The 542,134-nt window shown below is 40.4% G+C and overlaps 2 protein-coding genes across 7 annotated transcripts; one reads left to right on the forward strand and one right to left on the reverse strand.

The window, feature by feature from the left end:
* Positions 1–89,264: 89,264 nt before the first annotated feature.
* On the reverse strand, positions 89,265–121,812 carry DDX1 (DEAD-box helicase 1). Its single transcript, XM_081264344.1, has 26 exons — positions 121,766–121,812; positions 118,624–118,675; positions 118,297–118,360; positions 117,343–117,372; positions 116,524–116,620; positions 114,525–114,572; positions 110,211–110,294; positions 109,920–110,003; positions 109,318–109,394; positions 108,693–108,765; positions 106,367–106,443; positions 106,152–106,266; positions 105,282–105,420; positions 104,580–104,640; positions 100,997–101,095; positions 98,263–98,352; positions 97,578–97,766; positions 96,663–96,714; positions 94,937–95,083; positions 93,432–93,523; positions 91,718–91,790; positions 91,532–91,604; positions 91,406–91,448; positions 90,639–90,734; positions 90,226–90,346; positions 89,265–89,598 (listed from the first exon to the last, which is right to left on the reverse strand). Exons 1-26 carry the CDS (start codon positions 121,779–121,781, stop codon positions 89,468–89,470), a joined length of 2,223 nt encoding a protein of 740 aa, XP_081120470.1. The 5' UTR covers positions 121,782–121,812; the 3' UTR covers positions 89,265–89,467.
* A 19,189-nt stretch (positions 121,813–141,001) lies between these two features.
* NBAS (NBAS subunit of NRZ tethering complex) lies at positions 141,002–486,001 on the forward strand. Of its 6 annotated transcripts, XM_081263998.1 has the most exons (52): positions 141,002–141,142; positions 143,299–143,350; positions 144,659–144,695; positions 147,542–147,619; positions 147,940–147,987; positions 152,429–152,472; positions 169,259–169,392; positions 172,223–172,356; positions 173,359–173,457; positions 208,147–208,285; positions 217,172–217,240; positions 222,896–223,024; positions 229,287–229,350; positions 231,343–231,536; positions 232,610–232,867; positions 233,593–233,718; positions 236,641–236,792; positions 237,660–237,800; positions 238,053–238,131; positions 241,899–242,003; positions 242,343–242,479; positions 266,292–266,375; positions 271,379–271,532; positions 276,191–276,376; positions 277,300–277,473; positions 285,566–285,699; positions 291,129–291,191; positions 292,901–293,023; positions 300,387–300,489; positions 303,949–304,178; positions 308,871–308,983; positions 318,028–318,141; positions 333,606–333,719; positions 336,268–336,425; positions 337,072–337,161; positions 355,677–355,844; positions 358,191–358,304; positions 358,617–358,734; positions 370,545–370,621; positions 371,006–371,143; positions 383,019–383,248; positions 386,821–386,931; positions 403,401–403,651; positions 404,494–404,828; positions 435,270–435,488; positions 439,348–439,550; positions 441,907–441,996; positions 450,672–450,867; positions 466,566–466,705; positions 470,748–470,892; positions 477,833–477,961; positions 485,606–486,001. In XM_081263998.1, the coding sequence occupies exons 1-52, from the start codon at positions 141,026–141,028 to the stop codon at positions 485,867–485,869; spliced, it is 7,104 nt and encodes a 2,367-aa protein (XP_081120124.1). In that variant the 5' UTR covers positions 141,002–141,025; the 3' UTR covers positions 485,870–486,001. The 6 variants fall into 6 exon arrangements, with proteins under 6 accessions (XP_081120124.1, XP_081120125.1, XP_081120127.1 ...); XM_081263999.1 differs by lacking the exon at positions 386,821–386,931; XM_081264001.1 differs by lacking the exons at positions 477,833–477,961; positions 485,606–486,001 and adding an exon at positions 475,729–475,871.
* The last annotated feature ends 56,133 nt before the right edge of the window (positions 486,002–542,134 follow it).

Genomic DNA, 542,134 nt, shown 5'->3' on the forward strand with positions numbered 1-542,134 from the left:
CGTTAGGCCAGGTTTGTACAGTGTGGCCACCGTCCACACAGGCACATGGGCAGTCGCTGCCGCGGTTGGTTCAGGATTTCTGCACACGTCTCATCTGATCTTGGCTCTCGGCACAGGGTGTGTGCTTGGCAAGGTGATCTGCTCATGCACATTGGATCTACTTGCACTCAACTTGCAGAAGGATGGCAGAGGGGGTTACAATCACACCCCAAGAAGGCCATATGGTGGTCAGAGCTGGGCTCTCTGTGCATGCAGAGGTTGCAGGGAGGTTACCCAACAAGCTTTAAAGGAAGGTGACATAAGTACAGTGAAACCAGCTTCTCCTGAAAGAGAGAAAATGAGATCTTGCCTTCAATCCTGGGCATTGGGGGGCCGGGCACAGCCCTGTTGGTCCTGTCTTGCTCCCCACAAAACACCTTGGAGAAGCGCTGCAGTGGGCGCTCCCAAGGGCAGCTGGGAAGCAGGAGACCGCTGTTCCTCGGCCACCGCAGGAGGTGTCCACTGAATATTGGCTAAATGGGCAATGCTGAGGAGGCTTGTGGGCAGCTCCTGTTTAGCCCCAGAGGAGGGTCCCCTGCCCTGTCTGTGAGCGAGGTCTTTGGGGCTCTCCGACTCCTCGCGGCCGTCCTGTGCTCCTGATTGCGCTTCTTTCCTATCTTCGAACATGCCCGTCTAAAGGTCCCTGAGCCCAGACATCTGTGGACACACCACTGTGCCTACAGGTCAGTCTCTGAGGCTTCTTCCCAATTGCTGACCTGCTGCCAAACCGCAGCAGCCGGCAGGCACCTGTCACCAAAGCTGGACGAGTGGCCTGGCTCTGTGCCCGGGCTGCACAGCTGGGAACATGACTCAGCAGCGTCTGTCCCCTTGCATGACCTCAAGCCCACAAGGAAGTCAGTCACTCCAAACGGTCCCAGCAGGGAACTCCCATAACCTTGGACTCTGGGGAAGGAAACATCTCAGAGGTCTTCTTGCAGAAAGCCTCTTGGGGTGCTGCCGGGGCCTGGGCATGGAGCCACACGGCCTGGGGCTGAATCCCTGTGGGACTCTGAGCAAGTAACAGCCCCCAGTGCCTCAGTTTCCCATCTGTCAACTGGGGGCAATAATGGCCCTGACCTCACAGCGTTGTTGTGAAAATTAAGTGAGGTGGATGATGTGAAGTGCACACAACGGGCAGCTACTGCTTCTACTGTTCTTGTTACCTTTGTTCTCTGGCATCCCTGAAAACCACTGTCAATCAATAACCCAGGTCCAAGGCGTCTCTCCTTTGGGCCTATGCAGAATATATCTGTCCCCCCAGATTCAAATTCCCCTACAAATTCACAGCTAAATCCCTCCCTCCTGCTTCCCCTGCCCCTCAGCTGGAGGATGAGACCCCCACTTCTTTCAAGGTTTCCCCACAGGAGATAGCTTGCTGTCTCTCTGCTCCTTCCCTAGTCCTTGTCCTCTGTCACTTACCAATTTGTCCTCTCTGTCTCTAAATGTTCCAGGAATGGACAAACCAGTACAAACTAGGATGAGGGCATCAGCTCCCTTGTTCTAGGCACCCTCAAATACAGCTGGCCCATAGAATTGAGCTTCCCCTTAGCTAGAACTTTCTAGGCTCTTCTCTCTTCCCCTGTGTGCCATCTGTACCTCCATCTGAGCCTGTTTGGTGGCACTTTTTAGACTCGAAGACAAAACTTCCTATTGAATACATTAGCTTTGTTGTCCACGTTAGCTTAACTTTCACAAAAGAGTCGCTGCTAAAGTGTCAGCGATGACTGTCGTGACCCCCAATCCACCTTCGTCCGCGATTGATTACAGCGACCAACCCAACCTGTCCCCGACGGCAGTGGCACAGGTGGCCTCTGTCACCTGCAGATGAAATCCGTCTCCTCCTTTCTTCTAACCACACCCCTGAGGCCCAGAGGCTCAGCTCACCTGGGGCTCACGGAGCTTCAGTGTCCAAGAACTGACGAGAGAGACTTCAGGTGAAGCCTCTCTGGGCCTTGCCTCCCCGGATGGACTTGACATCTCAGGCCCTGTCTTGCCTACAAAGTCTGTCACCCCTTCAGACAAGTGTCCCCAGAGCACTCCAGTGCACTCCCTCCCTCTAAGTGTCAGGACACACGAAGGTCCTTCCTCCTTACATCGCTGAGGTACACTTAAAAGCTCCTCAGGCGACCTCTAGCGCAGTCAGAAGGTGAGCCTCATCAGTCAGACTAATGAATTATCATGGAAACTACTTTGTGGTTTTTCTGCATGTTACTTAACCTTTCCTGAACATAAATCTTATCCCCAGCTAGTCATTAAGCCCCAAGAAAGAAACAGCCAGGTTTTATTAATCTCTGAATCTCTCCTCTCTCCAAATTCAGAGTGTGACATTTAGAAAGGGCTTAGTAAATATTTGTTCATCAATAACTGATGGATGTCACTCTGAGTTTCTTTCTCAACCCCAGACCTCCACAGCCGAGGAGAATGCAGTGACTCCAAAAAGGAGAAAAGGTCCTGGAATCTTCAAGACCCCAGACTAGACCAAGGTGGACCAGGGAGTCTTACAAGGTGGGACAGGGTCTCCTCCTCCAAACCCAGTCTGGAGGCTCATGGTCAGCTCCCCTGATGAGCTGCTCCGCTGATTTGGGGCAGCAGGCATTACCTGACTCACTACGTGGCTGTGTTCATGACTCCAACTACCATCCACCTTGGTCTCTTTTGCCCTCCACTCAGACCTGCCCAGAAATCCTTCATCAGGGTTTGGCGTCCTCTGAGAAGATGGACCGCAGCCAACCTCAGGGAGGGAGAGTCCCAGAGGGCAGCAGGCAGCTCGGGGTCTTACACTTTAAGGCGACGGTGGGCGTATTCTTATTTTCATAAAAGTGGTGTTTGGAAAAGGTCGTGGGAAAAATGCACCTTGTTTCCTCCAGAGACCCCTCAGGGAGCACCTACCTGTGAGCCCACAGCCTCCTGGGCTCCTGAGCACACCCGGAGGGCTCCTGGCACTTCCGTCTTCCCACCCTGCCTCTCTGTGCAGCCACAGAGAGTCTTGTGCCCTCGGGTGCTTCAGGCTGATGCTCAAATGCCACCTTAACAGAGGGATCATCTGTGTCCCCACGACACACAACAGCAGTGTCTTCTGGCTCTTTCTGGAATGGTCCCTCCCTCTCATCTGGCCTCATTTGCCCCATCTGATATCCCATCTGCCCGACTTCTGCCAATTTCTCCTCTTAAATGCAAATTCCAAGAAAGCAAAGACTCTGTCAGTTTGTTGACTTGTGGGCCCCTCCAGCTTGTGCCAAGAATCCTGCCTGGCCAGTGACAAGCACTCCTGACGAAGGTGTCCGATGAGTCAGTTGGCCTGGAAATACTTGGGGTCCTGGGACACTGGACTGGGTCATGCCAGGGTCTAGTCGCTTTTACCTGCTCATTGGTGGGCCTGAGGCCCACCAGTTTTTTCTTGTGAAGAGTGAAAATTACACCATCTACTTACCCCAAGAGAATAATGAGAAGTTTAAATAAGATTAATTTGTATAAAAGAGCTTTGCCAAATTAAAGCATGACACACATGAAAAATGGAACTGCTAAAACGAGGTTTTAATAGTGGAGTTGGCGGGAGTCGTAGACACCATGTCCAGAACTCCAAACTACAGAAGCCCCGAGCAGGGCTGTATCCCACCCAGAGCCACGCAGCTCACCGTGGTGACCCTTCCTCGTGTTTCCAGGTGCTAAACTCTGTTTCCCAGGCTGCCCAGGACAGTGGAACAGCATCGTGGCTTTGGCCAAAACTGTTTTCATTTCAGGAAATAATTCCCCACCTCCAAGGATGCACGGAGTACACGTAGTCAAACCACCCAGATCTTCCAGGCACCAACCCCAAGCTCGGGCGTAGATGGTTTTATGAAGACATCTTAAGAAGCAGATCACAAACTGGACAGAGTGACACCAGCTCCCGCTTCTCACTAAGAACCCCAGGCAGGTGCTGCTGCCCAGAGCCTTTCCAAGCTTCTGCTCCTGTCGTGGAGGCCAGCAGAAGCTAGGGGTGTCTACTTGCTGCCTGGGAAGCCCAGGCCTTCCCATCTGCCTGGCCCTGGTGCCAGCTATGTCTCCCAAACTTGTTTTTCCATGCCTGGGCAAAGCTGAGCAAGGCTGCCATTGCCCGGTTCCCCTGAGACTCTGGATTGAGCAGAATAGCATGAAATCTGTGTCCTTCCCAGAACTGCAGAATGTGATCTTATTGGGCAATTGGGTTGTTGTTGATGAAGAGACATCAGGTTGGGGTAGGGTGAATCCCAAATCCAGGATGACCTGTGTCCTTATGAAAAGAGAAAAGACAGAGGCTGGACTCGGAGGAGGAAGTCCGTGTGACAGTGGAGGCAGACTGGGTTGACGAGCAGTGGCCAGAGCAAAGGCCACCCACCCCTGGAGCTTTCACCGGGAACCTGGCCCTGTGGACCCCGGGATTCTGGACTTCCGGCCTCCAGGAGAACCTGAAAATAAATTTCTGTTGCCTTAAGCACATAGCTCATGGTCGTCTGTCACGACAGCCCTGGAGAAGGAACATAAGTCCCCAGCACGAGATCTCCCCAGCCTCCTTGCCAGTTTCCAAGCCCCATGCCTCTCCGTTGCCCACTCTTCCTTTGGCGGTCCAGGCTCACCAGGCCTTGAGCGGGCGCCAACCTCTTCCCCCCCGAGGATGCCTCCTGCCCTCACTCGCCAGACATGTTCCTTCCCCTTCTCTGAGAAGCTCTGATGACTGAGAAATAAAGGACCTTTCAAGGTCTGTTCCCTTCCCAGGGATGTCCTGGGAACTCTGACCCTGGGGGTCTGGGCAACCGACTCTGGGCCCTAGAGGCTAGTGCAAGCTGCAGAACCTCGTAGCCCACACACAGCCTGGCATAGCCACAACCAGGGCAGGGAGCAGAGGGAATCCGCACAGGGCAGAGGGGAGGGAACCTGCATGGGGCAGGCAGGGGACAGGTGTGTCATCACATGCCGGTGTGTTAACTCTGAGCTGTGTGCTGGAGCCAGTCACGCCTCCTCTCTGGGCCTCTGTGTTTCCTTGTTTACATAAGCGGACAGTGTCAAGATGATGGGTTCCACCTTGTCTGCCGCCCGGGGGGGCAGACTTGCCTGAAGTCACCTGCCTCCCTTTTTACCCAGGATGGTGGAGGCCAGGGTGGGACATAAGGCACAGGGACTGAGAGACCAAGCTAAGGAAAGGGATCAGGCAGGCAAGGGACAGATAAGCATGCATCGTGGATGCAGCTTCTGAGCTGAGGCTGGGGAGAAGGGGGCCTGTTTGCTCATGAAACAGCATTTATTTACAGTGGGTTTGGGTGAAAACCTGGCCTAGCTTACTAAAATAATTGCATGCAACAAATCCTTCCTCCCTCCCACTCCAACTCCCCCAAGATTTCTGCTCTCTTATAGAGACAGAGACTGAGCAAGTTCCAGAGAGAGGCTACAAGCTAGAGAAAGTCACAGACAAAGGGAAGAAAAAAACTAAGGGACAAGTGGCTGGGAAGGAGGAAGACCCCAGAAAGGCTGGCGAAGGAAGAAGAACCCAGCAGCCTGCTGGGCCCTCCCACACTCCATCCTAGGTCCCATAGTGGTCATCAGATGTCTCCTACAGCTGGCCCAGGGTCAACTGTGGTCCAAAACGACCAAAAGGAACATTCCAGAAATGAACAATTCTTGACTTTTAAATAACTTTTATTGCAGAACATTGTTATAATTGTTCTATTTTATTTTGGGCGATTGCTGCTAATCTCTTAGAACACCTTAAATTAGGTATAGATACATACCTTGATTTCATAAACTCAGGCTCATCAAGGTATGTGTGTTCAGGAAGAAAGCTAGGATATGTGGGTTTGGTACCGTGTGCAGATCCAGCACCCACTGGGATCTTGGACTGCATCCCACATGGAGGAGTCGGGGCTGCTAGGCCTTCTCCGCCCAGTCTTTCTCATCCCCAGTGTGTCCCCCGTTTGCCTATGTCCCTTGTACCCAGATGCTCTCCTTCCCTCTTGCTATGGGCTGAGTTACATGGAGGAGCCGGGGCTGCTAGGCCTTCTCCGCCCAGTCTTTCTCATCCCCAGTGTGTCCCCCGTTTCCTTATGTCCCTTGTACCCAGATGCTCTCCTTCCCTCTTCCTATGGGCTGAGTTACAAAGTCCTGAACCACCCCCGCCAATGCCTTGGAACGTAACTGGTTCATAGACAGGGTCTTCTAAAGAGAGGATGAGGTTAAAATGAGGTCATTAGGGTGGCCCTCATCCCACACGGCTGGAGTGCTTCTGAGAAGAGGACATCTGGACAAGGACATGGACAGTGGGAAGGCCATGTGAAGACATGGCAAGAAGGTGTCATCAACAAACTGAGGAGAGATGCTCAGGAAAAACCAGCTCGGCCAGCACTTTGCTCTTGGACTTTCAGCTTCCAGAATTTTGAGAAATGAGTTTTTGTTGTTTAAGCCCCTTGTTCTATGGCTCATGGTGACAGAAGCCCCAGAAAACAAACACGTCCTCTCTCTGCCCTGCCCAACCCTGCAGCACCTTCCCCTTCACCTCCACCGTGCTGCCCCACACCGACCACCACAGCCGGATAGAGCCCTGTGTCACCAGGAGGACTTGGTCACCAGCCAAGGGAGCCCCTGGCTTTCAGAGGAGCCTTAAGGAACTCACTTCTTTTCTGTGGGATTCACTTCCCTTCAAAAATACAGAAGGCGTGGCCCGGCTTGTGTGAGCATGAAGTAATTCAAAGGGGACCACAATTTGCTAATGGATAGAAGATCCACAGTGGAAAGCTATTATGTCTGTGGCTGGGGGAAAGTCACCAAGTACATTAAACAAATGAACAACATGTGGAAATGTATGTTCTTGAGAAATGACAGCAGTGTTTCAAGAATTGGAACAAATAATCCAGACTAAACATTTTGGATCTAGTTCCAATTTGTCACTCCAGGCTCAAGCCTCCTAATGTCCCATCTATGCAAGGCCAGCAGGACCCCTGAGGTTTGATGTGAGGAGCCCCAGTAGCATGTCATGGAAGGGAGCAGATGGAATGAACCTGGTCCTCCACATCTTCTCTGGGCCTGACACCATCATATAAATCCCCTCTACCAACAGGGAGAGCAGACGTTAGGCTATTTTACAGATAAGAAAAGAAAGCTAGATCTGATCCGGGGTACTGCCCAAGGTTGAATGGCCGCAACTAGAAGAGTCTGGATTTAAACTCGCATGAGTCTGGCTCAAAATCCACACTCTTCCCCTGCAGTGGGGTGTCAGGTGCCATCGGGCTCTCCAGGTGCTAGGGCAGTGGAGGTTTTCAGCTGGAGCTGGAGTGGGGTGCTGCTCAGAGGCTCCTGGCAATGTCTGCAGACACCGTTTTATCTTACGACTTGGGGTGTGTACACTAAGAGCATCCAGCGGCAGAGACCAGTGATGCTGCTAGCCTTCCTACAGTGCACAGGGCAACGGCCACAGCCCAGATCCCCTGGACTAGGGTGACAGAAAGAATGGCCTTCCTGAGCCCCTACTGTGAGTGGGGCATATAGAGTAGATGCTCTCAGGCACAGCGAGTCACAGAACACCACTGCCTAGAAGGGAATTATGACAGTCCCAGTGTTAAAAGTGAGGGACACTCAGGGACATTCAGTAGGTCGCTCAAGGTGGAGAGCCAGGTTTCACACCCAGCCTGTGGAGGCCGTGCTCCCTCTGCCCACCCAGCCTCCCGAGGACCTGCTTGGAGTTCCTGGCTGGGGAGAGCTGCCCAGAGGACGGAGCTCTGAGGAGGAAGAAGAACATGTCAAACTGAGCTGTTAGGGCATCTTCACGGGGCCACCAAAGGGCCACGTTGATGGTGAAGCTGCAGGAACCATCTCCAACTTTGCTGGTCAGCAGGCATTGACTCCTCCTGTCCTCACCCCAATTCCATAGTGAAAGGTCTGTAACTCAGCTGTGCACTTGACAATGGAGACAGATTCCCCAAAGCTGCTGTGAAGGTCCGCACATGACCTCAGGACTTCTTGGAACCGTGAGTGACTGTGCGTAATAAAAGGGCCTGTGATTCTCATGCATTGCCTCATTTCCTACAAAATACCACACACAGAATGTTCTTGAAGTGAGTGCACAGGAATAAAAACACAGGGCAACCTTAACTAAATCTCTCCCTCTTCTTTCAACCCAGGTTTGCCCATTGGTAACGTGAGAAGGATGGATGAAATGAGCTGTCGAGTCCTCCCCTCAGGGGCATTTCCCGAGTCTTCCATTCCATAAGTTCCACAAGATATCACTGAAAAGAAAGATCTGAGCCTGAGACTTCAGGGAATTCTAAGTTTCTTGTTTCCAATTCAAAAATAAACAGCTGTCAGAGTTCAAAGAGAGGCGCCTTCCCCAGGGAGAGGCCCCTGGACGAAGAAGCGGGTCCATGGATGTTCTCCATGAGCTGACTGCGAAGGCGTCAAAGCTATCTGGGGTGACTGTCCTTATCCACACACCTTGACCAGGGGCCTCATGTGCCTGAGGCCCCAAAACATTCAGCCCCTTGGCCGTACCCTCAGCTACCATTCTCCACACTCCCAACAGTGCAGCCTCCATGCTGGGACCAACGTGAAACCCAATCCCTGTCTGCTCCAGAATTACCCAAGTGCCTGCAAGAAATGCTGGGTATGACTGGGAGTCAGATTTGTCCAGGGAAGTCCTGGCTTACCCGGAGTGTCCCAGCATACACTAAGAGTGTGTACTTGCTCGCTCTCTCCATCTCCCCCTCCACCCCATTTCCCTCAAGAGTCACAGTTTGAAAGGTAAATTATACGGTTGCCTATACAGAAAGGTTTAATGCTACCAAAGACACAACCTGAAAACCAAGACCTGTCAACTGCACAGTTTACCCTTATACAAATGAGAGAGAGAGAGAGAGAGAGAGAGAGAGAGAGAGAAAGCGAGTGCACACACAGATGTCAACAGCACCGGCCCTGTGTCTTTGGCCCACTCCAATCTTTAATTTTTCTAATTTCTTCCGTGACCTCCTTTCCAGTGTACCCGTGTAGCCACAGACACAAAACTGTCAGCCTCACGCTATTTGGAACAGAGAAGTACACGGAGGATTGGGGAACACCTGGGGAAGCCGAAGTAGAGGACTGTGCCAGGAACTATCAGGTGAGCTTCCAGAATAAGGTATTTTTAATTTTGTTTCTTTCTTAACAGGCTCCCTGGCCTGGGAGTCAGTAAGATTCAGTAGATGGATGAACCCATACACACACTAGACATCTGACCAAGTAGGTCGCGTTCTCCTTAGGGACAAGTTGGAAAATAGCTTGGCTGCAAGGGTCGTAAGTTGACGAACCAGAGAGCCAGCCCAAGGCTCTCCCCAGCGCTGACTCCCCTGGAGTGCTCCTGCTTGGACAAGGAAGAGGGTGGTGGGTGGTCAGACGCCTGGCCAAGCACAGCCCTGAGAAACGTAGCCTTGAGTGCCGTCTAGTTGGGACGCACAAGGCCGTGAAGGTGTGCAGGCCTCACTGGTGGGGTCCAGGGAAGCAGCCCTGCACCTGACTCTGCTCCTCCGTCCAGGCTGAGAGTTGGGAGAAGCGGTGCGGGGTGGGGAGGCTTCTGTCCACAGAGGTTGGAATGGGGGGACTACAGGTAGGCTAAGACAACTGAGTGCCATGTGATCAAGTTAGGATGAAACACAGAGGAAGGGACGAGAGGGTCCCTCTCCAGGGCGGGCAAGGCAGGTCACACCTGTGTGAGGGTCCTGAAGGGAAGGTTGACACCAAGCTGGAGCTCATTCAGGAGCAGGCCCCAGCCCACATGCAGACAAAGACCAATCCCCAGAAAAGACAGGATAGTTTGGGGCATGCCTGGCACAGTGACTGCTTGGAAGTGTTTATTGAATTGATTCACAGATGATGGAGTGTCCCCAGCAGTGACAGGGTGACTCGCCGGCCAGGCCCACACCTGACTGGCAAGCCCCCTCCTACTCGCTCCGCTGGGAGGGATGTTGTGTTCTTCCTCAGCTCTCATGCTGTTGTGAAGATCAGATTAAAGGAATTTTATGTGGTGAAGATCAGATGAATGGAGGTGAATGTGCTTTGAAAGAAAAGCAGGAGGCTCTGTGGAAGGGCCCGGGTTGGTTTTCATTCTCAGCCTGGAATGGAAGTCTCCGGGCGAGCGTATCCTTCTCATCATAGCAGTTCTGAAAGGGACCCCAAAGAATTCCGCTCCAGCCTTTTCAAGGAAAAGACATGGAAGTCTTCAAAGGCAGATAAAGTAATTTGTATTTATATGAAGTCAGAAAATTCCCTTTTTTTCCTCCCAAGTTCCCACAATTTAGACTGTTAAAAGAACCATATTACAAAATAAACCACTCAAAATAAAGAGAGGAAATCAATCCCAGTTTAGACCTTGTTTAAAGAAATCATTTTAAATCCCACACAAGAAAAACATACAGAGGCCTGATAAATGTTCTGGAAGCTGGCAGGGCCTGCGAGGAGTGTGGGGCCGTCGGGGGGCAGGACATAAACACACGTGCGCCCAGCAGAAACGTGTGACCGTCTCCTGCAGCTCGGGTGGCAACAGGATGGGCCTGGAGAAGGGCCCTGACTCTGTCCAGGCAGGATGGGCACCCAGGGGCGGTGAGTCTGGCGGGAGGGTGGCAGGGATCAGGTGGCTGCACAGATCAGGGCCTCCGTCCAGGTAGACAGGCCTGGCTTAGAAACCTCCAGGGGACTCCAGACCCAGCTGCAGAGACCAAACCTCACTCACAGGAGAAGGGTGGGAAAGTCCAGAGACAGGTTCCACCCACCATGAGACCTTCTTTCCCACCCCACCCTGTCTCCTCTGATGGAGGCAGCCTTTGCTCTGCATGTGACCTGGGGCCTGTTCCATGTCAGCTTGGCATCCCCCTCACAGATGAGAATCCCCCCACCAGGAGGCCCACCCCAGCAGGATGTGTGGAAGAGGCTCTCTGACTCTCTCTTCCCTCTTAAGGTCCCCTCCCTCCCAGGCTCCACCTCCTCTTTTAAATAACAGCACAATATCCTTTAGCCCCACCCAGCAATGGCCCCCATTGTGTGAACAGCCCCAGGTTTGCCCTGGCCCCAACACCTAGTCCTGCTGCTGGGAAATATCTCCCCTCCTCACCTAGTGCATTCCTAGCCATCTCTGCACTTCAGCTCACCTGGGGTCTCCACATTCGTCTTCCCTGCTGGGCTGTGGGTTCCTGGAGGCAGGGAGCAAGTCACAGAGAGGGGTAGAATGGGAGGAAGGGAGCAGAGGGGCTGGGAGAAAGGGCAGGCCATGGGCCTGGGGTATGAGGCAAGATCTAGGGTGGCAGGTGGAACGGAGGTTTCAGGGGCCCACGGATCTGAGTCAGGGGCTCCAGATGCAGCTCTGGAGCAGCTTAAGCTGGAGCCACGGTGGCCCCTCCCTCCCCCAAATATTCCTTCAGCACGTGAGGTTTCCCCCTCTGGGCACCATGTGCCCCTCTTTGACCTGTCACCTGCTCATCTCATAACTCCCTTTGCCTTCCTTTACCCCACAGTGGGCCTCATTGCCCTCCCCTCTGGGCTGCCTCTGGTGGTACCTGGCTCTGGGTGGTCCGAGGCCTTTCTGGCCATCGTTCTCACCACAGATGCCCAAGACGGTTTGCAGAAGGTCCTGGTGCCCAGGAGTCTTGTTCAGGAAGCACCACGCAGGAGGACAGGGAGGGGTGGTCCTCCGGCCGCTTGCCCTACTAGGGTTCTTCAGGCAGATGGCACCAAGCTTGCATCCCTTGTATCTCTGTTGTCTTGATTTTGTTCCCAAACACACCAAATTTAGCAGCAGCCACACTGTGTTCCCTCTACTCCAGGAATACAAGAGCATGATAATCTGGAACATTCAGCTGGTGACAGAAGGTGTGAAGACAAGCAATTAGATTCCGATTGAGAAGTCCTGATAACTTCTTCATTTCAGAATCAATTGCTCTTGTTTATGCAAATTCCCTCTGTTACTCTAAATTTTGTATTTCTCTAGCTTTCAGCTGAGACGTGTGCAGAAGCAGGAGACTGATAAGCTGCAAAGTACTAGAAAATGTCTGGCATGCAGTCGGCTCACGGAATATTTGGTGAGGAATGGAACGAAAGAAGGAGGAAAGCAGAGACCTCACTGACTAGATGAGCAAGCCCTTCCTCCAACACCCTCACGTCCTCCTAGATTCGGTCACTCCGGAAGTCCTCTTGCATGTCTGTCTGCACACCAGCCTGTCAGCTCCCAGATGACAGGAGCAGTGGCTGCGGGCACCTGGCTCCCCTGAAGCCCCAGCTCCCAGTGTCACAGTGCCTCACAGTGCTGGACTCAGAATCGGCACTCAATAAACATTTGAATTACTGACGGATCAACCATCAGTGACTCCAAGACTTCAGACAGTGGTTAGGATGAGCGATGTCTGACCTTGAGCCTTGGTCTTGCTATTTACTACCCTCTCTAAGCTCAGTTTCCTGTCCTGCAAAAAGAAGCACTGATCTCTGAACATCTGTCCTTGATGGCTCCCTGGCAGGTCTGACACCACCAAAACTGTTTAGACCGTGAGCTTCTCCAGGTCAAGGGTCATGGGATTTTTAGATCCTGTCTCCCTAGCACCCTGTTCAGAGCTGGCATCCAGGGAGACCGGGCATACATCTGTCCAGCCAAATGTTCTGGGGGCCCAGCTGCCTAACTCACACCTCCTTTGTAGATAAGACACCACCAGGTCCAATCCTATCCTCAGTGTCGTGTGAACAGGGAACAGCACACATTTATTCAACTGAAAATCTCCGTGCCAGGCCCTGAGGTTGGCACTGGGGAGAGAGATGGAAACAACTGCTTCCCTACCCTCAGGGAGCTCCCAGTCAGGCTCGAAGGCAGACAGTGACAGGATGGAGGACAGTACAGTGCTGCAGATGGAGCACAGAGAATGAGAAGCTTCCTCTGGGCTACAGGCCTAGGGGGTGATCTTAGATCCTAAAGGTTTGCCCTTGGAAATTCCAGAAAAATACTATTTGAACTTGAAAAAACACCTCTTGATTTACTTGGTCACTAGCCAGAATTCATGGAAGGGTGACACCTTCACCAGCTGGAAGTTCATGCCCTGAAACGCTGACCTTGAGCCTGGGAAGAGCTTGTAGCCATGATGACCGGGCTTGGTTCCCTCCTTATGGTGATCGTTTCTTGCACAGCCCAGGTAGGGAAGAATTCCACGGGGCTCCATGCATGGAGGTGGACCTCTGTGAACTGTTGACCTGCCCAGGTCATCCCACCCCTGGGGAAAATGGCAGGAGAAGAGCCTCCCACTGTCCAGGATGACTTAAGATCCAGAGGGGATGAAAGCACCTTCATTCTGGTCCCTCATTCCTTCCTGCCAATCCCCACGGAGGAACTGCACCCAACCCTGGTAAGGTTCCTGCCATGAGAAACCAACTCAAGGTAACTTAAACTAAAGAGACTTTGTTAGAAGGATGAATTCAGGAGCTTCACATAAACACAGGAGACTTGGGGATGAGCCAGGGAAACTTCCAGACTCAGGAAGTCAGGACACACAGAAGCTCCCTCCCAGGGAGGCAGTGTGGTCAGGGCTGGGCTAGCCCAGAGTTACCCATCAGGATCTGCGACACCCCCGTTTTCACCTGCACCCACTCACTCTGGAGCCACAGGGTTTGAAGGCCTGGGAGACAGCACCTAGTTCAGTGTCCCCATCTGTATTGGAGCAGAACGGGAAAGAGCTGGCTCACAAGCACTCACAGGATTTTACCTGGACTTTCACACATTCAGGGAAAGGCAACTCCCCAGTGGGAACAGGTTCTTGTCAGGAAGGGAGAAGGATCTGAGCAGCAGAAGCCATTGAATGGCCATCACACGCTGCTACTTTTAGGAAGCTTGAGGTTTAACCCATTTGTGGCTGGCCCAGAATAGTCACTCAGTATTTTGTTAAAATAAATGAACAATTAAAAGTATCTGTACAGCTGGGCGTGGTAGCGCACACCTGTGATCCCAGTGGCTCCGGACGGAGGCTGAGGCAGGAGGATTGCGAGTTCAATGCCAGCCTCAGCAACTTATCGAGGCACTAAGCAACTCAGTGAGATCCTGTCTCTAAATAAAAAATACAAAATAGGACTAGGAATGTGGCTGAGTGGTTGAGAGCCCCCCCCAAAAAATGTATCTGAACAATACAGAGAGTGTGTTTCCCCCTCTTTCAGGTTATTACATTGTAAGATAATTTGTGAAGAGATCAGAGGAAAGAGACCAGCGTCAGCACTTCACATCAGTCTATCTGGCAAGAATTAAAAGGTCTAACAATGTCAAGTGTTGGGAGATATGGAGCAAGGAGAACTCATTTACACCGCTGCAAATTCATGTTAGTTTGGAGAATATTTTGCCATGATCTACTAATGTTGAAGATGGATATACTCTATGGAGCAGAAGTCTCATTCTAGTTATACCAACAGTCAAAGGCAAAACTCACAAACTGTACCTCAGGACATTTAAAACATGTTCAAAGCAATTTGGCCCCGAGAGAAGAAATATACATCGCTATGAATATGGAAGAACAAATTGTAATGTAGTCATATCACAGAGTCTAATGAACACACTGAGGCTCACACCTGAGAAGGGATGAAACTCACACTCAGTTTAGAGCCACAGTATCTCCTTGAAGGATCTTCCTGAAAATGGCAACCAGTTGCAGAAGACATATAAGCAGAGTTATTTATTTTCCAGTTGTTTAGGAAGAATGTCTTTCAAACTTTCCATGAATTCAGAAAAATTTATCTGGCCCTTTCAAGTAAATCAGGAAATTTAATCTAATCATTCTAATCACAAAATTAGAGATATGACAATCAGTAAATATGGTCAGATCTTGCAATTATAGGTAAACCCTAAACCAAGGACATGGTAAAGGCAAGACTGGTGAGATGTTTTCTGCCAGAAAATGCCAACACATGTGTCAGGAAACTGTCAGTTACTGTGACCAGACTACCTGAAGCCGTCTGTCCCAACTCCCTTGAGTAGGCAGGAGAGAAGACAGGCATTTCAGAATCTTTCTGGTAAGTCACCTTCACACCTTTTCAACCTTACTTCCTACCTAAACCCAGCCAATTCTTTAGGGCTCCCTGCTAAAGCCTATCAGTCCTTACAATCCGGCCACACATGTAAGTGATACACGCTGCACACTCTTGTTGTCCTCTAAGTCACTCAGGTGGCTGTACAAGGAGCAAGCACTAGATGCTGCTGAGATAATGATGACATTGTGATAGAGATGAGCTGAGGATAATTTCAGTGTGAGAAGGTCCTTTTGTAAAGTATGTGTAGGACAGGCCAATGGGTGGGTAAATGGGGCATATAGGGTGGGCACTATTGGTATGGACCATGTACATAAGATAGAGAAATTCTATAGTAGATGCGCTCAATCAGGATGAACTCTCCTTCCAAAAGCACTGGGGGAGGGGTCACAGGAAGCTGAATATAGAACATAGATATTCAAAGGGTACATTCCCTTCCCCAGCCCAATCCTAATGCTCCCCCTGGATTTCCTATCTTTGGAGAATGGTTCTACCTTCCTTCCAATAACCCAGACCAAAACCTACAAGGTGTCCTGTACTCCTCCTTTCCCCTCACTCCATCACAGTTGATCAGGTGCTGGGGCACCTGCAACCTGCCGACCATGTGTTCTTAGTATGATGAATGTTGGTCCTTTTGTTCCCACTGACATGTGTCACCTATCACTCACAGGATCGCCACACTGCATACAGAGCTTTCTGCCTTAACGCTGTTCTCCCCCAGTGCATCCTCCACATACTTCCAAAAGTCAGGATCCTAAACTATCAACGTGTCTGCAGGAGAAAGGGCAAGCTTTGCCATGATCTGCCCCTCCACTCCACTGCAAATGTCATTTCCCACCAGTTTCTTTCATGTCACATTCTGTATTGAGCTACGGAGAATGTCTAGAATTCTCTGTGCTGTTCTCTACCATGGAAGTTCTGCATTAGCTGATACATGGACTACAATGGCTTTCCTCCCTTATGATCCACCTCTAACCTTGTGCTCAGCTTTCAGTGTGGGCACTTATTCTTCCTGGTGCCTCCCCGAGTTCATCCCTTTGTGGGTGATGACCTGGACTCCTTGTCATGGTCAATGGTACTGCAGTGCTTATTACTCTGTCTCCACAAGGGAACTGCGTATCTCTCTAGAGTGCATCCAGTGTCCAAGTTCTCTCTCAATCTCCCAATCTATCACAGAGCTCAGGAAACAGGGAGGCATTTTCTAGAAATTTTAGAAAATAAATTTAATAGTACTTGCTAAGCAGTTAATGATTTCTTCTGAATTTAGCAAGACTGATCTTGCATAAGGAATAAAGACACCATCAGTTCCAACCCAAGAACTCAAAATGGAACAGGTGGAAGGGAACCCAAGGGCACAGGTTAAAGCCAGGAACAAAGATCCTTATCCAGAATCCTGCAGAAGCTGGATGAAAATATGGGCATATTTTCTCCTAAAAAAAAAACCCCAAAAACTAATATAGCCATGTACCTACTGCTTCTGTTTCTCTGGGAAACCCTGAATAATACACCCAAAGCCCATAGCACCCCCTCCTGCTGGGCCAACCCTTCTGAAGATAGCGAGTACATGATGCAAGACCACAAAGGAATCCCAACCTTCTCCAGGAAATAAACGCACACATGAGAGGCACAGGTCTTGGCAGGTCTGGGGAGAGATTCTGAGGACTGAAAAAAGCTCTCCAACCCCCCAATCTACCGCTGATGAGTGGTGACACATTGGGCCTCAGTGGGACAGGGTGACTTACCTCTCCAAATCCTTCCTCTTCCTCCTCCATTGCCCAGTCCCTCAAGAGGGCTTGCAGCTGGCCCTCCTCAGTGGTCTCTTCATGCTTCTTCACATTTGAGCCCCTTTCTCAGTATCTGGCCACCTCAGTATCTGGCTGTCCCCAGAGCCCTTACACATGCCACCTTTCTCGTCCTAGGCCTCCAAAGGCACAGCAGTGGCCTCTCCTGACCCCTAACTTCAGAGTTCTACTTTCCATTGGCCTGCCTCTGTGCACCCTGCTTCCCCTGAGGAGTTTATTTGGCCATCAGTCCCTTAAGTCATCGAGTTTTGGGCATGAGTGGGTCCCTGTGGCCCTGTTACCTGGCTTCTAAGGAATCTAGAGTTCAGGAACCTCTAGATTCAATTATTCATGTGACAAAATGATTGTTACCAAACCATTCATCCCGTCTCCTCACATGGGTGGTCTGCACACACCCAAGGACTCTGTCCCATCCTTCTGTCTCACAGGTGATTAACGCAAAGTCACACATGCAGACTGAGACCCCACAAAGACCAGAACCAGGTATCCTGACTCCTCCTCCCGGCTGTGCCACAGTCTCCCTGACCACAGAAGAAGGCCCTATTCCCACAGAAGCTCTCAGAATTAACACACTTTTCTTCACAGAGAGTTAAATGAGGACAATGACGCCTCGCCTGCTTCACTCCCAGAGGTGCTTTGAGGATCTGCTGAAGTAATATGTGTGACAGTTCTTTGAAAAGCATAAAGTGCTATAGAAACACGAGATTCAATTATAGCCGAGCCTCCACCGAGTCATGTGGCCGCTGCAGCAGCGTTTTAACTGCAGAAGAGAACGAAGCAGGGCCTTCCTGAGAGAAGCTGCTAACACCTTGACCATAAGGAAATCCTTCCCCAGCAGAGCCAGCTCCAAGCCAAACAGGGAGAATTGTTTGGAAGGGGCTCTCATTTCCTCCTTCCTATCCTCTCCCCCATGCAGAGTATTCAACAGGCACTAATTTCACTTTATAAATGGAAACTGAATCATTGCATTCCAGGCTGGAAAATGATTGGAAATGAGAGTATGTCCGAGGTCAAGACCTAGCCACTTCCTCTCTGGACAGGAAGTGGACTCTCCAAATGTTTCTTGCAGGGCCTCTCTTGATAAAAGGCCTGCTTTGGCCCTGGGTTGGGAGAGCATTATGCTGTTTTCAAATCAGACTTTAAAGGAGAGAGAGGAAGAAGAAAAACCAGGATGTCCCTCTCTAAACAGGGATGTCAGCTCAGGAAGGAGGGGCCATGCAGCTGCCCTGTGGCGGGGGTTGTCGACGGCACAGGGATTGTTTAAACTCTCTTATAAACACAGGCATAGAGTTGTGGTGAGTCAGGGAGGGGTGCTTGCCCCTCTGCACACTGCACAAGGCCTCTGGGCCCCAGTGCCCTGCTCACACAGCGGGCTGCTCCATTGTTGTGAAGACACCAGGGAGACTTGGGCCTCTGGAGGGCTCAGTTAACTGGGGACTACACAGGGATTCCCAGACATAAAACGTGTCCTGTGCCTGCGGCCAGCCGGGTCTTGGGAGCAGAGGCAGGGAGGGGAATTAAGAAACAAAGATGCACTTAGTGGCCTCACCGGGTCCCCAAGAACAAAGACTGTTCGTTTGGTTCCCCAGCTCCTGACTGCAGGGTGGACACAGTGGTGTCAGAAATGCTGTTACGCAGAAAGTGAAGGTGAGGGCCACATTGGGGACCTCTCTGATCTAAGAAGTCAATCAAGAAACAGAAGTGGTCACTGGGCAGGATCCCTGGGCATTCCCTGCCCGGCTTATTTCCAGGAAGGTGATTCGGATGGGATCCCGTCCCTCATGAGGGAAGGAGCCTCCAGGATGTGAGAAGATGAACACAACGGAAGCAAGGGGAGCATGAGGTCTGGTAGAAAAGCGGAGGCCAAGCAGACCTGGCTGGGACTGGCAGGCTCCAGGACTAGGCGTGGGGTCTCAGACCAAGTCACCATACCTCAGGCACAGGGAGTCCCTGCTTTCACAGCTCCCATCAGACATAGGAACGCTGCACTTTTACAGTACTGTTGCTGTGAAATCATGCCTAAAAATGCAAACCCACGTTGACTTGTTGAATTTGTTTACTCAAATATCTACGGACCCAGCTATAAAGAGCAAGCAGCCTCCGTCCTCAGAAGCCTAGATCTTCTAAGAAAAAGAAGACGGAGACAAATTTCTTGCTCATTGCAAGAGTAGCACATAAGCATTGTCAAAGCACTCAGTCCATTAAAGAATGAATTAGCAAGAAAAACAACTACTGTTACCATGTTGGTATTTTCTTCTAGTTTTTGTATTAATTTTTAGGCTGTTATACTTTGTATCCGTTTTCTTGCTGCATAACAATTCAAAACCTTGGCAGCTTAAAACAACACCCATTTATTATCTCACGGGGGTCCACAGTCCAGGTGGGCTCCACTGGTTGTTTGCTTGAAGTCTCACAGGCCAGCATCAAGGTACCAGCCAGTGTCAAGGTTCCAGCCAGCTGGGCTTACTGAGGGGCTGGGAAACCTCCCTCCAGGCTCACTCAGGTTGTTGGCTGCTCCTTGCAGCTGTGGGAATGATATCTCCGTTTCCTTGTTGGCTTCTCTTAGCTTCTAGAAGCTCCTTTCTGGAATTGGCTCATGGTTCCAGTGAGGCCATGTTAAGTCCTCCTCATGCCCTGGATCTCCTTGACTTCCGTTTACCAGCCAGAGGAAGCACTTGGCTCTGGAGTCTCTCTCTTACCACGTCACATAACACACTAATAGGAGTAATGCCGGGGGAAAGGTCACATGTGACATGTGAAAGTCATGCCTATTATATATACAGTGTATGTCTAATCCGTACCTTATCATCACACTGGTTATTTATTGCTAGAATCTACTGGGGCCATGTTCTGTTTTGATTGCTGAGTTATGCTTAGTTATCACTTATTTGAAGATAGCCTCTGCCTGTAAGCACACTCTTTATCATTGACATTATAAGGGTTAATTTTACGTGTCAACTTTACTAGGCTAAAAAAAAAAAAAGGCAGTTCCAGAAGAGTTTGACGTTAAAATAAGTAAATGAATAAAGAAGATCCCTGACCAGTGTGGTGGGCACTGTCCAGCCCATTGAGGACCTGGACAGATCAAGAAGGCAGAGGAAAGGCAAATGTTCCCTCTTCTTGAAGTGGAACACCATCCTCCCTGCCTTCGGGTATCAGTTTCTGGTTCTCAGGCCTTTGGACTGTGGTACTTATACCAGTGCCCACCCTCCTACCCCCTGTGTCCCTCATCACCAGATCTCATTCTTTCAATCCCAGACTAAATTACATCGCCAGTTTTCCTAGTTCTCTCGCTTGCAAAGGACAGATGGTAGAACTTCTTGGCCTCCATAATCATGTGAGCCAATTCTGTGTGTGTGTGTGTGTGTGTGTGTGTGTGTGTGTACACAAAACTTGTTTGTTTAGCCATTCATTTATCCAGTAAACAAATATTGACTATTTCCATTGACTCTGGGGAATGACATAATCAGCTTTGTATTCATGCAGATTTCTCAGTGTGAATTTGGAAAATTAATGGGAGACCAGGCAGAAGCGAGAGAGACAAATCAGAACAGGGGAGACGTAAAGGAAATTTGGGTGGGAGAAATGTGAGCCAACCCACATCTTCACTGGGAACCTATGCACTGTGTTCTCCGGATCCACAAACAAATACTGAGCACCTATTGTATACCTGGCATTGTTCTGGGCCCCGGAATTACAGAGAAATAAAGAACCCTTTCTGCCCTAACAAGGCGCTCAACTCTAATAAGTAAGAGAAACATAACAGGCTAAAAGCCAAGGTCTAGGTCTTGTCCTGGGGGATCTGGAATATACAAAAGAGGAGGAGGCCAATTCTTCACAGGGCAGCAAGAGGTCAGGGGAGAGGTCATAAATGGAAAGTGTGAAGGTTGTGTCCCCTTCCTATGTTGAAGTTCTGACCTCTAGGACCTCAGAATATGACTTCTTTGGAGATGGGATCTTTATAAAGGGAATCTAATTAAAATGAGGTCACTGGAGTGGGCCCTAAGCCAGCAGGTCTGGTGTCTGTACAGAACAGGGTAAGTTTGTACACAAGCACCTTCCCAGAAAAGAAGCCCAGTGGGGACACAGGCAGAGATGAGGGGAAGGCCTCTGCAGATGAGAAACAGCCAGACCAGCAACCACCAGAAGTTAGGGGAAAGGCCTGGAAGTTTCCCTGAAGCCTTCAGAGGGAGCGTGGCCCTGCCCATCTTGACCTCCGACATGTAGCCTCTAGCAGTTCCACATGAGGACCTCTGTCGTCCAAGCCACTGCACTGAGGGTGCTGTTGGTCCCTCATAGACCAACCAGCAATAGGTACGGGGCCTCTTCAGGGAGACACTGAGTGGGAAACTGGGCCCCGTTTGGGAGCTGGTGCGCAGGTGGGAAGCAGGGGCTGAGATGCAGAGGCAGGGAGGGTACTGCTTGCTGAGCTGAGGGGATCCAGCTTCACCTGGAAGGTCATTGGAGAGTCCTGGAAAGATTCTGAGCAGGGCCAGGATGTGGTGGGAGGGCCCTGGCATCTGTGTGGGAGACGCACTGCGGGGCCAGCAAGACAACGAAGCCCATTAAGACACTGGTGGAATTTTTCAGGCAGTCATAGCAACGGGCTGATCTGGGTCCATAACTGAGAAGGGCACAATGGGGAGATTTGAGAAGGTAGAAGCACAGGCTTGGTGGCCAGTGGTGTGTGACGAGGAAGGGCATGTCGGATGACTCTCAGCCTCCCGCTTACACGTTATTCTAGGAGCCCCCAGACCAAGACAGTCAGCAGACAGTTGTCAGTGCCCCCTGCAGGGCACCCACACAGGGTTTGACCAGCTGACTTCAGGCCGCCCCCAATGACAAATTCAGGTGTGGTCCCTGTCCAGAAAGAGGAAATTAAGGCCATCTTGTCCTAGGCCCTCCACACCCACGAGAAGAAGAAACTCAGTGAGTGTTTCCATCATCACAACTGCCGTGGGAGCTGCCAGGAAGTCCCAACAGGAAACTCCCATTTGGAAGTGTTTTGTTTTGATTAGAACATGTTTATTCCCCTCCAAGGATGCACTTTGAAACCGGGACCGAGCCTGGTGCTCATCCCTGGCGCAGGCTCCAGAAGGGCTTTGGCCGTCTCTGAGGGCAGGGGGCACAGCCAGGGTGCTGGGGTGAAGATCAGGGAGCCCCGAGTCCAGTGCCACAGAAACAGTTGTGGCGTGGAAGGCCAGTCCTGCAAGCCCCCAAAGGCTGGCATCTGGAGGGGACCCTTCAGAACCAGGATAAGCCACTTTAAGAAGCAATAGATGCTTTTAAATTTGGCTTGGGATTCCCGAGGCCCAGATGAGCTCAGTTCCTGAAGCTTGACTCCAAATCATCATTCAGGTTGACACTAACAACAAAGGTCCAGGAGCAGATGACTCAGTGGCAGCCTTTGTTTAGGAGGCTCGTGCTTAAACTTTTGCCAAATAGCTCCACCTCCGCTTCCAGGATCCAGAAAGGCCCCCACCAAGGAGCAGGAGAGCAGGCCAAATTCAAGTTCCCTTGAGAGCCAAGAACCCTGGAGACCAGAAGCCCCTGCCAGCCTTTCCCACTGCCCCCCTCCACTGCTCCTTCATCCCCTGGAGCAGAGGCCCCCGAGACTAAGCTGAGTGTTAACCTCAGGCCGATTCAGGCCTCCTCCCTGGAGAACCTGCCACTCAGGAAAAGGAGCAGCCACCAGCCTCTTGTTGGGGCTGGAAAGGACTCCAATACTCTCCTTCCCTTTAAGAGGGGTTTTCACGACCCCCCAAGTCCATACTCCCAGGGAATTGTGAGTCCAAGGCACAGCCTTTGGCTCTCAGCATGAAGATCCACTTAGAAATTCTGGTGCCACTTCCCTTCATTCCTAAGACCCCTGGTCAAATGTCAAGGGGATTGTAACCTGCTCTCCATGGCACATCCGATGTACTGATTCATGCATTTGAAAGTATCACATTCCCACCCAGAACTCCCTTCCTTCCCAGTCCTGCTAGATTATCAACCAGTCTAGGAGGCCATCAGAACAAGGGACACTGTCGATTTGGTCCTTGCCTCTCTGCTGGCTGGGCTGCTGCAGGGGCCAACACCCCGCACGCTCCTTGCTAGTAGTGTCTCTTTGGGCCAGGTCCCGAAGAAGAGACTCCTCACCAAGCCCCACACATGCACACTCCCTAGCTTCCTGGTTTAAAGGCTGTTTTTAAGTGTAGATTTTTTATGATTCAAGTAAGATGCGGGCACAGATAAAAAGATGATTGCCGTTGAAGGGGTAGTTTGTTATATTTCCCAAGAGAAGGGGACCCATGGAGCATGCAGGGCTACAACAGGGCTTCACTTGATGCTTTGACTGTCTCCCTTGTGGCTTAAACTTACATGTATTTTTTTTCTTTTTCCCAACCTCCTCCTCCCTGATCTTCTCCTTGCTGATCTCTCCTCCCTAATCTCATTTTCTCTGAATCACCTCTGTAAATGCCCCTGGTTCTCCCTGATGGCAGACTCACAGCCTCCAGGACAGGAGTCCCCTGTGCTTCTCTTCTGCTAGCAAAGCAATAAACCTTCTTTTCCCTTTTTCTCATCCTCGTTATTAGATTGGCATTGGGGACAAGGACCGAGCTTTTGGAACAGTTTGAATGATTTCAGTGGGCTCTGGGGCACAGGGGCTGCCCCTCTGTTGTCCACTTCTAGCCCTGGGGTGAGCCGGGCAGGTGGGTAGTGGCCCGAGTGCAGGAGCCCGAGGGAGGAGGTGTCATCCTGCGAGCACTGACTGCTCTGTTGCCTGGGAGAGCTCGGTGCCTGCGCTCGAGGCAGTTCCTACAGCTGGGAATTGGTTCAAGGGGTGGGAGTCCACACAGCCCCTGCCAAAGCATCAACGCTGCTAGAGCAGATGGGCCTGGGAGCAGCCCTGGGGGATGCTGGGAGTTCCACCGAGGAGGCATTCCCAGCCTGTGACAGTGGACACAGAGGTTGTCCTCGCCTTGGCCTCTCAGGAGCCTCGAGGGGATTGGCAAAGGGTTCTGCCACCGAACAGATGATGAAGAGCGCGAGAACGAGCCCCACCCAGCCAACACAGAGCTGGACTTAGTGCAGGCGGCCCAGGGGTCCCCTCCAGGTCCACTCACTGCCATCTGGGGAGATGGGAAACAGCACGGCTGTGATCTTATCCTCAAAATTGCTTTTGGAAGGGGAGAAGGATATTGTCAGAACGCAATGGTTTTCCTTTGGCTGCACAGAGAGGTACGTCAACAGCTAAGTATCTGTTTAATTGAATGAAGCCCATTAAAAAGCAATCGGCACTTCAGTGCCTCAATTCATCAACCCAACGCCACCTTGCATCGTGTCCTGCTTCATAGTTCACGGACCTCTCGTGCCTGTGCCACTGAACTCGATTCCGTTCAAAACTTCCTTCTTGAGGTCTGTTCTGTGCAAGGCTCTTCTAAGGGCTGTAGAAACAGAGACGAATAAAACCCCCTTCTGACAGGTAGTGGTGGAGAGAGGGAGGTGACCAGCAAGTGTCAGGCCCGGAGTAACCATAGCTAATATGGACTCATAGCACAGAGAGAGAAACGTTACACCCGTTGGATGACAGGATTCAGCGAAGGGCTCCTATGGGAAGCAACATCTGGGCTGATTTTTAGGGACAAGTTTACCAGATGTATAAGAAAATATTCCCATTTTTGTTGATGGAAATAACTTGGGCAAAGACCCAGAATAAAGGGAATATTTGTCACTGAATCATTTTGATTGTTCTCGGCTGCAGGCAAAACACACAACTAAATGTGGCTCAAGTAATAAAAAAATTACAAAACTGAAAGTAAAAAATGAAACTAAATTTATGTTGCATAATAAGTCCCGAGGTTTGACAATTCCAGGATGAGTTAATTCAGCAACTTAATGACTTTATTGTGAACTTTTGCTTTGTTTTTTCATTCTGCCATCCTCTATGACAGATTTTTATTTTCAGACTTGTCCCCTCATGGTCACAAGATGGCTGCAGTAGATCCTGTCCCTTCCTTGTGTTTCCTTTTAGGAGTGAAAACCCCTTTTAGAAAACTTAGCCCTAAAAGAGTTGCCATAATTGTTTGCTGAATTTCATCATATGCCTATTCCTTTATTTTAAAAAAATTAATAGAGAAATAGCATTGGTTCCTAGACATTAGTCTTCTAGGTAGTGCAAGAAGATGAACTTACCTTTATGTACATGCCCACCTAACACCTGGACAAATTGGGGCTCTTCAGAGGGGAGACTGATGGGCCACAGCTGTTGCTTTAAGTCCTTGCTTAGGAGGGTGTTCAGAGGGGCTCTGGTGATGATTGCAGAGCTGCCCACTGAGTGACTTCCGACAGGCACTTCCTGTGTCTGAGCAGCTGTCTCCCTCCTAACAGGAGCTCCAATACCTGCCTGAGGGCCTTGCTCAAGTGAACAGGAGTGGCAGAAGCACAGAGAGTACCAGGAAGCCAAGCCAAAGCAGGCCCACCTTGCCGAGGGCACTGGGCTTTGGGTCTTTCTAGAGGTCCACGCCCTGGCCCTGACTGACTGCTGCAGAGACAGTGGGTCTCTCCACAGCGCTGAGTGCTCCCCTAGATCCCCACATTCCCCTGCAGTTAGGGTGAGAAACAGGACCGGGTTCTGCTCGGGGAGGTGAGGCCGAGCCTTAAAGACAGCCTGAACACCCCCTCTACATCTCCCTGGGAGGCAGCACGTGCTAAATGTCGTGTGTCCCAGATGGCCCCCATCAGCCTCACAGAGTGTGAGCAAGGTCAAGTGAGTTCATTGGTAGGAAGCATCGTTCACATGTGAGCAAAGGACAGTCAAAGCTCCAAGGGTGTTTTGGCAACAGCAGTTAGTGATGGTACCAGGACCGGCAGGAGGAGGAGCCACAGTGGCCATTGGGTTATGATTCTGGAAGTCGCAGTCACAGGTGAGAGCATCGAGGCAGAGGTCGATGCTGTGATGCTGTGATGCTGACTGCAGCGTATTCGGAAATGATTTTATGATAATTTCAGCTGCAATGACAGCGGGGACCGCAGCAGAGCAAACCTGTTCGCATTCAGAGCACGAAGCAGAAGTCAGTGACCCGTGCCCGGGTCTTGGCGAACTCGGAGGTCATTTTAAGTGTTTCACAGGCCCATTCACTCTTACCTTGAAAACCACCCTTTCAAAAGAGACTGCTTGATTTATTGCACAATAAGGGAAAATCTATAGATCACCAGGCTTCCCCAAGACTAAGTTTATAATTCTACCTCAGTTGAGTTGTGGCTAAATATTGATATTATGAAGACTTCCAATTAAACCTGTTTTAAATTTTTAAAATTTCATGTTTGATTTATCTGTTTTGAAGCAAATACATTTTTTAGGCTTCAAACATTTTTTCAGGCTCTTGCAAAGCTTATAAACTATGGCCACTGTATCTGTAGTGGCTAACGGTCAGGGGGCTCTGGTCTGGGGGCTCTCCAAGGAAGAAAGGAATGGATTCTTCCCACACCCACTCCAAGGCTTGAACTTGATCAGTCCTGAGGAGGCCCAGGCAGGGTGAAGGCCAGACAAGAGCCTCTGTCTGTATATAACAGAGGCCCACAAATCACACTCACACACACACACACACACACACACACACACATATGCTTCTGCAGGTCCAGAGGTTGGGACACTAGGACCAGGGCTGTCATCGCCTGTAGCTGATGTGCTGGAGCCTCCTGGGACACCAGGGCTTCAGGGCCCAGCCCTAATGACTCAGGCCTGCCCAAGTGTCCACAGCTCCATGGGCCATGGAGTCTTCCTCGAAAAACAACAATTATTGTTTTGAAGAGAAGCCACGGGGAGAAGGGTGACTAGTGGCAACAAGAGGTCTTGCTCTCTGGCCTGTGCAGATGTTTCTGTCAGTGTCCTGCTGGGAGAGGGCCCCTGAGCCTGGGGCTGGCTCCCAGATGCAGTCCCAAAGGTCTGGAGCTTCTGGGAGTGGAAATTAAAGGCATCTGAGAATGGGGGTGATGGACCAGCAGAGCCACCGTAGCCTCAAGAAGCTGCCCAGACCTTGGTGAAGGACCCTCCAAGTCCAGTCTCCTGAGATTTGTAAGGACCTTCTCATGCCAGGGGTGGCTGATGGGAGTTGAAACCCATCTAGATGGCCACAAAGGCTGGCCTCTCTGGTGGAAAGTGAATTATAAACTTGCCATGGCTTCCGTCTCCTTCGAGTCAGCGTCCTCAGCATCCCCAGCATAATCCCCAGTCCCGGGCATGGACTCAGGGCTCCGTCACGTGATCACTTACCCCTTGCAGCAAGTTTTAAATCCAGCTGTCGTATGGGTTACGGGCCTCTGACTTGCCCTTCTGCCTGTCCCCTGCATTCCACCCGACTGACCTCCTCACTCCCCCATGTCTAGCCCAGATCCACGCCTCCTGGTTCTTCAAGGTCGCCTCCTCTGTGAAGCCCACTGTGATCTTTCTAGGCAGTGCTGACCAGGCTTTGGCGAGTTGAACGTATTTTCTGCTGAGGTACAACCAGGCCCCTGATGCCAACCGTGGGCCATGCTGGGCAGGTCAGGGGCCACGTCATGACTTTGTGTTCAAGGAATTTCACAGCCACCAAATTTACTCCCAGTGTTGGTTCTGGGGTTTTGTTTTTTAGTTTTTTTAGTAGTAAAAGAAAGTAATGTGGGATCCACAGCAGAGATCTTGCCACGTGGCTGGCCTATGAGCGTCCTGAAATGTCCAGGGGTGGGGACTCCCAGCTCTCCAAGACTGCCCAGGGCTGCCCCTCCTCAGGGTCCTGGGTGCATCAGTAGGATCATCTGAACTGTGGGTTGAGAAACCCCAGGTCTTTTTTTAATAGGTTTTTTCAAAAAACATAAAGGCTTTTTTTTTTTTTTTTAGTTTCCCAGCAAAATTGAAAGAAAAATAAAGGGAGATCCCACATACATCCTATCCCCGAAGTGTCCCCCATTATCCACAAACAATGGCCCTACGCCATGGACCTCACACAGAGCCCCTAGTTCTCATGAGGCTCCCTGTGGGTTTGTGCAAAACATATAAGGACACAAATCCACTGCCAGAGTTTCACACCAAAGAGTTTCACTAGCCCAAGTCCTCACGCTCTGCCTATTCATCCTCCCCTCCCTTCCCCTGGACCCCGCAACCACTGATCTTATTGTCTCTGTAGTTTGTCTCTTCCAGACCACCGTAGAGTTAGAATCATAAAACTAGGCTTCTCAGATTGACTTCTTCCACCTGGTCACGTGCATTAGGTTTCCTCCATGTCTTTTCGTGAGCCTGAGTTTTTTCGGAGCCCTTGACAGAAGCATGCAGCTCTAACTCCGCCACTTGTGAGCTCCCTCTGGGCCCCAGGGCCACACACTGGCTTTCTTTTCTGGTTTGTTTTCCTTACTCAGCACTGGAGAGTGGGGAGGCTTGCCCAGCTCACAGTCACCATGCAGGGAAAGTCTATAGAACAAAAGATGGAGGGCTGGGCCAGGCACTGTGGCACACGCCTATAATCCCAGAGGCTTGGGAGGCTGAGGCAGGAGAATCACGAGTTCAAAGCCAGACTCAGCAACTTAGCAAGGTTCTAAAGCAACTCAGTGAGACGCTGTCTCTAATAAAATATTTTAAATGGCTGGGGATATGGCTCAGTGGTTAAGCACCATTTAACCAATCCCTGGCACCAAAAAAAAAAAAAAAAAGAAAGAAAGAAAGAAAGAAAGATGGAGGACTGGGACATCAGTAACTCCAAAGGATTGTGAAACTCCTTCCCAGAGGAAGAAGAACCCTACAGTCAGAAACAAGAGCTGGGGGTCCAGTCCAGCTCCTCTGGGTGGCCTGGGACAGCTCGCCACTCACACTGTGGTAGAGCCAGTGCCCTCAAGGCAGGGGGTGAAAGTGAAGCAAAAGGGGGGAGTCGGAGGACCCTGAAACTCTGGGCTTCGGGACGCAATATTTTGGAGGACAGAAGGGCATCATCAAAATTCAGGCTGCTGGCTACCCTGGCATCCGTGATGGACCACACAAGTTCAGGACCACCTTCCTAGAGCCAAGCACAGGTCAGGGTCAGGTGGGGATGTGGCTATAAATCAGGTTCCAGATTTATACCAGTGGCTGCCCTTCATGAAGCAGAAGGTCATAGCTGTCAGGGAGTTTCTACAGGCTCAACGTGGCAATACTGTCGAATCCTCATAATAAGCCGCAGAATAGGTTTCATGATCTCAATTTTATATACAGGGAAACTGAAGCTCAGGAAGCCATTCAGTCACCACGGTGGCCAGCGAGCAGGAGGCAGTGCTAGCACATGAAGGATACCCTTTAGGCTAACACTGGGTTTTATTAAGTCATGAGTGTGCTTTTCATCCCTGGAACAGGTCACACGTGAACAGGTCACAGCTTTACGTGACTAAGTATCCAGGAGACCACTCCCCGGGCACCCACTATGGTTTGAATGAATGACTTTCCTGAGAATCACAGCAGCCCACCTCACCTGGCTCTGAGAGGCGGCCAACAGGAGAGAGCCCTTGCTCTCTCCCTTGCCAGTAGGGACTGGCACTAATGAGGCAGAGTCCACCTGATTCCTGCCTCAAGGGAACCTCAAGGGAGGTGAATGTCAAGCATCTGAGGACTCTTAAGTGTGGGACACTGGGCTGTGGAGGCTGACCAGTGAATGAAGCAGCTTGTCTGCTCTGGCCTCTCTCCTGCTGCCTGCTGCCCTCCCAGCGTGACCTCCCAGACCCTTCTCCTTGGAGAGACTGGGGGATGAGAATGATTGCTGGAGAAGGAAGGAAGCCAGAGCCAGGGCAGACACTACCATTAGGAAACTGAGGCTGACAGAGGCTTCATGACCTGCCAAGGTCACCCACCAAGTATGTGGCACATTGAATACTGGGATCAGGAGGAGGAAGAGGAAGAGGAGGAGGAGAGGAGAGCACTGGCAAGAGCTACTGGCTCAGTGGTCTCTTCTTGGCTGGTTGCCAGCTGGCTCGATGGCCACCCACCCAGCTTTCCCCACATCTGACATGCCCTGATGTCATCGGGCATCATAAGAGTAAGGTCCCCAGATTCCAAATGTCAGGCTGAAGCTCTTACTCAACAAGGATGTGGGATCCAGATCACAAGCAGCAGATCAGCACCTGAGACCAGGCAACCTGGGCTCCAGTTGTCTGCACCACCCCTCCCCACCACACAAGCACTCCCTCCGTCCCCAGACCCTCCCCACATACCCTGCTGTTCCATCTTGAACTCACAGGATGGAATATTCACTGGGGTCCCCGCCCCCTGGGAGGTAGAGCCAGAGTTGTGGAAGGAGGGGGAGGCAGGCTGCAGAGCCAGAGCCCCGGTGAGCCAGGCCGTGCCTGCCCCAGCCTCCTCTCATACTGCAGGCAGGTGCAGAGTGGCTGCCACCTCGCCAACAGCATGCATTTGCTAAGCAACCAGGAGTTCTCAGCTGCTTCTCCAGATCTCCTTGGTTGCTATGGAAGCTGTTATAGAAAACCTTAGCTGCCAACCATCGAGGCCTTCTTGTCAGAGCCTGGCTCCGAGCATCTTGCCTGTTAGCCCTGGGCAGCCCCCGCTCGGAGAGTGGCGGGTGAGGTGGGAGGATGCAGCCGCCAGGCCAGGCAGGAAGCATGGGCTGATGGCTTGGTGACTCCATCAACCTTGCCACAACAGATTTGTCCTCAGTCTCTCTACCAGATACACTTGTCCTTCCCCAAGAGGTCCTAAGCCCTATGCCTCCAGCTCTTCGTCAGGCTGTCTGTCCAGGCCACCCAGCTGCACCCTCAGGGCATTCAGGATGGGAATGGGAAATGGAGAAAGCCTCGCTGCCAGGCTTCCATGTGAAGTGGCTTCAAGAACCCGTGTTTCTCCTGCTAAAAGGGGCCATCTCTTGGCAGCATTCCAATATGCTGAGCCAACGAAGTCTCTGTCTCCTCTCTATGTCACCACTGATCCCCTTCTGACACCAGAGCTGCTGGGGACTGCAGCCCTAGGTGGGACACAGACCAGACAGGAGAAGGAAGCAGGAGAGTGCTCCCACCTGCAGGTTTACAGACCCTTCCCTGTTAGGGGTCCTGGAAGGCAGTGTTCCCTTTCCTAGAGAGAGAAGATGGGAGGGCAGGGGAGGGGGATAGTAGGGGATAGGAAAGGTAGCAGAATACAACAGTTACTAATAGGGCATTATGTAAAATTGTGGATGTGTAACCGACGTGATTCTGCAATCTGCATTTGGGGTAAAATTGGGAGTTCATAACCCACTTCAATCTAATGTATGAAATATGATATGTCGAGAGCTTTGTAATGTTGTGAACAACCAATAAAAAATTTTAAAAAAGTACATTTAAAATATATAAGAAAAAAAAAAAAAAGAAGGAAGTGCATAGTGGGACCCAAGGACTAGCCCTGGAAGCAGAGAGAAAGGCTAGGAAAACTGTCAGGGCCACCTGCGCAGGAAGCCCTGGAGGATGGGAGGAGAAGGAGTTTCGGGAGCGCCTTACGAAGGCAAGACAAGACGTTCTGCCTTTTGCTGCAGTGAGGGTGAGATGGGGCCATGGCCGGCCCAGAGGAGGCCTCTCCCGACTCACACTCTCCCCACCCGCAGGAGCGCTATACTGCAGCTGTACCCTGTGACAATCCATGTGGCAGTTGACTCAGGGATGAGAGCTACAAGTAAACTCAATGGATTTCTCTGCTCATCTAGAGTCTGTGCTCCAGGGGGGCAGAGAGTTGGCCAGAGCTGTTCATGGCTGGTCCTTCCTGAGCACAGAGAAGAGGGCCTGGGGCAAATTACATCCAGAAAGTATCTGTGGAGTGAGAGAATGTCCCCTCAGTACCCACAATAGTGACACACGCCCTGGCCCACCATGGCTGGCAGGTGCCCCAAGGCAAAGAATTCTGCTTATACAGGCTGTATTTTTGTCAGACAAGAAATAGTCCAGCATACCCACATCTGAATGCAGAATTGTCAAGAGAACAGAACAGTGACTAAGAAATAAAGAGACAAAGCCAGGGGACCCTGGGCTCCCTGGGCTCCGTTTCTGGCACCCCCTCCTGGCCCCCCAAGCTTGGGTCTCAGCAGAAGGACATAACCTCTCGGAAGGGCCACCAGTCCCAACCCTTCATTCTTGGGCTTGCTTTGATTTGAGACAAAATACTGTTGAGGATCTATTTTTCTTCTCAAAAAGAAGAATCAGAATAGTCGTGTGAGAGAAGGAGGACATGCTCATTGAAAATAAAAATACCTGAATAATTGTGAAGTGTCTCAATTAATGTAACAAAGAGGCGATTGCAATTTATTTCTAGAAAGTCAGAATTTATTGTTATCATTTTACTTTGAATCTGAGATTGAAAGGCTTCAAGAGGGAAGACTATAATGACACAGCCTTTAAAGGATGGCTTCGTTTTTAAAGAAACAACCCAATCCTTTGCTCAGATCCTAAGAAATTCAATTAAATATTTGAAAATGTGTGTGTATATTTTTTTTCTTTTAAAAACCCAACCTCACATTGCCAAGAATCTCATAGACTTTCAAAGCCAACACCTCAAAGGCCTCAAAGTTCAAACTTTCAGCTCATTCTATTGTGCTCCTTGGGCTAAGGAGAATAGGAGCTTTGAATTGGACAGGCAGGATTCAAATCCAGCATCACCAATTGCACGGGGACCTGCTGCAGCCACACCTAACTGCTCAGTGTAAGATACCATTGACAATCCCCAACTTGGAGTTAAGGAGAGGATTAAGGTACGTGTGCAAAACCCTCAGAAGAGTAATTGGGTGTGTCTCATGGGAAGACAGAACAGGGTAATCACTGTTGATGGCAGAGAGATGTGCCCAGTGTGCTCAGGAATGACATTCACCTTCACTAGGCTTGGTCTTCTCTCCCATTCCTCGGGAGTGTGGTGTGCCCGTGCTTTCAGCTCTGGGCCTGACCCTCCTGCATACCACACCTGCTTTTCCTAAGTTAGCCCCAGTCCAAGTTTCTCATGCAGGACATTTATTGTCCCTCCCCACTCTCTGCTTATTCCTGCACTCATTGCCACCTGGTCTGAGCTCTCTGTTTCAAGATCCCCAACTGGAAGCCCATCATCCCCACCCAACCCACTCTGCCCATTCCCCTGTCTTAGACCTTGTCCTGTATTCAAGACCTTCATCTCCCAGGAACCCATGTGGCTCCGGGAAGAAACCCCAGCCCATTGATATGGACTCAGCCTTGATACTCCACCAGCTCACCCAATGGGAGCATCATTTGATTTTCTGCATAAGACAGAGTAGAGATCATAATTTGATGGGGATAGAAGAGAGAGTGTCACTAAAAGACTTGTCTTGAAGCATTGCCCACATTTTTCTGATATGTTTACTTGAGGGGTTGGGGGAAAGATGGAGATTATGAAGAAGCTGGATTCCCCACCTGCATCCCTCCCACCATCGTTGACCCCTCTCTGCTCTAACCTCTAGAACCCTAGCCTCACCTCCAGACCCGTAGACTTACTGTTCATCACTCCCCATCCAGAATGGCAGGAAAGAAAAGAGCAATCTTTATCAAGCCACAAGGAAAGAACAAAATGGTCTGCTTACCCTGCTGGACACTTCTGTCCAACGACTGTACTGTGCCCCAGTGGGACTGGATCACCTTTCCCAGGATTCTGCTCCCCTGATGCTGTAGCAGCATCTCCTCCACCAGACTCTTCACCTGGCCAGCAGCAGGTGAAGCTGTGTGGTAGTCACCTGCTGATCACCGTGCCTTGCCCACCTTGGAGGCCGTGAGGGCCAGAGGAGGGCCCCACTTCATTCCCTCTCAGTCTCCTGCCCATCCCTCTTAGCCTTGCTGAGGGGCCAACACCTTGCCTGGACAATTTTCAGCATCACCAATTACATAAAACACAATTCTTATCTTAAATCCTTGTTCTATGTCACTTGCTGGGATCCTATTACCTTATTTTTTTTTATTGGTTGTTCAAAACATTACAAAGCTCTTGACATATCATATTTCATACATTAGATTCAAGTGGGTTATGAACTCCCATTTTTACCCCAAATACAAATTGCAGAATCACATCGGTTACACATCCACATTTTTACATAATGCCATATTAGTGACTGTTGTATTAAAGATAACAGTGTAATGGTTAAGAAGGTGACTTCTGGGCTGGGGTTGTGGCTCAGTGGTAGAATGCTCGCCTAGCATGCATGAGGCACTGGGTTTGATCCTCAGCACCACATTAAAATTTAAAAAATAATAAAGATATGCTCACCTGTAACTAAAAAAATTTAAAATATAAAAAAAAAGAAGGTGATTTCTGGAACCACACATCTGAGTTCAAATCCTGACTGCACCAGGTCACTTGGCAGCTGTTGACCTTTGACCTTACCACTATTTTAGTTTCTCCATCTGTAAAATGGGAATAATATTAATATCTACCTCATAGGTGGCTGTGAGGCATAAATGACTATGAGTGGAACAGAATTTGCCACCTCCAAGGCCATTATTACTACCACCATCTTAGTCTGTCTTTAAAACACTGGCCTGTGGTATGCACAGAGTAGGGGAGGGCACAAAGTTTCAATGGCTTACTCAGGGCCACTGGCTGGACTCCATCCCAGGTCAGTTTCCTTCCAAACTACATTAAGCCAACTGCACTTCTATTTCTTATCACTGGTCCTTTGGGAAAGTGTCTCTTTGGAAAGCTTCCCAGCCTCTCGTTTCGTAAGGACCCTTCATCATTTTAATCAAGAATGGTAATATTCATCAACTTAGGCCTCTTTACACAGACTCCAAGAACTTGCAGAAGTGATAATTTTCCCCTCAACACTGAAACTCTTCCTGAACACAACTTCACTCTGGACTAATTTGGAATTTCAATTAATCGACAAGTATTTATTCGGAATTAGCCTCTGCCCCTCCTTGTGCTAAATGCTGTGAGAGAGACAGACATCTGTGGAACAATGAGAATCCACTGCACTTGAGTTTGAAAACATGCCTATTCACTCTGCAATCTCCTCTTTGTTTAAAAAAGAAAAAAAAAGGTGATAAGAAGAGCCATCTCAGTATTCGTTATCGCAATTGACTGGATGATTGGATGGTGTTTTCAAAAAGACATCTCCGTCTGGGCATAGTGGTGCATGCCTATAATTCCAGTGGCTCAGAGGCTGATGTAGGAGGATTGCAAGTTCAAAGCCAGACTCAGCAACTTAGTGAGGCCCTAAGCAACTCCATGAGACCCTGTCTAAATAAAATACAAAAAAGGGCTAGAGATGAAGCTCAATGGTTAAGTGCCCCTGGATTCAAGACCTAGTACCAGAAAAAAAAAAGGATTTGTTCACATCCTCATACTCAGATCCTGTGAAAGTGATCTTATTTGACAACAGAGGTTTTACTGAGGTAATTAAATTAAGGCTCTTGAGATGAGTCCATCACCTGGATTATCCAGGCAGTCTCTAAATCCAATAATCGATGTTCTTACAAAAAGACAGAAGAGGAGCCACAGATACAGGAGGAGGAGAAAGCCATGTGAAGACGAGGAACACCCGGGAGAGAGAACATTTTAATTTCAGACTTCTGGCCTCTAGGGCCATGAAAGAATAGACCTCTGTGGTTTAAAGACACCAAGTTTGTGATCATTTATCGGGGCAGCCAGAGGAAGTGAGTACAGTCATCTAGTGATGGGTAAAAAATTGCCCCAAATCCAGCAGCTTGAAGCTAGGTGCGCTTGCCATCTGACTGTCATGCAGAAGGGGAGTCCAGACACAGCACAGCGGGGTCTCTTCCCAGCTTCTCACCAGGCCGAAATCAAGGTCCAGCTGGCTGCAAGCTCACCTGGAGCTCAGGGTCCACCGTAAGCTCACAGTGCAGTTCCTCAGGGCTGAGACTCCAACAGCCAGGGCTCCACTCAGCTCCTCCAGGCTTGCATTCCCTGCCACATTATCTCCCCCATCCTCAAAGCCAGCAATGGCTCCGCTCCCTCAGGTCAAGTCCCTCCCAGAGCTCAGATCTCAAGTCCACCCTATCACTGACCTCCAGATCCAAATTTAAAGAGCTCATGGGATAGATCAGTGCTACCCAGATAACTTCTGTTTTAGTTGGGATTTGTATCATAGTAACCAAAATATCCAACAAGAACAACTTACAGGAAGAAAAGTTTATTTGGGGCTACAGTATCTCAGTCTCAATCTGTAGATGGCTAAATCATTGCTCTGGGATCAAGGTGAGGCATGGGGAAAGGGCCCAGCAGGAGACAGCTGCTCAGCTCATGGCAGGGTTAGGAATCAGAGAGAGAGGAAGAGGCCTCACAGAGGATGCACCCTTCCCAGGCAGGACCCAGTGATCTACCTCCTTCAGCCACACTCGCCAGCCTACAGTTACCACCCAGGCAGTCTATCCCAACCAGGCTGGACCGATTAGGTTACAGGCCTCACAATCTCCTCACTACACCCCTGAACATTCCCGCCTAACACAGAAGAGTTTGGGGGACACCTCATATCCAAACCATAACAATCTCCCTTTCAACTGTGCCTTCTAATTTAACCTAAGCATGGGATTAAAATCCATCCTAGTCAGAGCCCCAAGACTCTGCAGGGCACATACATCAGGAGCACAAGTATTTGGGGCTATTTTAGGATTCTGCCTACCACAGATAGTTATCAATAGTAAATGTGGGAATGGTTGTGAAATCCTCTTATGAGTAACAATGCTGAACAAATGTAAGAGACTATGATTTTCTTAAAATCGACTCTTATTTTAAATAAGAAGAATTTTAAAATATAGGGCATCCTCCATAAGACATGTCATAGCCTAGATAGAATGGGGTGGGGCAGACCAAAGTACAAAGATGGACTGGAATGATAATCAGTCCTGGTCTGAATGTACCAACTCAACCCCTCCTCGTGACCCCCCTAGACGGTGCTGTCCTAGTGCACTTGGGCTGCTATAACAAAATCCCTTAGACTGGATAATTCATAAACAACAGAAATTGCTCATGGTTCTAGAAGCTAAGAAGTTCAAGATCAAGGCCCCAGAAGATTCAGTGTCTGATGAGGGCTCCATTCCGCCTAGATGGAACTTTCTATGTATCCTCACATAGCAGAAGAGGCAAAAAGCTCTCTGGGGCCTTTTTTATAAGAGCACTAATCCCAAACAAGTGGGCAGATTCCAAAGGACCAAATCACTTGCCAAAGACCCCACCTCTAATACCATTATCTTAGGAATTAGGGTTCAGAATATGAATTTTGAAAGCACACTGACATGCGGTTCTTCCCATCCTGTAATAGGAAGACTGAATTCAGGGAAGGACCTAAGGAAATTGCCAAGAGCCGCACTCACCTAGCGAACTGCAGAGCTGAGAGTTAACCAAGCAGTCGAGCTCCAGAGTATGTCAACTGCTAGCTGCACCTGCCTCTGGCAGAGGAAGAGTGAGTGATGGAGAAAACTGGGGGCGTTGGGGTGAGACAGACAAACAGGGGCAGGAACTGAGCAGCTGAGGGACACAGGACAAAGTGATGAATGGAAGGTGTACACACACACACACACACACACACACACACACACTGCGGTCAATCAGCTCTGCTGCCAGATGCACCTTCTGAAACCAACACTGGGTGCAGTCAGCTTCATTTCTGGGTCACAAACACATTCAGGAAGCATAAAACACAATGATCATGTTGGGAATTGACAGTTACAGCCCCCCAGTGGCTATAAACCATAATCCAAACTTCTAAGAACAAGAATTCTGTGGCAGATTGTATTGTTCAAAGTTGATTCTAGCAATATATTCCATCCCACATGTTCTTCTTAAGATGTGACTTTGAAACGTTCGTTCGTACTCTGTGACTGCCTGGCCAATGGAAACTGGCTGTGTCCGTGTGAGTCCTTCGGGTGCTTATTCTTGAAACCCAATCTCCAGTGAGAAAGTCCAGTCTATCCCATTGAGAGGCCCCCAGAGAGAGGAAGCAACCATCAACCTCAAAATGCCAGCATGGAAGTGAACCCTTTTGAGGTGGATTCTCCTGCCCAGCCAAGCCACCAGTTGATGCCACATGTCACAGAAATCAGCTGACTCTGCTGAGACTGTCCAGATGAGTAAAATTGATAACTGTTGCCTTAAGACAAGTTTTGGGGTAGATTGTTATGCAGCAATGGATAACCTCAAAAAGTACTTGTACCCAGAGGTCAGTTACTGTCATAAAATTCTAAAATGAATGACATTGGCTTTGGGACAGGCAGCCTAAAGGACCTCAAAGAGAATGTTAGCAAAAGCCTTGAGGGACTTGAGAAGTCTACCAATGAGAGCATACAGAAAATGCTGTAGGAGCTGAGCATGGTGGCACACACCTATAATCCTAGTCAGTGGCTTGGGAAACTGAGGCAGGTGGATCAGAAGTTCAAAGCCAGCCTCAGCAACAGATTGCAAGACCCTAAACAACTTACTGAGGCCGTATCTTAAAATAAAATAAACTACATTTTTTAAAAATGGACTAAGGATGTGATTCAGTGGTTAAGGGTCTCTGGGTTCAATTCTTGGTATTCTCCCCACCCCCCCAAAATGTTATGAGAATTTATAACATCCATGGAATGTTACAGGAATCTCAAAGTAAAGGGAATCTTTGTTTTATAGTGGCAGAAAGTTTGGCAACACTGTAGCCTAGAGTAATACCAAACAGAGGAAGGTATCTAGTAATTTTGATGATCTAGCTTAGAAGATTTCCAGGCACAATATTGAAAGTGCCACCTGACTTTTCTCACTAGCTATGATAAAATGCAAAAGGAGAAATGAGTTCAAGAAACCAGAACTTGCTAGATTGAAATATCAAAGTGTTTTTCATTCCCAAGTCTTCCCAGATGGCAAGCAATTCTCAAATTAAGAAAGAGACTTCAGCGACTGGGGTTGTGGCTCACAAGTAGAGCGCTCACCTAGCATGCATGAGGCACTGGGTTTGATCCTCAGCATCACATAAAAATAAAATAAAATAAAGATATTGTGTTCACCCATAACTAAAAAAAATAAATATTAAAAAAGGAAGAAAGAGACTTCAGCCTAACATAAAATCTAGAATGGCAATATGAGGCTGACACTTTGGGTAAGACCCCAGAAATCTAAAGCAGTTTCTGTTAGGACTGCCTGCATTGAGCACTACCCAGATTATCAATTTATGAGCAAAAATCAAGGTTTATACTATTTCAGGTAAATAAGTCTGGGGACGGTTGGTTATGCCACAGTTGATAGCCACCAGATGTGAACTTCAGGATTCTCTATTCTCTATCCAGTTCCTATTGACCTGAGGATTTCTCTGATTTTAAAACTTGGGCTCTGACCAGGATCTTACCCAGTGGACAATCTCTGGTTGGCATCTACAATAGGACAACTTCCATTCATTTTTGGTTTTTCTGAATCCCAGAGCCTGAACATTCCACAGAGAGACATGATCAGGATTGGGTCTCAAAGTCTCAGGAAAGGTGCAACATGTGGGGGGCAGAAGGGGGGGGGCAGGGCAAGTCTAGCTGGACTGGACTGAGGAGGGGATGTCCTCCACGGTCTCCTTCATCCTCCCTTCTTTCCTTCTTTGAACGTGTTCCAATGATTGATTGTGTGGACCATTTCTGAAGACAGTACTTAAAGTACTCCTCCTTCCTGTGGGATCAAGGAGCATGCCTACTTCTGTGAGATGTCTGAGGATTGGTGCCTGCAAGAGCCTTTGCCCTCCTCCCACCTCCCCATTGACTATGGAACAATCATGGACTGAGGTGCTGCCTCCAGGCTAGGTGTGGGGGAAGATGTGTAAATCAGAGGGCCATCTGTCTGGTGGAGGAAGCAGGTAGGGACAAACACAGCCATAGTAGGCTCCGTGGAGTCTCCACTGAAGAACACAGTTGATCTTGAAAGGCAGAGAAAGGAGCAAGAAGACGTGAGAACACGGGAAAGGCTGCTGCTGGACCCACACTGGAGAGCAGAACTTCGAGAAGTTGAGCCAGGTGACCTCTTCCTTCCACTGTCCTGCAAGCTGAGATCCTCGCCATTTTCCCTAGGCCATGCCTCTGGGCTTTTTTTTGTTCAAGCTGTTCTTTATGCCTGCAAAGCTTTTCCCCTGGTTGCCTGGCCCACTGGCCTCTGGAATTCTTCTTATGGTAACCTCTAAGATACCATTCATTTTGTGCTTATCTTCTGAGATAGGCTGGATCCCTTCCCCCTGGTTTCATACTTAAGGAAACCAAGGATCAGATAACTTAAGGTCCTAGCCCCAGTGTCTATACTGAGAAATTCAGTATCTGCATACTGAGCCACGTACATACAAAGCCCTGATCTAAGCCGAGAAGCCAAAACCTATTGAGTCTGCCTTCTGAAAAGGACTAATATTAAAATATAGTGTAAGCAGAAATAATTAAGACATTAAACAAAATTTTCAAACTTTTTTTGGACCCAAGGGGCTTTAATCGTGTCTGTAATGTTCTACATCTTTTTGAAACATGAAACAAATACTCAGATCTGATACATTAAGGTAGCAGGCATATATTTCCCTGTTGTTATTCTGTGTTCTTTATATAATGTATGAGAATCTTCATCACTTTTTTTTTTGGCTATCAATTTACTTTAATAAATCCTAAGACACAGATTGAACATATTTTATATTCAAATTATTTTATTCAAAGATCATAATATACATAACAAAAGTGGTTTCTTACTTTTGTACACTGATAAATAATTTCAGGAAATGCGAATAAACACATATGTATTTTTTTGCCCCCCTGCCTCCATTCCAACATGCTATTTTCTTTTTCTCATCCTGGTTCACATGGAGACAATTTTTTTTCCTGGTACTAGGAATTGAACACATGGGCGCTTAACCACTGAGCCACATCCCCAGCCCCTTTTTGTATTTTATTCAGAGACAGGGTCTCCCTAAGTTGCTTAGGGCCTCAACAAGTTGCTAAGGCTGGCTTTGAAATCATGATTCCCCTGCCTCAGCCTTCAAAGCCACTGAGACTAGAGGTATGCACCACTGCACCCAGCAAGACAATATTTTTATAAGTTCAATCACAGCATATGCTCCAATAATTCTATTGCATGTACCTCTGTCATTAACATTTTTAGTCTGAAGACTAAGGTCTGAATAGACTCCCATTATTATTTTTAATAGCTACATTTCAACTTAGTAACCAGTCCTCCTGTTATAACTCATTTCAATTATTTCCAGCTTTTTGCTCTTTCTGGAAACATTTTCATAAATATCTTTATGGGTATAAGTCTTAAAATTCCTCTTAAAACATACATACTTATCAGGCACATGAAGTATATTTAGTCACACTATCCTCCAGTTAATATTACACCAATTTTAATGTACAAGTGTAGGTTTTACCTAACTCCACCCATATCTAACAGTCTCGTTTGTTTATTATTTATGTAGGGGTTTCTTCCATCTTTCGTAGACTGATTTTCACTGTGTTGTCATAAAAGATTTTTCAGGAGGCCGATTACCCATGAGAAAATTAATCATCTTAAAACTGAAAGGAATTCAATATTTTGCTATTTCTACCATCTTGAATTCATTGGTTCCCAAAATGAGATGCTGCCACAGCCCATCCGATGTGATGGTGCAGTTGTCCATTTCTTCTTCCTCTTGGCGGGGAGCAGACCACCAAGGCTGGGTCTCAGGGACAGGAGGACAGCAAGCCAGCGGGGAGGCAGCCACAGGTATTGTCCCATCACCACAGTTTAGTCCCTAACTGCTCAGAAAGAATCTGCAGCAACCTTCTGTGGTATCTCAGAGAACAAAAATTAAAAGTAAAAATGTCCTTTTGATGGCAGATGTTTTATAAAACATGTCCTTTCTGGTACTAGAGGAATTTCAGGTCCATTATTCCCCTTGTGAGAACTTTTAAAAATGCACAAACTGGCTTTAAATCGTTTCATTATTTCTATGTATCCGACTGCTAATGAACTGAGCCTTGTTTTTAAAAAAGAAATCAAGAAAACTACCCCCTACTCTAAATTTCTCAGACTAAAGCTATTCAAGAAGGAAAGGATAGGAAGTAAGGATTACTGCAATACTAGGCCAGGACCCGACGGTCTGTCTTGATCTCCTGGCATGGAGATGAGGCTGTGCTGGGAGCATGTGTCTGAGCACCGAGACCACAGGCCTGTGAGCTTGGGGTTCTGATTCAGGTACCCACTTGGGTCCCAGCCTGCTTGTGCTTGAAAGCAAATCATCTCCCTGCTCCGTGCTATAGTTTCTCCATGATCCAAATGCTATAAATATTCCTCTGTCTTCTTCCTCAGGGATTTGAAGCTCAAGGTGACATAGTTAAAAAGTATTTTGTAACCACAAAGAGATGCATGCATGTACGGAATGTTGATGATGATATCCCCATATTTTACAAAAAAAAATGCTTGTTAGGTGGAACAAAAATTATTGAAAGAAGAAAATAATATTTTTGACAAACTATACCCACTGAGAAGAAATTTCAAGAATAAGCCCTTGAGCTACATAGTCTTCCAAACACATTCCAGTTTGGTTACACTAATGCCAAGAGCCCTGGGATCTACATTTACAGTCATAATTGCTCTGTATAGTGGAGTCCATTTTTAAGAAATAACCAAGTTGATATTTTAAACCACGATATGATAAAACTAATACGTATCTCTCTTTTCTACTTTTTCCTCTTCCTCCACCATCTTCATTGCCTGAATTTCAGAACCTGGGGTATATTGCCCTGGCCAGGAAGAAAAGAAGATGTAGGGAAATGGTCCAAAGTTGATCCAGTGCCAGAGAAGGCTATGTGAGACCCCCCACCGCCTGGGGCTGAAGTATCCAATCAGTTCAACAAGCACTTATTGAAGTTCTCCAGGAGATACCCAAGTATGATCTATAAGGACTCTTCCAAGAGCTCACCATCTGGTGGAAGACACAAGAAAAAAAAAATGATTACGTTAGATTACAATCATAAAGGTCCCTGAGGAAGATGCAGGTGATTCTTGTTGCACAAAAATGGTATGGAGGATTAGTGGGAAACCACCAAGAGCTGGGCACGGTGACACACGCCTATAATCCCAGTAGGAGGTTGAGACAGAAGGATGGCAAGTTCAAAGTCAAACTCACAAACTTAGCCAGACCTTGAGTAAAAAAGTGAAAAAGGACTGAGGATATGGCTCAGTGGTTAAGCACCTCTGGGTTCAATACCTGGTACCAAAACAAGAAAAGAAAACCACCATGAAATGGTAAGATTTGAGCTGAACTCTAAACAATTAGGTAGCATTTACCCTCAAAACAGGGGACAGTGCAAGGGACATAGAGGGTATGTCCCAGCAGAGGGAACAGCATGAGCAAAGCCTGGCACCTGCGTGTGTAGGGAATGCTTGATGGGTGTGGAGGTTGGAGTGAAGGGTATGAAGGTCAGGAATGGCTATGCCATGCTACAGTGACAAATACCAAATGTCCCCCAAATCTCAGTTGCTCATGATGCATAAATTAGGCTCCATGTGCATTGTGGTCAGCTGTGACTCTCTGTGTTGTCTTCCTTCCAGGACCCTGGCTGGCTGATGGTCAGTCACTGTCTAAAACTGCCTGCCCAATATGCTAGCCTCTACATAAGGCTACTCAGCAGACACAGGAGTGACCAGTGGTGACCACTGGGCAGCACAGATATTAGGAACATTTCCAGCCCTGCAGAAAGTTCCATTGGCCAACATGGTCCAGGACAGGGACCTGAACACTGTGGCCTGTGAGCCAAATCCAAACTGCCTCCTTTTTAAAATAAAATTTTATTGAAATGCAATCCTGCTTTTCCAATTGTGTACTACCTACGATTACCTTCCCACGCCAACAGCAGAGCCGAGGCTGCCGTGGAGACTATGCCGCTCACAAAGCTGAACATCTTTACAGGAAGCGTTTGTTAACACCTGGTCTGGACCATAGCTCTGGTTGTATGGAAAGGGAAAAAGAGCTCCAGCCACCCTGTTGCTGCTGCTCACAATTCACCGGCCAATCCAGTTGTTTGCCCCAGCCAACCACCGGGGAGCCAGGAAGTGCAATATTTACCATTTGTCTAGAAGGAGGGGAAACTGGAAGCATTTGGCATTCTATCACAACCACAGGGGGATGTGGCTGGACATGGCTCGGCACGTTAAATTGGGTCTAGAGGGCCAGAAGTTTGAACTATAATATTCCAAGAGAGATGGGGCACTGTCAGAGTTTTGAGGTGAGAACACCATCTGTATTGGTCAGGGGGATATTGGGAAATGGACAAGAGTAACCAGTACCCGGTAAAAGGAGCCAGGAGAAAAGTGGAAGAAGGAACCCACAGAGGCCTGATGAGGGCTCCTGCAACTCTCCCCAGGGGTGGCCCATTTCAGAGGAAAGGCGACACTGCTCTAACCTGGTAGCAGCCCACGCCCACTCCCAGCAGCAGAGTAGGAAGGGCTGCACCCCAGAGTTGTCCTGAGCACTTTGAATTCTTACCCCTTACAACAAACCAACAAGGGGGCAAAGTTTTGTCCCCACTTTCCACATGAGGATGTTGAGGTGCAGCAGGATAAATAACCTGCCCAAGGTTACACAGTGAGGGGATGAGCGAAAATCCAAAACCAAGTGTCTGCTGCTCCAGGGTCCTGAGCCCCGAGCCAAGTCCACCTGCCGCCATCCATCCGTCCAGCCTACTGACTGCAGAGGACGCCCGAACGTCAGGACCATGTGCACTGCGGCTTTTCACTCTCCAAAACACATTAAGTGATTTTGCCTGGAAATGTTTTACAAGCCCCAATTACGCCTCCTCCATTCCCTCCCTGTACGGCCCCCCGGGGCCCCAGCCAGGACTGTAAAAGAGCCTTAACTCTCTGCCCCCACGAGGGCTGGTCCTCCCTGAGTCTGAGAACAGCAAGCTCCCGTCCTGGCCCACGGGGAGTCTGTAGACCGACCGTCATGTCTCAGTCCTGCCCTCGCCCTTTTCATGAGGCTCTTTAATTAGGTTCAGAAACATGTTTATGATCCTGAGAAGCAGCCCGTGTTATATTAGGCAAGTTCAAAGCTCCATTTCTCCCAATAACTCTCAGAACATTTCAGTAAACTCAGAGGTCTGGCCCTCAGCCAGCTCTGAACAAAATCAGACTGTGAGCAAATATGGCCTCCAGCAGCCCCTGCCCTGGGCAGCTTTGGAATGAGGATGGGATTTGGGCTTGTTCAGACCTGGGGCTCCCTCCAGGGCCCTGCCTGTCCTGGCCAAATGACCTCGGGCACATTGCTTAAGAGCACTGAGCCTTCTTGGCGATCTAGTTTTAGAGAGTAAGAATGGGAAGGATAATGGCTGTGGAGATGATGAAGACTGAATGATACATAAATATTTGTTCTCCTAGAACTTCGAGAGATAAAGTGGAAAGCACCAGAAGCCCCAGTCTAATGTCTAAAATAACTGAGGATGTCCCAACCTCAGTCTTTGAACTCCGGGAAGTTCGGTCAGTCAGTGTGGAATGAAAATTTTCTACCTGATGATATATTTTTCAGTTTCTTTTTTACCCAACCTTCATAATTAGGGAAATTATAAGGAAAGAGAATATGGAAAAAAATTCTTATGAGGGAATAGCTCATGATACCTGCAGCTCCACTCAGTCATATTTCCTTGAAAAAGGTGTTTGCTGTTAACCACTGTAAGTGAAATTTTAAGAGTGTGTCCAAAAAGCAAGACTGAGTAAATTCTCTGTTTTCTTCTGTGTTTTAATGTTATGGTTTCTTCTTCTCTCCTCCTCCTCCTCCTCCTTGTTCTTCATGTATTTTTCCAACCCTGCTCCTTTGTTTTAGTTTTGGTTTTGGTAACGATTACCTGATCATTATATCAATGAAATTACTATTAAAGTGATTGTATATTTTCATTGATTTGGGAAACTCAGAATAAATAAAAGTATCTTGTCATATGGGGTGGGGGAAGAATTTGAATTGGAAACGATCAGGGCTCCACGAATTCTGAGAACTAAGTGATGCCTAATGTTGGTGGCCTCTGCTCCGCGCCCTGGGGCCTGATGGGGCCCCGCTGAGGCAGACAGGTGAATGGTAGCCGATCCTTCTCCAGGAGGTTGCACTTCTGCTCTCTATCCTGGGAGACACTGGCCCTCCCCTGCGGGGAGGGTGGCTTTAGTCACAGGGCCTTGTCCCTAGAAGGCTAGAAAGCCCTCCTGTGCCAGGCGCGCAGCAGCGGCATACACACCACAGTGTGGAATGCTGTCACAAGACAATAGATTTCAGACACAGGCTCACAAATCCTCACCTCTCAGAAAGGCGGGTCTGCTACCTATTCCCATTTTACACCTGTCGGAGCTGAGAAAGAGCTGGCCCAGGACTTCACAGTGAGAGAGACACAAAAACTAAAACTAGAACCCAGACCACCAACTCAAGCCCACGACCACCGGTGACAACACCTCACCCTCCTTCTCTAAGGCTTGGGTAAGGCTAAGCAGAACCATCTAGAAGCGGTGTCATGCACTACCAGAGCAGACCCAAGGCCACGTTCTGCTGCCCCCTCAGGTCCCCTGGACTTGTGTCCTCTGTACTTTCCTCAAACGAGAGCTCCATTTTCCATTGCCCCATGAGCCCCAAACCCTCCCAGAATGGCCAGCCCCTTGCTTTCCTTCCTACTCCCATCTTTGCCCTAGGAGGCTGCAGGTGCTGCGGAAGGGACACTGGATAGAGAGTCCAGAGATCTAACTCCCTCTCAGCCACTCAAGTGGCATCCTGCACCACCAGAAAGCCTTCCCACTCCCCTGGGCTTCATGTCCCCACATGTTTAAAAGCAGATTCAACCCAGGTATCTCTGAAATCCTGTCTTCTTATCATACTCAAAATTACCCAGCCAGGCTCCTTTGTCTAAGCCCAGAGGCCTTTCCTACAGCTTCATTACCACCTGCCCTCGAGGGACCCTGACAACTCTGCACACCAGGGAGGTTAGCAGGAGAAAGCCTAGCCTGGGTGCCGGGAGGTCTCTCGGTCCATGTTGAAAATCCTGACTCTTAGGAGATTCAATGATTTAAAACCACAGAGTTGAACTGGAATTCGGACATCATCTCTCCCAGTTAGCAGTCCTGTGGCCCTATGTACACAAATCGCATGTAAAGTGCAGCTAACACGGGGCAGGGGTGTGTTGTGCATGGAGCACTCATGCTTCTCAGCTGACTTACACAAAATGCCTGCATACAGCTGAGTCTGTTGCTTGGCCCAAGTGGCAGCAGGACTGAAGCAGGGAACTCAGCCTCTCTGGGTCTTGGACAATGAGCAGGACGCACTGGAGAATATTCTGGAGCTTTCCCCTTGAACCTGCTGAGTTTCCGAGGCAAGCCCATGGAGTCTGTATTTCTCTTGGATCTTCTACCTCTTTTGTGTGTGTGTGCGTGTGTGTAGCAGCTTTGTTGAGATATGATTCACACACCATTCAATTACAATCCAGTGATCTTTAGTATATTCAGAGTTGTGTACTCCCCACTGTAGTCAATTTGGGGCCATTTTTATCATCCTAAAAAGAATCCCTGTACCTATTAGAAGTCATTCCCATCCTCCGCACCCCCCACCCAGCCCTAGATAAGCACTAACCCACTTTCCACCCCTCCACATTTGCCTGTTCTGTACATTTCCTATCAAGGACATTGCACTCTATGTGGTCTTTGTGTCTGGCTTCTTTCACTGGGGCATAATGGGCCAGGGCTCACCCACGCTGCTGCAGGTGTCTCTGCCTCTCTGGGCACTTCCTGGCCCTGCTTCCCCAGCCTCACCCTGGCTGCTCTCAACAGGGCTGCAGCCTCTGGCCACTGGCTCACCTCTTTATTGGGCTTCTCAGCACCAGCGCACCCGCTCCGAAACACTCCCTACAATGAGCAGATGCACTGGGCCGCCTGCACAGGCAGCCAGGGGTGCACAGCCCCCTCCACCTATCACCTCCTGCCCCAGGAAATACATTGCTCAGTCCTTTCCACAATTTGAAAGGTTTTAAGACAAACTGACCCACTGTTGACAGCACTAATTCCTTTCTTCCTCTCCAATGCTCCTGTCTCTTCTCTTTTTTTTTTTCCTAAAGGAATTTTCTTAGATGTGTGTGGGGTTTTCCTGCCTCCAGCTGTCACTTTGGTATGGGGATTGATGTTAAGTAGCACTTACTGCCTCCAGCTCCAGTCCCCTGGTTTTATACACAGTACCTCCTTCACTCTGGGGCGGGGGAGCCATCGTGATGTTAAGGCAGGCACTGAGGTGCCAGGACCCACTCCTCAGTGAGCAGCAGAGCGGGGACTGAACTCTGCCGCTCCAGGAACCAGAGTCTGACCACCCGGTGTGGTTCTGAATTTCCTGCAGAGCCTTCAACATGACCCAGCATGCCTCAGATTCTTGCAACAGCCCCAACAGCTCAGAGCCCCCCCCCCCCCCCCCCCCCGCCAGTGTTCTCCCAGACCTCTGCAAAACAAAGACCCCAAGAGGTAGCTTTGCTAGTGTAAATAAGTTCAGAGGGGGCTGTTTCAGTACCTGTTTCCTAACACATCATAATGAAATAAACCCTGGATATGCTCATTATTTATCTCTGCACACTGTAGCTGGCTCTGAAGCCTTTGGTGGCTCCCCATTGCCTCCCCACTTCCAATTTTCTTCCATGTGACATAAAAGGCCCTTCATGGTGAAAGGAACCACGTTCCCTGCCATTCCAATCGTCGTCTCCCACTTCTCCAGACCACAAGATGATGTGAAGCTAGTTATCAACTGAGATTCCACACATGGGAATCGCTGAAGGGTGAGGTGGGTGGGGGAGAGGCTGGATGGCCTGGCTCCTTAGCCACCAAGCGGAGGAGCTGAGGTTGGATCCTAGCACATCAGAGAGCCTCAGAGGGATTCCAGGTTAGTCAGCAAGTTGGCCAGGTCCACTGGTGAGATCTGAAACCTACATTGGTTCAGAAACCAGTGGAAAGATGCAGAGGAGGCCAACAAGCCCGAGACGCAGAGGTGGGAGGGCTGCTGGGCAATGGAGAGTGAGAAGTGACAGGAGAACCCAGCTGTGAGTGACAGAGGTGGCTCTCACGACACTGCTCAAACTCCAGGGGACTCAGCGGTGGGAGGAGAAGTGGGACTTCCCCCAGAGTTCTCAGCAGGGAAATCAAGAGAGACAGGAATGCTGGGAAGGAGGGAGGTGGGCCCCAGAACTGGGGTTGGCAAGTTAAATAGCCCAAGGAGCTAGGAGGAGTCAGAGAGAGAGACTTCCAGGTGAGGGGAGGTTGGATTCAAAGATGGGTGTCCATTGTTACATACAAATTATCTCAAAATTTTGTGACTCAGATCAGTGATAGTCATTTTCTTTTGCAGGTTCTGGGAGCTGGGACTTTGGGGGAGGTCTTGTATCTCCTTCTGGGAGGAACTTTAGGGCTCAAGGGACTGCTCAAGTCCACTGGAGTGATGGTCAGAAGTGAGCTGAACTGTAGCTGTCTGGAGGCTCCAGAGGGGCCCTCTAACAGTGTCCAAGCTGGTGCTGGCTATTGGCTGGGAGCCTCAGTTAGTCTCACCTGGGTCTCCACAGGAGCTGCTTGAGCGTCCTCACAGCATGGTGGCCAGCCTTCCTCATTCAGAGGAAGAAATGAGCAGAGACTGAGACAAAGCTTCTGTGACCTAGGCTCAGAGGTCACATACCTTCACTTCCACCTCTTCTACTGATCAGATGGGGCCATCCCTGGTTTTGCTAGGAGAGGGAACAACCCAGAAACATAAACACCAAGAAGTAAGGCTCATTAGGCCTGGCTTGGAGGCTAGCTCTCCAAATGCATTTATTAAGCCCTACTATGTCCTAGAAAGGGCCTTACTATGTTCATGGTCTAAAGCCCTGCAATGTTCTGGGAAAGGTAACCACTCTTAACTGATGGTGATTGGTTAAGAATATATGTCATCTGTTACCTCATGTGCTGAGAGCCATAGCTGAGTCGGAATGACGCATGGCATTTTTGCCAGCAAGCCATTGAGATGATAATGGTTATGTTAAGCTGTGTATTCAATTGCATATTAGACCCCTGTTGTCCGCCTCAGCCTGCTACTTTGGAGTTCTCAAGGGGATTCCCGGAGAGTTCCCATTGGTTGGGGAAGTGCCGGTGGAGGGATTTCCGGAGGAGGGAATTCCGGTTGGTGTGTGTGGTGTGTGTGTGGTGTGTGTGGTGTGTGTGGTGGGGTGTGGGGGGAAGGCCGTGTGCCTGGTGTTCGCAGGAGTGCGGAGAATAAAGGAGTTCCTGTTTTGAACCTACAAGGCTGTGTGGCGGCTCGGTTATTTTGTGCCCAGCCAGACTGCGGCACTCATGAATCCTTCAATATCTCCAGCACCTAGAGCGGTGTCTGTGCAGAGTGGTAATGCAATGAAAAATGGTGACTATGTGACAATATTGTGAATCAGACTGCAGAGCCCAGGCCCCTCCGCCTTCCAGCCCCTCTATTTGTAACGGATGAGACAATTAAGGCCCAGAACTTTTATTCTTTTTTCTTTTCTTTTTTTTTTTTTTGTACTGGGGATTGAACACAGGGGCACTCTATCACTCAACTATATCCCTAGCCCTTTTTTATTTTGAAACAGGGCCTCACTAGATTGCTTAGGGCCTCAGTATATTGCTGATGCTGACCTCAAACTTGCAATCCTCCTGCCTCAGTCTCTGGAGTCACTGGGATTACAGGCTTGTGCCACCCGGAACTGTTAAGCAGCTTGCCCAAGGTTGCACAAACTACAAGAGAATGTGCTGGAAGAATTCATGCCCTGGTATTTCTGTCTTCACAACTAGAGTGATTGCTGCCCCTCCAGGGTTCTCTGAAGTAGATTGCTAGGAATGGAGACCAGGGAGAGGCCTGAGCTGTCCGTGTACACCATCTCCAGCTCCCCCATGCTTTTCTTTTCCTATGTACAACTCTCATCAGACAATTCCTGACGCTCATCCTTCAGGAACTTCCGGTTTCAGAGTCAGAGTCTTCTGTGAGGCCAGGGAGGAACTTTAGGGCTCAAGGGACTGCTCAAGTCCACTCTTTAGTCAAGTCCTTCCTTTCCAGGGGGGACTGGAAATCCCCATTTCCTGTTGCATCTCTGGCAAAGTCCCCTGAGGGCCTTCTAGGTCACACTTCCAGCTGCTCCCACATGGCCCCCCAGCCTCCCTCCCATGTCCTTCCTCAGCTCAGCTCCTGGTCAATACAGAAGACCCTTCCTCATGGGGCAGTGAAGAGCAGCTCAGGCAAGAGTCAACCATAGGGCTCGAGTGTCCACTCTGCCACTGAGCTGTCACCTCCACAGATCACCTAACCTCTCCAAGTCTCTCCCAAGAAAATATGAGAACGGCCAACAAGTACGTGAGGGTGCTCACTATCGGGCAAATGGATGTCAAAACTACAATTTGATGTCATCTCACATGCTAATAGGTTAGATGTTACTAAAAATATAACAAATATTGGAGGCATCCAGGTGAGATTAGAACCCGGTACACTGTTGACAGGAATGTAAAATGGTACGTCAGCTATGGAAAACAGGTTCCACCAATATTAGAAATAGAACTACCACATGATCCAGCCACGTAATTGAAATCAGGGTTCCAGGGAGATGTCTACACTTCCACATTCATCACAGCATTCTTCACAATAGCCAAGGCATGGAAATAACCCAAAATCCCATCAATGGACTGTTGGATAGCAAAAATGTGCTAAACACATACAATGGACTATTATTCGCCTTAAAAATTTAAAAAAATCCCAAAAGATGCAGCAACCTGGATGAACCTAGAAGATATGCCAAGTGAGATAAGCCAGTCACAGAGGAACAAATACTGAATTATTTCATTTATATGAAGCATCTAAAGTAGTCATACTTTAGAAAGAGAGAATACAATAGTGGCTGAGGGGTGGGGACAGGGAAAGTGTGGAATGGGTACAAAGTGTTGAATGGGCACAAAGTTTCAGTTTCATACTGTACACTGTAAAGCTATCTAGAGGGCAAGTCTCGTGCCAAGGGATCATCTTATCACAAGAACAAGGAAGGGGACAAGGAACCTTGGGCAAGTTTTGGACACATCACCTTGACTGTGGTGATTGTATCATGGGGGTTCACATCATCCAAACTCATTTGATTGACTACATTAAATATTAAGTTTGTATGTCAATTATACCTCAGTAGAGCTGTTTTTAAAATGGACTTATTAGAAGTAAAACACTGCAGCACTCATAATCATGGTCCCTATGATTAGGGAGGGATCTGTCAGGGCCTGGGTGGGTTTAAAGATGAGAAGCCGTAGGTGTTACAGGCCCGCTGTGGGAAGCCAGGTGCTGCTCTTCTTCCTCCCTGTCATTCAGGGTCTAGATCTGCCACTCTCAGCCCAGGGAAGCCAGCAGACCCTGTCTCCTCCAAGCCCTGGAGCTTTTCTGAGCCAAGGACATACTGTAAGTCTGTACATGGCTCCCTGAACCACCATATTTCTTTCCTTGAAGGGCTTTGCAGGCTCCAGAGTTAGCATTTGGCAAAGAGTCTTTGTGCCATTTGATTCTCTCAGTGGGCCCTCATAAGTTCAGGACACCAATGTTTATTGAGTTGAATGGATGAGTGAGTGTGGACACCTTTAACACTAAGACAGTCCAGTGGGCTTGGCCAGGGCCAGCCAGGGCCCAGAGGGCTGTTGGTGGTCTGTAGTGTTGACTGAGGAGAGTCAGCTCCTCAGCTCTGTCTCCCTGTTCCTCCTTGACCAATCCTCCCCTCCCCACCCATCCCTGCCTCCCCTTCACTTCCACCCCCAGCTGTTACCTCCCCCCCCCATCATCTGACCTTAAGAACAAACCTAGCCAGCAGAGCCCAGTCCTCATGTCCCCAGGTAGATCTGCCACCAGCTACTCCCTGCACTCAGAGGACTGTTAAGAGTTGCTTTTACTTTTTTTAATGAAGCCTCACTTCTGCAAGCTTCTTCTAATGATACTACTCTGACCAAGTGAAAAATTCTTCTCTTTTTTTCTTGGGATGGAATTTGCACCCACCCCCACCAGACTCCAGTAAATGAATGCTGGGCATGCCTGCTTCTCCCAGCGAACCTTGGCTAATCCAAGGACAGTCATTAACTTGTTATTCTAAGTAATCCTCTGCTGAAAGCTAGAAGCCGCCTGTGGTGGAAGACAGCAGAGTTTTCCAGCACAAAAATACTGGACTTGCTGGCTCACATGAAGACAGACAGCTTCCCAGGGGGAGGGGGTGACGCAGAGATGCAGGCGAGGCCCATTCCCTCCCAGACAGCAGGCAAGAGCCATTTCAAATCCAGCAGTCTGAGCTGGCTTTGTGTGCGTCAGCAGCCTGTCACTCACCGACATTTCCATCTCCATTGTCAACACGGGTTCCCCACGTACCAAGTCAGATTAAGAGTGGACGCAGCCCCTACCTTGGGTTTCTGAAACACCCATCTTATCAAACACACTACCTAGGACCCTTGATGCACGCCCAGCACCCAGAGCCTCCAGAACAACTCCTTTGAGGCTTCCCTCCTGTGGCTGCATCCTGCCATTCCCTTCTCCAACCTACTCACCATTCCCAATCCCATTAGGCTCTTCAATACCAAACGCATTCACACGGCCTGCTCCCTTGGCCTGTGAGTCCTTTTCTACTCTCTGACAACAAATCCATACCAGATTTCAAAGCAACTCATACACCCCGCCAGGCGTCTCTGCTTCCCAACACCCCCTGTCCCTCCACTGAGCATGTTGGTTGGTGGCATGAAGCCGAGTGCACACGAGAGCTGAGAACAAGTCCTTTAATGTATTGGACATGACACCACCTTGAACTTCTAAAGTGACACAGATGGGTCTTAGCACGAGCAGACATTCTGGAAGGACCAGTCACTCTTTTCACTTGACTTTTTTTAATTTTATTTTTATTTTTTTAGTTTTTGGCGGACACATCTTTATTTGTATGTGGTGCTAAGGCTCGAACCTGGGCTGCACGCATGCCAGGCGAGTGCGCTACCGCTTGAGCCACATCCCCAGCCCTTCACTTGACTTTTAGCACTTTTGTCTTGAGAATGTTTCTAAGAAGCTATTCTATGCCTCTTTACATTTATCCCACAACCCCTGATTTTTTTTTTCCAGCGTTTGGCATCAAACCTCAGGTCTCACCCATGCAAAGGCAAGTGCTCTCCCACCCGGCTACACTCTGAAGCCTCCTCACAGATTCTCTTCATCTCCTGAACTTCAAGGGTCCCAACGGGCAGCCTTTGACAGACAAACACGCAAACAGCTGCTGCCTTGGAGGCCTGAGCCTGGGAGCTTCAGCTGTCTGTCCATCCGACCATTATGATTTCCCCCTTTCAAATGGTTAGGATTTCCCCCTTTCAAACATCAGAACAGCTTCCTGGAGGACGGGGTGTTCTAGACTAAGGAAGGCTGGAGTCTCTGTGAGCCCTGGCGAAGGGGAAGAAAGCTCATACCAAGACACCAGACTTTTACATCCCAGCTCTCACCTGTGAAGTTCCGCTCCAAAAATATTTGAGAGAGGACTTTGGCAGATGTTTAAGACTTCTGCAAGCAAAGACACGTTCCTTCCAGGCTTGGAATTCTGTGTCTCCAATAATAAACATAGAAACAGGGAGCATTTGTCTCTTACTGCCCACTGAGTGCCCTAGCACCATTGGAAATGATCACATACACATTTTTAATTGAATGATTACAACCTCCCCACAGATTAAGCATTAAACCCCCACTTCACACGGGAAGAACTGGCACTTCCCTTCCTTTGGTGACCCTATAAATAAACAACACACAGGGCCTGGTACAGGAAATGCTTGAGGTAATGGGAAATCATTTACCTAGAAAAGCACTAAGGTTAGGAGCACTTAGTAGTGGAATTCGTTGTCACCAGCTCAAGCATGACAATGCTCAGCCACCCCTGGCCCAGGAAGTGTAAATGCAGGAATGAATGGGTGGTTTTTCCCACGCCTCCCTTGCCTGCTCCAAGGGCTGAGGCTGCCCAGAGACAGGTTTTGACCTCCTTCTCTCCTCTCTGAGAGAGGTCACAGTATGACTGTACCTATAGGATATCGGGAGAGGGGCAGGTGGAAGTCAAGCTTGGAAGGTCTAATAGATGATGACTGAGCCCTAGCCATGTCTTTTGTGAGCTAACACTGCAGAGATCTGTGTGTGCTCTGTTTTCCACAGAACCGCTAGTGTCTGGCCCACAGCAGCCACCCCTTGCATATTTGTCATATAAATGAACAGACACATCAGACAAGAGCATTGCTTGTAAGTTAAGCAGTCAGCTAACAAAGTTGGCATTTGAGCTCAGGGTCATCTATTATGGTTTTTGAAAGGAGCTAACTCACAGGGAGATACACAGTTACAGATGATGGAGAGATGCCTGAAGATTAGAGGGTGAGTCTCTCAGCCTTAAGGCAGCCCACATTCTTGTGGCAAAACCACTACACAAGATGTGTGGAGATTCAGGCCCTGGTCCTGCCACCGCCATGCCTGGCTGTGTGTAGCTAAGGAAGTCCTTCCTGGTGGTCTCACTTCACTTAGGCAAAATGGAGTCTCCATGCCTGCCTTCTCCCATACAGAGAGACACATAGGATAAGGTATGCAAAACGGCTTTATTCATTGTAAAGGTGAGTTAAATACCAATTGCTTCCATCCTCCCTGGGTTTCTATTTCCTCTTTGTACAATGATGGTGCAGAGGGCACTGCCAACCGTTCCATGCCAGGATTTTGATTTGATCAGCAGGGCTTTCACACTACAGGACTCTGGTGGGCAGGGGTGGGGCTCCATTCACATCACCACCCTCATTGGAATGGCCAGTGCTCTGCATATATACAACTAGACACAGCCATTATAGGTCAGGGCTGATTTGGGGGAGGCCATGAACTTAGTACTAAGGTGGGGGTGCTCAGAGAGGAGGTGTAGGTCTCCAGAGAGCAGGGCTGATAAGTCTGCTGGGCCCAGCAGATTGCCTGCAAAACAGCTGACAGAGCAGGGGACCAGAGGAAGACCAGCTTCCCTGCATCGGGAATCCACTTCCAGGGCCTGGACAAGCTTCCTCCTCCCCAGACTCAGGACTTGGCTTTGTTTTCTTCCCACCCAGGGATGGGGTGGAGGATGTTGAGAAGGAGCGCTCCTTGCCCTGCTTCCTAACTCCTGGCTGCCCAGCCCTTACAGTATGCACCAGGGAGCTCCTTGCAGTGTCCTCTGGCCTAAGGGCCTAGGGCAGAAGGCCCCTGGCAAGGTCGTGAGACTTCCACATAGCCCTCAGTACCAAGCCTGGGTGCCAGCGCTCATGGGTGTGTCTCTGTACTGCCCCACAACACAGAGCCATAACCCCTGGACTTAGCTGGAATACCTGGGAAGGAAATTTCAGCCTTCCTCAAATCAACAAAGCACTTTCACAGTTAGAAATCCCCACGTTTGCCTGGGGGGCAGGATGGTTATATCTGCTCCTGTGTCTCTGGGCTCCTGCCGCCTGCTTTGTGGGAACCTGTGTCCAGAAGTGGCTCATCACGCTTTGGGGAAAGCAGCCCAGTGCTCGACCTACCTGTCCTCCAGCTGTGCTTTCTGTCTGCCTGCCTGCTTCCCTGTCACCACTGTGGGGATTCTATGGTTCCTCCGAGGGCCTGGGGCATCCATCCACATCAGGCGGTGCCCTCCTCTGCTTGCCTTGGGTGGCCCTGCCCCTCTCGCTGGGTCCCCCTTCAGGCGCAAGCCTCAGCTCTGGCCGGGTGCAGGGAGCTGCCCCTCCAGCCTCAGGCCCACACCCCGGGGCTGGCACCACATCAAGGTCGCGCTAAAGAGGCCCTGGAAGCCTCGCATGTGGCCCAGGGTCCGAGCCCTCATTAGGCGGTGGCGGCTCTCACACACACGGCCTTTAATGTGGTGCGACGGTATTTTTCAGGCTTCTTTTCAGAAGGAAAAAGTTAATAACGTGAAAGCTTTATTGCCTCTGCCGTCCCCCCTCTGAGACGTGCCCTTTGGTCGGGCCACGCCGGGGCTAGTTAAGGCCGAGGCCGGGATTTCCTCCTCCCTGGGAGCGACGGTAATTACAGCTCGCAGGGGCCGGGCGGCCAAGTGGCAGCGCCCGAGGTCAACCTCGGAGGCCGGAGGGAGCTAGGTGTGAGCTGGCGTGGCCCTCGGCAAAGCAGAACCATATGGGGAATCCATTACCTGCTCTACAAAGGAGGCGGCCGCTAATAAACGTATTTACTGGGTTAAATAAATACGCCGAGGGCTGTTAAAAGCCTGGCCCTGTGACTTCAAGTCACCGACATTTTTCACTTGTCAGAAAGGGGCTTTTGGAAGCTTTCAGGCGGCCTGCCTTCCTGCCCGTGTTTACGCACCCACCGGGCCCCTCTGCGCCTCCCCAGCACCGACAAAGAAAGGGCCTTTGTTCGGCGGCGGCGTGGAGACCTCCAGGTGGGCAGGGGGACACCGCGCGGCGGCGTGTGTGCGGGCCTCGGCGGGGTCCTGCGCAGCGGAGGCCCAGGGAACCCAGCTCCGCACAGCGGCACGGTGCGGGGACCAGCTCCGCTCAGCGCTTCGCAACCGCGCTCGCCAGGACGTCTCCGGAGTGTCGCAGTCCTCATCGCTAGGTCTCTTTATATCTATATATATATATATATAATATTGTAAAATGCGTGTCACACACGAGTTACCGCTTTAACCACTTTAAAGTGCACGATTTGGTACATTCGTAAAGCTGGGCGTCCATCGCTCTTCTCTGGTTGCAGATTTTCGTTACCCCCCAGCGAACCTCTGTGCTCACTCTGCGGAGACTCTCTGTTCTTCTCTCCTCCGGCCTCTGGCAACCACTAATCGGACTTCTGTCTCTGGATTTGGCTATCCCAGACATTTCCTACACATGAAATCATAAGATAGGCAATGTCTTCTGTGTTCCACTTCCAACCAGGGTAATGTTTCAAGGGTCAATCATTTCACAGCAGGTATCAGTATTCCATTCTTTGTTAGGGCTGGGTAATATTTCAAAACGTGGATAGACACTGGTGGACATTTGGGTCCTTTCCACCTTTTGGCTGTTGTGGAAAGTGCTGCTGGGAACATTCTTATACAGGTTTTTGTCTGAACACCTGTTTTCAGTTTGGGGGGTGGGTTATGCCTAGGAGTGGAATTGCTGGGTCATCCAGTAACTCCACGTTTAACTTATTGAACACCCACCAAACTGTTGGCTATGTCCTTCTGTTCTTGGGAGCAAGTCAAGAAACAGAAACGTCTTCTCCTACAATATTATAAGCCTCCAGAGTAGGAGTTCTTCTCCTCCTCTTAGTGACAGATGAGGAAACCAAGAGATTTATGGTCATACCAAATACAAGCAGCAGGGATTTGAAACCTGGCCCGTCAGACCATGGAATTCATAGTCTGTACTCATTCCATCACCCCCAGGGATTTGAGAATGTACAGGAAATGGTGCATTTCCAGGGCCCCCAAGAAGGTCTTGACAAGTTGTTAAATAACTTACCTAAATAATGCCACAGAGCAGGTGAGCATCCCAGGAGGCCCATACAAAAGGACACCCCAGAACACCAAAGACTTCTAGGAGAGGAAACACATGATTTGTCACATCCCATTCGCATGCACACTGGTGTGAACATGGGCACTGTGATGACACGTTTGTTCTTAACCAAACAGGATTATTTTCTCCAAAAGGGGAGGTTATGACATTAAAATGTGTTTGCCGATTCTAGAATGTGATAGGTTACATTTTCAAACCCTTTCTATGGGAAACGTCTAATGAGAACTGTCACTCAATAAAGCCATAAGTTATCATTTCCCACTCTGCCTTTTTTTTTTTCTTTCTTGTGTAGATTTTATTGTTACAACCCAGGTAATTCCTTTCAGCATATTTCATCCTAATTTTTGTTTTCTAATTGAATCCTTTACCTTCTCGTGTATCAGTCACATCACTGCCCCCTATGCCTGCCTATGCCTTCAGCTACATTTTTAACCTCCCGATCACCAGTCAGTTCCTGTGATCTGCAGATGTGACCAAGATAGAAGAAGGAGCCCAGGTCCTGGCTTGAATCCCAGTTGTAAGGCTAAGTATGTCAGTGGGATTAGGCAACATTCAGGGTCTACCTTAACCTACATATCCTCACCTGTGATTATAAAGTAAGTCATGCAGGACTGTGATGATCATTTAATTAAATAATGTAGTTTCTAAAATCCCAACACCTACTACAGTCCTCAGCTTGGGGCAAGTGGTCAACATCCCATGTGCCCCGTTCTCTGGTGATGGGGGGTGGGGACAATGAAAAAAAGAACAATATACTTTAAATTAAAATGATTCCAGGAAATGTGGAACATACTTTCCCTGTATCTCAACCCTATTGTATGGTCCTACTGCAATCCAAGCTGCAGAGAAAGACATTGAAACAACTCGTTGAGGAGATTGGGCAGACTGAGATGCCACAGAATTCAGTGAGCCCCCTCCCATGCTTAGGTCCGTCGGGCTGGGAGAGAAAACCTCCCACAGTCCCGGTCATTTGGGATGGAAACAGCTTTCTGGCTTCTAGCCACACTCTTGTACCCCTCTTGATGGCATAAAACAAGTGAGTTTTCTGAGAAAAACAGCTCCCTTTGGAACAGAGAAAAGGGGGGAAAGTCGAAAAAGTGTTTTTAGATAATGAGCAGAAGTTTGCCATCAACTTGATGCATGTCAGATTCTCCAAAGATGAGTTATGTGCCGCAAACTCACTTCTTTCAAGTCCTGTTTATGGTTGGTTAAATAAGCAATGGGGTGATCTGTCACCTCAGCTCTCAGCCGGTGAGCGGAGAGAGCAACAAGCCAATCTGATGTGAAATGATTTGGACAGTAAGTAAATAAATCCCACCTCGATAAGCTGGACTCTGCTGCAGCTCTCCCACGGGCCCTAAACATTTTGATTAAGGACTGATGAGGATTTCCCAGGGAGAAGCTAGACTCATCTTCCCTGGAGGTCCCTGAAGATAGAACTACATCCCATTTGTTAGGGATAGTTTAGGTGGAAGAGGGTAAGTGAGTTAAAGGGTGAACCGGGTGACCTTTATAGGTCTCTTCCTCCAACGAGGCTGGGGAATGTTATCTCATTGATGCAAAAACTCAGCTTTGAAGCATGACTCGAGTATTGGACTCCCGTGGAATTTCTGCTCAGTCAATGCATGCATGATTAGAGAGACACATGGAGGGATGAACGGAAGGAATCTCAGTTTTCATAAACCTCAAATATAATATATCTACCACCCAAAAGGCAGATTACTGGAGCAGGACTCTTACAAACACAAAATCACCATATTATTGGATAAGGAGAGTTTCTTCCTGTTTAAATCTCTTGTGTTGTTGGTGGAAAAATTTTAACTTTTCCATGATCCATGAGAGGTGGAAATGTTTTATTTATGCACAGACTTTTCTGGGTTTATTCGCGTTCCTACTCACTAACCATTTGAAAACATTGCCCAAGAAGCCACTTCCTTTAAAATGTCCCCAGGTTAACAATGTACTTTATTTAGCGTTTCAAACTATTCCAAACTCTTTTCCATGTATCTCATTCAGAGCTGACTGCATCCCTTGGCACGTGGCTATGATCATATATGATCACTAGCAGACACACTGCCTGAATTTGAATCCTTGCTCTACACTTATCAATCTTATTGCCCTGGACAAGTATTTAACTGCTCTGTGCCTAAGTTTCCTCATCTATGCTATGGGAATGATAATGACGTCTAACTCAGAGGGTTGTCCTGAAAAGTAAAAGAGTCAAGCTATATGAAAAACGTGGGAGGAGGTCTGGTGTTATTCTTGCAGCTGGACACAGATTTCAAAGGCTAATCAGGCAGATAAGGGTGCTCCTCTTTGGCGGATGAAGAGGCCAGAGATTCTTCTCTAAGGCACACAACAAGGGGGCAGCCATGCTCAGACCAGAGCCAGAGACAATCATCTCCATCCCAGTGCAGGACTTTTCCAGTGTAATGAACACTCCAAACTCACGCTCAACTTCTATTTACTGTTGCTTAATACTGAGTGACTAACTGTGGCCTAAGATTATTTATTACTGAAAATTCCAAGAGAATTTTGCATGAAAATGAGAACTTCCGTTGTTTACAGGTCTGCCAAGGTGGGCCTCACTAGAACGAGACTGTTGCATTATCTACTCTTCCTTCTCTTCCTTTTGTTTGAATTTTGATTTTCTTTTTGCTTTCTTCCTTTCCTTCTTTCTTTCTTACTTTCTTTTCCATTAAAAGGATTTTTCACCAGGTGCAGTGATGCACACCTGTAATCCCAATAGCTGGCGAGGCCTAGGCAGGAGGATTGCAAGTTGGAGGCTAGTCTCAGCAATTTAGTGAGGCCCTAAGCAAGTTGGCCCTAAGCAACTTAATGAGACCTTGTCTCAAAAAAAATAAAAATAAAAATAAAAAGGGTTTGGGACTTAGCTCCATGATAAAGCACACTTGGGTTCAATTCCCACTACAGGAAAAAAAATAATAATAAAAGGAATTTTTCTTACTTTTCTTTTTTAGAAAAATAACATTTATGTTTTCTTAGATTATAATAGAAACACATTTTATACTGTTGAAAATGTGGGAAATGGGTAAAAAATAAAAGAAGAAATTTTAAGAGATCCAAAACTCCATCACTCAAAGATAATTGTCATTTTGGCATATTTCTTTTGTGTCCCTCTATGCATGTGATAAACATTTGTATCCTTCTTTTATACAATTTGGATCTTGGTGTGGGGGTGGTTTGTGCAGCACACAGCATGATTTAATTTCTTACCTTTTAAGCAAGCACTCGGAGAGGACATTTTTCTGGAATACAGATAAAACAGCAGAGGGCCAGGGGTAAAAGCAAGGGCCACTTGGGTTTGAGTCCTGGCTCTGACGCTTGTTAGCTGTGTGACCTTAAGAGAGTTTACTTAACCTTACCGTGTTTTCTCTGTCTCTGTGAGACAGAGACAGTAGCACACACCTCATAGGGTTGACATGCTCATAGAATTGAAGAAGTTGATTGTGTAAAACTCCTAGAATGGTGGTTGGCACAACAGTGTTCACTAGAAGTGTGTGTTCCTTAGTGTTGGTCAGTGGCACACGCAGGATTTGCTGCTTTTGTCCTGCCAGTCTTCCCTCGAGCTGCATTTCCTATAGAATTTTTTATTGCAAACAACAGATGCACAAGCCAATTTAAACAAACAAAAACTTAAAAGGACACTGAGTAGGATATCCAGTCTTCCAACACAAGTGAGTCTCAAATAGTAGGAACATTTTAATAATGACAATAACCATTTCCCAAGTGGCAACTATGTGCCAGACACTGGCCGCCTTGAGCACTCGGCCACAATTATTTCATTTGTTCTCAGAAGCCCCTACAAGATAGCTCTGAGGCTCTTCCACACAGAAGAAGACTGGGTCTCAGAGGGGCTAAATGATTTCCTAAAGTCCACTCAACTAAGGAAGTAATGAAACCAAAATTCCAACCCAGGTCTGAACTACTCTTTCTTGGTAGTAGAGCTCTTTCTCCATCGCTCATTGATTCAGTGTCATGACATGGCAGACCAGGGATTTTTTTTTTTTTTACTATGCTTAGTTGTAGATGGACACAATATCCTTATTTATTTATTTATATGTGGTGCTGAGAGCAAACCCCACGCCTCACACGTGCTAGGCAAGTGCTCCACCACCGAGCCCCAGGCCCAGCCCAGACCAGGGAATTTGTGGTGCGCACAGAAGCGTGATCCATGTCAGCATGCTGCTTATAACGTACTTGAAAAGAAAGATGTTTGTCCATTTGTCACGCAAACAAATGTGACATTTCATCTATAACGAGGGCTCTGAAGGAAAGCTCTGTGGCGCTCTGTAGCATTCTGAGTACCCGAATGGGGGGACTGACGTTGACATGGAGGTCACAAATACACCCTTGAGGAAGTACTGCTTGAGCTGAGATAAGGGTGAGAGCAGTGATTCAGGAAGAGGAAGTAGCAAAGGGTCTATAGGAAAAAGAGGCACAGGGCTGTGGGAGGCAGACAGTTGCTGGGGATGTATGTGCAAGGGGAGGAGAAGAGGAGAGGGCTGGGGAGAGGGGAGGCCAGAGGCAGAAGAGGGAAGCGACGGAAGGATTTGAAGACAGTGACAGAGCCTTGATTTTCTCCTAAGGTTAAAGGAAACTGTTAAAAAAAAATTGAAAACAGCAGAATGTATTGGTTCACCCTAATAATCCCAGACCCTTGGGTTGGGGAGTGTAGAGGCTGGGGGAGGAGGTTGCAAGTTTTAGGTCAACACAAGCAACTTAGTGAGATCCTGTCACAAAATAAAATCTAAAAAAAAAAAAAAAAAAAAAAAAAAGGTTGGGAGGTTGATTGGGATACGTGTAGCTCAGAGGCAGAGCCCTTGTCTAGCATGCACAAGGCCCCGGGTTTGATCGTCAGTATCCCTAAATAAATAAACAAGTAAACAAATAGAAATAAAAATGACAACAGGGAGATGACAAGGTTAGATTTCACTTCAGAGATTACTCTGTCTTCAGTGGGGAGGCTACAGTGAGGTGGGAGCAAAATCAGGTACTTGTTCACCAACAAGGGGCTGCCACAGTGGCCTGGTAGATAAGGACGAGAGCTCGGACCACCATATTGGTGGATATGGAGAGAAGTGAACAGACTCAAGAGCACCTTGGGAGGTAAAAACCAGAGCTTACTAATGAGTTGGCTGTGAAAAGAGGAGAGGGAGGGGACAAGGACAAATCCAGGACTTTGGATTGTTTTAAACTCAGAAATGGTCGTCCTGGTCACTGATGTGGTGAATATTGGGGGAACACCAGATTTGACAATGGTCATCATTTGAGTTTTTGGACATGTCAGGTTTGGGGTGCTGGAGAGGACGAGATGGCCAGTGCCCAGCACTTGCCTCCTCTTCCACCAACAAGAACCACAATGACTAACAGCTGCATTTTAAGGTGAGTAGCACTAGAACCCAGCAAGAGATATGAACCCTGCGAGGCCTAGGACAGCAGCATAGAGAATGGAATAAAATGCAGGAGCGACATTAACTCTGGTTCCCCAGCTGAGGGGACTTCCCACAGCAGGGGAAAGGATGAACACAAGAGTCCCCATCGGCCCCACCACTGTGAATACCAGTAACCTCATCACAGACCCTGGTAACCCTGCCAACAGGAGAGAGAGAGAGGGGCGGGGGGGCTGGGAGCCCATCGGGGGACTTTCTGGAGTCTGCACATAGCTTTGCTCCAGAGAAGGAACTTGTATTGTCTCCCCTCAACCTCAGGTCGGAGGCTGCTGCAGCGTGGGATACACATTGGGTGCCATTGACCCCACGCAGCTGGGCCTGAGGTGCCTAGTCAGCCAGAGCCACAGAGTCAGTCCACTCTTCCTCCGTAATCAGCCCCAGCCACCTCCATGATCATCCTGAAATTCCTGTCCTAATTAACCAAAGGTGCCTCCCTGAGCCAAGTGGGCTGCTGAGTTGGGTCCCAGCTGCTAGTAGGCCCAGGCATGTGTTTTATACTTTATGCCCCTTGCTGTTGTGGACAATCCCTAGCCACCTGAGCTACCATTGGCCCAAAAGGCATGTCACCACTGCTGAGGAATATATCCACCATTCTCCACATTCCTGGCACTACCACGTCCATTGCTAGAGTGGCCATATAGTGGATGCCCCACCCCTACTGCTGTGTGTACCACACCTGAGTCACTAGAATATTGCTCCCTCCAAAGTACCGTTGGTGACAGAGGGTGTCTCCAACCCTGCCACCACACACTCTGCTCAAACCCATTTTTGATAGCTGAAGAAGCCTTAGGAGGTTTTACTCTGGTGCCCAGTTAGAGCCAAAGCCAATGTAACTTACCAACTGCACTGACACGCAGGACAGGTCTTCATAAGAAAGCCATTTTCCACAATAGCCTCCTTCTAGAAGAGGTAAAGACCATTGATTCACCAGATGTGCAAATCTCAAGGTAAGGTCACAAGAAATATGAAAAAACAAGGTGACATGATGCCTTCCAAGAAACACAATAACTGTGGCACATACCTCAAAGAAAATGACAAAATGCCTGACAAACAATTCAAATGGATGACTATTGGGTAACTCAATGAGATTCAAGATAACACAGACGATTCAACAAAATTAGGAAAACAAGTCAGGATATCAATGAGAAATTCAACAAATAGATGGAGATCTTTAAAAAGAACCAAACAGAAACCAATAAGTCAAATTAAAAAAATACAGTTGAAAGCCCTATGATAGACTAGATCAAGCAAAAGTAAGAATTTCTGAATTTGAAGGCAGGTCTTTTTAAATACCTAATCATATGAAAAGCAGGAAGGAAAAGAGGAAGGAAAGAAAAGAAAAAGGATGAGAATGAAGACAGCCTTCAAGACATCAGGGACAGCACGAAAACAAACGATCACATTTTTAGAGTGAAGGAAGGGAAAGAAAAGGGGAAAGACATAGAAAAACTGTTCAATAAAGTAATAGCTGAAATTTTCCCTGACCTTGGGAAATGCATGGACATCCAGGTACAGGAGGCCTATAGGACTCCAAATAGACATGACTAGAAGAGATCCTCATCATGGCCTAGTAACTGTAAGGGAAAAGTACCAAGACCTAGTTAAGGATTCACCCATGTGATTAACCAGAATCTTGACATAGTAGGAGCAAATGGCATGACATATTTAAGTCATATTCATTAAGAAAAAACTGCCACCCAAGAACATTACACCTAGAAAAGATATCCATGACATATATCCATTATATACCTTCCAAGGCACACAAAAACTGAGGGAACTCATCATCATCATACCAGACTTACCAAAGAGGCTTATGGAAGTCCTACTTACTTAATGTTTTTTTTTAAATGAAAGTATAATATTATATATATATAAAGTGAAAGAAAAATAACCACCATCATGTAAACAGGTGAAAGTAGAAAGCCCACTAGGAGAGCACATACCCAAAAAAGAAACAGAAAAGAATCACATCCTAGCCATATAGCAAAACACCAAAACACAAGGATGAACAAGAGAGGAAGAAAAAGGGCATCCAAAACAAACAGAAGTACATCCACAAAATGATAGGAATTAAGTCTTTACCCATCAGTTATGACCTTTGAAGTCAGCAGACTAAATTCCCCAATTAAAAGATCCAGAGGGGCTGAATGGACAGGAAAACAAGACCTAAGGATAGGCTGCCTACCAGAAACTCTCTTCACCAGTAAAGACACTGAAAATGCTGAAAGCTTGAGATGTCTTAAAAATACTCCCCTCAAAAAAAAAAAAAAAAAAGACATTAAATAAGTAGTAAGATATAGAGGTTCAGAGTTCACAAGCAATGTCTGGAATAGAATTGTTTGCATAAGCCTCCATCATCTGCGTATAAACTGTAGTGAACTTTCATCATCCTTTGGGGCTGTCCCACACCTGAACCTCCTCTTGTGTTTGGAGAAAGCTTTTTCTTATGAAGCAAAGCACACCTTCCATGGTAGAAGCTAAAAGACCTACAACAATTTCAATCTAGAGCCATGTTTCTCAGGACCTCTGTGATCCCATAAGCCTCTGTTTTGGCTTGGCCCTGAGTTACTCCCCCTATCATGCAGGGACAAGTCCTTCTTCCATCTTGTAGCTAAGTAAACTGAGGCTCAAGGACCAAAAAGAGAAGCTGTTGTGTTGTTGGTTAAGGAGAACAAGCTGTCCTGTGACAAGCCACCCTGGTGGCTCTATTGAGTCCTCACTCCTACTCTTGCCACCCACACAGGAGACCAGGAACTTTGCAGAGGTCCAGACCTCACTGCCCCTCATAGCCTCTGCCATGCTTGCCCTCGGCAGGCAGAGCAATTACGTGGTAAATTTGGAATTATCTACCTAGGATGAGAAAGTAGAGTTTATTTTCTGGCTCTGAATAACCAAGATTGTTCATCCCCAAAGCTGTAAATATATTACCCAAAAATAGCAAAGAGTTGAAAGAAAACCAATTCATCAGCAGATTTAAAACAAAGTTCCCTTTTTACCCCATTAACAATAGGATTTCATCTTAATCTACATTTTGCTTCAGTGTGAACTTTATTTCATTTTGCTTATCTAGATGAATGTAATAAAATGGACCCAGGTGAGGCACAGTCACTGATAATTGAGGCAAAATAGAAGCAATTTGGCCCTTGAGAGGTTTTGCTTGAATAGTATATCAGCATTGTCCAATAGCTGTCTTGTAGAAAATGTTCCTAGGCTATAATTTAGTAGTTCCTAGAAACACGTGGCTATTGAGCCCTTGAAACGTGGCCAGCACAACCAAAGAACAGAATGTTCAGAGTTAATTAATGCAAATGTAAGTTTAAATAGCCACAAGTTGTCTAGTGGCTACTGTACTGGACAGGACACAAGACATTTGGGACAGGTGGCCCTCTCTACTGTGACCCCATCTTCTTCCCAAACAAGAAGCCCAAAGTTTATCTACACTTCCCCAAGCTAATGATGTGGAGCTTGCCTGGGGGAAGGGGACAGGGGACAGAATTAGCCCTTTCCCTGTGCGGTGGGTGGGTTTATTAATTGTCTACTTGATTGCTTTTGCAAAGGGTCTACCTCTCTGAACCCAGAACTAGGAGCTCTGAATTCGAAGCCATTTATTAGGCTTAAATTTATGTGGTGTGAAATCTGTTAGATCATTTGCTCATCAGTAGGTTGTCTAGAAAAAAGGCCCAGCTACAAAGGGTTTTCAGGTGAGGGTCAGCAGTGTAATCAGAAACAGACCAAGCCTGGCCTCCAGAAAAAGTGTGGGCTTTCAGTGAATTTTGAGTTTGAGAAGTGGACTTTTGAAGGCCTTACCATTGATAACATTTCCTCTCTTACTAAAAAGAAGAAAAGAAAAGAAAGAAAGAAGAAAAGTAATTATTTTTCACTATTGTTCAGCTTGAAAACTGAAAGGTAGAATCCCCTAGTGGTTCACATTTGAAAACAGAGTACATGAGACTGTAGGCTGAATGAAACCATCAAACCTAATAGGCAGTTGTTGGGATGCGATGGGAAGGTTTGAATGAAATCTGGACTGAGTCATGCAATAGAACTGGCCAGCCAACTGCAGCCATCAGAGGCACAGCTGATATTTACTGCAGTTTACAAGAGAAGGTCATCGGTCTTGGTTTGGACATCACTTCATTCACTGGACAAATCATGGGCCGTGAAGGCCCTGAGCTGTTTCCAGGGAAACAAAGATGAAGAGGCACTGCTGGCCCTGGGGAATCCCAGTTCCAGGGGAGCCCGGTGGGAACCTGCAGGTGCCATCCACGGAGAGCCATATCCCTCAAACTCATTTGATGGTAAGGATCAGAGGAGGTGCATTTCAAAAAGCGGATTTCTAGGTCTTTTTCCCCAAATATTTTGATTCCATGGGTTTGTGGTAGGGTTTGAGAATCTGTAATTTTATACAGTTTTCTTAGAAGATTCTTATTAAAAGGCAACTTGGGGAACTTTAACGTAATGAATGCATGATCTCTGCACCCAGATTGCCCCAAGAGCTTCAGCAAGACCCTGACCCTTATGCACATCACTAACCCGGCTTGATCCAGCTCTCAACTACTCTTGGGAGGCTTCTTGCACTACCTACCTTGCACCCAGATTACTGGAACCCCCCTCCCCTCTCCCCAGTCTCCATCTTCCCTCTATAATCTGTGTGCAGAATTGTTGTGTGACTTTCTAAAACACAAAGTTTTCTTGCTTAAAACCACTTGCAGCTCACACTTCCTGAGAACCAAGGCCTCCCTGGCCTTTGGTGATGGATCTGGCCCTGCCCTCCCCCCAGCTCATGCCACCCACACACCAGCCCCAGGAGGGCTTTCCAGGTCTTGCCAGATCTGTCCACCTGCTTCTGCCAGAGTGAACAGAGAGAAGGGGACCTATGACTTGAGATTACAGACAGCAAATGGTCCAGGAGGCGAGTGTAGGGTATGGAGACTGTCCCAGTGGGACACAATCTAGGAAATAAAGGAAATGGGAATCTCCAAGAGTGTAAATGTCAGGCTGCAGAGTTTGGTTGTTTTTGTGGAAATGGGGAGAATATCTGATTAAAAAGAGTTTCCCGGGGAGGAAGGGGGAATAGACAGCCCCAGAGAGTCCTCCTGGTTGTGGTCTGATTATTGTTGTCAATGTTGCTTTGTCAGGGATGAGTTGAACCTGGAGCCTTCTACTCGTTCATGGGGGACAAAAGGGAACCTCAGAGAGTCAAATGTCCTCCAATGCCCAGGTGCTGCCCTTCACCCTGACTCCCGCTTTCTTCCAGGTGTCACTGCCCATGAAGAAAGGAGCGGCATGCCTGGGCCTGGCCTGGGGCCACCGTCCGAGGCTCCTGGCCACGCTGGCAGGACTGACTGGGGCACATTTTCCTCCTGTCTGATCACTTAATGTGGAGTGTGAAAAGAGTTTGGTGCTGAAAACACAAACACTGTGGACATTCAGTGGAGCTGGAGGATGGACTGTCCTGAGAGAAGGGACGAGTCAAAGCCTCGAGGCCTGGCAAAGCTGCTTAGAGCCCCTGGGCAGCAGAGCAGAGTGACCAGCAGGGGTGTCTGGGGGAAGGGTCGCGTGAGAAGCCATGTCACTTAAGCCAGCACAAGACAGAGGGTAGGAGGGAGGCACAGATGGGGCAGCAGTGAGAAGATGAGCCCTCAGGCCTTCCTTGGTGACCGCAGCCAGGGGGCAGCCAGCATCAGCAACCACTACTGCCATAAAACCTCTCGAGTCAAGCCCCTGACCCCCCGTGGCAACTCCATTAATGCTAACCACCTGGCACCTGCCATTTGGTGGCCTGATGCTGGCCAGGCCTCCTCGGGCACCTTTCATGTGACATTCCTCCCTCCCTGACTTGTAAGGTTACTGCCTATGGTGCTGGGAGATGAGAAACAGGCCTCAGGGGTGAGGAGGGGTTGTGGGGATGCCCCAGGTTCCCTGCGGGCAAAACCAGCAGCTCCATTCCCACGGCATTCTGGTTTTCAGAGATTCGGGTATAATTTCAGGAGGGGTTAGCTTCATAGAGGTCCCCGGGATTGATCCGTACAGTGGCCTCAATCGGAGTCAGGAAAGGTTGCCACATCTGGCTGCCAAATCTGTAGCCACAGGCCTGTCGTCAAAGGATCGGGCAAAAGGCCTCTGCCAGTTCCATGCCTTGCAGAGGAACCAGGACCAGCACTGAGGGGCTTGAGCTGTCAGGGCACTGTCCCCTTTGAGGATGCTCCTCACCTCTGCAGAACCTATGTACAAAACCATTTGGTCCCCAGTCTCTCCAAATAGCTAGGGGGACTCAAAGTATGGAGCATTACTACCAAAGCTATTGCTACAGGAGAAACAGAATTGTTCAGCGGTTTATAGTAATTATAAGCATAGATCTCATAAAGCCAAGTAACCTGTGGAGCGGGCAGAGAGAGGGCTGTGGAAGTCATGCAGAGCCAGGTTCAAGTCCTGCTGCTGGTCAAGATCTCAGCTTCCCATGGAGCTCTGTAATTTCTCCAAGGTCTATCTTGCTAAGGGTTATGAAGTTTAAATGAAACAATGGTCATAAAAACATTTTGCAGAGGGGTCGGACTGGGGAAGGAACTAGCATTTTCTATCGTCAACCACATGAGTTGTTTCACGAATATCTCTTTAACCTTCCAATGACAGCATGAGGCAATTATTTCCATCCCGGTATTACTAATGAAAAAGCTACTAGAGGTAGTTAAATGCCTGTCTCACCTCACACAGCCAGGAAGTAGCCCAAAGTCTTGAATCAGGATTCAGCGTACTCTCACAACGTTTCCCAAACAGTGTGCAGTGTTGGGTCCTGCAGGGACCCCCATCCACAGAGGAATTCTAAGTGGGGGAGATGAGGCCTACGGAACCGAGCCGGAGCCACAGGGCACCTGGGTTCCCAGGGTTGATGGCCGCACTCCCACAGGGCCCCAGGGAGGGGCGGAGGGTGGTACAGGATGTCTGGGGGAACCTCTGAGCTCGCTGCTCATTTGGAACTGTTTTCCTTTGAGGGGTGATTTACATTTCTCACTACTGGCTACTTGATCTCTGGCCTGAGCACTGAGCACTGAGTGAGCCCACCCCACTGGGCTCCCATGACCAGTCCATGGCTAGCTCAGCCTGACAGCCTGGACGTTGGGCTGGTTCTGACCTGCAACTGCACCAAGGAAGCACAAGAGGAAGAACTGGGAGGAGGAGGGACGTCCATCAGTGTTATTTCCAGGGAGGCAGGGTGGTGGGGCAGAAAGAATAAGAGCTTCTAGTCAGAGATACCAAAGTTCCAATCCCAGGACCATAATTTATCAATTGCAAGACTCTGGGACATTTTGTGTAACTACTCTGAGCCTCCATTTTCTTATTTGCAGTACAGCCTCCCTTGAAAAGATTTTGGGGCAATAAAGATGGATAACGAGTTTAGAGCCCTTGATTTAGAAAAGGCGTTCCATAAAAGTACCTACAAAGTTTGTTAATTCACCAGGAAAACAGGTCCAGCCACATTACCCCATCCTTAAATACCAGCCTCTGCTTCAAGTTTGCAGTGTTTCCAGGAAATGGGGTTGCAACCCAGGAATCCCACCGAGAACCACTTGCAGTGGTGAGGACAGAAGGCCAGGGGACTATAGGGACCCCCAAACTAGGAGCCAATAGCTGACTCTCCTTCAAACTCTGCCTCTCATCTGCTGTGCAAATTGAGCATCTGAGCCTGACCAAGTGGCAGCAGGAAGGTGGACAGGAAGGGCAGAAGAGGACTGAGATAAAGCTCCACAGACCTCAAGCTGAAGAGAGGCTCCCCATCTGAAACAGCCCCCCTGGTGAGAGTTCTTCATTATCCCTATTTATTTAACACCTAAGTAAGTGATTAAAGGAACAGAGCTGGCATGGTGGCATGTGTCTGTTGTCCCAGCACTGGGAGACTGAGGCAGAGGATTGCTTGAATCCAGTACTTCAAGGCCATCCTAGGCAACATCTAAAAAAAGAAAACTACAGAAGCAGAGACTTCACTGAGAAAAGCCAGAGAGTTGGCAGGGACACCCATGGAAATTGAGTATTTTTTAAAAGGGAAAAAAAGGCAAAGACATTCAGAACTGGCAAAGCAGAAACTACAAACCATACCAACTATCACCAGGCTACAGCACAGGGTGACCATGGGAACAGCCTGCCCAGCGGGTGAACAGAAGCCCCCTCACAGGGGGAGGCATTTGCTCCTACCTGCCGCCCCTTGGCTATGTGCACTCATCCAGGATGCGACATGCATGAGAGCGTAGGTCGGTCCTGAAGGCAAGGCCCTGCTCATTCCTTCATAGCCCACGTGTGTCCAGACCCGAGTCTGCCCTTTGTTCCCTGGTGAACAGAGTTCTGGGCCCGGACAAGCCCTCCAGCCCTTGCAGGTCGAATGTTCCAGCTTTCTGTACTCAACCATGAGTGGCTCATGTCTCTGCACCCATCTCCATGTGATAAGTCCTTGGAGCTGATAAAGTGAAAAAGACCAAACCCCGCCCTCCAGGACTGGTAGTGAGACACAAAGATGGTGCTTGGTAAGCAAACAGGTAACAGAATGAATGTGCAACTGAGCTGGCAGAGACAGAGCTCAAACGTGAAGAAAAAAGCTAGGGTGAGAAAGCACGAGGAGAGAGAGAGCATGAGACCAGTGAACTCACATCCTATGTGGGAAGAAGACGACCTCAGACTCCAAGGACTGGATGGGAAGAGGAAGGCCACGGGGGGCCAGGACTGGCAGCCCTGACCTTTCTCCCTGCAGGAAGCTGCCAGGTGGAATCTGCAGTAGAATGTGTCCTGCTACTCAAGGGCCACAAACAGCCAGCATCTCCCAGGGAAGATGAGGAGTTAGCCTAAAATTAAGATGGTCAGAAATTGGAGTGCAGCAGTAGCCAGCATTCTTCAAAAGTTGAAAATAAAACATTGGGGAATAGAATCAGAGCCATGGAGACCCCGGTGTGCTAGAACCAGCAAGAGAATCTCAACCAGTTGAGTCACAGACTAGGGCTAAAGCCAGTTACTGTCCAAGAGCAGGAGAGCCTAATGGCAGGGAGATGTGGCCAAGCTTCTCCTAAGATTTGACAGCTGCCCAAACTTGAAACCGCCCAAGTCTGCATTAGTAGAAGTCAAACATCCAGGTCTGGGAAGGTAGAAACTCTGCTTTGTTCCACAACAGCAGACCCTAGTTCAAGCCTGGGGCTAGTCTTGGGTTCCATCTTTTATCATTTTGAACATATTCAGAACAAAGTGACCAGGAGGATGAAGGCCTTGAAGAAGAGCTGAAGGGATGCCGGCTGTGTAGTTACCTGGAGAAGCCCAGCAGGAAATATTTCAGAATGGATTCATGGGGTATTGAAAGATTCTTTGGCCTGGAGGGGCAGTGGGAAATGACAGGAATCCGTAGCATGAGAACTGTCGCAGCTGTGGGATCACAGCCTTGCACAAGGTGAGCTGCCACCTTTGGAAACCTGCAAACAGCAAGAGTCCATGCGAGTTGGATTGCTGCAGAGGGTGTGCTGTGTGGGACAGAGTGGTGTCCCTCTCTTCTGCCTGCATCTTTGAGATTTCATGGTTATGGGAACTCCCATTGGTGAAAACCATAGGTTCCTACGAGTGATGTGCCTGTCCAAATGCAGAAATATATCAGCTGCCAGAGGCTCCCTTGTGACAATACAGACTGTGCACATTCATTAGACCAAGGTGTGGAGCCTCTGATTCCCACCAGAGGTGATGTCACTGTGGAAACAGGAGCATGGGGGCCCACACCTTTCCAGGTCACTGAGCTGTGCTGCAGCAGGAAAAAGTGTTTCCTGGCCCTGGTCTCTGCTCAGGGGTCCCTCACGAGGTATCCTGTCTCTGTTCTTACAGGGCATCCTGTGGTGGTCCCTGCGGTCCCTGCAGCCACATGGGGGCTGCCTTGGCAGAGTGCTGGTGCTGGCCACAGAAAGAACAGCCCTTGGTAAGTTGCTGGCCTAGCCAACTATCACCTGGCACACCGCCAGCACACAATAAGCTTATTTTTAATATTAGTTTTATTGAGATATACCTCATATACTATAAAATTCATCTGTGTCAAGTGTACAGTTGAGAGGATTTTCCAGAATTCACAGATATGTGTGATCATCACTACTGTCAATTTTAGACAATTTCATCACAATGGTTCCTTGGAGTTTTTTTTTTAGTTTGTTAGACTTTCATTTCATTCTTAAAACTTATTTTAGCCATTTTTGTGTGTACAATTTAGGGCATTGAGTATATTAACATGTTGTACAGGCATCTCAAGAGAACTATCCACCTCAAGATGGATCTTTCCAAGCAAAAACTCTTTTTTTTTTTAATCTTTCCAAGCAAAAACTCTTTAACCATTAGGTATAATCCCCATTCTCCTTCCTGTTCCTCTCCCCAGAAATTGGTAATCTCTACTCTGCTTTCTTTTGGGGAGGGGGCTGGTACCAGGGATTGAACTCTGGGGCACTCAACCACTGAGCCACATTCCCCAGCCATTTTTTGTATTTTATTTAGAGACAGGGTGTCTCACTGAGTTGCTTTTGTTAAGACTGGCTTTGAATTCACGATCCTCCTGCCTCAGCATCCCAAGATGATGGGATTATAGGTGTGCACCTCCACACCTGGCTCTATTCTACTTTCTGCGAGTTTGACTACTGTAGGGATCTCAGAGAAGTAGAGTCAGACTGTATTCGTCCTTTTGTAAATCTGGCTTATTTCACTTAGCACAGTGTCCTCAAGTTTCATCCATGTTTTAACATATGTTAGAATACCCTTCCTTCCATAGTGGAATAGTATTCCATTATCCTTATAGAGCACAGTTTGTTTACCTGTTTATCTGCTGGTGGATATCTGGGTTGCTTCCACCTTTTGGCTGTTCTGAATAATGCTGTTATGCACACTGGTGTGCCAGCATCTGTTTGAGTCGTGCTTTCAGTGTGTTTAGTTATACACCCAGAAGTGGAATCACTGGACACATGTAACCTTTAAAAAAGTAGCTACTGAGCAACTAAATGAGTAGATAGACTCTATCTTATAAAAAGAGTCTAGGTCCAAATGCATGAAGGCCAAAGCCCAGGATGTGGAAATAAGGCAAAGAAATTTTCAGTTGTGCCAGACCTCTGGTTTGAAAACTCCTCACCAGCCCCCACCTTCCCGCCATGACCTTGCTGAGGTCCACATTCCACATTCAAAATAAAGTTCAAAAAGGAGGTGAAGTGTCCTTGCTGACAGTTCAGAGTTTTAAGGGACCACCATTGTTCTTGACAAGGCAGACAAACTTTAGTTTTCCTGGCTCTTGTGACTTTGTGGAGTTCAAACAACTCATGATTTTTAACCTCACATCATGCACCAATTTCCAGGAGAGAATCATCATTTATTCAACCAAAAATGATGTGCCAAGAGCTTACAGTATGCCAGGTGTTGGCTGAAAAGGGTACCCTAGCAAATAACTCAGCTGAATCGAAGCAGGTGAGCCCCAACCACAAGCCAAGAGACTGAGGGGGACCCAGTGGGAGGTAGCAGTAGTTAGCAAAAGAGCATAACCTCTGCCATCAGAAAAACCAGGGCTCAGATCACAACTTGCCACTCACCAGCTGTGGTTGCTGGATAAGTAATCTAGCATTTTTTGAACCTTATCATCTTCATTAGGGACTTTCCATACCAATACCTTCCAGACCTACAAAGACTTACCCCGAGTGGACAGTCATCTCCATACTCTTTTCTTCTTTAAATCCCCTTGGGATACCTTTTTCCTTCATCATCCTTCAGTCTCCAGTGAGGTTCCAGCTCTAAGGATGGCAGGAGAATGATGAAGGTCTGACCAATCATGCATCAAATCCCCCAGCCAAAATGACTGGTCACCACAGAGCATACGATCCAATGATTCCAGTTGCCATACTATATCCTGTGTCTGTGTATGAGCAGCTGTTTTTGCTGGACTGAGACTAAGCTTGGGACCGGAACTGTCTTGGATCACGTGCTACCAAACCCAAAATCAACATGAAGAAGAGCGAGACAGGGAATGCAGGAAACCCAGTTCCCAGCCACCAGGTATACCGCTGATTTGGTCCCTTCTGAGGCCACTGTAGGTAGGGTTACATGAGCTGGTCTATTTCCTTTTTCCTTAAGCCACTTTGAGTTGAAAATTCTGTCATTGTAATCTAAAGGTCCCTAACTGGTGCATATGGATCTAAGTCTTTCATATTCTCTCCATGCCATCTTCATGTATGGGGAATCACTAAGGGTATTTTGGTCATGGTTCGTGGTCATATCAACTAGTTCACACTCACTTGCTTAAATAAATCAGTATTCTCATCTCAAAATATTGACTGCTGCTTACCCTGCAAGGCTCACCAATGTCACCTTATCTGGGAGTCCTCCCTGAACCTCTGGCTGGCCTCACTGGGCCACCAGCTGCTCTGGGTCCTCTATCACATTTGTGGCTTGCACTTATACCCTTTTCTGCTGGCCTGTTACCTTCGTGTTAGGAGAAAGACTGGGTATTATAAAGTACATGACACCCAGTCCACAGCTTGGCCAATTCAGGTTGATGAAGAATAAAATAGGTGATTAATAATTAAGCAAAGTTGGCAAGGAACGTGCTCCTACATAAGAAAAGATCCACATGATCCCTCCCATCAAATACTCGGAGTCCATGCCACAGAGACTCCTAATTGTCTCCTTAATGTCCAACATTCTACTCTGGCTGAGACACAGAACCTCAGTATTCCAGACTCTTCTAAACCCTACAGAATCTAGCCTCCCTTGAAGAAATGTGGCCCCATATTCTGGTAAATGAGATGCCAACGTGAGTTGTTGCACCAGACTCCTGGGAAGACTCCCAGACAGGGAGACAACCAGGTAGGGAGTTCCATCTTGGCCCCCTTTTCCCTCCTTTATACTGTCCTAGATGCAAATTTGAGAGCTAGAATTTCAGAAGCAAGCTAAGATCATGCAGAATTTTTAGGAAAGAACACATGAGCTTGAACTACATATGGCAGAGCAGAAAGCTAGAAAGAACCTGGATTGCCGATGATAGAGGACCAACTTGATTGACTCCATGCTGTCTCCACAGTTTTTTAATATAAAACACACAATAAATTATTTGTGTTTGAGCTACCATTGAGTGCACTGCTATATGTAATTGAACCTAATCCTGACATATATAAACAAATTAGTTAATCAATATTCATTGATAATAGTTGTTTCTTTTATGCTAATTAAAATAAAAATTTTAATTCTATGTCCGACGTCTTAAACAGCACACGTGGGCCAGAGACTGTGGTAGCATTCATTAGGACACAGAGCCCCTTTACAACAGGTCAAAAAGCAAGTATCTGATCATCCACTTTCTCTAAATATTATCTAATTTTATGGTATGGGAATTAGAGATTGTTAAAGTAGAGTCAAAACTCACATTATTTTTAATTCCAGCACCTTCCTGATAATCAAGCTCCTCAGTGGCAGGTGGGAGGGCTCTGAGGGATGAGTGGTTCCTCCTCATCTTCGTGCCACGGAGCCTGAGTGGGTCAAAAGGCCGAGAGAATGAGGAGGCTTTGCTCCTGCACAACAGCCCCTGGCCCTGAAATGAATGGCCGGCTTCTTTAACAGACTGCCCCCCTGCCTAGCTCACATTCCCCATGGTTGGTGAGGCAGAAAATTCACAAGAACAAAGCTCTTGCCCTAAAAAGATCTTCTTTTCAACTTAGGGTCAATTCCACATTTGAGGCTTCCAGAAGAGTCACCTTTAGATTAAGAAGAGGAAAGAAAGAAGCTGTTGCATTCAAGCCAGGGAGAACCACACACGAATGTGCAGAGCCCGAGACGGCAGCACCGCACACACACTCCTCATGGGAAACTCAAAAGTGGCCTCCTGAGAGGCAGGAGATGAGAAGCCGTGAGTCCAAAGCACTGATTCCTCTCCTTTCCAGCCGGGAGTCCTGGGGCAACCTCTAGGGGCCTCTTCTAGTTCTGAAAAATGGGCAAAAACTTACACTTGCCTCCCTCACAGAACCCGTGAGACCAAGCAGGTGGCATTTGTGAAGGCCTGTCTCCTCCCCTGCCCCTGGGACAGGGGCCATGTCACTCCAATCTACCTGGGATCACCTCCTCCCAGCCTCTCAGGACATATACAAGATGCACTTGGTTTAATTAAAGCCAACATGCTTCACATTTTAACTCCTTATGAAATGTCAGAAAGCCAGACTCCACATGGAGTTCAGACCCTGAACCCTTTTCCTAATCTATCAGTTTAGAGACAAGAGGTCTCGTTAGGATCAGCTGTTCCCACTGAGGGGGCGCCCAGCCCTCCCCAAGAATGGTATCCAGTCTCCAGGTCCAGGATGGGGGACAGGGTGGACAGACACACAGTTTGCACCCAGGGGCCAGGTCAAAGTGATCGAGTTTCTCTGCAGCCAGAAACTCCATCACCCCTGGCTCCGGGGTAATAAACTCAATCTCAGGGCTTGAGCTATAACACGGTTCATTTCTGGGCCAAATCTCTGAAGCTGAAGGGTTTATTTTTAAGGACAAGCAGTTTGCTGTTTTCAGCTTTTCTCATCAGAAATAGTGCGATTCAGCTCGATCTGCATTGGAAGCATAATTTATCATCTCACACAGATGGTTGCTAAGGGTGGGGGGAGGTTTACTTTTCCTTTTAGTTCAGCAAACATTTCCGGAGCCCCCACGTGTGCCAGGCTCAGAGTAAAGCACTGGGATGTGCAGATGAGTGACAGGCTCCTAGTCCTTGAGCACTCCGTCTGGGTGGGCAGACAAAGTCACAACCAGAGTCTGCACATGAAACTGTCTATCCTACTTCACAATCTTGGCTCTGCCATTTACTACTGAAGTCACCTGGGAAGGTTAACTCATTTCTTTCTAACTAAAGGTTTGCCAGCTTTATTAATCTCAAAACACCCATCTTTGGTTCTGCTGATTTTCTTCTACTTGTATCTATTCTCTGTTAACACCTACTCTAATCTTCCTGTTTCCTTCCTTCTGGTTGCTTTGGGTTGTCTCTTTTTCCTCCCAGTTCCTTTGAGGTGGAAAGTTACCTTACTGACATCTTTTTTTCCTCTTTAATATAGTAACTCACAGCTATAAATTTCCCTCTAAACACTGCTTTACCCACATCTCATAAAATATCCTGTTTCCATTTTGACTCACCTTGAAGTATTTTCTAATTTCCCTTGTCATTTCTTCTTTGAGTCATTGGTTGCTCAGTAGTAGACTAATTTCCACATATTTGTGAATTTTCCAAAGCTTTTTCTGTTATTTATTTCTAATTTCACTGGAAATTAGCTGGAAAATATGTTGTACTTCATCAGATTTCAGTCCTTTTAAATGTATTGAGTCTTGTTTTATGGATAAATATATGGTCTATCCTGGGAATGTTCCATGTAAACTTGAGAAGGATGTTCGTTGTGCCACAGTTGGGTATTCTACAGATCAATGTTGGGTATAGTCAGTTTATAGTGTTGTTCAAGTCTCCTATTCTCTTGTCGATTTTGACTAGTTGTTTCAATACATTATTGAAAGTGGGGTGTTGAAGTCTAAAATTCTTATTATTAATTGTTACCTCACCTCTTTGAGCTTTAGTTTTCTTAGAGGAAAATAATTCTTTTTGTCTTCCAGAAAAGATAAAAAATGCAAAGCACCAAGAAACAGTCTGCCACAGGGCAGGTGTTGTTACTGTGTTCCAGAATGAAGTCACAGTGTAAGACAGTGTGGTGAGGCAGATCCCCTCCCAGAGTAGCCAAGTGGTTCTGGGTTATGCCAAAGTTGCTTCAGTCTGAAAAACACAAATCCTTTTTAAAGAGAAAGTTTATACCTGGAGTCCATCTGCTTCTGCTGCCTAATTTTCAGGAATATGCAGTTAACTTTTTATCTTTTTCCTACCCCCAAAACAAAAATAGCTAACAAATCCCTTCATAGAGGTTTCCTATAACACTTATATCATCCATTTCTCTTTTCTTTCTTCCTTCTTCACTTCCTTTCTTCCAATTCACCCTCTCTAGGCCAGACCCTGCCCCATTTATCAATACTGAAACAAGGCTTGCCCTCAACACTCTACTCACTCCAGACTGACATCCAAGCAGGTAAATAAAACATAGAAATATAAACACCAAAATAAAAAAAGAACAAAGGTTGGGAGTATGTGGAATAAGTAGTGACCTGCCTGGTGGGGGGCAGAGAAGAGGAGGTCAAGTTAACAAAAACTGAAAAGAAGCCAGCTTGAGTTTCATAACCCTCCCTGCCCATTCTCTCAGGTGGGAGGGGCCCAGGGGAGGAAAAGGAGGAAAACAAGAGGATGTTACACAAAGTGAGTCATCCAGCTTCAAATAACTGAGAACTGCAAAGGCAGAAAGTTCTTGACTTGGAAGTTTGCCAACTTTAATGCTGCAAAAAATAACCGTGATGAATTCACATATTTCTGGGCAAGTGTCGGTCCCCATACCACTGAAATCTCAGCCGTAGCAAATTGAAGCTTTGGGCCCATATGCTCAAAATCATGCTCAGATTTTGGTCAAGTTTTTCCTGAATAAGCTGCAAGCTATATTTTCCCACTGAAAGTGGTTCTGGTCTCCCATTCTGCCCTGGAAGAGACTATGGAATAACACTTCCTTCTCATGGTTAAAAGTCACTAGTGCCTTTCTGTTTGGGGTCTCAGTCTCCTCTGAATTTTCCTTGTTGTTAGCTAAGTTGAAAGATTCTCCCCATCATATAAAAAATAAGACAATTAGTAACATTTGTGGTATGTCCACTGTGCACAGCTAGCCAGGAAGCCCTTCACTTGAGTCCTTTGGATTCACCTGGAAAAGGGGAGGATTAAAGAATCATGAGGCTGTGTTTTTAATTGAAGAACTGCATTATAAGAGAAGACCAAGACAAATGTGCTGTAAGGTTTTCCTGGAGTCACAGTAGCTGAGCAAGAAAGCCCATATTGTGGGGCCTGACAGACTCAACCTGTGGGATGTGGACTTAACCTCTCCGGGCTAGAATACCTTACCTGCAGATAAGACAGCACTGGCTCTTACAATGAGACAGAATATAAAATGTCTGGTGTGTGCTATGTTCCAAAGCTTAAAGTTCTCATGTCCCACAAAGATAGCACAGAAGTGACTTAGGTCCCTTAGGCCAGGCAGAACCCAAACAAACAAGGGAAGCAGCAGCACAAGAGTGATCAGGAGTTGTGGAGAAGGCCTGGATTCAAATTCTGGCCCCACTGCTCCCTTGCCATGCACTCTTCAGCAAATCACTACCCTCCCGGTACTTCCTCTTCCTCATTTGTAAAACAAACATTAAAATAACAGAACTTGCTTCTGGGATTGTAGTGAGGGGTCAGCTAGGACAGGCAACAAAACAAGACCTAATCCTCAGTAGGGGGTGACAGATGTTATCAATTATTATTACACATGGAAGGGAGTGAGGAGACCAGGTTTAAGAATTGAGGAATATGGGAAACAAGAATAGGAAGGCTGGGAACACATTTCAGAGGATCTTAAGTGCGCAAGTTAGTTTGGATTTAATTAAGGCAATGAAGGCCTGTCACAGGTCCTTGAACGGGGGATGACACAAATTAGTGATAACTTCAAACTGGTAGAAGCTAAATGAGCTCCTGTTGTAGGTTTAAGCTATTCCAGAAGAAGCTGATCTTGAGTACTGACTCAAGTATCCTGCTTTCACCCTCCAGATAATATTCTTTGAAGAAAAGCAGAAGGCAAAGGACAAAGAGATCATGTCTGGTCATTTTTCCAGTCAGGCATCTCTTAATCTACAACTCCATGAAGTCACTTGCTCAGAAAGGAGATTCTGGAAGACTGTCACTTGGAGTGTCCAATCATTTTGGATTTTCAAGTAAGTAGCCATGAGCTACTATCTGAAGTGACTGGGTCCATTGTTTGGGCGGCCTGTCTAGGCCCACATATCCTGTCCTCACCCCCACCCATGGGCAGGCAAGTCAGTGGGGTGGGGGCATTCCGCAGATCTCCAGCATGCTCTCAAAGGGCAAGCTGTAATTCCTAGGATCAGCTGTACAAGTGACAGGAAGACTGGTGGGTGTCAGTGATTTGTTAACATGATACTCTACCTCATTTCATTCAAATCTGGTCTTTCAGAGACAGGCAGAATCAAAGGAAATGACTTGAGAAAAAGCATTCCAGATGTTAATGAGCATGGCAATTAGCATAAGTGCAATTTTCACATGTATGGAAGTTCTTTATAGAGAAGTCCCAATGCTGGGCCCAGGAGAAAGCTGGGGTGGTGGTCCAGTAAGTGCTTTGTGACAGGAGAAACCACAGGAGCACGAACCATGTGGGGACGACTTGTGAAAAAAACCCTAATGTACATTTCTTGGCCTTCAGCATCCAGGAAAAAAAGACCAAAGCCTCTGACAAATGTCAACGGGAATAATTTCTTTGAATCTGTGATTTGCTTAGATGGGGAGAAAAAAAGAAATCAGGTAATCCTTAAGTGACCCCAAGTGGTAAAAATACACTAGGACATGTGGATAGTTCTTTGTGGGTATTCATGGTGTGACAATGGCGCCACCTGGTGCACTCCACTGGGAAATGACAAGCCTCAAATCTGAGAGTTGGTGTGGGTAGGCCCTCCACATTCGTGTTATCTTGCAGTAATGTATTCTCTTGATCCTGGGTTGTGAGCCAATAATAGTGGGAAAACATAAATAATTTATGCATAGAAGCACATGACAGTCTATTATTACAACCAACAGAACGAATATCAATATTTTAAGCGAACAGTATCTAACGATATGGTTACGATTCAAAGTCTCTAAATTGCTAGCCTCTAAAATATCTCAAACTTCCAGCCTATGAGACTGTAGGTTAGAAATTCTCACCCAAATATGTCTTAAGAATTCTCGGGAGTGAGTGCTCACTAAATCTGACTGCCCCCATCCTGTCATTTTTCTGAACTTTAGATGATAGCTCAAGAAAGCCTTCTTGTCTTGCCAGTAATAATTTCCTGTGGTACCAGGTCCTATCCAGTTTCCACATCCTCTAAGCTATCTCTGTCTAAATGCAGAAAGAATTCAGCCCTTTATACCCAAGTCATCCTGGATACCTGGTGATTAACATTGTTCAGCCAACATTTGCAGGTATCCCTGGCATCAGTGTGGAAAGGGAAAAACTCAACTCATTAACAACATCATTGCTCTGATATTCAACTGACCCTGTCTCTAGAGATGCATCTCCCGGCTGCCTCAAAGTCCTACCCTGGCAGGCAACCACTGATCCTTTAATTCGGATTCAATTTAAGGAAATACATAGCTAAATAACCAGAGCCTTTTCATATGAATAGAATGAACTACTGAGCTGGGGACGAGGTATGAATTAAAATATTGGGTGGAAACTGATTTCCACAGCCTATCACTGACCGTCCGAAGCAAAGGCAACGCTCTAAATTTTAAAGTGGCAAGGTCTAAAACAGAAGGAAAAAAAGAGGGATTTAAGGCCAAATGGGTTTTAGAAAATTACAGCATCTTTAAAAGACTTGTCTAAAACTCCAAAGTAACTCTTTAGAACTAGAGAATTAAACTCGTCTAGCAACAAGTTATTTTAAAATAATAATTTCTCAAAATGATATATATCAAGTGACATTTTTATCTAAGTTTCCCTCTAAAATAAACTCCACTGCATAATGCAAGGGTTCCAGCTTGAGTCTAAAATATATTTAACCTTAAGATGCATCAGCCTGATTTGCACTTCTCTAATTGCTAAGGATGTTGAACATTTTTTCATATATTTGTTGACTCCAGTCAGAAATGGCAGCTATTAAGAATATAAACAACAAGTGTTCACAAGGATGTGGGAGAAAAGGCACACTCATACATTGAGGGTGGGACTGAAAATTGATGCAACCAATATGGAAAGCAGTATGGAGATTCCTTGGAAAACTGGGAATGGAACCACCATTTGACCCAGCTATCCCACTCCTCAGTTTATACCCAAAGGGCTTAAAAACAGTGACACAGCCACATCAATGTTTATAGCAGCACAATTCACAATAGCTAAATTGTGGAACCAACCTAGATGCCCTTCAGGAGATGGACAGATAAAGAAACTGGTAATATATACATAATGGAATATTACTCAGCATTAAAACAGAATAAAATCATGGCATCTGCGGGTAAATGGATGCAGTTGGAGAATATTATGCTAAGTGAAGTAAGCTGATCCCCAAAGTCCAAAGGCCAAATGTTTTCTCTGATATGTGGATACTGATCCATAAGGGGGAAGGGCAAGGAGCATGGGAGGAATGGAGGAACTTTAGATAAAGCAAAGGGGAGGAAGGGGAAGGGAGGAAACATGGGGGTAGGAAAGATGGTGGAATGAGATGGACATCATTACCCTAAGTACATGTATGAAGATTCTACTTTGTGAACAACCAGAGACATGAAAAACTGTGCTCTATATGTGTACTATGAATTGAAATGCATCCTGCTATCATGTACAACAAATTAGAGTAAATTAAAAAAAAAATACACATCAGCCTGGGTATGCAGAGGACACACAATGACCTGAAAAAGGACCAAGAAATGTCTACAGTCAGGTTCCATTTAAGGCAGTTGCTCTCAACCCTGGTAGCACATTGGCATCACCTGGGGAACTCAAGGTCTATTCGAGAGCTAAACAAGGTAAAGCTGGAGGAGAAGTGCAGACAATGGTATTTTTCTTTCAGGTACCTAAGTGATCCTAGTGTGCAGCTGGGGTTAAGAATCACCAACCCAAGGAACGAAAACTGAGGTAAACATCCCTGGTACAAAGTCAGTGGACCAAGAAGAGATAGGACTCTAGTATAGCAAGTCCTTTGGAATCCTCTTGGCCCAGTCTTAAAAGACTGCAGTGAGAACAAAAGCTGTAAGAGCCATTTCTCCCAGTGTTTTTCAAACTGTGGTTCACTGTCTCTCTTCTATGTACAATCATCTGAGGAGTTTGTTGAAATGCAGATTTCTAGGTCCCATCTTAGACCTAACAACATCTGCATGTGGTTGAGCTAAAGAGAAGTCAGTAACTATTGTTGGGATCAAATCCAGGCCTCCCTCACTACAAGTTCTTTCAAATTCCCCTCAATACTTTTGACCAGAAAGAGTAGAATATCTGCCAGAAAAACCAGAGTAATAGATGACTTTAATGAAAGGTAATTATTTAAAGCAATAGAATGGAAAACAACAGCAAAAATTTCCCTCCACTCCTCCCTTTAAAGGAATCCTCTATCAATTACTTTGGAGCAGCAAAATAGTATCCCTCCCTTTCCTTCCTGTTCCACTACATTTTTTCCCTTCTAACAAATATTCCTTTTTCCCCCTAAATACAGTCACTTGGAAAAAATCCCTGGTACTACTTTAGAAACAATCAACAGGCAAAAGACTAGTGGAAGGCAGCCTGCCCCAAAATCTTGTTTACATTTACCTATACATTTCCCATATTTCACATATCTCAAACTTCAACGAAGTGCATAGTTCCTTTTTAAGTTAGAATAAGGCAAGGAATATGATTAAATGGTTTTGCCCATTTAGAACTGGCAGGGAACCAACTCTTTTAATCTGGGCAGTTCTTAGTCATTATCACATGCATTTCTACCAAAAAAAAAAAAAAGAAAGAAAGAAATGGAAAAAAAAGAAAGAAAGAAAGATGGCTGCAACCTTATTTAAAACAAGTCTGGGTTATGGTTTATAATGTAATATGATGGAGAGGGTACCCATAATGGAGGGCTGGGGGGAGTCACGTGGTAAGCAGTCCATGTAAGACATGAGACGACCTCCATCTGCCAGCACTAATTCACACGCCATTATGAATGCAACAAGTTACAATTCAATTTGTAAATTGTACAGATTCTTCATATATTGTTAGTGTGAATGTCAATCAACACAACCCTTTCAGAAAGGAATTAGTATGGACTCTGAAAAATGTTGCTACCACTCTGTTTAACAATACAATTTCTAGAATTCAAGTTTAAGAAACAATCCGTAAGACAGAAGATATTCCCTGCAATACTATGTATAACACAGGAAAAAATAAGGAGTGTAAATACTACAAAATATGGATGAGTAGCTCTCTTCATTTTGTTGAATACTTAACATAATGCTGAATAATGCAAATTATTTTCACCATCTTCATAAAGAAACCAAAGCTTAGCTGGCCAACAACCTCACCTTCTGTCATACTGCTAGTGTGGGTTAGAGCCAGATTCAAATGCAGGCTGAATATCCTGAAAATCCTTTTCAATTCACTTCAATGCTCATGACCACTAGGAGTGCAATGGGCATAAAGCACAGCACCATCAATGGATCATGCAGCCATTGAAAGAAATACTTATGTTAAATGAAGATACAAAATTACATATGTAATATGATCTAAACCAATACCAAAACATTTACCCCAAACAGAAACAATCCAAAATGTTAGCAGTAACTACTTTCTCTGGTAGTGAAAATTAAATAAAAAGTAGGAAGGGCCAGGCACAGTGGCACATGCCTATAATCCCAGCTACTTAAGAAAATGAAGCAGGAGCATCACACGTTTGAGGCTAGCCTGGGGAACTTGGCAAGACCCCTGTCTCAAAATAAAAAATACACAGGGTTGGGGATGTAGCTCAGTGGTACAGCAACTCTGGTTCAATCCTCAGAATCCACCCCCCCCCACAAAAAAATAATAATTAATAAAAAGTAGGGAGGGATGGGAATTACTCTAATTTGAAGTTTCCACATTTCTGTTTATAACAGGAAAAGGAATGTTAAGGATAAGGTATAGAAAGGTTTTGGCAATCTTAAATCTAAGGCCATTAATTCAAATCCTTTAGAATATGTTTTCTTTTTTATAGTTTTAGTTGTAGATAAACAGAATGACTTTATTTATTTATATGTGGTGCTGAGGATTGAATCCGGAGCCTCATATGTGCTAGGCAAGCACTCTACCACTGAGTTACAACCCCAGCCCCTAGAATCTATTTTCTTAAAGCAAAATCCCTAAGCTATAAAAGCAGTTGTCTTTGAATTAGTTTTTCTATGCTCTCTCAAGGAAGGCTGTCTTCCTAAGGAGCTCAAAGTATCTTCCAGTTTAGCAATACAGGGAAGAAGTAAATCTGAGTTACTGCAGAACACATTAGAACTAGCCTTCCCATCACCACAAAAAAAATCCCTAAACTTAAAGCCACTTTTGTCACTGTGAGAGTATAACTCTAGCAGTCAAAACCTGAATAAAGAGCAAATGAAAAACTAGGTAGGTGAGCAGAAGGATTGTGCCAAGGCTCCCAAGGCCGTAGGCCAGGTTAGCATATGTTGAAGATGGAGTGAGCCTCTGTGTTTCTGCCTAGAGAGGAGACAGGCACCAAACTTGTGAGGTCATTTTTTTTTTTTAAGTTGTAATTGGAAACAATACCTTTATTTTATTTATTTATTTTTATGTGGTGCTGAGGATTGAACCCAGTACCTCGCACATGCTAGGAGAGCGCACTATCGCTAGGCCACAACCCCAGCCCCGACTGTGGGTACATTTATTAGTTTTTGCACTGTAGAAGGAACAAAGATGAAGCTATGAGTTAGAAATAACACCACCTCAAAGTTAACATTAAACATTTTCCAGATTTTGAGGGCCTCTAATGCTCTGTATTAGTTGGGGCAGAGGCTAAAGTTCTCTAACAGAGACCTAAATATGCAGCAACTCGGATCAGACCAAATTATTGTAAAAGGCAGTCCAAGAGGGTGGGCAGCTCTCTTCCCCAAGGTCAGTCAGATCCCTTCTGTCTTACTGCTCTCTCATTCCCCAAGTAGGCCACTCTTCTAATAGTGGTAATTGGCTGGCATCACTTAAGTTCCAGTGTGTAGGAGGAAGGAAAGGGCAGGTTGAGGGATGAGGCCTAGAAGTTGTACACGTCACTTCAACTCATATACCACTGACCAGATCCTCAGAAAGGTATTCCCAACTAAAACCCAGGAAGTTCCTATACTTAAAGGAAAAAGGGAGACAATCAACATCTCTCAGGCTCAGTGACCACATCTTAACCAGACTTGAACAATTATTTGCATCCTCAGCACCAATGCAGAGACCAGAAAGAATTAACATATGAAGCAGGACTAAGAGTAAAGAGAAGAATTTATGGTGACATGGGTGGAAAGAAAGAAGACAGGGCTCCATACAACCCCTCTTCTGATCTGATTACGTGTGGATTCCTTGTGTGAAAGTTGTTCCCTGGGTGTTTCTAGCTGGATGACAATCTGACAAAGGCAAACTCAACAACCTTCTTCATACCACCAATTCTCTCAGAGCACTCCTGTCTGGATTGCCCATTCAGACTTGAGAATCATCTTCCAATGGTGGCATATGAAGATAAACGTTGGAACTAGGAAACCCAAATTCTGTTTTCAGTTCCAAAAACCAGACTATATGAACATGCATTTCTCTAAACCCAATTCTTGCGCCAATAAAACAAGGAAATGAAAAGGATGATCAGAAAGATTCTTTCAGTTCTGATATTTAAGCAATGTGAACTTCAACCTTTTCTTTGTTGTTGTATGTCTGTTAAAAATCCATTTCTAAAGCAGTGATTAATGAGGTAAGCACTGCAAAGAGTTGTTGGTATATAGCTGTGAGATGTGTTATAGTAGTTCTAAGATATCTCCAAAGAAAGTGGTCCACAGATTAAGCGACAGAATGGTATTCTCAAATCACTTCTCACAGGCTCTGAACTCGATTTACCAGGTAATGATTTTCCCAATAGAGCCTTCATCTATTTATATATTGAGTTTCACTCAAGATTTTGCTTGAGTGAAAAAATATTTCAGTACTAAAAGATTCGAAAAACATCATATGAGAAATTACAACAGCCTGTGTTCTTGAGGAAACAGTAAGGCAAGAGTAGTAGCCTCCCAAAAACCCCTTTATAAACTAAGACTAGGAATATAGCTCAGTGAGGGTGCTTGCCTAGCAGGCTGGGAGCTCAATCCCCAGTGACAATACACACTCAGCACAAAAGTACAAATCAAATGTATGTATTTAAATTTCTTTCCCTATGGCATTTAAGGAAGTAATTCCAAAGAACTGAGATTAATTTTAAGACATAGTAGAGGGTTAGCATATTAGTTTTATTTTCCAGGGTACATATCATCTGGAAAAAAAGGTTCTTAAAAGGAAGGTAATCCTTCAGATACATCTTCACAGACACGGAACTTCTTCTAACCCCCAGGATCCTCCAGGTTTCCAAACTAACTGGGCTGTACTCCTTCCACCTTGGTATCACCCCATTTTCTTTCACATCACAACTCTCCTCCCGCTGAACTTGCACCCAGACAGCCTTAACCATCTGAAGATCATCCATCAGGACCACTCCCAGTGAAAGACCTTATTCTTAGGACATCTGCTAGTAGTTTCATATGATCTTTGGCCAAATTCACATATCCATAAACTTAATGCATAAGCCTGCAGCATACTTTAGAAGAGGGGGCGGGGATCAATATAACTTTAAAATAAGACGCAAACCTTCATGAAAATATAGTGGTCAAATTTATTGTCATTAGGTTGCCATTTTATGAAGAATTTCTAAGACTAATGTTTCTTGACATGCAAGAGTTAGCATTAATAGCTTAAGTTACTATATATACTGCTACTTGGAAGCAGTACAACTGTTTTAGAGTTTTAAGACTACTGACTTAGTATTCAAATCTTATTCAGTACACATGAAAATCAGAAGGTTCTGAACAGCTGGTTAGGAAGGTAGCCAAGATGCAGGAAAGATGTCTGTGCCTCCTTTTCAAGGGCAGCCAACTCTTGAACGGTAGGTGCCAAAATATCCACATGGCCTTTATAGTTTCCACCTGCATCACACACAGAAATCAGAAAGCAATGTAAATGCATGCTTGAAAGACTTGTTGGCAATACTTTGGCTCAATTCTATTGCTTTAAACATCGCTTCTATCACTAAAAATGTATTACTTGGCATGTTAATTCCAGAACATTCAAGTTTTAAAATGTCAAATCAATTATTTTGATATAAATAAAGGATTAGGCCTCACTAACAGCCACCAGACACCCCTGGCCTCCACTCCCTTGGTTTACAAACCACTTGGTTAGCCTGACTCAAGTTTTCAGCTACAAGCTAGTGAAGGGCATTCCATGCAAAGAGAATAGTGAAACTATTTAAGTTAAAGGCATCTGTTTCTTTGTGCAGAATCACATATTATACTGTTTCCTATTAATTCCATAAAAAATTCAAGTATTCTTATGACATTAACACTGCAAAAGAAATAGCTAGAGCTGCTGTTCCCCATTCACATATAGCCCACACAATAGAAAAAAACACTGCAAGACAAGTGTAGACAAAGTGCTAAGGAGGGAATGATTAATATGCTGATAACCTACTCTTAACATAATGAGCTGAAATCATTCTCTTCAAAAAGGGCTCATCCACATTAGAAAAGACTTTAGAATAATTCAAAGCTTACCACCAGCAGCCCTCTTTTGACCATAGGTAACTTTTCCATCAAATTCATCCACTGGAACCTTGATATCCGGCTCAACCTGAGAAATGGTGCAGTTCAGGTGTTCTTCTATCTCAGAGAGAAGCTAAGAAGAGAAAAGTAAAATATTTCCAAATAGAAACTTTACTCTTACAGACTTAAATTTTAACAGCATTAAATAAAACTGGGAAAGCTAAAATGCTTGCTATCAACGGAAATTAGACTTCTGAAGAGATGGGCTCATAATTATGATTTACCAACTACTACCAACACAACCAACCACTCACTACTCTTCCTCATAACTGACAAATAAAAGCTGAGCTACAGCTTTTCTGGATAAATGTAGTCTATTTTACCAACTTTAGTAAGCTTTCTGTGAGTATCGTCCAAAGCCTCACCTGCATCTCATTGTACCAAATGGTACAGCCACCATCTTCCTTGAGTCTCGTATTGTAACACCCTTTTCCACGATTGCTACATACATGGTACCAAACCTACAATAAAGAAAAGAACATGAATATATACAGACATAGAAACATGCTAAATATTTTACTCTAAACCTTTTTTTGAAAATTTTCTTAAGGCACTAGGAAAAATAGATTGTCTGCCATCCAATTACTAGTGCAATCCATTAATTAAATATACCTGAGTCTTTTGAGAAAAAAGTTTTCCTAAATGAATGTAGTTAAATTCTCAGATAAAACAAGGGTGAAAAAATACTAGAGAATGCTGTATCAAGATTATTATCAAAAAAAGGTATATTTTCTCAAAGAAAACAATAAAGCTAATGTACAACTAGTGAATTTGAGCAGGAGATGTACATGGGAGTACCTTATAATTACAACTTTTCTATAAATTTGAAATTATATCAAAACAAAGTTACATAATTTCCCAAAGTGTTCTATGGCACCATGCCAGAGTGTTTACATACTTTTGGTTAAAATAATTATATTAAGGCTATTAGGGAAAATCATATTTTGCATTTTTCCTATCTAACTCTCATCTTATTATTTGTCTATTCAGGGAATATAAAGATGCCATAAAAAGTTCATTTATATTCCATTTGCAACTAAATCCATTCTAAATAGAAACCCAAACTGCTTTTATTTCCAACATCTGAAATCACAACTCACACATAAGGATAACAGAGCACTGAAAAGATTACCTTTTCTTTTTCTGTTGCCACCAGGGAAATGGCCAGACCCATCCTGAAAGATTTTTAAAGCGTTTTTTAGACTTTATTCCTAAAGCATAGGCACTTAAAAGGGGGGTTTGGGGATTATAGCAGTACCTTTCAGCTCTGCCTACTCTGCCAATTCGGTGTACATAGTTTTGCTTTTCATCAGGCAGGGTGACATTTATAACTACAAATAAGAATAATTATTACCAATTGCCATTAATTTTAAAATTTTTCCAAAATATTAAATAACTTTAGATTTCATAAAATTTAAACTGTAGGCATAAAGTTTCTTTTTACCATAAGGAACACCATGGATATCAATTCCTCTAGCAGCTACATCTGTGCAAATCAAGAATCTCACGTCTCCTTTCTAAAGAGAATAGAGAGAAAAAAATAATCTGTAAATAAATACACTAAAAGATAAAAGCAAATACTATCCACTAAATAAGATCTCTACTAACTACATGTTAGGGAATAGAGGTTCAGATACTCGTAATGTACTGGAGCAAGTCTTGCAGTTTTTTGTAAAATGTACATACATAAGATTTGTCTTTACTTCTGTATTATAAATCTAGCTGGGCATGGTGGTACATGCCTATAATCCCAGCAACTGAGGAGGCTGAGGGAGGACAATAGCAAATTTGAGGCCAGACTCAGCAATGTAGTGAGGCCCTAAGCAACTCAGTGAGACCCCCATCTCAAAAATAAAAAAGTATAGGGATGTAACAGTGCTCCTGGGTTCAGTCCCCAGTACAAAAACTCAATTGATCCATCCAGAAAGAAGGGGAGGGAAAAGGAAAATACTGAGGAATGATACTAACTAAACAAATTATAGTAATAGCATGTGCATGTTCAAATATGTAACAATGAATCACACTACTATATATAATTATAATGCACCAATAAAAAATAAAATAAAACCAGACTACTAGATATATTATCTTAAAGTTTCACTTTTTGTGATAGGAGATGAAATCCTACAGAGAAGAAAATAGGGAGTGGGCCCCCAGAACTCACCAACAAAATACAAATTATCTGCTGAATGTCACTTATGCCTGGCAAAATTAAGAGATTTAGAGAAGGAAGCCAGGCATGGTGGTGTACACCTTTAATCCCAGCAGCTCGGAAGACTGGGGCAGAAGGATCACAGGTTCAAAGCCAGCTTCAGTAACTTAACAAGGCCCTAAGCAACTTAGTGAGAACCCATCTCAAAATAAAAAATAAAAAGGACTGAGGATGTGCCTCAGTGGGTAAGCAATCCCTGGTACCAAAGGAAAACAAAGAGATTTAGAGAAGGGAAGAAGAGTGAGTGTACCGACACTTGGTCTAGCACAATCCCTAGGAGGGACAAGGTTGGCACACATGCTGAAATGAGGCCAGGCGACAGGTTTTAATACCCACGTCTAATCATGCTGGGCATAGAAATAAAACCCAACACTCCTAGGCCCAGTGCTTTCACCTTTTCTCACTACAGGAAAGTAATTACTGTACACAGGGATAACACACTGGTAAATGAAGAAGAATGTTTGTAAGCAGTAATTACTGATCTTTCAGTTCTAATGGCTAGAGCCCTGCCACAAGAGCTCTGTAACCCATTTGCATGCTATAAGCACAACTGAAAACCTTAAACAATTCCAAAGCAAATATATTTAATTCTATAAAACTATACTGTAATACTTTTCTTCAACTAATCTACAAATTATGTTCTCTACAAGTATTATTACTAACATTTTTAAAACAGGCTCATCACTTATCCAATGATACTTCTAAACATATCTTCCTGGAAGAATTTAATTAAAACTTTCTTAAACTGAAAATTCTTGTTACAGTAGTATTATGCTGGCAGAGAACATGAAATTTATCAGTTGTGTGTCAAAGATGACTAATCACCATGATAAAGATACATCAGACAAGAACTGCTTTAATAATATTAACTGGCACTGATTAAATCTAGAATCAGTGCCCCTCTGAAATATTAAGAAAATATAGATAACCACTAAACATTAATTACCTTAAATCGTTCCAGGTTTTGCTTTCTCTCATGAGGCTTTCTATCACCATGAAGACAAACACATGAGAACTGGTGTCCTTTTTTATCAGGTCCTGGTGAAAAACACATACCATTTGACCTTGGAAAATATAGCCTAAGACTATGTTGACAAATCAATAAAATTCAGACTTTGATATTACCATGTAATTCTATGAAAATCTACACCCCAACTTGCCATAAACCACGATTAACACAATTTCTGTCACAGGCAAAATGCCATTAAATTTAAACTCCATGAAGCATTAAAATTGATTTGCTTTTAAGAACATTTTAAGCTACCCTTCCTAATCTGCAGGAGAAATAGACATATCAGTCCGGCTTGTAACCTTTTATCAATTCATCTTTACATTTCTGACACATTTCAATGTAAATTAGACTAAGTACACAGTTCAGTATGGGTACATTAACTACTTTAGTATTCACTTTAGTTTTTTCCTTTTGAGGTAAAACTCACACAAAGAAATGTCTAAGTCTTACCTTTAACAGATTTTCTTACCTTTGACACCATGCTTCTCATGTTCTTTTTCAACCTCTGCTCCCACCCTCCTGTGGGCAACCATTGCTCTAATTTGTCTTTCACAATGGATTCATTTTGACTATTCCCAAATTTCACTTAAGTTGATTTATAAATACTCTTACGTAAGAATTCCTTCGTTAATCATGATCCTGAAATCCAATCATACTATGTCTACTAGTACTGCATTCCATTTTAATTGCTTTTAGTGTGTTTTCAGTTTCAGACTATTAAAACTGCTATAACCATTCTTATACATAGTTTATTAATATGTCTTGGGTAAATGCTTAGAAGTAAATTGCTAGACCATAAGATAGAAATGTTTAATTTTACAAAAGACTGAAGGACTTTTTCAAATGTGGTTATACCATTAATATTCTCACAAACAATATAAGAGTACTTCAGTTGCTCCCAGTCCTTGCAAAAACTAAGTGTTAAACAGCATACAACCAAGTTTCATCCAATTTAATATTCTATTCTTTTTAGCAAAATATTTTAGTCCACCGATAGAGTTTTTACTCATGTATTTACATTTTTTCCATGATTGATCTTACTCTGTAATTTCTAGCCATCCTTTTTTTCATATTTCTCCTTTTCCTTTCTTAGCCTTGCTTGGAAGGTTTTATGCACATTCACCTTTTCCCAGTTTAGAAGATATACACTTTATTATTTTGGCGATTACACTTCAAATTTTAATAATAATCAGTCACTGTACACTCCTCTTGATACAAGGGCCTTAGGTGATTCAAGTTCCTTATAAAGAAGAGGTACCCATGTGGAAAATTCTGATTGTTCTTCCTAGGACTTATAGGGAAAAGTCCTGGAAAAACACAGATAAAATGTACTGTCACTGTTCTAAATTCTATGCATGTGTTCTAGATTGCATGATCGAAACTACTAAGCTATTAAATGAGGAAATAAACACAATTTATTTCAAGTGAGGAAATATTACCTCCTCCCTGTTGCATAAAATACTGCTCCAAATTATCACAGTCAATTTTGGTTCTACAGAAGATAATTGCTTGATCCATCTTGTGTTCCTTGATTGCTCGGACAGCATACTCCCCCTTCAGGATTTTAATAGCTTCAGACCACATCTCTTGAATATCATCACAACAAAAATATTAGAAGTGAAATAGTAAATCCATTCATTCATTTATTTTTGTTTAAAACTTTTAATGCTACTTTATAGGGTACACAAACAGCCCTAATCATACCTCTTATGAGGAAACAAACGTACACCACACACATACACTCACACATTAACAGAAATATATGCTCACACCACAACTTTGTTCCCATCTTCCATGGAGAACTAGTCATAATCTGCCTTGCATTAACTTCTCTAAATGCTTCATAAATGTTTATTCAATTATTTTAACCCTTCTTAAAGATGATGAATATGCTTTCTAAACCAATCTTAATAACAGGAAGTTCATATTCACTCTATTTAATAAAAACCATAACATCAAACATAGTTACTAATTTCTTAGATACCATTCTCCAAATTTCTTTTTCAGTGTGAAGTTGTGCTACGTAGTTTTTACTCCTCAACTGTCTAATACAAGATTTTAATTAAATGGCCCAATCTATTTTTATAGCCTCACTGGTCATCTCTAATTGTAGTATAAACTTTGCAAAATTTTTACAAGGAAAATACAGGAAAGAGTAAAAATTGGAATTTTATAAAATGTATTCCCAAATAATAGAATGATATCATGCTATATTAGTGGTGTCACTGGTCCTCTTAAACAGGCAGGAATAACTGGGCATATATCATGCAAATTTGGAGTTGTACATAAAACTGAGCTCAAAGTAACTCTCTTTAATCACAATTTCAGATAATTCACCTTTATATGTTGCAAACCTGGAAGTGAACTCAAGTTAGAAGTCAATGCAGTCTGATGCCTGGCCATGATCCACTACAGACACCTGATGTCAGGTATGCATGGGTTTGAGATGTTCTTTAAGGTTTCAGTACCATCCATATACCCTGATGTGCTTTCAAAAATTTTTGAAATATTATATGAAAAACTAAGTGTCTCAGCTCTGCATAAAGTTGAGATTTAATGTTAGGCTTTTTAGAAACTGATAATATTTAAAGGGTACAGAGTTTCACTTTGGGAATATGGAAAAGTTCTCAAGATGGATGGTGGTGACGGCTGTACAATATAAATGTGCTTAATTTCACTGAACCATGCACCCAAAATAGTTAAAATCGTAAATTTTATATAATGTATACTTTACCATAAAAAAATAAATTAATAAATAATCAAAATTAGATCATTCTTCTATCACAGTTGTAGCTGAAGATATCTTTATTACCCAGTATCCTAGATATGATATTTCTTCTGCAACTTCTGGGCCAATATAAAATCTATCTCCAGAGAACCCTGCTGGTTTTCTAAGATGGATGGGAATCCTATAATCCAAATATGTGTGACTTAGATGCCAGGAGACTAATAGCCACATTCAGTGATTAATATTTCTCTAAGTTGACTAGTATTAGCTTTTTTCCCATTTCTTTATTAATATTGTTGCTTTTATTTTTAAATTTCCTGTTCTAATTTTGTAGGTAACCTCACATCCTTCATAAGAATAGACAGGATATCAATTTGATAGCAAACCAATTCATTTTTAAAATGTTTTATCACATTTTATTGATTCTTTCAACTTACCTGGACTGTTAGCACCAGGTCTTGTATTATCTTTTGCATGTACATCATCAGTCTATTAAAAGCAAGGAATAAAAACAGAGATGGGAAATATTTAGAACAGGTTTGTTTTTTTTAAAGGGAGAACTGAACTGTATTTGTCTTTAGATTGTATCTCAGACATACATACATCTCTATACTGTGTAGGCAATATTATTCTTCAGATTCAGAAAACACTTCATTAACTATAGGTCTAAGCCAATCAATTTTAAATGTAATAATAAAAATGCAAATGTGTTTTTCAGATTCTTGTGCACTTGTAATAAGTATGTCCTTGTTATATCAAGATAAACACAATAACAGTAGAGAAAATGAAAAGATGGGCACATGAAATTGATTTTTAGGAAAATAAGACACATCAAGAGGACATAATGAAGGTCCTATTAAAATTTTTAAAAAATGGAAGTCATTACATATAACTGATAAAATTAGGTATATGTGATCTTTTTATAAAAATGTTATTAAAGAAGTGGATCACAAAAGTAATTTTTTAAAAAGGAAAGACCAAGGTCTTACCTCTTTTTTTTTTTAATATTTATTTTTTAGATGTAGATGAACACAACACAATGTCTTTATTTTTTATGTGGTGCTGAGGATCGAACCCGGGTCCCACCCGTGCTAGGCGAGCACTCTACCGCTGAGCCACAATCCCAGCCCACAAAAATAATTTTATATACAGAGAAATATAAAGGATGACATTTATTACTTTATCATTTATTTAGTGCCTTTTCAAAGGCCTAAGGTTTACACTTAATGTCTTGAACTTCTCTTTTCTTTGGTACAAAATCTGATTGGCTTAAGCAGCACTAAAGAGTCCAAGGCTAACTAATTTATGAGTTGCTTTATTCTATACAAATACTAATATTATAAAGTACTTACTCTAATGTGGTTTTTTCCTAGCCTTTCCCAGAGTCTGTCAGTTTTGGGATTCACTGGGACAACAACATGGTGTACAGTATCTGGAACAGAATCTTCTCCTTTTAAATCAACCCATGTGGGAAAATGCATTATTTTCTCAGAGAGTTTCTTTACATCAAAAGAATGCAAAGTAGCAGAGCAAACAATCACCTAAGAATAAGAAAATACAAATTCCTCAAGGACTTAGAAAAACTAAGTAATATAAAAAGTTTTTAAAAATCAATAATCACAGGTTACTATTTATCCTACTCCCGCAAGAGCCTCTCCCTCTCAAATGCTTCTAAAGGGAACAAGATGAGAAAAATAAGAGCAATATTTTCTGAAATAATTTCTAAGGAGGCAATTGTTTTTCAATAGCTGAAGTTATTTCTCCTTAAAACAAGAAGCAGTACTAATAATCTGGAAAATAAACCCAAAATGCTCTGTAAGGTTTTTTGAACTTGCAGTCTTCTGTAACATCTAAGAAATTTCCTCAAATTTCTAAAAGCAGCTTTTAAGACTGTTACCTTTGTGTATACTATTTAGTCCAATAACAAAGAAAATGTTTTATAAATAGTTAATCAGAAAATATTAAAACAAAAAAAATTTTGATTTTTCATTAACAGTTGACTACATGTATTTAAAAACTGTATTAGTCATTTCACACCTGAAGTCTTTTTCCATCTGAGGTAATCTGAGGAATTTGACTGTGCATTCTATTTATAAAATCAGAATAACCTTGAGAAAGAAGTCCATCCTGCAGGACAAGCAAAGAAAAACAAGTTTTAATCCACACTGAAACCTTTCTTTTCTAAATCAAATTTAAAGGCAATAAAACCATATACATACATATCCCTTTATTTTTCAAGTGATTGTTTTTATTGTCTGCAGTACTGGCAATTGAATCCAGGGGTGCTCTACCACTGAGCTACACCCCCAGCACTATATATTCTGTCACAAGGTCTAAGTTGCTGGGGCTGGCTTCAAATGTGAAGTCCTTAGCCTCTTGAGTCTTAGCCTCTTGAGTCTCTAGAATGACAGGCATGCATCATTGCACCTGGCTTATCTTTATTGGATATTTACAGACAATTCATACATTCAACTTCAAGTTCTTTGTTACTTACACATGAAAATCTACAATAAACAATCCAAAACCATAGTCTAGTATTTTAGAATGACTACAAGAGTTAATACCTTCTAACACATGTCCTTAAGACTATGACTTTTATATAAAAAATTAAAAAGCCAGGGCTAGGGGTATCGCTTAGTGGTAGGAGCACTTGCCTGGCATGCTCAGGGCACTGAGTTCAATTTCCAGCACTGCAAAAATAAAAATAAAAAGCAAAGCCCCAGTGTTAGAAAACTAGTTCAAGCTATCCTAAAAATAATTTGGAAGAATGCCTCAAAAGCCTCAAATACACTTATGTTCTTCCAGATGGTCCACATTTTGTAACTATGACAAAGAAATAGTTGAAGTAAATAATAAATCTACCTACATAATTAGTAATGAAAGTGGTTTAATAAACCATGAAGTAGTTTCTTTTTTTTTAATATTTATTTTAGTTGTAGGTGTACACAATGACCTTTATCTTATTTTTATGTGGTGCTGAGGATCAAAACCAGAGCCTCATGTGTGCTAGGTGAGTGCTTTACCACAATCCCAGCCCCATGAAGTATTTTCATAATAGATCATTACATAGCCTTCAATTTTTTTATAAATAATGACATGAAATATGACATGAAATATTCATACAATTAAAAATTCCCAAATTCCTTAAATTTTGATTTCAACTATTGAAAATAATACAGTCATCACTCAGTATCCACAGGTGTTTGGCTAGGACCCCCATCAGATAGCAAAATTCATGGATATGCTAATCCCTTATATAAAATGGCATAGCATTTGCATAGAACCTATGCAATTCTCCCTGTACTTTAAACATTTCTAGATTACTTACAACAAACGTAACGTAAACGCCATGTACATAGTTATTATACCATACTACTTAGGGATATTGACAAGAAAAAAGTCTATACCTATTCAGTATTTTCAAATATTTTTCACACAAAATTAGTTGAATTAATGGACACAGGATGTACAGATATGAAGCGTCAACTGTATTTTTTTCTAATACAATATTCTGAATTTTCTTTTTCTACATTATTTTACTGGTACATTACAGTTGTACATAATGATGGAATTGTTACTTATCGTACATGCACCCAATATAAAAATATAATTGGGCCAATATCGTTCCCCAACACTTCCCCCTTTCCTCCCCACTTCTCACCCCTTGGTCTCTTTACTGATCTCCCTTTGATTTTCATGAGATCCACCCCTACCTTTCTTTTTCTTTTACCTCTCTAGCTTCCATATATGAGAGAAAACATACAACCCTTGACTTCCTGAATTTAGTTTATTTCCCTTATCATAATGGTCTCTAGTTCTATCCATTTTCCTGCAAATGACATACTTTCATTCTTCTTTATGGCTGAATAAAACTCCATTGTGTTTATATACTATTTCATTTATGCATTCATCTGTTAATGGACACCTAGATGGGTTCCATGGTTTGGCTATTATGAATTGTGCTGCTATAAACATGGGTATGCATATATCACTGTAGTATGTTCACTTTAACTCTTTAAGACAAATACCACGGAGTGGTATAGCTGGGTTGCAAGGTGGTTTCATGACTAGTCTTTTGAGGAGCTTCCATACTGACTTACATAAGTAGTTATACAAATTTACATTCCCACCAACAGTATAAAAGTGTTCCTTTTTCTCCACAATCTCTCCAGCATTTATTATTGCTTGTATTCTAGATGACTACCATGCTGAATGGTGTGAGATAAAATCTCAGTGTAGTTTTGATTTGCATTTCCCTAACTGCTAATGATGTTGAACATTTTTTTCACATATTTGCAAGCCATTTGTATTTCTTCGAGACGTATCTATTCTATTTACTAATTGAGTTATTTGATTTTTTGGTGTAAAGGTTTTTGAGTTCTTTACATATTCTAGACATTATTAATCTGTCAGCAAAGTAGCTAGCAAAGATTATCTCCCATTCTGTAACTTTTTCCTCATATAACTAATTGTTTTGTTTGCTATGTGGAAGCTTTTTAATATGCCATCCTACTTATTAACTCTTGCATTATTTCCTAAGCTTTAGGCATCCTAACAAGAAAGTTGCCTGTGCCTATATGCTGGAGTGTTGAAGGTATCAATTGTATTTATATCAATATAAAGAATGGATGAAAATAGGCCAAACTGTTAACAATTATTATTATCTTTAGTTAGTGAGCTCATGACTGAACTGTGTTTTTTCACTTTACATATTTTATCTAAAAAAGCATAAGCAAAGTTCTTTTGAAAGCATGACTATATTTCAACATACAGCTTCATCCAGGACCAGGAATCTAACTTGAGATAAGTTCAGCTTTCCAGTTGACACCAAATCATCTAGTCTTCCTGGGGTGCCTACAACAATATCAACCTGCAAAATAGCAAAAGAAGCACCTAATGAGAACTGAAGAACTATTAGAATAACTTTAAAATGGCAACCAATAATTGTCTACTTACAACAAAAACATGTATATTGAAGTAGTCACAGTCAATTTATAAAAAAGGACCTATAGATAATGCTGTATAATAAAATTATATTTGGAAATTAATGTGAAGATTTTGTCAACTGATTGTGGACAACCTTAACTATAAAAGCCTGATATATAAAATTTGTATTTTCTAAGCATTAAAAAAATCAGATAAATTAACATATATTCTGAAATGAAACCAGTATTCAAGGGTCTGGGAGATAGTCCTTACCTAGCATACACAAGGCCCAGGATTCAATCCCTAGTACTACCAAAACCACTACTAAAACAAAACAAAACAAAACAAAAAATCAGGAGTCAAGTCCCAGTTCTAACATACTCAGCTGTTTGACCTTAACTTCTCTGGTATCTTTTAGTATCAACTTTCGTATTTTAAAAAAAAATTTTTTTTTTTTAGTTGTAGATGAACACACAGTATCTTTATTTATTTTTAGGTGGTGCTGAGGATCAAATCCAGTGCCTCACACATGCGAGGCAAGCACTTTAACACTAAGCCCCAGCCCCAGCCCCTCAATTTTCTTAGTTTTTAGTGGGGCGAATACCATCTGTTTTTGCAAGATGGTTGTGATAATTGAGAAGACACATAAAGCACTCGATGCTTAGTTTGCCAAGTGCTCAATAAACTTGGATATAATTAACAGTAATGGTGATCAGACTGTCCAAGAAAACACTAATAATTACTAATTCTCACTTGCTTATAATGAATAGGCACTATACATTTAATGTCTTACAAGTTTCATTTCATGTGACCATTACATAAAATTAATTAATATTAATTTATATTTATTAAATATTAACATTTATTCTTTGCAGCACAGGAGATTGAGCATAGGAATGTCCTACAACTGAGCTACATCATTGGCCCTTTTTATATATTATTTTGAGACAGTTTTGTTATATTACTGAGGCTGGCCTTGAACTTAGAATCCTCCTGCCTTAGCCTCCCAGTCACTGGGATTATAGGCATGCATCACTGCACCCAGCTATTATTCCTATTTTTAAATAAGGACACTGAAGTTTAGAATGCTAAAGTCAGACACATTTAGATTTCACAGCTAGTAAGTACTCATGCTGGGATTCAAACCTAAAGTTCAAAATTCAAATGACAGCCATTTTGAATTTATCATAAAGATTTCCAAACATACACAAAAGAGAATAATACAGGGAACCTCCAGGCCAGTACAAAAAATACTCTGCATTCTCCGACACTTGTCTTAGAGTCAAATACAAAGGGACAGTGATGAGGATCATGGCTTCAGAGTGAAGCTCTATCTGTGAATTGTTCATTTTGGGGCATGTTACTTAATATTTGGTATTAGCCCTCTTTCAAATAGGTAAAAATGGGGAAGAGTACCATCTCAGAGTGCTGTTGTGAGAACTAAATAAGAAAATGTTAGGCACTTAGCACAGTGCCTGGCTCATTTCTAAAAAAAACAGCCAATAAAGGTTAGTTGTTTTTTTTTAAATTTTTTTTAGTTGTAAACAGACACAATACTTTTATTTTTATGTGGTGCTGAGGATCAAACCCAGTGCCTGTACCTCACACATGCTAAGCAAGCACACTACCACTAAGCTACAACCCCAGCCCCATAGTTAGGTATTTTTAAATGTGTATGTGGATCTACTTGTGTGAACCAACAAATAAGGTTATCACATAAAATCATTTAATTTATTAGACAACTCAAAACTTATTTATCGATAGACATGAAAAATCATAAATACTTCTATTCTTTTTATTATTTTCTCCAACCTAGAATAAAAACATAGCTTTCTCCTAACCAAGTTATTCCTCCAGTCCCATTGCTTCAATATCTCACCCCTTGACAAACAGAGCACCATCCTGAAGGGACTTCAGCGATCTAGTATGAGGAACTTATATTCTCATGAAAAATGAAATGGATATTTATGAACCATTGTTTCATTTATAATGATGAGAAGCCAGTTCAACTTTGAGAATGTTATCTGAAAATGTGAAAATAAAATCTGTTCAATGTATTAACAATCTACTATGTACCAAGCATAACGAGAGGTCTGTACGTATCAGGGAACAAAACAGCATTCGGGCACTGTGCGTAACATCTCCTTAGTACAGGACTGAACCATTCAGTTTCCACCCTCCTTGATTTCAGCAGGTAAAGTGGACCAGAAACAGATACAAACAACCACAGGTTTAAAAAAAAAAGTCTGAAAGAAATATTTGACTTGTACAATAGCACTAATCACTCCATGTGGCCTCACCTGCACATGGTACACAATATATCAACTTTAAAAGTTACAAACTAAAATAATTCTACTCTGTAACTCCAAAACTGACTTGTACCCCAACATAGGACCCAAAAGAGGGATGGGGAAAAATAACAGAGAAAATGTATAATGGAAGAAGAGCAGAAGGTGAACATATCAGATTTCCTAAGAAGTAGAATAAAATCAAATTCTGCCAAGAAAGCCAGGGAATAACTCTGCTTTTACTTTGCTATTGGCTTCAGTTAGTATCTAATTTTGAAATAAGTCTAATGAAAGCAGATCTAATTCCCTCAAAGTTCTGCAGCTAGAAAATAGGAGATGAGAAATTTAGTTATCTTGTGAAAAAATTAGGTTTGGGTTAAAAGAAATTAAAACTAGGAATAAGCCTATTAAATCTGTATTACAAACCTCTAAAGGAAAATATAACACTAAATAAAAATATATCAAAGCAATATTATTCAGAATAGTACTAATGAGTATAAGAATATGTCTCCTTGCTCTTAATATACCAGACCAGGTCAAATCTAAGTCTACTCAGTATCAAATTTAGTTTGACAGGGGCACCAGTGGAATTGGAGGGTAACATACCTGTCATGAAATAGTATCAGATGGTTTAAGTTACATTATTAAATATTTGGAAAGGAAAATTAGTAAGAAAAAAAGTTGTTTCAATATTATATGTGAGTGTATATATAAAATACTAACCTTCATAAAACTGACCAGCAGTTAAGAATTTTCCAAACTTCTTCCACACTACTAGGGATCATCACACAATCTTAGTTTTGTACTTCAAAATGACATGCCTGAGCACAGCCTTCCACATAGATGAACTCATTTCTCTCCTTAATGGAACCACTATAGACTGTCTTAACATTATTTATCCTTCCCAAGGGTCACTAAAAAACCTTCTACTCTTCTCTGCATCTACCTTATTAGCATTTTTATCTTCAACACCAGTTCTTTCTCCCCATTATCCCAAAAAAGAGTGACTCTTAATTAATTGCCCTATATTGCCAAATGACAACACATAATGCTACTTTTTAAAAATTAGGATGGTTCAAGCTTCTGTAACCTGATTTCTATTGACCTTTTTCTCTCTATACATACATATGCACAACTCACCCCATTATCCAAAACAGAGAGCTGATCCCGTGCTGCAACACCTCCAATTATCAGAAGCTCCCTGAAATAAATATCAAATGATAATGTAGAAAGAACATTAAAGTCTGCTTTACACTGATTTGTACATGTTTCTTTTTGGTGGGAATAAGTCATTAAAAAAAGAATCTACCATAAAGTAAGTAACAGAGAGTAGTCTACTTATATGCTATGCCTTTCTTAAGAGTAAAGGGATTGCTACTGAGCGAGAAATTCCACGAGATCACTTAGCTTATGGCCTTCTTCCAATGGCAGAAAGAGCTCTGTGTCTGAATGCCCAACAGAAATAAGTCACCACCATGGGAAAGAAGTTCAAAACCATGCTAGAAACCAGAGCAGTAACTTTCCATGAAGATGAAGGGATAAAATTAATCTAACACTGAATGAAATGCTCCCTTTAAAAGTTAATTTTCACTCTAACATTGTTTGATTAACCACGAAAAATCAAATCCATTACTTACCAAATGTATGAAGTTTTATATGCAAACATTGTTACTGTATGTCAAAGTATATACTTATATACCTCACATGTATATTATATATATATATATATATATATATATATATATATATATATATATACACCTCTTTATTCTACTTTACTCTTCTTCCAAAACACTTCCAATCTAAAGATAACAGGCAGTTGAGTATAAAAGGAAAACTTACCTTAATTTAGGATTATCAACATATTTCTTAAACTGCTTGACATTATTCAAAGTTTGTTCAGCTAATTCACGAGAGGGTTCAACGATGAGAGCTTTTGGAGCATTGGGAAGAAACTTTGTTTGTGTCACCTGCGCATTACCTTAGGAGAATAAAAAGTATTAGAACACTTTTAAATCATGCCTAAAAATACCATTATTTGTAAAACATGAGGATGAGCATTCCAGCATCAAAATTTTTAATAAAAATTATCAAAAAGTATAGGTGAAAGTAAAACAAGATACGATAAGGCTAAAATTCCTAAAATGAAATAAGGCTTCTTTAAATTAAACCTACTTGCAATGATTGTAATTGATATGTCTGTGAAATGACTTATTTGTTTTGTGAAAAACTAGCTAGGGAATGTTCTTAATTTAAATAAATAAAACATATTACAATACAATGGGTAAAAGCATAAGCTTTGAAGCCAGATTGCTTGGATTTGAATTTAGTTCTACCACTTATTTGCCCTGGCACCTTGGGCAAGTTACTTCAAGTCCCTATTCCTCAGGCTCTTTGTCCGTAAAATGGAAAGACTTCTACATTATAGAGTTGTTGTGAAGATCAAATAGCCCATGTAAAGCACTTAACATTCTACCATGGCACAAGCCACACATGTTAGCTGTCATTTACCACCATGACTGAGATGCCCTAAATGCCTAAACTGAAACTAGGGTTTATGAATTAGGTTTTAAAATTGAATTTTACAGAGTAAATAGAAAAGAAAGAGTAAACAGAAAGAAAGGGATATGTGACTCACTATGAGAAACCCTACTTACTAGAGTTTTCACTAATGCCCCAATCTAGAAAATCTTACCCGCACAGATGCAATACCTGTGTGCTGTGATTTGACAACGTAACTATCTGGTGCCTTGGAAAGAGCAACAAAACCATCTTTTGGTGGAAACTTAAATTCTTCTTCACCAAAGTTAAATTTTAGTTCAGCATTCTAGCATTGAATAAAGGACAAAATTTTAAAAATTAACTTAATACAAAATAATGAATATCAAGCAGATTATAATTATACCAAAATTTTCCTAAATAATTACCTTCAAAACACAAGCAGGAAAGAGGGCTTGGTTTTTCATATGTGGTGGTACTTCAAATGCCAGACCAAGATCTTTCCCTTAAGAAAAAAAAATTAAAAAACAAGAAAACAAAAAATGTAACAATGAGAAAAGAACTTCCACATATTCACACCATCGAATCTACAAATGTGTCTGCATTAATGCTTCCCCCCTGGAACCCCTGGATAAATTGTGCTGCCTCAGGCCAACCTCTTCGCTTTTCTCCTTTACTCCTAAACTGTCCCTCCCCTACCCCTACATCAGACCACTGCCACTAGACATTCCTTAGCATACAAACATACTCCACATTAGAACACAAGCAACTCTCCCTCGAGCCCATTTCCACTTTACTTATCTTCCTTTTTCCTTCACTTTTTAGAAGTAAAACTTTTGGGTTTCCATTTTTTTTTTTTTTAGTATATCCACTTCCTTTTCTTCCATTTTCTATTGATCTGACTCCCAATCAGCTCAACCACTCCATCACCCATTTTCTTGCTCATCTAAAACAACTGTCAAGAGCATTGATGTGCCCCACCAAATCCAGCAGTTAATTCTCACTCCTCATATCTTTCTAGACAAGACCCCTGAGCAGCACTGGACCCAACCCTGACTGCTCCCTCCTCCTTAAAACACTTTCTTCACCTGGACCCTAAGACCTGGTTCCCTGGTTCTGCTCCTCCTGGTTTTCCTCTCCTCACTCTCTGCTGGATTCTCCTCAGTATGCATACTTCTAGCCACAGGAACCCAGGCCTTAGATCTCTTCTGTTCTTTATCTCCCCTTATTCCCTAGGTGATCTCAACCCACTCCTCATCCCCCAGTCTGTTTTCAACACAGAAGCAAGAATACTGTTAAACTAAAGAAAGATAATGCCATTCCTATGCCTAAAACCATAGTAAAGTTCTCACTCAAAATAAAAAGCAAAGTTTGTATTATAGCCTCCCTCACTATTCTACCACCTCCTGCAAGCTCAGACACATGGGTCTACTCACTCTTAGGTCCCTAGAGCACACTCCATCTCAAGGCCTTTCAGGTCTGCTTCCTCTACCTAAAATGCTCTTATAAGATTATCTGAAGAATGGCAGCTATTATAAATACAAACAACAAGTGTTGGCAAGGATGTGGGGAAAAAAGGCACACTTGTACATTGCGGGTGGAACTGCAAATTGGTGCAGCCAATATAAAAAGCAGCATGGAGAATCCTTAGAAAACTGGGAATAGAACCACTATTTGACCCAGCTATCCCACTCCTCAGTTTATACCCAAAGGACTTAAAAACAGCATACTACAGTGACACAGCCACGTCAATGTTTATAGTAGCACAATTCACAATAGCTAAACTGTGGAACCAACCTAGAGGCCCTATAGTAGATAAACAGATAAAGAAAATGTGGTATATATACCAATGGAATATTATTCAGCATTAAAAGAAATAAAATCATGGCATCTGCAGGTAATGGATGGAACTGGAGAGTATAATTCTAAGTGAAGTCAGCCAATCCCAAAAAACCAAATACCAAATGTTTTCTCTGATTTAAGGATGCTGATACATAATGTCATGGTGGTGGAAGGATGACATGAAGGATTAGATGAACTCTAGATAGGGCAAAGGGGAAAAGGGAAAAGGGAAGGGAGAGGAAGAGGTTATGAGCGTAGGAAAGATGGTGGAATGAGATGGACATCATTACCCTAAGTACGTGTATAAAGACACAAATGCTATGACTTTACTTTGTGTACAACCACAGATATGAAAAATTGTGCTCTATGTGTGTAATATGAATTGTAATGCATTCTGCTGTCATATATAACAAATTAAAACATAAACAATATGGGAAAAAAAGAAGAATGAAATTATGCATTTTCAAGAAAATGAAAAAAAAAGATTATCTGCAGAGCCCACCACCCAACTCTGGCTTCTACTTATGTCACATCATCAGCAAAACCTTCTCTGTCGACCCTGTAGAAAAGCACACATCTTCAGACTGCTACCACTGTCTACTTCTTTCCCCTATTTTATAGTGTCCCTCATAGAATTGTTACCACCTAACACTCACATCTTTGCCTCTACTCACTAACATGCAAGTTCTACTGACATAACCTTGTCTGTCTATTCCATTTTCTGCAGTTATCTCCAGTTCTTACCAGGGGTCCTGACACATAGCCTATGTTCAATAAATATTTGTTCAAATTAAAGACAGGGTGGAAGAGACAGAGAATTGAAATACAGGGTAAGAAGATTAAGGCAAAAAAAAAAAACCCTCACAATATTGAATTATACCTTTTTGCTAATAAAATCCACAGAGAGCTTACCATTTTTGGAGAATTTGACATGTCCTTTATCTATATCTAGGTAACATCCAATGGTGTCATGCATAGTGAATTCCTAGAAACCCAGAAAGTGAAGTGTTATTAATAGAAAGCAATATCTTAAATGACATTAAAAGTTCAAATATAGCTGCATCAAAAGCATGTTGGTGTTTCAAAATAACCTCTACATGGTATTAAAAATATCTATTAAAGAATTACACATATATAATGGCAGACTCACCTGACAGCCTTTTAAAATCAACATATTTAGGCTCACTAACATTAAGATCACCAGAACAACTATATTTAGAATCACCGTAACTAAAACTAAGAATCGGGAACAATATAAGAGCCAAAGCCAAAACCAGAATGGGTAAAAAGAGGAAATTATGTAATATATTTTGGAGGGGTTAATAAATGGCATGAAAGAAAAGTTATAATTACTACATATTTATCTAGTTTTATAATATATCTTCATTGAAATCCACATCTGAAATTTCTGTGGAAAATACATAGAAAATATACTTGAGTTTGAGAATAATTTCTATACCCTCAGTTATAACTAATCAAGCATGCAACAAAACTCACTAATGCTATGCTTAAATCAATAACAGCATAGCTTACTTACCTCTCCATAATTATCAAACTGTTTGTTATGGGATTTCTTTCCTGTTCCACCAAAGCCAAATCCAAACTTGTCTGTACCTAGATTTAAAAGTAGCTTAAGTATGTAGTAAGAGTAAGTAGGAAATTAAAAGCCCTGTTCAAGAAGTAATCTTATATCTTCATTTCAACAAACCACAGGAAATTCTTCACTCAAATTTCTGAATTTAGGGAACAACTGAAGCACTCTTAGCCTGTGGAGACCACTGGACATAACAGACATATGCACCACTCCATCCCACTTCGCTCTGGCCACTAAGAAATTCAGGCACAATTTTACAAGAATGTGGAGCATCTAAGCAGTACGTGTGGATGTATTCATGCATATTAACTTCACCCTGACTCCAATCATATTTTTAATCTTACTTCCCCTAATTTTGTACTGTTATATGAATTGCTTAGTTCAAATCTTTCTTGCAACAGAGTGAAGTACACATAAATTCTATTTCTAGGACTTTAAAATATAAACCTTTTATAGTTAAGTCTATTATTTTGTTTCCCCAAAATAATAAAATGTTAACAATCCATGAATAACTCAACCAATTCATTTACTTTAGGGACACTTACCTAGATCTAGGGAGGCCTGCATGGTAGACCACCCAACTCTGCACAACCCCTGGTCATGACAGGAGACTTCATAGTAATGTTTCCCTATAAGGGCAAAACTTTTTAGATTTATGTAAATCACATATATGACTCATTTACTACATAACAACAATGTGTATGTACCAAATGAAGAATTCAAAGTCATTTTTTACAATTAAAAATCTCAGATCCTTGATTTAAAGTAACTTTAGGGAAATTCATGCATTGATAGAGTTTCAAAGGGTTACACAAGTAAAAATGCCATTCGCATACCTTTCATTAATCCTTTAGTAGCTCTGCATCCGTGCCATTCCTTCACTTCTCTACTTTGACAACAAAGACCATCCGACCCAATTGCTGGATTTGAGAAAAAACTCATCAGTACAAGCTTTATAAATCATGCATTGTGAAATAAATATCTTAAGTTTGACTAATAATTCCTTCACTTGTATTACAATGTTCCAGAAAATTGAGACTTGTTGATTCCTGGGTGATAGCCAGGACTTTCCCTAAAACTAACTGCCCTTACTCATCACCCAGATATCTTTGGCTATGTTGAGGGCTAGATTCTACACTGTCATCTGTTACAAAGAGGAAAAGATTTCAGAGCAACACATCTAGAAAGGAATCAATAGGCCCTAACCTGACTTGCATCACCAGCAGATGTGTTTAGGCAACCATCCTCTACAGTCCTTTAAAGAAACTGGCACTCAAGCATAATGCAGTACCCATCCATCATTTCTAGCCCTGATTTTATGCTGACATTAAACCTGAGTGGTCACTATATTAAAAGATAACGGACCCAGAAATCATAGTGGGAAAGTAGGAAATAGCATATAAACATGTATGTTACGCTAAAATATCTAATAAAAGATAAGGTTCTATATTATATACCACAATTGGTCACTGTGATGTCCACATAGTAAATGCTTACTGAAGTCAAGCAAAAATTTAGTTTTTGTCTATACTAGAAAGAAAATATAGCTGCTACTCTGGTTCTTGTCAGCAACTCATATTTAGTACCTGAATGTAGAACAAATATATTTTTTGCTTCTTCATTTTTTTTTTTTTTTTTGTATTAGAGATTGAACTCAGGGCACTTAACCACTCACTGAGCCACAACCCCAAACCTTCTTATTTTTCTTTTTTAAATTTTGAGACAGGGCCTTGCTAAGTTTCTGAGGCTAGCTTTGAACTTGCAATCCTCCTGCCTCAGCCTCCCAAGCTGATGGGATTACAGGCATGCGCCACCATGCCCAGCTGCTGGAGAACAATTTTTTTAAGAAACCACTTCATCACATATCTTACTTCCCTTTTCAAAAGATTAAATTATTCAAAGTACAAATGCTTACTCATGATACGATAACGAGTTATACAAAACTCTGAACTTTTAAAAAAGTCCTCTAGCAATGATATATATCTCCTTAAAATTTTTATATTTAAAACTATTTTTTTAGTTGTCAATGGACCTTTATTTATTTTTATGTGATGCTGAGACTCGAACCCAGTGCCTCACACATGCTAGGCAAGTGCTCTACCACTGAGCCACAACCCCATCCCTTAAAATTCTTTATGTAACATACAGATAAAAAATTTCATATAAATGGTGTGTGATAAAAATTAGCAGTTTTTGGTTTTGGGGGTGGGCTGTTTTGGCATGATTCCTCATCATGTCCATCTTACATTTCTTGCATCCTGCTTTTCATGGTCATCAACAACAGATGAACACTCCCCAACTCGAGATTCTGACTCATTCTTTGTAATGGTTGCACAATAGTCCTAGGATATACACTAATGTTTGATAACTGCTCTCCTAGCAATAGCATTTACTTTGTTGACAGGTTTTCAGTTTTCTTCCCATTACAAATAGTGGTTCAACAAATAGCTTTATACAATTATGTTTGCATAACAGTACTTTTATTCTAATAAGAATAAAAAAATATATATCTTTAATTTTTGTAGGTAAGGCCATACTGCTTTCCAGACACAATAATTCATAGGTTAGTCATCCTTTTGAATTTTATTTCCATTTCTCTACTACCTGTACGTCTGATAATTTGAATATTTATTGAACATTTGAATGTTTTGCTTTGCTGTCTATTAATATCTTCTGCAGATTTCTTTTTTAACTTTTTATGGTTTTAGTTATGACAGTAGAATGTATTTTGACATATTATACATTTGTGAACTATAACTTCCCATTCTTTCGGTTGTATGGGATGTGGAGTTACACTGGTAGTGTATTCATGTTACGAACATAGGAAAGTAATGTCACATTCATTCTACTCTTTCCTATTCCCATTCCATCCATCCCCATTCCTTCCCTTTATTCACATTTTCTTTATCCATCCATCTGTTGAAGGGTACCTAGATTGGTTCCATAACTTAGCTATTGTGAATTGAGCTAGTACAAATATTGATGTGGCCGTGTCACTGATGTGCTGATTATAAGTCCTTTGGGTATAAACCAAGAAGTGGGATAACTGGGTCAAATGGTGGTTCCATTCCAAGTTTTCCGAGGAATCGCCATACTGCTTTCCAGAGTGGTGATACCAATTTGCATACCCACCAGCAATGTATGAGTGCACCTTTTCCCCCACATCCTTGCCAACATTGTTACTTAAATTCTTGATAATTACCATTCCGACTGGAGATGAAATCTCAGTGCTTAGTTTTAATTTGCATTCCTCTAATTGCTAGAGATGTTGAACATTTTTTCATATATTAATCGATTGACTGTATTTCTTCTTCTGTGTCTTTTCAGTTCCTTTGCCCACTTATTGATTGGGTTATTTATTGTTTTGGTGTGAAGTTTTTTGAGTTCTTTATATATCCTGCAAATTAATGCTCTACGTACAGGTGTCAAAGATTTTCTCCCATTCTATAGGCTCTCTCTTCACGTTCTTTTTTTTTTTTTTTTATTGTTTGGAACAAGTTTTTTTTTTTAATTTTTTTTTATTGGTTGTTCAAAACATTACAAAGCTCTTGACATATTTCATACATTAGATTCAAGTGGGTTATGAACTCCCATTTTTACCCCAATCTTCACGTTCTTAATTGTTTCCTTTACAGTGAAAAAGCTTTGTAGTTTGATACCACCCCATCTATTGATTCTTGATTTTATTTCTTGTACTTTAGGAGTCTTATTGAAGAATTCAGTTCCTCATGCGACATGATAAGAGATTTGGACTCACTTTTTCTTATAGTGTAGGTCTAATGTGTAGGTCCTTGATCCATTTTGAGTTGAGTTTTATGTAGCGTGAGAGATAGGGGTTTAATTTCATTTTGCTACACATGGATTTCCAGTTTTCCTAGCACCATTTGTTGAAGAGGCTATCTTTTCTCCAATGTATGTTTACGGCACCTTTGTCTAGTATGAGATACTGTATTTATGTGGGTTTGTCTCTACATTTTCTATTCTGAAGCACTGGTCTTCATGTCTGTTTTGGTGCCAATATCATGCCGTTTTTCTTACTGTAGCTCTGGTATTGTGATGCCTCCTGTTTCACTTTTCTTGCTGAGGATTGCTTTGGTTATTCTGGGCCTATTTTTCCAATTAATTTCATAACTGCTTTTTCTATGTCTATGAAGAACGTCACTGGAATTTTAATAGAAATTGCATTAAATCTGTAGAGTGCTTTTGGTAGTATGGACATTTTAACAATATTAAATCTGCCTACCCAAGAACATGGGAGATCCTTCCATCTTCTAAAGTCTTCTTCAATTTCCTTCTTGAGTGTTTTATAGTTTTCATTGTAGAGGTCTTTCACCTCTTTTGTTAGACAGATTCCCAAATATTTTATTCAGTTTCAGACTATTATGAATGGGATAGTTTTCCTAATTTCTCTTTCAGTTGATTCATTACTGATGTATAGGAATGTAATTGATTTATGGGTGTTAATTTTATATCCCTCTGCAGATTTTTCTTATTGCTTGTGTCTTACCAAAATTGATAAAACTTTATCTGCTAGCTACACAATGAACCTTTATTAATTTATAATGATTCCTCATCTTTCATCAACATTCCATGTATTCTGTATCTATTACTTGTCTACTACCTTTTTATGATATCTTCTTCACATTAAAAAAAAAAACAAAACTATACAACTACACCTATGTTTTCTTTTATAATTTCTGAGATTCCTATTTGGGTTAATAATGTTTCACCAGTAAATTATGTATGTGATTTTCTACACTTATATATGATTACACACACACACACACACAATTTAAATCTTAAACACATATAGAATTTATTTCTAATTCTGATATGAAACAGAAGTCAATTTTATCTTGTTCCAGATGGATCATCAATTGTGCCAGCAGGCTTCACTGAATAAATCCTTTTTTTTTCACTGAAATGAAACACTATTTTTTTCCTTGCATATTAACTGAGATTTATTTCCATTACATTCTGCTGTCTAGTCCTATTTCAGTATTATACTGCTTAATTGTAGTAACTGTTTTCCAATATCTGGTAAATTAGATCATTTATTAGACTTTTTCATAATTTTCTTAATAGTCTCACATATTTTTCAAAAGAAAGTTTCTGAATTACAGAGGAGCAGGTAAAATCTGTCTACTTACCAAAAGCAGATCCTCTGTCATATGGATTCATTTGCCATTTGTTGAGCACTAAACCAATTACAATAAGAAAAGTTACCCAGAAATATATGACATTAAAAATACTCTACAAAAAAAACAAAGCACATATGCTATATTTTACATGATATCTTAATTCCTCTAGATTCAATATGGTCACACACATTATTTAGAATATATATATAAAGCTAGAGCTTTTTTGTTGAAAATCAAAACATGTCAAAGATAGTAATCACTGGCTTATCTAGGATTAAATTCTTATTTTCTTACTTGATTAAGTGCACTTTTTATTAGGTGACTTTGATCTTTGTCCTCACTCCTACTTAGATGGTTGGTAAAATGAAATTTAGGTAAATAAGCATGCTGACTTCAATCATAATATCAATAACTGGCCTGTATTTCAGAGTCTAATAATTATACTTCTATTATTATTAAAGGAAAAGCAAGACCTTTATCTTAATTCAGTCATATTAAAAAGTCACACATTTTTGTTTTTTGGGGATTGAAATTTTCCTTTTCTAAAATATTTTAATAGTCTATGAATAAAGAATTATAATAGCTAAGGAGAACCTTATTTTCTAGTCCAACTTCCTGCCCAAGGTAGAAATCCTTTCTAGATCATTTCTGATCAAAAGATATCCATCATGGGGCTGGGGTTGTAGTTCGGTGGTAGAGTGCTTGCCTTGCATGCATGAGGCACTTGGTTTATACTCAGCACCACATAAAAATAAATAAAAATAAAGATATTGTGTCCATCAAGAGCTTAAAAAAAAAGATTTCCATCATTGGCTTAAATACTTGGACTAATGGAGAACTATCTTTCTGGAGGTTCTCTCCTCCACTGTTGGCTCAATCTAGGTATTGGGAAGTACTTAAGTTAAACAGAAATCATGCAGATTATTTTGAACTGGTCCTGGTCCTACTTTCTAGAATTATTTTCTCTGCAGATCTCCTCCACAAGTTGACAATTACCCTATCTCCTTTTGTACTTCTCCATATTTCTATATCTTTTTTATTTCTCAGAGGACATGATTTTTTTCAAAACATCACCATTCTAATTGTCCTGCTTTAGAAGAATTCTCTTTTATAATCATCTCAAATAAAAGATGACATACAGTTATGACAAATTCTGAAACTATTTTATAATAAACCAATAGTCTAAATAGTTATACCCATTTTCTATTTCACAATTCAATTATAAATGAATTCTATGAACTATATAACATTGTTATTTTCAAACAAGCAAAAAGAAAATGTGATATGCCCATTCACTCTACTTAAGCTTGCTATTTTGTCACAATCCTATTTTGTAATATGACACAAGTGACTTTGAAATATAAGTTTTGTTAAATTATAACAAAACCACAGATTAACTAAAATAAAACAGAGTTTAAAAAGTGTTTAACAAAAGCAACATAATGTAAAATAAAAGTAGGATTGTTCATGGCAGAGAAAGAATCATAAACTTAATAAAAGAACCAACTGAAACAGAACTGAAAAAAAATTGACTATAAAATTTATACTTTACATTTTAACTCTCTGGGTTCCTTCCTTCCAACCTCAAAAAAAAAAAAAAAAAAAAAAAAAAAAAAGCACACTTCTTTTCCCACCATCATGGGTTTCTACTCTATAAATTATCTGTAAAATCCTTCTTCAATATTTCCTTTGCAAAATGTTGTACCAATTTATCTTTAATATTAGACATAAAAAATTAAAAGGTTAAAAAAGACACAAAGATAACTAAGTGTAATTTCCAAACTTCCAGTGTTTTCACAAAGAAAACACTGTTCTTATTTTACAAGGGACAATATTTCACTACGTGGGTTCTAAATGGCACTTAGCATCCCTGTTTTCCAGGACACCAAATTCTAATATTACACTGCAGGTATTGGTAATAAAAAGGCATACCAAACCTCGAACTTCTAAATGTCAGAATGAGAATTAATGATTTACACAAAAGAAAACATCCATCTATAATAATTACCCGAAGCACCAGTTTTAATTGTTGTTTTTCCTTTTTTCCCTTCTTGTTGGTCTTTCAGAGTTTCATAAACTATCTGTATAACTGGAATACTGAAAGCCTATCAAAGAAACAAAATTTTTTTTAATTAGTGTCAGGTATTAATAAGTTAATTATCAATATGAATGACAAAGGTTATACATACACATTGAATAATTACATGCATTCCAGATTGCTGCTCTAATTTCATTTTCCCAAACCCAAAACACCAGTAAGATAACAGGGAGTTATTGAATGAACAAAGCAGAAGGCAGCTGATAACCCAAAACATAAACAGTAAGGCCCTTCAGAACAAACCTAAACTAAAAAGTATCATCTAGTCTGACAAATGGTTTCTCTAGACGAGGCCAACTGTAAATCATTTCTTTATCACTAAACCACTGCATTAAAATTCTGAAATGAGTGTAAAAACTAAAGATACCACAATTCCCAAGACAAGCTTAAATCTATATTCTTAAAGCCATACTCTTGTAGATGTTCAGTTTGTTGATAACAAAGACATTACTCAATGGAAAGCCATCAATTGCTTACAGTTTGAAAATGGTTGTTTGGGGGTTTGTTTAATATTTTTTCAGTTGCTGATGGACCTTTATTTTACTTATTTATCTGAGAATCAAACCCAGTGCATCACACATGCTAGGCAAGCAGTCTACCACTAAGCCACAATCCCAGCCTTGGAGGTGGTTGTTTTAGTAAATATTTCAAAATAACACTATGGTTCAAAGACACTTTAAAATTCAGCTCTTAATTAAATTGAAATGTTAATTTGAATGTATTACTTACACCAGTTTTTCCACTTCCTGTTTCTGCAGCCTGAATTGGGGGAAAAAATTGATTTACATAAAACTGTCAATTACATAGATGAAATTAAAATGAAACCATGTAGAACTCTTTAACACTTAACTAGCTGCCTTTATTTTCACAGTACTTCAAGATTACCCAGCCTTCCCCCAGACAACTTTAACTATTGCTAATTCAATTCCTTAAGAATCTGTTCTTTCTTTCCTTTGCATTGCCACCAATCCAACTGAAGCCTTCATTATTCTAATCTGATTATTATGACAATGTCCTAATAGTATCTAACCCCACAGAGCAATATTACAATCTGCGTCCAAAGCAGGCTTCTCAGAAACCTAATTCTGACAATGTACCACACCTATTTAACACACTTTCCACTTTCAAAAAATGTCCAAATTCTTTAACAAGACACTAGAGCAAAAGTCCAAAAAATTCAACCCACAATATTATTTCCTATTTTACCAAGCTACATCTCCCACCCAGGAATATGTATTTTATGCTCCCATCTACCTGAACTACTCCAGGATCACATCCCCCCTTCTCCCACCTACTGGTTTTCTTGGGAGTTTTTCTCTTCAATCTTCCCTTCCGCCAAACAGTCCCTTGTGATCCCTCAAGCCAAAGGACAAACTGACTTCCACTTGAACCCTGTAGTACTATGCATCTCCTAAGTATGTGTCCCACTCTCTCATATGACATTTACTTCTGCACGTCTTCCTACCCCTACTTGGTTTAAACTTTTCAAGAACCAAGATTGTATCTTTCTTCCCTTGTGCCCCCATAGCTTCTACTCAATACTTGGATGGCATATGTATCATAAGTGTTGGTAAATGAATAAAATTAATTTGGTAAAAATATCATTCTTAAGCCTACGGAATTCTTAAATCGGGCTACACAAACAATACAAATACACCCCTTTACAATCATATTTAAACATACCATAAGTACATCCCCTCCTCCTAGGATCAATGGGATGGATTCAGCTTGGATATCAGTTGGGAGGCTAAAAGAATAACAAGTGAAGAAATTTAGTTAAAAAAAAAGAAAATCACCTACCTAAGCTAACTAAATCATTTTATTGGTAAATGCTACCATTTTTTTCAGCTAGAATTATGCCCAAGTTAAAAAAGGAAACATAATTGAAAGAATCACCAGAAAAACCATGTGTCACTTTACAACTAGAATAAAAAAATATTTGATAAAGTCACTAAATGTTTAAATGATAAAACACTCTTGTTACCATGCATTTAGATTCTATGTACTTACAGCCAATCCATCTCTTCCACAGCTTGTGCAATCTCAGGCATAACACCCATCTCTGAAAATAAAAAGTAATTTTAAAATCCATACAACTAAACTTATCATAAATCATATTGCTCTTAAGATTCCTTTCACAGAACTGGGTAGACTTTAAAGCATGGCTCATTGATATCAGACCCACTAAGTATAGCAACTGCTGAGAAATGTCCAATGTCCAAGTTTTGGAGACACACTTGAGTTCAAATTCAAGCTTTTAGTTACTAGTAAGTGACCTTGAGCAAAGCCATAATCTGTTTTCTTCACAGAAAATGAGGCTTATATGACTTACCTTGTAGGTATGAATATAGGAAGATTAGTGATAATAATGTAATGCACCTGGCACATAGTACTCACAGTGCTGTTTACCTCCTAGAAGACTAGTGAAAAATCGGCCAGTTAGGGTTCTAAACCAGCATCTCAGTTGCTTCATTAAGTGATATGGCAGTTAGGTACCTTGCCTATTCCAGTACCATTTGAATACCCTCAAGGATCTGAGAAAAATGAACAGCCCACATGTATTGGCAGCCATAATCAAAATTCTGGTTAAATGAAGAGGGAGCTGACAATGGTGGCAACTTTTGGGCAACTGGAAATGATCAGTTCTGTTCTTAACTCTGCAAATATTTAAATAATTCTATACCAAGGCAAGTCCAAAATGAATAGATTAAGCTATTCCCAATTAAGTTTTCTCATTTCATCATTTCTTTAGTAAACTTTCTCAAGTTTAAAAGGAGTAGTCTGGGCTGGGGATGTGGCTCAAGCGGTAGCGCACTCGACTGGCATGCGTGTGGCCCGGGTTCGATCCTCAGCACCACATACAAAAGAAAGATGCTGTGTCTGCCGATAACTAAAAAATAAATATGAAAATTCTCTCTCTCTCTCTCTCTCTCTCTCTCCCTCCCTCCCTCCCTCTCTCTTAAAAAAGAAAATGTTTAAAAATAAATAAATAAATAAAAGGAGTAGTCAGCTGGATTACTTCAATTTTCCTTCCAGATGGAGAAGGGATTTTTAAGTCTGAATTTATAAAAAGCACTTTTGTTGCTGTTATTACAAAAGTATACACCACTATAAAAATGAATAAAAGTTAAACTTTACCAAGCCCCAGAAATTACAAAATTTTAAAATTTTGTAATTCTTGTCAGTTTTTGAAAAAGCATACAGCTAATCTTAAAATATATATCTTTATAAAAGCAACTTTTATTTTGTATCAGGTGAACAGATTCATCATTTTCAAAAAGAAGGCTGTCACAACTTTAAATCTCCCCAGGAAAATCCAGATAGAGAAGCTAATTAAGCTCTAAAGGGATGATCTTTCTAAGCATTACCCACTTTAGAGTTCAGTTATATTCTTGCTCTTAAAATACAAACTGCTTCAAAAAAGGAAGTGATGGTCTTAAATATGCCGTATACACAAGCTTAAGCTGCTTGCAAAACAATAATACTGGAAAAAGCAACCACACACTGCTTTCAGCAAATCCCAGACAATTTCTTGTCCCATTCTGGTCATAGCTCTGCATGTTTTCTTTGAGCACTTTTAACAGTTACAGGAAAAACAAGAATATTCATGTTATTTAATCCTACTTTTGCCTTTATTTCATCATTTCAGTCTCTTCTCCCAGTTCTCTGCCCCAACATTACTGAAATCTGTGCATAACTTACAAAGACATGCATTTTATAAACAAAAAACTAGAACTTCTCTACAGATAGATCTTGGCTCCAAAACTGTGTTAGGTTGAGAATTAGGAAAAGAAAAACAGCAATCACCCTAAGTAGATTTCCCCAGGACTCTAATTAGGTTAATTTTGGTGATCTGAAATTTCTCACATGACTAGAGATTTGGAATTCCTAATATTCTCACAGGAGAAAACTGAAAATTATACAATATGTGACATCTGATGTCATTTTAATGGGTTAAAACATTAAAAGTAGGCCTAACAATTTATTACTATATAAATTTATCATATTTAGTATGCTTAAGGCTAATTATAGCTTTATAAAACTATAGTTGCAAAAAAGGAGAATGATAAAGGAAGGGAGAAGCCCAGCCCAGTGCGCACAGGCCTGTCTGTAATCCCAACTACTCAGAAGGCTAAGAAAGGAGAATGTCAAATTTAAGGCCAGTCTGGGCAACTAAGCGAGCAGCTCTAAAAATAAAAAAATAAGGGGTTGGGGTTGTGGCTCAGCAGTAGAGCGCTTGCTTAGCCAGTGCAAGGCCCTGGGTTCGATCCTCAGCACCACATATAAATAAATAAATAAAATAAAGGTATTGTGTCCAATTACAACTAAAAAATAAATCTTTTTTTTTAAATAAAATAAGTACAAATAAAAAAGACTGAGTATGTGGCTCCGAAGTGGGGCACCCCTGGGTTCAATTTCCATTAATCCCCCACCCCAACTACTGGGTTCAATAAGCCAAATCAAATCCTGTTTGGAATAATGGCGTATCATGGGCGAATAAATTAACAATTAATTTTCAAATTTTACGTTGGGCTAACTTAAACATGAGTGAAAATGCTTTCCCTCTGGCTTCGACATTTAATGTTAATATTGATACAGTGTCCTTAACAACAAAGAGAAGTGCAGGTTTATCCTTGTGTGGGTTTGTTTTTTTTAACTTCGAAAGGCCTGAAAACAACTGAATGGAGGCAAGATCGTCACTTGTCCCAATGACCCCTCCCCACGCCCAGTTGCTTCTAGGCCCGGCCAAAACCTGAAACGATGCGGGCAAAACCTGGGTCGCAAAGCGCCAGGGCCACGTCAAAGGGGCAGGAACCTGGCCATCAGCTAGCAGCTGGCACAACGCCGCCGCCTGGTTGCCGCCGACCCGCGCGGACTGGCCGGAAAGCCGAGGTGACCAGAGAAAGAAGCTTGAGAAGGAGCAGGGGCAGTGCCGTCCCCGGCAGCACCTGGCGAGAAATGCCCTCCCCGAAGCTGGGCCGCGCGGACCGGCCTCTCGGCGGCCGCCACTGACCCCGCAGCGCAGGGCCCCGGGGGCTGCAGCGGACTGCGCCCTGCAGTCCGCTGCAGCCCCTAAAGCTCCTCCCCAGCCGCCGCGGGGCCGAGGCGTGCAGCGAGCCGCCCACACCACCCCCAGCTCCCACCAACGCACCGGAGAAGGCCGCCATCTTCGCCTGTCCTCCGTGGCTCGGCTCACTCGCTCGCGGCAGCGCGTGCTTCCGGCCCTGGGCCTTCGCGTTCCGAGTCCGGGCAGGGACTCGGCCCCGGGAGAACGGTTCCGACCGAGGAAAAGACACCCGGCTTGCCACTCTCGACCCTGAGCCCCAGCGCAGACCCAGCTCAGCTGGACGGTGCCTTCCCGAAGTAGCCAGGACCGGTCACTAGCCGTCCTGGTGGTTACCAATTCTTTAGAGCAGGCCACGTGTCATCAGGATCACTTTTCCTCATTCAAGGAAGCAGATGTTTGAGGATTAGGGTCAAACCATGGACCCGGGCTGATCTAACAGCAAAACTGCCCTACTGGCTGCCTCCTCAGACCCCTCTCCCCCCACCCCCACCCCTACCCCCGTCTCCAGCTCACATCAAGACTAGTGGCACACACTAGATATTTGTTACGTATTTTTGACGGAAATAAGTAGAGATTTAGGTCTCCTTTCTTTTCTTTCAAACATGTTTGATGTAGCTTTGATAATTTCAGGCTTGACTTCTAGGCAATTTTGACTCCTTTCTGTTTGCAGAAAGATGGTACAAGTAAAGGAATATTAATGCATCCCACCACCCACTCTGCCAGGTAGTAATAGAATCTTTAGATGCACACACTGAGATTCAGGAAAGTTAGTAACTTGTCTAATACCACAGAGCTACTAGATGGCAACCTGGGATCTGGGCCACCTCTGCTGACTCCAGGGCCCATTCTGTACTCTGCATAGTCTGTCCCAGAATGTCATGGAGAAAAGTGAAACCCTAAATCCAGATATGATTAGAAATACAAGTTTGAGAGTCATACCCTCTGGATTTGAATTCTAGCTGTGCCAATTGCTAGCTGTGTAGTCTTGAACAAGTTGTGAAATTTCTCTGGGCTTCTGGTTGCTCAACTCTAAAATAGGGATGAGCAATAATAGCATCTATCTCTTAGGATTGTTAGGAGGATTAAATAAAATATATAAAGCATCTAGAAGAGTGCATAGTACATGAAAACAATATAAAGTATTATTCCTATTATTATTATTATTATTAAGAATTTACTTGAAGCTCCAAAAGCCAATGACAATACATTCAGGTCTGCAGTTTCACACTTCCAAGAGAGCACCACTCGCATTATATTCTATATTCTTGTTATGTTTTATATAAATGATACTGAGAATTATACAACAGCAATTTCAAAAGGAAATCCGGTGTTTGTGTCTTTAACATTCACCCTAAACATATGAACGTATCGAAGATGCAAACAAATAGAAAAAGTTTCTCTAAAGAAAGTTTTGAAGTGCTGTTGTGCTTTTCCTTTCTCAAGGGAGAAAGCAATTTCCAGGGTCTACTCAGAGAGTTTTGATCGCAAGAAGTTGAGATCTGAGATGGGAGGAGAGGAAAACACACAGAGAGAGAAAGCTGGCAGGAGGGATTGGCAAACTACATTTCCTACAGTAGTTTGAAGGATACCTGTGATTTTTTCTTTTTCCTCCCAAGGGCTAAACAAACCTGTCGGAAATGAACTTGAAGCTTCCCTCAAAGGGAATGTACATAAGAGAGCTGCCTAGAGAAGCTGAATTGTTCAGCAGACAGACCCTCAAAGGACCCTGTTGTTTCTGTACCATCCAGCTGGAGGAGAGATACTACCTGCCTTGTGTGGAGCCACTTGGAGGACACCAGCAGGAGAATCTCCAAGGCAAACACAAAATATGCCCTTTGGGGGAAAGAATCAGCCTTGAATGTGACTGAACCAAGGAGGAGCAGAATCAAATCACATGGCACCAGCCAATGAAGATGGAAACCCCACTCTCTAGACTATCCCTCCCCAGGAATCAGAGACAACAGCTGATAGGAGAGGGGAGAGCAGAGAAGACTGACCTCCGCGAAAACACAGCTCTCAGACTTGGGATAGGCCAAGGTGGGGAGGAAGAAACTGTGCCTTGGTTAAAGTTGTGAATCTAGATCACTATACTGGACTCGAGACTGTAATTGTATTGAAAGCAGTCATAGCTTTTCATTAGTTGAGAGTGACTGGAAAAGTTCTAGATGATGCCAGACACTTCATTTAGGTGAGCAGAAAAGGTAACTTACAGAAACTATTTCGATATAATCAATGGTATTTTCTGTTTGTGCCCTATGAAGTTCAGCCCATTTAATATATTGCTATAATAATTATAAATATGTGTGTGTGTGTTTTATAGTATCGTCAAGAATGGGAATTGGAATGTAACTGGGATTAACTTCTCTTTTGGCAGGTAGGTAAGGCCAGGTAGAGAAATACCAGGCAATCCCTTCATGAAACCAAAAAATAAAGGTTGTGTGCGCCCTGCCCCAACACACACACACCAGTAACATGGTTAGTGGGGTCTGTGTCCCCAGAGCAGGCTGATTAAATGAGGACCTACTACCACAGATTTCTTTAATTCCTGCCCTGGATCTTGAATACTGTCATGATGGAGTCTTTCATCAATAAGCTCATTCATCTCTGCTGCAGCTCTTGGTTGGTGAGTATCCTGCACCCACCCTCCTTAGAATAGCAGAATCCTAATCCTCCATGTCCAGAGGAGAACTCACAGTTAGGTAGGAACGTGGCTGCTAGAAGGTGGTGCCTAATGGCAGCTGGATAGGAAGAGATTGGACTGACTTTTAAAATTCCTAATTTGGGTTTGCCTCCAACATTTATTTCCTTAACCTCATGATAACCCCACATTTCATGTAATTGCATGTTTTGGATCCCACTAATCATGTTGTAGTACAATTTTACCATAATAAGTATGCATCAGAGAGACTGTGTTATATATTACAAGTAAGCTGTGATATTCCCCACTGCAGAACAGATGGTTTTGCAAAGACAGGCTTAAAAAAAATAAGGCCTTCAGATACCCATGACAGTGCACATAAGATGGGCCTTGTGAAAGACTCTAGATTGGTCACTCAAAAGCTACACACAGCCTACATCTTAATCTATTTTTACTGCTATCACAGAATACCTGAGACTGGATACTTTATAAAGAACAAAAAAGAAGTTAGGAAGGAGCAAGATGAGGAGAAAACAATCATCTTTTTAGACTTCTTCGTAGTGAAAGATAGCCTTGAAAACTATTTCTTCCTAGAGGGATATAAATGTTGATCCCAGGTTGGTACTTCTAGGAACCCTCTGTACAAATGCAATGAGACATAAAAGTCAAAGCTGCAGGCTAATGTTACTGAAGCAAAACAGACGGAAACTGGCTCCTTAATGAAGATGGCAAACTAAATGACCAGCCCATGTCTCTCTCTCCGCAGATCTCTTATGGATCACCAATGCCTTTCTTGGTTAAGTTTCCTTAAATTTCCTCTTACCTGCAGCCCAACACACTCCTGAGAAGTACAGAAAAGAAATAAGATGAAGCATTCCTCATTATGGATGTTGTATAATGAATCTTTCAGAAAAAAAATCAAACAGTCTATAATAGAGCAGTGTCTTTCATTGCTTTGCATTTTCTTATGGTATACTGCTCCCTGGAATAGCTTTCCCTCCAGTTTTGGTAATGTCTTGCTGTGTTACAGCTACCCAAAATTTTATGAATTAATACAACCACCAATGTATTTGCTCATTGGGTCAGCCATTTGGGTGGGATTAGCTGGATGGTTCATCTGTTCCACGTGGCGTTCCAGGAGTTATTCACTCAGTTGTATTCAGCTGGTGTCTCAGCTGGGTTGGAAAATCTGGGAAGACTGACTTCCATGGGTGGTGCCCTAGCATTTCCCCACAGGGCCTTGCTTCCTCTGTGTGGTCAGCCTGGACCTCCTCACAGAGGATTGGTACCAGGGAAGACAGACCTCCTATATGGCATCTGGGTTCTAGCAGGATGAGTTCCAAAAATAAGAAGCAGATGTGCACATCTCTTGTCAGTCTTGAAAGGGAGTACAGTGTCACTTCTGTCTAATTCTCTTGGTCACAGCCCAAACTCATAGGGAGAAGAAATACACTCTACCTCTCAACATAATCAATGACAAAGAGTTTACAGCCATTTATTATAAACTTACCTTCTATAACACATTAGGTATATTTATAACATATCACCCATAACACCTATCTCCTTGAAGAACTCCTAATTATCATTTGGATTCGGCTAAATGAGCACCTTACCACAAATCCTGCTATCTGAATGTTTATTTCTCCTTTTCCTTAAAATTTGGAATCTTTGCTGGACATATGGCTGCCCAGAATAAAGACTCCCTCCGTCTTGGCCTCCTGGTAGCTAGATATAGCCTGTGTTCTGGCCAGTGGGGGGTGTGTGTTTGTGTGTGTGTGTGTGTGTGTGTGTGTGTGTGTGTGTGTATAAGTAAACAGAAGTGTCAAAAGAGACTTCTGGGGATGTAGCTCAGTGGTAGAGTGCTTGCTTAGCATGTGTGAGGCACTGGGTTCGATTCTCAGCATCACATATAAATAAAATAAAATAAAGGCCTATCAATGACTAAAAATCTATTTTAAAGAGAGAGAGAGAGAGAGAGAGAGAGAGAGAGAGAGAGGGAGGGAGGGAGGGAGGGAGAGAGAGATTTCCAGGAAATGTCCCTAAGGGAGGTAGTACCTGTGATTTTAGATTTCTTTCTTTTTTTGGTACTGGGGACTTAACCCAGGAGGATTTAACCACTGAGATGTATCCCTCAGTCCTGTTCTATTTTTGATTTTGAGACAAGGCCTCAGTAAGTTGCATAGGGCCTTGCTAAATTGCTGAAGCTGTCTTTGAACTTGCTCTCCTCCTGCCTCAGCCTCCTGAGTCGTTGGGATCATAAGTATGTACCACCACACCTGGCATGACTTCAAATTTTTACATGAGATAATAAAGACTCTCTTCCTTTGGGGGTTTCTGAACCATACAGCCAAAGTGAATCCTATTTTAAATACCCCTGCTAGTTATCTGTTTCTATAAAACAAATTGTTCCAAAATCCAGTGACTTTAAAAATAAACGTTATCAGTCACAGCTTCTGTGGAACAGAATTCAGGAGCAGTGTGGCTGAGCAGGTCCACTGAGAGACCCTCTTACAATGGCAGTCAAACTTCTGGTGGGGAATGCAACCGTGCAAAGATATGGCTCAGCCTGGAGGATCAGCTTTAAAAGGTAGGGCACTCACAAGACTGTGATGAAGTGAGTGGAAACCTGTTTTCCACATGTCACATGCCACATCTTAGACTACTTCAGTGTTGTCAGGACTCATCTGCTGGCTCCTCACCCTCACTTCCCCGCCAAAGCAAGGCAATCCTAGCCTCCAAAGCAGAATGAGTGACATCTTTTATGGCATGGTACAGCCATCAAAGGCACACACCGTCACTTCTTCAGTCTCTTATTGATCACATAGGCCCATTCAACGGTGGAGGGGACTATACCCATAGCAGTGTGGATACCAGTTGATGAGAATCCTGGGGAACCATCTTGGAGGCAGGCTACCAGAGGCCCCTGCTTCCCTAACAGACCCCAGATTCTGTTCACGTAGCAAGCTGTAATGCAGGCACAAGCACGTTCATAAGCATCCCCTGGGATAAATCTTGCTGCTTTTAGACTGGTCACTGTCATCACTACACTTGTTGGCTTCGCTTTCCCTGTTTTTCATAATTTCCCTGACTTAGTGTTGAACATGGAGAGGCTCCCTTTTAAATATCCTCCTTTCCCATCTATATTTCCTGCAGCTTCTGAGCAGAGCAACAATCATTGAATTTTATGCTTTTGTCAAAATAAGTTGTCAGAAACGGGTCCAGATCTATTAGAATGCAACAGCCTTCCCGCTGCCCTGGCATTCACCTTATGGTGCAGGGACAGAGGGGGCCTGGCAAAGAGACATAAATCCAGAGATCTATAACTCTGTATCCCCCCAAGAAGTGGCCATAAAGTCCTTCACTCCAGATATATGGAGGGAGGGCGACAAAGGGTGGCCTGGAGGAGTTTCAGAGGGACTGTAAAACAGAAAAAAGACAGCTTACTAACTGTCAGTCTCATTATAAGCAAGCCAGGCAGGAACATGATTTATGGTTGGGTGCTGACTGGCCGGCAGGCATGACTGTGGCTCTCTCCCCCATCCCCGCCATCTTGAGGGCTCATCAGCCCCTGTGAGTGACGCTGATGGCTCCCGGGGAAACGGTACTGCACTGGGAGTCGGCGCAAGAGCATACTGCCTGGAGGTGGGAGGGTTCGAGAACAGTCTCTGTGCCTGGCACATGTTCTGAATACAGCAGCCCAGAATCTCTGAGGACCCCCAACTTCCTCTCTGTGGTAGAAAGCCACGTTGCCCCAGCTCACAGAGTTCAGGCTTGCTTTCTCTGCTTCCCACCAGCGACCTCAGTCACTGTACCTTCTGCGGGTGACACTGATCATAGGGTTTCATGTTAACAAGGCTTGAGAGTGTTTTACCAGCCGAAACAGGATAACTTGCTATATTTAAAAGGAAGGAGATCATTTTTCAAAAGGTCAAGAATTCTTCAAAATGCCTGGAGACAATAATTCTGGATCTATGAATTGATACAGCCTGGTACCAGTGACATTACAATCATAAGGATGGGAATTTGCAAAGGCTGCTTCAAGTACAGCTCGGAACAGTGATGTTGCAGTTACGATACTTGCGTTATAAATTACCCCCAAAATGTTTCGACTTATGACATCCATTTATTTTTCTCACCAATCTGTGGGTGAGGGACCTGGGACAGGAGGCAGCAGGAATGGCTTCTCGCTGTTCTACAATGCCCAGGAGCACCTCCATCACAAAATCAAGGCGAGGGGGTAGAATCCGAAGATTCAGTCATTCATTCACAGTTGATGCACATATCAGTGGGATCCTAGTTGGGGCTGTTTGATGCTGCAGCATCTCATGTGGCCTGGGCCCTTGCACAACATGGTGGTTGCGTCCTAAAGGTCAGCATCCCAAGGGCCACATGGTCTTTAATGGCCACACTTCAGAACAAGCCGTGTCACTTCCTCCTCATTCTATTAGTTGAGACATTTACAAAGGTCAGCCTACTTTCAAGGATACATCTCCTGTATTCTAGACATATTCTTTCCTACCTCCATGGTGGAGTAGCCATCCCATTTCCTCCTGCAGGGTGGGTGTGTGTGTGGGGGGGTGTTAACTAGCCCAGCCAGTGTAGTAAGTCCCTTTTCTGCCTTTTGGTTCAGAGGCATGAGGATCCCAAAATGACCGGGTGGCGGTCCTAACTTCCCGTTGGATAGAATTGCTGTCATATCTCCTGGGGGAAGTATTCCTCCCTTCTCCGACATCCAGAGCGTAAAGTTAAGAGGAAAAAAGTGGTGACTCTGCTAATAGAGTTCTAGAGGTGATATAGTGCCACTCCTATTCCTCCCACCCCTTGATTATTTGTCCTGTGAACCATGGTTATGGGAGAAACAGCACCATATATTAAACACTGACACAGAGCATATGGTTATCTCTGCCGCGTGAATACGTTCAGTCTGCTAACTTGGAAGCTGTCTCTGCCTGGGGAAGAAATGGGAATATGGAGACAGACCTGAGAGGGAGCAGGCATTGTGTGTTAGTGCCTGGGATACCTTTGCAGGATCCTTTACTCACAATTCACCTAACAGAACATTTTAAGTGCCTCCTGTGTACCCTAGCCTGCAGCAGTGCTGAGGATATACAGACAGGAGTAAGCCATACTTTCTTTGCTTTCAAGATAATCAATGGTTTTCAAGTGAGATGAAATGCACCTGATGGAGGGGGCTGTGTGGCACCTGGATCTCCTCCCGCGGCTTCTTCCTCCATTTGCCATCTTCCGTCCAAGGCTCCTCCACCTGGATCCTCTTTCAAGCAAAATGGCCTTTTCTTGGCAACTCAGAAATCCAAGGGGGAGGAAACTGAAGCTGCTGGGCCTTCTTAAAGCCCGAGCTTAAAAGAGAAACCTTTCACTTAGGCGAAGAGACGCAGGAAGCCTGCTGTGCTTCTGGGCTGGAGCACTTGAAGTCCTTTGGTCTACACTCCCTTTTTCGTTGCATGACTGCAAACTGACGGAATTCTAAACCTGCCCTCCTAGCACCCCACCCTACCACTAGTTTTCATATGAGATATCTTGCCTAATATACACCAAAGCACACCGGATATTTGTGATGTCCCAACTACTTGTTTGAAAGAAATTGCAGCTCCACATTCAACTGTTCATACCACTGACCCTCAAATGCAAGCAGGCCACCACTCTTCCAGGGAGTTCCTTCCACCAGATTCCTAGGTCTAGACCACAGGAAGTTTTGTCCCCCAAGTCTGAGGTCAGCTCAGGGACAGGCATTTAAGCAAGTCCTCTAGGTGGTTCCGATACAGGAGTCCTCCCTGAACCACCTTATTAGAGCAAGGTTATTCTAGAATATTGTTGTTTTAGGGCTCACCAATGGGGGCATGTTGATTTTGTGTTGATTTTATTCTTAGATGCCATTTTATTTCCTATCTCTTGGACCCTCAAAGGCAAAGCAGCATACTAATCTGGTAGAGACAGTTTTTTTTTTTTTTTTTGTAGTTGTAGATGGACAGCATGCCTTTATTTCATTTGTTTATTTATTTTTATGCGGTGCTAAGGATGGAACCCAGTGCCTCACATGTGTTAGGCAAGTGCTCTACCACTGAACTACAGCCCCAGCCCTGGTAGGGACAGATTTTAATCAGTAATCTGTAGCAATAGGGAAGAGGGTCCAAAGTAAACTGCACTCATCCTGGGTGAGGTGACCTGTAGGGCTTGAGTAGAGCCAGAGAAGGAAAAATTATAAAGGTTGGTCAGTGTAAACACTGATCAGACCAACTGCTTTCACCAGCTGAAAATCATCAAATTTAGCATTCCATTCTCCCAGGACACGGTCCTGGCAATTGCATTTCAAAGCAATGACTTTCAGGATTTTCAGATAGAAACTCTGGAATTGTCAGAGAAACATGTACATCTCAAAGGGACAAAGGAAAGATCACAATTGTAAGCTTTTTTTTTTTTTTTTTTTTTTTTGCAGTGCTGGGGATTGAACCCAGGACTTTGTGCATGCAAGGCACAAACTCTACCAACTGAGCTATATTCTTAGCCCAATAGTAACCATTCTTAATAAATGCTCTAAAAATATTAGCTAGAAAAAAATGGCATATTCTTCTGGTAGACTCTAGGTTTGTCAAGCAGATGTTTGGAGGGTGAGGAGGACCACGTAGTCTGACACTAATCTGACTACTAACAGTTGGTCACGATTGGTGTTTAAGTCTTTAAATCAGGAAAAGAATAGAGGTGGATAAAATCATTTGTGCTGAGTCTGTAGTTTTTTTTAATGTTACTCTTTTTTTTTTTAAGAGAGAGAGAGAGAGAGAATTTTTAATATTTATTTTATTTTTTAATTCTCAGCGGACACAACATCTTTGTTGGTATGTGGTGCTGAGGATCGAACCCCGGGCCGCACGCATGCCAGGCGAGCGCGCTACCGGTTGAGCCACATCCCCAGCCCTTAATGTTACTCTTTATTTGTTGCTTTTAGATGTACATGACAGTAAGGTGTATTTTGTCATATTATATGAAGTGCAACCCATTCCAATTTTGATCCAATTTCTGCAGTTGTACATGATGCGGAGTTATACTGGTCGTGTAAAACCTATATGAGCATAGGAAAGTTATGACTTATTCATTCTACTGTCCTTCCTATTCTCATCCCTCTTCCTTCCCGTCATTCCCCTTTGTCTAATCCAATGGATTTCTACTCTTCCCCTTCCAACTCTCCCTTATTTTGGGTTAGTATCCACATATCAGAGAGAACATTTGGCCTTTGGTTTTGGGGGATTGGCCTATTTCACGTAGCATGGTATTCTCCAGTTCCAACTATTTACCAGCAAATGCCATAATTTCATTCTTCTTTATGACTGAGTAATATTCCATCGTGTATACATATCACATTTTCTTTATCCATTCATCTGTTGAAGGGCACCTAGTTTGGTTCCATAGCTTAGCTATTGTGAATTGTGCTGCCATAAACATTGATGTGGCTGTATCACTGTAGTATGCTGATTTTAAATCCTCTGGGTATAAACCAAGGAATGGGATAGCTAGGTCAAAATGGTGGTTCCATTCCACGTTTTCTAAGGAATCTTCATACTGCTTTCCTGATTGGTTGCACCAATTTGCAGTCCTACCAGCAGTGTATGAGTGTGCCTTTTCCCCACATCCTCGCCAATATTTGTTACTTGTATTCTTGATAATTGCCATTCTGACAGGAGTGAGATGGAATCTCAGTGTAGTTTGAGTCTGTAGTTTTTCTAGGCCAAGACTGACACATAGCCAGGAAGAGGAGCCTGGTGAAGGAGAGAATCTTGACAGAATCATGCTTTATTTTAGGTTCCCAAGTCCCATTTTTAGTTTGGGAAACTAAGACACGGATAGATTAAATAATTCATGCAAGGCCATAGAACTAGTCCATCACAGAGCTGTGACTCAAACCTAGGTTCTTCTACTCCTTCCGCAGAGGTGGAAGGAACTGGAAGATCATACAGAATGACACTCTATAAATGTACACTGACTGGGCAGGATTGTGGCTTAGTGGTAGAGTGCTTGCCTTGCACGCGTGAAGCCCTGGGTTCGAACGATCCTAAGCACCACAAAGAAATAAGTAAGTAAAAATAAAGATATTGTGTCCATCTACAACTAAAAGATTTTTTTTAAATGTACACTGACTGTATTTGAGTTTTATTTCACAAGTTCAGTGTAAATCCTAGAGCAATTTTTAGAATATTAACAGATTTGGCTTTATACTACTTTCTTATATCACAATTTAAATTTCAGAGATTTTTGTCTCCCCTTAAATGTCTTTAAAATTTTTTTAAGTTAATTCCTTCAGGACTTAATTAGGTTGCAATGCTTCTTTTAAAAAATAATTTATTATAATAATTTAAACTTAAAACTATAGGAGTTTAACATGAGGTACATATTTTTTAATAGAAATCTAAAATGATAAGCATTTCAATAGGAAATAGTTTACTGCGTGAAATCCCATGAAGGAGCTAAAACTAGTTTTACTGAGAGATTGAATAACTCTTTCCTTAATTTGTTTTCAATTCTTGGTGTTTAATTTGACTTTCCCACACTGCAGAAGGTGTCTGGTCTGATAATTTAATAACTTCTCCATTTCAGTTAGTACTTTACACAATCAAAGCACATTATTAATTATTCCTCAGATTCACTGAATCCTTGCTCTTTTGGCTAATATTTCCACTGTAGTTTTTTATTAGAGGCAACTAAAAAATAAACTAAAGGAAGGAGTTGACCATAACTTCACTACAACAGTAGGAAAAAAATTCAGTTCACGAGTGGTCTGCTAAGTGAGAGAAATCAGGGCAAAATAAATGATTTTAAAGATCACAGTTGGTCTTTGAAATTAATGAGGATTTACCTATAACAGCATCAATTTAGCCATGAATAAACCATGCAGGCATTACAAATTTATTCAGGACCTACCTTCAAGTTGGGTTTACAGAGATTTCCTGTCCATAAAGAATTATCATCTTTTGATTGTGGAGTTGCCCCTTGAACTTTTGAATGATTGGCATTATCTGTCACCCTCTAGGTACCCCCAAGTCTCTGGACATGACTGAGTCATTGTAATATGAGACACTGTAATTTCACTGAACTTGCTCTCAGTTGGTGACACGTGACTCTCAGTCATTTATAAAATTCCCCACCAAATATTCTGGGGAGCCCCAGAGGTGTCTGATACATGTCAGCAAACAAGTACCAGTTCCTTTTGGACTCTGCCCATTGCTTCCCTTTGGAGCCATTGCTGATGTGCTGTCTGGTCTCGGCTGTCTGCCAGCCACAGAGCTATTTGCAGCAATGTCGAAGGCGGCCTTCCCCGCTTTTTGCTTCCCTCTGCTAGGTTCAGAGTGTTTCTTTTCAGGCAATTTGTCAGATAAGACATCCTTATAAGCTCCCACAAACTATCAAGAGTGCTAACTGAAACACAAAAACAAAACCACAATTTAAAAAATGAATTGATGAGGGGCTGGGACAGTGGCAGAGCGCTTGCCTAGCATGTGTGAGGCACTGGGTTCAATCCTTAGCACTGCATACAAAAATAAGTAAATAAAATAAAGGTATGCTGTCCAACTACCACTACCAAAAAATAAAAAAATAAATGGATTAATGAGCCTACATGGCAGCACCTGCCTGTAATTCCAGCTACTTGGAAGGCTGAGGAAGGAGGATCACAAATTGAAACCAGCCTCTGGGTTCAATCTCCAGTACCACAGAGGGAGGTGGGGCAGAGGGAGCACAAGAGGGAGGGGGAGGAAGATTGTAAGAAAGCTTTAGGGATATCTAGGGAACCAGATAGCCAGAGCTTTGATTTTAGGGCTGAAAACAGAGGCAGGATAGAATGGGGGAGACTGGGAACAAAGGCTGGGGCTGATAGAGAGGGGAATTGGATAGTTGTTCATGAGAGAAGTTCTACATGAAGTTAGAGTCCATGACTACTTAAATACTGCATGAAGAAAGAAACCACCATAAGCCAAAGTAGACAGGAAAGCAATAGAGTCTCAAAGACTTCAGGTACTGGAAATATCAGGTAGTTCAAGTATTTCTAAAGTGTGAGTTAAAACAGAGAAAGTAACTGGATGACCTGTATGCTTCTTTTTTAAAAAAAGAACATTCAGAAATAAATGTACATACACCTATATATTTGATATTAAATTCATTATGGGAAGATTAGATACAGACAAAGCTGAAAAGTGAACTGGGGGACTCGAAAAGAGATCTGAAGACATTAAACTGAATATCAAACAGAAAGACAAGGAGATACAGAGTGTGAGGGTGGCTGTGCCTCGTGGAGGACAGGATAGTCTATCCTTATGTCTAAAGAGAATGGTGGGCAGGCAATACTTGAAGATGCACTGAGTGAAAATTTTCTGTAAGTGATTTAAAAAAAAATGAAAAGAGCAGGGAAGAAATTACATTCCAAATTTCCGAAGTTACTGTTTGTAAGTGAACACTCATGTACCCATCACTGAGATTCTATCATCAATATTTTATGATATTTTAGTATATATCTTTCCATTTATTTATTCCTCAGCCTATCCAGTAATCCACTTTAGTTTTTGGTGCACTTCAAAATATATTACAAATCATCTACCTTTTCTTTTAAACAAAATAAAAGAAAAAGCTATTCTCACTTTTAGTCCATAGTTGATGAAATTACCAATGCACTTTTAGCATTGTTAAATTTAGCATATTTTTACTCACTTTTTGCTCTTCTTGCTGATTTTTGTGTCTGTCATTCCCCGGTTTGTTGTTGCATATAATTTGTGAGAGAGGAAGATGAAGGGAAAAATGACCTGTTGGAATATGTAGCAAATTAGAGTAAATGAGCAAGGGCTGGAGATCTCTTGGCTAAAACTAGGTGTGAACTTTATGATCTCTATTTTGGCTGCCAAGAGATATTATGGGACTCTTACAATATTTATGGAAGGATTGACTGGAATTCTCCAGGCTTTCTGGAGGAAATAGAATTTCTGAATTACTCTCAATATTATTTTATTATCATGATTAAAATTTATACTCTTCATGAAGATCTTGTGCACCATCCAATCAAGTACAAATGTATGACGTCTATAACCGGTAGCATTCAAATGCCTCGATTCAATTTTATTATGCAATTTCAAATTTAAAATGGAAGTGACTTCATGTGATAAACTAATCTCTTTAGTCTTTCATAAGTAGAATCATAAAAGGGTTAAATGCTGAATCATTAATGGCTTTTAGCTTAAAGGGCCTTTTAGCTGATAGGCGCTAAAAAGCTGAGCTCATATAAAATGAATCTTTCAGTTAATGATAGCTCTGCATGGAAGAATTAACAGGAGAAAAATGAGTCCTTTTGTGAGATATTGTTAAAAAATTTTCTGTCTGATTCTAAGCTAAAAATATCTATGTCCATCAGCAAAGTAAATTAAGAATTATATTTTAGTTGAGAGTACGTTTGATGTGTGGTAAGAAAATCATAAGAAATGGGAAAACTTTCTTATTTTTTCTTCCTTTCATCAAAGGCGTATGAAAACATCAGATTGCTACTGTTTAAAATGGGTATGTCTCTCTCAGTATCTTCTCTATTAATAATTTGAACATTAGACAAAAAAAAATGTGTTGCAGTTACAGCTTTACCATTACCAGCATGTGACCTTGGTTGGGTCATACTGATTCAGAACCTTGGGTTCCTAATCTCTCTCTTTCTCTTTATCCATATCTCTATATATCTCTATCTATCTGTCTATATATCTACATATTTATATATTTACATATCTATATCTATGGTGGATCAGATATAAGTCTGTGGTTTGAATGTGTCTCCCTAACAACCCTCCCCAATCACGCCATCTGGGGATCAAGCGTGTAGCACGTGAGCCTCTGGGGTATGGTCCAGATCCCAACAATCACAGAGATTGCAGAATTGAGGATTGCGAGCAGCTGTCTTATTTACCACCTAGAGAACCTGAACAATGAGGGAATGCAACCAACACGTTAAGAGAATTAGAGAAACTTCATTTGACAAAAACACGTCTGAGAGAAGCGACACCTGAGTGTTTCCATCTTCCCGGGCGAGGAATCCTGTTGTAGAAAGGAACAAAGATAAGGCATAAAATAGTACTTGGTATAGTGCTTGGAGCAGAAGCATAGAGGGTTAAATGCTGAGGTGGCCCTCACGATGCAGTTAGAAAGATGAGGACGCCTATCTCAGTGTTTATTTCCTTAAGCACTTTGCAGTTACCGTTCACATTGGCCTTTGGGAAAACATAATCTTCCTTTTTAAAGTGACTTACGCCTGATTTAAAATAACTTCCAACCAGAGATGCATTCTTAGTCCTTAGGGTAGCTATCAACAAAATCCCTTAGATTGGGTAACTTACACACAACAGAACTTTATTGATGACAGTTCTTGAGGTGGGAAATCCAAGACCAAAGTACCAAATGGTTTGGTGTCCGGCGAGGGCCCTGTTCCTCACAGATGGCACCTTCTCACTGGGTCCTCAAATGGTGGGAGGAAGGAACAAGCTCCCTCAGTCCCTTTGTGTAAGGACACTAGTTGCCTCCCCCAACTGTACTTTTTAATACTACCACACAGCAGATTTTTTTTTCAACATGTACATTTTAGGGAGACACATTCAAACCACAGCAGAAGGACTTTCCACTTAAATAAGAGACTGATTAGATGACCACGAGATTGTATAAGTAAATTCTACCTATCACATATTGAGGTTTCCTGATGGAACAGGTTGGTAGTACCGCCACGTGTCACTACTTACTTCCTATTTCAACCCTCTAAGTGCTCCATCTGAATTATTTAATAACGTTTTGCTGCACAATTCTCTGTGATGTGCTACCTTATGAAGAAAGGAGCACAGACCCAAACCTGAAGAACTGTGTTTTGAGTTTTGAGCTCTGCTGTGATCATAGACTTCCATTTCTTTGTCTGTGAATGGGGAGGGATCCAAGTTCAATTCCAAGTTTCTGTCTTTTCCTCTCAGCAGCTCCTGTGAGGATGAAAGTCCTCTCTGCACACAATGAATACCATAAAGATATTGTTATCTGTCAATTTGGAAGCAACACTGTCATGATCCATATCCTACATACAGATTTGAAGTTAGGCAAATATGCAAAACCCACTGTAGAAACATGAGAGGGATGGTTCTGAGGCACAGAAACTCAACTCAAAGGAGCATAAGCATAAAAAGTCTTGCACTTGATTCCTCTCCCGGGAAGATGGAAACACTCAGGTGTCGCTTCTCTCAGACGTGTTTTTGTCAAATGAAGTTTCTCTAATTCTCTTAACGTGTTGGTTGCATTCCCTCATTGTGCAGGTTCTCTAAGTGGTAAATAAGACAGCTGCTCGCAATCCTCAATTTGTATTCTGCAATCTCTATGATTGTTGGGATCTGGTCCATACCCCAGAGGCTCACGTGCTACACGGTTGGTCCCCAGATGGCGTGATTGGGGAGGGTTGCTGGGGGCGTGACTTACAAGAGTATATCTGGCCCACCACAGGGCGTTCCTTCTCTCTCTCTCTCTGCTTAGCAGCTGACGGCAGCGGAACTCTTCTTTCTCACACTGGCCTCATGCAATTATTTGTCTCGCTACTAAGCCACAGCCAGGCCACCAAGCAACTAAGGGTTGAGACCTCGGGAACTGTGAGCCCAAGTGCGCTTTTCTTTAAAGTGTTTCTTTTTTTTTCAGGTATTTTGTCTCACCAAGAAAAGATGATCCAGTGATTCCCCCAAATCAAGGATTCTTTCCCTCTCCTTTTATTATTAAAAGGAAACCCCAGGTAAATATTCTAAATTCAGTGCTTGAAATAAGGGGGGTGGAATCTTTTGTATCAAAGAAGCAGAGTTTGGGGACAGGTGGCCCCCCCAGAAGTTAATGACTTGAGAAAAGAACAGTTGGTACAGTGTTCCAAATGAAGCAAAAATATTGGGTAGACAAAAACAATAGTTATTACAAAGGTGAGGGAGGCAAGGAGGATTAGAAGTCTCTATCCTTCTGAAATGCTCAATGTCTTATTAAACTCACCACTCTGTCGTTTCAGATTGGTATGACCACTCTCTCTCTGTACCTATGACAGCTGCTTTGCCTGTTCTCCTACCAGCTTCTAGCATATTTGCTAGTCTCAAAAGTGTCCTGTTTGAGCAGTTAACTATATAGTCACCATAAATAAGACTAGTTAGCAACTTGGCTTCAGATACTCGACCTGTTTTAAGTCAGCCTTTGCTTGGACTCTTCTGAACTTTGATTACCTGCCTTTTTTCCAATTCCAGGGTCTGATACCAACATTGGGTGCTTTTCTTACGACCCATACATTCTTATTCCCATCTCCTTTTGACTGGTCAACTCCTTCTCCCTGTTCCAGGAACTCCTCGGGACTTTTTTTTTTAATTGGTTGTTCACAACATTACAAAGCTCTTGACATATCATATTTCATACACTAGATTGAAGTGGGTTATGAACCCCCAATTTCCTCGGGATTTTAAGTAGTGAAGGCTTAACCACCTGTCCGTCTGCTCAGTGCATCTCTGGCAGCAGAATGTTCCTTCTGGGAATTTCTACAGCTATATATGTACTCTTTCCAAAGAGTGGTTTTAGCCAGAGAAACTGTTTTCTTTACGACAGCTCTTGGGGTTCAGCTAGGCATGTTCTTCTGTTTCCCCTTCTGTACAAATTGTGGCAAATAGGGTGAGGGTGGGAACAGAGAGCCGTAAATATAATGACGCTAAAAGGAAAAAAAATTCCTAGTGATGTATTTTCAGTCGTCTCATTCGCATTCCAACCAAGAAGCATGCATCCTTTGCCAGTTTGACCAGCTACCTCCTATCTGTTGCTGTGTGATTGGGTGAAGAGAATGGATGATGCAGAAAGCAATCTCGATATCTGTCAGAAGACTAGATAAGGAAGGGTGAGGGGTAAAGGAACCTTGATGCACTGAAGAGGGTGGGGCTGCTGAGGCACTGTAAGATCATAGCCACCACCCTCACACTGCCTATCCCTGGAAATGGTGTTCCTGCTGCCTCCTCTACAGCATGCAATGTAAGATGTGCTCTCTGCAGGTGTGCAGCTTGCTGAGTGAGGAAGGGGGAGAGGAGATGCTGGTGTTTGCAATGAGAGGTTTGATGAAAAGACACAGCTGCTGTGAAAAATACTTGATTTGAAAAGCCTAGTGTGGTGGCATAGGCTTGTAGTCTATTACTGGGAGGGCTAAGGAAGGAGGATTTCTTGACACCAGCAATTTGAGGTCAGCCTGGGCAACATAGGGAGACCCTGTCTCTCAAAATTTTTTTTATTTGGGGAAATCGTTCATTTATTCAAATAACATATTTTTCTCCACAGTGCTCTGTGCTGGGCACTGTTATAGATGCTGAGGATATAGTAGGGATGTGTATTGAATCTGTTATGTATATAGGTGGAGCACTGTGCCATGGCAGAGCTTCCACTTTAAAGAATGGGGATAGATAATACACAACCCTAATAAACTGCAGAGCACTTCAGATGATGCCAAGTGTTAAGGAGAAAAAAACAGAGCTGGAAAAGTGGGGGATCTGGACAGGTGGAGTTGGGAAGGGGATTACAAAATTAAGTCGGTGTAGACTTCAGAAAGAAGGTGACACTTGAACAAAAACTTGAGGGCAATGAGAGCCAGGCAAACAGCAGATAGTAAACCTCCAACTAGTGGGAGCAGCCAAGGAAGACTCTCTGACTCTGAAACAGCAAAGTCGGAGAGTTTGAAGGTAGTGAGGGCAACAGATGAGGTATGAAACTAAGGGAAGCCAGAAACTAAGGGAAGCCAAGTAGATGACATAGGGCTTTGAGGTCATTTAAATGGGAGCCATTAGAGGCTTCGTGGTAGTGGATTTTAATTGCATCACTGTCTAATCTATCTTGATAGACTTTATACAATGTAATCCTCGAGATCTTGGGAAGTTGTGCTTGTTTTGAATGTGACGCAGTGCTAATACTTCGTGCACTGCATATTAGTTCAAATTAAAATAGGTTCTGCTTACAGTACAGGTGTTTCTACTTGGAGGTACTCGTTGAGTATACAAACGAGTCTGGTCCTCAGTTTGCTATTACATCACTGATGCCCTCCACACCCTTTCTCAAGTGTTGTTCAGTCTGTCTGCTCTTTTTTCTTTGCTCACTCCATTTCCCCCTAATTGAAGTGCCTCCCTCAGACCACCTCCGCGGGGATTCAAACTTACCTATAACTTCAAACTTACCTGTAACCTATAACCCTAACCCTAACCCAGGGCGAAACACCGCCTGCTCCAGGAAGCTCCTGCAAACCCTCTGACCCTCACTGCTTTTCTTAAGCTTCTGATGCCTATCTTTAGCTCAACGTTTTGATTCGGGTAATTTTTGTTTTGGCGTTTACCCACTTAAAAACCGTGGGTTCTATCAAACCTAAATTAAAACCAGCAACTCGAAAGTACTTTTTTGTTTTACAGAACCTTTTCTGTTTTATAGGAAAGATTCAATGACTTGGCCCTTCTCACGAAGAAATAACGAGGGGATCAGGACCCAAGTCCTACTCCAAACGCAATGGTCATTGTCATATCTAACAGCATTTTCTTTGGGTGGCCAGTTCATTTCACGTTTCCATTTCTTCATCCTGGAGAATTAAAAGCGGCCGCAGCCGGGGAAGCTTGTCCAGCGTGGGACGCCGTAGCGCCACTCCCTCGGCTGCTCAGTCCGGGGCGAACATGGCGGCCCCCGAGTCAGGGCTGGCTTTGAGCCCCGGCACTTCAGAGGGCGAGGAGGAGACGATCCTCTATGACTTGTTGGTCAACACCGAGTGGCCCCCCGAGACAGAAGTACAGGTGAGCCCGGCCCCTGTGCGGCGGCGGCGGCGGCGGCGGCCGTGCAGCGCGGGCGCTTGGCAGGCAGAGCCACGTCGCCTGAGCCACGTAGCGGAGAGGAGCGGGAGCGGGTGGGCGGCGTGTGCGGTCCACCTGGCGCCCGCACGGGTCTCGGGTTCCTCCTGGGCTCGGAGTCCGGATATCTGTGCGGGACGGCGCGCGATGGCCGTGCACCTGACCTCTCTAGTCGCTGTCACTTTTTCTTAGAGGGGAGGTCGCGGAGGGGGGCTGGGGGTCCTCCTGTCCGGACTCTCGGGGATCCCTTCCCGCGGACTGGCGAGGCCGGGTCTGGGCTGCCCTGTCTGCGGCAGGAGTTTCCCAGGTCGCCAGAGGCTTCTCTACGTCTGGGGCCCCCGGGGGTCGCGGGATCTCACCCTTTCCCCCCACGTGGGGTGAATCGCGCTAGTTTTTTTTTTCAGTAAACAAGCGTTTAGTAAAACCGTGTCCGTGTCTTATATTCCGCGTCCCAGCGAGGAGCTGAGGACGCAGATGATACTACGCTCTCTTGGGACTTGCAGTCTAGAGGGGCGATAACCAGGTGAACTTTCCTGTAACCTGGTGCTGTACGTTCTGCGTAGCGGTTTTCGTGACATGCCAAGGAAATGAGGAGAGGAGAGCAACTGACTTGGTTTGGGAGCCCTGCTAGGAAAGGAGTTCTATGTTGGTTGGTGGCTTATGAACTGGATCCTGGGGTTATCAGTTGTTTCCCGGGCAGGACCTTCCATGCATAGGGTGAAGATCCAGACTCGGGTTTATTCAGCATGTTTTGGGAGGAGGGGGACTGGGGATTGAACACAGGGGTGCTCTACCAAGGAGGTAAATCCTCAACCCTTATTTTTATTTTGAAACGGTCTTACCAAGTTGCTGAGGCTGTCCTCAAACTTGCAATCCTGCCTCAGCCTGAGTGGCAGGGATCATAGGCTTGTGCTACTGAACCTGACTCAACAGATACTTAAAGGATCTAACTGTTCCTATCACTGTTAGACTTGGAGGAAGCAGCAAGATCAAACAGGATCGTTAAGGAAAATGTAATATGAACTCGGTTTTACCATGTCTTTTGTGAGTGTTTGCTTATTGTACAGCTAACTTTCCTATAGAGAAAAGCTATACACTTTATAACAGTCTTATTGCAGTTTCTGCTTAATGCATTTTGTAGGGAGGCAAAATTCTGCAGATAGTTTTTCTGGTATGTTTCCATTTGTTCTGAATAACATAAGTACTTTGTAGGTTATACAGCTAGCCTAACAGGTGGCTTACCTTTTGCGTTCTACAGGCTGTTTCTACTCATTAATACTGATGGTTAATTACAGTAATGTTCAGAATAATTATAAGTTGATTTAGAAAAATAAGCACAGCAGCAACTTATATTGAAACTTTTGAAGTGCTTTGCTGCCTTTTTTTTTTTTGGATTCTGATGTCAGCAGCTGAACCATAAGCTCTTAGAGGGCCACTATCAGATTCATCTGTCTCCGTGGGGCCAAATTGTGTCTTGATGATCACCTGTGTTGAGTCAAATGTTTATATATTCTTAAAAAATATTATCTGCACTTAATGTTGTCTTCACATTTTCTTGACAGCCCTTCAGTGCATTTTACTCACATATAATACCTGTTTAATGAACATTCAGTAGTGTTCGGTTTATACTTACAGAATGGAATTATTCAATATAGCAGTTATGTCTGTTTTGTTAGTAGCATTGCCTTTATGGACAGAGATATTCAATGAATTTGCCTTGAGGGATGAGTTTACTAATCCATATGATCACTTTTCCTATAAGCAAACCTTATTTTAGGTTTCTGCAGCCCACCCACATAGACTATCCTGAACCAGCAGCCACATTCTTTGCCCTTGATTTCTCTTGTCTTCAATTTTTTTTTATTTGGAAAGTTTGCAGCCTCAGTTCTTGTGCTCTTGTGCAAGGTTCAGGTTGACATGTGCTTATTACTGCCAGGCTCACCTTTATCCAACTATACCCAGTCCTGATAATACTTTTCTGTCAATCTCTAGGTTTTGAATATTGTTCTTAATTCTGAGCATTAGTTAAGTATAAGTTGACAAGTTGTACAAGTATTACTGTAACACTTTCAAATGTAAGGATTTGTTTTTTCAAATTGTAGCCTAGAGGTAACCGAAAGCATGGAGCGTCATTTATCACAAAAGCAATCAGAGGTAAATATAGCTCATTTATTTTTCTATATGTAATAGTTAATTTTCCCCCATTTTATTTACAACTGCTATTTTAGAAAGCTTGGGTGTTTTAAAATGTGTTCTTTAGACTATTGATGTGGAAGATGATGGAAGTGACATACATGTTATGAGTTTAATTTCATCTTTATATGCAGATGCATATACATGTATTTCCACATTTGTCTTTAATGCAGTGTAGGGTGAGGGTGTACCCTAGTTTTAACTATTGTGGATGTATTCTATAAGGAATGAAGAAATCTAACCTGGTGTAAGTCTTAGAGACTATGGATGTTGAAGGGGAAAAGGCTGGAAAACTACTTTAAAAATGATTCAGATATAACTGGTCAAAAAATCTGTTCATGCCACTACTGACAGCCTTTACATGTGAGCTAATAAGAGTCTGAAAAAGAATTGAGTGCTATCCTTATTGAGTGGACTGTGAGACTTTAAATAATAGTCCTTTTACCAGAGTAGTGGGGAGGTGCTGTTATTCCTTTGTTTTCAGCTGAGGAAATTTGCTGGTTTTTCTTTTTAATGTGACCATTCTGCCTCCAAAGTCCATTTTTATTTTTGGGAGGTTTGAGCTCCTTATAAGAAGATTCAGTTTCAAAAGTGTTGAGTGGCTGAAATTATAATTTTATCTTACACAAGGAGCTGTAACATTGAATTTTCATTATCTCATATGCTTTGAAATTTTAGAAAACGTACAATAGTAAAAATTGTAGAAAATTTAGAAAATACAGGTAATCACAAATCAGAATATTTTTTCTTTACAACTCAGAGATAATCTTCAGACGTTTTTATATTGATACACACCTAGCTGCATACACATTCATATATGTATATACCACACATAGGTATTTTAAAAAATCATATAAATCATTTAGTATTGTATTAGAACCCCCCCGCCAATGGCTTCCTCATTTAGTATTTATCTTTGTTATAAAGTGTGAATTGGTGTCTTTGGTTTAATTTTTATACAAATAGTTTACCTGATTTTAAAGGTCAATTTCTATGACTTCTAGTCATGGTTTCATTGAAGCTTCTTAGATTTTTATTTTTTGTTAGGTAGTACTTTGAAATCTTGAATAATACAAACTTGAATCATATTTGTTCACATTAAATTCTATTAAAACTGTATATTAGGTTATTTTCATCTTAAGAATTATGTTCTCAATGTTTTTGTGATGACTCGGACTGTAGTACCTTCTGGATTTGTCACCTGTAAACATAAATTGAAAATGATTATTAAAGGACAATTGACTTATATTTGGCTTTTTTCTATTCCAGATCATTTACTATTTTTACGCCAATACATCTGGTACAGGTGAGACTTCAGTTCTTCAGAGAAACAGTATGGACATCAAATACGTACATTATCTGATTTAAATGTTAATAAATAAGCCCCAGATCATGATATTAATGCTGACATTAAGGTGACCAATTTTAAAAAGTATACATTTTTAATATTTTGGCATAAATTGTGAGGATAGACTTGGTAATTTTTGTTTCTGTAGTCATTAAGAATCTCGTTACTTTTGCTTCATCTGTGTGTCCTCAGCATTATCTTGAACACACAGGGTGGATGTGTGGCTTGCATATCTAAAAAGTTATTGTTAGATCCACTCTCCCGTGTTAATATTCAGTTGCTATATATCAGAATGTTCTTTAGGTTTCAGTTCTTGTGTACTTTTTAATTCTTCTGATGTAGTGTTGATTTTTAACTTTAAAAGGAATGAAGTAATCTCAAAGGATGTAATTATACTTCTAGAAATATGTGGAACTTGTTTATAGAATTACTTATTACAGATTGCCTTTTCCTCATCTTGAAAGCTCCAGAGATAATATACTTGCATAAGAGACCTTTGCTCTTCTCTAGGACTTCCTCCAGATTTTTTTTAAGCTCTCTATGGATTGGGGTGTGTGTGTGTGTGTGTGCACATCTGTATGTATATATACATGCAAATTTATATAGGTTTCTTTAAATTTGTTTCTTTGAGCATGTGGAATATGATAGGGTAGAGATGAATGAGGAGGAAGAGTAGGTAAATGGGAGAATATGAAGGTATCTTGAACACCGTGGACAGAGTAGGCAGAAAATGTCTACACACATTGCTGATTCCATTTGTTGAGGGCTCAAAGTTCACTCTGATGCAATCCTTATTTGATTACCTTACCTTCAGATCAGGTATCAAAAGGTATCCTCTTTTCTCATGGAAAGTCCTATTCCTTAAACTGGCCAATGTTTTAGTCAGCTTTTTTGCTGCTATGGCTAAAAGATGAGAACAACTAAAGAGGAAAAATTTAATTTGCGGATCAGTTTCAGAGGTTTTAATCCATAGATAGCAGACTTCATTCCTCAGTGCCCAAGGTAAGGCAGGACATCATGGAGGAAAAATATGGCAGAGGAAAGTGCTCAGGACATGGTACCAGGAAGCAGAGTGACTAAACTGGACTCACAAAATATATACCCCAAAGATAAGCCCCCAGAGATGCACCACCTCCAGCCACACCTTACCTGCCTACATTTACCAGCCAGTTAATGCAGTCAAGTGGATTAATGTACTGATGAGATTATCAGATTATGAGAACCTTAATCTAATCTCTAAACTTTCTTGTTTTACACATGAGCTTTTGGGGAACACCTCATGTCTAAACCATACCAGCCATGTTGATCATAATATAGGTTGTGAATGCATTATGAAGTTTTTATCTTCCTCATCTTATTTTCAAAAAGATTGTATTTCAATTAGTGCTCTTGAGCTTATGATCAGATCATTAAACCTGAAGGTTTGGGATCTAATATTAAAAGTATAGTTTTCTTTAAAAATTTTTTCCATTTAATTTAAAAATATTAAAAATACTGAATTCTATACAACATAATAAACATGTTTGATTTGTATCTACATTTGAATTAAAGCAGTTGTTGCTACTCTGCCATATTTCCGATATTCCTTTTCTCTCTACAAAATGTCACATTTCAAGTCCTTACCCCATGTCTTTCCTTTTCCGTCCCTCCAAGAGAAAATTATCCTGTGTAGATGGTGTTCATACTCACATTTCATGTATATTTCCTGTCTTTATATTAAAAATGAGCATAAATAACACCAACTATATATTCTAGTCCAAAAATACGATTTTGTATTTTCCGATTTCCTTGTTTTTCCTGAAATTTTTTTCAGTTCAACATTTTAATAACAAAACAATCATTTTTCTCTAAAACTTACTGTTTCAGTAGAAATTTTCTATTGTCTTTCTTCAGGTATCCCTCATTTGTTTAATTCATTGGTTGTGGATAGTTTCTTCATGTCTTGTGAATGGCTTTATAGTGAACTTATGCTTGGGGATTTCTGTATCATATGAGTATAGTGAAACTTTAGTCTGATCTTGCACTTAATGTAGGCTTGAACTTTTATTAAACTTACTAAAATTTTTTGATGGTGGTGATCAAGCCAAGGGCTTGTATATGCTAGTCAAGAGCTCTACCACCGAGTTCTAGCCCCAGCTTGGGGCTTTTGATTTTTGATAGATTTCATACTCGGTTTCCACAGACTAGAGTTCCAGGCAGAAGAGAATCATTAGTTTCTGGGCCCTTATTCTTTCATTGCTGGAACATACACTTGAGCACTGTGCATCTCTCTTCTAACTCCTGTCCTCTCTGATCTAGTTGCTTGTTTCCTATTCTGTATAGCAAATCCTGTTTGGGGTTCTCATCTTTTTCCCTTGACCAGTTCTAGCTTTCAGGTATCTTTTTATTGTTACTACTTGGAAATTTATCTTTCTACGGTGAATTTAACTCTATCTTGGAAATTGTTTTTGTTGAGCCAGAATTTCTAGGTTGTCACAGCAGAAAGGATTTGGCATAAACTCACACACACACACACACACACACACACACACACACACACACTCTGCTCTTTTATTCGTATTCTAGATACATTTTTCCTGGAAAGGGCGAGATCTGTATCTTTGAACACACACCATGTTTTCTGGAAATAGAGAAATATATATATATGTATATAAAATATGGTCAAGTTTCAGGTATCAATTAGTAACTTTTGGTTTTGTGTTGATATTTCAATTTCATGATCTAATGGAAAAAATTCTTTTTAAAAACCTGTATTAATATTTACCTAGATTTGATTTTAAGTAACTGATGTGTTGTGGTTTCAGCCCCGCACCCTTTTTGCTCCCTGATGGATTGATTCGATTGGTTAATAAACAGATAAACTGGCATTTGGTACTTGCAAGGTAAGATGTGTAAAATTCACGTTTTTATATCTGGATTAGCTCTTAAATTTCATTGTTGACATTAATTTTAGGGTTTTATGGCTTTCATTCTTGATTTTTATGATAGATAAATTCCCTTTGTGACCTATGATCAGCATTATTTAAATATTAATTCAAGCTGTATGGAATAATTTTCTCTGCTTTTGTACCTAGGGACTCATTGAATTATAAGGTCAAAAGATGAATAATTACAGAAAAAAAATCAATGATTTTAAGTTAAAATAATTCTGTGTTGAAGGCTGTGACAAATATTCATATATTTTTTTTTTCTTTCATGAAAGCAATGGAAAGCTTTTGGCTGCTGTTCAAGATCAGTGTGTAGAGATAAGGTAATTGTTAATATTATTTATACGTAAAATTTCCTTTGAGTAAAATTCTACTTGAGAAACAAGAGCTAAGATTTTTAGTCTTAAGTGAGGAATATTCATAAGGACTTTACTTCACAAAATTAAGTGACTTAATAGTATCGAATGCCAACTTATGAGTGATGCTTTCTAAGAGTAGTTTACTCATATTTTGACTTCCCCAGGCCACTCTGCTGTCTCCTGAGTTTTACATTCACATGAATATGTCTCATTTTCTAGACTCTGGAAATCACCCTTGTTTGACTAGTTACTGCTCTATCGGAGATGCTCAGAAAGGTGTCAGAGAGGGGACAGCTTTGTTCTGTTGGCACAAGCTGTAGATCGAATTTGGGTTTGTGAAAGACCAAGGTTACACATTACTTGACAATGAAAGAGTTCTCTAAGTTGGGTTTTCTTGGTGTTTTATTTTAAAATATTACATTAATTGTAAAAGAATTACAACAACTAATTCAGAAAAACTAGTTCTTTGGGAAATTTGCAGCAGCAAATTAAATGTGTGGCAACTCTAAATTGAGGGTTACTTTTTTTTCTAGGAAAGCCCTAATTCTTTCTTGGTTCTTGAAAAGAAAACAAAACTTTCAAGATGTTTAGGTCTAGATGCTAGTCAGGATTTTCCTGCTGCTTCATTAAGAAAAGTGATATTAATGATCATTCAGTTTTCAGTCTTTTCTTTCATGTATTCAGGCAGAACTGGACTCTTCAAATTTAGGGGGTAGGGATAGAAAACAGAAGATCTGTCCCCACCTGGGCACTGGCTTCAACTGGGAAGGCTTTTTTATCCCTTCTAAAACCATCAGGAATAGTAATGATGGACAGTGATGACAGCCATTCAAAAATAAATTCTTTAACTTCATGCAACTTTATGGGCAGGTATGTGACAGTGGTGTTTGTACCAGGGATTGAATTCAAGTGTGCTTAACCACCAAGCTATGTCCTCAGCCCTTTGTTTATTTTGAGATGGGGTCTCACCAAGTTGCTGAGGGCCTCGATAAGTTGAGGCTGGCTTTGAACTTGGAATCCTCCTACTTCGGCATCCCTACCCAGTAGGATTGCAAGCGTGTGCCACCACGCCTGTGATTGCTTTTTTTGACAGCATCATTAAGCATCAAATCAGCAGTGTTTGAATTTAAATTGTTCATAGGAATGGGCTAGCACCTCATATTCCATTCGTTGCAATAATGTGTCTTTCAGAGAAACTTGCTTGCTCATAATGTGACTCACTTAAAAATAAGTTAGTAGGCCAGACTTATTTCCACTTTTCCATGAAAGGAAAACACTGAAATGATTTTAGGTGTTAGTCTGGGTGTGCATGTGTGTGATCAAGATAATAAGCTTGGGAGGGGACCATTTGACCAATGATTTCATGGATGAAAAGATAATTTGAAAATGTTTTGTAACGTATGTCTTGAGGCTTACGTGGTGAAAAGTTAACTCCACTAGGAAGCCTTTGATAATATACCCTTCATTAGTCTCCTTCCCATACATTGGTTAATCATCTATCCTTTAGGAACCTATGATAACTTTTTTCTGTTTTTTTTTTTTTTTTTAAAGAGAGAGTGAGAGAGGAGAGAGAGTAAGAGAGAGAGAATTTTTAATATTTATTTTTTAGTTCTCGGCGGACACAACATCTTTGTTGGTATGTGGTGCTGAGGATCGAACCCGGGCCGCACGCATGCCAGGCGAGCGCGCTACCGCTTGAGCCACATCCCCAGCCCAACTTTTTTCTGTTTTTAATAAGATGCTAATAGTGGGCACAATCACAAACGCTTTATGCATGTTTACTCATTTAATCTGGGTAGAATCCCTTGTGAGGCTGTAGGTATTGCTATTTTCCCTTATTTCTATAATAAAGTGGGCATGATCTAGTTGAATAACCTCCCCAAGGATTTGCAGTAGGCTTTTAGTTTCACTGTTCATGCTCTTAACCACAAACCTGTATTACGTTTCACTTATGTCATGCTTAGCCAAGAATGCTTGTATGTTTCCCTATTAGGCTACTGCTTTGCACTTCAGTGTGTTCCATTTACCAGGAACTTGGGACAGATGGGATTTGGAGTCTGTAGCTCCAGTTATGTGCTCCTTGCAGGAGAGACTCCTGTTTTTCCCAGCTTGTATTTCAATATACATACCTAGGGATTAATAGTTTGGTGAATAAGCACGGGGTGTTTGCAAGTGGAATAGGGGAATTGGGCTGAGAAGGCATTATAGGGCATAGCCACCTATGCCTTGCATTGCTCAGTTGGCATTCATTTGCTTTTGTTGACTAAATATAGGAGCATATAGACTGACTCTGCAGTAACCTAAAAGCAGGTGTGTTTGAGCAAGATGTGGAATGATCAGCAAAGAAAACGGACAAGAGATTCTAAAAATAAATTCTTATGACTAGTGCTTGTCCTTGAATTTTAAGGTCATTTGTTATTTTCCGTATTCATCCTTTCTGCCATAGTAAAGGACGTGTGCAATGCAAGATTGACTCAGTAGTAATGGCAGTTAGTACTCAAAAGGTATTTAATAAACATTTGTTGCTTGGATTAGAATATGAAAGATATTCTTAGTATCTCACCATTATTTGATATTAGGAAAATATCAAATATTATTATATAAATAATATATAAAGAAATGGATTTTGAGGGGAAAAAATGAAAAGCTATAAAAGTTTAATTTTGGAGAGATAGTGCTGTCTTTTGCATTTGAACTTGAGTTGCTGTTCCCATTTTTATTCTTGTGGTCATGGTAAGTGACTGATCATTTGTTCTAGTATGACACACTTGTTGTGGGGCTGCCCATGGATAGGATAGTGAAACAATTGTTTGTGAATTGCTGCTTTAATTTGTAATTTGTCAGCAGCTATAGATTAGAATTGGTTAATGTTTCCTTATTTCCTAAGTAGTGAAATAATTATGATTATGGGCTGTTATAAAATAGGAACTAATTGGAAACTATCATAGAACACAACAGAACACATTAAAATAAGGAATGCTTACAGGAAAAAAGCATAAATTCTCTCATCCCCAGGATTTGCTTAACTATTTTGGGTGAATAAGTTCTATTAAGGTTTAACAAAACCAGATTATATCTTCCTGCCTTTTCTTCCCCAGCAAAAATAGCAACTGTTAGTGATTATATTAAAGACAGTAGAAAATACAGTTAAGTAGAAAGAACTATAAATTACCTAGTCTATTAGCCAAAATTGTCTATTACTATTTTGTTGTATATCCTTTGAACTTTTTCTATTTGTATTTGTTTAGTGGAATAATATTGTATATTTCTGTTTTATAGTGACTCATGAATTGCTTCTGCAATCTGTAAACTTAATTTTCATTCTTGGTATTCTTAATTTTAAAAGGCTATTAAGAAATAAATGTCAACATCTTTCCATATCACTTATGTAATTGCATAATATTTCATGCATGTACATAGTAAAATTTAATCTTCTGGGTGTACTTTTCTTTTATAAATTAGACTGCATTAATTTTCTCAACACTTGTATATATCTGTAGTTATTCCCAGAGATAACTTTGTAGAAGTGGAATTGGGTCAGATGCTAAAGAGATGAAAGTTTTGGGTGATTTTTAGTAATTTTTCTAGATTTAGCCTTATTTTTGAACATACTTTATAATTATAGTACTCTATTTCAAGATCAGATTTAAATGTCACTGGTTTAAATATGGTGACTTGTTTGGGCTATTTGATTTATTAAAATAAGACTTTTTCTTTCATGATCAAAAATTGCAGTATGATAGAAAGTAGTGATTGTTAACTAGGATCAATCTGTGAAACTTTAAAAGGTATTGTTGGGTCCCATCCTCTCTCTCTCTCTCTCTCTCTCTCTCTATATATATATATATATATATATATATATATACATACATACACACACACACACACACACACATACATACACACACACACACACACACACACACACTTCCCCCCCCCTTGGCTCTACAGATTGAACTTGGGGCCTGGAGTGTGCTGTACACTCTACTACACGCTGTACTCCCAGCCCTTTTTATTGAGTTGGGGTCTCACTAAATTGTTCAGGCTGGTCTCAAATTTGCCATCGTCCTGCCTCATCCTCCTGCGTAGCTGGGATTATAAGTGTGTACCACCTTGCTCAGCCCTGATCTAATGAATCAGAACCTTTGGGAATGGGGGCCAGATTTTTCTATCATATTAAAAGAGCATGCTTAAACTCATTGTGCTATATCATTGCATTCGTGTTTCTGATTTCATAAGAAGGTTGGAAGAAAATACTGTCTCTAATGAAAGTGTTATGCCTCATGAGACTCTCTATGAAAGGAGTGATTCAGTGTTGAATATAGAAGTGTATAATATCTAGTATTTTATAGACTTACACAGTAGTATTTAAGGATAAAACTTGATCTTTGCACATATTTTACAGATCTGCCAAAGATGACTTTACCTCCATTATTGGGAAATGCCAAGGTAAGAATTTACAAGATATAAAACGAAAATTTTAAATCTACAATTTGTTAAACTTATAATAATCCTTGTTAATATTTAGTATCTATTCTCACTATTGAAATAATTAAAATTGTAATTGTTTATGTACCTTAAATATTTTGCTTTAAGATGTGTTTTAGAAGAATATGAAATTTAAACTGTCACTAAACTGACTTAGACTTAAAGTGTTTAAGTGTAGCTTTTTATTTTGGATCACTGAAGAAACATTTATGGCAAGAGTTGGTCAGATACAGACTAGTAAAAAGAAAAAAGTCTGACTTAATAATTCTTAGAAACATTCAGCAAAAATTAATACAATTTATGTGCTTGAAGTGTTTTACTGGGTATTTGACATGATTGTCAGCAAGAAGGTATAGTCCTCTGTGAAGCAATCAAATATTTAACTAGAAACAGACGAATCTAGAAGGAAACGGTTTACAGTGAGTTTTTAATGGGTGTGAGATAAGTGTTGAGAAAGTGATTTTTGGAAATCAATTTTAAGAAGTCAGTTCAAGTTAATAAAACCACTTGAGAAAGAGCAGTAAGATTCCTCAGTTCAAGGAAGGAAACCATCATATTATCAATCTATTCCATTTCTTGGTATTAAAGAATTAAAATCAGTATATTATAGTGATACATACTTTCCAATGTTTCTAGCCATCCAATTCATAGTAGCGAAGTTATAATTCATAATAGCCAAGTTATGGAACCAGCTTAGGTGCCTGTTGATGGATAAATAAAATATTATATACATACAAGATGGAATTTTATTCAACCATAAGAATGAAATTATGGCACTTGCAGGAAAATAGATGGAACTGGAGAACAGATTGCTAAGTGGAATAAGCTGACTCAAAGTCCAGGGTTGAATATTTTCTCACAGGTGGGAGCTAGAGAAAAACAGAAAATAAAAGAAAGCTGAGGGGGAGGAGAGGAATCTCATTAAAATGGAAGGGAGAGCAGTAGAAGGAAGGAAGAGGGGAGGATACAAGGAAGTACTGGGGAACAAATCTACCAAATTTTGCTAAGTCCATGCACGAATATATCAGTGAATCCTGCTTATATATGTAACTATAATGCATTAATTGAAATAGAAGAAGCAGAATAGGAGGAGGAAGGAGGAGGAGATGGGGAAGATACTGGATGTCATTGATCAAATTATGTGCATGTACAAATATGGCATAATGAATCCTATTATGTATAATTATGATGCATCAGTAAAAATTTAAAGAATAAAGCCAATTTGCAAACACATGAGAATGAGAGGTCAGCAGAAGATGGAGGGTAGTGGTTTGGATTTTAGTTTACAGAAGCAGTGCATGAAAAGGCAGAGAAAACATTATTAGGAAAATAATTGATTAGGTAAATGCGTCCTTTACCTATGTTTTATTTAGAGGACCTGGGGTCCTTGTCAGATCTGGTGTCAGTTTAATAGTGCCATACCTGTAGGAATTGGTGATAATCAGTCATCTTGTTCATGACAAACATGGTCTTACTGTTTTCCAGGCTATGTAGTATTTTACATGCATTTTCTCATTTACTTGAAAGAAAATAATACATATATTATCTTAAAACAATATTAGGATACGAAGAGTCTTTGACAGTGGAAGAATGAGGAGGGAAGCATCAGTGGTTTTGGAGGCTATACAGTGGTGCTAATAGAGGATTCCCCTACGTGTGGGAAAAGTGGGGTTAAGCTGTTGTCAGATGTACCACTGGTAGCCTAGGTCCTGTTTCCTTCTCACTTTTGTCCTTCTCGGCCACCTAAGTGTGTTCAGGAAATTAAAGATCACATATTTAAAAAAAAAACTGAATTCCATAACAGTGAAATTCTATTAGTATGTCAGTTATCATTCTTATGCAATTTCACATATTGGTGGATAAAGTAATGTTTCTATGGAGTTATTTTTATACATACTGTATGTTGTAACAGTAGCAAATGTAACACTTCCTACATATTTATATAAATGTGTATATCCTCTTATAATCTGTTTTTTTTTTTCTGCTCTATTCCCTGGATGGTTAGTAGTACCATTATCCTTAGGTTTCCCAAGCCAGAAAACTAGAAATTCTTTTTTCTTCCTCCTTTGACACATAATTCTATGTGCCAGGCACTATCTTGGGTACTAAGTGTGTAAATGGAGGCTATGATATAGGTTCCTAGATTTGAGTTTAGTCTATCAGGGAAGAGAGAAGAGGACAAACACTTCATTGACATTGTACTAAGTGCTGCAGTGGAAAATTGGGCTTTACAGAGCCCTGGGATCTGGTGAATTAGTTCTTGTCTCCCATTTCTGCCCTTTATCACTCCTGGTTGAGGTTCTTAACACCTTACTCGGTTTCTTGCAACACTTGGCTGGTGGTTTCCTTCTCAATTCACACTTTACACTCCTTGACAAGGTGATTTTTTTTTTTTTTTTCCCTTCCCCTTGGGAGTTGCTGGGGGATCAAATCCAGGGCTATTTGCAAGCTAAGCAGGCCCTCTACATTGAGCTCTTAGCCTCAAACTGATCATTTTAGAAGCAGGATTCTATCAGGTTTTCTTATGTTTGGCTGTACTGCCTCCTATATGTACCTTTGTCAAGTAAGTTTACCTCTCTGATGTGATTTGGAACTTAAATGTCCCCCAAAGTTTCATAGTGGAGGTTTGGTCATCAGCCTATTGGGGGGGGGGTGCTATTCCTTGAAGAGGTGGGTTCTAGTGGGAGGGAGTGAGATCATTGGGGGTGTGCCTGAGTAGGGGATATTGGGACCTTGGTCCCTTTATTTTGTTGCTTGGTTTCCACGAGGTGAGCGGCTTGGCTCCATCACCTACATGCTCCCCACCATAATGTTCTGCAAGTAACGGGGCCAAGTGACCATGGATGAAACCTCTGAAACCATGACTCAAAATCTTTTCTCATAAATTGTCTCATTATTTTGTCAGTGATGGAAAGCTGACACATTCTGTGAACCTCAGTCTTAAATCTGTAATGTTCACATAATTTTATGGATTGAGGTGTGGAGAAAATACAAAATACAAGAATATGAAAATTCTCACAATGCCTGATGCATAAGTACTTAGGAGATACTAAACTACTGTTATTATGATTCTACCTAAAATATCAGTTTTTTGATATTGACTGTGGAATACAATTTATATTTCCTAATTGAGGATGTAAGACCCTTCACAATTGGCCTGTCTTCGAGTCCTCTGCCTTGTGTTCTATGTTGTAGTGTTCGCATGTCAAGTTTTCCATTCCCGTTGTGCTTTTTGTGCCTTGTTACAGGTGGTTCCTTGCACTATATATTGGCCCTGTATACGTTGGGTCAAGCATCAGCTCTTTTGGGAAGCCACCTTCACCATTTATACCTCTTCTGTTTCTCTGGTGCTTGTTTGTGCTGATATCTCAATTAGTCTTTGATTTGCTTGTCTGATTCTCAGACTAAGTTCTTTGAAGTCAGGGCTCCTGTCTTTGTCTTTTTTTTTTTTTTTGGTACTGGAGGTTGAACTCGGGGCACTTGATCACTGAGCCACCTCCCCAGCTCTATATTCTATTTTATTTAGAGACAGAGTCTCACTGAGTTGCTTAGTACCTTGCTTTTGCTGAGGTTGACTTTGAACTTGCAAATCTCCTACCTCAGCCCCTGGATTACAGGTGTGTGTCACTACGCCTGGCGCAGGGCTCCTGTCTTACTCAGGAATTTAAGATTTTTACTGATTAGAGCTGCCTGACACATAATAGGCACATGAATTTTGACCTTATCGAGTAAGTACTTAGGAACTAGTCAATGAGTTTTATTAATTTATGAACACAGTATATGTGCTTAGTTCCTGTAGATGAATTTTAGAAATACATGAGAATATATGTGTTAATTATATGTACTATATACATCTTTATATTCATTTGAGTAATTGTCATGATATTCTCGGTTTTTATTAACATATCAATGTGTATACATACCATGAATGGAACAGTAAGGGTAGTTGAGAAGCTCTGCTTGCATAGTATCCTTTTCAAAATAGCATGAAGACAGGTAGTGGTTATAAAAGTGAATGTTTAAAGAGCTCCAGAATCTCCTGAACTTCTATAGTTTCCTCACCAGTGCTTTTTAAAGTAGACCTTATTTGGCTTACATAATATATATGGTTCGTAAAGTCCCCAAAAGAATAATGTGGGGGAGTTTCAGTTGAATACTTTCCAGTGTGGCCCTTAGCTGGGTGTGAGCCTGGGAACTCTGAGGTAGGTCTGAGGAGCATGCTCAAAACGTTGGAAGATCTAGACACACACGGGGTCCTTTTGAGCTTTGGATTTAGAAACCTCTTGGCCAGTAAGTAAACTGAGAAATTTACAAGTTAACATGAAAATGGGAAGCTTAACTGTTGTGTATTTCATACAAATTATAATACTTGTTAAAAATTTTTAGAGTACACAGGTAATGTGGCAGTATAGATGAGATAAAACATTAGTTCTCAAAGCATTATTTTGTGGGCTTCCAAATGTATGAAGTTTATTCCCTTAATGCTGCATTAATGGCTTCTTTCCATTTCGTATAATGTGAGGTAATGATCATTTGCTTATTATCTGACTCATCTTTATGGGAATAACTCCCATATGCCAAATGATATTTCATGTGTGTGCCTGGACAAAAGGAGCCAGATTGTTGCTAATGTATTTTTGAAACTACATACTGCAGAGTCTGCAAACTGAAATAGGAGCTATTTGGTTCCACTTTGATATTTTTCAATTATTGTTTTATAAAAGATAAGCCCTTTGAGAGAGGTCTTAAATATGCATTGCAACTGGTTTGGACTCTATTTGCCATGCCATTTTAAGTCAGTCTTCTCTTTTCATCTTGAACAGTGACTTAAAAATCCATGTGGAATTATTTTATTAAGCTGCTGTATTTTAATTAAGAGATTTTCCTCATATTTCTGACTTTGAAATGTTGCAAGCCGGAGTTTAACTGAGCAGCAGCTTGCCTACTGTAGGACAGCCGATGGCCTGCCAGCCCGCCAGTGGCTGGGGCACTTTGCCCGAGATCCACTGGTTGCCTCAGGCTTCCAGCAGTCTCATGAGTTTGCTGGTGGATGCCATGCAACATGACTTTCTATTTTGCCATGAAAAAGATTGGGAAGCATCTATTTGAAATGCTCATTTTGAAATGAAAAAATTTATTTCAAAAGTGACTTAGGAGCTTCAGATTATATAATCTTTTTCTCCTTTTCGTAAATTTTTAGAGAAATTTTATTTCTTACTGAAAAACACATATTAGTAGAAATTAAGGAGCAAAAGTAGAAATATACCAAATAACATTTTCTGTTCTTTTGATTTTTCTATAGTATTCATTAATGTTTTGTAATTGGCTTTGTTAATGATAGGTTGCACTTTTTTTTTGTACTGGGGATTGAACCCAGGTACACTTACTACTGAGCTTCTTAGTTTTTAGTTTTGAAACTGGGACTTAAGTTGCTAAGGCTGGCCTCAGACTTGTGATCCTCCTGCCTCAGCCTCCTGAGTTGCTAGTATTATAAGTGTGTACCACTGTGCCTGGCTTAATACTTTTTTAGGCTGAAGTTTAAAGAAGACTTTCTGAAGTATCTTTTTTCCCCATATTTTCTGCTGGACAATTTCCTAAATGTCAGGACATAGGTCTCCAAACTATTCAGATAACACAAGAAGATGGCTATGAACTTGATCTCAAGTAGCAAGCAACTCAGTGTTGTACTTGGTTTCACAGGCATGGTGAAGCCATCATCAGGCCTTTAGGCAGATAATTGTGAAAAGCATAAGTAGCAGATTATTGCATCTCTATTTGAAGGATATTGGTATGTAGATTGTTTGCTTGTAATGTGCTTTTCTGGTTTGATGTTGTAATAGTGCTGGTCCCAAAATATTGATTGGCAAGTATTCCTGTTTTATTTTCTGACAACATTTGTGTAGACTTGGAATTCTTCCTCAAATGTTTGATGGAATTCACCAGAGAAACTTGGGTTTTCTAATTAGGTTTCAAATTCGTAAAATTGGATATATTAAACTTTTCAGATCTTTAGTTTTTCATGGAATTTGTTTTAATTAGCTATACATGACAGTAGAATGCATTTATGCATGTTGGACATACATAGATGGGGTATAATTTAACATTTTTCTGATTGGCCAGTGTGATTCTACAACATGTACATAGTTATATGTATATATGTGTGTATATGTGTATAATGTATTTTTCATAAACCCTCCCCTCTCCTCCACCTAATCTAAGGTAATCATTCTTCGTTAGTCCTCCCTTCCCCTATTGTGAATTAGCATCCACATATTAGAGAAAACATTTGGCTTTGGGATTTTGGGGATTGGCTTATTTTGATTAGCATGATATTCTCCAACTCCATCCATTTTCCTGCAAATACCATAATTTTATTCTCTTTTAATGCTGAGTAATACTTCATTGTGTATACATACCAGTTTCTTTATCCATTCATCTATTGAAGGACATCTAGACTGGTTCCATATTTTAGCTATTGTGAATTGAGCTGCTGTAAACATTGATGTGGCTGTATCACTATAGTATGCTGATTCTTAAATCCTTTGGGTATAAAACGAGGAGTGGGATAGCTGGTTCAAATGGTGGTTCCATTCAAAGTTTTCTGGGGAATCTCCATACTGCTTTCCAAATTGGTTGCACCAATTTGCAGTCCCACCAGCGATGTACGAGTGTACCTTTTTCCCCACATCCTTGCCAACATTTATTGTTGGCAGGATTCTTAATGATTGCCATTCTGACTGGAGTGAGAGGAAATATCAATGTAGTTTTAATTTGCATTTCTATAATTGCTAGAGATGTTGAACATTTTCTCATTACTTGTATTTCTTCTGTGAAGTCTGTACATTTATTTAATAAATGTACATTTTAGACTATTGAGTTTTGTTTTTTGGTGTTAAGTTTTTTGAGTTCTTTATGTATCCTAGATATTAATGCTTTATCTGAGGTATGTTGTAAAGATTTTCTCCCAATCTATACTGAGGCTAAGGCTCTCTTCACATGGTTGTTTCCTTTGCTGAGAAGTTTGTTTCAATCTATTCCACTTATTGATTCTTGATTTCTTTTTTTTTATTTCTTACACTTTAGGGGTGGTGTTAAGGAAGTCGGATCTTAGGCCGTTATGAAGATTTTGCCCTACTTTTTCTTCTGTTGGGCATAGTCTCTGTAGTGCTTAAGTCTTTGATCCATTTTGAGTTCTTTTTGTGTGTGTGTATGGTGAGGGGTTTAATTTCATTTGCTGCATATGAATTTCCAGTTTTGCCAGCACCATTTGTTGAATAGGCTATCTTTTGTCTATAATATTCTTATACTTTTACTGTCTATAGCATATTTACTGTTTCTGATTTATAATTTTCTGTTCTGACAGGATGGAGATTTATCAGTGTATTAATATTAAATAATAAAATTTTATTTTATTTCTCTGATTTTTCTTTATTCTGGATTTAATTAGCTTTTATTTTTCTGGATGGAAGATCTTTTATTTTTTCATAGTAGAGATTGAACCCAGAGGCACTCTAACACTGAGCCATATCCCCAGCCCTTTTCGTTTTGAGACAAGGTCTTGCTAAGTTGCTGAGGCTGGCTTTGAACTCCCAATCCTCCTGCTTTAGCCTCCCCAGTTGCTGGGATTATAGGTGTGCTCCACCATGCCTGGCTTGGAAGATGGAAGTTTAGACTAAGTATTTTTTTATATTTAGCATTTTATATTTCGCATTTAAGCCTATTCTAATATATGCATCTGTTTCTGTTTAATAAGTAATTTCTGTTAGAACATACACAACTTTGATTAATCTATTGTGGTTTGATTTATGTCTTCATGAATGTTTAAATATCATTTTTTTAAAGATTTTTTTAAAATATTTATTTATTTTTATTTTTTTATTGGATGTTCACAACATTACAAAGCTCTTGACAAATCATATTTCATACATTAGAATCAAGTGGGTTATGAACTCCCATTTTTACCCCAAATACAGATTGCAGAATCACATCAGTTACACATCACATTTTTACATACTGCCATATTAGTGACTGTTGTATTCTGTTACCTTTCCTATCCTCTACTATCCCCCCTCCCCCCTCCCATCTTCTCTCTCTACCCCATCTACTGTAATTCATTTCCCTCCATGTTTGTTATCCCATTCCCCTCATAATCTCTTATATGTAATTTTGTATAACAATGAGGGTCTCCCTCCATTTCCATGTGATTTCCCTTTTTTTCTCCCTTTTCCTCCCGCCTCATGTCTCTGTTTAATGTTAATCTTTTCTTCCTGCTCTTCCTCCCTGTTCTGTTCTTAGTTGCTCTCATTATATCAAAGAAGGCATTTGGTATTTATTAGGGATTGGCTAGCTTCACTAAGCATAATCTGCTCTAGTGCCATCCATTTCCCTGCAAATTCTGTGATTTTGTCATTTTTTAGTGCTGCGTAATATTCCATGGTGTATAAATGCCACATTTTTTTTTATCCATTCATCTATTGAAGGGCATCTGGGTTGATTCCACAGTCTAGCAATTGTGAATTGTGCTGCTATGAACATCGATGTGGCAGTATCCCTGTAGTGTGCTCTTTTAAGGTCTTCAGGAAATAGTCCGAGAAGGGCAATAGCTGGGTCAAATGGTGGTTCCATTCCCAGCTTTCCCAGGAATCTCCATACTGCTTTCCAAATTGGCCGCACCCGTTTGCAGTCCCACCAGCAGTGTACAAGAGTACCCTTTTCCCCACATCCTCGCCAGCACTCGTTGTTTGACGTCATCATGGCTGCCAATCTTACTGGGGTGAGGTGGTATCTTAGGGTGGTTTTGATTTGCATTTCCTTTAAAGAGAATTTTTAAAAATTATTTCTTAGTTCTTTTTTTTAAAATTATGTCTTAGTTCTCGGCGGACACTATGTCTTTATTTGTATGTGGTGCTGAGGATAAAACCTGGGCCGCACGCATGCCAGGCGAGCACGCTACCACTTGAGCCACATCCCCAGCCCCTGTTTATATTTTAAATCTGGTTCTTGGCTATGGGGCAGTTATTGTGTATAGTGTTTTATAAATTTGAGTTGGGTAATGGTGCTATTCCTTTCTAAATTCCTGAGGAAAGTGTAGAATTCTTTGTATAATGGTGTATTTATTTACATTTCAGTTCTGTGTATTTCGGAACCCTGATTGAGATGTATGTGCATAGCAGATGGCTGTGTCATCTCTTTTCATCCTCTTAGTGATGGCAGTCTTGCACTGCCTGAAGTTACCTTATACACACTCATTCACTCTTGTAGGAGATCAGGTTCAAGACTAATTGCTGCTTTTGTTTAGTAACAAAAGCAGAACTTGTAACAAATTCGAACAGTACACAAGTAGGAAAGAATGATTCTTTAAATTTGCAATCTTCATAAAAGCTTCTTTTAATCCTTTTATATACATGGGCTGGCATTTATTCAGGTGTAATGAGATATGGTATTGTATATCTGGTTCTACACCTTGCTCCCCCACTTGCTACGTGGGGGACATCTTATGGGGTGGTGACTTCTTAAAGAATTTCAGTCTGTTTCATGTGGACACAGTATTTGAGTATAAGAATGTGAATCACATTTCCTATTCCACTTCTCTATAGAAATTTAGGATAACAGTCTTCTTCCTCTTTATTTTACTTGTTTTTGTTCATCTCCCATCCTAACAATGCTGGAAAAGTCACTCTGTGGGTATAGAATTTAAAATGTGATAGCTACTGCTATAATCCATTTCAAAGAGTTATACCTATTAATAAATCATGAAAAAGGTATGATTGAGGCCATGTCTATTATCCATTTTCAACACTATATATTGCCTCTTTTAAATATTCACCATGCTCACAGGCAAGGGTAAAATATCTCATTTTCAATTTGCATATGTTTAGTTTTATGGGTGGGTGTGTGTGTGTCTCTAGAGAAAATTGTTAGGTCATATTCTTTTGGATTTAATAGGCTTTTTTGTATTTGGTTTATAGTATCTGTATAGCACGAATGTTATCCCTTTATCATCCATGTTGCGAATATTTTTGCCCAATTGTAGTCTCTTAAATTTCTTTTTTTTTTAAAAGAGTGAGAGAGGGGAGAGTGAGAGAATTTTTAATATTTATTTTTTAGTTCTCGGCGGACACAACATCTTTGTTTGTATGTGGTGCTGAGGATCGAACCCGGGCCGCACGCATGCCAGGCGAGCGCGCTACCGGTTGAGCCACATCCCCAGCCCTCTTAAATTTCTTTTACATAGAGAATTATTCTTTTTTTTTAGTAGTGTTTGCCACTTTTTAAGAAAAATAAACTTGAGGGTTTATCATGTTTAGACCTTATTGTAGAATTGTAAATTTTTTCTTGTATCTTTTAGTGACTCTATTTTAAACAAATAATTTAGCATCTGTCTTCCTATTCCCATGAATTTGCACTTGCTCATTTGGTTCCTGACTTAGAAATTAGGATGTATATCAAACTGTTCCTCACCCTTCATATTGCAGGTGAGGAGACTGAGGCCCCCATAAATCTCCCCAAAGCCGTACTCGACTTGTTACTGGTAACAGAGACTCAACCCCATTGTGCCCTATTTTTAAAGTTCTTGCCATTGCATTTGCAGTATGTACAAGTGGGCACTGGATTGAAATGTACCCCTTTAACCTTCGGGTGCCTGTTGTGTACTACCAGAACAAAGCACAGGTGATAAAACTTCTGAATGAAGTTGATGCAGCTTCTCACAATTTTGAATTCCAAATGTTTAATTATTGCGAACCGAGCTGAGAGAAATGAAATCTTTGGAAAGGTGGAGAATAGTGGGGCATAGAGTCGTCAGAAGCTCTCCAAAGAGAAAAATTATATAAGTGGAAGAAACGATTTATAGTAGAGGGGATGGAGAGAGAGAAGGGGAGGGGAGGAGGGGGGACAGTGGAGAATGGGATAGACAGCAGAATACATCAGTCACTAGAAAGGCAATTTGTAAATCAATGGAAATGTAACTGATGTGACACAGCAATCTGTATACGGGGTAAAAATGGGAGTTCATAACCCACTTGAATCAATCTGTGAAGTATGGTATATTAAGAACTACGTAATGTTTTGAACAACCAACAATAAAAATTAAAAAAAAAAAAAAAACTCTCCTAAGGACGTGAGACTTGAAAAAGCAGCCAGTGAAGGGTTCAGGGAAAGGATGCTCTAAGCAGAGAAAATAACATTAAAATAACATTAACAAAACTTGAAGTGGGGGAGAGTTTGGCAGCTGGGCAGGTTTCGGGTACAGCAGTGGATGAAAATGGGCAGGTGTGAACATTTTGACCTTGAAATGTCAGTTGTCAGGTTGCTGTTGTACTCTCAGCCTTTTTGAATACTTTTTAGGTAACTGACATTTGTCTTGTAAAAAATGTATACTGTTCATTCCTTTCCCAAACCACACAGATAGCTGGAAAAATCCAGCGATAGACTTTATTTTCACATGGTTCTGTGAAATCTTGTAACGAAAACACATCTTTATCTGGGTCAAAACACATGCCGAGTTTTCTGGAGTTACTGTTTATAACTAGAAGTAATAGTACAAACAAATCCCTTTTAGAAGGAACTTGTTTTAGACAGAAACAGAATGTACTGCATATGTCTCTTTATCCCATCAAAATGAAATAAGAGTGAAAAATCTGTTCTCAGGTGAGACAATAGTAATAGAAAAATGTTTGCAGCATTTTCTCAGCACATAAATATTTTTTAAGGCAAAGTCGTCGTCTTGCTGGTTTTTATGTAGCATCTGTGCATATGTAGCTTTTTGAGTTGTTCATCATTTTGTGTCTGCTTCCACATTTGACTTTTCAGCTATCTGAAGACATGGAACTGGTTTTCATCATACACTCTTTGTGTTTAAAAAAAAAAAAAAATCTTAGTTTATGTAGTGTCTTGGTAGGACTGAATAAAGTTACCTAGACTCTCCTGTGTTCAAGGACCTCTCAGATTTTTTAATATACTTTTTACCTATTGATAATAAAAACTCATTGATACTTGGCATACTTTGCCCATATATACAAAATATATTACTGAAGGCAAGGGGAGTCTTGACTTCTACACAGTACCTCTTTCAGGTAGAGAAAAGACCCCAGTTGTATAATGCATACTTAATTGGTGTTCTTTAAGGATAGTTGTGTAAACAACATAGTACGAGGTGATCAATACTATGAAAAATGTATGTACGGCATATTTGGTGCACTAGACGAGACGAGTCAGCTTCAAAGTGTCAAGGAAGGAGGAGGTAACAGGTAAACTAGGCTTACAAGGATGAGTAAGACTGGAGAGAAACAGTCCAGGTAAAGGCATCTGTGTGTATGAAAGGCAGAGGTGGTATGTGTAGGTGGTGTTAGGGGTGTGATACAGGACGTGGTATGGGATGAAACTATAAACCTATACGATAGGGCTTTCTGTAAGGGACTTTCTTGTATAGTGAGGTATTGAGACTTGGTTTTGTTGGGAATGAAAAGCCATCAGGGTTTTTAAAGTAGCCGAAGGATTTGATTTGTTCATTTTTATTTTAAAATGTTCTTTGCATAGTGGAGGAAGAGAAAGACTGAAGATGGGAAGACCAGTTAGGAAGCTATTTTATAAGTTAAAAAAAAAAGATGATAAAAATTGACCTGTGATATTAGCAAATAATTACAGGGAAGGCCACAAACTTCTGAAAATTATTTTTCCCTGTAGTTCCCATTGATCAGCCTCTCCCCATCCCTTCCTTCCCTCTTATCTCCCCAGCTTCTGATGATCTCCCGAAACTTGAAAGTAAAATGGAGGTTAACTTTTTTAGATTTCACCTGAGTGAGATCATGCAGTTCTTGTCTTTGCTTGCTGTTTTTCACTTAACATAATCTCCATCCATTTTGTCACAAATGACAGGATTTTTTTTATGGCTGAATAGTTTTTAATGTACACATGCATTATATTCATTCTTGTTTTGTTTCCATTTAGATTGTTTCCATTCGTTGGCTGTTATGAATAATGTTGCAATATACATGGAAGTGCAGATGTCTCTTTCATGCACTGATTTCATTTCCTGTGGATATGTGTAGGTAGGAATAGGATTGCTGAATCATATGGTAGTTCTACTTTTAATTTTTTGTGCAAATTTACATACCCACCAACAGTGTGCAGAGTTCCCTGTTCTTTACATCATTGTCAGGAGGACACGATTTTGAGGAAAAAAAAAAAGTGTGTGGGTTTTTTTAATAAAGCAAAGGAGAAGCACAGGGGACTCCTGTCCCAGAGGATGCAATTCTGCCATCAGGGAGAACGGGTGGTTTTTAAAGAAGCTATTCCAAGTCTGCATTCACGGTGTTCTCTGTAGGAGGATTGTGATTCACTGGTTAATTTGGGATAGGGAGAAGAGGGGAAAAAATATGCCCATTTTAAGATAAGCCAAGATGGTGGAGCTCAAGGGCTACTATATTCAAAGCATAAAATGAATCATTGTCACAGAACTTGCAATCCTCCTGCCTCAGCCTCTCAAATCACTGGAATCGGAGGCATGTGCCACCTTCCTTGGCTATTTTTTTCCTTGATTGCTCTGGTTAGGACTCATACTACTTTTCAACATAGTACTATAACTAGGCATCCTTGTCTTATTCCACTAATTAGAAAACTTTCAGCCTTTTACTACTCAGTGTAATGTTAGCTGTTGGCTTATTGTATACGACCTTTATCATATTGAGGCCATATACCTAATTTGTTAACTGCTTTTATGAAAGGATGTTGAACTTCCTGTTTTTTTTTCCCCCCTCGCCCCTCAAAATCCCTTTGGTTATTTGGACCTTTTTTGTGTTTCCATACAAATTTTAGGATCTTTCCCCCCGCCCCCTCCTTACTTTCTTTTGAGGCGATCATATGGTTTTTGTCCTTTGTTCTGTTGAGGTTGTATTGATTTATGTGGGTGGAACTATCCTTGTATCCCTGGGGTGAATTCCAATTAATCATGGTTAATGTTTTTAATATACTATTGAATTTGGTTTGTTAGCATTTTTGTTGGATTTTTTTCAGCAAGGATACTGGTTTGTAACCTTTTTTGTGCTTGTCTGGTTTTGATATCAGGGCAGTGCAGGCCTTGTAGAATGTTTGGAAAAATTTCCTTCATTTTTTTTTGGGGGGGGGGCAATAATTTAAAGAGAATTAGTCTTTAAATGTTTGGAACTCGGTAGTGAAGCCATTTATACTGGGCTTTTCTTTGGGAAGCTTTTTATTACTGATTCAGTCTCATTACTTATTAGTCTGTTCACATTTTCTGTTTCTTCATGACTCAGTTTTGGGAAGGAATATGTGATGCCATAACTCCAGGTTTTGTTTGAATACTCTGTTGGTTTGCTGTCTGTTCATACTAGAGAGCTATCTAGGCATAACTTTGCAGTTCTGCAGTTGGTGTTTTGCTGAGCATGAACTGGGGGAATACCTAACAAGGGTACTCCATGACTTCAAGCCTTTCTGTAGGACTGTAGTAGACCCAGACACCTTATCTACAGCCACTGGGAAATCTCCCAACTCTGGGCAGAATCACTATGGAGAGGCTAGTCTCAGGCCCCTAAGCCACACCTATGGCTACCCAAACTGCCAAGCTGTTTCACACAGAGCCTGTAATCCACCAAGACCAGCCCAGCACTGGGTAGCCCAAGTCCTACACTGCTCTCCTTGCCTATCACCAGAGTCTTTATGGCTCAAGCTGGCTGCAGTTAGCCACAGGTAATCCTGGTCAGGTTAGGCTTATGATATATTGGGGCTATATATCTTCTCTTGTGTCAGAACTGGGGCCATTCAAAAGCTTTGTCCATGGGCACTGGCCTATTGGTGAGGACTGTTAAGATCTCTCTCCTGTGTTACGTTTCACCATCCTGGCACTGCATTTCAAGGCCAACTTCTGTGCTGATTGCCTTGTTCTACTGTCAGTGTATGAATGGCATTTTGCTCTACACTATGCTGTCCAAGGTGAGTAGTGATAGTGAAGGTAGTTCTTTGGCGCCAAGTCTAACTCTAAGCTGGCTTGTGCCTGACTCTCAGCCACAAGAATCTGCATGGCCTCAGGGGTGATCCAGGCCCATGCTATGGGTTGGCAGGGATGCAGGCTGAAACATGACTCCATCCTACTAGGGTACAAGTCTCTCCTGGTGTTGGGCAGGTTTAGCAGCTCCTCTGCAAGCACTGGCCTTGAGGATAGCTGTGGTGTCTGAAGGAGATAGGATGTGGAGACAGTCCCTTGGCTACCAAGGCTGATGCTACTGTTATACCTGAGTTTTACAGCTTCAGGGACTTGGGAGTCTGTGGGATTGGGTGTGCCAGGCACACTGTAAGGCTGGCAGTGATGCAGGCCAAAACTCAAGTCTGTCCCACTGGGGCAGTTCTCTGCCTGATGCCAGTATAGATGTGGAGGTTACACCTGGGAGCTCTGGTTTAGGTATATGGCCTTTGGGGTTTGCCTTGGCTTTGAGTCTCGAGCTCTAAGACTAAAGATCTGTGCTAGTTTCCATGACCTGCTTCCTAGTTGGTAGTTTGTTTTTTTTCCTGTTGCCCAAGGTTGGAGGAAGGGTAGCGGAGGCAGTTTACTTGCAGCCTGGCTAATGCAGTTCCAGTGGCTCAGTTTGTGGGTATTGACCAGGGGGGTAGAGTCATGGGTCTCCGCTTGGCACTGGATTTCAAGTCTAAGGCCTGGACTTAATTCCCACTTCTCTACCAGGTGGGAGGCATTTCTTTGAATGCTGCTTGGAGTTGGGACTGAGGGTGGTGTTGAGGCTTGTGCCTCTCTTCCTGGCTAGATAGACACAATTTTATAGACGTAATTTTTTTTTTCTCTAAAAGGACAGCTTCTTGGAGCCATTCTTTGGTCTGTAGAAATCTGTCTTCGAGTAACTGGCTCAAAATATGCTGAAGAGGTTGGATTTGGGGTGGCCTATTTTTCTCTCCCACAGAAGCAATCCTAAGGCCCTGACTGAGGCAGCATGCCGTAATGAGAAGTGCTCTGTGTGGGCAGGAAGGATGCTGAGGTTCTAGGTTTTTTCTGCTCTTGACCCGTGGTTGTACCTTGAGTCGCTTGATTATTTGGAATTCTAACAAGAGGGTGTTTATCCTACCTATCTCTTCAGCTCTGAGATTTTAATGAGGAGAAATAGAAGCCAGTGAAACACACAAACTTCAAACAAAACCTAGATTTTAGAGTTTCGTAACGTCTTTTTCCCCTCATTGCTAATATCCTTCCTATTTAAAAATTCAGAAAAAAAATCCCAGTGTTGGATTATTAGGATTACTTTAAGGTGTTGCTTATAAAAATCTTATTGACTAAAAACTGCTCTAGTGAATTTTCTAAATGTGTGTATCTGTATGGAATTCCTTTTATTTTGTATATTCTTGGCATCTGTATTTGATATATTTAAAGGATCTGTTAAGCTTCTCAAATCTTGCTTTTAGAGGGGCCAAACTCATTGGATTAGAATTATTTTCTAGACTTTTGCTCTATTTTATTTTTGAGGCATATTTCTGAGCCTTTACCAGACACGAGAGTGTGTTTAGCATTCATCAGGCCTCTGGTGTCAGAGGCTTTGCTGCTAAAATAAATGGGGCAGAATATTTGATTTACATTTTACTTGAAATGGATTTCTGGGAACTGTTTTCTATTGAATGAAATTTTAGAGATCCTTAGAAGATAATGTAATATAGTTGAATATTTTAGTTGCAGTGACTAAAATGTTAACTATCATTATGACATTGTTAAAAGCACCTCTTTTCATTCTAGTTCCAAAAGATCCCAAACCCCAGTGGAGACGGGTAGCATGGAGTTATGATTGCACACTGCTGGCCTATGCTGAAAGCACAGGAACTGTGAGGGTATTTGATCTTGTGGGAAGTGAACTATTTGTCATTTCCCCGGTATGTATATTCCTTCAACCTCTGACATTTGTTGTCTGTTGCTTTCTATGTATAAGTGACTGAATGGATGAATGTGACCGTAGGGGAAATACAAGTAAATATAAATCAGAAAAACCTATGAACTTGTTTGGCATGGTGGTTCATGCGTTTAATTTTAGCAACTTGGGAGGCTGAGGCAGGTGGATTGCAAGTAGTGTCTCAAAAGATTGAAAAAAAAATGAAAATGGCTGGGGATGTAGCTCAGTGATAGTACCTTTAAGTTAATCCCCAGTACCTCCCTGCCCCCCCACCAAAAAAAAAAAAAACTAAGAACTTAAGATACCCCAAAACTTAGAAGTTTCTATAGTATTCCTTATATTTATAAGGCACTATACAGATTGAAAACCACCTGGTAAGTAACTACTAAATAGAGATTATTAAAAACAAGACTGTTGAGACCTAGGGATGTATGAAATAAAGGTGTTTTTTGAGCCTCATTACACAGGCTACCCAGAGAAGGAAAAACTAAGTCTTGGAACAAGTTCCCACAACTTCCAGCAACAAGGCTAGGTAGGAATTTGAAAATGTCTGCTGAACCTGGAGCTCCGTATTTTCTTTGGGGAAGGAAAGCACAATTCTTACATTGAACTTCTCTTGCCACTAGAGGAGAGAGAACAGTGAAGGACGGGAAGCTTGGGACAAGAGGTTAGACCACAAGGAGAAGTAATAGTTGCTTCTGGATTGGTTGGAGTAACAGTCCAGAAACAGGGCCTGGTGGGCAGCCATGATGGGATTTAAGTCAAGGTTTCAGCCTAGAGTTGTTGTTTGTCTACATCTGTTCATTGACTAACTTCCCTTACCTCTCCAACACCCTTCCATTCTCTGACCCTCCTAATTTCAAGATATCTTAGTTTATTATTTTTACTATAAGAGATTTAACCTTGGGGTGCTGTACTCCTTTTAGTTTTTGTTTTGAAGATAGCCTCTTGCTAAGTTGCTGAGGTTGGCCTTGATCTTTTGATCCTTCTGCTTCATCCTCCTCTGTCACTGGGACTATAGGCATGCATCACAGCACCTGGCTATAATTCTTTTGTCGTGGTGCAGAATGTACCCTAGACTGGAATAACTAGAGTTTGTTACCTTTAAAAGGGATAAAAATTGAAAGAAGTGGATGGGGGAAAAATGGTTTGGGGGGGGGGGAAATAAACATGTATTTCTTGGCTACTTAATATTAATGACTAAGTCTATTATTTAATATTCAAAATTACCCTTTGAGTATGTTGGGAAGATATTATTCCCATTTTACAGTTTAGAAAACCAGTCTGGAAGTAAAATGACTTTCTCAGGGCAGCCCAGTTATTAATCTTTTTTTAGTGATATAGTGCTTTTTAGTTTATATCCCTAAGTGAAGGTACAGGGTAGGTAGAACAGTGGTTCTAACTCTGGTTAATCAACTGGGAGTTTTATAAGGAAAATAAAAACAAAACCAAAATGCACTATAGGATTGCCCAGGCTCTACTGGGAGTTTGTATCTAGTTGATCTGTGTAGGAGCTGAGGATTAATATTTGTAAGATTTTCAGCTTACTCTGAGAGGTAGAGCTGAGAACATTTTTTTTAAATTCAAAAATAATGAATGGAAAAACTTGTAAAAAGTGCTTTGGCCTCTATTATGGAAATCCTCTGGAACCACATGAAGGAGTTTAGTCTAGAAACTAGTAATCTAATCTATTAGGAATATAATACAAGGGGTGTGTGTGTGTATATATACACATACATATATTCAAATGTAATTTTTAAAATCTTATAGTAGCTATAATAAACAGGTAAAATTTCTGTTTTATTGAGCCATTTTATTCAAAATACCATCTCAACATGTAATCATAAATGTTAATGAGATATTTTCTTTCCTCTGTACTAAATCATTGAAATGTTATGTATATATTTATATTTATAGTATCTCAATTAGAACTTGCATGTATCAGGTGTTCAATGAGTGGCTCTAGACTACAAGATACCATTTAGTGTTAGAAAAAACTCCCTGTATTCTCAAATCTAGTAGTTGGGAGACTGCAAACTAAACTGACAAGACAGATTAATAGGAGAAATAATACACAAATTTTATTAATGCTTTTGCATGCTTGGACCTTCATAAACAACTAAAGGAAGTAGATGTGGGGGCTGATTTACTATCTTAATAAAGGTCTATAAACTGTGGGAAAGTGCCTAGGAAATGTGAAATTAAATAACCCTCATCTTCCATTAGTTAATGAGGTCTGTTTCTGCGACTCATTTTGGTATGACTTGCAGTCCCTTCCTGGTGCAGAAGCACTTTTCTAAAGAGAAAATTTTGCCTTTTTAGGCAGTAAGGAGATGGCAGAGAACTTTGCTGCATCCCTTGGTTCTCAGTTGCCTTCTGATCAAAATGATTCTATGCCTAAGTGGTGTATTTTGTAGTGACATATTCTGATCAACTCTAAGGGAATAAACTTTATTATGCATGCTTCCCAAGGTGCTCAGACCTTCATGTATTTAGCAGTATAGCCTGGAAAGTAATTGGAGTTGGTTTTGTTTTTAGCCTAGGATACTGCTAGCAGTAGAAATTAACACTTGAAAGCTTATATTTAGAGTTCAGAGTCTGTGGTGGCCCTTCCTTCCTCCTGACCTTCTCACCCTTCCGCCTTTCTCCCTGTGAATAGAAATTTACTTAACCTGTGTGAACATCTCAAAGAGGCTGCTGAGGTTGGGAATTGGTCTAGATTAGGGTGTCAAAGCCAGTGTTTTGGATATCCTCCAGATAAGCATGTATTAACTTTTAACTACTATTTTAGTAACTTAATTTGTCTTCTACAGGCATCTAGTTTTGTAGGTGATTTGAGCTATGCCATTGCTGGGTTGATATTTTTAGAATACAAAGCAAGTGCACAGTGGTCTGCAGAACTCCTGGTCATCAATTACCGAGGAGAACTTAGAAGTTACCTTGTGAGGTAAAAATGTACTTTGGGAAGTCATATTTGATACAATGTTTATTTCTCTGGTTTAGTGTGATGTATTTTTTCTTTTAGCATGTTAAGAAAAATTGCAAATACGATAGTTGAAAGAATGGTGTGTTGAACACACATTTCACATTGGATTCTATACCTAGGATTTTATGTACTTGCTATATCACTTTTTTGACCATCTGTCCCTCTGTCTCTAGCTATTAATCTTGCAGTGTATTTCAAAATAAGTTGGAGACATCAGCACTTAAATACTTTAGCATGCATTTCATTAATTAGAATTCCGTATTTGCTTATAATTTTTCAGGTAAAAATGTCATACATTGTAAAGCACAAATCTTGATTGTAACCTCTGGTGAATTATGATAAATGTACATACTTGTGCTGTTCAAATCCTTCTCAAGATACAAAAAATTGCTATCATGGAAGAAAGTTCCCTTGTATCTTTCCCAATGTTACAGGGCTCAGGCCTTATAGTGAGGCAGCACAAAGACCCTCGCTTCAACCCCCCATTATTGTGATCAAAGCAAAGATTTCATACATGTCACTCAGAGTAACAGGCATGAGATTACTGAAGGGATAGGAAAAAGGAGATATTCTCAAGGGAGAGAGTGGATCCTCTCAGAACAAAGGGACTGTGTGCCTCTCCAGCATTCCAGTTTTATTGGAGATCCCAGAGTAGTTTCCATACAGTCCTGTCCAGGTGTACCTTTTGACTTTTGACGTGAGACTTTCAAGTCCCCACTGTCAGGAAAACTCTAGGTCACTTGGGCCCATGCTGACAGGTTCTAATTGGAATCCTTTAAGTTGTAGATGGCCCATTACCTTTTATTTATTGTGGTGCTGAGGATCAAACCCACTGCCTCACGTGTGCTAGGCAAGCGCTCTACCACTGAGCTAAAACTCCAGCCCCCAGTCTTATAAATTGACATTTAATGATGTCCTTGTGATTTAATGGTATTTATTTTTTATTTACCTTCTTAAATTTAGTGTGGGAACAAATCAGAGCTACCAAGAAAGTCACAGTTTCAACTTCAGTACCTATTATCCTCATGGAATAAACGCTGCTGTTTACCACCCTGGTCATAGGTAAGAACCATTTGCTCTGATATTTAGTGGAATATTGGGTGAATATGGAAATCTTGATTCAATGAGAAGAAATGGTCTATCTTGATTCTTTCTTTGGCTGCTTCATTCCACACTTTTGTGTATAGCTATGCTTAATATCTGTAATATTGTTGTAGTCATCTTCTGATATTTTATGCTTATCTCCCTGGCGAACTGAACTTCTCCAAGCCAGATAGGGCACTGGGAATATTCGTTAAGGAATTTCTTTCCTCTAGCCCTCTGGATCTTTTTGTAAGATGAGTATTATACCTAATTCTTGGCATTGAGAGAACTATTAAAGTACTACATATAAAGTGCTTTCACACAGAAAGGCCTCAGTAGATGTTACTTCTCCTTTCCTTGCAGATTAGTGCTAGGTTGGCTGGATATAGGTTGCATAGTTCCTTCCAATAATTGCAACACATTCTTCAGGGACTCCACTTCTCCATTATTTGCCATCTACATTGAAGTTTACTAGGAGCTTTTGGCATTTTCTCCTTCCAGTGATTTCTCCTCTTTAATTTTGAGAATGAAATTTACATATTTCATAAGTTAGCCAAGGTAATTGTTTGATTCTCTAAATTGAAAGAGTATCAAATTTTGAGTCAGGTGAACCTAACTTGTTTTGAATTTTGTGACTAATTTTGTTTTTTGGTTAGTCTTTAAACTTTCTGACCCTCAGGATACTTAATTCTTTATCGACTGAACATGTGTTCAAGTTTTGTGTACCATTCAGTCATAGGTATCTTTTCATAATTTTATTTTTATTCTGCAAAAGAATACATACCCCTACCCCCATACTGAAATGCCCTTTGTGCTCTTCCCTGATGCCATCCTTGGTGTCTTCCCAGAGATAACCACTGTACCGAATTTCGTGTGTATCATCCTCTGCTTCTTTATCACTTATTCCTAGTTTTGCTGTTTGACTTTATATAAGTGGAATCACACAGAAGACATTGTAGGTATTTCTTTGACTTGCCTTTTTATTTATTTTATCTTGTTCACTTATTTTTTAACTATGAGAATATCTTATTTTCTGAATAATATGTAGCATTTATCCATTCTCCCATAGATGAAAATGTTTCCAGGTTTTTTTGATATAAACACAAGTATAGTGGTTAAAAAAAAAAATCACTGTACACTTAGCACCTTCTGTAAGTTTCTGTAGGATTTAGTATCTAGGATTGGAATTGCTGACTTGTTGAGAAAGTACATCCTAAACCTATCAAGGTAAAGTCAAGTATTTTCCTTAGAACTTATAACGTTGTACAGCCCCATCACCAGTCTGAAAATTTCTATTTCATTCTCAATGATCTTGATGTTGGGAATGATGTCAGACTTCTAAATATTGATAAGGATAAAAGAATCTTACCATGGTTTCAATTTGCATTTCTTTGGTTGCTGTTTGAGGTTGTACAACTTTGTTATTGGCCACTCTATTGTGATTTATAAAATGATTCATCATTTTTTTGTTGGGTAGTTAATGTTGACATTTTTGTATGATCTGTATAGTAATTTTGGATCTGTTATATGCATGATCTTGAGATTAATTTTTTTACCATTTTTATTAGATTTACTTTAATATTTGAAATTATGTGCATATATCCAAGTTTTAAATAGTTCTAAAAACTAACTAAATTGCCCACTTTTAGCGGCATTCTTCTGGTTGCTTTCATGCATCTAAATAAAATGCTTCCATTGTTACTTTTTGATTTATAACTTTGCATTTTTTTCCCCTTGGAAGATGGATACTAAGCTTCTTATTCACTTTACCACATGCATGCACACTAATTCTTTGCTTGGTGTCTAATATTACAATTTGTAGGATGAGTATTATACTTAGATATTTGCAGGTGAGATAAGTTTATATGGTATTCCATGATAGCTTTTCAATGTTATTTTTCAGTAAACATTATTAATGTCTTATTGCTGTCAACTATTCCAGGTGTTTGGGATGTGTGTTCCTTATGAAACTAGGGATAGCAGATAATGAATGATGAACACACAGTATGTGGAGAGCTGATAAGTGCTATGGCAAGAAAACGATCAGAGATGCAGATTGGAAATGTGGAAAGTAGGCTTAGGTGACAGTTTTAGGTGGGAGGTCTCTGTTCTCCTTGAAATTTACTTTCCCAAAGACCTGTGAAAAGTGAGGGTAGTTATTTGAATATCTGGGAGAAGAGGGTTTCATGCAGGGGAGGAACAAATGCATAGGCCCCGAGTTGGGAGTGTGCTCTGCATTTTTTAGGAACAGCAAGGAAGTGAGTTTGGATAAAGCAGATTGTATAGAGTAATAAGTGGAGGTCAGAAGAGTAATGGTCATTGCTGAATCCTGCAGGGCTCTGTAGGCCACTCAGACATGAGTTCTTACTTTCTGCCTATGTTCTCCTTACAGTTAATATTCTAGTTGCTCAAGCTTTTAAATGTACATACCACAGAATTACCCCTAAACTCACTCTGCTGGGTGTAAGTCTCCCTTCAGTACATCACATACATTAGTGGTGTGAAGTTTCACCTTCTTAAATTGGTATCAGAATTTTCTGATCTGCTCCCATTTAGATTTCTGCCTGCTGCATAGCGATTGTCTTGAAACTTTACCCTCATCCCAAGAATTTTTTCTGTTTTGTTAAAACTTTCCTGAATCTTTGTTTTTTTTGTCTTCAGGTTTATCTCACTATTTTGGCGAATCTCACAACTTCCTATAACGCCTCACGGAAAGGCACATGGGAGTATATTTTTTGAAGTCACAGATGCCTGAAAATGGCGTTATTCTATTTGCATGCTTAATTGATAGTTGGGCCAACAGAATTGTAGGATGGAAATGATCTTCCCTTACAATTTGAGAGGTATTGCTGTATTTTTTTCCCCCTGGCTTCCAGTATTACTCTTAAATTTTAACATTCTGGAATGAAGCCCATTTTTATTTTTTTCCCCTTTTTCTGGAAGTTAAGATTTTTTCCCTCCCATGTTCTGAAATTGGACCATGCTATGAGTTGGACTAGGTTTTTAGTATCTACCACTCTGGCCCCTTAGTTTGGGTACTCGTAATCCCTACATTTTGTTAGAAATACCAGGTTGCCATGAGGAATCAAACACATGCAAAGCAAACTGTACTTTTGCAGAAGGGTATACTACTGAAGAATCTGTCAAGAACCACACTTGGTACTCTGCCTGGGTTTTTTTTTTTTTTTAAATAGGGATTTAGTACAAGGCGCACACTATGTCAACCATCCAGAAGTGACTCCTCATGTCACACTGTAGTATGAGAGCTGCTAGCTCTTCTGTAAATCAGGACTGTAGTACCACAGGTGTAAGCAGAAAAGATGGTGATCATGGTGCACTTGCTGCCATCAGCACCTACAAAATAAATGGCCCATAGCTAGCCGCCTCATTCTTATAAATCAATGATGGTCATGGAGACTTTGCTGACACAGCACAGGAAAACCAGGCAACCCTCATAATTGCTTAAATGCAGCTGCTCCTCCTTTTCCACTCTCCATATCCCACATGTGTGCATCTGGTTTGCCAAAACATCATCTCTCCCAAATCACAGCTGCGAACCAGAGAAATTTAGTGTTTAGTTTTCTTGCCTTTAGTGGAAAGACCACTAGAAAGAGGATGGGTGTGGAGTGCCAGGTCGTCATATCCTCACCACAGCCTAACTTGGAACTTAAGTGACAAACTTCTTCCTTGCTTAAGCTAGCAAAGCATTGTGACACAGGAGGGTGCAGAATCTGTGCTAGAATCCAGATCTTCCAAGCCTCAACTCCATTCCCATACGGTACATACCTGCCAACTTTGGCTTTCTTTCCTTTTTCATTCCCCACGAGTAGCTACACTACTGAACACAAGTGCTCAGAGATGTGACTTTCCAGGGGAGGTGGTGTCATGGCCAAGTCAAAAGGTCTTTCCTGCAGGCAGATGTGTCTTCCTTCATGCTTGGGTTGCAGAGGTCTTATCTCCAGACTGGGATGCCACACATGTGTCAGACACTCTTCCATGGAGAAGTCTCAGATATCAGTTTTGGGCTTGGGGTGTAGCTGGGAAGTAGACTGCTTGCCAGTGTGTGAAGTTCTGGGTTCAGTTCCTAGTACTGTAAGCTTCAGTTCTATGCTTCTACAAGGGACTGTCACAGGCCAATTTGTGGAAATTGAGAAATTCAGCTTCATGATATCCATTTCCTCTTGGTACTCAGGTTAGTTTTTCTTGATGCTCAGTCTCTCTACCTATTTTTATCCTAACTCAGCACTGCATCTTGTTCTGATAAGGAGTTCTGGGTTACAATCTGTGATTGGCTAATTTTAAAATTGGGGCTGGTAGAGGGAAGGGCTATAGTTAAAATGGGTGTGATTGACTCTTACATCTCAAAGCTACATAATATATTCTAAAAATGGACTGCAGGACTTTTATATTTCTCACAACCCCCCTCCCTCCGCTTTTCTTTATACCTCTTGGTTTCATTTTATTTTTGTTCTTGTACCCTCTGATATTGCCACCCATCCTAGAGATCTTAACTTTGAGTTGGAGATCACCCATAATGAGTTCTCCCTTTTTAGCAGTTTGGATAGCTGCCCCAGTAATACTCAGCATTTGGCAAATTCCTTTCCCGCTTGGTGGAAGCTTGTCTTCTTTCCAGGTCTTGATTGAAACCAAGTCACAAGGCTGAAAGTGATGAATTGTGAACTCCAGAGGAGTCTGAGCAGCAGCTTATAGTAATTATACCAGCCAAAATAAAAAAATCCACCCAAAAAGGTCACCTACGCGAGGTTAGAAAGATTTGTAGTTCCCAGATTCACTAAGAAACTATTGACTTTGACAGAGCTTTTTGTGAAAATTTTCAGGCACTCCTGTTTAAAAAAACCCTTTATAATCTAGTTTTGCTTATTTTCTGAAGGACTAACAAATGTACATCTGAAGTAAAAATAAGAGCCATTGTCTTTTTTAAATGTCCATGTATGCCTGTGTTTTGGTTATACTTTCCTGCCAGGTGTTTAAGGCTGTTTGTCAAAATTGTCCTTTTTCCTATCTACTGTTAGCTGAGATTTGTCAGGGAGCAATCTTGGGAACTTGTGAGAAGCCAATTGGCTCCTTTATCTTTTCCTCTACTAGTTGTGACATCTGCTGGGATGGGTCAGGGTCTTGCTGAGCACATGTGGTTTCCCTTAATAAGAGCATCAGGGGCATTTCCCTCTCTAGTGACCCTTCTATCTGCAGAATTCTGGTTGGCATTCTGTTCTCTAGGGTCCTCATGATCCTGCTGACAGGGAGGTTGGGTGGCTCAGTGGAATTGGAAGGCCTTTAGAGGGGTCCTGTTCCCTGGATCCTGGCTTACCTTAGAGGGCAAAGGCCAAAATGTTGGCTTTTTCCTTGGCCCTTTTACTTCTAACTTTGGTTTCCAGGTTTGGGCTTTAAACATCTAGGGGGTCAGCTTCACCAGTCTTGAAGTAGGAGTAATGAGTTTTAACTTTTTTTAAGATAATTTTTTTTTAGTTTTGTGGACACAACATCTTTTATTATTTTGTGGTGCTGAGGATCGAACCCAGAGCCCTGCTCATGCCAGGTGAGCGTGTTACCGCTTGAGCCACCTCCCCAGCCCATGGGTTTTAACTTTAATGTCAATAATTAATTGGGGTCAGTATTTATACTAGAAGTCAGTGTTATATCCTGTCATAGATGAGACGGCTTATTGTCTCAAGTCAGGTTGTTCTATTAGAAGCTGTGCTTCTGCAAATACCAGCAGGCTGCAGTTATAGAAAGTTTTATAAGGAAATACACAATGATACTAATAAGAGCAAAACACATATTCAGCTTGGGTAATAGCTGTGAATCAAGAAACGGTGTGCTACTGAATCAAGAGCACACTCTTCTTCCGAGCTGTCAGCCCTTTGTAGAAACCGCAAGTCTCAAGCCTTGACCATATTTGTTGCTCCCAGACCACAATGATTGTTAGTTTATTTTTCTTGACAATAACCTATTTCTTTATGCTCACATATTCTTTGATAGTGTTTTATTATGTTGAAACAAAGTTTACTCTTAGTCAAGTGTGTTTTTTTTTTGTTCAGTTCAACTGATGTTTTCTTTATACCTAGCTATTAATATCTTCCTTCCTCACTGTATATATTTATCATCACATAGCCAGCCCCTCACCAGGGGCTTCCTGTGCAGGAGGGGATAAGCCACCAGAGAAAAATATTCTAAAGTAATTAGTGAAGAAATAAGAGACAAACTCAGAATTAGTTTCAAGGGAGCTCCTGATAGGTCCTTCCAGTCCTGATAGGAGCTGGAACAGAACAGTTAGAAAACTACTCCAATTATTAAGTTTTTTTTTATTCTACTTAGCTGTACATGGCAGCAGAATGCATTTCAATTCATCGTACAAAAATGCACTGCAACATATCAATTCTGATTGCACGAATGGTGTGTGTCTACACCATTTACAATCATACATGTACCTAGGGTAACGATGTCCATTCATCTCATTCCACCATCTTTCCTATCCTTATAACCCCTTCTCATCCTCCCCTTTGACCAATCCAAAGTTCCTCCATTCTTCCATTACCTAGTACTATTGTGTTGTGATTTGCTTCTTGAAATTAAGGATTTGTTTATTTATATGGGTGCTTCATTGTTTGGGTCACAGATACTTATGTCTTGTTGATGGTGTGGTTCCCTTAAGCAGTATAAAATCTTTTAAGTTTTTTAGTCATAGATGGACACAATACCTTTGTCTATTTTGTACATGGTGCCAGGGAATGAACCTAGCACATACTAGGCAAGCACTCTATCATAGCCACCCAGCCCCCAAAATGTCCGTTCTTTTCTGATGGATTTGACCTTAAATCCACTTTATCTGATATTGGGATGGAAACCCCTGTTTATGTGGCCCATGTGAGTGATGTTTTTTCCCATCTTTTCACCTTCAGTGTGTGGATCTCATTTCCTATGAGATGAATCTCTTGAAGGCAGCGTATTGTTAGATCATTTTTTTTTGATCCAGTCCGAGTCTAGGGCATTAACATTAAAGGTTGTTATTGAGACAGTTTGTATTTCTGGTCATTACTGTACCTTTTTTTTTTTAAACTTGAGTTGGTTTCTCCTTTGATTGGAATTTCCTTTAGCATAGTTCTGCCTTTGCTGATTTTCATTTCCTTCTAATGGAATATTTTTGCCAAGGGTATTCTATAGTGTGGGATTTCTTGTTAAATTCTTTTAATTTTTGTCTTATCATGGAAGGTTATTTTGTCATCAAACCTGAAGCTTAATTTTGCTTGGTATAAGATTCTTGGTTGGCATACATTTTCTTTCAGAGTTGGTAAGTGTTCCAGGATCTCCTAGCTTTGAAGGTCTGGGTTGAAAAGTCTGCTGAGATCTGAATTGGTTTCCCCCCTATTTTGTAATCTTGCGGCTTTTAATCCTATCCTTATTCTGTATGCTAGGCATTCTCATTATAGTATAATTTGCTATGGATCTGTGGTAATTTGTGCATTCGGTATCCTGTAAGCCTCTTGTATTTGATTTTCCAATTCATCCTTTGGGGTGACGGGCAGGTGGCTCTCCAATTTTTTTTTTTTTCCCTAAAGGAAGAGCTTCAAAGGCAGGGATAAGGTTTCAGCAGGTGGAGTCTTTCATGGTGTCTGGTAGTCAACAGGTTGATTGGCATCTTGAAGCCATGTCTATCTCTGGGAGTCTGTGTGGCTAGGTGGCTGCAACAGGTTACCTCATCTCTGGTGCTGTGTGGAACCTGGAATAGCTGAATAGAACTCGCATGTATCTGTCCATTCTTAACCAGCAAGATTGCCACTGGAAGTTCCCAGATAGCAGATTTTCCTATTCTCTGGTTAAAATGATGGTTTGATTCATACTGGCCATGGATAGGTGTCGACAGTTCACCTGATATATATTTTTTTTAATGTCTAGCTATTAATATGTTCCTTTCTCAGTGCACGTAAACTTTCTCTTCTGAAATTTTAACCTGTATTAAAATGTGCATGCATTCTGTGAGATGAGTTGTCTGTGTTAGGAAGATTGAGGTAGAATGTCTGTTCTAAAACTGGCCTTTCATTTTCTTATTTGTTGTTGTTTACTAGTGTGAGGCAAATTGTGTTACATGTTGTGCACAATGTAAAGATGAATATCAGTCCTGACCTCAAGTTTTTATTCTTGGATAAAAAATAACATAAAATATATGCATATTTGTTATAGGGTATACTAGACAATATATATTATACATATATATTTTTTTCACATTCTTAAGTTAGAAAGTAAGGGTCTTAAAACTGCAGATGTGGTGGATTCAGATAAAGGAGAGATTACTTTTGTGAAGGATCAGAGAAGCTTGACTTGTGGCACTTGTATTTGCTTTGGAGAATGGATACAGTCTGGATAGGATGGACATCCCAGACAAAGTGACAATAGGAAAAATGGCAAGAGGAAAGAAGTCATTATATATCTGGGGAAATTTGAAGTGGCATAGCATGGCTGACAGTGTAGTTGGAGGTGTGTGGGAGAAGGGAGAGGATATGCACTGCTTAGATATACCACACTTCATTTTGCAGTTTGACTATGTTTATGGTTTGAATATGTTCCCTCTAAAATTCATATTTTGAAACTTACTGGTCAATGTGGTGGTATTCTCAGATGTGAGCTTGAAGCAGGAGGATCACAAGTTTAAGACCAGCCTGGGCAACTTGGGAAGACCCTGTCTAAAAATCGGAAGGGTTGGGGGTATAACTGAGGTGGAACACTTGTCTCTAATGTGTAAGGCCCTGTTCAATCTCCAATATTACTAAAATGGAACAAAAGATGGGGAATTTAAGAAGTAATTATGTCCTATGACTCTTAAGAGTTGATATAAGGCCCCTATCAGAGGCTTTACGCAGCCCTTGATTCTCTTGTCCTTTCCTCTGCCATGTGAAGATACATCAGTCGTCTTCTCTGGAAAATACAGTAACAAGGTGCCATTCTGAAAGTAGATAGCAGTCCTTACTAGAAAACCACACTTGCTGGCATGCTGGCATGTGTTAGCCTTTCTGGACTCCAGAACTGAGAAAATTTGTTCTTTGTAAATTTCCCAGTCTTGGGTATTTTGTTAAAGCAGTACAAATGGACTGAGACATAATCCATAACTGGAATCTGAATGTCAGACATTGAAGGCAAGGAGTATGTGTTGTATGTCTATAAAATTCGTGGCATCTAGTAAAGGAGCTCTATTTGTATGTTGACTAGTGCTCCCTTGGGGCACCTTAGATAACAACTTCTTCAGTTAAGAGAAGTTATTTATCATTTAATTCTTCTGATTTTTCTCCTCCCCTTTTATTTTTGTATTTTGTTATCTGTTTTCTGTATTTCTTTTCCCTTGTCCCATAAAGAGAAGGATGTTGTGTTTTCTGTGGCTGTGGAAAAAATACCTGAAATAAGTCACCTTAAAGAATGAAAAGGTATTCTGGCTCAGTTTCAGATTTATTCTGGTTGATTGTTTTTTGGCCTATGGAGGCACCATACATCATGCTGGATGTGTGTAGTTGAGGAAATTGCCCATCTCATGGTGGCTGGGAAGTAAAGAGGAAGGGGTAGGGTCCCCAACCCCCCCCCAGTGCCTGCACCCAGTGACCTAACTTCCTTCCAGTAGAGTTCCTCTCATAAAGCTTCCACCACCTTCCATTAGTGCCATAGGCTGATGACCAAGCCTGTTCCATATTCTTTGAGGGACATCTAAGATCCAGATCTTACTAGGTATTTTAATGTTTTCGTCATTTGCTGTTTTTCTTTAGTTTATTTCAGTGTCTTCTCCACTACATTGACTTACTACCAAAGTGAATGAATATTAGTCTTTCTAGTGTTTCTTTTTCAGGAAGGCAATTACAGGTTTGTAGTTATTAGAGTACTTATTACATGAAAATTCTAAGTCAGATTATATTTATTACTGTAAGACTCACGCTTTTTGGACCAGGATCTAAGCAATTGAGGGTATTTTTTTGGGGGGATAGTCTACTTATATAAAATTTTCAGAAAATTAAATATATTCCCAAACCAAGAAGGAGATTGCTTATTCTGCAATTATATATAACTTTTGATGGCAGTCAGCTTGCAGATGGATGACCACACTGTTTCTGAATGAAAATAGCTATAAAGCAAGGAATATGTATAAATGTCGGTTTGTAGGTGATAAACATTTTGCTAGACTGTCTATATTTTCCATTATGTGGTCCTTTTTAAATGCAAGGTGAAATATTTATCACATTTTTATTTCCAGTTTCTCTAGTAAAGTTAACATGTGATATTTATCTACAAGGAGTTTATAAATGAGAAATCAGCCAGAGTGGAATTGGAATAAATTGGTAATATACAAATTCAGGGTTTTATGAAATTCATTGTTTTTCTTGCTGCGAGCATTGTTGAAGAAAAATTGAGTTGGTAAATTGGGTAATATGAAACAAATTAATTGAAGTATAGGATAAGCTTTGGGTATACTGAGTGCTACCTATATGTTCTGACTGAGGCTGATTGAATGTATCTTATGTCCTTAGGCATTTGGAGTATCTTATGCTCCAGTCCTGTTCTGTCCTCCACCCACTCGAACATTTTGAAACCACCTTTTCTCTTTCTCTGACCATACTGGGGATCAAACCCAATGGTGCTCTACCTTTGAGCTACATCGGTACCTCCTCTTGTCATTTTGAGACAGGTTTTTGTCAAGTTGGCCATGCTGGCCATAAACTTGCCGTCCCCTTGCCTCAGTCTTCCATGTGGCTGGGATTATAGGCATGTGCTGCCATGCCCAGTTTGAGACTATAGGCGTAAATCACCTTGCCTCAGCTTCCTGAGTAGTTGGTAATATTAGGTATACCTTGCCATACCACACTCCTTGTTCTCATTGCTCTTTTTGAGATTATACTTGGATTCTGGCTGAGAAATCTCTTGCCTCCTTCACATTTTAGTACATGGTGGGTACTATGCTTACTGCAGGAGATTCATAGATTGCCCATGCTTTCCAAGAGTTGGAGACTTTTATGGTCATGCAGTCACAAAAAAGGACAGTTAACTCAAGTTTAAATGGACATTATGTATAGATTTTTAAAGTATACTTAGTCTTCAATAACTTGTAACTTCTAAAAAATTTGTTCCTAATGTTGCAGATTTTTATAAGCAAAACCTGAATTTTTTTTTTTTAGCTTTGAATTTTCAACAGTTCTTCAGTAACCAGTTACTCTTTGAAGGTAACACTAGGCCCTAATTTGCATTTCAATAGTCAAAAGATAGCTCCTCCCAGAAAGTAGGCATATTCTTTAAGAAGCCATTCATGACTCTTTGATACCAAATTTAAGTGTACAATTTGATGATTCTTGTATAGATATGTGTAATATTATAATCAGTTTTGTCTGTTATCCATAAATAACTTTCATGTCTGAAGTTTGTGGATGTATGTCATGTCAGTGAAGCTGTATTTGTCCTTTTTTCATGACTAAAACAATATCTGAAGCAGGCTACTTCATAAAGAGAAGCTTATTCAGGCTTAGTTCTGAAATCCAGCTTCTGAACATCATCTGATGTCCTTCTGGGCCGGCTCCTGAGGCAATGCAGAGTATCACATGGCAAGAGACGGGAAGCTTGCTTTTGAGTGTGTCCATCTGGTCTCTCTCCCTCTTACAAAGCCATGAGGGTTCAATCATGAAGGCTTCACATGACCTAAACTAATCACTTCCCAAAGGTTTCACCTCTTAATATGTTTAGATTAAGTTTCTATTATCTTAATATCTCATAGTGGGCATCAAATTTTACACATGGAGCCATGTCCAGACCACAGCATTATAAATCAAAGGGCTTTTTCTTTGATTTACACATTTATGTTTTTATTGAATACTTCTATTTGTTAGAAAATATACTCATGTTTTCATACAGTCTATGTGTAACTACCATGAATGACTAATTCATGTCAAGGTTGTACAAATGGAGAATCCAAGCATTTCAATGACTTAATTTCTGTTATACCAAGTATTGTTTTGGGCCAAATTCAGATTCTCTAGGAAAAACTTGAAATAAAATTTACAGGGAATTATAGGATAGGGTGTCAGTTTGCCTTAAAGTACATTATAGTTACATGGGTGAACTTCAATATTGAAGAGTGGTTAGGTAATTACTTCTAAGCACACACTTAAGACTACTACTTTGCTTGAAAGGCTCAGGAGGTGGAGCAGGACAGTCTTCAGAAGGCCGTTTTAGGGAAGACTGGAAGATGTCTAAGTGGTTGCATGCCGAGTGTTGAAGGTCTGTCATTTACACATAGTGATTTAATATCATGTAGGTTTTCTCCTAAACAAAACCGTACCCATTTAAAATGCAAGATTTCTAATGTCTTTACTCTTGGGATAAAATAGGTATTTCAAATAAATAGTTAAAACTGCAGGGAGTCAAAAATACTTACTGTATGAAAGAGCTCTCATGTGACACCATGGTAATTTAAGTGACATAGAATGGAGGGAAACAGTTTTGGAGTAGAATGGGATGGGGTGCAGTAGAGTCTTCAGAGTCATACTTGTCCTTAATACATCATCCTTATCCTGAGAAATGGGGTTTGGTCTTACACATGCTTAAATTTATTTTGTGGAGGAAGATAGTGTTGAGGATTCCCATCTTTGAAGATTTTCCCAAGTGCAGTTTCCTTCTATGAACTAAGTTCCATCTAGACTTACGAGATACTTTTGCAAACTACTCAGTAGACATTCATAGCAATTCTATGAAATTTTTGTTTTTAAAGTCAAATATGTTCGAGACTCAAAATAGTGATATATGAAAATATTCCATATTGACACAGGAGCAATTGAGTATAAGTTGCATTAGAACATTTTTCATAAATTCTAGCTAGATAAGATTAATAATTACATGAAGGATTGTTTTTGGAAAAGTCTTAATCACCGATTATCTCATGCAGAGAGGGAGTGCGTTTCACCATTGATAACAGACACTGCTGCCGTTGGAGAGGTGAGTGTGCAGCGTTGTATTTGGGAACTACGAATATCAGTGATGGAGTTGACCTTATGAGTTTTTCATTTTGTGTCTGTTTCTTCTCCAACATGAGAAAGTCCTTTCTATAAGCTCAGATTGGTTATTTGAAGAGGAACGAGGAGATAACTTGTCCATAGAACTACATTGTCTTGGTAGGAATAAAAATCTTCAGATTTGATTTCAGGTCCTTACTAAACTCTATAGACTGACTTTTGATTACAGGGGCACTGGGTTCTACAGAGGGAGGGAAGTGGACTATCTCCTGTGGTCTATTTTTATTCTTTATATGCTGGCTGACCATTCCAGAATATGCTAAAGGTCAGTAGACAGGTCAGAAGAATCTTGGTTCTTAGCAATTCTTAGCTGAATGTTTGTTAAATAGAACACAACTTATTTTTCTTGATGGGGAATAAAAGAATTGTGATGGAGTGTTTTGGTCAGTTTCATTAGTTTGATCCTTTTTTGGCTAACATTTAAAAATATTAACTTCGAAATCACTGACACCTTGACTCCTATTCTGGGAGATTCCTTCATAGGACGGGCTAGTTCTTGTCATAGCCACATTTAAGTAAGCTTTTTGAAGACGATAAATTCTTAAAATCTGTTCAGGTGAATCTTTTCGGTTAACTTTATGTTAATTTGATCTTAAGGTTTTTTACTCAGATTTTTTTTTGTTTTTGCTTTTTGTACTCTAAGAACTACTTCACAATCTCTGCAAAGATTTCTGGAAATCTGAAGAAGTTAGTTTGGCTGGATTGAATTTCTTATGCTATGAATGATGCTGACTACTGTGGTTTACATGGAGAATGAAAAGACAAAGGTTATTCAATAGTCTTCTTTCATCAGTTATCATTCTTAAAAAAATAGTGGAAAAAAATATTGTGGAATAGAATGTGCACTGGATTAAGAGACAGGATCTTGAATTTTTTTTTAGTTGTATTGATAATTGTGGAACTGTTAAACCACGACACAAAAGACCACCAATTAAATTTAAATCAAATTAAAGCAAGCTTGTAATTCCGACCAGCCGGGACTGTCCCTCTTCTGAAATCCGTGTAATAGAGGACAGTACTCCAGATATCTAGGAGCGCAGTTTTATAGCACAAAAATTTGCAGAAAAGTAGGGTGTCTTGAACTTACAGATAACAGGATTTTGACATGCATAATACAAGGGCAGGTAGGTTAATGGTCTAAATGATTCAGCACTTACGGAATAAATTTAGATTCCCAGCATCAGAAATTATGAGGCGCCACTAAGGTTTCAGAGAGTGGTTATCCGGTCAGGGAAAACCAGGCATGGGTGAGTTCAAGGCATGGGCAGGCATTCCAAGCAATTTTAGAAAATGAAGTAGTTTATGGTAAAACAGAAAGGAACTTTAATACTTTGAGATGGCTCCCAATCTTAAAATGGAATTGGGCTGGGTTCATCAGTACCACAATCGGTTACTCTTTCTTGGTATTGCACTGAGGACAGAGAAAAGGTGATGTTTATGGCAAGGTTTGCAAGCACCAAGCATGTCCAGAGGAGGCTACAAGGTAGCATTTAACAGGAAAATCATGGTGGGAATTTGGTAGTAGGCATAGTAGGAGGAGGACCATGGGGTCAGGGATACCTACCTGGCCCACAGTAGTTAGCAGGCTTCAACAGAAAATGAGCTTTGTTTCAGAGACAAGATTACTTTTCCTGGGGCCATGACTTCCAAAATTTAAACTGCTAATATTGGCTGAAAAGGGGGGTTTAGTTTTAGAAACTGGATAGTCATGCAAACCTTTAATCCTGGTTGAAATAAGTAGACTGTATAGAGGTGGTGAACATGGTTTTGTAGTGGAGTTGTTTAAAAGTATTCCAGGGTTTTAGATGAAATTAAGTCTTCAGATGATTGTTGGCACTAGCTATGGGTTGAGGGAAGGTGCTAGGGAGGACTCCCAAGAAATTTAACGTATTCCTTAGTGCTTTCATTGACATTCTGTTAGGTCAGTGGTTCTTAACGGAATGGACAGCAGAATCATCTATTGAGGAATTCGAAAAGAAAGCATAACTGGCCTCATTCCCAAAGGCTCAGTCTTGGATTTTTTTTTCTATTAAAAGGCTCTCTAGTTGGGCTGGGGATATAGCGTGCTCACTTGGCATGCGTGGGCAGCCTGGGTTTGATCCTCAGCACCACATACAAAGATGTTGTGTCTGCCAAAAACTAAAGAATATTAAAAATTCTCTTAATAAAAAAAAGGCTCTCTAGGTGATTCTTACTGCAGAAGGTCTGCCTTTGGAAGGCCTGTGTGGCATTTCGCACTCCTGTCAGTTTGGAATCCCCATCCTTACCTTAGCAGCCAAGAAATCCCTCCATTTGAGGTGTTGTTATCCTGCTTAATGTTTCCCAAGGTGTGACAGGCATACACATAGTGGCTTTAGGTATACTGCGATAAATCTTTAATAGTTTTTTTTAAGACAAAGGAAAATTTAAGAGTAGTGCTTTGGCAAAACTAAATTGAAGTTTGATTTTTAAATGAAGACGGGAAAAGAGATTAACAGCTTTTGTATGTCAAATCATTTGAAAGGGTATGCTAGTGTCTGTAGTTTTGGTTATGTTTCTTACCTTTACCTAATTATCCTTTTTTAGTATTCATTGCTAGTATATAGAAATATAACTGTATATATTGATCTTTAATCTCCCACTACCTTGATGAACTTAGTTACTAATTCTAGTGCAATCCTTCAGTCATAATTTTTTGTTCTTATAGGAACTTATTCAACTTATGCTTTTTAAACCACCTAAATGCACACGTTTCTCACATTTGAATCCCAGAAGTCACTCCTGGGCTGTAGAGCTATTACTAAACACAAGTTTACTTAGCAACTTTGTTGAATGGCTCATAAGTACCTCACCCTCATTACAGTCTATCTTCATTTTTTTCTTCAGACCTGCTTTTCCTGTGTTTCCAAATCTGTATTTACATGAGGCCCAAACCTGAGGTTTACTTTAGATAATTCTTAGCTTGTTCTTAACTTCTTTTAGCCTTGTTGATTTTTTTTTTTCTCAAATCTGTTTCCTCAGATAGTATGAGATTTTGATGTTTTATCACTACTGTCCTAGAAGGCTTTTCTAAGAAGAAAGTTTATAGCACCAAGTTCCTATATTAAAAATAAATACCAAATCTAATGTTACATCTCAAGTCTGTAGAGAAAGAACATATACCAATATGAGTAGAAGATAGGAAATAAACTCAGAAATTGCACTGCTTTTTTTAATACTCAAAGGACCAATGAAACAAAGTGCTGGTTCTTTGAAAAGGTAAATAAGATCGATTAAATCCTTAAGCAAACCGAGATCCAAATCAGCAAAATTAGAGATGGAAAAGGAGATCACCAGATACACTTATAAAATCCAGAATCGTTAGAAGCAGGTTTGAAAAATTATACTCCAATAAGCTACAAAATTTCAAAGATATTGATAGATTTCTGACATGACCTACTCAAATTGAACCATGAGGATAAAGAGAACTTTTCACTATCAAGTAATGAAATTGAAGTAGCAATTAAGTCTTGCAACAAAGAAGTCTAGGACCAGATGGATTCTCGGCTGAGTTCTACCAGATCTTTAAAGAACTTCAAATTATTCCGTCAAATAGAAAAGGAAGGAACTTTGCCAAATCATTCTGTGGAGCCAGTAGTAGTCTGATACGTCTATCTGGTTTTGTTATCAAAATTTCAGAGCAACATCCCTGATCAGATGCAAAAATTCTTAAGGTGTTTTTAGATGTTTATGAATACTTTAAGGACCAGGCGTGGTGGAACATGCTTGTAATCCCAGTGTCTCCAGAGTCTGAGGCAGGAAGATTGCAAGTTCAAAGCCAGCCTCAGCAACTTGGTCCTTAAGCAACTTAGCAAGACCTGGCTAGTCGTAACAACAAAAAAAAAACTGGAGATGGTAGCCTAGTGCCTTGTTTCCAGCCGCTTTCCTGTGTCACCTCTTCTTCCATAATGTTCTGCCTCACCTCGAGTTCCAAGCAACAGAATTGGGTGTCTATGGAGTGAGACCTCTGAAACTTTGAACCCCTAAATACACTTGTCCCGCTTTAAAACTGTTCTTGTCAGGCCTTTGCTCACAGCAATGAAAAAGCTGACACACTGGAATGTCAATTTCAGGAGGGCAGGAACTTTATCTGTTATTTATGGCTCTGTTCTTTGCATACAGAAGAGGACCTGCTCAAACATTTTTGAGTCCATGAAAGTCTGACTTTGGACGAATTAAAATCTAAGAACTTGGGGGAGAAACTTGAAGTTATAAAACGGATTTGTTCAAACTTTTCTTGGCTTAAATTAGTCTTAACCCACAACATCATAAACTTCATGAGGGCAGGGAAATGTTGGCTCTTATATAGCATTATATTACCTTCTCGTGTTGGCACAGTACCTTGCAAAACTTAAACACTCTTTAACTTCAAGAAATCAATTATATTATTGATCTAAGATTTCAACTGAAAATCAGAGCCTTTATTGTTCACCAGATGCTTGTATGTGCTAAATCTCAGTCATCACAGTTCTGTGACATGGTATCACAACTGCTGTTGTGTGTATGGAGAAACTGAAGTTCCCAAAGGCTTATGAAACTATCTGATGGTGTATTAGGCGGTAAACTCATGTCGTTGATTCCATGCCTAGGGAGCTTTTCTCTGAAAGTGGCTGACACCTGTAGACAGTCGAGTCTGGCCTGTTTCTAAGAATAGATTTTGCATTTTTTAGACATTTGAAAAACAACTCACATATTTTATGACACATGAAAATTATACGAAATTTGAATCTCGGTACTCTTAAAGTTTTATAGGAACATAGCCACACTTATAAATAAAAACATACAGCATTTTTTTTACCATAAACAAATAGTTTTTAAAGAGGTGGGGTGGCCCACAAAGCTTGAAATATTCATGACCTGTTTTTGAGAACTCATTTGCTGATCCCAAGTCTATGCCATCTCGGAATAAGTGACTTAGCTCTACTTAGGTGGTGCAAAGAAAGGAGTAATGAACTTTCATTTTTTTCCATACTTTTTGATTCTAAATTCTAAATTTTAAGGAATTGATAGGCACTAATTTTTTTTTAATTATTGTTGGTTGTTCAAAACATTACATAGTTCTTAATATACCATATTTCACAGATTGATTCAAGTGGGTTATGAACTCCCATTTTTTCCCGTATACAGATTGCTGTGTCACATCAGTTACATTTCCATTGATTTATAAATTGCCTTTTTAGTGACTGATGTATTCTGCTGTCTATCCCATTCTCCACTATCCCCCCTCCCCTCCCCTCCCCTCCCCTCCCCTTCTCTTTCCACCCCCTCTACTATAAATCGTTTCTTCCACTTATATAATTTTCCTCCTACCCCTCCTTTCCTCTTATATGTAATTGTGTATAACCCTGAGGCTCACCTTCCAGTTCCATGCAATCTCCCTTCTCACTCCCTTTCCCTCCCGCCTATCATCCCTGTTTAATGTTAATCTTCTCAAGCTCTTCGTCTCTACCCTGTCCTTGGTTACTCCCCTTATATCAAAGGAGACATTTGGCATTTGTTAAGGATTGGCTAGCTTCGCTTAGCATAATCTGCTCTAATGCCATCCATTTCCCTCCAAATTCTATGATTTTGTCTTTTCTTATTGCAGAGTAATACTCCATTGTGTATAAATGCCACATTTTTTAATCCATTCATCTATTGAAGGGCTTCTAGGTTGGTTCCACAATCTTGCTATCGTGAATTGTGCTGCTATGAACATCGATGTAGCAGTGTCCCTGTAGCATGCTCTTGTTAGGTCTTTAGGGAATAGACCGAGAAGGGGAATAGCTGGGTCAAATGGTGGTTCCATTCCCAGCTTTCCAAGAAATCTCCATACTGCTTTCCAAATTGGCTGCACCATTTTGCAGTCCCACCAACAATGAACAAGTGTACCCATTTCCCCGCATCCTCGCCAGCACTTGTTGTTGTTGGACTTCTTTTTTTTTTTTTTTTTTTTGCAGGGGCTCATCAGTCTGTATTTTTTAATTTTTTATTGATTATTTAAAGCATTACATAGCTCATGATATATCATCTTTCATACATTAGACTCAAATTGTGTTTTGAACTCCCATTTTCACCCCAAATATAGATTGCAGAATCACATCTGTTACATATTCACATTTTTACATAATGCCATATTAGTGTCTGTTGTATTCTGCTACCTTTCCTAACCCTTACTATCCCCCCTCCCCTCCCCTCCCCTCCCATCTTCCCTATCTCCCCTGCTGTTGTTCAATTCTCTCCTTTTTTTCCCTCCCCCTTGCCCCTCATAGCCTCTTATAATTTTATGTATCCTTGAAGGTCTCCTACCATTTCCATATGCTTTCCCTTCTCTCTCCGTTTCTCTCCCCCCATTCATCTTTGTTTACTGTAGTCTCTTCCACATGCTCTTCCTTCCTGTTCTGTTCTTAGTTGTTCTCTTTATATCAAAGCAGACATTTGGCATTTGTTTTTTAGGGCTTGGCTAGCTTCACTTAGCATAATCTGCTCTAATGCCATCCATTTCCCTGCAAATTCTATGATTTTGTCATTTCTTAGTGCTGCATAATACTCCATTGTGTATAGATGCCACATTTTTTTTATCCATTCATCTATTGAAGGGCATCTAGGTTGGTTCCACAGTCTAGCTACTGTGAATTGTGCCGCTATAATCATTGATGCAGCCGTATCCCTATAGTGCGCTCTTTTAAGGTCCTCAGGGAATAGTCCGAGAAGTGCAATAGCTGGGTCAAATGGTGGTTCCATTCCCAGCTTTCCCAGGAATCTCCATACTGCTTTCCAAATTGGCCTCAACATTTTGCAGCCCCACCAGCAGTGTACAAGTGTACCTTTTTCCCCACATCCCCGCCAACACTTGTTGTTGTTTGACTTCATAATGGCTGCCAATCTTACTGGAGTGAGATGGTATCTTAGGGTGGTTTTGATTTGCATTTCTCTGACTGCTAGAGATGGTGAGCATTTTTTCATGAACTTGTTGATTGATTGTATGTCCTCCTCTGAGAAGTGTCTGTTGAGGTCCTTGGCCCATTTGTTAATTGGGTTATTATCTTATTGTTTAATTTTTTGAGTTCTTTGTACATTCTGGATATTAGGGCTCTATCGGAGGTGTGGGGGGTAAAGATTTGTTCCCAGGATGTAGGCTCTCTATTTACCTCTTTTATTGTTTCTCTTGCCGAGAAAAAAACTTTTTAGTTTAAGTAAGTCCCATTTGTTTATTCTGGTTGTTAACTCTTGGGCTATGGGTGTCCTATTAAGGAATTTGGAGCCCGACCCCACAATTTGTAGATCGTAGCCAACTTTTTCTTCTATCAGACGCAGTGTCTCTGATTTGATATCTAGCTCCCTGATCCATTTTGAGTTAATTTTTGTGGATGGCGAGAGAAAGGGATTCAATTTCATTTTGTTGCATATGGATTTCCAATTTTCCCAGCACCATTTGTTGAAGATGCTATCCTTCCTCCATTGCATGCTTTTAGCCCCTTTATCAAATATAAGATAGTTGTAACTTTGTGGATTAGTCTCTGTGTCCTCTATTCTGTACCATTGGTCCACCCGCCTGTTTTGGTACCAGTACCATGCTGTTTTTGTTACTATTGCTTTGTAGTACAGTTTGACCTCTGGTATCGCTATACCTCCAGATTCACACTTCCTGCTTAGAATTGCTTTTGCTATTCTGGGTCTTTTGTTTTTCCATATGAATTTCATGATTGCTTTGTCTATTTCTATAAGAAATGCTGTTGGAATTTTGATTGGGATAGCATTGAACTTATAGAGAACTTTTGGTAATATCGCCATTTTGATGATGTTAGTTCTGCCTATCCATGAACAGGGTATATTTTTCCATCTTCTGAGATCTTCTTCTATCTCTCTCTTCAGGGTTCTGTAGTTTTCATTGTATAAATCTTTCACCTCTTTTGTTAGGTTAATTCCCAGGTATTTTATTTTTTGGGGGGATATTGTGAATGGAGTAGTTGTCGTCATTTCCGTTGCAGAGGATTTGTCGCTGATATACAGGAATGCATTTGATTTATGCGTGTTGATTTTATATCCCGCCACTTTGCTGAATTCATTTATTAACTCTAATAGTTTCTTTGTAGACCCTTTTGGGTCTGTTAGGTATAGAATCATATCGTCTGCAAATAGTGATAATTTAAGTTCTTCTTTTCCTATTTTTATGCCTTTAATTTCTTTCATCTGTCTAATTGCTCTGGCCAGTGTTTCGAGGACTATGTTGAACAGAAGTGGTGAGAGAGGGCATCCCTGTCTTGTACCAGATCTTAGAGGGAATGCCTTCAATTTTTCTCCATTCAGGATGATGCTGGCCTGTGGCTTATCATAGATTGCTTTAACAATGTTGAGGTATGATCCTGTTATCCCTAATTTTTCTAGAGTTTTGAACATAAAGGGATGCTGTACTTTTTCGAATGCTTTTTCTGCATCTATCGAGATGATCATATGGTTCTTATATTTAAGTCTATGGATGTGGTGAATAACATTTATTGATTTCCGTATATTGAACCAGCCTTGCATCCCAGGGATGAATCCTACTTGATCATGGTGTATAATTTTTTTGATATGTTTTTGAATCCAATTCGCCAGAATTTTATTGAGGATTTTTGCATCTAGGTTCATTAGAGATATTGGTCTGTAGTTTTCTTTCTTTGAAGTGTCTCTGTCTGGTTTAGGAATCAGGGTGATGTTGGCCTTGTAGAATGTATTTGGAAGTTCTCCCTCTTTTTCTATTTCCTGAAATAACTTGAAAAGTATTGGTGTTAGTTCCTCTTTAAAGGTTTTGTAAAATTCTGCTGTATACCCATCCGGTCCTGGGCTTTTCTTAGTTGGTAGTCTTTTGATGGTTTCTTTAATTTCCTCAATTGATATTGGTCTGTTTATGTTGTCTATATCCTCCTGACTCAATCTGGGCAGATCATATGACTTAAGAAATTTATCGATGCCTTCACTATCTTCTATTTTATTGGAGTATAAGGATTCAAAGTAATTTCTGATTATCTTCTGTATTTCTGAAGTGTCTGTTGTGATATTGCCTTTTTCATCCCGTATGCTAGTAATTTGGGTTCTCTTCTTCTCTTCGTTAGCATGGCTAAGGGTCTGTCGATTTTATTTATTTTTTCAAAGAACCAACTTTTGGTTTTGTCAATTTTTTCAATTGTTTCTTTTGTTTCGATTTCATTAATTTCAGCTCTGATTTTAATTATTTCTTGCCTTCTACTTCTTTTGCTGTTATTTTGCTCTTTTTCTAGGATTTTGAGATGATATATGAGATCATTTATTTGTTGGTTTTTTCTTTTTTTAAGGAATGCGCTCCAAGCAATGAATTTTCCTCTTAAAACTGCTTTCAATGTGTCCCATAGATTCCGATATGTTGTGTCAGTGTTTTCATTTATCTCTAAGAATTTTTTAATTTCCTCCTTGATGTCTTCTATGACCCATTGATCATTCAGTAACCTATTGTTCATTCTCCACGTGATGCATGATTTTTCCTTCCTTTTATCGTTGATTTTCAGTTTCATTCCATTATGATCAGATAGGATGCATGGTATTATTTCTACTCCTTTATATTGTCTAAGAGTTGTCCTGTGACATAATATATGATCTATTTTTGTGAAGGATCCATGTGCTGCTGAGAAAAAAGTGTAACTACTTGATGTTGGGTGGTATATTCTATATATGTCAATTAAGTCTAGGTTGTTAATTGTGTTGTTGAGTTCTATAGTTTCCTTATTTAACTTTTGTTTGGAAGATCTGTCCAGTGGTGAGAGAGGTGTGTTGAAGTCTCCCATGATTATTGTATGGTGGTCTATTAGACTCTTGTACTTGAGAAGAGTTTGCTTGATGAACGTAGCTGCACCATTGTTTGGGGCATATATATTTATGATATGTCTTGTTGGTGTATGGTTCCCTTTCAGTATGCAGTGTCCCTCTTTATCCTTTTTGATTAACTTTGGCTTGAAATCTATTTTGTTTGATATGAGTATGGACACTCCTGCTTGTTTCCGCAGTCCATATGAGTGATATGATTTTTCCCAGACTTTCACCTTCAGTCTATGTATATCTTTTCCTATCAAATGCGTCTCCTGTAGGCAGCATATTGTTGGGTCTTGTTTTGTGATCCATTCGACTAGCCTGTGTCTCTTGGTGAATTTAAGCCATTAACATTTAGGGTTATTATTGAGATTTGGTTTGTTCCTCCAGTCATATTTGTTTGTTTATGTTACTAAACCTGATTAGTTTTCCTCTTTGATTACTTCCCCCCTTTACTGTCCTACCTCCCACTGATGGTTTTCAATGTTATTTTCAGTTTCCTCTTCCTGTAATGTTTGCCAAGGATTTTTTGAAGAGATGGTTTTCTAGCTGCAAATTCTTTTAACTTTTGTTTATTGTGGAAGGTTTTAATTTCATCTTCCATCCTGAAGCTTAATTTCGCCGGATACACGATTCTTGGTTGGAGCCCATTTTCTTTCAGTGTTTGAAAAATGTTATTCCAGGATCTTCTAGCTTTCAGAGTCTGTGTTGAGAGATCAGCTGTTATCCTGATTGGTTTGCCCCTAAATGTAATCTGCTTTCTCTTGTAGCTTTTAAAATTCTCTCCTTATTCTGTATGTTGGGCATCTTCATTATAATGTGTCTAGGTGTGGATCTCTTACGATTTTGCACTTTTGGTGTCCTGTAGGCTTCTAGGATATGGGATTCTCTTTCATTCTTCAAGTCTGGGAAGTTTTCTCGTATTATTTCATTGAATAGATTGTTCATTCCTCTGGTTTGGAGCTCTGTGCCCTCCTGTATCCCAATGACTCTTAAGTTTGGTCTTTTAATGTTATCCCATATCTCTTGGATGTTCTGCTCATGGTTTCTTAGCAGTCTTGCTGAACTGTCTATGTTCTTAAGTTGAAATACTTTGTCTTCATTGTCTGATGTTCTATCTTCTAAGTGATCCATTCTGCTGGTAGTATTGTCAATTGAGGTTTTAAGTTGGTTTATTGCTTCCTGCATTTCTAGGATTTCTATTTGTTTGTTTTTTATTACTTCTAACTCCCTGTGAAATTGATCTTTTACTTCCTGGATTTGTTTCTGTAGTTCCTTGTCAATGTGATCTTTCATTGTCTGATTTTGCTGTCTCATGTCTTCCTTGAGAGTCCAGATCATCTGAAGCATGTATATCCTGAACTCTTTGTCTGACATTCCATCTGTTGCAGCTATTACCTCTTCTAGAGTTGAGTTGACCTGCATTGCTTGTGGTCCTTTCTTTGTCTTTTCATGTTGCTTGCGTTTCTTTCTGCTTGGTGAAACTGTTTTTGAAATTTTTCCCCCTGCTTATTTATGTTGTTCTTGTATAGTTGGGATATCTCTCTTGTAAGGCGGGTAGTGGCTGTGATCCTCCTCTAATCAGGGTGATCTATCCACTACGCTGGTTGGTCGTAGGTCTGCCCGCCCTGCCGGCACGGGTGGCTGCTCTACTCTGTCCCCACTCCAATTGCGGTGACGTTCCTACCACGTCCTCGGATCGTTGGTCCTCATCCGGATGTGGGCGGCAGCTCTTCTCCACCCCTACTCCAATTGATGTGACGTGTCTACCACGCTGGTCGGCCTCCAAGCCTGTTCCGCTGGTGGGTCTCAGATCTGCCCACCCTGCGGGCCTGGGTGGCAGTTCTGCTCAACCCCCACTCCCTGTGGGGGTACCTAACTTCCTCTCCAACGGGTCTCTGGGCTCCTTCCGGACGCTGGCGGCGGCTCTGTTCAACCCCCACTCCAACCGGTGTGACGTGACTGCCTCGATGCTACTCGTCCACCACACTGGCCGGCTGCCGAGCTTGTCCTGCCAGTGGGACGCAGGACTGCCTACCTTGCAGGATCAGACGGCAGCTCTTCACGGCCTCCACTCCAAGTGGGTTGACTTGGCTACCCTGCCGTCGGGTCGCTGTTCCTGTTCCAGGCGTGGGCGGTTACTCTCCTCGGCCCCAGCTGCAGTTGGGGTGTCGCAATACCACACTGGCGGGACCCTTACCCTGCTGTGGGCGTAGGAGGCAGCTCCACTCTGCTCCCCAGGCACCCGCAGCACCCAGCAGGACCCGGACCAAGAAGCAGTCCCTGTAGGATCCCCAACCCTGAGCCAGAGCCGCTTCGGGAGCCAGGAGCCGGTCTCTGCGATCCCCGCCCCGTTCTGCTAGGAGCAGGCTCCTCAGGGCAACCGCCGCGGGTTCCCCAATCCCAGGCCAAAGCAGCCCCGGGAGCCGAAGCCTGGCCGCACCAGACTCTCCCTGCTCGGTGCACGCTCCGCTGGGAGCAGAGTCTAAGACGCACTTCCCGCGGGCTCCCCAGCTCCGGGCCAAAACTGTTTCAGGAGACAGAGTCCCGCTGCCCCTCGTCGCAAGTTTCACTTGTGGCTGGCCTCAGCTCGCGGTCCCCGCAGGCTCCGCGGCCCTGGGCTCAAGCAGCCACGAGAGCCAGAACCCAGCCTCTCCGATCCCTGCCACACTCTGCTTGGAGCAGGCTTCACAGAGGTACCCCAGCCTCAGGCCCTAGCAGCCCCGGGAGCCCGAGCCTGGCAGCTCCAACCACTCCCAGCTCAGTGTACGCTCAGCCAGGGGCAGGGTCAAAGACGCTGTCGCTGCGGGTTCCCTAGCCCCGGGCCAAAACTGTTCTGGTAGTTAGAGCCACGCCGCCTCTCAGCGCACAGTCCACTTGTAACTGGCCTCCACCCAGAGTCCCCGAAGGATCTCCCGCCCTGGGCCAAAGCAACCCAGGGAACTAGAATCTGGCCGCTCAAAGTCCTCACCCGCCTTGCCAGGGGTGAGGCCCGAAGAGTATTCTCAAACTTTCCAGTCCGGAGCCTGAGGGATCTGTCTGCACGACGCAGGCAAATACCAGCCTGGAATCACCTGTTCTGTAGTTGAATGAGCTGAGATCAGTAGAAAACAGGGATGATTGCATCAGCTCTCCATGATGGCGGCTGCTGTCCTCCTCCGTGTTCCGACCGGTGTCGGGAATCGAACTGGACCAGTTCTCTCCTCTGTTTCAAAGCTGGAATTCAGCACTCAGCGCGTCCAATGCGCCACTGGCAGGAGCCTCCAGAATCGGCCTCGCTGCAATCCAGCACCGGTACCTCGCGGCTAATTAACTAGGGCGCGTCCCAGACTCCATCCACGGGGCGGTCCGCTGACCAGGTACTGATTCCCTCCGTGCGGAGAAATCGCCCACGACCAAGCCCCTGCAGCCGAATCCCGCGCGCTGGAAATCTGTCCTCTAGATTCTGGAGCACCTCAATTTCACTGGGGATTCCCACCAAGGTAGCCTTCAGCCGTTTCACCTCGTGTTTCTCCCGCACTGTGGCGCAGCGCACTGGGGTGCTGCACTCCCTTTGCCGCCATCTTCCGAAACCGGCACTAAATTTTAAGTGTACTGAATGCTCAATTATCAAGTAGCCAGGAAAATGTTTTGTTTATTGAAATAAGGAGTCAAAAAAATTCCCTTATTTTAATAACTACTCATTTAATAAACTTTCTATGATCATCCATAAGCACATATTGATTAAATAGTTAAATGCTTCATAATTTGACTCCTTAATGAAATGTCTTCTAGAGCACATAATATATTCAATGGTGCTATGAAGCAGCAGACCTCAAAGCATGGTGCTTGAAGATCACCGGGGATGCTATAGAAATTCAGAGGCTTTGATTCCACCCTCTGCTTACTGAATCAGGCTCTAGAGGAGTGGCCCAGAGGTTTATGTTAAGCCTGCTGATTCCAGAATGGCTACTTAAAGGGTCATGGTTTTATTCTTATTTAATAAATGTAAGTAGAATTTTAAAATGTCAAACTAGCTGGACTTTATGTAGTAAAGAATGTTTAGTGTATACTAAAATGAATTAGGAATATTTGCTTTTCCAAAAGAAAATGGCTTCTAGCTCTGAGATATTAGATAACGTTTGAGCTCTTACTTTGACCAATCTGGTGTTTAAGCTTTTTTCTCTCCTCTGTGGTGGTGGGGATCTAACCCAGGGTCTCACACATGCCAGGCGAGTGCTGTATCAGCCATAACCCAACCCCAAAATTTGGGGACCTGGAGTATGTTTTCCCTTCATTTCTTTTTCCCTATTGTATGACCTAAGCATGCCGGTCATTGGACAGAACATACAGAAATTATTTTGAACTTCCTTGGTTTGAAGGAGTTTTAAGCCACTAGATGGCAGATTCTTTCAACAGTTATTAAATTGAAAAGTCTTAATAAATTATTCCAAACTTTTCTTGGAGTCAATTTTTAGTGTAACTTTCATTCCATTACTGGAACATGCTTAGGGACTTGCATCCTGTCTGTACTTTTCTCAGCTTTGACCACCTATGTGTTACTGTCTCCTATTCTTCTCTGGTCTCTGCCTTTATTCTGGATCATTTAATTCACTTGTGTGCGTGGCGTGCTCATTTTCCATCAGTTTATTCTTGATCCCTGATACCTATGTTCCTGCTTTCAGTTTTGGATTTGTAGAGTATCAGCACTAAAACGGACTTCATCCATCATTTGGTTCAGTTCCTTCATTTCTTGGATGGGAAAGGTGAAGTCTATAGAGGTTAAGCCAAGGACAAGGATTGTCTTCCTTATCTTTGTGTAGCTATATTTCTTTTCACATAGTGCCCAGATAAATGCTACTTAAGTGGAACATCAGTAATAAATGTTTTAAAGGATACAAAGATGAACTGGACACAGTCCCTCCCTCAAAATGGCTCCAAGTTTAGAGATAGGGATAAGTAGCTGTTATATCAAAGACAGAACATAAATGCCCAGAAAATGAGCAAGATATTTGTGTTGCAAAGGACCTATCTGAACTTTCTGTTCTGTTCTCGATGCTGCTTCATCCTATAGACATAAATTAAAACAACTGCTGGAGAATCAATTAAATTCTCTAAAGTACATGACATGTGGGAATTAACAAAAGTGTTTCTTATACTCTCCGAACACAGCATTTATTGCCTCAGCCCTTGCTCCTGTTCATCATGTTCTCTTGGCTTAGTGTTTCTTACTTCACCCTTTATCTGTCTGGGAAATTGTTTAATGAGTGAACCCTTTGCTAGTGCTTCCCTGTGAAGCCTTTCTTGACTTCTTCCATGCAGTTAATATGCCTTGCAGGCTGTTTCTGTACATACTACAGAGGTTGCTGCAGAGGTCCTATGCAGCTGTGGTCAGTGGTTCCTAGTTACTTCACCTATAGTGAGCCAGGCTCATGTTCATTCCCGTGTGTGACTATGTCAAAGACTCTGCCCCCCTGAGCAGCATGCCACGTGAAACTGGTGAACTATGGAAGATGAGTTACATTGAAAACTGATTCCAAGGAGAATTAGAAATGATCTATTAGGGCATTTCTTAAATTTCTTCATGGCTTTGTACATAGTTGGTGTACAGTAATTACTAAGGGAGGGAAAGAAATGTCTCAAGATTAACTATAATCTTTTTTCAAAGATATTGCAACTTGTTACCCCTCATTTCGAGACTTATAATATTTCTTGCTGTTTTCCACAGAATGTGAGGTTGAAGATTTTAGGGAAAGATAATTACTTTTTTTCCTGTTTTGTTATCGGTAAATAGTTTTGTTACTTCCTACATAGCATGTACTTTAGTATAGAGAACTTAATTGATACTCCAAAAATTGTTTTGTCTATATGATGATTAAGAATAGAAATTATACGAGCATGGTGGTGTATATTTATAATCCCAGCAACTCGGGAGGCTGAGGCAGGAGGATTGCAAGTTTAAACAGCCTCAGTAACTTAGGCCCCATGTAACTTAGTAGGATGCTATCTCAAAATAAAAATAAGGGCTGAAGATACCACTTAGTGGTTAAGTGACCCTGGGTTCAATACCCTGTTATGCACCCCCCTCAAATTGCCTCACTCAACATGTGATTCTAAAATTTAGCACTTTAATATTCAGTATAGTTCAAAATGTAATACATATTCTGGTGGAAGAACTTAATGCAGTAGCAAATAACATTCACAAAATGAATTGCTTATTGTGTTTCTGCACTTAATTTCTACTGAAATCTGTCAGTTATTTCAGTATTAAGCCAGAAAATGCTTAAGGTTTAACCATTAATATATAAACAACCTCCAAATGTCACAGCAAAATATATGCTAATTTCCTTTTTTTAGTATTTGACTAGACTTGTGGGTTGATACAGTGTTAAAGCCAACTTATTGAATTTTTGTCTTCTGGACATCACTAAGTTCAGAAGTTCATGTACCTAATGTGAGACATAGCATTTCTAATTCTTTCTTGAAGTTAAAAAAAAATATACCTAAGTACCACATAAAATTTACAATTTTTTTTAACCTCAGATGTGTGTGCATCTAGGTGGATTCACACATGAAGATCTATAAATGAGAGATAACAGTACAATTTTCTGCTCCATTCCTTTGTCTTGGTCTTCTCTACAGGTAGCTATGATGATTTTGATGTGTGACCTTCCAATTAGTTACATTTGCCATCTTTACACTGCAAATGCAATCTGGTTGAGTTCATAAACATTGTTTTAAACATCTTCATTCTCAATGCAAACTCATTAGTAGTATACTAAGAGTTGCGTTGTCCCTAAACATTCTACAGGATAGTTGTTGTAGCTCTTACGTTAATCTGTATTATTGTTCTTTGGATTTCTCCTCTTGTGATTTGCCTTTACTTATCATTTTTCTTTTGAACTGATGGAAGATTTTATAAATTCTTCCTACTAACATGCTATTTTATGTGTTATGGATAATTTCTCCTGGATATGATTTGTTATTATAGATTGAGGTTTTAATTTTTAATACAGTCAATTTCAAGGAGAATGTCTTCATGATGCAAGGGCAGGAAAATATTTCTAGGTCAAGGTGCACGAAGGCTAGCTCAGCAAGGGAAAGACTGATCAGTAGGGACTGAGTTGACATTCTCCTCTCAGGCGAATCTTATGTTTGCCTAATTTCATTAAATTGGTTTGTTCAGTTCTGTAAAATATTCTGATAGGATTTTATTTGAAACTGCTTGAGATTTCCATTAAGAGGAACTGTCAGCCTGAAGGTATCGACAGTCCAAAGGAGAAGGCGTTCTCTTGTGTCTTCACTCATGTCCTCATACATCTCTCACAAGCACTTTCTTGATGCGGCTCTTATGGCATTCTTGGCTAAACATTTTCTGGTGCCCTCTTTATGATGTGACTTTTGCCTCCTTCTACCCCTGTTGCTGTGCTCCTTTCTGAAACCTGGCAAGAGAAAAGATGGGGGTCTCTTTTAACCAGCTTTTAAATGCTGTGACCAAAATACTTGACAAGAACAACTTGGAAGAAGGCAAGTTTATTTGGGGCTCATAGTTTCAGAGGCCACAGTTCAGATGGCCAACTCCATTGTTCTTGGCCTCAGATGAGGCAGCACATCATGGGGGAGGGGCCTAGCAAAGGAAAGCTGCTCTGATCATGTCAGGATCAGGAAATAGATGGGGATAAAGGGCCACAGGGAAGATGCCGCCTTCCAGGGCACAGTCTGAGCGACTCGCCTCTAGCCAGGTCCCCCTGTCTACAGTTAACACCCAGCCTATTCAAACTGGGATGGACTGATTAGGTTATAGTTTTAATCTAATCACATTCCTGCATTGAAACAGGCACTTTTGGGGGAACACTTCATATCCAAACCAAACCATGACAGTCTATAGTACCTTCACTCTGTGCTGCTTAAGGAGAAAGTTGGAGACTCACTTTTCAGTCACTTGTGAAACATCTATTGAGTATATTGTGTTGGGTCTGAGATGCCTGTCTTTTCATTTCCATTGTCCGATTTTATGTAAATTGCATAGTTTTACTGATGGAACTTAATTTTTCACTGGCCACTGCGTTGTTGCCCTGGAAGCCTCTTATAAACACAGCGAACATGTTGGAGAACGTTTATTTGCTTGGCCAAGCATCACGGCTAGCCTGCTTTTATTAATCATTTGTAAGTTAGCTTTAGCCAACATTGTGTATCTTGAAAACAAATGGATTAAATTGATGCCTTGAATTGAGGTTGATCTTCCATGGCATGTGTAACTGAAGAAAATCTTTCAATAGACTGAAACGGGCTTATCACCTACCAGTTGTCATCTGTGCCACTTAATTCCATGCTTCCCCTGGCTTTTCGCTCTTTGCCCTTTCTGTGAGCTTTGGAATGCAGAGTGAGTATATTGCTCATCTCTCTGTTCGCTGCATTGCACACAACAGTTACCAGTTACTTGTTCTGTGGGTGTATGGAGTCATTTCAGTGTCCTTCCCTTGAAACATGTGAACAGTCGAGCCTGCTTGCATGTGTGCACATGTGCATTCTTCTAATGCATGTGGAATGCTGAAGTGCTGGTGTCCCAAAGCTGCCCTCTCAGTGGGGAACAGCACATGATTAGGGTCATCATTCTGCTTGTTTTTCCACTTATTCTTCAGTCTGGTATGAATGAAGAAAAGGGTTTTGGATGTGAGTTGTCCCCCAAAAGCTCACCTGAGACAATGTAAGATAATTCAGAGGAAAAATGATTGGGTTGTGAGAATCTTAACCCAGTCGGTGAATTTATCCCGTGATGGGGATTAACTGAGGGGTAACTGAAGTGGTAGAGTGTGGGTGGAGGAGGTGGGAACTAAGGCATAGTCTCTTTGTGTATATTTGTATGTGGGTGGAGTTTCTCTGCTTCTTGGTCACCATGTGAGCTGCTGCCCTCTGCCACACTCTACCAAGATGTTCAGTCTCATCTTGAACCGTAGAAATGGAGCCACCTTTTTATGGACTAAGACCTCTGAAACTATGAGTCCTCAAACTTTTTCTCCCCTATAGTTGTTCTGGTCAGATCCTGTAGTCACAGCAGTGAAAAAGCTGACTAAGATAAAAATAGTGGGAAGCAGGTACTGAATCGCTTCTGTTCTCAGTGAGCTTATCTGTAGTAGCCAATTTAATCTATGCACAGTCATTTGTCAAAATAAATGGAGAAGAAGTATCTTCCAGGACCAAGACCAGGAGATAAGGGATCTGAATTCTTACCCCTCTAACTCCTTCAGTAGTCAATAAGAGTTTCATATTTTGTTATAAATACAATTAATATAATGGAAATTATGTATTGAATACATTAAAATATTCAACATAGTATACATACTTTTAATATATGTTGCAATTGATCAGAGAGGGTACTTATTTCAGTTATCAAAGAATTGTTTTATGGCCTTTTGGGGGGATCTGTTGAGTATCCTTAGTGGTGGTTTTTTTTTTTTTTTGGTACCAAGGATTGAACTCGGGGCACTGAACCACTGAGCTGCATCCCCAGCCCTATTTTATTTATAGACAGGGTCTCACTGCGTTGCTTAGTGCCTTGCCATTGCTGAGGCTGGCTTTGAATTTGCGATCCTCCTGTCTTGGCCTCCTGAGCCGCTGGGATTATAACTGTGCCACCATGCCCATCCTTTAGTGTAATTTTTATTATAGTAATACTGTTCTATTATAGTGTAATTTTTATTATAGTAATACTGTTCTATTATAGTAATACTGTTCTTTTTGACCATCCTGGGGCATGTACCTATGAAGGGAAAACGAGGTGCTCATGATGTTGCATCATGTACTGATATATAGATAATTGTATAACATTTAAAAGTTACCTTTAGTTAATATGGCCATATGATTCAGTCTTGCGATATGAAGAACTTTACGAAGTGTTGTTTTCTTTCCTCTTTCAATTTCTATGCAAAAACTATAAATTTCAAGTTTGGTTTTTCCTGTGAGTATACAACAGGAGCTTTGTGATGATAGGTTTGTAAATATTATGTAGAGAGGCTTGATACAGTTTTCTGTCATTTTGGGGCAGTGGTAGATGTCCACCATGTGGACATGGTCAAAGAAATCTCTGCATGAAAGTCTTTTCTGTTTCTTGGGCAGCAGGCAGTTTTCAGAGCATGGGGGCAACTGTTTTGTTTATTAAAAAAAATCAGAAGTTCATGGCTTTTGTCCTTTCATCTCTCTCGAGTGTACTTTCATTGGGAACAACTCACGACAATTAGTGTTTTCTTTAATGTATCAAAACTTTCTGACCTTTTCCCTTTTTTTTTTTGGTACTAGGGATTGAACACAGGGGTGCTTAACATCCTCAGCCCCTTTTTATTAGAGACAGGGTTTTGCTAAGTTGCTTAGGGCCTCGCTAAGTTCCTGAGCCTGACTTTGAACTTACGATCCTCCTGCCTCAGCCTCCCCAGCCACTGGGATTACAGGCATGCGCAACTGTGCCTGCTAACTTACTTATTTATTTTTGTAGCACAAATGATTGTTATACAGGACCTTGCCAGAGGTACTGAACCTAATTTAACTTTAAAAGTCTTGGCTATTTGAATTCCATTGTTAGTCAGCTCAGTTTATATAATGTTAATCCAGTAACATCTTTTAACTTATATGTTAAGCTGTTTGCCATGTTGGTAACTTGTCTCCAGTTGTTGATTGGTTCACGGAAAAGTACACCAATCATAATGTGCAGTCTTACTTCTAAAGAGTTGTTGCCACATGGCTCTTTGCCTCAAGAACTCACAGCTGTCATTTCTCTTGGATGTGCTGGAGTTGTGCCCTCAGTGCATCACATATGTTGCTGTCATTTAATACGTGTATCTATATGAAGCCACACAACTGTTAATGCTTGCCGCTGGCGAGGTGTGATGGAAGTTTATAAAATACTCACACATGCAGATATGAAGGTAAAGCTGGGATCAAGTGGAGTGCTGCTTTCTGATGGAGAAGCATACTTAAATAGTTATGCCATCGGGGCTGGGGGTATAGCTCAGTTGGCAGAGTGCTTGCCTTGCATGCACAAGGTCCTGGGTTCAATCCCCAGTGCAACAACAACAAAAAAAGTTACACCAGCAATCTTTATTTACATGTCTCATTATCAGGTTAAAGACAATGCAAGCATTATTCTTTGTATTCATGAAACTTGCAGAACTAGAAGCAGCTATGCAGCTTTTGCACAGTTGCAATGTACAATGTTCTTTGTGCAGTACTCAAGGAGGTCCATTGTTTAAAGTTACTATTAAGTGGGCAAGAGTATCAGAACTGGTGAAACACTGTGGTTGTCTTGCATGAGAATTTCTTTATCCCTGGGAGCTATGTGCATGAGATCAAGGCCTAAACTGACAAAACTCTTGCAGGGAGACTCCTCTGGCAGTTGGTAACTATAGCAGCTAGGCATCCTGTTGCCCGTGTACCGGGAACATTCCCAGGTAGCAGGCATGCCACAGCTATGAGGTCTCATTGTAGACTCCCAATCTCAGTTACTGCTCTGCCACTCTATCATCACTCTACAAATGCTTACTGTTAGGACACAGGCAGTTTCTCCAATATGCTGTTGCCAGCCTTAAGACATTTTTTCCCTTCACTTCTCAGGTACCATCTGATTTCAGGTACTTGAATGTACAGGCTTTCCTTCTCAAGTGAAAGGGACATTCCAATTGGTTTTCTTTTCATTGTTTTGTCTGAAATTTTCTAAACTTAATACATAATAATTTAGCTTTCTTTACAGAAGCTTTTTTGTACTTGGTATTTTTCTGTTATTTTGTTCATATTTGCAGTTCATCAATTCTATTTGTCTACTGTCTAGACTTCTTCTGGTTGGTGGATGTGAGACTGCGGACATGGGCCCAACAACAGCAGCTGGCTGTGGCCTTTCTGCATGGAGAGTTCTTTCGGGATCACCTTATTACAAGCAGGTCACTAATGGTGGAGATAGGGTTACTACGGTAAGCATTAGTTACAACCTTTTACTTTTCTAATTGTTCTTGCACAAATAAACCCTTTTTATGATTTAATGGAAGAAATAATTTTGTCTTAAATGAGGAAGGTTAATTAGTGCTAATTCAATTTCAGTTCTTTCAGATATCAAGTTCAACAGTATATTGAATTTTTTTCTGGTTCTATTTAGTAATATTTTCAGATATTAGAAAAACAACCTAAGAGTAGTCTAATTACTTGTTTTTGCCTTTTTAGACATTAAAAATTATCGAGCACCTTTTATGTTATGGCAACTATGTGGAATGCTTTTGCATGTATGAGCTTACCTAAGTAACTCTTTCAAGGTTTGTTCATGAGGAAACTGTGGTTAAGTTGCCCTGGGCTACCTAGCTAGCAAGTGGTAAAATCAGAATAGAAATTTCAGAAATTCACCAGTCCGTTTCCTTAACTGCCATGCCGTGCTTCCTTTCAATACTGTTCCTTTTTCTATGAACTATTTGTTATTTATAATTAATTGGGCTTCTGTTTTGCGTCAGACACCCTTTGGGTTAGTTAGCTTTCTGTTGCTGCAACAAAATACTGAGATAAACAACTTTCAAGGAGGAAAAACTTATTTTGGCTCAGTTTCAGAGGTTTTACACGATGGTGGCTTGTCCCTGTTAAGGCAGTAAGTCATGGTTGGAACACATGGTGAAGAGGCTACTCACCTCATGACCCATGGGGAAGTGAGAGAAGAGGCCAGTGTCCCAATAGCCCCTTTGAGCGTACACTCCCCAGACTTCCTTTCACTGGCCTTTCTGCATGGAGAGTTCTTTCGGGATCACCTTATTACAAGCAGGTCACAAAAGGTTCCACTGCCATTAAGTAGCACCATGAGCTGGGGACCAAACCTTCAGTGGTCCTTTGGAAGACATTCAAGTTCTACATAATAGGCTATAATAGTAGTAGGCTAGGCTGTATTGTTATGATTTAGACAATCCTGTCAAGAAGCAGACCTTGGAAGATGGAAAGATCTACCTTACTCTTGGATAGGCAGAACTAATATTATCAAAATGACCATACTACCAAAAACACTATATAGATTCAATGCAATTCCAATTAAAATCCTAATGACATTCCTCATAGAAAAATAGAAAAAGCAGTCATAAAATTCATCTGGAAAAATAAAAGACCCAGAATAGCTAAAGGAATCCTTAGCAGGAAGAGTGAAGCAGATCTTAAACTATTCTACGGAGCAATAGTAATAAAAACAGCATGGTAGTGGCATAAAAACAGACTGGTAGAACAATAATACTGAATAGAGGACACAGAGACTAACCCACAAAATTATATTAGGCAAAGGCACCAAAAACATGCATTGGAGAGAAGATAGCCTCTTGAACAAATGGTGCTGGGAAAACTGGAAATGAAATTAAACCCCTCTTGCCATGCACAGAACTCAATGGATTAAGGAAGGACCTAGGAATAAAATCGGTGACCCTGCGTCTAAGAGAAGAAAAAGTAGGCCCTAATCTCCATGTGGAAGTAGGCCCCAACTTCCTTAAGACTCCTTTAGTGCAAGAATTTAAATCAACAATCAATAAATGGGATGGATTCAAACTAAAATGTTTCTTTTGCTAAGGAGAAACTATCTGAAGTAAATAGTCTACATCTTGGGAGCAAATTTTAACCCCTCACACATCAGATACAGCGCTAATCTTCAGGGTATATAAAGAACTCAAAAAGCTAAACACTAATAAAACAAGCCAGTCAATAAATGGGCCAAGGATCTGAACAGACACTTCTCAGAAGATAATATATAATCAACAAAGAGATGAAAAAATGTTCATAATTACTAGCAATTAGAGAAATGCAAATCAAAATTACACTAAGATTTCATCTCACTCTAGTCAGAATGGCAGCTATTATGAAGATGAGTGTTGGCGATGATGTGGGGGGAAAAAGTTACACTCTTACATTGCTGATGGGACTGCAAATTTGCAGCCAATATGAAAAGCAGTATGGACATTGCTTGGAAAATTGATAATGGAACCACCATTTGACACAGCTGTTCCTCTCCTCAGTCTATACCCAAAGGACTTAAAAACGGCATGCTACAGTGACACAGCCACATCAATGTTTATAGCGGCACAATTCATAATATCTAAACTGTGGAACCAACCTAGAGGCCCTTCAGTAGATGAATAGATTAAAAAAGTGGCATTTATATACAATAGAATATTACTCAGCAATAAGAGAATAAAATCATGGCATTTGCATAATGTTACGTGAAATTACCAATGTCAAAAAACTAAATGCCAAATGTTTTCTCTGATACAAGGAGGGTGATTCATAGTGGGGTAGGGAGGCGGAGCATGGGAGGAATAGACGAACCCTAGATAGGTTTGTCTAGAGGTTATTGTGATAGCTTCTTTTGTCAGGGGAGAGGGGTGGGAAGAGAAGGGAGGAGACGGGTTAGAAATGATGGTGTAGTAAGATGGACATCATTATCCCAAGTACATGTATGAAGATTCAAATGGTGTGAATATACTTTGTATATAACCAGAGATATGCAAAATTGTGCTGTATAACATGAATTGTAATGCATTCTACTGTCATACATAAATAATGAAAAGCAAAAGAAAAGGCCTAAAATCTCTGTGGCTTACCACATGAAAGTTTATTTCTTATTTGTGGCAAAGCTGTGGTAAAGCTTTGCACAGTGGCAAAGCCTGATGTTGATACTGTGATTCTTCTGGACAACTTGTTCTAATTGGTGAAGAAAGGATTCTTGCAAGATAACCCCTTTTCTAGCTATAAAGGGACACCAGTAAGTACTTTTGTGTTCAGAAGGGTGAGAAGAACTAGGTGTATGGGTGAGTACTGATTGTGCTTAACATCTTGAATACCCACCCTGTAATATTACATATCTTGGGTATTTCTGTAGGCTGTATGAAAATAAGCATTTACCACATTATTTGTTACATAGTGGGCAATTAGATCCTTTTCAGATGAGGGAAGAAACTGAGAAATTTAAGGATGGCACAATGTAAGTGAATGTGTTAGGCTGTTTGTTTCAATGATGAATGTATTGTTATTTTTTTTAAAATGTTATTGACTTTAACATTATAAAACAATGACTTGGTATTGAAAAATAAGAAGTATTTTCGAAAAGAAATACTAGCAATTATATACTCTTTCATTAGTAATATTGTGTTTTAGCATTTGGTATATACTGAAGTGTCTGAATGGGATTTAATCCAACGAAGTTGTAATTGTTTTTTGTTTTTTAATTTATTGAACACAGGGTGGTGTTACACATGCTAGGCAAATGGTCTACCACTAAGCTACATGTGTAACCTTTTAAATTTTTATTTTGAGGTACAATCTTGCTAAATTACTGAGGGTCTTATAAATGGTGAGACTGACCTTGAACTTGGGATTCTCCTGCCTCAGCCTCCTGAGTTATTGTGATTACAGGTGTGCAACACTACATCTCACTAATTTTAATTTTTTAAAAAAGTGATTATGACTTACGGGTTTATATGGCATCAGACCTTGAATCAGTTTAGATTTGGAGATCAACTTATTTTGTACTAGGCTTTGTGCTTTGACTTCCATTTATTAACCATCTACCTATTCTACTCATTTATGCTGCCTGCTTAACCTGGGGAGCAGAGCAGTGATAAGGAGCTGAAAGCTCATGAGAGTCTAAGCACTGAAGATGGAAAAGGGGATAGGCCAGTTCTTGTGGCCCTGTTTAGCACTTCCTTCCCATCTGAAATTATGTACATATCTAATTTATACTCCGATTATCCTATCAAATAAAAGTGAGGTAGGAGTCACTTATACATACTTCACACATTATTTTTTGTTTGTAGCTTATTACTTGTGTTTATTTCTCTGAATTAATTCATATCCATCTTCTGGTTTTATATGTAAGACGTATAAGGGCAGATCTTGGAAAGAGGTTGAGGAATTTCTCCTCTCAAATCTGCCTAAAGCAGGTGTGATGTCTTAAGCTTGTTTTCCAGGGGTTCAATCAAAACATAATCTTTAGGAAAGTCTGTATACAGAGAGGGAGATAATACACAGATGTGACAAAATGTATATAATTGGTCAACCCAGATGAAAGGGATACTGGTGCTTCATTGTACAATGCTGTAGCTATGAAATTTGACAAAATACAAAATACGGGGGGGGGGGGGAAGGTAAGTGTGGAGGATGCTAGGAGAGGTAAAGCAGGCAAAGTGTGAGTGTTTTCGTACCCGTAGTCGAGTGTATTTGTGACCGTGCATTCCAGGAAAGGAGATGTCATGGAGTTCTATTGCATATTAGGAAACCATTTTTCTCCTGACTTCCTGGAGTTCTCTTGTGCTATCCCTATGCTCCTTGCTGATGTATTAGAAGCTACTGTGCTCTATATAGTCACTGCTCATCTCTGGCCTGAGGCTTTCATATTGAAGTCTTAAAAGAAAATAGCTTTTGCACTGACAAAACAAGTTAGGAAAAATATTGAATTGCAAATTGAATGCCCTTCTGTATGATTAACTTCTTGAAATGTTGCAAGTGTATTTTAATTAGTGGCTTTTAAATTTGTCTTGCAGCTAAACTTAAAAATGTTCTCCACAGGTGTCACCTACTTCCGAAAAATTTGAGGTTATTGCTATAGTTCCTTTTGTCAGGGGACGGGTATTGTTCTCATTGAACTGCCTGTTAATCTGTAAAGTTGCTGTTGTGCTGGGGTATATATTGACTGAAAAATGCTGCGGGGCATGTATTCTAGGCTGCTAGGTTGTAAGAGAAACTACGAAAAATTCAACATATGCATTGACTAGTTTCCAAACTAATGTTAGTGTCACATATGTGAGATAGTTTTACTTACCTTTCACTGCTCCAAGTGTTAGGAATATAAAGATATTAGTATAACTGTCCACAAATAAGTACAATAAGCTGTAAAAGATACCAGGTCAGATTCTAATAACTAGGACCAAGGAAAAGTGCAGGCTCTAGAGTCAGAGGCTAATATTGAATTCCTTCTCATCCCTTGCCATTTCAGGCTTTGGCTAGGATCCACAGGAGAAATGTATGTGAAAGTGCTTGATAAACTCAGATGCTCTACAGGGTCAAATATTATTGCCTATTTTTTAAAGTTAAAAATCTTGAAGATAAATATATAAAAATGAAGACTTTTTATATGATGCTGCTGCTTTTTCAATTTACGTTGTTATAGTGGAAAGAATACAGGCTTTTTGGAATCTTGTTTACCTAAAAATTCCTATTTTTCTGAGAAAATAGAAGCATAAGGAGAAGAGGTCTTCCATGAGATTTTACCATCTGCCTGGGGCCCTACGTGTGTACTCTTGTCACGGCAGGTGCTGTCCTTGCTCTAAGGCCAAGCCGTCCCTTTGTCCTCTAGATCTGCCTAGATAATTGAAGAATGTTCACCTACACTAAGATTTTGCTGTCTCCTAGACTTACCAACTTATAAGATGATTTTGTTCCTCCTGTAATAAAACTCTTGGCCTCCCTTGCCCTCCAGCCTCCGTCCCTTTTCTTTTCCTTAAAGTGTTCACATGTTGGCTCTGCTGGCTTCCAACTCTGTCCTTTCCATTTTCTCTCCAGTTCACTTAGATGGGAATTTAGCTCCATCTTTTTATTTAAAATATTATCGATGTTATCTATCCTCCAATGTCTTGTCAGTTTTATTGGTATGCTTAAATTCCTGATAGTTGCTTAGATTAAAAAAAAAAAATCAGTAAGCTTATTCTATTTTCCTTTCCCTTTACTTTCTGCTCCGTTTTATTTGGATTATTTCTTTGTCAAAATATATTCTATTTACACATACTTTGGACTCTCATTTCCACTTTAGTCTTAGATATGCATTTATGCATTTTAAAATGCTTGGAGTTTTCTCATTGAAGTTTTCCCAGTCATCTCTTGACTGAAGTTAGTTTGTAGTAGATATTTTGAGAAGGGCTCATAGCTGATTTTTTTTAACTTCAAAATTATTTTTCCAGAGTTTTGATATTTTACCTTTTCTACCTATAGAATCTTGATTCACTTTCACAAAACCTTAGCAATTTCTACTCTCATTTTCTTGGTATGCAGGGTTTAAAAGTCTGATTTAATCAAATCATTCCCCCTTTGTATAATCCATTTTGCTTGGAGGTTTTTAGATTTTTTTTTTTTGATCTGTGAAATCTAATAACTTTACTAGAATGCTGGAGCTCATCATTCAGTGCTAATTTCCCCAGATATGTCTGCCCTTATGACTTAGAGACTCAGATCTATTCTATTTCTGGAAAGTTTCTTGGATTATAATTCTAGATATTTTGTGCATTGGTTTTCTCTTTCAGGTTCTCTGGTAATCAGTTTTTTAGCTTTTTACTCTATTTCATTTCCTTTTAATTTGCATCTCTTTTTCATGTATTGTTTTCTTGCCTTTATTTAAAGCTCCTTAAATTTTCCCAGTTGTTTCTTGACTGGATGAAGTTAATCTTCAGAGATGTTTTGAGAAGGCTCATAGCTGATGAATTTTTTTTCAAAATTTGCATACCTCTTTTAAAGATTTTCTTATTCCCAAGTTACATAAGCTGCTTGTTATTCGCTTTTAAAAAATATTTATTTCTAGACACAATACCTTTACTTATTTTTATGTGATGCTGAAGATCGAACCCATAGTCTTGCACATGCGAAGCGAGTGCTCTACCGCTGAGCCACAACTCCAGCCCAGCCCCTTATTGTTCACTTTTACAAAAGATTTCTTGTCTAATTCTTTTCTGAGTTCTTGAGTTTCTGATTAAGGTTAAGTTTTCTATGCCCTCAAATGTGTGACAAAGCAGTTTTGTTCTGTTTAGAATGTTAGGTTTAAGTTTTCTTTTGGTTTATGGTTGTTCTTCCAGAGGTAATGTACCTTTATTGATACATGTGAAATTTTGTATTCTGGTTTTCTGCAAAGTATGTGTAAATGTTTTTCTTAGTGCTTTTAAATGATATTAAACTGCTTTACAAGATTTCCAGCCCAGTGATGCCCTCTTTGGCTAGTGTAGCATAGTTAGGTACTCTGACTGGTCGGTGTATGTCTGGTGGTGGAGACAGCTATGGGTCTGTGGATCTCTCTAGTTGCTTGCTGTTTCCTGGGCTTCTTTCCTCTTCACCACTCAATTGCAAAGTGTGCTTCTCCCTTTTTAACCCTTGTTCTCCTTCAGAATCCGTGTTCAGAAGATTGGTCCTTCACATCACACTGACACTTAGTTCCTTATCAGCAGTCTGACTGATGGATATGGATGGTTCTTTTTTTTTTTTTAACTGTTTTCAGACTCGGTAAATTGAATCGTGTCAGCTGTGGATTTTGACAGACTTTTGACTTTGCTAGCTTCCTTGACTGTGCCCCCATTGGGCCCTACAGTATTTGTTTCAATCTGCCTTTGTTTACCACCAAGCATTGGTGGAGGTTGCGGTGGGGATGAGTGAGCAGAAACAAGGTGAGACAACAGGATAGGGCAATTTTTCTCATTTTATGCAGTTATGTTGAAGGTGAGTTTTCGTGTATCTTAATAATCGGAGGGTTTTTTTTTAAAGAATATATTGGGAGAAATGTGGCTAGGCCATTACTACTTCAGCTACTGAGAATTTCTCACCACTTTTTAATGTCAATTTAACAGTATCTGTTTTGCCCCCCCACCCTTAACTAGGGCAAAATTCATATAGCATAAAATAAAGCATATCCATTTTAAAGTATACAATTCAGTGATAGTACATTTACTATGTTGTGAAACCATCAATACCATCTATTTTAAAGTCATTTTTACCATCCCAAAAGAAAACCTGTTATCAAACAGTTGATCCCTTTTCCCTCATCTCCCTAGCTCCTGGAAACCACTGGCTTGCTTTTTGTCTCTACAGACTTTACCTCTTCTTAATATTTCATCAAAGTGGAATCATTCATTTATGTGATCTCAGGTAGCTGGCTTCTTTGACTTATTAAAGGTTTTTAAGGTCCAACCATTACGTCATTCCTTCTTACGGCTGAATAATAGGTTTACATAAACATGTTTTTATATACTAATTCATATTTGGGTTGTTTCCACTTTTCAGCTATTGTGAACAATATTTCTGAGTATTCAGGGACAGGTATTTTGAATACCTGTTTCTAATTTATGCATAGACCTACAAAAGAATTGCTAGGTCATATGATAATTTTCCCTTTAACTTTTCCACAATGACTATAGTACCTTGTGTTCCCACTAGTGATATATAATTGTTACAAATTGTTGACATGCTCAATAACACTTATTTTTCGGCTTTTAAATTAGTTGTCTTTCTTTTGTAAGTATAGTTCTTAAATCTAAACACAAATTAATCTTGTGGTGTTTATTTTTTTTTGTGTTGGGGATTGAACCTAGGGCCTTATGCATGGTAGGCAAACACTTTACCAATTGAGCTATAACTCCAGCCTCTTATATTGTTATTTTAAATATTTATTTCTAAATGATGAATTTTTCTCCAGTATTTTAAGAGTGTAGAATGAGTTTCTTAATGAATAAAATTTGTTGGAAGTTTTGAAATTTTCTGTAGTGGTGCTAGGATAACTGGTAATCTGGGACAGCCTCAGTTAAGAGCTTGTGGTAGATTGTAATATTTATAAATTGTATTAGACTGTTTTTTATATTTTAAGAAACCATTGGATGTTGGATATATTTCGTAACATTTTACCAGTTGGTAGTTCCCCCGCCCCCTGAACTGTAAAAGAATCTCACAGATTCTTGACACCTGTTGGAGATTTTCTTAACAATTATAAAAAAAAATACATATATATACTTGATTTGCTGTAGATTTGTTTTTATAAGAATGTGTACAGTGACAAATTTTTTCATTAATTTTTCTTCGTATAATATGCATTTACTTTGTAGGTACCAAAGACACTAGGATTATTAAGGATGTTAAGTGTCAAGTTTTACAGTCGCCAGGGACAAGAACAGGTAATGCAAATTTGTTTAACCTTGTGCTTCTCATTTTCACCAGAGTACCCGTAAAGTTAAAAGTTGTGTGAACTTTGAATATTATAGATATTCATCCGGGTGTATTCATAATTATACACTATGCAGATATATGCACTAGTAAAAACTTAGTTATTCATTAGTATGTATCAACTGGAAAAAAAAACTTTAAAGAGAAATAGAGAATGAGCCTAGTTTTCTTGGGTTCTGAAGACAGCCTAAAGAATTCTCCTAGAAGCATACATATATCTATGAATTTCTTCTCCCCCCCCACTGGCAACACTACCTCATTTTATTATAGAATCAGGAAGAAACATTTTTTCCCCCCCAGTTTGGATACTGATGCCATGGAGCATTTTACAAAAATAAAACCTTAATATACATATTGACTCACAAATACGTATACAAGTCTATGTCCCATTCTGCAAACTGCTATGTAAAATTTGAGAATGGTACCACTATTTCCATTGACTTTTGAATATATAGAGACATGAATGACAGCATATAGTTCATTTGTATCTTGATTTTAAACCATATTGTCTAAATTTGTTGTAATATAAACATTTTCTTCAAATGTTTAAAATGAAAGATTCAAGTGAAACAAGATACTTTTAATTTCTGCTCATCAGAGAACAATAACTTTTGCAAAAACAGCTGAAATTTAATGTAACACATGTCCCTTAAGTGAATTGGTGATGCTACTGAATACAGATCTAACATCTTCTAATTATAATTTTATTATTGTCAAATCATTACATAGCTCTTGACATATCATATTTCATACATTTGATTCAAGTGGGTTATGAACTCCAACCCCCCCCCAATACAGATTGCAGAATCGCATTGGTTACACATCCAGGTTTTTACATAGTGCCATACTAGTGTCTGTTGTATTCTGCCTTTCCTATCCTCTACTATCCCCCCTCCCCTCCCATCTTTTCTCTCTCCTCCATCTACTGTAATTCATTTCTCTCCCTTGTTTTTTTTCCCCCTTTCCCCTCACTTCCTCTTATATGTAATTTTATATAACAATGAGGGTCTCCTTCCATTTCCATGCAATTTCCCTTCTCTTTCCCTCCCACCTCTCCTACCTGTTTAATGTTATGCTAAGTGAAGCTAGCCAATCCCTAAAAAAAAAAAAAAAACAAACAATGCCAAATATCTTCTTTGATATAAGGAGAGCAACAGAGCAGGAAGAGCATAAGATTAACATCTATGAATTTTTTTAAAAAAATCTTGCGGAGTTTTAAAAATTCCTTTTCACAATAGATTGTTTTTTTTGGCTTCTCATAAAACTAAAAAAATAATCCTCAAGTTTGACATGACTGTTCCAAGAGATGAGAAGGAGCCACGTTGATTTAGGGTTTCAGGTATCATTTATTTTACTGATTTGTTACTTAGAGAAGCATGGGTCCATGACAATTGAGTTGGACAGTTTCATTCTGAATATTAGTGATACATATCGGAATTGCCTCCAGGGGATCTGGTTATATTTACTCTCGGTGTGACTCTCAAAAGAATCTTGACCTACAAGGGAGAATCAGTTCCTACTCCTGTTATAAGAAGAATCAAATAGCCTGATTTTTCTACTACTTCAATTTATTTACTGAGCCAAGGGGAGAAATGTAATAAGCATTCTGTTTCACCATTTGTATTTCATATATTTTAAATTTTAGGTCCTATTTCTCTGCCATTGACTTAAGCTTAATCATGTAGTCTGGATAGATTTGCCGTTCTGTCTGTAGTGATGAGCAAAAGCCCTTACTGTTCTTTGTGTCTAGAAAGTCACTTTTTTTCTTAGTCCTTTGCATATTTGAACTCTTTTCTAGTTAGCATTCATTTATTTTATTTTGTGAGGACTTTTAATGTAATGAAGCTAATCTGGTACCCCATAATAAAATCCATATTGTCTTCTATAATCTTTGGGATTTAAAAAAATTTATATGTATATTTTATTCCAATCAGTTATACAGGACAGCAGAATCCTTTGATACATTATACTCAAATGGAGCAGAATGTTTCACTTTGTACATGAAGTAGAGTCACACCATTTTGTAGTCATACATGTACCTGGGGTAGCTGTATCCATCCCATTCCACCATCTTTACTGCCTCCATGCCCTGTATTTTTAATTATTTCATGAAGTTTTCTTTATTTTGTAGACAAAGAAACATAGGGAAGGCTAAATGACTTGGCTTTTGCCTTGAAGTTTATTTTTTCTAATTTACTGTGTTGCCTCTATTGGTCTTTTCATTACCATGAAAAGATGCATTACTTTGCCTTTCTCCCTGGATCCTTTTCTCATTGTTCCTAGTATTATCTAAATAATAACTTTATTTTTAATAAAATTAAAATATTCATTTAAAAAATCTGTTGACTCTAATTAAGCGAGAATGTGGAATTTCAGTATTCATTTATTTCATCAGTCAGCAAGCACTTTATCAGAGCTAGAGAATAGAAGGATGCCCTTATGTGTAGTGAGACAGACTCCGACAAGAGCAAGACATGGCCTTCTGTGACCTGCCCTCTCACAAAGCATTACAGAAGGAGCATTCAACTCTGGTGGTGACACTTGTTCTAATGGTGAAGGGAGGAATAGTTCCTCAGGCAGAAAGGGGAAGGCTTCGTAACAGAAGTAGAGATTGGGATACTCTCAGACAACATCACTGGAATGCATTGGTTTGTTCTGTTTTCCATGTTTATTTTATTTGGACTGATAGGTTTAGTAATGTTCAGAACAGGAATTATTTGGGGGCTTGATATTCACAGCTCTTCTCTATATCCTGTCTGGTATGTCATTCAAAGTGTTTATTAATTGCCTTGGCATACCATTAGGCAGGAGTAAGTCTGTTCAATCTGTAAATGACCATGTTCCTTTGATCCCATTCAACTCCTTTGAACTCCAGCTTCTGTAGTTTCAACCTGTGCTATTGGTTATTCTCTTGTAATAGAACTCGACTTTTAGGATTCTCTGATAGAACAAAAGGAAAGCAAACTATTAATTTCCTTGTATTTTCATCCTTGCTTATGAACATACTGTACTGGCATCCTTAACTGTTTGAACTTTAAGACTTTTCAAATTTAACATTCTAAACCCAGTACTTCCCAGTAAACATCTGAATATTATGTATCTTATTTTGTACCTATAAGTTTCCAGCGTAGAAATACTTACAGCTCATATTTTTAGTGCAGCAATTTTAGAGCTTTTGAGGGCTCATAGAGAATATGTTAAGAATTATGAACTCTTTCTGACCAGCACTTTCCATACAACCTCACAGGAAACTGGCATTACTGGCATCATGCCTGTTTTTTTATTGGTGAAGAAATTGAAGCTTTAAGACAAATGGCCTACCAAGTTCACTTAGGTAGATAGTAACAGGAATGGGTTTGGTCTTAGGTCTGCTTGTGGTCAGTGCTTTTTTTTTTAGTTGTAGATGGACACAATACCTTTATTTTACTTTGTTGTGTTGAGGATCAAGCCCAGTGCCTCACACTTGCTAGGCAAGAGCTCTACTACTGAGCTACAACCCCAGCCCACAATCAGTGCTTTTTCTATAACCTCTCTGACTATTGTCTAAATATTTAGTTGGATAATTGAAGAAACAGAAACCAAGATTTATTGTTCTTAAAAGTAACCAAGACTATATATTACTTTTTTCGGGGGAAGGGACCCTAGGGATTAACCCAGATATGCTTAATCACTGAACCACATCCCCAGCCCTTTCTTAAAAAAATTATTTTAATTAGGTATTCCCCAGCCCTTCTTAAAAAATCATTTTTAATTTTGAGATAGGGTCTCCCTAAGTTGATTAGGGCCTCATTAAACTGTTGAGGCTGGCTTTGAACTTGTGATCCTCCTGCTTCATCTTGTTGAGCTTCTGGGATTACAGGTGTGCACCAACTTGCCTGGCTATATATTTTTATTTCACGAGGAATGATCTATTTTATTACTCAAGTTTGGTAGCAAGTTTGGTAATTGTTTCTCTGTTACACTGTCTTCTTCTTGAGTATTAATACATTTTTAAAAGGGATCTACTTTCCTATGCAGTAACTATATTGTAAATATTTAGTTCATTTTTCCTCTTCTTAGCAAAACCAAGAAGTAAATAGAAAATTGCACAATATCAGAGGTTTTACACACACACACACACACACAGACACACACACAGACACACACACACACACACACACACTTTCTCTCTGAGGGCATTAAGGGCAGTGGTTGTCATGTTAACAGTAAATGATGGTGGCAGCTGTTGATCTATTTTATATCCATAATTATAGAACTAGTAGCTTACAGGTTCTTTTAAATTGTGGTTTAATGTACACAAAACTTATATGCCTTTAAATAATCAATGTCTGACTTGCATATATTATCTTTTAAAGGATTTATTAATAATCAGTATTATAGAAGATATTGGCTTAGAAAATTGTTTTATTCTAAAAACTTTTGTCTTCCATACTTTTATATATTCTTTTCATACTTTGACAGTGTGTTTTTTTTTTGAGTTGTTAACCAGGCTTTTCAAGATGATTTTTCTCTTAATTTTAAGGATACATTAAAAAAATTTATTCTAATGAGACTTCAAAATCAGTTGGCTAAAATGTGTACTAAACTCTTTGTGGGCATGAATTTGTTCACTGACTTCCCAGAGCATACAACAGTACTTGGCATGTAATATTTATTCTTGAATATGCAATATTTAATATGTAATTCTGGGATGTTAGAAGAGCTATAGTTACAAAATAACCTTTTATTGATTTGAGATTTCTTTAAAAATAGGTAGTAATTCAGAATGTTTGGAGTGTTTAACCTAGAATTCAGTACTTTCATTTTAATATGGCATGTGTATCAAAAGGCATAGAAAACAGATCACTCCTTTTTAATTATTCCATGTAGATGATGGGCAGTTGAAGAGAGTGAAGCAGTTTAAATTCATTTTAGTACAGAGATCTGATATTTGACATTAAAAAAATCCCCTCTCAGAAAGGACAGATAAGTTTTAATACAATATTTGAGAGAAGGTACAGTTTCTACTCTAAATATTACTGCCAGTAGTAGAAAGCTTTAATTAGTGTTTTAATTAAGAAAAAAATCAAATGGACATTTGAGCTAGTGGTTTAATGTCAGCAGGAAGCTAGAGGAAATTCCATTAAGCAAACATGTGGTTTAATGCCTTTTTTTGGGAACAGCTTTATATTATTCACATACACTACAGTTCACTCATTTCAAGGATACAATTAGCTGATTTTTAATGTGTGCACAGAACTTTGTAACCATCTTAGTTTTATTAAATTTATAATTTTTATTATCCTGAAAATGACGCTCTATCCCTTAACCATCACTCCCATTTGTGGGTCTGCATTTTAAGGAATTCATAATCTGTTAAAAACTTAAGTTTTTGATAACTCATGATAATTTTAGAATATTTGCATATTTGGGTTTAGGGTTTTGTGTTGATTTTGCTGCTATAAAATAGACAAAAACTTTTTAAGGTCAGGGGATAGGCTGGAGCACAAGCATATGAAGTGGGTAGAACTCCCAGGGACTAACAATCATTTATAACATGGCACCCCTGATGACTGTCGATTCTGAGATTTGTTTGTGCCTTTGCTCTGACGTTATGACTTGTACAGGATGGAATCTTCAAGATGAGCCTTTCACCACAAGGAAGCCTCCTTGCAGCCACTCATTTCTCAGGGAAACTGAGCATCTGGGCCATCCCGTCTCTGAAGCAACAAGGAATGTGGCATCAAAATGAGCAGGTATGTCTTTTATAAGTGAGTACTGTTATAGTACTTCAGTTTGTTCAATTTTCTTTTTTATAGCACCTACATTAGTTTCATCATTCCAAAACTGTCCTGTTTTTCAGTTAAATTATACTATCAGTTGATGTCAATAGAGTAGGACAAATTAATAATAGACAGCAGAAAGAAAAAATGTGCCTTTTTATTTCCCTGAGACTGTAAACTGAGCAGCACCTCTTCATTTAAAACAGACCCAATAAGACAGAATGGTAGACTTGTGGAATCTAAAATAATTGAAGGTGAAGGGAAGCTAGGAGGGGGGAAAATCCTCCCTAAATCTGTGTATAAGGAAAAAAAAATCTGTTTTTTTCTTTTTTCTTTTTTTTTTTCTTGTACCAGGTATTGAACCTGGGGTGCTAAACACTGAGCGATATCCCCAGCCCTTTATACTTTTTAAGAGACAGGATATTGCTTAGGGCGTCTCTAATTTACTGAGGCTGGCTTTGAACTTGAGATTCTCCTGCCTCAGCCTTCTGGGTTGCTTGGAATAGATGTGTATACCACCGGGCCCAGCTGCATGCACTGATTTTAATGTGTGGTTCAATACACTCTGTATACCAGGTGTTGTCTATTAGTTGAACTGTTCTCCCCCACCACCCTTTACATTCTAAAAATGCAGAATGAAAATGTTAAGATTTCAGCAAGAGTCAGTATGGTCAAGGATTTGGAAGGCAAAATTCTTAAAGGGTTACAATTCTTTATACATATTGCTAATTTTAATCATATGCTTTGAGACTTGAAAGGAGTTCCCTTCTTTTAACTCAAAGATGAGTTGCCCTAACATAGACGAAGATGGAACATTTTCATTTTTATTGTCCCGAAATGACCAGTTTCAAGGATTAGATGGTTTTTGTTTTTTTAGTAACGGGTTGAATTAGCACTTATAAATAATTTAAATTCATAAGGGGAAGGTAGAGTTAGATCATAAACTTGAACTTGGTTTAAAACCCCATGGTTTTAAAACATGCTTATAGCCATACATCGTGATAGTGGAGGCTTAAAGAAAAATCTTTCCTCAACTACCTGTAGTATGATATAAATCTTTTGTACTCTCTGGTTGCTTTACATTTTATCATTTTAAGGATTAATTCTACTCTCATCTTGAATTTTCCACCATTTGCCCATGGACAGATCCATCTTTGGATACTTTTATGATTCTAAAATTAGAGTATATTTCTTGAATGATCTGAATGGATCAATGTCAGAATTACTAATTTTTTTTCAGAATATCGGAAAAAGAAAGTGACTCTGCTTTTTTTCTTAATATTTTTATTAGTTGTTCAAAACATTTCATAGCTCTTGACATATTTCATACATTAGAATCAAGTGGGTTATGAACTCCCATTTTTACCCCGTATACAGATTGCAGAATCATATCGGTTACACATCCACATTTTTACATACTGCTATACTAGTGTCTGTTGTTTTCTGCTGCCTTTCCTATCCTCTACTATCCCCCCTCCCCTCCCATCTTCTCTCTCTACCCCATCTACTGTAATTCATTTCTCTTTTTTTCCCCCCTTTTCCCCTCACTTCCTCTTATGTAATTTTGTATAACAATGAGGGTCTTCTTCCATTTCCATGCAATTTCCCTTCTCTCTCCCTTTCCCTCCCACCTCTTGTCGCTGTTTAATGTTCTACATTTTTCTACTGTATTCTCAGATTAAAATTTTTTAAAAATTTTTAATTGTATATGGACACAATGCCTTTATTTTATGTGGTGCTGAGAATTGAACCCAGGGCCTTGCGTGTGCTGGGTGAGTGCCCTACTGCTGAGCCACAACCCCAGCCCCCACCTTTTTTTCTTGTACACAGATAGAGGGAGGATTTTTTTTCCCCCTCCTAGCTTCCCTTCACCTTCAATTAATTTAGTTTCCACACGTCTACTGTTCTGTCTTACTGGATCTGTTTTAGATGAAGAGGTGCTGCTCAGCCTATGGTCTCAGTAGCGAAATATTCATTCTTTCTGCTTTGAAACTATAGCTAAGTTACTTTATTTCTTCCCTGTGGAGTGATCACCTGTCATAACTGCTTAACATCTTTAGCAAGATATGTCAGGCAGCAGAGCTTTTACCAAACTGTTGAACTGTCTGAAGATGGGATTATAGTTTAATTTGTATGACATATTTCATGTTGTACTTCCTGAGGCTTGATATATGGAGTCTGTTTTCCATCTTCATTCAGAAAAAAACACATTATTTAGGTAATTGATCCAAAAATATTGTGTATGTTTCATGGTTGTCAATGTGTGGTGATAGAGTATTCAGCTTCCTTGGGAGGATCCTGATGTTCTTTTGATATTTGGGAAATTTTTATGCTTGGGTAACATGTTTTTAAATGGTGAAAACCTTTGAATAATAGATGTTTTCCCCTCCAGGCTTTGTTTTCCTAAGTTATTTTCATTTACCTAATAAAAATATCGATCAATTTCTGAAGCGTTCTTAATATTTCATCTTCTGAGTATCATAGAATGTCATGTATACAGCATAAGAACTATTCATTGCAAAATTTATTAGTGTGCTCTTTTGTTTACTGAGATTCTGGGGCCCCTTTATTGCCTGCAAAGATAAATTGCATCTTATTGGCATACACTCAACTTTTTGAGTGGTTAGGCTTTTTTGTCATTAATTGCCAATCAGTGTCATTATGATTCATTACTTTTTAATGTTGTTAAATTTTCATAGTGACTACGAAAGAAACTTAAAACATCGCTTAAAAACCTTGAAACCTGGGAAGGAATAAATGTAATTTTCCCCATGGTTTTAAAACATGCATTCAGATATGTTACGGGAAACAAAAGGAGGGGATTTCAAAAATAGGAGGTACATGGTAAGAAGAGATGAGTTCAAGGTATAAGTTTGACTCCATCCTTGCGTATGCTGAGCTTCTAGAAAGGGAACGCAGTAGGAAATGCCATAGTTTGATAATTGAGCACATACCTTCTGTGCTTTTGATTCAATTGCTCCCTGAACAGTGCTCAGATAGAACATTTTTAAGTCGATCTGTCAGGAGGGATGCAACTTGATTCTCAAGCTAGTTGCGTCACTTATTAAAACTTTACAAATCGTTAGTGTTATTTGTCAGTTCTGATTTGGTTGACGTAGATTTTCTTCCCTTAATGTCTGCATAAACTGGAAAAAAGTAGCTTTTTGGGAGTCTCAGAACTAGAAACTGACTTGGTTGCCATTCTGCAGGTTATGATGCCCTTTGCTTAAGGAGCTTAGCTAGTTAATGAACCGAGTCCTGATGGGATCGCCATCCCTGCTGTGCAGCACCACAGGCTAGGGGTGCCAAGCCTTCCCTTTTCAAGCAGCTGCTCAGCCTGGACAAAGGCTATCTGGATAGAACAGACTCTGCCCTCTGAGATCCCAGCCAGTTTTAGCCTCAAAAGAAATTTAGGTCTAGAGTTGGGGATTGGGAAGGCATTTATATTTATTTCTCTTAAATCCTGTGACTGGTAAAAATGCAAACTCCTGACTTGTCATCCCTTCTAGTCTGATTGTCAAGTGCTTTACTCTTGGACCCTCCTCTCCCTGTCTGCTGCTTTTGTCTCGGCTTTTCTACTGTTTGATCATAGTTTTCTTCATTCCATCATTATCTCTGAGGTTTCATTCTCTTCACAGACGCACTGGTTTCTTTGACTACACTTATCTCAGACCTATATAGCTTAAAAGGATGAAGGTGCATGTATGATTTTTTTTTTTTTTACAAAATTTACTCTGATAACATCAGCTGTTACCTAATGAGCATTTGCTTTGTTCTATGTTATGTAGCAAGCTAAGATTTGATTTCAACTTTATGACTCTGTTCATGTGGGAAAATATATTGAAAAAGTGAGAGAAAAACTTAAGCCAGTGAATGCCAGCATGTCCAACACACATTTTTATCCCCACAGTATTAGGCGTGTCCTTACAGTTTAGGAACACTCTATTATTTGAAAGATGAGATTTCTTTTTAATAGATTAAGAAAGCAGGAATTATATTGTTTGATTCATTTTGGCATTGATTCTTATTTAATCTTTAAAAACACAGATAAATCGTTTTTCTCAGTGAATACAATGCAGACCTTTTTGCAGCCCTCTTATATGTGCTCAGCTCTTAAGAAGTTAGTGTGTACCAGGTATTAGAATTAATAATTGAGAAAGTTTCTCACTGGCAAACGCTTAGCTTTATAATAGATATGTAGAGACTTGTGACACAGTGGGGCCTGGGTTGGAGGTGGTCACTATTTTCCAGCAAGAGGAGTTTGTATAACTACTAAGTCTTCCACTTGTGTTCTAGGAAAATAAGTAATTGTTTTCTTTAAACTATTTTTTTAGTTGTAGGTAGACACAGTAACTTTATTTTCATGTAGTGCTGAGGATTGAACCCAGTGCCTCATGTATGCTAAGCGAGTGCTCTCTACTTTTTTTGCTACAACCCCAGGTCGGTAATTGTTTTCAATTGGGACTTCACTGTATGTGTGAATAAAATCTAGTGTGTTAAGTGTAATTTATAAATATTTTGTTTCTGTAATCTTAATAACATAATTGTGAAATAAAAGTTGAACTGTTCAGCTGGACGCAGCGGCACACTCCTGTGATCCCAGCAGCTCTGGAGGCTGAGGCAGGAGGATCATGAGGTCAAATCCAGCCTTGGCAATGGTAATGGCGAGGCACTAAGCAAATCAGTAAGACCCTGTCTCAGCTAGGAACGTAACTCACTTGGTAGAATACCTGCCTTGCATACACAAGGCTCTGGGTTCAATCCCCAGCACTGCCCCCCCAAAACAAAAACACCCAGAATAAGGCTAGGGATGTGGCTGAGTGGTTGAGTGCCCCTGAGTTCAATCCCTGGTACCAAATTAAAAAGTTAAATTGTTCACTGAATTTCTACTAAGTTCTAGTGTAGGAAGTACACTAACCTTGAGGTATGCAGTCTTGCAAGGGAAATTATAAATACAAGGTAAAATAACATGTTAATATCATGAAAATGTAAGCTTGGAGGGAAAAAAAAAAACCAGAATTCACAGGTAGTGCTAGGAGAAAAATTCTTGGAAATTTTAGTAAGGCTTAGCTATTTACAGAGTAATTTTCATATTTTTGTTTATTTCATAGCATTCCTACTCATAAAAAGATGTTTTATACCCATTTAATAGATGAGAATGGTGCTAAAAGAGTAACCTAAAATCACTATTAGAATCAAGATTCCATTTTGATTCAGGTTTCTGACTTCATCACTTCTTCCAGTGCATATTTAAACTAATTTTATCCCTTTTTAATGTTTTTATTAGTGCATTTTAGTTAAAATAGAGGGATTCATTTTGACATAATCATACATGCTGGAATACAATTCTGTTTCAGTCCCCAATACTCTCCCAACCACTGGCCTTTCTTTTTATTTATTGCTTTAACTGGTGATTTAAGTTTTTGTTCAAGTTTTTTATGCTTAGATAAAATACCGATCTTCCCCCCTCTACCCATGGGCATATGAGTTAAAGGGAACACCAGGGAGAGTTATCACTTTGCAGTATACATGAGCAACATCTTCTGGAGTCATGTAGTTTATTATGCAGAGGAATTAGACATGTGCAAGTTTAGAGTAATAAGTGAAAACTATAAGACTGGCTTAATTGACATGCCATTATGTTCCCAAAGCATAATACCATGTTGCCTTGATTTTAGAATATGGATTAACTTTGAAGATTGCATTATTATGTTCTTTTACTTAGTAAAATTTTACTCATAGAAAGTTAGAATTAGTGGACAACATGGAGGTTGTCCAGTCAGGTCTTTGTGCTCTGAAGACCAAGACCTGGAGAGGTTGCTCAGTTTATATGGGGCTGAATTTGAATGACCACCCAGGCTAATGTTGAGTCACAACAACATTGCTGTCTTCCTCCTATTATATAGGGTGGGTGGGGTATGTGTATAGAGTGAATTCTTACTGTATTTTGCTTTCATTTGTGTTAATTGTACATTTGTTAACTTATTGTTCTTATGCATTCTATTTCATTTATAAAACTGAGTCACAATACCTGCCTGTGCCCACGTGAACTCTAAGAAAAATTGCTTTTCCAGACGACTAAGTTGAAGATTTCAGTTAATTGTAACCAAGATCATGGAAAAGCATCATCTCTGTATTTGGTTATTTAAAATTTAATTCCATAACTGTTGATGATTTGCTCACAATTTTCTTACATAGTTGACTCAAGAAGTCGTGTGTATATTTTCATATTTAGCCAGGCTATGATGACCTTAATCCTAACTGGAGGCTCTTTACTGAGAAGAGAAAAAAAATAAAAGGTGAGTTGTAAGAAATGATTGTTAAAACCTCAAGAGACAGCTCTTATTGCATAAGGTATTCTTTAGATGGTAAAGTCTCTAGGTACTTTTGCTTCACTGTGGAAGAAACACCAGAAGTTCACAGCATTAGAACCAGGCAGTAGACTCAGTGCTCTGATGTTTGAGCCTCCCTAAAAGCTGAGGCAGAGCCCAATGTCTGTGGCACAGGTCTCCTGCCAGAGCCAGCCCTGAAATGGCACACAGGTCAATGCTCAGAAGCACACATCTTTTCACATACCTCTGGAGAAGATAGCTGTAGAAGGTCTACAACTGGTAAGCTGAAGAGTAATCTTTGTGGGTGGGAGGTCATTAGGATTAGGCTGGCAGGGCTTTCTTTTTAATTTCTTGATATATCTCCAATTTTAAAATTTATTTTCAAAATGAGTGCATATTATTTTTATAAATGGGGAATAAATCAAGATGTAATTTTAAAGAAATGTGCTGATGGTTACTTAATTGGTAAAAACAAACAAAAAAAATTGTTACCTTGAGGTTTTTCTATTAATTTTTGGCTAAGGAATATATATATTTTTTCTTGTGGTGCTGGGAATCAAATCCAGGACTCAGCGCACATGAAACAAGTGCTTCACTACATGGCTTCCCCCCCACCCCCCAGGATTATTTTTCTTTCTCAAACATCTCCGAATTTTTAAGTGTCCCCTACAAAATCAGTAATAGACACACATTTTGAATCTACATTATTATAATATGCTTTTTTTTCCACATTTAAAAAGCATTGCAAATATTAACATTGTGTCAGAATCCAGGCTTTGAATGATGTGTTTTGTTAAATCATCTAAAACACTCATTCAGAAATATTTGAGAAAAAATAATTTGTGAAAGTATAAGTTAGATTGTGATTTAAATGACCCACCCCTTCCTTCCTTTCCTTTCCTTTCCTGGAAAGAAGCCCCAGAAACATATTTTCTTTAAATTCTTTGTATGAATTGCCTTAGGCTTTCATTGGAAGAAAATAGTGTTAAGATTTTTTAAAAGTAAATTGAGTTACTTTCATAGTGCTAAACTTCAGTTTCAAAATCTTTCTCCTTAGTTTGTTTTTAAATTTATGGCTTGTTGTTACAGGTATTACCTTTAAACCATATATCTTTTGTGGGACAGCTAAGGTTAACATAAAAAGCACAATGAATCTGATAAATACCATCACATTTCTTTTGACTGCCTCCGTTGGGTGGAAATTCTTCATTGGCTTTGAATGCTTTTTCTTTTATTAGTTAAATGTTTACAGAGGAAATCAGCAGTGGAAGTTATTGTATATCTGTCATATAGTTTTAGAAGGCATACTTCTGTTGTTTTTGTATGAAAGTGGTAGACATGCATTTTCTAAAACCTTTTACAATCTTGGTATACAAATGCATTTTGTATTTATCTGCCTTTTAATTTATGTTGAAAATGGTGATGTATCTCTTGCCTGAGTATATGCTTAGGTTTTTTAAATTCTAATAATATTGGTGATTGAACCCAAGAGTGCTGTCACTGAGCAGTATCTCCAGACATACAAATTTATAAATTTTTAAAAAATTTTTCTTATTTTGAAAAAGTCGTGCTAAGTTTCCCAGTCAGCCGTGAACTTGTGATCCTCTTGTCTCGACCTCCTGAGTAGCTGCGATTACAAGTGCATTTAGGGGCCTGTCTATATTTTTTTTTTGGTGAAGGATTTTAATTGACTTACCTCTATATCTCTAGAGCTTTGGACTTTGACTAATTGTTGGCACTTAGATATTTGTTAAATGAATTACTATACCACTGTCTACCTCCTACCTGAGTAAAAGTTTAATGACTTCAACTTGATTATTTTTTCTCATTATTTAAGATACCTTTAGGGTCCACATAATATAGGTAGGTTTGAATTTAAAGTTATTATAGTAAATACATTGTATTTAAAAAAAACCCCCACATTCACAGATTTATTTGCATTCATTTTCTTCCTGTTAGATAAAGAGTCCTTTTATCCACTGATAGATGTCAGTTGGTGGGCTGATAGTGCAGTGATTTTGGCTCGATGCTCTGGTGCTCTAACTGTGTCTTCAGTGAAAACCTTAAAGAATTTACTGGGCAAGTCTTGTGAATGGTTTGAGCCATCACCTCAAGTCACTGCTGCCCATGATGGGGGATTTTTAAGTTTGGAGGTAAGACTTTCCTCTTTAAGAGTAAACGTGCATTTCACCAAAAATCTAAATATTGAGCTTAATTTTCGTTGTCCCGTAATCTAATCTTGTATTTAAAAACAAAATCTGAGTAGCATCAGGTATAAGATACAATATTAAAGTTCAGTTAATAAAAAGAAATTGAATCATGATAGAAAACTTGTGGTCATTATGCCTTCTTCAAAGCCTTTCTTCACTGAAATGATAATTTTTTTTTCTAAATTAGGTATCTTAAAATGTAGAATGGAATAAACTATCATTTAGTATTTCCTAATGTTTAACTTGTTTCTTTGAAATGTGTTTACTTAAAATTTTTGGTTCTTTTAGTAAAACAAAACGAAACAAAAACAACCTTGTTTACCATGACACAAGACTTAAAAATAGAGGCTAGCTTTTGAGAGTTACGTTTTGGTCATATAAAATTCTTATTTCAAGTCGTTTTATAGGAACAATCTTCAGTGGCTATCATTTTAGTTCAGACTGGCAAATGTTTTTTGTTCCCAAGTTTGTTACTGAGTCTAAAGATGTTCTTTAAAGAGAATAGCTTAAAATATAAGCCAGCTCTGTTAAGCCTGAAATGAAAGTTATCTTTAATAACCAGGCTTTCAGATAGGGAACTTTGTTAAGCTGTTAGACTTTTTAAAAGGGGCAGGGAGAGAGCTTGTTTTTGATGAAGCAAATAGATACCTTAATGTTTATTTTCTAAATAGATGTAAAATATTGTCATCCAATTTGTCCATAGCAAGTACAGGAATATCAAAAGTAAAAGCAATTCATTCTCAAGTCCTTTCTCTAAAATAATTAGGTATATATTTATGACTACTAACGATCTGTCACTAAAATAGCCCTTCAGTTTTGGAGATTTGGATCTGATAATGTCCATGTATGTTTCTGCAGAAATTGATGTATATGCTTGTTGTTGGAGTCCTTTGGGTTCCAGTTTGAATCATAATAATGAATCAAGCCAGAGTAAAGTTGAAAATTTTGTTTTTCATTAATTCTGAAAGGTTGTTTACTTCCTCAGTATTAATTTCGTACCTCATTTTTCAATTCAGTGTGAGATTAAACTTGCCCCCAAACGATCTCGTTTGGAGATGAGGGCTGGAGAAGATGATGAGGGGGGAGAGGATTCTGACTCTGATCATGAAACATCGGCCAAGGCTCGCTACTTTGGGTACATAAAACAGGGTCTTTACTTGGTGACTGAAATGGAGCGATTTGCACCTCCGCGGAAACGCCCACGAACCATTACCAAGAACTACCGTCTTGTCAGCTTGCGCTCTACAACTCCAGAGGAGCTTTATCAGAGAAAGGTGAGAATATCCATTTACTACCAAAGGATTAAGGAATCAAACTCCCCCCTACCCACCCAGGAAAAAAAGCAAACTTTTCAATAAAGGAAGAAATTTAAAGAAAGGGGTGTTAGATCATTAACAGTTTAGAATTATCAGTTTTATCTTATTTTTGGGTGCTGGGGATTGAACCCATGGGCACTTTACCACTGAGCCATTTTTACATTGTATTTACAGAGTCTCACGGAATTGCTTAGTGCCTCCTTATCCCCATTTTAGTGGGATAGAAGATGATGGTACAGAGGATGGTTAACAAATAGTCACTAGTGAACCAGCCAACTACTTGGTTTTGGCCTACAAGCTAAAGATATTGAGGGAAACAAGCCAGGGATTTTGATGGGAAGCCCACGTGACGGAGCCTGCACGCACACCTTGGGAGTTACTTGTGCCATTTGGCAGTGCTGCGGCTGTAGCCCTGGAGCAGGAATCGGGCTGTAGTATTCTGGTCCTGGTTTTGCCATTGTTCGATTCTATAAGAAAGTGCTCTTTATCATCTTTGTTAAAGTGTTGTATGAACACTAAATTTATCTTGTCTAAATGTCAGTGAGCTTCCGGTGGCACAGTGCACAAAATGGCATGCCATGCTGTATTGGGTCAATACATTATTCTTATCCATTCTCTAATCATACTGACTGTGGATAGTTCTGCACTATTAACGTTCCCACCATTTCTTTCTTTGTTAAAAGATTGAAAGCGAAGAGTATGAGGAAGCCTTGTCTCTGGCTCACACCTACGGCCTGGATACTGATCTCGTGTATCAGAGGCAGTGGAGGAAGTCAGCAGTCAACATTGCTTCAATTCAGAATTATTTGGTATGTTAAAATATTTTGGTAATGTGGTAAATTCATGTTCATGGAATATTCTTTTGGTTATAGGTTTTATTTTAGGGTACTTGATGTTGCTGACTTTTTTATAGGTAAAGTGTTTTTTAACCTGGAAAAACTCTCATCAGGATCTGTTGCCTCTGTAACTGAATTGTGATGGTAAAGATGTTTGAACAAAGACCTGATCCTTTTCTTCACTGCATCAGCTACCTTTCTTCACTCACGGTTGTCAGGGTCCACTCAGGAACCACAGCAGAAGTTTCAATTAGAATCTTTGTAGTCAACAGAGATTAACTCTAAAGGAGTAAAGAGAATTCCATGGAATACCCTTGGGCTGAAGGAATACGCCCATGGAGGGAATGCGCTTGGAAGAGGGGCCTCTTCCTCTAGGCTGGGATTTGGACAATGTTAGACAATCGGTTGCAGCACACTGGATGGAAAAGTTCTCTGGGTTGTGTCGGGCTAGGGCTGGTCTCCAGTGACCCTGGTTGGCAGTTAGACCACCAGCTTCGATATCCATCTCTATTTCCAGGGTGCCAATGAGCTAAGGTTGTGTTTCAGAAAATCCCTGATACTAGAAGCCTCCTGTTTAGGATGCTCCCCCAGCAGCTGCACACAGCTTAAAGTTGGTAGATAAAGAGGAGGCCTTAACCTGGGACTGGCCAAGAAAACTCGTAGTCCTGTAAGGTAGGCTCAGTCTGGGAATCTTTCTGTTCAGCTTCCTGGGAGATGCACTGGGAAAAAACTGGTTCATGGGAGTGCCACTGATACTCAATGGACAGTTGTCATGGCGGGAGGAAAGGTAGAGAAGGAGATATCACTGTATTCCCCACCTCATCTCAGGCCTTGCTGACTGCCAAGAACCAGAACATAAGTTCTTGAAACAAGACTTTCTTCCTTTATTGTGGCCCTTTAGTACTCCTGTTGATAAAGCTTAACGTACTGTGTCAAGCAGCAAATGAAAAATGCTATCACTGCGTCTGCTTGGAGGGGAAGTTTGGAGTTGATAATAAATAGGTAACTGACATACCAAACTTACTAAATATTCCTTTTTTAACTTATATCCCACAACTGTATCTTTCCTTCTATCGGTTTCCTCACATTAAAATTGTTATGTAGCCACAGTCAGCCTTAGCGTGGGTTGCTATAACACAAGTATCATAGACGTGGGTGGTTTAAAACAAAATTCATTTCTCACAGTTCTGGAGGTTGAAAGTTCACAGGGAAAGTGATAGTTTAGTTCTTGGTGAGGCCCTTTTCTGATTTGTTGATGAATTCCTTCTTGCTGCGTCCCTTTATGGCCGAGAGCACATGAGAGAGGAAGCAAGCTCATGCCTAGTCTCTTATGTGGGCACTAATTATATTATGAGGGCCCTACTCTTATTGACCTAGTTACCCCTGAAAGACTCTTTGTAAATAATCACAGGAGGATTACTGATCCATATAGTCATATGTTCAATATCTGAATTTTCAGTAAAACATTCAACTCATAGCAAGCCTGTATGTTTTGACCCTTGGCATCTTTGTAAGGAAGTAGTTGAAATCCTGATATTCTGATCTGACATTTAGAAAGGAAAACCTCTTTGCCCTTAGGAAGACCCTAGGAAATGATGGGCAAATTTAATGGTGATTGTCTTCCTTAGAAGTTTATGTACTTTGAGTTTTTGAAAATAAAAACACCATCTGAAAATGTTGGGAGATGTTGATGCTTCAAACAGGATCGTTAACTGTTAATACAAGTAATATCTCAGACAAGGGAGCATGAGAGCTGATGGAAAAATGAAGACAAAGTTGCTTACCATTTGCTTTAGCAAATTAGGACACCAAGCCTACCTTTTCTTATGCCTTAGTCCAAGTGGACTCATGAATGCATGTACACCTACTTGCTTTTTTTGACACATAAAGAACAGTTTTGGTCACTATAAAGGAGCTAAGATGATTATGAGACAACAGAAGTAAATTTTTAATTGGGGACGTATTTAATTTTATTACCTAGATAGTTAAGAGTATAAATAATATACTGGTGACCATGGGGAGGTGCAGCAGGGGCCCAAGTGTGGCTGTGGCTGTTGAGCTGATTGTCTTCCCAGAGACAAACCTTTTGCTTAAGTATACATGAGATCGAACTGTAGAAGCCTGGAGAAGGTAGTGATCATGGTACGTTCAGCAGGAGTAGAAGAAAGGCCTTGTGTAGTGAAGATATTTTGTACAGGAATTTGGGAGTCTCAAAAGAGAAAGGCATTTGTAAGAGGACAAATGCTATTGGTATGAGCAACTTGCAACGGGCAAGTGACCCAATCTAATTCACTGTCGTATCCTCATTTTCCATTCAGTGCCTGCATATACTAGGTGCCCAGTAACCATTTCATGGGTAAATGAATTCACTCCGTTTGTTGGAGATGCTATTTGAGGTAGTGAACATGAAGAAATACAGGTGGAAAGATGTGTTGATTTGGGAGGATGTTGAAACCTTGTGGTGACTCAGGCTTTTCTCTTTAGGTAGTGAAAAATTGTTGTGGATTTTTGACTGTGGGGATTGCAGAGGCAAATGGTGTAAAAGAGGACTGGAGTAGGAAGGGAATGGTGTAGAAAACCCTGCTAGGAGCAGAGAACTCCTATAGTGTCCCAGATGTTGAATTTTGATGCCTTAGACTGATGTGTAGGCTGCAGATAGGAAAATGGAGCTTTTTGTCTTTGAGGCTCATTAGACGCAAAAGCAGTTGGAATCACATGCTCTTTATCCAGTTGGAATCAACATTAGAGAATGAACAGTTCGAGTTTTCTTGAGCTATGGCCCAGTTGTTAAATAACTGTACCACTTCACATAGAGCTTTATAATTCTAGAAGGCAGTTGTCAGGTGCTATAAGATGCCATGCATTCTTTATCCTTGTTTTGTGTTTTCTATCTAGAGTAAAATAAAGAAGCGATCCTGGGTTCTCCATGAGTGTTTGGAGCGAGTGCCTGATAATGTGGATGCTGCAAAAGAACTGCTTCAGTATGGATTGAAAGGCACAGATCTGGAGGCTCTGCTAGCAATAGGGAAAGGAGCAGATGATGGCAGGTTGGTTATAGTAAAATCTGAATTCAAAACAAAGGTGACTTGGTGAAAACTTCTAGGCTGAGACCCTGGGCCAGGTAAACTTGAAATTCCTCTATATTCAGGCAGTTGTCTTTGATCAGCGCTTTCTTACATTAGGTTATGGCTTTTGTTCCTATGTTAAGTGTTAGCATGTAATGGCTTGATTTGAGGAAATAGCCATTCTAGAAACATTTATTGAATGCTGGCCCTTGCTAGGCTGGGGCTTTTGGCACAAACCTAAGTTGGCTTCCTTGTTAGTTGACCAATCTTTGGAGTCTTGACTTCTCTTTCCTTACCTGTAGGGTCATACCTCCTTTACAGAATTATTTTCAGTGATTAAATTATATATCTTGTGAAAGCACCTCTTGAACTTTGAAGCATCATTCAAATGTCAGTAATAATAGTAATAGTTACTTGACAGGAGTCATAGCTCATCAGACATTTGGGACTTCTTTGGAAGAGATACAAATGATAATATATCTGAAAAGTGAAAAATTTAAATGATAACATTTGCTAATCATTTTAAGATCATAAATGGAAGTGAGTCAAATTATAAACTCTAGGCAGCATTTTCTACATGGGCTGTTTTTCATTAGGTGAATATAATACTACATGTTTTCCTAAACAGTTTTCATTTTCTTGAACTTAGCATTTCTGTGCATATTAATTATTATTTTTCTATTTTATGGATATAATGAGTGGATCACCTGGATTACAATGGCAAAAATTAAAAAAAATTGTTTCTTTTTCTGTGGAAGTTAATAATTCAGCTAAAATAGGAAAAAACAGCTTTTAAGTTTAAAAAAAATTACTGAAAAAGGATTCAAGTTTTTTTTTTTTATCTTGCAGATTTACATTACCTGGTGAAGTAGACATTGACAGTATCTCCTATGAGGATCTTTCACCACTGGATGAACGGCCTGCCAAGAATAAAAAGGAAAAAGAGCTCAAGAAGAGACAAGAACTACTTAAATTAGTGAACTTCTCAAAGTAATGATTCATTACTATTCATTCGGTAACCTCTTTAAAATAACTAATGATTTCAGTATATATTTTTTACTTGTGATAATTATTTCAGCAACTTAAATGTTCTAATATTGTTTTACCCTTATGCTTTATTTAGTAAACTGTTCCAAGAGCTTTGGGTTCAGTGGAATATTATTCATTTTTGTTCTATTTTAACTCCTAGAGAAATGTACTTCTATGTAAATATAAATGGCCTAATATAGTTATTCAACACAGGTTGACGCTGGAACAAAAAGAACTTTGCCGTTGTAGACTGAAATTATTAACTTACTTGGATCGACTTGCAACATATGAGGTAAGGAATAATTTCAGTCCAATTATGTGAATTTGATCTGTCACTGATATTCTTGTCTTAAAACTGTTTATATGGGAAAAATTAATTTCTTACAGAAGCAAGTTCTCTCATAACTTGTTTTGGTAAAAATTCAAGATCATGAAAGGCCAGAAGTTATTTTGTTAGGTTAGGGAATAAAAAAGGTATAGCCATTTCAATGCCTCTAAGTCTTGTAGATTTACGGTTCTTTTTCTTATATTTTATGTTAATGACACTTAGCTGTTCTCAGTACCAATTTTCAGTTTTTACTGAGTTTAAATAATCTTAAGATGAGTATGATTTGTTGGGTCGAATTTAGTTGGTTGATCCTAATTAGGGCCACATTTGAACTTAAAAATAGTATGTTTTGTATTCAAGTCTTCAGAGATGTAAGTACAGATGGCCTTATGTTGGGGATTTCAGTAGTACTCTGAACTATTAGAACAATTCAGAAACTCTTAAAGGTAAAAGTGGAAATTGGCCACATTTCAGTAAATAGATAGTTTAGATTGCTTTATTAAATGACCTTCATTCCTGAAGTTATTCAGGTTTTAAACTGTATTTCCAACTATCGAAGTTTGGCTTCACATGGAAGTTATTTCCTTAGTCTGTGACTTGCCTCCCTACTGTGTAGGCATATCAGTCATGACCCTGGCACAGTAGTAGGTGCTCAGTGTCATGTCTGCTAATATGGTGCCCATCCCAAGAATAACGGAAGCCTTTTGTACTTGTGACTGTATAAATGGACCCAGAAGCACTTGATTCCCCCACCTTGCTAATGTAGTTAAAATGCTTTTTAAACAGGACACTTAAGAGGGCTAATTTTGTGGATATTACAAAATATTGGTAATGAATATACCACTTAATGCAAACAAGTTATGAAGAATTCCCGAAAATTTTATATATAAGTACAATTAGTTTTACTGGCAGATGGTCATACTGCCCTAAAACATTGTTTTACAACGTTTGAGTTCTGGAATATTTTGAGGTAATGTATTATAAGCACATTCCATACTATAGAAATCCAAGCATGTACTTTGTTCATGAAACTAAGGCTAAGTATATAAATCTTTAAAAAAAAAAATATGTAAAATGTTTAGCTGCATACTGTAGTGCATGCATACTTGTAATACAAGTGACTCAGTAGGCTGAGGCAGGGGGATCATAAGTTCCAAAGCCAGACTTAGCCACTTGGAAAGATCCTGTTAGGGGAAAAAAAAATAATGCCGGGGTGTGACTCAGTGGGTAAGTCCCTGGGTTCAATCCCGGGTTATCCCCTTGCTACCCCCAAAAATGTTCAGAGCTTGACTATCCAGTTAATTTTCTTTCATCATCATCATCATCACCATTTGTGGTGCTTGGGGTTGAACCCTGAGCTTCACACCTGCTAGGCAAGTGCTCTACCGTTCACCTACACTCCCAGGCCTCTTTTGTTACTCTTTGGTTTTTGAATGGCTATTTCCCATGTGACAGTCCATTTAAAGTATTTAAGTCCCCCCCCCCTTTTTTTGAAAACCTAAGCTTTTGAAATGTAGATGACTTGGAATGAATTAAAATCTTCAGGTATAATGATTAACCTGTTAGTATAAGAGATAGGCATTGCATTTTCATCATAGGACATGCTTTTTACAAATGATGATAAATGGATAAAAATAAATTCATTTAAATTTTACCTGTGTGCTTACTGTATGCCAGATATTATTGGGCTGTTTCTGGAGGTGGAGAGATGAATAAAGAACAGTTTTCTTATAGGCATTAAGTGATGATAAAGTTAGGAAGAATTGATGAGGAAGCACAGTAGGAAGACCCAGTGGGCAAAGAGAAGACCTCAAGAAATACCAGCACGTTTGTTGAGGACTGTCAGCTGTTGTCTCATGTACTTATTCAAGATTGTTTATCAACAGTTTCTTGAGGCAGTTTCTACTATCCTCTGAATTTTATAGAAGCTTAGAGAAGGTTATCAGTTTGTCCAAATAACTAGGAAGCAAGAACTTCTTTGTTGAGCAGGCTCTGCTAATAATCAGTGTTAGATAAAGGCCCGTTGGCATGGAAGAAGGTGACATGCTCTTGAGAACATCTGATAGTCAGCGTAGGATGTGGGGATTTAGGTGGCACAGAAGAAAGGTGGGAAACATGGTTACAATTGTTTACTTATCCTATTTAAGGAATCAAATTGAGTTTTTCTTAGAGGTTCAGTGGGGAAGTGCAGCTCTTTCAAGAAGTGTTATTGAGAAAAAGGCTGGGCCAGAGAAAATGGTGAAGGAGGTGGTGGCTAGGTATGTGTAAGGGTCGTTTTTTTTTTAAGAGAATTTTTTAATATTTATTTTTTAGTTTTCGGCGGACACAACATCTTTGTATGTGGTGCTGAGGATTGAACCCGGGCTGCATGCATGCCAGGCGAGCGCGCTACCGCTTGAGCCACATCCCCAGCCCCAATAAGGGTCGTTTTTGTAGTAGAAGGAAGTAGTAGTATTGGTTGCATGCTAACGGGAATGCACAGTGGAAGAGTGAAAGGGAATTTATTCAGTGGAAGAAAAAGGAATACTTAGTTAATAGTGGAAGAGGAGGAGAATGGGATTCTGAGCATCAGTGGCATTTGGAGACTGTTTTAGGTATGAAAATAAATTTCTTTCTGCTGTAACGGAAGGAAGGAAAATTGTATTGGTATAGATGCAGGCAGATTTGCAGCTTTGGGTTGGAAAATTAGGGACCTCCCATCTAATAGTCAATTAAGAAAAGCAAGGTTGTTAGCTGAGAGTAGGGGGCTGGGGAATAGAATGTCAGTCTAGAGGATCAGAAAATGTGAAAAAGTTCCTAACAGGAAACTTCTTAGGGAAATGTAAGAACACTGAGTATCTATTTGAGTTTAGTTGTCTTGAGTTTTATTAGTTTTCTTTTTAGCTTTTTATTAAAAACTATTTCAAACATGTCAGAGAACAGTACTAAGAAATCTGATGTCTTCATTCTCAGTTTCAGCTAGTTTGCCAATCTTTTATTTTCCACCTTTACATTCCTGCCTTTTCTTTCACTTAAAAGCAAATCACAGAAATTCTATCATTTTATCTATACTTCAGTACGAATATCTAAATCATTAGGTCTTAAAAAAATAACCACAAGGCTGCTGTTACTTCTAACAAAATTAGTAGCAATTCTCTTATGATATCTACTTCATATTCAATGTTTCTATGTACCTCATAAATGCTTTTAAAAAATTAAGACGTTTTGTAAACAGTTGATTCACTTCTTCGCTGGATTTCAAGCTACATGGAGGGGAAGGGAAAGTACATTGTTCAGTGAGTTAACAGTGCCTATAACGGTACCACTAGCATATAGTAGACACTCTGAGCCTATTCATTCTGCATTTACAATTTACAATCTGCATTTAACATAGGTCACTCTTAAGAATAATTAAATCAATCTAAAGTTCTTACGTAGATGTGATGGGTGCTTATAATGTACAGCACTGTATAACTGTTGGTTATTCTTACCAGGTAGTTGGTTTTGGTTGTCCTACTGTAATTAAATTTTTACTATTTCATTTACTTCTGGATTTGAAAAAATTACTGCATTTACAAATATGGCCCTTTTCAAAACAAAGATGAGGATACAGATATAGCACTTTATTTAAGAGTTGACAGTTTAATTAGTTCAGGCCTTATTTATTTAGGCAGGCAGGGTTGTAAAGGTTTTTAATATTTTCTTGTCACCGTATTTAAAGGCCTATTCATTAAATTATTGTTTCCCTTCAGGAAATCCTGGGAGTGCCTCATGCATCTGGACAGAGATACGATGCTGAGTTCTTTAAGAAGTTTAGAAGCCAGAATATTGTTCTCTCAGCAAGAACTTATGCTCGGGTAATTCTTTTTTTTGGTAAATAATTGTGGCTGTTAACACTTTTGAATATTGAAGTTGTGCAGTTAATGTTGATGTGTGCATATACCATTACATTTTCTTTTCTGTTGTAATATGAATGTACAGAACATAGCTACATTTAAAAAAATTTTCTTCAGAGATTTAAAAATCATTTTTGTACCGTTAAATTGAGAAACATGACACAAGTTAGGAAAAATTCAGCAATATTTCAAAGAACTTTTTCAGAATTGCATAAAAGTTAAATTTTTGAATGTCATTAGAAAATCACTGCTTTATTTCTAAGATTCATGTTAGAAACTCACCTCTTCCCTTTTATACAGGAAAGCAATGTCCAAGCATTAGAAATTCTATTTACTTATCATGGCTCTGACCTTCTTCCTCATCGCCTTGCAATTCTCTCCAACTTTCCAGAAACAACTTCTCCACATGAATACTCTGTTTTGCTGCCTGAAGCTTGGTATGTGACTCTATAAACCGAATTTTACCTTCTCTCGAACAATTTTTTGTTTCATGCTGAAAACCTTGAATTAAAAAAAAATGTAATCTATTTAAACCTTTCTTTCTGGTGATAAAAGTAAATTCAACTTATTTTTAAATCTTGAAAATATAATAGAACCACTTGAACTCAATACAAAATTTTAAAAGTCATGGTTTAGTGCCATGTTCGCAATATGTACTGTTTAAATTAAAAACAATTTTAGGATAACAATATCAATTTGAAATAGCTGTTTATTTTAGAAACTGAACCTGTAGTTCTAATAGTATTAGGGACCAAGGACTATCTGTATCCTGCTTTGCTCAACAACCTTGTCTCCATTTGAAACTCCCAGAGACAAGGACAAATATAAAATACCATGTTACTACCAGACTAATGTTACGTATTATAATCGGATTTTGGCATGTGACAGACTGTAAGCCTATGTAGATATTACATTCTAGTATTATCACCTCATGTTCTTCTGGAGACCAGCATCTTGAGATTGAAGTGTGTAGTATATAGTTTAGGGATGTAAGCTCCCGGTCAAATGGCACAAGGGAGAAGAGAGGTGTTCAGAGCATACTTTGCTAGGTCAGTTCTGAATGGAGGTAGAAGGCAAATGGAGAGTAACAGGACATAACCATTTGTGAGGTCTTTAATGTGTAGTCAGCTGGCTCACTAGTAAATGCATGATTTATCTTTTCTGATTTTGAATTTCTTTATCTTTAAAATGAGTCAACAGTTCTTGTCAGGCTTACTCTTATAGCATTCTTTTTAGTAATAGATGAATTGATACATATGAAATTTGCTTGTAAACTATAACACTCTGAAGGATAAACTATAACACTCTGAAGGATTTTGATAGTTCTGATTGAAATCATTGTTATTAACTCTAGCTACTGGAAACTTAGAATATTAAGGGATGTTGCATAAGTTGGGGATGATCTGGCTTCCCTTGCTGCCTTCACCAAATATAATACTTGTAGGCTTGGATGTTGATCTGCATATGCAGAGTCATTTGGCACATCTTACTTACACCTGGTCTCCAGATAATTTTGTTGTTTTTCCTGAGATTTATAGAGGCTTGGAACCATGTTAAAATCAACATAGGTATATCCTAGATTTTAATCTGTGCTTAAAAGTTGTAAGTCACTAGGCTCTAAGAATGTTTAAAATTACTTATTTGCATTATTCTTATTACTAAAAAGGGAAATCTTTGTTTAGGTAAAAGTGAAGAAAAACATTGAGATACTTTGATAATTTTCAACTTTTAAATCTGTATAGTGAATCGTAAATGTATTTTCTAAATGTGTTTATAAATTAGAATGTAATTCTGTCCTCTACCTCTGCAAAATAAATTTGATTGGAGATGACTTATTTTTGTTGTAAATCTTTAGGAAAAAGGGCTACTATTCCTTAATGTTTTTAAAAGGTAATTTCTTTTAAGATGTAATGCAATTATTGTTACTGTTTTCTAGTGATTGCTTAAACTTATGATTTTAACCTGAAAGTTGGCTTGCAGAATAATTGCACAATGTCCAGTGCTGTATTATCTTTGAATGCCCTGGGGGTCCTTTAAGTTAACTCAAGGACTGATTTAAATTACAAAAAAGACTTCAGTTATATTTCAGCAGAGGGTAACTGGAAGATTAAGGTCTTCCCCTCTCCCCAACCCATACTGGGGATTGAAACCATCGGTACTTTACCATTGAGATACATCCCCAGCCTCTTTTTTCTCCCCACATTTTAATGGGTATAGTATAGTTGTCCACAATGATGGGATTTGTTGTTACATATTTGTATATGTGCACAATATAATAATATGTGGCCAGTATCACTCCCTGGTCTTGCCCCGTTCCTCCCTGCTTCCCATGACCTGGTATTAAAGCTATTTTGCATCATTGTTTTGGGATACGAGATTTAAAAAGAACTTTGAGGAGACTGATTGTATATAAGTTCTTGAGTTATATTTGTTTTTAACTACTGAGAAACAGATTGTTTTGGTTAATTTGTTTCTCCAGAAAGTCTTTCACAGTGCTTTTTTTTAACTAAGTGGCAAAGAACAATAGGTTTAATGGTAATACGTCTACTCTATTACAGTTTAACTTACTAAATGCAAAACCATGCTTAATGCTTAGACTTCAGGCATAACTGCTTCTGTGTGATTTCTTATAAATTATTCTTTTCCCTATATTCTTCTAATTCTTTATAGTACAAAAATTTTTACATGGTTTGTTTTCATTTTCTGTCCTTCTCCCTTTGGCTCCCCTTATAATGAACATCAATCTAATTCTAAAAACAGAGACCATCGTTCCTAATTTCTGGATACCCAGGGGCATGGGATGGTTCTTGGGTAGCAAGTACTTCACAGTGTTTACTGATGGGACAGGTAGGTCCTTGTGCCATTTAAGAAAGAGGCTAAAGGGTGTGCTGCGGATAATATGCCTGCTAACGTGGGAGGAGTCTTATAAGAGGTACTTATGAAGGTTCTGCTGACCTGAAGGTGCAATTTCAGTTTAACCCACTGCCAAGTTCTTTTTTCCATTTAGAATCTTGCCCTAAGGGACATATAGATCAATAATATATGTTTAGAGATTTGTTTTTTTGAGGATTCTTCTTTGGATACTTGTTACTCATTTTCTGAGTCATTTACAACTGTGAGGTCTGGTGAACATAATGTTCGACACGTTGGCACACACATGCTTTTCTACACATAACCACTCGCCATTTGCTGAGTACCTCACATGGGCCTAGCAATGTGGGAGGGATTTCAAAATGAGTAAAACACTGTTTCCAATTGGCATGAGTTATCAGGGATACTTTACAAATCAGTAGAAATTTCTTATCCACTGCCTTGAATGGCCGTTGAACTTTCTGTGTATATACCCTGATTTTTCTTGTGGAAGTCTACATTACTCAGTGGTACCACTTAGGCTTCATCCCACTTTTCTTTCCTTCATTCCCTCCATTTACACTTTGCAATTATAACGTGGATTTGAAGTAAGTCATTACAATTTTAAGTGTATACCTGCCCAAATTCAGAGTGGCTATCGGGAAGATTGTACACATCCCCATCTCTCTCCACTCCTACCACTCTGGTCTCTTGCTGCTTCCTAAACATGCCACATTTGCTCTTGCCAAGGGGTTTTTGATTTGGTATGCCCTTCTCCCATATCCTCATGTGACTGGATCTCTTACTTCATTGACATTGACTTCTCAAGGCCACCTCTTCAAAAAGGCCTTCACTGACCATTTTCTCTCAGCCTTCACTTCACCATCACATTTTCCCCGTATTTTATTTCTCTTCATAACATTTACACCTAACAAGTTGTAGGGTTGTCTTTTCTACTTTATGATTTTCCTTGGCTTTCTTTTGCTTAAAATTTTATCCTCACTTTAAATCCTTCTCTTTGATATCTTTTTGTTTTCTAACATTTATTACTAATTTGGTTTGTGTTTTGCTTATTGTCTGTTTTCCTTTATAATGTCCCCTTCAGTAGGATAAGCGTTTTCTTGTTCCCTTCCCTAGTACTCTCAGAACAGCACCTGAAACTTTGCAGTTGTACAGTGAATAGTTGTGAATGAATGAATATAAAATCCATGAATATCTTTAGTCTCAGTGCCTGGTATGAAGTAATAACTCAGTAGGTTTTGAATGATTGAGTCACTTAAGACAAATTCAGTACACAGAATGGTAGATAGAATTCAAATTTTAGAGTTCAAGCTATATAAAAAATTTGGAAACCAGTAGTGGGTTATGTCAGCAATCGACCTGTTGTTCTGTTTGGAGATTCCATTGGCAAAACATTCACTTTGACATCTAACCAAAGTTTGATCAATTTTGATTGAACTAAACTGTGTGGATATGATGGCTGGGAGATTTATATGGTATGTGTTATTCTGTGTATTGTCACTTTTTGTTGTGTATTTGACATTGAAATGTGACCAAGTTTTGTAAAACCTTGAATGACATTTTTCATCATTAGTGAAAAGGTACCAATTCTTAATCATTGTTATAAAATGTTTACACTTTATATTCTAGTTTGCCCTTTTAAAGTAAGAAAGGTGATATTTCTTTGTTAGTGCCCCAATCATGGTAATAGAGATTATAAAAAGTGGAAAATCATATTTTTTTTTTTGTTTTTTGTGCTGATTGCACATTTCAGGTTAGGTATTTGGTAGGCCCAAATCTTCATGTCAGATTAGGAGTCTTGTAAGGAAGTTGGGGGCTTAAAGTGTAAGAAATAAAATCAATAAATGCGATCGAGTAAAACTAAAAAGCTTCTCAGCAAAGGAGATAATTATTGAGGTGAAGAGAGAGCCTAAAGTATGGGAGCAAATTATTATCACAAGTGCATCAGATAAAGTTAATCTCCAGGATATATAAAGAACTCAATGAAATTAATTAAAAAATGGGCTAAGGAACTGAACAAACACTTCTGAGAAGATACACAAGCGATCAACAAATATGTGGAAAAAGTGTTTAACATCTTCAGTGATTGGAGAAATGCAAATCAAAACTACACTAAGATTTCATCTCAGGCCAGTCAGAGTGGCAGTTAACAAGAACACAAGCAATAATAAGTATTAGAGAGGATGTGGGGAAAAAGTTACATTGCTGGTGGGAATTGCAGATGGGTGCAACCACTTTGGAAAGTAGTGTGGAGATTCCTTAGAAAACTTGGAATGGAACCACCATTTGATTCAGCTATCCCACTCCTTGGTCTATTCCTAAAGAACCTGGCATACTCTAGTGACATAGCCACATCACTGTTCACAGCTTTTTAGTTTATAGCTTTTTTTTTTTTTTTTTAGCCTCCTTTCTGAGTGAAATCTTTCCAGTATGATGAATACAGTGTGGTTAAAAAAAGTTGTATTTGTGGAAATAATGTAGCATAGTGGTAAGGGCACCTACTACCTGCCTAGAGTCATGATTTGGGGTTAGTTTCTCAACTGTACCACTGTCTTTTCATTGTAACATGGGTATGATTGTAGCTCTTACTCCACAGTGTTGTAAGAATGATTAAAGAATTAATACCAAGCACTGTTTGCAGTGGTTTATATCAAGTAAATGGTATTGAATTGTTAGCAGTTATTATAATACAGAATTTTGTACTAAAGTTTGGTCTCATATTCTTATATATTGTTTTAGAGTTTTTATTGGAATGACTTTACATTTACAGAAAACTCTTTCATTCTATCTTTCCTATCCCCATATCCCCTCCCTTCCCCTCCTGTCACTTCCCTCTACCTAATCTAAGGTAACTCTATTCTTCCCTAGTGCCCCCGCCTTATTGTGAATTAGCATCCACATACTAGAGGAAATATTTGGCCTTTGGTTTTGTTGGATTGGCTTATTTCACTTAGCATATTCTCCAACTCCAACCATTTACTGTATGTACATATGTGACTGCATGACCAATATGATTCTGCAACAATGTACACTCAGAAAAATAAGAAATTATATCCCATCTATATATATCAGAGTACATAAATGCATTTTACTGTAATGTATAACTAATTAAAACAAATAAAACACACTGTTGCGGGGGAAACATTCCTTTAGTCATAACACATTGGTCAAATATAGACTACCACATAGTCAGTTCTGCTATAATGTGGTGCATGCATTTCTAAATATTGCAGTGTGCGGAATCATTCAGTAAAAACTACACGGAATATTAGGGAAATGGGGCTAGTGGCACTTTGTGCACTAGGACAAAGTTAAGAACCTAACAAAAATGTTAACATAGTTTTTACACATGTAATAGTTAAGAAATAAATGTGCAAATATGGACCTTTACCTTGAAAAACATGTGAAGGGTATCTTATTGTGGAAGTGGGTGTCAGAAGAGTTGCGCTTTGTGAGTTGGAAAGTGGAGCCAGGAGGGCGACAGAAATCTGGAAAGTTTTAACACAAGATGTGGATGGGATCACTTCACTGAGCTAGCTGGTGGATGTGGGGGAGTGTGCATGGACGGGAGTCTGATCTGGCTTGATTTAGCTGGGTCCAGTGTTCATGGGATGCTTCCTGGGGATGCAGTTGTGCATGTGTAAATGTGAAATCTGTTATACTTAAGTTACCTAATGTATTACTTTGTGGGAGCAAATTTCCATTTTAAAAACAGAAGTGACTGAACTCAACAAAGGTTTATTGGAATTCACCAGTATTTTTTTAGACTAATGTCTTTTTCTGTTTGAAAATCCACTCCAAGATACTACAACATTATACTTTATTTTTTAAAATTTTTTAATATTTATTTTTTTGCTGGTAGTTGGATACAGCACTTTTATTTCACTTGGTTTATTTTTTTAACGTGGTGCTGAGGATCTAACCCAGGGTCTCACACGTGCGAGGCAAGTGCTCTACCACTGAGCCACAACCTCGGCCCCTAGACTTCATTTATTTTTAACGTGTGGAAATAAACTCTGTTGATCTATGTATGTTGATAGTACAATTCTTTGGCTCTTATATATTTACTAGATAAGAATTATTACTCACTATGATATATTCCTGGATTATCTCCAGAACCAATAGGAAAAGACTGAATTGTATTTTGTGTATTTGGGGTTATTGCAGGATTTATTTTATAGTGCAAGTGACAAACGTAAATGGAAATGGAATAGAGCATTATATTCTTAACATCATCCCCCAAAACTTACTCTCAGAACTTTGCAATGTATTTGCTTATAAATAAATTTGTTAGATTATTTGATTGAAAGATTATGAAAAATATGCTGTAACATGTAGATGGACTATAACTCAGTGAATTGTGAGTGTATTTTACAAGTTTCCATTTTCCTTTGAGTTATCTGTTGAGTCAGCACTAATTATTCTCTTTCCTTTAGTTCCATGGTAATTTATAAGATCATCAAAGCTAAAAATAGTGACAGTGTGAAAATTCTGTCAACCCTGGCTTAGGTCACATAGGATGCCATCCTAAGCTCATGTCAGAGTATACTAGTCCCCATATTCAGAAGCTGCTCTTTTCCTGGAACATAAAAACCACTTTTTCAGAACAACCTTGCAAACACAGTATGGTACATTGCATGATAAGCCAGTTGGTAGAAGCTTTCTTCCCTTTCACCTGCAGAACTAGGCCCTCTTTGTGCTGTGCTGACTTGAACTGCATTTGTCTCTGGCATTTACTTAATCATAAATCATTCTTGCTTTGCTTGGGCCTTTGCCCCTTTTTCGCATTCTGTTCCACGTAATGCAACAGAAAATTCAGGGCCCCTGGGAATTATCATTGGGTGTGAAGTTTTGCATAATTTTGTCCTTACTGATAGTTACTGTCACTCACCCAAAACTAAAACTTCTGGAGACCAATATGGAGAATATTTTGTCTATACAGGTTGTCATATCTTATGGCAGTCTTTTTTTTTTGTAATGAGATGTATCTCCTAATAAAGTACTGTGGATATACTGCATGACTGTAATAATGGTTGATAATCTGTTTTTTAAACATGATTTTTAGTTGGACATTTATTTTTATGTGGTGCTGAGGATTAAACCCAGGGCCTTGCACTAGCTAGATGAGCTAGTGTACTATCATCTGTTATTGCCCGACTCATTATGAGAACCTCTTCATCTTTTGGTGATAGGCGGGGCCTCCAAAATGAAGGGAACTTCTGAGCCTTCTCACTTTGTTTTATGACTCTTGGGTTTGAATAGCCAGACATGGATTATTTTTCTGTTCTTACAAAAACATAAAAATGTGCCATAAAATCAAATATCAATATAAATTTTATTAAAAATTTCAGTAGAACCAGTTTTATTAGGTAAAATTGATTTACCTTGTAACTTAAATCATTAATAAAGAATTTAACTTTAAAAAGACCCCATTTCTCCACAGTTGAATGATAGGTCAAAATCAACTTTTTATTACAGTTCAGTTTCAAATGGATGATTTTTGATAATTTACATCAGATTGTAGTTTTTCAGAAACTAAGCAATTTGATTTCTTAACAAAGTCAGCATTGACTTTAAGAAGCTTTCAATTCAAAAGATAAATTGACATTGCTATTTTTCCTTGAAAGCAACAGAAGACAAGACAGTCTCACAATCAACTACTATTGCCTTAATTTCATAGTTGATTGGATATTCTGGAAGATCTTTGTTGCAAAAAGATCATATTAATATTCCTTGAAAAGCACTTGTTGATTTTTAAAATTTTAATCTTGTTTAGAGTGAAATTTATAGCTAATTTGTGAGAATGATTTAAAAACAGAAGTATTCTAAATTCCTTCGTATCTAATTTTCATTGAAAGAACAGTTTAAAGCAGATGTATGAGTCATAATTTCATTGGATTGAATAGGTAATGCAAATCGGAATCAGATGTGGTCTCTTTCTGTAGATAAATTAAAATCCAGTAGGGAAGATCAGATAAAGGTATATATGTACCTACAATAAAGTACAACATGTTTATATAAGGAATGTAGATGTGTGTAGAGGTGGGAAAGATGAGCTTTTGTTGTGAAGGAGGTCCATTGGGAAAACCCCCTTGGAAGAGATAAGGTTTGCATCCAGACCTTAGAGTTGAGTGTGTTTTTGATTCAGGGAATTCTGAGTGATAGAGTAGTCTGAATAAATATTTAACCTGAAGTTGTTCATGCATTCAACAATATCATATTGTTGATTGAGAAGGGTACAGATGATGTTTCCAATTAATTCACTGGTTGAAATTGAGTTAGTACAGAGGATTTCCAAAAATTAAATACAAATCTCTTTATTCATGGTTTTATGTAGCCTAGTCCTGTTCATAAAGACTTCTTCCTTGAAAATTTTAAAAGCAATTTCTGAGTATTCTATTCTCACCCTAATTTTGTTTTTGAAATGAGGTATCACCTCAATTGTAGGCTGAATAATGAAATAATTATAGGATTAGACTATTGTATTCACTTTTTACTTTTTGGTTCAGTCTCAAGAGAGACATAGAAGAATATTTCTCCTAAAAATTAAGTCAATTTGTTACCGAATAAAATTTTAATTTCCATTTGTATAGTTTGTTTCTGAGTTGCTATGACCAAAGAATAATGTGGCTTTGTATTTTGTTTTGGAGGTGACCATCGATAGAGATTGGTACACAGACCACTTTTTACAAAATGGCATGTATCAGTTTTGGAATCCAAAAAAGGGAAAGGCCTGCTTTATATAGTCAACCTTCAGAACCAGGAACTGGGGCTGGTGGTATGGGTAGTTGGTTTTCACAACTCCTGGCATAGTGGCACTTTAGATTTTGGCTAAATTAATTCTGTCTTATCAATTTAAAGGAAAAATGGACTTAGTTTCTGCCTCCTTAATCAGAGAAACTACACTAATACTATTAGAAAGTAATTTTTCTGGGGCTTCAAGTGTGTTGATATTAAGTGTCTGGAACTCTGATGAAGGCCAAAGAAATGAAGGTATATTGATTAATTTGTTTTTCCCTTTTAGTCAAACATTTCAGGATTGAGAATAGAACATTTGTCTCTTTAGTTTACAGCCTCATTTTGTCTTTCACATGTAGCTCTTAGAGTATATCCTGAAATATGCAGTAAAGGGATTATTTTGCTGTTAGGGGAAAACATTTGAAACACATTAGTAAAATATGTTCTGAAATGTAGAGTTATTTTAATACTTATCACATCCTGTTTAGTATGGATATAGTGCTTGCCAATATTTTTTTTCTAACTTAATTTGTTTTTGAAGTTGTATATGGACATAATATCTTTATTTTTATGTGGTGCTGAGGATCAAATCCAGTGCCATACATGTGTGAGGCAAGTGCTCCACCCCTGAGCTACAGCCACTGTCCTAGCCCTATCAAATGTTTTTAATGTGGTTTAGTACAGTTTAAAGTTACTGCTTTCATTAAAAAAATTTTGAGGAGGCACTTCCCCCCAATTTTGGCCTTTCCCCCCTCTGCCCCATTGATGTATTTCCTTTAAATCAGGCTGTTACCAGATGCAGCATTACTTAGTGATACCAATGATACTCTTCATGGAAATAAGATCTTCCTTTTATTCAGTTTTCTTCTAAACTTAAGTATCTTGACCAATTTGAGAACACATGACCTTTAAGTAAGCAACAACATATTCTGAATGGTTGAATTGCCGCAGCAACATAGTCCCCATAATTCTTTTTGATCAGTCTTTGCCAATAAAGATTTCATTAATATGTAAATACTTGTCAGTAACAGCAAGTATCTTTATCATACTATGTTTAATTAACATATAAATAACCCTGTGAGACACTTTTTCCAGTTTCTGATATTGGTAAGCTTGTTTAAAGGTTGTAATAAGAAAAATGCTATTAAATTAAATTGCTGTTTTGTAGAAAAATATATGCAATATTTTAAGAAATGTTTTAACTCGATTTGTTCCCCTTTCATTTGATCCCAAAAGTTTGGATAATGTACATAAAACTATGAAAACACCCAAGGCATACATAAATATTGGAATTACTTGACATGTGTGGACATACATTTGTCGAGGAGAGGAGAATTGATAGTATGGTATCCTGGAACGAGCACTGGCTTGTAGTTAGAAATGTGGGTATATGATTTGGTTCTGATAGTTGCTGGCCACATACTTCCGTGAAACCTTTTTTATGATTGAAGTGTGATGTTCAATAAAAATGTCAATGGTAGTTGTAATAGAGGATATTGTTATGGCAGTAGCCGCACCATTTCTTTTGTAGATATTGATAGGAATATCATTTTATGGATTCCTTTTAGTTTTAGGTGTATTAAATAGGCTTGCAAAAAGACTGATGAATAAAAAGAATTGAAAAATGAGGAATGACTATGGTTTGAATGATGGTGCCATGTCCCAAATGCACATTGAAATGCAATCTCCAGTACAGCAGCATGAGATGTGGCCTTTGGGAAGTGATTCAGTTGAGGGCTCTGCCCTCATGGATGGGATTTGTGCCCTGCTAGAAACTCAAGATTGAAGACGGCACCTTCTTGCCTTTCCATCCCTTCCATAATATGAGGATCAAGTGTTTCTCCCTCTAGAGGACACAGCAGTAAGGGGAATCTTAAATGGAGACTGGCCCTTTCACGAGACACCAAGCCCACCTGCTTCTTAGACTTCTCAGAATCCAGAACTCTAAAAATAAATCTGTTTGTAAATTACCCCATTGCAAATATTTTGTCTTAGCAGCTCTTAAGACGAATCACTTCTTCCTGATGACTTTGAGGCTTTGATTTTTTTAATCTGGGTCAGTACCCCTTTGCTGGCAAGAGATCTGACATTCCAGATTACTAATAAAACTGTATAATGAGCCTTATTTTAAGTAGTCAAGTGTTTTTATAAAATTTAACTTTTATTGAACTACAGATACAGGAAAATGTACAACTTGACACATTTTCACACAGTGAAGACAATTAAATGGTATTACCAGCATCTCTCTGTTCTCTCCTTTTAGTCGCCTCATCCTAGAGAACTGCTATTCCATAACAATGTTGGTTTTCTCTGTTAAACACTAAAGTGGTTTATGAAGACTGTTATACCTAAACTCTAAAAGCAAAGTCTACTCTGAAAGACCACTTTCAAATAATAGTACTTAAAGACATTTCTAAAAGCATTTTTCTTTCCTTCTGGCTTTTCGCTATTGTGTGTGATGAATGCCACTATAAATTTTTCTTATTTTTGTTTTAATAATTTTAAATTAAAAATGTATTTTATATTTACACATTTATCATTTCCAGTGCTCTTCATTTCCCTCCATTGCCTTGTGAAGTCCACGTTTTTCTGGTATTAGTTTCTTTCTGCATGAAAGGTTTTCTTTAACTTTGCTACAGTGCTGATCTGCTGGTGAGGAATTATCTTTGTTTTTATGTCTGAAGAAGTCTGTATTTTGTCTGTTTTGAAAGGTATGTTAAGTATAGACTTATACACTGCCAATTTTATTTAATATTAGTTCTTTGTAGTCATAAATAGTTGATTTTGACATATTTCATAAATGCACATAGCTTAGTTTGCTGCATTGAATCCCCATTACTTTATGCTAGTTTTATTCTTTCAGTGCATCAGCAGGATCACCCCATTGTCTTCTGGCTCACATTGCTTTTGATGAGAGATCTGTTACTTTTACTTTCTCTCGTGTCTTATTTTATATGTGTACTTCTAAGATTTTACTTAAAATTGGTTTTGAGCCATTTTATTATGCTGTCTCTTAGTGTTGCTTTCTACATGTTCTAATTTTTGGTTATGGAGTTCCTTGAATTTCTGGGGTTATAGATTTCACCAAATTTAGGAAACTTATTTACATTATTTTTTTCCCTTCCCTGTCTCCTGTTTCCAATAATACATACCATTTCGCCGCCTCTAGACCCCAATTGTATGTGTGTTGGCTGCTTGATCTTATGTCAGAGCTCAATTGTCCTAGTCATTCTTACCCTGTGTTTCATTTTGGGTAGTTTCTACATTAGTCTTTCTTTCAGTGTCTGCTGTTGATGGCTGTTTATGGCTGTTTGTGTGTGGGTATTTAATCTTAGTATACTATTTTTCATTTCTGATGTTTTTGATTCCTGGTAGATTTGGATATATTTATTTTCTATGCTACTGCTTATGTCATTCATGGTGTTTCTTGATTTGTTTAAAAAACAAATTTTCTTATGGTAATGGGCCATCATTTTGTCTTTCTTTGCATTCCTGGCAATTTTTTTCAAAATAAATATATATTTATCCTAATTTGTTATATATGAGAGCAAAATGCATTACAGTTAATATTACACATATAGATCACAATTTTTCATACCTCTGGTTGTATACAAAGTATTTTCATACCGTTTATTTCTTCATACATGTACTTAGGGTAATGATGTCCATCTCATTCAACTGTCTGTTCTATCCCCCTCCCACCCCTTTGCTCTTTATAGAGTTTATCTATTCCTCCCGTGCTCCCCCTCTGAATTCCACCATGAATCGGTCTCCTTCTACCAGAGAAAACATTTGGCATTTATTTTTTTTGGGGGGATTGGCTAACTTCACTTAGCATTACATTCTCCAACTCCATTCATTTACCTGCAAATGCTATGATTTTATTCTCTTATTGGTGAGTAATATTCCATTATGTATATATATATATACCACATTTTCTTTATCCATTCATCAATTGAAGGGCATCTAGGTTGGTTCCACAGTTTAGCTGTTGTGAATTGTGCTGCTATAATATTGATGTGGCTCTGTCCCTGTTGTACGCTGTTTTTAAGTCCTTTGGGTACAGGCCGTAGAATGGGATAGCTGGGTCAAAAGGTGGTTATATTTCCAGTTTTCCAAGGAATCTCAATACTACTTTCCATATTGGCTGCACAATTTGCAGTCCTACCAGCAATGTATGAGTGTGCCTTTCTCCCCACATTCTCACCAACACTTACTGTTTGTTTTCATAATAGCTGCCATTCTGATTAGAGTAGCTTTGATTTGCATTTCTCTAATTGCTAGCAAAGATGAACATTTTTTCATATATTGATTGTATATCATCTTCTGGGAAATGTCTATTCACGACCTTGGCCCATTTATTGATTGGGCTATTTATTTTTTTGGTGCTTAGCTTTTTGAGTTCTTTATATACCCTAGAGATTACTGCTCTGTCTGTGCAAGTGGTAAAAATTTGCTCCCAAGCTGTGGTCTCTCTACTTAACCTCACTGATTGTTTCTTTTGCTGAGAAGCAGCTTTTTAGTTTGTACATTCCTGGCAATTTTTGATTCATTGGCTGACATCGTGGATTTAACATGACTGGGGTGGATGATACTTATGTATTGAGGCTTTCTTCTGGGGTACAGGTAAGTTGCTTGGACATAATCCTTTTGAGGCTTACTTTTTAGCTTTGCTGTGTGGGAACAGAATAGCCTTCCGTCAAGGCTGAGGTGATGCTCCTCTACATACTGATACCCTGTAAATTATTATTTTTCCATTCTGACTGGTGGGAACACAGGCTATTTCTGGCTTTTTTGCGTGAAAGCTACAGTTCCTTCTGTTCCTTTTGCTTGCTTCTTGACATACAAGTGTGGGCTGATCAGAGCTTCTGAGTACATGACTTGCTCACAGACTTTGGAGGATCTTCAGAGTTTGCTTTGATAGTGCAGAATCTCTCTTCTATGCCCTGTTATCTATGGATTATTAGCTGCTTTGGCTTGCTGAGTTTCAAACCTTGTCTCCTCAACTCAGAAGGACGGCCAGGATCTGCTCCCTGCTTTTTGTCCTGTGGTCTGTCACCTCTTTTTGGGTGGTGATCTGGAGTTGGAGTATTGTAGAACTCACTTTCCCTTAGTTGTCAGTACCCTGCACTGCCTGGTGTGTTGGTGTTAGATGTATTTGGGGTGGGGGTGTGTGTGTGTGTGTGTGTGTGTGTGTGTGTGTGTGTGTGTGTGTTTTCCAAGAGGTTTATTGGTGTTCTGTTGCTTCATGTTCTATTTTGGCTTAAAACGGAAGTTCTGTTTTAGTGTTTTAATTTAGCTTTTCTGAGCTGATATTTCTTTTGTTCATCCGTTTCCTTTAGCTTTGATTATCTAAAGGGAGAGTCTCTATCCCTGTTACGGAGCATACTTTATCCTTTTCCATAATGTGTTGACTGATGTAATCAAACCAGAAGTTTCACCAGCCACTTTTCTCTGTGTGCCTAAGTTTCACTTCTCTTTGAACTCTGAATTTGGAACAGGTTAATGCTTTTCCTTAGTCTGATAATTCTAGAAAGTGATCTAGAAATGCAGGTGAAAGAAGATCTTGTGGATTTCCTGGCACTTGTTTTTTATTTCAGGGTCAATTTGCATACCACTTCCTGTACTGTTTCACTGATCTTGTGTTCTGGCAATTGTCACATTCAGTCTATTTTGACACACAGAATTTTCTGTTGCTACTAACAACAAACTGGCAAAATTGCAGGGTATTGAGTAGAGATGCGCTGTTTTTGAATTGCCACCGTCACAGGTTGTCTGTTAGCCACACGCATCTTAGAGGTATACAGTATGTGTGAACTCTCATGGACCTTAATGGATGGGTTCTCAAAGAGATAAGCATACATATCTTTAGTTCTTTTTTGTACCTTTGTATTTCATTCTGCCTCTAAAAGTATTTTTCTTTGAATACTAACACCACTTTGTCTCCTACACTAACTTACATAGTAGTATTTATTTTCCTATTTGTGTTCCTTAAGTATAGGATCTGCATTTCTGTTAAAAGTTTAGCAGTTCAGTAAAGGTGTGAGCAATTAAATGTTTGTTGTGTAATTTAAATTTACCTAATACTGTGAGTTCTATTTACTTCTAATTAATATTTTTTTCTCCCATCTGTCTGCAGTCTCTGTGAACTTCATCAGCAATAGGGATGTGTTGGAAGTACTTGTACTGAAAGTACCTAGACCACTGTCTTTCCAGCCACGTTTGTGGGAATGACACCTAAACCTCACCCTCCTCATTTCTTGGACCTTAATTTTTTCAAGGTGGCAATCTACAGTGCTGTTTGACTAAGACTCTGATAATTGATTAGTGAGGCTGTAAACGAACTTGTACAGCAATATCTCAGAGAAAACAAACTGTCTACTTTGCTTATTAACAGCTTAGGACATTCCATGTCTTAGTGCTCATGTATGCTCATATACAGACCTTTCAGAGTACTAGGTTGTTGCTGATGGCCCGAGTGTAAGATAAGGGAGTCAATTCTAAAAATTTTAGATTTTAAATTAGAAAAGGTTGAAAAAACCTTAAATAGATTAACTCTTTAGCTGCAAGGAAAGCATATTTACCATGAGCTATCAATAATCCTATGGCTTAGGGGCGTTTTTTTTTTTGCTTATTCATATTCTTCCATCTAGTCTTCAGTCTGTCCATTGTTTTGTTAAACATTTATAGTGAGGTTTAAATGAATGGTGGGTATTGCATCAAGGATACAAAGCTTTGAAGGATCTTATAGTTTAGTAAAGGAGCAAGACAGAAATAATTACAATACAGTGTGATGACAGCATCCAAGAAATACATACAAGGTTAATAACATGAAAGGAAGTCTGGTAAGCATGACCAGAACGTTAGAAGTTTCGGATTTGTTCTTCTAATGAACAGTACGTTTGATTGGCACAGTGAAAATGAATATTATGATACTGCATATCATGAGTCATATTACCTTTATATCCATTTAAAGAGTGTTACAATGTTGTCATTATGTGCTTCTGTTTTTGAATAGAAAATTCAAAATATATTGTATCCATGTTATTTTCTGTTGCCATTGTTTTCTGAAGTATCTATATATTGTCATTAGAGGATTCTTTAAAAGTTAGAATAGTGCAACGATTATTTTCTTAAGGAAACTTAATTAGTTGGTTGAATCACTTTAAGGATCTCCTATGTGTTGAGTATAAAGTACCCTTATTATACAAATAAAATAGCAGTGAGATAAATATTGAAAGTGTTATATGTAATCCAGTGGTTTTAGCTATGTGTAGTGGTCTCTGTAAACTGACATTTATATATACATTTATATGGTAAATTTGTACAGCTTGATTTTAATTTTATTTTTCTAGTTCTTTTGAGACCACCTATTGTAGAATTAAGAGTATCAGTAGATCTATTCCTACTGATCATTCTTGTAATCATTCAATAATGGTAATTTTTGAACTTATGTGGGTCACATATCTACAAATTTGTAATTCTAGTATGTATCTTATGGAGTATTTGTGGTTGAGGTATTAAGTCTCAGCCACAAATTAAACATTTATATAGACTAACATTTCATGGTTAATAAAACTACACACTTATTTGTATAAACCATATAATAACTAATCACTAAATGTATAAATTAAACTTATGTGAATGACAATTTTAACTTATATATATTATTACTATGTCTATAATACTACCAGGATTTGCGATGGTTGCAAACAGGTATTTACCAGAAAGCATGTTTACTTTCAGTGGGGAGACAAAAATATGTGCTAGGAAATTGATGGAAATAATAGTTAAGAACTCCAGGAAAATGGAGAATACCACCTTTGAATTATAAAACTACACAGGAGTAAAATGCCACATAAGTTGTCCAGATGAAAGGAGTAAGGATGTAGTAAAAGAAGGTAATCTGAATGGTTTTAGAATCATCTGTAGGAAGCTGGAATTTTGCGGATGGCTTGAATGAAAGATGGAATTAAAAGGTAGAATACAGATAGGTAGGATGTCAGGATGGTTCAGGATATAGACTCTGGGATAGATTTCCTAGGCTCAAATTCTATCTGCATCTTCTTAGCTGTGTGACTTTGGACAAGTAGTTTGGTGTTTCTGTGCCTATGCTAGATTTACTGTAAAACAGGAAAGATAATATTGTCTCTCAAGGCTTCTGAGTTTATACCTATAATTAGTGATATATATTTGTGTTCATTGTCATAAGTGCTATATAAATAAGTATTAGGCTGGACAAAGTTGGATAGCTTCATAGATAGTGTGTAAAATGCTCATTCAGCATAGGTCTTAGAGGCAAGAATATGCAGATATGTTAATAGGTGACCGTAAACACATAATCTTCCTATAACTTGTGGTCTGCATAGCTGTAATTCCATTTTTTGGTTATATGAATGAAAAGGATATAAAAATATTCTTTAATCCTTTTGTTCAAATTCCATTAGCAATACAAACCCACATAGGGTCATGGTTAATGTACACTGATACAGTTCATGAACATTTTGGCACATTTCAGTAGTTCTGTAGCTGATAAATTTTAGATGTCATGTTTTTTTTTTTTTTTTTTTTTTTTTGGTCCTGGAAGTTTTTTTTTTTTCAATAATCTTAAATAAGGGGCCTCACTATTATTCTCTCCATTGGTTCTGTGTCAGTCTGAGTAACAGAATAGGAAATGAAATTTACTGATCTCTTACATCCCTCTCTACTGGAAAATTGCCTCCCTGTATGACGATGGTCTTCATCAATCCTTAGTTGACTCTTAGATCTCAGGTCTTTGAAAGGAATATAATCACATATAATGTGTATTCTCCTTCATTGAATGAAATACTAAATACCATAAATTAAAGTTGTAATTCAACAGTTTTAAATTAAGCCCCTGTTTTCCATTGGTTAAATATTACAAATGAGTGTCATTACAAAAATAAAACACACATTTATGAATGTCTTACATGTCTTACACTAGATGCTAAATATAAAGGAGTACATTGTTTGGGAGACTTTTCTTTGGTCATTGTAGCTTATTTATATTTTTTGGTAGCTTATTGCTAAAGTGAAAGGCTGCTGAATGGGGTTTGAGTACATCTTTTTCTTTTTCCCTCTAATAGTTTTGCTTATAATAATCATGGGCATCCTTTTATATTTTGAGGACTTTCTGTGTCGTTCAAAATTAGGGTCATCGCTCTAAGATGAAGGTGGGAGTAATGGTGGACGGGGCCAGTTTTCATTTTAGTGACTTCTCATATGTTGTCCCTTGTTTTATTGATGTTAATCATTTTTTATAAAAAAAAAAATCTGTCAGTTATTTTACTGATTTTTCTGGGATATTCTGTGGCACTACTCCACTGGAGTTTGTGCCTTTTCCTTAAACTTTAATGCTTTTTTAAACTAGTTCTGTGTGTGCGTGTGTGTGTGTGTGTGTGTTGCTGGGGATTGAACCCAGGGCCTTGTGTATGCTAGGCAAGTACTCTGCCAACTGAGCTATATCTCCTGCCCCCATACTTTGATCATGGTTAAAAACTTGTTTTTAAACTTGTTTTTGTGCATTTGGGAGAGGGAGAATATCTTTTGGAAATTGCCATTTCTACCTCATAAATCAACTTATATTTTCTAATTACTGATAATATATTGGTGTCATTTTACTCAGGTTTGGATCAGAGTTTATTGTAAGTTTTATATATTTGTGAAAATCATCAGTTTTTGAAATTATTAATGTGTTATTTATCATAAAGTACATCTTGATGTTAACCGTCATGTGTATCTTCTTTGCTGCTTATGAAAAGATACTTCTTTGATTGTTCACATTGAATATTTAGTGTCTGCTAAGTGCTATTTTAAGGTTTTTATATGTACTAATATAACCCTTCCTATCCTGTTACTACTGCTATTTTAGTAGGAAATTGAGGCACAGGCTGGTTAAATAATTTCATCAAGCCACGCAGGGTAGAACCACAGTTCTGACATCAGGATTAGACTACTAAGAGCATACTCCTAATTATTATGAATTAGAATCCCAGGAAATATTTGCTTTTGTCTTGTTTTTATTGGGGCAGATACTTTTATAGTATTTACTACATAGATGAGGCAGCTGTGTCCCAGAGATTAAGTTGGTAATGGGAAGCAGATTATCTAAATTATAGAGCATTGCTGCCCTTCTTCTCTTAATCATGGCTATTTCTGCTCTGTTTTGTAAGTTATTAACTAATGAAACTGAACCTCATTGATGCAGAAGAACACCATGAAGGATGTCATTGGGCAGCTTTCTTCCATCTTGGCACTAGGGTAGATCAGCAGCTCTTTGGTTTTTCCATTGAGTTTCAGATCCGTTCAACTTGTCCAGCAACGGCAACTGTAGTGCAGTTACACACATAGGCCCAAATTATTATTTTTTGTGTGCTGAATTTACTGGAACATTTTATTCTGTTAAATAATAGAAACATAACTCAATCTTAAAACTAATGTATAAAAGGTGGCAATTGTCTACTTAGTCCTTTGTTTCCAAAGCATAGAACGTGGATAAAAGAGCTTCTGGGAAGTTTATTTTTTGATAAATTTTCCTTCAAATAAAACATATTTAGTGTGAGAAATCATTGGGGAGGGTATTGTTGAATGTAACAGAACTTGTTACATTTCTCACAGGTAAATGTTACCTTCAAATGAAACCAACAGTTATTTTCAGAATAGAACAATGAACAGCATTTCTAATAGGAAGAATTCTAAAATTAAGCAAAAGTAGCTATTGTAAAGAGATAATTTCAGTTTACTATGTAATCTTTTTTTGGGGGGGTGGGTGGGCATGATATACTTAAATTTTGGCACTAAGTAGAAAATAGAAGATTGAGACGAAATGAAGTATATGAAGTTTTGGGTGTTTTTGGAACTTTGGATTTATACTGTATGTTTTGCAAATAACCAAACTTTCTGTAGTTCTGTGAGAGTTGCAGTATGATTTCTAGGTTTGTTTGGATTGGAATTGTCTAGTAATTGAGTTATGTAATATATATATTAGGTCTGAACAGAATTAGTGAAAAGGTTTTCTCTGACTTAAGCATTCTATCATTCTACTGTATGAAAGTATAACTAAAATTTGGGTATTTTTGCATATGCAATGATAGAACCAATTATTTTGAAGTATGAAGAATGTTTCAGAGAAATGTATATTAAAGGTTTTTTTAGTTGTAGATGGACATAAGACTTACACTTTATGTGCTGCCGAGGATTGAACCCACTGCCTCTTATGTGCTATGCAAGCACTCTAACACTGAGAGCCTGGAATGTATATTCTCAAGTTTTTTTTTTTTTTTTTTTAAACTGAAGTACAATGAGGTATCCAACAGTATGGGCTTTATGTCTCTAATTTTGTAATCTAATATCTGAAACTGGATGTACTTCAAAATGTAAAATTTTTGGGATGCTTACCTGATAATCTCTTGTGTAAAAATATTTCAAAATCTGCAGAACTTAGTGATCAAATACTTCAGTCTCAAGTGTTTTGGATAAGGGATACTCAGCCCATAGAGCTTGCCCTTCCATCAGTTTGATAATGTTTTAGGAAAGCATCCTTATGCTCACTCCTAAATCTATAGATTCCCTGCTATAGAAGCACACCTCCTTGGCATATCTGGTTCTTATGAACAAACTGTTTCCTTTCATTGTCATATTCCTGTCTTGATTGATGCTCATGATCAGTTTAAAAATTTTGTTGTCGATTATTTAAGTCAATCAACATGTATTGTTTTTAGTCTGTTGAAGAGCAGGCACTATCTTAGATACTAAGAATATAACAGTTGACAACAAAAACAAAAATTTGCTCTTTAAGGATTTTTTTTTTTCTGTCTCTAGTGGGGGGTACTGGGGATTGAAGCCCTCAGGGGTTCTATTCCCCATCCCCCCTTTTGTCACTCTTATTTTTATGTGGTACTGAGGATCACATGTGCTAGGCGAGTGCTCTACTGCTGAGCCACAACCCCAGCCGCCCCCATCCCTTTTTAATCTTTGAGACAGGATCTTGCTGAGTTTCCCAGCTGGTATTGAATTTGCAATTTTCCTGCCTCAGCCTCCTGAATCACTGGGTTATACAGACATGCCACATCATGCCTGGCTTTTGATTATTTCTTAACTGCTGTGATTTGAAGGAAAATAAAGAAGTTTTGACACTTTTTAAGCAAGCACTTTAGACTCTTAAAATAATTGTTTTCATGGAACCATTTGTTAGAAAATAAAAGAGCAGAATATTTTCATTTTTATGATAACATTGATGATCAGATCTAAGATTAAGAGGAATGGGGTAGAAGTTACTTTCATAAAAGTGTGTATTACATATCTTAGATTAAATGTATCTTAATTACACATGTAAAGAGATACACATGGTTGTATAAAATTGGGAAAAGGCTGCTGTGCTAAAGTTTGAGTGGTTCCTACTATGTATAAAATAGGGGACTGGTACAAATGTACTTGAGAGCTAGATTATAGTCCTTACATCCTTTTTAGAGGCAAAATAATATGCTACTTAAAAATGTAAGCTTTGGATTCTAGCTATCTGGTGTGTTTGAAACAGACTGTCATTGGTTAGCTTCATGAGGATGGACAATATTTCACTGTAGTATGAGGAAGGTAATGTCAGCCAAATTAGGTTGGCAGGACTGGACGAAGATAAGAATAAGTATTGTTGCTGATTTTCACTGCAGACAAAATAATAGTAGCAGTTGTATTAGCACTTCAGACTCGGGATAGTTGGTGCCGGTCCTTGAAAGTGCAGCAAAGTACTTACCAGGTCTACCTTTCACAGCTGGTCTCTGAGCAGAACTTGATTTTAATGTATTTTTGTAAATAGTTATTTTATCCATTTTTGTTCAGTGAAGATAGCGAAAGTTTTTTTCTAGATTCCAAATTTCAAATATTATTTTCCTGAGGGTCCCCTACTATTACTAATCATTTTAGTAATAATAGATGTTCTCTCATATGTACTTTATATAGAAAATACAAATCTCAGTGTGTGATAGTTTTGTGAGATTCCTGTAGAAAACATTTTGTGTAGCTGAAGGAACCGTGTCGTGTCTGCTTTAATTAGAAAAGGCATAATAGCTTGCTAGGTTCATTTCCCCCCTCACTCTCAATTCATTGCTCTAACATTATGTTGGAAGAGTGAGCATTGTCATCATTGTGTTCAAATGTGACCCTTCTTATTTTTCATTTCAGTGGTTTGTGATAAAGTACTAATTATTGATGACATGAAAATAAAATTTTTTTATGTAGTGGCTGATGAAATTCTATCATTAAGGTTATTCATCTAAATCATCTGAATCAAAAATATGAACTCAAGCTTTTAGAGTATGTCTGGTACATATTTGCTAGATAGCATGGCCTTGCTGAAAAGCTGTGTTTTTATTATACCATATAATAAACTTATATGTCTACTGAGGAAGCTGGACTTGGGATAATTTGCTCCAGTAATAAAGCAAGAGTGATGCTATTAACGAGTGCTCACTGCACCTTCCCAGACTCATCCACATCACAGCTCTCCAGTTATTTCCTGTTACTTTTCACTTGAAGACCAATTTCTTCATGAACATAATTTTCAGATGTTTATGAAGTGTTTCTTGTGCAAAGCTTATGCCATCACCTAATAGAAGTGCAATTCTTTTTCTGAGGCTATAAATTTTAGGAAAATGCCATTATTGTTACTCAAATAAGAGAGAATGTTTTGTTGTTGAGCTATGAAGATAAGGTAGTTGAAGTTTGTTTTTAAAAGTTCTGTCTTTCCTCAGAAGAATTAAGTAGTTTTTACTGATTTGTGGGTGTTAAAAGTAAAAGGGACCTTAGCAATAATGGTGAAAACACCTTTTTTTGGAAACTCTTGTGCTAAAGACTGCATAACTTGTTGAAGGATAATTTTTTTTTTTCGATTTGTATCAAATTGCTCCACTACCCTACTGTTTATTTCCCATTTCCTTTTAAATTAAATTTGTCATCCCAAACAGTCAGAATTTCTTTGTCTTAGATTTTCTTTTGTCATCTTCTAGTGATGTTTTTCAACCTGCAGAATAATTTCTCCACTCTTGCTGCTGCCTGTCTGTGCTATTCATTATCATAGCCAGTAACCGTATGTGGCTACTTAAGTTTAAATGAATTAAAATTAAATGGAATTACTTCTGTTTTTTAGTATCTGGAGCTGTATTTCAAGTGCCTATTAGATACACTGTGTTGGATGACACACAGCCCATTTCTATGATCACTGGGAGTTCAGTTGGGATAGCACTGATCTATATTGCAGAGTTTTGGGGTAGGGAACCCTTTATGTTGATGTGAAGAGTATGCAGTACAAGCTTTTCAAGAATTTTAGAATGTATGAATGGACATATATCTATACCATTCTTTTATTTGCCATTTTTTTGTTCATAATTTTTTCTTTTTGAAACTTATAATTAAAGAGGAAGCAGTAGTGTGGTATTTCCCACGTATATATTGCATACAATGTGTATCATATGCCACTTAACCATCAAGATTTCCATTTATAGTATTTTAAGTTTACAGAGACACCTTTTGGTTTTGTATTTCTTGAGAAGCTAGTCATATTCCTTATGAAGCTAGATGGTGTGTATTTTAAATACTGTGTGTATATGTGCTTTCTTATTTTTAAAGTTTTAGTGGTGACTCCTTGATGATCGTTCCTTGGCATGAACATAAACACCGAGCTAAAGACTGGTGCGAAGAATTGGAGTGCAGGTCAGTATGAGCCCACACCAGGCATCTGCATTTCTTTGTGGGATGGGTGAATAGATGGCCCTGTGAAAAAGTGACATATGATCACTTCTTGATGGTGCTCCCTGATTTGGAGCATTTGAGTAAAGTTAAGGGGAAAAACAGAACAAAAATACAAACCGTTGATTTGGTTATGTTGAAACTTTTCAATGAGAAGATATTAAATGTTACAAAGGGATTGTGAAATGGTTTTATTATAACTCTTCATTTTAGCTGTTCTTTTAATTTTTCAGGTAAACATTTTTTCTCAGTTAAAGTGTATGTGTATATATATAAATATATATATATATATACATTCACATATACATACATATACCTTTGTTTTTCATTTAGTTTTAATTTTCATTTTTATAAGATTGATCTTGGGGGGAAAAAACCTCAGGATGTGGAGATATAAGTATTGCAGAAGGGGATGGGAGATATGATATGGGAGTGAAAGTCCATATGAGAAACATTTGAATTCCTTTATTCCCCACTCCCCAAAATTGGGCAAATAGTTCTTCATTGTCTCTCCTTCCATATTTTCCGTACATGAGACCAGAGGACCTCTAGTTAGCTGGAAAGCCTCCAGATTCCTGGATACCAGGTACAGTATAGGTGGGAATGAAGAAATGGGTTTCAAAATCCAGGAATTTATATATCTCCATACTCCCTCCTCTCAGATGCAGGAATAATCCCCAAGAAGTTTGGAGAATTCCTTTCTAGAGAAGTGGAGTAGCCTCTGGAATAGGGCTCTAAATACTAAGGCATTGTCTCCAAAGGTTAGGGCACTATAAGGATATAGCAAATAAGCAGTTCTTGCCACACTCAGAGCTTCCTGGTCATCTAAGGATAGAGTCCAGCAGGTAGAACAAATTAACTGGTGAGGAAAACACACATTAAGTAGAACTGAAAGAAATGCACCATGTTGACAGAAAGAAACTTAAAAAATTATAATATTCCCTGGGAGATAAGATTATATTAGATAAATAGTTGTATAAAATGGGAACAAAGGCTTAAAGAGAACTTGGGACATTAAACGTATGGTTGTTGATAAACAAAATTTAAAGAATTAGAAAATTAAATCCAGGAGATTTTGTAGATATTAGAATGAAAATACAGAGCTAGAATATAAGAGAAGGATGTATTAAAAACCTCTGTTAAAGTTACAGGCTTTTAAAAACACATAGATAATAAAGTAGATAAAATTATAAGAAATAATTCAGTTCTATACTTAGAGTTGAAGGTTGTGAATATTCAGATTGAAATGCTTATTACATTGAAGCACAACATTATAACCTTCAAGAATATCAGGGATACATTGTTCTAAAGAGACTACATGGAAGGAATTGGGGCTCAGAAGGACCTCAAACATCCAGAAAAATACAAGAAGCTTTAAGACAATTGGAATCCTTTTGAAACTTTTGAAGAATGTATCTTATATAGATTTCAATATCGAGTTAACTGCTTTCATATTTGATTGATTTATGTATAGTTCATGAAATTTGTCACTCTTATATACCTTCTTTCAGGAAGTTATTCTAAGGTTTCCTTTATTAAATAGGGAGTGAAATGAGAAGAAAACACCACTGGATTCCAAACTGGACTTTAATATATGAAAAAGCAAGGCCCTGGGTAACATTGTGCCCAGTTGGGGGTGAGAGTAGGGGATAAGGGGTGGCTTCAAGAATCAGGTCTTAGGGGGTTGATATGTTGTAATGTAATTGAAATATCACTGCAAAATACTTTATAAAATATTTTTTTGTTATAGGTGGACAAAATATCTTCATGTTGTGCTGAGGATTGAACTCGGTGCCTTACAATTGCTAGGCAAGCGCTCTACTACTGAGCCGCAACCCCAGCCCTCATTGCAAAATATTTTATATTTTAGTATTTGATCTTTTAGAAATCGGAAAAAAAGTAGCAGTGACTACATACACGCAAACAAGAGTGGAGAGAGTACAGTGGGTGTTAAGTTCAGGAAAAAAACAGAACAACAGTTTCTTGTGTATTCATACCTCCACCTAAGAATTTACTATCAGTGGAATTTTTTGGATAAAATGGGAACATTTTATTGACCATATTTAACTAGAATTCTTTATTTACTAATTGTAATGAAAAATTGAAAGGTAGAGAAATTTAAAAAGGTGGAAGGTTGATGTCCATGGTGAGGAAAGTGAGATGATGGTGCTGCACAAATTCTCTCCAATTAAATAAGACTTTCCCCTCCCCTGCCCAGCCTCCCAGCTCCTCTGAGAGGATGCTTTTTATGGAGCAGCACTGGAAGCCCAGGACTGGACCCATTCATTGGGTTCTTCTCAGTTTTCCTTAGCCTGTATCTTGTGATTCTAACAAGTAGATGCCAAGAATGAAGGTATTTCTTCTTAGACCAACCACAGCACTTAACTGGAAGAAACTCCAGAAACTATAAACATGTGAAGCCATGAAAAGATGATTTGGAAGATACAGATCTTGCTTGAGTAGTACAGGTCATTTGTTCTGTTAATTAGCATCTGTCTTTGGTTAGGTCCAGGGATTCTGAAGGAAGAAAAGGGCTGTGTAGTCCCTGTCTTCACGAAGGTGTGCCCCAGGTGGAAGTGCAGAGTACTATGAAAGACATGGCGGGGCATTGTGGGCAATGCGAGGGGAAGCCTTAACCTTGGTGGAGGTCAGAGAAAATCCCTGTGGGGACTTGAAGAATTTGGAGAATAAGCAGGAATTAGCTCAATGGAGATACGTTTGGCAATGAGGAGGGAGTGATGAAAGGCTAAAGGCAAGGCCCTCTTCAAGAACTGAAAATAAGAAATGTTCTTATTTTTTTTATCAGATTTCTGTTGTAAAAAAAACTATTACCTGAGGATGTCACAGATTTAGTTTTCAGTTTTGTTGCATTTGAAATGCCAGAAAAATATTTAGGAACAAGCAGCAGGAAGATCTTAAAGCTTCTAAGTGATGTCTGGGTTACAGGTAAAATATGGTAGTTGAATTGTCTGTGGTCATTTATATTTGTAGAGTTGCAGGGAGACCTGGAGAGAGTACACAGTAAGAAGAGAGCTGGGTTAAGCATTTGGAAGTGCTAATATTTAATGTTGGGTAAAGAGGATATCCTAGCAAAGGTGACCAAAAAGGAGCAGCCGAAAAGATGAAAGGAATCCTGATTGTATGGCTGCTGGAATGAAAGGGAAGCTGATTCCTGAAGGAGAGAGCAGTTAAATCCTCTCAGGTGGTGTTGAGGGAAATGGGTAAGGACTGAAAAAAAGCATCAAAGGAACTCTGAGTTGCTGGTGGCTATTTTTCCCTGCTGAAAAGGGGCAGATTTAAAAAACTGCTTGGAGGAGTGATGCTTTGTGTGTGGGGGAAGAATCCCTGGAAGAAAAATGAAAATAGGAGGCTAGTTAAGTAAAGGATCATTCCACACGTGAGACTTAGTGTGGTGCCAGTTACAAGCATAGTGGCTTATCTTGGGTATGTGCCTAAGATGCCCAGGTACTTAGGTGCTTTGTGTCTAATCATATGCCACACCTGATGGAAACCCCCCCAAAAATAGTAACTATAAATAAACCAAATAACTATTAGGTTTATGCCAGGCAGTGTTGTCTATTTACTTAAATTACTTTGAATTTTTACAACATTTTGCAGTAGTATTAGCCCCACATTTTGGAATCAAAGGAATCCTAAGGTAGTTTTAGCTAAGTAACTTGCCCAGGGTTTCACAGCTTTCAGTGAGGAATTGTGTTGCATGCTCTGTAGCACACTTATAAGCTCATTTCCTTAATTTTTTCATGGATTATATTATTTGATATTTTATTATTTTCCAGGTATTGGGGAAAAATATTTTCTCCAGTTTGTTAGTAATACAGTGTGCTTACAATAAAGAAGTACCTTTAAAAATGAGAAGACAGATATCAGTGATATGTGTTCTACATACAAATGTTGATATAGCTCTGAGAAATGTTAAGGATTCCTCAGGAAGTTGTAATGTTATCTATAGAAGTATAGTAGGAAAAAAGAGGTGGCAACATCCACCAAAATTATGTGGAACAGTTCTCAATAGTAATTTTGTCAGATGGCTTGTTGACTATTTGGAACAGGAGGGAAAAAACCTCCCAACTTCTGGTCTGTTTTGGGCATTGCTGAGCAGAATGTCATACAGATTTAGCAAAACACTTGAATATTATGCTGTGCTTCACCTATTTTGTTTGGTTATTTTGATGTGTAACCTTTCAATGATGTGTCCTCTAAGGACAAATGGTGCCAATATAAGCTCACTTCCTTATAATCACAATAACCAACCACGTGTGTTACCACCTCACTTTAGGTGAATGAATGTCCCTAAAGGAACATGGTGTTTTCCTGGTCCATCTGGGGAGTCTGGTTACTTTAGTCTTGTCCCTTAACCATGGAAGGCAATTGTCTTTGATCATCCTCATAAAAACTCCTTATAATTTGTGGTCCTAATGATGTTATCCCTGTGTGTGTTCCTTTAAGGTATTGTTCATTTTTCACTATTGTTCATTTGGTGGAGAATGTTATGGAGTAGTCCTGGGCACACACCAGTGCATTGCTTCTATGCCAGGGCCTAGTAGAGGTATAATCCCAACCTAAATTAGGCGTTATTTTATGTTTATGAAAACAAGATTTTGTAATTCCAACTCAAATTGAAGTAATCTGGGGGAAATTTGCTAACCCAGGCCTGGCTGGCCAGCACAGGTGATTTTGATTTAACCAGTTTGCTTTCCAGGCTGATTTTATTAATAGTTATTTGATTTGTGGCACAATTGTTTTATGATTTTTACAATTGGGGAAAAACTGTAGGAAAATAAATTCTCCCAAAGTGTCTTTTCCTGTAAGTATGCAAATACATAGGAGAAAACACATAAGGACACACACACAATCCCTCTATCACTTATTTCCCCCTTTCTCTCATAAAATTAATTTTTTTTCTAGCATTCCAATGAGTTTTTAATTGTTCCTTTTGTGATTTGCAGAGTGGTTGTTGAGCCGAGTCTCCAAGATGAAAGTGAATTTTTGTATGCCGCGCAGCCTGAGTTACTCAGGTTCAGGACGGCCCAGCTTACAGTTGAGAAGGCTATGGACTGGTATCAGAGCAGAGCAGAAGAGATAGAGCACCATGCCGGGCAGGTGAGGGGAGAACTGCTGCTGCCCAGGGATACTGCAGTGTTGTTGGGTCCTTAGGGCTCAGCGTATGCAATGGATGTGGATAGCAAGGTCAGGAATCATGGAGCTCATTTGCAAGGGATGGAATGAGTGATTCTTATTACTTTTGTTCATTTACTTTTTGCCTCAGAAGTTTTTGTGGCTTTTATTTTGGATTGTTACAGAGCAAATATGTGCAAGAAAAGTTCTAAATCTTTTATAATATAAGCTGCAAAACATTCTGTCCCTGTTGGTCTACGTATTAATTTACTGACATTAATTTAAAATATTTTTTCTACATAGAGTGCTTGACCAGTCCCATTTTACAGTGAGGTAATATGGTTGATTGTGATCTTGCCTTTCAGGAACCCTGTTCAAAGCTATTTCTAATATTTTCCTTAAAACTATACTCAATTTCTCTTAGGCTTATGGACCTTTATTGAGATCCATAACTACATCAGAGAGGAGGCATGATTCAGAGATGAGGATTATACTGAGCTTAAGTTGCTGAATATGAATATTGACTCTTCCACTAACAGACTTTGTGATTTTGTACATTTTTTGTACTACTTCAATTTTCTCTTGGCATTAGTTCTAGTTCAGAGTTCATGAGAATAAAGAAATATACTTGAGAACATTGAAAATTCTGCCAATTGGCTGAACTTGGTAATGTAGTATCTGTAATCAGTCATTTTGGAAGCTGAGGCTGGAAGATTGTGAAACACTGCTTCAAAATTACAAAAAGGGGGCTGCGGATGTAGCTCAGTGGTAGACTGCCTCTGGGTTCAATCTCCAGTACTCAAAGGAACACTGCCACTTGTGCCCCTCCCCTCACCCTAGTTCTAATAACTGAGTGCTCTGTCAATGTAAGCCATAGTTGATCTCATCTGAAGAGAGAAGATTGGTAATTCAAAACAAAGAATGGTAAAAGGCACTTTAAAAGTCTCAAGGTTTTGGTCAGTAGATGACATTTCCTTTCTCCCCACATCCTGGCTTTGGACCTCCTCTCCCACCATCAGTCTTCAGTTTGACAGAAAGGTTGATTCTAGAGGTTCTGGCAAGCAATAACACGTGGGAAGAAAGATGTAGATCCTTGTTTACACTTTTACTTTGTGTATCTGAGAAGGTCCAGTTTTCCACATGGTAGCCTTCTTGAATTCCTGCTTAATCTATTTTAGCTTTATAGAAAAATAGTGTGCTACTGTGGAGTTCTACACACCCTTACTCCTCCCACCAAATTTTCCTTATAGCTAACATCTTGCATTTTAGTGGTACATTTGTTACAATTGATAAACAATTCTGTAGTGAATGGATGAACTATGATAGTTCCAGAGAATGGAATATTACTAAACACAAAAAATGAGTTCTCAAACCATGAAAAACAGAGGAACCTTAAATGCATATTACTAAGTGAAAGAAGCCAATCTGAAATGGCTACCTAGTATATAATTCCACTGTGTTGCATTCTGTAAAATGTTGAATTATAGAAACAACAAAAAGATAAGTGGTTGCCACTGGTTAGAGGAGTAGGCAGAGCACAGAATTTTTAGGGCAGTGAAAGTACTCTTAATAATACTATAAAGGTGGATAAATGTCATTATACAATTGTCCAAATCCATACAATGTGCAACACAAAATGCATCTAATGTTATCTGTGGCCTTGGATGGGATGAGGCGTGTTGATAGTGGGGATGGTGTGTGTATAGAAAGTGAGGTGGGGCAGGAGGTATATTGGAACTGCAAAGAAGTCATCTCTCAAAACTAGAAGAGAAAGGTGTTTTCCCCCACAGCAATCCAGCTTTGGAGACAATCTACTAGTGACATATGTTCCTTCCCCCCAAAACAACAATGAAGTGTTCTGTGTGGTAACAACATAGCTTAAAAAAAAAAAAAATTCTGCATTTTTATAAAACTTGATTAAAAAAAAGGCATTTCAACATGTATAGTCCCCAGAAGGCCAGTTACCAAAAATGCACACACTTCCCTTGGCGTCTCCAGCTCCTTCGGCTCTCTGTGCCTGGTCTGTTTTGGCATCTCCATTTTCTGCAGGTTATTCCCATCCTTGCTGGCCTCAGCTTCTCCCTTCTCTCTCCCTCCTTTTGAGCGTCCTTTTTAGGCTTGGGCCGTGGCTTTGGAGGAGCAGGTGTAGCAGACAACTTGCAGATCTTGGCTTTATCTCCTTTAGCATCCCCTGCAGCCTTTCTCTTGGGCAGGATGGTGATGGCAGTGGATGCAGGCGCTGGACGTGTGGATGCAGCTGTGGCCCACCCGGGGTCATTCTTGCCGCCTCTTCTTCACTCTGCTCCTGTCCTTGTCTTTATTTCTCCTCCTTCAATGGGTCTTACTACCCCTACCCACTTTTAGGGCAGAAAGTTCAAATCCTACCTCTTTTATAACTAGAAAAATAAGTTAAATCCATATTCTTCCTGGCCTCTTGTTTTAGCTTCTTGTTTCCATCACATCTCGGCCTAGAAATAGTCATGGTGCTCTTGGTAATCACTTTATCAATTTTTGCTTTCTTCTATATCCAGTCTGAATCATTATACAATACTACTCAGGCTAACAGTCCACCTCTTAATATCCAGTTCCCTCCGTTTCTCATTGAACATCTTGTCCTTTGATACCATTTACTACTTTCCTGAAATCTCTTCTTAGGTGTATGTGACAATATTCCACTGTTTTCTTGTGCTCGTCTTAGCAATTTGTCTGCTCCTGTGGCTCACGTTCTTGGGCTTGTCCATTATCACTATTTCTCAGATTGCTTCTCTTGTCACTAATTCTTGTCTACAAGTGTGGCCCATTCAGATCTTCTCACCTGACACCACTCTGATTTATGTGCTGACAGTTCCCAAGTAGAATCTCCAGCCATGTACATTTACTTCAGCTGCGGGTTTGGTTTAGTTGTTTTTGGATCTGTGTTGGGCCTCTGCAATGAGATATTCCACAAGCTCCTGAGCAGCAACACTTTCAGTTCAAGGTTCTCAGTTTTGATGATGATCCCTTGTGCCCATCCTTTGACTTAAAGGAAAAACCCAAGCCATCATTGTTGACTCCTCTTCCTTTTTACTCATGCTTCTCATCTGGTCTGACCAAACTTCTTAGTTTGTTTCCTAATACTGTTTTTCTCCTTGAATGTCTTCAATTATACTGTCATGGTTTGGCTCCTTGTTATTTTTTTGCCCAGTACATAGTAAGTGTTCAACTAATAAGTATCCCACATGAATGAGTGAAGTAACTAGTGAATGGGTGTGTGAATCAGGATATCTTTCAGGATTCCTCCCATGCTGGCAGCTGCAGTTCTCATGACTAGTCTCCCTGTTTTCAGTCCAGGCAATTTCAATTCATCATCCTGATTAATTCGTCATTCAGTAAATAGTATTCCAAAGTGTAAATCTGTTTGACAGGCCTCAGTGGAAAACCTTGGGTCATATTTTGTTTCAGGACAAACTGCAGATTCCTTAGTGTCTCACTATCCTCTGATGTGGCACCTTCCTCTTGAGGACTCCAGCCCTCCTGCCCTTCACGTCACGGCATTCTGTCTGGTGGAGTTAGATGACAGTGCGCTCTGCCTCCCACGCTACTCTCCCTCCCTCTCTCTTGTGCTTCACCTCACTAAACCCATTGGTTCTGCAGAGCCCATTTACAAGTTCCTCACCTGGGAAGCTGCACACCCTCAGGATGGGCTCAGTGCTCTTTGGATCCCGGTCAGTCACAGCACTTGCCTCACTTCTTCCAGCATTGACTGGTTGTTTTTCCTTCCTAGACTGAGGAACCATTGAAGGTAGAGGCCTCGACTTACTCAGCTTTGTGTTCTTAGTGCTTCTACTGATGTTAACTCACAGTAAGCCCTCAAAAAATAATTTAGTCTAGGAGCCAGAAACTCAGGGTAGTGTGAAAGATCATGGGCATAGGCCATGACAGATGTTTTTCCATGAGTCAGAGAACGTTAATCCATAAATTTTATCAAGGAATGGGACAAATGGCATTCTGTTGAGCCTCTAAAGGAAAATCATTCCTTGCTTTTTAACTGATGAAGCTTAAGTGAATTGAGTCAAATATTTGTACCAGAGTTAATCAGCAAATATTTATTGAATGCCTTCTGTATGGGAGGCACTGTGGAAGGAAAGTGTCTGAACTGGAAGCTGTGGGGATAGTTGCTGTTTTTGGAAACAGCAGTGTAGTAAAGTAAGAGTAATTTGGCTTTCTTACTATCTGTTATTTTTTCCCTCTCCTTGTTAATATGTTGTGAGAATTAGAGACATAGATGTTAAACTGTACTGTGAACTATGATGCTCTAGAAATTTAAGATGGTTATCTTTCCTTTAATATCTTTAAAAAATATTTTTATTTTTAGATGAGCATGAGCACTTTATTTTTTATGTGGTACTGGGAAACGAACCCAGTGCCTCACACATGCTAGCCCAGGCGCTCTACCACTGAGCCACAACCCCACCCCTCCCCAGTCCTTTAATATCTTTATCCTCAGTATTTCTTGCTGGTTGAGTCTTTTAAGAACTCTGTTTTTATGGTAAAAAATATATTTTTAATGGAATTAAAAAAATGGTCTTAAGAATTAGATTCTGGACTAAGTTTTTACTTTAGAATGTCTAAGCCTGGGAACTTACAGTTGTTCTCAATTTTAGGTTGACTGTGCATTGTCACTTATTCGACTTGGAATGGAGCGGCATATTCCTGGTTTGCTAGTTCTGTGTGATAATTTGGTTACTCTGGAAACATTGGTTTATGAAGCTGGGTGTGACTTAACCCTAACCTTGAAAGAACTCCAGCAAATGAAAGACATTGAAAAACTAAGATTACTGATGAATGGCGTAAGTTTTATTTTAACATTTCTACTTAAGCATTCTCTGTACCTTGACTAATATAAGTCTTGAACCAAAAATGAAATGTTCTTCAAACTTGAAAACTGAGTACATAAAGGTTTCCTGATCTTCTTTTTCTCCCAAAATCAAACGTAATGGATATATTACTGAAGTGATGTAAAGCTGTGTTGACTATTTTGCCTGGCTTGCCTTTTCTCTCTCTCCATTTCTCTATCATCTGTCCCCTCTTTTCCATCCTCCTTTTTTCACTCCGACCCTAACTTTTTTTTTTTTTCGCTTTCTTTTCCCTGTAAGCAACCCAGTGAAACTTGGTTTGTTTTGTACGTTGGACTCCCCTTATGAGACTCAGGTAGATCTTTTGTGGTAATTAAAAGAAGTGATTGCATAATTTTAGGGATAATAAGTAAAATTATCAGTGTTATTTGAAGTTTTGTGAAGGTGGATATAAAGGAGCAAAATGAAAAGAGGAAAGTAATGGAGGGATTCTGGACTTTTCTAGATGTAGCTCCCTTCCAGACCTCTTTGCTCTTCTCCCTCCTTCTGTTCTTGTGCCTTTCCCCATTTCCCCCTTCCTCCCTTCCTCTTGGTTTAAATTCTCCTCTGCCTGTTCACATATTCTTCCTCTTCCCTCTTCTGGGTATCCTCTTTGCTCTGGAGGACCTCATGACTATGTAGTGGCATGAGCAGATGGGCCACAGTGGTATTGTTGCTGTACCCCCACTATTCCCAGGTAGAAGGTGACTCATGCTTTGATGCCTGTTGGTACATAAGTAAGTGGTGACCTGCAGTGTCTGTCTTAAAAAGTATGGCACAGCCCCTGTTGAACATCATCTGACTATTGGTAAACTTTAGGACTCGTGTGGGATAATGCACTATTTAATGCTTGTTTTTTTTTTTTAATGTTCTTTTAGTGTTCTGAGGACAAATATGTGACAAGTGCCTACCAATGGATGGTTCCGTTTCTCCATCGTTGTGAGAAACAGTCTCCTGGTGTAGCTAATGAGCTACTGAAAGAATATTTAGTAACTTTAGCTAAAGGGGATTTAAAATTTCCCCTGAAGATATTTCAGCATTCCAAACCAGATGTAAGTAGAAACTCTAACTTAAAATTCCCTGCATTTTTTAAATTTATAGAAATAGGTTTTTTTAAAAAATTTTTATAAAAGACTTTGCAGATAATTCTTTTTATAAAGAAAATGGCTGCTTTTCTTTAAAAGTGTTTCAGTAGTGTAGTGTGAAAATTTTTCCAAAAATTCAGAAAATTGTTTATTTTTATGTGTTTTAAAGTTTGTGAACTATCTGCTATATGTTGGAAACTGTTAATACCAAGAAGATGAATAGTTAATAGGAATTCAATACCGATCATGTCTCAAGTGTTAAAAGTATCTATTTCATAGGATTATTAACTAAATATTTTATTATCTTAATATAGAGGAAAGGAAAGTTGGGATCTAAAGTGATTAGGTACTAGCCCAGGGTTATACAATAGGTAGAAGAACTTGCATTCAAATATAGTATTCTAATGCCACAACTGTTCTTAACTTTTACATTGTATGATACCACTAATAGGAGATGGTTTCTGCCCTTGAGTACATTCAAATAGTTTATGAAAATCTTTATGCTCTTATAAAGTATCTTGTAATTATTCTTAATTACTGTTTTATCTACTTAAAGAGTACTGTATAACTTTGAATTTCTAAAGGGTTCACATTGGCTGATAGTAAAGTCATTTTGTTAAGTACAGCATACCTTTGCATTTGACAGTGTCTTAATTTAGCCACAAATCAAATATGCTATTTCTAGCGATAGTGCCTCCCTTTCTGTTGAGGGGCACTCTAGCAAGATGGCATGGTCACTTGAGTCCTGACTTTGTAATAATTTTCAAAACATTATATTTGGGTTCAAGCAAAAAGCATTTCAGACTTCTTCCAATTTTAAATTCGCATTGAGACTATTTTCTTGCCCTATCCTTTGTTAGTACGTCCACTAAGATTTATGGTCATAGAGCAGTATAATGAAAATTTAAAGGAAAAAAATTGCTACATTGTACGCTTTTGGTTTCTAAAAGGTTTGTCAGAAATATGTCTGTTCATTGGTTACTTAAAATTTTCCATCTTCTCATAAGCAGTCTGCACTTAGTATTCTGGTTTTAAATGTGCGGTGGTTTACTGTGAGCTGAGGTGGGTTGCTTGTGGCAGCAGAATACCATGTGAGAAGCAGGATAGATTGAATATGAATGTTTTATGAGGAAGAAAGAAGCAACTTTAAATTCTTTCCAGTAATCTTGTTTGTGATACTTCTTCCTCACAGAATCTTGTAAATCCTTTGTTTGTAGTCAACTTTTTGTTGTTTCTACTCTGCAATTTAGCATGAACCTTTTGAATAAACCATACAGTCATTTGCCTTTGTTGAAACATGTGAACATTAAAGCAGAGAAGCTGCAGGGCCTGTGCTTCCAGCCTGCCTCTGCAGCCTTGTTTCTCTCCAGGAGAACATGAGACCACCGTTCACAGTGAACTTCTTGACTCTTCACCCTGTCAGGCTCACTCTTGGCTTTCTGTATTTTATGTCATATTTCCTTTGTTTAGAATGGTGATTCCCCCTTTTCATTCACTTCACAAATAACTGCCTATCCTTCAAGTCCTGCTCTTTTAGATTCTCTCTACTGTGAAATCTTCCTCGACTTCTCTGTGCTCTGACAGGTCTTTGTACTTGCTTCTGTTATAGCCCTTATCATACTGTGTTGGGATTATATGTTCATGTTTGTCTTTCTTTCCTTTATTCCTTCTCTTTGTCATTCATCTCTTTATTACCAGGAAATAGCATGCTGCCTAGTAGTGAACAAGAGCTCCATTCACTTTGGCAGGACAAATGTAGGAATGAAGGATTGAAACTTCATTTCTTTGGGGGTGCTTTAGATCACTTGTTTATATTTATTTACTTGACTAAGATTGTACTGGGAGTATTGTTTGTAGTTCACTTAATTTTTTATGAAAAGAAGGTACCTTAGATCTGCTTTGAATGATACACAGAGTATTTTAATAATTTAACAGCAGCAATGGCTTCTGTACCAGACAGATCAAGTATGCTGCATTAACAAATGTTCTCTGTGTTAATACTGTGCAACAGCAAATACGATTTTTCTCACAAGTGTCATATCTGCTACAGTTGGGCTTCTGCTGTGTTCCATGTGTTATTTACTTGGCAAATCAGGCAGAAAAATTATTTTCTATCCTGTGGCCCAGGAAAACAATTTAGACTCCCAGTGGCTTTTAAAACTTTAGCTGAAAAAAGGGTCTCAAGTTGCTTCCTCGCTTTCCCCTGGCAGAAGAAAGTCTGATTGCCAAGCCTGACATTAAAGGTCAGAGAAGAGCAGTTCTTTCATGGGAAGAGGGAAGCTAATACTTAGGAGCCAGAGTCACAGTGATAAGGAAGGTCTTAAAACTCCTCTGCACCTGCCTGACGACGTCCTTCTAAATCATCTCGTGGACCTCAAAGTTGATTCTACTTTATAACTCCTAAAACACTCTTCTGATTGTAAGCCATTGCTCTGTGACTGAATCTGTCATTGGAAAGTGAAACTTGGCGTGGGGGAGGGGGTCTGGGCATTAATGTCAAGGGGACATCATCCTGCCTTCTCAAGAGTTTTCTGTCTTCCAAACTGGTGACTTTTGAATGTTTCTGTGCATGAGAACCATGTACACATAGTTTCTGTGCCTTTTCCAGATACAATGGAGTAGAATTTGGTGGGTGGCGTCTTGGGGTATGCTTTTGATAATTTATCCAGTGATTTGGATGGAAAGCCAGGGCTGGGAACCACTGTTTCAAATGTCCTTTCTTTTAACCAATGGGAATTTACTTTAGCTTTGCTAAAGTACCATCTTTTAAGTTTGTTTCTAATTATATAATTCAGTGGGCAATTTTAGTTTTAAAATTATATTTTCTAATTTAATATTTACTGTAGAATAAAATGTAAAGATAGAAATAATGTTTCTGACAGCATCATTGACTAAATGTTCTGAAAATTCTTTTACTCTAAAGTATTTAAAATTGCTCATTAAATTATTGAAAATATGTTTATCTGTGGTGCTGAGCTTCAGAGAAAGTAAGGGGAATTCCTGCTGGCCAAAAGTGAAGCAGAAGGAAGTCAGAAACACTCAGGAGAAGCTAGTGGTTGTGTGGGTGGGGGTGTGGTTTTCTGTTCTACTCCAAATGGCAGCATTGTCGGTGAAAGTGAAGAATAGAAAGCTTCATACCCACGGGCTCGTGAAGGCCGCCAAGAGGCGTGACTGTGCTGGCATGTACTTTTCATTAGATGCGTGGGGATGCGCAGCTCTCCTAACAGAGCAGTGTTAAGTCAAATCTGTTACCTGTGATAAAATTGGACCCTGGTTCTTTTGGTGATAGCAAAAGCAAAACTTATTTGAGGGACTCGCATTTGAACAGATGTGTAAGAATATTACAGATAAATCTTGGTGAAGATGAGTTTACAATTCAGTTTTACAAAACCCAAGGAAAATATCTATAGGCAAGATTGAGTGGGCAGAACCTTGCTCCCCTTCTATTCTGATAATAGATGATCAGATATAGGCTATGAAATACATATTTTCAATACTTAAGATATGAGGAAAGAAAGACATGAGAAGGAATGGAGAAACTGAAAAAAAAATAGCTGAGATTTGAAAATAAGCCATTTAGAACTTATAGAATTGAAATTGTAATAAAAGAAAAAAATGGAGGAATTCAAAGGAATTAAAGACAATTTAAGAAAGAATTGAAATTTGGAACACAATTTATGTTCTACATTGCAGATAGTTTCTTAAAGTGAAAAGACATGGAGAATAGGCAGGGCAGGTCTGATGTAGGACTAGCAAGAATTCTAGGAAGAGAGTCTGGTCTGTCCATGTCCTAGTACAGTGTTTTAGTTAGAGAATTGGGAGTATTTATTTTTGGTACCTGGGATTGAACTCGGGGGCACTTAGCAACTGAGCCACACCCCCAGCCGTATTTTGTATCTTAGAGACATGGTCTCACTGAGTTGCTTAGTGCCTCGCTTTTGCCGAGTCTGGCTTTGAACGCAAGATCTTCCTGCCTCAGCCTCCTGAGCCAATGGGAGTACAGGCATGTGCCTCAGTGCCTAGCTGGAGTATGTCTAATGTCTGATAAGGATAGTATTTCTTTGTAGTTTTGTGGTTTTTTTTCCCAACTAATTTTTTAAGCTGTTCTTGGATATTTTTTTCCATTTAAACTTTGGTATCAGCTTGTCTAATTCCCTGACAGCTTTTTTGTATTTCCTTGTGATTATATTGAATCTATAAATTAACATAGGGAGATTACTATATTAATGTTCAATCATCCTCTTCAAAAGTAGAATATTTTATTCTATTTGTTTGCCTTTTTAAAAATGTTTCAGGAGTGGTTAAAATTTTTGATGTTTTGCATATTTTTACATTTATTCCTAAGTTTTTAATTTTCTGTCCCTCTTACAAAATGAAGTTTTCTCTTCCCTCACTTTTTTTTTATGTGTGAATATGAAAGCTGTTGATGCTGCATGTGAAGTTTGTATTCTTCCTCACTGACTTCTTATATGGCTTCACTCTTGGTGTTTTCTAGGTATTCTAGCTTCTGTGTTCTTTTCTACATGTCTATAATATATAAAGTTTTTAGTTTTTGAAATTGATTCTCTTGCATTTTACCTTGCTTTGTAATGCAGACTTGAGCTGCCCATGTTTGGAAGGCTCATTGTGTCAAGTTAGAATGTCCTGCATGGACTATATTCTTTCAGTTTAAGAAAGGGCAAAAGGTGGTTTAATAGTGACCACTGAGAAGTTGGGAAAAGGATGATAAGAGCAAGTGTGTCTTAGCTTGTCTACTGTAAGACTTCATGTAGGGAGTCTGACGGGCATAAGGAAAAGTGTCTTATAAATTTGAGCATTGATTCATGTACACAATAGATTGTATTAAGGAAGATATGCTGAATGTTATAAGAGAAAAATAAGTAGCATAAGAATACAGAGAAAAGAGGATCTTTGTATAAGAGTAATAGTTTTTTTAATGAACTAGTATGTATTGAACCTATGCAGGGACCACGGACACCTGGGAAAGTTCATTTTAAGTCAGTCAAAAGGAAATAAAGCTAAATATCTAGGTAGGTATAGGACAGTTGGTAAACCCATATTCTTTTTACTTATTTTTTATTCTAATTTATACATGACATTAGAATGTATTTTGACACATCATATGTAAATGGACTAACTCCTCATTCTTGTGAGGTACATGATAGTTACGCAAGTCATGTAATCATACATGCACATAGGGTAATAATATCTGATTCATTCTATTATCATGTAAACATATGTTCTTGAGAAGACATTTCAGGTAGAAGTGGACTGAGACAAGTAGATATAATCAAGCTTACATAGTATTTAGATTAAAGCAAGTATAGTCAGCCTTCTGTGTCTGTGGGCTCTGCATCCATTGCTCAAATTTCCATGTGCTTAGAATTAACCTACCATGAGAATCAACCAACCATGGATCAAAACATTAAAAAAAATCTGTACTTAATACACATAGACATTTTTCTTGTCATTATTCTCTAACTACAATATAGCAACTATTCACCTAGCATTTCCATTGTTTTAGGTATTATAGGTAATCTAGAGATCAAGTAAATATACAGGTGGATATGTGAAAATCATATGTAAATGCTATGTCATTTTACATAAGGGATTTGAGAATCTGCAGATTCTGGTATCAGCGAGGATTCTGGAGTCAATTCCCACAGATACCTAGTGCCTCCTGGAATTTGGGTAAAACAAAACTTTGTATAGGGTATGTGGTTCTTGGCACTACAAAGATGGCATATAGCCATGAAGGTTTTTGGGAAAAAAGCGAGAAGCTCATTCTTGACCCTTCTCATTGAAAGACTACTAAAGGATTTTTTAGCATAAGCCTTTGAGTATATATGATTAAGTACAAACTCTAGAACATCGAACTTAAAAATGACTCTGTAAGATGTGTCCATGGCAGGAAGCCTGAAGATCAAATAAAACATCAAGGATTTGGGCTTGTTTTCAGATGGTTTCCCAAATTGTTTTTTGACTAAATCTAGTTTGAGTGTTTCATCTTCCTGGGGTGTGTTCTTACCATATGCAAGTTAGTTATTAACCATATTCCCCCCATTCTCCTCAGTCTCCCTGCATGCAGGTCAAAGTCCCCTGCAGGATTGTGAGAGCTTGTGTTGCTTAGTTTTGGCTCTGGAGCCAATGGCCTGGATTTGAATCATGACTTTGCCACTTCCTTGCTTTACAAGCATGAGCAAATCATTTGATCTCTCGGCACTTTGGTTTTCCCTTAATGTACAATGGAAATAAGACTAGCAATGATCTTAGAGTGTTATGAGGTTTTATAAATTAATGCATGCAAGCACTTAGAAGTGGAAGCTGGCACAAAATAAGAAACTAAGAAAAGTTATTTTTGTTAATTTATAATAATACCCATTTTTATTCTCTTGTCCTTTGGTTACCAGTTAATCACTTTGTAACTCTGGGCAGTCCTTTGTCAGATATCAGTGCCAACTTAATGACGATAAGTGTTTTCTTAATACCTGTGGACATGTATATAAATCTTTTTACTCAGCTGCTTTAGAAAACTTTGTTTCCCTGGTAACCTTGAATTTTTTTATTTGCATCCATTAATTTGAGTTTCTTCTTTTTTTTTTTTTTTGACTTAATAGAAATTTATTTCCTACAGCTCTGGAGACTTAGTCAAAATTGAGGTAGATTTCATTCTGAGCCTTATGCTCATGGCTTATAGGTGGCTACCATTGTCCTGTGGTTACATGTCCTTTGTGCTTGCAAGAAAGAGGAAGAAAGGTGTGCACCACATTGAGGGTTAGGGCGTCAACATTAGGGGGAAGTGGGGGACACCCTTCAGTCCATAGTGCCCCCTATAGAGAGGTAATGAAAAATTGGGAGTAGTTAAACTATTGAAAACTCAGGCTAAACAACAGAAGGCCTCTTTAGTAGCTGTCAAAGAAAGTCCCATCTTCTGCAGTGGGAGTGGGAGAGCAGGGAAAGCTGAAGACCAGGGCCTGGGGGTGCAGCTCAGTGGTAGAATGTTATTAGCATGTAGGAGGGAGGCCCTGGGTTTAATCCCCAGTAGAAACAAATATTGACTTAAGTTTTCAAAGAAAATACCTTTGTTTGGCAGCTCTCTCCATCACTTTACCATCTGTTTTGTGTATTTTGGGGAGTTTCTACTAAAATACTGAAATGCAAGAGATAATTATTACAGAAATTATCCTAAACTTTTTGTTGAAAACAACTCTTAAGTAGTTTCAGGCTTTCATTTGGTTTCTGTGGTGGTAAAGTGTGAGTGCTCTGCATGTATTTATTTACCTAATCCTCTCAAGCTTTCATTTTAGTTTCTGTGTTGATAATGTCTTCCACATTTAATAGTTGATTTAGCCTTCACTACCCCCCCCCCCCTTAGGAAGGTGTTGTTAATATTTGTTTTATAGAGGAGTAAAACAAGGCACAAATTGGTTATTTTTGTATCTCAGAAAATACTGCAAGAATGGATATCTGTTGTTTGCAGGGAGAAATGGTGTGTTCTGTATAGAAAGTGGCCTGAAGTGGTAATTTTTCTGCATCAGAAATAGATTATGTTCTGTGGTTTGTGTACAACTACATTACAGTTGGACTTCTGAACAGAATGTCAGTACTGTGTAGTTAAATGAATAACGTATAATACATACTGAAAAAGGTTCTAGCATTTTAAAATATTAGTTAAAGAATTTTATGTTTTTGTAATTGGAACCCAAAGAATTTGGCTCCAGGGTTAGAAATGTTATTTTTAATGAATTGCGTTTTCAGTTCACTGTGCTTTTCCTCTCTGCTTTATCTTGAAAGGGTCATAAATTGACAAGTCTGTTTTCAGCAGATGCAAAGCTTATGGGTTACAAATTATCTTTTCTAGCTGATTCTGTAATTAAAATGTGATTTCATTTAGAATTATTAAAGACCCCAAAGTCTTTAAGCTGAACAAAAATCAAGATTTGTTTCTGTGGCTGATTAATTGCACTATTTAATATTCTATTGGCAGTGGTACTGGGCTAGGGAGAAATAGACTGTGAATCTATTGACATTTAGTACAAAATGCTTTATTTTTTTCTAGCTGAAGCAAAAAATCATTCCTGATCAGGATCAGCTGATGGCAATATCGCTAGAGTGCATCTATAACTGTGAACGAAATGATCAACTCTCTCTTTGCTATGACATCTTAGAATGTCTGCCACAAAGGGGATATGGGTAAGAGTCCATAGGCCAATCTTACTGTCCTTTTATTCTAACCTTTAAAATGAAAACATTGCTTCCCCAAATATTCATCATAGAAATTTTTTGGAATGTGAAAGAAATACAAAGATGAAAATAAAATCATCTGTAATCCTGTTGTATAGAGATAAACTTAAGTTCTTCTACCACTATATGGGAAGTTCTAGTATATTTTATACTATAATTACAACTAAGTTATATAATTTTGTTAAACTTGTGTTAAATAAAAACGCCATCTCGACAAAAAATTCTTTTTAGCTGGGTGTGATGTGGTGGCACATGCCTTTAATCCTAGTGGCTCAGGAGGCTGCGGCAAAATAAAAAACGGAGATGTGGCTCAGTGGTTGAGTGCCCCTGGGTTCAATCCCTGGTATCCCCCACCCCCAAAATATTTTCACTAGTGGATTGGTACTGATTGATTTTGTTTTCAATTGTGTTTTAATTGTCATATTTATCTGCTAAAAGTGTATTTATTCTGTGAATTGTTCTTGGTGCTTACTTGTATTAGTCCTCAGGGGACCTGTACTAGTGATGGATGAAGGTGTATAATTTTTAAGTACTTTTATGTTTAAATGGAATCTTATATATGTGCTTTTTGATTATTGACTTGGATGCAAATTGGAAGTCAGGTAACAGTCATTCTTTTAATCCTTTAATTATTTTTTAAAATCTAGCATATAATACAATTTTTACATCTGGAAAAGAATTCACGTTGCTTACAACACTTGAAAGGGCAGGAAGGGAAAATCAGCAGGCCTGTTCTAAGCCTTTGTAACTTTAGTCATTTAACTTCTTGTCATTAATTTTCTTATTTGCAAGATAAGATACTTACACAGGGAAGCTCCTTATCCATTTTCTCTTTCCTTGTCTGTCTCTTGTCCTTTCTAGAAAATATTTTTTTATGAAAGTAGACACCTGTTTTGCAATTCACCGTGAAATAATTATCATGCAGTCATTAATAGTACTGAAATCAGTTGAAAAATTAATGGTAAAGCAAGATAATTAAAGCATTATTCCAGCGACTATTTTTCTTTTATTTTTAAAGGTGAAATTTACATTTACAAAGTCAAGGTCTGACTGCTATTTTCTTAGCCACCTTAGCCAGGCTGGCAGTAGTCAAATAGCCTGACATCGCATGTCTGTCTTATGATGTGATGCAGCATGAAGAACCTGGTATTTCAGTGCCCTGAGGAGTAATTGTGCTAGAATTGTTCCCTCTGGATCTATCAATCTTTTCGGCCAGTTTATAGTTGAAACAGGAACTAGAAAGACAATTTAAATAGCCATGAAGAAAATAGTAAGGTCAATATAGAATATGGAACTTTCTGTAAGTCAGTTGGTCTTTTCCCTAAAGTAAGTTGTCACTGAAAAAAAGAGAAGTGAGGTGCTGTTGTAAAATACAGGAATCCCGAGGGACATGATCCCCTCTTAATTTTTAAAAAATGATGTAATGTATGAACATAGTTGAAACCAGGCAATTTAACACTTGATAGTAGACAACTGTTCATGGCCTCCTTTCTTCATCCTTAAATACCTGCCTTCAAAAAAGCAGATAACTTTCATAATTTTTATTATCTTAATATTATGCTTGCTGTTAATACTGCAATTTTAGATCATTCTTGGTATGCTTTTATGGAAACACTTTCCTTTTTCTGCTAGTATTCCTCCTATTTTTTTTGTCATTACAGTTATGCATTTGGGCTGGGGATGTGGCTCAAGTGGTAACGCGCTCGCCTGGCATGCGCGGCACTGGGTTCGATCCTCAGCACCACATGAAAATAAAAAAATTATTAAAAAATTGTCTTTTCTCTCAAAAAATTATGCAATATTGTTTACACAGAGTTAGGTGTTTTTGTTTCCTTTTGATACAAGTTTGTTTTCCCTGGATTGGTTAATTCCCTATTATTTTCTTTGTCCTTCAATCTTCCTAATACCATGATCATACCCTTCCAGTAGGTAGAAGGCTAGACTGTGTGTGCAATTACAGGTACACGATCTTTTTGCTGAAAGGTCTGAAGGTACTGCTGTTGTGTCCTCCATGTTTTTGAGAAGCCCAGTGCTATGCTGAATCATAGTGCTTTACGTGTGGTTTTCTTCCTTTTTACAGGGTTTACTATCTTATCCTCGTCCTTAGTGTTCTGAAATACCTTAAAAATGTTTTCTTGCAAGTCTGAATTTGTTATGTTGTTCATTGACTAGTCTACTCCATTCTGGAAGCTCATAACTTTCAGTCCTGTGGGAAATATATTTTTTTTCCTTAACGAGTTTATTTGTACTTTTCTCCTCAAATTCCTGTTTTTCAAGAGTTAGATCTGTGAATTTTGTTATTTAACTGTAGCTCTCATTTAAGACCTTTTACTGCCCTTTTCATTCTGTTTCTCACCTTTGATCTGGGATATTTCTTTAGTTTTATCTTCTAATTCAGTTTTTTGAATTTTAAAGTTTGTTTACCTTTTTAATTTAAATTCTAAGAACTTGTTCAATTAAAAAAAAAAAAGTCCCCATCTTGTTTCACAGATGCATGGATACACGCTCTTCTGCTGTCTTTGATCCTCACCTCAGTTTCTGGTTCTTCATATTCTATTGTGTTTATGCCTTTAATCTTAGGAATGTTTTTCTGTTTTTATTCATGATGAGTAATTTATAGTTAAAGCCCTAAATAGCTGATTGGAAGCCTTGTATTCGTAGAGAGCAGGCTTGTTGCTAGGTGAACCTTACCTTAACGTGGTCAGGAAGGGATATTTAAATGGGCGAGACCCTAAAATGCTAACATCTGTATTTTCTCTCTTGTTAACTCAGAATAGTACCTCTTTTCCGCCCTTTCCATCTACATGTCTTGTACTTTTTAGTACTGGGGTGTGCCTAATCCAGGTGTCCACAGTATGAAGTCCCTCTGTTCTTCCAGGTGTGGAAGAGTGGACTGCCTGTGTGAGATAAAAGGACTATAACCGGTGCGCGCGCGTGTGCTTATGTTTTCAGAAATACCCGCTGCTTCCAGCCCTTGGCATTCCTTTTTCCGCATGTGTGCTGGCTTCCCATTCTGCTTGCAGTTGTTACTTCTCTGCTTTATGTCTATAGCCACCTAATTTGCATCTCCAGATTTTCTGTGCATCTCTTATCCATGTTGTCTCCTTTCTCTTTCTCTCTGTTCCTTGTGTGTACACCCCCAGTTCCTTTTGCTGTTTCACTTACCGTCTTTTAAATGGAGTTTGGAAAGGAGTAGAGATAACGTAGAGCTCCTTCTGTCATATTTAATTGGAAGGACTTTTAGCTCTGTTTCTGTAGTTCTACGATCTGTGTTCCCTTTTTTGACAAGCCCAGCCCCTTCACTACAGCACTACTTGCAGCTGGGTTGCCAGTCTTGTCTCAGTTTTCATTTTTTTTAGAGAAGTGATATATCTTACATTCTGCCTGTTAGGTTACAGAAACATTGGTGATTTGTACATCCGGTCATTCCTTTCTCCTTGTCAAAGTTCTAAGTTCTGACCATTAAGAAAGGATCTCAGCATTCATCCTGTTAATGGTAAAGCTGGATGGAGGTCGAGTAGTACTGAGTTACCTCCCTTCTTCAGTCGGGCTTGGGCATCTCTGTGTAGGGAACTTGGTATTACTCAGACCTATGCGAGTATGGCCAGTCTCTCCTTCACATCCTTGGTAAAGAATGGCAGTATATAGCAAGTATGCCTCTAACAGTCATGTCCTTCAGTAGGCAGCAAAAGGCAGGTAAAATGGATTGTATTATAGATATTTTGCAGCAAAGTGCGATTACCCACGGTTGAAAAACTTCAGTGTGAAGGATTTCAGAATTTCCTTCTATACAGGGCAACATGATGCAGAGGCTACTCCCTAACCTATTTTTCAGAGAGTAAGTCCTTGAAGGATTTCTGTTTCAATGAGCTGGGTGGGAAACTCAGTGGTTCTCAACATGATGCCTCCTGTCTTGGTCCTAAGTGAACTAGACCAAATCATTGAAAAGAATAATCACTTATTCAATGTCAATTCACAAAGGAAGTACACTGCTTTCTTTGGTATCTATAACTATGCTACAGACTGATAATTTTAAAAAGATTACTGCTGAAGGTGTACATTAATGAAAGGTAGCTCTGACGAATGACTATAGGTAGTCTATACCTGACTTCTCACTCTCGTTTGAAGCCTAAGAAGGTAGTGTAATCTCTGAAAGTTGCACCGAATAGTTGGCAAATAGATTTACACCAGGGAGATCAATCATTTTAAAAATGAGGCTTTATGTTCAAGGTGGAACATTGGCTGGAATTCAGGGCACTGTGGGAAGGCACTGAGAGTGTCAGGTTGGGACTCTCAGCAGAATGTTGAGGAGCACTTACTGTCATGTAGGGTGAAAGTGTTTATAGCAGTTAGGTTTTTCTGCCAAATCTGTGTTCCCTTGATGTGTTGTGCCATGTTTCCTCTTCTCTACCAGCCACATTTTATTGACTTGGGTGCCTTTTCTTAATATTTCTACTAGTTCCCACTCACTCACTTCCACAGAAAGACTTGCTTTCCTGTGTTTACTGCCTGCCAGTGATTCTCTCAAATGGTGGTTCTTCTCCCTGGTTCTTCACCACTGAGGTGGATGGGATTCCTGATGGGGTGGAATGATTTTGTGTGAGAGCTGCTCCTTGTATATGGAATGCTAATGAGGATATCTTAGGGCGGCCACAGATGTTGTCAGGCCTTGTTGAAAGGCAGCATGTGGAGCCTTGCTCCTTATCTGATACATTAGTTTTTTTTATTTAATTGTAGTTGTGTATGGGCAACATGCCTTTATTTTACTTGTATGCAGTTCTGAGGATGTAACCCAGTGCCTCACACATGCTAGGTAAGTGCTCTGCTACTGAGCTACAGCCCCAGCCCCCTGATTTATAGTTCTCCAATTAATTTAAATTCTATTTTTTTTTTTTTTTTTTGCCTTGAGTCAGAACTAAACCAAAAATACCTTAGAAAGTAGTTACTCCTGTCTGGCTAATCTGTTATGGAGAATGTTGACCTACTCTAGTATTTTTTTTTACTTTTTTTTGGGGGGGGTGCAGGGGTGGTACTAGGAATTGAAGTTAAGGGCACTCAACCACTGAGCCACATCCCCGGCCCTATTTTGTATTTAGAGTCTCAGTGAACTGCTTAACGCCTCGCTTTTTGCTGAGGCTGGCTTTGAACTCAGTCGGCCTGCCTCGGCCTCCCGAGCTGCTGGGATTACAGGCATAATCTGTAGACTCATGAAAACTATTGAATGAATTTAGGAGTTAAGCCTGAACTTTTATTTGGACAGTATGTTACATATGAAATAGAAGAGAAGCATGCTCTTAGACCACTGAATTGGGTGTTATGCTTTATTAAAGAGCCACTATTAAGACTCAATTTTAATTTTTGTTATTTCAATTCTTTAGTCATAAGACAAAGATGACCACAACTCTTCATGACATGGTAGACCAACTGGAACAAATTCTCAGGTGAGAAAAATGAAGTCTTTTGGTACTGTGCCAACTAAGTGGGACTATCCAAGAAGTGTGACCCTAAGCCAGCCTTTTAGTCATTATTTCTCCTTTGACCTTGTATTTTTTTTTTCTGGTTCTTTTTTGAGTGAATCTCCCCAGTGATGAACGTATAGCTGCCTTGTTACCGCAGAATGGAAGAGTAGTAAGAGGCATGGGATTATAGACTGAGTCTGTATTCAAATGTAGACATTTCTGCTGTGTAATCTTTGAACTTGCGGTTTCCTTATTTTTAATTACTGAACTCGTGGAATTTGGGAATTAATATTATATGAAGCATTTAAAGTCCCTTAAACATAACAGGCACAAAAGAAATGATAATTTCTGCAGCAAGTATTGCATCTGACTTCTTTGGGTACAATATAATTACATCAAACTGTGCTAGAACCTTCATATTACTTGGTAATAGTTTTCTTTACTGTTCTGAGGAAACATTGAGTTATTTCTTTGAGATTGGAACATTATTAATTTGCCATTTAAGAAGTCAATATTGTTAGTGTTTATGTGTGTCAATATGTAACTTTAAAATATTTCAAATAAAATGTTAAGCATAACACTGTCCTTTAAATGTGTAATTATAGAAATTATAGATAATAACACCACTTTAGTAGTGGTAATGTGTATGGTAAAATACAACTTGGAGTTCAGTAATTTTATTCACTCAAATTAAGGGTCTTTAGGGTAAACATTTTAAGCTGCACTTAAGGGAACAGAATGTTTTGTGTACCATGTATGAGTTAAATGAAGAACTGTTCATTTTTCTCAGGACCTCCATTTATTATTAGCTTGATTCTTATTATTCTATGTTCTGAAAATTATACAGTTGTATTTTCTACAGAATGTTTAATAAATTCAAGTGCTTCCTAGTACAAGTTGACTTCTCACTACTCCTTTTATCTGTTTGCCTAATGAAACCTAGAAAAGATATTTCACTGAGATACAATGAAATAGTCATAATTTATTTACTGCATGTTTGTGGTCCTTATGCCCCCAGTACCTCAAGAAAACGGTACTATCCTATAGGTCTCTGGATTATGCTTAGGTTTTATTTTTAATGTGTGTGTGGGTGTTTTTTTTTTTTTTTGGGGGGGGGGTACTGGGATTGAACTCAGGGGCACTTATCCACTGAGCCACATCCCCAACCCTATTTTATATTTTAGAGACAAGGTGTCAGTGAGTTGCTAAGCGCCTCGCCATTGCTGAGGCTGGCTTTGAACTTGTAATCCTCCTGTCTTAGCCTCCCACTCTGTGTGACACTGTGCCTGGCCGTAGGTCTTATTTTAAAATAAGAACTTTTTAGTCTTGTTGCCCCTCAGAGCTACACATCATAGAATTGTTAACGAGTTAAAATTGGGCAATGAAATTATATATTTGGTTTATTTTACTGATTTGTGTTATTATGGCAGAGGGAAATTGCTAAAATAATTTTGAAATAAAAATGCCCTCTTAAAAAAATGTGCTTTAGTCCAGGTATATTCTAATGAAAGTCAACGGGGAAAATAAGATTTGAAATATAATGAGCTTTGTTTTTCTTAAAATATAAAACTGGATCATATTGTGTGATGCTCTTTGTTTTAATACTAGAACTTAAGTATTTGTATGTTTAAGATTCTTAGAGTCCTTTTGTTTGGCAGCAAGATTTTAAATAATTCTTTTTTCACTTACAGTGTGTCAGAGCTTTTGGAAAAACATGGACTTGAGAAACCTATTTCATTTGTTAAGAACACTGAGTCTAGCTCTGAAGAGGCTCGCAAGCTGATGGTTAGATTGACCAGGCACGCTGGTCGGAAGTGAGTCATTAAAACTCATACGCATATACAGTTTGATAAGGTTTGACATATATATGCTCATGAAACCATCAGTATTGTCAGGTTCATGAATATATTCATTCCCCTTAAGGGTTTGCTATTGCTTCTTTACGATCCATTCCTGCCAGCTTCTCCTCAAGTCCACATTCCCTTACAAGGTCAGATCTACTTTCTGTCCCTTTACATGTTACTTTACATTTCCCAGAACTTTGTGTAAATGAATCATCCGTATTTTGTGGTGGTTATTTGACATCTTGTACTCAGCAGAATATTTTGATTCATTCGGTAGCTCATTCATTTTTATTTGCTGAGTAGTATTTCATTGCTTGGATTAATCTCACCTTACTCAACTATTCTATTAGTGGACATTTGGATGGTTTCAAGTTTTGACTTTTACAAATATATCTGCTGTAGATACAGATTTCAGTTTCTCTTGAATAAATACATAAAGGTGAACTGGCAGGATCCTGGTAGGTAGATGGTTAACTTGGGAGAGGGGCCAACTGCCAAGCTGTTTACCAAAGTATCTGTATCGTTTTATTTTTTAACCAGTCTTGTAGGAGAGTTCAGCTGTTCTACATCCTCATCAATACTTAGGATTGGTCAGTTTTGTTAAGCTCAGCTATTTTAATAGGTATGTGGTATCTGATTTTGGTTTTAGTTGCATGTCTTTAATAATGTTGGGATCCTTTTATAGGCTTATTTGACAAGTCTCTTTTCAGTTCTTTTCTTTCCCTTTGGTACTATATATTGAATCCAGATGTGCTTTATCACTGAGTTAAATCCCTAGTCCTTTGTAAAAATTATTTTGAGAAAGGGTCTTGCTAAGTTGCTTAGGGCCTAGAATATTGCTGAGGCTGGCTTTGAATTTGTGATTCTCCTGCCTCAACCTCCTGAGCTGCTGGGATTACAGGTGTAATTCAGGAGGGGCTTATTTTTTTTTTTTAAATCGTGTCTTCGTTTTTTTTTTTTTTTATATGTTCAGGATACATGCTCCTTGTTAGACATATGCTGTGTAATCTTTTCTCCACTTGGGCCTTATCTTTCCATTCTCTTATTTGTCTTTTTAAAAGCATATTTTTAAAAATCAATTGGTGGTTCTTGAATTTTGTTTTCATATCTAAAAAATATTTACCACAGACTTTTATATTTACCTTTTATAGCAGAATTTTTAATTGTATGTTTATTTTTAGGTTCATGATGCATTTTGAGAGTTTATTTTTATTGTTCAAATTATGCATCACATTGGAATGAATTTTTGGTGCTAGGAGTCAAACCTAGGGCCTCATACACACTAGGCAAGGAGTCTACCATTGAGCCACATTCCAAGCCCTCACATCTGAGTGTTAGCCACACTACTTGTTGAAAATACTGTCATTTCTCTACCTACTTACCTTTGCAACTTTGAAAATCAGTTGTGCATATGTGTAAGGGTGATTTTTTAAAATCTTTATTCTGTCCATTAATTTTTCATTCTTTCAAAAGCACATTACACTGGTTATTATAGATCTATAATAAATCTTGACACTAGTTAATATTAGTCTCTCAACTTTTTTCTTTTTCAAATTTGTTTTGCTTATTATAGGGCCTTTCCATTTACATATGAACTTTAAAATCAACATGTCAAGTGTTCTCATTTGGGATTTTCGTAGGGATTACATCAAATTTATATATTTTGGAGGCATTGCTATCCTAAATCCCTATTAACTCTTCTATTCCATGAACACAGTATACCTCTCTATTTACTTGGGTCTTTAATGATTTTGTTGCTTTTGATGCACAAATCTCATACTTATTTTGTTAAATTGATTTCTAATATTATTTGATGCTATTGTAAATGAAATTGCTTTCTTAATTTTAAATTGTCCATTCCTAGGATGTAATGAAATACACTTGATTTTTGATACATTAATCTTGTGTTTTTTAACTTTGTTGGACTGAGTAGCTTGAATAGTTTCTCTGCAGACTTCATAGTCCTGGATGCTAAAGTAGAAAGCTGCCATGTGCTTGGAAAGCTGAGAGTAGTCAGAATGGAGGGCATGTGGCTTGTATAGTGTGTGCTAATCAGGATTGTTGTAAGCCACATCTCTCGCCTTTCCCAGTCATGACCTCCCTTCAATACATAACTTTGCCCCTTTTTACTGCTGGATGCAAATAAAATTCTATAGCATGTACTCTTTTATGTAGTCTCCCTGCATTATATTGGCGAGATTCATCTACATTGTTGGTATAACATTTGTTCATTCTCATTGTGGTAAAATATTTCATTTTGTGAATATAATACATTATTTACAAATTCTACGTTATGGTCATTTTGATTATTTCTCAGTTTTGCTTGTTCTTAATACTATTTCTGTGAATAATTTTAATTTTTAAAAATTTGTTCTTTTTAATTAAACATGATAATAGAATATATTTTGACATATTTAAACAAATCTGAAGTATATCTTATTCTAATAAAGATCCCACAGTCTCCTGTTGTACATATGTGGATATTCACTGTGCTATGCTCACATATGTACATAGGAAAGTTAAGTCGGATTCATTCCTCTGTCTTTCCTATACATATGTCTTTGGATATATATGCATGTGTTTTTCTTGAATACCATACCTACTTAGCATACAATTGTTGAGTTATAGAATATACCTGAGACCAACTTTAGGAGATTCTGCCAAATCATATTTCACAATTATTGTGTATGTTGCTCTAGCAATATATAGTTATTTGATACTGAGTTTTTTTTCCCTTTCCTCCTTTTTTAAGCAAATACGATAACATTTTACTGAAATCCTAATGTGTATTTCCCTAATGACAATGAAGTTGGGAACTTTATAATAGGATCAAAACATCACATTTCTAGCAGTAAATCTAAAATGAAATATATAAATCATATACACTGAAAATTACAAACACTGAGAACAATAATAGACATAAAAATGGAGAAATATACCTCATGTTTGTTGATTGGAAGATACAGTAGTGTAAAAATGTCAGTTCTGCCTAAGCTGATCTATTCTTTTCCTGCATTCCTATAAGGATTGTAGTATATGTACATATTAAATTAAGAGCTGCGCAAGTATAAAATTTGTTCAGTGGAAATGTTATTTTCTGATGCTGATCAGAAAATATTTGTGTTGCTCAATAATTTGAATATGTGACTTTTTCACTTTCTATTTCTGTTGCTTAAAACAGTTTCTAACAGTTTATAGGTAATGAATCTTTTCAAACGAATGAGTGAATAAGTGTAAAAAGATGTTAAATTTGATAACTAGAACATTTGTATTTACACTAATTCTGTATGTTTCTATGTTAAAGTATAACAGTCATTCTAAGGAAGTTAGAAATTTTGCCGAGTTTCTCTTTGGAAATTTATTTAAAACCAGTTAAGAGAGACAGGACAACTGAACTCATTAGTTAACATTTACATTTCTTAAATATTTATGAATTTTTTATTTACATTATTTTATGACTATTTTGTTATGGATTTTGACATACTTAGTGTCTGTATTATGCTTGATGTCAGGCTTCTGAGGAAGAAAGACCCGACACCTCTCTGGACTGGTAGGAGCTATGTCCAATTAAATTATACTAACAGAATACTCATGAAGTCTGTGAGAATTAACAGATTACCTTGTAGAAAAGTTGGCAACAGAGTTGAAAGGCATTTTGAAGTAGGTGGTATCCAAATGTTCAGTAATAAACTCTGAAGTTTTTTAATCTATTATACTAGATTTTTAGGCAGGGAAATAAGCAGAGAGGACCTGTGACCTTGTGGCCTTTAGGTGGAGATTCCAGATTGAAGATGGATGTGAAGATCAGAGAGGTGTGAACTGGAGGTAGGGAGTGGAGGGTGATTCCCAAGGAGCAGGTGAGGTTAGATTCTGAACCTGTCCCTCAGGAGACTGCATAAAGATACGAAGAATGCTCGGGAGGAAAAGCCTTCTAAAAAACTAATGCTGAAGGGGCAGGCTCACAGGAAGTAGGATCAAATAATGAGAGCTTTTCAAAATCTTTTTTCTCTCTTGTTATTTGAATTTTGAGTTATAGTTTAAAGATTAAAAGAAAAAACTCAGATGCTAATAAGACAGTCTTATATATTTCCCTCTTTTAAGAGCTAGTTCCACATCTTTTTAGGAAACCTGGTTTGACTACTCCAGGTGGAATGAATTGCTTTTCCTGGAGATTCCCTGGCTTTTCCCATGTGCCTCCCTTGCTGCTGTCCCCATTTCTCGAAATAGCATCCTGTGGTTATTAAAGTCTGTACTTTACATTCCCCTTTAGATCACTCATTCTCTAGCACGAATGTGATCACCACCATACAGCTCAGATGGGGACTCACATATCAGCTGTCTGATTATTGAATGAATGATTAAGATTTTGTATGATTCAAGTCTTAAGATTTCTTAATGGCCAGAGGAATGCAACTCAGTGCTAGTAGCACTTGCCTCGCAGACTGGGAGACTTGGGTTTGATCTCAAGTGCTGCAAAAGAACCAACCAATCAATCAAAATGCAAAATAAAAATCCCACTTCTCTTTCCTTTAAGAGGGGGAAAAAAATTCCTGTTCAAGTGGGTTGTGAGGTTCTTACTGCTCTAAAACCTTCTCTTTAACAGGAAAGCCTTGCTGTTGCTGCAAGATTGTCCTCACCCTGAGTTCCTTACATAATGTTGAAGTGTCTGAGGTTAATTTCTACTCAGTGACCTGTTTACTAAGAATATGGCCCATTTTCAAAGTAGTATGCTTAAAATGAATTTTAATTATGTTATGTTACCATGGCTTGCCCTTCATCACCTCCAGAATAGTCTTGTATATATCCTAAATGGTAGCAATGTCACAAAATCTGTTAAAACCGAGGTTGGACCATCTTGAATACAAGACTGTTTTTCCCTTAAAAATCCACCTCTGTTCCAAAGCTGAAATCATACTGTGTATGTGTGTGTTCAGGAATCTTGTTAATTTGCAAGCCTCCTGTTTAATTTCTTCAAGTTCTATTCTTCATTCTTATTTACTGAATGTTTTCTGAAGAAGGCCATTATAAATAATGTGTTATAATTTATTTTAATTAGAACTCTATTTACGACTAGCCATGTGTGAGGAAACATTAATACCATCTGTCCCAGTGCTGATGGCTTCTAGAAGAACCACGGGGCTGTGAGGACTTGAGTTCAGCTAGATGATGCCTAGGTCTGATTTTTATTGAGCTGGTGGAAGCTGGGGCCCTCACTTCATCAGACATTTCACTGTGTCTCCGCTTACATACTAAAGCTGAAAGAGTCCTCCATTCTTTGAGGCCAGAGGGTAGAGTTCAAGTAGTAATATCAAACTAATGAAAACATTTTATGGATTATTCTGAGAAATTCTTGCCAATGTTATATATTTTGTGTGTGTGTATGCTAAAACATGGTTTTCTTATGTATTATTACATATGAAACGAGAGTAATTATTCATTTTGTGTAATATAAAATGCCAAAGGAAAGTGAAGCATATTCTTATTAAAAGAAGCATATACTTATTAAAATTTTTAGAAGCTGGGCAAGGTAATGTGTGCCTTTTACTCCAAGAACTCAGGAAGTTGATGCAGGAGGATCACTTGAGCCCATGAGTTGCAGGACAGCCTAGAAAACAGTAACAAAAAAATTTTTGTAGACTAGATTTTTTACAGAAATTACCCCTCAATAATGCATACTTTTTCTATAGAAATATTTATTATATGTGTACTGTCAATCTGCTCTTTTTAACGCAGCACTTGGAAATAGTAATGATTTTTAAAAAATGCATTATATGACATAAAGCCAAAAATGATTAACAAAAAGACACATTATCTAGTTGACAAACACAAAACAGAATCTACCCTTTTCAAACATTGAGATTCAGGGCTGGGGTTGTGGTTCGGTGATAGTGTGCTTGCGTTGTGTGCATGGGGTACTGGGTTTGATCCTTGGCACCACATAAATAAAATAAAGGAATTGTGCCCATCTACAACTAAAAAAATTGAGATTCATTATGTAGAACTTGAAAACAAATTTTAGGTAAACATAAATGATGATTGCAAACAAATATATATTAAACTAAGATGAACTTTTGAGAATTATAGTGTTCTTTCTACAAGGCAATATTGGTAATCATCTGTAACTTAAACACATAAATGTATTTGTAACTTCATTTTCATTCATTGTTTGTTGAAAACTTAATACCAGAAAAATTGGAAGTCTTTTTATGTTCTAATTTAAGTTCATCTTTATAATATAGATAAAAGGGAGCCTAGAACTCAGTATATTAAAAACTCAAGTTCATACAGGTAATTAAGCTTATAGGAGCATCTTGCATCAATGTTTGTTTCATCAGAATTATTGTTTTGAGACTGAGGTGGGCTTTGAGTTAGGAAAGTGAAATTCAGAAACATTAAATGACAGCTAATCTGTGACTATGGATGAAAATGTTAGCAAAACCCTTTCCCCTGCTACAGGAGATCTTGACCATTAATTCCCTGCTCTGTACCTTTGGAAGAAAACATAAAATGGTTTTTAATCAACCGAATTACAAAGGTCTCACTGCTTGGGTATAATTGATTGAACTGGTAAATTACTTCTGGCATGGAAGAAGTGTAAATGACCCAGAAATACCCTGTGGGACCTTTTCACTTTGGCCTTTCTTGAGTGTGGTCACTGGCATGTTTCTTAAGGGGCCTTGGAACACTGTGGAATAGTTGCAGAGGGTCCTGGCTCTTGGGAACAGGAAGCTCCTTGCTATGCCCACAGGGTGAACTCCTGTAACTGCTCCATGAGGCTTCTTGTACCTGAACTGTCACCTGAGAAGGTGACTCTGCAGTATTCTCCAAGTTGCTCTATGGAATGCTGTTCATACATACTGTCACTGAAGGCACAACTCAAATGGCCCTGCTGCGAGTCATGGTTCCCATCCTGCCTTCAAATCCAGTGTCGCCTGTGGTTGCCCCATGTGTTTGAATGGTCAGTTGAAGACAGACCTCAGAGAGGAGGTGCACAGTGATGAAGATGAAGTTGGAAATGAATTCCTGTCTCCAAATGCTTTTTCTTCATCATAGCTGCTTTATTTTACCTTAGAAACTCACAACTTGTCGATTTGCCATTTACTGTTTCTGCTGCTCGTTTCGTGTCTAAGCAGCCTATGACGGGGGCTGATTTGGCAGCAGCTCTAGCATTGAGGTACAGCTTCCCAGCTTTTCCTTCTGTCTTCATATGAGATCATTCCTAGTGATCACTTGGAATGGTGGTACTTGTTTGTTGTGTTCTTAACTTTTAACTAATAGAAGAGAGATCTTTAATGTTTTCGGTTTTCATCTTTTGTTTTTCCTGTTATTCCAGGCAGCCTCCTGTCAGTGAGTCTCATTGGAGAACTTTGCTGCAAGACATGTTAACCATGCAGCAGAATGTGTACACGTGTCTGGATTCCAGTGCTTGTTATGAGGTAACTACACCTGTAAACTGCTGCCTTTTAATGTTTTACACTGTTGGTGACAAGGAAGATGACGATAAGCTACACTGTGATACTGTTCAAATAGCTGATAATTGACTGGTACTTCCTGTTTAGTAGTTTTATACTCACTATTTTCCTATCTTTGCTTATTGCAACACCAAGTATTTAATGGGGTAATCGTAAGCTAGAAACAAAATTGTACATGACTTCTCTTCGTGGTGGTTATTAAAATTTGATTTAGTGGCTGAGGGTGTAACTCAGTGGTATAGTGCATTCTTAGCTTGTGTGAGGCCCTTAATTCAGTCCTCAGCATGCAACAAGACTATAAAACCAAAAAACATATTTCATGTACCTTAGAAAACTCTTCCAGATTTGTCTTGTCTTCCTTTATCTTTGCTGAATTGCAGCAATCCTACTTGTTCCCTATGTCTATCTCTTTGTTTATCCTGTCAGGGTATTCTTCTAAAACGAAATGTTCATGGTGCTCCCTTTCTTAAATGTGTTGCTTGATATCCATATAAATAACCAGATGAAAATGTTAGCAGTGTAGTTGTTGTTTGCATGGCATGGAGAGCCACAGCAGCCTGCATTCTCCTGTCCACTCCCACCTTGGTCACTCTCCACCATGAACTTATATTCCAGGAGCTCCATCAAATCTGACATGAATCCACCTATCACCACCATGCTGGTCCACGTTTCTGAGACTTTATGTACTTTGCCAGAAATACATTCCTTTTTCATTTACGTGGAACATCCCGATGCATTTTCAGCACTCGGCTCACTAATTATGTCCCCTAGGATACCTTCCTTTGTCTTTTCATATAACTTACCTCTGCTGTAGCTTTTCTTAAAATACAGTTTTTGCTTACATATGTGTTCCTTTGATTTGGTCATGAATTTGGTCATGGTCCTAGTTAGGATGAATGTGTTGGGATAACACCTTACATACCCCAGTGTTACGTCTGGAATGTAAAAAATGATGCTTAAGAAATGGTTGTCATTTTACTGGTAACATAATCCAGGGGGACTTATTTATTATTTCTGAAGGTTTGTATAATAACAAGAAATTACTGATGATCCAACTAACTCATTTTTAATGAGATTCAGCCTAAAAAAGGTTTCGTATTTGAAGTCTTGTTAAATAAGTCATGTACAAAACCATATAGGGCATTCCTATAACAAAGCACAATCCATTTTATGGAATGAGAGTTGTAAAAATAGGTCTCTATTTTGTGAAATTGTTGAGTTTTTTAATTCAAGTAATTCAAACAAAAAAGCAGTAACAGACTGTTGAGAAAAGAATGATTTTATATTTGAAATTCAGGTTTTTTAAATGCTTGATTGACTGTAAGGTTGATATTGTTGATTACAGTCTCACAGCACATACAACTGCCAGTAACTTCCCATTGTGTGTTAAAAACAAAACTTAAAATCAAATTTAGGAGAAAATAATCTGTATGCTCTTGGAATCTAAAACTGACTTACTAAGTCTGAAGTAGTATTTTTATATCACTGTGGTGGTGTTTTGGTACCTTCCTGTTTCGGATTAGGATTCTGATTCTGATTGAAAAATTGGCCATCTGTATGTTACACTTCAACTAGCTCCTTTGTGCAGTAATCTCTCATAACAACCGGATTGATATATTACATTTTAAAATATTGTATCTTTTTATTAGCCTTGACATCTTAATGATACCTATTTGAGTGTCTGAGAAAACATTTGAAACATTATGAAGATTCTAGAAGATAGTTAAATAGATTTGATAAACTTAGAAGTTTTAAATATCATTTTTGTACCTTTAAACTATGCTATATTGTCTTATTGACTTTCAGTTATTAGATTTTGCTGTCCTTGGAAAGTAATTTGAAACCTCAGTGGTGTAACTTCGAAAATATTACATAAAGATTTACTTACAGCCTGTAGAACAGAAATCCATACTGTTAATTTTAGCAAGACTTTAAGTTTTAGGATTAAATAATTTGAGTTTTTCAGCTTTTGCCTTGAGTCTTTATGGCTTGCTTGAATAAACCAGAGGTATAGAGAAACTGGTCCATGCTTGGAGGAAGCTGTTTTGGTCAGTCAGATGGAAGAAGCGATGAGGACTGTTCATTGATTTGCTTTCTATATAATACCTGTTTTATAGAAGATACTTCTTAGACATTAGTGACTTTTTTCTTACCAGACATCTCAATAAAGGCCTGGTCAAAAATGCTTCTCGTAAAGTGATAACAAGGGAATACAATGAAAACTTGATTATGAGGAAACTCTTCTCCATGAAATATATATATTTTTATCTCTTCTGTTTCTCTTCTATCTTCATCCCGCTGTGGAATGCTAGGGAAGAACATTCTTGGGGAAGTTCTTGTGCTAATTACAGATCACATTATTAGTTTTCCTTAAAAGTTAAAAATTTTTTTTTAGTTATACATGGGCATAATATCTTTATTTTGTTTATTTTTATGTGGTGCTGAGAGTCGAACCCAGTGCCTCACATGTGCCAGGCAAGTGCTCTGCCACTGAGCCACAACCCCAGCCCTATAGATCACATCATTAGTATAGGCTTTAAAAGGATCACATTAATACTTTATATAGTATGTGTGTAAGCTCAATTAATTTATTACTTTTGTTAATTGATACTGTTAGTTGCCTCCTAGAATATAATGATATTTGCATGAACACTTTCTATCAGTGTCTTTTTATTGAAGTATTTTTTTTGGGGGGTGGGGAGTTCCAAGGAGTGAACTCAGGGGTACTCAACCACTGAGCCACATCCCCAGCACTATTTTGTATTTTATTTAGAGACAGGGTCTGAGTTGCTTAGTACCTCGCTTTTTGATGAGGCTGGCTTTGAAGTCGTGATCCTCTGTCTTGGCCTCCTGAACTGCTGGGATTATAGGCGTGTGCCACTGCGTACAGCTTGAAATATTTTTTAATGTGCAGGTTGAAAAAAATCTGCTATGTGGTATATCATAATTTTAATGACTAGGTTAAATATAACACTTGTAGCTTGTATATTTAGTTTGTGAGACTGAATTCAGATGGTTTAACCAATTATAAGTTATGTATATCATATTCAAAGACTTCCTTTTAAAAATTGAAGTGATTATAGTTTAACAGAAGGGCCCTGGTTAAGGGTAGGGGAGTATATCTATTAGATGCTCTTTTTAATGAATATGAACTTTGAATACTTCTAACACCTTAAAATTATATGCTTTTGTTTTGGTTCAGTGAAATCATTCTTTCATCGTCCTAAAAGATTAATTTTTGTTATTCAAATGAAATTAGCCAGTTTTGAAGGATATAATTGTTATTTTGTACCTCTACAGTGTTATACAACCAGCGGATGTGGTTGAATGTGTTTTTTATTTCATTTGGATTTCAGAGCCTTCATTTTGTTAAAAATGAGTCTGCCTTGTCTGTCACTAATTCCTGTGTTTTTTCCTTCCCAGATATTTACAGAAAGCCTTCTGTGCTCCAGTCGCCTTGAGAACATCCACCTAGCTGGTCAAATGATGCACTGCAGTGCTTGGTCAGTAAATCCTGCAGCCAGTGCAGCCCAGAAAGGAAAAATCCAGTACAGGGTCAGTTACGAGAAAAGTGTTGACTTGGTTTTGGCTGCCAGCAGAGAGTACTTCAACTCATCCACCAATCTTAGCGACAGCTGCATGGATCTGGCCAGGTAGAACACCTATTTTTTCATAAGAGAAGGGCAAGTCACAATGCACAAACTCCACCGTGACTTGATTCTTTATAAAATGTTACAAGTACAGTTACTTATTGCTTCAGTATAAAATGAAAACTAATGAGTTTCGAATATTCATTAACTTCATCTTGAACCCAGTATCTCCAGCCTGTTTTTTGCTAAGTCATTTGTGCTGATTATCTGTAAGTCTATTTTTCTTTTATTGGAAGAGATTCATGTGATGGCATATAAATTCAAGTTCTGAAAATTCCTAGGATTTCTGGTCTGTCTCCCTGGCACAGTATTTGATCTGTTTAGAGACAAGAGACCTGATTAGATGATAAAATTCAAAAGCTCCTTCCAAGTAGAAATATCTAGAATATAAATTCAGTTCCTCTCTTGGCCTGTCTTATTAGTTTAATCCTCTTATTTAAATAGAAGAGTCTAAATTTCTAGTTACTTAAAATTGAACTGATTTTCCCTGAAAGAATTTATTCATGATTTGAAATTAGTTTTTACAGTTAATTTTGATGAAATTAAAAGACTAATAAATATTGATGAAAAAATATATTACTTTATGATGATAAAAGCTTCAAAAATACTTCTATATTAGTCCATTTTTCATTATTAAAATGAAATAACCTGAGACTAAGTACTTACAAAGATGAGGTGTTTATTTAGCTCATAGTTTTGGATGCTGAAAGTTCGAACCATAAAGGGCTTGTCTCTGGTGGGGGGGCCCCTTACTACATCACCACTTGGCAGATAGCATCACAAAGGCAGGAAGAGGTGGGAGAGGGAGGAACCCATGGGAAGCCAGAGCAAGGGGACTGGGCCAGTCTTAGAACTTCTCACTAGTCCCCAATTCTTAAAGAAATAGTACCACCACCATACTAGGGACTAAGCTCCCAACATCTGAACCCTTAAGGGACACTGAAACCATGACCAAACCATAACATTGATCTTACTTATTCAATGCTGCAGGAGCTGAAAAGTGGCATCCTTTCTCCTGCCATGTGACCAATTTCCTGATGTTCCTACCACTAGCTGTTTTCTGTCTTGTAGTGTCTAGTCCTAATACTACTACGTACTTCTCATCTAATTCATATCTTGGAAGTCTGAGTCTGTTTTGTTTTTCTTTGATCTCCTTTTTTAGACTGTTCTATTTTGCTTAAAGCTAAATTGATCTTCATTCCTTTCTACAAACGCATTTTAAAATTGCTTTTAGTGCAGTTAGTTTTTCTGAGGACTTGGCTCTCTCATGTCCTCCATGAGTATTTGTGTCTTTGGTCAAACAAAGGAACTCAAGAAAAGGTAGGCAAGTGCTCTACCACTGAGCCACAACCCGTCACAGCCAGTACATTCTTACCTAGTAGTCGTGTTAACTTTTTATTGAGAAAGCCATTCATATCCAAACAATGTAAAGAAGGGTATGAATGGGAACATTTTTCTCCTCATTCTGTTTCCTCTAAATTTTCCTCAGTGATTTTTAAAATTAGTTTCTTCTGTATCTTTTCAAAATACTTTATTGAACATTATCCTCTTTCTGAAATAACGTTTTTCCTATTCATACAGTCTGTTTTAGTCATCTTTTGCATCATTGTGACCAAAAGACCAGATAAGAATAATGTGGAGGAGAGGAAGTTTGTTTGGGACCCCCGTTTCAGAGGTCTGCAGATGGCCTGCTCTGTAGCTCTGGCCCTGGGAAGCAGAAGGGCATGGCAGAGGAAAGCAGGTCAGATCATGCCCCCAGGAAGCAGAGACCTCTGCTCACCAGGGCCCAAATATGGACCCACTGAATGCACGCCCCAAGTGACCTGCCTTCTCTAGCCACATCCTATCTGCCTTTACTTAACACCCAGTTAATCCATATCCAGGGACTAGATTAAGGCTCTCAAACCAAATTTCACCTGTGAACTTTCTTGCGTTGTCTGTCTCGTGAGCTTTTTTTTGCGGCACCTCATATCTAAACCATAACACCTTTTTTATGATCATTTCATACTCTTCATATTTTACTTAAATATAAAACTTACATAACATCAAAATATTTAAAGCTTTTTCACTTTAATAACAAACTTTAGTATACAAGTATTAGAACATCACATATCCATAGAATATGTACATAAAATATTTGTGCATGAAATTTTATGCTTTTATGATCAGTTAAAATGTTTAGTTACTTAGAAATATTATTTATGAAAACGCCCATTTCTTCTAGAATGCTTATATAATGTTCTATTACTATATTTTCGCTATTACAATTATCATGGCTAAAGAGGTTAAGGACAGGGAGAAAGACGGCAAAGCTCACAATGAATTAAAGACACGATTTGGGTATCATCCTACTTTATATACAAACAGAGATGAAAAATTGTGGTATGCATGTGTAATAGATTGTAATGCAAAAAAAGTACACGTATAAAGATATGAATTGGCATGAACCTACTTTATATACAAAGATATGAAAAATTGTGCTCTATATGTGTAATAAGAATTATAATGCATTCAGCTATTATGTACTTAAAAAATGAAATCAATTAAATTAATAAAATCCATCCTTATTAAAATAACACACCTTTTTATATCTTGCTTTTTATCACCTATGTTCTATCTTGAATGTTTTTTATATATAAGTAGATATAAGTTTATTGCATTCTTTTTTTAAATTTGTCTAAATTAGTAACATATGTCAGTAGAATGCATTTTTGACACATCATACATAAAGGGAGTATAACTTTTCATTCTACTGATCGTACATTTTTTAAAATTAAATCGGTTGGGTAATCATATATACACATAGAATAATGTTAGGTTCATTGTCTTTCCTACCCCAAACCTCTTGCCTTCCCTTCACTCCCCTCTAATTCATAATAAGTCTGTTCTTCCCTTGCCCCATCCCCTTATTGTGAATTAGCATTCGCATATCAGATAAAACATTCAGACTTTGGTTCCTTGGGGTTGACTTATTTTGCTTAGCATGCTGTTGTCCATCTCTATCCATTTGCTGGCAAATGTCATAATTTCATTCTTCTTTAAGGCTGAGTAATATTCCATTGTGTATATATAACACATTTTCTTTTTCCATGCATTTCTTGAAGGGCATCTATGTTGGTTCCATAATTTAGCTATTGGGAATTGAGCTGCTATAGACATTGATGTGGCTGTGTCAATAAAATATGCTGGTTGTAAATCCTTTGGGAATAAACCAAGGAGTGGGATAACTGGATCAAATGGTGGTCGCATTCCAGTTTTTCTGAGGAGTCTCATAATCCTTTCCAGAGTGGTTGTACCAATTTGCAGTCCCACCAGCAATGTATGAGGGTACCTTCCCCCCATATCCTTGCCAACGTTTATTGTTGTTTGTATTCTTGATTACCATTCTGAATGGAGTGATGTAATATCTTACAGTAGTTGTGATTTGCATTTCTCTTAATTGCTAGAGATGTTGAACATTTTTTCAAATATTTGCTGATTGATTGTATTTCTTCCGTGAAGTCTCTTTTCAGTTCCTTAGCCCATTTATTGATTGGGTTTTTTTTTGGGGGGGGTGTAAGTTTATTTTTGGATAGTTATAGAATATTCCATTGTGTGACTTTTATAGGATTTATTCCCAATTTGGTACGTTTTCTTTAAAAAAGCAGTCTGTGGAAATTATTTATAATACTACCTCTTGAGAAAGTATGAACCTACCTGTAGTATAAATTTCCACATCTTAGAATTCCAGAGTTCAGAGGCAATTACATTTGAAGTGTTTATAGAAACTACAAATAAATCAGACTTTTTATAGTGATTTGGGAGTATAAGTGGGTGTTCAACTGATTTAAATCCTACAGGTTTGCAAGAACAAGCTAGGCCTGTTTGTATCACTCACGCATATGGCATCTAGATACTCGCACCTAGGTCTGTGGTTTCAGCAGTTATTGGTCCTTAGAGGCATGACCTCTATCTGATTTGCCAACTCTGCATTCCTCTCTATCTTTAGAGAATATTCTTGTTCATTAAACAAAAAATGAATAAGTAATACACTTTCTCTGAACTTTGAAAGTCTGTTTAAAATATTCTGTATGCCAGGTGTGATGACATGAGCTTGTAGTTTCAGCTACTAAGGAGGCTGAGATGGGAGGGTTGCTTGAGCCTCAGGGTTTAAGACCGGCCTGGGCAAGAAAGTGAAACCCCTACCTCAAAAAAAAAAATTAAAAAAACAAAACCAAAAAACCCCCAAACTTGATAGGTTCAATGTTTTCTTATATTAGCAAATTACTTGTCTTTGTAATTTATGTCAGTATTTGTATTATCAATTGATTGCTTCTTTGGTTTTTTAAATCAGAAAAAGGTTCTTTGTGCAGTCGATATTTCTGTAGTTGATTTTGGGAAACCACATTGAGACTGAATTATTTTTTTTAAAAGGGAAATTGAAAATTATCTTAATTCTGTCTTTAAAAAACAGTCCTTTCTAATGTAATCATTACTTTTGTAAAGTAGCACTAAATGGGATTAGGATGCTTTATGCCATGATATTTGCCTTCCTCATGGGCTTACTATAAGAATTATGAAAAATAACAAAGCATCTAGCTGAATAAATATCTGCAATGGCATAGATTCATGATAAATATATGTCTGGTCTCATGTTAAATATAGAACGATAATTTGGCAGAACATGCTTCTTTTTAAAAATCTAATTTCTCATAGGTGCTGCTTACAGCTGATAACAGATAAGCCTGCTGCCATTCAAGAGGAACTAGACCTTATCCGGGCCCTTGGATGTCTTGAAGAATTTGGGGTAAAGATTCTGCCTTTGCAAGGTGAGTTTTTTGCTTAGTATTGCATTGTTAGTAACTTATTTTGTGCCAATTTATTAGTGTCCCTTTTTAGTTTTTAAAACCACAAGTATCTTTGGCTATTTAGTCCATTAGCAATAGATTCTACATATTCTCTTCTCCTTTTTCCAATGAAATCTCAGTGGAAACCCAAACAAAAAAATAAATTCAACATTTTACCATAAATTTATTTTTTAAATTCACATTTGCAGACTTTTAAAAAAATATTAGTAGAAGAGCAGTGAGGCTGCCTATAAAAATAAAAGTAGAATTTGGGAATTATAGATAAATACTTCAGATTTACATTAGTTTTTAGTATATAGCTTATTCTGAATTTTGTTTCATTTCATAGATTTGATTATTCTTTTTATACTTGATGCAGAAAATTGTTTAAGTCAATTCTAAGTTTTGTGTAGAGTTTAGTTAGTGTTTTTTTTTTTTTCATAAAGCTGAAGTTCTGGTGCCTAAATGTAAAAGGCCTTAAGGTTCCACTCAGAGAGCTTCCTCACACAGCCATTTGTGTCTTCTACTTTATGCTATGAGCACAGTGCCCAGCTCACGATGACCTGGACCTTAGCTGACCTAAGCTGATGAGTGGAAGGTAGATTTTCGGTTGCTTCAAACCCTAGATCCCAATGCCTTAAATGAAGAGGGTATTTGGCTCTTGGGGGTGTGCTTGGCTGGATTCCCTGGCGGGCCATGTGTTCTCTTTTTATTTAAATTATTTATTCTAATTTGTATACATGATAGCCCAATATAATTCACTTCATATTACACATATGACACAATTTTTCGAGTCACTGATTCACACAAAGTATTATCACACCATTCATACATGTACTTAGGGTGGTGATGTCTAACTCATTCCACCATCATTCCTACCCTCTTGCCCCTTCCCTTCACCTCCCTCTCCTTTGCCCTGTCTAAAGTTCCTCCATTCCTCCCATGCTCAACCCCCTATTGCCATTATCACTGAACATCTTCATATCAAAGAAAACTTTCGTCCTTTGGTTTTTGGGGACTGGCTTAATTCACTTAACATTGTATTCTCCATCTATTTACGTGTAAGTCCCTGTTTTTAATTCTGAAAATGGTTGGAATTAGGACTGGGAGGAGGTGTATAGTGGAGTTCTCTCCATCTGTGTGTTGGTATGTTTACACAATAGATATCACCTTTGGATAATAAGGCCTTGTAAGTTCCTTGGTGTCTTTGTCTTCTACAGTATTAGGTTGACTGGACCTCAAGGGATCTGGGTCTCGAACAATCTTATACTTTCATATGGGCCTAAATTTCTGCTTCTCAGACAATAGACTTCAAAGAATATTATTGTTACTTTTAGTATCTTTGGAAGAGTATTTGTATATAATTGTAAATATCCTGTAGCATCTTAAGTATATGTAAGCTGATTATTAAGTCACTAGAAAATTATATTCAATTGTAGCATTAAATCAGTTTTGAAGCTCAAAATCTTTTAAAATTGTGAAGATTAATCAGTTACTGAAAGAGCGTTTTCTGTTTATTCTAAAATGTCTTAAATCATTAACTCCTTCCCCCTTAAATGTTTAATTTCAGTTTTCAGTTAGGGAAGAGTTTGGAGCACAATGAAACTTTTACTCTGCCTTCATCCCTTGTGAGGTTATACTGTAGCATCGCTCTGTGCGTGTGCACATGGTACTTCAGTAATTAAACAGGATATAGTAAAACTTTTTATAGTTCCTCATATCCTATTGAACTTTAAAATGTTGAGCCCTGATTTTCTGTGATAATCCAATAGCAATATTTTGGCTTGTAATATTTATCAGCTGTATTCACTACCGAGTTTAAATATTTACAACCAAACCCACTAACCTGTAGCTTCTGAAAAATTTCAAATCAATGTGAAAATTTAAATTTAAAATTTTCTACTAGAACATTTGTCAGAAAAGCTCATGAATCCATAAGATGGAGACTGTTGGTACTAGCTAAATTATAATAAAAAAACAAAGTGAAATAGCATGTAACAATGGTTTCATATATTTGAGTCCCAGAAGTATTTGCATGTGTACATGCATGTATGTTCTTTTCCCTGTAATTTGGGTGTTTTGATTTTTATATTTGTTTTATTTGCGTGTATTTGTTTTTTACTATTCAAGTGAGTGGTTCTTGGATATTTCAGTTGTTCCCTGAGTTACTTCTGTCAAAAGGGAAGTCAGTGTTTTACTCACAGCATTGATTCTGCTTAGCTGGTTCTGCCATTTTTCTTTAACTGTGGGCAAGTATCTTTGTTTCTTAGTGTCCCCCCCCCCCCCCCCCCCCGCCGCCCATTATTTGCCAAAGGGAGATACTGATAAGTACTGCAAGAATTATTTAAAAGGAATAATTGGGGCTGGGGTTGTGGCTCAATAGTAGAGAGCTCATCTAGCATGGGCGAGGCCCTGGGTTCAATCCTCAGCACCACATAAAAATAAATAACTACAACTAAAAAATTAAAAATAAAGAAATAAATAAAAGGAGTAAGTGGATACATTTCTAGGCCTAGGATGTGGTAAGGCTGTACAAATATCAGTTATCATTTTCATTTTGCTTTAAGGCATTTTATAAATGATCATAGAATTAGTGTGGTCTTACCTGCCTTCTTATTCTCCCTCCCATCTTTCTATTCATTCAGTTTGCCTTCCTGCCTTTGATTCTTCTACCTCCAGCACTCAATTCCTTTTTCCTTCTATTTTGTAAACATTAATTTATTAATGGCACATTGAAAATAAGAGTTACATCATAGTGTCACGAGTTTAAATCTGGTTCAGCTGCTTTGATAAGGCCTGTGGCAACAATGTCTGAGCTTCACCTTTCTTGGATGAGTGTAAAAATAGAACATTCCCTAAGTAGTCCTAAAAGTTACATTTTAAAACACGGAGGAACCTTCCATTAGTGGATTCCACACTCCATAAGCCTTTGTCAATGTTGGTAGTGATATCAGCAACAACTTATTTATTGAGTGACTTTTATGTTCCAAGTACACTTACATATATCCAGTAAGTCTCGAAAAATACCCTATAAGATAGTGATGATTACTTTTCCAGTTTTCAAATGATAAAAATCAAGGCACAGAAAGATTAAGTAACTTGGATAGGGTCCAAGAAATAGAGCTAGAATTCAAATCCAGGTGGTATGGCTCATGCAAACAGTAGACACAACTTTATTGGTGAAGAGATGCAAAAGTAAAAGTTGCTTTGAGAAAGGGACAGACTTGTCTTCTTTCTCATCATTGAATCCTGCATGTTTGTACCTTTCTGGCTGATAAAAATTTTAGCAATGTCACAAGTAAGTATATGTGTGTTGGTGTTTTCATATCATTCATGAGTGAATAATGATGGACTTTTATTGTCCATTCCTCAAAGTGATGTGACTGCTAGCTAGGTAGCTGGTCAGTAAAATGCTGTTTACACTTGAGTCCTGTGTATGTATGCTTACAGTAGTTTAAAAAATATATATCTGTGTATGTGTAATATATATGTGTGTGTGTGTATATATAGCTGTGTGTGTGTGTGTATATATAGCTGTGTGTGTGTGTATATATAGCTGTGTGTGTGTGTATATATAGCTGTGTGTGTGTGTATATATAGCTGTGTGTGTGTGTGTATATAGCTGTGTGTGTGTGTGTATATAGCTGTGTGTGTGTGTGTATATAGCTGTGTGTGTATATATAGCTGTGTGTGTGTGTGTGTGTATATAGCTGTGTGTGTATATAGCTGTGTGTGTGTGTGTGTATATAGCTGTGTGTGTGTGTGTGTATATAGCTGTGTGTGTGTGTGTGTATATAGCTGTGTGTGTGTGTGTGTATAGCTGTGTGTGTGTGTGTGTATAGCTGTGTGTGTGTGTGTATAGCTGTGTGTGTGTGTGTGTATAGCTGTGTGTGTGTGTGTGTGTATAGCTGTGTGTGTGTGTGTGTGTAGCTGTGTGTGTGTGTGTGTGTGTGTAGCTGTGTGTGTGTGTGTGTGTGTGTAGCTGTGTGTGTGCGTGCGTGTGTGTAGCTGTGTGTGTGCGTGCGTGTGTGTAGCTGTGTGTGTGTGTGCGTGTGTGTAGCTGTGTGTGTGTGTGTGCGTGTGTGTAGCTGTGTGTGTGTGTGTGCGTGTGTGTAGCTGTGTGTGTGTGTGTGCGTGTGTGTAGCTGTGTGTGTGTGTGTGCGTGTGTGTAGCTGTGTGTGTGTGCGTGTGTGTAGCTGTGTGTGTGTGTGTGTGTGTAGCTGTGTGTGTGTGTGTGTGTGTAGCTGTGTGTGTGTGTGTGTGTGTAGCTGTGTGTGTGTGTGTGTGTGTGTAGCTGTGTGTGTGTAGCTGTGTGTAGCTGTGTGTGTGTGTGTGTGTGTAGCTGTGTGTGTGTGTGTGTGTAGCTGTGTGTGTGTGTGTGTGTAGCTGTGTGTGTGTGTGTGTGTGTAGCTGTGTGTGTGTGTGTGTGTGTGTGTAGCTGTGTGTGTGTGTGTGTGTGTGTGGCTGTGTGTGTGTGCGCGTGTGTGGCTGTGTGTGTGTGCGCGTGTGTGGCTGTGTGTGCGTGCGCGTGTGTGGCTGTGTGTGCGTGCGCGTGTGTGGCTGTGTGTGCGTGTGCGTGTGTGTGGCTGTGGGTGCGTGTGCGTGTGTGTGTGGCTGTGGGTGCGTGTGCGTGTGTGTGTGGCTGTGGGTGCGTGTGCGTGTGTGTGTGGCTGTGGGTGCGTGTGCGTGTGTGTGTGCGGCTGTGTGTGTGGGTGTGTGCGGCTGTGTGTGTGCGTGTGTGTGCGTGTGTGTGGCTGTGTGCGCGTGTGTGTGGCTGTGTGCGCGTGTGTGTGGCTGTGTGCGCGTGTGTGTGGCTGTGTGCGCGTGTGTGTGGCTGTGTGTGCGTGTGTGCGCGTGTGTGTGCGTGTGTGTGGCTGTGTGTGCGCGTGTGTGTGCGTGTGTGTGGCTGTGTGTGCGCGTGTGTGTGCGTGTGTGTGGCTGTGTGTGCGCGTGTGTGCGCGTGTGTGTGGCTGTGTGTGCGTGTGTGTGCGCGTGTGTGTGGCTGTGTGTGCGTGTGTGTGCGCGTGTGTGTGGCTGTGTGTGTGGCTGTGTGCGCGTGTGTGTGCGTGTGTGTGTGGCTGTGTGTGCATGTGTGTGCGTGTGTGTGTGGCTGTGTGTGCGTGTGTGTGCGTGTGTGTGTGGCTGTGTGCGTGTGTGTGCGTGTGTGTGTGGCTGTGTGCGTGTGTGTGCGTGTGTGTGTGGCTGTGTGCGTGTGTGTGCGTGTGTGTATGGCTGTGTGCGTGTGTGTGCGTGTGTGTATGGCTGTGTGCGTGTGTGTGCGTGTGTGTATGGCTGTGTGCGTGTGTGTGCGTGTGTGTATGGCTGTGTGCGTGTGTGGGTGTGTGTGGCTGTGTGGAGCGGGGTGGGTGCGGGGGTGGGGGTGTGGAGCTGTGTGTCGGGGTGGGTGCGGGGGTGGGGGCGTGGAGCTGTGTGTCGGGGTGGGTGCGGGGGTGGGGGTGTGGAGCTGTGTGTCGGGGTGGGTGCGGGGGTGGGGGTGTGGAGCTGTGTGTCGGGGTGGGGGTGGGGGTGGGGGTGTGGAGCTGTGTGTCGGGGTGGGGGTGGGGGTGGGGGTGTGGAGCTGTGTGTCGGGGGGGGTGTGGAGCTGTGTGTCGGGGTGTGTCTGTGTGTGGGTGTGGGCGTGTCTGTGTGTGGGCGTGGAGCTGTGTGTGGGCGTGGGTGTGGGTGTGTCTGTGGGTGTGGGCGTGTCTGTGTGTGGGCGTGGGTGGGTCTGTGGGTGGGTGTGGGTATGTGGGTCTGTGCGTGTGTGCATGTCTGTGTGTATCTGTGTTGTGTCTCTGTGGGTGGTTATCTGTGGGTCTCTGTCTCTGGGTGAGTGGGTGGGTATCTGTGTGGGTGGGGGGGTGTATCCGTGTATCTGTGTATCTGTGTCGTGTATCCGTGTATCTGTGTATCTGTGTGTGTCGCTTATCCGTGTATCTGTGTATCTGTGTGTGTTGTGTATCTGTGTGTGGTGTATCTGTGTGTGTGGTGTATCCGTGTGTGTGTATGTGTGTATCTGTGTGGGTGTGTAATGTGGGTGTGTGGGTGTGTGCGTGTACGTGTGTGTGCGTGTATGTGTGTGTGTATCTGTGTACCTCTGTATATCTCTCCGTGTATCTGTGTTTATCTGTGTATATATCTGTGTGTGTATATATATCTGTGTATATATATGTATAGGTATTTTTTGAGATATATTTGTGAGATCCACAGGAAAAGGATATATATATAAATATATTCTTTTCAGTATGTTGACTTCATTTTGGAAATTACTTTACAAATGGAATCAAACACCCCTTCTTGGACAGATGATAATATCTAAGGCTTGTACTTAGTTAACTGAGAAATAGCATTTGAAATATAATCACATTCGAAGGTCAGTGTTAATTGTAGTGTAGTTATTGTCCAGAGATTCATAAAATGGATAAATAATGAAAAATGTAATTTGAGCATGGTAATTGCAGTCTATTAGAATCCTGATCTCCAAATTTATTTCATATGTTTGAAATACTAGTAGAATGCATTGCTTAGGGTAACAAGGAGACAACAAAACTTGACCCTTCATCAAAGGGAAGGTTCAAGGAAATGATTTTTTTTTTATTGTTTGCAACTTCAGTTTTCCACTTGGCTTTTAATTGCTAGGGAGAGGCTGGTCATAGTATCAAAGTGGCCTACTAAAGTTAAAGCTAGAGCTTCTCTAAGAACAACACATGAATGTGTCAACAAGTCCATAGATGCAGCCATGAAGCCATATTTTACACATATAGAATGTCAGTGTCTGTAGCAAGTATTTTGAAAAGCAAATGGAAACATATAAAAAGTTATGTTACTAATCTAGAAAAAAAAACCTGTTAAAATAGTAGCGGGTAATTAGGATTAAAAAAAAAGCATGTTACAGTAAAAACTCAACATGTGCTAACAGGCTTGGTTCTTGCCCACAGTCCTGCCCACTGTGGCATTTCTGTGGTAGAGGGACAAGGTCAGAAGTGGAATTCCATGATGATCTGTACAGCTTTTGCTCAAAAGTGGTGTAGATCACTTCCACTGAGGTTCATTTTCTGAATAAGTCACAGGTCAAGTCTAATGTTAGGAGTTTGGGATGTAGAATAATTGCAGTGGATAGTTAGGAATAATAATCTACCAAAGCTATATTCAGATATAGACACATAGATACTGACCACTAAGACTGCGAAAGAAGTTAACTGAAATTTACACTTACCTTATGTTTTACAACAATGGTCACAACAAGCTTATTACACCAGTGTGGCATGCGCCCGCGCGCGCGCGCACAAACACACACACACACAGATATACTCATCTTTTTTCTTGTTTTTTGTTTTGGCAGTACTCGGGAACAAATCCAAGTCTCATACATGGTAGGCAAGCACTCTGTCACTGATTTATATCCCTAGTCTTTACATACATACATACATATGTATTTATACATATTTATATGTGTATATATATTTATACATATAAATGTATATATTTACATATGTATGATTTGAGGTGAGAGTTTTGCTCAAGTGGAGAGGCTGGCTTCAAACTTGGTAATCTCGTGTCTCGACCTCTCGAGTCTCTGGGATTGTAGGCATGTGCCACAATACCCAGTGAAATACCTATCTTTAAAGAGCTTGAAATTGAAACACATGCCAAAGTATTTATGGACAAAAGAACATGATGTTTGCAACTTTTTTTCAAATAGTTCAGAAGAATATAGGCGTGTGTTTATATTTCTCTGTGTGTATGTATATTTGTGTGCGTGTGTATGTATATTTGTGTGCATGTATTTATCTTTCTCTGGGTGGACATGGCAGGGGAAGGAAGAAGGGAGTACATGCATGATTGTCTATATGTGTATGTGAACAGAGCAAGTTATTATAATTGGTTAATCCTGGCATAGAGTGTAGAGGAGTTCTTTGTACCATACTTGCAATTTTTCTGTAAGTTCAAAATTAAGTTATAATCAAAATATACAAAAATAAAAGGCCCATTTCAAAGAAAAAAACACCACTTTTTTTTAAATCTAACCAAGCTTTGTGTCCTCCCACCCACTTAGAAGAACTTTTAAGAAATCAGGATACATAGGGAAGAGCCATTAGTTTAGGAATGGATAACGATTGTAGTGTGGACAACATTTATGGAGTTGGGTTGACTTTATTCATATCCCATCACTTTTTTGGTGAGTTTCACCAAAGCACTTAACCTTTTGGCACCTCATTTTTTTCCATTGAGAAAAATAATGGTAATGATTATATGGTTCTGCTAGGTAGGGTTAATATGCACAAAGCACCTACAGCAGTGCCAGGGGCATAGTGCTTATCTATTTCTTTTAGATGGTGTTACATTTGTTGCAACTATTGGGGGTTGACCTCGTAGGCAGTGTGGGGCTCCTTAAAGGTTGACATCTGTACTCTAAATAAGCATTGTATATTTCTAGAGCACACTTTGTTCTCTTTAACACCAAAGCTTTTTTTTTTTTCTTGGTGTTCATTTCTTTATGGTATGAATTGGTTGGATCAGATGTGTTTCATTTTCCTAATGTCTATATTGAGAGGATTTGGCTTAACCTTAGAATAGTATGTCCATTGAGGACTCCTGCCTTCTATACCAATGTGATGTGAACTTAGAAAATGGATATTTGGAATCTGGAATGGGTTTTGGGAAATTAGGTAAAGATGAAGGGACTGGTATGATAGGAAGGATGTGAAGTCTTCAGAGACAAATACTGCCTATTTAAAAGTTCTACGTCCTGAAGTGATTCTTGAAAAGATGACATGATTTTCTGTCTTCAGAATGACAGGTCAGGGCCATGTTTTAGAAGTTTGGCTATAAGGAAAATATCCATGTTGTACATTAGTCATTTGGAACAATAATAATATTGTTTTATTAATATGTATTTTACTTAATTTTTGCTGATCTGGAGACTAGCAGTGTTCATTTTGTTTGATTGCCTTTTATTAGGAATGTGTTGACACCCTTTTGTGATGTCCTTAGTTGCAAGTCTTTAATATGTATTTCTCTTGTAGTGCGATTGTGCTCAGATAGGATCAGCCTCATCAAGGAGTGTATTTCCCAGTCTCCCATGTGCTACAAACAATCTGCCAAGGTTCTAGGCCTTGCTGAGTTGCTGAGGGTTGCAGGTAAGTCTTTTGAATGCTAAATTCTAGAATAGGTTTCTGTGTCACACTTGACATCATCTTGGGTAAGCATCAGGATACATTCTTTTAGGTGTGAGTTTATCTTTTGAGTAAGGATTAGCGTTTTCTAGAAAGATTGGCATACTATAGAGATGTGTATCTGCACTGAACTGCTAAAACCATCATCTGTCCTTTAAATGAAGAAAGGCTTATTCACGGTGCCACGGAGTGAGAGCTAGGACAGAAGTCAGTATTACCATTTATAACCAGAACACATAAACAGAGAGCCAGCCAGCCTCATTAGTTCACTTCAGTGTCCAACCATAGTTTTATATTATTGTATCTGAAAAATTGGTCAGAAACTTGGATTTACTATTTGTTAGTGTTCACAGTCTGGCCATGAAAATCTTATTCCTGGATTTTTCATTTTTCAGTGTATTCTGAATAAATACAAACATTTCAAGAGTGTTACATAGAGAATAGTTTTTTATTAAGTGTGATGTATTTATTACAGGAAAACTTAGATATTGTTCCACTTTCAGGATTATGTGTTAGTGTTATTAAAACACCATCGTGTTGCTTTACTATTAATAATCTAATGACTTACTGCTACACCATTTCTTTTTTTAAAATAATCTTTTTAGACCAGGTTGGGTCTTACATTCTTTAAAAAAAATCAGTGAAGCAGAGAGGTTTTCATGTATTTTATCGTAATAAGTTTTCATAAATGATATCTTTTCCCCTTTTTCAAAGGAAATTAAGGATCACAGAAGTTAAATATCTTACTGTGCAAGGTTAAACAGCAGACTGTATATTTGGAGGAAAGTCATTTTGATTCTGTGTTTCATGTTTCCTTAAGTAGAGTGCTCTTCTTACTAGAGTCTTTTAAAAACTTTTTTGTAGTTTTGACTGTTACAGATTTCTACAGGAACAGTTGTTAGCCATTTTATTTCATAAAAAAGTGGTTTGAATTTGTACTATTTTCTAATCATGCAATTTAAAACTCATGAATTGTTTATTTCTGGAATTTTTCATTTAATATTTTTAGACTTTATTTGACTTCAGGTAATGAAAATGTGGAAAGCAATATTGCAAATAAGGAAGGGTTATGTTAAATAACTGAAAGCAGCTGATAGTCAAAGGGAGGGACATTAAGCTTCATATTTGGAAGGGAGCATAAAAGTATTTCAGATAGCCGGTACCTCATCATGCCACCATTAGTTTTCTTTCTTCAGACTAACTATCCAAGTTATTTAATAGATTTCTAGTTTGAACACAGTCCAGGTTGTTCTAAGAATTTCCTTGTTTAAAAAATATTTTTTTAAACATTCTTTCCTGGCCCATTTAGTTTCTCATATCAAAACCAGCTAACAACTTTGGACATCAAAATTATTGTTGGACCCATCTTCATATAAAAGTTTATATTAACAAAAATAAATTCTCATTTTATGGTTTTATACTTACTATGGCCCTTAGGCAGAGTTATGAATCTCACTTTGGAAGTAAAGAAAGGCGAATAGAGAAGAAAAATAATTTATTGAGGATTTTTACAGTTCAGTTTTACTTTAAACCTTTGCCCTTATTCTTTATTTTTTCCCTTTGTTACATTTTTTAATAGTACTCACTATACCCTATTGTACCTCATTTCATTCACTTAATTTTTGCAGTTGTCTGGCTGTTCTTACAGAAATTATCAATTGCTATCACGTTTCTTGATTTGAGATCAGACAATAATGCAAGAAAGAGGAAAGTGTTCAAGAGAGGAGGTTATAAATAAGAGAATAAGTAGCTCAGATCCCTGGCCTGTTAGTCATGGTTTAACCAGAGAAGCAGAACCTGTAGGACTTTATTATGAGGAATTGACTTTTTGTACTATGAGGATTGGCTAATCAAGTTGGAAATATGCAGTGCATCACTCGGGAAGAGATCAGGAGCAGGGTGGAACTGTATGGGCATAGGCTGAAATTGTTACCCACTGGTGGAGTTTCTCTCTTCCTGGGGAACCTCTGCATCTTAAAGGCCTTTTCACGGAATCTGTCACCTATCAAGATCATGAGGGCTATAGACTTTTCACTTAAAGTCAGATGATGATGGGCTTTAATTATCTTAGAAGCACCTCACCACACTGAGGTTAGTGTTCATAGGCTGGCCATGAAAATCTTATTCCTGGATTTTTCACTTTTGCTTCAGTGTATTCTGAATAAATACAAACATTTCAAGAGTGTTACATAGAGAATAGTTTTACTATTATCATTATTAAGTGTGATGTATTCATTACAGGAAAACTTACAGATATTGTTCCATTTCCAGGAATATGTGTTAGTGTTACTAAAACAACATTGTGTTGCTTTACTATTAATAATACTACTGAATGCTACACCATTTTTTTTTTAAATAATCTTTTTAGAGCAGGTTGGGTTTTATAATCTTTAAAAAAAAAATCATCGAAGCACAAAGATTAGGACACATTCTAAAGGCATCTGTTCTCAAAGAGCTAAATTCTGTTAAAGGATGTTAATTACTAGAGTAATCACAATAAATTGGCTTTACGAGTGAAAAGTAGAGTGTGGTTTCAAATGAGTCTTGTATTTTATAAGAACAAAATTGTTGAGATTCCGAAAACCACACCCCGAAGTGTGATGCCTTGGTACTGTGATTGGGGAACAGCGGGAAGCAGGGTGCAGACAGGTTTTCTCTCAGGTCCTCTTATCAGATTAAAGGTGGATCAAGGAAAGATGTATCCCAGAAAAAGAGATGAAAGGTCAGCAATCTTCCAGAGAGGCTAGGCTACTGGAGGGCTCCTGGCTGAGAGATTTCATTTGCATAATAACAGACTTCCTTCACCATGGATTTTTCTCCCCTCAGTTTACTGTGGATTTCTTCCTGTCATTCTCAGAATCTGTCTCCACCTCTACCAAGGAACTCCAAGCCCCTTTTTCTTCTAGTAGTTCAGGATGCTATAAAAAATTCCATCATCTGGTCCTTCTTTGAGTCTCATACTTGTGAGTCTTCTCATTACGTACACATGTAATGAATGATTTTTCTCCTGTTAATTTATCGTCGGTTTCTGACACTCAAATTATTGAACCTTCAGAGTAAAGGAACTCTAAAATGCACTTTGAGAAAGAGTTAGGGTAGGAAGTGAAATCCAATTTGGCTTCTAAGAATGGTCTTGGGAAAATAATTTGAGATCTTAAAATTAACATGAGCTGAATTTTCATCCGTGTTCTTAGACTCTGAAAACTCACTATGGTAAGTAAAAGATTAGTATTATCTGTGAAACTAATATATTAGCTCTGCCTTAGTGTAAAAAAAGTATACATACATGCAGAAGTTATATAGTTATGAGTAATTCCCAGAATGATTCTTTCTAGAATAATTAAAAGTAAAGGTTTATGTTCAAATTTAAATGGGTTAAGCATTCATGCTAGGAGCCACAAGCATATATACGATGTATGGCACCTTTGGTTGTAAAGTGACGCCAGCTAGCCACTGAGATGATTATGTTAAAATTTACATTCATATGCAAACTGGACTCCCGCTGTTCACCTTGGCCTGCTACCGGACTCAAGTTACGGGACTTTACGGGACTGCTGGAGAGTTCCCATTGGTTGGGGAAGGATAGTAGGAGGGAATTCCGGAGGAGGTGGGAGGAGACGGGGGGGTTCCGGTCGGCGCGCGGTTCCGGTCGGACACCCTCGTGGGAGGACCGGTTTTTGACTTGCTGGCGCTGAGAGTGTTAGCGGCTTTTTCAAAATAAAGTTTTGTTCCTGCTTGATTGGCTCGTGATTCTGTGCCCAGCCAAGACTGCGGCATTTGGCGGCCCGTGCGGGGAACGCCTGAAGCTTAGAGGTGAGTAAATTGCTCGCCCCTGAGGGAAGGCGACAGGATGGATGACCTTCTCAGAAAACAATGTGTTCTTGTTTTGATTTATTTTGTTTTCATTTCGAGCTCCCTAGCCCTAGAATTTTCTCAGGCGAACTGGAAAAAATGGTTGGCTCAAGGTTTGAAGTTATTCAGCCCTGAGAAAGAGAAAATTGATACAACCATTGTCTGCTCCGTCTTTGTTTCATTCTGCTTCGGCTTTGTTTTATCCTACCTTATTGGGTTAGGTTATAGTAGATTAGAATCCAATAAAAAACAAACCGAAAAACTGTTAAGTAAATTGTTAGAGGTCCAGACTATGGTAGAAAAAACGCTAGGTCAAGCAAAAGAGAAGGTCTCTCAAGCTAGTCAGACAGAGGAGAATTTAAAGAAAGCAAGCTTAGAGGACAAGCAGCCATCAGGTGGAGAATTACAACAGGAGGTTGCTACCAACTCCGTTCTATCACCAGAGGGCGTAACTCAGCCAACAGCTCCATCTACCGCTGAGCGGCCCTCAACTACCGTAGTTGATGGACGGAATTCTGAGGCAGGACCCCAAAGATTAGCATGCCCTGTACTTGAGCAGGCAGGAGGGCAACGAATTCACCGTGCTTTAGATTTCAAAACAATAAAGCAATTAAAGGAGGCTGTAACGACCTATGGGCCGCAAGCTCCCTTCACAATAAGCATGGTTGAATCTGTTACCAACTTGGACATGACACCAGCAGATTGGGCTAACATGTGTAGATCTGTGCTAAACGGAGGACAATATTTGTTATGGAAGGTTGCCAATGAGGAATTTTGCATGGAGACAGCTAGGCGAAATGCAGAAGCTGGGTACCCTCAAAGAAATATGGACATGCTTTTGGGGAAGGGACCTTATGAGGGTCAAAGACAACAAATTGAATATGACCCTGGTGTGTACGCACAAATTGCTGTAGATGCAGTTAGGGCATGGAAAACTTTACAGGGGCATGGAGACTTACAAGGTCAATTATCTAAGGTAATACAAGGAACTAATGAACCTTATGCTGAATTTGTAGATAGACTTATTCAGTCAGCCTCTAGGATATTTGGAAATACAGAACAGGTAATGCCATTTATAAAACAACTGGCTTATGACCAAGCAAATCGTTGCTGCAGAGAGGTCATTAGACCATGGAGACATGAGGATTTAAACACATATATTAAATTATGTAGAGACATTAATGAACAGGGGCAAGTCTTAGCAGCAGTACAACAGGCTTTAGATGCCAGGCCAAGAACATGCTATAATTGTAATCAAACAGGACATTTTAAAAGGAGTTGCCCCATAAGAGGAGGGTTTAACAAAGCTGGATATCAAAGGAATAGAATACCAGGTATTTGCCCACGATGCCGTAGAGGGAGACATTGGGCTAATGAATGCCGTTCTCAAACCACCATAGAGGGTATTCCGTTATCAAAAAACGGACAAGGACCAAGTGTTTACCCACGATATCGTGGAGAAAGGTATCAAGCTCCATTGCCAAAAAACGGACTAGAGGGCCCAATGCCCCGGGGCCCCAAACCACAAATATATGGGGCAATGGAGGAACCCAACAGCCCCATCAAGGTAGTGCCCAGGACGCATTATCCATTAAATCCCTCATCAGACAAACTAGAGGGAGCGCAGGGCTGGACATCTGCGCCTCTGCCAGAGCAGTACTAACCCCAGAGATGGGAATTCAAATCATTCCCACAGGAGTAAAAGGACCTCTTCCCCAGGGAACAGTAGGCTTATTATTGGGACGCAGTTCTTCTACACTAAAAGGACTTATGATAAGTCCTGGGGTAATTGATCCCGATTATGAAGGTGAAATAAAAATTATAGCTAGTTCTCCAAGAGGTATATCAGTAATTTCACCAGGAGATAGAATAGCACAGTTATTAATAATACCCAGCCTGCATGATAAATTTTCCAGTTGTAATGTAGAAAGAGGTTCCAAGGGATTAGGCTCCACAGGTGTAGATTGGGCTATGCTGTCTTTAAATTTAGATTCTCGCCCAATGCTAAAATTAAAAATTCAAGGACATGACTTTAATGGGCTGCTGGACACAGGAGCTGACCTCAGCATCATATCTCGTCAAGAATGGCCAAAACATTGGCCATTACAACAAGCCACTCAAACGCTTCGAGGCCTAGGAGTGGCAACAAATCCCCATAGAAGTGCTATGGTATTAGATTGGAGGGATCCTGAAGGATGTGAAGGAACTATACAGCCCTATGTATTGGATCATCTTCCTGTAAATTTATGGGGACGAGATGTCCTAGATCAATTAGGATTGACATTAACAAATAACATCAATCCTAACGCGCCCACTACTAGGGCTAAACAAGGCTTTAGGAAAGAAAAAAGATTAAGAGAACAAGAACAAGGTATGACAGCACCTATTCAAATAGATCAAGAAATAAATAGACATGAATTGGGTTTTCAGAAAGGGCCACTGAGACAATCAAAATTACTTGGAAATCAGAAAGACCAGTGTGGGTTCCTCAGTGGCCCTTGACTAAAGAAAAGATACAAGTAGCCCATGACTTGGTCAGACAACAGTTAGCGGAAGGACATATACAACCTTCCGTATCCCCCTATAATACTCCCATTTTTGTCATTAAAAAGAAATCTGGTAAATGGAGATTATTACAAGATTTAAGAGCCATTAATAATGAGATGGTTATTATGGGACCTGCTCAATCAGGGATTCCTCAATTGTCTGCTTTACCAAAAACCTGGCATGTTTTAGTTATAGATATTAAAGATTGTTTCTTTTCAATTCCAATTCATCCCGAGGATAGTCCACATTTTGCATTTACTATCCCTGCACTGAATCATGAAGGTCCTGATCAGAGATATGAATGGAAAGTACTCCCTCAAGGGATGGCTAACAGCCCAACTATGTGTCAAATTTATGTTAATAAAGCAATCCAGCCACTTAGAAACCAAAATCCTGAACTACAAATATTTCACTATATGGATGATGTGTTACTGGCACATAAAGATAAAAACACATTACTAGAATGTTATGCCACACTTACAAATTTATTGAAAAATTATAATCTAGAGATAGCAATAGATAAAGTACAATTAAATCTTCCAATTAATTATTTAGGAGTTCTATTATCCTCAACCATGGTCCGTCCACCAAAAATTCAAATACGAGTAGATCAACTCAAATCACTTAATGACTTTCAAAAGTTATTGGGAGACATAAATTGGATAAGGCCTTATCTAGGCATACCAACAGGAGAGTTAGGACCTTTATTTGATATTCTAAAAGGTCCATCAGATCCAAATTCACCCCGCATGTTAACGCCTGAAGCAAGAAAAGTATTAAAAATCATTGAAACATATATGGAAAATATGCATTTGGATAGAATTGATATAAGTTTGCCTTTATTATTTATTGTACTACCAACAAAAAATATTCCTACAGGAGTATTTTGGCAAGAAGGTCCATTATTGTGGATACATTTATCTTATTCCCCTAACACTATTCTTACTAGATATCCTGAGGCTGTAGGACAATTAGTACTCAAAGGAATAAAAGCAGCTAAGGGAGTGTTTGGGATTTCTCCCAATAAAATTATTACTCCATATACTATGGATCAAATTGATGAGTTAGCTAATGAGTTAAATACTTGGGCAATAATCCTGTGTAAAACTAGTGTTTCATTTGATAATCACTTACCATCTAATCCTTTGTTGTCTTTTTGGTCTAAGCATCCTGTAGTTTTTCCAAAAATGACAAGAAAAACCCCTATCATAAATGCTCCAAATATATTCACTGATGGGTCAAACAATGGTACAGCAGCAGTAGTTACTCCTGATCAAACTTTTACATTTTTAGTACCCAAACAATCAGCTCAAAAGGTAGAGCTTAATGCAGTATTACAAGCTTTTATGATGTTTAAAGATTCTGTATTTAATTTATTTTCTGATAGTCAGTATGTAGTTAATGCTATTAATTCCCTTGAAGATGCTGGTAGGATTTCCCCTTCCTCTACTGTTTTCTCTTTGTTTTCCGCTATACAAAGTCTAATCTGGGACCGAAAAGATCCATTCTTCATAGGTCATATCAGGGCACATACAGGATTGCCTGGAGCCCTTAGTATGGGCAATGAACTAGCAGATAAATCTACACATGACATACATATTTTCTCCACAATAGAAGAAGCTATAAATTTTCATAAAAGGTTCCATGTCAATGCTAATACTTTACAAAAGCGTTTTAAAATAACTAAAGAACAGGCCAGACATATAATAAAACAATGTCAAAATTGTGTGACATTTTTACCACAAGTTAATCTTGGAGTCAATCCTAGAGGACTAATACCTAACCATATTTGGCAGATGGACGTCACACACTTGCCAGAATTTGGAAAATTAAAATATTTACATGTTACAGTTGATACCTCTTCCGGATTTTTGATGGGCTCCCTTCATGCCGGAGAAAAAACTAAAGATGTTATAGCTCATTGCTTACAAAATTTTGCCACTGTGGGCGTTCCAAAACAGTTAAAAACGGACAACGGTCCTGGTTATACTTCCTCCTCTTTTAAACAATTTTGCTCATCATTTGGTATTACTCACATAACAGGAATTCCATACAATCCACAAGGACAAGGCATAGTTGAAAGAGCTCATCAAACTATTAAAATGTACTTATTAAAACAAAAGGAGGGAATTGGAAAGGGGTATATATCCCCCAAAGATAAACTTAAAATAACCCTTTTTACTCTAAACTTTTTAAATTTAGATTCATCGGGACTTAGTGCTGCGGAAAGACATTTGTACCCCAAAAATGTACATAAGCCTAAGGTACTTTGGAAAGATATTCTAACAGGACAATGGAAAGGCCCGGATCCAGTGATAGTCTGGAATCGGGGCGCTGTCTGTGTTTTCCCACAGGATGAACAGCAACCGATTTGGATTCCAGAGAGATTAACTAAAACAATTTCTACAGAAAAAGAAGATGATTTGACTCAAATCCATAACAGCTGACATCCAGAGCTCCAGCTTGGCTATTCTTACATCTGCGACAGTGATTAACCAAGGTTTTTTTTTTCAGTATCTATTTTATTATTGCATTTTTCCACATCATAAAGTTCTATTTTATTTTTGAGCTCATACAAACCTAGGTTAATGTTTTTCTGATCAGTTTTATTTTTTGACTGTGTTTTATTTTTTATTTATTTATTTATTTATTTATTTATTTATTTATTTTTTTTTTTTTTTTGACTGTGGAGTTTTTAAACATTGCAATGGAGATTTCACCTAAGTATAGTTACAAGGCCTTTATTTACTATTGTCTTATGTGTTGTATGTTGTGTGCACACTTCTGTTTTGTGTTGTATGTCTGTATGTGTGTATGTCCATATTTCTTATATGAGGAGCGCTCATGAAAAAATGGATCCGAATTTTTTCTTTATTCACGTGATTTATATGGTTTAATTTAAATTAGGTGAACAGCTGTTTATGATTGTTGTTAAAGATGGTTAACAGATCTGTTTGTTTACTAATTTAAATTTGGTAAACGGCTGTTAAGGATTGTTTTTAAAGGAGTTTAACAGATCTGTTTGTTTACTTTCACCTTTTCTTTTTATTATATTTAATAATTCTGTTCAGGATAATGTCTCTTTACCATCATTGCCAGAATTTCCATCTCCATCCCAATTCCAGTGAAGACTGAGATAAAACCAAACTACAGCTTCTATGATAGCTATCACAGTAAACTGTATAAACTGATGCATCAATGAATATAACTCAACAAGTAATGCTATCAAGGACTTGATTTACTTTGGGAGGATATGGACATATTGATAGACTCCTCCAATTTGAACTGCTTGCAGAACTTGCCTGGACTATATATCAGTTGCATACATTGTGAAATATCATCTGGTGCACCGAATTGTGGTACTGCTGGCATATTTTTGCTGATGGTGTCACCAGTGATGCAATTTCCTTGCCAGCTCACCCCATGTTTATTGTGGTAATACTGGCATATCTTTGCTGATGGTGTCACCAGTGACGCAATTTTTCCAAAGGAGCCGTCAATTGGCTTGGTGTCGTGGCATTTCTGTATCCTCCTCCCTTCTACTAGTGATGGTCTAAATTTGGGGGCCAACAGAGGTGAGGCAAAGAACCTCACCCCCCCACTGGCACCAAGGCTAAATTTGGGGGCCAACAGAGGTGAGGCAAGAACCTCACCCCCCCACTGGTGCATAGGCCTATCCACAAGCATGGCTGAATGCTGGACCGGTAGTCAGCGACGGGTTGCTCTGATTACAGTGGATTCAACCTAAGACAGGAAGCTGACGCCTAAAGGTCAGTTCTCCCATGACGGGTAAGAACCATATGTTAAATTGGACAACCTACCAGGCACGGTCCCTAGCCACATTGCTTGTTGCTTAATTAAACAGAAGGGGGCAGATGCTAGGAGCCACAAGCATATATACGATGTATGGCACCTTTGGTTGTAAAGTGACGCCAGCTAGCCACTGAGATGATTATGTTAAAATTTACATTCATATGCAAACTGGACTCCCGCTGTTCACCTTGGCCTGCTACCGGACTCAAGTTACGGGACTTTACGGGACTGCTGGAGAGTTCCCATTGGTTGGGGAAGGATAGTAGGAGGGAATTCCGGAGGAGGTGGGAGGAGACGGGGGGGTTCCGGTCGGCGCGCGGTTCCGGTCGGACACCCTCGTGGGAGGACCGGTTTTTGACTTGCTGGCGCTGAGAGTGTTAGCGGCTTTTTCAAAATAAAGTTTTGTTCCTGCTTGATTGGCTCGTGATTCTGTGCCCAGCCAAGACTGCGGCACATTCAGAGGGAAAACATAGAAGGTTCTTTCGAAGGTTTTGATACTAGTAGGAGTGGAAGTCTCTATAGCTGAATTCTTAAACTCCCTTGGAGGGATTTTAACAGCAATTAAGAGTGTAGGGAGTCTCTGCTTTAGTCAAATAACAAACTCAGATAAGATTACTTTCTGCCTCTTTTCTAGCTCAACTTCCCCCCCCCCCCCCAAAATAACTTCTATGGCAAAGCTGATTCCTTCGCTTCCTAATTCTTAGAGACTTATGTGAACCATCCTCTAAAATGAAATCTCGATGGATTTATTTTTGAAATAATTTGAGTACATTAGTATGTGTTGAAGACAAAAAGTATGCCATCCCAAAATATGTCTGTAGACTGCCAGAGGATGCCACCCCAGAATATTCCTTTCTGGTGAAGGGTTACTTCATTCTAACTATTTTGGGAACATAATTATGTTGTGAGACATAAGAGAAGCTCTGAAAAGAGATGTTACTCTTGTAAGAGAGAGCCTCCTCTATATGGGAAATCTCCATTTGCAAGGTGTCTCCCTCTGCACTAGGGAGAGATGGAGGACCCTGAATAGAGATTCTTCTATGCAGAGAAGGCACCAACTTTCCTTCTTTGCCCTGTGTTTCCTGGGCATCTCCCCATTACTGGCTTTGCCACATCCTACTTTGTTTCAGTGGACTATAGTATCTCAGAGCCACTTGTTTGATATTTATTCACTTCTCTTGGGTATACATATTATTAAACTTGTGTGGGTTTTTCTTTTGGTAAGAAAAGTCCCTTCCCTAAGAATTATGAAAGAGAAAATAATTTTTCGTTTTCTAGATGTACAAGTAGTTTTACTAGCCTGTGGAAAACAGTATTATCCTATACTAAATTTCCAAATGTAAATTAATTTATAATGTTTAAAATAAAAAATATTTCATTATTTTTATTAGTATTTTTTAATTGTTACCTTTTATGAGGAAAAAAGGCCAAAAAATTTTTTTAAATCTAGTTAGTGTATTGGGTGTCACAGGAATTCTTTTTACACGAGTAAAGTAATAGAAGACTTTTTTTTAGTGTTTCACAAATTTGTCATCCTTGGTCTGTATTACTGCAATTTTAATGTATGTGCTGCTGATGCAAGCATAGGATTTACTTTAAAATAATATAAAATATATTTTTCATTTCCATCCTTGAAATACATACATGTCTATTATTGAAATCAGTGTGTTCTATTGAAAACAGTTTTTGATGCTTGTTAAGATGGAAAGGAAGACTATTTTATCTATAATGACTGGTTTTGGGGACTTTTGCAGTCAACTTTTGCCTGGAGGGGATAGATTGGGCTTGTTAAAAGATCAACTTTATTTTTTAGTTCTCAGCCGAGAACTAAAAAATATTAAAAATTCTCTCTCTCTCTCTCTCTCTCTCTCCTCTCACTCTTTAAAAAAAAATCAACTTTAGGCATAGTAGATTTGAATGAGCTTATCTCAGCAGACAATAAGTCATCAATGAGACAGCACTAAACCTGGAATGGTTCAAGGCTTCAACAAAAGAACATCAGAGCAAAAGTTTTGTGAAGTGTTTGAAGAAGCAAGACAAAAAAAAAAAAGTGATTGGCTAAAGTGGAAAGCCCTAGTTAGAGGCTACTTGGCAGATTTTGATGGGTTAAAGCCTTAGTGAGTATTTGATGGATTCTGATTTGATAATTTGTTTTCTTTTTAAGCACTTTATACACAGATGTTTATTTCTTAACATTTCCTTTAAATCAAGGAATATGTTCTAAATCTTCTTAAAGATGAATTCAAAGTGAAATCTTTCCATGATAGTTTCTGTAATCACTATGCCCTTGGTTACTACTGGAGTTTACTGTTCAATGTAAAAAAAAAAAAAAAAGTCAGGTTATTTACAAACCATCCTACTAGATTTCTAGCTCTTCTATCACCAGTTCTATACTGATCTGCATTTTTTAAAAGTTCATATCACCAAATCAAAGCAGCTTTTAGGTATGAAATAGCTGTACATTTAGCCTCAATCAATAAAGTGTTATAATGAAATCTGTAACGAATGCTGGTGGTGTTGTCATTGTAGATTGTTGGGTAATGTGCTTTGGGAGTACCCCATGAACTTACGAGGTTGGAATTAAAAAAAAAAAAATTTCCAGTAACTGACTTTCTGGGCTGAAACAACTCTGTAATACCATAACGTTCTACGTGGTCCAGTGCAACTCTCAGCCCTTCTGGTACTCCAATAACTGCCTGAGTTTCGGTGGAGATGTCTCAAACATGTTGGGCTATACATAGTTCAATAAACAATACAGTGAATATTCATAACCGTATTCTTAAACTGTATGTGATGTGTTGTTCCACCATTGCCAACAAATTCTGACCTCAAAAGAGTGGAAAATACCCAGGAAGGCATCTATTTTTGTGTTCAGTGTTGGGAAGCCCAAAAAGAAAAACCGAGGCTGATCACTAATAGCACAGTTCATTCTGTGACCAGGCAATTGAGAAGTGGAATTCTCTCACCAAATCAACTTCAAAGTCTGGTGGGGGTGGGGAAGTTATAGATATAAGACAAAAGAAGCAGGGGGGACAGGTGGGATGGGGGGCATTGGGTGGGTAGGGCTAAGAGAAGGGGGAATATTCATATCTTCTCTCGGGCATTCATGCATAGCTTTTTTGCTCTTTTTTCAGTTCTTTCTGGCCATCTTCATTGCCATCTGTGCTAAGGGGTATGTCAACAAGTAGATGGGATTAAAGTGAGGTTTCTGGTCTAGTAGGAGTAATTAGGTGGCTACTTTGATTATCATGAAGTTTGATTAAGAACTTCTAATCTTAGGTGCCCTGTTCTCAAAGATAAGTTGGGGTGAGGGAGAAGCAAGCCAGGCTCATGGATATTGTTCCATCTGTCTGTGTGCAAGATCCCTGTGCTTTAAAGCATTTTCAAATAATGGTGTTACATCATAAATTTAGTCTTTTTCCATTTCATCAATATTTTAAAACAATGATTTTTTAATATTTTTTAGTTGGAGATGGACACAATATCTTTATTTTTGTGTGGTGCTGAGGATCCAACCCAGGGCCTTGCACATGCTAGGTTCCACCACTAAGCCACAATCCCAGCACCACAAGAAGTGACTTTAATATTCTCTTTTGAGCATTCAGTTCAGGAATTCTGTATTTAAGGGAGTCCTATGAGCGTAAACACATATCAGACAATAGCCATTGCTAAAGTGGTAGAAACCTTGTTCTGCCTTTCCTGAACTCTGAAGCTGTTATACAGCAAAGCTTGGCATAGTGGTGTATGCATATAATCTGAGCAACTCGGGAAGCTAGGAGAGGATTGCAAGTTTAAGTTCAGCTCTAGCAAATCGGGACCTATATCAAAAAGGGCTAGGAATATAGCTCAGTGGTAGAGCATCCAGAGGTTCAATCGCCAGTACTGCAAAAGATAATAAAAATAAAAGTGTAGCCAATACCTTATCAGGGCAATGGCTTTTGCAATATAACTAAATATGTTGTCTGTAACTCTACAAAGTTTTATTGTTTCCATTGAGCTGGATTTCTTAATATCAAACGCAGCTCCAAATACAACAGCGGAAAGTTGGGGAGCGAGGGATGAAAATTTACTAAAAGGAATCCTCAGTGGTAAGAAGGGATTCTGGATAAGCAGACGTAATGGGATCAGTATTCTTGCTGAAGACCAGGTTGATCAGATGGCATCTGAGAGAATGAGGAATTTGATCAGATATCAAGATGAGGTATCCAGAGTGAGATTCTGGCTAAACTGATTTAGCAGGTATTATGATTTAGATCTCCTGTGTTAGGAGTTGAAGCAGTGTTCAGAGGTAAAATGATTGCCTTGAGAGGGCTATAGCCTCGTCAGTGGATTAATCCATTTGATGGGTCAAAAATATGAATGAACTACTGGGTGGTAAATGTAGGCATGTGGTGTTTGGCTGGAGGAGGTGGGTCAATGGGGGTAAGTCTTTGGGGACTATATCTGTCCCTGACCCTTATCTTGTTCCCGCTCTGCTTCTGATCTGCCATGAGCTGAGCAGCTTTTCTTTACCAGGTCCTTCCTCCATGGTGTTTCTGTAATGGAGTTGGCTGACCATGGACTGAAACCTCTCAAACCTGAGCCAAATTTTTAAATTTTTTCTTCCTCTAAATTGTTTTGTTATGTATTTTGGTCACAATGTCAAAATTCAGCAGGATTTTTACTAACTACAGTATGAAGGACAGGTATGGGGTGGGGCTTAGCAGGGCTCACAGGAGCCCACACAGTTTTTCAAAGAAACAGTCTTTGTCAGTACTCTGGACTACACTTACTTTCAAGTTTCTAAATATTATTTGAATTTTCAAGATGAGAAATATTATTAGTTTATTACCTTCATTTACTTAATCTACTAGTCACTCTTTCTTGAACCCTTTTACAACCTTTTTTCTTTTGAAGCATGGATTTCTTCTCTTTCCCTTACCTGAGTAATACTAAGATTTCTCTGTAGGGCTAAAGACCATTCTGATTTTGGATTTTTTGGTGTGAATATTTTACATAGAAACTGATATTAATCATTGATCTCTTAAGAGACTGAGGGCTAATTAATTCCATGCACAATAAATAGATCAAAAGGTCAAATTGCTATCAACTTTTGTCTTCTAATCTTTTAAAATCAGTCTGATTTATGTTTTATTTTTGAATTAATTTGAGTGTTAATGAGCTCCTTTATCATTTGAGGTTGTCATAATCATTAAGTGTTTTGTATGTGCCTACAGGTGAAGACGCAGAAGAAAGGCGTGGACAGGTTCTAATTCTTTTAGTAGAGCAAGCCCTTCATTTCCATGACTACAAAGCAGCCAATATGCATTGTCAGGAGCTGATGGCTGCAGGTGAGTAGACAACTTAACACTTTGCTCCTGTTCGATTTATGTAATGAATAATGGAAAAAGGTCTAGTTTGAAACCAATTGGCCTGATTGGTAAGCCAGGCACATTTTTGCTTGAGATACATTTTATTAGCATTGACAAGTGTGTATGCTGTGTGCTTATATATTGATATTTTAATAGGCTTAGATGCTATATTTGAGATTTTGGTTGCTTTTAATTCATATTAAAAATATGCTTGTCATTTTAAGGACAATTTTTTTGTAAAACATTTTAGTCCTATCTTATGTCTTAATAAAAGAATATCCACAGTTTGTGAATAGATAGTAAATATTCCTGTTCTTGAATTTGAAGGAAAACTGTTTTCAACCTAATTTTAAAAAATTGAGAAACAGTTTGCAATCTTAGGATTTTCCATGTTGAAATTCAGATTCCTGTTTCTGGAAAGTAGGCAGATTTGTGGAAAAAGTACTCATCTGAAGAACAGGTTCCCCAGTGGAAGGGGCTCTGTGCTAAACACTCTGTGCCTATGCCTGAGCACTTTACATATCTGTCCTTCAGAGTGAGTGGCTAGGGGACTCACAAATAATGGTGTTACATCATAAATTTAGTCTTGGACTAAACTCTTGGAAAAATTCAATACTACTGTAACTCTCAAACCCTAACTCCACCTGACTCTAGTTTATAAATTACATTTTGGGTATTCTAGGTCCCTGGCATCTAATTGCAGCCTCATAAACTATATATATAACTATCTCACAGAAAGCATAGAGGTTAATAAGAGCTTCTCCATTACTGTCTGAAAGTTTGCTATCAATTGTCTTCTTCAGATTAAAAGTCACTGATTTTAATTGTAATATTATTAAAGATATGATACTTTCAAAAAAGTGTGGCTAAAACCCAGTGCGTCACTTCATGATAACTGGAGCTGTGCAGAGTTGTGTACTCTTGTTGGAGTCATCCAGCTCTCAGGATTGAGCACAGGGCATCAGGCGTGCTAGGCAGGCACTGATCGTACACTTTTTGCATGTCTACTGTTAATGAAATAACTAATCTGACACCTGCTATAATGGTAAGGAAGCCCTTATTCGGGACTGATACTGCATGTGCCCGCAAAGTCTCAGTACAGAAGAGACATCAGAAGTATCTTTAGATGCAACAAAGATAGGTGGACATTCCACCAGTGAGAAAACTGAGAGATCAGGGGATGGAAGGCTACTAAGAAGAGACATCATAAGTGGAGGGATTTTTGCTAAACCAAAACTTCAATAATATCCTTTCTGAAGGCGTCAAGGGAAAGCAATGAAAAATTTGATTAGATATGGAAGATGTAGGGATTGTAGGTCTCTGACTTAGGAGGATTCTTTCTATAACTGAAATACATAGGCCTAGCAACGGCTAACATTGAGGTCTACGAGCAAAGGGCTCAGAGGAGCCTGACTAAAAATTGGAATAGGAGAGAATCTTTGCATTTCATCTATGAAAATGTTTAAAAACTCTTGGAAAAACTCAATACTACTGTAACTCACAAACCTCAATGTTAGAAAATGGAGTTCATAGCTTGGGGTTGTGGCTCAGTGGTAGAGCACTTGCCTAGCATGTGTGAGACTCTGGGTTTGATTCTCGGCACCACATAAGCAAATAAATAAAGGTACATCAATAACTAAAAAGAAAATGGATTTCATTTTTAAAAGTCTTCTATAATAACCACTGGTTTTGCCAACATGAAGTTCAAAATGATTCTGATTTCCTCTACAGACATTATTGTTTTAATCCAAAATTGGAGAGTTTGGTAAGAATGCTATCCTTTAAGGGTGGCTTAATTTTTACATTACGTATTTTGTATTTACAGAAATTAATCTGTACTGAAACCTTTGTTCTTAGAAAAAAGACACTCAAACTGAAACTCCTTCAAATAAAAATGAAGTATATTTTTAGAATTCACAATGTAGCATTGTATATGAAAATGATGTCCTCTGGGAGTGAGGGGCTGAGTCTCTTTCTGGTGCTGTCTTTGGATGTCTGTCTGCTGTAAAGTGAATGATCTGTGTGGGTGTCTATCTTATTGCCTCTTTTATCTAGTACTGTGTAGTCTCTGATGTGCTTTTAAATTAAAAAAAAATATTATTTAATCCTTTCAACAACCAGAGAAGAAGGCGTTGCTGTTGTCCCTTTGTAGTGGTAGTCGAAGTGTCATCCCTGAGCTTTCCCAGGTAGTTGGGTGGAGTTTCACCCTGTCTTCTGAATTCAGATACCTACCTTTTTATTGAACATCAAAGCACAGTAGACTATTTGTATTCATTTTGAGTTAACTTAAGATTGGAGTTCATCACGAGCACTAGTCTGGAATAACATGGAACTTTCTGGATAATAGATCAGTATGATCTTTCTTTTCCAACTTAGATTCTTTAGCATTTCTGCATAATGATTACTAACAACTACCATTTTGCTTTCATACCACAAGACTTGAACAGGAATCCATTATATTGTTCATCAAAGTTTGAATTTGTTTTGTTTTTTTCTTGAAATTTTTTTTTTCTTGTCAATTTTGCAGGCTATGCTAAGAGTTGGGATGTTTGTAGCCAGTTGGGACAATCGGAAGGTTACCAGGACTTGGCCACCCGGCAGGAGCTCGTAGCTTTTGCTTTGACGCATTGCCCTCCTAGCAGCATTGAGCTGCTTTTGGTAGCTAGCAGTTCTCTACAGGCAGAAGTAAGTGTTCCAGATAAAATAAGTCCTGACCTGCTTGAAGTACATTATTTTGGGGGTGTGGGTTTCAGATGTATAATCATTTTTTCAGTAATATGAGAATTCTAATTGGTAGAAGACAAATAGATTATCATGTATAGGAAGGAGGATTTGAAATAGGATATAAAACAGTTTTGGTACTTTTATTATAGTAAGTAAGGAAGGGTACACAATGGACTTGAGAAAAATTGAAATATCGGGAAATAAATTATTAAATATAATGGGGAAAGTTAGTGTTAAAAATAAAATGCTTGGGAAACGGCCATGTGAAGTACATCTGAAGCCATGTGAGTAAAGCATGTGGTGGCACCAGTCCCTTAGGAATCCTTTGGAATTTGGGGTGGGAGCTACCTTTGGATGGACAACTTGGTTTCTTAGTATTCATAGGCTGCATCTTGTGAGGAGACTGGACTTCACATTTTCATCTCATTTATTGCATTGTATGCCAGATTTTGCACGGTTGATTCCCTCTCCTGAAACTTGCTTCCTTGTGAAGCTGTTCACCAAGTGAGCCTATTACTAATTCATTATGAAATAGCCCTTTCTTCATAGTGAAGAGAGGCAAGTTTAAAAACACGACTCTTTTATAACACAGCCATTCTTTTTTCAGATTCTTTATCAAAGAGTGAATTTCCAGATCTATCCTGAAGGAGGAGAAAATACCACCGCCTCACCATTGATAAGTAAAGCACTACATGAGGTAAGCCAAGCTGGGAGGGAGGAAAGAGTGGAGTCAAGTGAGGTCAGATGTATAACCTCAGGAATGGGGGGTTTTGTGTGGTGACCACTTTTCAACTCGTGTGAGAAACGTTCATATAGAAAACTATGCAAAACAAAAATGTCCTGCTCAACAAATTATCACAAAGAATACACCCATGAGACCCCGTACACAGTGAAGAAATCGTTCTGACTGGCCTGCCGCAGTACAACCATAGTCTCTCCCAGCTTCCTTCTAGCCCAGAGGGCACTGCTATCCAGACTAAACCAGATAAGCAAGTCTTTTATTTTTTTAATAACATTTAAGACCCACCCAATATATATACCCTACTAGTTTAATTTTTTCTGTTTTTATACTTTATAGATAGTTAAACCCAACACGAAATTCATTCAAACTGTATGTGTGTATATATAAAAACTCTGTTTTTTGATGTATAGATATTAATTGCTGCATGTGTATATTATGGTTTATCCATTATAATGTTGATTTATATTGGCTTGTTTTCAACTTTGGCTACTAGAAATGCCTCTAGTGCCTATGGCCATATATTTCTCTTGGGCATATACCTAGCGCTGGAAGTGCACATTGTTTTTTACACATACACACACACACACACACACACACACACACCCAAATAATTTAATTTTTCAAAGTGTTTTTTTAGCTAACAGCACTTTCAGCAGCAGTGTATAGGATTGCCAGTTATGCCCATCCTAGTACCTTAGTATTGTTCGTCTTAGAAATTTTATCTATTCTTCTACGTATTTAGTGATAACTAGTTTTGATTTGAATTCTTATTTTTCTGGTCTAATAAGATGGAGTGATCTCTGGAGAGATCTTTTTCAAGGTGCCTGTTCAGTTCTCTTTCTCTTTTTTGATTTTTTTTCCCTTTTTCTAATTGAGATTCTTATTTTTAAAGATCAAAAGGGTTTATTTTTTATTTTTTAAAATATTTAAGTTTTAGTTTTAGGTGGACACAATATCTTTATTTTTATGTGGTGCTGAGGCTCAAACCCAGTGCCTCACTTAATACTAGCCAAGCACTCTATCACTTGAGCCACAACCCCAGCTCTCAAAAGAGTTACATCAATGTAAAATTGTCCTGCATAACACATTTATCTTCTGGTCTTATATCTGATACTAATATACCCATACGCACTTTAAAGCACACTTACCCATTTTTTCTTGTATTCATTTTTTTAACCTGCAAATGCCATAATTTTATTCTCCTTTAATGCTGAGTAATATTCCATTGTGTATGTATATCAGTTTCTATTCTGTTTTTTGAAATTTATTTGTTCCGTTACATATGACAGCAGAATGCATTTCAATTCATAGTACATATATAGAGCACAATTTTCATGTCTGTGGTTGTACAAAAAATAGATCATACCATTTGTGTCTTAATATATGGAATTGGGGGTACTGATATCCATCTCATTCCACTATCTTTCCTATCTCCCTCTCCCCTCCCTTCCCCTCACTTTGCCTTTTATTGAGATTCTTGTGAATAACATTTATATGAACTAATTAAATATTTATAAATCTCCTGGTAGTCTATCCTGGGAGAAAAAGGAAGGCAAGTATATCCCCTGACACTTGTTTTCTGTTGATCAACATCTGCTCCATGGGATTTCAATTTTCATGACTATTTCTAGCAACATGTGACTGGTGTTTTTTAGATTAAAGGTATTTTAGTTTCTGACTTTGCAGCTGGATAAATTAAGAGGTGATGATCCTTGTTGTAGATTTTTTTCTAATAAGATTCCATCAATGGTAGTCTTCATTTCCATAGTAAAAGATGTCATCCGTTTCTCCAGGAGCCGTGTTGGAAGGTATGCATTGTGATAAGTTCGGTGCACCTAACTTTTTGTTTAATTGGCTGTATTCATCTTGACAAATCCATTAACAATATGTGTACTATGTGGTACTTTTAGTACTATGGTACAGAGCTTCAGTTGTGCAATCTATGCAGTTAGAATGGAGAGATTTAGCTTTTTCCTACAGTAGAACATACATAATTTTCACACCTGTATTATATTAAAAATTACATTTAGTGAGCATATATTGAAAATATATGTATGTGTTCCCAGTTCAGTGTAAGTGATCTGAGGATCTCGGAGAAGTTTGTGATGTGACTTTTTGCCCACATGGAGATTGTGGTCCTCTTTCTGCAGTGGTGACTCTAGGACAGCACTGACCAATAGAAGTTTCTTCTATTGGAATGTTCTCTTCCTGCATGCCCAGTGTGCCAGCTACTAGTCACATGTAGCTGTTGAGCACTTTAAATATGACTAGTATCTTTAAGGAATCAAATTCTAAATTTTATTTAATTTAAATTTGACCCCCCCCTTTGGTGCTGGGGGTCAAACACAGAGTTTCGTGTATGCAAGGCAGGTACTCTGTCACTGAGCTATGCCCCAACCCAGTTTATATTTAAGCAGCCACATGAGGTTGTGGGCTACGGTGTTGGTCATCACAACTCTGGAGGAGCTCACCTTCAGTAGAGGATTGGTTTGGTCACCTTCACTGCAGACAGTGGGGTTTTGGTGGTTCTCCCTTCAAATTGAAGCTGTAGCATTTTCCAGGTGTCTGTAGTGGTGTGGATACGTTTCCTCCTTGGGTGTATTTAGACTTGTGGTTGCACTGATTAGGAATTAATGTTACCTTTCTGGGTATAAGAACACATTCAGTTCTGTGGTGGTTTCTCCATAGGATTCAGAGGAGTGCTCACTGTGTTCTGTGAATTAGGTGTGAATTAAGAGGACTCTCTTTTAGGGTCCAATTGAAGACCTGTGTTTTATGAAATTGTTTTGTTTTTGGTACCAAGGATTAAACTAGCCCAGGGATGATTAACTACTGAGCCACATCCCCAGCTTCCCCCCCCCCCCTTTAATATTTTTAGTTGTAGATGGGCACAATACCTTTATTTTATTATTTTTATGTAGTTCAAACCCATTGCCTCACACATTCGAGACAAGCACTCTAGCACTGAGCTGCAACCCCAGCCCCCTTTTAAATTTTTATTTAGAGATAGTCTCACTGAGTTTCTTAGGGCCTCACTGAGTTGCTGAGCCAGACCTTAAACTCATGATCCTCCTGCCTCAGCCTCCCGAGCTGCTGGGATTACAGGCAAGTACCACTGCACCCAGCATGAAATCTTAATCCAAGATCTTGCATCTTTTGAACCTCTGCCACTTCTCACTTGTCAAGGCATGTCTGGCACTCTGAATGGCTCTCTGACATCATCTCTTGTCCTGTGTTTCAGACACTCCTATGTCCCAGTCATGGCAAAGTCATCACCATTCTGAGTGGGTTCTTTCATACCTCTGGTGGTATGAGTTTTCCGTCTGCTTGTACTACTGTTCTCATCTTGTATTCTGAATCTTACCCTTCAGCTTAAGTGATTACTTTCTAATGTTGTCTCTGAGTCCTCTAATTGTTCCTTCCTCTATATTCCATAAATATTGTCCCATCAGTTTGTTCATACACTTACAGGTATGGTGCAAACTTGTATGGTCACTGAAAGTGTGTCATTTATCTTTGTACTCCTCCCAGAATGTTTATTACCTAGTGAATGCCTGTTAAATGTTTGATAAAGCTCACTTGAAAACTAACCTTGTAATGATTAGTCTGTGGAAAATTAATTAGGAAGTAGAGTTTAACATAAAAACACAAAGACTTTCTGAGTTAATTCTTTTGTATGTCCTTGGTGGCTCTTGAGGTTCTGTTGTTTTGGCCACTGTAAGGGATATGTCATTGCTCAGTATAGAATTGCTGAGTTTAGCTCCTTGAGCTTTTACTGCATTCTCATTCTTCTTATAATCTGTGGAAAGCCTTTTGTGACTTGGCTTTCCTGTTTCCTGCCTCTACAAAGCCTGGCTCCTTGGTGGCTTCTTTGGAGTAGGCCATGCTGTGTTACCACAAGTGGGCACATACTGCTCTATTAAAACCTCATCCGTAAATGAAAGCAACCAGCCGTCCTCTGCATGTTCCACTTAGTGAGAAAAAGGAATTCTTCCAAAATGATTTTTTGCTCTTTATTTTTTCCTTTTTAAAAGCTTCCTTGTCTTCCTTTGTGCTCTTTTGGCAAGTTGTAATGGATCCAGATCTCGTGAAGTGCTCACCTGAACCCTCAGTGAACACATTATGGTTTTGACTCATGAAGCACATTTCAGAATGTTATAGCTACTATTATTAGGTTAAAATACAGTGTTTAGCTGTAAGATGCGTGTGCTACACATTCACAGTACATACAGTAAACACATCAAATTGTAACTCATAAATGAGTGCTGACTTTATGTATAATCTGCATAATACTTCAGACTTTCATTACTTGAGTTGTGAAAATGATTTTTATTTATATATCCAAGCAAAATAAAGATGTAATTGTTATGCAGTAGCATTTGCATTAGTACAAGTGGATCCCACAAATTTGAAGATAATGTTTTTGTCCCTGTGAACATAGTTGTTTATGAATAGAACAAAATGCAGACCTTGTGAATAACTACAAAACCATAGGTTTCCAGTTTTTTATTAATGTTGTTTATTATGCCATTTAAATGGAACAGTGTTCCACCACTTAAGTATATTAACATTTTGTTTAGTATTAGTTATAGCATTTAGCCAATGGTGTTTTCCCAAGATAAATTTAATCAGAGTTAGAAATAGTTTTTATATAGGGTTTCCATTAAAAAAAAAATCATTTTCATGTGGGTAAACTTATGAGCATTTTAAGTGACTACAGAGTTATATGATTGGACTAATGTTTAAATTTGAACATGGCCTAAGCCTGTAGCTGTTTTGAATTTATAAAAAAATTGTTTAGAATTATTGAAATAAAAGTAAGCAAAATAGCAGTTGTATTTCAGATCATGGCCGGCATTTTCTTTATCCATTTACCAGTTGATAGATAGTTGGATTGTTTCCGCTTCTTAGCTATTATGAATATGTTGCTATGAACATTGATGTTCAGATTTTTGTATGTAAATGTCATTTCTCATGTGCCTAAGTGTAGAATTGTTATATGCTCTACTTGTGTTTAACATTGGAAGAAACTGCCAATGTTTTCCAGTGTGGCTGCACATTTTTACATTCTCACCAGAAATAAGTTGAGCTTCTGTTTTCTCTGCACCTTCCCTAATACTTGCTGTTCACTGGCATCTTGATTGATTTTTTGTTTTTTAATTTGTTATACACGACAGTAGAATCACTTTGATACATCATATATAATGGAGTAAAATTCTTCATTCTTGTTATACAGGATGTAGAATCCCACTGGTCATACAGTTATATATGTACATAGGGTAATAATGTCTGATCCATTCCACTATCTTTCCTACCGCCATAACCCCATCCCCTCCCTTCACTCCCTTCTACCTAAAGTAACTCTATTCTCTAACCCCACCCCCGTTGTGAGTTAGTATCCACATATCAGAGAAAACATTTGGCCTTTGTTTTTTGGGGGATTAGTTTATTTCAATTAGCATGATATTTTTCAGTTCCATCCATTTACCTGCAAATGCCATAATTTCATTCTTTAAGGCTGAGTAATATTCCATTGTGTATATATATACACCATACTTTTTTTAATCCATTCATCTGCAGAAGGGCTCTTACGTTGGTTCCATAGTTTATCTATTGTGAGTTGAGCTGCTATTAACATTGATGTGGCTGCATCACTGTAATATGCTTTCTTTTAAGTCCTTTGGGTATAAACTGAGAAGTGGAATAACTGAGTCAAATGGTGGTTCCATTCCAAGGTTTTGTTTTTTTATACATATTTTTTTCATTTGTAGATGGACACAATACCTTTATTTTGTTTTTATGTGGTGTTGGGGATTGAACCCAGTGCTTCACGCATGCTAGGCAAGCACTCTACCTGTGAACCACAACCCTGACCCCACAGGAGTGTTTTCTAATCTACTCTTACATGTGTACTGTCATTATGGTTTTGGTGTTCATATCCCAAGTAATTAACAGTGAAGACCTTTTTATGTGCTCATTGGCCATTCCAATATCTTCTTTGGTGAAATGACTTAAAATATTTTGCCCATTTTTAACTAAGCTATTTGTCTTATCATTGCACTAAAAGAGATTATTGTTGGTTTTTTTTTCTTTTTTTAAACATTCTGGATACAAGTCTTTTATCTGACTTGAAATTTGAAAACACTTTTCTCTCAATATGAGACTTGAATTTTTTTTAATGGCGTATTTTTTTGTTTTTGGTACCAGTAGTGTCTACCTTTTTTGTTGTTGTTTGGAGATATAGTCTCTGCTAAGTTACCTAGGGCCTTGTTAATTTGCTGAGTCTAGCTTTGATTTGGGATTACATGTACCACACCTGGCTAAATGGTGACTTTTGAAGTGTGAAATTTTTTTGTTGCTAAAATCCTATTAGTTCATACTTTCTTTAATTGCTTGTGTTCTTGATGTTGTATCTGAGAAATCTGTGCCTAACCCAGTATTATGAAGTTTTACTCCTATGCTTTTCTCTGAAAGCTTTTTCATTTTTACATATATTGATAAATAAGAAATAGTAATTTCTTTTTGTATGAAATAAGTATAGACTGGAGTAAATAACCATATACAAAAAGAATTTAAGGATTCTCCATACTGCTTTCCATATTGGCTGCACCAATTTGCAGTCCCACCAGCAGTATGAGTATGCCTTTTTCCACACATTCTCGCCAACAGTTATTGTTGTCTGTATTCTTAATAGCTGCCATTCTGACTGGAGTGAGATGAAATATTAGAGTAGTTTTGATTTGCATTTCTCTAATTGCTAGCTATGATGAACATTTTTCATATATTTGTTGATTGTATCTTTTGAGAAGTATCTGTTCAGTTCTTTGGCCCATTTATTGATTGGGTTATTTGGGGTTTTTTGGTGTTAAGATTTTTGAGCTCTTATAAATTCTAGAGATTAGTGGTCTGTCTGACATGCATGTGGAAAAATTTGTTCCCAATTAGTAGGCTCTGTAGTCACCTCACTGATTGCTTTTTTTTTTTGCTGAGAAGCAGCTTTTTAGTTTGAATCCATCCCATTGATTTGATTCTTAATATTAATTTTTCCACTATAGGAGTCTTATTAAGAAAGTTGGGGCCTAATCCCACGTGATGGAGATTTGGGCCTACTTTTTCTTCTGATAAACACAGTGTTGCTGGTTTAATTCCTAGGTCCTTGATCCACTTTGAGTTGAGTTTTGTGCATATTGAGAGAGAGGAGTTTAATTTCATTTGTTGCATATGGATTTCCAGTTTTCCCAGCACCATCTGCACTGGGAATGGAACCACCATTTGACCCAGCTAACCCACTCCTTAATCTATACCCAAAGGACTTAAAAACAGCATGCTACAGGGACACAGCTACATCAGTGTTTATAGCAGCACAATTTACAACAGGTAAACTGTGGAACCAACCTAGAAGCCTTTCAGTAGATGAATGGATAAAGAAAATGTGGTATATATACACAATGGAATATTATTCAGGATTAAGAGAGAATAAAATTATGGCATTTGCAGGTAAATGGATATAGCTGGAGAATATATTGCTAAGTGAAATGAGCTAATCCCCAAAAAACAAATGCCGAATGATTTCTCTGATTTAAGGATACTGATTCATAATATGCTGCAAGGGTTCGGGGGGATGGGAGGATTAAATGAACTCTAGATAGGACAAAGGGGAAAAGGGGAGGAGGACATATGGGTAGGAAAGATGGTGGAATGTGATGGCCATCATCTCCCTAAGTATATGTATGAAGACACGAAGGATGTGACTCTACATGTGTACAACCAGAGATGAAAAATTCTGCTCTATATGTGTAATATGAATTGTAATGCATTCTGTAGTCACATATAACAAATTAAAATTTTAAAAAAGATGAATTTATAACATTACCTTGTGCACATAAAGAAATCGACCTGAAAGAAATATATTTGTTTTCTCTTAAGTCTTGTAACTCATTCTTTCTCAATGGGCATAAAATCCAGAATGTTTCTTGTCTTAAAACAACTAGATATGAACCATCTATGATAAAGTATTAACATTGTTAACTTTTGATAAGTAATACAGAGATACATGTGGTAACTTTGTGGTTTCTGCTTTTTTAAAATATAAAATAACAGTATATTAATATGCAAGTTACAGTTCTCTGATCTACTATCCCATGAATCCCATTAGAGATAAACATTCTTAAGTTTAGATGTATCCTGTATTTTTCTTGAGTATAGACAGATTTTACTTAACGCTTCTCCTGGCTCCTAGATATTTTTTTTTCAAGACTATAAGGACCATGTATATTATTTTTCTGCAGCTTGTATTTTTGTATACTGCTTTGTGTTCTGGAATCTGCTCTTGTCATTACATGTAGACCATTTATGTAATGGCTGCATGGGGTTCATTGGATGCACATACCGTGATTAATTGACTATTGCTTTGTTTTGGGACATTGAGACTGTCCGTTTTCCGCCTTTTTAGACTGAACTATTCTGGACATCTTACGCACACATTTTGCACACTAATTCTAGTAGTGTTGCCCTCATAAAATGGTAGAAATGAACTCCTGGTATATGTAATTGCCTGTGATTTTTGTTAGCTTTTCCTTTGTACATTTGTGTAAGTGCTCCCTTTGTCTTTCCACTGTTATGAGCCAGTACATCACTGGAAATACGGTAAGTCCTCAGTAATTGTTATTTTGCTATTTTTTTTCTTAAACAACACCGTCTGGTGTACATTCTCTGTGGGAGACTTTGGCTACAAAAATCATTTGTCCTCAGTTATCCAGTTGCTAATGCAGTAGGACACATTTCAGAATATTCATTTATGCATCTCAGTCAGCATGTAGATCTGCCCACAGGAGGGCACACTGTTCCTTGTTGTACTTCCGGGATGATGTGCTAGTTAATTGACTTTTGTCCCCAGGAATTCAGGTGAGCATATGGTTTTGATTGGTTTGGCAATTCTACATTATGGATTTCCTCACAAAAGTTAAAATTGGCTGCTTCCTCTTTTAGCACTGTAGTTGGAATTCCAAAATTTTCTTCCCTTTTTCCTTTCCTTTCCTTCATAGGGCCCATGCCATTTTTCTAATATTTGTTTCACTTTCTGTTTTAAAATAATTGTTTTAGCAAGATGGAATACAGGTTTATTGTGTATTTGCTGTTTAAATCCATTTGTAGGTGACACTTTCCAAAAACAATATATTCAAGTTGCCTTTCTTGCTTACAGTGAAATCTGTGGGTGGTACCCATTTCTGTTTACCTTTAAGGAAGCATCTTGATATTGCTCACTTCAGCTGGTCAGTATGTGCCACTCTGAGAGACTTCTCCTGTATTGTTTTGGTGTATGTTTTCAGTGGCTGCATCTTCTGTCTCGTTCGCCTACTCTGAGTCCTTCTTTCCTCACCATTTCACCAAAGAAACCTGTGTGAGTCGCCAGTGACCTCTTATGTTTGTGGGTCAAAACTTGATATTTGTTTTATTTGACCCATAAGTAACATTTGACATACTTCTTTCAGGGAATGGTTAACCCACTTGGCTTGTTTTTCTTGGGCGTCCCTGGCTCTTATTCCCATTGTCTTTGCTGGTTCTTCTTCATCTTCCAGCTTAATGTCAGATGCTCTGGTCTATCTTCTCACAATCTGTCCCCTGTCTGTGCTCCTCCCCTAGAGGATGTCACCCGCTATCAAGACTTCAGATATCAATTTTGATGACTACCTACTCTTTAACACTAGCCTGAGTTCCAGGCTTAAATGTACCACCACCAGCCTGACATCTCTTCTCCTTTCTTAAAGACATCCGAATTGCAGTATGTCAAAATTGTTATCATCTCCCCTTCTGTACCCATCTCTGCCCTTTAGCCCCTATTCCCTGGAATACTGGTGTTCTTTCTTCAGTTTTACCCATGTCTAGAAAGAACAAGTCTATCTTTACAGTTTTTCACAGCATAAATCTTCCTGGCATCCTTGATTCTTCTCTTTCCCCTGCACAATGCATCTTGTCTCTAGGAAACCCTGTTGGCTCCACATTCACAGTAGACTGGGAGTTGGATTATATTTTACTGTGTACCCTACTACTACCACCCTGGTTTAAATGATCATGTCTCACCTCAAGTTTTAAAGTAGTGGCCTATTTTTCTTCTTTCTTATGCTTTTCTTCCCACTGTACAATATTCTCTATTCAACAAGGGATCAAAAGTGATTCTTCTAAAGTATCACAGAGCATGACATACCTTTCCCCTAAAACCTTTTACTTGGAGTAAAAACAAAACTTTACAAATTTATGTATGTTTGTTTTGCAGCGATGGGGACTTGTACGTGCTAGACTAGCACTTCTACTACTGAGTCACACCCCAACCCCTTAGAACTAAGTTTTTACAATTACCAGCAAAGACACCGTAATCTTTCTTCTCCACACCCTATTCAACTTCATATCACCCCTCCCCATCTCCTAGCACACACATTCCCGTTGCTGAGCTGGCTGGCCATATGGGCCTTATGCCATTCTTTAAACATTGCCAGAAAACTTTGGCCTCTGGGTCCTTGTGCTTGCTACATTCTACCTGGAATGTTTTTCCTCCCACTTGTTTAGGTGACTTTTTCTTGCTACTCTCGGGTCTCTGTTCACATGTCACCTCACTAAGATCTTGTTCTCCCTATGTACTGTAGAGTGCCTTCACGCCGCTACTCCATTTCATTTTTCTCCTTATGGGGTGTGCTTTTCTGACATACTTTATATTGATTTTTTTGCTTTTCTCTTCCTGGAATGTGAGTTATCTGTGACAACAATGGTGCTTTATTCAGTACTGTATTTCCAGCAGCTTAGAATAGTGCCTATTACAAATTGATGTCACAAATATTTGAAGAATGAGTGATGAGGAAGGTACGATGTGGATGTGATGGGTGCAGATAAATTGCTTTATTACACAGGGAAGAATATTTGAATAGGGTTCAACTTGGTAAGTTCTCAGTTAATTTCTTCCCTAAGGTATTAAGTTCCTTGGATGCAGGGACCTTATCTTTATCATAACCATGATACATTGCACAGGTCTTCAACACAGACATGAGAAAAGTATGTTCAGTAAACTTTGTTGGTACATGCAGAATTCAAAGACATGTATCAAGAGATTTTAAAGGGTTGGGGCTGTAGCTCAGTGCCAGAGTACTTGCCTAGCACGTGTGCAGCACTGGGGTTGATCCTTAGCACCACATAAAAGTAAAAGCATGTTGTCCATCTAAAACTGAAAATAAATTTTTTAAAAAGTGATTTTAAATAAAAGAGCATGGAAAAAGAAAATCATATGTCATACACCTCTAATTTTCTGAGTATGCCCAAGAGTACTACGAAGCCAGGTGCAGTGGGGCATGCCTATAATCCCAGCAGCTGGAGAGATGGAAGCAGGGGGATTTCGAGTTCAAAGCCAGCCTCAGCAAAAATTGAGGCACTTAACAACTCAGTGAGACCCTATCTCTAAATAAAATACAAAATAGGGATGGAGATGTGGCTCGGTGGTTGAGTGCCCCTGAGTTCAATCCCAGGTAAACACTGCCCCCTCCTCCTCCCTCAAAGAAAAAAGAAAAAGCTAGGACATCCAAGTTCTGGCCCTTAAATCCCTTGTAATAGTATGTCTTTGATGAGTATGTCTGCTGGGGACTTTGTGTTTTATATATAAAAGCACTTTCATATGCATTCTTTTTTCTGGGGAAAGGACTTACCTTCCTCAGAAAAATGAAGGTGCTTATGGCTTTCAAAGGCAAAAAAGCTAAATTGTAGCTGTGCCTGCTCATGAGGCAGATAAGTTGAACCGGAGTCAGACTTTACATTTATTTACTCTATGGGGCATTTTTCTGTTGCTTTCTCTGACAGGTACTTTTAGATTTTCGGTAATAAGGATTATTTTCTTAATATTTTGATATCTGGAAGAAATTTTCTACAAATAAATTATAGATGCAGAGAATTGTTTGGGTTATGGATATATTAGAAGAAAAGGGGCAGTGGTTGAGTTGCACCTGGCTTTGTAATCCTTGCATAGTCTACATGTCCCCCCAGCTCAGTGTATAGGAGGCCAATGGATCTCTCTGAAATTAACCCTTGTATTACCAAACTATGGAGAAAGCAACTCCTTAAAGATTCATTATGGTAGTTGACCAATAAGAACCATGTGTGACATGTGGAACGATCTTTGTACTTGTGAGCCCATTTGGTAGTGGTGTCTTTCATTGTAGGATTTGAAAAATTTTATTAGTGCTTAGGAAGTTAACCTTTGATCTATGTAGCACACTTGTCATTAATGAGTTTTTATGTTAAATTATATGCTGGGTATGGATAATTTGGGTTTGGGGTTTAATCTAGTTTTGGTATTACACACTCTAAATTAATTAGCAGTGTGCCACTATGATTATAAGAAGTGTCAGTAGTTTAATTTCAGGAGTAAATTTTGCCTAACATCTTTTTTCGCTCCACATTATATGAAGTTGAAGGAGAACTATTTTCCTCATTAAAGACTCTGGTTACACTATGATCTTGGTCAACCACCCCTAAAACAAATGCTTGTCCTGTGGGTCCGATGCATGAATCTTTTATTTTACTTTCTCTTTTGTAATCCTTCTTCGGGGAAATACTCACAGAAAATCTATTTATGTGAATTTCATTTATTTTCTGAAACAAATTTTTGCATTTGCTGTTTTAAATTTTCTATCTTGGTCTAGCTGTTCCATAATATGGAAAGAAGTAAATTTTAAGTTTCTTTTATGAAATAGAATAATTTTTTAACTTTTGGTACTGGGGATTGAACCCAGAAGCACTTAAACTGAGCCACATCTCCAATGTTTTCTTATATTTTAGAGACATGGTCTTGCTGAGTTGCTTAGGGTCTCCCTGAGTTGCTGAGGCTGGCTTTGAACCCATGATCCTCCTGTCTGTTTCCCAAGCCACTGGGATTATAGGTGCACCACCATGCCCAGATAGAGTAATGGTTTTATGACTTTCATAAAAGTCATTTTTTATGCCTTTGAATTTGATTTTCCTCTGAAGTCATATTCTGCTTAAGTGCCATATTTCTTACCATGTTTATATTTTTAATTCTATATTTGAATTAGTTGATGACATTTAAATCATTCACTACGCCCTCTCAATTAAGAAGATTCTGCAGATGAACAGGAATAGAAAATGTGACATGAAATCCTATTGGAATAAAATTTATCGACTCTAGGTACAACATATAATGCTTTTGGAAATGTATCTTTAAACATTTAAACAGCTCAATAAAACCAGACTTCTTAGATCTACCTCTAGCTCCAAATTACAGAGATTTTCACATATTCCACAGATGTAATGATGAATAAATAGTGGCCCTACTCCTGATTGGCTCACTGTCTAGTCAGAAAGGAAAAAAATTAATATATTGTGAAAAATACATTTAAAATATGCATTTAATGTTACGAATGGATAGAAGGGTACTACATTGTCTTAAAAAGGTTTGACATAGAGCAAAAATATCACATGCTAGGAAGAACTTGGAAGAACATCTCTGTGACCTTGAAGTAGGTGAACATTTTTTAAATAAGGTTTAAGAATAATAATCTTAAAGTTAAAAACTGATGAATTACATTTAGAATTAAAAACTTTGGTTAATCACAAGACACCATTAATACAATGAAAAGGTAATGCCCAGAGTAATAGAAAATATTCACAGTACATACAATTAATAAGAAATCTGTATCTAGAACACACACAACACTGATAAGTGAATAAGAAAGATGGAAAACCAATAGAGATCAGAGCAAATACTTAACAATAGAAATTACTCATTGCAAAGATTAAAATCACAAACCATTATCAGAACTGATGTTGGCGTGGATGTCGAGCCATCAGAACTCTGAGTTGCTGGTCAGAGTGTGAAGAAAATGTTTGGATCTACTTTTTAGATCTGGACATATGCATACTGTGTGTATTGGCAGTTCCACTACTATTTACCCAGAAATGCATAGTTCGTTCACCAAAAGGTAATTACCAGCATGTTCAGAGAAATATTATTGGTATTAGCTTCAAGTTAAGTACTCAAATGCCTATTGATAGAAGAAAAGATACATAAATTTTGGTATATTCACACTGGGTAATGTGATGTAGCAATGGGCTGCTCACATAACTATGTACGTAAAAGTGAAAGAAAACACGAGTATATGATTCTACATTTTTTATATGAATGAATACAGGGAAAATATATTTATGCTGCTGTCAGTCTGGACAGTGTGTTTTCTCAAAGTGGTATGTCTGGGAGTGAGCGTAAGAGAAGCTTCTTGGATTCTGATGGTATTGTGTTTCTTGGTCTGAGGGCTCATTACATGAACGTGTTAAAATTGATCATACTATAAGCTTGTATGCGCATACTTTTTCTTTCCATGGGGAGGGAATTCTGGGGATCGAACTTGTTAGGGTTTGTAAACAAGTCAAGATGGCGCCTGGCATTTTGCAGAGGGAGTGGTTTGAGAAGGAACACCAGCGAGCCATTAAGTGCGGAGATTTCTTATTGGTTGACTGCTGTATCTAGTTTATGTTAATTAAGATAAGCAGTGTGGAATGTATATATACCCCTCCTGTCCTACAATAAACGGTTCCCACTCCTGCTGTATCAATCTACACTAGTTGCTCGTGTCGTCCCGGTTGTCGTGTGTCCCCCCCCCCCCCCGTTATTTTGCTGCAGCTGGACTGCGGCATGAACTCGGGGCTTTGCACACACTGGGCAAGCACTCTACCAGTGAGCTGTGCATTGTCTTTGAATATGTCTTCTACTCAAATGAGGTTTATTCAAAAGGATCCTTTTGCCTGGTTTAAAAAGACAGGAAGAGAATATATGTTGGCTGTAATTGTCTTTTTGTAATGGGACTGTGAATAAATGTTCTCTTATCCATACCTTTTTGAACTTTTCAAATCGTTTTTAGTGAGTTTGAATTAGTTTTATAACAAAAATGAGTTTAAGTGAATGCAAATATTGAGGAAGGGTGTGAAGGAGGAAGAAGGGGGTTGGGGGTAGAAAAAACGAGAGGGAGAGAGAGATTACTGGTGTGTTGAAATCATGCAAAGATATGAGTGGCCTGAACATTCTGATACCAAATCTAGTTAAGGAAAGGGGAGGAGGCACTCTAGCCCTGTTGCCTCTAGGCAGCATATTCAGTTTATTTGATCTACAGTTGTGTCATGGTATCCTAATACGAACTCTGCAGTGTTATTATGAAACACAAGTTAGGATAGCAGTTGGAGGTAACATCCACTACACCTCTACATGGCATGAGAAACTCCATGGCTGGACGAGTGGCCTCACTAGGGAAAACAGCCTCTGGAGGTCCTGAAACTGGACCAGTTTTTTTCTTGTGTTAATTCAGATCTGAGAGCCAGCTGTCCACTGTATTATGAGAAGAAATGAACTTGTATTGCTATCTTCACAAATGATAGAAATGAAGAATTCCAGTAATGCCACTATTAAAGCAACTCTATTTGTGTTACTTTCTAGTTTTTAAATTCAGTATACTTAGAAAGCTCTTGCACATAGCTGCCATTTCTTGAATGCTTGCTATCGTTGTTGTCAAAGGGACATTTAGCTGTTTTCCTATGTAGAGCTTTCTACCTTGCCTCTTCAAAAGTGTTGAATAATGAACTTCTGTTTTTGGATCTGTCTTCCTTCTCTGCCTTGGAATGCTTGTGGTTGAACTTGGCCTGCTAGGTTCCTTTCTATCACTAGAAAGGCTGTGTTCTAGTTCATTGAGGTTAAGCACACGTATGATGCTCTTTTCTGTTTCCTTCCCTTTATTTCCTGTCATTGAAATCTATAGTGTATTTTCATTTGCAACTTATCTCAGTTTGGATTAGCCACATTTCACATATGACTCGTGGCTACTGTGTTGGACAGCTCAGGTTAGAGGCAGTTCTGGATGTGTGTTCCACTGTTTCCCACCACTACACTCACATGATAATTTTGGTTAGAGTCTGCAGATCCAGCTACTTGATAGTTACTTCAAGACAGACTTGCTAAGACAGCCTTTTAAATAAATGGTGCTGGGAAAAATGGATATCCATATGTAGAAGAATGAATTTAAATCCCTATCATTCACCATGCATAAAAGTCAAATCAAAATGGATGAAACACTTAGATAACAGACAAGAAACCTTGCAGCTGCTCAAAGAAAACATAGGGTCAACATTCTAGGTATAGGCACTGGCTTCCTCAGCAAGATCCTTAAAGCTCAGGAAATAAAACCAAGAATAATTAAGTGTTGAGAGCCACAGCCAAAGGGGCCCCAGCAAACTTCCAGCTGCCGGCTGATGATTGGTTCACAGCGGCCCCAGCAACATCTAGCTGATTGGCTCCTCTGCGGTGATGTTCATTGGGCTGTTTCCCTGCCCTTCAGACTGCCAGCTGATGATTGGCTCACAGCGGCCCCAGCAATATCTAGCTGATTGGCTCCTCCACGGAGCTGCTCATTGGGGGACTTCTTTGGCTCCGCCCATGCAACCCAGCCAATCGGCCTCAAGAGCAGGAGGATTGTGGGAGGTGGAGAGGCTGGTGTGGGGGTGAGAGGCTTGTGGGAAGCCGGTGGTGGCAGTTGGGCTCTGAGGGTTTTTTCCTGAGGAGCTGTTTTGTTTGGCATTTGTAGTTCTAAAAATAGTTTCTTTTGACAAGTGGCTCCTGAATTGTGCCCAGCCAGACTGCGGCATTAAGAAAACATAGGGTCAACATTCTAGGTATAGGCACTGGCTTAGCAAGATCCTTAAAGCTCAGGAAATAAAACCAAGAATCATTAAGTGAGATACCATCAGAAAGCTTCTGGACAGCAAAAGAAATGGTCATGAAAGTAAAGAGGAACCTACAGAATGGAGAAAATCTTTGCCAGCTACTTCTCTGATGGAATTAATGTCCAGAATGTATAAAGAACTCAAAAAACTCAATGCCAAAGGGGAAAAAAAAACATAGCCAATATGGAAAAGGAAAAAACGAATTTATGAAGAACTAATCAGAAACTTTCCAAAAAGAAAAAAAAAATGGGCCAAGAAATAAGAATGTTTAGCGTCTCTAGCAGTTAGGGAAATGCAAATCAAAACTACACTTACTCCAGAAAGAATGGCAATTATCAAGAACATGAATAATAATAAATGCTGGTGTGGATGGGGAAAAATACGTACAAATGCAAATTAGTACAGCTACTCTGTAAAGCAGTGTGAAAATTTCTCAAACAAGGAATGGAAACACCATATGACCAAGCTATCCCACTCCTCAGCCTTTATTCAAAAGATCTGAAATCGGCCATACAGCCAATTCAGTGTTTATAGCAGTGCAATTCAGAACAGCCAAACTTATGGAATCAGTAGATGAATGGATTAAGAAATGCCCATGAGATGAATGGACTAAGAAAACGTGGTATATACACACAGTGGAGCTTTGCTCAGTCATAAAGAAGAATGAAATGACATTTGCTGGTAAATGGATGAAAATTAAAAAGCTAAGTGAAATAAGCCAGACTTAGAAAATCAAGGTTTAAATTATTTTCTCAGATGTGGAGGCTAGAGCAAGATAAAGGAAAGATGCTTGGGAAGGAGATAGGATACCATAAAGATACAGGAAAGATCAGTGGAATAGGAGAACTAGAGGGAGGATAAATAGACTGAATTTAACAAAATCATTTTATGTTCATATATGAAGATATACCAAAGGGACTTCACTTTTATGTATGTAGGAGAAAGGAAGTTTAGTGGGGGAGGGAGCTTGAAATTAAAAAAGCAAGAACAAAAATGTGCCTCAATGTGATAAATGTGACCACTCAAAATGATCAGATGATACACATGAAAATAAATTTTAAAACCCATCATTGCTAGTAGTGAGATAAATATATAACAAAACAACAATAGCATACATATTGTTCCTCCCTGAATCATTTTCAAAAGAAAATTCAGGGGAAAAAAAACATCATGGTACATTAGTTTCAGAAATATTTATAAAGCAAATGACATATTCTGTAACTTTTACCAGTCTAATATCTAACAACTCATGTTTCTTTAACCACAGTATTTATTATTAACTAAATTATTCATTTGAACAATGCTTCTGTGACCCCCAAGGAAAGTAGAAGATTCTGGCTTCTACCTTCTGATGTTAAAGGACACTTTTTTTAAAGAGAATTTTTAATATTTATTTTTCAGTTTTCGGCAGACACAACATCTTTGTTTTTGTATGTGGTGCTGAGGATCGAACCAGGGCCAGGCGAGCACACTACCGCTTGAGCCACATCCCCAGCCCAAGGACACTGTTTTTCATCCAAATAAATGGATGATTGATAGTGTTTAGAAGGTTTATAATGTGGAACCTGGTAGTCTTTCAGCAATCCACAAAAATTCTAATTTTCCATTTATTAGCTGGCAAAATTTCATAGGGAGAAAATGTCCATACATTTACAGGCTTTCAAACAAAAATTTGATGACATCTGGTTGCTATTTTTTCTTTAACGCAGGATGAAATGAATGTTCCAGGCAGCAGCTCAGCTGACCTCTTACACTGGACTACTGCCACCACCATGAAAGTCCTTTGCAATACCACGACCACTACCAGAGCAGTATTGCAGGCTGTCAGTGATGGGCAGTGGTGGAAGAAGTCTTTAACTTACCTCCGGCCCCTGCAAGTAAGCAAGGCAGCCTTCATTTTCAAATGTGCTGTGTGGCTTGTCATTTGTTAGCACCACTCTTCATTTGTTTTCACTGTTACGTCTTAATGATTTATAAAATTTCTTCAGAAATCCAGGCCTCCTGTCAGGGCGTGAGTAGTCTGTCTCATGGAGTGAAATACACTCCCATGGAGTACTTGCAAAGGACCATGATATATTTGAGTAAGGTTTGGTTTACATCTTAGAATTAAAATTTAGTGAAACGAAAATGATTGCATCAGTGCTTCCTTGCTCTGCTCTGTTTCTACAGACCAGTAGTTAGGGAAGAGTTAGGAGCCAGCTGATGGAGAAGGGTTGAAGTAAAGATCAGGATTAGCAGTAGAGCAACGGAGTTTGTTTTTTGGGGAAATCTTAACACATGGTTCACCTGTATTTTCTGCATTGTTACATTCCAGTTCTATAGTCTCACATTGGAAAACAAAGGGGAAAAACTTGCCTGTTTATCGGTTCATCCCAAACACACGTAGTTTCTCCTTCATTCATTTATTCATCCATCTATCCAGCAAACAGTTATCATTTTCTATGAGTCAAATACTGTGCTAAAGACAGGAATAGAAAAGGATAACCCTTCAGTCTAATCCCTTCCTCTATGGAACTTATGTTTCAATGGGGGAGATGAAGAAAAATATTTTGTATAATGCCAGGTGGTTATAAGTATATGAATGTAACTCATAAGCAAGGTAAGTGAATAAAGAGTCATGTCGAGGAATTAAAATTCTGATTTAGGGAGGGAAGTTAAGTTACTCAGGAAAGAATCGGGTTGAGCAGAAGTATGATTGAGCCAAGTAGAACAAATGCAAAGCCCCCCCAGTTGATGTCTTTGTAGAACTTAAAAGAGGCAGGTAGAATTTGAGGACTGTGAACAACTGGGAAAAGAGATTAGGTAGGTGGTGTGGAGGCCCATCATTGAAAGCTTGTGTAGACTGTGATAATAAGTGTGTGGATTTTATGCTGGATAACATGGAAAACTTACGGAAAATTGAGGTAAAGCAGTTGTGTTCTCCAGCCTTACTTTTAATGAGCTCATGTAACTGCTGTGTGGAGAGCTGGCAGTCAGAAGCAGAGAGAGATTCTTGTTCAGTCCTCTGGGTGAGAGATGATGCTGGCGTAGACCTGAGTACCAGGAAGGAGGTGAGAGAGGACTGCTGTGGGTGGGATATATTTTGTGGTCCTACAGACGGTCTGTGTGTGGGGTATAGGAAAGAGAAAAATCTAAGGATGATCAGCCAAATGCTTGGGTAAATGAAAAAGATATTGTTTACTGTGATGCTTTGTACTTACTTGATTCTGGGGTAAATCTCTTATCCCTTCATGCATCACACTGGATTATGATTATTTTCCTTTCTCAGCTGTTCACTGTTTTGAAGGCTTATGTCCTGGGTCAGATCTTTAACCCAGATTGTAGTCTGCATTTTTATTAAACATCTGCTGTATTCTGACCACTGCCAGCAGCTTCATTGTTTCCCTCAATGGGACTTGGTAGAGGGTCTGGGTTCAGTAAACTTGGGAGGAATGTCTTCTACTTGGATCTTTCAGTAAGGAGCTTTAATGTTGATTTGAGGAGAGCAAAACCACCATAATCAACTATATTAGTAATAATAAAATATTTGCTAACAGGAATGTTGATGCTCCAGTCTTAAAGTGGTGGTCGAGAAGGAGTTGGGGTTAAGAGGCACGTTTGTAAGTCTTACTCCTCCACTAAGGCAGAGTGGGTGGGGTCTTAGCTGGACCTGGAGGAAGGGTAGATTCTCACTAGGCAGCCAGGCTGTGGGGGACCCTTACAGTGGAAGAAAGGCACAGAGGCCCCTTTTTTGCAGGGTGGTGTGATTGAGGTGAAGAGTTAGACTTTAATGTTAATTAGCATTTGATGATCTTGAATGTTCTACATAGTTCAGATTTTTATGCTGTTGCCCATTTGCCTTCCCACTGAAGCAATTTTTTGAGCAGGGCAGCAATGTGAACAAAGTGATGTTTTATGATGGTTATTCTGACTGTAATATTGAAAACTTGCTATGTTTATAGCACTTATTACTTGAGTGTTTCTGATTCATAGATGTCAAAGTGACCAGGAAAATCAGGAGGCGCTGTAGGTAGGGGTTGAAATGCTGCTTGTGGAATGTAGTTGTTATTACATTCTCTGCTGGTGTCTGTCACTCTGACGCCCTCTCTTTTGGTCATAGAAAGCACACTGATGAATTTCTCCTGGAATTGTCCTTTTCTCCCTGCCATCTTGCTCCCTCCCTCTCCCTCTTCCCCCCCTTTGCTCTCTTTTTAACCTGCTGTTCTTCACTTTGTTCTGTTTAGGGGCAAGAATTTGGTGGTGCTTATCAAATTGGAACTGTAGCCAATGAAGATCTAGAAAAACAAGGGTGTCATCCCTTTTATGAATCTGTCATCTCTGATCCCTTTGTCAATGGGGTAAGGACAGTGAACCTAAGAAAACAGATTTACTGCCAAGCTATTGAAGATGGTATAAAGAAAAACGGAAATTTTCCTGAAAATAAACTTCTTTGACTTTATTCTTCCTTATTCACTGCTTTTATGATTCATTCTGTATATATTATGACCTATGAAATGAAAATATATTTAAGACGTTAGATACAATAATATGCATTAGTGATAAATTATTATTCAGGTCAGCAGAAGCCATAAACTCCTTCCCCTGTGATTTCTAAGAATGTGTAATTAGAAGAGACCCTATTAAATGGTGAAGTTGCTGCTTTTGTCTAGGCTGCAGTGACCTATGACGCCTACCAGCATGCCCCAGCAGAAAGCTTTGCGGAAGTTCTGCTGAGAACTGGGAAACTGGCAGAGGCTAATACTGAAGAAGTATTTCCAACTACAGAAGGTAAGAAAGGATGTTCTAGTTTTATTTATTTCAGACATTTACTGAGAACCTACTGTTTTCTGGATAACTTGTTCATACTGAGAATTTTAAAAAGATAAACAGGTATAATTCCTATCTTTAGGTTGCTGATTATGTAAAATGGTTCTCATCATGTATGGTATGCAGTGCTCAATATTTATTTCGGTTTGGCTTTTTATCCTTCATCAAATGTGGATCTGTATTTGATATCAAGCATTTTCTGCACGGTGGCATATCTTTCCACATAGAATTCTTGGAAAAGAAGGAAATATATGTAAATTTACCAAAGACAGTTGTTCTCTTTTTCCTCGTTAGCCTTCTTACTACCTTTTCTTGACTTTAGTCTTCCCATTACCTCTCTCACTGCTCTGCCATCTTGGTAAGTACCTTAAAGGCCACTGGAACACTGTATTCCAGGCCGTCAGTGAGGAAGAAAGAGGTGAGGAGGGAGAATGTTTTTCTTGGAAGTCCTATTCAGTTTCCACCTCCGTGTTCCTGGTCACCTCTAACTGCCAGTGAGCCTTGGCAGTGCTAACTAGCACACTACTATGTAAATTAAATTCAAGAACACTTATTTGTGGAACAGCTTGCTGTTTTCCTGAAAATCTGATACTACAGTTATTTTGTTTGTTTGATCCAGGGGCACTTAACCACCGAGTCACATCCCCAGCTCTTTTTATTTTTTGAGACAGGGTCTCATCAGGTCACTGAGGCTAACTTTGAGCTTGGCGATCCTCCTGCCCCAGCCTCGAGCTACTAGGATTAGATGTACAGGTGTACATCACCATGCCTAGCCTATAAGTTATTTTTAAATAATTATTTTCTTCAGTCAAAATTTGTATGCCCCTGGGAAGAGGAGTCACAAATACCACTTTCCCATATACTATATGAATCCTTAGAATACCAGAGGTTTTTATAAACTATACCATTTTTCTTCATTTCTGAGAAATGTTTTTCTACCTTCTATCATTCTTCAATCAGGGTATATAACATAGTTTATCACATTTTTCTCTAAAAAGCTATTATTCATGATATACCTCACAGTTGATATTGAGTATACATATGAAGAGTGTAGTATCATAACTCTTTATTCACATAATTATTCGTCAGTACTTCTTGCTTCATGTTGTATGAAGTTAGTGGCTCATGGTCTGAAAACAATTGATAACAGATAGTTTGTAAAGATAGAATTTGAAACCTTAAGAAAATAATGGATTGGATATGGGAATGTCATTTACTAATTGGCAAACATTCTGGCTATTGCCAGGGACTGAAGTTATAGCCAGTATGTCTGCATATTGCCCATATAATATTTTTATATATTATTTAGCTTGCTAATTGCTTATTGTGAATTCAAGTATCCCTTGTATAGAAGTGTGCCTCACAAAATGGCAGACCTGTGGACCTGTGGTTAAAAGTCAAAGAATGGATGCCTTCTTGGATTAGAAACTGATTCCCCTTCTCATTAAGCTTTCTGGCATTTTCCAGAGCTGTTTTTGGAAAAATGCTTAGAGTATTTAATTATAATACCCAGGCAGGCATACATTTCTGGTTATTGGTCCTCCTTCTATAGGGCCCTTAGAATACTTGGCTATATTTGTTGTACTTGATCACTAATGATGAAGCTTTAAAATGATCTTGAAATATGAAGTAGATAGCAAGGTTTCAAGAGGAGCTGTGTGGGGTAGACAAAATGTATTTGATGTCAGGAGATTCCCCTTGTCTTCCTTTGCTGACAGTGTATCTGTTGCTTACTGAAGAAATGGTTCTAGGCCCTGTCCTAGGAACTTGGGATATAAAGTGGAGGAAGACATTGTCCCTATTTTCAAAGGGCTTACAGTGGAGGTGGGGAGACAGATACATTTGTATTTGCTGTGACAGGCAGATGAGACAGGCATTGGGACTATGGAGATCTGACAGCTGGAAGAGGTGGTGTAAGGTGTAGGTGATGTTTGGCTTGGGTTTGGAAGGTTGAATAGGAGTTAAGTAGATGAGAAAGCATAGAAATCGAGATGGGTAAGAGGGAGAAAGAGGATGTTTTACAAACGGGAAAATTTACTAAGGAAGATAAAACAATATGATTTTTCAGAGATTTGGAAATTATTCTAATACCTCGATAGAGTGGGCAAACAGCAAAGAAATGAGGTTAAAGTAGGCTGAGAAGAAATACAAAGCCTCAAATGGCAATCAGTTAAACATTCTGATGGAGCCCTCTGCTGGAAGCTATAGGGATTTCAAACAGAAAATTATTATTGTATTTCAGTTCCCTTATGCATTAAATGGCTTAACAACTCGGTTGTTCTGTTCTGGACCATGTTCTCTTATGATGTCTTGGCAGGGCCTAGTCTTATGTACCTGTGCTTAGGTTAGTCCCGAATCTTCTTTGCTACAACTGTGCAATTCAGTTAATCCAGATGTGATTTTACCTTTCTTTCAAGACCAACCCGTCTAATAGTTCCTCCTAGTTACACATTAGAATCACTTAGGTAATTTTTAAGAAATACTGAAACCCTGGGGTCCATTGTAGATAATTCATTTCACAATCCGTAGAGTTGAGCCTACATAGCAAATATTTTTTAGAGTACCTCAGGCTGACCATTTGTGAAACCATAGTTTCACTTAAGGTATTCGATTCTCGCCACCCATAATATGTCCATTCTTCAAACATCTATCCTTCCTCTCTTTCCTGGCAGCATAGAGACACATTGTCTTTCACATCTCTGGTCTCTTCGACCTGAGACTTAATCCCTGAGTACCATTTCTGCTTGTAACACTTCTGCCAGACCTGTGAGGACGTTCTGTGTGATAGGTGCAAAGTAAACGTTTCTCCACAGTGAGGAGAGTAAGCAGGGTGTGTATTGTGGGGGCTCGGCCAGTGAGCTGAGCATGTGCTCCTGGTTAATCTGAATGCAGGTATGTGTACTCCTCTTGGTCTGTGGGAACTTAAAGGGAGTACAGGAATTTTCTGTGTGCTTCTGTGTTTTTTCAAGTTATCTTTTTCCTGACAATCAGATTTTTATGTTCCTTTAGGGAAAAAAATCCAAGTCTGTGAATGAATTTTCCAGAATGTCAAGTATTATTGAATAGAAAAAAATATTTTCAGAATTAAGAAGGTATATATTATATATATATATATACCATTAATATGCTATGTATAGTGAATATACAGGTGATTTTAGTAATCATCTGTGGCCACGTATAATGGCACATGCCTGCAATCCCAGTGATTCAAGAGACTGAGCCAGGAAGATCACAAATTTGTGGCCAGCGTCAGTAACTTAGCAAGACCCTGTCTCAAAAAATAAAAAGGGCTGGGGTTATAGCTTAGTGGTAGAGTGTCCTTGGGTTCAATCCCCAGTACTACCAAAAAATGAAAAACATAATAATTATCTCCTTTATTTACATTTGGGTTTATTATTTAGGAAGCATTTTCATATATACTATTTTTTGATAACACTAATACATCTAGAACACATGTATTTGGCTATTTTATAACATCAAATATTTGTTGGAAATGCAGTAGAATTGAAGAGTGATATATAAAATGCCCAAGGGTAGAATAGTGACTGAGGCTCCTGTGACTTCATTCTCCCATCAGTTTTCTTTAACCATTCATCTATTAGTTGGGAAGGGCTCTGGCCTAGGCATGCAGCTGTAGAGATTAAAGGTCTGTGACCTTGTATGGGAGAAAAAAAAATACCCTGGGATAATTCAACAGCATTTGTATTAGGATTAGGGAGTCAAGTGGAGGGTGGCACATTTGATGTCTTAGAGCAGCTGGAACATTGTGAACTTAGTGTGGCCAGAAATTCAGCAGGCCCAGTGTTGGAGAAGAGATATATATAACTTGTTCAGAAGGAAAAATAACAGGCAGAGACCTTAAACATTTGACAGTTATCAAATAAGTTTTCTTTCTCTGCATTCTATTAAAATTTAGAATTCATAAAAAAGATGAAAAAATTCTACACTGAACTCCCATAGACCCTCCATTTAGATCCTACAATTTGTATTTACTATACGTATTATACTCCCACCCCCTCCCCACCTACTAAATCTAATTTATTTCATGTTTTTAATCAGTTAATATTTATTACTTTTATGTGAGATAAATTTATAAATAGTCCAATACAAAAATCTTAATTGTTTGACTATTTAAGTTCCCATAGCACCTTTCTACTCCTCACCCCATCAAGATGCAGCCTGTTACTATCACGGACTCTTCCTAGTAAGCATCCATTCCATTCTCCCTACAAGTCAGCCCACATTTCGATTTTTCCCCACTGTAGGTTAATTTTGACTGTTCTAGACTTTAGGTAGTGTTTTTTGTAAAACAAAGATTTTTAAATTCACCTATGTTGCATCTATCAGTAGGTGTTTGCATATTTCATTTTTAATTACTGAGTAGTATTTCATTGTAGATAAATGAGTTTATCTTTTCTGTTAAGGATGCTGGGATTGTAGCAGCATAACTGTTATGAAAGCTGCTTTGCACTCTCTGGTACCACTGTTTTGTGAACATATCCTTTTATTTCTTTTAGGATGGAATTGCTTAGTCAAAGATTGTGCATTTGTTTAGTTTTATTAACTACTTTCTTTCTAGCTGTTGATTTTTCTGGGCTCTGGTTTTCTATTTGAATTTTACTTGCCCAATATGGAATGGATAGTGGCTTGCCCTCAGGTCAGAAGTTGTAAAAATGGAAAACTTACAATGCCATTCATTCTTCCAAATGGCAACTATCTTAAATTTTCTGTCTCTTTTGATACCTCCCAGTGCTTTCTGACACCTGTTTTTTTTTTTTTAAATACTATAAAGTATAAAAGTAAAAGTCTGTACTTTTCATTTGCAGGAGGGCTCTTTAAAACAGAGAACCTGGTCATGGAAGCATTTAAATAGTTACTGTTCTGGTCACTGTGGTTCCTCAGATGACTGTGGGTTAAACTCAAGAGTTGTAGTTTTCTAGGAAGAGGAATAGAAAGCCCAGATGCCTTTTTTCTTAGGATTACTTCCAAGGAGTCAATTTATGAATGAAGCCTTGCCTGGTGCAAAGAATTCTGGACATACTCCAACTTGCTTAGGCGGTTAAAATAGATGTCAAGATTCTCTCAGGAAATGGACCCCAGGTATATTCAGGTGGAGAACTCTGCCAGCCAGCAGCAGGCTTGAAGTGAAAATTTAAAGAACACATGGCCATTTGGTAGTGACTGAAAATTACAATTGTGTGTATTGCATGATCCAGTAATTCTGTTTTTAGGAATTTACCTTATGAATTTGTTCACACACATTAAAAATAAAAAGGACGTTTGTTCAAGATAATAGCGTAAGAATTGTCAATATCCTGGTAACTACTGCTAGGGAAAGATGCCAGTCTTATTTTGATATCTTGTTTCATGTTAGAACACAGAACTACCTTTCTAAGTTTGGTCAATTTACATAAGTTTCCAAGTTCGTGTTAAAAATTCAAGATAATGTTCTTTGAGGATTTTTTAAGCTAATTCATACAAAGTACCTATCTTGTGTCTGGTTCACCAGAGAAGATATTTCAAATTTATGGGTATTTTTGTTCTCTAATAATTTTGTTCTTGTTATATACAGCAAAGGCATGAGCATAGGCAGAGCTTAGATACCAGATTGATTTGCTTGGTACATAGTGTAGGGACGGTGGCAATTTAAAGCACAAATTGTTTGTCTCATATTAATGGAACCCTTAAATGACAAATAATAAAATTTACTTTTATTTTTTAGGGAATGGGAAACTAGTGAAGAGTTTGGTTTTGTTTTAAGCTGGAGAATGACAGTTTTTGAAATTTTAAAATTAATATGGATCTGCTGTGTGAAAAGGGGATTGGAAAAAGACCAAAGTTACTATATAGAGTTAGGTTGGGAGGTTGTGAAAGAGTCCATTGTATTAACAACGAAAAGCTAACCTTGAGTCTGTGGGAGTGGAAATAGAAAGTATGTGTGTAAGTTCTCTGGAAGTGATTCAGCAGGATTTGTGCATGTTGGGAGCAGAGAAGAGGAAGAAGTCCAAGATGACTCTGGAATCTGAGCTTGGCTGGGACAGCACAGTGCACTATTTCAAGAATTTGAAAGATTGGGTAATGAATGATTAATCTGGGTCAGGCCTAGTGACACAAGCCTGTAATTCCAGCGACTCAGGACTGTGAGGCAGGAGTATCACATGTTCGAGTTCAGCCTAGGCAATGTAGTGAGACCCTGTCACAAAATAAAAAAAAAAAATGAAAAGGGCTGGGAATGTGGCTCCAGTGGCAGAGCACTGCCAAGTTCAATCCACAGTACCACGCCAAAAAAAAATGATGAATTTGTGAAAAATTTGAGTGGCAGCCATGTCCAATAAATAATTGGTAATGTTGGTCTTGTGAGATGGATTAAATATAGAAAGAAATTCTGAGAAAATAGACCAAGGTGCTGTAGAAGTTAAGACTGTAGTTGAGGTATGCAGGAGAGAAAACCTTAAGTGGGACTCGAGAGAGAGTGATAGAACAATGGAATACCCTCAGTGAGCACTTGTAGTGGGAGAGGAAAGGAAAAGAAGCATGGGGTATGGGGAGCAAGAGGATCTGTCCACACAGAGGATTACTTGAGCATAGCTGCAGGAGAATTAATATTTTGGAAGCCCAAGGAGCAGCTATCTAAGAGTGTCAGTTCTCCAATGACATGTGAGAAAAGAGGAAGATCACTGAGTTTGGCAACCTTTAGGAGCAATATCAATTGGATTTTGGGACAGAAGGACTTGGAAAACGAATGAGTGTCATAGTAGTGGATACAGTGGGCCAGATCATTCATTTATAAAGTTAAGCAGGTAAAGAAAGGAGACTGTTGCTGAAACCTCTCTGCCATAGCCAGAAATCTGCAAGGGGTGATGGGGGATTGAGAAAAGATGATCATGTATATAGAGAAAGGTGGGACACTGTACTCTAATGGAGGAACAGTGACCCAGAGCTATCTCAGTACGTTTATTACATAGGTTTTATCATCAAAAGGTTATTTTTGGGAAAGTTTCTGCAAAGCAGGTAGACTGAGGGACACAGCACTGGTGAGACATTAGGGTTATTTTTTTATGCTCAGAATTCTTCATCCCTAGGAGATGGTATCTGAGTTCAAGGTCCCGACTGATAGAACTCTGTGCCTTTGCACAGTTTCCTCAGGCTGGGTGTCACCATAGCAACTGGGCAATCTTGACCTGTACTTTTACATGGGAAATTCTTAGTGCAAACGTAGCCATGAGGCATAGTCGGAGATCATGATCCAGGTCACTGCTCTACTGAATTTGTTAGAATGGCTACTTTCCAAGGGAAGAATTATTTTTCTTTTATGCAGTCCTAAACATATATGCTTATGTATTAAATATATATGTAACACACACACACACACACACACACACACACACACACACACACGGAAAACCGCAACTTCTTCCACCGACAATGTTTGAGGAGTAGCTAATTAACATAATTGTTGAATGCTTTGTGAGAAGCTGCTAACTAACAATAAATGTAATAATTACAAAATAACAATAAATGCAGTAACAGAACTGCATCAGTTAATCACGTGTTACTCTTTAAGCCTGCCATCTCTTCTGAGTGAAAGTAATCTTCCTGCTTAAATGCAGTTGTTTATTCATTAGTAATTATGATTTATATAAAATAGAAGTATTACCTTTGTTACCACTGTGGTGGTGGTTAATGGAATAACCTATTATCAGTCATTTTCAGGGGCAAATCAGATGTGTTCTAAATAAAATTTTTGCTTTCTCAAGTCTTTTGTTTATGGAGGGAGGAAGGGAATCTACTGGGTGCTATCTACATGCTAGAGAGCTGATGTGCACTTTAAAGTGTTTCCCTCATTTAATCCTTATTTACGTATGAGGCAAAAAAATGCCAAAACCCAATATCCAAGGTGCTCTGAAAACCAGTAGGGTCTTTGTAACTTGTGTGGCCTCAAAACTTGAACTAAATTGATCTGAGTCTATTCATAGCCTTTGCCTATCCTATTTAGTATGAGTGTTCAAATATTTTGCAACAGAAATATTAATGTCTTTGATTACTGGGTTCTTCCAGATCACTCTGATGACATTGTCATGTAATATACAATATGTGTATGACATAACCTTCTGATGTCCAAAACATTCCAAATGCTGAAACTCAAATCTTAGGACTTCATAGTTCTGAAGATGTTTTTTCCTCCTGGTGATAGTTACAGACAGTTGGAGCTCTGGGAATACAAGGTTAAAGGAATAATTCTGTAAAGTGGGCCCATTGTGCTAGCCCTTGACATAACTGTCTTTTAAAAAACAAATCGCCCACATCCTTGCCTGCCTTAAGTCAATAGGATATGTTACATTTCTTAGGAAGCACCCTGTTATCTGAAGGAGAAATGCAGACCCGAAATGATGATAAGCATACAAGTGATTCTTTAAGAGTGGGGTGGGAGGGTACTTTTGTAACCCTTACACAGATTAGATCCCAGAACTCAAGGAGATAGGGATAATTTTCTCTAACCAAAGAAATCTATGAGAACAGATTCCAATTAGAACTGGTCAGCGTGGGCCAAAGTGACCTAGAGTTGTTATGCACACAGGGGACCTGAAACGCTGCTATTGTACAGCTGGCAGCCAAGAGTCAAGAGGTAGACCTGAGGGGGACTCTCTGAAAACTCCCCTGTAACCCCCTAGTAAAATATGAGGGCCAAAGAGGTCTGCCATACACTCTCTTGAGCATGTCCCCTTTCCCCGTCCTTTCTAATGAACTACTGCCTGTTACTTTGAGTCACATGCCCGAACTCTTTGTGGCATGATCATAAGAACAGTGAGAACTTCTCTGGCAATCTCTACTTCCTGGCAGGCCTTTGCTCTGGAGCACTGGTATATCATTCTACCTGATTTTGTTGGCCAGAAATTCATTGTGTATTCATAGGTTTTGTCTGAGTGGTTGTTCTAAAATGCTGGGGATTTTGTTTTTCTTCAGTTATGGGGGGAGACACAGGCATGGAAATGATTGTTAAGATGTAAGAGATTGATACTAAAATTTCCAAAATAGGAGGCATGGTATACTACACATGGGGAAACCTGTGTGGGTCAAAGGCAGAAGGAGCCAGGGGAAAGCATGCAGAAAGCCTCAATTGTGGTTTTCATGGAGGGAATGGGTTTAGCCTGGTAGACAAGCTTGGGCAAGTTTGATTGGACAGGATGGCTAATTTGGGCATCTCTAAGCTTACAGGGGTAGTCTCTAGCTGGTTTACTGGTACTTACTCCAGGTGTTAGGACAGATTATTGCTGTCTGGAATATAAAACACTACCTAGAGGAGGGTTCAGAGTGATTACCATGTCAAAACTGCTCACAGAAGAGTTATTTATTCTCTCTAGCAATTCACCCTGAGAGGGCACTTCCTCCAGGATTACCTTCTCCAGGTCAAAGCATCATAAAATAGAAAAGTGAAAGGCATGATTCACACAGTGGTGTGTATGACTTCTGTATGGGTGTTATTGACTGGGAACACAACATTTGTATCTTCACTGCTTGGTGACAGTGACTCTTTTAGGCAGCTCTCTGAGGGTGATTTTTGTCAGGAGTTTGAGCTCCTGGAAATTTTCTTCCTGTCTTCCTTAGCTTGCTGTAAACTTTGTGTTCATTTATATATATTTAAGAATATTTTTGACCATTTTGTGAGTGTAGTTTTGATGTAGTGTAACTGTAAACTTGCTGGAATTTAGGTATTTGGAGTCTTCCCTTTAAGAATAACTCCTGTAAACATTTATTCTGTGTGTCATCATTACTTCATTGCTTTTTTTGGGGGGGGGTGTTGCTTTTGTTTTTCATTGTGTTGTTTTATTTTGAAATTTGTTGGTTCTCTAGCATATTTTTCAGACTACCCTTGAGGGTGCTTTGGTTTTCAGAAACTGCCATATACACATTAAAATTGGTAGAAAAATTGAGTTGATGTGATAATAGAAAAGATATGATGAATACATTGTCAGTAATGGAACTTAATTTCCCAGGTGGGTCTGAGATTGGGTCTAACCACAACTCTGAGAAAGAAGGTTCAGTAGGAGCTGGAGAGCAGCTACCTGAAATAGGGACTCCTTTGAAGAGATGGTCCTAATTTGGATAAATGGTTTCAGATATACTTTTTGAAAACTGGCTGTTTTTATGCTTGAAGAAGGAAAATATCTAAATAATATTAAGATGGAAGTGGGAAAAAAAAACTAGGTGAAATAGGTTGAATAGTCCTGCTGTCAGGCTCTTGAGAGAAGATTGTTGGAATGCTTTTGTTGCAATTGCTCTTTCTTTCATTTATCTTACGGGATACAGTTACAGAGTTATTGTTTGGTGACACTTTTTTTTTTCCAAATAAAAATTCTATCAGTAAAAAGCGAGCTCAAGGATGAAGGGAGTGGCAGTGGTGGGGAAGGCTTGGCACACTGCATTGCCCGCTGATGTGAGAGTCATAACTAGGTGCTTTGGGAGAGAAAGTTTGGAAAGGGAAGGAAGGCAACCTGCTCCCCTCCATGCAGGAGTACCACAGTCCTGGGTACAGAGGGTTCCAGAGGGAACAAAAGCCTTCAGTGAGTGCTTGGAGCCACCCTTCTTTGGATTTCACAAGTTTTTCCATTAATGTCCTCTTTCTGCTCCAGGAGTCAATCCAGGGAACTACACTGCATTTCTTTGTCTCATCTCCCCAGTTGCCTTTGTTCTATGACAGCTTTTCAGTTTTGTTTTTCATGCCTTCAGTAGTCTCAAGGAAAACCAGCCAGGCATCCTGTAAGAATTTTGCCTCAATCTGGCTTTGTCTGATTTTCTTCTCATGATTGGACTGGAGTTATGGGTTTGGGAAAGAATTGCACAGACGCAAAGCAAATTCTTGTTACATAATCTAATTATTGTTTAAATCATCAAATTTTGTCTAGATTAACTTTAAGATCTAGATTAGGTTTAACAATTCTAAAATGCTATGCTCATATATTTTATAGGGCCACTGTAATTTTTTATGTAAATATTTCCAGTATTTTGAAATTTTTACCTATAGTTACACCCAAGTGATAAGCAGGTAGGGAAAATCCACACCAACAAACTCGTAAGCAAAGCACAAGACTGGTGTTCTTTTTATGGAGTGTGAAGAGAAGTGTTGTTGGAAGGAACAAAATCATGTTATAGTAATCATTTGTATTCTCAGAGCTGTTTAACTGCACTATACTCATATCATAACCCTCCATAGTAGCTGTATTTAATGTACATGATCATACAACATGGCCTGGGTCTTTACCGCCACACTTACTGGCATCTTTACACTTACACTGCAACAATCACTCTGACAGGATTTCTGGGTGTTTAAGTGACCAATGGCATACTTGTTTCCAGTTAGGCAAGATTACTATTCAATGTTTCCCCCTCCCCCTGCCACTGGGGGGTTGAACTCGGGAGCACTTGGCTACTGAGCCACATCCCCAGCCCTATTTTGTATTTTGTTTAGAGACAGGGTCTCACTTGAGTTGCTTAGTGCCTCTTTTGCTGAGCTGGCTTTGAACTTGCAATCCTCCTGCCTCAGCCTCCCGAGCTGCTGGGATTACAAATGTGCACTACTGTACCTGGCTATCTAATGGGTTTATGTGATCTGTTTAGATGGTGCTGAATAGATTTTCATAAAAGGTCTTAAAGAGTCCTCCTAAACTAAGTATGTGTTGCAATCACTAGGGCTCAAACCATGACACTTAGTGACTGTGGATGTCTTATGGATCCTCAAGCTCAATCATGCATTTTTTTTTCTCTGCATTTAGTTCTTTTGCAGCTGGCAAGTGATGCTTTGCCAAATGACATGACCTTGGCTCTTGCATACCTCCTTGCCTTACCACAGGTAAGCCTGCCTTTTCCATTAAAGAAGTACTTAAAAGTGAGTAAACAGAAAATCTGTACTAGGGATTTTTATCAGTAAAATCGTTTATAAATATGCCATTTCCTTCTGGTGTTTCTTAGGTGCTGAAAGGACCCTAGTCAGTATCCAGACAGTGAATCCTACAATGTAGCTTAAGTGTTGATATTTAAATACACTTTTGCATGCATGGGATCTGCTTCATAGTACCTTCTGAGTTTTCATATCATCACGTTAGGTTGCCCAGCAGTTGGAGTTGGTGGGATAAGAACTTTATCAAAATCCAGGGCAGTGACTAGAAATGGAACAATTTAAATGATCTCTTTAATTTTCTTTCAACTGAGTTAATTATATCTTGTCCCTTCCTAGGTGTTAGATGCTAACAGGTGCTTTGAAAAGCAGTCCCACTCGGCATTGTCTCTCCAGCTGGCAGCCTATTACTACAGCCTGCAGATCTATGCCCGCCTGGCTCCATGTTTCAGGGACAAGTGCCATCCGCTGTACAGGGTGAGTCCTCATGTTTTCCATGTTATTGATGAGAAAGTTAAAGCATTCCTAGAATAGTCAAAACATGTTTTTTTCCCTTTGTATCCCAAATGCTTCCAAGTGGCAGACAGGCCTTGCCTTTTCTGTTAGACACAGTTGCTTTTCCAGGTATCAGTAAGAGGTAGAGCTTCTGATATTTATTATGAATACCAATTATTTTCCCTAACTTTTCTTTCATTTATTTTCTAAGTGCTTAATTAGGAGAGGCTAAATGAAGAATTGGCTTTTTAATTCACTGTTTCAAAGGAAGATGGCTATCTAATTTAATAAAGTAGGCCATGTAATATTTTGAGCCATATTGTACTTCCATTTATTTTAAAGCCAGAGGTATGACAATAGTAATTGTATAGATAGAATGTTGAAACATGTTATTCCTAAAAAAAAAAAAAAAAAAAAAAAAAAATTGTCAATTTCTGAGCAGAAGTATCTAACTATGACTCAAGATATATGTACCTTCTTTTGTAGATACAAAAGTTTTAACAGATGCTTATGGGAAGTTATAGCCATCCAAGTTTCCTTGTATAGACAAGTTTTAAAGATCAGCATTAGGAAATGATCTGCTTTTTACATTGGATTATTTTAAGAAAATTAGTACTTAAAGAGCAGATGAGTAAACTTTCAAATCCACTAGACGCACAGTCTACAATCCAAATTTTATTGAGGGAAGATTCTCCTTTCTTGACCTAAAACAGACAATAACTTACCTGCCACAGTCATCCGGAACAAATCTAAGAACTCTTACTCCAAGTGTCTGAACACATTCCTTTTGAATCAGTTTTTATTTAAGAGAAGAGAGACAGCCGGTGTGCCACCCACCACAGTTTAGTCTCCCAAGAACACTGTCATCATTGGGTGTGCAGTGGTCTTAGGCATAGTTTTATTATCATGATTGTGTTTGGCCAGGAAATAGGAATGTTTTCTTCTTTTACTCAGTTGATGTATGACTTTATTTGGGGAATTTGATTTTTTTTTTTTTTAAATAGCTGCTGCTACTTTGTTCAGTTACTTATTTCACTTGCAAACTTGATTTTTTTTCCCCCCAAAAGGTCAGGTTCTCAAAATATATCTGATTGAATTATCTCAGTGGAAAGCATGTGCTGAAATGAGGTCTTTCTCTTTCATTCCAATTTGTCATTTATATAAAGCTACTATTTTGTGCATGGTGCTTGCTGTACCTTTCTTGAATATAGAGAATCGAAAGAACACCAGTCAGCTAGATTGTTGATCTCCTAGAGCATCTTGTACTTGCCACCGTCTCCTCCTGGCTTGGTGCCTGACCTCGGTGACCTCGGCACTCACTGTGCATGTAAAGGAGTCATAGGAGCTGTGGATTAGAGTGGAAGCAAGAAGATATGCAAAAATTTCTAGAGAGATGTGTTAAGAGAGTGAGGAGAGTTAGTGCCTCTCTGTTTCTTTTCATCTCTCTACCTCATGGCCTCACCCTAATTCAGTCTCATTTCTTTACCTAAACTCATGTCTGCCTCTTACACATCACTTTGTGTTCTTCCTTCGTTTTCCTGTCTTCAGGCTTGTTGTACTCTCTGCCCAAAGTACTTTTCCCACCATGCCTTTGCTAAGCTAGTTGGTAGGTGCCTGACCAGTATAGCTTTCTTCAGTACTCCCAGGGTGAGGGGACTCCGTGTGCTTTGACACTGCCTTATAATTGCCTCTGTCTTGGCACATGTATGCTACTTTTTGAGTTTTTCCTTTTCATCTCACTGAATAATAAGCTATTTGAGGATAGCGTTTGTCTTTCTTTATTGGGTTTCCCAATGCATAGAGCAGGACCTGGAATATAAATAGAAATGTTTACTGGGTAGGTGACTGAAAATTCATAGGTAATTCTATAGCACATACAAGATAATTGAATTTACATATTGTGTATTCATCAAATATTTATCTTGTGACTGCTGTGTGCCAGGAAGTGTTCTGGAAGAAGCAAGAGGGAACGAAGCATAGTGAGCCCTCCCCCTTTTAGGAATTACATTCTAAAGGCATCATAAACAGAAGAAGTGAATCAAATAGGTACTAAAACAAAAGCAAAGTGAAGTAGAAGAAGCTGGGATGTGCATGTGCGAAAAATACTATTTAAATAGGGTCCGGAAAGGCCTCAGTTGAGAAGATGACTTTGACTAAAGAAAAGGGGACATAAGCAATACAGTGCAGATACCTGAGGGAAGAGCATTCTAGACAGGAACAAGCAGGACCAAAGGCACAGAAGTGTCACTTTTCTGTCATACGTACTATATTATTTCTTGTAAGGTATTTGAGTTGATGTTTAAATTTTACTATATAAAATTCAAGGCATAGAGGACTTGCCTGACCCTGGAGAAAAGTGATATACATGCAGACTGTGGTCAGCCTTTGTCAATGGCTATGTGGGGGCCCTTCTCTCTGGCCAAGAAAGATGTCAGGGCTGTGACAGCAACAGTTAGTTTAGGAGCAAGTTTGTGGGAGTTGCCAATGGACAGTACAAATATAAAACTAACCCTGAAGAGGTACTTGGCTCTTTTAAGGTTTTTTTTTCCACATTCATTCTGGTCTTTGATCCTTTGAGCAATCCCATTTTACAGAAAAGGAATCTTCTCTGGAGACAGTGATTCAGAAAACTGTGGCGACTTCCTGGGTGCTCTGGTGGAAAGCACTGTCCTGTCATTGAGAGCTCCGACTCCAGGCTTTCCCACCTGCAGCCTGGATGTGCTGCCACTCTGGCTTTGTGGCAAAGGAGGCAGCGTCTCTTTTTGTGGAGCTGAGTGATCTCTCTGGCATGCTAGTGTGTGGGTGATTTCCAGCAGGATATTTTCATGGGTAGTTCTGAGTCTGGAGGTAAAACCTCAGCTCCTGTAAGTGACAGATAAGATCTTCAGTGAACTGGCTGGCTCTGCCTTGCCCTTCCAGGTGCTTTCCTGATGCAACCTCTTTTGAAGCCTGTGTTTAGCTGCTCAGAACTTTTATTTCTCTGAATTTAAATTCTTGTGTGTGTCTCTGTGCATGCATATACAACCTGTACTGCAAGCTACCCGATTCTTCCACACTCTGTATGGATGAGTCGGCCCACAGGTGCTGCCTTCCCTGCCTCCACCGGAGACACTGGCCTTCTCCCCCTCTTTGCTCTTTGCATGTGCCCCAGGCAAGTAGTTCTTCTGGGATACTAAAATTGATGTGCATCTTACCTTATTTGAGGGTAGGAATACCACTGCCCCCTGGGTCCCCAGGACACTGTAGTTAAAAAGTGACCATTAATTGGCAAGTGAATAACTTCAGGAATCATATCAACTGAGTGTGTCAAGAAGCTCTTTAAGCTTTCAGATTTGTGGTGTTGAGTCCTGAACCTCTAGGGTTGAAAGGAAGTACAGGTAGGTATAATAGCTGGATGTTTGAAGAACACAAGAATTTTCTGTTAACTGCCTAATGCCTCATTATTTGAGTCTTTTCAGCATCTTCCTCTGCATAAAACTGCACTGCTGAGTTTGGAATTAAATATGACAAACTCCTGATGAATCATCTTGGAAATTGAAATCAAAGTGGTTTCAATTTGTTGCCTACGCATAATAACACCCAGTGGAACTTAGCTTTCACTCAGTTGTCAGTTCAGCTTGTTTCTCATTCCAGTCTTTTCACATTTTCTCTTTCCATCCCTGTCGTCATGTGCTGTGGGGATGCTAACTGAGGTTGATAGAATGTGCAGGAGTTCTGGAACAAGGTCTGGGCATCATGCAGGGCAGCAGTGTCCTGAGCCAGCCACAGAGGCCTTGGAACTTGGCAGCTTTGTGAGAGCATCACTGGGGCAGTGCACCTCACCTGCATTTTTCTTTGTGGTTTTGTATGATGATGATTGGCAAATGGTCAGTAGGAATTCATTTTCTCTACTAACCTTTGCCCTAATTAACTTATTTTTATATTAAAGAAATGATACGCACATGACCAAAAAATGCAAGTCGTTAAAATGATATACAATAGTTAGTGTTTCTCTTTTGTATCTATTAAAAAACATTTTATGGCTATACATATTTACACAACTATTTTTAGGTGAATGAGTAAACCATGCATATTGTACTATACCTTAATCTTTTGTTCACTTACAGCTCACCTTTATAGTTATTATAAATGTATCTTCAAATACAATCTTTCTAGCATTCTTTTAAGTCTTTAAGTTTTCAAAAGATGAAAATGGAAACAAATTTTTTAGTTTATAGGCTAGGGAAACAAACACAGCAGTGATGAAATTCAAAGCTTTATGGTAGACTATTTCTTTTTTTTTTTTAATTGGTTGTTCACAACATTACAAAGCTCTTGACATATCATATTTCATACATTGGATTGAAGTGGGTTATGAACTCCCAATTTTACCCCAAATGCAGATTGCAGAATCACGTCGGTTACACATCCACAATTTTACATGATGCCCTATTAGTAATTGTTGTATTCTGCTACCTTTCCTATCCCCTACTATCCCCCCTCCCCTTCCCTCACATCTTGTCTCTCTACCCCATCTACTGTAATTCATTTCTCTCCTTGTTTATTTTCCCATTCCCCTCACAACCTCTTATATGTAATTTTGTATAGCAATGAGGGTCTCCCTTCATTTCCATGCAATTTCCCTTTTCTCTCTTTCCCTCCCATCTCATGTCTCTGTTTAAGGTTAATCTTTTCTTCCTGCTCTTCCTCCCTACTCTGTTCATAGTTGCTCTCATTATATCAAAGAAGACATTTGGTATTTGTTTTTTAGGGATTGGCTAGCTTCACTAAGCATAATCTGCTCTAGTGCCGTCCATTTCCCTGCAAATTCCATGATTTTGTCATTTTTTAGTGCTGCGTAATATTCCATGGTGTATAAATGCCACATTTTTTTTTATCCATTCATCTATTGAAGGGCATCTGGATTGGTTCCACAGTCTAGCTATTGTGAATTGTGCTGCTATGAACATCAATGTGGCAGTATCCCTGTAGCATGCTCTTTTAAGGTCTTCAGGGAATAGACTGGAAATCCATATGCAACAAAATGAAACTGAATCCCTTTCTCTCGCCATGCACAAAAGTTAACTCAAAATGGATCAAGGAGCTTGATATCAAATCAGAGACTCTGCGTCTGATAGAAGAAAAAGTTGGCTCCGATCTACATATTGTGGGGTCGGGCTCCAAATTCCTTAATAGGACACCCATAGCACAAGAGTTAATAACAAGAATCAACAAATGGGACTTACTTAGAACTAAAAAGTTTTTTCTCAGCAAGAGAAACAATAAGAGAGGTCAATAGGGAGCCTACATCCTGGGAACAAATTTTTACTCCTCACACTTCAGATAGAGCCCTAATATCCAGAGTATACAAAGAACTCAAAAAATTAGACAATGAGATAACAAATAACCCAATCAACAAATGGGCCAAGGACCTGAACAGACACTTCTCAGAGGAGGATATACAGTCAATCAACAAGTACATGAAAAAATGCTCTCCATCTCTAGCAGTCAGAGAAATGCAAATCAAAACCACCCTAAGATACCATCTCACTCCAGTAAGATTGGCAGCCACTATGAAGTCAAACAACAAGAAGTGCTGGCGAGGATGTGGAGAAAAGGGTACACTTGTACATTGCTAGTGGGACTGCAAATTGGTGCGGCCAATTTGGAAAGCAGTTTGGAGATTCCTGGGAAAGCTGGGAATGGAACCACCATTTTACCCTGCTATTGCCCTTCTCGGACTATGGTAGACTATTTCTAAAATGTGTTTTTTTAAGTTACTAATTGAAAATACTAAGTAGAAAATTATCTCAAGCAAAAACAGTCCTAAAGCGGAAATGTACCACTTGAATAAAACTTCCTGAAAAGATATTACCAAGTCATTGAGCATTATATTGTCACAAATCTTTATGTATATTTGGTTTTTACAGCGATTTGACCATATTCTTTAAATAAATAAATTTTATTCAAAATCCTGAAGAACTGCATTGGCAGATTTTTTTTTTGGGGGGGGGGAATAAACTAATCTAACTGTTCACACTTTTTAAATTCCTGATGGTTTTTATGCTATTAGTCTTTACTGTGAAGTTTTGCAATATCATTGTGAATACTGAATATTTCAAAGCTACCTATGTAGTCCTTCACAATCTTCGCGTGGGCTAAAACTTTCATACTTAGGAATCAGCATCTTATGAATCATGTCATTGTCTTGGGAGAGGACAAGAGGAACAGAAGTTTAAATGTATTCTATACACCAGAGATCCTTGATGGCCAGTATGAGGCCAAGTAGAACACTCGTGGAGACCTGGTCAGTTGGTGTGAAAGCAGTGACAGGAGGCCAAGGAGCCAGCTGCAAGACTACAGCTGTAGGTGCCTCAAGTGCAGACTGGGTATCTGGGGAAATAGGACCAGTTGTTCCACTCTCACTGCTGGTTGCTGTGAGGGTTGAGTGAGAAGCTTGTGGAATGCTTCAGAAGCTTGAGATGCTGTGCACTTGGGTATTGCATGGATGTGTGAGCTGAAGTACTGGGTTAAGAGGGGATTCTTGAATTATTTTAAGAAAAGTGGTGATACAAGCTCATGGGGGAAATTTTTCGTAAAATTTGGATTGAATGTTTGAAGCAATCATAACTAAATTCCTTGAGGAAGAGGTAGAAAGAGGTTGTGGCAATAATAAAATAACTGGCGGAGGTAGCTAGGACTTACTACATGCTTATCCACCCAGTCTTATTTCTTAACTCTAGAAGCGGAAAACTAGATGCTTAGGAGGGAAATATGAGCAATCTAGGCCTTTGCTTCCAATTCTTTGATTCCCCTCATACCTAATTTTACTTTCCCTTAGAAGCCTTGGTGTGAAACTATCTTTTCTCCTTAGTATTGTTTTACACCATAAATTAAAGTACCTGAAAACCTTCCTATGCACTTAAAAAATACTTATTAATCCATAAATTGTTAGCCATTGGAAGCCTGCAGTCAGAGAATTAAAGGAATAACCCTGTTCACCTCCATAAGATAATCTCAAAAGGAAAGCATATCAGACAGGTAATTGAAAATGCTTTTCTTGTTCATGATTCTAAAATAGTGTTCTTCTACTTAGAGAAGAACATATAGATAGGTCTTTCAAACAGAGATATTAAGAGATAACTGTCTTAAGAGGTTCTTGGTAATAACCAAGGCTCAGTACATGTATATTTACCATTAGGACTGTTCCATTGAAATATTAGATTTTTGTTCTTAAATATTTTGGGGGGATAGTGAATAAATTTGTACAAAGTCCATGAAATAAAAATTACTCATAGAGGAGCTAGACAGTTTCTACTTAAGTGAAGAAGAGATTAAAGTTGTTTAAACTGGGGGAATCTTTTGGATATAATTTGTGGGTCTGAAAAATTATATTTTTCAACAAATTATTAGTGGAGGAATAAATGAGAGAGATGTAGAGCTTCCTCGTTTCCACACCTGGAGGGATTTACAAGGGTTTATTTTATTTTAATGATTGAATTCTTGTTACGTTCATAGGATTTTAGTCTTAGAAAGGTGATCATTTGGTGAAGCTCGTCTTTTTCCATCTGAGGGAACTGAGCACCAGAAGATCGAAGGAATCAATTGCTCCCTCCTTGGAGTTCCCAGGACTCTTGGCTTGTGGTTCTGTAATGAGCTTGTATTCAGATGTCTTCTGTGAATTGCTTATGTGTACATTGTTGTCAATCAGTGGTTTGTAATTCCTTGAGAGTAAGCTCTGAGTCTAGTTTACTTTCATAGAACAGTGGGGAGCAGGGTCCTTTATTATTGCCTCCCAGCGAACCACAAGGAGGGTGTGTTTACTGATATTCTTTTATAGGCGAGGAAGCAGATTAGTTGTTCCAAATTGCCTCTATTCAGTGAGGGAGCTATGTATGGGAATATGAACTAGAACTGCTGACTTAAAAGCCAGCTCAGGGGGCTGGGGTTATGGCTCAGCGGTAGAGTGCTTGCCTAGCATGTGCGAGGCCCTGGTTTCTATCCTCAGCACTACACAAAGTATGTGTCCAACTACAAATAAAAAATAAAATACTAAAAAGAAAAAAAGCCAGCTCAGTGTGCCCAACTTCACCATCTACCTGGTGCATGCACAACACTGTGTTCTGGAAAAAGTGAATTCATGAAGTAAACATGGTCTCTGCTCTCCAGATGCTCTAATTTAATGTTAAGAGAAGGCAATGTAAGTTATATAATAGAGGTATAATTAAAGACAGTGCTTGTGTGAGTGTGTGTGTGTTAAATGCCTCTTAGCAAGTTCCATCATTCTCTTCATTTTTTTCAAATTGCCTGCATCTTGCCAGACTTGATTCCTAAAATATATAGGAGCATATATACTATATGTTCTCACAACCCTGAAAGCTGTGTTATTACTGCCAGTTCATAGTTGTTAAGTAACTTGCACAAGGTCACTGATCTGCTAGCTTCTGCATGTCTGCTTATTTCACCATACCCTGACATTTTGTTTATTGGCAAAAGGAGATTTCATCCATCCTTTTTGTCACATATGAATGTGCAGGTTTTATGTGGAGACTCAAAACTTTCTTTCTGGATGAGAGCTGCATAAATATTAGTAGCAATAATTATGCTTATTATTGCTGAGTGCTGCCATTTTGTAGCTTTGCTCTCCTCTTTGCCTTGGAATCTGTATAATAAATTGTATGAGAATGTAAGGAGAATAGAAATAAGATGTCTTACTACTGAGTTGAAGTGCCAAGTGTGTACACCACACCCCTTATGATGGAATACAGAGTAGGTGTGGATGGGCTAGCTGGCCCATGAGCCACATCCCTGTACCACAAAACTACAGAGGAGACTGTGCCCATGATGGCTTCAGGGTGATACTCCAAAGGGTTCAGTCAACAGGTGGAAAGGGGAGGAGGAGGTTAATGTCAGCCATAGTCTCCCTAAGAGCGGAGGCATTGGATCCCCTTTGCTTATATCCATCACTGGAAATACTGTTATAGACAGTTGGTTCCCAAATAGCTAACTAATTGCAGTTAGATGTGGTTTATTCACTTCATCTTTCTTTCTGGCTCTATCTGCCTATGAAGGCCTTAGCACATATTCTAGCCTTTTCTGGAATTCGTATTCCTGTTGACTATCTTACTACTGACACCTGAGTAATCAGCATTCATGTTAACCTCTTACAAGGAGAACTTTTAGACACTTGCCCGAGTCCCACACTTCTGTATTCTCATAGTACCCCGTGCTTACTTGTGGTCTGATATTTGCAATTATTTGCTTGTTTCTTTTTTTTTTTTCTATATTTGTTTATGACCTTTGGGTACTTTGGTCCCATCCCTTTCCTTTTTTTAAAAAAAAAACTTATTTCTTTTAATTAGGTATGAATGACAGCAGAATTTATTTTGATTCATTGTACCCAATTGCAGCAGCACCCTTTTCATTTCTCTGGTTGTACACAATGTAGCGTTGTACCGGATGTGTAGTCATACCTAGGATAATGATGTCCATCTCAGTACACCATCTTGCCTGCCTCCATGCCCACTCCCTTCCCCTCCCTCCATTTTTCCTATGCTGCCCGCCCCCCCCCCCCAATTATGGATCAGCATCCATTTATCAGAACATTCTGCCTTTGTTTTTTGGGAGAGGATTGGCTTACTTAGCATGATATTCTCCAACTTCGTCCATTTACTTGCAAATGCCATAATTTTATTCTCTTTTAATGCTGAGTAATATTTTGGGGTGTGTGTGTGTGTGTGTGTGTGTGTGTGTGTGTGAGTTTCTTTATCCATTCATCTATTGATGGGCATCTGGATAGCTTCCACAGTTTAGCTATTGTGAATTCAGCTGCTATAAACCTTGATGTGACTGAGTTACTATAGTAGCTGATTTTAAGTCTTTTGGGTGTAGACCGAGGAGTGAAATAGTTGGGTCAAATGGTGGTTCCATTCCAAATTTTCTAAGGAATCTCCATACTGCTTTCCAGATTGGTTGCACCAATATTCAGTCCCACCACTTTTCTCCCACATCCTCACCAACATTTATTGTTGTCTGTGTTCTTGTTAACTGCCATTTTTGACTGGCATGAGATGAAGTCTTAGAGTAGTTTTGATTTACATTTCTCTAATTACTAGAGATGTTGAGCATTTTTTCATATATTTGTTGATCAAATATGTATCTTCTGAGAAGTGTCTGTTCAGCTTCTTAGCCCATTAATTGATTGGGTTGTTTGCTTTTTTGGTGTTTTTTGAGTTCTTTTTATATCCTGGATATTAGTGCTCTGATGTGCATGTAACAAATATTTGCTCCCAAAATGTAGATTCTCTCTTCACCTCACTGTTTATTTTGCTGAGAAGCTTTTTATTTTGAGTCCATTCCATTTATTCTTAATTTTATTTCTTACATTTTAGAAGTCTTGTTAAGGAAGTCGGGGCCTAATCCCACATAATGAAGATTTGGGCCTATTTTTTCCTCTATTAATCGCAGGGTCTCTGGTCTAATTCCTAGGTCCTTGATCCACTTTGATTTGAGTTTTGTGCATGGTGAGAGATAAGGGTTTATTTTCATTTTGCTGCATATTGATTGTTTCTTAATAGACTATTTCTAGAGAAAAGGGGCTTATCACTTGGTACATAGAAGGTGTACAAAAATTATAAAATGAATGAAAGATGTTCCCATGTCTTACTGTGATAGGGTTAGTATTCAAATCAAGCTCTTTTCACCTGTTATTTTTGAAAGTAGGACTCAGAGTATGCATAGAGGTAGAGAAAATTTAAATATAATAAGCTTGATTTCTACACACGTTTACCTGCTGGAATTCAAGGTTTCTTTAATTGGTTTTTATCTACACTCCAAGATTATTCCTTAATAGGATCAAGAGAAAAACTGTTAGGCTAGGTTTGGTGATATAGACTCGACATTGACAAATCTCCTGTGTAGCTCAAAATAATGGTTTTCACACATTAGACATGCTGACAGCTTACTATAATTAGGAGTGCATTTCTGAGAACCAAAAGTAAATTCTAGGTTGTTTTTCCCTGATTTGCTCATGTTAAAATTGTACCACATCTTCCCAGAAATCAAAGTGATTGAGTTAATGCTGTTCAATTATTACGCTCCCCGTTAAATAATTCTTGTATCATGACTGAGTTGCTATTGCTTCGTTGACACCCCAGACCAACTTCAATATAAATAAATGTGGCTATTTAATCACTTATTCTCCTTTCCTGTTATTGGATTCTGGGTTTGTTCTATTTGAATGGTTTTACTATTATTAGAGAAACTGCTAAGAATCATGGAACAGTAATCCCATTGAGCCTCAAATCAAGCAGAGTAAAAATTGGTTGGCTGCTTTCTTAGATGACTAGAAGGGATTCTGACTTTGGGAGCTGGGGTGGCGTTTTTTTCCCCGCCCTCACTTATCCCTGGAGAAAACACTCTTCTCCTTAGCTCTCCAGCCATTTATAATGGAATTATTGAACTGCAGTTTTCTTGTGGAGAACGCTTGTGGTCCACAAAACTTTAGTCAGAGGCAATGATGATGAAAACCTCTTCTAGAGTGAATTATTATAAGTGACCAGTTGGTTAGAGCAAAAAGATGATGTAGGTTTATGGCAGTGGTAAACGCAAGAAGGTACTTTGTAAGTTGAAAGAATAGGGCTGTGAGCCAGAAACCTGTTCCTGGACTCTGTTCTTTGTCCTATCTTTGTAGTCTTCAGAGTAGTTTAAGAACCACCTCTGCAGTCGGCTCCAGGGCATTTGTGAGCCTTGATTAAAAGACCATAGTATGAAGGGCCAACCAGGCTGCCAAGTGGACTTCATTATCTTCTCTTTGTTACTTACTTGCTCATGCCTGTGCAATTGTGTATAAAATATAGTCTTTCCATGCCTTTCTCAGGTCGATCCCAAAGAGCTAATCAAGACGGTCACCAGGCATGTGACTGGACATGGACATGAAGCCTGGCCTGAAGACCTTGTTTCACTGACTGAGCAGTTACACTACTACAATGAGCGCCTCCTGGACTTCACTCAGGCACAACTACTTCAGGGCCTTCGGAAGGGGGTGGATGTGCAGAGGTTCACTGCGGATGACCAGTATAAAAGGGAAACTATCCTTGGCTTGGCAGAGTAAGTGATACCTTTGTCTGCACAAGTAAAATTCAGACTATTAGTTCCAGTTCCTCGAAGATTCACATTAATGGTTGATACTAGCAGGACTTTCTGCACTTTCTCCATTCATATGAGGAATGTATGTGTCTTCCCAAAAGATCAGTAAATGCAGACATCATAAGCCACAGATATAAATAGTAAGCAGTGGGATTATTTTTTTTATAACGTTTCCCATGACTTTAATAGTCCAATACCAAGATTATGACCAAATTAGTATTCCTGGTCAGGAACCTCACTTTCCAAAGTGCATGCAAATTTAATTTCTCCAGTATGTTAATATGAGAGACAGTTGACTGATAGCTAAGGAAGACCCCGTGCCGTAGGTTAAGATGCCTTTATCGGTTCTGGGCCTCTAAGGAAAGAGAAGCTGCCTGGCACAAGTGTTCTTTTGTCAGGCAAGGAGCAGCTGCCAGCTTTCCTTTTGTGCCTTAACCCCTTCAAGAGAAGAGCAAGGCCTTGGATGAGGTGACAGTACAGCTCAAGGGACAGTTGTAAGAGTTGCTTTCTAGGTATGGAATTCCTTTTGGTTTTAATACTGATGTCTGTTTTTTCAGGAGTTTAGATCAGATGAGAAGTGTTTATATGTCAGGAGGTGGGAAAGTCTGTTCACACATGATGGTTATCAAGACAGTTTGTTTTTAACATCACAACTTCTTAAGTGCTTACTGTGGGCAAGGCACTACATAAAGTGCTCTGTAAACTTTAAATATCTTATCGTAGATTACCTCATGAGTTCACATGTTGTCCCATATCCTCATTGAGCTGGATGTGCTTAGGAGTAGGAGGTAACTGGCCTGAGTTTCAGTTGATGGTACAGATTGCTAGTCTGACTTTACCCTCGATCGGTGTCAAAGCCTTTGCATCTTCACGACACCACAGGCCTTTCCCTACATCCTGTTGCATTCTCAAGGGGCAGTAGGTGTGCAGTGCAGTCTCGGCTTCCAACCTTGAAACCAAGGCTAAATTGTGCCACATTTAGTGGCCATTCATCTCTCAGGGCAAATTCCTTCAAAATAACAAAAATGGTCTTGATTATGGTAATGGTATGTCAGTTTTCATGGTATCATTTAAATCCTTGAGAAAGTGGAAAAGTAGCCTTGATATTCTCTGATAATTTTATTATCAGACACTCCAGATTATCTATAAAAAAAAAAAAAAAAGGCAGGGTGTGGAGAAATTTTCAAAAAATAATGGAAACAATCCCCGGCCATTCTCAGTTAAGGGGAGAAATATAGAATATTTTTCTCTTCCCCTCTATCCTCCTGGAAGTTCATAATTTCAGAGTCATTTAATGTCCGATTTGAAAATGACATAAGACATCTTACAGTTCAGTCTCCCTCCTTTTTGGAGGAGGAATTTGAGAATCAGAGAGCTTTAAGGAATTGCTTAGCGTCCTACAGCAGGAGATGAGCCTGGGTTTTCTAATTCTACATTCACTGTGCTTTTCCTTTGGGCATTTTGTAATCCTTAATGCTGTGTTCATGATTTCATAGAAGAGGATTATTATGCAGAATAAAAGTTCATAAGGTAAGGCTTGCCTTCTGTCATTAGTTACATTTTGCTAGTGTTTGTCCTTTATTTACTTTTTAAAGTATTCAATTAGCCTATGCTATTTGAAGAATATATCAAAGGACAAATACATGCCTTTGATAAGTATAGAATCTTCTGTATTTTGAGTTGCTTAGAAAAGTATACAGCAGTCTTTGGGTGGCTTGTTTAAGGTGGTGAAAGTTTCTAAGGCTTTCAGCCTTACCAGTTCTGATTTTAGAGGTAGCATTTCAGTGTCTTGTATAGATTTATAAAACCCATTTCTTGTTTTGCTCCTCTTTCTTCACTTGTATTACAATGTGACCATTCTTTAGTTTCTTTCTTGTTGTGTATCTATTTCACAGTTGTTTTTTGTAAGTCAGTCATTATACACATGTCTACAATAATACCTTTTCAGGGGTCAGACAGGGTGGTTTTGAAGACGATATGACACTATTTGTTCCCTCCCATCTTTATCAAGTGATAAAAAAAAATACCGGTACTTAAACACAGTATGTCCCAATGCCAGGCGATGTGCCAGACCCCCATAATGGGAAAATAGACCCCCATTTTCTTTGTACTTCTTTATATGCCTAGAATTGATAATGGTCCCTACTCGCAACAGATTCTCATTCTGTCATGTGAGACAGGTACTCAAAAAATAAGAAAAGATTTCAGTTGACAGTGACCTAATCCCTAGGTTGACAGATTTATCTAACCCTGGATCTCTTCTTTTATAGCCCATGAGCAAAGGACGACTTTCATATTTTTAAAGGTTTGTGGAAAACAAAACAATAAAAAGGCTATGCGACAGGGACTATGGCAGTAAAGCTGAAATATTTACTATATGACTCTTTACAGAAAATGTTTACCAGCCCCTGGCTAATCAAACATATATGTCATGGTTTACTTAGGGTGAATATAGTCTGAGAAGTTGTTAATAACAGAGATTTCATTTGTACTTTGCTGATTTGGGCCATACCTTGCCAAACAAGAATTCCATCTTGCATTTCTGCTGGGAACTAGAGGTTTTGCAGTAGACCTTAATGTGGGCACCATGGACCATTTTCTTGTACTTCTTTATATGCCTAGAGAATCTCAACCCTGGTGATGTCATTCCTTGGTTTCAACCTTCCACTTACTTTCAGTTACCTATAGAATGAGGTACATGTCCTAGAAACTTCAGGAGCCCTTTCTGCTTCATTTCTCAGAGTTCCGTCTGTCTCTCCTTCCTGTTGACCATCTCTGCTTAGTTAATGCTTGTTTCAGCCTCCAGCTCAAGTTTGTTACTCTCCTATCCCTATTGTCACAGCATTTAGTATTAGTCTTTTTTTAAACTCTATCCCCATGGTATTTAACTACTGGTTCACATCTCATATCATTTAGTAGACTGTGAGTTCCTCAATAAATATCTTGTTTATTTTTATGTCCTAAATAACCAGCACAGTACCTGTCACAACAGAGAAAACATGCTTATTGAGTAAGTAACTATGACTTCTCAGAGAGCTACCTCACTGTAGAGATATACTATTTGCCGAGGCTCTAGAATCTGGATCAGAATTTTTTAACCTCAGCATTACTGACATTTTGACTGGATAATTCTTTCTTGCGGGGTAATGGGTAGGCCTGTCCTATGTATTGTAGGGTGTTCAACAGCATCTCTAGCATCTGCCCACTAGGTGCCAATAGCACTCTTCCCATCCACCATTTGTGACAATCAAAATATTTCTAGACATTGTTAAATCTTCCCTGGGTCACAGAATTACTCATAGTTGGGAACTACTGGTCTAGATTAATTCATGGTAAATTGCTGTGTACTCGGTCGAAAAGGAACAATCAGATTCCTTGGAAGTCGTTTTCTGAATTCTTATAAAATGGCTTTTATTAAGGGCTGTAGTGACTACCCTCACAGCTGGAGAGCAATCCCAATGAAAATTGTCTTTGCCGATTAAGGTAACGTGTTCCTTCTCTCTCTTTCCTGTGCATGGTGGACATTTCTAAAGGACTCTTGAAGAAAATGTCTACAACATTGCTCTTTCTCTGGCACAGCGGTATAGCATCTCCCGTTGGGAAGTTTTTATGACCCATTTGGAGTTCCTGTTCACAGACAGTGGGTAAGCATGAAGTTCATGTGAATGTTTAATGTCCATGCTTTTCTTTTCAGAGTCTATTAGAAAAAAATCTTGAAGTTACAGCGTACAACTTCAGGTTTACTTCTCAGCTATAATAGACTACTTTCCTAGTACTCTCTCCCTTTCACATTTTTGATATACCAATGTTAAGCAATAGCCTATTCATGTTTTTTAGTAATAAGAGCCTTGGGTTAGATACTTTACTGTTCATTTATATATTCATTCAGCAGTTTCTGTTGAGACTCTTCACATTGTTAGTAGGTATACAGTGGTGATTCACAGTGTTAGTAGGTATACAGTGGAGAGCAAAAGCAGGCATCCTGGTTGTCTTGGAACATAGGGTATACAGTGAGAGACGACAATCAAGTAGTTGACATAACCAAATGTGAAATTAAAAACAGGACAGGTACTATGTAAGAGAGCCCAGTTATGTGATTTGGCATAGTTAGGGAAGGCTTTACTGTGGAGATGTGGGTTGAGTTGTGCTATGATCTGGCCATGGTTTGAGTGTTCCCAGGTGCTCATGTATTGAAATTTAACACCCATCGTGGGTAAATAGGAGAATGGTATCCTGCTATGGTGTTTAGAGGGTGGGACCTTCAAAAATAGATCAGGATTAGATAAGATTGGATGAAGTCCCCATGGTTAAATCTGGTTGCCACATAAGAAAAAAGAGGGGCCTAAGGATATAGATGCACATGTGTGCTGCCTGTGATGCTGTATGCAGCCTAGGAACTCCACCAGCAAGAAAGTCATTGCTAGATGTGGACCCTTGAGACCCCAGATCTGTGAGCTAAGTAAACCTTTTCTTTATAAGATAGCCTGCCTCAGGAATTTCATTATAGTAATGCAAAATAGACTATTACAAGCTAAGACCTAAATATTGAGTCAGAATTGATTACAAGGATAAAGGAATCATTTCCTAAGTAGACAGTATGGTAAGTGCCAAGGCCCTTTGAGGAACATGATGAGTCTGAGAGCCTGGCAGAGGAACAGGGTAGGTGAAGTCCAGTGAGTTGGGATCGTGGCACGAAATGAGACAAGCCAGACGATGCACCAAGAACATGGAGGTGTCAGCAAGGGCTGTTGACTTCTTCGTAAGAATAGTAGGCTATTTAAATAGTAGGCTATTTAAGGATTTGGATTCAGGAGCCACTTGTCAAAAGAAACTAACTTTATTTTTAGAACTAAAAACACCAAACAAAGCCGCTCCTCAGGAAAAACCCCTCAGAGCCCAACTGCCACCACCGGCTTCCCACAAGCCTCTCACCCCCACACAACCCTCACCACCTCCCACAATCCTCCTGTTCTTGAGGCCGATTGGCTGGGTCGTGTGGGCGGAGCCAAAGAAGTCCCCCAATGAGCAGCTCCGTGGAGGAGCCAATCAGCTAGATGTTGCTGGGGCCGCTGTGAGCCAATCATCAGCTGGCAGTGTGAAGGGCAGGGAAACAGCCCAATGAACATCACCGCAGAGGAGCCAATCAGCTAGATGTTGCTGGGGCTGCTGTGAGCCAATCATCAGCTGGCAGTCTGAAGGGCAGGGAAACAGCCCAATGAACATCACCGCAGAGGAGCCAATCAACTAGATGTTGCTGGGGCCGCTGTGAGCCAATCATCAGCCGGCAGCTGGAAGTTTGCTGGCAGCTGGAAGTTTGCTGGGGCCCCTTTGGCTGTGGCTCTCAACATCTCCCCCTCTCTGTTTAAACAACAAGCATGTGGCTTGGGGACCGTGCCTGCCTTAGGTTGTCCAATACTACATATGGTCCTTACCCGTCTTCGGATGAGCTGACCTCAGAGCGTCAGCCTCCTGTCTTAGGTTGGTACCATTGTAATTGGATCTTACCCGTCATTGACTACCGGTCCAGTATACAGCCACACCTGTGGAGAGGTCTTTGAAGCAGAAGGGAGGAAGATACACCAAGCCAACTGATGGCTCTTGTTGGAAAAATTGTACCATCAATGACATCATCAGCAAAAATACCCCAAGACTACCACAAGTCGCTGCACCAACAGATAGTTCACAATGCATAGTCTAGGCAAGTTCTGCAAGTTCTGCACATAGTTTAGGCAAGTTCTGCAAGCAGTTCAGTGATGGCTATTGCAAAGCTGTAGATTAGTTTTATCTTTGTCTTCACCGGCACTGGGATGAAGATAGGAATTCTGGCAATAATGGCTAAAGAAAAAATTATGTAACATTCCAGAAGCCACTAAAAGAAAACAATTTTCTTAACAATTTAATTATCTTGAAGAGAATTATTAAATATAATGAAAAGGTAAGGTGAGAATTATTAAATATAATGAAAAGGAAAGGTGAAAGTAAACAAACAGATCTGTTAACCTTCTTTTTTGTTTACATATTAAAACAATTCTTAACAGTTATTTACCCAATTTAAATTAAACCATTTAAATCAGGTGAATAAAAAAAAATTTGGATCCATTTTTTCATGAGCGCTCATCATATATGATATATGGACATACGTACATTCAAACATATAACACAAAACACAAGTGTGCACACATAATATAATACATACAACACATAATAGTAAAGGCCTTATAACTTTTTACAGGTGAAACCTCCATTGCAATGTTTAAAAACTCTATAGTCAAAAAAAAAAAAAAATAGAACTGATCAGCAAAATATTAACCTAGGTCTGTATGAGCTCAAAAAACAAAATAGAACTTCATGATATGGAAAAGGGCAATGATAAAATAGATATTGAAAAAAGCATCCTGGTTCTGTCGCAGATGTAAGGACAGCCAAATTGGAGTTTTGGATATCAGCTGTTATGGATTTGAGCCAAATCATCTTCTTTTTGGTCTGTAGAAATCGCTTTAGTTAATCTCTCTGGAATCCAAATCGGCTGCTGTTCTCCCTGTGGAAATACACAAACAGGCCCCCGACTCCAGACAATCACTGGGTCAGGACTTTAGTTAATCTCTCCGGAATCCAAATTGGCTGCTGTTCTTCCTGTGGAAACACACAAACAGACCCCCGACTCCAGACAATTACTGGGTCAGGACCTTTCCATTGTCCTGTTAGAATATCTTTCCAAAGTACCTTGGGCTTATGTACATTTTTTGGACACATATGCCTTTCTGCAGCACTAAGTCCTGATGAATCCAAATTTAAAAAGTTTAGAATAAAAAGGGTTATTTTAAGTTTATCTTTGGGGAATATATACCCCTTCCCAATTCCGTCTTTTTGCTTTAATAAGTACATTTTAATAGTTTGATGAGCTCTTTCAACTATGCCTTGTCCCTGTGGATTGTATGGGATTCCTGTTATATGAGTAATGCCAAATGATGAGCAAAATTGTTTAAAAGAGGTAGAAGTATAACCAGGGGCATTATCTGTTTTTAACTGTTTTGGAATGCCCACAGTGGCAAAATTTTGTAAGCAATGAGCTATAACATCTTTAGTTTTTTCTCCGGCATGAAGGGAGCCCATCAAAAATCCAGAAGAAGTATCAACTGTAACATGCAAATATTTTAATTTTCCAAATTCTGGCAAGTGTGTGACGTCCATCTGCCAAATATGGTTAGGTATCAATCCTCTAGGATTGACTCCAAGATTAACTTGTGGTAAAAAGGTCACACAATTTTGACATTGTTTTATTATTTGTCTAGCTTGTTCCTTCGTTATTTTAAAACGCTTTTGTAAAGTATTAGCATTGACATGGAACCTTTTATGAAAATTTATAGCTTCTTCTAGTGTAGAGAAAATATGTATGTCATGTGTAGTTTTATCTGCTAAATCATTGCCCAAACTAAGGGCTCCAGGCAATCCTGTATGTGCCCTGATATGTCCTATAAAGAATGGATCTTTTCTGTCCCAGATTAAACTTTGTATAGTGGAAAACAAAGAGAAAACAGTAGAAGGGGAAATCCTACCAGCATCTTCAAGGGATACTATAGCATTAACTTTATACTGACTATCAGAAAATAAATTAAATACAGAATCTTTAAACATCACAAAAGCTTGTAATACTGCATTAAGTTCTACCTTTTGAGCTGATTGTTTGGGTACTAAAAATGTAAAAGTTGGATCAGGTGTAACTATTGCTGCTGTACCATTATTTGACCCATCAGTGAATATATTTGGAGCATTTATGATAGGTGTTTTTTTGTCATTTTTGGAAAAATTACAGGATGCAATGACCAAAAAGACAATAAAGGATTAGATGGTAAGTGGTTACCAAATGAAACATTAGATTTGCACATGATTATTGCCCAAGTATTTAACTCATTAGCTAATTCATTGATTTGATTCATAGTATATGGAGTAATAATTTTATTGGGAGAAATTCCAAAAACTCCCTTTGCTGTTTTTATTCCTTTGAGTATTAATTGTCCTACAGCCTCAGGATACCTAGTAAGAATAGTGTTAGGAGAATAAGATAAATGTATCCATAATAATGGACCTTCTTGCCAAAATACTCCTGTAGAAATATTTTTTGTTGGTAGTACAATAAATAATAAAGGCAACCTTATATCAATTCTATCCAAATGCATATTTTCCATATATGTTTCAATGATTTTTAATGCCTTTCTTGCTTCAGGCGTTAACATTCGGGGTGAATTTGGATCGATGGACCTTTTAGGATATCAAATAAAGGTCCCAATTCTCCTGTTGGAATACCTAGATAAGGCCTTATCCAGTTTATGTCTCCTAATAACTTTTGAAAGTCATTAAGTGATTTGAGTTGATCTACTCGTATTTGAATTTTTGGTGGACGGACCATGGTTGAGGATAATAGAACTCCTAAATAATTAATTGGAAAATTTAATTGTACTTTATCTATTGCTATCTCTAGATTATAATTTTTTAATAAATTTGTAAGTGTGGCATAACATTCTAGCAATGTGTTTTTAGCTTTGTGTGCTAATAATACATCATCCATATAGTGAAATATTTGTAGTTCAGGATTTTGATTTCTAAGTGGCTGGATTACTTTGTTAACATAAATTTGACACATAGTTGGGCTGTTAGCCATCCCTTGAGGGAGTACTTTCCATTCATATCTCTGATCAGGACCTTCATGATTTAGTGCAGGGATAGTAAATGCAAAACGTGGACTATCCTCAGGATGAATTGGAATTGAAAAAAAACAATCTTTAATATCTATAACTAAAACATACCAAGTTTTTGGCAAAGCAGACAATTGAGGAATCCCCGATTGAGCAGGTCCCATGATGACCATTTCATTATTAATGGCTCTTAAGTCTTGCAATAATCTCCATTTACCGGATTTCTTTTTGATGACAAAAATGGGAGTATTATGGGGAGATACAGAAGGTTGTATATGTCCTTCCGCTAATTGTTGTTTGACCAGATCATGGGCTACTTGTATCTTTTCTTTAGTCAAGGGCCACTGAGGAACCCATACTGGTCTTTCTGATTTCCATGTAATTTTTATTGTCTCAGTGGCCCTTTGTGAAAATCCAACCCATGTCTGTCTGTTCCTTGATCTATTTGTACTGGTGCTGCTATACCTTGTTCTTGTTTTTCTAATCTTTTTCCTTTCCTAAAACCTTGTCTAGCCATAATAGTGGGTGCATTTTGATTGATGTTATTAATGTCAAACCTAATTGATCTAAGACATCTCGTCCCCATAAATTTACGGGAAGGTGATCCAATACATATGGCTGTATAGTTCCTTCACATCCTTCAGGATCCTTCCAATCTAATACCATTGCTCTTCTATCGGGATTAGTTGCCACTCCTAGACCTCGAAGCGTTTGAGTGGCTTGTTGTAATGGCCAATGTTTTGGCCATTCTTGACGAGAGATGATGCTAAGGTCTGCACCTGTATCCAGTAGCCCATTAAATTCATGTCCTTGAATATTTAGTTTTAGCATGGGGCGAGAATCTAAATTTAAAGACAGCATAGCCCAATCTACACCTGTGGAGCCTAATCCCTTGGAACCTCTTTCTACAGCATGACTGGAAAATTTATCATGTAGGCTTGGTATTATTAGTAACTGTGCTATTCTATCTCCTGGTGAAATTACTGATATACCCTTTGGAGAACTGGCTATAATTTTTATTTCACCTTCATAATCGGGATCAATTACCCCAGGACTTATCAAAAGTCCTTTTAGAGTAGAAGAGCTGCGTCCCAATAATAAGCCTACTGTTCCTTTGGGAAGAGGTCCTTTTACCCCTGTGGGAATGATTTGAACTCCCATCTCTGGAGTTAGTACTGATCTGGCGGAGGCGCAGATGTCCAACCCTGCGCTCCCTCTGGTTTGTCTGAAGAGGGATCTGATGGACAATGTGTCCTGGTCACTACCCTGATGGGGTTGCTGGGTTCCTCCAGTGCTCTGTATATTTGTGGTTTGGGGCCCCGGAGCATTGGGGCCCCCTGTCCATTTTTTGGCAATGGAGCCCGATGCCTTTGTCCACAATATTGTGGATAAACACCTTGTCCTTGTTCGTTTTTTGATAATGGAGTACCCTCTATGGTGGTTTGAGAATGGCATTCATTAGCCCAATGTAATGGAGTACCCTCTATGGTGGTTTGAGAACAGCATTCATTAGCCCAATGTCTCCCTCTACGGCATCGTGGGCAAATACCCGGTATTCTACACCTTTGATACCTAGTTTTGTTAAACCCTCCTCCTATGGGGCAATTCCTTTTAAAATGTCCTGTTTGTTGACAATTGTAGCATGTTCTTGGCCTGGTATATAAAGCCTGTTTTACTGCAGCTGCCACAATTTGCCCTTGTTCATTAATGTCTCTGGCATCTAAAACCTGTTTTACTGCAGCTGCCATGACTTGCTCTTGTTCATTAATGTCTCTACATAATTTAATATATGTGTTTAAATCTTCCTGTTTCCATGGTCTAATGATATCTCTGCACCAACGATTCGCTTGGTCATAAGCCAGTTGTTTTATTAATGGCATTGCTTGTTCTGTATTCCCAAAAACTCTGGTAGCTGTTTGAATAAGCCTATCTACAAATTCAGCGTAAGGTTCATTAGCTCCTTGTATTATCTTAGATAATTGACCTTGTAAACCTCCATGTCCTTGTAAAGTCTTCCATGCCTTAACTGCATCTACAGCAATTTGTGAGTGTACGCCAGGATCATATGCAATTTGTTGCTGCTGATCCTCATAAGGTCCCTTTCCTAACAACATATCTAGATTTCTCTGAGAATAACCAGCTGCTGCATTTCGCCTAGCTGTCTCCTTGCAAAATTCCTCATTGGCAACCTTCCATAACAGGTATTGTCCTCCATTTAGCACAGCTTTACAAATATTAGCCCAATCTGCTGGCGTCATGTTTAAGTTGGTAATGGATTCGACCAAGCTTACAGCGAAGGGTGCTTGGGGACCATAGGTTGTTACAGCCTCTTTTAGCTCCTTCACTGTTTTGAAATTTAAACCCTGGTAAATTCGCTGCCCTCCTACCTCAAATACAGGGCATACTTGAGATCCTGTCTCAGGATCCCAACTATCAACTGCGGGGGTTGGGAGCCTCCTAGCATATGGAGGTGGTGCTGTTGATTGGACACTTATGTCCTCTGGTGATAGAATGCTGTTAGTAGCAGTCTCCTGTAGAGGTGGTGCTGATGGTTGGACACTTACGCTCTCTGATAGAAAGGTGTTTTTAGCAGTCTCCTGTTGTAACTTTTCCCCTGATGGCTTTTTCTGCTCTAAACTTCCTTCCTCTGTCTCACTAGCTTGAAAGACCTTCTCTTTTACTTGAATCAATATGTCTTCTCCTTCCTCTACCTTTGTCTGAATTGAAGGCTTTGGACTAAGCAAACCAGATACGAGTGTCCACAATGGCAATGTGCCAACTGGCAGAGTCCCTGGGTTGTTCTTTTCTATTCTTTTTAAATCTTCACCATGATGGTCCCATTGTGATATATCTAACAACTCCTTCTTAAAAAGCCATGGGCTACATTGTTGTATTGTATCAACGTATGCCCTGACTGCTCTTGATTTTACTGAGATGCCTCCTTCCTCTAACAATTTACTTAACAGTCTTTCGGTTTGTTTTTTTACTAATTGCTGATCCCGTATTTCTACTATAATACAACCCAACAAGATAACACCAAACAAAACCGAGACAGAATGAAATAAAATTGGAACCACACAAAATCATTATATCAGCCTTTCCATCCTCCTGAAATGTGTATCCGTCCTTTCTCCCTATCTGTTCCTCAGACGCAAATAGTTTTTCCTCAGATGTGAGCGGTTTTTCTTCCGTCTCACTCATCTCCAGGGACAGGCAACTTAAAACAAAAATGAAGCAAAACAAAAGAGGAAACTTAGAATGGCTATCCATCCTCTCGCCCTGCCCTCAGGGGCGAGCAGTTTACTTACCCTCAGTCGCTCCCCGTGCGAGCCATCAAATGCCGCAGTCTGGCTGGGCACAATTCAGGAGCCACTTGTCAAAAGAAACTAACTTTATTTTTAGAACTACAAACGCCAAACAAAACAGCTCCTCAGGAAAAAACCCTCAGAGCCCAACTGCCACCACCGGCTTCCCACAAGCCTCTCACCCCCACACAACCCTCACCACCTCCCACAATCCTCCTGTTCTTGAGGCCGATTGGCTGGGTCGCGTGGGCGGAGCCAAAGAAGTCCCCCAATGAGCAGCTCCGTGGAGGAGCCAATCAGCTAGATGTTGCTGGGGCCGCTGTGAGCCAATCATCAGCTGGCAGTGTGAAGGGCAGGGAAACAGCCCAATGAACATCACCGCAGAGGAGCCAATCAGCTAGATGTTGCTGGGGCTGCTGTGAGCCAATCATCAGCCGGCAGCTGGAAGTTTGCTGGCAGCTGGAAGTTTGCTGGCAGCTGGAAGTTTGCTGGGGCCCCTTTGGCTGTGGCTCTCAACAGTAAGAAAAGTAGGCTATTTAAATAGTAGGCTATTTGAGGATTTGGATGAAGGACGGGAAGATGGTATGACCAGATTTTCACGTTAAGATCACTTTCAGGGGTGAAAATGGGAGTTCAAAACACAATTTGAGTCAAATGTATGAAAGATGATATATCATGAGCTATGTAATGCTTTAAATAATCAATAAAAAAACAAAAAAAAGATCACTTTCATGACTATGTTGAGAAAAGATCTGAAGGAAATCAGAATAGACATATACAGACTATTTATGGCACTATTATAGCAATAGTCTGCACCACAGGTGACCATAGATTGGAGTACGGCTTTAAAAGTGTAGGTGAGGCAAAGATGGGTTTGAGATATTTAAAAGGTAAAATAGATGGAACTTAATATATTAATTAACAAGAATAAATTAGATATAAAGGCAAATGAAAGGGGAGACATCAACAATCATCCCAGCTGGGCATTGTGGTACACACATGTAATCCTGGCAACTCTGGAGGGGAGACGGAAGGATCATGTGTTGGAAGCCAACACTGCTGACTTGGCAAAAACCTGTCTCAAAATAAAAAGAAACGGGGATGTAGCTCATTGTCCCTATGTTCAATCCCCCCACCCACTCTCATCCCCAGCTTTTTACTTGGTCCACCTTTTGGGTGGTAGCATCATTCAGTGAGATGAAGCACTCTATGGAGGTCAAGCAGGGTGGAGAATGGGAAGTTATATGTACTGAAACACCCCTGTCCCCCCAAAAAAATGGCAGTCAGCTGTTGGAACTTAGCGATTTGGAATTCAAAGGAGAAGGTGAGGCAGAGGAACTGGCTTGGGAGTTATGTGCATGTCGCTAGTACAGAAGGTGTGTGTGTGTGCGCGCGCGCTCTGGAGAGGAGTGTATGGTCAAAGAGGCAGGCTTGAAGCAACCATGGGGGCCTTCATAGTAGCTGGTCGAGAGCTGCTAGAAAAAGGAATTAGGGGAGAGCAGTAGGATGGGAGGGGGAGAACAGGAATGGTGCTGAAGGGTATCGTGGCCAGAGCCTTTTAAGAAGCAGGGAGAACTGAGTGGGGTCAAATCCTGCTGAAGGGTCAAGAGATGCTTATGATGTTGCATCTTTAATTTTTATTAGTGAAATTTTAAGTACTTCATTTTAAGTATTCATCAGGTTACTACATGGTGACACTGTTATCTATGATAAATACTGCCCTGGCCTCACTATTTTTGAGGCATAATAATATGTTCAAATAAATGTTTCTTCTGATGTGCATATTGGCATTTAAAAAAATATCATGGCATTTTGTTAATTCTTTTTTTTCTTTGTTACATAAAAGGATTCCATATCTGTAAAAACAGGAAGCTTCATTGGTCTCTGAATATATTATAAATTATCAGGCAGTCGAGTAATGTACAAGACTGTTCCTGGCATGTCATTATACCTGATAGCAATGTGATTATGCAGATGCACAGCAATTACAAACCAGGAAATCATTAGCTCCTGGCATCATTACTTGTGAGTGGCAAAGCACTTGATATTGATTTAGCAAGTGTGTTAGGTCCTCTGTGTTCTTTACTTAAAACCCTTTGCCTTACTATTCAAACTTTTTTTTTCCTTTGTGGACTGGGAATTGAACCCAGGGCCTTGCACATTCTAGGCAAGCACTCTGACACTGAGCTGTAACTCCAGGCCTTTTTAAAAATTTCATTGAGACAAGGTCTTGCCAAATTGCCTGTGCGGTTCTGGAACTTGTGGTCTTTTTGCCTCAGCTTCTTTTGTAACTGGGGCAACAAGTGTGCATCACCTTTTCCAGACAACTAGTTAATCAAACTTGGCAATCTGATTATTAGAAATCAGCCTTGTTAATACAAAAATTGTCCATCATTAATTGGTTGAATTAATAGTAAATTAGTAAATAAAACTGTTCCTTTAAAAAAAAAATCACCCCTCCCCTCCATGGAGTTCATCCCCCTGTCATTGTACCTTCTCCCTCCTCTCTTGGTGGACTTGGAGGTGTGACCCCCACAGCAGCTTCATAGTCGGGTGTGGTGGAATGTCCTCAGCCTGTGGAGTATGAGCCTCCAGTCGGATGGCTAGATCAGATCCTATTGATGTCATCCTATCTCTGTGTCCTTAGACCAGAACATTCATTTCCCTGAAGTTCATTTTCTTGACTTTAAGGAATAATAAAATGATTTAATGGTAAAATATTTAACCTACAGCAGGCAATGCGTGATCAGTGCCTCACTAAGGGCAGTTATTCCCTGTAGCTCTCCTATCAGAGTTCTCATAAACACCCATACTTGAGTTCCTGGTTTCTTTTCCCCCTTCTTATACTGTTTTAAGCAGTATACTGCTTTTCCATGGTCATGCCTAAGTCACTTGCAACTGCTGGACAGTCTCTCATGGCTGCTTAGTCCTGCTGGAGTATGTTCTGCCCTGAGGCTCGAGGTAGACTTGTCACTCACTGCAGATTTAGTATCCATTTCACCCTGAGGCTGCACTAGACATTGGTGGATCTTACAGACAGCGGGAGCTCTCAGTGGGCATGTGACCTGATGGGTCAGCATGGGGTTTGGAATCAAGTTTTAAGATCCAGTGCTACTGGCCAGACCCACCAACTGTGCAGCCTTTTGAGTGTTTCCTAATTCTCTTAAATCACTGTTTTCTTAGTTATAGGGACTATTATTCTTACCCTGGAGGGTTGTGAAGATTGGAAGAAATCTGTGGAAATTGTGTACCTAGGTGATTCTTTCAGTACTATTCTGGTTAATTCTCTTACTGTAATTTTTGTTAATTTTGCTGACTCCATGAGTGTCTCTCAGTTTTGGACACAGGATCCTTTTAAAATACTGGAGTTACGTGTCTGATATACTAGAACTATATCTATTAATGTTGTTGATGGTATTATTATTTAGTATCTTTGTATTCTAAGCACAATGTACTGAGTCACATTCTTGTCCCCATGTAGCTTATAACCTAATAGGGACCCCTTCTTCTCCCTGTCCCCTAAAATAGCCCAAAGGTAAATTGCAAGTTTAGTAAGTACCATAAAAAGGGTTCCTCTTCACAGGGACCCTAGATGTGCTGTGCTATTTTTCATAGTGAATTTCATATTCTTTAGGGAGGATTCATTCATCTCAAATGCAGAGATGGGCAAGAACATGGTATCTTTGTGAGAAGATAGAACAAACTGTAGTGAATCTGCCTTTTTCAGAGTTGAAGCAGATGAGACCAAATTTATGACTTGGGGTTGTTATTGATCATTCAGTGAGGTCTGTGTCCAGGTTGCCATGTTGTAAAGTATTCTGTCTACCTCTTCCAGGTTCCTCTCCCTTGAAGACCCTGACACAATTGAGGAGGTGGTATCAGAGTGATTAGTATATGAAGGGGGGGGGGATTTAAAGCCATACCTATTTCCTAGAATTTAAGGTACCTCAGTTTATTAAAGGCTTGTTATAACTTTGAAAATTAAAACAAAAATCCAGGACTAGGAAAGATACATATTAGAGTAGGGAATGTTGCATGTAGATATTCAGATCATGGGCCTTTCAGGGTGTTTTAAATTGAGCCATAAATTTGGTTCTAATTTCTTTGTTTTTGGTCAGGGCTGGGGATCAAACCCAGGGCCTTGCATATATATGCCAGGCAAATGCTCTGCTATTGAGCTCCATCTCCAGCCCTTGATTTTTCTTTTGATCTAAGGAGAGAGAACTTGACCAGAACTGTTGTTTGTATACACACACACACACACACACACACACACACACACACAAATCCACAAGGCCTTAAAAAATGAAGATAACTAATTTCCATTGCTTTTAATTTGACCACTCCATTCATATCCATTCATAGCAGAAAATGTTCTATTAAGGAACTCATGGAGAATCAGTGTGACAGAAACTAGTCTGAGATATTCATTGCTGATTCTTCCATCAACTCTCTGGGTGTTTTTTTTTTTAAAGTTGGTGACATTCATTTTGCCTACATTTTCCCTATAGTCGTCACAGGTGCTGCTGCAAGCTGCATTGCAGCCCCAGGCTGCCGAGTCGGGGTCATCCTGAGGCATTCACACCCTACCCTTCTAGGGTTGATCCCCTTGCACGAGTAGTTGTAAGTTAGTATGCTGGTCATTCCTATGGATTCGTAGACCTCCATGCTTTCGGACTGACTAGTCTTTGGGGAAATGGCCATAAGTACTCTACTGAACTGTCTCTCTCATATACAATCTCATATGAAAATATTGGCTCTGTTGCTTTATTGAGTAAAACAGATCTGAATTTGGGAGACCCAACTTGGAATCAGTTTCCATCTCTTACTAGTTATGGGAGTTTTATCTGTACTTTGGCTTACCTCAGAGAACAAGAATAACGAGGTCTTCTGCAGAGAGTTACTGTGAGGAGTAAACGAGGCAATCGAGGCAATCGGGCAGAAGCACTGGCAGGTTATTGCTAAATTCCATTTAAATCCCATCCCCTTGCTCTCTTCAGCCTCGCCCTGCAGCCCTCTCCCATTCTCTTTCTTCCTCCTCCATCTCACATTCTAAGTATCCCTTTCAGTCAGCTAATGGAATTGCATTATCACTCAGTCTTAGACTGAGTACAGAAAAATGTATTTAAATAAACTTCTTTTGTAACTTTCAGTACTTGCTGATTTTGAGTCATATTTTGGGGCGATTGGCAACTTGAAGCCGTTACAGAACACCTTGATGGTGGGATTAGTACTAAAAGTTTATCCCTTATGCATCGAGTACAGCTAACGCTAGCTTCTTCCTGTAGTTAATCTTTGAAAGTTAAATATGCACTGTATGTTTAAGTTGCTTTATACCTAAACTTGGTTCAGGAAAATGCACTTAAACTGTTTTTAAGGGTAATCATTAAGTTGATTACTGAAAAGTCCATAGTGGTTTCATGGTATTTCTTCCTACTCTCTTGAATGTAAGTTCTTTGGAATTGTTTTCTAGGCAGAGATTTCATTTCTTGTTCCAAAGGGAAGATAACAGCGTCTTTCAATGGAAACTATTAAAACAGCTATTGATTACTGGCATCTATAAAAGATCTCAGCACATTGTAATTTACTGAAAAGGGAGGTTTGGGTATTCATAAAGTGTCAGTAAAGGTATTCCACTATCTGTCTTGACAAGATAATTAGGTAAAATTGCACATGAGGCAAACTGAATTGTAGGCACAGAAGAATAAGTGGGTGGGCACAGGAAAAAGTAATGTTGATTGAGACAGACTAGATCAAAAATCGAGTCAAACACAGATGAACTAAATAGACTGTTGTGATTTAGTCATTGTTTTCCATTTTGTGGATGAATCTGTCTTGAATACTGTTTATCAGGGTGTTAGGAGTGAAGTGTGACATCAGAGCCCTTCGAGATCATTGCAGCAGTGCTTTCTGTGCTGTTTCTCAAGCGGTTGTTAGTTTGGACACTTGACCTTCTTGAGTCAATGGCTGCTGTGTGATGTGTGGACAAACTTAGACTTTTGAGTCCAGACAGATCGGGATGCTTGGACTTAGGCAGGTCATGTAACCTATCTTGATAGCAGTTTCTTTAACTATGAGTTGATAATGACCCAGTTTTAACTTGCTAGCCTAGCTGTCACCATAATCAAGGCAAATTTGTTTTTCTTCTCTGTTCTGCACCTTTTTCTGCTTGCAAGTCTTTGTCAATATGCATCATCTTATCGGGGCTACATGGCTTATTATCTCCTCATTGTCTTCAGACCTCATTTTGCAAGTTACTGTGAGTCACTTTCCTATACTACCATGTGCAGTTTTTTTTCCCCCCAGAGATGACATTGCACAATTAAGAGTAATGATAGGGTCAAGAGTATTTTCCGAACAGTCGCCGTTTCTGCTGTCCTGTTCCATGATCAGGCCTTGTGCTTTCTTGCTGTGGTACTTTGAATCATGTTATTTCTGCATCATTCCTTTCTACAATGTCAAACTCAAGTACTACTTTGTCTTCTGTTATCATTAATTTCTACTTCTGCAGTCATAGCTTTTAGTGATCTTTATCTTAATTAGAATACAATTTTATGTCCTTTGTCAGCACTTACCATTGGTTTGCATTGTTGTTCAATGCCAAGTACGTATAACTAAACTCGATTTTCAGACCTGGAGGAGAGTTCTGTGCTGTAAATCTTTATATCCTTCCCAGAGCACAGTGCTTTGTATGTAGATGATACCTATTTATAGAGGACATCCACTCATGTATTTGTAAGTCATGTTATTGAATGGTTCTTTTGTATCACACATTGGACCTTGGTACTGATAAACTAAAGTTAAACAAGATGTAATGTGATCTATGCCATCATAGTATAATAGTTATATATGTTATGGGTATCAGAATATTTAGCATGTCAGTGACTCAGAAGAGGCAGTGAAGGAAAATTTTATAGATAGGGATATTTTTGCAAGTATTTGAACTGTCTTAATGGAAAACAACATTTCTCTTGAAGTGAAAGTAAAAAGAAACGTTTTTAAAATTATATTTTGATTTTATAGGTTGTCTCTTTTATCCCAAGAATTTTTATAGTCTCATAAAAGTTTTAAAACACAATTTATATTGTTCATGTACAAAAACCAAACACATATCCCCTTTGGCACTTTCTAAAAATGGTAATTCTGGTAAACAGGGTATCATATTTCAGAGAGGTTGCTTTAAAGTCATCTGAAATCTAACTTTCTTGCCCAGGGTCTCATTGTTGCCCCCAGATACTTTTATTTCTGCCTGTGGGAATCTTGGAAACTGGACGTTTCTGTTAGTCTGTAGGGCTGCATTAAGGACCCTTAAAATTGGAGCACTAAAAATATGTTTTCTCTAGGCCATTGTGGTGACACTAGACCTGAGACTTCTATCCAGGGACAAACGTAGACCAAAGTGGACTCCTTTCCTTTCTGTCCAAAACACAGATCAAACAAACAAAAAAATGCTTGATTTTTTTTTTTTTTACCCCAATAAGTTAACCTTAAATGGTTTTTATTATATTACGAAGACATTTACATTAGTATGAAAATATTAAGATATGTGTTTTGTTCAAGTAGTATTACTAAAGTTAATTCAAGAGAAAATACACTTATTTCTTCTTTGCCATTTTATTTGAACACAGTATAAAATTGGGATCTATAGAATATCAATTCAAGACTCTTAGATATAACACTTATGCCTGAAAGTTTGGACTTTTTCTTCCCCTTGCTGTTTCCTGAATTCTTGAAATAAGGTTGTAGTGTTTCTATACTGAAGTGCAGATTTAAATTTTTTTCTTGTGACATGGGTAAATGATTTACAGTGGAAGCTGATAGATCTTGGTTTGTATTCTAGCTGGGAAGCATTGAACAACCCTTCTAATGCAGGGACGCCCTCCTTCACAGGGCTGCTGGGCCCGTACGTGATATGAGGGCCGTGCGGTGCAGTGGTCGGCATCCAATGTGTGTTGTTATCCTCTCAAGAGCTTCCTGGATCCTGCTGGCTGAAAGTCTTTGATTAGGCAAGAGGAAGGGATCTGAATGAAGTAGACTTTCCAGCTGAGTTTTAAAAAATTATGCTGTTGGATAAAGGAACCAAATCTCAACACTTTCTTTGGCTCTTAATTTCAGTTTGTCCACAGGAGAAATTGAAAAGCGGGCCCAAGCCCTTCATCTCCTCCAGACTTTGAAGACTGATCCTGAAGCCTTTCAGAAGCACATGGCCAAGTATATTTACCCCACTATTGGTGGCCTTGATCACGAAAGGCTGCTGTATTATTTCACTCTTCTGGAAAACTGTGGATGTGCAGACTTAGGTAGACATGCCATTAAGCCAGAAACCCACATTCGGCTGCTGAAGAAGTTTAAAGTTGTCGCATCAGGTAGGATGCTCATGTCGCCGCTCAAACTTGGGTTTTTTTGTACACAATTAGAATTATATACACAGAATATTGAAGTTGGTCAACTGTAGTTACTATTCTGTTTTTTCAATTCCTTCCCTAACAGCTGAGGGAATTAAATATCAGAAAAAGTAAGAGACCTATTGAAAGTCATACAGTGAGTTCTGATAAACCTAATCCTTAAACCCACAGCTTCAACTCCTGTTCCAGAGGTTTATCCCTGTTTCCATTGACTAAGACATTCAAGTTCACTTCAATGGAGCCTATTTAAAAATATGCATGAAACACTTGAAAAAGAGCCTTTGCATCTTTGATAAATTGTGGAAATCTTTAGAATAGGGTCCCTGTGCTCATAATTAAGAAATTAAACATGCTAATACTACTGTTAAATCTCTGATAAGTTGCATGGCACTTTCATGTCTATATTTATTTGATATTCATAACAGCTTTGAGAATGTATTTCAGGGCTTTTTTTTTTTTCCACTTACAAAGGAATAAGGGCTAAGATCAATCCCTGTCTATAGGTAGCTGGTGAAATGCTAGATAAATAACAAACAAATATAATGCAGTATGGAGAAGACTTAGGACTTGTGGAAGCCTGGGGAGGTGAGAAGATACTGCCTTCCTGAGTGTACACATGAGAAAACTGAAGCACACAGAGTGGCCTGTCTAGGATTGCAGAGCTAATCAAGTTTCAGGCTGGGACCAGTTCTCAGATCTTCTGATCTTTAAATGAAACCAACTGTCTAGTGTGAATGGGAGATTGTTTCTGTGTGTGTGTATATATCTGAGTGAACCGCTTACCCACTTTCTTTTCTCATTAGGTCTTAATTACAAAAAATTGACAGATGAAAATAAGAATCCTCTTGATGCACTGGAGCCAGTTCTTTCAAGTCAAAATATCTTATCTATTTCCAAGCTTGCTCCCAAAATCCCTGCAAAGGAGGGACGGATGCTTTTGCCCAGCTCTCTGTACACTGTTTGGTTACAGAAGTTATTCTGGACTGGAGACCCTCACCTCATCAAGCAAATCCCAGAGTCCTCCCCAGAGTGGCTTCATGCCTATGATATCTGCGTGAAATACTTTGACCGCCTCCACCCAGGTGACCTCATTGCTGTGGTGGATGCGATTACATTCTCTCCAAAGGCTGTGGCCAAGGTAACCAAAAGATAGAAAGTATGTTGAGTGGTTTAGAAGAAATGAAAATTGTTTTCACAGTCTGTAGATTGCTTGTCCTTTGATTTTTTTTTCTTTCTTTTAGGTTTTTATTTATTTATTTATTTTGCTAAGCATGAGGTTTTAATTGGGATCATTTTTCTCCATTACAGATGTTTAGATAGTGAAAATCAGATTCACCTTTTCTAACTTACATGGTTTTTTTATACTTATTATAGTTTTTGATGATATATCGTTTTAAAATACATTTTCAAGGGTAAAGAAACTCCATTGTCAAGCCAAGAGTACCTTTATTCAGAACTCACACTAACAATTTGTCTGTATTAAATTGAGCCCTTAAAAAATTTCACATTGAAAATCACACAGCATATGGCTTGGAGATAGATACTACCTGTCACATTTTCCAATTTTCCATGCTCAGATCTGAACCCTTGGAGTTGATCTTAATAGCTGCTCTCAATCCCTCAGCAATGTGTACTTTCCCTCAGAAGAGATGGCGGAGGTCTTTCTCCCCTTCTCTCTCTCACCCAGGTTTTATTGCTAGGAAAATATCCTTTCTCATTGCTTGGGCCCCAGGTGTTCTCTCCTCTGGAAAATCTCCCAGCCTCTACAGAAAGTTGTTGTCTGTGGAATGCCTTTTTAAAAATAAAATCTCCTTTTGCCCATCTTTGCTTTCTCCTTACCCCAAGTCAGCTTCATTATAGTTATTAGTATCCTGGAAATCGGATAATTACAGAGAATACAAACCATTCATTTGAAGGTTGGCATAGGAGTGGATCAAACTCCACTTCTCTGTGGAGAAGGCTAGGTTTTACCTAACTAGATGCACAGTTGTGTATAACCAAAGACTTCTTTTTTTTAAAATTGTTGTAACCCAAGTAATTTAATTAACAACTTGGTTCAATTTTATAAGCACTGCATTGAAAAGGAGATAATCATTTTTGTTACTTTCAAGGAAGAAAGTAAGAATTGTTTTAAAGGAAAATGCTGTGGTATATTTGAAAAAAAAAATCATAAGTTTGGAGTCATGCAAATCTGGCTTTGAACTCTGAATCTGTCACATATCAGCTATGTAGTGTGGCCTCAGGTCTTCTGCCTTTTCCAAGGCAGAGTCAGGGCTGAGTAATCTCTGAGGAAGATAACATTATTACTCTGACTTTATAGACAAAGCTAAGTTGGTAATGAGGAGCCACAAATTGAACTCGAGGGAGACTGACTTCCTCCATAGCCTTTACGCCTCGTCACTGAACTGTGCCACCCCTCAAAAGTCATAGAACAAATCATTGGAGCCAGTCTAGAGACAGGTAGGGTGCGATGGTCAGAGAACCCCAAGCATTTCAGACTCAAAAGAACAGACTGTCCTGGGCTATGTCCATAGCAAGGCTGGGTCCAAATGAGAGAGGCCATGCAGGAGCCTGGTAATATATGGGAACGAATAGATCCATGTGGTCAGTTTGTATCCTAGAAAAGTAACCGCAGAGCTGGGGCCTAAGCCCTGGCTGAAAGGCAGATAAGCAAGGAGACCAGCCGAGGCAATGAGGGAGTCCCCTCCTAAGGCAATCTCTCAGCCCCACTTCAGGCTAAAGGAGGTTTTAAATATTTTATGTGGGTGTAGGACTGGTTAGCAAAGGCCATATGCTAATTTGAGCATGTATATGGAGGTGTGTGTCTTGACAGTTTTAGACCTTCCAGCAGCAATTACTTATTAATGATTAAACTTATGACTGTGGTACAGGGTTCACTTAGAGTTTTAGCTGTTATTTATGTTTTGAGTCTGATTTTAAGTTACAGCACATTTTCATCGCTTCATCTAATCGTAATCTTGCACTTTAAGATGTCTACCAACCATCTGAAAATGGATGGCATAATCTTTTGTTCCTATGTTTGTATTTTTCTGAGGAGAAAATGCCTGGCTGACTCAGTGAAGATGAAGTCAATCAGCTTTTGTTGCTTCCTCTTAGCTCAGATGGTATATCCAAAGCATAGATGTTTTTTGTAGCTGTTCTCAAGAGATGGTTTTCTATCATCAGGTAGATATATAGAGAGTGTTCAGACTACTACATCTAGAAGTAATTTTTGTTAGTCTAGCCTATAGTATTTGCTTTCATTTTATTAATCAGCAAGCTTTTAATTTTCTGATCAGAGAGGAAAAGTGTAAAATTTAGATAAATGTTTAAAGCCACACACTGCTGTCCTATTTATATAGAGAGAATATAAAAATGAAACACAACCCACAAATGTCAGAGGACACATTTGGAAGAGGAAATGCAGCTGGATTTGTCCAAGTCTGCAAAACACCAGATGTTCCCACAGCTTGTACATGATGTTAAAAATGTAAAATAAGTGTGTACTATTCATACAGTGTTCAGTTTTCAAATGTGTACCCACATTTAATTGAGAACCAAATTTTCAGAAGTAGTAAGCTTATTCTAGAGTATATTAAAAAAAAAAAAGCAGTAATCGTTCAGATATTGGAAGTCAGGAATATCCCAAACCTTGAGTGCCCAGTCCAGGTAATACAGCAGGATGGGCTCCCGCACTCCTGGTCACAGTCATTTAGTTAACACTCACATCAGCAGAATTCTTAGAAATTCTGGGGGCAATACTCACAAAGCAATGTTAACGTCTTGTTGCAAGAGAATGATTTTCACGTCATTTGAGGTGATGAATGTGCCAAAGGGAAAAGGACAGAAATGTTTAAAGTCTTTTGCTGCAAATCCCAATTGTTTTATGTGATCCGGTCAGGTTAGAGTTGCTCTCCTATTGCTTATCCAACTCGGCACTAAAGAAATTATCATGGAAAGGACAGAGAGCACGTTAGTAGGTGGTAAGTCTAGGAAGACGGAGAAGAGGAAAGGCAGGTCTAAACAGCATTGCTTGGTTCAGACCTGACGTGGTTAGATACGGGAAGCATCTGTGTAACCCCTGCCCTTGTGTCTTCTACTCACTGTTGGTCACTAATGTGGCCACATCCCTAGGCAGGACATTACTCCTGTCACTTACGGAATCTATCAAGAAGTTTGCTGGAATTCTTTAAGTACCCTTTGGAGTCAATGGACTTTTAAAAAGGCCTTCTAGTATCTTCCCCAGTACTTTCTAACCAGGAATGGGATAGACATTTCCTGCTACCCTCACCCCTGGTCCCTCAGGTGCCTCGCGTTCTAGCTTGCACCACGGACAAGTCACTGCTGTTGTAAACCACTGTTCCTGGTGGGAACATGTTGTCTCTCCTGAACTGGAGCATAAAAATGGCTGGAAACCGCGTATCTGTCAACCCTCTGGCCTTCGGACACCAGTTCTATTGATAATGAAGCCCCCGTCTGTCCTTCCTTGCTTCTTTCTTGTTTTCTCCCCTTCTTCCTCCTTGTAGTCCCCACTTTGGGGTTCTGCCTCTGAAGCTATGGAAACAGTAGAAGGGCATCTTTCATATTATAGCTGTTCAAATTCTTGAAATAAGCAACTCTTTGTTCTTCTATCCTGTTATTCCATAATAGGATAGAAGAACAACTTGGCATAAAAAATTGGGGAGAGTAAAATTTGTTTAGGTCAAATCATGTGTTTTTTTTTTAAAGTTTACTTCTCTCAAGGGGTTGCATTGTAACTGGAGAGTCTCTGCTATGCTAATATTGTCTTTTAACTAAGAATAGAAATATGTCTTTCACCATAATGATTAAGTGGTCTATATAAAAATGTTTAGATAAAGAGATAAAGTGTATTATCTAATTGCGTAGGATGATACATGACATGGGGATTGGGGAGAGTTTACTAGGGAACGAACCCAGGTCCTTGCATATGCTAGGCAAATGCTAAACCACTTAACTGCCCTTTTTTGTTTGTGGTATTGAGGATCAAACTTGGGGGTGCTTCACCATTGAACTACATACCCAACACTTCTCTTTTTTTAAAAAACATTAGTTGTCAACAGACCTTTATTTTGTTTTATTTATTTTTATGTGCCACTGAGAATTGAACCCAGTGCCTCACACATGCTAGGCAAGCACTCTACGAATGAGCTACAACCCCAGCCCCTCATTTTGAGACAAGGTCTCGTTAAGTTGCCCACACTGTCATTGAACTTACAATTCTCCTGCCTTCTGAGAGCTGGGATTATAGGCATGCACCACCAGACCTGGATTGACATATAATTTTCTGATGCATGAATCAAACGTAGTTAATGTAGTCTCAGATTGAACATGAGAAGTTCAGGTTTAGTTATGTTCCATACCTCATTAGTTACCATCAGAGACATCAAGCAATGGAAAACATGCTTGAAAGAAACTTAAATTTTAAAAAATCTATAGTAAAACAATTTGAGAAGTACATTCTTCATGAGGTTGGAATGATGACAAGAACTGAAGTATATTTAATCTTTACTGGGTATCTAATATGTTAGACACATTACTATAACGAATCCTCAAATTACTGTAACAAATACCTTAGATAATAGACTTATAAAGAGAGAAGGTTTATTTTGGCTCATAGTTTTGGACATTGCAGTGCATGATCAACTGGACAGTGGTGACAGCTTATCACTCACGGCAGGTGGAACAACCTGTTCACCTTATGATCAGGGGGAAGAGAGTGGGGGAGGAGAGCAGGGTCACTCTTCACCTTCAAGGGCAGACCCTCAGTGACCCAAAGACGACCTACTTGGCTCAACCTCTTAAAATTTCTACCCCTGCAGCAGCATCAAGCCAGGGACTAGGCCTTTAAGCATATGGGCCTTTGAGAAGCATTCAAGATCCAAACTATAGCATCATTTAATAAACATAATTTTGTAATTCCTAGTGAACGCTTCAGTTTTGCTCAGAAGCATTATATTACTATGGTTAAGTTGGATAAAATCAGATTCAGACACATAGGAATTATTGAACTGTTTTTATTTTTCCTGGTGAGAGTAATATTCACAAGGCCACCCAAAACGTTTCTTCTCAGAAACATTCAAAATGCGAGGAATTCCTACATCAGTGGTACTAGTTTAAGGTTCAGAAACCAATATAATAGGGATCATGAAATCGCCAGATGTCACCTGGGAATGTCCCAAGTCAATAACCTGTTGATGAGTTGTCAGTATAGAATATTACCTGCTCCACCCGGTCCTCTTTCCACCTCCAAAATACAAAGGAAAAGACACAGAAGACTAGGTTACTTCTTGCTTTTTGGTTTGTTCTGGTCTGTGACTTTGGAATCCATCGTCTTTCTCCTACTTTGGCATTTTGAAACCATCAGTTTTGTCCCCTATTACAGTGCCTTACAACCAGACCTGGGGCTTTATGGTGCTCTTTAATTCCAAGTTATCCTGTTTATTTTCTTCCTGGTCCTCTATCCTGTGCCATCTTCAGTGATGACCTGTTCATACTCCCTTAACATTTTTGCAAGTTCTGGAAGTGTTCAAATACACTGGAGATTGCAGTTTTAAGAGTACAATCCTTTTTCATATCTGTGTCTTTGTCAGATTTCTCCATCCAGAACTCTAGCTTCTCAAGTTCTGCTGCTCCTTTCTTAGGAATATTTCAGTCTCCAAATGAATCCATTTCTCTTATTTAGTTTTCACCCTGTTTCTGTAAGAACAATAATCACATACCAAGAGTTGTTTCCAGCTGGGTTGGGAATCAGAAGTTCTCAAGATTAGGGAAGCAGCTAAGATAGCAGCTCAGGTTTTCTTTGCCAGATGAAATCACAGGACTGCACAGGGATTGCTCCAGAGCCTCCCTTTTGTTCAGTTGCATTTACCTGCAGACATTGCTGAGTCATGTGGCTGTTACTGCACTAGCTAAGTAAGGGGTCCTAGGAAAAAAAGGACCACACTTTTGTCATCTCAGCCTCTTCCAAGGAGAGTTCCTGTTTGGCTGCATCATTTTCTAGGTCTGTGCAACCTTCACCTCAGTATTTCTTTTCATGTATCAATTCTCCAAGTTAATTTTTTCCCTTATCTTCTTAAAATTGGTCCTTGAGGTGATTTATCTTGACTCTGTACTTCATCTCTCTCTCCTCTTCTTTTGAGATTAATTAGCTGGTTTTGAAAATAATTTATCTGTTTTCTTTTTCCTTTCTAAAGGCTAGGAAGTCCAAGGGTATGGTGTCAGCATTTGCTGAGATCTGGTGGGACCTCCCTGCTGAATCATAACATCGTGGCTAATAATAATAATAATAATAATAATAATAATAATAATAATAATCATGTACCGAGAGTTGTGAAGGTGACACATGAGGAGACGGAGCTGAATTTAGAGATGTTTTTGAGGGCAAGGATGATGCCTTTTATCTTCAATTCCCTACTTCCTAGCATGGTATGAAGCTGGTACTCTTGAAGTAGTCATTTAATTAATTATTATCATATATTCTCAAAACTTCTGAACTCCAGATACTTTAATAGTATTAAAAATTACTGAGAACCCTAAGGAGCTCTGGTTTATAAATGTTCTATTTATCAGTATTTATCATATTAGAAGTTGAAAACAAAGTTTTAACATTAATTAATGTGACTAATAATAGACCCCTTATAGACTGACGTGAATAGTATATTTTAAAACTTTGTTTAGTGCCTTGGGCCCCCACTTCTACTTTTTACTCTCTTGATCTCCCTTCTGTTTTTACAATATTTCTCCTTTTTATTCCTTTTTTCTCTCTAGCTTGTGCATGTGAGAGGAAAAAAAAAATTGACCTTTGACTTTGAGTCTAGCTTGTTTCACTTAGCAGGATATTCTTTAGTTCTAACCATTTAGCAGCAAATGATAAAATTTCATTGTTCTTAATGTCTGAATAGAACTCTACTGTGTATGTATACCACATTTTGTTTAGCCATTCATCTATTGATGGGCACCTGGGCATATTTGAATGACAAATCACTGTCTCCAGACACTACAAAAGACAATGAAAAGGTAAAATTGTTTTATATTTGTATATCTGGCTTAATATAACATAGTTCATATTTGTTTCTGTAATTTACCTGTTTTGGTTGATGCACATGAAGAAAATCCAGCATTACATAGATACGAGATTGGTATTTTAATAGCCTATAATTTGGCACTGAAACTCAACAAGTGGTAGATTCTTAAACATTATAATGTGGAATCTAAAAAAAATATTATTGAACCTTTTGTATCCTTTAACATTAAAACCATTAGTCTAGATTGCATTTTGAATCAATCTCTTACTCAGACATTATTTTGTAATAGAATTGCATCAGGCATTTGGAAATAATTGGTTCACTGATTTATGCAGATCATTCAAATGTTGATACATGGCATTATATAATCTTCAAAAAAATGACATGCCTTAGTATGAGCACCGGTCTCATCATATAAATCTGTCTGATTGGGATATAGTCAAGCCTACAGTAGTGAAAACACATTTTCCAATTTATGCTTGAAAGTTCAAATTTCATCATTGACAATGGATATAGTGCACTGGTTTCCTTGAAGTGACAGGTTTGCTTTGTTCACTTTGGAGAGAGTCCTTCCATTCCTAAATTTTTTAAACGTCTGCAAATATCCAAGTTTGAATAATCATAGTCTGTCAGTTGTTCTTTCAAGCAAAAATGGTGTTGTGTGTAAAAACAGCTACTTCAGCTCACAACTCACATAATTTTAGTTTTTGTTCTGCTACTTCAGTACATAATAAAGTACTCTATGTATAGATCTTATTTCTTCACATAGAAGAAATCATTAATCATTAAAAAATGCACTCAATGTTTAATATTTAATATATAATTTTCTTTTCTGGAACTTTACGTCACAATGACAATAAAAAATAGTGACTCATGGCATAGTTTAATTTGTGCTATGTACTCACAGCTTCATCCACCTGTGCTTTTCCTCCCTCAGTACAAATGCCAACACAGTAGAAAGAGGTCAGTAATATCTTAGTGCTGTTATAAAATCAAGTTTAACTTGCAGATCCCTTGAAAGAGTCTTGGGATTCTTTTAGTTTGTGGATCACTCTTTGAGAACCAGTGTCACAGGTTATTATTTCCCAAAACCACAACCATCTTTGATGATTATATGAAAGATCATTCCAACTTCCTAAATATTTATAATGTAATAAGAATATGTTCTCGCAAGTACATGAAAGGTAGTCTTAAAATTTCAATTTCTTAAAATAGATTAATTCCTAAGCAGCTTTCCAGAGGTAAGAAGTGTTATAAATAATTTGAAACTGTAAGATGGAATGCCTGCTGGATGCTTTATTGATACCACCTTTCAATTTTATGAACTGCTCAGTACACAGCATTTTTTTTCTATAAATTTTAGCCTTTAAGTTTTTAATTCCTCCCCAACCTCTTCTCCTATTAATCAACATTAGTGGGGATCTGTATGAGAGGGCAAAGTATAAGACAGGAAGAGGCTCACAGCAAGTGGGCAGCCCCGAGGGGTGCTTTTTGATATTTCATGGTCAGGATAGCAAATCAAGGAGAGGTGACTCTTTTCTGAGTTTGAAGGTGATGCTTACTCACAGCTCCTCCCCTCCCTACCTCACTCCCACTCTCAGACTTCAGAAAGATAGAAACAAAAAATCAATGATAAGTAAATAATACTTTGGGAAGAGGTGGAATGGAGATCAGCCTGCTCTGCAACCACTGGACCCTGCACGTGTATACTTAGTGGAACTGGGCAATGTGGAGCTGCTCCAGAAAGTAACTCTGTCAGGAAGCCTAGAGTGACTGACGGGGTGGAGAGGGTACAGCCACACACCACTTAGGTTTTAAGCCGTTTCTCATCCTGCGTTGAAGAGTGTGGTGAAGGAAAAAGATGCCTTCTTTCCTTCCTTCTAGAGTTTTCTGCTGATTGGAGTGAAGCATGAGAAGTAGGGAGTACCTTTTGTTGTGTTAAGTGTTTAAGCTTGATCATGAAACCATTTGCCAGCCAGGGAGAAAGACAGCTGGGATCTGTGAGGACCTGGCCCTGCAGGTCCTATGTCGTCAACAAGTCCTCCGTACCTGCTAGTCTTTGGAGTGTCCTCCTGAGGTCAGTAGTGGACAGTTTAGCCTGTGCTTCCAGAAGCTCTATTTCCCATCTCACAGTTTGCCCCACTGCACTGATCATTAAAACCCACCAGAAGTTATGCAGTGAGCTTAATAAGTGAGAGCAGAAAATAGGCTGCAGGTCAGCAACTTTAAAATGCCCCAAATTTCAATTCCTTTTATTAAATTCTCAGAGAAATTAACTTCCTAAGTATTAGATCCTCTTACCCTTTCAGCTAAAGTTCAATTAAATGAAAATCTGAAATTCATAAACTCACCAAAAGTGAAACTGATAGATTAATTTTCCTAGTGTCTGTTCCATCTTAGCCAGAGAGGTGTGGTTTGGGTGTCTGGGTGGAGTCAGTTTCATTAAGCAGAATTTTCTGCTCCTCTTTGTCTTAATTTAATCCCACAACAGGTTTTCATCATTTTCAAAGATTCTCAAAGAATAATAGAAAAAGATGTATCACCATCAGCTCCTTATCTTTGCAGTTTGGAAAATAAAGCAGATCATCAGCCCTGAGATGGGAACTAAGCAAAATAAGGCTCCCAGAAAGGATTCTTTGGATCCTTAGTCTATTCCAAACTCACATGAGTGGAATGCTAGAGCCCATAGAGGTGGCTGCGTGGTATGAGAGGGAAGAATAGGCAGAGACAGTCTTAACTGGGCTTCCCCATTTGTCCCAAGGTTGGTGGGAATGCCTACCATCCAGAGGCTAACTGACGCATGCCCACCTTGAAGGAAAGGAAATCTGTCCATCGATACTTTCTCCTCTCTGAGGTGGATTTGTTTTGCACATCCCTGTCTATAGTCACTATTCTTTCTTAATTGCCATTTTCTCATTTAAGCCATGCCCCCGTCAGCCATGCTATTTTGGCTGTAGAATCCCACTGGATTGAGAATCCTACTTCCTCAGTTTTCCATTCAGGACCTCATTTCTTTCAGGTGAAAACCGCCCTCAGTGAATGTCTCAACTGAAATCCAGATGCTTTTGACAGCTGTGTCCCTCATGGCCTAGAGAAGTCCACTACCTCTGCTTCATGCTCCTCACTGACTTCTGTGCTTGTGCCATTTCCATGTTAGAAATATTTCCATCATATTTTTGGATTTCGATGGGAGAAGAGCAGCTGTTCTTCCTCTCTCAAGCTACAACCAGTCATTAGAATTAGGTAGATGGAAATCAAAATTTCAGTGGTGGTGGTAGTAGAATCAGAGGGAGGCATGCTTGATTCTTGAGTCATCTGCCTGCTGTGTATAATTCCCTACTGGATCTTCAGACAGCCTTGCCAAGCACACGGTCGGGTCTGCAGCACGTACACACTGTCAGAAGGGCTTCCTCCTCCTTGTTCATGGGTCCTAGAGGCAGCCTGTGGTTAATGCTGTCCAATAGAACTATAATGTGAGCCGTCTATGGAATTTGAAATTTTCTTGTAGCCACATTTAAGAAATGAAACAAAATAGGTGAAGGTATCCTAAGTATTATCATTTCACATGTAATCAATATAAAAATGTTAAATATTTTATATTTAAAGAGTTTTTTAAAAGTCTAATGTGTATATAATACATGTATCAACTCAAGCTAGTTACTTTCAAATGTTCAGTAGCCACATACGCATGTTGGACAGAGATGCTGCTCTAGAGCAGAAGCCTAGGCCTTACCCACAAATGTTTTTCCACTGGAGGGATAAGAGGAGTAGAAGAGTGTGCTCCTCTTACAGTCGGGTAGATCTACAGAAAAGGGATAGGGCTAGCTACCCTTCAGCTGTTTCTTGTCCCCATGTCATTTGTTAGATGTCTCCTCCTGAGAGGTGGAAGGTGAAGAATGAAGTAGTATTTGCCTTTTGGGGACCCACGAAACAAGCTTCCTGCTATATGGGTCAAGGTAGGAACTCCAAAAAGGAGAAAATGGTTATTACCACACATACCCAATTGGGTGTCAAAGTAACAGTTGTAAAACTGTTATCTGTCTTCTACAGAAATCACAATATGTACTATGTCGTGTAATAATAAAAGCTACCATTTATTGCTGACTAATTATGTGTCAGCTACTGGCTCAATACTTTGCCTTATCTCTAGTAAATATCACAGTGGCCCTGTTACATATATATTAAAGTCTCCATTTTGAAATGAGTAATTTATTCAAGGTCAGAAGCAAGTTAGTAGCTGAGCCAGAATTCCACTTCTAGTCTTACTGCTCAAGTGTCAGGGATCTTCAGCAAATGATAATCTTTTTCTTCCTTAGATAGGAGCCTACAGTTTTCTGAGGCAGCCTATAACTTTGTTGGAGATGTTTGTGTTATTCTCTTACATGGAATCCACTTTCACCTGTTCTATTTGTTGTCCTTTGTGTAGCAACAAAGAAATAAGAGCTACATACGTCCTCCTTGATGTGACCGCCCTTTCAGCAATGCAGTAAAAATACCATGTTCCCTGCAAACATTCTTATCCCCTTTTCTTTATTCTTCAAATAACCAGGATGACATGTGTTCCAATTCTAATCACCTTCTCCTTGCTACTCTTTTATTGATTAATTCATTGGTGCCAGGGCTTGAACCCAGGGGCACTTAACCACTGGGCCACATCTTCAGTCCTTTTTTGTATTTTATTGTCTGATATTTCTTGCTGTGGGTTGCATATCAGATGGGTTTCATGGGGCTAGAGCAAGCTGTAGGTGAGGCTGCATTGCCTTCCAGAGGCCCCAAGTGAGAACTCGCTTGTTTGCTTTTGCTGTGTACACAGGCCACACTCATGCCTTGGCTAGTGGTCCCTCTCCTCTACCTTCAGTGCTAGCAACAACTTCACATCTCTCTCACCAAAGCCAGGAAGGGTTCTCCATTTTTAAAGGACTCGAAGATTATCTTGGGGCTGCCTAGATAACCCAGAATTTTCTCCCCTGTTACTTTTAATCATACCCATAAAGTCCCTTTGCCACATAAGATACTATTTTCATTGATTACAAGTATTAATAACGAGGATATCTTTGGGGGCCATAATTGTGCTTCCCCACACCTCTCCAGGTAATTAGGTTTTTAAAGTGTTATGGGCTTAATAAGACTTTCTAACAGACGATAGTTAAGAACAAAATAGAAAAATAGTAAAAATTATTGAATAATATTTGTCAAACCTGATATGTACTGCTATGAATAGTAAATATTTTGTTTACTTAAATGGATTTAAGTTTATTCAAAATAAAACATTTTTACTTCCAATCCAAATAAACTACATATATCTCTATTTGTAAAGATTGGCATATATATCAAACCACCTTGATCTTTATATGTAATTATTAGAGTATATATTACATTGGTGAAAGAAGATATTTTCATCTTCATATTTTTTTAGTAGGAAAGATGTACACCTAATGCACGATTGTCTTAAAGTATGCATCTCTGAAGCTCCCATGCACGAGTAGTATGCTCATGGTTTAGTCTTTTCCCCATTATATGGTGATTATTGTTGCTATTTTATAATCACACTGAACTCAGCTATGAAAATGGTATAAAACGTTTTTCCCCCAGGGTTTCACAGTTACTAAATATTAGGTGATATATATTTTTTTAATCTTGAAATAAGTACTATGCCCATTGATAGCTGATTTTGGTGTAGTTATTGTTTGATTGTTAGATGTCTCCTCCTGAGAGGTGGAAGGTGATTCTGAACTGAATACTTTTTATTCATTCCATATACTTTCAGGAAATGTCTATTTGAGAACCTTTTCATTGCCATTATTCTAGGTGCTGTAAACAACTAAGGAATGCCAGGACCCTTGCTTTTGAGAAGCTCCTAGTTTATTGAGGCATATGTATGCATGCATAGCAAATGAACTTTGATACTTAAGGTTATTAAAGCTTTCTGTGTGTACAAAAGAGGCAGTATTCATTGAATGTTCTCTATGTTCCAAGCTCATATTTGTTAATTGTGTTAACTAATACTGATGATTTTAAGGGTTTTGAGTATGTAGTGCATATGCTTTCATCCACTCTCAGCTGGCTTGTGTTATTGTAGTTGTGAACATTGTCCTTTATTCCTGTACTTGAACACTTCTGCTTTTAAGGGACTACTATCTTCTGTTTTCCAAGGTGAGAGTGTGGTTCAATAAACACATTCTATCTTGATAAAAATGCAAACAACCATGAGTTTAGGGGATAAGCATAGAAGAGCAAATCTAAAAAGGAATTTTTAAAAAGGAATTTTTGATGATCAAAGGCACAGAATAAATGGGAGTAAGTAGAATACACGAAGTTTAGGGAATGCAGTCTGTAAAGCTTGATACAACATAATTTACTCTTAAATTATAAACAGTTCTGAGCAAAAGAACTTTCTTTTTGCAAGACTGATAAAAGGAAAGACTTCTGTGACAGGCTTTGCATGGTGTCACTTATACTTGAGAAGGTGATTATTTTTCTTCCCCTTTTTTCATTTGCTAAAGAGTAAAACAAATTCATATGTTCTCAGAGGAGTCGGTATGATTTTTTCCCATCTGACTTGGAACCTGTTTTCTTCCAGTGTGCATCACTGGTTAATTTTTCCATTCATTGAGCAAGTATTTATTGAGTGCTAGTTTAGACAGCCTCTAAGGTAGCCCTAAGTGGTCCTTACTAATATTTAAACCTTGTGTAATTCTTTCTCCTGAATATGGGCTGGAATTGATAAGCCTCTTAACAAATAGAATACAGTAGAGGTGATGGGATGCCATTTATAAAATTAGGATACGCAAGTACCAAGGCTTCTGTTTGGAGCATTCTCTCACCCCCTTGGGTCACTCACTCTGGGGATCCAGCTCCCCTATTTTAAGCAGCTCAGTGAAGAGGCGTGGATGGCCAGGGACCAGGGGTGCTAACACGTGTGAATAAGCATGGAGGTTAGGTCTCAGTCCTGGCCAGCAGTTTGATTGTAAAATTATGATAGACTTTAATCCAGTGCTGCCTAGCCAATCTATTCCCAGATTCATGATTCAAAGTCTGAGATTGTAAGCATTTTAAGCTTCTAAATGGGGGTAACTTGTTATATAACAATGAATAAGTAATATGTACCTCCATCCTAGATATATAACACTAAATAGATGTTTGTCCCTGCAAACATTTCTGATGTTAGAGAACATGCTAGGGAAAGGTAGAAACTAAAACTAGATAATAAACAGAATGATTAAGTTCAGACATGTGCAGCAGTAACAAATACAAATGAAGAATAAACCTGGGAAGGACTCAGGACTGAACTGTTGGAATTTAAAATAAGATGGTCAAAGAAGACTTCACTGAGAAAGTATCATTTGAACAAAGGCCATAAGGAAGTAGGGCAGCAGCAAGCTATTTGGTGATCAAAGGGAAGATGGAACAGGTAGTACAGAGGCTGACAGGGAGCATGCTGGTATCATTTGAAGAACAGGAGGTGGCCAGTGTAGCTGAAGTGGAATGGTAGAGAAGAGTAATGGAGGTAAGATCAGGTCAGCGAGATTACAGAAGATGGGGCCAGCTTGGATAGGGCCTTGGATGAATAAGAAGTTACTGGGGAATTAATCTGAGCTGGAGTTTTAACAGGATCCCTCTGTTACTGTGTTAAAAATATTGTAGGAAGTAATGGCAGAAGGAACTAGAACATTTAGGTGACAACTGCAGTTATCCCAGTGTGGTGACCCCTTCTTATGCATGCAGGAAATGCTCTAAAATGCTCAGTGGGTGTGGAGACTGCAGGTCTCACTGAGCTCTAACTATAATGCTCCCCCCCCCACACCCCTTATGTGTAAAGACCTGTGAAAAAGTTTGATCTACAAATTAGGCATAGTCAGATTAATGACAAAATAATAAAGTAGAACAATTAAAACACTATACTGTAATAAGATATTTAAAACTTATGAATTATTTCTGGATTTTTTTTTCATTTAGTGTTTTTTGGGCAATGGTTGACCATGGGTAACTGAAAACACAGATATCTTTGAGAGGGAGCAGCTGTAAAAGATGATGGCAGTTTGTTTTAATGTGGTAGGAATGAAAATGGGAAGATTGGTTAGATGCTGAAGAGAATCAAAGGGATTTGCTAATGGATTTGATGTGGGAGGTAAAGTTTGGGAAAAGATCGTAATCTAAGAGAATATCAGGATTAAACTTGTCTGAAGAAGTATGTGAATGAGGTTGTGTTGCCATTTTCTAAGATTATTCTCCACTTTTGTTCTCTTGCCAAATGCCTGTTTTTGTCCTTATTGTGTGTCCATTAAAATATCTTATACTTTTGCCTTTTCAATCCAGACGTTTATGGATTATGAAGTACAAATATTAGAGCTCCATACCTAAATGATATAATGTTACGATTGTGATTTAAATCATTTGTGGGCCACAGTAAGAATTATAAGAAATACTTGCTACTATTTTTTTTATATTAATGTTGTTTCTGCTAGTTTTATTTTTACTGAGTCCCATGCTAATCCTATGGAGAGACCTTAAAGAAAACTTGAGGTATGATTCCTACTTTCATTAAGCATATTATCTAGGAATATAAAAACAAAACACAAAATGGGCAAACTCAAACAAGACACTGGATTTGAGAATTAAAATCCACTGAGCATTTGGTATTTTGTAGCATCAAGGGAGGGTAATTATTAAGCAACTATCATCTCCATTCTGGAGGTCGGACTGCTGGAGAGACATTGACCAAAGTTAGCAATCAGGAAGTAGCCAATCCTTTTTAAATCCAGGTGTCCTTATTTCACAGTTGATGTTAATCATGTGGTACAATTCTGCTTTAAGAACTGAACAGAAAAAGGTCATTATTTCTTGAAATAACCATCTAGGTAAAGTCCAGGACATAATTAGTTTCCATGCAAAGAAGCCCAAATAAGAGATGAGTAAGAAATCTGCATGTGGTGAGAGGAAACAAGAAGCTCATGAATACTTGTGGAAAGAGCAAATGAAGGACGAGGGGGTGGGGGTAGAAGGTAAGCACCTAAAATGTGCTGATGCCTGGCATGCCCTGTCTCAGACTTGTGACAACTGTCCTGGATGATGGATGCCACTCCTGTTTTATGGACCAGAAAATTTAGGCTCAAAGAAATTAAGGGACTTTCACTAGGTCATCTCTGTAACTACTAGAGTATAGACACGAATCAGAGACTGTCATGTTCTAAAACTTTGTTGTAAATATGTTCATATAAATGTCCTCTGTTTAACAAATTCCCTTAGACTCTTGTGTGTTCACTATTTTTTTTTTAAATAACCTGTCTTAAAACTGATAGCAGATTGTATGTTGTAGAGGCTAGCAGGGTAGCTGGAGGTCAGGAATCAAAAACACAGAACGGAAATGACACCTGGAAATGGTCACACTGAAAAGCATTTGAAAGGACCAGTTTGCAGGACCTGGGGATCAGCCTCAGATCTTCCAGTACTGCATAGATCTTACTTGTAAATACATGAACAATACAGAATTAAAGTTGCAGCTTTGTGTGGTGAGAGAGCAACAATTGCAAGCTCAGAAGGACAGTCACGCTTTTCTTTCCTAAAGTGTACTTTATATATTAGAATCATCTGATAAATGATTAGTTCTTTTGAGCTACAAGGAACCCACACATACTGTCCAGTTAGTGGGATGTTTTTATTAAGAATAACAAAGTATGAACACTGAGGATGAGAGGAAGCCATCTCATTAAGCAAGGCTGCCCAGATGGCTGATGGGTTGTGGCATGCAGCATGAACCTGCCCACTCTTCTTCCACCCATGACCACATTAACATCTCCCAAGAGACAATCCTTTTTGGTTGTGTGTTACTCCAGTGTAGAACCTGGCAGGATAGCTCTTATGGCTAGCCACGTCACAGCACACTACGCAGACTCCATGGCTGCCTTTCACAGCATCGGCTGAGGCATTTATGAATGACTTTTATTGCCAAGTAAGTGAACTATTTGTAACAAGCTCTTCTGGTTGCTTCCTCAAAGGGAATGCTGGGTATAGCATTCATTCTGAGTGTTGTGAACTGTAGAAAAGGCTAAGAATTGGTCCTCAAATGTCTGTCAGTGTCACCTTATGATAACAAGGAACTAATGTTTCCAAAAGTCTATCGTCATCAACCAGACTTCACTGGAATAGTGGATTAGATTAACCACTTCCCTCCATCTCCCTCTTCACATCCAGATACTGTAAGAGTAGGAAGAGAATATTACTTTGTGAATTGTCACACAAGCCCTGTGAAGTAAATAATCTTATCACCATTTTAACAGGAATAAAAAATAAGTCCCAAGAAAGTTAAATAACTGCTCCAGTGTTTCCTGAGCTAGGAGTGACAAAATCAGGATTCACATATAGGCCTGCTCCTGAAGTCTGGCTTTCCACTACCTCCCTTGCCTGAGAAATTTGGCTGTGTAAGCCCATCTGGGGGGATCGTGATTTTTGGCCTAACGGGCAAGCTGAGAACTCATTCTCTGTTTGTGCTTGGAAAATTATTTCAAATTGACTAAGGTAATAATTTAGTAAGAGACTGAAAATTGGCCAAAAGAGCATGTGTGCAGTGCAATCATAATTGATAATGCCTTCAGCTCCCAAGGAGGAGTCTGGCAGGCCGCTGAGTCCCTCTGGTGTATTTCTGCAGCCCTCAGACCCTTCATTAACCGGCTGCAAGAAGGACTGCACCCCCTTCCCATGAAGCATGTGGGTTCTGAATTCATAGCGGGTGTAAATCTTGGGGAAGACAGAGGAATAAATAAACGATCTCGGAATACTGTGCAGCCAATATTAAAGCATATTTTAAAATGAAAAAAGCAGTGGGGGGAAAAGGAGTCTGAAAATAACCTCTTTCCTGAAATGCTCTTCTCTTTCTGGCAGACTTCATAGTTCCACAGCTGTTTATTATTCAACTGTAAATCTGCAGTGATGTGGTCTTCCTTATCCCTCTATTCTGTGTTCATCCTATAAGCTCCCCACTGCTGTTTAAGTACCCTTCAAACTTAGATTTATCTCCTAATTGCTATTTTATAAATATACTCTGCCCATGCAGTGAAGGAATTTATAATCAAAAGCTGTGCTCTCTCCTTTCATCTGAATGCCTACTGCTTTGTCAGGTATTGGTACCCATGGGAAGATCCTGTAGCATTTCAACCTAGGATACTAGTTGTTTCCCCTGCTTGACAGCAAAGGGGCGCTCTTTGGAGATGAAGGTGGTAAATAGTGAAAGATGGTCATCAGGAAGGTAGAAATGGTTCATGGTTGAGTCGGTGGGGCCAGGGATGTATCAGGAAAGGCCCTGTGGTAAAGGAGGTATTGTAGCGAAGTCTTCACCAATGAGAATGTGTGTTTTGAGCACCATAGTGGGAAAAAGTAGAAGGGGAGGGATAGTTCAGACAGATTTAGTAATGTTAATAAAAGGATGAAATAACATAGTACTTTCAGTTAACTACAAGTAATGTGGGATAAATGGAAGTGAAGGGGTGAGGCTAGAAGTGAGGAAGGGCCTGAAGGTGAAGACTCTTGTAGACCTGGCTGAAGGGTTAGACTTGTTCCTGGGAGTAGGTCAGCTGGACATCGGTTTTAAACCAAATAGTGACATTTTCAAACTTTTACATTAGAAAGATCACTAGGTGATTGGATAAGGGGGAGTAGAAGGTGCCATCCTGGAGACAGGGGAACCCCCCATGTGAAGGCTCCTGCAGTGTTTGACAGGACCAGGGGTGAGGGGCAAGTGTTGGTGTCAGCACCAAGTGCGCTAGCTTTATGATCGTTGTTGTAGTGCGTGTGTCTGTGTGTGTTTTCATAATGTGTTTATGTAAATATCCTTTGAAAACTTCCATCTACTAGTTAGCCTTTGGTTTAGTCCCCTATCAAAGCTCCTTCATCATATAACCACTGCATGTCCAGTTCACCTGGTCTGATGAGGAATTTTTTTCATGCCATCTTTATGTGGGAGTGATTGATGCCATTTGGTCCCCAGGTAAGAAAAATTTTCATGGCGAGAGCAGAGAAAAGCAATTTTAAATCAACAAGGACCCAAGGAAATCTGGGTAGTTTCATCCAGTTGTAGCCTCTCGACATGGTGAATTAAACTGAATCTTGATAGATCGTAGATACACCACTACTTCTTCTAGAAGCAGCACAGTAATATAGAAACAGGTTGAGGACTTTCACCTTCCTTTTCTTGCCTAGTGAGTGTGAGGCCCTAGGTTTGCTCTCCAGCACTGCCAAAATGTGGGGACGGTAGGTATTTAGATTTTCATATCTATACTTGGTTTTGTAGAAATTTACTTAAGATGTACTTTGATCTTAATCATAACAGTTGTATATATCATGGGCATGCATGTGATAGGAGACCTTTAAATGGAAAATGTGAATGAATGCTTTTTTTTTTCTTTTTGGTACTGGGAATTGAACCCAGGTGTGCTTTAGCACTGAGCTATATCCCCGGCCACTTTTTTTATTTTTAGTTGGGGGTCTCATCAAATTATGGTGAGACTGGTCTCAAACTTGCGATCCTCTTGCCTCAGCCTCTGAGTCTCTGGAATTAGAGGAATGGACCATTGTGCCATTCTATGAATGCTTTCAAATTTTAAAACGTGTGTGTGCACAACAAAGATTGATAGTAGAATTCTTTGCTAATTGCAGCCACATTTCATCCCATTTCTAACATTCTTTGTGCTGCCTCAGTTAAGATAAAGGTGACCTTCAAACTGTTGAAGAACTTAGGCCTGTGTTAGCTTATGTCAATGCTCAGAGAGGGTGCTTGCATTTGACGAAAGAATCCCTTTCTGTGGTTACTGTGTAAAGCAAAGGGCAAAGAAGAGTGGCCAATGAGCCTCACATTGTTTATTTGTATTATATAAGTAATGGATAATTGAGGCAAAAAAGAATTATTATTGATTTCTTGTTAAGTATATAAACAAATGTGATAAAATAGTTGTATTTTTGAATTTGAATTATACTCAATTGTATAAAAGCAAACATTTTAACTTAATTTTCACCTGAAGTTGCATATTTAAAACACTGTTTCATAATATTTTGTTTATAATTTTAAAATAATACTGATATACTGAACTAAGCACTGCAAATTAAAGGAATAACTAAGCACTAGGCACTCAGGCCTCACGGTCTGTGAGGAGAGTGAGCATAAATAAGCCACCTGCAATGTTTGCTGGTAGAGCACAGAGATGAGCTATTCAGTTATTAGCAAAAAGTGATTTCTTTCTGAAAAAAAATCAGTTAAAGGGCTGGGGATGTGGCACAAGTGGTAACGCACTCGCCTAGCATGTGTGAGGCACTGGGTTTGATTCTCAGCACCACATAAAAACAAAATGATATTGTGTCCACCTAAAAATATTTTCTTAAAAAATCAGTTAAAGATAGCCTAAATAATTTGGTCTCTTTTATAATTGCTTGTTTGCTGGCCCCTGTAAGTTATCCTGTCCTTGGAGCTGATGTATAGGTGTGTTACAAACTGTTATAAATTGTTAGTTTAGAGCATTGTGATCAGCATTAAAAACAGCAAACAGAGGCCTGGGTTGTGACTCAGTGGTAGAACACTTGCAGAGCATGCGTGAGGCACTGGTCTTGATCCCAGCACCACATTAAAAAAAAAAAAGGTATATATGCAGAATATAATTTCCACTAATACCAAGGTCCCCCCTCCCCATGGATTGAGTCAGTAAGTCTGATGAGGACCCAGGAATTTAACATGCTTTTTTGATTTTGATACAAGTGTTCTACATAACACCTCAGGGAGATAGGTTTCCGAAGCAGTGGACTTGAACCTTTTTTACTCATGTAATACCTAAGAGAATAACTTGAATCCCCTCCAACACACATGCTATTTAATCATAACTTAAAACGATTACAAAGCAGAACATAACTTCCAACCTGTTTTAACTATTGACCTTTAAAATTAAAACTTCCTCAGAAAAAACAAACTGTAAAGTAAAACTGTTCCATAGCCTTGTTTATATCCAGGGTAAGCTATGCATGACAGTAATTTGCTATTTATCTCTATCCCTTTAAAAAGTATAAGAGTAAGCAGGTCCGTGGCAGTCAAAAAGGATACATTTCTTTTCCTTACTCTTTCTTTCCAAGGGAAGTAAGGCTGGAGCCTAGTTAAAAAAAAAAGGGGGGGGGGGTAAAGATGGGTTCTATCTAGTACGAGGTACTGTAGAGTGAGGAACGATCATTATAAATCGAGCTCAACTTTGTTGGGATTGCTGGGGTGTGCTGAAGGGCACTGAGCTGAATTGGCTGGACCAGCCATGCTTGCTAATTGGAGCTAATCCAGAGAGACAAACTTCTCTCCTGTACCTTCATGACAGAAGGTAAGTGAGCAAGTTGCAAGGTCTCTCCCTTCCACCAGGACTGGGAGGAGAATGAGCGCTATCTTCTGCGTGTTTTGTTTCAGAGACAGCTCCAGGTCCTCACAGAAACAGTGCTGGGTGGTGGAAGGTTGACAGCCCAAAGGGGAAGAGAAAGGACTTTAATAAGGAGCTTTCTAAAATAATTGCTCTTAAAGGCATTTAGGGGCGTACTGGCCCATCACTGGTGCTGGCTGGAACAAATAGTAAATTCTACTGGCAACTTGGAGCTACCTCAGCAGGCATTTTATCAAGGGGACCAGGGGCCATGCTAGAGTTTGGTCAGGTCTATAAGTGCAGGGATTTGAATGGAGTCATTTTGTACCAGGAGTTTTTGCAATCCTTACTTTCATATAATTGTATTGATACAAGGTATTCATGCTTAAAAGTCTGTTTCTCTATATCAGAAATAATTATATAAATAGAAATTAACATTGAAAAAATTGTGACCATAGGGTTGTAAGATTTTTTTTTTAATTTTTTATTTTTTGGTTGTAAGATTAAAAAAAATTATTGCGTCATTGTTGCAGTATGTATCAGAGCAACATAGATGTGTTACATTTTTTGATAGTTATTTAAAAAATAAAATTAAGTTCAAAATGCACATCTTAATGAGATGAATTGCCACAGTCTTGGCTGGGCACAGAATCACGAGCCACTCAAGCAGGAACAAAACTTTATTTTGAAAAAGCCGCCAATACTCTGTAGGCGCCGGCAAGCCAAACCCGGTCCTCCCACGCGGGTGTCTACCGGAACCTCGTCTCCCGGAACCGGGGGTCCCCGGACCTCCCCCGGAATTTCCTCCTACTATCCTTCCCCAACCAATGGGAACTCTCCATGAGTCCGGTAACATGAGTCCGGTAGCAGGCCAGGGTGAACAGCGGGAGTCCAATTTCCATATGAATGTAAATCTTAACATCATATCTCAGTGGCTAGCTTTACAACCAAAGGTGCCATACATCGTATATTTGCTTGTGGCTCCTAGCAATGAATAGGGATTTAAATGTTGCTTTTAATTGTTTTATGTGCCATTGGATGACTTACTTATTGTCAGGTTGAGATTGTGTTCACTCTGGGTTCTTTTTCTTTGATAGTTTATATTTTTGTAGGCATAAATACTTAAAAACTTTGTTCACTTAGATAAGTGGTGGGGGCTTTGTTGTCACAGGACCACTCAATTCTTTGAATGTCCTCCAAGTTATAGACTAAAAATTATATAATGAACTATTTTTAAACATATTTTTTTAACTTTACATGAACACAATATTTTTAATTTATTTTCATGTGTTGCTGAGGATGGAACCCAGTACCTCACATGTGCGAGGCAAGCACTGACACTGAGCCACAACCCCAGCCTGTATAGTGAACTATTATTGAAAATTATTTTCTGTGATTTATCAGCATGACACTTCAATTAGATCCTTAATAAATTTTGTTGAAAGCAAAGATTTGGAAACTTTGTGACATGCAAAAAGAAATTTGTTATCCAGTCCTTGGAGTCCTATTATATCTCAATATTTTGGATTGTTCTTTGTTAGGTTGTTGGAGATTTATAGACACTGGGGCAGCATATCAGAGTCATATTCAGGAATAGTGAGAGGCTGTCTTTCTAGTGTAGGTGGACAAAGGTCATTGATAGAAAGAGCAGGATTCACACTTTCACCTCTGGCATATTCTCAAGAAGTTTTAGGAAAAAAATATTTAGAGAAGATAGCAGAGGAACAATTTTCTACATTTCTATGTGTACCTTTGGAAGGCCTTGTGTACTGGGACACATGGACCAGTTGGAGACCTTGCATCTCCTGCAGGACAGTCCCTTGCCTGAACACACACAACTGCACCACCAAGAGCTGTTCTAGGAATCGTGTGGCGGGGAGACTTGGGGATCAGACTCCTGGGGTATTTTGATCTTTTTCAGAAACTGTCTCCTGTTATCCCCAAACATACTGCTAGCTGCTGCTTTGCATTTGTTTCTCTACCCCAGGAGACTCCTTGAAGTCTTGAGCCACTGTTTTTGGCAAGAATATATTGTGTTCCTGAGGTATTTTGAAGCACAATAAAAGATTGAGAGTTGTGACCATAGGACATTCTCTTTATGCAAGCCTTTGTTTAATTCCTCAAGATGTTCTGTCTGCCTCAGGTTTTTTCTTCCTCCCTTTTCCATGTGAGTTCTTGGTCCCCCTGCAAGTCCTGGTTCAGTTATCACCTCCTTTATGACACCTTTTTTTTTGTTGTTGTTGCCTTAAACCAGATTTTTTTTCAATGTCCCCATATACTCTTCTAAATTTCTCATTTACATTTCATATTTCTTTTTGAAATTGCCTTTTTATATGTCTGTCACATTTTATAAATGTTCACTTTTTCTTTTTTCTTTTTTTTTTGGTATCGGGGATTGAACTCGGGGGCACTCGACCACTGAACCACATCTCCAGTCCTATTTTGTATTTTATTAAGAGACAGGGTCTCAATGAGTTACTTAGCATTTGCTGAGACTGGCTTTGAACCTGTAATGCTCCTGTCTCAGCCTCCCGAGCCACTGGCATTACTTTTGGGTTGACTTTTCTCTTAGGATGTATGTTCTTTAAAGATAGAGATTATGTCTTAGTTTATCTTTGTATTCCTGATACCACTTCCAGCCTAGGACACACTCAGTGTTGAGCATGAAAAGGAGAAGGAAGAGATGGAGGGAAAGTGGGGTGAGTTAGTAAATGGGAACCTAAAAAGAATATCTGTCTTTCATTACTCAAAGAAATTGTTTTCAGTCTCCCAACTTAGAAGCTAAAAATATATCAAGTTTTCTCTTCACTTTCCTAATATTTTATATAGTTGCTTTTAGCAGCATAAACTGTAGGTAAGCTCTGATTTTTTCACCTCACTCTGTAGGTATCCGCTGGGTTTTCTTAAGTCACCTGCCATTTTCTAAATGTTAGCTTTAGGTTCAAAGTCATGCTGTGTTTATTAACAACAACAAAAAGTCTACCTAGGGGACCTTTTCAGTCTTAAGTGCCTGCAGATGATGGACATCGTCTTGGTGAATTCTGCATAGAGCCATTACCTAAAAAGTGGTACATGTTCTTCAAAGATAGAGGCTATGTCTTAGTTTATCTTTGTATTCCTCATATCAATTATAGGCCTAGTACACACTCAGTATTGAGCATGAAAAGAGAAAGGAAGAGATAGATGGAGGGGAGTGAGTAGGAAGACAAGGGGTCATTGATTGAACCCAGGGGTGCTTTACCACTGAGCTGCATCCTCAGCCTTCTTCTTTTTTTTTTTTTTTTTTTTTTATCTTTGAGACGGGGTCTAGCTAACTTGTCGACCTTGAACTTGTGATTCTCCTGCTTCAGCCTCCTGAGTCACTGGGATTACAGGCATGCATTACTGCATCTGATTCCACAGCATCAAGTTATATGATAGCTATGCTTTTTCTTGGTGTCTCATCTTTATTTCCAACTGCATTTCGACATATCTAAGGACAGAGACTTATTTAATTATGTTTGTAACTAGGACCTAGCCTAAGACAGGTGCACAGTGTGTATTCAGTGAATGTCCAATGAATGAATAATTGGAAAGCCATCGGTAGTTTGATGTCCTCATACCTTTTCCTGAATGACTTTTTGATTCCTACAACCTGCCATTCTTCTGCTACTGTACATTTAGGCTGTGCATCAGGTCCAACTCTGATCCAATTTGTGGGTTAAATAGGCAAACCTATTGCTTTGCTTTCCCATACCTACGGGGACACACAGTTTATATGGTGAAGCAGGCTCTGGTAACTCTGTCAAACACCTTGGAAGGGGAGGATGCAGGAGATTCTTGACAGTACTGTCTGCTCTGCAGCTGTGGGGATCCCTGTTGAGGCAGGTAATGTTCCTGCATTAGGTCTCTGTGGGGCTTTCCAGGGGCCTCCCTGTTGACCTTTGCCCCGTGACTTCAGGCTTACCTGCCAGGGAAGTCTCTTCCACTTTCTTCTGTAGCCACATGTGGAGTGATGCTAGAGGCTTGAGCCCACTTTGAAAGATGCCTGAAGAGTGTTGAAGGCCCAAGTGTTGTTTCCAACAATCACAGTCACCTTTAGTCCAGGCTTCTGCTTTCTTGGGCAGCACCACTATCTCAGAAATTTAGTAGAGTTCTTACATATTTGATATTTTTTACCAACACATGCCCATAACCACGTCTCCAGGCTCTTTTTATTTGCTTATTTGTTTTTGAGACATTTTTCTCAGATACTATATATCTTTAGTGTATCACCCTATACATAGTCTCTCAGTTTAAAAGGAGCTATCTTAAAGCTGTCAGGTGTCTGTGGAAGATCACATCATTAATTGAATCTCTGCCCTGAGTCATTTTGGACAATTGAAAAAAATTTACGAGATGTCACACCCTTGGTTTATCTTTCCCTGAAGCACTTTAATCTCCTAAAGGTTTTACCTGGCATTTGTTATCTGTGGATTCTCAATCTTATCTTTTACTACTGGGGTCTAGATTTACTTTTTTTTTTTTAACCCCATAAGCCCTTGAATTTCTGCTATTTCACAGTTCCATTTCAGTCCTACACACAGTCTGAACAATGTCATTTCTTTCTTGTGATAGTTAACCACAGCATCCTGTAACATCCAACACATATTATCAATGTTCCATTTTCCAGTCTCTGGTGCCACAAGTTCCTTAGGGATATGATCTGCACCTGACATTACCATGGGCAATAGTTTTATGAAATAGTTCATTATAGCATAACATAACTATTTTTGCAACATCTAATCTGAAAACCAAAGCCACTTATTGCCTTACCCTTAGTACATGGTGTATGTCAGAATAGGCTTAGGTATGTGTAGTGTCTCAACAGTCAGAAGGTTAATATTCGTTTTCTTAGTTCAGTAAAAGACTGTAAAAGACCCTATGGCATAAAAATCACTTATGATCCAGGGTGGTGGAGGCTCTGCGTTTGTTTTAGCAGCCGCTGGCCTCTGGGCCCTGCACGCTTCCCAGTTGCTGTGGTTGAGAAAGAAGGGAGAATGGATAGGGATCCGTGTGAACTTTTTGTTGCTTTGGCTCAGAAATAGCACATGCCACTTCCACTTGGATTTAATTAGCTGGAACATGGCTTAGCCTGACTGCAAGGACATTGACAAATACAGTGGAGTAGATGGGGTGCTTGTGTTCTCTGTCATATTGGGAGGCACCTTGCAACTATTGCAGCACTCTGTGAAGGGTGATGGTGTCTGAGAACAGTGCTGAGAGGGGAAGTGCTGGAAATCTTAGAGTTTAGGGGTGTGTGTGTGTGTGTGTGTGGAGTGCTGGGGATCGAACCCAGGGCCTTCTGCATGTGAGGCAAGAACTCCAACTGAGCTGTATCCCCAGCCCAGAATGTAGGTATATTTTGAAGCTAGACCCCAATAAGATTTGCAAATGTCATAGTTGACCCCAGCTATTCCACCTCCATTGTCTTGGCCCCAAATATTTGTAGTTTCTTGGTGATCGTGGCTCATGATTTTATCTCCATTTTCTGTGGGGCCTGGGAAATAGATGCTCAATACCTCTTTATTGAGGGATGGAATAATTTAGCCACTTATCTTAATTTCACAAAATCTACATTAATAACAATTATTAATTACTGCAGAAAATAGCTTAAAACATCTTCATTTACTACATTAGAGTAATAATGTATATGACATGTTAATGCTATGGTTTTCAAAAAGAATGTTAAGAATAAAGGTACTGCATGGCCACCAGGTATAAAAAAGAAATTGCTATTTCTTACTCTGAAACATTTCTTTAATCATTTCTTTTTTCTTCTCCACTCATCATGGAAAATTTTAAATAAAATAAATCGGCTAGACATAAATTCAGTGTTAAAATTATAATTCTTAACCACACTCTGGAGTCTTTTAGCAGTGGACCTGTTTTTATGAAGTGGTGAAAAACTTGAGTGAAGTCAGATGCCTAGTGAAAGAAGAGCCCTTCCATCTTTTTCATATTAGCATTCTGCTGCTTGGAGTTCCTGGCTATCTCACCAAAGTTAGGCTGTATTTATTTATATCAAGCATCAGGTTATTGGGTTATCTGGAAGGATCACTTAAAATAGGAAAAATGCCTTTTCTTATGCCTCCGTGATAATGAGGTCAGTTTTAACTCTTGAAAACAGTCACTTTGCCTCTCATGATCCACATCAAGCTTCATGACAGCAGTGTTAATGTGAGCTCCAGACTCGGCAGTGCTAAGGAGCCAGGCCCCAGGTGCAGGGGACAGAGTGGGTCCTGCACATAGAGCAGACAACTTGCCAATGGATTTGCTGTAGGGGCTCATGAGTCGGAGTTGACCCTTTATGTTTGCAAAGTATTGAAACATGGCTAGGGATTGTCCATGCTAAGACGAGGGAAGCCAGCATTTTATTGAGACGACAGATGTGTAATGACAACTGGGAATGATAAGCCTGGTTGAGGCCTAGGTTGTGGGTTACAATTATAAGGCCAGAGGGTTGGCTTGGAGCTGGTTTGTGAAGATCCTTGTCTTCTATGCTGAAAAATTTGAAGAGATGATAAAAAAGGTTCTTCTGAAAGAGAATTACATGACAATTTATTAGATGAAAAACCAAGAAGAAGAAGTTGGCCTGTATATTTTATCAGTTGGCCAAATTAAAATTCACCTTCCATTTATTGAGTACTTGCTATGAGGAAGGTTTTATAGTGATCGTTTTATGTATTATCTCATTTTTAAGAAATGACATCAGACAGTAGATGACATTTTTTTCGTGTTTTGTAAATGAAGGCAACTAAGGCTCAAAGTGCCTGCAGTCACCCTGGGAGTCAGTGCTAGGCACAGACTTTGAGTTTAGTGTGCTCCTGCTTGCCATGCATTCATTCCAGGGTTGGTTGGCAATGGCGAGTTAAGCCTTGGACAGCAAAGATTGCATCTGGACCTAAGGGCTTAGGGACCCATTGTTTCTTCTGGAACCTTACTTCCTGTTCCTGTGAATCACCTGTCTTTCCCTACTGTCTTACCAATTTATTCTCTTCCACAGTGCATAATAGGGCAGGAAGAGTATTTGCAAACTGATATATTAAAAAAATCATTGTCTAAATTTTATTTCTTGGGACAAACAAATATAATAGAAAGATTCACTGTACAATATTGATTCTTATTCAGCATTTAAGCAACATACTCTGGCAGAGCCTGCCTGGATGAACAGGTGACGAAGAGGCAACTGTGAGGGACAGTGGTAGGTAGCATCCTCTGGGTAACCATATGCTCTGGGTTCTAGTTTTTACTCTTTTCACATAATTCTCCTGATCTTAGTCTCTCCATGCACATGGTGGAAGAAAGGGAGTCCCTTGAGCTAAACATACTTTCTATTATCTTGTACTTCTAAACTACAGGGAGGAGTTCACTGTTGGTTGAGGGAAAGGGAGAAGAATGTAATTCATTCTTTCCAGCATTGGTGACTTCTGATTATTTTTATGCCATACATAGGTGCTTAGAGGCAGAAGTCTGAGGAGGGGGGAGGCTGTAGAACTTGTCATGAAGCTGCCTTTGCAGAGCAGGGGGAATAAAAAGTTACAATTTAATGGAAGTAGTACTTTCCTAAAGGTATCTATTATCAATATTTATGTGGGATTAAGAAAATGTCAGCTTTCACTATTTGAAGCTAATGATTCTGTGTAGAGTGACTTAGAAGTAGCAGATAAGAAATGGAGGGTTAGTGGAGGTATACCTCCTAGTGTGGCCACTGATGACTTCTATTTAAGACTATTCCTACTTTTCAGAATAACCAGAGATGTACAGTGACTGATATTAAGAAATAATAGGGAAGCTGGGGGCACTGGTGCACACCTGAAATCTTAGCAACTCGGGAACTGAGGCAGGAGGATTGCAGATTCAAGGCTGGCCTCAGCAACTTAGCAAGACCCTGTCTCAAAAATAAAATTCAAAGGGCTGGGGATATAGCTCAGTGGTATAGTGGAAGAGCAGTACTGCAGGGGGCGGGGGGGGGGCAGAGAAATAATAGGGAAAATTGAGATTTTTGTCCTAGGAATTTTATCTTTTTTTTTTAATAAACACAAACACATCCTTTTAAGGATATACTAAAAATGGGCTTGAGTAGTTGACAGAAATCCAGAATCCACAATTCAAAATAACACAAATCAGGGCTTCAGAGGGCACCAAGAATTGCTCAGAGGTATCTAGTTTCCCCATCAAAATGGGTAAAGTTTAGACTTTATTTTATATTCATAAGGATAAGCTTAATATTTTTAATATTATTAGAAAAATACAACCCCTTCATTACCAAACACAGCCTGACACATGTCAGTGAATAAATGAATTGTTACAGAATACTTGGAAAGTGGAGAAGAAAAAAATTGTTCATAATTCCAGTACCTTCATTGTCACTTTTTTTTTGGTGTTTATTAATATACATGTGTGTGTATGTATATATGAATATATATATATATATGCACACATATACACATGTACATGTATATTTATAGGCAAAAGAATATATCTATTTTTATGTGTGCATATATTTTGTATTCAAAAAATATATCCTGTACAGATATCATTTATATTTTAATGTACGCTTGGTATAGAGTTTTTAATATCCTGATCTCTAAAATTTAACATTTTATGATAAGCGTTTTTCAAAATAGCTATCCTCTTTTTCTAATTTCACTTTTAATGACTGCATAATATGCTAACCAGTAATTTGTCATAAACTAGTCATCATTTCTCTTGTCAGTTAGATTGCTTTTGAAGTTTTCTTTTTAGAGACTTGTTCTAGTTAAAAATCTTCATGCTTATATTTCTTTTGAATTATTTCCTCATAATAAATGACTAGAACTAGAAATTTGGTTTGTAGAAATGACTCATTTTTGCTCTGTAACTGATAGTATGAATATTGATTTCTCTATCTCAGCATTGCCTAATTGATTATTATCATTCTGAAACTTACAGTTCTAATTTAATAGTACAAATGATACCTCACTGTTTTTGTTTTCTTCTACAAAAGAAAAACTAGTGAAAATCCTATTCATTGGCTAAATTGTAAATATTAAAATTTTACTTTGATTTTCACTACCTTACTAATGCCTTATTGAATATGCCATATATAATAATCAAGATGGTTTGTCTCACTGTGGTTTAAGGCCTTTTTTTTTTTTAAAGCTATCTGTGGAAGCACGTGAAGAGATGACTAGAAAGGCCATTAAGATAGTCAAAAATTTTATTGAGAAGCCAAGGAAAAGAAATGCAGAAGAAAATATTGAAGAAGCTAGTGATTCTAAGGTTACCTACGTGGATGCTTTGAATCATCTGGAGAAATCGCTTGCCCACCTGGAAACTCTCCACAATAGCTTCATTGTTTCTCTGAAGAATAGTGAACAGGTAAGGAAATGGAAACTTCTGTATTCTCACTCACAGCAGTAATATCAGGATATCCTTTTCTTTCTTTCTTTTAAAAGCTATGTTAGTAGTTGTGTCAGTCAACTTCCATTACTATAACAAGTGCCTGAGATCATCAGCTAATAAAGAGAAATGGTTTATTTTCACACTTTTCAAGGTTTTCATCTGTGATCAGTTGGTCCCATTGTTCTGGACCCATGGCTGCACATGATGGCTGCATTCACCTTGTGTTCAGGAAGCAAGAGAGAGAAAAGAGAGCTCTACTATTCCCTCCAAAGGCCTGTTCTCATGCCCCAAGGAACACTCAGTGGGCCACACCTGTTAAAGGTTCCACCAGCACCACCTGAGGGATGGAGTCTTTAACACATGGACCTTTGTGGAACACTTAAGATTCCAATTCCAAGGCAGGCAGAGTGGTTCATGCCTGTAATTCCAGCAACTTGGGAGGCTGAGGCAGGAGGATCACAAGTTTGAGGTGAACCTCAGCAACTTAGCAAGACTATCTCAAAAAATAAAAAGGGAGGTGGATGAAGCTCAGTGGTAAAGTGCCTCTGGGTTCAATCCCTGGTAGCCCTGCTCAAAAAATAGATAAATAGATAGATATATACAAAAAAGCCTAATTCTAGTAGTGGTTTTAATTGGGTTTTCAGACTTGCAGATACACTTGAAAATGGTTCTTAAGCCTTTATCCTTTAACCTCTTCAGTAACACTTAAGATTGTCAGTTCACTTTTCTTTTGGAAGGAATTTGGGCCACTTAATACAGGTAATACCTGTATTATCAGGGAAAGAAGAGAACGGGAAGGTGGGAGAGGATTGGATAGCAGGCGTTGAGCGAGCCCTGGACCTGTGCCTTGGCAAAGGGTGATCCCCATAGTTCATAAGTGCTAAAGATGGTGCTTCTCAAGTTCTTCCAGCTGCTGGGTGTTGCTCTCCAACTGAATAATAATGGGGGTATTCCCCATAATTTTCAGAAAAAATATCAGAAATAGCCTCTAATACCGCCTTCAACAGTTTTTTTTTTAAACATTCATCCTCCTTATCCTGTATTAATGTTACAAGTTTCCAGTATAACTGTATTACTGATATGAATTTTATGGCTGGTAAAATTGTTCCTCTTCATTTCTTGTTGAGACTGTGTCTTTAAATACCACCTGGAGCTCAGGAGCCCCTGCCCTTGCTGGGGTTTGAGGACCTGGGTGTTAGCGCTGTTGCAGGGATGCCAGAAGCCCTCTGAGGCCTTCAGAGATTTTGTTCTGTATTCTCTCAGGGGAGTTTAGATATCAATTTTTGTAACTGGAGAGTTGACAATAAATGAAAACATTGTTTAGATATATGAATAATATTCCAACCACCCTTCAGTTTTGTGGCAAAGGAACCTAGACAAGGCCACTGACCTCAGGCTCTTTCGTTTTTCCCAAATTCCATTTATTGACTCATTTCCTTGACTTGTAGAAAAAAAAAATTCATGACTAGAAAGGTCAGTTACTGGAAAGGAATCCAGATAATAAACAAATGGGAGCCTTCAAAATTTGTATGAGCCATTTAAATGCAAACCCCTCATTAAAAAGATAATGGGAAGAAAGTTTGCAAAGTTTGATAGCAGTTTTATTCATTTTGTATTTTTCAGTGCCTGTTAACCTGTACAATGAATATATTAAATGATGATATGAATAATATAGAAGTCTTTTTAGGGATCAAACTGGCTTTACTAAGTTTGATTTTATCCTGCTGATATTTATGTTACCACAATTCATAATTATATGAACTAGGGTAAACTTTGAATCTTGATTTACATGAAAGTGATTTATACTTATTAGCATAAATTTTTAAGTACCTGTTTATCTTTTTTTTTTTTTTGGTGGGGGGAGCCATACCAGGTATTGAACTCAGGGGTGCTTAACCACTGATCTTCATTCCCAGCTCTTTTTTGTATTTCATTCAGAAACAGTGTCTCACTGAGTTGCTTAGTGCCTTGTTAAGTTGCTGAGGCTGGCTTTGAACTTGAGATCCTCCTGACTCAGCCTCCCAAGCCACTGGGATTACAGGTGTGCAGGCATGTGCCACCGTGCCCAGTCACTTGTTTACTTTTTAAAAAAAATATTTTTAGTTGTAGATGGACATGATATCTTTATTTAATTTTCATGTGGTGTTGAGAATCGAACTCAGTGCCTCACACGTTCTAGGAAAGCACTCTACCACTGAGCGACACCCCTAGCCCCATGTATCCTCATGAAGGCTGGTGCAGTCTAATAACATTGTTTACCTTTTAAACTGGATATACTATGTTAAAATCTAGATGGTTAGCATTAATACTCTTCTTGGAACAAGTGTTGTCCTTCAATGGCTAGAATCATCTGCATGGATTCAAGGGGAGTTATTAGCAAAAATATCTGCTCATTTCTTCTGGTTATGGTTGAAAGGTACCATGTCACTCCTTATAGATGTCACTCAGCCAAACCATGTGAAAATCATAAGAGGCTACTCATGGTTACTGAACTGGACATTATTTAATTTTATTAAGACCCTTTTTATAACAAAAATTGGGAATAACCTTCAGCTCTGTACATTTATCCCCTTTAAATTCCGAGTTTGATTTTTACCTGCTTAGTTATATGACCAATGAAGAACATTTTGTATCTTCATGAAGGCTGGTGCAGTCTAATAACATGAAAGGCTTTCATCCCATGGAGCTTCAGTTCCCTCTCCTCTTATGTTAGTGATTGTTTTGCCTAACTGATGGGGACTTTTTTTTTTTAATTTCAAACAATGGGGAGAATAGTAAAATGAAACCTCATGTGCCTGACTGTCAGCTTCAAGAATTACCAAAACGTGATCACACATACCCCTACCTTCCCTCTGCTCACTCCTGTGGGAGTCATCTCTTTATTTTACTTGAAAGTGCTTCCATATCTATCTCTAGAACATCCAACTGAACATATCACTATAAATGATCAAGATTAATCATAATTCTTCAGTATCAAAAAATGCATCTAACATTCCCAGATCATTACATGGTTGTTTTGAAAAATAAAGTATATTTTGGATCATCAGGGAAACTAAAGAACCTTAAAAGTGTTATTGTCACTCAGTAATCAAATTTAAAATTCTGCAAAGCAGTAGTTTGTATCCTAGTTCTTAAATTATTTGTTGTAACATTAGTTCTTACAAATATTATAAAGGGAGGCGGGCAGTATGGCAAGAAGGGTGGAAACGTAGCCTTCTAGATTCAAAACCAATCTCCATTAATTGCTAGCCATGTGACTTTGGGCATATTACTTAAAATCTTTGGTCTTCATTTTTCTTTTTGATGACATGGGGCTAACTAAAACTACTTACAGGATTATTTTAAGTATTATGTTTAGTACCATATGTGCAACCAAATAATAGTTAAAATCTACTGAGTAAATATACAAAGTTGATGATCAACAAATTGTAACTAGTATGTGGCTGTTGTCATCATCATTATCATCATCATCATAATAATAGACAACACAGCTCCCGAGTCTTGCTTTATGTTGACATTGTGCTAAAGGACTGACTTTATATCATCATTCTGTCAGTTGACATTCACGATGCCCTCTAGTCTTCAACCTAATTTCACAGATGCTGAAATTTCAGATCATAAAGACCCACTTTTTAATAAATGTTAAAGCTTAATTCGCAATCAAGCCTGGGTGACCTTGATCCTAAGCTTTTGATAACCAATTCATGGCCTTTGGTGTGCTGTAATGGTTATAATTTATCTGGATTTAGAATCTTCTAATTAGGTCTTACTACATGCTTGTAGATACATTTAATTTCCATCTGATATTTAGGTGTTGATTTCTATGTCTTTCCAGGAAATACTGCAGAAATACAGTGACCTTTATGACCTATCCCGATCAGAAAAAGGGAAACTTCATGACCAAGCTGTGACTATGTGTTTGGATGGTCAGCCTCTAAGAATGATTCAGCAGCTGCTTGGGGTGGCGGTTGGTCCTCTAGACATCTCACCCAAGGATGTAGTACAATGTGCAATAAGGAAAATAATTTCTGTCTTGGGGTAAGCTTTAAAGAGAAAATACTAAAGAAAAACTAAGGTACTATTTTACCAATAATGAGTGTTCACCTCATGGTTGTTATGAAGCTAAACTGTCTTCGTGTATATTGAAGCTTTAAATTTTCAAGTATTTTTCCAAAGTGAGAATTTGGTTTTAGAGTGCTCAAAGTCTTATTTCTTAAAAATCTTGAATAGAGAACTATGAATTGTTGTATCATTTGTATGATGTGTAACTAACTTCTAGTGGACCTTCTTTCCCTCCTCAGATTATTTTTTGTTTGTTTATTTAGAGATGGGGGTCTCATGTTGCCAGGTAGCTGGATTGCAGGCATGCACCACCATACCCAACCTTTAAGTTATTTTTGAAGTAGGAGAAAGTCCAAAATGGCATCTGAGCATGTAGCTAAGAGCCAGACTGCCCTGTGGCTTCAGCAAGTATTTTCAGATTTTGCATTTTTTTTTTTTTTAAAGAGAGAGAAAATCTTTTTTTGTTTGTAGATGGACACAACACAATGCCTCTATTTTTATGTGGTGCTGAGAGCGCTCTACCGCTGAGCCACAATCACAGCCCCAGATTTTGCCTTTTCTGAAACTCCTTCTTTGTAGCAATGGGAAAATAGTTTCCAGAAGGTTTTTTTGAACTACATCAAGCAGCTGGTGTATAGCTCAGAGGTAGAGCACTTGCCTACCATTCATGAAGTCCCCACTACTGGAAAAAAAAAAAAAAAAAAAAAAACAAAAAACTTGAACATGTAAAGCAAAGTTAATCATACCCTGAAGAAACTAGATATCTGTTAAAGACATTATTTACCTACAGTTAATGGCATAAACTTGACAATTGAGAAATTCTTGCTTCATGTCAATATGCTGGTGCCTTGGTAGGCTTGTATCCAAGAGAATTAAAAAAGAGGGAAAAGTGAAGCTAAGAAAATAATGAGGCATCAAGTGCTTTCTGTGAATAATGCAATTAGGCTAAAAGATTTAGTTTTGTTTAATTTATTCTCTTTTTGAGCATTCTTTGTAATTCTGTATTGCTCTTGAGGAACTTTTTGATTAAATGCATGTCGGTTTTCTGCAGCTGAACTGAAATCAAATGAGCCTTTATCAGTTTAATTACCCCAGCCTCAGACAGTTTTCACCTCAGTGCTCTAAAGTATCTGGGAATTTCATACATAGGGGCAGACAAGTTTTTTGTTTTGTTTTGTTTTTTAGAAATAACCAGTTAATGAAGCTTTGTACTGTTTGTGTTTTTTTTTGTTTTTGTTTTTGTCATTGTTTTTTTTTTGTCATGAGTTTTTTTGTCATTGGTTATAAGAATCACTCTCTCAAAAAAATGTTTATACAACTCAAGTTTGTTTGCTACTTTTGTACCTTTTGGGTTATAGTTACCCTTTTATTATTTTTTTAAATCAAGCCTTAAATGAAACTTACAAAAATAAACATTTTGAGAAATCAGTGTTTTGATGAATATAGTTTTTTCTTTAAAGTTGCACATTTTCATTAGTAATTAAAATTATGATATCTAGTAACTTTACTGTTGTAAACACTTTACATAAATTATACTTCCTTTTCTGTCCCTGTACCCAGTTTTACCATTCAAGGTTTGGTTCTGATCTGATCAATATATACTTGACTCACAGAGGACTTTCAATGAATGTGAATTAAGTCTTTCAGAAGTGGAGGAAGGAGAGCTTGAGTTCAGCTGCCTCTTTTTCAAAGGAAAAGAAACTGCTGTTGATAACTTCCATAATATTTACCTTTCAGAAAGTAAAATTTGGTAGGCGCACAGTGACAAAAGCAGGAAAGTAACAGAATCCAGCAGTTGATTTAAGTCATAAACTTCACTTGTCCCAGAAACTCAGGCTAAACTTCCTTTTCCTCTGTTGCATTTTCAGAACTCTGGAGTTCCACACAGGCATATCTGGAGAATGGGCAGTGAGGATCATTAAACAGCAGAATATGTGTAAAACACTTAGTGATGCCCAGTACCTAATAAACAACAAGTGCATATTGGTTGTTGATTTTTTTTTAAGAATGTTCAACTGGAATACTTAGAATTATTATTACATATTTAACACTTTAAATGGCTTGCATATTTCATGTTGAGTGTTTTCTCAGTGACAGAATGCAAATAGATTATGTTCTCTTGACAGTAAAACATGCTCCTTAAGAGTAGGAAATGTCCCATTTCCATACATTTAGCACCTGATATTGGATTTAGTACACATGCAGCACAAATGGCAGTGGGTGGACAGTGCACTGTGCAGGACTCTTGCTGGGTTCATCTGAGTATGTAAATACCATATGTATTTCTGAGGCTTGAGTGACTCTCTTTTGACTCTGTTCTCTATTTTAACAGTGGTACCAGTGCTGACCTTGGTGGGCCAAGAGATCCCCTCCAGGTCCTGGAAGGTGTTGTTGCAGCAGTCCACACCAGTGTAGACAAGGGGTAAGACTTGGATAGTTTGAGTATCTCTGCTGAATGGCTTTCCTGAGTCTGAGAATTACTTTTAGTATCCATATTTCTAAAGCTTCTAAGACTAAGCAACAACTCTAGGTGTTTTAAAAGGAACAGAGCTGCTTCTGCAATACTAAGGAGGACTCTTCATCTGGAGAGCCAGGATCCTATCTCTGCTGGCCACATCTGTGCTTGTAGGACCTGCTTACCCTGGAGAGAAGTGTCTCTTCTTGCCTCCGTCACATGGAGGCCTGGAGAGGAAACTGCTCTGAGCTTCTTAAGAGAAGGATGCTCATCCACAACAGGTTAACTCTATTGGTGAAGTATAGAAGTTTGAGAGAGAGTGTGTGCAAGTGTGTGAGTGTGTGTGTGTGTGTGTGTGTGTGTGTTTAGAAAAAATCTTTATACAACTCAAGTCTGCTTTGTTTGGAGACTCAGTTTACAGCTTTAGAATTTAGAAAAGTGTTCATCTCTAATGCCATTTTTAGAAAGCGTTTTCAGTCAACTACAATAGTGTTGATAGGAATAATAGCAACTACCAATGAATCGCTATCGACTTCCTCAGAATTTACAACAGTTTGTCATATGGCTAATGTCCTATGTGTCAACCCCATAAGGCCTCTCCCGTTTTTTTTTTTTTTTTTTTAATAATGAAGTTTCTTTACTGTAAAGAGAAAAATTATTCTGTGTGTGTTGTTATGCTCTGTTTTAAGTCACGAGGAATTTCATATGTGGATAAGAACTAACCTCTAACCCCAAGGAACTTGCAGGGGAGATGAGCTTTCTCAGCTGTAAGAACCATGTGGTAGAATGGTAGGTGATATACAGAAAGCAGGGTCAAGGGAGAGGCTTCTTCCACCTGGGCAAGTTAGGACAGATACACAATGGGTGACCATGGAACTGTTTTCTGAAAAAAAAAAAGTTTGTTAGAAAGGGATGGGCTGTAGATGATGGCATTCCAGGCTGAGGAAGCTACCTGCAGGACAGCAGGTGCAGCAGGTAGCAGAGCAGGCTGAGATATTGCCCAGGACACACTCACCTAGCATCTAGATGCTGCCATCCTAGTGCCAGCTCACAGTGCCCCTGCGAGTACTATCAGTAGCACAACTTCTCTCAGGTAAGGCTGACCCTAGATCCTGGCCTCCTGAGAAGAGAGATCCAAGAGGTGCTGCAGTGGGCCCTTTCCAGTGAGTCCCACTGGGGACAGCCAAGAAGATTAAAAGATAGTGTTTTGCATCCGGAATTTCCAGACCAGAGAATGCCATTGGGTCTTTTGAATACAGACTCCCTATTAAGTTCTAAAGAGGAAGACATTATGGAATGGAGAACAAGAGAGCAGAACAAGATCTTACTTTTTATTCCAGAAACAGAAGAGCAAAGTCGTCTTTAAAAAAACAAACTTCAGTGATTTTTTTTTTTTTTTTTTTTTTGCCTTTGGAAAGGAAAAAGAAGATAAAGTTGTGACTTTTATTCCTGGCAAGTATGTTTTGATTCTACAGTGCTAAACCTGATTCTATTTGATTTTATTTCCCTTCCCACCAATATTCCTGGCAGAATCAAATAGAGAAGTTGGTCTCTGTGTTCCAGGTAGTTCCAGGCAGGATCTTTGGGTGACATGGGGACTCCAGTCTCTTTAACCCAGCACTTTCATATCACTGATTATTTTCTGATCCCTGCAGCCTAGTCTCTAGGAGGATGTGCCAGGCTGGTGTGCCCCTTTCCCTGCCTCTAAACATGCCAGCTCTCCTTCAGTCCCGGCCTTGACATCTACTACCTTCCTCAATCTGTTTCAGTAGTAAAGAAGTTGCACATATTCAGCCATCACACAAGACAGGTTATGCACACACCATCCTGCAATATTCCTGGCAGGAAGCTGTGGAGGAGAGTAAGAATTAGAGTGAGAATGTGTGTGTGTGTAGGACTACTACCGAGTTTTTGGTTTTGTGACTAAATTTTAGAGAGTTGATGCCATCTGTCAGCATTGGTCCTTGACTTTTATATTGGTTTATATGTCATTTGCTTTGTAGCTGCAGCTTCTACCTCACTCAGAAAACACTTTCTCCCTTTTATTTGTGCTACTTTTTAAATTACATAATATCACTCAGACTAGCCACCAGTGGAGTGTACAAATGACTACGTGTACCATTTGTCTTTCCCTTCCAGTTAACAGGGTTCACACCACTACACAATGAAGGTGAAGTATTCCAGGAGTTTGGAATGCCCTCCCCCTACTTTCTATAATATCTGTAGTTAAAGATGTGATAAGGTAATTAATTATTCAGAGCCTTATGCATATTGAAGTTACTTTATGAATTTGCATACTTCCCCCATTATTTTGGTATGCTTATAACATCCATGTTCTGAGAATATAATCTAAATTTGTAGTTTGAGAATTAGTTTATTGGTTTGCTTAAGAAAAATAAAGCTTATTCAAATTCAATAGCTTAACATAATCATATTCTAAAATAATATCTCTTAAACTTAATTAACTACCACTGTCCTAAATTTTAAAAAACAAAAAATCCTTAATGAACACTTATATCTCTATACCAACACTTTAGAAAGGTGCTATTCAGTAATTCAATCTTCAGAACAATCCTACCACACAGAAAGTATTACCTCCATTTTACAGACTAAGAAGAAATGGAGCTCAAGCTGGATGTGATGGTGCATGCCTGGAATCCCAGCTACTTGGGAAGCTAGGGCATGAGGATTGCAAGTTTGATGCCAGCCTCTGCAACTTAGTGAGAACCTGTTTGAAAAGAGAAAGGGCTAGGGGTGCAGCTCAGTGGTAGAATGCTCACCTAGCATGCCTGGTACTTGAACTGAATTCAATCCCTCCTCGTACCACTGGAAAAGAAAAGGAAAAACAAAAATGTGAATCTTAGGGAGGTTTCTGTGATCACACAGTAAGGACAGTCTATGACTCTCACCTTGACATTTCTCCCAGACATGAAAGAGCCAGCAGTGGAGAATAAGGGGCTGCTTCTCGCACCTCACTCTGCACACAGCTTGCCTGCAGTGTCTTATTAACATAGATTTGGATTGAGAAGTCTATAGGGGGCCTTAAACTTTCCCAAGTGACACCTAGTTCATGAACTGAACTTTCCGTAGAAGATCTTAGGGTAGTACTTCCCTCACCTGTCTCATCCCTTTGCCCTGCTTCTCTTTACTTTCACTTTATTTTTTTTTCCTACTTCCTGCCTTCAAACCTTTAAAGTTTTTTTTTTTTAATCTAAGTGACCTACAAGTATGAACTGCATATTAGTGATTCTCAAAGGAAGTATGGGGTTAAATCTACTCAGATGATAAGATAATTAATAAAGGAATCCATCTGTGCAATATTCCAAGAAAAGAGATTTTCTTCAGAACTTTTTAATATTTTTGGTGCTTTTGTTTGCTAACATTACTACTTAACTACAAAAACTACTATCTTAAAGCCTCATGTATTTTGAACAGGGTCAGATAATTCAGACTTGATTGAACTCTTTGCTATTACCTAGGAATTTCACATTATTTTTAAAATACAGAAAAGAAAAAGGGGAGAGCCCATTTGAACAAATTGAGAATCATGTTCTTCAAGTACCCACAGTGTACATTGTGAGGTACGGAGCCCTCCTGAAAGCCATGGCCACTGACCTGGATGGTGGAACTACTGCACCACTGCAGTTACTGGATCCCTTTAGGCCCTGTTGATGGCTCCCAGCAGCTGTGGCTACCTGTCACAGCAAGATGTAGCATGCTGCTTCTTAGCAAGTGAAGCCAAGGAAGATAGTTTGGATTGGTGTATATTGGAAAGTAGACACAAAGATATTAGTATTTACCAAGAGTTAGGATTTAAGATTCTAATTGTGTGCATACCACAGTGGTTATTATTTTTGGAGCCTACCTGACTCTTTAATCTGTGGATATGTTACAGGAAAGAATGTTTGAAACTTTTTGCGTTAACTTTTTTTTATTTTAAGTATTCCTTACATGATAGTATATTTTGAAATATTATACATACATTGAGTAAGTATAGCTTCTTCCAGTTAGGATCACATTGTTGCGGTTATACATGATGTGGAATTACATTGGTCGTGTATTTATGAGGATAGGAAAGACGAGTCCAATTCATTCTAGGAATTTTTCTTTTAATTCAACTTAATTGGGACTTTTTAAAGTCACACTTCTTATATAACCACAATACTATTAATGTACATTTGTGTATTTGCAGATCCCTCTTATCCCTTGCTGGTTGCCCTTGATTTTTTCATGGTTGTTGATAAATAATAGCCATTCGCCTGGGAAGTGTCATCCCCACTCAACTCCATGCATAGAGAGGAAAGTATGCACAGTGTGTGGATCCATCCATTAACAGAGGCAAGGGGCCTAGAATATGAACATTTGACTCCCTCACTCTTAGCTCATGTTTACTTGCATCCGCCTCTCTCCCCGCCCTCCCTCTCTCGCTGTCATGCAGATCAGAGCTTGCAGACTTGTTTGCTGAGAGGCCAGGCATTATGGAAATGGAGTAAGATGAATCAGGCTTTGGACAATGGAGACTAGGGTGGAACTAGAAAGCTTTCAGAGGCATCCTCCAAGAGAAACCTTGCCTTGGTCCGAGCCTTTTGTTGCCACATGTTCATATTATCCAGTTTTTAAAGAACTGGAGAATTCTGTGTGTGTGTGTGAGAGAGAGAGAGAGAAGTTCTTAATTTTGAAACTTTGGTATATACTGGCAAGTCAATCCCCAAATTTGTTTGCCAGTTTACCTTCAGTACAAAATGCTGGACAAAGTGGCCTTGTTTCTTGTCAGTTGTTCAAATTCTATGACATTTTTATTTTACAAGAAATCTCAAAGGTCTGTTTTCATGTTTGAATGCAGTCTTTCCTTTCTTCATTCTGCTTCATGATTTATAAAGTTATTCATATGCTTTTTGCCTCTTTTAATATACCTTTTAAGTTTTGGTTGTCTTTCTATGTATATGCCATGCATATACCAATATTTACCAATAATTGGTTTATTTGTATTCATTAAATCTATATTTTTCTTTATTTCGACAATTGCCTTTGATTGAATTCCCTTCTCTGTGTGTACTTTGTGAGTGTTCTCCTGTGGCCAGTCATAACAGGAAGGCCATGTGAGGACTCCACCCACCTGAGTTGTCACATTCTCTAAGTAATCATTTAGTTAACATTTGTGTTGTCACTGTTGCTGCTGCACTTCTTTTCTGCTCATAGTTACTTACTATGTATTCCAGGTGACTTGTTATCTTTTGGGCCAAATTTGTGATTTTGTATTTCCCCTATAAATTATTTGTTTAATGGTATATTCATTTACCCTGCACATTAAAATGCCCACCCCTGTTCTTAATATAGGGGAAAAGAAACAATTTCTCATCTGTTTATAGTGAAACTCTGGAGGTTTTCCCTTTACCTATTGATAATTTTATAGTAAAGTGGTATGTTTCAAAATATTCCTAAACTCATTAAATCTTCTATTTGCTTTCATAAAAGCCTATGGAATGGATTCACTTTCCTTGTTCTTATTCTTTTTTTTTTTTTCATGATGAAAGTCATTACTTTTTACCAACCTATTTACCTTGAAAAATTTCAAACTCACAGAAAAGTTGCAAGGAGAAAAATATCTATATACTCTTCTCCTAATTTACCAATTATTAACATTTCATCACAATTCTGTGTTTCTCTGTGTGCTGATCCATGAGAATCACTAAAACTTTTAAAAACTCAAATTGAAATCAAAGCATATACTATTTTTCAGCTATAATTTTTAGGAGTTATTTTTTTGTTCAGGCTCTTGACAGTGTTTTCTAAAGAGCTGTTTTAGGAATGAGTTCTCATAATTTTGTTTTTGAAAAATCAGAATATGTGCCTCCAAAGTGTCAAATATTATTAACTACACTGTAAACGCTAATGTAACAAGAGTCTAACTCTATTTAATAACTTGGAAAATACTATAGCAATAATCTTTATCTCATCAGTATCTGAATGATTTTAATCTCCTGCCACATTGTTCTGGAATATGGCCCAGTTTGGGTTCAACAGCATTGTGTAGTAATTGATAAGGCAGTCAGATAGTCCAAGTTCAAATATTGGCTTCACTACTTACTGTGTGACCTTGGAAAAGGTATTAAACCTCTGATTGTTCCCTCATCCACAAATTAGAGCTGATACAGTACACAGGAGAAAGACAGTTATGAGGAAGAGCTATAAGTCACAGCGAACCTCAAGCCTTCAGAAATTATTACTGTTTTTATTCTTGTTCACTATATTCAGGTTTTGGGGTATTGTTATAGCTTCCATTTGGTCTTCATGACTCCCACTTCCTCCCATTCTTGTTTATCCTCTCTCCCACCTTCTTTGCACTTGGGCAGAAGGTCAAAACATTAGCTTCATACTATGTAGATCTAGCTTGAATTCATGGCCAAAAATGGGCTTTAAACTCTTTTCTCCTTGAATTACACTTGGACCTCCACCAAAAAGGGTGAGTCTACCTCATTCTGCATACTTCTCTAATTTTTAACACCACTTTGATGTTTCACTGCTCAGAAATACTCTTTCATTCCCTTTCCATACCAAGGAAGACCAGAGAACCTCAATAATAATGGCTGCCAGTAATTGAAGCCCTTAGTTATATGCCAAACCTTGTATTACGTGCTTTATATTTGTATTTACTATTTGATGTTTCAGTTTAATTCTAAACAGCCCCATGAGAAAGGAATTGTTATCCATCTCTTTTGACAAGTAAGGAAGTTGAGGCTCATAATTGACTTTTTAGCCAAAGTAATCCTAACAGGAAATAGTAGACCTGGGAGCTAAATCTGGGCCCCACAGCTCCTGAGCCTGCACTTCCAGAGAGTGCAGCTGAGCTGCTTCTTCAGCCACTTGGCTACCTAGGTGAGAAACATCTATCACAATGCTCTCTAATTTACCACCTACTCATGTGAGCTTTAATCTCCTCCTGAACTATTTTCCTACCTTTTCATTTAAGTACACCCTGCTTATCCCTTATGATCCTGTTCAGTTGCCACGCCACCTTCTCCAAAACAATTGTTCAAATTTGTTATATTAGTGATTTGGATAATAGTTACTTCTAAAGTCTTTCTGTTCCATTGTATCATTAGTTCTTACAAGGCAGAGACCATGTAATTTTTTTATATCTGTGTCATCAAGCACAAACTAGTACTTTGATGCTGATAATTATTACGATGGTGATTCTGACAATGATGGTTTGCTATTAAGTGCTTCCTCTGTGCCGCATGTTGTACTAGATGCTTGGTATATATTATCTTGATTTCCTAGGGATCCTTGTGTGCTTAACTATAAGATGGAAATGATAACTTTCATGATTCTTTGTCTAGAGTTGTTCAGAAAGGATGGGTTACAGTTAGGTCCATCAGATTTTTTTAAAAAGTGGTCTTTTCATTGTACCATTCTGTTTGGTTACCTTATAAATAGCAGGTATCCAGGAATTATTGGTTCATTCTACATTTTTCACATACCAGTTTTTCCTGTTTCTGATATTGTAAAGGTTATTCATTGGTAAAACTAAGAAATGAATTCATAAATTTAGAACTATTTAAGTCATTTGTCTGCAATGTTTTGTAATTTCTTTTAATCCTAATACAAATGATGAATTCTGTTTTTTTAATTTAAATTGCCATAAAGTAGCATTTGGCAACTATATTATGGAGAAACTACTAAGAGGAATACTCAGTGACATTATAGTATTTTATTCTCAGAAGTTTTTAAAAGCCTTCTAGTCTTGATAGGGTTGAAGATGGGTTAGTCTGCGACTCAGTTTAGGTGATTTATCGGTGAGATCTTCGTATAGATCTAGTTACAACAAAAACTGTATAATATATTATTGTAACATGGATCCCCAGGGTCTTGTGAGAGGGAGTCTTCTATATGGATAACCTCTTAACAGTCATTGATAGTAATTCATTGACATCATCGTCAAATAAGTTGTTTTCCTGAGAAGGGTCCATTTGGGATACAAAAGAAGCAATTCTGCTGAATAGAAAGTTGTACAATATGTCCCCTTCTCTAAATTCTTTTAGACTCTACAGTCCTATAAGAGCCAAGTGTTCATATTTTATTTTTAGGGTAGTGTAAAGATTGATGTGCTAACCACATGCTGAAATTCTAATCTCAATGAAAAGTGGTACAAAGAGCATGGGCTTTGAGGTCACACTGCAGTATCTCCTACAGATGTTTGTGGGCTGATTATATCATTTCCCTGAAGCCTGTTTTCTCATCTTTAAAATATAATTTATGATTCCTGCTTTGCATAGTTATTGCCAACTAGTAATAGAATATGTAAAATTGCTAGAATGGCACCTAGAACCATAGGTATGATTAATAGAAGTAAGCTTTCCTATACTTTAAATTCTAAATAAGAAATAAACTAGCTAAGGACTTATTGGTTAATGGCTATTTTTTAGTTAATACAACTCATTTTAAAATGACATTAATTTTACATAGCTTTTAAATGACTAATATGGTTTGCTGTAAGCCATTTAAAAACCTATATTTTTCCTCTCAAGAAAAAAAAAAAGTAACAAAGAAGTCTTGAGGCCAGTGACCACATTCGATTACTGGAAGGGAAGAAAGCAGAACGACCTAAGAGGTTCTTTTCACCCCCCATTTGTGCCCTGCAGGGAGGAGCTAGTGTCACCTGAGGACCTGCTAGAGTGGTTGCGGCCTTTCTGTGCTGATGATACCCAGCCTGTGCGGCCCCGCGTCCATGTGCTGCAGATCCTGGGGCAGTCATTCCACCTGACGGAGGAGGATGGCAAGCTCCTTGTGCTCTTCAGGACAGAGGCCATTCTCAAAGCTGCATGGCCTCAGAGACAGGTAAAGGAGCATCTGACTGCTTTCCTTGTTGACAGTTACCAGAGGTCAATCTTGGTTACCTTAAGCTTCTCTCAAGGGAATAATCAGCTTGCTAATGATTGGTAAGCATTCCAACAGCTTAGTAATTGAGTATGTGCAATAAAGTGTATTTTTATTTTTATATAGATTTGAACGTGCAATACATTCTTACCATTTTTTTCTTCGGAAGAGATAAGACGATTCTTTTATGGGGGTAGGGGGATGGGTACCAGGGAGTGAACTCAGGGGCACTCAACCACTTAGCCACATCCCAGCCCTATTTTGTATTTTATTTAGAGACAGTCTTATGGAGTTGCTCAGCTCCTTGTTGTTACTGAGGCTGGCTTTGAACTCGCGATCCTCCTACCTCAGACTCCGAGCCACTGGGATTACAGGCGGGCACCACTGCACCTGGCAGGACTATTCTTACTATTGACTAATTGACACTGTACCAGAAGAAATGCAGAGCTATAAGGAAATATAGGATGTAATTGAGCTAATTCGTTTCTTTTATGTTCTACCCTCTCTTTTGTAATGGAACGCACACAGATGGTCAGGGAAAGTTCCAGAGTGAAAGACTCACAACCCTGAAGCATGATATGGATAAAGTAGGAAAACCTTCCCTGACCATCACATATTAATTAAACCTTGAATTCGCATAGTTGAGCTTTAATTTTTTATAGCTATTTTAAATAAGTTTTATCTCTGACTACCATGAAAATTCTGAAAACTCAGAGGATGTACTTAGATTTTTGAATCCCTGAAAGTATTCTGTGCACGTACATCACAGAGCGTAATGTCTTCTTCTTTGAGTAAATGGTAATGCTAATTCCTAAGTCAAAGAAGTATGGTGACTGAAGAAGTTTGAATTCTAAATTGATGCATCCTAAGGACATAAGATCCAGAAGTCAGCAACTCCATCACGTATTTTAGCATGCAGATTAGACTACCAGGTCAGTGAAAGTTAGAAATCAAGACTTCCCAGGTAACCTCATCTGCAAAAGAGGTCTCTGGAAGTCTGGCTCCAACTCAATTTACTTCCTAATTCTAAAGCATAGTTTATATTTATGTCCTTATTATTACATCTGAAGAACAATGACTTCCTTTCCTGGGTTGTTTGTTTCGGTACTGGTGATTGAATTCAGGTTCTTATATATGCTAAGCATATGCTGTACCACTAAACTGTTCCACTGGCCTAAATTGTTTTTAATGAATCAAATATTAGGAACATCTTTGGATTCATATCCAAATATCTTAATTATTATCAACTTTTGTGAAATAACTAGGTAAATAATATTTACTTCTTAGAGAAATTGAGATTTAAAAAAGAGGACTTTATCAGATTCTCTAGTCTTCCCAAATTGCTGAAATGGATTAAAATGAAAAAGTCGCAAATATCTGAATAATGCTCTCTGAAGCACTATGACCTTCCCTACATATCTGGGCTCTTCACCTTGCCTATAGTTACCTCAGAAGACCACTTGCAGCCTCTTGAGCAACGCTGGAGCACAAATGCTGGAGGCTGTAGAATATATTCCAAGTACAGGGCATGGTAGGATTAGCAGTGTGTTGGTTCTCAGCAAAACACTGCTATGGGTACACATAACATCCCTGAGGCAAACCTTAAATCAGACCATATTATTATTTTTTTTTTTTATTGATTATTTATCGCATTACATAGTTCATGATATATCATCTTTCATACATTAGACTCAAATTGTGCTTTGAACTCCCATTTTCACCCCAAGTACAGATTGCAGAATCACATCTGTTACATATTCGCATTTTTACATAATGCCATATTAGTGACTGTTGTATTCTGCTACCTTTCCTATCCCCTACTATCCCCCCTCCCCTCCCCTCCCCTCCCATCTTCCCTCTCTACCTTATTTTTGCCACACAGAACTTCCTGTTCTGACCCTTATCCTGAAGCAAAGCAACTTTAGTGCAATTATGTCCTTTCCTGTGATCAGCCTCCATTTTTCAAGTTCTCAACCTTGTCAGTTTCATCTTCTATGATTTCTGGAGTCTGTAAAGATGATTAATCTGGTTTTTCTACTTGTAGCTTCACTTCATTTAATGTCATCTATATGCTAAAAATATTACAGAGCAGAGTAGAAGTTGGGAAAGGGGAAACATCCATCCTACCCTTCATGTTGAAATGTTAGAACATAATACTTTCATATTTGAACCCAGACTCTTTATAGCATTGCCAATATTCCTTCTTTATTCTTTTCTCAAGTTCCACTTACTCAAACAAGTTAGAACTTTTATATGATTTCAATGATTTTTAAGTTTTCAATGATTTATAAATTTTTCTGAGATTTTAATTCCTTTATTGCTTAACTTTTTCCTCAAATAGGACTTAAGGCAGCCAATCCTCTGTTAACAAAGTCCTTTTTCACACACTTTCCTAAATTGAGTTGACATTTTTGCTATAAATATAAACTATTTCCCTCACTTGTGAAGCCCATAAGTAACTCTGCATTTCACAAATCTATCCTCTTTACAGAAGCAAACTTTTAGGCCTTCTGAAAAATCTCTCTTGTAGAAGTCTTAGAATGACTAGTAAAAGTCCTCTCATGTTTCCCTCATCCTCTTTTCTTCTTGCTTCACTACTTTCCTCTTAAGTAAGAGTAATTTCCTGCTCTTGGCAGCTAATGGTCTTGATTTCAAAATTATCTAGGAACCAGAATGAGAAGGCTCATTCTAGTTTCATTATGCTATTCATCCAGACTCTTCTCAAAAAAAAAAAAAAAAAAAAAAAAAATTCACTGAGTGTCTCTTCCTCCTCCTTTAGAAAGTAAGTATAATTAAATATCCTATGTCTGCAGGGCACTGATGAGTCAAATCTACTTTGGAGGACAAGTGGATTTGACATGGGTGTTTTTTCCTATAATTGATAGAACTTCTTGTTTCTTAGAAAATGAATGCAGAAAAATTGTAGTTTCAGAATAGAAACACCAATACTTCTGGAATACTGCAGAACACTGTGTGATAGTTCAAATCATGCTTCAATTACTGTTTTCAACAAATTATGCTACCTTTCATTGAAGCTGTGGAAGGATCAGGTGGTAATAGAGGGATATGTGTTCACCTCCCCCTCCCTCTGCCACTAGTCGTATTATCCTGGGACTATTCTTGCACTATGTGCCTTTGCTATTTAGGGTGTGAAATGGAACCTTGAACTAGAGGACAGAGAAGTTGGTCTGCTCACTTCATCAGTCATTTTTCCCACACACGTCAACTGTGCTCTTCATCTCTGTATCCCCAATACTAGAGGATCCCAAAATGTCAACTGTATGAACTCCCATTTTCTCCACTTTTCCCCTATCACCTTCTTCATTCTTGAACATGCTTTCAGTTATTTTAAGGATGGACCTTGGTTCTAACAGACTAAAGATAAGAATAGATAATGATATTGCAAGTTCAATGACCAAAAAAAAGAAGAAGAAGAAATGTGGACTGCTACCTCCACTGTGGCTGGTAATCCTCTTAAGCAGACTTTGCATACATCAAAAAGAGACTTAATATTTAATTATCTTCAAGGTGCCCAAAGTAGTGGCCCCACAAATCACCATGTTGCTGGGAAACCAGCCAACTCCTGCAAAATTAAACAGTCTGTGGCTCCTGCTCTCACTGCTTCTCAGAGAGATGGCAGTTTCTATTTTTCTAATGATTAGTGAACAGAATTAAAAATTCATAGGTCCTCATTTTTTAATAGTTGGGGAGGCTTTAGTTTCTTTTCCAGAAACGTACCCCAGTGTGGGGGTAGAGGAGGAAGAAGAGGATGTGCTGGGAATGGGGAGGGAATGGATGTATTGTGTTAATCCCTTGGTACAGTTTATCTGAGTTTTTCAGCTTTTGTAATTTTCTGGTTAACTGGTGCATGAAAAATATGGGTCAAAATACTGATGTTGCTTAAAAACTTACATACTTCACCTCAAACTCCCCCCCCCCATTTTTATGTAGAAGAGAACATGTGGTTTTGAGTTTTGCCTTTTAAGATTGAGTATGTCTGAACTTGTGGTTGTAAGTGATCACCAGAATTCATTTCAGACAACGTCTAGCCTCATTACAAAGTCAAGTTTTTGTCTGCCTCAAACATACAAGGATATAATAACCCTTCTGAACAGAGACTAGTTTGGCATTCTTTGCCAGAACATTAACAAAATAAGCACTTCTCTCAGTTGAGGCTCAAAGAACATAGCAGAAGTTCAGTATGCAAAGCTCTATTTAGTACCCTAAAAGTAATTCACTGTTGCCTTAAATATCTTCATAGCTAAGAATCACAGACATGATTTACTTAACCAAATATAAAATAATATGATATGAATGAGTGTACACATGTATACTTTGTCTCTAATAGCTATGAACTCATGCAGCCCTGTAACTAGAAGAGAGTTCCAAAAGTTTCCCAGCTAGGTAATCATATTTTATAGAAAAGGATATGACTGTACAAAAAGCAGAAGTCACTTCCTTAGATTTTAGTTTAAATGTCACCTTTTCTACAATGACTACACAGCCTAAATTAACCACACCAGTCACAATCTATTTCATTGCCCTTAATTCTGTATAAATCACCATGTCTGCTGACTTCTTCCTATCTATCCTTCTATTTGTTATATGATGTCTTTCTTCTTCCACTAGAATATAAATTCTGTGAGAACAGGGATCTTAAAGATATTCAATAAATATTTGTTGAATAAATTAATATTAAATCTTTAAAAACTTGTCCAAGGACTCCTTTAAATGGCAAGACCAGGACTCGTCACTTTCAGTGCATTTCATCATTACTGTTAGACCATGCTTTATCCCCCTTGTATGAGATAATGGAAAACCATTTTTACAGAGTAACCTGATACATCTGCATATATTCTGTCTCAGTTTGCCTTACTTTGCTGATGGTGATTTCTGACCAGCCAGTTTCTTCTCATGTCGCATGCAAGCAAGGCACAAGCATGTTAGGATTCAAGCAGAGGTCATGTCCCTTTCTTTGCAAGACAATTGAAGTTGAGAAAGCGTTCATATTCGTTGGTCTTATAAATATTTGGCAATATCAGGAGTCATTCTTTATGGACAAAATTCTTTGAAGATTTGCCCTCTAGCGACTGGTATCATTGCGGGCAGAAGAGGGGACTACAGAATGTGTTCTGTGTGCACATTTATTTTAGAAACTGTCCTGCAGAATAGTTACCATCTTTGTTTGAGAAGAGGTCACGTGATTGATTTAAGTTGACACACCTTGTGAGTGGGAGACTGGAGCCCTAGCTCAGTTTCTGTCCAATCCCAAAGCCTGTGTTCTTGGTCCTGTGCTACGCTTCTTCCCATTTGCCAGGGAAATATATTCAGCACTAGAATCTGGGTTGCATTGGATTACATAGAGCTTCCTAAATGGACCTCATTGGTGTGGGCCTCCACACTACTAGAGAATGTCGATCTATTAACAAATAGTCAATACCCTAAAGTGTTTAGGTGTCTAGATAGTCTAGGTCTGCCTAATACAGGATCCAGAGGTGGGCACCAAGCCTTTCTGCCTGGATAGAGTGAGGAGAGACCAGTTAGGAAGAGCTGCATGAACCAAGTTCAGCACAGTTGGCATATGGTATAAAAGCAGGGGCCAGCCTGAGGTGAGAGCAGAAAGGAGCACACAGACTGCTGGGAGCCTCCAGTGTCATGCTCAGGTTTCATTGTGATGACACTAAGGTAACATGGAAGCATGGTGCTGGAGAGGACATAGCAGATTAGTGTTCTGGGAGACGCCAGCTGACCCCTGCATGAGCAGTAGACGGGAGGGATACCATTTGGAGGACTAAGGTTGTGGTGGTCAAGTTGCCTGAACTTGGTACTAGCTTTGAAGCTAAAAGAGGGCAGAAGGAGAGCTTGAATTATTAGCAGTGGACTTGGTCGCTGTTTAGATGTGGGGGGATGAGCATAAAGTTTGATGTCGCTCTGAATTTTGTCTGAATTCCTAGGGAGAAAGTGGTGCTACTCAGCTTGGTAGAAAATACAGGAAATACCAGTTTGGGGGAGAAACAAACTAAATGCAGGGAATTTAACTCTGCATAACATGTTCTGAAGGGGTGATGGGTAGAGAATTAGGAAGGCTCTTTTTGTCCCTTTCATATAAGCAGACTTTTTTTTTTTAGTATTTTTAGTTTTTGGCGGACACAACATCTTTGTTTGTATGTGGTGCTGAGGATCGAACCTAGGCCGCATGCATGCCAGGCGAGCGCGCTACCGCTTGAGTCACATCCTTAGGTCGGTGGAAGAGGCAATGTTGTCATGTAGCACTGTGACCAAGACTGCAGAGAGGCTGTCACTCTAAAAGAGGCAAGGTGGACACAATCACCCACTGCAAAGCCCACAGAGAGATCCCTGCCTCTGGGAGGAAGCAGGGGAGCCAGGGCCAGTGTCAAGCTCCAGTGACCACTTCCTAGGAAGGAGCTTGATTTAGCAAGTGTCACACTGGCCCTGGCATTATTTGTCATGTTTCCTTAGTTGCCTTTAATCTGGAACAATTCCTTGGTCTTGTTGATGTGATCTTTTTTGACCTTGACATTTTTAAAGTACTGGAAAGTTATTTTATAAAATGTCCCTCAATTTGATATGGCATGTATTCAAGTTTCACATTTTGGGTAAGAATACCACAGAAGTGAAACGGCCTTCTCAGTGTATTATATCAGCAGATATATGGTGTTGATTTGTTTCATTACTGATGACGTTAATTCTAACCACCTGACTGATGTGGTGTCAACCGTATTTCTTTATGAAATTATCATTTTCCCTTTTATAATTAATAAGTAACTTGAGAGAGCTTGAGATTATGTAAATATTCCAGTTTGCTTTGTACTTTCCTTTATTATACCATGAATTAATTATTGCCTGAGATAATTATTACTATAGGATTTGCCAAATGGTACGGTTTTCTTATATTTCCCCCTTCATATCTGTTTATTCAGTTACTTATTTATGTCAGTATGAGCGCAAGGATTCTCATTTTGTTCTGTGGTTCTCATCTGTTACTATCATTTATTCTTTGCTCAAATTATCCTGAATTTGACCATTGGCGATTCCTTTAAGTTTCTCCTTTTCACAAATGCCCATCATTTTTGGAGCACTTCTTTACTTCCTTCTCTTGTGCTTTCTGTGCTCAGTCCTGGGTTCATTCATTGATTTCTGAAAGCTTTGGGTCCTTTATTGAAGAATGGTATCTAAACGCAAGACTTGGTGCTAGATATGTTCAATGATAGTGTGCTGTTACAGTTTCTAGGTCCTCTGGGGGACCGAATAGAAAATAATAAATGTGTGCATCTGTACAAATATACCTGAATCTACATCTGGTCCTGTGTCTATCTGTATACACGTTAAAAATCAAGTTCATATCAAAACTTCCAATTCCATTTCAATGCCAGAGTTCATTCTAGCCTTTCCAACTTTGCTTATTTGTAATTCCTCTCACTGTCAGAGACTTTGGTTTCATTGTCCATAATTTATTTATATATTTGTTAATCCTGGAGATAAAGCAATTTTGAAATTCCCAGCCAACATTATTAGCTGGGATATACTGTTTTAATGAGTGTGCTCCCCCCACCTCTCTTCTCTCACCTACACACAGACATCGTTAGTGTGAATATTTTTTCACTTATAGTTAGGTTTGTTTTCATTTGCTTGGTTTTTCCCTAATTGATTCTTATAAATTTTAATTACTTTTTAAAATATGTGAAACATGAACCTGGAATGTAAGAGATCATTATCTAGGATTTAGTGTATTTTTACAATTTAGTGTATTTTACTTACAATATTTCAAAGATTGCACATTCTTGGTCTGTAATTATGCTGAACATGTGGGATTTTGTGTAATTTCATTTTTGTACTCTTTATGTTTTTGGAGAATGTATAGATATACATATAACTCCTTGGCCAACATTTTTTTCTGCTACCCAGAGGTCTCTTCAGGTAACTTCTAACTATAATGAAAATCAGAGTCCAAATAAAAAATTCTGAAAGCTATAATGAAAATGTTTTCATTTAAGTTAAGAAGGTGCTACCTATATTGTTGTTTTCATATTTTTTAGGGCCTTCTGTGGCCTGAACATTAGACTTTGTGTATCATGTTTAAACATTATAATTTTCTGACATAGATACTCTTATCACGCTATCCCATGGGAAATAGGCTAAGTGTGGCTAAGAAATTTCTTCAATATCTCAAAAGTAATGTGGCAGAATTAGGTATGATAATGAATTAACAATACTAGTAGTGACCATAGTGGCTCAGTGTTAACTCTGAGACACCTCTAAAGGTAGATTCCTGTTGGAAATCTGCATATATATATTGTACTACTGTATTATATTGTGTTATACATTATGATGCACTGTAATAACCCCAAAGTAATATGATAAGGTGGTATTGCCTTATTTTTTTACTGTGAAAGCATTGAAGCTCATAGAGATCTTTTTATGTTGTCAGAGTGTTCAGTGGTAGGACCAAACTTCAAATGCGAGTCTGAATGATGTGCTACAGTAAAAATGTTTCCAGCTCTGTGAATTTTTCTAGTAATACTTCAAAAACTATAACTAAAAAACAAAGCTTGGCCTTAAGAAATTAGCTTTAATAGCAGTTCTTTAAAGTAAATACAGATATATTTATAGGGGCTCATATGGCAGTATGTTTATTTGTAAGACAAAAATCTTTCCTTTTATTTTCACACACAATATTTTCTATCATATGTTTCACTTCAAAGTGCTTCATAAAACATATTTAGCTATATGAAAATATGTATTATGTGTTGAAGTTATAACAGCATTTATGGGGAGTGATTATAGCATATTTTATTGTTTAATTTCTATGTTTAGAGTTGTAATAAAATAAGTGGGGTGCTATAAAAACTGGCTCAGAATCACAACTGTTGGCTCCTGCAGGGTGTTCATAGGTATTTATGTGCACACAGAGATGGGGAAAAACCCCACGGGAATCTCAGTTGCAGTTTCTTATTGGGCTTTCCTGGGCACAGGGGCACATGAGCAGCATCCTGGGAAGTCTTTTTTTATAGCAGTGGTGAACCATTTATTCTCAAGTGGTTCCCAGATATCCTTGATTTCCTGCTGTGCCTTATGATTTGTAAAGCAGAGATGGACAGCTTTTGCTCACCCACCAGGACTAGAACCAAAGGAGGAAGAGTTCAGCCTCTTTATTTCTTATCAGGACATCCTTTGACCATGGCAGACAGTCTCACCTCAGCATGGGCTGGGAAGGCTATTAGAAATTTCAGGCTGTCTCAAGCAGTACACAGTTAAGTATTTATGAAACTCAATTCCTGTATCTACTAGTTATGTAAAAATGGGAAATCTCCCAGAAAAAAATATTCACTTTTAATGTTTAAAACTTCAATGACATTTTTACAATTTTATATTTTCTTTTAAATACATCCACAAATAACTCAGAAATGAAAAATCCATAATTTATGTTCTATTGACGTTTTTCTTTGTAATAGTAGTACATATTATCATTAATGGTAATAACTAATAGTATTTATTGAGTGCTTTCTATGTGTCAGGCACTGGATTAAGTACTGCTGAGGCTGATAAGAAAAGTTGCTTATCAACAGCTTATGATGGGTTTTGGTATCAAAATTTCCTTCCCCAGAAATTTTATTTAAATCCAGTGAAGACAGCAGACTACATTGTACACCTGAAACCTTACCAAAGGAGTCACTTGAACAGATGGGTCCAATGTTACGAGAGGTCAAATCTGTCACCTTTTCCTGCTTCTGTAGTCTGTTGAAGCAGGAGTATTTTGTTATATTTTGAAGCGCTGTATTCAAAAAATTCTCAAATTTTATTCTGTTCATGAAAAGAATTGCATAGAATCAAGTATTATTAGGTAATCTCACAGAAGCCAGCTAATAGCTCACCAACTCTTACAAGATAATCACCATACAGTGATTAATATTGCTACTGCCAATAGTAGTCTTCTGAAGGTTTGTGATTATTTTCTATTTATAAAGTACTTCTGTGTGTATTAATACCCGTTTTATATTTGTAAATACCAGAAGGTTTAAAAAAAAAAAAAAGCCACTGTCAATTTCCGTAACAAGATGCAGATTTCAGGGGGGTTGCCTCAGTTTAAGATATTTGTGTTCACTTCTAGCAGCTACAGTGAAATTTAAGGTAATACTGTCTTTTACTGAGAATAGGTGACTTTGTTCTCTTTCAAGGACAGCAAGTCTGTGTCTGATAAGGAGACTGAAGCTACTTGACAAATTGACTTACAACAAGGGCTAAAGTCACCTAATTCAATGAGAAGAGAACCAACACTTTTTGAGAGACAAAAAGGAAAGAGATATTCTTTTTTTTTTTTTTTTAAAGAGAGAGAATTTTACTATTTATTTAGTTTTCAGTGGACACAACATCTTTGTTTGTACGCATGCCAGGCGAGCGTGCTACCGCTTGAGCCACATCCCCAGCCCAAAGAAATATTCTTATATTTGAGTCACATGAATTTTGCCTTTTAAAGTTCCCTAACATTCAGTTTAGTATCAGCATAGAGTAGTCACTAAATCCACAGGTACCCATGAAATATTGGACATTTTCACCTCTAGGATTTTGTTTGGTATCACCAAGGCAAGGACAGGGACTGGGTATTAAAAGCATGTTACCTTCCTGTTCACCCATCTCTTTGCTAGTTATTTTATTCCCATAACTGACTTCTTATTCACAAACATCATTTAAGTCTGTGTTATCTTTATCCCCTAAGCCTCAAAAAGGTTGGAAATATCTCCGAACATTTTCTGTCGTACTTTGACTTTATCATTATTTTTTGAAAGCTGTATATTTAATTAAATTGACCTTTTGTCGTTTTTATCCAGGCTCTTTGGTGAGCTATGCTGAAGCATTTGACAGCCACCTAAAGTTAGTTTTCCCTCCACATTAAGGCATGTCCCACAGTCATTTCACACTGTAGCTGTTTGTAGACTAGTGTTCTCTGCATCACTATATTTTATGAACTATACTTAGATGCTTGGAGTACATATTTTATGTGGAACATATTACATCCTAGAACAGGGAAGCTATTATTCTTTCCTAGGTCTGTATCCAAGATGAACCAGTGCCTTGTTTTCAAGTATTTTGGGGAATTTGATTTCCCATGATATGCATACTTACTGATCACATACACTCTCAAGTTCTGTGAGCCTCTGAGAGCCATTTGATTTAACTTTTGTGGTCTCAGGGCAGTTCTTCCTTCCCTATTTTTTTTTCCTAGATAACTTGTCAGTTTTATGACATAGTGATTTCTTCAACCTAAGTTGTTTTTCTAACTGTTAATAAGCAACATTACTAGATAATAGTGTACAAATACATTGGGCCACAGCTGTCTTCTAGAAAGTAAGTAGGATAGCATCATTATTTTTATGCAAAAATAAATGTGTATTAACCATTTGCTATGCTCCTTCTCTATTGGCCACTAGGATTTAATCATAGTTAAGATATTTAACTTTTGGAGGCATATTCATTAAAATTAGAAAATACAGAAGTACCCCTTATGTATACTATTTTAATATTCTTCTTAAGGACCTAAGTCAATTCAATGAAAAATAGAATTGGTAACTTTTTGGGCTGGGGATGTGGCTCAAGCGGTAGCGCGCTCGCCTGGCATGCGTGCGGCCCGGGTTCGATCCTCGGTACCACATACCAACAAAGATGTTGTGTCCGCCGAGAACTAAAAAATAAAAATATTAAAAATTCTCTCTCTCTTTCTCTCTCTCTCTCTCTAAAAAAAAAAAAAAAAAACAAAGAATTGGTAACTTCATAAAAGCAAAATTTCCCTTGTTTACTTGCATATTGTTCTAATTTCTAGAAAGTCCAAGGTAAATACTAAAAATGACTAGAATGAATAAAGAAATTACATTAAAAGTTCTAATACATAATAAAAGAATATGTATAACTATACACACACACACACACACACACATACACACACACACACACACGAAGTTAGCTCTTAGAAGCCCTTGGGAACTTATAGTTCAGTAGGAGTCTATTAAATAAGCCTACTTACATTTAGTGTATCATTTTCATAAATAAATTTTAGAGTAAATGTTGCTATTCAAAGGAAAATATATTAATACTTTCATTATGTAGAAAACTATGTTAAGGAATCTTCATTTAATACTCTTTTCTACAGAAAAGAATTTAACTATGTTAAGATAGTTTTGGACTCATTCTCGATGGGATGATTACAAACATCAAAAAGCTATTGGCAGACAGTTTTTCATGAATTTCTCACACTTTTGCAAGTCTGGGCCAGAGGAACTGTCTGTGTCCTAGACTGACTTTTCAAGACCGTTTGTATAGTAGAGAGCCTCGGAAGGTAGAGGTGGTATCTCCCTGGAGGCATAAGGTCACCATGCTTGCTGTGCAGTGTAAGTCATTTTCTTCAGCGTGGCCTTCTGCAGAAACACAGCCCACTGTATGTGTCTGTGTCCCTATCTCTGCACCACTTGTGGGAATTGGAAAAGAGGCATAAGGAATGTTGATAGACTAGATACTGCTATTGCTGTAATGACAGTCTTTACACTGGCCTAGAAGTCTCTTAACCTATGGCAAGTCATTTTATTAGCTCAACGGAAGGATAAAGAATTCATAGTTGTCAAAGGATCTCATTTCTCAATGGATGTCCTTCAAAATTATCTCCAGGTTCTGGATTCAAATGACCATTAACAAAGCACAGAGAGAAGGAGCTCTCCCAAGCCTTGTTCATGTGCATTTAAGCATGAGTTGACTTAGACTCTGAATGGGACTGGTGTGGTAGAGAAGTTGTACAGAAACTTTAAGTCAGACATCTCTTATTTGCTTTAAGCCAGGGAGGTAGGCCATCTCTCTTATACTTTATGACCTGATAACAAATGGCTTTAGGTAAGATTTCAATGTGGAGGCAGGAAGTCAGAGCAAATGCTGGGAGGCCACCAGCGTGCAGTGCAGGGAATGATTATCAAGTATCCAGCACAATGCTTGATATGTTCCATGCTTTATCTCGTTAAGTTTTCCTGTGGTCATGTGAAAAGATTGTCCCCTTACCCTGCCATGTTATCTTTGAGAATCAAGACTCAGATATACATGGAGTCACTAGTTAGTGAATAGTTGAGTAGAAATTCAAACATACCACCCCTCCTGCAGTCCATTTCTGAATGTATTGAATGAATCCCAGATAGAATGTACTGTATGAAATGTATTGAATGAAATAGAGTAAATATATTGAAAGTGCTGAAAGAGGTCCAAAGAAGGAACTCTAGTAAAATCATGTAGCTAACCATTTCTACAGATGTACAGATGTAATATCAGTCAATCTGCTATGTGTAGCATTTCTTTAAGTGACTTTCCTGTTGGCAACATTTTCTTTTTAAATTTTCTATATATTTCCAATAACCAAAAACTTATGGCACATCTATGTGTATTTAATATCATTTTTGCTAAATTATTTTATAAATTAAGTTATCTTTATTTTTTTGTAATTATGTCTGTTTATTCATTCATTGACTCAGTAGGTACCTGTTGTATAAGAGGCTTTGTTTTAAGTAATAGGGATAAAGCACTGAACAAAAAATGGTTTCTACTTTCAAGGCACTAACATGCTTTTGCAGGAAGAAAACGTAGAGTAAATATATGTCATGTAGTTGTAAATGGTGAGAAGATGGGCACAGGGCATGCTCCTCTAGGGAAGGTAGTCTAGCAAGGCCTTTGCTACTAGGGCAGTGTTTGAAGGAAACAGTGTTTGAGCGACTCTACTGACTGAAGGAAGAATGTGCCAGGGGAAACAGCTCAAAGTCTCTGAGGTGGAAGCATGCCTGATGTTGTGCCAGGAATCTCAGCGAGGCCTATGGCTGGAGTCAGATCAGGTGCATGTCTTGAGTTTGAAATTTAAAAAAAAAAAAAACACAACTTCATAAATAGGTAAGATAATAGTACCAACCTCCCACTTCGAAGACTAGCTTCAGTAATTTAAAGCTTACCGACTTCTCTAGTTTCAAGACATCCTGGTCTGACTATAATTCTCTTTTAGTTCTGTCACTTGCTGGCCCTGTTACCAGGACAGTTGAGCCCATTTACTCCTCTGTAAAGTGAGCTTACTAATGCCTGTGCTGTCCTCCGCACAAAACTATTGGGAGGGACGAGTGACTTACTGTATTATGATTTTAAAAAATGGTGCATTGCTCTTGGGTGACTGTTCCACAGAAGAATGGCATGGGGCTTGAAGGCAGTTCGTGAAGTATCTGGCAGGTCACTGTGTGAGCCAGGCTTCCCATAGTGATTACCAACTGTTCATAGTACAATTAATGTTTGTGAAAAATGGAGAATTTGTGGTGTGACATTTTGATATGACTTCTTGGGATCAGAGCCAGAATGACCATTAAATTAAATGCTTTGGAAACATGCATTAGTGCAGACAATTTAGCAAATATACAGGTAACATCTATTCTCATTATCATTTCAAGGTATCATCTGAATGTGTACACAAATTATGAATTCACTGTGTGCTTAAACACAGAGGATCTGTGCTGAGAGGCCAAAAAAATGGGAAAACAGATTTGTCTTACTTTTATGCTTATGGCCATTTTAACTAGAAACAGCAAATATTTTTTTCCACGGAGGCACTAGAGGGATGATTTGCTTTAGGCCTGCCTCAATATAAAAGAAAAATCATTCAGTTATTCAGTGAAAAAGAAAAAAAAGAGTGTATATTTGACAGAGACTTCTTTTGCATTAGAAATGGAGATGTGAATGAAGGATATTTTTTCTTGGTTTTAATACATAGCAAAAGCATATTCTGACAAAAACACCCTAGTAAAATCTCTAATTTGAAATTTACTAGACAACACATAGGCTTACAGTTTTCAAGTGAAAATTAGAAATTAATTTTGAATATTTTAAACTTTAGAAACTTAATGTGGAGTATGGTGAAATAAAACATTTTCAAAGAAAACAATTCCATATTTTAACATGCTAAATGCCAGTGTACTAGTTATGTGGAAATCTACTTTGGATTTATTTGGGTAAATAAAGTTTTAAAAAAAAAAAAAACTTTCCTGAAATCTTGTAGTATAATTATTTGAAATTTTTAATATAATTTTAATATAATTATTTGAAATTAAGGCATAGAGCTTTTGAAGATTGGGTACTACTAGTCAGTTTTTCATTATGATAATGAAATTCCTGAGGCAGGCTAACTTTATAAGGAAGAGAAGTTTATTTAGCTGATAGTTATGGAGGTTCAAAAGCATGACAGTGGCAGTGGTTCACTCTGACAAGGGCCTTCTCAGTTGTGTCACATCATAGTGGGAGCCCATGTGTGAGGGGAGATCATTGTCAATGGAAGCTGAAAGAGAAAAGGTCCTCCCAAGTCACCCCCAGTGATCTTGGAACCATTAGGCCCCACCTCCCAGTGTTTCCTACTGTCTAGCATCACTGCACAGACATCAGGCTCCCAACATTTGAACGGACATTTGAGTGACAAACAACACCCAAACCATAGTAGTTTGTTTTGGTTTTGGATGTTGTTGAATTTTCCCTAAGCACATTATAAAAATTTTCAAGTGTTTAATCAAAGTAATCAAATTTGAATTCTTCTATAAACCAGTTAAGTAGCTTTGCCATTAGTTTCAAGTGTGTATTTCTACTTCCAGGTAGACATAGCTGATGTTGAGAATGAAGAGAACCGGTACTCTCTATTCATGGAACTCTTGGCATCTAGTCAGCATGAGATGGAATTTCAGCACTTGGTTTTGCTCTTGCAAGCCTGGCCACCTATGGAAAGTGAAAATAGGTAAGTATTGCAGTTAGCCTAATTAGAGGTCTTTGGTCTAGACTACATTTCTGAAAATGTAGCATCTCTAAAGAGCCAGTGAAAGAATATAAGTATGTTCCCCTTATTTGAGGGGTGTGCATTTCATGACCTACAGGCTTCCTGAACGTTTGGACACCACTGAACTCTATGTGGTCAATGTTTTTCCTGTACATACATACATACATACACACACACACTCACAAGTTTAATGCTGTTTCCATCTTAACTAAGCACTCATCATGCACTGTGAGTTGCATCTTAAGTTCAACAATGAAACTAGCATGAATTTATTTTCCTTATCACAGTTAAGATTCGTTCTTAACCATAGTTCTTACTGCCTCAGCACATGTGATTTTTTTTCTCATGAAATTCAGAACTTTCCCATTAGTCACTTAAAGAAGACACTGTGAACCTTCTGTTTGGCACATCCAGATTCCCAGAATCACTGCTCTTGAACTTTGGGGACATTATTAAGTAAAATAGGGATTATTTGAACACAGGTACTGAGATACCTGGATGGTTGATCTATTAACAGAGATGTTAAATGGCTAATGGAAGAATATTGTATACAACATGGATACACTGGATAAGAATGCAATTTAAAACTTATGAATTATATAATCTGGCATTTTCCATTTAGTATTTGTAGCTGACCATGAGTAACTGAAACCTTAGAAAGCAAAATTGGAAAAGGAAGGGGTGTGTGTGTGTGTGTGTGTGTGTGTGTGTGTGTAATCAATATTTGCCTTCTAAGGTCATTAGCATTGGTTTTGAAATACTGCAATGTCTTTCCATTTCTCCTTGCTCCTACACCCACTTTTTCTTACACTTTTTCTTCAAAAGTTTCAGACTGTGCTGGATAATAAACACATCCAATGTATGATGTCAACACAATAACTTTGTTCCAGTATTTTGTTCCAGAGAATTTCTTGCCTATCTTTTGACACAGCATTGTAAGCTCCATGTGGGTTAAATGAATCATTCCCACATGGGGTTGCATACCATTATGTACAATTTACATAGGTTATCAATCATTCACACAGACCTACAAAGGAAGGTGATGTTAGCTGATTTTGTAGATGAAGGAATAGTAGCTCAGAACTTAAATAATATCAGGCATCACAGAGCTAATAAGTGGAGGAGACTCAGTTGTACCTAATATCTGGCTTCCTTTTCTGCTTATGTTGTTTCTTCTGTTTCCTGCTGGGCTGACAGCTGCTGCTTTCATCAGCATGGGCTGCTTCTCCAGTCCCTGTGCTAGCAGCCACAAACCAACCACACACCCCCCCCCCCAACCGCCTTTTTTGGAAGAAGTGGCCAGATTTCCTCTGATTGCACATGCTGGCTGTCATGAGCCACAGTATCTCATTGGTGAGGCCCAGCCTACTCAGATGCCGTTTGCTCCAGGTCTGAGTTTGTTCCCTAAGCTCTGCCCCACGCCAGTGCCCATCTCCATGTGTAAGAACTTAAGGACGTCCTCCTGAAGATAACATCATTTTGTGATCAGTTTAGAACTGAAAGAACATCTGAAGAAGACTCTTTATGTGAACCCAAAGATGAGACTATTAGGAATTTCTGAAGCAAACCAAGGAGAGAAGTGTTCCTATTTGGTTTGATTTTTAACCAAACATTTTCAGAAAGAAAAAGGTGTTTCTCGGATCCTGTCATCTGTGGCTAGTGGCATGCTGGCTTGTGGCCTTCAAGAACAGGTTTCTACCTGTACTGTTTGAGCTCTGCATTGCAGACTCTCCCAGCTCATCATGAAATCTCCAGTGCCTTTGTGACAGTGGATTCTCTTGGCAGAGCTGGGGGTATGTTAAAGAATAGGTCCTGAGTCCAACTCTTTAGTGGGACCTGGAATCTGTTTCTGAACAAACTTCTGGTGAGCATAATGTGAAGCAGGCCCAGAGCCCACTGATTGGATTGTCAGTAATGCTTCACTCTTTAGGAAATTATTAGAGTTCATTTGTAGATTTCCTCATACCCTCATTTCTGAACTCTAAATGTGACATGATTATTAGATAAGTTAATTATCTGGTTTTTTGGTTTCTTTTACTTTTAGAACATTAAAATGACATTTAAAGTCATTCACTTGGCCAAGTCATTCACTTGGTTCATTTTAAGTGAACTCAAAGCAACTTCACTTAAAACATGTATTGCATTTATAACATTTACATGCATTTATATACAAGAACTGTTAGTTTTATAATATATTCTTACTTTTGAAGTCACCTATGAAATAATTTTTAAACTGCTATCCTATACATGACAACTACTTTATTGTATCATTACAATGAGGACAAAGCATTAAGCAACCTGTGTACCCCTTAAAAGTATTTTCCCTCCAATCAAATTTTGACTTTAGCACTTCTAAAATAGCCAAAAAAAGAAGGAAGATAGTGTAAGAATGACTGCATGTTGCTAGTTAATGCAGTAAAGACTATAAGTTAAAGAATTTGCTTGATCTACATGACAGCTAGTTTACTAATATAAATTGAGTATCTCTTGGCTGAAATGCTTGGGACCAAAAGAATTTCAGATTTTTGAATATTTAAATATACATAATATGATTTCATTTAGGTTTCATCTACACCCTACACAAAGTCTTAAAAACACCTATGCACAGTGTTTTTAATGTGCCTGGATTTTGATGGCAACCTGTCACATGAGATCGGGAATGGAATTTTCCACCTTCATGCATCTTGTCCAATCTAAAAAAGTGCCAGATTTTGGAGTATATTTTGGATTGGGAGATTTTGGGTTAGGGATGATCAGCCTGTATCAACTTTGGTTTGGGATTTTAGTCCCTTATAGGAAAATACAGTGCTCAGGGAAAATATACCAGATTTGTACTTCTGGAAGATTCATAGTTTTTCACCCACTATATCACAACCAGCTGGTGAAAGTGTTTTGATCCTTTGTTGTCAAAGCCATATTGACCATGGGTCCATTGTCCTGGCAGATTAGCGTTCTTCCTCTAAGCGGTAGTCCAGTAGAGAAAGGCCCCGGACCTCTGAGGAGGAGAGTGGAGATATATCCTTTAGTTTAGCAAGACTCCTCAGCCAATCAGGAGCTCTCTGAGCTCTTTGTATCTTGAGATAAGCAGAATTCTTTGTCCTCAGAGATTGTTAGTTTGAGCTGACACACCAATGCTGCCAAAGGCTAGTGTTGTAGGTCTCCTTATCACTATTGTACTTGAAATTGTTTTCAGCAGGCAAGAACTAGACTTCCTTCAAGGGAAGGCCCACTCCTGCTTGTTGAACGTCTAGAACCTAGTGCTTTGCTAAGGAGACAACAGACCCTTAATAAATGATAAAGTACTTACCAACTCTAAACAGAGTCAATACCCAGCTCCTGGCAATGTTTATATGAAACATGGAATAATAGCAGCCAGAGAAGGAAAAGAAAAGACAAACCATGTTCTAAATACAAGAAAGCAACATGAAGTACAAAGCACACCACATACTATCTGTTGCTCTTCAGTCGAGCTCCTGAGCTGACTTCCTTGCAGTAGTAGTAACAACAGGATCAGCAGGAGCCAGGAGTAGCCTAGTGAATATTAAAGTGTGCTTGCTAGTAAGAGTAATGCCACAGTGACATACTTCATTCATTAAATAAAGAACTCTGCCAGGAAAACATTAAATTGCCTTTCACTAGAAAATAACAGGCCCAAAAGAGTTGGGCAACTTCCCCAGAACCATGCAGCTGGGTTAAGAGTATTAAATAACTTCTCAGAGTTACCCAGGAAATAAGTCAAGGGGGCTGGCTTCAAAACTCAGGCCTTTCTACACCATCCTCTGTTCCCATGCTCCTGTGCTGTTTGTTGATGCCACAGCAAGCTGTTTCCGCCTTCACATGCTGTCTTCTCTACAAGATTGCGTCGAAGGAACTTACCTAGTTTCTGATTGTAGTCTGCCATTAGCATTTTATTTCATAAAGTGGAATTTCTTTTCTGTTTTAAAGTCTCCTACCACAGTTTTGAGAGCTCTAATTTCCAGTGCTTTGACTCTTCCTCCATTAGAACCAGTATAACCAGTAATCCATGGATGAGACTAGCTACAGAAATGCTGACCAGATGTACAGTGGACAACAAGGAGGAGCTGGGGAATGAAGTTTTGAAGATCTGTCGCTCTTTATATGGCACCAAGCATATGCTGCCAGCAGAGGTGAGTAGGTGTTTTAAGTGGATTCCCCAAGGATCCTTTCTCTTATCAAAACTCTTTATTCTAAGCCACACCAGTGACTGTACCTGAGGAACGTTTAGCTTGTGCCATTGCTGGTAGAAGCCCATAATTTGTAATGGATCTAATGAAGAAGAGCAATGCTGAAAGGATGTTTAGGAGTGGTTTTCTCTTTCTCGGAGCTCTGAAGCAGTATTCCTTTTGCAAGTCCCAGAGTGTAACCCAGTTCCAGTTCTAGTTCTCTCTGGATACCCTTTATGTCTAACCTAAGTTTGTGTTCTGAGGAGGTCACAGTAGCTCATGTGTTACCTGTTTGAACTGGGTCGGTTGTAAAGTGGTAATAAGCTCTAGCAATTTCCTTGGCCAGTAACAAATAACCACTCTGAATTTTACATACCTCTTGACATAAAATTGAAACAAGATTGTATAACTATAATATTTATTCTATGACATGGTAAAAACCTAGCCATTTTGACCTTTGTTCTCTATTTAATCTCATGATTTGACTCTCACAGACAATAAATACATATGTATAATATATATTATATGTATAACATATTAGTCTATTGTAACATTATTCGTGTAACATAGTATGTATTATACATATAGTACATATTACATTAATGTATGTAAACATACTTAGATGTGTATATGTAAACACTTAGTACATTCTATTAATTGCAGCCTCCTTCCATGAATACTAACTCAGCAGCATATTTGAGCAATTTACATGTCTTAAATGTAAGCATTTAGATAATGGCATTAAGTTGATTAATTGGTTTTGAGTTTGTACCACATAGGAGATAGAGTTGAAAATAAAATTGTAGATAACATCCTCATTGTAATCACTCAAGGAAACTATTCTTATTATGCACTTTTTTAAAATTATTTTATTGTTGGTTGTTCAAAACATTACATAGTTCTTAATATACCATATTTCACAGATTGATTCAAGTGGGTTATGAACTCCCATTTTTACCCCGTATACAGATTGCTGTGTCACATCAGTTACATTTCCATTGATTTACAAATTGCCTTTCTAGTGACTGATGTATTCTGCTGTTATGCACATTTAATGAATTGTTTTCCAAATGAGAGAATGGATAAGCATCTTTTGATTGAATTTTAAAATATTTTATCCATTTAAGGAAGTCGTCCAATCAGCAGAATGATGAAATTATTCTATGAAATATTTAAAATACCAACCTCAAAAACAACATCCCCTTACCCCAGAGGAGTATGATTTGGGCTTTGTACCATGACCCACTGAGACTAGCTGCTTACTGACCTGTGATCCTCTTTGCTGTATTGTGAACACCTGTAAGATGGGACCTGTGACTGAATGTCTCTGTGTCCCCAGGGCAGGGTTCAGCCCTGCGTAGAGTGGGGCTCAACACAGTTTATTATCTACACCAGGGCAAGAGTACGTGAATAATGTGGTTTCCCCTTCACCTTAATGTACGCTAAGATCAAGCATTGTCAGACCAGTACCAAATGCCAGAAGTGTCCCGCTGTCAGTTCTGCTGAGGGAAGAACATTATTTAGGATCTAGAGTTATTGTCTGACAAGCTACCGGTAATGGTCATAACCAATGTTTACTAGCACTCAAAGAGTTTCACTTAAACATCTCCTTCAACCTTCAACACAGCCTGTAAGGGGGTCCTTATCTCCACTGATAGCTGATGGAACAGAGACTCTGAGGTCAAGGGTCACTTCAACTTCCTCAGTTGTATATGGCTCTTCAGACCAAGTCTCTGTTGAATGCTCAAAAAAAGACTATTTTCAGATAAGCCATTGTTGCAACATTTGTGATACGTTGCAAGTGCATGTCTGCCCTTGTATAAGTGCATATCTGCAGTTGTATAAGCTTTTATTGTTAGTTTTTTCTTGTCCATATACTTTTTTCAGTAATGGCTTATAAGATGCTAGCATCTAAACTTATTAATGGTTGAGAGGTAAGATTATTAGGATCTCTCCCATTGCCTAGAAGAGTTTGTGTTTTTAAATATCTTTATTGGTTTGGTTTTACCATTAACTTTTCTAAGGCAAAGAATATAAGCTAGCTGATGATGTGACTACTGAATCTTTGACCTTGACATCATCCACTGTCCAGGTAATCAAAGCTCAGTTGCAATTGGACATTATCTGTTAGCCACCTAGGAATAGGTAACAGATGTGCATGGGTGTCCATTGTAGTAGTAAATCTTGTTCATATGACATTTAAATTTTAGGTAAATCTTCTTGGACATCAAAGGAAATAGGTCACAAGTTGTGCTTTTTTTTTTTTTTTAACCAAAAAATAAGACTTAGTGGTTCAATGAGAAGTTAAATACCTGTGATGATTCGGTGCTTGATCTGCTTGTACAGCCAGGTTGAGGTACTTGGAAAAGTAGAATAATACATTATATCAGTGCTACTGATTGATCTCAGGATCTCCAGTCAGTGATTCCTACATGCTTTTTGGAGGTCACAGTAGAAGCACAGCACCTAGAGCACGTTTTTCTGCAGTCCTCCTCTCACCACTTCACAGAAAGGGCTCTCCCTGCTCTCCACAGAACTGGGCACGCCACACATGCAGAGCAAAAGGGGGCACGCCACACATGCAGAGCAAAAGGGGGCACGCCACACATGCAGAGCAAAAGGGGGCACGCCACACATGCAGAGCAAAAGGGGGCACGCCACACATGCAGAGCAAAAGGGGCCTCGGGGTGCACTAGGCTTCCCTGTTCACACAGGGCCTCAGCACTGCCTGCGGTTTTCTCCACACCTTGTTTCTGGTCTCAGAAAATCTCAGAGGGACTCTCGTTCTGTCTCTTCCATGGTGTTCCCAGGCTGTGAGGAGGCTTGAACTGAGACCACCTGTGCACTGCTTCACACACAGCACTCACTACCATCCATAAGGCCTTAATTTTCTTGGGGTGGAAGAGGTAGTAGATCAAAACCCACCTCAGAGTAGATTATCATGACTTCTGTGCTCCAGTTGAATGAAATGAAAGGTAATTATTAAAGGAGTTCTGTTGCCTCGGTGACTTTTCTTCATTTTTTTGTGCTGCCTCAGTTTCTTTCTCTTAATTGGTCACATTTATAGATTTTTTTCCCCTCATGTGCCTTGATTACAGGAAGTTTGCCAGTGGTGTATACTGCTCTTGTCAATGGCTCAATGTGCTCACGTATGAATTTAAAATGTCACTAAAGAAGCACTATTACTACAAAGTGGAATTCTCTTGTTTGTTTTACCACACCTGGAGGTCATGTAGCTTAATTTCAGAGTTTCATAATATCTTACACCACTATAGTAAATCACCCTCATCATCATCATCATCATCATCATCATCATCCATGCCTCATTTTTTAAAACCCTGACCCTGGTTAATGGAATGTGTGTGCCCAGTTGTTGACTAGAGGGTTCTTAAAGTGGATTCACCGTTTTCTTCATTCCTATTTCCCATCCCATGAAAAGCTCTCATATTTATAGATTTGTTTTTCTCCATGACTCTTCAGAATGCCTTTTTGTGGTTCCCTGCTATTATGGCAGTAATGGTTTTCCTGATGGATAATACTACCAGCAAGATATAATCACTGCTCCTTGCAGGTCACATGTGTCCCACAATCTTGAAAGTTATAGGTCTTTCTTAGCTTGTATCCATGGCAATATATGAAGCATTAGAGTGGAGGATGTAAAGAATAAGAAATTGGCATGAATCAGGTTCTTGGCATTTGCAGATCTAAAATTCCAAGTTCCAGCTATTTGTGACTGACCCTGAAGGTCCATGATTTCACTGAGGCACAGCATGAATTAGAGTCACAGATGCTTACAGGCTGTTGTGTGGGAGTATGTCACCCAGCTAATGAGCAAACCCCGCTAACCCCCAGCTTCAGAATCTCAAGTATGATTGTTCTCCCTCATGGTTGAGCCACTTTTGATAATGCCAGGAGCTTGATTTTTAGAATCTGATGACATTCAAGTTATTTAACCTTTCTATACTCTGCTTGCCTCATCTGATTAGTGGGACTGACACAGTACCTACCTCAGAGGATTTGAGGAGAAAACTAAATGAAATGATGCATAAGTAGAGTTCAGTTCAGAGCAGCTGCATTCCCATGTGGAGACATAGACCAAGAGGCATCAGCAGTAGCCTAGTGGTCAAGCTCCAAAGCCAGTGTAATCTGAGAAGCTCTGGAGGACAGGACACTAAGGCCTCTGGAATTCCCAACTGGCCCAGATGCAGTACATAATCACAAGTGTAATCACCTAGGCCTGCAGAACCAGCAGGACGAGGGGCTGCAGTAGAGGAACACAGCTCATTCCAGGTCTTGTTGGAGAGTAAGTACTGCAAGCAACCTTGCGGCCCCAGAGCAATGACTAGTAGATATGACACATATCCTCTGGGCCTGTGCAGTTGATCCTTGCACTTCTCGTACCTCATGCTCCCACTGCTGACTTAGTCTCTGGCTGTGCAATACCTTTGGATTCTAGATACCTTGAGACCATCAGGGTTGTGTGAGGTCAGAAGGAATATTGGTGCACCAGTCTTTCTTCTCTGATCACCATCAGGCCACAGGAACCATGTCCTAGTATATCACACTAGATCAAAGTCTTTAGGGAGAAGAAATGTCCAGAATTATGAACTGGCTCTGAGCCATGCCCACCTAATCCTCTTCATTCAAGCCTCTCTCTTGTGGTGGTCTGTGTCATGATGTTCTAACAACTTGGAACTGTAAAGGTGTTGAATTGAGTGTTTTGTGGTTTCCTTGGCTGCTCTGGCCTTTCTTGCATTCCCCAAATCCCTTTGTAAATCTCAGTAAATGCCCCATTGGCAGTGCCCCTGAAAATACACAACAAACATAGAAGACAGAAGTATTTGGCCAATAACTTTAATTAAGAGATCAAGCATTCTCAGTGGCTCACATAAACTAAGTTCCTCCCTTCAAGTGTCCTTGCCTGGCTGTGTGCCAACTATGCATTATGCTGGTTCAGAAGAGCATACAGGTTATTTCATAAAATTTGTCATTAAAGCTAAGGTCAGTCAAGTGTTACGCTTAGTCTAAACATCATAACTTGCTGAGAAATGCTTTTTTTCTCATTACTAATAACTTATTGAGTAAGCAAATATGAGTGTTAGGCAAGAGGATTTTGTATACAAGTATTTTTAAGTATGGTATGTGCCAAGCATGTTTGGAATATGAGAAGAAAAAATATTCTTGCCAACACCTGGCAGTTGTTCCATTCAATATGGTAGCCACTGGTGACTTGTGAACATTACAATTAAAACTTAAGGTACTGGATTTCTAATTTTACTTATATGCACTAGTTTTATCTCTCTAATGTGGCTCATGCTGTGGCTATGGTATTGGAGGGTGCTAATACATAATGGCTCCACCTTCCCAGAGAGTTCCCTGGACCGTATTCCTTCTGGGCTGTGCAGACAGTGAATGCTGCTGAAACCTGAGAAAAGGAAAACCAGGTCACAAGAAGCAAGTGGGACAAGGAAGCCAGGCCAGAGTCATATGCTTCATCCTCCTAGATATTTTCTGCATCCCAGATGAAAAACATTCTGTTTGGCCCAGATGCTTGGCAAGACTCCTCTGTGTGGTGTGTTCTGTAAGCACGCCTAGTGCTTTTCTGAATTAGAATCTGTGATGCTTGAAGTGTACATTTTACAAACAGCTATGCTGCTGTATTGACTGTTGTCACACCAGTTTGTAGAACACAGCCTTTTACTCTGAAATGTGAAGGCCTGGCCCCAATTCCTAGGAGAGACCTTCTGGGTAAAGGAGAGGAAGAAGGGAAAAAAAAAAAAAAAGAGAAAGACCTACAGTGTGTAGAATTCCAGTGGAGAACTTTATTCTAACTGTTAACTGGAGCTTCTTTGTGTCATTTTATCTTCACTCTATTATAATGTAAAGGAATTGTGAAAACATACATTTGAATTTTTCTTCTCTGATCTGCTACTGTTTGAGTAGCACAGGGGAAAGATCAGTCCCCAGAGGGTGGTGATCATCCATTCTTTTCTTGAAACAGCCATGCTGTAGTATGATGGGGCTGTGCTCATTGTCTGGTCGTTGGTCCAAGAGTTCGGTTTTTTATGTTACAGCTACAGCCAGGGCACTAAAGGTAGCCAGCTCAGCAGGACAAAACAGCTTTCAGATTTTTAAAAAATTCTTTTATATTTTGTTTTATACATTACACTTTTGTTACTTCATTGTAAAGGATTATCATTTGTTACCTTATTTAAAACCTGTTCTCTCATGACAGGTCCAATAAAAAGCTGAGAATACAGTTCAGACACACCTTCATAGGGCCACATTTTTATTTTTCTGCACCACAGATACGATAATTTTCATGGAATGTCTTAGTTATGTTAAAGACTCACTTCACCTCAACTTTAGAATTAGAAATCATTTAAATTTTTTTCTGATATCCTTTGTTTAAGTGTATGACAACTAGACATCATTAACAGTAAGCACTGACATCTCTCTCACACACACACACTAAAAAGTACAAAGTAGATATAAATGTCCCCATTCTACTTGTGAGGAAACTAATCTGAGTTTAGGAGAATAAATTATAGTACTAGATTAATATGATGAGTACCATGCAGCCATTAAAAGCTATGTTGCCCTGTGCTTTCTTAATTAATTTTATAGTTTAAAAGCTATGTTGTAGACAAATATAACAGATTGGAAGGATGATCACAGTTTACATGGAGTGAGTGAAGCGGATACCAACTCCAATATTCAGTATGGTCCTGTGTGTATTTTGTGCATGTTCTCCCTTCCCTGCTCCCTCCCCCTCTCACTCCTTCCCTTCCCTACACTTCTCTTTCTCCCTCTCTTATAGCAAAAGGGTAGAAAGAGGCATCCAGAGGAGCAGAGGGCTAGGAAATGATCCATGAATCATGCTCACCTGTTCCTCTGCTTCCAGGGCATAAAGGAGCTGAGCCTGCTTCTGCTGCGTCAGTCCCTCCTACTCCCATCTCTGAAACTTCTCCTTGAGACCCAAGATGACAATCTGCATGCCATGGGCCTAGAGCAAATCTCAACTGTCAGCAAGGTATGCCCAGTTGAATTTACTATTTATCTTTGTTTTGTAGAAATGAATTGGCACTCATAAATAGTAACCATGGTTAATTTAAAATTACTTTATCTACAGTATTCTCTCACTAAAGAGCTGTCTCTTCTGTTCAGTCCATATGTATTTGTTTCACAAACGTTTACTGAGCCCCGCCTGTGAACCAGACTCTGAGTGCTAATACAAAGACAAGTCAGAAAGCTGTTTTTGTAGAGAAGTGGTATATTAATTCTCATGGACCAGCAGACCTTTCTGGACACTTGGAATTTGGGGGCAGGAAACTTCTAGCATCCAATGGATATTCTGTCCCTGGGTTTGTGTTTGGTTAGCTGCTAATTAAAGGTGAGTTCCCAGTAGGGTTTATCGGCACCTTCTGAAATCTCAAACTCATTTCCTCTGGCAACCTGAGCTGCCTCTGAAGCAGCCTTGTGGCTTGAAGATGGAGATACTGAAGTCAAGTCTTAGGGTTCCTTCCTGAGGCTTCTGTTATCATGATTAAAGAAGCTTTCTCTTCCTTTTTAAAATTTACACTTTACAAGGGCTGAGGTTGTGGCTCAGCAGTAGAGCGCTTGTCTGGCGAGGCCCTGGGTCCAGTCCTCAGCACCACATAAAAATAAATCAATGAAGATATCTTGTACTACTACAACTAAAAAATAAATATTATAAAAAATTCACACTTTACAATTAGATAGCTCAGGATCATGTTTTAACAAGCTATGTTGTTTCTGAAACCCTTGTTTACAGAGATCACTTTCATTTGAACGATGTATGTACACATGCATACTTAGACACACACATACGTAACTTCACTATGCATGGGTATGTGTATAATATATAACATACTTTATACACATTATCTTTTTATGTGTATAAAATATATTTTTAAACAAAAATGTGCCAGAACATCCTCTGAAGACCAGAGAGGGAAAGAGAAAGCTAGATCAGAGGTATATGTTTGCCACAGAAGACAATAAAGAGATTGATGAAATGATACCATAGATATAAAATTTTATTAATGACAAAGGATATAGAAAGTTATGTAAATGGTTATAGAAAGTAGAATATCGTTGTATTTGGAAACATTCCTTATGAACAAAATGAGAGAATTCCAGTGCTTTTAGTCACTAAGCTGTATTTTCAAAGTCAGCAAAGGTTTGGGAATGCCTCTATTGTCACTGATAATCAGTCCTGACTGAAGTAAGGAATAAGGGGCTGTCTGTTGGTAGCCCCCTTTGCCTATCTGTACATAAGTTTGGAAATTCTTATGAGATTGAGAATTATAGTGAGTTTATCATAGCCTGTTTTTTCTTTAAATGCAAGAAATCGAGAAGCAGAGCAAACTGAAGGAAGTCAGGCTGCATGTTTTCAGAGCCTTTTCCTCTCCCCACTAGCGCCCTGCGGTCTCTGTCCAGGCGCTGTCACCGGCCTCTTGGAGAGCAGGACAGTGGTGGAGTACACGTTGCCTTCCCATCCTTATCCTTTGTGGAGCTCTCCTGGTGCACTCCCGGTTCCATAGGCCAGTGGATCCATTTTCATTTTAAAGATTCTTTTTCTCAAACTCATTTGGTCACAACTAAAACTAGAACAGGGTTCTAAGCTGCTAGCTAACCTGCTTGCACAGCTCCCGTTCCCCCACACAGTGACTATCAAAATTAAAAACTAAATGGACCTCTATGGCACTTGAGCAGTTTTTACACGGCACTGGTAGACCTCACAATACTTTGATCTGAACTTATATGCTTCATGGTGGGTGCTGAGACTTGTGGTTTTGAAACTAATGTGCTAACTGTGGCTATAGATTACCTGAAGTTGTCATGATAGCATAAAACCTCAGTACTCTTGGGACACAAAAATCAAAGTCACAGGTATAAATTGCTGAAAGATATCACTTACTACCATGGGACCCTTACTTTTAGGAATTCTATAATGAGACATAACTAATTTCTGTACACTAAGTTGAGTGTTCATGATAAACTAGCCCCTCTGTGCCCTTAAAATGTGTTTAACAAAAAAGCTGAGTATCTTTAGACCTTTTACATCCTCCAGAGAGCCGAACTTTTGCAGTGCTTCCCATTTTTTAAAGTATCTTTCAACTTTTTATTTTAAGATAATTTTAAATTCCATTCAATGGGAAGACGATTCCAGTGAGGTCTCCTAACACTCCTCACCCAAACGTTTCCCCAATGGTAAAGTCTTGCATAGCTCTAATACAATTTTATGATCAGGATATTGATATTGATACTGTATCAACCTTCTTGGGATTTCACTGGTTTTGTCACATGTGAATTCATGTGTCTACCACTGTAGTCACGATTCAGAACAGTTCCTTCACAAGGATGCCTCAGACTGTCCTTCATAGCCTCAGCCACCTTCACCTGCCCCGTCTCCCAGATAGACCTTGGCAACTACTGATCTGTTCTTCATCTCTGTAATTTTGTCATTTCAAGAATGCTGTATAAATGAAATATGAAATTACTATAATTTGTCATTGCTCTCCCAACACCATTAAAGGGTCATGTTATACTTGTCTAAAAGAAGAGTTTCTGTGGGCATTTTTGCAGGACTCTTGGCTAGCTATTTTTAAATCATCTTTGGTATTGTAGTAAAAAAATCTAAAACTTTTCTTTTTTAGTTTTTATTTTACTATACACTATGTCTATTAGCAGGGGGATGGAGTTCATCAATAACTTTAGTTTCTCCCTTATTGGATATTGATGGTAGCTCCTGTGGACATTAAAAGAAACAACATCTGGCAAAGGGACTCCTCTGATAGCAATTGGTCCAGTACAGTGCACAAATGGAAAGACTCCCTCTCTTGTTTGCTGATAGTGTGTGTTATTTCGCTGTTCATTATCAGATGCTGACAGCTTTATAGGTGTTTGCAGTTACAAGGATGATGCTTAAGTGCTGATGCCAGAGGTTGTACTGGCTTTTCCTCCAATAGCAGAACTCATTTCTTCCTCTAAGCTTTTCTGAAATCGCAACACCTCTGGTGAAATTGCTCAACACCCCTGGTGTTGAGCTTGTAACCTTTTACAGATGACCAACAGTCTCTTTCCTGGGCCAGAAATGCAGTGTCCTTCTTAAAGAGGATATTGTTAGTGAATAGTTAAAACCCTGTGTAGTACCGACTGCTGGATTACCTGCACCAGTCTCCATAATATTGAGAGTGCACCTTTAAGACCTTGTTCTCTCCAAGCTGGGTGCCCCTGCTGGAGTGTTCAAAACTCGCCTCTAGAATAACCTCTGTTCAGGTGGAAGTCTCTCAGCTCATTCCATCAAAGTAAACTCCTCCAGTTTTGTAAGAGTTTTGTGTACAGAAAATGTTCCAATTTCATAATTCCAAATGTGCAATGGCTTCTGCTTTCCGCTGCCACCTCCTCTTTGGTGCTGCTCAGTGTCTGCCCCCACCCCATGTCCAAGGGTATCCTGGACTCCTGCCCTGCCTAGTCGGAATAATTCATGGAGTTAGAAAGGGAGTGTCACAGCACAATCGTGAACACCTCATGCAGGGGCTCTCCCTGATGCCAATGATAATCCCCTCTTTCAAGTTTCATCACTTTGCCAGGCATCGTGATAGACATATTTCTATCTTAGTGATTCTTATTCACTTCATCTTCTTAATAATCCTATAAGAAGATATTATTCTAATTTCACAGATGAGAACTAAGAGGTCACAAAGCTAGTGAGCAGCCAGAGCTGAAATCCAAATCCCAGACCTAATGTTCATCATTCTTAACCATACGCTTCTATTGAACTGGGAGAGCTGGTTACATTGGAAAAGGAATTTAGAATCCAGGAATCACTAGAGAAATGGGACTGTGGAAAGCACCTTGAAGAATGCAAGTCAGTGCTGAAAAAAAACGGGAACAGGTGGCCCAATGGTTTGCTCAGGCAGGCCTCCTTTGTCATCCTACTCCCTCACCCAGGCTCTGCTGAGCACTCCAGGGGTTGGGTGGCTGCCACCTTCTGGGAGTTCTGTGCTGTTTTGGGTAGAGCTCATTGCACCTCTTTATCTCAAGCATGTTGACTTTAGTCCTGCCCTGGGGAGATGCCCAGAATTAGCAAGGTGCTTCCTCCAGTGGCAGACCTTCATGTATTTCATGAATATGATTCCTCCCCCTCAGATCTTGCTGTGAAGGCATCAAGAACCTGCCTCTATTATTTATGATGATGCCAGTGTCTAGGTTGGAGGAGGAACCTTAATATGATCAGAAAAGCATCTGTGAATTGACACATACAACCAAGAAACCTTCTTTTCTTTGATGCCCCCCTCCTTTTCCCAGTGTCCAGCTAGCGTCTCCCTGACGGGACTCTCTTCCTCACTGGAATGCCCCCCTTGGGGCTGCCTTCTCCACCCCAGCTATGGCTTGCACATTTTCTTTTCTGCCTTGGTGTGCTGTGACAGCAGGAAGATTGGGTTGGGGTCTTAACAACCTTTCCTGGAGTCTGCTTAGTCATTTGGTGTTAACCCTAGCATCAGTTGGACTACTTCTAATTGTGTCCACACCAAGCTGGGCAAAAGTGATCCAAGTGATGCAAACAACCAGGCAAGTTCTTTCCTATGTGTTTCGCAGATACCTATTGGTCTCAGACTTACCTCCTTAATGACTGTTCTTTCAGCTCTTAGAGGCTGTTTTCTCGGGCATGTCTGTCATTTAAACAGGATCATAGCAAAACCCATTACTTTCACCCACTATCATCCATCCTCACCTCTGCTCACTCTTCTTGAAGAATGAAGCTCTGCTTTCATTCTGCACAGAGGTCTCGGTGGGTCCTTCCAGTGATAGGCAGCTAACAAACTCCTTAGGTTAAGCATTTCGGCCATAAACAGCACTGGTGGTTGGTTGATCTCCTTGGTGTGAACAGGTGTATCTAGCCCCTGCATGCACAGCCTGGATCTGTGTGAAGTGAGCAATTAGTAGGGCATCAAATCATCATCCCTGTGCTTAAAGGCATTGCCTCTTGCAGGGACTGCCATATGAAATAACACAGTAAATAAGGTAGTGCAGAGGTGGATATGTGCACAGGACTACCAAACCAGAGCTGTCAAGCCCAGCGTCAGGTTGTGGTCCCAGAGATGGTCAAGGTTGGATTTTCAAAGATTCTCTTCCTCTTGTGGTTAGAACATAAGTCAGGTGATGTGTCCTAAGTGGTTTCAGAAGAGGTACACTATTAAATGTCATGCCAGGAGTGGAGCTGATGGCATGCTGAGAAAATAGAATCTGAATATTGCATTAAAATAAATACAAAAATTTATCTGCAGGCATTTTTTTTATTCCAAGTGTACACAAGGGTTTTATGCTTTTATTTTTCTGCCATTGTAGTTGATATTTTTAATAACTTTTATTTAGTGATAGTATATGTAAAAATAAGACAAATATTCTTCCTTAAACAGTGAAATAATAATAAATAATCTTCTTTAAAGTAATTGAAATGAGGCCCTGCATGCATTATGCTACTGGGATTTCAGTTTACCTCATTACTGTAATTACTCTTAGCTTGATGTAAATCCATAAAATCAAAGATTTTAATTCAGAGAAGGTTCATTACCTATTGTTGAAAGAGGAATTAAGCAGATAACATTTTAATGGCTTGGAAGACAGTAGTGCTTTGTGCTTTAATAGATTTCTTTCCCAAGACCTGCAAAGTTTCATTTATTCTTAAAGACTAATTGCTGACACACAAAAACCCATCTCTAACGGAGATGGCCAGCGATTCCTGTCTTGTGATTTACAAATCCTTCCCCCTTCAGAACAGCCTTCATTCCTGGTTGGTTTGACTGTAATAACTTCAGCTATTTACTGAGCTTGAGCTCTGCTCCAGGCATTGTGCTAGGCACTTAAAAGTGCCTCTTATCTCTGAACCTTACCATCAGTCTATTTTCTCATGTGGAGACTGGACCCAGAGAGATTGTCCTTAACAAGGTCACACAGCAGTTCAGCAAAGGAACCAGGATCAAAAGTCTGTCTTTTCACACTACCAAACTGTCTCTCACTCTAATTCAGGGTTTATTTGATCAGGGGAATTAAATCAACTAATTCTTCTGGACTTGTCTTGTACTTAAACTTCCAAACAGTCCAAAAATGACAGGCTGTGTTGTCTCCCTCCAGCCCTTAAAGCACCAGTTACAGTTAATCCAATGTTAAGGACATGTGGTTTTCCACAGATCATATACCAAAGTCAACTCCTGATTAGTTTATGAGTTAACCATCCTGATTAGTTTATGAGTTAACCACTTAAAAGTCAGAAAAAATATATATGTATTTTTACATGTTAATATACATGTTAATATAACTGAAATATATATATATATATATATATATATATATATATATATATATATATATCAGTTCCTTTGAAGAATTACAACTTGTGCTTTAACAGAAAAAGTCATAAAGCAATAGATTCTTTTCTAATAATATAAAAATGTGAAACTTCTATAAACAAAATGTAACCAAAACAGAATTGTACTCAACAGACTAGGGTAGCTTTGCCAAGAGAAAATGTCACCATGAAAGTGTCATTGGAGCTGATGTGGGCTGGAGTGGAATGTTCCCTAGGTTGTAGAGAAGACACTATGGTGGGCGATAACTTGTCCTTGTACTTCTCTTAAGTCTTGCAACAGTCAGTCTGCTCATCTTCAGGCCTTGCCTTCTGGGACAAAACATGCAGGAAAAGCACATTGTATATGGTTTATAGTATAGTTGGCCTACACATTAGTTAATTGGTTTTGAAATGCCATCTCATTTTTGAGGTTCCTACAATCAAAATTAATTAAAACAAAAACATTAAGATCAGATCACGATGATGTTCTGATATTAGTGTAAACGAGAATTTCTGATATGGGTAAGAAACTTCATTTCTTACAAAAATATGGACAATAATTTAAAACAGAAAAATACAAACTAATTATCAAAGCTGTGGAAAACTACATGTAGACTAAGAAGACAAGACCAGGGAGAGAGCTAGTGTGGCCACAGAGCCTCTGAACACTTACTTAAAAGGTAGGTTGATAAGGGTTTCTTAGAGCAAGAACAGTTTAAAACCCCCTATTGGTTGTCCTGTTCATGTCATTGGGTTGCAAGATGGATTCTTGATGTGGTAGAGAAAAGGTCTTGTTCTGAAAAGCTTATTTTCATGTAGATCTATACTCAATAAGAGAATTGGGTGAACAAATGTAGCCCTGATGGAAGTACACATGAGATGGTCAGCGTGGGTGTCCAGAGCACAATCTTAACACCTAAATTCCTTATGTGTAAAACTGACAAGGAAAAGTGCCAGTTTCACAGGGTTGAATTGGGAGGACTCGGGGAGGTGATGTTTGTGCAATATTTAGCACAGCTTCTGGCACTCAGTATATGCTGATGTAGCGATGAGTCAAGCAGGGTTCTTGGTGTGTGGTAATGTCTCCTTAAGTTGAAAGGAAACCATGTCCATCATCCCCCATCTGTGACCTCCGAGATGTTCTGTCCTATGTGCATTTCTTGGAGAAGGTGCTGTTAACCCCGGGAAAAGGTATGTATAACCGTGAAGGCAAAAGGAAGCGGCCCAGTGGAGCGAGCGTGGCTCTGGGGGGAGAGGTTCTGCCCGCCCACTCACATTCTGCTGTCGTCTTTCTTGAAGGTGAATGTCTCCAACTGTGACCAAGAGCTTCTTTCCCTGCTTCTGGACGATGGACTGTTGGTGAAGTGTGTCTCCACTCCCTTCTATCCACACCTCATCCGCCACCTCCAGCAAGGGCACTGGGATGCGGAGGAGCAGGCTAAACACCTGTGGCAGGCCGGCTACGAAGCCGAAGCGGGCTCTCTCCTCCTGGCCGCCAGGGGGACTCATCCAGCCCTGAGAACTTTCAGCACAGCCCTTGGTGCCGGGCAGCACTGGGTGTAAAGCGCCTTCCCTGGCCCTCCTCTGGGGACAGAGAACATCAGAGCTGAGCGCTGTTCCCAGGGCAGCACAAGCAACACCTGATTGTCTCAGTGATGTCAACAAATTTCAAATAAAGCTGTATATAAATGGTGACCAGCCTGCCAGTTTAACCTTTTTTTCTTTGTTCTGCTAAGTGATCAACATCGTCTCCTATTGACTGCCTCTTTTTTCCTTTTTTTTGTAAGCTACCGTTTCCTGGGTAGAATGCCTTTAGCAAGGTATCTAAAACTGTGGTTCAGGACGTTGAACATGGCGGTGGGTTGCATGAGAAAGGGAGCGAGGCTGAGGAGTGGCTGCTGTTGGGATCAGGTGCCACGGGATGGAGGAAGAATGGACATGGATTCAAGGCAGGTTAGTTCTGTGACCTTGGGCAAAGTGTTCTACCTCTGCGAATCTTTAGTCTGTCGTGGGTAAAAATAGGGTTATATTATTTATCCCACAAAGTTGAGCTTCATGCGAGGTGGTGGGGGTGAGGTTCTGTCAGACGGGGGAGCCCAAGAAGTGTGAGCTCTGCTGCCCCTCGCTGCTGTTTAAGGAATTTTGACTGAAAGGCCACGGCCAGAACAAGGTCAGCATGTGAGGAGGCTGGGGCCTCCGCGGTTTGTCAGCATCAACATGGTAGGGTGATACATTTTCAGGTCCATGTAACCACAGAGGGGCTGCTCCCTCTATGTAGAATAAGGACCCTGAGGTATCACTTGCTGGCATTCGCTTCCCCTGCCAAAGTGTGCACTGGATGACAGGGCTCTGGCTGGTCTGATGAATCTCATATCGAACCCAAGCCTCAGCAGTAGCCAAGGTGGCGGGTGGGAGGAGCACCCACACCTGCACAGTGACTAGTGCCCACCTGAGGCACCCGTCCAGACAAGGAACCAACGTCTCCTGCCCTTGCCCTCAAGGAAATAATCCAGAGGAAGGTTCGGACTAGGAAGATCAGGTGACATTCTATAGGACACTTCTTTGTCATGAAGAATGATCTTGAATAAGTTTAGGTGATACGGGAGCTCCCCTGATCAGTTTCCATATTGCTCTGTCAAAGCCACAGCCTGGATGTAACGGGGCTCCCTGTGGGGCTCTGCCATCCCGCATGTCACCTCACCCCACAGGCTCCCACCTCCACCGTGCACACACCTGGCCAGCTTCACCCTCTGAGAATAACATCACTTTGCCTGGCATCTGCATCACCACGGACTTCCACTCACTTCTATTCCTCTAGATGTAGCTGCAGAGTCCTCTGGCGAAGACCTGGCCACCTTGGAAGGAGACTGCACAATGGCTCGCTCACCACCTTCTGACTGCTTATCTAGCCCAGAGTTGAGTTCCCGGTTTAAACTTTGGCACCTGTATAAGCCTCTGAACTACTTCACAGGAAAGGGGACAACATATTTGTTCCAAACTAGGTAACGTCTGTCCACACAGAAACAGGAGTCCAGAAATGCCACCTGAGCATGTCGGCAGCAGCTGTGCCAGCGGCACTGATCCAGGAAGCGGGATGAGCTTACTGGGGATGGGCTTTGTCCGGCCCCACAGCTATTATTTCAGGTGGACGAAAACATGCAGTTCCTTACAGGGAAGGCTGTTCTGACAGTCTATTTTAAGACCCTTGCTTCCACTTGCAGTATTAAAGGTCTCAGAAATTATTCAGTGCAACATACTGACTGTTGATTAATAAACTGAGGCCCAGAGGGCCTAACTGACTTGCTCAGGGACGACAGGAGTAGAGGTGTCTAGTCACCAGCCACCTGCTCTGCAACCCATAAAAGGAAGGGATTCCCTCATAGAAACTGTGTTGCTTTATCTGTTTCCTTGCCTTTCAGAAACCAAATTCTCCATGTTTGTTTAAGCAGTTTCTATGGGGAATAAAAGAATAAAAAGGGAGAAATTCCCTCCAGATTCATACCAATTGAGTAAACACTCAGGAACACAGAGTTTGTGTTGGTATTTAGAATGTCAACCATGATGAGGAAGTAAGATGATACCTTGTCTGTCTTGTAAAAATGCCCCTATCAGTTATCCCAGATCTTTATCTTGGGAAACAAAGGAGAGCAAGAAAGGGCAGCATAGGACCCACCTCACCCGAGTTCTGTAGTTTGACTTCCTAGGAAGCAGACCTGAGAGTGAGCTGATGTAGGGAATGAGCCTTTGGCATCAGCCTAGGTGTAAACAGTGTGAGAACTTCTGGCAGGTCACTTGGATAAATAAGGCTCATCCATAAGTAGGGCTGATAATGCCTTAGCAAATTTACTACTAATAAAAAAATTGCTCAAGGTCACAAAACTAGTAAGTAATGGGACCACGATATAAGCTTGGGATTGGTTCAGAAGCTAACCCTTGGCCACAATCCTGTGATAACTTCAGTTCTCACAGAGCATCTAGGTCCCTCTACTGAAGAACCTGGATGAGTTTCTGGAGGACATTTGAATGACACTTTGGTCTGTTTCCCACCCCTTTTCAAGAATTGGTGATAACACTGTGACGGAGAGAGCCATGACATCCCCTTTGGCTCTTCCCAACTGTTTGCCAATGTCGCGGTCTTCCCAAAGGTGGGGCACACTTATCTTCTCTGTTCCAGAGTTGTGACACTGCAGTGCCCAGACACCCCTTGTGTTAGACTACCATGGACCCTCCACTCAGACCTGCCCTGGTATGCCAGACTCCCCAGAAGGCAAGTGTACATGTGACTACTATAACATTCTCAGTAGTCAGTTACTCCATTGGCATCATTAACTTATTAAAGTAAGAACAGGTCAAAGATTTCTAAAGTATTGATAGCCACTTTGAAGGTCTCCTGGACCAGTAGTGACCGTGATTCCAATGACTTATTTAGAACCCGCCATGCAGAACTTATAACCACAAGGTCTGAGTCCTTGAGACCCTTGCCCCTACCCCCACCCTGATCAGTTAAACCAGAACTTCGGGTGGGACCCAAGTGATGCCAGGTGGCCTTGCATCACTGGCACCTCCTCTCTTGTCAGCCACGTTTCTGCCCTCTTGGCCTTTCATTGAGGCAACAGGGTGGTGTAGCTGGCTTTGAAAAGAAGGGATACTATTTTTTAAAAGGTACAAAAGTCCCTGTTTAACCTGAAGCTAAATTTAGATCTTGCCTGGAGGTCGTTGCCTGCAGAGTTAGCTGGGTCTCCCGGGTCTGAAGGGTAGCAGCTCTGTGATGCCAGGTGGGTAAAGCCCCTTGCCTTTTACACTGGATCTCTTTGGAAAGAAAACTCATTATGATAAATGTAGCAGGAGAGCATTCAAATGCAAGCTCACCCTATTCTTTGGAGAGAACTGCATTTTTCTCAAGTCAACTGTAAACTCAATGCTCCCTACTCTCATTTAGTGCCAACAGCTGGGGATTCAGTATCTCTTAATAACTGCAGCCTCATTGTAAATTGAAGATGCCTTCAACAGTGTGAAAATAGGAAGACAGACTTAGGAGTGTTCCAGAGCTTGAAAGGAAGAAAAGGAGGCTTCTTGTTTGAATACCATATCATGAGTTTTCTCTCCGCCAGCAGTGGGAGATTCAAGAAGGAAGCCTGGCTTTCCCCTTGTTCCAGAGAACCCAGAGCTCTTAGATTTGAGACCGACATTGCCGGCCTGAGAGCTGGAGCTTTGCATCTTGCTCACAGCAACAGACAGGAATTGTGCTCATCAAGCTATTGAGAGCAAAATGAAAAACAAATGCTGCTGTCCGACTCCTGGAGCATGAGTTTCTCTCCCCCCAGTGACTGTCAGAATTCTGGAAAGCTGCCTGCAGGCTCAAGAGGCAAATTTCAGAAACCAGAGCCCTCAGTGGTCAGGTGGAGAGAGAAGCAAGAGGGTGTGTGATTTGGAGAGCCCTGTGGGTTCTGAAGCCAGAGCCATTCTGATGCTTAACTAGAGAAGGGGAAGGGGCAGACTGGAGCTTCCACTCTGCTAGCAGTAAACCTAGCCTGCCAACCACTGTGTCAGGCAGGCTAAGGGTTACTGCTAGCAGAGTGCCTCTGAGCAATACAGTTAAGAGAAAGCACTGGACTGAAGGCAGGCATGTGGGTTTGAAGCCAGCCTGGCTAATATCTGATTTTGGGCAACTTGCTTCCTGGCTCTCTGTTGCCTGCCACACCTCCCGCACTGTGAGGCCCAGATGGGTGGGAGAGCTTCCTCCTGTGCCAGAGAGAGAAGAGGGTGAGGACATGTAGGGTGACGAGCAGCTTGAGAAGAGGGAAGTTGGAAGAAAGTGGTTGCGGCATTGACCTTGACCATCCCACAAAGTATGCCAAGGAATAGATTCTAAAATTCTATAGTGACATCCTAACCACAGGTCTGAGTCCTTGAGACCCTTGCCCCACCCCAACTTGATCCCTCTTTTGTTTTTCTTTTCTGTGGTCCTGGGGATTAAACCCACATTTTTGCACACGCAAGGCAAGTGCCGTACCACTGAGTTATATGCCCAGCCCCCCAATCTCCCGCTTGTGCTCTGTGTGTCTTTACCTCAGCACCTGTTTTGTCAAGGACTCCTGTTACACTGAGCCGGCAGAGATCCGAGTTCTGTCTTTCCAGAATAGGACAGCCACTTCATTTGCAAACCAGGAGACTTGGGCAGACAGTAGACATCCCGATGCAGGAGGACAGTTGCCAGGGTGGAGCAGGATGGACCTCTTCTGCCACTTCGAGGTCCCCCCTCCAGTGTTAGGGCTATAGTTTAGTGGCTCAGGCTCTGGCATGGAAGCTGCCCTTCTGCTGGGACAGAAGTGCCCCATGACCTCAGCCAGCTTCTCCCCCAGGAAAAGGTGAACCCCTGTGAATACTTGAAGCCGTCTTCCATAGCACTGGTCTCAGGAGGCTCATACCAGGCTCAGCTCCCTTACCTACCTGAGTCCTACTGTTTACAGTCTACCTGTGCCCGGAGATGAGAAAAGACATCTTCCCACCATTTGGTTAACTCATTTGTAGCTCATTTATTATTACTTCTCTGCTTTAACCAGAGGACATTTTGTACTTTGCTGGCACTAACAATGAAAATAACGTAATGTACAACATATGTAACACCTGCATGTGTGCAAGTCTCATACGTTAATAATAGCCATGAGTCACTCCAGCAAGGAAAACAGATCTCATCCCCCTTTGTATATGAGAAAACCACCTCAGAGGGGTTTATAAACTTGCCAGGGTCTCCCCAGGAGGTAGAATCAGGATTTGAATTCATGCCAGTCTGATTCCAAAGCCCAGCTCCTACTCTGCTGGCTCTATGCTCCTGGGGAATTCTGGCTTCATGTGCCCTGCTATGCTCTTTGACATGGGGATTGACCACAGCCAGAGGTCACAACCAGCATCTCTCTGTGTAGAACAGAGAACCCAAAATGTATGCAGGATCTCATAGTTCACTGAGCTGTTTCATGTTTACTTCGTATTAAAGAGGAAGTTTGATCATCCTGACCTGGAGAAGGGGATGTTCCCATTCAGGAGAAAGCTGCTAGGTCCAGGTGACCTCACACAGTTGGTGAATGTGTGTCAGTTTAGTCTTTCCAAACTCTGCTTGGAGAGGAGCTGAGGATTCCCTGTGTGAGGAAGTGGGAAAGCAGGGACTTGTGGGTTGCAGGCTCACCTGGTCCTGCCTCATGCCTGCCACTGGTGAGATCTCTTGCTCAGTGACTCTGGTAGGTCCTCTGGCTTCACCAGAGCTTCCTTCACAAAGCAGCTTGGCTCTGGAGGCAGCTTGAGTTGCTTCGGGGTTCCTCCTCCTATGAGCTCTGACGTATCTCCTCCCAGCCACGAAGAGCCCCTCCCCAGGCCTGCTGCACCGCATGTCCATTGCAGGAAGTCCCCCCTGGCATCGCTGAGCCCTGCCTCTCCCTCCTCACTTGTCACCCCAAAGACTTGGGCTGGGTCCTTTCTCCCCGAATGCTCCTTCAGGCTGCCCTCTTCTGTGGTGCAAACAGAGGCCCCATCTTCATCTGGACCCCACGCCTTCCTCCGTCGTCTCACCACCAGTCCAGGTCCCCTCCTTGCAGCCTTGTCAGTACCACCCCCACCTTACCCCCAACTTGCAGGCCTGTAAGGGCTGTCCATGGCCTACAAGGAAACCCCTTCCGAATGACAGAGGATGCCTGCTAAGTCACGTTTGGGTTGGTGGCTACTTTAATGTAACCTGCAAACCCTTCACAATAATCCTATTGTAGATTAATTTACTGGCATTTTGTAGAGCAAAGATTACAAACAAAGGTTAACAAAGGTTAAACAGTACCCCCAATCATGTAGCCAGGAGTCAACAGAAATGAGATCTGGATCTTGTGGGTTTCCTACATCCTAACCCCTACTGTATTTCCATGTTTCAAGCAGTGTGTGTGTGTGTGTGTGAGAGAGAGAGAGAGAGAGAGAGAGAGAGAGAGTGCATAATAACACTTAACACCTTAACCATTTCTAAGTGTACAGTTCAGTAGTTTTAAGTCTATTCACATTGTGCAAACCATCTTCAGACCATTCTCATTCTCATGTTGTAAAACTAAAACTTTGTACCCACTAAGCAATTTCCCATTTTTACCTCCCTAGCCCCAAGCAACCATCATTTGACTCTGCCTCTGTGAACTTGGCTGCTGTAGACCCCATAAGCGGATCCATGCAGTATTTGTCTCGGTAACTTGGTGCACATAATATCCTCAAGGTTATAGAACATGTCATCATTTTCCTTCTTTTAAGGCCAAGTATCGCTCCATCACATGAAAGCACTACAGTGCCACTTTTTGAGCAATGGTCAGCATCAGCACCCTGTGGGTTACAATCTTCAGCTATTTCAGAGCAGAGACTTGTATGAGAAGCTCTGCAAAGGGAAGCATTCTGGCTCTTCATAGCATGTGCCCTAGTGAAGCCATAATTCAATCCACAAAGAGAGCTGAGGCCCCTAGCAGAGGGAGTTCCCACCTTGAATGGAACTCCTGGGAACAAAGCCTATGGTCCGGCAGCACCCTTGACTGACTCTTGGGGCTGATGACTTCTGCAAACCCTGGTCTTAAAGACTCACTGGAAAAGGTGGGCTCTAATCTGCAGACCAATTAAGTTAGGGTGCAAAAGGAAGGACTTAGAGAGGAGTGGGCAGGTGACAGTGTGGGTGGAAAACGAGCAACCCAGACCATCCAGGAGCTAGGTGGCCCAGAGGGATCTTCCCTGTCCTTGAAGTGAGCCCAGGAGCAGGCCGTTGGCTTGGGACAGGGTTTGGGTGTTTCTTTCACTGAGAGAGGGGACTTCCATTCCTAGAAAAGCACTCAGAAACAAAATCAAAGGTTGCATGTTGAATTTTATCAAACATGTTTTCACCATGGGAAATCTTATTCATTTTCTGATTTGACAAATCGAGATTAATTAAATTAGTACCTCTCCTAACACTACCTTTGCATTTCTTGTATAATCTCAAATTCTTGCATTTCTCAAATAAGGTTTAGACGACAGAATGAATCATTTGTTCACTACATCACTGGATGCAGTCACCATATTCTATGTAACAGTTTTACATTTTTCCATAATAAGTGAGGTTGGCTTATTCACATACTTGGTCTCTTTATCAAGCTGATATTTTGTATTGGCTAAATCAAGCTTTATAACTTGAAAAGCACCTTCTAATGCTTTAAATTAGCTACTCTAATATGAGTAGTAGGAATTATATCCTGAATCTGGAAAGTGTGAAAGAACTCATTCAAAACCACTGGACCCTCTCCTTTGCAGAGTGGATTCCTTGATGATTGTTCCATTGTTCTCATGGTGATTGGGTTATTCAGATTTTCTCTTTCTTCACTCTATTGTGGAAATCAGTATTTTATTTAAAAATTCTCTGTTTCTTGACATTGAAAACAAATAAAACTTTGCAAAGGTATTCTTCTGTATCTTTGGTGGTATAGTTTATCATTTCAACTTTGAGCATTAGAACATTCTTTTTGATTAGACAAACTGAGTTTTGTCAGCAGCTTTTTGACAGTTGAAAAGTCACTTTTGATTTATTATTAGCTTTGGTTGTCATAGACCATTCTCATTAATTTCTAACAGCCCAAAGTAGGTTTTGAAAAAGTTTTATTGATTAGTGGCCTCTAGGGTGGGTATTTCCCGCCGTTTCTGAGAGCACCTCCTCACATGGCCTACAGCTGGGGAAGAACCCACACCTACAGCCCTCAGTCTTCCACTTTGGAGAGGTTAGTGAGATTCTGCCAGGATCCTCTGCCAGGGATAATGTGCTGAATTCTCAGGAGGCAGAGCTGAGTCACTCAGTAGGACCTTCCTTAATGTGGTCCATTCTCAAAGTCTGTGACAGGGGACAGTACCCTTCCCTGGTTAGGATTATGAGTGTGGCTTCCCCTCCTTGTGATTCTTTGGTTATGATAATGAGTACCCGGGATGGGCTCCAGGTTAGACTCCTGGAAAGGGGTACTTTTGCTCTGAACTCTGTGCACTACCTCATTTAACCTTACAATAACCCTGTGAGGTGGGTATTTTTAGTTCTCCATTTTCAGATGAGGAGGCTGAAGCACAGAGGTTAAATCACCAGCCTGTGAGTGACCGAGTTCCCTGAACCTCAGTCTGACTCCTAGTTGTCAGAGGCCCTGATTCTCTGGCATTCCATGTAGGTCTAAGGCTGCCACAGGGTATGTTTAGGGATGGAGAAAGGTACCCATCCCTCCCGGCATGCCCGAGTCCTCCATAAGCTGGAGCCCCTTCCAAGTCTCTCCTGGACAGTGGAGGCCTTAGAGTCTAAGAAGCAGAGGGACGGAGAGTCCCCTGAGAGAAGGACATGGTGATGACCAAATACCAGGGCTTAGTGGGTTGGGAGGTAGGAGAAAGGTGGATGCCACTGGCCACTGCCACCCGTGGAAGGGCCACAGGGGGTGATCTGACTCCCATAACCAACCACAGAAGAACAGGGTGCAGCAGCCTGGGGACACTGGATCAAGGGGCCCAGAAGCCCACATGAGTCTCTTACTCTTTACCAACTGGCTCTGCAGGGCTTGCAGAAGCAGCAAGAGAGGAGTCGGGGACAGGGGTGCCGCAGCTGATCTAAATCCTCTTGAGCCAGCGTCAGGGAAGGAGGCATTGAAGGCCCAGAGCAGGGCGGGTGGCAGGCTTGGACAGCAGAAAGGATTTCCTCCAGGTCTGATGCTTGCTGAGCAGCAGCCTGGTGTAGGACAGAGCAGATGAGGGGCATCTCAGCGCTGCCATTTACTCGCTGTCTCTGCTGGCATTAAGAGACCTCTCACCTCGTGGCCTTTCTCAATTTTAGACTTGCTGGAAGGGAGAGAAAAGCACCCTGAAGCCTTGGCCTTGTCATTCCTTCCAGGAACACCTGTGGGGGTTGCCATGGCAACACCCGGCTCTTCCTGGCCCGGGCCTGTTAGCACTGGGCTGGCTGTTGACCATGGCTGGTAGCTGTGGGGCCAGAGGATCTGTCAGAAGGGGCAACTGCTGCCTGCTTCAGGGCTCCTGTCTGGGTGGAGGCCTTGAGCTGGGTCACCCCAGGTTATGGGGATCAGTGCTATTGCTCAGGGCAGAGAGTGGGGGGCATGAGGTCAAGACAGTTCCCCAGCTTCCTGTGGGCACTGTCCGCACAAGCCCTGGGCAGGCAGAGTGCCTGGGGGTCAGGATTAACTTCGAGGAGGATTACTCCCATTCTGCTTTAAACACACTCTCCAGTTTAAGAGGCTCGTTTCTAACCTTGGATTCTCAAAGCATGATCCTCGACTTACAGAGGAGCCAGAGGGAAGAGAGGGCCAGTGACGCCCGCTAGCAAGCAGCAGGCTGTGGGTGCTGTAGAGGGCTCTGTGCCAGGCCGTGCCAGGGCCGGCTCTGGGTTTGTGAGGCTCCTCCTTGGAGAGCTGCAGATGAGGCTCCTTGTAAAGGGCCCTGTGGTTCTGCCTCCAGTCAGTGGGTGAGATGAATGAAGCAGAGGGTGGCTCCTGGGGCATACCCTGGCACAGACTCACCACTCAGTCCTGGGTTGCTGACTGTGGGAGAGGTGGATGAATGCAGCTTTGCCACCGCGGGTTACAAGAGGAGGGAGCTGCGCAGGGAGGTTGCTTTCTGGGTTGGGCTCCACTTTGTGTCGCTGTGAGCAAAGTATCTGACAAGAATAACTTAGAGAAGGAAATTTATTTGGGGTCACGGTTTCAGAGGTCTCAGTCCACAGATGGCTGACTTCATTGCTCTGGGTCCTAGGTGAGGCAGGACATCACAATGGCAGGGAGTGGTGAGTTGTGCTGCTTCATGGCAGCCAGGACGCAGAGAGAGGGGAAAGGGGCCACAGGGAATATGCACCCTTCCGGACCTGCCCCCAGGGACCCCTTTCTCCAGCCTCATTCCACCTACCATCCAGTCAGCCTATCAGACTCGGATGGACTGATTGGGTTATGGCTCTCACACGCCAATCATTTCACCTCTAAACATCCCTGCATTAACACAGGAGCTTTGGGGGGACACTTCATATCCAAACCATGAGTACTCCGGAAAGGTTAAGCAACACTGAGTCAGCACCTCTTGGGTGAGGATAAAAGTGCCTGGAATCAAGACATAAAGGCACCATGTCTTTCGTTCACCACTCTGTGCCTAGCACAAGCCTGTGATGAGAAAGGCAGCAATAGTACTTGTGGACTTGGACTCGGTTGCTAGAACAGGCTCACTTTGGCTGTGGTCTGAAAGTTGGCATCCTTCCAAAATTTATACCTGCTCCGACAGGTGATGGTCTTAGGGGGCAGGGCCTTTGGAAGGTCACAAGGGTGGAGCCTCATGAATAGGATTAGTGCACTTGGAAGGGGAGCTTGTTCCCGGCTTCGCACATGAGGGCACAGCAAGAAGGCGTCCTCTGTGAGGAGTGGACCTTCGCCAGACACCCAACCTGCTGGTGCCTCCATCTCGGGCTTCCCTGCCTCCAGACCTACCAGCAATAAATTAGGTTGTGTACGAATCACCCAGTCTCAGCATTTTATTGTAGCAGCCTGAATGGACAAAGATGGCTTTTTCCATCTTTGAGCATCCACACTGATGATCAGAAGAAAAGAGAAACAAACTTTGTGAAGCCAACCTGCACCTCTGTGTGGGGTGGCTGTCACCTGCCCTCGTGGAAAAGGCACATCTCCCCACCCGCTTTTAGGATGGGGCCCCACAGAGCTACTGTTCCTGGTGGCAGCACAAACAATGACCTGTTCAGGCTCCCTGCCTCCCGTGGAGCAGCCTTCCCTTCCCAGGCTGCACAGTTCAGGAGACAAAAGAGCTCAGAAGGCAACATTTGGGGGGCCGGAAATTGTTGCTTTTTATGCCTGTCAAGCTTCCAGTGAGATGCAGAATAAAACCCACTGCTGTGAAAGAGACTGAAATAAAAGGGGCTTTTATTACCCGGGGTTCTGCCTCATTCAGACACTCACCTTTCCATTGTGAAACAAGAACGTCTGTGTGTCCTGGCAGGAGAGCAGCAATGAGCTGCCGTGGAATGCTCCTCATACACCATCTGGGCACCACAGCCATCCTGCAGGAGTGCTCACGCGGTGGGAAGGGACCCGGGAAACGGGTGACACTTTTCCAACAAGCAGTGTTATGCACATGCGCCTATTACTTCTGCAGGAAGAGGGAGAAGATTTACTATGTCTAGAAATACTGCCTGGTGAAAGGCAGCGTCCCAGACACAGCCCTGTTGGAAGTCGGTGGCTCTGCTTTTCAAAGCCCCTACTGGACACCATCTGTCCCCAAAGTCTAAAGAGGGCTTCTAGTTATGCCAGTTCCTCTGGGAGGAGATGAGGCTGAGCTGGGAGAAGGAGGTGTCTTCCTGGCAAGCGTGGTGGCCTTGGAAATGGCCACCCAGTTGAATTCCATGGCAAGAAGAATCTGTCCCACTTAAGTCCTGCACACACTTCTTCCTGGCATGTTACACACCAGCACTTCTATAAATGAGTTCTCACTTCCTTGGGGGGAAAATGTTCGGCTCAGAGATGGAAGGGAAGTAGTGAGGATTTACCCAGTGCCTGCTGTGTGCCAGGCACCCTTTTAGGGACTTGACAGATGTATTTTTCTCTAGAACTCACATTCTGGGGTAACCATTCTAGAACCGTGTCCCTGGGTGCATGCTGGAGCCTAAGGACTGAAGTAGTAGGTGCACGGGCAGCTGGAGGTCAGGGGTGGTTATTTAGCTCCTTTGTCCAGACAAGGCAGGGCCCAGCTCTTATCCACAAGGGAGACAAAAGGCTTGCGGCCCAGGGCAGTTTCTCAACAAACCCTTGCTGAACCGAATCATGAGTGAGCAGAAGGTGCACAGTAAACTCGAATAAAATGAAACCATGCTTCCTGACACCCAGAAGTGACATTTTTTCCAGTTGGAGCTCTGGCCAGAACAAAGAGGCCACACGGCTAAAAGTCACAGCAAAGATATAGTCCTCAAACCACGAGTGTCTCTGCAGCCCTCCAAGAGGTGCCAAGAAGAACCAAGAAGAAAGCAGCCCTGTCCTCTGGAGCGTCATTGTCCCCACAGGCCCCAGTGACCTCACTCCAAGGCCAGCAGTGAGCTGGGATTTAATGTAATGAAACTCATTTCTGTTTGTCAACTTCTTTAATTAGGTGTGGAATTTCATCAACTGTCTCTGGACCTAGAGACTACCCAATAGATCAGTTTTCAAACCTGGAATAAGCCAAAGTACAAATGTGCCAACTTCCAAGCAGACACTCTGGCCCAGCCTTTATGCTCTAAAATAGTCATTACGACGGAGCAAGGAGTTTGTGATCTGCACCGGGCGCGCCAGGGCTGGCGTGATATGCTTCCCAGCACTTTATTTCTACCCAGGTTTCAGTGCCAGCATAGAATACTGCAGTGTGCACCGAGTCCTACTGGCCTCAAGAGACTTTTATTTCCAAGCTCCTAAAATCTTAATGATAACACACATTAGAACAGCACTTTTGAGTTTATAAAATGCTTTCATGGACATTATCTCATTCAATTTATTACTTACAACATCCCTGTAACTCAGAACTTCCGAGTAAAGAATTATCTTCAGTTTTCATAGAAGGATGCCAGGCCTTAAAGAAGTGAATTCCCCAGGGATGCGCAGAAGTTTACATACATCCTTCTGTTCGGGTCTTCTCGCCCTTGGCCTTTCTATCAGGTGCCCATGACAGACAGCATGGAGCCCCATTTCAAGCCCATGTGCCTCTGCAAGGGGTGACACATTTCTGAACTCTGAACCTGGAGGGAACTGGTTCAACTGGATTCTAGAGCCAGGTTGGCAGAGGTTAATGCTCATGTTATTAATAAATCTAGTGATGGAGCTCTTGAAACTCACTGAGTGGTGAGTATCTCCATTGAACACAGAAGCAAAATCTGGCTTCCTGTGCAGCCTGATCATGGGACCTGGTGCCCCCTGCAGGATCCCACAGAGTATAGCGGCCACCTTCAAAGGAGCCTGCACCTCATCACAGGCCCTTCTGCCACCTCATCCTCTCATCTTGCGGGGCTCAGGCCTTCATCTGCTGCCAGCACATTTCTGAGGTGAGTTGGGAATGTCGCATCCCGGACAGTCCTGACTGCAGTTTGGTGAGTCACCACTGGTAGATTTTCGCCAGGAATTGACATCAGTATAACTGGGCTGGAGTTCCTGGATTTCTGTCTACCCCAATTTTGGAAATCCTTCTCCTTTTTTATTTCCTGCAGTGGCTCTGAAAACCCTGGTGGTGTCCCCCAAGCATCATGGCATGTGACCCGAGGGAGCCTAGAACCTCCCCTCCACCCACCTGTCCCCTGCTGTCTGCCCTCCTGTCTGCCTTGCTCCTGAGAAGACTTCTTGTTAGAGAACTTGGAGGCCATGGGAGATGTGCCCTGCTCCCACTGAATGCCAGCTCTACCCCAAATGGCCCGCTGCCAGGAAGGATCAGGGGACACTCAGACTCCAAGTGCCACTTGACTTGCCCAGGGCCAGGCAGCCTGTCAGGGGAGGAGCCAGGCCTGAGTCCAGCCTCTCGGACTCTCTTTCCATTATTCTGTTCCATTGTTCTTGTCTGGCACCACTGCAAGCCCTGAGCTCCCTCCCCCTTCCCCTTCAGCCACCCACCCCTCTGTGGGAGGAGGTGAACTCCATGTTCACTGTGTGGCCAACCCACAGGGAGTCCTCCCAGCTCTCTGGGCAGTGAGCTTGGCTGGCTTTGCTCTGAGAGAGCCCCAGGACACCTCCAGCAAAGTCAGATGAGCGACAGAGTTGGGGCTTCTAGGGTTAAAGCCTGTGGGTTAATCGTGTGATGGCCCTAATGGAGCAGGCCCTGGGCAGGGCAGGAAGGCTTCCTGGAGCAGGTGAGGTGTGGAACAAACTCACTGCAACTTTCTGACACGGAGCTACCCACCCAAATCAAAACACTCAAGGCCCGGTACATCATCTGCGCTCAAGAAACTGGATTGCAGGAAGTGAAGATCTGGGTCTTTAATGGCTTCTTCTTTCTGAATGTGGAAGGATCAAGCAATGGATTCTCCCTTAGTCATTTTATCTGGTTTCTGTGAATTTAGATAAAGAAATAAATCTCTAAGCTGCGATTTTAGATAAACAAGGAAATCTCCAATCTCTAGTCTGCAGGTTCTATTTTCTAAAAATCTTTATTTTCTATATATTTCTGACTCCTTGTAATGAGGCCAGGATTTTCGGCTTCTTTGGATCTATTTGAAGCTGGAGTTGGGCGTGAGCCAGGGTTTTGGTCACTGATCCCCCATGGAACTGCAGGGCCTTGGCTTGAGTTTAAAGCCAGAGGCTCACTGGAGAGAGCCTCCAGCTGTGGTGCCAGGCTGAGGGCCCCCTAGGCCAGGTGCTGTCTCCCTGTGCTGATTCTGTCTGGTGTTCAAGGCTGGGTTGAGTACCCTTGTCCAGGGAATCCCCAGCGATGACTGCTGCCCACCCTCACCTGTGCCTGTCCCCGTTCCTGGACTTCACACAGGTGCTGCCTAGGCCTGGATGGGCCTCCCCTTACTTCATATTTCTGTATCTTTCTCCAAAATTCAGGTCACGTCTTCCCTCTCCTGGAAGCTTGTGCAGACCCCCGAGTGTCTAGAGGGCGGGCTGGCTGCTCTCCCCACTCTGCTCCCGCTGCAGAGGCCCCAGGGGTCCCTTGGATGACCCTGTCTCCTTATCAGGTGGGACTTCTGGTGAAGGACTGCCCCCGGGACCTGGCACTTGAGAACTGCAGGGAACTGCTGTGGGTCAGGGTTTACCAACAGAGCCGGTCATCCTGGCTGGCCAGGGGTGGGACATTCTGGTGAAGATTGTTTTCTGATCGTCTCATGTGGGAGTCTTTTCTCTCCAGTCTGGTTTTCAGTGGTGCAAGGAGCATATCTGGGCGTGTCACACCATCCTGCTCCCCACACAGAATGGACGGAGGGGGACACAGGAGGGTCTCAGTTCTGCAGCTGGCTATTTGGAGTCTGAAAACACACATCTTGCCCCTATTTTCTTTATCTTTCTATTTTTTAAAATTTTTTCTCCACTTTTTTTTTAATTGGTGCAGTACAGTCATACATAAGGGTGGGGTTTGTGGTTATGTATTCCTACGTGCACAGAATGCAACAGTGTGATTTGGCCAAATCCTCCCAGCACTCCTCCCCCGCCTCCTCCCCCTGGTCTTTTTCCTCTGCTCTGCTGCTGACTTCCCTTGGCCTTTCTTTACCCTCTTCTCTCTAACTTCCACATATTCACTGTTTTTCGACAAAGGTACTTAGCCTTTCTTCGGGCCTCAGGTAAAATCTGCCCGATTCTCCTGATCTGAGCCTGCTGTCTTATATTTAAACTCGACAGGAAACCAGGGGAATGATTTGTTTGCTCCTAATTCATTCATGAAGCGATGCGATAATTATGCCTCTCATCGTTCCTGGCAAACTGCGGGTTTTGCTCGCTGCCTAAATGGGAGGCCACAAGTCAAGGCCAGCCTGGAGCCACCTTCGATGAGCAAAAAGGGGACGATTTCCTTAATATGTTTGGTCTGAGGAATCCATTAGCCACAGGCCAGGGCTGGAGTGGGTTTGTGATGGATGTCTAGTCTTCTCTTAGCACCCGTTTCCTGAATAACAGCCCACTGGGCCCCCTGGGGACAGGGGGCAGGACCTGCTGCACAGCCTCCTTTCCTGGAAATGTCCTCCTTTTCTGAATGTGCGACGGGCTCACCTCAGCCTTCAGAGGCCACGGGGTGCAGTCGGTTTCCCTGTGCAAGCAGTGGTCTCCAGATGTGGAGGACAGCTCCCGGGCCCAAAAGGCACACCTGGAGAGGAAGTCTGCTGAGGGCACTGGTGGACTCTTTGGGGCACAGGAAGATCTTGTACCCTAAAAGAGAGGGCATGCGGACAGCCAGCTTTACTCCTGGTCAGCAGGAGGCGGGGCTTTGTTTAACAGAGCCTCAGTCACTCTGCTGGGGGCCCAGGCCCAGGGTCCACAGCCGTGCTTTTCTTCTCCATGCCCTGGTTTCGTGGATTTCTAACAGTCCCAGTGATGCCCACGTGCTTGCCTCCTTGCTGGGCCAGGCCCGGGGAGGGGGCCAGGCCTGCCCGTCTGCCTGCCGTCTGCCCCACCTCTGAGCAGCTCCGTGGCCTGGATTCCCGCTGCCGGGGGTTCTGGTTTGCCAGGTGCCTGGGGCATTCTTCTCGAGGGGCTGGCAGCCTCCTTGCTCATGCCTTTCTCAAACCCCAGAAATGGGCGAGCGGGGAAAGGACAATGAAGGGTGACTGAAAGCAACAGGGAGCCTTATCTGACAGGTGCGCTCCTGGAAGATGGGGGCTTGGTACTCATCCCCTTAAGAAAAACCAATGTTTCCAGATTGTGTCACACCCCACTAGGTGTCCTGGGTCCTCCCTTATCACCAAACTGTCACCACCCCTTCAAAGGGTAACAAACTGATTAGGGGCAGGAAATTGAGGCAGAAACAGGGGATGCAATTTCCTGAAATTCTCCAACTCTCTGAGCACTGCAAGGCCCTCTCTTAGAGGTGGTCCATGTGAATCCTCAGCTGTCAGTCAAAAGTCCAAACGTGGACCTGGACAGAACTCTCTGGAACTTCCCTGGGACCCCCCCCCCCAAATAACTAGGGCGGAGGGACACTTTGTCTACTGTCTGGGAGGGCACACTCTCTTCCTTGAGAGAGACCCCTTTCCCTTCCCATCCCTCCTAATAAGCCCATGCTGTTACTCTGAGAGACGTGACTGAAATCTTCCTGGAGTATTGCAAGAATCGGGGTGAAGAAGGAGCCTCTGTGGCTGCCTCAGCTTCATGGCAGCCAGGGCCCTGTGATACTTCCACCCTCCGTGTCTGGCTGGGCGTGTTAGAGTTCTATTTCGTGGTCTTTATAACGACCTGTACCAGGAGAACACCCTCTGCAGCACATCTTCAGAGGTCTCTCCTGGCCTCAGAAGGATGCACGTCCCACTTTATTCTCAAATCAGATTTAATCCAAGATGACCTCGGTGCCTGCTTGAAGTATGATCTATTTAGCTTCCGTGTTAAATGTGACTTGTGTACTGGGCATGGCTTGGAGCACCCCAGTGCCCTGGATCCTTACCACCACCCCATGAAGCAGGTACCAGGATCAGCCCATTGCACAGATGGGGGAAGGGAAGCACAGGCCGTTAAACAGCTTGCCTCAGAGAGCCGTGGAGAGTCACACCAGACCCCCAGGCCCTGGGTGAGGGTGTGACCCCCGACTTTTGATGTCCTATGAGCAAGTGAACAATGAATAAATGAAAGAGCGGCCCCTCCAGCTTAGAAAGTCTCAAAGAAAGTGTTTGCTTTGTGGTTGGTTCTTAAACATGCTTCAGAATCCCCCAGAGGGCTTTTAAAACTCAGCTGGCTGGAGTCAGGAAATTCATTTGGAAAAATAAGACTCAGAATAGCCAAAGCAATCCTCAGCAAGAAAAGTGAAGCAGAAGGCATCACAATGCTGATCTTAAATTATACTACAGAGCTGTAGAAACAAAACATTGGCACCAAAACAGATGTGAAGACCAAACAGATATGAAGACACATGGAGACAAACCTATGTAAATACAGTATCTCATACTAGACAAAGGTACATTGGAGAAAAGACAGCCTCTTCAACAAATGGTGCTAGCAAAACTGGAAATCCATATGTAACAAAATGAAATTAAACCTCTATCTCTCACCCTGCACAAAACTCAAAGTCGTTCAAGGACCTAGGCATGAGAACCGAGAACCTGCACCTAATAGAAAAAGAAGTAGGCCCAAATCTCCATCATGTCGGCTTAGGAACTGACTTCCTTAACAAGACTCCTAAAGAGCAAGAAGTAAAATCAAGAATCAATAAATGAGATGGAATCAAACTAAATAGCTTCTTCACAGCAAAGGAAACAATCAAGTACATGAAGTGAGAGAGCCTACAGAATGGGAAAAAAAATCTTTTCCACCTGCACTTCAGATAGAGCATAATCTCCAGAATATATAAAGAACTCAAAAAACTTAACACCAAAACTAATAATAATAATAATAATAATAACTAACAAATCAAAAAATAGGCTAAGGAACTGAACAGACATTTCACAGAAGAAGAAATATATATGGTCAACAAATGAAAAAATGTTCAACATCTTTAGCAATTAGAGAAATGCAAATTAAAACTACAGTGAAATTTCATCTCACTCCAGTCGGAATGGCAATTAGCGAGAATACAGGCAACAATAAATGTTGGTGAGGATGTAGGAAAAATAGCACATTCATACATTGCTGGTGGGACTGCAAAATGGATGTAACCACTCTGGAAAGCAGATTGGAGATTCCACAGAAAACTTGGAACACAACTACCATTTGATCCAGTTTATCCCACTCCTAAATTTATACCTAAAAGGACTTAAAATCAGCATACTAAGAGAGCTGTGGCCACATTAATGTTTATAGCAGCTTAATTAACAATAGCTAAATTATAGAGCCAACCTAGGTGCCCTTCCAAAAGATAAATGGATAAAAAATGTGGTATATATACATATTGGAATATTACTCAACCATAAAGAAGAATGATTTTTTTTATTGGTTGTTCACAACATTACAAAGCTCTTGACATATCATATTTCATACATTAGATTGAAGTGGGTTATGAACTCCCAATTTTACCCCAAATGCAGATTGCAGAATCATGTCGGTTACACATCCACAATTTTACATAATGCCCTATTAGTAATTGTTGTATTCTGCTACCTTTCCTATACCCTACTATCCCCCCTTCCCTCCCCTCCCCTCCCATCTTCTCTCTCTACCCCATCTACTGTAATTCATTTCTCTCCTTGTTTATTTTCCCATTCCCCTCACAACCTCTTATATGTAATTTTGTATAGCAATGAGGGTCTCCCTTCATTTCCATGCAATTTCCCTTTTCTCTCCCTTTCCCTCCCATCTCATGTCTCTGTTTAATGTTAATCTTTTCTTCCTGCTCTTCCTCCCTGCTCTGTTCATAGTAGCTCTTATTATATCAAAGAAGACATTTGGTATTTGTTTTTTAGGGATTGGCTAGCTTCACTAAGCATAATCTGCTCTAGTGCCATCCATTTCCCTGCAAATTCCATGATTTTGTCATTTTTTAGCGCTGTGTAATATTCCATGGTGTATAAATGCCACATTTTTTTTATCCATTCATCTATTGAAGGGAATCTGGGTTGGTTCGACAGTCTAGCTATTGTGAATTGTGCTGCTATGAACATCGATGTGGCAGTATCCCTGTAGCATGCTCTTTTAAGGTCTTCAGGGAATAGTCCAAGAAGGGCAATAGCAGGGTCAAATGGTGGTTCCATTCCCAGCTTTCCCAGGAATCTTCATACTGCTTTCCAAATTGGCCGCACCAATTTGCAGTCCCACCAGCAATGTACAAGTGTACCCTTTTCTCCACATCCTCGCCAGCACTTGTTGTTGTTTGACTTCATAATGGCTGCCAATCTTATTGGAGTGAGATGGTATCTTAGGGTGGTTTTGATTTGCATTTCTCTGACTGCTAGAGATGGACAGCATTTTTTCATGTACTTGTTGATTGATTGTATATCCTCCTCTGAGAAGTGTCTGTTCAGGTCCTTGGCCCATTTGTTAATTGGGTTATTTGTTATCTTATTGTCTAATTTTTTGAGTTCTTTGTATACTCTGGATATTAGGGCTCTATCTGAAGTGTGAGGAGTAAAAATTTGTTCCCAGGATGTAGGCTCCCTATTGACCTCTCTTATTGTTTCTCTTGCTGAGAAAAAACTTTTTAGTTTAAGTAAGTCCCATTTGTTGATTCTTGTTATTAACTCTTGTGCTATGGGTGTCCTATTAAGGAATTTGGAGCCCGACCCCACAATATGTAGATCGGAGCCAACTTTTTCTTCTATCAGACGCAGAGTCTCTGATGTGATATCAAGCTCCTTGATCCATTTTGAGTTAACTTTTGTGCATGGAGAGAGAAAGGGATTCAGTTTCATTTTGTTGCATATGGATTTCCAGTTTTCCCAACACCATTTGTTGAAGATGCTATCCTTCCTCCATTGCATGCTTTTAGCCCCTTTATCAAATATAAGATAGTTGTAACTTTGTGGATTAGTCTCTGTGTCCTCTATTCTATACCATTGGTCCACCCACCTGTTTTGGTACCAATACCATGCTGTTTTTGTCACTATAGCTCTGTAATATAGTTTGAAATCGGGTATCGTTATACCGCCTGATTCACACTTCCTGCTTAGAATTGCTTTTGCTATTCTGGGTTTTTTTATTTTTCCATATGAATTTCATGATTGCTTTATCTATTTCTACAAGAAATGCCATTGGGATTTTGATTGGTATTGCATTAAACCTATAGAGAACTTTTGGTAATATTGCCATTTTGATGATGTTAGTTCTGCCTATCCATGAACAGGGTATATTTTTCCATCTTCTAAGATCTTCTTCTACTTCTCTCTTTAGGGTTCTGTAGTTTTCATTGTATAAATCTTTCACCTCTTTTGTTAGGTTGATTCCCAAGTATTTTATTTTATTTTTTGAGGATATTGTGAATGGAGTGTTTTTCCTCATTTCCGTTTCAGAAGTTTTGTCGCTGATATACAGAAATGCCTTTGATTTATGCGTGTTGATTTTATATCCTGCCACTTTGCTGAGTTCATTTATTAGTTCTAGTAGTTTCTTTGTAGATCCTTTTGGGTCTTCTAGGTATAGAATCATGTCGTCCACAAATAGTGATAATTTAAGTTCTTCTTTTCCTATTTTTATGCCTTTAATTTCTTTTGTCTGTCTAATTGCTCTGGCTAGTATTTCAAGGACTAAATTAAATAGAAGTGGTGAGAGAGGGCATCCCTGTCTTGTTCCAGATTTTAGAGGGAATGCCTTCAACTTTTCTCCATTCAGAATGATGCTAGCCTGAAGCTTAGCATAGATAGCTTTTAGAATGTCAAGGTAAGTTCCTGTTATCCCTAGTTTTTCTAATGTTTTGAACATAAAGGGATGCTGTACTTTGTCGAATGCTTTCTCTGCATCTATCGAGATGATCATATGGTTCTTATCTTTAAGTCTATTGATGTGGTGAATAACATTTATTGATTTCCGTATATTGAACCATCCTTGCATCCCAGGGATGAATCCTACTTGATCATGGTGCACAATTTTTTTGATGTGTTTTTGTATTCGATTCGCCAGAATTTTATTGAGGATTTTTGCATCTAGGTTCATTAGAGATATTGGTCTGTAGTTTTCTTTCTTTGAGGTGTCTTTGTCTGGTTTCAGAATCAGGGTGATGTTGGCCTCATAGAATGAATTTGGAAGAGCTCCCTCTTTTTCTATTTCCTGAAATAACTTGAAAAGTATTGGTATTAATTCTTCTTTAAAGGTTTTGTAAAACTCCGCTGTATACCCATCCGGTCCTGGGCTTTTCTTGGTTGGTAGTCTTTTTTTTTTTTTTTTTTAAAGAGAGAGTGAGAGAGGAGAGAGAGAGAGAGAGAGAGAGAATTTTTAATATTTATTTTTTAGTTCTCGGCGGACACAACATCTTTGTTTGTATGTGGTGCTGAGGATCGAACCCGGGCCGCACGCATGCCAGGCGAGCGCGCTACCGCTGAGCCACATCCCCAGCCCCGGTTGGTAGTCTTTTGATGGCTTCTTCAATTTCATCCATTGATATTGGTCTGTTCAAATTGTGTGTATCCTCCTGACTCAGTCTGGGCAAATCATATGACTTAAGAAATTTATCGATGTCTTCACTATCTTCTATTTTATTGGAATATAAGTTTTCAAAATAATTTCTAATTGTATTCTGTATTTCTGTAGCATCTGTTGTGATATTGCCTTTTTCATCCTGTATGTTAGTAATTTGAGTTCTCTCTCTTCTTCTCTTCGTTAGCATGGCTAAAGGTCTGTCAATCTTATTTATTTTTTCGAAGAACCAACTTTTAGTTTTGTTAATTTTTTCAATAGTTTCTTTTGTTTCAATTTCATTGATTTCCACTCTGATTTTAATTATTTCTTGCCTTCTGCTACATTTGCTGTTGTTTTGCTCTTCCTTTTCTAGGGCTTTGAGATGAAGTGTGAGCTCATTTATTTTTTGTTTTTTTTTTTCTTTTTTTGAGGAATGACCTCCAGGCGATGAATTTCCCTCTTAAAACTGCTTTCATTGTGTCCCATAGATTCCGATATGTTGTGTCTATATTTTCATTTATCTCTAAGAATTTTTTGATTTCCTCCTTTATGTCTTCTGTAACCCATTGATCATTCAGTAACATATTGTTCATTTTCCATGTGATGTAGGATTTTTCCTTCCTTCTTTTATCATTGATTTCCAGTTTCATTCCATTATGATCAGATAAAATGCATGGTATTATCTCCACCCCTTTATATTTACTGAGGGTTGCCCTATGGCATAATATATGGTCTGTTTTTGAGAAGGATCCATGTGCTGCTGAGAAAAAAGTATATCCATTTGATGATGGTTGATATATTCTATATATGTCAGTTAAGTCTAGGTTATTGACTGTGGTATTGAGTTCCATAGTTTCTTTATTCAACTTTTGTTTGGAGGATCTGTCCAATGGTGAGAGAGGTGTGTTGAAGTCACCCATAATTATTGTGTTGTGGTCTATTAGATTCTTGAACTTGAGGAGAATTCGTTTTATGAATGTCGCAGCACCATTATTTGGTGCATAACAGTGTATAATGTCCTTCCTTATCACTTTTGATTAACTTAGTCTTGAAGTTGATTTTATTCGATATGAGGATGGCCACCCCTGCTTGTTTACGAGGACCGTGTGCGTGGTATATTTTTTCCCATCCTTTCACCTTCATCCTGTGAATGTCTTTTCCAATCAGATGTGTCTCCTGGAGGCAGCATATTGTTGGATTTGTTTTTTTAATCCATGATACCAGCCTATGTCGCTTTATTGGAGAGTTTAAGCCATTAACGTTTAGAGTTACTATTGATATATGGTTTGTACTTCCATCCATGTTTGATTATTTTCCTTTTTTTAAAAAAATTAGTTTGTTTCTCCATGATTATCTTTCCCCTCGCCCTCTGTCTTTACCGAGGCACTTCCCACTGATGGTTTTGGTTATTGTTTTTCATTTCTTCCTCGTGTAGTGTTTTGCTCAAAATGCTTTGCAATGCTGGTTTTCTGGCTGCAAATTCCTTTAACTTTTGTTTATCATGAAAGATTTTTATTTCGTTGTCATACCTGAAGCTTAATTTTGCTGGATACAAAATTCTTGGTTGGCATCCATTGTCTTTCAGTGTTTGAAATACATTGTTCCATGACCTTCTTGCTCTCAGCATCTGTGATGAAAAATCCATTGTTAACCTTATTGGTTTACCCCTGAATGTAATCTGCCTCCTTTCTCTTGTAGCTTTTAATATTTTCCCTTTGTTCTGTATATTGGATATCTTCATAACAATGTGTCTTGGTGTTGGTCTACTGTGATTTTGTGTGCTCGGTGTCCTGTATGCATCTTCAATTTGTATATCTGTTTCCTTTTTTATTTCTGGAAAGTTTTCTGTAATTATTTCATTCAGCAGGTTACTCATTCCCTTGGTTTGAATCTCTGTACCTTCTTGTATCCCGATGACTCGTAAGTTTGGTTTTTTTATGTTATCCCATAACTCTTGGATGTTTTTCTCGTGATTTTTTACCAGTCTTTCTGAGTTGGCTAGACTCTTTTCAAGATGATATATTTTGTCTTCATTATCTGACATTCTGGCTTCTACTTGCTCCACTCTGTTAGTGATACTCTCAATTGAGTTTTTAATTTGGTTTATCGTTTCCTTCATTTCTAGAATTATTGTTTGATTATTTTTTATAATCTCTATCTCCTGATAAAGATGCTTAACTTCTTCTTTTATCCATTTATGTAATTCATTCTCAATGTGTTCTTTTGCTGCTTGAATTTGCTGTCTCGTATCCTCTTTAAGGTTCCATTCCATCTGTCTAAGGTGTTCCTTGAGTTCTTTATATGACCATTTTTCTGATGACGCTAGGTCCTCCTGAATATTTAGGCTGTCCTGCATTGTTTGTACTCATTTTCTTCCTTGCTTTTTGAAGCTGCTCATGTTACTTCTTGTTCTGTTTGACTGCTGAGTTACTGTTTACTCCTATAGATTTATTTGATGCTTGGGTGGAAAGGTATTAGAAGGGAAGGGAAGAAGTCACTAAAGAGAATGAGAGTAAGCAGGTATAATTCAAAGGAGGGGGAATAAGAAAATTGAAAAGAAATGAAAAGACAAAAGAAGAAAAAAAAATAGAAAATAAAAAAAGAAAAAAATAAAAAATAATAATAAAAATTAAAAATAAAATTAAAAGACAAAAATGAAAAAAATTGAAAAAAAAATTTAAAAAACAACAAGAAAGAAAAATGAAAATGAAAGAAAAAACCCAAATCAAAAAAAAAGAGGAAAAAAAAACCTAATAAATGCAGTCTTAGAGTTTGATTAACTTCTCTTCCAGTAGGTGGCGCTGTGCCCACCAGGCCAAGTTTCTCCTGTCAGTACGCGGGAACCAATCACTGTGCAGCAGCTCCTCCCAGACTGGGCGAGTCTCCAATCCTGAGTGCCTAGGGCCTCCTCTTGTGTCTAGTCACTTCCCACTTTTCCTCTAGTCAGGCCCTTCTCACGGGTGCTGCTCACCACAATACTGGCTGCACGCCAGGTCTGCTGCTCCCGGGAGCCCTGTTTTCATGAATGACTGGGCACACTCTCCCTGTTTGCCATTCCCTCAGACCCTAAGTTTGTAGAGCTTGGGGCTGAGAATCCTCAGCGAATTTTACTTGCCCTCCGGTAGCCACGCCCCCGGTAGGTGGTGCAAGAAACTTCAGTTGTCAGCACTGGTGGGAGCGGTAGCTGGGAGTTCCGCGCCACGGGTCCCATGCCACGTCTGATTCCCTCGGTCTGGCTATCGTGCTCACGGGAGAGCTGGGAGGGGCCCTTAAGGTTTCCCCGATGTGTGGAGAGGGAAGGCTAGGGAATTACACACCTGTACCCGCAGGTTTCAATGAAGTTATCTCCTCCGCCGCAGTCTGGTGATGTCAGTTCTCTGCCATGGTGGTATCTCTTGCAAATGGCGACAGTTCGTTTCCCTTTGCCGGGTGACTAATGCAACGGGTGGGTCCTTACTGTCTCTCCCAAGCCCCGTTTCAAACCTGTGGCCACTACCTATGAAGGCTCGGTAGGCATTTACCTCCATAGGATGAGAAGGGCTGACCAGTTTTTTCAGCCGGATGGATTAGTGCTGAGTCACAGCTGTTTGTCTGCGGGAAGCAGGGAAACGGGAGCTTGAATTCAGCCGATCCGGGCTCAGTGTGTGTTCTGAAAGGCCCAGACTGTTCGCCCCAGATCCACGTCAGCTCAGCATTGCCTAGTGATCCTGAGCAAACAGATTTAGGTTGTTTACGACTCCCTATGCCTGCACAGCTGAAGAGGTCAGAGACTTGATCTCTCCGCGCCCACTGCCATGTTGGAATTTAAGAAGAATGAAATTATGGAATTTTCCAGTAAATTGTATGGAGCTGGAGAATATCATGCCAAGTGAAATAAGCCAATCCCCAAAATCCAAAGGCCAAATGTTCTCTCTGATATGTGGATGCTGACTCACAATAGGTGGGGAGAGAGGTGGGAGAAGGGAAAGTTCACTGGATTGGACGGGGTCAGAGGAGTGGAGGGAAGGGAGGGAGGATGGGAATGGGAAAGACGGTGGAATGAACCAGACATCACTTTCCTATGTTCACATATGAATACATGACCAGTGTAACTCCACAGCATGTAAAACCACAAGAATGGGAAGTTATACTCCATTATGTCTGATATGTCAAAATACATTCTACTGTCAGGTGTAAGTAAAAAGAGAAAATTTAAAAATAAAAATTCAGCTGGCTGAGCTCCTGCCTGGAATTCCTGATCCAGGAGGTCAAGCCAGAGAATTTTCATTTCTAAAGGTGGCCAGGGCCCAAGGCAATGATCAGGTGGTGCCGGTCCCCATCGTGATCAGGAGCCCAGTACCCACTGGTCTGCAGAGGTGAGTTGGGGACTCTGGCTGGTCTGAATCTCAGCTGGCAAAGACAATGGCTGAGTGTCGACCCGAGTGCCAGGTGCAAGGGCAGTAACACCATAGCAAAAACTTTCATTTGCAAATTACCTGGCACACAGTAGGCCTGTAAACGCCCCTGCCCACACAGAAGGTAACTGTGCATCAACATACGCGTGGCCCTAGATATTCCTGGGTTCACTCAAATTGCATAATAAAAATCACAGGTCTTAGAGAAAAGGAGGGCTAAAGGCAGGCCGCTCAAAGCCCAGGGACCGGGTGCTGGTGCAGACAGTAGAAAGCAGGGTGGAAAAGGCCAGCGGAATATTTACATAGAACCTCACTGGTGCCTGTGCTCCGTGACCCAGCCGACTGTTCTTTGGCTTCTTAAACCCTGGGGTACATGCATTTGAGATTAGGCTCTGGAAAGTGTTTAATGCAAATTAAAAATCTGATGGGGATGTAGTCTCCTTCACTGATCCAGTGCTTTAGTGCAGGGGACCATCTCCACCCACGGCCCCACTGGAGGGCCTGACTGAACAGGTGGACAGCTCAACTCTAGCAGCCTTGGAGCTGGCCACCTGGCAGTAGACACAGGCCCTGTTTGCTGTGGCCTTGTCTTTGATTTTGACAAAGCTGCCTCCCCCCCATCTTAAAACACTCCTGTACTAAAAGCGTCTCATGACCAACTCGAGACCCGGTGTTGACACCCACGGGACAGTTTCTGAGTTGGCTCAGTGGATTTGAACCCAGAGCCTGCTGGCTGCCAGGTCCATGCAACTTCTCCTTATTCTGCTGCCTTTTCAGAGGATGAGCATGCAAAGCAAGGGATGTGTGCTACTGGACATGTCGGGCCCAAGTGGCCAGCGGTGTGGACGCTCGCTGCATCATTCAGACGAGGCTGCTCGAGACCAGGCTTGCGCTGCGGCCCCAGCCTGCCCTGCAGTACTTAATGGTTGCTTCACGCAGAGCGGTGCTCAGGGCAGGTTTGTGCATGGAATTATACTGGAGCCATAGTAATACAAACAAGCCAGACATAGAAGTCACCCCTCTAGGAAACATGCTATATTTTCTTTAGTAGCTTGGGGGACCCTGGGGGTGGAGGACAATGACATTTTTGACACTTTGGTCTGTGACAGACATTCCTGGGGTGAATTCTGGAAACCGCCCTGGTGTGTGTTGCTCAGGAACCTCTGCCAAGGGTCCAGGCAGCAGGATCTGGGGGCAGGGGCTTCCCTAGGTGCAGCCGCACCACACAATCCAGGCCCCACGTGTGGCCTTGTGACACCACGTGTGCCTGTGTGTAGGGGGGAGCATGGGTGATCTCAGGGGCCCAGACATGGGTGACCGGAGGGATGGGACAACCAGTCACAGACCCAGGGCAGCACCAGGCCCCCGGGGTGCAGCACTGATCCAAGAAGCCCTGCTCTCTCACCCTGGTTCCTAAGGGGTTTGTGCTGGGTCCAAGTTCCCTGCTCAGTTGACCCTTCAGTTAAGCCACACGGGCCTCCAGGTCAACACTTGACTCCATCCATCCATGTCACATTCTTGGTGGCCCATGCAGTGTGAGGGCAGCAAGGGGGGTTGGCGTCAGAGTGGAAGCCCAGACAGAGCCAGCTGCGGAGTCTCCCCTCTGCGCAGGACCCGTGGGCTCCCCAGCCTCATTTCTCATTTCTAACATACAGACCCGAGTTGATTCCACAGGCTTGTTCTGGGCCTTAAGGGAGGCGCTCCAGAAGGGTGCTGAGCACACAGGGAAGCAGAAGCCAATCCTGTACCTATTTCCAAGTGCCTGATGGAGCAGAATGGCGGGGCCTGGGCCCGTGGGGTGGCTCCCTAGGCGGGGCTCGTGTTCAGAAACTCTGGGCCAGGATGGCAGGGGGAGACTTGGGGTGTCCTCTTCTCAGCAGCTGGTCCTGGCAACAGCGGCCGAGTGCGGAAACGGTTCTTCTGGAGTCTTGAGGTTTTCCTTGCCTCATCAGCATGCTGGCCGCAGCTTCCCAGGACACCAGGGCGCTCTTGAGACACCCTCTCCACCCAGGACAGAGATGGAGGGGAAGGTGACAGGACCCTGAGCCCCCCAGAGAGCCAGCGTTCCCAGCCAGGCCGGCGGGATGACTGACAGGAAGGTGCGTCAGCAGCCGGCAGCTGTCTCCTGGCCACGGTGGCGGCCAGTGAAGCGTTCCCTCAAATATTTGCCTGTCAGCCTTGCAGAGCGAGCATTTTTAGCTCTTCAGTAAATGGTCCCTTGGTGACAGCCGCGGCTTAGCACGCCTGACGTCATGGGCGGGAGCCTTATTTGGTTTTAATGGGGAAGCATTTCAGGCTGAGAAATGCACTTGGCTCTTCTCGGATGTGACATTCCATTTGCTGAGCTCAGCCCACACACCTGTGCCCCTAGACAAAGCCAAATGTCCCTGTCCCAGGTAGAGGGGGCTGGCTGCTCACTCTCTGCGGCTGTCATCGCCTGGGCTCCCTGAGTCTCTGTGTGCAGTGATGTCCAAGGCCTGGCTGCTGAGGGTGGCCCCTGGTGGGCGTGCCTCTCAGATTTTTCTGAATGTGACTATTGCCTAAGCACGTGTCCTCCAACTCGCGCTGCAGATGAATGGGCACTCCATATTCAGTGATCGGACGTGATTCCGGATTTATTCTCTGACATGAATTCAGTGATTGTAAATGCCACAGGCTCACACTGTTTTTAAATATGTTCATGACTTCAGAGTCGATGTGAATTTGAATTTCAAGAGCTCATTACTTCTCTTTCCAGGAAGGGGAAGGATCCCATGCATACATGGTACCATCTGCTGGGTTTGTCTGGTGCCCAACATCAGTGATGTTGGACCTGAACCCCTCCCGGGCATTCTCTGCCCCTTCCTTGGTGGGGACAGGCATATAACACGACAAACTGAATATAGATTTTAAGTTCTAGTTTCCCTACTTTGCCCCTATTTGAAAAAAAAATTGGGTTTTGTTTATAATCAACAATGATAACATTATAGATGAAAGATCTTGGTTATATCTCAAAATTAGTGCAGGTGACCTAAAACCAACCTTTCCCCCCCCCCCCAGATTCAGTGTGAGGGGCTAATTGAAATTATTTAAAGTAGATCCACATCATCTCAGGTCCTCAGAGAAGGGACTAGAAACAGATAAAGAGAAAAGGTGTCCCTGCCCAGCAGCAACGGAGTGGGAAGAACTAGAGCAAAGGACACTGCCCTTGGGCTGGTGCATCCTGGGTGAGACCTGGGCCCCACTGCCCTTGTCTTTAAAGGGCCAATTGCTACCTCTGTGGTGGTCACCAGGATTAAATGAGCAGGCTCATGTACGAAGTCACTGAGCCCCAGGAGCCCCCCAGAAACACAGGCTGAGACTGCACAGAGGGAGGCTCTGGCGAGAGGCTCTTGCCAACTGGGAACTGGAAGACACACAGAGGGAGAGGAGACCAAGGCAGAGAGGGAGGAGACGTGGGGGAGATCTGATTCTTCCAGAAAAACTCCAAGACAGATAATATTTTCATCCAAAGACATATTTTGCTAAGAACTCAAACCATTTTAGATCAGAAGAGTCCACTTTCTCCAAATCTCAGACACCCGCATTGGCTCCCACTGTTGGCTCTGAATTCCTCAATGTCTAGCGCCCTTCCAACCATGTCCCCCCTGGCTGATCATCATGAGGGTGTCCGGTGGGGTTACACATGATCCCAGCAGAGCCTTTAATTTTTAGAGGCTTTTGCGCTAACCTAAAATGTCACTCCACCCTAGTTGCCTGACCACTGTGCATGTCACAGCGTGCACCTCTACAAGTTTCAGGTGAGTTGAACACTCCACCCCCGGCCTTCAGTTCCTGAATGACTGCAGTAACAATTGCCTGATCACCTGCAATACTGCAGACTCCCAGATAAGCAATGGTTTATTTCATAGTCCTAGTGATTCAGTGAGACAAGACGATTATTTTCTTCTCTTCTCGGGGCTGGGGATGTGGCTCAAGCGGTAGCGCGCTCGCCTGGCATGCGTGCGGCCCGGGTTCGATCCTCAGCACCACATACCAACAAAGATGTTGTGTCCACCGAGAACTAAAAAATAAATATTAAAAATTCTCTCTCTCTCTAAAAAAAAAAAAATTAAAAAAAACGATTATTCTCATTTTGCAGATGAGAACACTGCACAGCAGTGAGACTGAGTGACTTACCCATGCACCAACATCCAAGAAGTGAACAAGGATTTGAGTTTAATCTTGACTTCTTTGTCACAGTGAGCTTGACCTGCTATCTGGGTTCCAAGAGCAAGTGTCCCAAAATGAGCAAAGCTGAAGTTGTGTCACCTTTTTGCCCAGCCTCTGAAGTTATGTGACATCCCTTGCACTATGGTCACATACCTGCCCACCTTCCTGGGGAGGGAAAGTGGATCCCACTTCTCCATGGGAAGAAGGTCAAGGTCATTTAGAAGACAAGTGGGAGGAATGAACCATGCCACTGTGTCTGTCTTTGGAATATACCAACTGTCGTGTCCTCCACTGCAGGGAGGGGTCTGCCATGGTGATGTCAGGCTGCCTCGGGAGACAAAGTGCAGCCAGACGCCATGATGCTTCCCTGGTGCCTTCTATTCTCAGGTGGCAGCCTGTCAGAGAAGCAAGGGACTCTCGCTCAGGTTGTCAGGTATCTTTTTTCCTACATTCTAACTCCATGAAACAGGTCAACAGCTGGCAACAGGATCAGGCCGCAGGATTTTCTGGTTTCTAAAATACCATTGCTGCCTGATTCTTAAAGAATTTGAGGCTTTCCACCTGTGTGTATGCATGTGCACACATGCCTAAATCACAAACCAAAAACCAAATATGAAGGCAGAAAGTAAAAAAACAAAGTAAATAGGAACTCACATTAAGATCACATGTAGTATCTTAGAGAGTGATACTTATAGTAACTGAACAGAAGGTTAAACTCTGAGCTTCCTGGAAGTCAAGGAGAAAAGGGTCAGGAATATTTGTGAATTTGGAAGTCTTAAATGTTCCTCACCATTTCCCATTATCTCTCAAAGCATTCTATGTAGCTCTCTGGAAGTTTTTAAAAAGCTTCTTATAGGTACTTTTCAAAGAAAGGATGATAATGGCCTGTGTTAGTGGCATTTCAGATGAGAAACTTGAATTGGACATGCCTGGTTGGGGGCATTGTGGGTCTGTGGCTGAAGCCTCCTGGTGGGAAGCAAAATATCCCTCATTGTCTTGCAGTTCCCCCAGACTCTGGCACAAAATCCAGGCTGGGGCCCTTGAGCAGAAACCTTTTCCATTTCCTGCCCTCCAAGAACAAACATGAAATCAGCAGAAAAATGAAGATGTGAAAAATAAGTTTGACATCTCAATGGCAAACGGGAGAAAGCAAAAGCCTACCTCCCTTTCTTTCCCTCTCAAGAAAAAGGTGAATTCTCGGAGCCGACTTCTTTGTTTCCCACTGAGCTCACTAATGTGTCTTAATTATCCGGCTCTTTATTCTTCACAGCATCTAAATTCTCTTTATTATTTGATCGAGTCCATTTCAGCAACGGTGCAAAAGTGATACATTCTAAAGAAATTAGCCATGAAATGAGCGTCTCCTGGATATCGGTTATTGCCTTTCCCACCTCCACTTATTAATTCATTTGTTTGAGGACATGAAGGCCCGTGGGCTCATTTCCAGGGTCTGAATGGAGAGGAGATCCAGGAGTCTGGGGGGGTTGGCCGATGTATGACCCAGGTGTCCTTCCCTGATCTTGGTCATTCCGCCAGGCTGCTCCTGAGGTGAAAAGAGGCACTGTGTGCAGAAAGAGAGCAGGTCTGGAGCAGGGCAAAATACACAGGAATTCTAACCATTCTGTTTCCCTGAGTCAGATCTGATGACATCACCTCTCTTCTTAAAGTGCTCCACCAACCCCTTCTAAGCATCGTCACCTACCTGGACCACCTGGGCCCCACTTACCTGGGCCTTCCTTGGACTCCTCCCTCCAGCCTCATGGAAACTCTTTCTAGAAGGTTCTGGGTTCTTTTTTCCCCATCTAGGAGAGAAGCAGTGCATGCTGCTTTCCCACCCTCCACCAACGGTTTCTCACCCTCCCATCTCAGCCCCGATGACCTCAACCACAAACGCCTTCGCCTTCTCCAGACCCAGATCAGGTTGGGTCTCTGCTGCTGCTGCTGCTGCAGGACCCAGCTGGACCATCATTCTGTGGCTCCTGTGGGTCACAGGGTGGGCCGTGGTCTGCTGGTGGAGACAGAGGCCAGGCCTGCGACTGGCGGAGTCATGATGGGAGGAAGACGGGAGGCCAGCTGTTTCCCAGCTGTGCACACATTTCTCCTCTGGGGCAGGAAAGTGAATTTCCCTGAGGAAGGAGCATGCTTTTGTTCTGGAGAGAACTCTCTAGAGAGGCTATCCAGTTACACAAATGCAAAGTTAAGACTCTCCCTCTCCCGCTGTTGTTGGGGAAAACTGAAGGTGTCATTAACCTGAATACAGGTGTCTTCTTGGAAAAGTTTTTCTGTTTAAGCTTGTAAACTGCAGGTTATTATTGACCAGAGCTATGTTCTAAGAAGACTTCCATCTTTCCACCACTTGTGATGTTTAGTGGCTGGATGAGTACAGAATGGGCTAAGGTGCAACGGTTGCCTCATCTGGTGGGGGTGAGGGCTCTTATTTGTAGCAATTTTTAGCAAATAATCAAAACTAGATAGGGATTTTCTCCAACTATTACTAAAGATCCAGACAGAAACAACTTAGCTATATCACTAATATAAGTAATCTGATTTTATTTGACACTTAGCTATACAAGATGTCTAGACCACATATCTTAGTCTGTTCAGGCTGCTATAACAAAATGCTGTAAACTGAGTGGCTTATAAAACAAAGTATTTCTCATGGTTCTGGAGGCTGGGAAATCCAGGATCAAGTTGCTGTAGTCAGTGTTCAGGGGGGTCCTGCGTTCTGGCTCAGAATTTCTTGATGTGAGCTCTCGGGGTGGAAGGGTAAGCAGTGTCTCTGGGATCGCTTTAAGGAAGGTGCTCACCCCATTCAGAAGACGCTGTCATCCACAGCGCCCTGGCAAGAGGTCTTGCCTGTGGGGGGAGGAGGCACTCCTGCGCTCTCAGGACCTCCTGCGTGTTTGGGATGCCTGTCACCTCTGCAGGCCTGCTGCAGAGCCAGAGAGGGTGGAGTAGAGCTCTCTCTAGCCGAGCCTGTCTCTGGAGCTGTGCTCTTGGGCCCTGGCCTGCTCCTACCTTCTCTGCAGAGCGCCTGTGGGAGAGGCTTGTTGAAGTCTCTTAGGAAGAAGAGTTGCTTTCTGCTTACAGTGAGACCAGCTACTCAGGGCCACAGTGCGTCCCCAGGTCTGTCCCTCTTCCTCTCTGTCCAGCCTCCTTGTCCAATCTCTGCTCAGCCTCCACCCTCCTGCTGCCCCACTTCCCACTCTTGTGTCATCTCTAAGGAAGGCTGGGAAAATCCTGTCTTGTTGATCACTGACCTTGAGCTCCCAGTGAAACCCCCAGCAGGACTGCAAGAGGACCAACCGCCACCTGTGGGCCCCTCCAGCCCAGGACTGTCACAGGAGCACCCAGCTGGTCTGCCTGGTACCCGTCAGGGTTAATAAGTGGTAGCAATTATTCTCAATTCCCAACTCCCTCTGCTTTGCCAGGAATAGATGAGCAGGACTTAGAGCAACTTAAATCATGCTTGGTGAAACCCAGGACTCATGTCACAGCTCCCAGACCACCTGAAGGAGCCAACCTAACGGTCCCCTCCTTAGCTTGAAAATGTCACCTTAAGAGCTGGATTGCATAAGAGCTCTCAACGGAGAAATCTTTTATGGTTTTGCTGACAACAGTTCTAAATTAGAGGGTGCAGCTGACTGGAATGAACTTAATTCTCCATACAAATGTGGGCTCTCAGAAAGAAATCGCTTTTTTCAGGTCTAAAATCTATTTTATCTCCCCTAATTAGGAGAATATGTAAAGCAAGAGGGGGGAATGGCGTTCAATTTGCCATAAAAAGCAAACCCGGTAGTTTATAAGATCATACTTTCCAAATAAGCTCTGGCCCATTAGAGGAGATCATACATAATTCAGGACTCACTTGTTACCGCGTGGATCATGCAAATTCCCTCAAATTACATTCAGAAAAAAATGAGGTTCGTCTTCCAGCTTTAAATCGACTATTAGAAAAAGGGGTAGATAGAAAAGCCATGAAGAAGCAGATGATGTGAGTAGCTTTGGTGTGAAGAGGGGATGGGGGCCTCAGCGCCAGGGCAAGACGAGGCCCCGCAGGCCACAGCTTGGTTACAGTGCCTCAGCTCCTGTGAGAGGAGAGGGTCCTCTTGTTCTGGGTCCTGCAGGCCACAGCTTGGTTACACTGCTTCAGCTCCTGCCAGAGGGGAGGGTCCTCTTATTCTGGGCGCTGTTTCGGAGACATCTGGACGTTGGCCTTCCAGGAGGCTCTGCCCTTGGACCTCACAGATCTGCGTGTGCCTGGGAGATACAGAGACAGTCTGTCGAGCTCCAAGAAGAATGTGGTAGCCGAGGGCTCAGACTCAGGTGCTTCTTTGTCCTGGGTCTGAGGCTGAAGTCTGACGAGGGGCCTGTAGGCCTGAATTATGGCCAGATGTTTCACTTTCAGCTATGAAAGTAATAAATGCATGTATTTTTTAAACATTTGTTGTTGTTGATGATGATGATGATGATGGGCACAGTACCTTTATTTTATTTATTCATTTTTATGTGGTGCTGAGACTCGAACCCAGTGCCCCACACATTCTAGGCAAGTGCTCCACCTCTGAGCCCCAGCCCCAGCCCAGTAGAGACATTTAAAAATTTTATTCCATACATTTTTTCAATCCCAAATGGGAGCACACTAGCCATGCTGTTCTGTAACCGGATTGTTCTCCCTTTTCAAACTCTTCAGTAGCTCCCATAACCACAGAAGCTGAGAACACGGCTCACAGTAGCATCAACCACCATCACAAGGGTTCAGACCTGAGTTCCCCATTTCACCTCTCAAAGCTGGCAGGACACCTGTGTGAACACCTGGCCCAGACCAGTGATTGCCTCATTGCTCTTCTGGGAGAGGGGGCCCCGTTTTCCACCCTGACACCTCCACCTGGACAGCCTCTTCCAGCTCTGAATATCCAGGAAGTTCCCAGCTCTTCAGATCATTCATTCTGCCTGACGCTTCCTGCATGAACTTTCCCAGTTTCCCTCCCTATCCCACCATGCTCCATCCCAGGGACCTCTCTGCCTCTCCTTGGAACTCATCAAGTGTCTGATGAGGACCCTGAAGGCCTCCTTTAGTCCTCCACGAGGCTGTGAACTTCCCCAGGGAGCAGCAGCCCGAGGACTCGAGCACGCGATGGCTTTAACGTCTGTCCAGCTGCTGGAGGAGATGCACGAGTTAAACATGTCCCCATCCCAAAACACAGGACGCATCGTGCTTCTTTAGAAAAGGTAGTTGGCTTCTTGTTGTTGACTTGTTATTTCTTTACTTTTATTTATTCTTTTCACATTGACTTGTTATTTCTTTACTTTTACTTATTCTTTTCACATTTTTTGAGGGTGTGTGTAATGGTGGGATTTGTTATCCCACATCTGTGCACACATACAATACTACAATAGAATTTGGCAGTATCATTCCCCAGTGTTTCCCCTTTCCTCCCACTCCCCCGTCCTTTCCTCTAGTCTACTGATCTCCTGGGATTTTCATGAGATCCCCTCAATGGCTTTCTCTTCCTTATTCCTCTCTGGCTTCCACATATGACAAAGCATATAACCCTTGGCCTTCTGAGCTTGTCTTATTTTGCTTAACACAATGTTCTCAGGTTCCATCCATTTTCCTGCAAATAACATAATTTCACTCTTCTTACTGGCTGAATCAAACTCCATTGTGTATATCTACCATATTTTCTTTATCCATTCATCTGTTGATGGACACCTGTGCTGCTTCCATCTAACTTGTTACTTCGATCATGGATGTATTATATACTTTCTTATTGTAGATGACTTGGGAAATACAGCAAACTCTAAAGTACTTTATGAAAAATCTATAACCTTACTACTCAGAGGTGATCATGGCTAAATTTGATAATTTCCTCTCAGTGTGTGTGTGTGTGTGTATGTGTGTGTGTGTATGTGTGTGTGTGTGTGTGTGTGTGTGTATGTGTGTAATCAAACCCAAGGCCTAGCACAAGCTGAGCAAGCACCCTGCCACTGAGCTACACTCCCAGCCCCCAGGAACTACAATTATTAAATGTTCTGCAGAGTTGCAGACTTTTTAAAAAGTAAGCTTTAGGTTTTTTTTTACTTTATAAAATTTTTAATTTGTTTTAATTAGTTATAATGACAGTAGAATTCATTTATACACTTTGATATCTTATGCATAAATGGGGTACAGTGTCTCATTTTTCTGGTTGTACGTGTTGTAGAATCACATCAGTCATGCAGTCACATGTGTACATAAGGAAATAAGGTCTGTTTCATTCTACTCTCCTTCCTATCCCCGTATCCCCTCCCCTCCCTTTACTCCCCTCTACCTAATCTAAAGTAACTCTGTTCTTCCCTAGCGTCTCCCCAGTTAGTATCCACATATCAGAGAAAACATTCATTCGGCCTTTGGCTTTTGGGGATTAGCTTATTTCGCTTAGCATGATATTCTCCAACTCCATCTATTTACCGCCTAAAATTTCATTCTTCTTTAAAGCTGAGTAATATTCCATGGTGTGTGTGTGTGTGTGTGTGCGCACGCGCGTGTGTGTATTACATATATATCACATTTTCTTTATCCATTCATCTATTGAAGGACACCTAAGTTGGTTCCATAGTTTAGCTATTTTGAATTCAGCTGCTACAAATATAGATTTGGCTGTGTCACTGTGGTATGCTGGTTTTAAGCCCTTTGGGTATAAACCGAGGACTGGGATAACTGGGTCAGATGGTGTTTCCATTCCAAGTTTTCTGAAGCATCTCCATGCTGCTTTCCATAGTGTTTGCACCAATTTGCAGTCCTACCAGCAATGTATGAGTGTACCTTTCCCCCCACATCCTCGCCAACATTTATTATAACTTGTAATCCTGATAGTTGCCATTCTGGTTGGAGTGAGATAAAATCCCAGTGTAGTTTTGATTTGCATTTCTCTAATTGCTAGAGGTATTGAACATCTTTTCATATATTTTTCGGTCAATTGTAGTTCTTCTTCTATGAAGTGTCTGTTCATCTCCTTAGCCCATTTATTAATTGGGTTATTTTGTTTCTTTGGTGTTAAGGTTTTTGAGTCCTTGATATATCCTAGAGGTTAATATTGTATCTGAGGTGCATGTAGTAAAGATTTGCTCCCCATCTGTAGATTCTCTCTTCACATTATTGTTTCTTCACATTATTCTCTCTTCACATTATTGTTTCTTTTGCCAAGAAGAAGTTTTTAGAGAAATTTTGTTTCCACAGCAAAATGCAGAAGAAGGAGGGGGTAATTCCGGAAGCTGCTGTCTCCAGTGCTCACAGCCGCCCCACCACCTCCCCGCCCAGTGGGACTTCGGATATAATCAGTACTGGGCGGAGCAGGCCAGGCCCTGCCCTGAGTCCTTACAGAACAGCAGCAGTTTTCAGGCTTCACCTAACCCTGAGGGTCTCCATTCAGTAAAACAGTCCTTTTCCACGAGTTAGTCCATTTTGCTTACAAGTGCAAAAGCAAAACGATTCCACACCTTGTTTGTAGGAGTAAATAACCACCGCCAGCCCAGCACCACGAGACAAACTGATAAATGGATCAATCGTGCTGGTAAATAATGAGCACCTGTGAACGAATCAAATTAAATCAGAAGCACACGGATGCATTTTCCATAGCAGAAACACCAGGCCCATGAGATCATCAACCAGATCACCAAGTGCATCAACCAGATCACCAAGTGCAGCAACTCCCCCCTCTGAGCCCATAAGAGGAAGAGCACCCGGGACTGGACACAGCGGCTCTCACCAACCCGTCATCAGACCATCCAGTGAACGCATCCTGAGGTTGAAAGGAGGCAAACCCGGACTCTCTGTCCTTGGGCTTTGGCTTAGCCGGATCTCCCTGCTTGACCATGGCCTGCCTGCTGTCCGGACTCTGGCCTAGTTCTGCACTCTGATAGCTCTGGGCCCTGGACAAGCTTGTAATCTTATCTGACCACCTGCAGGACTCTCTGTGCAAACTCCTAAAATTCAGTGGCCACCTTAACCCTTTCTAACCCTTTCATCATGTATAAAGTGTGATGTGTGATCCGAGCGTTAATAGATATTAGTAATAAAAGAATCTGTGATTGCTGGCTTAGGACTACCAAGCAAACCACAAATGCTTGGTGAATTGCAACTGATGAAAGTGACATAGCTTGTGAGTTTATTGTTATCCAAGAAATTCGGATGCTGTGGAAAGACAAGTGTATCTGGTCTATGTCAAGGGCAGAGTTAGCTCACAGCAGGTGCACCTCATCTCCCGAGGGCCACACTTTATGGCTCCCTCCAGGGGCTCTACATTCTAGGGGTTTTGACAATTGTGTAATTATAGGTATTGGCCACACAGGGTAGTTTATTGTCCTAAAAATCCACTGCTCCCTCCCCCCAAGTTCCATTTCATCTCTTCCTCTTACCTAACCCATGGAAACCACTAATCCTTTACCATCACCACAGTTTGGCCTTTTCCAGAATGTCAGGAAGTTGGAATCAGAAGACTGGCTTCTTTCTTTCACTTAGTAATGTATACGTAAAGCTCTTCCATGTCTATGGCCTGATTACTTGTTTCTTTTTAGTACTAACATCCCATTTGATAGACATACCACACCATATCCATGTACCTACTGATGGATATCTTGATTGTTTTCAAGTTATGGAAATTATGAATGCAGCTGCTACTATAAGCATCACATGAAGGTTTCCGGGTGGACATAAGTTTTCAATTCACCTGGATAAATTCCAGGGCCACTGAGTTTTAGGAGGCTGCACAGAGAGCCCCTGCAGGTGGTCAGATTTTAATATTCTTTGCTTCATAGTTACAAGTTAAAGAAAAAAGTACACGCTTTCCATATGCAATGCTTTGTGCATTTCCAAAAACATTCCTATATGTCTTCCTTGGACCGCACTGTGGGTGGGGGAGTGGAAAACCTGAGGAGTCCGAAGCTCAGAGACAGAAGCAGTGGACTCGAGTCACGGCGCCAGGAAGAAGCACGGGCAGAACTCAAGTCCAGCTCTTTGGACTCCAAATGCAGTGAGGACCTTTAATCAAAGTGGCTCCCAGGCATGGAGGGCACAGGAGGAAAAAAGCAATGTAGTGTAATTTTCCTTCCAGAGAATTTCAAAGTAAGAATTCAGATTTCAGCTTGATATGGGGCATTACACGTAAGGAGACTGGAAAGGTCTTTAGAAACTACTTATTTGAAAAATTTAAAAATACATATACACTGAACACCTGAAGAAATTTCCACTGCTCAGAGATTGTGTGTCAGATTCTGCGCCAGAGCTGTGAATTCAGAGGTTAATTAGAGTCAGCATTCAGGAAACCCATACTGCAATGTGGTGGAGTCCTTGTTTGAAAACTCCCTAGTATAAAAAAATTCTGAAGATACTCCCAATGTATGTAGGTTATCATTATGAATTATATGGATGGAATAATATAGATTTGCTCACTACCAAACACAGTAAAAATATGAAGTTTAAAAAGATGAGTCTGTAAATAAATGCTCATGAATATTCTAGCATTTTCTTCCTGTACTCCCATGACTTGTGCAGCTCACATATACTGTTACTGAAATTAAAGGTCCAGGCTGCTCATCACTCGAAGGCCAGTGTTCAGGAGATGAGGGTTGGTAAGAAGAAGTCAGGTTTATTCAAGAGCTGGTGATCTTTATTATTGCAGTGCTGAACCCAAGGCTCCCCTACCACTGAGCTACACCCTCAGCCCCTTTTATTTTATATTTTTGAGACAGCATCTTGCTAAGCTGCCCAGGCTTGCCTGGAACTTGCAATCCTCCTGCCTCAGCCTCCCAAATCATTGGGATCACAGGTATGTGCCCCTGCACCCCCAGCCAGACTGGCATTCTTGAGAAGAGAGGGGCTGTCACTCAGAGCTTCATCTTGGGGAACTCAGGGGCTCCAAGGGCTTTACAGGGAGGGAAAGAGGTTCAGAGAGATGCTGGGCAGAAAGACTACTTTGTCCTCTAGGGCATGTGTCCCCCCACGAGTTTTTTCCTCTGGTTGCAACACCACAATGGAGCTCAACCTCCTGCAGCGATAGGAACAGACATCGAGTTAAACCTCAGAGCAAGTGACATGCTCTGGGTTAGTACTGAAGACTAGACAGGGGTGTCACAACGGCCACTGGATGTCCTGGGTTCTGTAAATCTAAAGACAGAGTGTGTTGGGCAAAGGCAGGGAAGTAAAAGGACTAGGGACGGGTGGCAACCTCTTGATGCTGCGGAGGACAACTCCCCAAAGAGCTGCCCTGTGCGTGGCTGGGAGCCCACTGGGTTCCAAATGAAGACAGAAGCCAGCAGGGACACCGCGGGGGGAGAGGAGGGGACGGGGGATCAGGGCGGTGAGTTAGGGCTGAGTCACAGAACCATGGCCCTGTATGGAGGAACAGGGTGAGTCTCCTCTGCGTACCAGGGTCAGGAAGGCAGCACAGCTTGCCTTGGGAAAAGAATTCAGCAGCAGAGGAGGAGGGCTGAGCTCTGACTCTTCAGGGGAGAGCCATGTGGCCCTGTGTAAGTCACCCTGCTCTCTGAGCCTCGTTTTCCTCATCTGTTCCTCGGAGATAATGAGACCTGCCTCCCAGAGTGGTCATAAAGGTGACGTGAGACAGGTCTGACAGAGCACTCCAAACAACTCTGTTGATTTCAAAGGGCTCTGCGGGGGCTGCCTTCTTGTCTTTAGATGTGCCATTGTGCTGCCTGATTGGAAAAGGGCAAGTCTTCATTGACACTACCCAAGACAACCAGAAGTGAATATCCATAATGCAAAAGCAATGTCTGACCCCAAGTATCCACCAGCTGATGAATGATACAAGAGGTGGTACACCCCCTCAGTGAGTATTACCCAGCCAGAGACGGATGGGTACAGACACATGTTTCCACATGGATGAGCCTGCAAACAGGCTGATGAAAGAAGCCAGGAACATTCATGGGAGATGCCCAAGGCAGGCGCATCCTTAGAGACAGAAAGCAGACAGGCACTGGCAGGGCTGAGGAGGGGAGAGGAGGGAGCACTTGCTGATTGTGTGTGGGGTTCCTTTTTCCTTTGGGATGATGGAAGTATTCCAGAACTGGGTGGGGGTGATGATGGTACACACCGTGAAGGTACAAATGACATGCTAATGGTGAATTTTATGTGATGTGTGTTTTAGCGCACACAGAAAGCAAGGGCTGAGCACTTCCTGCTTGGGGTTCCATGAGGACATAGTCACCTCTGCTCTTGGGCATGACCTCAGAGAGAGACACAATTATGCTAAAAGTAGCTGCCTTCCAAGGTGGCGAGATTGCAGAAAAACTCACCTCAAAGGAGGCCAAGTTCAGTTTTGCCTGGTGAAGTTTTGCCAGGTGGCCAGGTACTAGCAAGGCTCTGGGAATGTCAAGGGACAATGAAGAACTGGGGTAAGAAAGGTATTTTCTTCTAGGGAGGGACTCCCATGGACACACAGTTGGGCCAGATGCTTGGTCTGACTGTCAGGAGAGGATGCAAAGGCCTCAGGTGGTCCTGCACAGGGACGCTTGAAAAATAAAACAAGCTGAGGTTGTGGGGGGTGGGAGACTGGGGTCTTTGTCTTCTCACACTGTGTGAGCCCCATTCTCCACTGCAATGCTGCCCAGACAGTACAGGACGCACACAGTGACCCTTGGAATTTGCTCCCAGAGCCCTCCTCTGGGCTATTCCAGCTGTCAGTTCAGAGCGAGAAGCTTGGAGCTTGAGTGATCAATAAACCCAACGAGGCCCAGTGCAACAGGGGGGTGTGAAGGAGGTAATTAAACAAACTTCTCATGCAAGCACCCTTGCAGGGATTTCTTGAGATTTAAATAATGAAGCCTCCCTGGGCGAGTTAGAAGAGAAATACAAATGAAGAAGCATCCTTGATGGTCCTGAGGCCTGAGCCTCAGCGGCAGGGGATGCAGCGTGTGTATCAGTTGTGAAGTGGAGCAGAGGGGAGGCAGGCCCATTTTGGAGCGCCCTGGGCTCACCCAGCTGCTGTGTCCTGAGACACCCTCCCCCACCCCACCCCCCACTGTCCCTGTATCTGTCCCTGTATCTGCAGGGGACCTTTTGCATTATCCTCTTCCTGACTCCAAGACCCTCACTTTCTGCCCACCTTCCTCTTTCCTGGATTTGCCCAAGTCTCTGGGCGTCTTCACTGTGAGCTCTTTTAGCTTTCCCAGAATGGAGCTTCCTGAAGCACAGCCTCCTCACCCCTAGCTTTGCCCCAGTGGGGCCCTCCCCAGTGCCACCCTATGACTTCTCCAACTCTCTTTTCTCTTTTTCCTTAAGCCTTTTGCTCCTGAAAGGGAGCCCCTGGTCCCATGTTCCCTACAGCCTCCTGCCACAGAGCCCTTGCACATCCACTGACATCCCCCTTTCCATGTGCACTTTTTACTCCAGTTATACCTCCTCTCGGAGCACTTCCCGAGCCCCTCTAACTGGACAGAACACGTGCTCCTCTGAGAACAATCAGGCATGTGTGCATCTCACCTTTTCTCCGCTTCCCAGCCTCTTGCACAGAAGACTGTGCCTGGATCCAGCCCTACGTGCCAGGGCCTCGTGCCTGCAGCTCTAAGGAGTGGGAAGGAGCTCGGTGCGTGGCCTGAGCCCTGGGGAGCTTCGGATGCTTCAGGTTTGGCGAAGTGTGAGGTTCATCTGTTCTACACCGTGGACTGCTCCAGGTGATCTGGGGGAGCCTCCTGCCATCAACTGCATTCCTAATCCTGCTGCAAAAGTAGAATATTTCCATCTAAAGAGGATAATTGAAGACAGTATTTATTTCAGTTCAATTTGGTTCAGGTTTTGATCAAATAGGTTGAGAAGACTCCGTTTGCTGAGGCTTTCTGTTTTGGAATTGAGGATACAGGATTGAGAACTTGGATTTCCTAAGAAATTCTCTTAGGTTTTCCCCAGGGAAGCTGCTGGAGAGAATAAAGAACTTTCTAATACACTTTCCTAAGAAAAATGGAGAATTACTCAAGCTTAGCTCATGTCAAATAGATCCATCTATGAGTAGAGAGACTTCAGCTGAGTGGGGATTTGCAATTGTAAAGGTGAATGTGAAGTTTTAGGAGCCCCACAATCCTTTGTGACGTATCTGAACATTGTCATGTGCACATCTGGAGGGTTGGGGGCTCCAGTGGCAAGGGTGTGGGCTGCAGCCTCAGCACGTGATTTCAGGGTGGTCCCAGGGGCACATCTTGGAGCCCCTGGAGCCCCTCCTGGCCTCTGGTTGCTCTTCAGCACCACCTTTACAATCACCCTTGTCTGATAATCCAGCCATGGCACTTTAAAGAGCAAGCAGCCTGGAAAGGTTAGATAAAAGGATGGGTGTGGGTGATTAAAAGAAAAAATACAAGTCCCCAGGTGAGACAGTAGAGATGTCGATTTAGGTCTTAAAAGAAGAACAGCCTTAATATCGAGGCATCCTTGCTGGGCCCAGGTAACCAAGATACCACCTCTCAATGAAAATATAGATCTGTTTCCAAGCTGGGCCTTGGTAGCTTTCAAATCACAGCTTCTTGGATTTATTGTAGGTCATTAACTGCTGTGCTGCGACACAGGGAAGAAGTGAGAAGATTAAAGTAACAGCGAGGGCCTTTGAGAAGGCATTTGGCCAGTCTTTGTGCTGGGAGTTGTGCTGTTAAATCATTATCACCTGTTAATTCCTGGTGTAACTTTGGGGAGGAAAATTATTATCTAAGAGGCAGGGAGTTTTCAATTAATTCTTTAGAGTCAATCCCATTTTTACTGGTTTCGAGTCAGATGCATTTCTTAGGGAAATTAGAATTAGGGTGGGAAAGGCCCTGATACGTAACTTGCAGTCCAGTGCAAAACCAAAATGCCCTGGGCTCCAAAATTAGTGAAGTTTCAAGATGGTGAAATTGCAGAGCATTAAAGCCTGTACAGAACACCTCTAAGCATGGGGCATGTGACAGCAGGGGTCATAAGCCTGTGAGCAGACCCTGTCCCAATGGCATCCTGAGACTTCAGAGGGAGAGCCGGGCAGGTGGAAAAATCAAAAGGCTGTTTTCTAAGCTGGACGAACTTGTGATCCACGCCCAGTTTTGCAGTGTACTGGTTATTTGACCTTTGACCGTATTGTGGTTTGGATCTGGAATGTTCCCCCAAAACTCATGTGTTGAAGGCTTGATTCCCCAATGCAGCCATGGTCAAAGGGGCAACTTTTGGAGAGTGACTAGATTAGGAGGGCTTGGGCCTCATCAGTGGGTTAAGCAATCCATGGATAGCTGAATGGACAGATGAGAGGGGGTGTAAATGGTAGGCCGGTATGGCTAGGTCAGAGGAAGTAGGTCATAGGGGGCCTGCCTTGGGGACTGTGTCTCATCCCTGGCTCACCCCACCCCTCTGCTTCCTGGCTGCTATGAGCTGATTCCTTTGCCACACTCATCACCATGTTCTGCCTCACCTCAGGTCCAAAGCCCTGGGGCCAGCAGAGCATGGATCTCAGGCCCTGAATCTGTGCCAATCTTTCCTCCTCTAAGTTGCTCTCGTCAGGTATGGTGGTCACAGTGACGAAAAGCTGACAAACCCAGACAGGTAAGGAGGGAGCCTCTCTTTCCTCATTTTGAGCTAGAGCTAACAATGCTCGTCCTATAGCCATGTTATGGAGATGAAATAAAATCTGCAAAGTGCCCAATGTATAAAATCCAGGTGTGTGGTACCTAGGAAGAACTCAGCAAAGCACACCAGGTGGCCCTGCCGTATCCTCTCACCCACGTCAGTACCTACGGGCTGACCTCCAAATGTGGCACCTGCGTTTCTAGACTGGTGCCAGATAAGCCGATTACCCATACATGTTGTCATCTATTTGGCTGGGGGAATTCAGCGTATCAGTATCCCAGCTCCCTCACCCCTCTTCCCCTCTCTCTCCTCCTCTCCTTCCTCCTTCTCTTTCCACCTTACCTCCTGTTAGAGACAGAACATACGCATCTCAGGCTTCCCTTAGAGCAGAACATCTTAAAGAATGTCATGCCGTGGGCCTCCTCGTGTTCTGATAAAGCCAATGACCCCTACTCAGAAGTCACTGCATCATGCACAAAATGAAATATGTAGCATTACAAAGGCAAAACACAATTAAATCATGTCTTAGCATATTGGCACAGTATACGGAGTCTTAAATCCCAATTTATGATCTAGTGCTATCTGTGCTTTCTACTAATGATTTTTTTTTTTTTGTAGTGCTGGGGATTGAGCTCAGGTGTGCTCTACTGATGAGCTACATCTCCACCCCTTTCTTTAATTTTTTTTTTTTTTGAGACAGGGCCTCACTGAATTTCCTAGGCTGGCCTCGAGCTTGTGATCCTCCTGCCTCAGTCTAGGTTGCTGGGATCACAGGCATGAACCACCATGCCCAGCTCTACTAATGAACTGAAAATAACAAGATCCGGTGTGGATGACTTTCGTAGCAGTAGCCGTTGTAACATGACATAGAGATCTGCCTGTCAGATCCCAGGACTAGCAGTACTAGTCTAATTTCTTGTTTACTGTCATAATTGAAGGAGAAGCTAAATTTCAACTAGAGATGAATGGGAGAGAAGGTGTGGCTTTCTTCCCATTCCTCTGTGGCTGTGCGATCCTCCCCTCTGACCCTTCTTGGAAGTACCCCTCCTAGACCTGGAGCATCTCATGAAGGCTCCTCTGCTCTCCACCTTCACTAACCAAGAGAAGAGTCACTGTCTTTCCACGTCTCTCCTCCCCAGCAGAATCAAGAGCTGGTGACAGGGCCACCCCACCACTGTCACATGACGACACTCCAGTATTATTCTTGATCACAGCAGCAGCCTCAGCCTTTAGCTGCAAAAGGGACCCAGTATGTTGGTTAAGCTATACTGAGAGAAAAGAGATGGATCATTCTTTTTCTTTGGGACATCAAGCCAGGCCACTGTCCCAGAACGTCATCTCACTAAACACCAAAATTGCCCAAGAGGAAAACCCAGCTCTCAGGCTGGTAGACATGTGGGCTGACTTGCCATCGACAAATAATTGTATCCTGTCCCCAAGTGGCTTGAACTCAAGACAGAAGATGAATTACATATGGGGAAATGCTAAGAGCCACAGCCAAGTAATATGATGCATGGCATTTTTGGTTGAAAGGTGACGCCAGCTAGCCATTGAGATGATATGATTATGTTAAGATCTGCATTCATATGGATATTGGACTCCTGCTACGGGACTCCTGGAGAGTTCCCATTGGTTGGGGAAGTGCACTAGGAGGGAATTCCGGGGGAGGAACTTCCTCTGGGGTTCCGGGAGAACGCCGCGTGTGTGGGTCGGCAATCTTCCCGGGGCGTACGGGGCACTGGCGGCAGTTTCAAAAATAAAGTTTGTTCCTGCTTGAGTGGCTCGTGATTTTGTGCCCAGCCAGACTGCAGCAGGGAAAAATTATTGGCTGAGTGAAAAACAGATGCTCTTGGTCCAAAAAAAAAAAAAGAATAGAAGAGGTGGAGGGAAGCTTCGAATAGGCCATCAGAGAATGACAAAAGGTGTCCTATCAGGGGGAAAAGGTCACATGCAGAAAGAACACTTTGTCCCAGAGGTACCGGGTTCGGAAACAACAGACAAGTCCAGGGCCGCCCCACGAGTGAGCAGGCGAGGAGGGAGCCCCGGCTGGTCTGTTCTACCCTTGCTAAGATCCATGCCTCCCTGCCGGAGCTTCTCTCTCTGCCCTTCCTGGGTGCTCAGCTGCTCATTTCATCCGTTCACTCTGAATGCTCATGGGACACAGCATGCCGAAGGGGACCAGCCAGGGCCCTGCCCTTGAAGAGAGCAAGGGAAGGAGTCCATGTGGGTTCGATTCCCAATTCCTTCACTCCATGTCTGGGACTTGACATAAGCCACACACCTTTCTGGGCCTCACGCTCCTTAGCTGATAAAGAAGGAGCAGGCAGCCATACTGAAGTGTCGCAGGAGGATCGACCTGTCCTTTCTCACATACCTGGAATGGAAAGAGCACAGGTTTCGGAGTAGGACAGGCAAGGGGATGCTACTCCATCTCTCTGAACATCAGTTTCTTTGGCTATAAACTGGGAATATTTATATCCACACTGCAGATTGTCATGGAGAAGGTTTACCCTCTGGCACCCTGGAGTGGAACAGGCACTCGGTACTTAAACAAAAGAAGAAGCGTCAGTTGTTACAGTAGCTGCTAAGCTGCCTTGATCTCCCTGATGTCACTGTGTACAGATCAGGGTCAGGAAGGTCGGCCTGCCAACAGCCTGCCTTCCCACACTCCCCAGCTTTAAGGAGGCACCTTGCGCCAACAGGGCCCTGCATTTGTTTTAAACATTTTTGGTGCTCGGAAGCCACAGAGGCAGTTGGGCCCACCCACCTGCATAGCTGACATGCAGACTGCCCTCTAGTTCCTGCTGACCCGACTGGCTTCCTCATCTGTGAAGGAGGAGAAATGCCGACTTTGCTGGATGTGCGGGTGGACGGTTTATGTTGGTGGAGCACTGGGGACCAGGAGGTCTCAACTGTGCAGCTCTCACTGGGGACCAGGAGGTCTCAACCCTGAGCTCTCACTGGGGACCAGGAGGTCTCAACCCTGAGCTCTCACTGGGGACCAGGAGGTCTCAACCCTGATTCTCACTGGGGACCAGGAGGTCTCATCCCTGAGCTCTCACTGGGGACCAGGAGGTCTCAACCCTGCAGCTCTCACTGGGGACCAGGAGGTCTCATCCCTGCAGCTCTCACTGGGGACCAGGAGGTCTCATCCCTGAGCTCTCACTGGGGACCAGGAGGTCTCATCCCTGCAGCTCTCACTGGGGACCAGGAGGTCTCAACCCTGAGCTCTCACTGGGGACCAGGAGGTCTCAACCCTGCAGCTCTCACTGGGGACCAGGAGGTCTCAACCCTGCAGCTCTCACTGGGGACCAGGAGGTCTCAACCCTGAGCTCTCACTGGGGACCAGGAGGTCTCATCCCTGCAGCTCTCACTGGGGACCAGGAGGTCTCAACCCTGCAGCTCTCACTGGGGACCAGGAGGTCTCAACCCTGAGCTCTCACTGGGGACCAGGAGGTCTCATCCCTGAGCTCTCACTGGGGACCAGGAGGTCTCAACCCTGAGCTCTCACTGGGGACCAGGAGGTCTCATCCCTGCAGCTCTCACTGGGGACCAGGAGGTCTCAACCCTGCAGCTCTCACTGGGGACCAGGAGGTCTCAACCCTGCAGCTCTCACTGGGGACCAGGAGGTCTCATCCCTGAGCTCTCACTGGGGACCAGGAGGTCTCAACCCTGAGCTCTCACTGGGGACCAGGAGGTCTCATCCCTGCAGCTCTCACTGGGGACCAGGAGGTCTCAACCCTGAGCTCTCACTGGGGACCAGGAGGCCTCAACCCTGCAGCTCTCACTGGGGACCAGGAGGTCTCAACTGTGCAGCTCTCACTGGGGACCAGGAGGTCTCATCCCTGCAGCTCTCACTGGGGACCAGGAGGTCTCATCCCTGCAGCTCTCACTGGGGACCAGGAGGTCTCAACCCTGAGCTCTCACTGGGGACCAGGAGGCCTCAACCCTGCAGCTCTCACTGGGGACCAGGAGGTCTCAACTGTGCAGCTCTCACTGGGGACCAGGAGGTCTCAACCCTGCAGCTCTCACTGGGGACCAGGAGGTCTCATCCCTGCAGCTCTCACTGGGGACCAGGAGGTCTCAACCCTGAGCTCTCACTGGGGACCAGGAGGTCTCATCCCTGCAGCTCTCACTGGGGACCAGGAGGTCTCAACCCTGAGCTCTCACTGGGGACCAGGAGGTCTCAACCCTGAGCTCTCACTGGGGACCAGGAGGCCTCAACCCTGCAGCTCTCACTGGGGACCAGGAGGTCTCAACTGTGCAGCTCTCACTGGGGACCAGGAGGTCTCAACCCTGCAGCTCTCACTGGGGACCAGGAGGTCTCAACTGTGCAGCTCTCACTGGGGACCAGGAGGTCTCATCCCTGCAGCTCTCACTGGGGACCAGGAGGTCTCATCCCTGCAGCTCTCACTGGGGACCAGGAGGTCTCAACCCTGAGCTCTCACTGGGGACCAGGAGGCCTCAACCCTGCAGCTCTCACTGGGGACCAGGAGGTCTCAACTGTGCAGCTCTCACTGGGGACCAGGAGGTCTCAACCCTGCAGCTCTCACTGGGGACCAGGAGGTCTCATCCCTGCAGCTCTCACTGGGGACCAGGAGGTCTCAACCCTGAGCTCTCACTGGGGACCAGGAGGTCTCATCCCTGCAGCTCTCACTGGGGACCAGGAGGTCTCAACCCTGAGCTCTCACTGGGGACCAGGAGGTCTCAACCCTGAGCTCTCACTGGGGACCAGGAGGTCTCAACTGTGCAGCTCTCACTGGGGACCAGGAGGTCTCAACCCTGAGCTCTCACTGGGGACCAGGAGGTCTCAACCCTGCAGCTCTCACTGGGGACCAGGAGGTCTCATCCCTGCAGCTCTCACTGGGGACCAGGAGGTCTCATCCCTGCAGCTCTCACTGGGGACCAGGAGGTCTCATCCCTGAGCTCTCACTGGGGACCAGGAGGTCTCAACCCTGCAGCTCTCACTGGGGACCAGGAGGTCTCAACCCTGAGCTCTCACTGGGGACCAGGAGGTCTCAACCCTGAGCTCTCACTGGGGACCAGGAGGTCTCATCCCTGCAGCTCTCACTGGGGACCAGGAGGTCTCATCCCTGCAGCTCTCACTGGGGACCAGGAGGTCTCAACCCTGAGCTCTCACTGGGGACCAGGAGGCCTCAACCCTGCAGCTCTCACTGGGGACCAGGAGGTCTCAACCCTGCAGCTCTCACTGGGGACCAGGAGGTCTCAACCCTGAGCTCTCACTGGGGACCAGGAGGTCTCAACCCTGAGCTCTCACTGGGGACCAGGAGGTCTCAACCCTGAGCTCTCACCGGGGACCAGGAGGTCTCAACCCTGCAGCTCTCACTGGGGACCAGGAGGTCTCAACCCTGCAGCTCTCACTGGGGACCAGGAGGTCTCAACCCTGAGCTCTCACTGGGGACCAGGAGGTCTCATCCCTGCAGCTCTCACTGGGGACCAGGAGGTCTCAACCCTGCAGCTCTCACTGGGGACCAGGAGGTCTCATCCCTGCAGCTCTCACTGGGGACCAGGAGGTCTCAACCCTGAGCTCTCACTGGGGACCAGGAGGTCTCATCCCTGCAGCTCTCACTGGGGACCAGGAGGTCTCAACCCTGAGCTCTCACTGGGGACCAGGAGGTCTCAACCCTGAGCTCTCACTGGGGACCAGGAGGTCTCAACCCTGAGCTCTCACCGGGGACCAGGAGGTCTCAACCCTGCAGCTCTCACTGGGGACCAGGAGGTCTCATCCCTGCAGCTCTCACTGGGGACCAGGAGGTCTCATCCCTGCAGCTCTCACTGGGGACCAGGAGGTCTCAACCCTGAGCTCTCACTGGGGACCAGGAGGTCTCAACCCTGCAGCTCTCACTGGGGACCAGGAGGTCTCATCCCTGAGCTCTCACTGGGGACCAGGAGGTCTCATCCCTGAGCTCTCACTGGGGACCAGGAGGTCTCAACCCTGCAGCTCTCAGGGCCTGTGGGCAGCTTGCCATTTGTGAACAAGGTTCCCTTCTGCTCGACCCTTCTCACAGCCAATGCACTTACATCCAGGGTAGCCGCCCCTCTGCCAATTCATACAGAGGTGGATTCCCATCGTTCATATCATTTTTATAACCAGCAGTAAGGTAAGAGCACATGAAAGAACCAACTCTGAGCAGTTTGAGTGACAACTCTGGTGCTAGTTACAGGTTACTTATCCCAGGCTTAAGGTCTTCAGGTCTTCTGTGAGATAGGGATAATAACAGGCTATGCCCAGAGGATTATTGTGGACAACCAGGGAGATAAGGCACAGAAATTCTTCAACAGTCACTTGCAATCAGGGCTTCATCCATTTATGCTCATCACATTCCTATGATCTCTGAGATTTTTGTGAATAGCCCTGGAGGACCCAACCACAGAGTGTAACGTTATTGTCATGAAATGGTGTGGGATGGTTCTAGATCCTGGCTGCCCTGCCTTCCATGGACAGTGTGGTGGGTACTCTCTGTGGCTCTAAAGTGTCACTCACTGAACTCAATGGCATTTCTGACCTCAGCAGCCAGCTGAATCCTCTTTTGCCTTTGGCATAAAGAGCAAGACAGGCATGAGTCTAACTCAGCAGGTTCCCCAACTTGTGTTCCCTTTGGGTTTATCTCCTAGATCAGTGGGGGAGGTCCCCAGGAGCACCCCCACTCTGTTGCCTGCATCCCAGGAGTCTGAGCAGGTGACTCTGGGGAAGGTGATTCTTGGTTGCTCCCCACACCCTCCTCACTGCCAAACAGAGGGTCCTGGCACTGCCATGGTAAAGAGCAAACCCTTCAAGGCTGGGGTCATGGGAACAGAGGACACAGGGAGGCTGGGGAATGCCCACCCCATGAAGCTTTCCACGGTTAACTGTGAATCAAACACCACCTAATAATACAGTATAACTCTGTAGATAATTCACATGTAACACTCACTATGCCCCGGCACTGCTTGAACTCTTTTACAAAGATTAACTCAATTAATTCTTGGCCATTTTATGAGATTGATACTTTGATCATCTCCTTTTACAGTTGAGAAACAAAGGCCCAGAGAGATCAAATAACGTCTCCCAGGCTCACCAGTGGGTCCGTGGTGAGCTGGGATTTGTTAGCTATTTTAAAGAAAAAGGTGAGTGCACTTCACCTCTGCCCTGCAGTAGCAGCCTCTTCCCACCACACCCTAGGATGCAGCAAGGGGAGTACCCTTGTCCCCAGGGATGGGGATTTGCTGCAGGAGCCCCCCAGGACCTCACCCTAGATCTCTTGACCACATTTCTGCACTGCACTGCTGAGTTCCCCCTCCTTCAGCCATATGGTGGGCTGATGGCCTTATCTGCCACACAGGTTTGGGGTGTGGTTGACTTAGCAGGACTGAGGAAGTGTTTCCTGGGCAGAGATGCCCTGCACATGGGGTGTGCTGTGTTTCTAGGGTGGGTAGAGTCTCTGTGCCAAGTTCTCTGGCCCCACAACCTTTCTGCTTTAGTTATTTGTGCTGCCTGACACACTATACCTGAACATGGCGGCTGAAGCAGTAGATGATTACAGCTCATGATTCTTGTGGGTCAGGAATCAGGGCAGTGTGGCTCATTGCTGCCCCATGTGACGTCTGTGGGACTGGGACACTCAGCTTCTTTGCTTGGCTGGGATGATTAGAAGGCTGGGCTGGTCAGGATGCTGTGTGTCCCTAGTGTCACATGGCCACTCCACGTGGCTCTCCAAGTAGTGTCCCCAGCAGGGCAGCCAGACTTTGTGCTTCCAAATCACTCAGCTCTTCCTGAGCCCCCGGCCTGGAAGGGTAGAGGTTCGGTTCTCTGCATTCTACTGGTGAGGCCATCACCGAGCAGCTCTGATCCCATGTGGAAGGGTAAGGGGCTCAACAAGGGTGTGACTGTGGGGCAGTGGCTCATGGGACCATCTGTGGAGCCAGCCCTTCTCACTTCCTGTAGCGAGGACGAGGGTGGGGGACAATCCTGCATGCCTGTGTCTGACCTATGTGGAAACTTTCCCAGGAGATTCTACCCGGAACTTCCTTGACAAACTCGCGCCAGCCACTGTGGCCCCTGAATTCCTGATGAATGACTGTCACAGGCAAGAGCCAGCGGTCATGGAAGACATGATGACCACTAGCGTCTGGAGCCGTGAAGCCCTGTCCAGCCTGCTCTGCTCAATGACAGAGGCGGAATAGGCTTCCTGAGAGCCAGAGCACAAGGGCAGAGAACGACTAGGGAGAGTCAATAACAAATTGTTTCTGTTTCCTTGTTAATAAAGCCTGTTCCTGATAAATGCAGCGGGGGATTTGATAACAGAGCTGTGCTGACTGCTTCTCTGCGTTACAGCTGCCTGGATCATGGGAACAGAGGACACAGGGAGGGCCCTCGGGTGCAGAGCAACCAGCCAATGCGAACCTCAGGAGGCCTGTGCCCTGTGTCTTCTGGAGGGGGCACTGGGAGGGGGCTCTGGGGCAGGGTGATGTGATGCGAGAAATAGAAAGTCCTGTGGCCCATTTTCAGAATATAGTACTTAGACTTAATTGGGATCCAGCTGTAGCCATTTTAGGTCCAGCCCTTCCCTTTGCCTGCCCTGATTTGAGCCAATTGGGTAGATTTAACCCCCAGCTCCTCCCATCAGAGCAGGGCCCCGTGCTGCACGGGGATCAAAAAGGTGGACTGTCCGCCCAGGTGGGCTTGCCTGCCGCCTTTGCTCAGTGGCTCAGCCTCCTGCAGACAGACGTCCACCTTGCCTAGCTACTGCGGAGCACATGTGGATTCCTTCCAGCATGCCCTCATTTCCAACACTGAGCCTGTGACCAGCCCCAGGGGCAGGCGTCCTGCACTGCCAGTGTCCTAGTGAGTATTTCCCAGACCACGGTCCTGGGGCCACCCCCAGCTCCAGAGGGTCCAAGGTGTTTCCACAAACAAACTGGGGGAGGCGCCGCTCCCACAAACAGTAAGTTTAGGAAAGTGCACATCGTAGGCTTTTCTTCTCGCCAGCTCATGGTGCCACCTGCCAGGCCCATTTTGCCCATCATCTGGCCTGCCAATCACTGAAGTGACGAGTCTTGCCAACCAGAAAGTTTGCTTGTGAAACGGCCAAGGAGAACTGGGAGAGCAAGTCTCCAATCTGCCTCCCGAAGGGCAGGGTGTGGGGTGCTTACGGGTAAAGAGGCAGGGTGTCTGAGGCTGGGCAACGGTGACGGGAGCTAGGGAGAGGGCAGCAGTCAGAGGCCCCGCCTGCCCATCAGACCTTTCAGCTCCTCATAGGATGCGAGTTCAGAAGACGGCAACATTGGCATGCTCTCAGGGTGGAGTTCTGACCCTCTGATATCAAAAGGTCACCCATAGGACATAGGTACAGGCCAAGGAAAGGGCTTAGTGGCTTCAACTAGTTTGGTCTAGATAACAGCGGCCTCCAAATTCCTGAAAAACAATATGGGCAACTGTTACCCTGAGGACCCACATGTCAGAGATGTTACCTGGAGGGAAGCTGGTGGGAGTCTAATAATACATTGCTTAGCTACAGGACCCTTTTAAAACTGCTAATAAAACAAGAGACTAAAAGCAGGTGAAGCAAATAAGTCTAGAGGGCCTTTTCAGGTTTTCCCTCCATTTCATCAACATGCCCAAGGCTCTGGGAAGGCCTGCAGGTAGGAAACAAGTCTAACTCGGAGCACATGCAAGTATTTCCTGGATCAGGACCAGGATTCTGAGGAGCAGGCTTGGCAAGGGCTTCCTTACAAAATCCAGGAGGCCAGGTTCAGCCGTCAGCTCCAGAGGGGAAGAGCAGGGTCCTAAGGAGGAGCTAAGGCGAGGGCCAGCAGCAAGGCGGGTCAGGAATGGTGTGTGTGGTGGGGTAGGAGTCGGGAAGATTGCACAAACTGACCTGGAGTCCCCACGGCTGGCTTATCTGTCGACCGGTGGCCAGCCTGTTTCCCTGTGCAGAGCTGTTTGGGGAAGCTTTGTTGCCCACAGTCGGCCTGGCACTGGGGTTGGGGAGCTAATGCTAATTGAACCCCTAATGCTAACCTCCAACCCTGTGGCCCCTTCAGGGTGGGCAGCTAGTCCTTGCAGTGCACCATGTGGGGTCCAAGGTGATGGCCAGGGGGACTTGCTGCACTGTGTCTTCTTTATGGAGCATCACCTTGAGCTGGGTCTGTTAGGGATAGATGGTGGGCAGGGAGGAGGCTCTAGACTGAGCCTGTTGTGCTGACCCCCACATGCTTTCCTTGGAAGGGCAATTTGCCTGAGGCTGCTCCGGTCCTGCCTGGCCTGTTAATAGGAGAACTACCCTCAGCAAACAGCCTGGTACCTGCAGGAGAGAGACAGCCTGAAGGGCTCCTCCCTGCTGGTGAGAAGGATACTAGTTGCCCCAAAGGAGGGACTTTTGGGACCTTTACACAGACCAGATTCCAGGATTCAGAGAGACAGGATAATTAGAAACAAAGCCTCCAGATCACAAAATCTATAAGAACAAGTTCCAATTAGTACTGGTTAGTTCAGACCAAGGTGACTCGGAGTGGCCTTAGATGTTTAACATGTTATAATAGCAGAATCTCCCCTCCATGGGGTAAGATGCTGCACGGTGGATGCTTAAAAGTCTTGCTGTTAGTGAAAAGTCAAGAAGTGGACCTGGGCAGGACTTTCTGGAAACTTCCTTGGGACGCCCAACGACGTAGGAGTTCAGGAGCAGCACACTGTCCCTCTTCTGAGAGGATCCACTCTACCTTTCTCCCTTCGAAGTGTTCCCTTTTCTAATACCTGCTAATATTCTCACCTCTGCAGTGCCCCTGGAATCTAGTAAATTACTCTAAGCTATCCCCTGAAATTCTTCATGTGGTCACAAGAAAACAGTGACGATACTCCCCCCACAGTAGCTTCAGTTCCACAGATGGCCTTGCTCTGCAATGTTGGCTGTGTATAGAAAGAGGAAAAAAAAAACAAAGAACAAACAGGAGAAAATGATGACAAGAC

Source organism: Spermophilus citellus (genome assembly GCF_964194105.1).
Source record: "Spermophilus citellus genome assembly, chromosome: 13".
NCBI lineage: Eukaryota > Metazoa > Chordata > Mammalia > Rodentia > Sciuridae > Spermophilus > Spermophilus citellus.

Bases quoted from the DNA above. Each gene is read 5' to 3' on its own strand.
- DDX1 (XM_081264344.1), bottom strand. The intron at 114,573-116,523 runs GTAATTATTATA...TAATTGGTTTAG, and splicing joins AATTAAAACTGGTGCTTCGG to TGCTCAACAAATGGCAAATG. The intron at 95,084-96,662 runs GTAAGTTGAAAG...ATGATATTCAAG, and splicing joins ACCTGGTGCTAACAGTCCAG to AGATGTGGTCTGAAGCTATT.
- NBAS (XM_081263998.1), top strand. From the start codon at position 141,026: ATGGCGGCCCCCGAGTCAGGGCTGGCTTTGAGCCCCGGCACTTCAGAG. The intron at 141,143-143,298 runs GTGAGCCCGGCC...TTCAAATTGTAG, and splicing joins CCCCCGAGACAGAAGTACAG to CCTAGAGGTAACCGAAAGCA. The intron at 276,377-277,299 runs GTAAGTTTTATT...ATGTTCTTTTAG, and splicing joins TAAGATTACTGATGAATGGC to TGTTCTGAGGACAAATATGT.